The sequence below is a fragment of the Bos taurus genome, chromosome 16, assembly GCF_002263795.3.
Source record: "Bos taurus isolate L1 Dominette 01449 registration number 42190680 breed Hereford chromosome 16, ARS-UCD2.0, whole genome shotgun sequence".
Taxonomy (NCBI): domain Eukaryota; kingdom Metazoa; phylum Chordata; class Mammalia; order Artiodactyla; family Bovidae; genus Bos; species Bos taurus.
In genome coordinates, this window is record NC_037343.1 from 62,504,912 (window position 1) to 63,081,627 (window position 576,716).

The 576,716-nt window shown below is 44.3% G+C and overlaps 1 protein-coding gene, 2 long non-coding RNA genes and 1 other non-coding gene across 6 annotated transcripts; 2 read left to right on the forward strand and 2 right to left on the reverse strand.

Annotated features, from left to right (window-relative positions):
- The first annotated feature begins 73,176 nt into the window (after positions 1–73,176).
- TRNAW-CCA (transfer RNA tryptophan (anticodon CCA)) lies at positions 73,177–73,248 on the forward strand. Its single transcript has one exon. It is a non-coding gene; the product is annotated as a tRNA-Trp (tRNA).
- A 33,444-nt stretch (positions 73,249–106,692) lies between these two features.
- Positions 106,693–444,684, forward strand: CACNA1E (calcium voltage-gated channel subunit alpha1 E). Of its 3 annotated transcripts, none has more exons than XM_015475247.3 (47): positions 106,693–107,772; positions 134,851–134,956; positions 135,807–135,946; positions 205,761–205,864; positions 206,980–207,132; positions 208,693–208,874; positions 277,928–278,031; positions 340,073–340,188; positions 346,853–346,906; positions 347,553–347,642; positions 348,600–348,809; positions 349,588–349,700; positions 351,523–351,635; positions 351,981–352,112; positions 352,579–352,651; positions 353,511–353,628; positions 357,975–358,042; positions 359,581–359,678; positions 363,911–363,967; positions 365,148–365,807; positions 366,202–366,512; positions 369,784–369,943; positions 371,103–371,232; positions 372,118–372,177; positions 372,940–373,046; positions 385,961–386,057; positions 388,486–388,646; positions 389,376–389,513; positions 390,793–390,994; positions 391,971–392,135; positions 393,089–393,199; positions 397,107–397,190; positions 397,909–398,034; positions 401,635–401,700; positions 406,991–407,082; positions 407,625–407,790; positions 413,137–413,264; positions 418,371–418,467; positions 420,637–420,742; positions 421,900–422,007; positions 423,172–423,272; positions 423,552–423,658; positions 428,550–428,661; positions 431,528–431,656; positions 432,691–432,871; positions 433,976–434,166; positions 435,961–444,684. In XM_015475247.3, the coding sequence occupies exons 1-47, from the start codon at positions 107,507–107,509 to the stop codon at positions 436,489–436,491; spliced, it is 6,924 nt and encodes a 2,307-aa protein (XP_015330733.1). In that variant the 5' UTR covers positions 106,693–107,506; the 3' UTR covers positions 436,492–444,684. The 3 variants fall into 3 exon arrangements, with proteins under 3 accessions (XP_015330733.1, NP_001178052.1, XP_024831829.1); NM_001191123.3 differs by lacking the exon at positions 431,528–431,656 and adding an exon at positions 384,248–384,259 and having other exon boundaries at positions 107,507–107,772; positions 435,961–436,491; XM_024976061.2 differs by lacking the exons at positions 106,693–107,772; positions 363,911–363,967 and having other exon boundaries at positions 134,643–134,956.
- On the reverse strand, positions 425,336–431,583 carry LOC104974498 (uncharacterized). The gene is made up of 3 exons (XR_812060.4): positions 428,906–431,583; positions 428,525–428,658; positions 425,336–426,246 (listed from the first exon to the last, which is right to left on the reverse strand). It is a non-coding gene; the product is annotated as an uncharacterized lncRNA (long non-coding RNA).
- Positions 432,842–440,809, reverse strand: LOC132342489 (uncharacterized). The gene is made up of 7 exons (XR_009490898.1): positions 440,723–440,809; positions 440,439–440,552; positions 437,691–437,835; positions 436,302–436,458; positions 435,237–435,295; positions 433,807–434,192; positions 432,842–432,929 (listed from the first exon to the last, which is right to left on the reverse strand). It is a non-coding gene; the product is annotated as an uncharacterized lncRNA (long non-coding RNA).
- Positions 444,685–576,716: the final 132,032 nt, after the last annotated feature.

The following is a 576,716-nucleotide window of genomic DNA, read 5'->3' on the forward strand; positions in this document are numbered from 1 at the left end:
GTTTCTATAGGCTTCTCATTCTAGTCTCTCTTTTGCAGTCACCTCTCCCTCTGCCCCCTTCCTCCGCTGGCTCCTTCTCCTTGGGGCAGGGCTAGAGGCCAAGAGCAAGGCATGGGGATGAAGAGTTTGGAAGTTTGCGGCTGGGAGCTAGCACTGACCTGCTTCCAAAGGCAGTTTGTCCCTTTGTAGGGAGAAGTGGAGGGAGGCAGGGTTGGGATAGCAGAGCAGGGTGGATTTATTCCCACCTGACCCAGGTCTGGGATGCACATGGGGTGGGACAAGGGCTGGTTGCAGGGTGAGAGCTGGCTAAACTTAGGAATCACCATGGAGACGGAGACTGAGGAGACCCTGGAGACTGCCTCTCAGAAGCTGAGTCCCAGGTGAATCAAGCTGTCCTTGGTATTCCGAAATGCCCCACAGGCCACAGGTTGGGGCTGGGGGCCAAGGCAGGTGGCCCGGGATGTGAGCTGTATCCTGGAGGAGGAGGTGCAATAAATTGCTGGCTTGTGGAATATCAGGCACTGGCTGAACTATTTGTGCAGACTGGGTCTGACTCCTGCGTGCCACAGCAAATTGCTGAATTTGTCAGAAAGTACCATAGCCCAGGAATCTGCTCAGCTATTCATATTTCTGTGTGTGTGTGTGTGTGTGTCTAGTGGAGGGATAGATATCTCCTGGACCAGGGGCTGAGTAAATGATGAAGAGCCTCTTATTGGCCTCCTGTTGACCCTGGGAGAATAAGCAGAGAATATTATTCTGAAGAGAATTATGTGGCAAATCAGCAGAGAAAGTGTAAAACACAGGCAGTCTGGTCCTTCCAGAATATAATCTCAGAGATTTTCATGTGGCATTAAAGCCTTTTAGGGTTTCATCCAATCTTATTGCTCATGTTTCTCCAACTGAAATCTTTTTCCCGATACATGACTAGACCACACTGACTCCAACCTCCTTGCCTTTGTATAGAAGAGTCCCTTTGGCCAAAACCTAGCCATTCTTCAAGAACAGCACAAACCTCACCTCCTCCATGAAGCCTTCCTGGTTTCCTTCAGGCCACAGGGATCTGTCTGTCCTTTTCAGAATTCTTCAAAGGTTTGAAGTTGCTTTCACTATGTGGTTGAATCAGCTCTTCCCAAGAGAGCTATTTCAGAGATGTCACCACTGTTCGCAGGCACAGTGTAGATGTCTTACCAACATCTGGTGAGTGGAAATTTATGCAATCCTAAAGATCAAGCAATCAGTGTTTAAAAAGAAGAAGAAGGGGAAAAAAAGCGGGGCAGGTAGAAATGTGTGTGATCAATGATTAATGAGGCCCCCAAAGAGAGTGCTTCAGGAACGAGACAGAGCAATATGGTCATTGGCAGCAAATCTGTAATTGTGGCTGTTGGGGAGAGGGTTGGCTGCCCTTAATTAATGGGTAGCTGGAAAAAGAAAAGACAGCGGCAAGGGAGGCTGAGATGGAAGCAGGCTGAGAAGGCTTAGCCTGAAGATGTGTGATGCTGACAATTTTGAAATGTTACATTTAGCAATGAATAATGGATAACTGATCTAGTGGAAAACGCAGGGCAGGCTCTTTAGGAAGGTAAGAACGGGGTCTGTGAAGTGATAAGGAAGTTAACTGCGGGTAGCTATGTTGGAAGATAGAATGTCAGTTTGTTTACCCATCTCGGTGTTGTCTGTGGCTGTGAATGGACTTGCTGGAGCTTTAAACAGCCCTTGGTGTTGTTTACATGTTCCACCCACTTTCATGCTGAAGGATGGTGCATCAGTTAAACACAGGCTGTGGGGGTAGGCTGCCTGGGCTTAAATCGTGGCTTGCTTACTTACCACTTATAGTACTGCAGGAATGCTGCTGAACCTCTCTGTGCCTCAGTATAGATTGGGTTAATAACAGTACATTCCTTATGGTGCTGTGAGGATTAAATGAGGTGTAATTTATGTAACGCATTCTGGAGTGCCTAGTGTGTTGCAGAACCCAATATACTATTAGTTATTATTACCATCAATTGTCAGTGTCTTCAAGAACTTGAGGATGAGACTGATGGAAAAGCTGGTGTTCTTTCCTGATGGAGGCAGTGAGAAGTTGTGGACCAATGTGTAGTCACTCAGCCTCAAAGGCTTTGAAAGCCCTGATACTTCAAATATTTGCAAAAATGGTTGCAACATTCAAGAAGCGAATACCAAGAACCTCTTATTGGGCTTGCAGGTTGAAGGGGCTGGTGCTGTTTGTGTGATTGTCCATCACCTTGTGTTGCCAGTAGGCCTGTGCCTGGGGACGGGAAAGTGAAAGTGAAGTTGCTCAGTCGTGTCTGACTCTTTGTGACCCCATGGACACATGTAGCCTACCAGGCTCCTCAGTCCATGGGATTTTCCAGGCAGGAATACTGGAGTAGGTTGCCATTTCCTTCTCCAGGGGATCCTCCCCACCCAGGGATCAAACCCAGGTCTCCAGCATTGTAGGCAGACACTTTACCATGTGGGGACGTGAGGAAAGGTGGATATTGGCTGCTGGTATCCAGACAGGACCCTAAGGGACGCCATGACGATGTGGTGCGGTGGGTTCTCTGGGCCACAGACAGTTGTCTCAGCTGATCGCAGATCCCTGACCGGTGCAGGGTGTGCTGGGTGTTTAGTGGGAGAGTGGGATATCCTCCAGGGACCCCAGACCTGGATTTATATCAGGCTTTGCTTCTCACCGGAGAAGGCAATGACACCCCACTCCAGTTATCTTGCCTGGAAAATCCCATGGACGGGGGAGCCTGGTAGGCAGCAGTCCATGGGGTCGTGAAGAGTCGGACACGACTGAGCCACTTCACTCTCACTTTTCACTTCCATGCATTGGAGAAGGAAATGGAAACCCACTCCAGTGCTCTTGCCTGGAGAATCCCAGGGATGGCAGAGCCTGGTGAGCTGCTGTCTATGGGGTCGCACAGAGTCGGACACGACTGAAGCGACTTAGTAGTAGTAGTAGTAGTTGCTTCTTACCTCTTATGTGACTTTAGAAAGCTACTTAACTTCTTTGAGTCTCGGAACATGGGAGGAATATCTAAGATAATGTAGATAGAGAGTCTGGCACATAGTAAGGCTGCGAAGTGTTAATTCCCTTTTCCTTATTTTCATCATCTGTAAAATGTGGATTAAAAAAATCACCTGAAGTGTTTATCGTAATTATAGATAGTAGTTATTCATTCATTCAACAATTTTCTTTTAGTATTCACTCTGTGTCAGATGCTACCTTAAGGGGTTAGGGTGTATCAGCAAATAAAATAGCAAAGATACTGGCCCTTTTGTGGTTTACATTTTAGCAAGGGAAGATAGACACTAAACTAGCAGAAGCGAATAGAGTTTCTAGTTTGTAAAAAGACGTTAAGTGCTGCAGAGAAAAAAGAACTTAAGTAAGATCTGGGGCCTTGGGAGTGCTGGGGTCAGGGGGCGGTGTGTGTATTAAACAAGACGGCCAAACCAGACCTCGTTGACACGGTGGTATTTGCGCAGAGACTTGAAGAAGGTGAGGGACTTGGTCATGATGGCATTTAGGGAAGAGCATTCCATGCAGAAGAGACAGTACATGTCTTCAAATGCTGTGAGACTGTGCCTAGAGTGTTCCAAGAATAGCAAGAAGGCCAGTGTGGCTAGAACAGAGTAAAGGGAGAAGAGAAGGAGATGAAGTCAGGGAGTAACAGGGAAACCAGACCGTGTAGGGCTGACGCTGGGGAGACTTTGGCTTTTACTCTAACTGAAATGAAGATGTACTGCAGGGTGCTGAGCAGAGAGGAGTGGTGAGATCTGCCTGTTTAAGAGAATTACACTGCACACTGGCTACTCTGTCCACAGTTGACTGTAGAGAGGCAAGGATGGAAACGAAGAGACCAGTTAGAAGGTTACTGCTGTGTCCAGGTGAGAGATGCTGGTAGCGTGAATTAAGATGGTACCAGTGGTTGGTGAGAAGGAACTGGGTCTTCTTATATTCTGGAAGGTAGAGTCATTAAGTGTCACTGATGACCGTATGTGAAGAAATAAGAAAAAGACAGGAGTTAAGGATAGTCTGAGTGGGAAGATGGAACTGCCATCAGTTCAGAAGAATGTGGAACAGGTTTTGATGGGAAAAATTAGAGTTCACCATTGATCATGTTGAATTTGAGCTGTATATTGAAAATATCCAAATGGGAAAGTCACATTAACAGTTGGCTACATTCATTAGAAGTTTGAGAGACTGATAGGGGCTGAGAGATAAATTTGGGAGTTGACAACACAGAGGTGGAATTAATTAAAGACACGAGGCTGGATGAGGTCACCGAGGGAGTGAGTGTAGACACACAAGAGAAGAGGATCAAGGGCCAAGTCTTAGGGCCTCCAGCTTGAAAAGTTGAGTGAAAGTAGAAGAACCAACAGAGGAAGCTGAAAGGAAGTTGGGAGAAGCAAAACCAAGAGAGTGTGCTGTAATGGGAGTCAAGCAAAGAAAGTGTATCAGGAGGAAGGAGCCTGTGGTGGGTCAAGTATGTTAATTATCTATTGTGGCTCACTCCAAAACCTAGTAGCTTAAAACAGTGTTTATTTTCTCACAAAGCTTCTGGGGGTCAGGAATCTGGGAGTGGCTAAGCTGAGTGGTTTTGACTCAGGATCTCTTGCAGGGTTGCCGTCAAGCCGTTAGCTGGGGCTGAAGTCATCTCAAGGCTCAACTGGGGCTAGAGAATTCTGTGCCAGCCTCACTCTTACAGTTCTTTGGCAGTCCTCAGTTCCTCACTGGCTTTTGGCTGAACAACTCATTTTCTCACCATGTGGGTTTTTCCATAAGCTGTCTGAGTGGCTTCACGACGTGGCAGCAGCTTCTCCCAGAGCAACTGATCCAAGAGAAAGACGGCATGAAAGGGACCTCCCAAGATGGTAGTCACAGTCTTTTATAACCTAATTTTGGAGTTGTCATACCATCACCTCTGGATGCTCTTGGTCTCACAGCCCAAACCTGGCTCAGTGTGTAGGAGGTTATACAAGGGAGAGAGTACCAGGAAGTGGGGATATCTTAGAAGCTGACTACTAGATCAAGTTGAGAATACTTAACCAGAGAGTGAAAAACTGATGATGGGAAGAGAAAGACAAGGACTTCCTGGTGGCCCAGTGGTTGAGAATCTGCCTTCCAATGCAGGGGATGTGGGTTTGATCCCTGGTTGGGGGACTAAGATCCTACACACTGCAGGACAACTAAGCCTGCACACCGAGAAGGCAATGGCACCCCACTCCACTACTCTTGCCTGGAATATCCCATGGACAGAGGAGCCTGGTAGGCTACAGTCCCTGGGGTTGCGAAGAGTCAGACACGTCTGAGCGACTTCACTCTCACTTCACTGCGCCACAACTAGAGAGAAGCCTGCTTGCTGCAATGGAAGATCCCGTGTACTGCAGCTAGGACCCGACACAGCTGAAAATAAATAAATACATTTTTTCAAAAGAGAAGAGAAAGAGAATTACTGGAGTATTCTCCTTGAGTAGGAAAGATATGCGCTGTGTCAAGGGGGAGTGGACCTCAGCTAGATGCATGCTGGGATCAGGAAAACAAACCATGTGGTGGGGGTAGATACAATTACGGGAGTTTGCAGTGTTGTCTTCTGATCATTTCTTTTTCCTCAGTGAAGTGGGGAAGCAAGGTTATCAGCTGGGCTGGCTATGATATATTTTAAAAATCCTGGTTTTGATCCTTTGATGACTTTGATGATGGTGGGTAACTATGGCTGCTGTTAGACCCCTCCGTCATGATTCCTTTCACTTTTAGTTAAAAGGTAGACTTATATTCTTGTAACTTGTCCAGATGTGGGGCATCTGCAAAGTCATGGTACCCTTTTTGAATTAACATAGAAAGAAAGATCTGTTTAACTCCATGCTAAAAACATAAAATCACCTGTGCTGTGCTCAGTCATGTCCGACTCTCTGTGACCCCATGGACTGTAGCCCGCCAAGCTCCTCTGTCCATGGGGTTCTCCAGGCAACGATACTGGAGTGGGTTGCCATGTCCTCCTCCAGGGGATCTTCCCAACCCAGGTCTCCTGCATTGCAGGCAGATTCTTAACCGTCTGAGCCACCAGGGAAGCCCTAAAATCACCCACCCTATTTTTACATAGATAAGAGCTACCAGACCATAAGAGTTTAAGGGAAAAAAAATTACAGGAAAAAATCTTAATGTTCTTTCCATTAATGGAAGTTCTTTTCATTAATTATTTTTTCTTCTTGGAATTGGAAGAAGACTGGAGTTTCTTTATTTCAAGAGTAGAACATATCTGGTCAGAACAATCAAGGTGCCTGGTTGCAGGGTCTCTGTAGTTGACATGAAAAATCACTGGCTTGGACTTTTAGGGCTTTCAGAGCCGTGAAGATAGAAGGTTCTGCCTCCAGATGAGGGAATTATAGAGCATAGAGGAAAAGCACAGGGACCTGTTGGCATTCTCAGAATGTCTCTGGAAGAAGCAGAAGCATCAGCTTCACCCCAGTGCCCCCCACCCCTGCAAGCTTCCAGCAGGCTTTATGTTATTAAATCTTATCCTCTTTTAGGTCTCACTAGAATAAATAGTGATTAGGACTCTGTCTTGGACCCCTAAGCAGCCCAGACTGCCAGTTGGGTCAGGCTACTTGGTCTCCTCTTGACCACTAGGAAAGGGGAGGACAGTGAGAGAAGTTTTTGAATGGGCCACACCTGTGATGCTTAGACTCCAGCTTTAAGACCTAGCATCCCTCCCTCTCCTTCTTCCTCATCCTCTATTCCCCTTGCCTGGCTCATTAGTCCTGGGACCTCCAGGTTCAGGCCTGAGCATGAGGTCAGCCCTTGCTCCTCTTGTGCAGTAGGCAGTTCCTATGGTTGCTCTCCTGGTTCCCAGAAAGCCCTCGCCCCATTGGTTGGGATGGAAAGTAACCTTGGAGATCCTGAATGCTCTCCTAGCAACCATACCAGACCTGGTGGCCACCTCAATTTTGCAGAGACAGATTCTTCTGTAAGAGGAAAAATCAATGAGCCATCCTGAGGCTAATGTGCTAATGCCACCTTATCAAGCTGGCACGTAGCTCAGAGAAGTCGCCTCTTCCTCTCATCCCTGCTCTGGCACTCAATTTTCCATTGTAGCATCAGCCCCAGGCTTCTGGAAGGCTCCGCAGACCACAGGATTCCTGTAGTGGGTTGATTTTTTTCTCCCTTTAGAATCTGCCTGCAATGCAGGAGACCTGAGTTTGATCCCTGGGATGGGAAGATAACCTGAAGAAGAGAATGGCAACCCATTCCAGTATTCTTGCCTGGAGAATCCCATGGACAGAGGATCCTGGCAAGCTAGTCCATGGAGCTGGACACGACTGAATGATTAATACACACACACACACACAAACACACACACACAGTGTATATATGTCAATCACACTTTCCAAATGCATCCCACCCCCTCCTACCCGCTCCTAGCCCCTCCACCCCCAGTATCCATATGTCTGTTTTTTATATCTATGTCTTTATTTCTCTCTTGCAAATAAGCGCAAATGCATCATTTTTCTGGAGTCCACATATAAGCAATACTATACGATACTTGTTTTTCTCTTTCTAACTTACTTCATGCTGTATGACAGTCTCTAGATTTCTCATGCAGTTTTCACCATATGAGGAACAGCTATTCTTCTTCTCCCTATTTTCTAAAAAATAGGACAAAGATGTGCTAAAGCTTTAAATTAGATGATAATACCAACAAACAACTTTTTCCTCCATAGGCTTTATAGCTTAGAAAGTGCTTTCTCACTTTATCCTATTTAATCCTCATAATAAATCTATTGGAGGCTAGGACAATTAACTCCGTTTTACAGATGAGAAAACTGAGGCCCAGAGACGCTGCTGACTTGCTCAATGACATTAAGCTGGTAAATGACGATCCTAGGAATAGAGCAGAGAGAAGAAGGGCCAGAAGAGGGTGATTCAAAGCGAAGGTTAACTCTGGAGGAAACCCTCCTGGCAGCTGGAGCCAGCAGCTTGGAGAGTGCTTGCTCTCCATGGACCTTGCTGAAGGAGACTGAGGTTCCTGGGGCCACCAACACCTCTCTGCCTCCCGCACACCTAACCTGGATCCTGTGTCAGCTTTCCATTCTGTCTCATTTTCAGGAAAAGGCCTTAGCTGCACTGCTGGGCCTACTCTAGTATGTTTCCAAGAGGTTTCACTTCACCTCACAAAACCAGGCACCTCTTTGAAATCTTTAGCCCATCCCTAAAAATCAGCCCTTCAGCTTGGTCAAAGGGCAAAAAAAACAATGGAAAAGTCAACTAAAAACTCCCTTCCCCTCTTCTAGGTTCTACTGTGCACTTCAGAAATGCTGTCTACCAAGAGGACATAAATATTAAGAGATTCTCCTTTGCAGATTCTAGGTGAACCTTGATTCTTCAGCGAGCCTCCTCATCCCCCAAATCCCTGAAACATTTGTCCTCCTGTTGTGACCTTTCTGCCCCTCTTCTGAAGTTGTTGGTGCTAACTGTTCCTGAAATAACCTGAATCAAAAATAATGGCTTTCAGGAAAGTTACAATTAGCTTTTCACTGGGAAGAAAGCTCAAAGAGGTGCTTTTTGTTAGTTTTTATTTAAAAAAAGAAAAGAGGTGGAAAAAGAAAAAAGAAGCAACTGAAAAATCTTGTGGCCTTCTGAGTCTGTTGAGAAAACACTGAACTATGTCAGGGGAGAACTGTTCCAACAGGAGACACATTGATTTTTGGCTTCTTTTCATTGTTTTTATTGCTGATTACATCCTCTTTTTCTAGATTGTCAGTGTTGAGTAGAGGTGAATGAATTATTTTTCCTCACAGTTCATTGATTTCTGTGTTGACACACATTGATTTCAGCTCAGAATAAGGAAGAAAGAGAGTCCTAATAGAGCTGTCTTAAGTTGGAAGAGTTGCCTTGGGGGCAGAGATATCTGTGTCAATAGAGGTGTTCAAACATAGGCTGAGTGACTGTGCAGGGAATATTTGGATCTGACTCAAGCAATGACTGGGAGGGTAGCTTGGGTAATCCTTAATGTCCGCTATGTCTATCTCATGTTCAACGTTATGAGATGACTTAATCTCTTTCAGTTCAGTTCAGTTCAGTCGCTCAGTCCTGTCCGACTCTTTGCAACCCCATGAATCACAGCGCGCCAGGCCTCCCTGTCCATCACCAACTCCCAGAGTTCACCCAGACTCACGTCCATCAAGTCAGTGATGCCATCCAGCCATCTCATCCTCTGTCGTCCCCTTCTCCTCCTGCCCCCAATCCCTCCCAGCATCAGAGTCTTTTCCAATGAGTCAACTCTTCGCATGAGGTGGCCAAAGTACTGGAGTTTCAGCTTTAGCATCATTCCTTCCAAAGAAATCCCAGGGCTGAGCTCCTTCAGAATGGACTGGTTGGATCTCCTTGCAGTCCAAGGGACTCTCAAGAGTCTTCTCCAACACCACAGTTCAAAAGCATCGATTCTTCGGCGCTCAGCTTTCTTCACAGTCCAACTCTCACATCAATACGTGACCGCAGGAAAAACCATAGCCTTGACTAGATGGACCTTTGTTGGCAAAGTAATGTCTCTGCTTTTCAATATGCTGTCTAGGTTGGTCATAACTTTTCTTCCAAGGAGCAAGTGTCTTTTAATTTCATGGCTGCAGTCACCGTCTGTAGTGATTTTGGAGCCCCCCAAAATAAAGTCTGACACTGTTTCCACTGTTTCCCCATCTATTCCCCATGAAGTGATGGGACCGGATGCCATGATCTTAGTTTTCTGAATGTTGAGCTTTAAGCCAACTTTTTCACTCTCCTCTTTCACCTTCATCAAGAGGCTTTTTAGTTCCTCTTCACTTTCTGCCATAAGGGTGGTGTCATCTGCATATCTGAGGTTATTGATATTTCTCCCAGCAATCTTGATTCCAGCAAGATAATAATCCATAATAATAATAATTCCATAATAATTCCATAATCTCTTTAGCTAGAGCCTATATCTTAACCAGGACAATATTTCCAATATGGTGGTATGCTGGAGGGTTTTTTTGGTGATGGATTTATCATTAAAAGCAGGAAAAATTATAAAACAACAATATACCATTCCATGCCTATTAGAACGGCCAAAATTCAGAATATGACAGCACCAAATGTTGGCAAGGATGGGAAGCAGTAAGAGCTCTCATTCATTGCTAGTGGAATACAAAGTGGTGCAGCCACTTTGGACGATAGTTTGGCTGTTTCTTGCAAAAATAAATGTACTATTGCTATATGATCAGGCTATCGTGTTCATTGGTATTTATGCGAAAGAGTTGGAAACTTATGTTCATAAAGAAACCTGCACACAGACGTTTCTAGCAGCCTTAGTCATAATTGCCAAAACTCAGAAGCAAGATGTCCTACATCTTGGACATGATGGATGAACTGCAACATCAGACAATGGGATATTACTCAGTACTAGAAAGAAATGAACTATCAAGCCATAAAAAGGCATGGAGGAAGCTTCAGGGCATGTTGCTAAGTGAAAGAAGTCAATCTGAACAGACAACATACTGTAGGGCTCCACCTGTATGATGTTCTGGGAATGGCGAAACCATGGCAACTGTAAAAGGAGATTTGTGGTTGCCAGGGGTCAAAAGGGCGTGGGGGCGGGGTGAAGAGGCAGAGCACAGGGCAGTGAAAATACTCTTTATGATACCTGTCATTGTACATTTGCTCAAACCTATGTAATCTCCCGGCTTTGATAATGATGTGTCAGTGGAGGATCATCAGTAGTGACAAGTGTACCATTCTGGTGGAGTGTGGACAGTAGGGGAGGCTTTGCATGTGTAAGGGCAAGAGGTAAGTGCGAACTCTATGTGCCTTACTCTCAGCTTTGCTTTGAACCTAAAACTGCTCTAAAAAATTAAAGTCTTTTTTTAAAAAAATGAAAAAAAAGGTAAAAATAGAATTAGCACATCAAATCATGATTTTATGGATATCATTGCCTAGGATGAAGCTAAGACAGTCAATGCCATGGAAACCCACTCTAAGATTGCACGAATTACAGGTGGGGTCCTAAGACATGACCTTGAACATTTAAAACCTTCATTGCTGAATTTCGACACTGACTGTTGCAAAGCTTGAATAGTTTAGACAATCCAGGTAAATGATTTGAAATCATATCTACAGTATTTCCATGCTGTATCTCAGTGCTCTTTTCAAGGATACATTGTGAAGCAGATTTGAATTTGCATGGCCACAAAACTCAGAAATAGATATGATTTTCATTATTTCCAGAACCTTATTTGATTTCTGAATCCCCAGCCACTGTAATGGTGAACAACTTGGTATTTTCAAATTCATGTTTTATCTTGGTTCTAGCCAGAGATTTCCTAGTTAACGCACAATTTTTCATTCTTTTGATTAAATATATCGTGAACTAATATTCTGTCTCCTATCCTTTCTTCCCTGGTGCTTTCATGGCCTGACATTGGCGTGGGGTATGTGGCCTGTGAGGGTGGCCGCAGACTGGCTGTGACTGGAGTGTAGACATCCTCTGCTGGGTGGGCATGGGTGTGACTGCATCAGCTGCTGGACCCTCTGTGTGCCCCGCCATGCCTCTAGTCACCAGTCTCTTCCTTGCCTGAACCCTGAGGCCCCTTCAGGACAGTGGCTAGATCCCCTCAACCCTCTCCGTGGGCAGGAATGTGTGCTGAAGATAGGAAATCTGCAGAGAGTCTCCTGCACCACTTGGAGGACACAGGAACTTTAGGGGTGGCTCAGACAGTCAAGAATCTGCCAGCAATGCAGGAGACGCAGATTTGATCCCTGGGTCAAGAAGTTCCCCTGGAAAAGGAAATGGCTACCCACTCCAGTATTCTTGCCTGGAAAATTCCATGGGCAGTGGAGCCTGGCAGGCTACAGTCCATAGGGTCACAAAGAGTTGGACATGACTCAAGCGACTTAGCGTGTACGTGGCTATCCCAGGCCCTCCTTCTGCCTCACCCCAGCCCGGCCCTGCCTCCAATTTCCCTTGTGACATGTTAAGCGCCTGATGGTTAGGTCCCTTCGAGTGACCGTCTCTGCCCAGGGTTCTGGAGAGGAAGCAGGCACACTTACTGTATTATTGCTGTAGCAGCTTCCAATATGCTCTTTCCCTGCTCCCTAGAGTCTGTTCTCAACACCAGCCAAGTAGGATAGTGTCCTGCTGCTGCTGTTGCCAAGTCGCTTCAGTCGTGTCCAACTCTGTGTGACCCCATAGATGGCAGCCCACCAGGCTCCCCCGTCCCTGGGATTCTCCAGGCCAGAACACTGGAGTGGGTTGCCATTTCCTCCTCCAATGCATGAAAGTGAAAAGTGAAAGTGAAGTCGCCCAGTCGTGTCCGACTCTTAGCGACCCCATGGACTGCAGCCTACCAGGCTCCTCCATCCATGGGATTTTCCAGGCAAGCGTACTGGAGTGGGGTGCCATTGTCCTAGCTCTGCTTAAAACCCTCCAATGGATTCCCATTTCACTCAGAGCCAATGGTACAGCCCTTCCACATTACTTCTCTGAGTTTATTTCTTGCTATTCCTGTTCTAGCCACACTGGTCTCCTTCCTGCTCTTAGAATGTTCTAGGCCTGCTCCCTCAGTGAGGCCTTAGCACTACGTCTCTGTCTCTCTGGAGATCTCAATTGCTCACTTTTCCCCATTCCTTCAAGTTTGCTCAAATGTCACCTCCCCCATGAGTTCTACCCTGACCGGGCTATTTAAATTACAACCCACCCCAGCTCCCCCAACCCCACGCCACACTTGGCCAACTCTTTTGTTATAATGCACAGTTCTCAGCTTAAATAAATACCATCCTCCAAGCAGCCTCCCTGATTCCCCAGTGCTCTCTATGGACTCCCAAAGTAGGTGTTTTTTTTTTTTTTTCATTTGAGCACTTAGCACAGTGTCATATCAGAATCTGTTCATCAGCCTGTTTTGAGCCCTGATGCCTAGCCCAGTGCTTGGCACATAATAGGTGCTCATTATACATGTGTGGAATAAATAAATGATTGGATGAATGAGTGAATCAGTTCATTAAAAAGAAAAAAAGATTGTTGCAATTAGCTAGAAGGCTTGTAAAGCCTTCAGTATGGTGCCTGGCTCAAAAAGAGGTAATTTATAATTTATATGATAAGGGAAGGCTTCTTGCCACAGAGCTTCCGTATTGTCTGTCATTCAGCTAGTCTCAGTGAAAATGGCACTGCTTTTTATACAGGAGAAATCAGACCAAAATGTTGGAAAAGTGTGTGTTGGATGGAAGGGGCAGTCCTATGTTTCTCCAGCATCGTCTTACAGGTGACTTGCAGAGACCCTCTTCTTGCCTCATCTCCTGTTATCACTGCAGCAGCCCAGCTTCAAGGCATCTTGAAATGTGCTAATGTATTTAAGTGATTTTCATTTTACCTCGAAGAGCCTCCTTTGCTAGGGGATCTCAAGTTTAAGGTAGAAAAAAGAGGTAGAAGAAAGGCAGGGTAGCCTATCTTGGAGCGTATGTATGATGACTAGATGGTCCAGCTTTCTGATGCTTCCCAATTTTGTACAATTGTATTTTTTCTAATATGGGTAACTATATGAGATGTTTCTTATATGTCATTTTTAAAGTCAGAAAAAAATTTTTTTCAGACCACTTTTAATTTTTGAATTGAGAAGTAAGGTCGCCATAATCATGGTGAATTTTTTTGGACAAGATTATGGTGAAGACAGTCAGGAATTTGACAACAGCCAGAGGACAGTGAAGAGCCATGGCAGCTGGAGGATGCGAGTATAATGTGGCAAGGGAGAGACCAGGGGCCAGGAAAGGAGGGGAAAGATCCCAAGACGCATTTTGTCCATCCCAACCCCCCACTCCCTCCCCACCACATTTCATCCCAAGCAGAGCTGTCACTTGATTTTTGTCAAGCAAAGACAGGATCGCAGGTGATAACTCATTCCCTCTTTTCCACATCTCTGGGCTGCCCCAGACCTGCTCTGTGATGATCCTGCATGGTGCTGCCTGGGGAGGCCTGGGACACTTGTGCCAAGAGTTTGCTCTGCTGCATGCAATACTGTGTTTGTTTAGAAGGTGCCGCTGTCCATAGCTCTGCTTCTTTACCACAGTCCTGTGTAAAGACACAAAGCCAGGGCTTCCCTGTGGTCCAGTGGTTAAGCATCCGCCTACCAGTGCAGAAGACATGGGTTCAATCCCTGGTCTGGGAACTAAGATCCCACATGCTGTGGTGCAACTAAGCCCATGTGCCTCAGCTACTGAAGCCTGGGCACCTAGAGCCCCTGCTCTGCAACAAGAGAAACCACTGCAATGAGAAGCCCCCACTCGCCTCAACTAGAGGAAAACCTGTGCACGGCAAAGAAGACCAAGCGCCCCTTATACAGTACTGAGCATAAAATAAAAATTCAATAAATATTAACCATTATATTTATTGATGGTAATAATGATGACAGTGTCTGCTAGGACCACTAAATCTTTTTATGCTACACTTAATTGCAGAAAGTCCTTTTCCATGTAATTCAGTTCCCTTCCCCACCTAAATTGAATTTAACTTTTACTCAATTGAATTTAACTTTATTCAGTTCAAATCATTTCCCCATTATACCAGTGATTCCTTTTTTTTTTTTTTTTTAAGTTTCACTGTGGAGAGTCATGAGATGGAAGGTGAGGGGAGGGCTACCTGCCTGGATAGTTCTCTGAAACCTTTGTGATAGATGTAGCATCTTTTCATGAAAATCCCAGAAGCAGCCAAAGAAGCAAGAAGAAGTGAAGGTGTTAGTTGCTCAGTCCGACTCTTTGCAACCCCATGGACTGTAGCCCTCCAGGTTCCTCTGTTCAGGGAATTCTCCAGGCAAGACCACTGGAGTGAACCAGTGATTCTTAGAATTAGTATCCCATTATCAAGAATTTTATGTAAGACTGAGGTCCCAATGTCTTACGTGTAAAAGATAAACGACAACCAAAAAAATCATGTTGAGGAGCGTGAGGGGATGTCTCCCTGTTGTGGCCAAAGCGACTCACTGGCTTTCAGGCTTATAGAATAGTTATGTCTTGTCATGGTGTGGGTGGCTATGGGGGCTTCTAGTCAGTGAGCTTTGGGATGAAGTGACAGAAAATCTAACGCGAATGTATGGGCTGCAGCTGTAAGGAACCGTGATGTCTCGAACTGCTAGAGTCTAGTGGTGGATGGCTGGGCAGGCTGACAGGACGTGGTGACACCATTCTTGAGGCCTGCCCTCCTCCATGTGGCAGCTTGGTCTTCAGGTTGGCAATGAGGCGGTGGTGGTGGCGTTTCCACAGTTCACATCTGTGTAGGACACCGTCCAGAGACAGTTCCTTTAAAAGCTTTCCTTAAAATCTGGAAGAATTCTCCCCACAGCCCCAGGAAGCTTGACCTCTTCCTTTCCTGGCCTTAAGTCAGTCACATGCCCTTCCCTTAACTACACTGTCCATGGGATTCTCCAGGCCAGAATCCTGGAGTGGGTAGCCTTTCCCTTTTCCAGGGGATCTTCCCAACCCAGGAATGAACCCAGGTCTCCTGCATTGCAGGCAGATTCTTTACCAGCTGATCCACAAGGGAAGCCCCTTCTCTTAATTAATCACCTGCAAAGGGTTAGGATTACCTTGACTGGTGTGGTCTAACTAGAACCCACAGGTTGAGCAGAAAGTGCATGAGGGCGGGGGCATGGAAGGTCCTGAATGAAATAACCGTACGCCCACTGCAGTTTTTCTTTTTCAGCTTGTTGTAGGCGTGCAGGCGTTGTCAACGTGGTTGTATTTTGTTGTCTAATGTCACACAAGTGCTCCATGTCTTAGTCTACAACTCCACCAGTCTGAGCTGCACACATTGAACTAACAACATTGTGTGCTGTGTGTGTGTGTGTGTGTGTGTGTGTGTGTGTGTACTGAGCATAAAATCCTTCAGGTCATTTTATCTCTGGAAATGCAAGTTTTGTTGGCTTAAAAAACAGGTTAATTATAATATCATTATTAGTAATTATGTGGTAAAATACACAATAGATGGCCAGAAAGAAAAAAGGCATAAATGAGCAGTGAGAGAGAGCAGAGATGAGGGTGGGATGAAGAAGAGAGTTAGAACAGCTCTCAGAGGCCAGGTACGCTTGAAAGGCATCCGTTCATCCTTTTATTTCTGTGGGGACCTGAGCACCCAGCTCAGAAGCCATGACTTTCCACTTGCTGGCCCTCTTCGCTGTAACTTCCCATGTGTCTGATCATAGCCGAGAGGGTGTCCAGACAAAGGCTGGCTTCTGAGACAGGCCTGACAGTGGGGTCTGACCCCCAGGAGGGGCCACTGGCAGACAGGCGGGGCAGAGTTCAGTATCTGGAAGGGACGGCCACCACCACAGGGGCTCACATCTGGCCAGAATGCAAGGCCTTGAGGCCTTAAGGTTGTCCTACTTTCTGTGGCCGCACCTGGAAGCCTGAAATGCAGACTGGGGGGCTCTGCACTTGTTTCTCTCGGCTGGTGGTGGCTCCGACTGGCTCTCTCCAGGCAAACCAGATTCCCTGCTTAGAGCTGCAGAGGAAGGGGCTACTCGTGGGCTAGTGCCTCTGAGAAGCTGCACTGGAACTGGAATCCTGCTCAGAAAGGAGGTGCCATTTATGCCGACTCCAACCCCTTACTGCGGCAGTAACTTATTCCTCTTTAACAGACAGCTTCCAGGCAAACCAATTCAAGTCATCTTGGTCTGTGTGGGCAGGAGGGCTATTATCAGGCACTAGGTGGAGATCCCAGTGCTCCTGAAATTGACACTTGACAAGCACTTGATGGAAACAGAGGTGCTGGGGGAGTTTGTGCAGCACTCTGCGTTCAGCTGTCGGAGCCCGACGACGCTGCAGCAGTTTGGACAAATGTCTTTCAGGGAATAGGTGTGGTCTCCTGGAAGTCGGCCCCCAAGCCCTTCTGTATCCCAAGCCAGACAACTGTGGCACCTTAACTCTTTTTCCATAAGTCCAAAAGGGTGGCGACATTCATTTTCTCTACAGCTGTCATCATAACTGATTCCTTTCAGATCCCGAGAATGTTATTCTGTCCTTAGGTTTCTACTTGCTTTAAGATCTTCAGAAAAAGTAGGCCTTCCTTTTTAGCTTTGCCCATCTTGTCTGTTTATGTCTGAGTGCTTTAGGGAAGTAGAAGGAGTAGCAGAAGTAACAAATCCTGGAAAAGTCACAAATTCTCAAGGAATTTCAAGATACTCTTGTAGAAGTAATTTTTGGTTAAAAAAAAACACAGAATTTTTTTTTTTTTTTTTTTAATGCTGGGCTAACTCCTTAGGTTTCTTCCTGGATTCTTTTTGTGGTACCATAAAGAATTACCCGTGCCTTTATCATTCCGTGACACGTGGTAGGTGCTCAACAAATGTTTGTTGAATGAATCCATGGACATTTCTGCATGGAAATTAAGCCTCCCCTCCCATGTTAAAGCATTTCCCTTCCCCTCTCTGAGCCAGGCAGGTCCTGTGGAGATTGTAAGAAGTTCTTAAAGCAGAACAGCAAAGGCAAATATTCAAGCAGATTGGAAAGTTACAAGCAAAAGCCCCTTAAGCCCACTCCTGCCCACTCAAATGTAGTGGTAAGGATCTCTGCGGAAGCCAATACTTTAAGAGGACTAATTTACCACAATAGCAAAATTATAGTATGGGAAATTGCAGAATATCTTCCTTCCCCTCTACCTCCCCTTCCTCCTCTTTTCCCTCCCCCACTCCTTTCTTTTATAAAAACGTATTGAATGTTTTTAGGGCTGGGTGCTGGGGATACAACGGTGGATAAAGCTGCTGTGGTCTCTGCCTCATTGTTCAGTCTCTAAGTCCTGTCTGACTCTTCGCGACCCCATGGACTGCAGCATGCCAGGCTTCCCTGTCCTTCACTATCTCCCGGAGTTTGCTCAAACTCACGTGCTTTGAGTCCGTGATGCCATCCAACCATCTCACCTTTTGTCGCCCCCTTCTCCTGCCCTTAATCATTCCCAGCATCCAGGGTCTTTTCCAGTGAGTCGGCTCTTCAGATCAGATGGCCAAAATACTGGAGCTTCAGCTTCAGCAACAGTCCTTCCAATGAATATTCAGAGTTGATTTCCTTTAGGATTGACTGGTCTGATCTCCTTGCTGTCCAAGGGACTCTCAAGAATCTTCTCCAGCACCACAGTTCGAAACTATCAATTCTTTGGCTCTCAGCCTTCTTAATGGTCCAACTCTCACATCCGTACATGACTACTGGAAAAATCATAGCTTTGACTATACGGACCTTTATCAGCAAAGTAATGTCTCTGCTTTTTAGTACTCTGTCTAGATTCATCATAGCTTTTATTTCAAGGAGCAAGCGTCTTTTAATTTCATGAAAAGACCAGTCACCATCTGCAGTGATTTTGTAGTCCAAGAAAATAAAATCTGTCATTGTTTCCATTGTTTCCCCATCTATTTGCCATGAAGTGATAGAACCAGATGCCATGATTTTTGTTTTTTGAATGTTAAGTTTTAAGCCACCTTTTTCACTCTCCTCTTTCACGTTCATCAAGAGGCTCTTTGGTTCCTCTTCACTTTCTGCCATAAAGGTGTTATCATCTGCATATCTGAGGTTATTCATATTTCTCCCCAAAATCTTGATTCCAGCTTGTGCTTCATCCAGCCTGGCATTTCACATGATGTACTCTGCATATAAGTTAAATAAGCAGAGTGACAATATACAGCCTTGATGTATTCCTTTCCCAATTTGGAACCAGTTTGTTGTTCCATGTCTGGTTCTAACCATTGCTTCTTGATCTGCATACAGATTTCTCTGGAGGCAGGTAAGGTGTTCTGATATTCCCATCTCTTTAAGAATTTTCTGCAGTTTCTTGTGATCCACACAGTCAAAGGCTTTAGTGTAGTCAGTGAAGCAGAAGTAGATGTTTTCCTGAATTCTCTTGCTTTTTCGATGATCCAGCAGATGTTGGCAATTTGATCTCTGGTTCCTCTGCCTTTTCTAAATCCAACTTGTACATCTGAAGGTTCTTGGCTCATATACTGCTGAAGCCTAGCTTGAAGAATTTTGAACATAATCTTTCTAGCATGTGAAATGAGTGCAATTATACGATAGTTTGAACATTCTTTGGCATTGCCTTTCTTTGAGATTGGAATGAAAACTGACCTTTTCCAGTCCTGTGGCCACTGCTGAGTTTCCCAAATTTGCTGGCATACAGTCTCTCTCTTCATGTAGCTTAAAGGCCAATGTGTGTGTATGTGCATGTGTGTGTGTGTGTTTATATGTGTTTTGAAGGGGGGTAGTCTGTAGTGTGAGCCTGCTGCATAATTGATTAAGGCCAACACCAACATTTTGCATTGCTGAGGTCTTGTTTCCCAAGTCCTCAGGATCCTTTGGTGAATTGAGTATCACACCACTTAGCCTTTTTCTTTTGTGTAAAATATATCTGTTTCTCTCTGTGCATACTATGATGTGGCTAATTTATAGTAGTTGATTAATAACTCACTGGATTGGCCAATATTCAATTTGATTCACTTTTGTGGTTATATCATAATATAGATAGCAGTTGTGTGACGCAGATGATCTCTATAGGTTTCTCCTTCCTATCCTTGACATGCAGGTAGATTGCATTTCTGCTCTCCTTTGATTAAGCAGGGCCAGGAGACAGTTCTGGCTAATGGAAGAGGGGGGAAATGCTATACATCACTTCCAGATCTGGCCTCTAGACCTTTTGTAAGAATCCCCAAGTGCTTTTTCTTTTTCTTTGTCTCATGGCTGGAGAGAAAAAGTCTAGTGGAGGATGATGAGGCTCTAGGCTCAGTTGTTAGCTGCCTATTTTTGTTAATAAAGTTTTATTGAAGCAATCACATTCATTTGTCTATGTGTTATCTATGACTACTTTTATACTACAAAGGCTGTGGTGAGGAGTTGCAGCTGAAACTCACGCCCTGCTAAGCCTAAAATATTTACTTTCCAGCCCTTAAAAAACAATGCCATCCTTAGGGGATGACAGGGCCCATGAATGAGATCAGTCTGGGTCCTGGAATGACGGGGTGCAGGGTCTTTCCCATCTTCTAGGCCAACTTGCATTATTTGACTATGACATGAGAGAGAAATAAACCTTTTTTTAAAAAATTATTTTTCCAGTTTTATTGAGATACAATTGACATACAGCAGTGCATAAGTTCAAGGTAGTTACTTATATACATCATGAAATGACCACCACCATCAGCCTTGTTAACATTCATCATCTCATATAGATCAAAAAAAAGAAAAATGAAAAAATATTTTCCCATGTGATGAGACATCTTAGGTTCAACTCTCTCCACAACCTTCACATGTAGCATATAGTCATATTAACAACTGTCATCATGCTGTATTTGGCTTCCTGGGTGGCTCAGATCTGCCTGCAATGAGGGAGGCCAGAATTGATTTCCGAATTGGGAAGATCCCCTGGAGAAAGGAATGACTACCCAGTCCAGTATCCTTACATGAAGAATTCCATGGACAGAGGAGCCTGGTGGGCTGCAGTCCTTGGATGGCAAAGAGTCAGACATGACTGAGTGAATAACCCTTGCACTTGCACTTGGGTTAAACCATCGATATTTGCGTTTTTTTTTTTTTTTTACTAGCATTATTTACCTAATAAAATATATCATTTATATAATAAAAATAAGAGCTAACATTTATTGGGCATTTTTATTAGGTACTGTTCTATGTGTTTCTACTATTCTATGTGTTTCTGTTCTCAAAACAACCCTATGAAGAATCTGCTCTTAGTGATGTTTTAAAATGGGGAAATGAAAGACTATGTCATTTGTCCAGGGATTCATTTGGTCAGAGGGGAGCTGGAATTCATACCTAGGCTGCTTGGCTTCAGCATTATGCCTCCAAGCCTCTCTTTTTTCCTTCATATTTACATAATTCACATCTCCAAGTTTTTTCTGAGAGTCTATCTTATTTGAGTTTCACCACAGACTTCTGAAAGACAGGTTATATTATTATTGACAATATAATTATAGAATATATTTATTAGTAAATATTGTATTAAATAGTAGAAATTATATAATTATTATCATTGTTCAGGAGAGGAAACTGACCTAAAGAAGTGACTTACTAAAGCTTGCTTAACTAGCAAATGGCAGAACTGTATCCTGAGCCCTGAGCTGCTGACACCAGTTTGAAGTTATGTGTCTTCCTTGGGTCTCGGTTTCCATTCAAAATACACCAACCTGTCAAATGCTCTTGGACATTAGCCCATCCTTGAACGGTCAGCATAACAACATGGACATATGGAGAGGGATGTGGGATGGGCAAAAACGGATGTCAGTCTAGGGGAGGATGGAGTTTTGCAGGAGTGGGGGTGGGTCAAGGAGCTCATCCTGAATGTTTTTTGGTGCCTTCAGTTCATGATGTAGACTGAACATGAGTGAAAGGGACACTGTCCCACCTATGGGCCTTTAACATCCTAATTCATCCAATTACTTCTTATCCACTTGGCACAATCTCTCAGGACATTTCCTGCCTTTAGGACAGTGTTACTCAAGACTTGATTCCTGGGAGTGGTGGGGATGAGGTGGTGCTTATTAAAACTGCAGATTCCTGAACCCACCTAAGATCTATTGCATGAGAATCTCTGGAGGAAGGTCCCAGGAAGCTGCATTTTAAAATCAGCAATGTAGATGCTTCTGATGGACACTAAAGCTTGAGACTCACAACCCTGGGAGGTTACCCCAAGTGAACAATCCAGCTTTTACTCCTCCTTTGTGGTCAGGTAGCAAGCTAGCTCAGATAAGAATCCCTGGATGAATATTTATCACCGTACCAGGAATGTTCCTCTCTGAGTAGGTGGGTGAGGATGAGGAGTAGGGTCATTCCCTGCCTTTTGTTTTGCTGGACAGGAAACCCACTAAGTATGTCAATTCTCTTCTCTAGAGCATCATTTTTAGAAAAGAACTCAGAATGGTATCTCAGTTGTGTAGTAGCTTTTTAAAAGTGTTTTCCTCTTGTGAGTTCTCATTCCTTATGGTTGGATGGGGACCTTCTGCCCCCTCCCTGCCCAGGGCAGACAAAGGTGCAGGGCTCGGGTATCTCAGGTCCAGCTGAGGGACATTTGTGAGCCTCCCAGTCACCTTTTACTGCCCGTCAGCTCCACTTCTGTTCGCTGTCTCCCAGCCTGTGCTGCTTGGTGGGGCATCCAGGGCTGACTTCTTCCTCCTTGCTCAACTCAAAACTTTCAGGGTTTGAAGGCAGTACGTTCATAAGAGCATTGTGACTTTGTTGACTTCTTGATGTATCCATTTCTCAGAAGGTGACTGGAAGATGTTCACGTTCTGGAAGAATCAGAAAGTGAGGGGTGGGAGTGGAATGGGCATGAACCCAATGAGAGGATGATGCATGTCTTCAACATGGTGGACTCACCTGTTGGGTCTGAGAGGCAAGGACATGCCAAGGGGATGCATGGGCCATTATTACTAAAGCAATCAAAGATAGATGGATAAAATTAAAACTCTTTTAAAAAGTATATGTATATATATATTTTAATATACATTATTTTTGCCATACCACTCAGTATGTGGCATCTTATTTCTCTGATCAGAGATTGAACTTTTGCCCCCTGCATTGGAAGTGTGGAGTCTTAACCACAGAACCACCAGGGAAGCCCCTAAAATTAAAACTCTTGATGGTCCAAAGAGTTTGTTCCTTTTGGGAGGAAGATCTTGACTTTGGCTCTGAGGGGAGAGAGGAGAGAAGGTTTCAGAGGCAGGCAGGTGTGTGGACCACTGGCTTGAGCATCTTCATCAGTGCAAGGTACTTGGGAGTAAGAGTGGAAAGGAGAGCCCTTACTCTGCTTCCCTATGTGGCCTGACAAACAAAGGGAGACAAATAAGTTTAATGGGGCTGCTGGATTACAAATGTGCCTAAACCTTCTTCCTCCTCAGGATCACCATAATTTAAGATCCTGTACCTGGCATACCTTCCTGGGTCGGGAAGATCCCCTGGAGAAGGAAATGGCAGCCCACTCCAGTATTCTTGCCTGGAGAATCCCATGGACAAAGGAGCCTGGCAGGCTACAATCCACGGGATCGCAAGAGTTGGACACAACTTAGCGACTAAACCACCACCACCACCACCTTGCATATTAGTCAAACAAACCAACACAGAAAAAGAAGAGAAGTAAGTGGAAGGCAAGTTTAGAGGAGTAAGATAGGTGTCCTCGGGGCTTTCATGAGCTCATTCTTGAGCCATTATCGCAGAGCAGCAGGGCCTGTTTTCCTTCCCCTAGAGACTGGGGGTGGGCGCACAGGACAGAAACTTTGCCCTCAGGAAGCTTCTCACTTGATGTGTCCACCCTCCATTCTGTTGCTGCGATTCATGGGGTCGCAGAGAGTCGGACACGACTGAGCGACTGATCTGATCTGATCTGATCCTCTCTTTATTTCTGCTGCTCTATAGAACTTGTGGACACAGACTAAGTGGCCATGATGGTGTCCAAAGGTCCAGTTGAAAGGGCAAAGTGTACAAAAGTTCATCAATAAAGTTTTATCAGAACCCAGTCACACACATTCATTTACATATTGTCTGGTTGCTTCAGGCTACAACCGCAGAATTTGAGTATTTGCCAGAAAGATTACATGGCCTGCAACGTCTGAAATAATTACTATCTGGTCCTTTTACAGAAAATGTACCTGTCCCTCTAGATCTAGAGGCCTCACACTGGCTTTAAGTGCTTGGCCTCGAAATGACGTACATCCTCCACTCACAACTCACAGGTCAGCAAGCTCACATGAACCTCAGGGGGCCAGGGTGTATATCCTACCATGTGCCCGGGATGGGGATAACCAGACTATATGACTAACGGTTATCAGTGACTACCATGTGACCCCATGGACCCCCACCAGGCTCCTCTGTCCACAGAATTCTCCAGGCAAGAATACTGGAGTGGGTTGCCATTCTCTTCTCCAGAGAATCTTCCCGACCCAGAGATTGAACCCAGGTCTCCTGCATTGCAGGCAGATTCTTTTCTGTTTGAGCCACGAGGGAAGCCCTCATCAGTGACCACCACAACAGTCTCCTACATGTTGAACTTAGTCCTAGGGTCTGGATATAGAAAGATAAATCCAGACAAGATCTCTGATCTCCAGGTATTCAAAGAATGCCAGAATTTGGGGGCTGGGAGAAAAGCTAAGTATAGAGAGATTCAAATGTCCTTCCCTGGAAGATGCAGACTCCGTCTCGTCTAAATTTCCTGAGATGAAAGATGTTTTCTCAGCTCGATGATAGCCAGACCTGGGGACTGGCCAGCTTGGCAGGCAGTGGGGGCGACAGATTCCCATGATGAACATTTATATCAATAATAGAAGGGTTGTTTAACAGGAATTCTTAAAGGAAAGATGAGATAATTTCATGTTTTGATATTCGTAAAATTGATTCTGTTGAAGCAGGAGTGCTGTGGTGCATATTACTGCTGCTGTAATTTTGGCAAAAGATGTGACTCAACTTGGCAGAGTGTCTGGGAAGGGGGAATCCAGTGAGGAGGGAGAGGGTGGGCCAGGAATCAGAGACAAGGAGCCAGGTCCTTGGTGGGAGCTGGGAGGGTGGTCCGGGAGCCTCTGCCAAGCGGGGACATGAGGAAGGTTCTCTCGGCTGCAGAGAACCCGAGGCTGCTTGGGTTTCTGGTGGTGCTAAATCCTGCGGAGAGAGAGGGAGCAGCCGGGGAGGGGTGTGTGCATGTGTGTGGTGGGGGAGAGACATTTAAACATTGTAGGAACGCAGGATAAATTTAAAATCCATCAAGCAGAGTTGAGACAGGATGACAACGTGAGGAACATGAATCACTCTTTCTAGGGACCCACCCAACTGTGTGCAGGATTGGAAATGGATTTTCCCCTTCATTTCTCCTCTCCTGCAAGCTTATCTGGGACCCTTTATCTCCCCCGCCTTTGCCCTCTTGATCCAGCTTGGTGGCTGCATACCTAAGGCTGGTCAGTGCATCCCCAGGGCCTCCTCCCCTGTATCTCTGAGCCGTTGGGTGTGGAGCTGTGCCAGCTGGGATGACCAGTCCATGTGCTTGAAAGGCGGGAGACAAATAAGGAAGATACGTCTGGCCCACTCCTCAGGGAGATCAGGGTCTATTTGACACTCATACCAGGCTTGATCAGCTATGCACTAAAATCATCTTGCCTTTTTTTTGGGGGGGGGTGCACCTTGAGGCATGTGGGATCTTAGTTCCCCAACCAGGAATAGAACTCCCCCCACCCACCTCCCTGCGCAGTGGAAGCACAGAGTCTTAACCACTGGACTGCCAGGGAAATCCCCATCCTGCCTTTTCTACCTGCTTCCTTAATATAATGAGGAGGGGGTTGAGGGGGCATTTATGGATTTTGCTTCATGGGTTAGAGGCAGTGTGATCAATATAGTGGAAAAAACTGTGAGTTAAATTTAAAATCTGAGCCCTTTCCTGCTCTTTTATTTCTAGTATGACTAGTCTGAGCAAGACTCTTTATCTCTCTGGATCTCACCTGTAAAATGATACGGCTCGACACTTAAGATTCCTGCCCATTTTAATATTCTAAGTTTTTATGATTTGCGATTTGGTATGCAGTCCAGACTGTGGAAGGTGGAGCAGGGTGTGGGAAGATGCCTCCCCTGGGGGCCCAGCCTAGTCCTCAGTTCATCATAGGTGCTCACTAAGCCCTGGATTAGTGATGTGGATACCTGGGCTCCTCCCAGTATGTAGACCAAACGGCACTTTTTGGAGCCACGGGGGCGTGTTTGTGCCAGCTGTGTCACTAGGGGCATGGTTTGGAACGCGGGTGGAGAAGAGGCTGGGAATCACGGGTGTTGGGCTCTTGGCTGGGAGGGAAATAGGAGGTAGAGGTCTGGAAAAGATGGTAAGTTTAGGTTCTCTCAATTCAGGACTGTCCCCCAGACCTCACACTTGCTATGGGAACTCTTTCTAAGTCCTTCAGTTCAGTTCAGTTCAGTTGCTCAGTCGTGTCCGACTCTTTGCGACCCCGTGAATCGCAGCATGCCAGGCCTCCCTGTCCATCACAAACTCCTGGAGTTCACTCAGACTCACATCCATCGAGTCAGTGATGCCATCCAGCCATCTCATCCTCTGTCGTCCCCTTCTCCTCCTGCCCCCAATCCCTCCCAGCATCAGAGTCTTTTCCAATGAGTCAACTCTTCGCATGAGGTGGCCAAAGTACTAGAGTATCGGCTTCAGCATTATTCCTTCCAAAGAAATCCCAGGGCTGATCTCCTTCAGAATGGACTGGTTGGATCCTCTTGCAGTCCAAGGGACTCTCAAGAGTCTTCTCCAACACCACAGTTCAAAAGCATCAGTTTTTCAGCGCTCAGCCTTCTTCACACTCCAACTCTCACATCCATACATGACTACTGGAAAAACCATAGCCTTGACTAGATGGACCTTTGTTGGCAAAGTAATGTCTCTGCTCTTGAATATGCTATCTAGGTTGGTCATAACTTTTCTTCCAAGGAGTAAGTGTCTTTTAATTTCATGGCTGCAGTCACCATCTGCAGTGATTTTGGAGCCCAAAAAAATAAAGTCTGACACTGTTTCCACTGTTTCCCCATCTATTTCCCATGAAGTGATGGGACCGGATGCCATGATCTTCGTTTTCTGAATGTTGAGCTTTAAGCCAACTTTTTCACTCTCCTCTTTCACTTTCATCAAGAAGCTTTTTAGTTCCTCTTCACTTTCTGCCATAAGGGTGGTGTCATCTGCATATCTGAGGTTATTGATATTTCTCCTGGCAATCTTGATTCCAGCTTGTGCTTCTTCCAGCCCAGCATTTCTCATGATGTACTCTGCATATAAGTTAAATAAGCAGGGTGACAATATACAACCTTGACATACTCCTTTTCCTATTTGGAACCAGTCTGTTGTTCCATGTCCAGTTCTAACTGTTGCTTCCTGACCTGCATCCTCTCTGTGCATGCTCTCCCTTTTGCTGGTAATCTTCTCCTTTTCCTCACCCGGCAAACCCCGCTTACACCCAGCCTGAGGGTCACTTCCTCCACAAAGCCCACAAGTGGGCTGAGGGGACCCGCACATGAGCTCACATAGCTATCAGGCCCACCTCAATCATAGCACATCAGGCTGTGTGGTCAAATTCATGTTCATCATGTTCCTCCAAGGAGGAGGATGTGGACTAAATCCAGCTCATCTTGGCATGCCCAGTGCCAGACTCGTGGTTAAGGCTTCAGTCAGAGTTGATTGAATGAGTGTGTCTCATAGGGGCAAATCCGGCTACCTCTTCCTTGGTATGGAAGAGGAAAACCAGCCTCAAGGGAGCCAGCCAGGGTACCTGATTCCACACATGCTCCTCAGACCCTGCTGGAATGAGCATAAGAAAGTGAGGAAGGAACTGTGTGTGGGACCCAGTTTTCATCAATAACTTGCACCACCAGAGAGAGTATGAGAGTTAGGGGAGCAGGTGGTGGGTGGGTTCCCCAGAAAAGCTGGGTCCCTGGGGAGAGGGGTAAGGAGATTCTTTCACCATAGACAGGCTGGGATGGCCAGCTAGCTGTCAAGGTGGGGCTGAGAAGGACAGCCTTTGGCATCCTTCTAAGGATCAATGTGAGACATTGATCACAGTTGCCTATAATTATGGCTTTAACTTCTGCTGTCTGTGCCAGATTGAAGTTCATGGGGCAAAAATCAAACCTGCTTCTCCTGACTCTAAACACCCAGCACTTGGCACACAGCGTGGTCCATAGTGGATGCTCCCAAGTTCAGCCATCATTTATTGACAGCACCTGGCACACAGCCTGCTCCAGGATGGGTGCTCCAGAGTGCCACAATCATTTATTGAGAGCCAGCTGTGTGCCAGTTTCTGGGCCAGGCCAGAAGCCTTGCCCCAGAGGACAACGTCATTAACCTCTTTCTCTTCTCTATCTCCCTCGTGCCCACCCCTCCCCTCCCTGCCCTCCCACCCCTTATCTCTCTCCCACCTCCCTGCGCAGAGCAATGTTCTGTGATGGTGCCCGAGATGCGTGGACTGAGCCCCGGCCACAGGCTGCCCGAGCCCGCCCTCTGCCCGGCCGCGGGCGGGAGCCCTGAGCCCAGCGCCGCGAGCCGCCGCTGCCGCCACGTCCTGGCCCTGCCCGAGGAGGAGGCATGGCGGCCCCAGCAGTGCGCCCTGCTCGAGGCCTACGCCTCCGACGAGGCGGGCATGCTGCCGGCCTCCCCGCGCGCCGCCGGCGGCTTCGACAACTTCTTCCCGTTGCAGGAGGGCGAGGGCCCGGGCTGGGAGGGCGGCTCCAGCCCCTTCCTGCCGGTGAGCCCCGAGGTGATGAAGCGGCGGCGCGGGGGTCTCATCGAGCAGCGGGACATCATCAAGGCCCACGAGGCGCACAAGATGCAGAGCACCCCGCAGGCGCGGCGCAAGGAGTGGGAGTGAGTACCGGCGGTGGCAGGGTGGAAGAGGGGCGCATGGGGCCAGGGAGGAGCCGAGGGCATGTGGGGTCACGTGGGAAAAGATGATGGGCCCAGCGGAGCAGATGGAGCTATCTCTGCTGCGGCCAAAAGAGAGGCTTGACCTTCCGAGCTAGGCCTCCGAGGTCAGACCCGATCCATCTCACTAACCAGCCACAGGCTCCTGGAACCTCACGGAGGTCTAAGGACGTCCCGAGAGCCGCTCCCCACTCTTCCCACTCCCACTCCCCCTCCCAAGCGCATTTAGTTTACCAAGAGCCTGGGCATCAGGACCTGGGGTCTGATTCACATCCCAAGCTTTCCTGAAAAGAGGAGCTCTGTAAACCATGGAGAATCTATCAAAATGTGAAGCACCTATCTCGTTTTTCCCTCCAGAATTGCTGCTAACCCTCCTCTTTCTGGTATATTATTGAGTGAACGATTTTATTTGAGGGCAAGTGTTCAGTGGATAGAAGGGATTGACCAAGATTCCAACCTCTCCCTCCTTCCCACACCGCCTTTGTTTCTTTTTGTGTAGAGTCAAAGGATTTATGTTCTGTCTTGGGCCATGTTTACCCTGACTGATGCTTATTGAGAACTGGGATTTTATTCCTTGGAGTCATAAATTAAAGGAAGATAGTATTGCATTTAATTCTCAGTGGCACCAGATTTACCTCCCACCCAGGGACTTTGATTTGTCCTTCTGATGCCAGTGTTTATTCTACCTGTTTATTAATACATGTCCTGAGGTTTGTATGTCTTTATCTCCTCTTGCCTTGGACTGAGTTAGTAGATGTTAGACTAGGTGTTTTTTTGATAGTGCTGGTCATGGTGGAATTTTCCTCCCTGGTTTTGATGGACATCCTGGATGGTGCAAATTGGGGCAGATGGAGGTGATCCCTGGTGTTGTTTTCCTATAGATGTTAATGTTCGTTAGCTCATTCATTCAGTGACATGTGCCAGGCTCCTGGGGTCCAGAGAGGAAGTGGGTACCCAGCACTTAACAAACCTTCTCTCCTGTTGATCACTTACCAGTGTGTTAGCCTTTAAAACCTCACATAGCCCTCTAAGTGCCAGCGACATTCTAAGCACCTTACCTGTGTTAACTCATGTGATTCCTCATCCTTACTATGAGGTAGTACAATTATTGTCCACATTTAACTGACAAGGCACAGGGAAGTTAAGTGATTCTCCGCAGATAGTTATTACGGCATTGGAACTGTGGTTTGAGGTTCATTAGTGATTTGTACCCTGGAAGTCTGGTTTTAGAATACATGCCTCTAACTTCAAAGGCACAGTGCCTTTTATTTTAGGTCTCATGGTACTTAACTGCTGATCTCAACCAGCCATTGAGGTGTCATGGCAAGAGCACTGGCCTAGGGGTTGAGAGACTTGGGTCTGATTCCCAGGGTGGCCTTATAGGTGGTGAGTCATCTCATCGTGGCTTTGAAAATTGAGTAGGAGGAAGTAGATGACCATTTGAATATGGTCCAACTCTGCTAGTTGGTATTTTTTTCATAATCAGAAGTGCTATGCTTTTATGCACCTCCGTCGTGTCGTCTTAGGGGGATGCTGAACAGCTTGAGGGCAGAGACTTGTCTTGCACGTTCTACATGTCACTCAATGCCTGCCATATGACCTAACTCAAGAATTCCTACAATACTCACTGAAAAAGTCACTTCACCACGGCTGCGAATATGTGAATAAGTCTTAGGTTTGGTAGTTGGAGGATGGAGTGGCAGAGGGAGTCAGGAAAGATTGTGCTTTCATCAGGGCAAACCCATGAAAAGGTGAAATAGGGCAGCACACCAATAGCTTAGGGACATATTAGCCTTTAAGAGTAATGGTAGAGGAGGAGCTCACCAAAGAGGTCAGAAAGAGTGGCCAGGGTGGTAGGCAAAAAGCCAGAGGATACAGGGACAAAGAAGTGGAAAGAAGAGTGTTTTCAGAAGGAAGGAGTCTTCATCTGTGCAAGATTTTCTTTTTTTTTAATTAATTTATTTTATTAATATAAATTATTTTAATTGGAGGCTAATTACTTTACAATATTGTATTGGTTTTGCCATATATCAACATGAATCCTCCACGGGTGTACACGTGTTCCCCATCCTGAATCCCCCTCCCACCTCCCTCCCCATACCATCCCTCTGGGTCATCCCAGTGCACCAGCCCCAAGCATCCTGTATCCTGCATCGAGCCTGGACTGGTGATTCGTTTCATGTATGATATTATACATGTTTAAATGCCATTCTCCCAAATCATCCAAGATTTTCTAAAAGGTCAAATAAAATGAGGATGGAGAAGGAATCGTGGGTTTTGGCAATACAGAGGTGGCCTTCATGGGAACAGTTTCAGGAGGATGATGGGGACAGGACCCAGTTGGAGTGTGTCGCAGAGACAGTGGGAGGTGATAGAGACAGTGGCATGGCCCCAGACTCCCTGCTCCCCAACACTCACAGCCATCACTGCAGTCTGCTGGGAGATCTCCATGATTAATACCACTAAGCCTTTGTCCTCACCACAAACTCCCTCCCTGAAAGGCCCTGTGCATGCCTTAGTCTGACCCACTTCCTGTTCCTTCCCCACTTCCCAAACCCTGATATCACGCTGGCTAGGACTCATGTTCCGTCATCAACAGGAGCCTTCTCTGGACATTCCCTTTGCCTCCTGTTCTGATTGGACCCTGCCTCTCCCCCAAGAATGCTACTCAATCTGCAGCTGTGTCATGTGGTGGCTGCCTTCCCTCCCATACTGCTTGGTACTCTTGAGGCTGGAGGTGGGATAGGTGTCTCCCTGCTTGCCATTGTTGCTTCCAGACTATTATTCCTCACTCCTGTACTAAAATGCCAGTGTGGAGCTCATGGCCTCAGACACCGCCACCTGCTACTCCTTCCCTGTGCATCTATCTGCAGACTCCTAGGCCCGCGCCTTCATCCCAGGAAGGTTTTAGCTCTTGCTTACTGCCTCTCTCCCCATCTTTTCTCCTGACAGCAGTTCTTGGTTAGTAGATGACCCTTCTTGTACGCTGGCCTCTTGGTTCCTTAACCTCTTCTACTTGATGGTTTAACTCGACAACTTTCGCCTGGCCTCATTTCCTTGGTCAGTGTGGACCACGTCGTAACTGCACTGCTCCATGATCTCAATTTCAAGCGTCCTACTGCTGGACTCCCCTCTCTCTTCTGTCTGGTTCCCTCCCTCTGGTGCTCTAGTCCCCAGATTCTTTAATCTCACTGGCATCCACAGACATTTGATCCTATGATTTGGTCACTGCCCCTTCCCCAACCATATCCTCACTTCCCATCTTATCAAATCAAATTCCATTGTAAGCACCAAAAATACTCTCCAGAGAAAAATAGTGACATTGCACTTGAGGTCGCTTACCTTCTCAAGACTTTCTCCTGCCAGCTTCCAAGGTAGAGCCAATCAGCAGCCAAGGGCAAGGTTGCTGGATGCCTCCCAAGCCGGTCAGTAGCCTACTTCATGCTTCACCATCGTTATGATCACTTCCTTGTTTTCACTCTCGACTTCCTTTACCCTCTGGTGTTCCATTATATGGGTCTGGCAAAACCCCAACCCTGCTTAAATCTTGCTTGCCATCTCTTCTTCACCTGCACATGGACAGTCAAACATTACTATAGCGTAACTCACAGCCTTGCTCAGTGGTTTTTCTGTAAATTTGTGACCCCCTCACCAAGTCCACCCTTAGTCCTGCCCAGAAATCTCACTCAGTTCGGTTCAGTCTATTAGTTGTGTCCGACTTTTTGCAACCCCATGGGCTACAGCACACCAGGCTTCCCTCTCTGTCACCAACTCCTGGAGCTTGCTCAAATTCATGCCCATAGAGTCGCTGATGCCATCCAACTGTCTCATCCTCTGTCACTCTCTTCTCCTTCTGCCTTCAATCTTTCCCAGCATCAGGGTCTTTTCCAATGAGTTAGTTCTTCGCATCAGGTGGCCACAGTATTGGAGCTTCAGCATCAGTCCTTCCAGTGAATATTCAGGACTGATTTCCTTTATGAAATCTCATTACTTTTCCTTTTTTATCCACCCTCATACTCTTTTAGAGACGATTTCACACACTTTCCTTTTTACTCAAACCCCAACATCTCCTTATAAGCCAGCTTATTCTTAGCTCATGACCACAATTACTTCCCACTTCACTGGGAAAATAGCAGCAATCAAAGAGGCTGGCATGAGCTCTGGTCCCCAGTGACACACACTGCATCTAGGCCCCTGTCCAGGCCGTCCTTCTTGTTTCTGTGGACTCACCCCTGTCACGCTCCACGTGGGGGTTCGGTGCCCGCGTTGAGCATGATGAGCCTCTTTGTCAGTACGCTCTGCCTCTCATTTTTCTCCTACAGTTAGTTCCCTCTGGAACCCATTCCAATCAGGCTTTTGTCCCAAACAAAGCTCTTACCATGCTTGTGTGGTCCTCCACTTTGCTCCTATATTCTTCCCTATCTCAGTCAATGGAACCTACACTCTTTCTGTGGCTGAGACCAGAAATGTTGGAATCATCTAGATTTCTCTCACACTGAGACCCGAAGCTTGCCAGTCCCTGGTGACTTCCCCTGGAAATCCTCCACTTTGCTAAATCCAGTGGACAATTCTCCATGTCCGTCTTATTTGATGACAGTGGCAGCAGAAGCAGCATTTGACCATTGCCATTCTCTCTGCACCCTTTTCTCTTTCTGCCTTGGCCAGTTGCTCCTTAGTCTCTTTGACTAGTTTCCTCTTCCTTTTCCCAGTCTCTAAACAGTGAAGGGCCCAGGGCTCCGTCCCCCTTCCCAACACTATTCCCTAGTGATCTCTTCCAGCCCCCACGCTTAGTTACCATAATACACTGGTGAATCCCAAATGTCTATCTGCAGCCAGGACTCCTCCTCTGAATTTTTTAAATTTATTTTTAGTTATTTTTACCTTTAAAAATATTTATTTATTTGGCTGCGCCAGGTCTCAGTTGCGACACACAGGATCTTTTGTTGTGGCTTGTGGGATCTAGTTCCGAAACCAGGGATCAAACCCCGGCCCTCTGCATTGGGAGTGCGGAGTCCTAACCATTGGACCAACAGGGAAGTCCTCCTTCCCTGATTTTAAATGCTACCCACTTAGCATCTTCTCATGTGTCTGTAGGCATCTCAAGGCCAGGACGTCCAATGGCAAAATATCTACTTTCCCCCAAGCCTGCTTCTCCTGTGTTCTTCCCTATCTCAGTCAATGGAACCTACACTCTTTCTGGGGCTGAGACCAGAAATGTCGGAGTCATCTAGATTTCTCTCACACTGAGACCCAATGCTTGCCAATCCCTGGTGACTTCCCCTGGAAAATGTAGCAGGCCACATTTCTGTCTCCCACTGTCTCTCTGGTCCAGCATTAATTTATTAGTTAAATTAATTTAATAAAATTGAAATTTTATTTTAATTTTTTTATTCCATAAATACTTACGTGGTACTTACTAGCTACCCAGCAGTGTTCTAAACACTTTATTCATTTAAACTTTTTAACTGAATAAGGCTGGTACTGTTAATAGCCCCTGATTTGCTGTTGAGCCACAGAAAGTTTGAGTAACCTTCCCAGGACGATTACTGCAACCACCTCTTAACTAGCCTCCCTGCTGGAGCCTAGTGGACTAGGTGACTCCTGCTGGAGTCACCCCCACTGCAGTGAAGGGTCCTTTTTGTTCTTTAAAAAAATGATTTACAAAGGAGTTGGAAAGATAGTGCGTAGAGTTTCCATGAAGAGTCATTGGTCCTCTGCTCAGAACCTTCTCGTGGCTTCTCAGCCCACAGAGCAAACCCCAGTCCTTAGCACAGTCTGCCTGGCTCTGCCCAACCTCCCTCCTAGACCTTGACCTTGACTTCTCCCCAACAAAGACATATGGGCATCTTTGGCTTCATCTCTGAATCTGTCCTCCCTTCATCTGCTCCAGCTGTGTTGTCTCAGGCCTTTCCTTGACCCTACTTCACTGCAAGGTGCTCGCCCTGGCTGTTCCCTCTGCCTGGAGTACTCTTTCCCTGCAGATCTGATCGATGCAGCCCCCACTCCGCTGAGCACTCTGCTCCGAGAGCCCTTCCTGACCCCTATTTATAGAGTTGCCTCCCCAGAGTCACCCTATCTCTTTATTATGCTTTAGTTTTCATCATAGCCTTTACTATTGTTTTCCCAACACACACATTATGCACATAAGTGCACATACAAACACATAGAGACACATGCACACACACACACACAGACACACACACACACACACACACGTATTTGTGTATGTCTGTCTCCCTGCACTGAAAAGTAAGCTTCTTGAAAGTGGGGACTCTGTTTATTTTCAGAGTATAGAATAATGTCCCCTGTGTAGTTGGCTCATAATAACTGTTTGTTGAATGAATGATGAGAGAAATGCACCGAAAGGAATCGATACCTCTTCTAATCAGCTAGCTTCCAGGGAGAGAGGCAGCTGGGTTCTCTGGGTCAGCAGTGCGGTTGTGCAGGTTGTTGACTGTACAAGGCCCTCCAGCTGAACCATCGGCAGAGGAAGTGGGGAGTCTGTTCCCTGCCCTCCCCCAGGGCTGCTCAGGACCCTGTGTCCATGGTGCACCTTGGAGAGATGGAGCCTTCTCTTCTCTCTTCTGGCTTGTCCTGACTTATATTTCACAGATAGGCTCCTGCTGGCACCAGGACAGGGCAGCCTGGTCTGTGTGCAGGGCATAGATTTGCTGTAGTAGGAAATCAGGAAGGATTCTCTGTCAGTGGCCCTGCCAGCTTTCTGCTCCTCCCCCAGCTCCAGCCCCTTCCTAGGCCCTGGCCACCGCCCGCACAGCTGACAGCCCACACCACACACACCGCCAGCTTTTACCAGTCCCGTCTTCTTGGCACTGACTCTGGACTCAGGTGATGCACGAACCTGACTAGAAACCAACCTGGGCAGTTTCCAGCATGCATTTTTGGTCTTGCCTGGGGGAGCCAAATGCTGGGAGGGGACGTTGGAAGGGTAGGAGGAGACTTCAAGGAAAAGATATCCGTTTTCCTGAGGACAGACTGTAGGTGATTTGGATGAAGCAGATTTTCTTGTGTAGAATTTTATTTCTCAAAGAACCTATTAAAAAATTTCTTTGGGCCCAGTGTACAGGTTATGAGACCTTTCGGTTAACACTGTTTTATAGCTCTAGCAAGTGGGCGTGAAACCATATGTTACTAATGCCTTAATATAGTTCCCTCGAGCTTCCAAGATGTTTTCATACATACTATCTCATCTGACCCTCATTATGACCCTATGAATGAGCTACTGTTATTCCTGATTTACAGAAGGGAAAAACGAGCCGCAAAGTCAGAGGTGGTGTTAGGTCAAAGAACCCAAGTCTTCATAGCCACTGCCCCTAGTGATGGAGCACTGGCTACATGCTGTGCATGTTATTTATTCCAATGGAAATCATAGGTACTAATATAAAGAGTGGAAACATTTCATATGGGACTATTATTGCATATGGAGGTGGAAGAAAGGAAACTGTGTGTAAGTTTCAAGTCTGCGTAGATTGCTGCAACTTATTCTATGAAGACAGAAGAGGTATTTCCGTAATCATAGTCTTATTGCAGTATATTGCAATTGCCTGTTTACATGCCTGTCTCCCCCACCAGACTGTATAGAGCAGGGATGTCTGTCTGATGCCCATCGTGTCTCCATTACTTAGCACAGTGCCTGGCATGTAATAGACTCTTAATAGACATTTGCAAAATGACAAAAAAGAGAAGTGATTTGCACTCTGGGAAAGTCCATTTGATGAGGTTATGTTAGTTGTCCGGATCCTGCAGCTAATGAGGTGTCACACCAGGCCCTCTGACTTCAACGAAGCCCATCTTGTTCCACGGACGCATTCCACTTGCTTTAGTGTCTCCTGCAGTGACAACAAGCACAGGCAAGTGACAGGAACCCCGTTCAAACTACAGTAACTCCCCTACATATGGATCTTCAAATTGCAACAGGTTGCAAATTGCAACCTGTGGTCCATCAACATCAGGTGTGAGTGAAACTGCAGCTTGCCCTCTGTCTCCTATTGCTGACGGTCCTCCAGCTCTGCCATCTCCTGCCTCCTCTCCCTCCTCCAGTCAGTAACTCTTCCTGCCTGAGGCCAGCCCCTCTATGCCAGCTGTGATGCTGTACTACTGTACTTTTCAAGGTACTATAGTATAAGATTAAAATATTTTATATTTTTGTGTTTTTTACATCTTATTTGTGTGAAAAGTATTATACACCTGTTACAGTACAGCACTGTATAGCTGATGTGTTCGTTGGATACCTGGGCTACCTTTGTTGGAGTTAGGAACAAAGTGGACTCACAAATGTGCTGTTGGCATGGAGCTCATTCATATGTAGGGGGCTTACTGTAGGGTTGATCCTTGCGATGCAACTTGTAAACTGTGGGACCTGGGGCTGGTGGCAACCTCTCTGCATTTTGTAGAGTGCGGGAGAGTCATAATATTTAATTTGCTGATCTGTTGTAAATTTTGGCCGTATTTATTCTATCACATATACTGGTGTAGGTCCTTGAAATGTTGGTGAGCCCCAGGGTTATTTTGGGCGTTACATCTGCCTACACAGCCTCCTTGAATGACCTCAACCAGGTCCATGTGTATAGCCATGACTCCTGAGTATAGATTCCCTAAGACTCTTGCAGCCAAATGGTAGCCTGACACCTCCATACTGTGGTCTAACTGGCATCAAGAACTGACATGGCTGAAACAGAACCCCCGACCCTCTCCTGACCCCACAGCCCCTCAGCCCTCCCATTTCTGTAGATGGCACCACATCTGTGCAGTGGCTCAAGCCAAAGACTCTCATGAGCCTTTTTTCCTTCTTCTTCCCCTTTCTCTTGCTTCCAATCAACTGGCGAGTCCTGACACCTCCCAAACATATTCCAAGCCTGACACCCTCCCATCCCCACGGCCGCCAGTCTCTTCTGCATCGCTGTCACTCCAGCCACTGAAGCGGCCTCCCCATCGGCCTTTGCCCCTGTCTCTGCTTCCCAGTGATCTGGAATGTGTCTGTTCACACCGCAGACGGGGACACTGATAAAAGGTGTAACCCACACGGCGTTCTGTGCCATGACTTCCCTTTGTAGTCAGAGTACAGTCTGAGCTCCTTTCTCTGGCTCGCCGAGCCCCACACCGCCTGGTTTTGGGGTGCCTTCTGGCCCCCTCCCTCTGACTCTCTTCCTTCCTCTCTGTAGTCTCACTTACTTCTCACTTTCAGGCCAGGCCTGGGCCTGCTTATCTCTCTGTCCTGGCTCCTCCCTCTGCCTGGAATGTTCTTTCTCTAGAACTTACATTATCGGTACATTCTTGTCATCTTGACATTAGCTAAAATGACACCTCCTCAGAGAGGCTGACCTTCACCACACGGTCTAGACTAGACATCTGGTAACTCTGGGTCACATCACCCTACGTGGTTCGCTGCCTCCCCGACAGTGCCATGCAGCGGTGTCCCCTGCACAGTCGCAGTGCTGGGCCGCAGTGCCTGACACCCAGGCTCTCAATGAATATATGAGTGAATGGATGAATGGATGACTGCTCCATGTGCAGTCGATGTGGTTATAATTATGATCTCGATGCTCACCTGGCCTCTCACAGCCCCCAGACATGTGGGGTCTAGTCCAGGAACCTTGCGGAGCCAGAGGCTCTGGGTCTAGAGCGGGGTCAGCCCCTGGGGTGTGGAGCCTCATGGGCTGTGAAAACCCAGGTGGGTTAAGCTGCAGGTCATTTGGGAACCATGCTCCTTCACACCTTCTTCCTTTGATCACACTGAATCGTGTGTTATCGGATATTGGGAAAAATATTCTAGCTTTCAAAGCTTCATTCTCCTCCTTTGTTAGGTTGTGGATGAGGACAGTGACCTTTTTTGAGTTGTTATGAAGAGCATGTAAAGTACTTAGTCCCATGCTTGGCTGTTTCCCTCCTAACATCGGGTTCCTCACCTTCCAGAGCCTTGTCTTGCCATCCCTGTCTATAGCAGGGCATAGAAGCTTGCTGAAGTCTGGGGCGCAGAAGGTGCAGTCAGGGTTGGGATCAACCACATACGTCAGTGGACCCCAGCAGCTCTCAGGTGGTGAATAAACAGTGTCCAGTACATGGTAAAGAGTCAGTGCACACCAGCCATTTTATCGTCATTGTTGTGGTCATTACCATCTGCTCCAGCTGCCTCATTTACAGATGAGGAAACCGAGGTCCTGAGGGCTGGGTGGCTGCCAGTGCTTTCCATCAGCCATTCTTCAGATGGACTGTGGACTGTGGTGAGTGAAAAGGCTTGGAGAACCCAGCCCTATAAATCCCAGCCACAGCCCTGCAGCTGTGCTATCCTGGGAGGCGGGGCTGGGCATCCAGATTGGGAGAAACGGTAACTCAGACACACCACCAGCATTCTCACCAGCTTTCACACCACACTCAACATCCGTGATGAATTCTGTTTAAAAAAAAATAGACGTCTCAACCTTGAAGCTTTCCGGCTGAATTTTTAAAGTCACGGGGCCAATTTTTTTCTGAACTCTTACAGAACCATGGAGAAACCAGTCAGGCTAAGTAGGGACATCCTTCCACATGCTGCCACTTGCTGGCAAAATTCAGGCTCCTCGGGGTTAGTTCTTAGAATGCTAGAGTCTGTAGGACGCCGTTGCCAGAAGGGCACAGGGGCAGCATTTTGTTGAGTTGAATAGAGGTGCTTTGTTGAATGATCTGATACGGTTTAAATCCGTGTGCTTTGAGGAGGGGCAGTAAGGTCACTGCCACCCCCAGCCCTCCCTATGGCCTCAGACAGGGCGGCATCCTGCGTTTAGAGGTCCAGCTTGGCCCCGAAGGCACCCGAGCATGCAGCTATGCCGAGTCCCACCCCCTCACTCAAAACGAAGCATTGCAGGCTCTTAGGGTGGTAGTATATATAACAGGCTTTCAGAAACCAGAACATATGCCAATGGAACACAGAAACCATGAGCCTTCAACACACTGCCTTATCACTAGCCAAAAGCACGTTTGGAAACCATGAGCCAAGAAGGGACCTGCAAACATCTGCCCTGCCTTCTTGGAATGCTGAGCATTCCGCCTCCCCCAAGGAACTGACACAGTTCTGGAGACTCCTAGAGATTGGCTTTTCGATGGCCCTTTGGGGGAACTTCAGCACATATCCTTTATTTATTTTTTTTTAACCTGTCCCCTCTAGGGATTAAAAAAATAAAATAGTTTCTTTCTAGGTCTGTTCTCTAGTGACTTCCCTTCCCCTGCATTTTTTTTTTGTTCTTCAGACCTTCCGGCAGTTCTGTGAAAGCATCCCTCGGAGGGCAGGCTGTGGGGAACCTGAGCAGTGTGGTCCCCTTGCAGGCACCCAGCCCCTCCCGCCGTGTCTGGTGACTCCCCCTCCAACCCCCCCATAACCTCTCTGCTCCTTCTCTGAGCCACCAGCTTCCCCAAGGGACAGCAGTTTGTCACCTTTTCTAGGGCATGGAGCCAGGAGCCAGCACTCGGTGGGGTCACGTGACCCTCTGTTGTCCTGGTCGTCCTCTCAAGGACAAGCCAGGGAGGAGGAGGCAGGGGAGGAGAGTGTGTGGCCCTGTAGCCCAGCGCTCAGTCCTGATGCGCCCCAGGTGTTGAGTCCATGACTGGTGTCCCTTGATGGCACCATCAGGGTCTTGTCCCTTTTGAGGGGCAAGTGAACCAGTCTCTCCTCCGCACCACCCAGCCAGCCAGCGTGGTCCTCGCCTGGTTACCTTCAGAAGAGGTTCAGCATCCTGGACATGTCAAGAGACAAAGGGATTCAATCCCGACCCTTTTTTTTTTTTTGAAGAAAATGGGGAAAAGGGTGCCCTCTAGTGTCAGCTGCACAATTTATCACGCTTTTCCCTTCTCAAGGTAATTTTTACTGTTTTATGGTGCCCTCTAGTGGTCATTTCTGTGTAGTGCGGCCATGGTCTCTCACTTGGAAGCTTTTTACAGAGTGCTACGGAAATAATCTGGAGCAGCCTAGGGGTCACCCATCATATCACAGGTAAGGACAACCAGGCAAGAAGATGGAGAGCCTGCAGAGCTGGGGGAGCACGCAGGGATTCCGGCTTCGGTTCTGTCAAGGCCTCCCATCTCCCTTACTGCCCTGCACTGCGCTTCACTGACCTGGCTGCATGGCTGCAAATGAGTCAGGGGTGCAGTGACACCCCTGACGTCACAGGGGTGACGGAGGGTGGCAGGGGCGTGGCTCGGAATTGACAAGCAACTGGAAACTCCCATGGAGAGGGGCTGGGTGGACAAACTGTAGTTCTAAGGAAATTGCACCTAAGGAATACTATGCAGTATTAAAGAGACATTGTGGTATTCTTTCTAGAAACCGTCAAGGAAAGATATCCAAAATAGAGTGTTAATTTTTAAAAAGCAAAATTAAAAGCAATATGCAGACCTGTATGTTATATGATTACACTGTCATGACAGAAGGAAAGGGAGGGACAAATGTTCCTCAGCAGTGACACATGGAAAACGGGAAATGCTCAGCGCTGAAGACCTCACACACATGCACACGCACGTGCACACGTGCACACACACACAGAGCACTTACGATTGCAGATACTGTGATAAGCAAGACAGTTAAAAACCTTAAATGCCTTAAATGAGAAATTATGTGAGGCGTTGAGACAGCAGTTGTTCAGCCACTCAGTCGTGTCTACCTCTGCGACCCTGTGGACTGCAGCACACCAGGCTTCCCTGTCCTTCACCATCTCCTGGAGACTCGTGTCCATTCTTGATTGCAGCTTAAGCTTTATTCAGCTCGATGCTTCACATGATATGCTCTGCAAAGAAGTGAAATAAGCAGGGTGACAATATACAGCCTTGACATCCTCCTTTCCCAACTTTGAACTAGTCTGTTGTTCCCTGTCCAGTTCAGACTGTTGTTTAATGAGAAGGAAGCGCGTCGCCCTCGGCCCTGTGGCCAGTCCATTGTGGCCTTCGGCCTCTGTGCTGTTTTCGGGGCCATGCCTCCTCCCAGCACAGGATGCCCCTCAAAAGGCCGGCTCCCCTACCCCACCTTGTTTCTCTTGGTCGTTGGCCCCTCTCACCGCCTCACTCTTCCTCTTTTGTTCTCCAGCGCCCAAGGTGGAGGAGGAATGAACAAACAGAGTGGGGCCCTCTTTTGCTTCTCTTCCTCACTCCACCTCTTACCTGTGCAGACCCGCTGCACACTGTATGAGCCTCGCTGTTTGCTCATCACCTGCTGATCTCAGTGATGGGAGAGCTGTGTCTCTCCCCATATTTATAAAGAGTACAGGGAGGAGTTGGGTAAACTCTCTTTCTTAGAGTCCTTAGGGTACAGAAATAACATACAGAAATACTTGGCACGCTCTTTGGTGTGGGGTAGGACGGCCAGACGTACTTGGCATGCGTGTGCTGAGGTCAAGTCCGTCTTCACCCCTTCTCCCCCTCATCTCAGTGCTCCCTGGCCGCCATCCATTGTAGTGACTCTCTGCCCCTTATTTCTGTGCTGAAGCTGTGAACATTTGTCCCTTCCTTTCCTTCTGTGGTGACAATGTAATCATATAACATACGGGTCTGCATTTTGCTTTTAATTTTGCGTTTTAAAAATTAACACTATTTTGCATATCTTTCCTTGGCAGTTTCTAGAAAGAATACACAAAGTCTCTTTAATGAAAGAATACACAAAGTCTCTTTAACGCTGCACAGTATTCCTTAGGTGCGGTTTCCTAAGAACTAGTTTGTTCACCCAGCCCCCTCTCCTGGCAGTTTCCAGGCGCTTGTCAATTCCGAGCCACGCTCCTGCCACCCTCCGTGATTGGACCGCTGTAACATGCGCTTTCCTTCCTGTAGGAGATGGTCGGTGGGTGGAGGAGGCTTTCCCACACTGTGCCCTCGCCTCTTGAGGACTAGCGCTTCTCCCCAAACCCCTCCTCTCATCTCAGCTGCAAACTGAAATGTGAACTTTCTCAGTCTGTGTCATCTCTCTGGCCCCAGCGGAGAGGCGCAATGAATTAATAATACGCCAGCAGGAAACAGAGAGATGGGCTCCTTAGCCATCAGTCTGTGTGCCCAGCCTCTCCGCTCACTAATTAGCATGCTGACAGCCTTGGTTTCATCTAGAGCCAGGGTCAAGCTTCGGAGACGTTTGTGCCTCAGCATGGGCTCTCCGGCGCAGAGTGGGGAGCCCAGGTGCCTTCCTGGGTGGAGTGGGTGCCTTCTTGCAGGAGTCTGGCTGAATTCAGAAGTTCCTCCTGGGAACCCTGTGTACCTCCTGGGGATGGGATGGAAACGGGCCTGGGGATGGAGGCAGGGATGGCTGTTCTTGTCCAGGTGGTACTGGCTGGTGTGTGCTGGTCCAGGTGACCGGTTTGTGACCTTGGTTCTGCTGCAGGCAGGTGACACTTGCTGAGCTGTGCTGGAGGTAGCTGTCTCAGGGAGTAGCCTTGTCTTCAAACTACAGGCTCCCTTTAGGGCGAGGTGGTCCAGGAAGATTGCCTCAACATAAATACTGTTTTAACTCCACAGTTGTGTCTCACCACTCTCCTAAGAGGTTAGTGTTTAGGATTAGGATGTGTAACCTTCAATCTGGCCCTGGCACAGTCCCAGGCTTGTATAAGGTTGCTAAGGAAATGCTTCTGTACAGGAGACTGTCACCGAGAAGCTGTGTAACCCTGGCTAATCCTCTTTACCTCTCTGGGCTCTGTTTGTAACATGGGTTAGAAACAGCCCTTGCTTGCTGTCTGAGGCAGTGTGGCCAGATTACTCAGAGTGTAGATTGTAGATCCTGTTTTCAATCCAGACTCTCACACCTGGAAGCTGGGTGGCTTTGGGTAAGTCACTTCACCTCTCTGGGTCTCTGTTCCCGCCTCCCTTTATTATATAGAGCTAGTCTTAGTGTCGGAGAAGGCAATGGCACCCCACTCCAGTACTCTTGCCTGGAAAATCCCATGAATGGAAGAGCCTGGTAGGCTGCAGTCCATGGGGTCGCTAAGAGTCGGACACGACTGAGTGACTTCACGTTCACTGTTCACTTTCACACATTGGAGAAGGAAATGGCGACCCACTCCAGTGTTCTTGCCTGGAGAATCCCAGGGATGGGGGAGCCTGGTGGGCTGCCGTCTATGGGGTCGCACAGAGTCGGACACGACTGAAGCGACTTGCAGCAGCAGCAGCAGCAGCAGTCTTACTGTGGTATTGATGTAAACTCCAATCTGATGAAAATAATTTTTCCCCCATGTTTGTATGCTGTTTGACAGACGGACTCGAGATGAAATCTCTGAGGCCACCTGGCTGAGACTCAGCCCTGTTCCCTCCCGCTCCTCTCCGCTCCCTGTCTTCCCAAGTAAGCTGTGGAGCCGCTTGGGGGCCACGTGACCAAGACAGAGTCACATCCTCTGGGCTGGGCTGCAGGCCTCGCCTCCTCCTGCCCTTGGTCCTGGTGTGGCTGAGGTCCAGGCTCTCCAAGCCCATCCTGCATCCCCTGGTGCCCAGGACACCTGCCCTTCCTCCCACATCGCTCTTGGGCCGCCCACGTTGCTGCAGGGGTGGCAGAGGCTGCGCATTGCAGACCGGGTTCCCAGAAACAGACTTGGAGATGAGGATTAATGTGCAGGATGTTTATGCCAGGGTGGGAGGGTGCTCTTGGGATCAACACCTGGGGAAAGGAAGGGAAGGAAGCAGGATTGGGCAGAGAGAGAAGCTGGGCTGTGATGCATCTCAACAAAGGCCTTAGATGACGTCATGGGGTGGTGGTGGAGGACTCTAGAGTTTGGAGGGTCTTCCAGAGTTATCCTGAGCTGCGGCGAAGAAGCCAGGCCTTTCTCTTCCCTCTTCAGCAGACCCTAGATGCAGACCAGCCCCTGGAAGGTGTTGTGACATAGGTCCAGGTCAACAGCGCAGCTAAAGCAATCCCTGAGGGGGCTGACATTGTGCGCCATGTGCCAACAGCATCTGAGCAGCTGGAGGAAAGGACCCGCAGTCCTGATGGGAGACAGACGCGTCACAGCATCCACTAGACTGCTGTAAGGCCTCCTACGCCCTCAGAGGGAGGGCGTCGTATCCCACCAGCCACACAGCGCAGACTTGCCTTGGAGCCTCTGTTCTGGGAACAGAGCCTCTTGCCTCTGTTCTGGGAACATGGGGGCTGGCCAGGACCTTCCAGAACACCAGCCAGGACCTGATCTCTCCAGGGCGCTTGTCTGTTGTGGGGGCTGGCCTCTCTGTTCTGACCTGTCCCCATACCTATGGATGTGGTTGGAGCCTCTTGGTGGAGGGTCTGGCCAGGATGACCTGCCCGGCGTCCAGGCTGGGCCCTGCCGTCTCTCAGGGTCCTCTTGGAAGCTTCTGGCCGCAGAGCTCGGGGGGAGCTGACAGTCCTTGAGATCAGGTAGACCTGGGCCTGTCACCCAGCAGCCTGGCATGTCCCTTCATCTTCCCGGGATTCAGGACAGTGGTGTCTCAGGGTTGTTTCTGTCGTTTTCTGTGTGTTTACCGTTACCAACAAGCTGAATATTTTCTCATGCCCTTGTGCTGTGCTAAATCTCATTTGCACGAATGTTTATTATCAGTCTCGGGCTTGTCAGTTTGGGCTGCTGTAACAGGGCACCATAGCCTGGATGGCTTTTAAACAACGGAAATTTATTTCTCATAGGTTTGGAGGCTGGAATTCTGGGATCAAGGTTACCCACTCCGGTATTCTGGCCTGGAGAATTCCATGGACAGAGGAGCCTGGAAGGCTACAGTCCATGGGGTTGCAAAGAGTCGGACACAACTGAGCGACTAAATAGCAACAACAACAGAGAGCTCAGGGACTAAGACTGTCACAGAGGAAGAAGGCCACTGACACTTTTCTTTAGCTTCAGCCATCATTAGATCTGGAGCTGTGGTGACTTTTCAAGGTTATGGACTCCTTCAAGTATCCCAGGAAAGCTATGGAACTCTTCTCACCCAGAAACACACACTCATATACACACACCAGCCTGAACACTTTTGCCTGCAAATTATTACAAGTGATTTATTTTACATACATAAAAGAGAAAAATGATACCCCAAAGGAATATGCCTCTTCCTCAGTTTTTCATGTAGAAATTAATGACCATTTGCTAAAAAAAAAAAAGATTCAAACTGTACAAGTAAAACAAAAGGTAAACTATGCTTAAAATTAAATTTGAATAGAAGATTATTATTGTTGGCCTTGAATAAGGAACCGAAATTGTACAGAGGTACACAGTGTTTGCTAGCCTTGGTTTTGATCATAACATACTCAGAATCTCAGAGATATGTCATTCCATGATTTTGAAGAAATCATGACTCCTTTTTAAAATTGAAGTGTATTTGATTCCTTCCCTGATAGCTCAGTTGGTAAAGAATCCGCCTGCAGTGCAGGAAACCCTGGTTCAATTCCTGGGTCAGGAAGATCCCCTGGAGAAGGGATAGGCTACCCACTCCAGTATTCTTGGGCTTCCCTGGTGGCTCAGCTGGTAAAGAATCCATCTGCAATGTGGAGACCTGGGTTGGGAAGATCCCTGGAGAAGGGAAAGACTACCCACTCCAGTGTTCTGACCTGGAGAATTTCATGGACTATATAGTCCTTGGGGTCACAAAGAGTTGGACACGCCTGAGCGACTTTCACTTCAATTGTGTTAGTTTCAGGTATACAGCAAAGTGATTGTAATATATATATTATTTTTCAATTTATTTACCATAATAGGTTCATTACTAGATATTGAATATAGTCCCCTGTGCTGCACAGTGATTTCTTGTTGTCTGTCTCTTTTATATATAGTAGTGCATATCTTTGGAGAAGGCAATGGCACCCCACTCCAGTACTCTTGCCTGGAAAATCCCATGGTCGGGGGAGCCTCGTAGGCTGTAGTCCATGGGGTCTCTAAGAGTCAGACATGACTGAGCGACTTCGCTTTCACTTTTCACTTTCATGCATTGGAGAAGGAAATGGCAACCCACTCCAGTGTTCTTGCCTGGAGACTCCCAGGGATAGGGGAGCCTGGTGGGCTGCTGTCTATGGGGTCGCACAGAGTTGGACACGACTGAAGTGACTTAGCAGCAGCAGCAGCAGGAGCAGCAGTGCATATCTTTTAATCCCATACTCCTAATTTATCTTCTCCCCCGTCTTCCCTTTGGTAACCATATGTTTGTCTTCTGTCTGTGAGTTTGTTTCTGTTTTGTAAATAGATTCATTTGCATTATTTTTAGGTATAAGTGATATATAATATTTGTCTTTCTCTGTCTTACTTCAGTTAGTATGATATTCTCTAGGTCCATCCATGGTGTTGAAAATGGCAATATTTCATGCTTTTTAATGAAGTACAGGTAACATCTGGGCTTGCAGTTGGCATCTGAAGTCCAAGGAGGGGGTGATGGGACCCTCTATCAGTAGCAAGTTGGTCAGAAGCATAGGTAACAAGCTGGGTGTCTGATTGGTGTCTGAAGTTGGGGAGTAGGGTACAGTCTTGTAGAACGAGACCCTTATCCTGTAGAATCTTAGGCTGTCTCTGGGTGGATAGTGTCAGAATTGGGTTGAATTGTAGGGGATCCCCACTCTATAGAATTGGGAAACAGGAACCTAAAACTCTACCCTGACCTGGAGCTTAGCCTCCCTCTGGTGTCAGGGGAAAGGACCAGCCCCCTTGGAGGATACCCCGCCCTGTCACCGACCCTCACATCCCCTCTCTGTCTGTGATCACCTCCTTTGTGACTTCCCTTGCTACTTTTTCTCAGCTTAAGAATCTGAGGTCTCTCCCAACAAGGCTCGTCTCAGCCTGATCCTGGAGAAACCATATTTGCAGTCCCCCAATCCTGCTTTGAACTGTGGTGTTGGAGAAGACTCTTTAGAGTCCCTTGGACTGCAAGGAGATCAAACCAGTCCATGCTAAAGGAAATCAGTCCTGAGTGTTCATTGGAAGGACTAATGTTGAAGCTGAAACTCCAATACTTTGGCCACCTAATGTGAAGAGCTGACTCATTTGAAAAGACCCTGATGCTGGGAAAGATTGGAGGCGGGAGGAGAAGGGGACGACAGAGGATGAGATTGTTGGATGGCATCACCGACTCAATGGACATGAGTTTGGGTAAACTCTGGGAGTTGGTGATGGACAGGGAGGCCTGGAGTGCTGCAGTCCATGGGGTCACAAAGAGTCACGACTGAGAGACTGAACTGAACTGAACTGAATCCTGCTTATCTGGGCTTTTTAACATTCTCTCAATTTTTCATTGCCTTTAAAATCTTCAACCGTTTAAAAAACATAATGATGTAGTTTTTTTTTTCTCTCATTAAAAAGGACATGATCATTGCAAAGCAACTGGGAACACCTGGGTATAAAGAAGAATATAAAAATCATTCATAATCCAATCACTCCAATCTAAACACTGCCAGCATTTTGATGTGTTTTTCCCTCTGGTCTTTTTGGAAACATTTTAGATACATACAAATGTGTTTTTAATTTCTTTTTTTTCTCCCTAAATTGAGCTCCTGCAGAATATAGCTTTCTATCTTGTTTCTTTCACTTTTCATTATATTGTGAGTAATATAATAATACCATTAAGTATTATTTGAGAATTAGATTTGTAATGGCTAATGGCTGAAGTTCAGGGAAAGACTTTGGGGCTTTTTATGCTGATGTTAAGATAGAGACTCATAGAAACTTAGTTCCTGTCTTCCTGCTTATTCTTCTTCCCTAAAGAGTTCTTGACCAAGAGAAGTGCAAATAAGGAGAGCAGCAGCCAACTGTGAAATAAGAAACTATTTCAATTGTATCTCAGCACAGCGAGCAGCAGCTCTTGGATGTTTCTGGGCTCATTGGTCTAAGTGAAGTTTCCTAACCCCATCCCTGGAATCTTAGATGATCTCAGTGGGCCTGTGGAGCTGACTTTGGCTTAACTTACTTACCTGGCTCTATGTGGCTTTGGGCAGATGACTTAACCTCTCTGGGTATTTCCTCATCTGTAAAAGGGCCAATAGCACCCCTTAGAGTTTTGTACAGTTTAAGTGGGGTGAACACATAACATGTTTGCTACAATACTTGGCAAATAATGGTCAATAAATGTTAGTTTTACCCTTTTCTTACCATGGGGTATTTATGTGCTTAAATTTTTTTTTTTCACTGTTGTAAATGAATCAGTTTATCAATATGCAGCAAATATTTACTGAGATCTTCCTAGGTGCCAAGGATTCTTCTAAATGTTGGGAAGGGCACGGGTAACCATGACTAGACAGAGGTCATCTCACGGAGTTTAAACTTTAGTGGAGGGAAAACACAAACAAGGTAAGTTCAGGTGGTAATAAGGGTTATAAATAAAATAAGATAATGTACTGAATTAAAGGGTGGCAACTTTGGGTAGGGTGGTCAGGGAGGACCTTCCTGAATAGGTGACCTGAGTGACAGGGAAAGATGTGGAAAGGGCAAGTCAGAAGGCTCTGAAAAGGGAGTGAGCTTGGGAAGTTCAATCAAAATTCAGAAGCAGTGAGTGAGCAAAGAGGGCTTGAGGAGGGGTCCGGGAGGTAGACAGGGGCCACCTCATCATGGAGCGCTTTGGGGGACAGAGCAAGGAGTATCGACTTTATTGCACAGTGTGAGAGATCCCCCACTGGAGGGTTTCGTGAGGGGGAGAGACACACGTTCAGTGGTGTGAGCTGGACCTGGCCCATGTGGGCTTATGCCCATTCCTTCCAAACTAATTGTTTGGTGACATCAACGCATTTGGTGATTTAAATGGCCATGGTGAGAGGATTTACACCACGGAAATTTGGAGCAAATGCTGTGAATCAGGGCTTTCATCTTTCAGGGAGCCTGTTGTTAACAAGTACCAGTACACCACTGGAATGGATTGATGCAGGCTTTTAAAAACACTTCTTGAGCTTCTGTGTGGAGAATGAATTATATGCAGGTGATACTGCAATGAACATTCTTGAATACATCATTTTGACTGTAGTTCTGGGTATTTCCTTAGGAGAAATTACTAGAAGTGAAATTACTGCATAAAATTACCTAATTGCCCCATACGGAAGGTTTCACCAATTTATTCTTCCACCAGCATTGAGAGTCACGTTTTCTGTACCCTTACTTAGGCTGATCATTAGCAAGAAAAGAAGGGGGGAAAAGAGAAAAATTAAATTTGTTAGATAAAATATGGTGTCCTACTTGATAATTAATGATTGGATACTTATTGCCCATTTGTTCATCTTCTTTATTGAATTATTTATTCATGTTCTATTCTCCTTTAAAAAAATTGGCTGTTTGCATTTTTCTTATTGACTTGTCAGAACTCTATACATGAAAAGTTTTAATTTTCTGACATTATGTTACAAATATTTTTCCTTAGTTTATGTATTCCTTTAATTTTTTAATATATTGAAGTTTTACATTTCTGTGGAATAAGACATATTGTTTCTTCAGCCAGAGAAATATTCATTTATGTTTTAATTATATTTTAAAAATACATCTTTAATCCGTCTGGAATTTACTAAGTTCTTAGGTAATGTTCAATTTCATTTTATTGTAAATGGTTAACCAACTTTCCCAGTGATAGGTATTTTTGAAATATATTCCCCTATCATATTTTTATTTGGACTATTTTTAGAGCAGTTTAAGGTTCAGAACCAAATAGAGGGAAAGGTACAGAGCTTTCCCATACACACCCTGCTCCACGTCTGTATAGCCTCCCCAGTTATCAGTTATCATCAGTTCAGTTCAGTCTGTCATGTCTGACTCTTCATGACCCCATGGACTGCAGCACACCAGGCTTCCCTGCCCATCACCAACTCCCGGAGCTTACTCAAACTCATGTCCATCTAGTCAGTGATGCCATTCCAACCATCTCATCTTCTGTCATCTCCTTCTCTTCCTGCCTTCAGTCTTTTCCAGCATCAGGGTCTTTTCCAATGAGTCAGTTCTTCTCATCAGGTGGCCAAAGTGTTGGAGCTTCAGCTTCAGCATCAGTCCTTCCAATGAATATTCGGAACTGATTTCCTTTAGGCTTGACTGATTTGATCTCCTTGCAGTTATCATCATCCCCCACCAAATTTGTTACACTTGATGAACGTAACTGACACATCACAGTCACCCCAAATCCATAGTTTACCGTAGCGTTCACTCTTCATGCTCTTGATATTGTACATTCTATTTGTTTGGACAAGTGTATAATGATGTATCCATCATTAATAATATCATGCAGAAAATTTTTCACTGCTCTAAAAATCCCCTGTGCTCTGCCTATTTATCCCTCCCTAGTCTCCATTCTAACATATTTTAATGGTTAATACTGTATCATATTGGGGCTTTCCTAGTGGATCAATGGTAAAGAACCCATCTGCCAATGCAGGAGACGCAAGTTTGATTCCTGAGTTGGGAAGATCCCCTGGAGAAAGAAAAGGCAATCCACTCCAGTATCCTTGCCTGGGAAATCCCATGGACAGAGGAGCTTGGTGGCTTCAGTCGCAAAAAACTTGGACACAACTCAACGACTAAATAACAACAACTGTATCATGTTATCAATACCAATGCACTGGTTATTATCATTACTTTATGATATTTCCAGTTTTCCAGTAGTACAGATGACACTGTGATGAGCATCTTTCTTTTTTCTTTTAATTTTTATTGGAGTATATTTACTTTACAATGTTGTGTTAGTTTCTGCTGTACAGCGAAGTGAATCAGTTATATGTATACATATATCCCCTCTTTTTTGGATTTTCTTCCCATTTAGGTCATCACAGAATACTGAGTAGATTTCCCTGTGCTATGCAGTAGGTTTTTGATAAATTTTTGATATTTCTTTGGTTAGGGTCTCCCATATGCTAACCTGGAAATAAAGAATTAATAAGCATCATTAGTTTATTTGGGAGTGATCCAGGAGCCATCAGTAGGAGAAGTGAGAAAGGGAAAGGGAGAAAGTCAATACAGGCTGTGTCATGGGCAGTTAAGGGCTCAATTCCAAGTGACCTTTGGGGGTCTGTCTTGAACTCATCTCCTAGTTGTTCCCACTGAGAGTGAAGAATCCTCAAGTTCTGCCCAAGATTGGTTAAGGATTGCTCCCAGAGGTGTTAACTCCTTGGAACTTCCAGCCAGCCTCATGTGTGACCTGGTACACTTTCTTACCCAGCAAAGATTCCAGGCAGAGAGTTGCCAGCCCAGCACTATTTATTGAGTAAATCTTTCTCCACTGATTTTTAATGTTACTTATATCATCATCTACAACCTCAGGTATAGTGTAGTCTGTTTCTGTCTCTGCTTAATTACATTGGTCTATTATTTCCTCACTATCATGTGGTTTTGATTTTTAGCTTTATAATATATTAGAATATCTGCTAAAATAAATTCCCCTGTAGTATACTTTAGAATCACTTTGCCATAATATTAAACATTTACAATTTTGCTGGGAATTATGAAAATCTTCAGTTGATTCGGAAAGCAAGAACATTTATACTTTTTTCCATCATGGAACATGATGTTTTTTTCAAGGTTTCGCTTACATTTTACAGTAAAATATAATTTCCTTCCTTTATACAGATTATGTTTCTACATATCTTGTTAAACTTTTTTGAAGATATAGTTTTTATTGCTATTATGAACAAGATACTTGTTTTCTAACACGTTATTGCTGGCATGCAGGCAAGCTATAATTTTTTGTGTACATTGACGTTAACCATTTATATTGGTGTCCCATTGAAATCTGGACTCCTATAATGTTCTGCCAGATCCGGCTGTCTGCCCCTCCAGCTTTATCTCTACACCTTCTCTGTTCTTCCTGTCCTCTGGGCCCTCTGGCTTTTTCTTACCTCCTCCAACATCCTGACCTTTTTGTCTCACCACACAGTCTGCTCCTTTTATCTAGAACTTCTCATTCTGTTCATTATGCAGCTGATTGCTTTTTATCCTTCAGATCTGAGCACATACATCCTCTCTTCCCAGAGGACTTTCCTGACCACTCTCTCAATCTGGAATTACTTGTTTGCAAGAACCCTGGCCATTTACTCATCAAGCTGTTTCCACTGATTAAGACAGTATCTGTCACATGGTTGTTCTTTAGTTGCTAAGTCGTGTCTGAATCTTTTGCAACCTTATGGACTGAGGCTGGCCAGGCTTCTCCATCCATGGGACTTCCCAGGCAAGAGTACTGGAATGGGTTACCATTCCCTTCTCCAGGGGAATCTTCTCCTCCCAGGGATCGAACCCACATTTCCTGCATTGACAGGAGGATTCTTTACCGCTGAACCGTCAGCGAAGCCCCCTGTCACATTATAGGCTCTAGTATATATTATTGGAATGAGCCAGTGCATCTGGCTACCTTTCTGAGCTCTCAAATTAATATAATACAGTTGAAGAAGTTCTTTTACTTGGATTGTCCTGGATTGGTTTATTCTATTCAAATGATATTTCTGAGGTTGAGGTATCTTGAGTCCAAAGAGCTCAGTGGTTGATAACAAAATATTATGAAATAAAATGCAGCTAAACATTTGTTACCCATTAAAACATCAACCACTAAGAACTCTCACTAATGCATGATTCAAATGGGACTGTCAGGACCTCCGTGAGCGCTTACCGACAGCGTCTCTGACTGGTTGTTCTAAAGTCCAGACTTCCCCATCACGTTGTGCCTGTGGAGCTCAGAAGACCACGGGCTTTCCTTCTCACCATGTGGCTCATGTGTGTCCAACAGTTCAATATTCTCTTTTAAAAAAAAATTCTGCATTTGTTCTCAGTCCCATCTCTTCATCTTCCTGCACTTTCCATCTAACAGATCATTTCTACCAGTGTAAATACATGTTATTTAATCTCCCATTAAAAAAGAAAAAAAGTGTCTTTCTGGGATGTTGTGCCCCCCTTTATCTTTTGTCCTGTTTCTCTGCTCTCCTTTACAGTAAAACTGCTTGAAAGAGATGTCAATAGTTGTCTCCACTTTTTCATCTGTTATTCCCTCCTTGGCTGACACTAATAGGCTTCTGTCTGCTAAAGCCACTCTTGTAAAGTGGTATCCTTGTTACTGAGTCCCAGGGTTCCTTCTCTGCTTTTCTTTTACTTTGACTTCTCAAGAGTATTCAGTACCGCGGATGACTCTCACTATCGCAACATTTACTTCTCTTGGCTTTTGTGACAGCCTGCTCTTGTCTCCTGCCTTACTCTGTGATTGTTCCTTATAGTGCCTGTTACTGGCTCTTCGTCTGTGCCGTGTGCCTAATGTAGGTGTGCCTCAGACCTGGGTGTTGACCCTTTTATCTTTGCTGTCTTTACTCACCCCCTAGGATCTCATCCATTCTTGCAGACTTCCAGAAATCTGTATGTGGATGACTTCCAGCCTTCATCTCTCCTCTGAGCTCCTGAGGCTTAATCCAGCTGCATCCTTTGCACCTTCTCTCAGGGGTCTAGTGGCGTCTTCAGTTTCACATACCCAAACCAGAACTTTCCACGTACCCTCTTTTCCACATCTCTTCCTCCCCCATGTCTTCTCTGCTCCACAAGTGACGCCGCCATCTACGGTGTAAGGCGTGTGGTGGGAGTGACAGCTACTTCCCCGAGGGCACTGTTCCTAGGACTGGCCTCTCTCCCATCTGACCCTCCTCATTCTGTGGTACATGTCCCAGAACCCAGTGTCTTCAGGCAGTTCTCCTTCCTTTCCACTCCCACTTCCTCTTCCTTCTTGGGAATTTTGGTCTCGTAATGACCCTAGAAGCAGAGGACTGAAGGCTACCGTGCATAATGGTATTCTGTATTCTCCCAAGTTATATCCATGTAGGAGAAGCTTGGCTTCCTGGTTTTCTGGGTAGTAGAGCTCCTGCCTCCCTGTGATGTGAAGCGAGAATTACAGATGAGGGATGGTGCATTGATGGAAATTCTTTCAGGCTAGTAGGTTTTTTTCTATTCCAATTCCATTATCAGTTTTTTTTTTTTCTAATGTTATTTGTTTTTGTACATTTTCCCCTTTATCATTATGGGTATTTTGGTGCAGAGTGGGAAAGTCTAAATCAAAGACTGTTAGTCAGATGGGGTTGTAAGTTAGAAATTCCCAGAGAAAGACAAATATAAATAATTATGAGAAACTTCTTTACGCCCAGCAGAATGACAAAATTCAGTAAAGTGGCTAATACCCATGTCGGCACTCATGAGGGGAGTGGGAACTTTCATGGACTGCTGGTGAAAGGATAACTGGTACAATGATTCTGGGAGGTAATTTGGTAGATTCTCGTGAAATGACATGTATATGACCTATGACCCAGAAGTCCCACTCAGATACATAGATCCTAGAGAAGTGCTTTGCATAGATCCAAAAGGCCATGTCCAAAGATTTCATTGTCATATTGCTTGTAGTATTATGGCATTAATGGCAACTTAGGGAAAAGATAAGTCAAGTGCAGTGGAAGCAGCTCTGGCTATGTAGTAGGGAAGCAAGAGCCTATATACTGCAACACAGATGAGGTTTTCAAACAGTATTGAGGGAGAAAATGAGAAACAATGAAATTCCTTACATAGGTATGTTGAAAAATCCCTCCCTCCTAATATCTCATATTTTGTAAAGATAAATACTTAAGATTATATGCTAAGTGTGTCTGAGAGATATTTATGCTGGAGGAGGGGTTTGAAGGTGGGAGTTAAGGATGAAGATGTAAAATCCCTGGTGCCTCCTCAGTCATTTCAGGGAGAGGGAAGGACAGCATGCATGAAATTAGAAAGTTCAGATTTAAAACATTTCTCCCGTGAATTTCAAAAGGCTAGATTTACATTTCCTAAGTAGTCTTTTTGTTGTTGTTGATTTGTGTGTGTGTGTGTGTGTGTGTGTGTGTGTGAACCACCTTTAAAACCCAAGTCCATGACCAGCATGAGTGGGCCAGGCCTTTGTTGATGGGGGGTAGGGGTGGACTTTTGCCCTTTTCTGTCCCCAAATTGTTCTCAGCTACAGATGATGTGAAACCACTATGCACAGTCAGTCCCTCTGTGTTTAGAGGGTGAGCCTAGTGGACTGGGTCTACACCCTACCTGGTGTCCCCAGCTCCTGGTGGGTCTACACCCCTCCTGGTGTCCCCAGCGCCCAGTGGGTCTACACCCCACCTGGTGTCCCCAGCTCCCAGTGGGTCTACACCCCTCCTGGTGTCCCCAGCGCCCAGTGGGCCTACACCCTTGCCTGGTGCCCCCAGTGCCCAGTGGGTCTACACTCTCACCTGGTGTCCCCACACCCCAGTGCAGTGATGGGCAAGGAGCGAGCTCTCAGCACTTGCCAGCTACTTTCAACTGTATCACTTCATTGGTGACTTTTCTGGTGTATATGCTTGCCTTGGCAGGAGGCTTATGCAGGTGTTTCTCCACCAAAACGGCAGGTCTCACCCACAGAGACAGCTTTGTCTGTCTCCCAAGAGAATAGCATGTCATCTGGTCATAGATATATATCCTCAAAATGATGGCCAAGTCCACCCCCACGAGGAGACAGCATCTTTTCTATTCAGAGAACACCCTTGTGGAGCTCTGTTCAAGTTCACCCAATCTCACAAATGCACGTTGAATGCCTACTAAGTGCAACGGGGTTGAAGATTTGGGGGCAGTTCCAATGAGATGACCAGAATGCTCTAGAATGAGTGGGAACTAGAGTGTGGTACATGGATTACAATCCTTTATGTGGTAATAGAAATAATAGGGAATAATAAGGACTTACATTTATAGAATGCTTTATACCTTTCAAAAGTATTTTCCTGTCAATTATCTCAGCATGGTTTGGCGACCGTAGTCTCAGGCAGTCCTTGTGATCAGGTAGATATTTGCTTTGGAAAATGGTCTCCAGCACTGGGCTACATACCTTTTGGGGTTGCATGGGTGTGCGGGGGACAGAGGTGATTGTCATATGCTTCCACAGAAGGAGATGAAGGAGCCAAGACTGAAAACTTTCCTGTCCCTAGCCGTGAAACTAACTCTGCTCATCGATTCCCCAAGGGGTGTCCTGAAATTCTTCAAAGGAGTTAATAGTCACTCACTTGAATTTTTAAAACACACACATATGCTGTGTGGCATAATGCTTCTATTCAGGATGGACCAGAGGAGGTGGACTGGAAGTTGTATGTGGTCAAAGAAGCTGTCAATCAGCCAAAGAACAATGGGTACCTGAAACTCCCCCAAATTTGGGGGAGTGATTGGTCTGTGTTCACACCTGCGGGCTTGGCAGAGGCAAAAGGGAGTGGTGGTACTGAAAAAGTTGACGTAACTTGTTGGATGACTGGGTGACTCCACACTCTGAACCCAAGATGTTCTGACTGGGGCCCCAGCTGGTAAGATGCCCAGGTCTTCCCAGAGCCTAGAAAAGCAGGCTTCCTAGCCCCCAGGGAGCATGTCAAGTCTGCAATGCAGAGTGGGTGGTGAGGGCTCAGTTTACCAATATTATTTTCAGTTGACGAAGTGAAATGATTCAGTGCTTCTAGCATTTATTTATTGATCCCAGGCAAGTATTAAGAACAACACTTGGGTGGCTGCCTGGTTTAACACAATGGCATTGGTCAATCTTTTCATTCCCTACCCAAGTTGGCAGTGCCAGGCTTGCTCTATTGTAGCATCTGGTTAATACAGACACATGGATCACCCTGTGTTCTCGGAACTTCAAGTGCGTCATATTAGCTGGGGAGGAACTCATTGACGACACGGCCTCAGAGGAATGTGTCGAGGGCCGCCTCTGCTTCCTTCCCCTGCCTTGCTGGTTTGCCGGGGAAGTGAGATTTGTGGGCAGATGCAACTGAGTGTGTTTGGGCTGGAGGCAAACTATTGTGTGTTCTTAGCTTGATTCTACGCAGTACAGTAGGAAAGGGGCCAGAGAGCGTAGCTGACAGCAGGGGCGCCTCCATTTGGGGAACATGAGGCAACTGGGAGAAGTGATGGAAGAAGGAGGATGGGGGAGTTAGGGAAGCCCTTATGCCCCACGTCTGGCAGCTTGGACACTGAAGTGGCCACAACTATGCCTCACAGGTTATGTAGTCGGTGCACTCACAGCATTTTAAAGCCCGCATGGACCTTGGACTCTGGCAGGTGCTGTAATTGGCTGTAAGAATAGCAGCTCAGCTTTCTACTTGACTGGGGGATGTGGGAGTGGGGATTAGGTTGTGAAGGGCAGAGGCCTGTGTTACTCCGCATTTTGTTCTGGTATCTTCTCTCCCCAGTAGTCTGTCTTCTCACATCCTCTGTTGTGAGCAGGCTGGCTGCCCATCACCCAGATGGCAGGGCCCCCAGAGGCCTCTTGCAGCTTCCGAATGTCCTGTTTCTTGAAGATCCTAGCAAGAGTTTGAAGACATGATTATGTCCTAGTTCTCAGTCTTCAGATAGACTCAAACCCCTTCATTCTCGGTCCTTCAGCATGCTTCTATTCTCTTGCCTTCTTCCATTCCCAGCCTGTGCTGAATGGGGGGTGGATCCTGGGTTCAGTTAATACGGTTTCCTGCCACATGAGAGCAAGTGTCTCAGCACTGCTGTGCCCAGCTGTCCCATCCACCGGCCACTCCCTCTGCAGAACAGCTGTTTCTACAGACCTGCTCTGTCCCGGGAGCACCCCCTTCAGCCTGTCCCGCCTGGTTCAGGGTGACCTTTCTTCTTTCCCTCAGCCCAGAGTGGGCAAAGCAGGATACTTATAAACCAAGGAGGAGAAAAACACGGAAGAGCCCACCACGTGCAAAAGGGCCACATGCCAAGGGGCAGCCTAACGTGATGGGAAACACAGCAGACTTGCGTTTGAGTGTTGCGTCTGGCTTAGCAAACTGTTTTAGTCTACATGAATCATTTTGCTTTCTAAGATCTAACGGACTTCCCTGGTGGTCCAATGGTAAAGAATCTACCTGCCAATGCAGGGGACGTGGGTTCGATGCCTGGTCCAGAAACTCAGATCCCACATGTCTTGGGGCGACTAAGCCCGTGTGCTGCAACTCCTGAAGCTGGCGTACCCTCATGCTCAACGACAAGAGAAGCCACTGCAGCGAGAAGCCTGCGCATTGCAGATAGAGAGTAGCCCCCACCTGCCCCAGTAGAGAAATCCAGCACAAAGCAACAAAGACCCAGTGCAGCCAAAGATAAATAAGTGAAAGTGAAAGTTGTTCAGGCATCTGACTCTTTACAACCCCAGGGACTATACAGTCCATGGAATTCTCCAGGCCAGAATACTGGCGTGGGTAGCCTTTCCCTTCTCCAGGGGGATCTTCCCAACCCAGGGATTGAACCTAGGTCTCCCATATTGCAGGCAGATTCTTTACCTTCTGAGCCACAGGGGAAGCCCCAAAGATAAATAACTTTTTAAACAAAAGACAGCTTCTTTTGCTGCAAAACATCTCTACTTTCTCTTTCTCACAGAACTAATACGTAAAGTGTGCAAAAGCTCTTGGTGAAAAATTAAATTCTAGACGAAAGACCGGACAGGCCTGGACTGGCTCAGGCTTCTCAACTGTTCCATCATCACTATCATCTTGGTGTTTGTCCCCATGGTCCTTGACCTCACACTTCAAAGTTTGTCTCCTCCCTGGATTTTCCCAGTTGATGGGAAAATGTGCTTCTCTTGTTTCTTCATAGTCGTGGAAGACGACTATGAAAATGGCTTTGACACATTTTGAATCCTGCTGCTTTGATCTACAGTCCACTGCCGAGAAAAAGTAAGTACAAGGGGTGTTGCAGTTTCAAAAGGAAGCAGACAGCCTGTTGTAGGCAGGACCACTGCTCTTATCATCTCTCTACAAGCTCATGAAGACAGCAGCTTCTGAGACGGGGTGTCCTGTCACCACTGTGCCAGCAAGATTCTTCCTCCTTCAGTGGATGTGAGAAAACTGAGGTTTTGTGAGCAGACAGAGCTCGCTGCAGCGGTAAGTGGTGAAGCCAGGATTCGATCTCAGGTCTGTCAAACACCAGGATCTACCTTCTTCCCATTGCAGCACTGTGCGCTTGACTATATGCGTGATCTCAACATGGCAGCTCTCATGCTGCACTAAGCAGGACTTAGCACTTGGATGAATTTGCAGAATAAAGCTGGCTTCACAGCACATTGGTGGGAGAGGGAACGTTGACTGAAGATTTTGTGGGGCCGGATGAGGAAGATGTTTTACACTGCACACAGCTTCGGAAGACTTTCTTGAATTCCTCGAATTCTTTTTAGCATCTCTGTTCTCCTTGATGCCTTTCCCTCAGCTCCATTGCAGGGCTGGCTCATCTGTCTTCTCTCACTTTTTTCCTTTGGCCCCTGGGTACCCGCTCCATTGTTCCAAGTAGCTTGGTGCCCACCGAGCAGCATGCACAGGGCAGCCAAGCAGAATCTCTGCAGAGTTGGGCTGACTCGCTTTGATCACAGTCCAGAGAGTGTTTGCAGTAATTTCCTGCCATGTCCCCAAGTGGCTTGTCAGAGTATTCACCGAACAGAGCTGGTGTCTTCCAAGGGTAGGGTAGGACTACGCTTTTAAAATTAGCATTTTGCTCTCTATTTTTTTCATATGGGAGAGCATGAAGGAGAGCAAGTTAAAAGAGAAGGCTTGGATCTCCCTTGTGGTCCAGTGATAAAGAATCTGTCTGCTAATCATGCAGGGGACATGGGTTCACTCTCTAGTTGGGGAACTAAGATCCCACAAGCCGTGGGGCAGCTAAGCCTGTGCATTGCAGCTGCTGAGCCTTTGCTCTAAAGCCCTTGAGCTGCAACTCCTGGAGCCCAGGTGCCTAGAGCCTGTGTTCTGCAACAAGAGAAGCCACCACAATGAGAAGCCCACATACTGCCACGAAGAGTAGCCTTACTCTTCTAGTAGAGTAGTTCAGGTTGCTCTGCGACTAGAGAAAGCCTGCTTGCAGCAATGAAGACCCAGTGAAGCCAAAAATAAATAAGAACGTAATTAGAGAGGGATGGCCAGTGGGGAAAGAGAGGAGGAGGTTGCAGTGAGACAGTGAAAGGTGGAATTATAGGGCTTGGGGATTGCCTGGAGAGACAGGGAAGGAAAAGGGAAAGACTAACTTAGGATCTTGGCTACAGCAACAGGGCAGAATGAGATGGAGACATCTGGAAGAGAAACAGATTTGAGATGGGTTGGGGGAGAAGAGTTTAGGGAAGGTAATATATTTCCTGAACATAGGGCTGCCTTGCTATCTTCTTGAGGCACCGTCTCCTAGGGCCCCACCTGTTTGGCCCTAGCACATGTGGTCCTGGCTTTAGCCTTGGGTCATCTTCTGGAGTGCTCAGCTCTGGTGGGAGAGATGGAAGGAGTGGGCCCCAGAGCCTGGAAGGCAGTTCCCCAGTTCACCACCTTGAAGTCCACTCTGCTTGGTTCTGCTGGAATTGCTCCCACCTTTAAGACTTACCTGGTGGCTTAGACAGTGAAGAACCTGCCTGCAATGCTTGAGACCCAGGTTTGATCCCTAGGGTGGAAGATCCCCTGGAGATGGGAATGGCTACCCACTCCAGTACTCTTGCCTGGAGAATTCTATGGACAGAGGAGCCTGGTGGGCTACAGTCCATGAGGTCGCAAAGAGTCAGACACGACTGAGCCACTTTCACTTTCTAGGGTCTCCTCTTTCATTTTTTCCTGCCATTGTTCCTCTGTCCTCTCTCTGTAAATTTGTACCCATGGCCTTTGATCTTTTAGAATTTTCTCACCCCTCTGGTTCACTGATGACAGCTTGTTTTCCAGTCCTAGTTATATAGATGTATTCTTAAACAAAACAAAATGGAAAGGAAAGGAGACATGTACTTAGATTGCTCTCTTGATCAGTTCTCCTATAATTATATGTTTTGTGTCCTATTCCCCTTCGGACTTTGAATTCCTTGAGAGCAGAAAAACTGGCTTATTCATCTCTTTGTTCTCAGTGCTAACCAAGTCTTCTTTTACATGCCCTGGGGAACTTCATGTTTGAGGAATTGTATGTTTACTTCTTTTGTAAACTTAAAAATACAGCACATCATCTTCCAGCTCAATATTTTTTTCCTTGCCTCTTCTGTGTTTAGCATGGATTTAATCAAATGCAAGGAAAATATGAACACAGCAGAAGACCTGAAGCCTTGAAGCTATTTCCCCTGCTCCAGACTCTAGACTTCAGGGCTAGAGAGGATGAAGGATGCATGGTGGGGATAAAGGGTGGATGGAGAAGATGAAGGATGGCAGCAGGGATGAAGGATGGGTGGAGGGCATGAGGCGTGGGAGTGGTTCTCTGGGCTGGAGCAAGTGCCTAGTGTGGCTGGCTGAGTGGTTGATGAGCTTTTTCCAGCCCACCCACATGTATGCATTGCCTACTTGCCCTGTGCTTGGCATACACCAGGGGTGTGACGTGTAACAGCTGATGCACCACACAGGAGCCATGCCCTCAAGAAGCAGAGGGACATAAGCCTAAGACACAGTCAGTAGTTGGAGAACATTCCAAGTTAGAGAGTTAAAAATTGCAGCATTTGACAAATCTGGTCCCAGACTTACCTCACTTGCTAAATTGGTGGTTCATGCTGCCAGGATCATTCAGCTTCCAAAAAGCCAGCCATCATAATGGGGAAAGCATCTTTGCATCTTTGTATGTGACTCCTGAGTTGGTTCAAAGAAAATCAGCAGCAGCCCTACTCTGGGGAGCTGATTGCTCTCTGAGCCTGACACACTCAACATTCATAGAAGAGGAGGAGCATTAAGGATGCAGCTGAGTCTTCTTCCTGCAATGATGGTCACTAAGTCATCTTGGAGCCCACCCAGCAGTTGGTTCTCAAGGTAAAATAGCATCATTTTTCTGGACTGGCTCCTTATCTTGCTTACTAACAGGGCTGAGCTCAGAGTCTGGGGCAACCTTATTTACCTTGTTAGACTGGTGTTCTTTGGAGAGACTTCCAGACTAGAAGAGGGATGTGACTAGGGCTGCTGGCCTGTGAGCCTGTCTGGGGTCTCTCAGCATCTGTGAGTTCACCACACAGGTGCTAACCTGGCCACAGCTTAGATTTTGCCTCTGCCTATAATAGAGGATGAAATGACTCTCAGCCAAAGGGCGCAGGCGTGCATGGTGCCAAGTGTTGCATCCTGAGCACCTCAGAATATGGTGGGCCTAATGGACTATTAGGCTATCACAGATGCTCTTATTAATACAGCAGACCGCTGTTTCATTACAGGGGCTGTGGCTCCCCAGCACCCGTTGCTTGGAGTTACAGGTATCCGCTTCTTCTTGTTCCTGGCATTCGGTGGCTAATGCACTTTGTGAAGATTCAGAGGCATTTAATAAGATGATTGAATGCCATGCTGAATTAATGTTTACAGCCTCTTGGCTTGGCCTGTCTAACTCTTGAAGTACTTGGGGCTGAAAACTGAGAATCTGTCTTGATCCCACACTCTCTCTGCTTACCCCATCATTCTTTTACAGTATGTGCCCTCGGAGACTCTTGCCCCCTGCCATGTGATTGCAGAGTGGATTCTAACTGATGGGAGAGATATGAAATGTATTGTTTGTGTCACTAACGGGCTTGCGGCTCCTCCTTGAACCTTGTGTTATTTCCAGATACCATGTTTGGCATAAATGGCATCTGGTTTGCTTTTTCTCTCCAAACACACCATTCTTAACAGTGTTCTTTCTTTCTTTCAACAGTGTTCTTTAGATCCATACTTGTTCGAGTTTTTCTTACTCCCAGAAGAATCTGGGCCATTGAGTTTTAGGCTCATGATGTCATCCTGTGTCATGATGTCATCCTGTGTCGTAGGGTGATCTGGTTAGATTCTACTCCCAAGGCACTTAAGTTCTTCCCAAAAGTTATGCCTCATTTTACCAGCAGACACCAGGCAGAAAAGGCCTGGTAGAGCACTCAGGGTTCAAATATCCCAAATATCCAACCTTCTCTTAGGAGTCATTAACTGAATAAAAGAACATTTGATTGCTATTCCAGTTTAGAGTTTTTTTCCTATCAAAATAGAACTCTATTAAAAAGCTATATCTGTATATACCTAGTGTAGTGTATTAGTCTTTTTACTGATGCCATAACAAATTACCATGAATTTAGCAGCTTAAAAACCCCTCAGATTTATTACCTTCCAGTTCTGTGTGGACAGAGCTAGTGTTGGTCTATCCAGGCTAAAATCATGGTGTCAGCAGAATGTTGCCTTCTGGAGTTTCTAGAGAAGTGTGTGTTTCCTGCTCATTCTGGTTGTTGGCAAGAGTCTTTTCTTAGCAGTTACAGGATCTCAGACTCCAGTCTCTTGCTATCTGTAACCTGAGTGCTGTCTCCTTCTTGAGGCTGCTGCCTTTTCTGGTTTGTGACCTTCTTCCTCCATCTTCCAAGCCAGTGGGCTGAATCTTTCTCATATCACATCTCTCTGATCCATGTTTTTTCTTTTTTCCTTCCTCTGCTGCTTTCAAGAGATTGTGTAATTAAATTAAATGAGACCATGATAATCTAGGTTAATCTCTCCATTTTAGGGTCAACTGATTAGCAACCTTAATTCCATCTGCAGCCTTCATTCTCTTACATGTTCTGGGGATTAGGATGTGGACATCTATGGGGGGCGGGTATTTTTCTGCTTGCATGCTAAGTCACTTCAGTTGTGTTTGACTCTTTGTAACCCTATGGTCCAGAGCCTGCCAGGGTCCTCTGCCCATGGGATTCTTCAGGCGAGAATACTGGAGTGGGTTGCCATGCCCTCCTCCAGGGGATCTTCCCTACCCAGGATCAAACCCGCATCTCTTACATCTCCTGCATTGGCAGGTGGGTTCTTTACCACTAGCACCACTTGAGAAGCCCACTATTCTGCTTACCCCATATGTAGTTTCTTCACAAAGCCCATTATGCCTACAGTTCTAGAGACTGCAGCCAGGAGGAGGGGAACTAACATCTATTGAGCACCTACAGTATGCCAAGCACCATGCTTGACATGCACATGCATTCTGTGCATTAATTAGGTAAGGACCATGCGCCCCACTCCAGTACTCTTGCCTGGAAAATCCCATGGACGGAGGAGCCTGGTGGGCTGCAGTCCGTGGGGTCGCTAGAGTAGGACACGACAGAGCGACTTCACTTTCACTTTTCACTTTCGTGCATTGGAGAAGGAAATGGCATCCCACTCCAGTGTTCTTGCCTGGAGAATCCCAGGGACGGGGGAGCCTGGTGGGCTGCCGTCCATGGGGTCGCACAGAGTCGGACACGACTGAAGTGACTTAGCAGCAGCAGCAGCATCCTCATTTGGGGCTTCCCAGGTGGTGCTAGTGGTAAAGAACCCACCTGCCAATGAGGAGACATAAGAGACATGGGTTCAATCCCTGGGTTGGAAAGATCCCCTGGAGAAGGGAATGGCAACCCATTCCAGTATTCTTTCCTGGAAAATTCTTTGGACAGAGGAGCCTGGCAGGCTACAGTCCATGGGGTTGCAAAGAGTTGCACATGACTGAAGCGACTTAGCATGCACACATCCTCATTTGGGGATGAGTTAACTGAGTTTTGGGGGAATTATGCAACTTGCCCAAGATCTAAAATCTAGTAAATGACAGAGCTAGGATTTGAGCCCTAAAAGGTAAAACTCCAAAGTCTGAATACTGTCTTTCTATCATTCCATACTGTTCTTTTCCTGGGATCTCAACCAAGAGCTTTAGAATTAGGCTTATTTAAATATAAATGTTTCCTCTAGATCCATTAAAATCTGTTGAGGTCTGAGCTTGAGGTAGAGTGTAGATTACTCATTCTCCCTGACTCCTGTCTCTGATAAGCAGCGGGAACCAATTTTATATCACTTGGGCCTGGGACAAGAAAGACGACTGAGGAAGTGAGGAACCTCCCTCTCAGAGCCTTTGGTTGGGCCAAGCTCAAAATCTTTAAAGGGTGGCTTAAAGTGGAACCAGGAATTTTGTTCCTGTAGTGTCCTACCCTGAGGGTTGGGAAGCTGGTTGAAGTCCTTCCTCTGTTCTGCTCATCTCAGATGCCTGGGGCCCTGCAGCAGGCTGGCCCCTGCTCTGAGTGGCTGTGAGTGGCTGTGCCCCCTGCATCAGAACTAGAGGAGCTCTGTAGGAATTGCAGGGACAAAGACACAGGGTGGGGCAGGAGAGCATGCCAGGTTTGGTGTGAAACCCCAGGTAGTGTGATCATTAATTTCCTGTGGATGCAGCTGCTTTGGATCTGGGTTGACTGTTGATGCAGTGGCCTTTGGAAGCTCACAGTTCAAGCCAGAGACACTTGGTTTGTGCCTCAATTAGAAAGATTCCCAGAGACATGCAGTCCCATTCCTGAGATGCCTGCCAGAGTAACGACTTGGGGAGGCTGAAGCTATTTTCAGTCTCATATACACACACATATGTACACTCACGTACACACTTTAAATAATGTGATCAGCGTATGTCCTGCTTCAGTATTCTGTCTTTTTCTTCCAATTTTGGTACTTCTCTGACAGACTGGCAGGGCACCATGATTCTGTCTTTGCACGTTGATTAAAGCAACTCTGACAGATAAGGATTGCAAGTTGCTAACTTGCTTCTGAGTTCTGACTGATGAGGAATTTCTAATGTCTATCCTAATGTCTTCTCCCTCTTAGCTTCTGCACTGAGAGTCTGAAGCATTGTGACGAAGTAGTGTTGGCATCTTTCTGTTTGCGCCACCCAGGAGGGTGGGAGGAGCCTGGGAGGAGGAGACACCTGGGCCTCTTTCTGTTGATGACCAACTCCTTCCCACAGACCACCTGTATATGAAGGTGCTGGGCTGTGGGCTCCTTTGCTTCATTCTAGAAAATACTGGTTGAACATCTACTTTGGATATTCAAAGACAAACAGTGACACACCTCTCCCTCAGTTAAAAAGGCAAATACAATAGAGTGTTATAAATCTGTAACACTATAGAGACAGAGAAGACACTATATGAGACAGAGAAGTATAGGGTGTTATGGAGATGCATAGGAAAGTGCCCAGCCCAATCTTGGCAGTGGATGGGCAGGACACGCTCCCCTAAGGAATCGACATACAAGCGAGACCTAAAAGCAAGCCAGAACTCCTTTCTTCAGGGTCAGAGGAGTGTGCGTGTGTGTGTGTGTGTGTGTGTGTGTGTGTGTGTGTGTGTAGGTAGGAGGTTCAAGAAGAAGTGAAGAAGAGTTCTAGGCAGAATAATGTCACAGGCAAAGGTCCAGAGGCCAGAGAGAATTAGGCAAATGAGAGAATTGGAAGCTGAGATGTTGAGTGGGATTCAGAGGTGGATTATGGATGGAAAGTGGAGAGAGATTAGATTAGGGGAACTGAAAAACTATGACGATCTGTAGACCAAGTAAAGAAATTTGTGTTTTAACCTCAGGGAGATGGAGAGCTGCTGCCCTGTGAAGGAAGAGTAGTTTCAAACAAATTTGGCTTTAAAGAAGACGATTTTGGCTGCAGTGTGGAGAGTTGCTTGGAGGAACCGGCATCAGAATCAAGGAGACTCATTACAGTAGTTTTAAGTGAAGAAAGCAGTAGTCTGACTTAAATGTTGGGATGGAGGAAGTGGATGAATTTGAGAAATATTTAGGAATTGCAAAGGCTAGGACTTGGTCTCGATGATTGATTAAGTTGGGTTCAGGGAGAGGAAGTGGTGACAAGAATTTAACCAGATTTCTGTCTCAACCGGACGGACAGTACAGCCGTTCACTACTAGGTGGACTGGAAAGGCAGAGCAAATGTGCGCGTCTGGGGTGGAGATGAGTGCAGCACGGACATGTTGAATGTGAGGGGCTGTAGGATGGCCAAGATGGAGTTTCAGTCGGTGTTGACTCACCAGGCCTGGTTGGTTATTGAAATATGAAATATTTCTGTGCTGCCAATAAAGAGCCACCACCCCGAGCAGCCCCTCATCCCTGTTCTCCTTCCACAACCTTGCTCACCAGTCACTTGGACCTTCTATCTATTTCTATCGATAGATTTCTATCGATCCACAGACCAATAATGTGAATCATGTGCAGCATGGCAGAAGGTCTCCTCTTCTGACTGGTTAGTGCTCTCGCTAGGGCTGTTCAATATTTTGCATATCTCTCCTTGGAGATGGCTAATGTCTTTCAGGCAGTTGATTGTAAAAGATCAACTTTTTGAGGAAAGAGAGGTCATGGCCAGGAGTACAGTTGACCCCTTCATGTCTGTGGGTTTTGCATTCTTGGATTCAACCAACTGCAGATTGAAAATATTAAAAAGAATTTTTTCCAGAACATTCCAAAAAGCAAAATTTGACTTTGCCTTGCTGGCAGCTATTACATGACATTTACATTGTATTTACAAGTATTTACATAGCATTTACATGGTATTAGGTATTATAAGTAGTCTAGAAATGAGTTAAAGTATACAGGTAGATGTGTGTAAGTTATTTGCAAATACTCTGCCATTTGATATAAGGGACTTGAGCATCCATGGCTTTTGGTAGCCATAGTAGGTTCCTGGAGGTCCTGGAACCTATGCCTCTCATATTCCAAGGGATGACTACTCATTTGAGATCATCAATCTTAAGGTTGAAGCCTTGAAATGGATAAGAGTCTTTAATAAGAGTACGGAGTAAGAAGAGGGACATCCTAGGGCTAAGGAATTTGGACTTGACCCTACAGGAAGTGAGGAACCAATAAAGTTTTTTAAGTAGAGGCATGATCCAACTAGTGTAACCCCCAGGGCAAAGACGAGAGCCACAGTCTGACAAGGACTTCTCTGGCAAACTCATCAAGGAGCTTATGCTCACACTGGGGTAGGGAAGATCAAGACTTCCCCTTTAAAGGGAAGAGGCTCACCATGTGTGATGATGAAGTAGCAAGTGAGCAGCCCCGTCCCACAGTGGGTAGTTCTGTCTTACAACAGATCCTGGAGCCCCTAGTGTGAAGGCCCCTCCTCCACCTGATGATTAAGGTTGGCTGAGTGCTTAGGCAGTCCATTTGCCTTTGTTGAAATCCTCAATAGTAGAGACAGTGCTTCAGAAATAAATGATTTCTAAATTCCCTTTCAAAGCCTAGATTCTTGAATAAGTGGAAAGGGTTCTTCATACGAATAAGAACCTTTGTACTTTGCAGTTTACAAAACCCTTTGAGTTATGTTGTTAACTGAGCCGATGAGGGTTGTGAAAGAACTCACAGAAGTATTAACAAGGGAAGAAAAAAGTTTTTATTCACTTTCCAAGAGAGGAAAGGGAACAGAGGCCTAGAGTGGCTGAGGGCTGAGGTCTGAAACTTCTTATTGAGTTTAAAGGACAAGGTACAAGAGAAAGGGGGGTGAGTTCATATTTATTCTGGTCCTCAGTTGAAACTGGGCTGGCTGTGCTTCTCTAGGATGTAGTTTTCCTGAGAATCTGTGACTTCCTGCCTTCAGTAATCTTCCAGTTCTTGAGGTTTCAAAGAGACTTGATAGTGGCCCTTGACAGTTGCTATTCTATTTGGAATGGTGTTAGATGGGCTTGCGTATATTACCTCATTTTATCATTTCATCAGGTAATTTAGAGGATCTTGCAGAGATCAGGAACTGAGAGTCAGAGACATTTGAGGTTAATAAATTATGGAGCCAACCTTAAATCTGGGTGTTTAGATCCAAGGGCTGGTTCTTTCACACTTCTCCAGTGGTTTGCAAACTGTGTTCCTTGGGGCCCTGCAGGGACTGTGTTGGGTTGCACGTGTTGGGAAGCACCCAGGAAGCAGTGCTCAATTCCCAGACTATCTCAGCCAGGCTGTCAGGCAGTTGTCAACCTTTGAGATCAGCCTTCTTTGGAAGCTTTCCCCCAGGGAAGCATTTCCCAGTGGGGAGAACCTTCAAGACTTCTCAAGGCCGGTCTATCAGTCATCCTCCAAGTTGGTGGTGTGTGTGTGTGTATGCCAAGTCGTTTCAGTCTTGTCTGACTCTTTGTGAGCCTATGGACTGTAGCCCACCAGGCTTCTCTGTCCATGAGACTCTCCAGGCAAGAATACTGGAGTGGGTTGCCAGGCCCTCCTCCAGGGGATCTTCCCAATCCAGGGATTGAACATGCGTCTCTTAGGCAGGTTCTTTAGCACTAGCACCACCTGGGAAGCCCAAGGTTGGTGATGGTCCTTTTTCCCCCAAATGAGACGTAGCACGCCTCTGGCTCTGTTCTGACCTTAGGCCTTCAGCCTTTGCTCCGGTCTGTCCCCTCAGGACCTACCCTCCTATCCTCTGTAGCTCCAGCTCTTCTTATCAGGATGTCTGTTTGCTTTCTGTCCCTCCACGCCCTCCTAGAGATTCCTGGCACTCCAGACACTGGAGGAGTGAATATAAAAATGTACCAGCTTGGATTCTTTCCCGGACATGCATTGTTCCTGACTCTGTGACCATCGGCAGGGCAGTTTTAGTGTCTTCAAATCTTGCTGGGCTTTTGTTTGGACACTTAGTGCCAGTGTTTTCCTAAAACCACTGCATCTCACGCATTTCAATTTACCAACTCCTTTGTCCTTGGAAACTGTACCTGCATTCGGACCATCCTTTTCTGTTGACTTTTTTTTTTTTTTTTAATAAAGGCTGCAGTTTGTCTTGACGCACCAGTAGGTATGAGTTAAGAGACTGAAGAGAAAAGACCCAGAGGCAAAGACAAATCATTTTGCTTCCTGATTATACAGCGAGAGTAAGAATTAATATTTCTGTGATTTCCATTTCTGAGAACTGCCTTAGAATTTAGTGGCAACTTTCTGACTCATAATTTGTGAAACAAAGGCCTAAGCCTTTTTCTTCTGCTCAAATACTTATTGACCACCTGTCATATGGATGTAAAGCTTAGTGCTAGATTCTGTGGTGGATACAAAGATTTTAAGAAGTGATTTCTGCCTTCAAGGGAGTTATTGGTCCTAGCATGGACTTAAATAATACAAGAAAGAGGCAGGGAGGGAAGGATGAAATAAATACTGAGGGTGATCTGAAAAATGGAAGTAATCACATGATTTCAAGATTCCAAGGGAGAGCATTGATGTTCTGACGGGTGACCCACTGTGTCCCATTCCAGAAGCATGGGGGTTGATGGCAGAGTTCTGCTGGGTCCAAGGGCAGGGAAGTCCAGCAAAAGAGCAGTGACCTTGATAAATCAACTCCCAAGTGGTGTGGTCGATGGTGGGGAGTTCTGGACTCAAGTGAAATGCTTGTGCAGAGAAAAACTCAAAATATTTCAGCTCTGCGTTTTTGAAGAATTGGTCATGAGTAGCTCTTGACTTTTTAGCCATAGACCAGACTGGAATTGTTGGAGACATGACCCTGGAATAGCTTGTCCCCCAGATCTCCCTCTGAGAGAGCACAGGCTCTGGAGTCAGAGGCCCAGGTTCAAGTCCCTGCCCCCTTTTCCTACTCTGCTGTGTTGGTTGCTTAACTTGTCTTGGCTTCAGTTCCCTTATGGTACAAAGGAGAAAGAAAGAATGCCTGCCTTGCTGGCTTGTTGGGAAGATGGGGGACAGCACAGGGAAAGTGCTTGGTATATAGCAGGCCCTCAAATTAATAGTAGTGGGTTGGCCAGAAAGTTCATTCAGGTTTGTCCGTAAGATGGTACAGAGATCACTGTGATCCAATGGTTTCAGAGTGGTATGGAGGCCACAGAGTGTGGTGGCCTACACGGGTGTCACACCTCCTCTCATCAGTGTCTCACCTATGCATGATGGAAGGAGGGTCTAGTGATCAGGCTCCTCCTCTGAGCCTCTAAACCTTCTTTCTGTGTTAGTCCTGTTTATACGCTGATAAAGCGGGAGTGCAAAAATCACATTCAGAGTTGGAGAGGATTTTTCGATACAACTTAAAATAAGGGTATTGAACAGGAGAGGCAGCTGAGGCCTGGAAGAGGTGAAATGACACCCACAAAGGCAAAGTTGAGAAGGTAGCCCTTGCCTCTGATAGAGTGCTCCTCCTCTATGCTGCTGCTGCTGCTAAGTCGCTTCAGTCATGTCCGACTCTGTGCGACCCCATAGACGGCAGCCCACCAGGCTCCCCCGTTCCTGGGATTCTCCAGGCAAGAACACTGGAGTGGGTTGCCATTTCCTTCTCCAATGCATGAAAGTGAAAAGTGAAAGTGAAGTCGCTCAGTTGTGTCCGACACTTAGTGACCCCATGGACTGCAGCCCACCAGGCTCCTCTGTCCATGGATTTTCCAGGCAAGAGTACTGGAGTGGGGTGCTATTGCCTTCTCCGCCTCTTCTATATAGCTGCTTTAAAAACTGGTGGCAGCTCGGAGGCCTGGGAGGTTAGTTCATGCGTCATGAACTAATGATCCCTTTGGCTGGACCACCCACACGTGTCAGATTTATCATCGACAGATGCTGTTTTAGTCAGCATCATTCAAAGACTTGTACCATAAAGGTAGCATCAAGTGGGTATGGAGAAGTGCTGGCTTTCCCTCTGTTTTTCCTGCTTAGCTTCCTCTTTATTTTTGGTTTCTGAAGTGTTTCCCGCTCTGACCTGACATTTACTCTCTCGATATTTGCAGTAAGTCCCCAACATATCAACAAGTTCCCTTCTTAGAGCATGTTTGTATGTCCAATTTGTAAGCTCATCAAAATTAGCCTAGGTACCCAACTAACGAAATTGGTTATATTATAGTACTGCACTGTAATAGGCTTACAATACTTTTCACACAAATAATACATAAAAAAATTTCACAAAAAGTAAAGAAAGCATTTAAAATCTTACATTACAGGACCTTGAAAAGTACAGTGGTACAGGGGCTGGCATCAAGTGAACAGGCAGGAAGAATTACTGGCTGGAGGAGGGAGAGGAGGTAGGAGATGGTCGAGCTGAAGGGTCGCCAGCAATAGGAGACGGGGGCAAGCTGCAATTTCACTCATGCCTGATGTTGATGGCGCAAGTTCTGGTTCCCTGCTGGAACCAGATGACCATTGGCTTCTTTAAAAGTTTGCAACTTGAGGGTTCATAGGTAGGGGACTTTAGTGTATGCCATATGAATAAGGCTTTCTGAGTGCTATGGGGGATACAAAGAAATACAAACAAAATTTGAGAGTCTTAGAGAAAATATGAACAGTTGAAAAGTTGGATAAATGATGTGAGAGAAAATAAAACTGAGCAAAACTGCAACACACTGTATGATTAAGTGTCAAGTGAAAAATCTCTGTGATTCCAATGCTAATTTATGGGTTGGTGCCTGTTGATGACAACATTTTCATCAGCTTTCTGTGATATGAGGAAAACAAGGCAAGTAGTGATTATTTTATAGGGCTCAGTTTACATAAGATAACATATTATTGCACTTCACTTTTTTGCACTTTGCAGGTCCTGCTTTGTTTACGAGTTGAAGGTTTATGACAATCTTGCATTGAGCAAGTCTATGGGCACCATTTTTTTCCAACAACATTTTCTCACTTTGTGTCATTGGGTCCCATTTTGGTAGAAATTCTTGTCATCTTTCAAATCTTACACGAACAGAAAGATTATGACTTGCTAAGGCTCAGGGGATGGTTGGTATTTTTTAGAAATAAAGTATTTTAAAAATTAAACTATGTACATTGCTTTTTTAGACATAATGCTATTGTACACTTTATAGACTATAGTATAGTGTAAGTGTAACTGCTATATGCATTGGGAGACCAACAAATTTGGGTGACTTGCTTTACTGCAGTATTTTTTTGTATCATTTTGTTATGATGGAACCCATGATATCTCTGAGGTAAACCTGCATTTGTTTTACAGGATTTTCTGAGATTATATGCTTCTGAAATTTTAGTATTAAAATGCTCTTTGTTTTATAAAATGATGGGGTATAAATAGCAGTAGTTTTTTTTTTTTTTTAAAGCCCATACTTAGAAAAATAAAAAGTTGGCTACTTAGCATGTTTCTTTTTAAAATATTGCTCATCCTTGAAATTCAAAAGGAAATGAATCTTTGGTGTGCACACATGTCTAGAGTCCAGGGGAGAACAGTTACTGAGTACTAGTGTCCAGGGGGCTTCCCTGGTGGCTCAGAGGTTAAAGCATCTGCCTCCAACGCGGGAGACCCGGGTTCGATCCCTGGGTTGGGAAGTTCCCCTGGAGAATGAAATGGCACCCCACTCAAGTATCCTTGCCTGGAGAATCCCATGGACGGAGAAGCCTGGTAGGCTACAGTCCACGGGGTCGCAAAGAGTCGGACACGACTGAGCGACTTCACTATAGAGTGTCCAGGGGAAGCTCCCAGGACAAGGACAAATATCAATTTTGTTTGACAAAGGATTTGATAAACTGGAAGGGTGTGGGCAATCGTCCCTTGAGGGAGTAATGTAAGAAGAACTCTAGATATAACACTGGAGAGTTCCATTGGGGTTGTAGGAAGGAGTTGGGAGGCCTTGTCTATTTACCTGCTGTGTCCACAAAAAGTTTACCCAGCTGTTACTACAATAACAACAGATCTGTAACTCTCTTGAATTAACCAGTCACTGAATCAATGACCCAGTCTCGATGGTGTTCTGGCTCTGGCCCATCCTCTTGAACGCTGATTGTTCACCTTGCCTTAACACTCACGTATGGCCAGCAGTCGCTCATTTCCAGTTCTGACCTCTTGCTTCCATCCCTGAGCACGGTTCAGACTCATGAGATGGACTGAACTTGTTCATTCTGGCCTTGTCCAGAAATGTACACCCTGGGCTGTGTCCTCGAGGGCAGCACCCTTACTGAGTTAGCCCCAGCTCCTGAGGAGGGCCCAGTGAGCAGGGGCATGTAAGATGCATTGCCGGGCAGACTAAGAGAACAGGAAACATCTCAGTAGGACCCATGGCTAAGTGAAGAGGGAGGAACCAGTGGCTGAAGCCTGGGGATCTGGGGCTGGGATGCTCACCATTGATTAAAATAGGAAGAGAGCCTGACTAGAGGAGGAAAAAGAATTTGGTTCCAAAGTCGCTGAGCCCAAGACTGAGAAGGGAGATAAAGGGAGGCTGGAGGAGGAGGACCAGGTCCATTCGGAGCCAAGAAGGATTCATGATGGAGAGCTTCTGGAGGGAGAGGGCACCACTGCTGCAGGTCCAGAGAACATGGAGGAGGAAGGAAATGGAAAGTGTAAACCCCTGTGAAGACTGCAAAGAGTGCAGGAAGGGCTGGGTGGACTGCAGTGGGCTGGGGAGCCCATAGGCAACAACACAAGAGGCACCACTGAGAGAGCATTCACCCGGGTCTTGGCAAGGAGCCACCCTTTCCATCCTTGGCAAGGGCTGAAAATCATCCCTCACTGTAGGGGAGCATGAGGGTGAGGGAGAGGCATGCTTGCCTCCGTGTCATCTGAGGTATTCCCTTGACACAAGCCCCCACCCACTTGGCTTGCGTCTTCACGCCTTTCCCTTTCCTCCTCAGGGGAAGGCGGCCCTTGCTTCCGAGAACTGAGTGGCTGTAGGGTACAGAGAGGGTAGTGGCTAAGGGGACCATCCTCCTTTAGGTCTCTGTCCCGGGCTGCTAAGCAGGGCATCTATTTGAGCTTATTTATGTGCTTGGAGTTGAGAACCCATGATTTGCTTGTTCCACCAGCTTCCCACGCTCCCGGGAAGGTGCTAAGCAGCAGAAACTCAGATGCCCCCTCCCCCTGAGCTCTTTCACTCTCTCTCTCTCTCTCTTTCTCTGTCTCTGGTGCTCCTCAACTCCAACCAGAGCTAATATTTACCTGCTGCATTAGCTCTGGGGCTGTGGGATGTGACAGCTGGAGGTGGAGAAGACTTTTTTTCTCTCTTCCTCCTCCACCTGTCTTTCTCTAGAGGTTTGAAAAGGGGGAAAAATGTAATTGCAATCTTCAGGACTGCCTGGTTGATAATTCAGAGATCACTGGGGAGTGTCAGGGGTCTTGTATTAGCTTCTCTACCAAAAGGCAAGGAGGGAAGATGCCCTAAAGATTGGGTCATCTGCTGGGCAGCCTGGGAAGGGGAGTAGCTGCCAGCCAATGGATATTTTATTTTATTTTATTTTTTACAGGTGAGGTATTCCAGGGTTGGGAACTACAGGGCCTTCGTGACAGAATCTGAGGCATTACTGTGATGGTCTCAGTTGGTGCTGGCTGACGTGGACCACCTTTATGAGGAGACTGAGCAGATTTCCCATGGCTAGGTACCGGACTATTCCCTTCCCCTGGGGACTCTGCCAGGTACTGACTCAGCCTGAGTATTCACCTGCTCACCTATCAGGACTCAAACATATATAATACGTTGAACAAATGTCTGAGAGCAGGAATAGGAGGAATGTCTCAACTCAACGTGGTTTGTGTATGACAGAAAGATGAGTAACTGGTGATGTTCTAAGACCGTGATACATTCCTGCCATGGAAAGGAGGTTCCCCAGGGATGCTGGAGGAAGGGATGTGGAGGGGAGATGGGGTAGGGATGAAAAGAGGACTCTCTTAATTGGGAGTGGGAGGGTGGGGATGTCACCGCTGTAGATTCTGGGCGTGGTATGGGTCCACCTGGTGTCTCCCCGCAGTGGATCAGCACTCCTCCTCCTCTCAACTCCTCTAGCTGCCTTTTCCTGCCTCTCTAGCCGTTCACCAGAAAGCCTGTTTCTATTCTTCAGTCTGTTCTTTTGAGCTGTGTTTAATGATTTTCACTCACCCCAATTTGTCATCTCGTTGCCATGGTAGCTGGCTAGGGGTCTCCAGTGGCTGGGGGTGTCTTGCTGGCAGGGCATGGAGGCAGAAGACACAGGTGATCCTGGGATGGCACTTCTGCAGCTCCTGGCGCTACAAAGCCCCCTTTGGGTCTGCTCTGCCCCCATCTCCCTGCAGGTCCCACAACCTTTGCTTGAGAGAAGCAAAGAGAAAGAGAAGCAAGAGAAGCAAAAGCAAGAGAAGGAGACAGTAGCTGCAGTTTTCTTTGGTTCTGGCAAGGCATGGGCTGCCTCTTTCAGGGTAGAGCTACAGAAGAGCGGAGATGGGATGCTGCTTAGGGGAAGAGCCCCAGGGAAACACATCTCCAAACACATGGTTCTACTGTCCCATCCACAAGTAGGAAGAGAAACGAAGGCAGTAGAGAGGGAGCTGAATTCAGCCTGTGGAAACCACTTCCAGGAAACGTGCATCATTTGATGTGCTGTGGGCTCTTGGCCTCTAGCTGGGAATCTCAGAGCCCAGGAATATGCAAGTTTTTAATATAGGCTCTTGACTTCCCTGTTGAGGTTCCTGTATTTTTGGTGCATTGCATCACTACATGTTAGCCTTTTCATCGTTCACTTGGATTTCCTATCACATCATGGCTGGTGTACACAGATACATTTAAAATCATTTATTTACCCCTCCATCTATGCATTTATCCACCTGATCATCCATCTCTCCAACAAATATGGGAGAAATAATTATTGAATACCTATTACAACTATGTACTGTTCCAACTATGTGGATATAGTAGTAAACAAGATTGACAGTTTCTGTTCTCAAGTAATTTACATTCTTCTAATACAGATCAACAACAAATAAAAGAAAACAGCAGATGGTAAAAAGTGGAAGATTAACATAGAGTGATGTCATAGAGGCTCTCTGGGTGGATGGTCCCAGAAGGCCTCTAAGAAGATAACATGTAAGCTGAGATTGTAGCACCAGGAAGTAGTCACCATGGGAGACTGAGGAAAGAGCATTGCCAGCATGGAATGACTGCCTCGATGCCCTGGGGCAGTGCAAGTCCACGTGCTTAGAAATATCAAAAAACCTCACTGTGAATGGAATGAGTGAGGGAGAGGGAGGTATGAGGAAAGGTCAGGTCAGAGAGTCGTCTCAGACACCTTACGGGGCCCACATCAGAGCCTCTTGGCCTCACTCATTTCTGGGACCTTTGGCTGCTTTTTCTACCCCAGATGCCACTGTAGTGGTTGGCTGACTCTCTGCATTTAAATTCGATGCCCTTCACCACATGCTATGTACCTCCTACTTCTTACCCTGGAATTTCTCTGTTGATGCTGACCTGTGAGATATTCAGGATTCTCTTGGGCGACTGCAAGTTGAAGAAAGAAATTAACTCACTGGATGATTAACTTTTGACCAGTAGGATACCCAGCAGATGAATTTTTCTCTGATGGACTCTCCCAAGATGCAGTTCCTTGGGCTTTTAGCACTGGCACCTCACTCCAGTACTCTTGCCTGGAAAATCCCATGGACGGAGAAGTCTAGTAGGCTGCAGTCCATGGGGTTGCTAAGAGTCGTGTCACTTTCCCTTTTCCCTTTCATGCATTGGAGAAGGAAATGGCAACCCACTCCAGTGTTCTTGCCTGGAGAATCCCAGGGACGGGGGAAGCCTGGTGGGCTGCCGTCTATGGGGTCGAACAGAGTTGGACACGACTGAAGCGACTTAGCAGCAGCAGCAGCAGCAGCAGCAGCAGCAGCTTGGTAATACAGCCTCGTATTGACTACCTGGGTGTCTTCCCTCCCTGTTGCATCACTCCTACTTCATGTGATTGCATGTAAACCCTTGTCTCAGGTTCTGCTTTCTAAACTGAGCTGAGACAGATGGGCAGGCGTTAGCTGATGGAGGGCTTTGCAGGACATGGTAAGGAGTTGTATTTCATTCTGAGAATTAGGAGAAGTAGTTAAAGAATATTGAACAGGGTAATGATGATCTGGTTTATTAAAAAGATGACTCTGATGTAGTTAGGAGAATCAATTGAAAGGAGGTAGGAGTGGAAGCAAGCTGAGCAGTGGGGAAGCTGTTGTCATAGTTCAGGTAAGAGATGGACGATGACCCAAACGAGTGGGGGCTGTGGAGGACATGGGCGTGTGTGTCTGTGACAAGGGTGATCATAAGGCAAGGCTGCACTAAGATGTGTGCTGGGTTGTGGGTCAGATCACTCTCAGTAACGGACTCACCTCTACACAGCAGCCTTTATGCTTGGCATTCACATATGTGGTTCAGCAAGATGACAAATTACATCCTCCTGTGGACATTCATCTATGTTGAGTGTAGTGAGTTTCACCCTTGGGGCACACTGCTCTGGAGAACTGAAGACCTTTACAGTTTCCTCAGTTCAGTCGCTCACTGATGTCTGACTCTTTGGGACCTCATGGACTTGCAGCACGCCAGGCCTCCCTGTCCATCACCAACTCCCAGAGTTTACTCAAACTCATGTCCTTTGAGTCAGTGATGCCATCCAACCATCTCATCCTCTGTCGTCCCCTTCTTCTCCCACCTTCAGTCTTTCCAGCATCAGTCTTTTCAAATGAGTCAGTTCTTCGCATCAGGTGGCCAAAGTGTTGGAGTTTCAGCTTCAACATCAGTCCTTTCAATGAACACCCAGGACTGATCTCCTTTAGGATGGACTGGTTGGATCTCCTTGCAGTCCAAGGGACTCTAAAGAATCTTCTCCAACACCATAGTTCAAAAGCATCAATTCTTCAGTGCTCAGCTTTCTTTATAGTCCAACTCTCACATCCATACATGACTACTGGAAAAAGCACAGCTTTGACTAGATAGACCTTTGTTGGCAAAGTAATGTCTCTGCTTTTTAATATTCTGTCTAGGTTGGTCATAACATTTCTTCCAAGGAGCAAGCATCTTTTAATTTTAACAGTCACCTCAGGATGGCATTATTCAAATTGCTCCTTGCTCAGGGGGAAGGTCTTTGGATTTTCTACTCTTGAATCAGAGTAGTCCTTCACTTACATTTGTTTCTTTTATTTATGCTTCGAGTGGTTATTTCTTTTACAGAAAGGGATCCATGGCTAAAAAAATGTAAGGAAATACTTCTATTGATGAGTAGTAATTTAGCAAAATAAGACCAGACTGAGTCTTGGATGCTGAGAGCCCTAGGCTTCGATTCCAGCTTGACCAGTTCCTAGTTATATGTCCTCAGTTGAAGTTTCTTACCTGCAATATGGAGATTAATAACACCAACTGCCTGGAGTTGTTGTGGGGGTTGAATGGTTTTGGTGTGTAACCTGCCTGACCCATGCTCATTCTCTCCCCTCTCTGCATTTATAATCAATTAGTCCTGTGGAGGGTGCAGTTCAGTGGGGTTAAGGTGAGATGGGTTCAGCCTTGGCCCTCATCTAGCAGCTCTCTCTCTAGGGTTTAGTCTGGAGGTTCTGCAGTTTGTGTCATTAAGGAGGTAATGTGTGTGTGTGTGTGTGTGTGTGTGTGTGTGTGTTACTCAGTCATGTCTGACTCTCTATGATCCCATGGACTGTAGCCTTCCAGGCTCCTCTGTCCATGGAATTCTGCAGGCAAGAATACTGGAGTGGGTTGTCATTCCCTTCTCCAGGAGATCTTCCCAACCCAGGGATTGAACCTGCTCCTCCCACATTGCAGGCAGATTCTTTACCATCTGAGCCACAAGGTAAGCCCCAAGGGAAGTAGGTAATAGATCCTTACAAAACATTCCTTTAGTGATATTCAGGAGGCTAGAATCCAGCCCTTTCTTCTGAGAGGCACCAGGCAGCATCCATCTATGAATTACTGTGATGGTGCCCCTGTGAGATAATTTGAGACAAGTGTTGTTCAATCCATTTTATAGATGGAAGATTGTAATACTTCAGGCAGTTGTGGCTTCTCACTTTGCAATCAGACTGTAAGGCATTTACCCCTCTGTGTTCTCGTCTTCCCTTGTTCAATCAAAAATAACCCTGGCGCTTATAGGATAAATCACCAGTCACTAACAGTGGCTGATATGAACAACTCATATGAATATTAGACCCTTCTTAGATAAAATAATGTAGCTTTTTTGAAATTACAAGAGGACTTTATGTTTATTTTAGAAAGTATGGGAGAGCATAGAGAAGAAAATTTAAGTTATCTATAATCTCATCATGTACAATTTATTACACTCAGTGGGGATTATAGTGCCTGCATATTGCTTTTATAACCTGCTTTCCTGACTAATAATATACTGTGAGTAGTTTCCTATGTCATTATATATTATTTTACCATATGATTTATTTTAGCCTATGGTTTTTAATGATTGTCAAATACTTCATTATATGACTGTATTATAATGTGTTAACCAGTTTCTTATTGTCCTTATTTTAGGTTGTAGTTTCTTATATTCAAATTAACAATCCAATGGACAATTTTACAAATGCCTATTTTCATGCAAGTTCAGTGATCTCATAAAGATAAATTCTTAAAATTGCAATTATTGGGGGCATTTTTGGTTCAGTCGCTTAGTCGTGTCTGACTTCGTGACCCCCATGGACTGCAGCACGCCAGCCTTCCCTATCCTTTACTATCTCCCAGAGTTTGCTCAAACCAGTGAGTGGCAATGCATATATTTATGATGCTAGAGAAATATTGTCCAGTCTCCCCCAAGAGAGTTTGTACTAATTATACCCCTGTCAGGAGTGCATAAGATTGCCCAGATCTTTGCCATCAGGCTGTATTTTAATTAAGAATATATCCTGAACTTCTCTTAAACATTTATTTGAATTATAATATATTTCAAATATTTAGTATAGAAAGCAGTTAAAAAACATCCATGTATTTAATCAGTCAATCCTAAAGAAAATCAACTCTGAACATTCACTGGGAGGACTGATGCTTAAGCTGAAGCTCCAATACTTTGCCTACTTGGTGCAAAGAGCTGACTCATTGGAAAAGACCCTGATGCTGGGAAAGATTGAGGCAGGAAGAGAAGGGGGTGACATAGGATGCGTTGGTTGGATGGCATCACCAACTCAATGAACATGAGTTTGAGGAAACTCTGGGAAATAATGAAGGACAGGGAAGTCTGGCATGCTGCAGTCTGTGGGGTTGCAAAGAGTCAGACACAACTTCGTGACTGAACAACAGAAATATATTTAACATGAAGATTAAATAGATAATGATATTTGCCATATTTTCTTCTTCTTTCTTCCATTTTTAAAGAAATAAAATGTTACAGATGCATGTATGTACCCTTATCCTTATCCCTCACTCCAGAAGTCAATTTTCTGAGTTGATATTTCCTTACCATGTGCATTTGCAATTTTACTGCTGGTGTGTGTATTCATAAAATATGCATGTGAATTTCTGTGAGTTTTAAAGTTTTATATAAATGATGTATGGAATCTGCCCTTTTGCAGCAAAGTGAACATTTATTTTTAGGATTTACTAGTGTTATTACACACACACTTAGTTCATTTTTTAACTTTCTGCTCACCACTGCACTGTATAAATAAATCACAGGTGGTTAATTTACTCCCCTTCTGAGGGGAGTTAGGTTGCTCCAATGCTTTTGCTGTTACAAGCAATGTGAAAATGATCAACCTTGTCCATGTTTCCTTGGGCAGAGGTGAGATTTTTCTCTAAGGTTGGTGCCTAACAGTGGAATTACTGAGGTTTGGAATGCAGATGTCCAACTTTATTAGGTGTTACCACATTGCTTTCCAGAGTGACTGTGTCATTTACTTTCCCACCATATGCAGAGTTCCCGTTTCTGTATATTGCCCACAACACCTGAGATGATGAGAATTATTAAAATTTGATGAATCTGGGTGTAAAATGAAATTGAATTATTCCATTAATTGCATCCCCCCCCAATGAAATTGAGCTTTTCATGTATGTTTATTAGCCATTTGAGTTTCTTCTTAGGTGAATTGTAGGTTCATATCCTTTTCCCATATTTCTATCACATAGTTTGTGTTTGCTTCTTATGATTTGTGAGAGTTCTTACAGATAGATATGATTTGTGGGTTGTAAATATCTTCTCCATCACATGGCTTGTCTTTTTCATGTTGTTTATGGTGTTTTTTGTCATACAGAGTTGTTAATATTAGTGTGGTCAAAGATATCTGCTTTGTTCTTTGTGATTTTTGTTCATTTTGTCATTTAAAAAATTCCTTCTACATATTTAGGTTAAAAAGAAGTCATTTGTACTTTTTTAAAAACTAAAATTTTTAGTTTTTGCTTATCACATTTGGCTCTTTTACTTCACCTAGAGTCAATTTTCATGTATAGAGGTAAGTTCTAATTTTGTCTTTTATTCCTCCCCCTGCCCCCATGGTTTGTCCTTTGTCCCATTAGTCACCATTTAGTAGCTAGTTCATTTGTTTGCACTGTTTCTGAGCATCTTATTTTTTTCCACTGGCCTAACGGTATATGCATTTTATCTCTGTCTCACTAATCTAGTTTTTATAGCTTGTAGTTTTGATATTTTAGGGTAAATCCTTCCCATTGCGTTGCTGTTGTTCAGTTGCCCAGTTGTGTCCGACTGTTTGTGACTCCATGGACTGCAGCACACCAGGCCTCGCTGTCCTTCACCATCTCCTGGAGTTTGCCCAAGTTCCCTCCCATACCCCTGCCAAATCGTCTTGGATATTGATCTTTATTCATTAATAAAACTTTTAGGATAAGATTGTTGTATTTCATTTTAAAAATGGGATTTTGACTGAAACTGAATTTATAGTTTTATTTGAGGGACAGTTGGAATCTTTAAGCTATTTTTCCAACCCTGAACATGATGTTTCTTCCTATGCTTAGATCTTCCTTAAAGTCCCTCAAAGGATTTAAAGGTTTTTTTACATTTTTTACTGCACATCTGTTACTTGCTTAACAGTTTCGATGATATTGCATGATGCCTTTTTATTATTGTATCTTCTGGTTCTTTGTTGTAGTTTTACCGGAACTGGTATTTTTGTATACCTGTTTCATATCCAGCATGCTCACAGAACTCTCTTATTACTTTGAATGATTTCCCCCCATTGCAGTCATATTTTTTATGTAGGCGGTATCAATTATGAATAATGACAGCTTTGTTTTTTCCTTTAAAATCCATATGCCATTTCTTTCTTTTTCTTTACTTATTACACTGACTAGTACTTTAAGTACAACAGTGAATAGAAATATTTTTAGTGGGTGTCCTAGTCACATACCTCACTTCAAATATATGGCTTGGCTTCAAGTCTGTACGCCTTCAAGTCTGAACAATACCTCACCTCTGGTCACCCTTCCCAACTTACACGGCACTATTGACTAGTGATATGGCTTTGTCTTGCGTCTGTGTGGTCACAAGTTATACTCTCTCTCTTATCTGTCATCTGTCTATCTATCTTTAGATTTGGCCTCATATTTACCATTATCTTTTGCTTATCATGTCATTTTCTTGCATGGCAGTCTTTTCTTCCGTTTAAATTTCCTTCTTGAGGAATATTGTGTAGTACTTATTTCATCTGAACTTGAGTGGTAAAATCTTCATTGCTCTGAGAAAGACTTTATTTAAATTTCAGTTTTGAGTAACAATTTACTGAGTATTTTTTGAACTTGAAGGTATTATTCCATCATTTTCTAGCCCCTAGTATTATAGCTGATTGTTGTTCAATCGCTCAGTCGTGTCCGACTCTTTGTGATCCCATAATAGCAGTATGCCAAGCTTCCCTGTCGTTCACTATCTCCCAGAGTTTGCTCAAACTCATGTCCGTTGAGTTGGTGATGCCATCCAGCCGTCTCATCCTCTGGCACCCTCTTCTCTTCCTGCTTCAATGTTTCCCAACATCAGGATCTTTTCCAATGGATCAGCTCTTTGCATCAGGTGGCCAAAGTATTGGAGTTTGAGCTTTAGCCTCAGTCCTTCCAGTGAATATTCAGGGTTGATTTTCTTTAGGATTGACTGGTCTGATCTCCTTGCTGTCCAATGGACTCTCAAGAGTCTTCTGCAGCACCAGTTAGAAAGCATCAATTCTTCGGCATTCAGCCTTCTTTATGATTCAACTTTCACATCTGCACACGAGTACTGGAAAAACCATAGCTTTGACTGTACAGACCTGTAACCTATTAATAATATTGTTTCTTTAGGTAATCTTTTTTTTTTCTCAGGATGCTTTTAAGATTTTTCTCTTCATAATTTTATAACTTTTGATATTTCACTAAAATGTGTATAAGGTTGGATTTATTTTTGTTCATTCTGCTTAGAACTTACTGAAATACTTGACTCTAAGGATTTATATCTTTCACTAATACTGTAAAATTTAATCTTTAGCTCTTCAAATACTGTCTTTCCCCCATTATCTCTTTCTAGAACTCCCATTAGATATATTTTCGATCTTTTTCATCTGTTCTCCCTTTCTGTTAACTTTAAACATATTTCCCAAGTGTTTATCTCTCTGTGCTGTATACCTAGGAGTTTTCTTAGCTATCTGCTGCTGCTGCTGCTGCTAAGTCGCTTCAGTTGTGTCTGACTCTGTGCGACCCCAGAGACGGCAGCCCATCAGGCTCCCCCGTCCCTGGGATTCTCCAGGCAAGAACACTGGAGTGGGTTGCCATTTCCTTCTCCAATGCATGAAAGTGAAAAGTGAAAGTGAAGTCGCTCAGTCATGTCCGACTCTTCGAGACCCCATGGACTGTAGCCTTCCAGGCTCCTCGGTCCATGGGATTTTCCAAGCAAGGGTACTGGAGTGGGGTGCCATCGCCTTCTCCTTAGCTGTCTACATGTCTATTAATACTTTTCTTAGTGTGTCTAACCTAATAGTTAACTTGTCTACTATATTTAATTTCAAAGATTAGATTTTTCATTACAAGAAATTGTATTTACCAGTTAAAACTTTTTTCATTGTATTCTGTTATTGTCTTTCTCTATGTACCTTTTCTGTTGTTTCAAGCTCTAGTGTGCTAATTCTCTTATTATATCAACTAACTTTCCCTTATAGTAGATTGTTCCCTTCTGTGATTAAAAGTTTTTGATTGCAAGCTCATGTCTAATTGATGCTTGTTTTTCCTATACAAATGCAGTAGAGTCAGAGTTGTAGAGGAGTCTTATAGAATGGTTTTGTTTAGTTCTCTTGTTTAACCCAGGAAGGTTATTGGGACTAGTTTTTACTTTAACTTAAGGATTCCTGAACCCTCCTGAACATGTGGTATGAATTCACCTTATAAATCCGTGTACTATATACAGTCTTGGGTTTTGCTTTCTCAGGTTTTGCTTTTCTCACGCAGAGATAAAAGCTTCCGCATCATCTCCTTTTGCTGCAGAGTAGATTTTTATGCAGTGTATTGTTTAACTGAGAGTACAGTCCTTCAAGTGTTCCAGCTTAATGCAGAATCTTAGTGTCAACTTCTATTCACATGTGCTCTTAACACTTTATCTCTTGCTCTTGAATGGGCATTAAAGCCCACCTATTGTTTCCCAGGACTAATCGCTGTCTGTGCGGTAGCTGCAGTCTTGGTGTATATGCTTAGTCCTACGTTTTTCATTTCCCCCTTGGAATTTCCTTTTATATTTTGCAAGTTCAGCAATATATGTTTTAAAATAAATTTGAAAATGTATTTCTGTACTTTATCGAGTTTTCCAAACATTTTTAGCAAGAGGCTTTTTTTATTCTGCTATTTCACTAGTACTGGATCCTTGAATGACTTTTACAAAGAGAATTCTCTAAAATAGGAAAGCATAAGCTATTTCCTGGGGGCATACACAGCATCCTCCAAGACTTGTAAGTGTGATGTTCCTAACGGAGAAGTTACTCAATGCTGGACTTCTCCTCAGAAGAAGATTTGAGGAAGGAAGTGGGGGAGGAACAGCAATGCATTTAATGAACAGTTACTTTCTGCCCCCTCGGATAGATGCTACCTGAGTGTTTAGCTAATAGCAGTTCACTTAGAAAAGCAGTCATTGATAAGTCCTGGTAAGCAGCGTCTAAAAATATCTTGCCTGAAGTGATTGAGTCTTTTTAGGAAATAAAAGATCAGAGTCTGGAAGCAAGGAGATGGGTCTCCAGTTCTACTGAAGGTAAATTCTAAAAGCGAAGTGGGAGCCACAGAAGGTGTTGGTGAAAGGAGAGATTGAAGGACTCAAGCTCTCCTCTAAATTTAAACATTAGAAGAGGAAGCAAACAGAAGGAGAAGCAGGGGTGAGGGTGTAAAGGATTGAGTTGAAAGCATGAGTGTAGGAGTTTTCACTGAAGACAAAGCCAATTTGTGGGGGAAACCTATTCTCCATGGGGCCTGGTAACTGCATTTCTTAGCATCTGAAGTATGAGGAGGAACGCCACTTGTCTGAGATCCGGTTGCTAAGCCTTAAGCAGATGATATTGGATTGTGATCACTGTTTCCTCCACCCCGAGTTCTCCCTTCAGTCTCTGCTAGGAATATGTCTCATTCATATTGAGGTGTGGAACCCCTGTAGGGCTATGAGGCCATTAGAAAACCAGACATGCAGCTCTGAGTTCACTCCAGCAGCCAAAGGCTGTGTCTTGTCAGAGAAGAGGGAGAAAAGTGAAAGAGAGTGTTGGTGTGGCAAGAGCATCCTATTGCATTCCTAGTTACAGTGCTGGGGAATCACGTGATCTTGAGAACCTCAATTATTCTACACCCGAGGTCTCAAGCAGTTTTGTCACCCCCCCACCCCCACCAAGAGACATTTGGGAATTGGAAACATTTTTGCTTGTCACAACTAGGAGGTGCATAGGGCCACTAGTGGTAAGGAGCCAGCAATGCCACTAAACATCCTACAATGCACAGAACCGCCTCCCGTGACAAAGAATTATCTGACTCAAAAATGTCATTAGTACCGAGGTTGAGAAACCCCACTCTTACATGTCTTTTCTCATCTGTAAAAAGGAGAGGCTGGAAGAGGAGGTTGATCATATGTGTGGCTAGATTAGGGAAGCTCTGTTCAACTTACTCATCTAACTCAGACCACTTCTACCCACATCACGTCCATAGAAGCATGAATCAAATGAAGTGGGTTAAAAACATTGCCCCTTTCTTACCAAAGAATGCAATTGTGGACTCAGAATGCTCTGAGCTTTGCAAGCTCACTGTGACCACTGTGTTTGCCTCTGCCCAATGCAACATTCATCTTGACATGTTGTGCTTGCAAGTTGCCCTTGTCCCTGTGAAGTGAGACTCGAAGACTTGTCTTCTTTGAGCTGAACCAGTTGTCTCCAAAACAGGTTTATCACTTCTAGCTATTCCCAAACAACCTGCCCAACCTGACACAGATTGTGAGAAGTCCATGAGCTGGTTGTATCCATTTAGCTTTGCATACAGTGACCATTCATTCGTGCATTCAGTAAACATGTATTTAGTACCCTCCATGTGTAGCAGCCATGCATTTGTGGTGTGAAGAATGAAAGGATGTGTAAATGAAGCCCCTGTAGTGCAGTGGGGGAGAAGAGATCCATACACCACAGTACGTGAGGTAGGAGGACAAAGTGCCTCTTTCCCAGAGAAGAAAGAGATCATGTTTGTGTCATGATCACAAAATGCTACACAGAGGAGGTATGGTATGAGTTGGGTTTTGAAGTCTAGTTTTTTGACAGCAAGATAAAGGAGCAAGGGGACAGAAGGGAGGAAGAAAGTGGGAAATTATATGCAGGAGGATTTGCATTTGTGGAAGTTGTGTATTTATATATTTGTAGACTGGTGAGAGTCCTGCTTCATTGGAGCAGGCAGTGAGAGCAGCACAGTCAAAGGAGATATTGCTGGGAACATGGATGGAGTGGGGTGGGCCATTTGTTCAGTCCTGGTCTTTGAAACAAGGACTTACATGAGGTGATGTTTAAGTTTGCTTTCCACCCTAAGATGATAAGATCTCATGATTTCATAGTTTTATTTGATAAGCACTAGAAAACTCATCTATTCATTCAATAAATAAATATAATATATTTTTAGCAGACATGGTGCTTGGCATGGGGAGGGTACAGCGTTGTTCATACGCTTGGATTTTGCTGCAAATCTGGAAGAAGATGGGTTGGGAAGCTCTTCCCAGCTTCCAAGGAGGGGGCATACAGGTCTAAACTTGAGAGATAGTTGTGCAAATAGAGAGGAAACCTGTGAAAGGGGAACAGGAAAAAAAGAGTGACAGGATTTGGGGAAAGGTTGGTGAAGGATGTGGGCAAGAGGAAGAATCATCTCTCATTCCAAAGTTTCATGCCTGAGTTAGAGGGCAAGTGTGGTGCTGCAATCAGAATGAGAGACCCAGAGAGGAGCTGGTTTAGAGGGAAAAACACTATTGAGTGGGTTTTTAAACCAGTTGATTGACGGCCCTGTCAGGCCATCCAGGTGGAGGAGCCTTAGAGCAGTTGTGAATGTGGTATCAGACTTTTAAAAGAACACACCAGAGGAAAAGATGGGGGAGTCTTCCAGATATTAACTGTGGCTGAAGCCTTCTAGATGGATGATATTACCCAGAAAGAGGGTCTACATAGAGAAGAGGGTGGGAAACAGGCTCTGAGGGATGCATGCCTTTAGAATAAAGAAGAAAGAATAAAAAGTGAAGAAGATGAAGGGGCAGCAAGGGAAGTGGCAGGAGAACAGTAGATTGGAGATGCTCCCAAGAGGCAGGGGAAGCAGGGAAATGGGGAAGCCAGTTCCTACTGAGCCCCGGATACAGCAGAATATGTACACACCCTGGTAGCCTCCAGGGAAACAGACTCTGGTTCTAACCATCGCCCCCCCCCCACCCCCGAATGTATTTAGCAGTAGAAGTGTTGAGCCACCTGATCATTTTATCACTTCTTGGGCCCTCAGCCAGAAGGGGAGTGGGGAGAGTGGGAGGAGGAGGCTCTCCAGTGAGTCATCCGTCCTGGGTGTGGAGTTGTGGGGAAGAGGTTTGCTGCGAGGGAAAGCTGCTTGATTTGTTTTGGGGTAGGTCCCAGTGTGGCAACAACGGGACTTCAGAAGCTACAGCCTTTGGCCCGAGAGGTATCCCCTCATCGGGAAGACGTTTGGGGAGTGTCTGTGATGGATTTTGTCCAGGCCTGTTCCCCAGGGCCTGCATGGCTATGTGGGTTTCTGTAGCTCATGCAAGATCTACGTTTTTCCTCCAGGAAAATAAACTTTTTTATTTCTGGTGGAGAAGGCTCTGTGCTCACTGCCTGACCCTCAATGACTCGACAGTGACCCTGAGCTCTTCCACTACAGGCCCTTGAAACCATTTTTGCCCAGCCTCACCATTCAGGCCACACTCGCTCCTTCCCACGTGGCTTTCACAGTGGGGGAAGGGGTGGGATGTGTCCTCTGGCATCAGGCAGGTCCAGCTCCAATTTTGGCTCCATTGCATACTCACTGTGCAATCTTAGTTTAGGGTGTCAACTTAAAAAATATTCACAACCTAAAAGTTGAGAGTTATCTTTTATTCTGCAGGTATTTTTTGTACTTCAAGCCTGGGAGGCAGCATCTCAAGTAACCCTGAGAGAACTGCTCTGAGGAGGCAAGGTGAGGGGAACCAGGTTATACAGAAGTTTTGCAACAAAGGGCAGGTCGTCTGAACACCCAAAGATTATTGTTAATTAAAGGAAAACCAGATATCTCAAGTTAAGGAGTTTAGTGCTTGTCTATGTATGGGGAGATGCAAGAGTCTGGGCTCCCTCATTCTTTTGATACGCACCTCAGCTATCTGGGGCCGGTATTCTATTTTCACATCCTGAGTTTCCCTCAGGGCTCACTGTAGGGAGTGGCTGCAGTCTGATGGCTGTGAGATGGCAGATATCCTTTCCTTCCTGAGTTCCCTCAGGGCTCACCAGCTACAGTCACTGATGAATTTGACATACTGTGCTTACTCTGAGAAATGCAGTATTTCCTGCAGTATCAGTAAACAAGGATGTCACCATGATCAGTGATTCCAGCCCTCCAGGGCAGCCAGGAAGGAGAATATCTGCATGATCTGGCAATCATCAGGCTGTAGCTACTCCCTACGGGGAGAACTGAAGAACTCAGGATGTGAAAAATCACAGGATACTGGCCCCAGATAGCTGAGATGAATATGAAAGGATTTCATATTCATCTGAATATGATTTCAGTGAGCCCAGACTCTTGCATCTTCCCATTCATAGGAAAGCACTAAATTCCTTAACTTGAGATACCTGGTTTTCTTTAAATCCCAATAATCTCTTGATATTCAGGCTACTTACCCTTTGTTATAAACTTCTGTATATCCTGACTCTTCCCCCTGGGAGCAGTTCTCTCAGGGTTACTTGAGATCATGCCTCCCAGGCTTAAGTCCAAAAAATTTCCATCGAATGAACCATAGCTCTCAACTTTAAGGCAGTAACTATTTTTTTTAAGTTGACAACTGATATGGTAGGAAATATTCCATTTCTCAAGGGACATTGTTTCTCTGATCTCATCTGAAAAACTGTTGAAGCCCCCAAGGAGTCTTATGCAGATCAAATGATGTAGCACATACACAGTGTTAGACCTTCCACAAATGGTAGGGATTGTTACTGCTTTGAAGCTTTTTCTTTCATTCTTCTGCTTCGTTCTCTTTGTTGAATTGTTTTCAGAATTTCTTTCCCTCTCTTCCAATATTTGCCACTTAAAAAAAGCAATTAATTTGAAGAAAATTATAACCTAACACCCCTTAGCCAGCTCCTGTCTGACTCCCTAGGCAAATGAAGGGCCTTGAATGCTTTGATTGTTCTGGTATAATACCCTTTTGGAAGTAGGCAACTGTCTTTTGGCATCACTTTCTAATGCCTGATGTCTGTCCTTGCAAATATCACAATACTATCACTCACTGTAATATGGCACTCTAAGTTTACAAAGCATTTTCACATGCATCATCTCAACAAACTCAACATCATTTTGGGAGCAGGGTCTTTCACCCCAGAGAGCTAGTGACTGTCTTCAGTTTTTAGGGGTGTGTATGTGTGTGTGTGTGTGTGAGCTCAAAGGATTGCTTCTTTTCTTTTAACACAAAAAGCTAAAGTTTCCAAGCAGGTGGGGTGTGGGTTAAACACTGTTCTAAATGGCAGGCCTGCTGTTCATGGGGAGGGAAAGTGGCCTGAAAGTTTAAAAATAACCTGAACATTATAGACTCCTGTGAATTCTACAGCCCGGAGCACTGCGAGTCTGTGGGTGTCTTACCTGCTGGAGTGCAGGCAGGAAAACAACAAGTTGAGAGGCATGAGGATTTAAATGTGCTGAATCCTTTAGTGGCACGCGTTGGCAGCAGAAGTATTCATAGAAAAGAAATTAAAGCCATACTGAATGATCAGGATCGATATTCCTGAATGGTCAGAATGGCACTACCCTTGAATTTCCTGAATGCAGAGCACTGACTAATACTTGGGTCTGCAGTGCAGCGGACCCTTCTCTGTGGCTGGACAACATCTCCTCTCCTTCCTCCCTTCCCTCCTGTTGACTTAAAGAGTATTCATAACCTAAAAGTTGAGAGTTTTGTTTTATTTGGTGGGAATTTTTAGGACTTCAAGCCTGGGAGACAGCATCTCAAGTGGCGACGTGAGGGGATCCAGGTTATATAGAAGTTTTGCAACAAAGGGCAGGTAGTCTGAACATCCAAAGATTATTATTAATTAAAGGAAAACCAGATATCGCAAGTTAAGGAGTTTAGTGCTTTTCTATGTATGGGAAGATGCAAGAGTCTGGGCTCCCTCCAGTCATTCTTTTGATATGCACCTCAGCTGTGTGGCCAGTATTCTTTTTTTACATCCTGAGTTTTCCTCAGGGATCACCGTAGGGAGTAGCTGCAGTCTGATGGCTACTAGATGGCAGATATTCTTTCCTTCTTGAGTTCCCTCAGGGCTCACCAGCTCACCTTGCATGGCGGCTGCAATTTCTGGTGTCTGTGCCATCCTTTGTTTACTGATATGGTAGGAAATATTCTATTTCTCACTCCCTTAGTGACCCCTCCAGAGTTAGACTGAAAATTTTTCCAGGTTACTACCTGGATTGACCTGCCAAGGAGCTCAGAGGTTGGGGCATTTGGGGTAGATTTGGCCATTCATCAGATAATAAGTAGGTAGATGGAAAATTATGTTCATCATGAGTAAACTGTGTACAGTAATGTACACTCTGGATTTTGAGAAGTTTTGAAGAATTTCAATAGTGTTTGAAAGAGGGCTCAGTTCTTGCATGGCTTATGTCTGAAGATGTAACAATGCAGAACCAAGGCAGGTCAGTCTAATAATAGCAGCATGGCTTGAAGTACAATGCACTTGACAATCCGTTGTCACAGCTGGTCTCTTGATAGTCTCCTTAGATTCATATGGGTGGGTACTACTGCTGTCGGTTCTGTACCTGGGGGTAATAAGCCCAACCAGGACTGGGGGATAAGTCTGTCTTGTCTTACACAAACATGACTTGCTTATTCTGGGGTCCTTCAGCACCTGCTGTAGTGTCTGCACATTTTCTTGCCTCAGAATTGTAGGATCATCATGAAAGTAAGTGACTACCTCATTTCTATTAATGATATCATGAGAGGCTATACAGTGTGGTGGTTAAGATAATGGATTTTGGAGTCAAACAGACTTAGGATTGACTTTCTGTGATGTCATTCACCAACTATCTGATCTTAAGGGAAATTATTTCTTCTCTTTCAGTTTTGCTTTTCTTATGTGTAAAATGCAGATTATAACAGTACCCACCACATAGAATTATTCTGAGAAATAAAGGAAGTAAAGGACTTGGGACAGTGCCTTGCACATAATAAGTATTAGTATTATTACTAATTAGTATTTTTCTTTTTTAATAATCTATAATTTAAATTTTTTTAATTATGCAAGTATACATTTAAATTATGCAAGGATACATTTTCAAGAGGAATGGAAAATACAGAACAAGGTTACGTATAGTTCCAATCTATATTGCAGTTATTTTTTAAGTAGATAAATTAAGATTTTTAGTTGGAGTTTCAATATCAAACTCTCAGAAATTAATATACAGAGAAGTAGAGGGATATAGTAGACCTGAAGAGCACCATGAACCAATTCAACACAATTAAGATTATACAATTTTCAGACAACAATAGGATACAAATTCTATTCAAGTTCCCTTAGGCTATAAGCTAGGAGACACTGGAACATATTCAGGGACATAAAACAAAGTGCAAATATTTCATGGCCTAAAAGTATTGAAGTCACACAGAGTTTGTTCTCTTATCACTGTGGAATTGTGTTAGAAATCAATATCAAAAGATATTTGAAAATAACCCACATATTTTCAAGTGCAATGTGACATTTACCGAGACAGATCTTTGATTTAGCATTGAAAGCCTCAATAGTTAGAAGACTGAAAAAAACAGAGAGTGATTGCAGAGAAGAAAGCATTTAAATGATACATTAATATCAAAATGAGAAATTAATATCTAAAGATACTTTAAAAATCCCATGTATTTGGTAATTAAACATCTTTTGTATGATTCTTTTTAAATGATGGGTGTATCTAAGAAGCCCTAACATGGAAAATTAGAAAATATTTGTAATAGAATAAAAATGAAAAGAGAATTTACCAGAATTTGTTGCATGCAGTTGAAGCTGCTCAGTGCAGTTGAATACAATGTGGAGTCTTGAATAAGGTATGAAAATAAATAATGGATGCTAGCATAGATTTTTGTGAAATTTGAACAAAATCTGTACTTTAGTTAATAGTTCTGTATCCCGTGTTAATTTCCTGTGTTTCTTTACAACGTTGTATTTCTTTATATTCTCAGAATTGGATTAGAAGTTTCAAGCCTCATTCAAAAAATTCTTTTTAAAATATAAATTTATTTATTTTAATTGGAGGCTAATTACTTTACAATATTGTATTGGTTTTGCCGTACGTCAACATGAATCCACCACGGGTGTACACATGTTCCCCTTCCTGAACCCCCTTCCCACCTCCCTCCCTGTACCATCCCTCTGGGTCATCCCAGTGCACTAGCCCCAAGCATCCTGTATCATGCATCGAACCTAGACTGGTGATTCGTTTCATATTTGAAATTATACATGTTTCAATGCCATTCTCCCAAATCATCCCACCCTCTCCCTCTCCCACAGAGTCCAAAAGACTGTTCTATACATCTGTGTCTCTTTTGCTGTCTCGCATACAGGGTTATCATTACCATCTTTCTAAATTCCATATATATAAAAAAATCACTAAGATAATAAATTTTCTAGACTTTTAGCAGTAGTACTGGATGCCAAAATACATGGAACTATATCAAAGTTTTGAGTGAATGTAAATTAGAAACCTAACAATCTAGCATTCTATTCCTACTAAGTCAAACAAGAGGAATAAAAATGTATAAATTTTTTAACTAGGCAAAAATTCATAATTTTTCTAAAATATATTACATTATACATATTATATATATATGTATACAAAAGCTTTCTACTATGCTTGATAAAGGCTTGAGAAAGAACAACAACAAAAAAAGAGATGGAGAAATTGGAAAACATAAACTAAATGAAAAGGGGGCACTGAATATGAAATAGAAAGTGAAATAAACTCGATAAAAGTAAAACAGCATTGTATAGTCTAGTTGTTTTTAAACATGACTGCTCATTAGAAACACTTCCGGAGTTTGGAGAAAAAAAGCAATACCTGGGCATTTGTATTTTTCAAAAAAAAATTCCAAGACAATTCTGATATGCATCTGGATTTTAAAAAGTGATTACAGGTTTTTCTATTAAGTGGTAATTTTAGTGATATAGAATTCTATTATTTTCTGTTGGCCAATTGTGACACAATGGTTTTAAGTGAATAATTGTTACATATCACAATAGTAAAAGATATTTATCAGTTTTCACAATCAGTAGACAAAAATAAAAGATAATTGCAATTGCAAGCCATAATGGAAACATGATTAACCTAACAATATAAAATAATTACATATAATTTGGAGGGTTAAGTAGAGTGATGTGGCAAGTAGAAGTGCATACATGTACATGTTTTCATCTGCCCAGCCAATCTATGTCTTTTGGTTGCTGCATTTAATCCATTTTACACTTAAGGTAATTATTAATATGTATGATTCTATTACCATTTTCTTAATTGTTTTGGGTTTAATTTGTGTAGGTCTTTTCCTTCTCTTGTGTTTCCTGCCTAGAGAAGTTCCTTTACCATTTGTTGTAAAGCTGGTTTGGTGGTGCTAAATTCTTTTAACTTTTGCTTGTCTGGAAAGCTTTTGATTCTCTGTCAAATCTGCCTGAGGGTCTTGCTGGGTGGAGTATTCTTGGTTGTAGGTTCTTCCATTCCATCACTTGAACTATATCATGCCATTCCCTTCTAACTTGTAGAGTTTCTGTTGAGAAATCAGCTGATAACCTTATGGGAGTTCCTTTGTATATTATCTGTCATTTTTCCCTTGTTGCTTTTAATATTTTATCTTTGTCTTTAATTTTTGTCATTTTGATTACTGTATGTCTTGATGTGTTCCTCCTTGGTTTGTCCTGCCTGTGACTCTCTGTGCTTCCTGAACTTGGTTGACTATTTCCTTTCCCATGTTAGGGAAATTTTCAGCTATTATCTCTTCAAATGTTTTCTTGGGTCTTTTCTCTCTTCTCCTTCTGGGACACCTGTAATGCGAATGTTGGTGCATTTAACATCCCAGAGATCTCTCAGACTGTCTTCATTTTTTTGTTTTCCAATCCTTTTTTCTATATTCTGTTCTGCGGCAGTGATTTCCACCATTCTGCCCTCCAGATCACTTGTCTGTTCTTCTGTCTCCGTTCTTCTATTGATTCCTTCTAGTCTGTTCATCTCTGTTTGTTCTTTAGTTCTTCTAGGTCTTCAGTAAACATTTCTTGATCTTCTGCATTCTGTTATTCTGAATTCTTTTTTGGAAGGTTGCCTATCTCCACTTCATTTAGTTGTTTTTTGGGGGTTTCATCTTGTCCCTTCATTGGGACATAACTTTCTGCTTTCTCATTCTGATAAGCTTTCTATAATGTGGTTTTCATTTTAGCTGCTGCAAAATTGTGGTTCTTCTTACTTCTGTCTACCTTTTGGTGGATGAGGCTGAGGCTTGTGTAAGCTTCTTGTTGGGGGGGATTGGCTATGGGAAAAACTAGGTCTTGATCTGGTGGGCAGGGCTTGCTCAGTAAAGCTGTAGTCCAATTATGTACTGATGGGTGGGGTTGCACTCCCTCCCCACTAGTTGTTTGGCCTGAGGTGACCCAGCCCTGGGGTCAGTGGGCTCTAAGGTAGGGTTAATGGTGACATCCAGGGGGACTTAAGCCGAGGAGACCTTCCAGGACTGCTGTTGCCAGTGCCCCCGTCCCCGTGGTGAGCCACTGTCAACCCACACCTACCCAGATGACCCTCCAACACTAGCAGGTGGATATGGTTCTGTCTCCTGTGGGGTCACTGCTCCTTTACCCTGGATCTTGGTGCATGCACAATTTTGTTTGTGCCTTCCAACAGTGGAATTGATTTCCCTCAGTCTTGTGGGAATCTTGTAATCAAATCCCACTGGCCTTCCCAGTCAGGTTCCCTGGGGATTCCTAGTCCTTTTGCTATATCCCCAGGATTGGAAGCCTGATGTGAGGCTCAGAACCTTCACAACAAGAGAAGGATTTCTTTGGTATTATTGTTCTCTCCCATGGCTATGGGATTTGATTTGATTGTGTTTGTGCCCCTCGTACTGCCTCACTATAGCTTCTTCTTTGTCTTTGGACACGGGGTATGCTTTTTTGGTGGGTTCCAGCATCTCCTGTCAATGGCTGTTCAACAACTAGTTGTGATTTTGGTGCTCTCGCAGGAGGAGATGAGCACATGTCCTTCTACTCCGCTATCTTGAATGGGAAGCCCATTAATTAGTACTTTTCTTTGTAATTATTCTTTGTTTGCTTGATGCATGTCCATTTTTTTAATAGTTCTGGAATCTGCAATATGAAATTATGACTTACTGGAAAATATAGATTATTGTAACAAAGGGAAAACAGCATGCATGATAGGAAGCTTTGGATGATTATATTAATACATTGACCACTTTATATCTGGCAGAATTTCTTTGAAGAATGTGATTGAATGGTGGGGGATTATGTGAAGAAAAAAAAAACAACACAAAAAGTCTTTAATGGAAAGGGCTGTGTAGTATGTCTATGTGTGTGTCCAAAGGACAGGCTTATTAAGGGTATTGCTGCTGCTGCTGCTACTGCTAAGTTGCTTCAGTCATATCCGACTCTGTGCAATGTATTAGAGAGAAGTATTTCATAAATTCTCTCTTTTGATTGAGAATTACATTTCCACCTTTCCCATTTTTAAATGACACATTATGAGTATTTAGAAAACTTCAAAAAAGCTTATAATTCTTCACCTTTGATTGTACTGTGTTAAGCCTGTTTGAAAGTTCTGAACAGCATAGGAAGATTCCTTGTGTATGTCTGGACACGGCCTGGCAGAACTTGAGATCAGATTAGAAGCCAGTGCATGTATCTGCATACGATCAAAAGTGGTATATCTCTTTCACATGCAGTTCTTCATAAGGGAAAGAGGTATGGTGATGACATTTGCCTTTTTTGGTAGAGAGAAGAGATAGAACCGATTAAGACTGTAGTTGATTTTTTTTGAAGCAGAATTTTATTCTTTGTTTTATGTTCTGTGAAAAGGGAACTGAAAATATTCTCTGTGTAGAGATCTGGATGTCTCTTTTTAAATAACTGATATCCCAAATCTTAATTCAATTATGTTTTTAAAGAGCAGGAGCTGTTCCTCATAGGGGAATGAACCCTATAATTTATGATGGATAAAATGAGGGTGAGGTTGTTATTGTGCTAGAAAAGCTCCCCTGAATTAGAGTCACCTGATCTCCTACATGAGTGCTAAGCATGCTTTCTTATTAAGGCGAGAACGAACACTCAACCCAGAAGGAACAACTGGAAATACTTAACAACAGACTCAGTGGCAGAATGTATTAGGAGAAGGGCAGTCCCTCAGACAGGGACCAGCTACCTGGTTGATGCCAAAGCTCTTTTTCACCAAAAAGAGTTGCAGGAGATTCAATCATTCATTCTTTGACTATGTATTTAGTAAAGGCCTGCTAAAGTAAAGGCTTCCCAGGTGGTGCTAGTGGTAAAGAACTCGCCTGCCAATGCAGGAGATGTAAGAGGTGTGGGTTCGATCCCTGGATTGGGAAGATCCTCTGGAGGAGGGCATGGCAACCCACTCCAGTGTTCTTGCCTGGAGCATCCCTTGGACAGAGGAGCCTGGCGGGCTACAGTCCATAGGATTGTAAAGAGGCGGACACGACTCAATCGACTTAGCACACACACGTGCATGGAGAATGATGCAGGCACACCAGGGAATAAAGAAGGGGAAGATATGTCTTCTGCATTTAAGAAGCTTATACCACAGTGGAGGAGACACAGCATACCTAACTGTAAAATTAAATAGAAATGTACTGGTGAACTTATATCCATGGCAACAATGACAGTGAGTAAACACGTTACTATCCATGAGTGATACAAAAGTTTTATGAGTTTGCAGGAGGTAGAGATCATAGATTGAATTGGAGAGGTGGCAGAAAGCTCCCTAGAGTTGGAGAGGTTATGGAAGGCTTCATGGAAAAGGCAGAATTGAACTGAACCACACATCTGGAGAAGGAAATGGCAACTCACTCCAGTATTCTTGCCTGGAGAATCCCATGGACAGAGGAGCCTGGTAGGCTGCAGTCCATGGATCCCAAGAATTGGACACGACTTAGTGACTAAACCACCACAGGACACCTAGGAGTCAGAGAAGCAGAAAAGAAGACTGTGCTTGGGTCAGTCTGAAGCAGGTGCTGTGAGCAAGAGTTTTAAAGTTTTATAACTATGTTAATACTCTGGAACACGGAGATGGTGTTGGCAAGGTATGGATTCAGATTGTCTTGACTTGTCAGACTAAGGAGTTTGGCCCTGTTTTAGGTAGTGAGGACCTATGGCTGCAGTCAAGCGACTGACAGGGAGAATCATGTCACCTGGTAGAAGGTGTAATTTTTGGATGGGGAACTTGCTTTGAAGGAATTATAATGAATTCACTTTTAAATGCATTGAGATGATGATGGATAGCCCAGTGCTCATGGAGATACCCATTGCTTAATTGTGTATTTGCATATGGAAATGAGGTGAAAGGTACGGGACAGAGGCTGGATGGGGAAATAGAGGGGTAGCTGAAACTGTGGGTAAGGACGTGACCCCAAAGGGAGAGGAGTCAGAGGGAGAAGGTCAGGAGGTTGAGGGCAGATCCATGAGGGGCTCCCCTGATAAAGGGAGAGGAGGAAGAGGAGGAAGAGGAGGAAGAGGACCAGGTGGTGAGGTGGGACGAGTGGAAACTGAGATGCTAAGTGAGGGACAAGAGGCGGTCAGTGGTGCCAGACTCTAGTGTGGTCAAGGAGGAGGAGGGGAGAACAAGGACCACATGAGGTCAGTGGGGTCTTTGTACCATTTCCGGGGGCTTGGAAGGGGACAGAGCCAGCCTGGTCTGCCTAGATGCACGTTTCAAAGCTGGCCTCAAGTCCATATCATATGGGAATGCCTTATTCACTCTGATTATTTTATACCAGGTGGGTGTAAGCAGCTGCTCAGCGGAGGAGAGAGTGGGAGAGAAAGGGTGTGGTGATGGACAGGTGGTGGCTTAATCTGTGATGATTCCAACCCAGAGTCCTGTGAGAGGCAAGCCTGGTGGGTGGGATGGGCATGCGTTCTCTTCTCTGGGCGGTCAGAGCTCCCCTAGGCTATCCTTGGGCTGTGAGCCACTTTCCCTGTTGGACATCGTCTTCAAGAGTGAAATGTGGGGAGTGAGTGGATCAAGACTGGCTGGTCAATGCAGGATGCAGCCTGGCACCCTCTCAGTCTCCTCACTGTCCCCTTGACTCCGGTCCCCGAGGCCACGCCTGACATGTGAAAGGCGCTCATTTTCTGTTTGCTGAATGAATGAATCAGCCCTAGCCCACCAGGCTTAGTGAGCTCTGCAGTGTGTGTGGGCTGTATTTTTTTTTCTGAGTCAAGAGGCCAAGGGGGTGGACGGAGAGGCGTGTTTCTGTCCGTTGTTCTTACAACAATGATGTAAGATGACAATGCACTCTTGGCTCATTCCCGTCAGTCAGAGCTGGAGCTCTGTGGAGTGGTCCTGCCGCCTTCTATCTTGACTGGGCAGCCGGACTAGACGCTGACAGCAGGTGCTGAGGTGATCCGGGCAGGCATCCTTGGTTGTCTGGGGCTAGACACTGGACCTCCAAACTGACTTTCCCAATAGATGGTACATGCGTGGTGCGTGATTAGTCAGTTGTGTCTGACTCTTTGTGTCTCTTTGTGACCCTTTGGACTGTAGCCCCCAGGCCCCTCTGTCCATGGGATTCTCCAGGCAAGAATACTTACTGGAGTAGGTTGCCATGTCCTTCTCCGAGGGATCTTCCCTACCCAGGGATCAAACCTGCATCTCCTGTGTCTCCTACATTGTAGGTGGATTGTCTACCCATTGAGCCATTGGAGAAACCCAAGTCATAGTTGCTTAGTATCCAACTCTTTGCGACCCCATGACTGTAGCCTGCCAAGCTGCTCTGTCCATGAAATTCTCCAGACAAGAACACTAGAGTGGGTAGCCACTCCCTACTCCAGGGGATCTTCCCAACCCAGGGATTGAACCAGGGTCTCCCATATTGAGGGCAGATTCCTTATCATCTGAGTCACCAGGGGGTTAATTTCTCTTAAGGTTGACTTTTGTCTGGGCTGAAAAGTGACTCATCTTATGGAAAACAAAGGATTGAAGTGGTAATGCTAGACTCTTCGTGATCCTAGATGCATGGAAAGAGAATGAAGTGCTGACTGGTTCAGGAATTCCCTATCATTAATCACCACATCCCAGCTCAGGCCGTCCTGTCCCCCAGGGCTTCTGGGCCCCCAGTGCCATGCTGATTCTTCTCTTTTCCCGAGCTGCCTCCAGCCTGAGGGAATGTCTCCCTCCTTGGGTCTTACCCCACCTGTGCTCTCTTAGAGTGCTCGCCACATTCTGACTGCTATCAGTGTTCTTCATAAGGATGTTTTCCCCTTTTCCTCTTTAAAACTGTAAGCTCTTAGGGGCCATGACTGTGTCTAATTTTCCCTTGAGCCTCCAAACCCTTGAGAATAATGCCTGGCACATTAAAAGGGGTTAATTCTTATTCGTTCCATGGGCTTATGAATTAAGGAGGCACCTTTTCACCAGGTATCAAGGCCTTTGGGCTCTTTAGACTCTGGTCTCTAATCTTTTGCTTTCTTTTCTCTTTTTCCCTCATGGTCTTTCTGACCAAATTTCAGGCACATTTCTTCGTGCCTCTGTCTACTCTGCACACACCACAGACACACTGCTGGGCTGTGCTTCTGAAGTCTGCTTTTAGAAGCAGGACACAGCCAGATGTGCAGTGTTTGCTGTATGTACGGTGGTCACAGCTACCGTAGCTGAAGTGTATTTAACAAATACATATATAGCACCAATTGTGTGCCAGGTACTGATCTAAGAGCTTAGCTAACTTCGTAACATCCCTATGGGACAGGTGATGGGTATTCTTAGAAATTTAACCCTCAGTGAGACTCTCTGGCTCAAGGCCATGGCTTATTCTCCAAAGTCTAAGACTGTACCTATGACCAGACTCTTAAGCAAGGAAAACATCCTGACATGCAGTATGTTAAGAGTGGTTGCGCACTGTAAGGAACCCTGACCTTATTATCAGGAGCTGCAGCTCTGTTTCCTCTCTCTGTGCACTTGGACACATCCCTGAAGCTCTGGGCCCCAGATAATAGTGTGTCTCACAGTCCTGCAGCAAAGATGCAGTGAGATAATATCACCATGGTTGGCACCCAGGAAATATTGAGTTGTCATAAATGAATGGTTTGAAAAACATATTTTAGCAAAATCTGCACATCTATAGTTAGTTGATAGAGTGTTGGTGCTGTGGGGTTTCTCGGGCATAGGTTTGAGAAATGCTGGTTCTAGGCACAGACATTACATAAGGACGTGAAGTTATGTTTTTACCCAAGTCAGGGCTGTAAGGTATTGTGGAAGCCACCAGACTCCCAAGATGTCTGCATCGCCATAATGCTCTCCTGCTCTTCTGTGAATGTGCACATGGTCTCCTGCCAACTTTTTTCTTAAAACCCACTCCCAAATCCTCTCTGCATTATGTTCCTTAGAGCACTGCTTTGCATAAGAGTCTATTTCTTGGAAAGGCTCTGCAGGGGAAAAATAGAACAAAAGGGGCTCTGATCACTTAAGCAAGCATAAGCTATCTGGATAGAGCTGGGAATGGAGAGGGGGGAGGGGCTGGTGGGAGGGAACAGTGGTTTTGGATGAGGCAAGGTTTGCAGACTCCTCAGTGACTGGCTGAAATCTCCTGTGAAGATGGCCCATGGCCTGACGGATCTGGGAAGAGCTTTATGAATGAGGGAAAGAGGCTAAGTGCTTTTCCATCCTTGCCACTTGCGTCTCTCCATCTTGGTACAAACTCCCATGGCCTGCCTGGTTCAGGAGGAGTGTGGCCACATTGTTGCCTTCCTTTCCAGGGAAGCTGGAGGGACCCTCTACCAGTTAAGTCCTCTTCTGCTTGCACTCTGAATGGTGCATTGGAACAGAGGGGCTGAGGGGTTAGGGTTACTGTCTGCATTGGATTCGTATGCTAGGAAAGGTTTTCACTTGCTTTCTTAGATCCTTTTGGGTTTATAGTTTGCAGGTCACTTTGTGCAGAAAATACACGTAGACCTTTCGGCTGCACCGTCTTAGCTCATGTGTGTGTGTGTTTTGACCTCATACCACTATGTCCAGTGTGGGGGACTGCATGTTTCAAGTACCATGAGATGCCTGGTTGCATTGATGGTAAAATTTTGGGCTTAGGCTTCAAGAAAGTATGACAGGGGAATAGAGGTCTGGTGACCAGAGGTCACCTCTTTAGGAATGTCTAGACCCTGAGGTATGAGGTGTGAGGCAGCCAAGTATCTGAGGTCACAGCGAAGTGCTCACACATGACCGGTAGATGGTGCTCTAACAACATAAAAATATGGCTAATAGCCCTCCGGAGCTGGAAAGGGATTTTAGGAAACCAGTTTCCAATCCGAGTTATCTGATTTTTTACATTTCCATTTGTGGTCTCTTTAAGAGGACAGTGGAACTAGGGACACAGGAAGGAGAATGCCCACCAAGTTCCCTTACAAAGAGCATTATGGCAGTGACCTAATCTCAGGTTTTTTTTTTCCCTAAGGATCCTCCCAGATCTTGAGGGCAGTAGTTGTGTTCCCAGTTAAGCATCTTCCCAGCATAGTCCCAGGAGCATTTGGTCACTGATCACATTCAATTTGAGGATGGTAAGCACAGTATTCCCATAGGCTTAGTGTGACTGGATAGTTTCTTCTCTTGATCGTGAACAATTTGGAACTACACTATTACTGCCCAGAAGAAATTAGCCTGGATATTAGAAAGAACCATCAAGTGAAAGTCAGAAGAGCTGTTACAAGTCTCAGCTTTGCCTCTCATTAGATGTGGACAAACCACTTAACATTTATGAAACTCTGATTTGTCCACCAAATCAGGGTCATAATACATGTTTGCCAGGCTGACCTCAGAGGTTTGGAGTGTGGTTTATATAAATTGAAAATTATTAAGGACATATAAACTATTATTCAGCCGTTAAAACTGTAGCCATCTGAGGGCTGGGAGAATGGAGGCATGGGAGAGCATGAAAGCAGTCCACAGATCTCAGAGGGCTGTGAAGCCAGGTGGGGGTGAATATGTGAGAGTGCCTTCCTCCCAGTATTACTGTCCTTAGGCCAAGTCCATTCCGAAAGCTATTCACGCCATCATATTTGCCTCTGTGCTCCTGGGCTGCACCCTCCAGGAAGTCGCAGTTTTAACCCCCTACAGAGGCACTCCTGCTCCCCTGCAGACTTTACATCATCCCCAGCCATACATTTGTGATTCGTGCCTCCTCGGAAGGTGGAAGGCGGGAAGGAAGCCTCAACTCCAGGGGGCCCTCTCATTTCTATGAATAATATCCTGCTGTGGGAATTCTCGGAGAAGGCAATGGCACCCCACTCCAGTACTCTTGCTTGGAAAATCCCATGGACTGAGGAGCCTGGTAGGCTGCAGTCCATGGGGTCACAAAGAATCGGACACGACTGAGCAACTTCACTTTCACTTTTCACTTTCATGCGTTGGAGAAAGAAATGGCAACCCACTCCAGTGTTCTTGCCTGGAGAATCCCAGGGACAGGGGAGGCTGGTGGGCTGCCGTCTATGGGGTTGCACAGAGTCGGACACAACTGAAGTGACTTAGCAGCAGCAGCAGCAGCAGCAGTGGGAATTCTAGGTCCCTAAAGAATTATAATAGCCACAGAGCACAGAGGATATTGTAGAGAGAGCAAAGGAATCTGGATCTCTGCTGTATGGGCGACATTGAAGACACAAGTCAAGGGTTCCTGGTCTTCCCAAAACCTCTTCCTGGAAGTAATATGTTGGTGAGCCTTGCTTCTCTGAGCATTAACAATTAGGCATGCCACCTTCCAGCCTTTAAAGGCCAAGACAAGGAGCAAAGGGGGTGATACTGCAGTATGAGAGTGAGATCCATCATGCATTCCAGCCAGTAAGGTTATACAATTTAATCACAGAAGCAGATGCTTTATTTTTGTCATCATCTATTTTGCCCAATACTTTGGCCACCTGATGGGAAGGGCCAGCTCACTGGAAAACACTCTGAACCTGGGAAAGATTGAGGGCAGGAGGAGAAGGGGGCTACAGAGGATGAGATGGTTGGATGGCATCACCGATTCAGTGGACATGAGTTTAAGCAAACTCCAGGAGATGGTGAAGGATGGGGAAGCCTGATGTGCTGCAGTCTGTGGGGTTGTAAAGAGTCCAACGCGACTTAACAAGACTGACAACACAATTTTGTTCAGGAGTGTGTGCTCAGTTCCTGAAACAATGCCTTGGGCTTAAAAATATTTGTCCAGTGATTTGAATGAATTTTGTGCTATGGGTTATGGTCCTACCTCTGAAAGCATGGATTTGGTCTTCTCTGAGAGCCTTTTCTAACCCTGTGTAGTTTACAGAGCTATTGAGAGAGTCACTTGTGACTGGGTCCAAACAACTGACAGCTGATGGGGCTTTGGGTTCATAGTACAACCTTCCCTTTCACTCTGAATAGGTGTTCAGACAGAAAAGGACCCTCCGATTAAGGGAGCTAGACGACAGGGTAAGGGGGTAAGGAAAGCAAAATACTAATTAGAGCTGACTCACCTCAAATCATAATTGGACCCAAAATGGGCTCCCCTGAAGCAAAAGGTCAACCTGCCATGCCCAAAGGGAGCAGTGCCTGCCGCGGGTGGGGGTTTTCCACCACCAGAGACTTTCCCTTCACACAGACATTCTCACACAGCAGACCTGTGTCACTGCTCACATGGCCTTGCTGCCCCGCCACGTCCACGGAGGAACACACTGCTTCTCACTCAGACATCACGTTGTCTCCCTTCTCACCAGTTATCTCACACACAGGCACTGCCTTTCACATCTGCGAGGGAACACTCACCCAGGATTTCCAGCCTCTGGTCACTCTTTTGTTTTCCTCCTCTGCCCCACCCCGCCTTCTCTTCCACCGCTCAGGTGGGAACAACTTGGAAGGGACCCTGCATTCAGGCAAAGCAGTGGCAGCTGATACCTGTCTTCAGATCAGACCACTGACTCACGCGGGGAAGGGCGTGGTTGCTAAACCCGGGAACTTTCTCTGGGACCTGAAGTCCACCTTTCCCCTCGTCTGCAGCTCAAACATTAATTCTACTTTTTCTCCATTTCTGGAGTGGGTTCGAGGAAGTCAGTGGAGCTGACCTGAGGGTAAGAGGTAGGGATGGGCGGATCCCCCGATTGTTAAGATTTCAAAAAAGTGGTTTTAGCCTTTTTGAAATCTTAGTGAGTAGAACTCACTACTGGGGACCCGGTGTCTAGACCACCTTTCCAGAAATGCAGGGGTCTCCTAGAGCCAAATCCAAGAGGCCATCCCAGATTGCGTTTAGAGAGGGGGCGGCTCTCTAAATGCAAAAAGCTCCCACCAGAGCTGGCTCCAACCCGAGAGTGCGGAGACCCCGGAGGTCCTAGCGTCGCTCACGGGGCCTCCAGGCTGCTAAGTAGGGACAGGGGCAGAAGGGAGTGCTGCCTTCTCCGCGGGGAATGCTAGGGCAGTACTCTCGGAGCCCGGGAGGTGCGGAGACGCGGCGACCGGGCCCCGGGGCAGGGCACGCAGAGCGCAAAGGTCCGGGCGGCCGCGCGCCGGGTAGTGCGCGGGGCACAGCCCCGGCGGGCACTGACGGCGCGAGAGCGTGCGCGCGTGCGTGTGCGCCCCCGCCGGGCCTCGGCTCTCCAGCGGAGACTTTGCCGCGCGGCCAGCTGCGCCGGTCTGCCTCCTCTCTGCAGGACTTGGGGAGAGGCTACTCTAGCCCGGTCTTTGGCAGAGGAGGCCCCTTCCCTCCGGCAAAACCGATCAATGAGCCACACTAGCCCCGCGTTCCGGGAGCCCTCCGGCCGACGTGGGCCGGGGTCCTTCCGGCTCCATCCCGCCCAGCCCGCGCTCGCCGGCCCCGCCCCCGCTTCTCCGGGCGCTCCCGTGCGCGCCTCGCTGCGCCTCTGCGCTCGGCTCGCTCTCCCCCTCCTCGCCTTTCCCGGTCTCCCCGTTCCCTATCTTCTTCTCTGCTCCATCGAGGGGAGAGCTGCCGGGGTGGAAGAGGAAGACCGAGTCATCAGTGAGCAAGTTCGGTCCCTGGACAACTCGCGTGCCAGGCCACCGCTGGGCTCGGCTGCAACCTGTTCCTCCCTCGCCCAAGAGCTCTCCCGCCCGCCCGCTCGCTCCCGCCCTCTCCCCGGCGCAGCCGCGGATCGCTGTTGCATGCTGATCCGGGGAGGCGGCGGCGGCGGCGGCGGCGAGCGCTCCGGGAGGATGCTGGCACTCGGGCTTCGCCGCTCTCTGGATGCTTTTCAACTTCTCTCCCAAGCGCAGGAGCTTTGAAGTCATTTGTCCCTCTCCGGTTGGATCGACTTCTTATTTTGATATTTTGGGCGTTGCGGTTTATGCAGGAACCTCAATACAGCTCTCCTCCCTCCCTCCCTGTCTCCTCCACCTTTGGATGCGTCTGTGCTGGCAGGTTTAAAGACCCAAGTCTTGGTTGTGGAATTTCTTAGATGGACTTGCAGGGGCCGGCGTTATAAAGCATGTCACCGTAACCTTGTCCTTGTCTTTTTTTTTTTTGAAAAGTTCTTTTGTTTTCATTTTTCCCCTCCCCCCACCATCAATAAATTACCAAACTGTTACCTAGCGGGCCGGTGCCTGCCTCTCTCCCAGAACTAGGTGGTGCGTCTGCCAGAAGAGGAGCTATGTTTGAAGAGCAGCCTACTCCACCCCTCTTCTCTCCAGTCCCTGAACGCCACCACACACTGGCATTTTGAAAAAAAAAAAAAATTGTCTCCAGAAACGGAGCACCCCCAAGCTCTCCCCCCCCTTTTTTTTCCTCCTTGAGGAATGGAGCTTCGCAGAGGTTGCATTTAGATTCAACAGTTCAGAGCGGCGGGGTTGCTGCTGCCGCCTCTCCGAAGAGCTCGCGAGGCTCCCCGGAGGCGGTGGTCCCCGTGCCCGTCTGGATGCGGCTCTGAGACTCCGTGTGTCTTTCTGCTTGTTGCTGTGTGCGGGTGTTCGGCCACGATCACCTTTGTGTGTCTTCTGTCTGTTTAAACTTCAGGATGGCTCGCTTCGGGGAGGCGGTGGTCGGCAGGCCGGGGTCGGGCGATGGAGACTCGGACCAGAGCAGGAACCGGCAAGGAACCCCCGTGCCGGCCTCCGGGCCGGCGGCCGCCTACAAGCAGTCGAAAGCGCAGAGGGCGCGGACTATGGCTTTGTACAACCCTATTCCCGTCCGGCAGAACTGTTTCACCGTCAACAGATCCCTGTTCATCTTCGGAGAAGATAACATTGTCAGGAAATACGCCAAGAAGCTCATCGATTGGCCATATCCTTTCTTGCCCACCATTACTCCCCTCTCCCCTTTGCATTTCTTCGGGTAAGGGGGGAAACCTAGCGTGGAATTTGCCCCCCATCCTTTTCCTGGTGCCGATTTGCCCCTTCGCTGAAGTGCACTCTGTACTTTGGTGCATCTAAGAGGCAAGCATGGTGCCGTAGAAACCGATGTGGGCACTAGTGTTTTTCAAGGTAAGACTTTTGGTTTCTGATTTTTCCTCCGTGAAAGTCTCCAGCATTCCTGGGTGCATGGTGTTGCGGTGTTTGCCTCTTTTGGGGCTGGGCTTGATTGGATTCTCGGCCCCCTGGTCCCTTCACAAGCTGCATAGAATGGGTTGCTGCTAATCTCAGGATTTTCTTTCATACTCAGCCCCCTCTTACGTCCCTTGAAGCCATCCCCTTTGCCTCCATCCCCACCAGCTGGGAAGACATCGACACTGTCTGCCTGGAGGAAAGTCGAAGCTCTGTGAGAGGATTTATCAGCTCAGAAGCTTCAAAGCTAGGAGCCCAAACGCTGTAGATACATTGACAAATGGATAAATAACACAAGCGTTTGGCCTGGGACCCAGCTAACTGCTGGGGATTGAGTTTAAGTTCTGCTGGAAGAGGAGTGAGTGAGTGTGTCCCAGGAGGCAGTCTCCAATGACACAACCCAACAGCTCAGAGTTCGGGTGCTTTTCTCGGTCATGGCAGAGCAGCTCATCAGGGCCCATCCTTTCCTTAGTCCGGATTGGGTTCTCCTGCCTCTTCAAGCTTGACCAGCTGAGTGCCTTCCCCATTCCCAGGATCCAGGCAGACCTGCTGGGCCTGAATTCATCAGCGGAGGGCTGCATCAGCTGAGGCCAGAGGTGTGCAAGCAATCCGTCTCTCGTCTCTCTCTAGCTCCATAGGAACTGCTCTCCACAAAGAACTGGTGGTGGCAGTGTTAGGGTGAACGGGCAGAGAAGGAGCTCCTTGGCAGGTTTAGTTAAGTGCACCCGATGCAGGCTGCTGATGAGGCATCTCACAGCCTCGTTCTTCACTAAGAATATGGGCATCTGGCAAGGTCTTTAGGAATCAGGGGCTGCTGGATGGTGAGGGAATGAGTAGGGAGCAAGCCGGAGGAGGGGGTGGATTATATACGGGTGTAGGCTTGGAGACATGGGACTTTGATGCTTGTGGAGAGATTTCTTGGGAGGGATGTACCTGCAAAAAGAGGCCACTCCTCGTCTTCCTTCGCCTGCCTCCCCTCACCCCCAACCTCCAGGTGTGCATGGGGAGGCAGCTGGAGCCACCTTGGGTCTCCAGTATCCTGGAAGCTCCTGGCTTGACCCGCCTTGGGGCCTAGGCATCTCGCTGCTACCCCCACCCCAGCCTCTGGCCTTCCCTTCCTTCCTCCCTAGTTCTCTGCCTCAGCCGCACCGCGATTGGCTGGCGTGTGGGGCTTCTAGGGAGCACCCCTCATTAGAAACGCGGGAGCATCTCTAAGCAGATACTCTTACTGCTGCAGCTCGCACTACCACCCCCCCCCGCCCCCCTTCTCCCTTCACTCCCCTCTCCCTCCCACCCCCACAGAGATCCTGGGGCCAGCCGGTTCCAGAGTTAAACCTATCTGGGGTGAGGGGGGACGGGCAAGGGGGAAGCGTCCGGCCCCTGCAGTCCCGCCCGGCCGGTCCGCTGCACAAAGCGACAGCTCTCATTGTGTTTCGTGCTGCGGCTGGCTGCGAACACTCCGCGAGCCAGGTCCCTACAGATTTTCCCAGCAGGCACCCCGTTCCCCGCCCGCCCATCTTCTACAATTCTCCAAAATTTCCCACCCACCTTGTGCTGCTTTACAGCGTGCCTCTCTTAGGGGCGTGTTTACCCAGACAGGCGCCCTCCCGTTGCCAGGCGGTAGACAAAGCCGCCCAGCCGCCCCGCGGGTGGCAGTGTGTGCCCGTGGCTAGCGTTGGCACCTCGGACGGCACCCCCGTAATTCCCCTCGAGGCCTGGGCTCCACCGTTCCTCCAGGTTTAGCACCTCGGGCACTTCCGGCCCGGCCCAGGCTCCCGGGCTGGGAAATTAAGCACGTCGCCTACACCACGAGGTCGTTGCTTTTCACGTTTTCTTTTCCGCCGCAAAGACGCCGCCTTTCTAGCAGGCATTGCGAGCGGCGCAAGGTGTGACCGTGGGTTTCACTGCGCTCTTTCCATGTCTTCGGCCAGAATGCGCCAAAAAGTCAAAAGAGACAGTAGGGAGTTAATTTCAGCATCCTACTCAGTGCCTTGGCCCTGAGCCCCGTCCCAGTGGGCCCTTCCAGCCCATTGTTGGAAGTTTCGAGGTGGTTCTACAGCATGTAGGCTGTTTGTAACAGTGTTCTGAGAACATTTGCTAAGGTGTGTAGAGGAGCCCTGTTGGCAAATTTAAAATACACCATGTTTGCTTTTTATTCCTGGCTGTACAATGTAATTGACTAATATATATTCCCTCTGGTGGTGACCATGTGGAAACATTGCACTTCTGGGGGTTCTGCGTGTGCTCTAATAGGGCATCTAAGTTCCTGGTCTCACCCCTCTTCTTTCTAATTCCTTTCCGAAATTATGTTCCTTCTTCTTACTGGGAGTCTGGGCACTGGTTTTCCAGCAAAGCTTTGGAGCTCAGCTGTCTGGGTTCAAATCTCAGTTCCTTTACCAGCCCTGTGACCTTGAAAAGTTACTTTATTTCTCTGTGACTCAGTTTCCTTATCTGTGAAGTGACCGTGAAAATAATGAGTTACTGGGAGAATTAAATGAATTAATATATGTCAGGTTCCTAGAGCACTGCCTAATTACCCAATAAATATTAATAGAGTCCTTAAGAAATTTTAGCATACTGAAGGGAGGGACCTTAGTTCTTGGTAAACTAAGTCTTCTAGGTTTTTGCCTCCCACAGACAGCAAGGGGCATCATCCTCATCACCTAGGGGCTTTTTAAAAATTCAGAATTCCAGATGCAGAGAAGAAACCAGTGGTTATCACAGGAAGAGGGGCAGAAGGAGGGGTAAAATAGGTGAAGGGGATTAAGAGGTTCAAACTATGGGTTATAAATAAGACACAGGGGTGTAATGTACAAGACAGGGAAATATATAAAATATAGTCTATATTTTATAATGGGACTTCCCTGGGGGCTCAATGATAAAGAATCTACCAATGCAGGAGACATGGGTTTGATCCCTGGGTGGGGAAGATGCTCTGGAGAAGGAAATGGCAACCCACTTCAGTATTCTTGCCTGGGAAATCCCATGGACAAAGGAGCCTGGTGGGTTACAGTCCAGGGTTGCAGAAGAGTTGGACACAACTTAGCAACTAAACAGCAACATATTTTATAATAACTGTACAGCATGTTATCTATAAAAATATCAAATTGCTCTGTTGTACACCTGAAGCTATTATTGTAAATCAACTATGCCTCACTTAAAAACAGTTCGGAATCCCAAGCCACACTACAGAGTTACTGAATCAGAATTTGCATTTTAATAAGATCCTCAGGTGATTAGTATGCCCATTTGTTTGGGAAATGCTTTTGTGCTCTACTTAAGGGCCAGAATTTCACAGAATGTAAGATTCAGGACACATGTCAAGACCTGTTTTGAACTGTCATATTCACATGCAACATGCTTGAGGATTTTGAGTATTCATGCAGTGCACCTTCTAAGATAAATACATCTGTTTTTGGCTGCAGAAAGTCACTGGAGAACCAGGAGTTGTTCAGTCGCTCAGTCATGTCCAACTCTGTGACCCCATGGACTACAGTATGCCAGGCTTCCCTGTCCTTCAGTATCTCCTGGAGTTTGCCCAGACTCATGTCTGTTGAATCGGTGATGCCATCCAGCCGTCTCACCTTCTGTTGTCCCCTTTTACTCCTGCTAGGAGGATAATGTATAATTCTGTGTGCTGTGTTAGTGGTTTCTGACCACTACATTTTACTGGTCTTTAATCACATTGGCCTGAAAAGTTAAATATAAGGAATGATGTAACTTATACTTGGGGGATTCTCTGATTTGGATGGAGGGTGATAACCTTATCCAGTTATTAATAAGGAAGGTCTTGTACTTGTGGGAAAAAATGCCTAGGATAACCAGATTTGGCATGAAAAGTGGTGGCAGGTCAACAGCCCACTCTGAATATGTTTCATTTTTCTTGGAAGCTACATCTGCATAGGGAGATAATTTTATTTTCTTATGGCACTCTCTTCTGCAGTGGATACCATAACCTTTTTGAAAATGTTAATCTGATTTAAAATGTGGTATTACATTTTACATGATTCTTCTTTTCTTTCTTGCTCATCTAATAGATCTAACAAAGGGTTCTCTTTTTCTCAGGGAATTGGCTGCTCTGAATGTCACCCTGCATTTACTATGTTGTGTGCTTATTGGTGCTAACCCTTCTGTGCCAGGGCCAGTTGCCCTGTAGACCTACAGGGTCTCCCTCATGGTTTGTGAGATGCTCCCCCACATTTGCGCTTTTCTAGGTTCGAAGAGGAAAGAAAGAAATGGCATGTCTGACTTTGTCATTGAGGAGCAGTGGGGTACTTCTTCCCCACTGATTGCGTGGGTCATCTCAGCAGGGGAGCACATGTTTTATGTGGAAATGAACATGGTTTAAAGTAGGAAGATCAAATGTGTTTTTAGCCACTGAGCTAACGAAGCTCATTGTAATGAACCTGCGGATATTCACTCATGATTTCTTATTGTAGAGAACTTCATTATAGCCCCAAAGGACTCTGGCTTTGAGTCTGAGATTATATGCTGTATTATGGAGAATTTCCCACTGTCAATTGTCCATTATTTTTGGAGGATTTTGGTGAAGATTACTGAGAGCTTTAGTTCCCCGATCTCCCATTATGGCGTATACCTTTCTCCTGCTTTGTTGCCTATAAATATATTGCACCTTGAAAGATAGTAGACTGTAATCCTGGCAAGAATTTCAGGTTGGATGTAACTCCAGTGGCTCATGAGTCAGATCACCTTGATTAGGGCAGAGGCTGGCAGTTAACAAGAACAGAGTCTGTAATTGTAGGCTATGATCAGATAATGAGGAGAGGCTTCACATCTTCTGTGTACCTGGACAAGGAGGCACTGAGGCTACGGGATAAAGGTCTTCATTTGCTGAAGCTCCGAGGACCATCTCCACATTGCCCTGTGACTTTGCCCTTGAAATAAGGTGTGAGAAATACCTCCTCTGGAAACTAGGCTGGGTCTTGTCGAGGGGACTATTTGTAGTTGGGAGGTAGCCTGGAAAGCAAGTTGGAATGAAGGAGTTTGACAGAAATGAAATGACTTGAAGATGGAGACAATAATATCCTGGCTGTGATGGTTTTATCTGTTGTTTTGCGTGTCATTTCCCCACTTTCCTCCACTTGTTTTCCCTGCGCTAGGTGCAGTATACCCAATGAATTAGAGGAGGAGGAGGAAAAAAGGAGAACAGGCCTTCTTTTTTATCTTATTCTGAAAGATCCAGACTCTGGGATTAGTAGCTGGAGCCAAAACTGCTTATCTCTTTTTAGCTGCTGCTGTAAAAAATGTAGGTGTTTTTTTCTTTTTCCCTCAAACTCTACTGCATTTTATTCTCTTTATAGGAACATCTGGTTTCTTTCCATCTTCATATTCTTGGTTGAAATAAAATGCAGTCAAGATGTGCTAAACTCTGAGAACTCTCACAGACTCTTTGGCTCTGTGTGTTCCATCAGCTCATCAGGAGCCTCCCTCTTGTCATCTGCAGGGCTGCCTGGGAAACTGCAGCTCCTCAAGCCCAGCCATGTGGTCCAGCCCATGAGAGGCAACTATACTGATCTAATTTTGTTTATCACTGACCACAAAGACATGAAAGGGGGAACTCACACGTGACTGTAATTAATACCCTTTTATTCAAGGAGAGAGAGACCAGGTCCTTTCCTTCACTTTCTCTTTCTGCCCAGTTCTCCGCCCTTTTCATCTTTCTATATTTCTCCCTCTCATTTTTAGGTTCAGCCTTTGTGAATAATTCATTATATGTGTGGGTTTTTCCTAGGCTTTTTAGAAAAGGAAGGTTATTTGTCTTCCTCTTGGTTATGAGCAAGATCCCTTGCAGAGGGCCAGCTTCACAAATCAGCTTTTCCCTCTAAGTCTTCTGTATTTTTGCAGTGGGACTGGGACATGTGAGAAAGGTAACTGGGGGGAATATCTCTTTAAATAGGTTTTTTCTTGCAGTTTTTGTAATGATCGCCTCCTCTCCAGTCCTGTTTCACTGGGGTGCCCCATCAGTATGCAGCCATTCCCCTCCTGTATTCAGAGAATGTGGTTAACGAGAAGATATTTATGTCCCCAAACACTAGTCACTCTGAATCCTCTCATCCTCCTAGGTCTTCACGCTGATAAATGCTGAGCCACTGAGCTAAGAAGCAAGCTTCTGTAGCTGCTGCTTTTTAAATTCCGGTGTGGATTCACATAGGATTGGAGTGGGGAGCAGACACTGAAATTAGTGTATCGTGCTCCCCTCCACTCCCATCAGTACATGTCTTCTAAAACAGTCTCTTTCAAAGAGGGATAAAAATGCCAGGGACCTCTATCAAGGTTTCTCCTTGCAAACATTCCAAACCTACACAGAGAGGGGTGGTGGAGTGCGGGGGTGGGGGTGTCATCAGCCTTAATTAGGGACAGAAAGTATAGCACAAAGTGTTTATGTTTAGGCTCCTCCAACCGAGTGGTCTTTTATGTGCTAAGCTTACTTCAGAATGCTGTCTGTGGTGTATTTTTGACTGCTGAGTACCCAGAGAATGTGTGGGGCTTCCCAGGTGGTACAGTGGTAAAGAAGCTGCCTGCCAAAGCAGGAAACGCAAGAGTTACTGGTTGGATTCCTGGGTTGGGAAGAGTCCCTGAACTAGGAAATGGCAGGCAACCCACTCCAGTATTCTTGTCTGGAAAATTCCAGAGGAGTCTGACAGGTTATAATCCATGGGGTCACAAGAGTCAGACACAACTGAGTGACTGAGTGTGTGCACGTGCGCGCACACACACACACAAAGAATGTTTATGGAATTTTCTGTTCTCTACATCTTTGACCAACAGTCGGCTACGGACTCTTAACCCTATATATGAGCCCCTGTGTCCCCATCTCTGGAAAGCAAGGAGCAGCCAGAAGGTATATCCTTAAGAGGCAGAAACGGGCCAGATTAAGGAGCAGAGCACTAAATGACTTGACATGTGTCTGTATCCAGTCCATCATCCACCCTGTCCCTGGCGTTGCAGTAGTTTACCCCTTAGGGACGTATTATTGTATTGGAATTTTGAGTTCTAAGTTTGTTGGACTGACCAGTTCCACTCTCAGCCTTTTCGGACTTTTTTAAAGGCCTGCAATGGATGCATTCGTAAAGCAGTTCATCCCAGAGGCAGGTGGGCAGGGGTTGAGGATGTAACTCCGGGCTAGGCTCCAGCTCTAGGCTCCTGTGGTCCAGATGAGTGAATGGCTTCAGGGTGGGGCCCTCCTGTGCCAAGTGTGGTCTTATTGCCTGTGGGTGGTTGATTTGAATTGCTGTTGCAACTGCATAATTTTGAGGCTTTTTTGGGCTGCATTTGGTCCTGCTGCATTTTTGCTGCATCTGTTTACCCCAATCGCTGGAGAATTTGGAAAGCCTGTCTCAGAAGTATGCACTGGCTTTCTGAAGGCTTGTGTCAATAAAGCCAGACGGTGGCAGGGGGGTGGGATGTCACTTTTTTTTTTCCTCCTCCCCATTTGGGAAAGATGAAAAAGGTGTGACCAAACAGTAGGTAACAGGTTAGAGGGGAGAGGTGCTGTGGTGGTGAGGTTTGTCAGTGATTAGACTCAGGTGTCATTTCCGTAGCCAAGACACAAGGGGCTCTTAGTGGCTTCCGGGACCCAGAGAAGAGCCTCTGCAAACCAGCGAGAGGAAGTTCCTCCTCTCAAGTCTTTCCCAGCCTTCAGCTCAGTTTTAGGTTTGAAGTGTTTCAAACTTTCTGTGCCTCTTTTGTCAGTTTCCACACTATTGTCTCATGGGGCTGGTCAGAGTCAAAAAGCATGAAATGGATTTTTAGCAGTCAGTCATTGACGTCCTGGCCATTTCCAGCTGTGTGCTATTGGAAACTGTCTCACTCCAGCTCCATCAGGGATGTTTCTTTTCAGCAGGTGATTTCTATCAGCATCAAGGCTAATTCCTCATTTAGCCTCTTTGTGTGGAAGTCATATGTATGCAGGCTGTCAGTTTCATCTCTACCATTGGTCTTCAAACTTCACCGTGTCTCAGAATTTTCTGAAGGGCTTGTTAAAATACCGATGACTGGATCTCAGTCCTGGAGTTTCCGATTCCCTCTAGAAACTAAAAATTTGCATTTGTCACAAGTTTTCAGGTAACACTGATGCTGCTGGCCTTGGAACTGTACTTTGAGAACAACTGCTATGCCTGGTGATGCCTTTAGAGAAGACTAGTCTTACAAATCACTCGTCGAAAATCTCTGTCTCGTTTAACAGCCTGAAGCCTTGTTGTTAACGGGTTCTTTTGGGTTCGGGTCATGAGTCTTTGAGACTTTCTTTGCCAAAATGCAGATGATCTTGGGAGCAGGGACATAGTAAGCTAGTGTATGATATTATCAACTTGGTTCTTCTTCTTTCTGGGCTTATGATTGAGAGCAGTCTTGTCTGAGAACAGGCAAAGGACATGCCCCCTTTAATTCCAGCACCTAGCACAATGTTGGCACTCAGTGAGCATTCGGTAATCTGTTGTTGAATGATCGAATTCATCAGTTACTGTTGATTAGACACAAGCATAACTGAAGTGCCTAATAGTGTCTACTGGTGCACTGACCAGGTCCTATAGGACCTGGTGTAGCCTGAGTAGGGGGAGAGGAGGATGGTAGGAGGTGGTCAGGGCACTGGATAGCTGGCAGGGGATTGGAAGGTCATTCCATAGGAAGTTGGAGGTTGTAAAAAGTAGCTTCACCTAATTCAGAAGGTTGGTCAGGGTCGCTGTAGTTTCTGCGACATTCACCACAGGCTGTGCAAAAAGTACACTGTGTCTGTTGTTATCTGGCATTTGCTTGTACAGAACTCTTTATTAATTGGCACCCGGAGATCTATGGTTTAATAACAATTGAGATTTGTACTGATGGTCCCTAGGTACCACAATATGCTGTGGTGCTTTCTGAATATTATCAACAAAGCATTCATTACATTATGTTCAACATGGTTTGAATGGTGTGTGTACTTTATTGTATCTGGAGCTTTTGCAAATATATAATCCATACTGATTATATAAAGTGGCTCATTATCACTTTTTTTTTTCATTAAATTAAAACCTTCTTCTCTAGTTATACCGGATAACAGAGGAATTTTGGCATTGTTCTAAAAATGAGTCCTTTTTACTCTAGCAACGCTGTGGGACCTAGAGATGGATCCTCGTACGATTGTCGTAATGTCAGATGGTGGTTAGAACAAAGTCATTATTTTTTAAATGGATTGTTGTCTCAGCAGGCTTTAGATTTACTGGGTGAGTTTTCCAGCTGACAAGCTGGCATTGCATCTAACAGGGTGTGCTTGGTTCTGTGGGCTTACATTGAAAATGAACCCCCGAATTTCCAGGAGAGTCTCTAATAAGCATCTCAGCAAGAGGTGACACTGGTGGTAAAGAACCCGCCTGCCAGTGCAGGAGACCCGAGAGATGTGGGTTTGATCCCTGGGTACGATGGCCCAGGATCCCAACACCCCAGAATGTGGGAATTTTCTAGCATAGTCAGCATTTTTAAATTGTGATCCGTGGACCATCCCCCCACTCCCAAATGAAATGTAAGCAAAAAAACTGTATTATGTTTTGGAAATAAGGGGCCACAGGATCACTTAAAATGCAATAGGATTTGTGATTTCAAGATAGAAAGCAAGAAAACACTGTACCAGAGGGACCAGGGAAGATCCCCTGGAGGAGGGCATGGCAACCCATTTCAGTGTTCTTGCCAGGATAATCCTAAGGACAGAGGACCTTGGTGGGCTATAGTCCATACTGTAGCAAAGAGTCAAACACGACTGAGTGACTTCACTTTCACTTTTCACTTTCATGCATTGGATAAGGCAATGGCAACCCACTCCAGTGTTCTTGCCTGGAGAATCCCAGGGACGGGGGAGCCTGGTGGGCTGCCGTCTGTGGGGTCACACAGAGTTGGACACGACTGAAGCGACTTAGCAGCAGCAACAGCAGCAATCCTAAGGACAGAGGACCCTGGTGGGCTGTAGTCCATAGTGTAGCAAAGAGTCAGACATGACTGGAGCGACTTAGCACAGCACAAGAAGTTGGCAGGTGATACTTCTCCCAAGTTGGCTGACTCACCTAACTTTTGTACCTTGGACTATTCTGTGCTCTGTTATACTCTTGTCTCATTTCTGCTCGATCAAGATTAGAGGATATTTGGCCTGAAACTGTTCATTGCAGGGTGATGGTCTTTAGATGCTTAAGGCTATGGAACTTTAGAGTCGGAACTTAGTTGGAACTTTAGATTGACCAGAATGACTGTCTTGATGACATCTAGATGATTGTTTCTGGAGTATGGGGACAGTTATATCCCTTTGGTACAGTGTTTTCTTGCTTTCTATCTTGAAATCACAAATCCTACTGCATTTTAAGTGATCCTGTGGCCCCTTATTTCCAAAATGTAATACAGTTTTGCTTACATTTCATTTGGGAGTGGGGGGATGGTCCGTGGATCACAATTTAAAAATGCTGACTGTGCTAGAAAATCCCCACATTCTGGGATGTTGGGATCCTGGGCCATCGTAGCCTATAGATACAAGTATGACGGGAACTCCACAGGGAAGAACTACAGGTCTGTGTTGGTGTGAGTACATCAGCATGCTGCCATGATGAAGCATGCACATTCTAAGCAGCGAGCACTAGAGTAGTATAGGAACTCTTGCTGTATCACCCTGATAGATGACCATCAGGCTTCCAGTGTCAGAGTGCTCTCCCGTTATTAGAAACTTAAAGGATAGCAAGTTGAAATACTCTTCCTTATAGTTTCCACCTGTTAGTTATTTTCCCCTCCTCTTCTGTTCTATAAAGCAACACGGACCCAAATCTCCTTCTTGTTCACTTGTGCTGTGAACACAGTACTATAGCACTGAGCAGTGCTGTTGGCTAGAACTTTCTGTGATGGTTTATGTTTCTATTTGTGCAGTCTAATGCTGTAGCAGCTAGCCACATGTGGCTTCTGAGCACTTGACACATGGCTGTCGTGACCAAGTGTTAAATTTTATTTCATTTGAATTAATTCAAATTTAAATAGCCACATGTGGCCAGTAGCCACAGTACGGGGCAGCAGAGGTAGAAAGGCTACATAGAGTCAGAAAGGCTGAGTTGCTATCTGGGATCTGTCTGTCGTTCGCTTTGTAACTGGACAGGGTTTCCCTAGCTTGGTGCAAAGGCCTTCCTGTGATCCACTCTGCACGTGGCACCAACCCGTCTCAGCTGCTGTAGTGCCCTCCTCTCCCTCTGTCGATGGGCTGCCTGAAGGGACCGTCCTTTCCCAGGCTTCTGTGCTTGAGCCCTTGCTGCTCTCTATGCCTAGAACATCTTCTCTCTCTTCCCCTGACTGCTCAGCTTTAAGACTCTACTTGAGGTCATTTCCTCCAGGAAGCCTTCTTTAATTTCTCTCGGCAGAGTAAGACCAACTCCCTCCTCCTGGCTTCCAGATGATACCTGGTTTATTACTTTATTGTAGTACTTACCCCATAGTTTTAGTATTGGTTTTAAATCCCTGTAAGTGAGAGCTCATTATCTTTAAGTTTTAAATGACCGGGACATAGAACAGTGCTTATTAACATTGGCATTAAACATGTTTATTTAAATTAAAATAATTTTTTAAGGTTTCTTTGTGTGAAGAAATTGCATTCTAGCTCTGATGATTTGAGGTTGTAGTCAACTGAAAACCTTGGATCTTTTGCTATGAATTGATGGCAGAGTTAATTTTCCCTCACACTGTTCCCATTCAATTTAATTTTTGAATGTAAGTTCGGTACTCTGTTTATTTCATTTTATTTCCTTGCTTTTGGGCAACAGTCCATCCTGTAGAGATCCTTTTCAAGTGGGGACAGGGAACTAACATTCTTTGAGCATCCATGAACTTCAGACCCCATGCATGTTATTATCCACATTTTATATATAGGAAAACAGGCTAAAGAAGATTAAGTCAGTTGCCCCACGTCATCACCAGTGAACGTGAACCCTGCTGGTCTGAATCCAAAGCTTAGGTGGTGTTCATGACACATTGTTTCTAGACTCTTTTCAGGATAGTGAGCACTCTTAATGTGAGCGCTTTGTCAACTGCAGACCGGACAGGTTCGTGCTTTATCCTTTCATTCAAGTAATTGATGAAAATATGGTTAGAATTGGGACCCTCCCTTCTGCTTACCACTAGTACATTGGTCAGTGTTCATCGACTGTTCAGCTTTTCTCACATTTTCTCAACTTTAACCAGCTGATAGCCCTCTATCTCATCTGTAAGGATATTGGGCAAGATATCCTTGTCATATCCTTGTCATAGGCTTTGCTGAAATCCATACACACTTTTTTATCTATTTCATGCCTGTGCAAAGAATCCACCTGTAATGCAGGAGTTCTGCATTCAGTCCCTGGGTCAGGAAGATCCCCTGGAGAAGGACATAGCAACCCACTCCAGTATTCTTGCTGGGGAAATCCCATGGACAGAGGAGCCTGGAGGGCTACAGCCCATGGGGTCACAAAGAATCGGACACAACTTAGCTTCTAAACCACCATACCTGTATTAGGCTAGGAAATAACATCTTGCTTTCTCCGAGGTCCATACTGGGTGTTATTTTCAGAGACTCACCTAGACAGCATTTTATTTCTTTACTAGACAGTAGAAGTTTTGAAGTCTAGAATCCCAGGAGTTGAAGTGATATTAGACATCAGCTGGTCCACTGCCCAGTTGAGGAAAGCTTCACCTTAGAGGTTAGGATTTACCAGTCTCTGCTTGGAAGCGTTAGTGTGTCAGTTAAAAACATGGCCTTTAGATTCAAGTCTTGATACCACCTTCACCACTTCTAGCTGTGTGCCTTGGGAGTTATTTGACCTTGGTGTGTTCAGAATCCTCAACCATAAAATGGAAATAGAAATTTTACCCACAGTGTGTATCTTATGGGATTTTCGTGACGATCAGATGAAATAACATGTAAAACGTAAGAATAATGTCTGGCTCATAGCAAGCCATGAGTACATCTTGGTTGTTAGTGTCTGGTTAATTTCAGATGAATCACCATTAAATTTCTACAGATCAATTTTCCCCTTCTAACAATACCATTTGCTTTCTACTGACTTGCTGGCTCTCTAACCGGAGCACTGCCAGATGTTTATGTGGCCTCAAGTTGGTTTCGTAACCTCGCTGAGCCTCAGTGTCTTTAGGCGTGAGGTATAGGTCACCTGCCCTGCTTTGCCTCCCTTCCAAGACTGTTGTAAGGCTAACATCAGCTAATATGTGGCAAAGTCCTTTGTAAAGATGTTAGATATTGGGGACTTGCTTGTAGTTCAGACTGTAAAGAATCTGCCTGCAATGCAGGAGACTCGGGTTTGATCCCTGTGTCGGAAAGATCCTCTGGAGAAGGAATGGCAACCCACTCCATTATTCTTGGCTGGAGAATCCCATGGACAGAGGACCCTGGCAGGCTATAGCCCATGGGGTCGCAAAGACTAGGACACGACTGAACGACTAACAGTACTACTACTGCTAACATTTTATTAAGTATTTACTATGTGCCAGATTCTTGTGCTAAGGGTGTCCCATGGATTACTGCATTTATTCCCCGTGACGGTCCTACAGAGATATGCATGCTTGTTTTCTGCATTTCACAGTTGGGAGGATTACATGGAGAGGTTAACTCATTTGCCCAAGATTACACAATACGTGAGAGCTGGAGACCTGGATCAGAGCCCGTGCTCTCAACCACCTCAATGAGGTGGTCTGCCCACCAGCCCTTTTTGTTTTTCTTCTCAGAGTTATTGGGTTTACATTTTTAATGTTGCATTAAAAAACACCTACATCCAAACCTGCCTTTTTTCATGCATCTCTAATGCCAATTTTATACCAACATTATCTCTGAGGACATGTTTGGATTTACAACTCAGAGAAAAATATCTTTAGGAGCAATAACATTGCAGAATTTTCCTAGCAAACTTTTGATGAAAGCAGATAAGATACTCAAAACCATCAGCCGTAGACCAAGGCATTCTGCTTTGTTTTTGTACATAAATGATAGTTGCAGGTTTCAGGTGGCCTGATTGAAGGCATGTGGAAGGGTCTGTCCTAGAGCCCTGGCTTGACCTCTGGGCAGGTTTTCTTCTCAGGGGTTCTGGGTCTTCTAGCTGCCTCCTCTTCATCTCTTTTCAGGCTTCTGAGTACTTAGAGTCTCCATCTTTGTCCTGTCGGAAAAGGGAGTCAGGATTGGATTCCATGAACTCTGGAGGAAGCTTCTGAAAGGGCAAGACGGATGTGACAGGAAGGGGGAACCTACATGGCTTGAAGCCCACAGCCATTTGCCTCATGAGCCTGGGGAAGGTCATCCAGCCGGGATACCAGAGGGCCTTTTACCTGCGGGAACTGGGTGCAGATGTGAACGTGAATGGAGAACTCAGATGTAGGGTGTCTGGAAGCCAGGCAGAAGACTCAAAGGAAATTAGGGAGTGGGCTTACAAAAAGTGAAAGGAACTGCCTCTTCTTTCTGCTAACTTTGGATTGTGTTTGCAAGGGAGTTTGTATTTATGAGATAGCTGAGCCATATGGATGTACAAGGATGCATGTGTTCTCCTGGTCTGTTGATACGAGAGCAGTTGAAGGGCGTGGGCTTGTCTGGAGGTGGGGCAAGTAGGCGGATGTGGTAACATCAGGAGGGGGCAGCATGTGGAATATGGGCCCATGTAAATTCAGAGGATCTGGGCATTTTGGCAACCTACTGTTCCTTTCTCATAGATCGTTATGTATGTATTTATTTATTTTTGAGGTTGCCATCTGCCCTTCCTCCCCCAGAGTTTTGTGGATAAAGTTGTTCTGTCTTCTGTGGATAACCTCTTTCCCTGGTGATGATTAGAGAGTAAACAACAAATTCCCACCCCTGAATGTACAGGCTCAGAAAGACTGAGCTCACTTATGTCACAAATATCAGTAGGCAGGCTCAGAGGAGCAAAGCGAAGGAATAGATTCTAGGAAATGAGAATGGTCTGACAGCTCTCCACACTTCCACCGTGAAGGACACTGGCTTCAGAACAGTTGTAAAGTTGTATCATCTCTTTCTCTTCTCTTAACCTTCATTGCTTTTTATTTTCATGTACTTATTTTTGTATCATTTACCAGCACTATGTGGGGATGATGATCTGGGCCCGGAGAGTTTTCCGTGCCTCAGTTTACATCCCTGGCAATGTTGAGAGGAAAGTATTGTATCATTTTAGTTGCTAAATCATGTCTGACTCTTTGCGACCCCGTAAACTGTACCCACCAAGCTCCTCTGTCCATGGAATTTTCCAGGCAAGAATACTAGAGTGGGTTGCCATTTCCTTCTCCAAGGGATCTTCCCAACCCAGGGATTGAACCCACATCTCCTGCATTGCAGGTGGATTCTTTACTGCTGAGCCACTGGGGAAACCCCTCAGAGGAAACTAACCTTTAATAATTACTTACTGGGTGGCCAGCACTCTACAGTGTGCATTAGAGACATCCATCACTTTACCCAGTCCTGAGGGAAATAGATATTATTGTCTCTTCTGACAGATGATTAGCCCAGGGTCACAGGAAGACGTGTCTGGCCAACTCCATTGACTCTTCTCTTTCCACTGTACTACACTGCCTCGGATCAGACCAGAAGAGTAGCAAGTACTCTTCTCTAACAGAGCATCCTTTTAGGATGACCCTGAATTGCTTGCCTGCATCAGTAGCACCTGCTGGGTATGAGGCTAAACCAGTGGAGGGGTAAGGAATCAGTAGATGGGAAAAGAGCAAAGGTCTCTTCCCCAGCACCACGAAATGGGTGTGTGACAATTTGCTCTGTGTCATTGGAATGTGAGCATCATTTGGAATTGGGGCTCTTTGCTATTTTTGTCTCCTTTCTTCATCAAAAGCTCCATTGTCAGACTCTCTTCATCACTCTGCAGGGACTTCTGATTTGGAAGTGCCAATTCTCCTGTTCTTTTTAATATCAGCATAGAAAGTCCATTTCCTGTTTTCCAGCTCTCAAAAAGTCTATTCTCAGCCTTCCCTTTTCCAGGGCACCCATAGTGTGAGTGATAGTGGGAGGAAGCAACTTTTATGACTTTTTTTCTGGAGTTTCATCTTTTACTGAATGCTTCTGGCTTTGTGGCTAGTTGAGGAAAATGGGGGTTGTGGGGACAGAGGGGGTGCAGGAACGACTTTACTATCTCAGTAGAGAGTGTAGGAAAGGGTTCCGATAGGTTTATAAAAGCAGCCTTAAGTTCACCCCCAGGCCCCCATTTTGAGGATTCTGACTTTTCTTTAACTGTCTCATGGAGGTATTTCTAGCCAATTGTCATGGAGCTTCTGTTATTGAAAGTTTAGAAATATTTCCACTGTAGACACTTGAGAGGCATGCCTGGGTGTGCCAGGACTCTGCTTTGGTTGTTATTGTTGGATGTCAGTAGCTTCTCCAAAGGTGGCTTCTCTCCATTGTAATAATGGAGGCTCCTCCTTTCTGTCTTACTTCCCTTACCATCATGTTACCTATTAGCACCACAGACTAATAGGATATTAGACTTACAGGGACCTAGAGAAATGCGCATCAAAGCCAAGGGTCAGAGAGGGTAAGTGACCACCGCTGGTCTCTCAGTAAGTGACTGAGGCTGGGCTGGAATCCAGTGCTCCTGACTCTCGGTTCAGGACTTTGTTGATCACATTTCCTCTGTGCTTTCTTCAGTCTTTGTGTACTCATCATCCTTCTGTCCCTTCATCCTCTTTCTGGGATGTTTTCCTCCCATTTTTAGTTAGCAGGTACATATTTTTAGTGTTTTTCTAGGTTGGGCATTGAAGGCGGGGGTCATGATTAATAAGAAAGGACTTAAGAAAAAGGAGGAATGGACCAGAGAAGAAAATTCAGGAGAAGCCAACCAGCACGGATCCAGTTGAATCTGTGAATGGGACTGGGAGGCAATCCATGAGAATGGATTATGAGAATGGGAGGCAGTGGTTCAGAACAATGGCTAATATTTCCTTCTCCCAAAATGTTGCTTGAGAATGTTATGAAGGGGTAGTAGTTAACAGGCACTGAGCTTCTACCCAGCGCAAGGGTCACGTCTCAGTAGATGGGAGATTGGATGCTCCAGCATGTACTTATCTCACAGTGTTTTCTGGACTCTTCAGTGATCCTGAGAGAGTAAACCATCCAGACCCTAACCTTAAGAGAGACGCTCTTGAGAACAGTCAAGTAGGGATGGAGAAGTAAACTCAATAAAAAGATCCCTTTCTTTTAGAAGCCTCCATTCAAGCCAGGAAGCCAAGGGAGTTTGATTTGATTGCTCTGATAATAGGTTCCTAAGCTTTTCAGGAATCCAAAGAGGTTTCTAGTCCTGGCTCTGGAAAAATCTTATTCCTTCTGTGATTTCAGTTTCTACGTCTATAAAATGAGTGTGCTGGATTAGCTAACGGAACTCTAAGGCACTTCTCATTTCTTACCGAGGTGCCCCTGGGATTCTAGTTTCCTCATTTGTTATCTCTCGTGACTTGAGGGCACCTTTGACTGTCACTGCCTTCACCATGGAAGGCAGTGTTCTTCTCCCTGAATGCACGTGAAAATCAGCCTGAGTCCTTCTGGATATTCTGATGCCCAGACAGTAGCTGAAATGAATTAAATTAGAATTTCTAAAGATGGAATCCGTGCATCTTTAATTTTTAAAAGCCTCCCAGGTGATTCCGCTGTGTAGACAGGCTGAGATCCACTGATGATCTAGAAGAAGAGGAGAGCCTTTACCTGATATGTTTCTTTGAAATATGCTTTTAATCACATGTCTTGGTTGCTTCCTCTCAGTTGTCTTATAGCCACAGTGATATAGTGGAGGGGCCTCCCAGAATTCAGCCTGAGAGAATGGGGTGATTGATTCTTCTTTTTCATGGTGTTGGCAGACGGTTCACTTGTGGCTGCTTCTTGCACACGTCTGGCTGCACAGGTCCCTAGCCTTCTGTGCTAAGGGTGAAGCTTCAGACTTCCAGAAGGCAGGTCTGCTAGGGGAGCATCTCAAGTCTAAGGGGCAGAGTGTCTTGCTGACCCAGGAGGCCCTTGAGCAAGTGACTGAAGATTCATTGACATTCTTCCTTCCTGTTTGTTAACTCCGTGTGTGTCGGAGGGTTGTCCAGCTCAACTGCTGTCAAATTTAGGCATCTCTAGTATCCTTGATGGTTTCCTAGGGACATGGTGCTTGCAGTGAGTGATGTGTGGAACTGGCTAGTCACAGCTTGTGGGTTTCAATTGTGTGTATCTCTTCCCAACTCCATGTGTATGGGTGTCAAGTTGGTAGCTTGAGTTTGCCATGGAGACAGGTTTACACTCCAGAAATTGACACTTGCTACGCACCAGGGCTTTTCTCTCTTTTAGGGAGGATGGTTTTTAAACATTTATTCTTGCAACACTTAGTTTACTACTTAACAATATAGTCCATTTGCTTGTGGAACTTCTCTGAATTGCCCCAGATTTGCCTTTGGGTGGCCGCTCCATCCAGTGGTCTCAGCCTTGCCCTTCGGAAGAACTTAGACAGTTTCAGCGTCCCCTCTGACAAGCTAGCCCTTCAGATATTTGCTAAGAGCTATGATGTCTCTCTCCAGTCTTCTTTTTATAAGCTGAGAATCCTTAGTGCTGTCAACATTGTCTCATGTGGTTTGGAGGCTCATAGGTGTCTTTGAATGTTGGGGTGCAATAGCAGGGTTTTTTGAGGAAAACAAAAACTTCTGCCAGAGATGATCTGTGGACTCTTTCACAGAAGGCTTTTCCTTTTCTTTCTGCAATTCAGAGTACCATCTGAGCCCCACAGAGTCAGTGGGGATGTGGAGTAGGCTACAGTCTTGGGTGTGGTTGCTGATGGCAGCCCACGTTCTTTGCCTAAAACACACGTTGCTGCCAGAAAGGCTTGATGGGCTTGAATTCATCAGAGTGTCATCAAAACACAGATTCTGGCTTCTGAAACAGGTAATTTTCCCACCACTGTTTTGTTTTCCTTCCAGAGGCTTTTAATATTTCCCCTTTCTTTCTTCCCTTTTCTGTAGCATTCAATCATTTGTCTCCTGATCACCAAAACTCTGTGTCGAATGACAGCGTTTTGAGTCCAGGATTCAGCGTGACACACAGAAAGGGAATTTGTCAAGGCTTATCCAGCTGTCTGTTAGTGAGAGGAGAGAGAGGGAAGCCGGTGCTGGCTGAGTTTCGCAGAATTACCACTTCCCATCCTTTTGGAACTGGGGCTCAGCTGAGACTGAGCACTGGTTAACCATGTTGGCAATGATGTGAACTTCCTTTCAGTCTTTTTATATAGAGGGCAGGGACATGGGAGTGAGATGGGTGTTGTTTGGTCTAAAAGCAATGAAAAGTTCAATGCAGCTACACAGCCAACATCGCAGGGTTAGTGCTGGGGATCTTTTGTTTTGAGTAACTGAGTCCATTGACCTCCCTAAGAGAGCAGAGGGCCGTATGGGCAAACAGAAAACCTTTTGGGGAGGTTCTCTGCCTCTTTGCTCTATTTTCAACATTGCTTCCTTTGTCTTTCATTCATTAGGATTTCAGTCTTTAGGAGTAGGTGTAATGGCATTTCCATCTTCTTGACAGAGAGAGGGAGAGAGGTGTGTTCAGGACTGCCTGTCAGATGGTGAATTTGAACAGAGGCAGCTGTTGTCATGGTGATGGTAGGTTGCATCCCACCACCATGGAAACCAAAGTTAAAAAACTGATGTTAAGGCTGGAAGTCACATGACACATTTTTGTTTTGTTTTGTTTTAAAAAAAGAGAAAGGAGTTTGGTTTTTCAATCTGTTTTTTTTTTTTTTTTTTAAGGCGCGTTGGGTGGTGAGAAAAATTCCAATAAGGAAGCGATGAGATAATGAAATGGGACAACGCGAAGTATGCAGAGCCTTGCACCTCATTTTCCTGCTTGTTAGCAGGATGAATGGGGATGGGAAAGGCAGGACAGATCCAGGATGGATTTCCAGAATTGCAGTCAGAATTGTGTACTGGTTGTTCTATCACAAGAGCAAACGCTGGGGTTTAGCCCTCCTGCCCTTCAGTGGCTGTGTGTCGTCCACCCCATTGGGACAGAGACTGGGAACCTAAAAATAAGGACTGAGAAAAGAGTTGGGGGTGGAGTTGAGGGTGTGACCTGCCCCAGACATGAGAGTGGTTCATACATTGATAAATTCAGATGCTTAACGTTGTCTTTCAGGAAATTGAAAAATTTATCAGTAACCCCTGAGAACCCCAACGAATGCAATGTCTCTCTTTATTTCCTTTTCTGAATGAGACTTCTTTGGATACTCTGTCCTGCTGGGTCAGCCACAGAAGCAGGTTCAAAGAAGTCCAGGAGGAGCCTATCCAGGAGCATGTTAGCCTCTGGGCCTAGGCTCCCTTGGACCATGACTTACCTCTGAACCTGACCTCTAACCTCTGAACCTGGGTCAGGCAGAGCTGCGAAGGCTTGCTGAGAGTGTTAGAAAGCCCTCTTGGCTCATCATCTTTTTATCTCATAGTCACTCCTATTTCATCTCATGATCTGGAGAGAAGGTGAAACATCTTTCCAGGAAGGAGAGCTGGCCCCAGGCCTACCAGGGCTGGTTTGGATTTTCTTTTCAGTCTGGGAGGCATTGAAGAACTGTACACACGGCGTGTGTGGAAAGGCTGGGAGACGACTTTTCCTGTGAGCATACTGGCCTCTGGGAGGGGTGCAGACAGTGTCCGTGGAGACGATGGTGGTGGCCCTGTCTATGTCTGGGGTTTAGGCATGAGGTCCCGTCTCTGCCCTACTTCTGGTCCCTCTAGGGCAGATGTGTCGTTCTCCATGGCCCAGGCAGGGGCTATGATCTCACCAGCATTATCTCACTGCATTTCCATCAGGGTCTGTAGGAGCCAGAGCCGGACCTCTATGATGGTTCAACCCCTCCCATTCTTAGCCCTGGCCTTGGGTGTGATGAATGTCCCTTCTAATCACTGGGAAAGATTGCATCAGAGCCATCAGCTTCATAAATCCTCCTCTGGGGACTGCTGTTTGGATGTGCTTTCCATATTCCCAGGAGGTTCTGGGCCAAATGTCTTTGCTCTCTTCCCGGAGACTCATTACCATAATTTTCTTTTCAATCCTTTATTGCTGTGGGTCTCTTCAATGTCAGCCCCTGGCTGCAGCCAGCCAGCCCACTCCCGGCGGCTGTGACCACTCACAGATGCTTCCCCCAAAGCTTCAAGCCACAGCTGATGCTTAAAGATGGATTTAGTAGGAGAATAAAAATGACTGCGCATGTGTGTAGCACCTTGCGGTTTCAAAGGTTTCTTTTTAAAAATATTTATTTTATATTGGAGTATGGTTGATGTACAATGTTGTGTTCATTTCAGGTGTACAACAAAATGATTCAGTTATGCATATACATGTAGCTGTTCTTTTTCAGATTCTTTTCCATTATAGGTCATTCATTACAGAGTATTGAGCAGACTGCTATGCTATATATACAGTAAGCCTTTGTTGATCATCTATTTTATACATAGTAGTGTGTGCATATTCGCGTGTCATCTTAGACTTTGATCCTCACATTGTCCTTCTTTGGCTCTGGAGGAATGGGTGGTGGTGGTTTTCCCTGACTTGAGTACCATGTTGGGGTGACTTGTGGAAAACCGTGGCTCTGGTTTCCATTGCCAAACTACATATTCTCCATCGCATTCCAGGTCACGAGGGAAATTCTGATTCTTCTCATATTAAAAAGGCAGCCCGAAGGTCTTGGATAGCTAGATTTCACTATCATTCATTTTTAAACTATCCCTTTGGTGTTGAAGAAATCACAGACTTGGCAGCACCCCCTGCCCCAAGACTGTCTTTGAGCCAACATTCCACTTGTTAGAATGTGTCTGTGCAGCTGTGAGTAGAAGATTGTGCATAATGATGCCCAGGCTGTCTTCTGACTTCCATCTCTTAGAATTGGGCATCCCCACACAGGAGTCAAGGGTGGACAGGAGGAAAGGAGACAGACTTGCCCATAGGGAGCGTGCTTTGGTCCTGGGGTGAGGGATGAAGATGGGTCCTGAGGCCTGCTATCCTGAGACTGTGCTATTCTGGACTCCCCCAGGAGTTTACAGGAACGGCCTAGGCACCCACAGGCTGCCCCCGACAACAGCGCATGCTGCACCAGCCCTGGGGTTGGAAGGGAGCACAGCCCACAGGCTGCCCCCGACGACAGCACGTGCTCCACCAGCCCTGGGGTTGGAAGGGAGCACAGCATTCCCTCGGCCTGCCGTGCCTCTGGTGAGCCCTCGGCCCCTCTGAGCTCGTTCAGTCTCCCCGGAGTCCCAGCCTCACGGCTCTGAGATGAAGCTGCTGAGAGTAGAAGGGACCTAGGATCAGCACCAGGTGGTACAGAGATGCTTGTCTCCCTGGGGGCACCCAGGTTTGCTGCATGGGCCCCAAGTCCTGCTCAGTCCTGTACCTTCACATCAGTCCCTGCAGGGTGGGCAGAGGGAAGGCAGTGCCCAGGCCCGGCCACCAGGGCTCTGTGGACAGGCAGAGCCAGCACTACCATGGTAGCCAGTGGCTCGCCGGGAGGGCAGCCCTCCCTGTCCCCTGCCCCAGCTCTCTGGGCTTCAGGAAAGGAGATGAACAAATAGCAGGTGTGCAGGCCAAGTCGTGCTGCTTGAATTAGCTGTGTTGCTAAGGAAACAAGTCAACCATTTGAAGGAAGGAGCATTGGGTAACAGAGATAAATCAATAAGGAAACCTATTTTTATCATTTCCCTAATGATTGTCTTGAAGCTGTGAGACGGGGAAGGGAGAGTTGGAGTGACACAGGTCCTCATTAACGGGCTCAGAGGGAGAAAGGAGTAAAGGGTGTTCGGGGAGCTTGCCAAGAAAGTTTATAAAATGAGGCCCCTAGCAAGCAGACAGCGAGACAGATGCAGAGGAGGCAGCTTTGCAGGTTTCAAAGAACTTCCATGGCCATTTCCTCATTTGGTCCAGTCTCTTTGTTCTTCTGCATTTGATCCTCTCAGAAATCTTGATCTAATAATTTCCATGACCCTCAGGTTGGTATAGGTTTTTATGTTGGTTTGTTTACTTGTTTGTTTCAGAATAAATCTAGCTTTAATTGATTTCACAGCTGTATATGAATACATGCTCATTATAACACACTGCATTAAGGAGCAAAGAAGAAATCCTACTACCCCAAGAAAACTCATTATCCTTCTAACAAGACAGATTTTTTTCCTTTGCTCTGATAAAATCTTTTTTTCATTAAAGGGATCTTCTATGCATGCTGGTTTCTTTTTTTGAAGAGTTGATATGTGTACATCACTTGGCTGACAAGGGTCCGTATAGTCAAAGCTGTGATTTTTCCAGTAGTCATGTACGGATGTGAGAGTTGGACCATAGAGAGCGCAGAAGAATTGATGCTTTCAAACTGAGGTCCTGGAGAAAACTCTTGAAAGTCACTTTGACAGCAAGGAGATCAAACCAGTCAATCTGAAAGGAAATCAACCCTGAATACTCATTGGAAGGACTGATGCTGAATCTTCAATACTTTGGCCACCTGATGTGAAGAGCCGACTCGTTGAAAAATACTCTGATGCTGGGAAAGATTGAAGGGAGGAGGAGAAGGGAATGACAGAGAATAAGGTGGTTGGATGGCATCATCGATTCAAGGGACAAGAGTTTGAGCAATCTCTGGGAGATGGTAAAGGACAGGCAAGCCTGTTCTGTTTCATGATGGGTGTTGCTCTTTGAGGCCTTGGCGACGCAGAGTTGCCTTTGACCTTTCTGAGCACGTCTTTGTCTGTCCTGTGAGGTGCATCCTTGTGCCCTGCAGGCCCTTCCTTGCAGCCCAGGCTCTTTCCCTGGGAGGTACATCAGAGCCGTTGCTAAGGGCCTGAAGTTCTGTCTTGGGAAGACTGGGAGCAGTGCCCCTGAGTCAGCTCCCAGGTGGGGGTCCAAGCCAGCGGGAGTGACTACAGCCTGGTCATTATGATGGCTCCTCAGCGGAGCTGCAGCTCACAGGCGGGGACGCCTCCCTTTCACTCAGCCTGCGCTTAACACTGAGTGAATTTCTTCTCTGTGTCTGGAGCTCTGCTGAGCCCCGCCGGTAGAGACGTGAACAAACCCTGGCCCTGCTTTCCAGGTAGAGTTTCTTGGGGAGATCAATGTGATGATGAAATTGCACCCTGTGGAGAGCTGGGGGGCACAGGGAGAAACCTTTACAGGCCAGGTGATATTTCACCTTGATCTTGATATATGACCAAGAAGAGAGGAGAAAGGCCATTGCAGGAGGAAGCAAAAGCACTGACATGTAAGGGCCCGTTCTTTGTACTTTCTTCAGAAAGAGAAGCAGATGGGAGGTTGAAGGGAAGAGCTACAAGGGGGAGTGGCTGGGGCCTGGGTAGGGTTGGGTGTTCTTTCCTGGTCTTCTCTCCTAAGATTTCCCTGGCCCCCTTCTCTCTTTCACCTAGTCCACTTGGGCTTCTGGACCCCCTCTGCCACCCATCCTCACACCCACTTCACACCTCTGCGTCCCAGTCAGATAACCTAAGCACAGAACTCTCTGTTCAGACCAGTAAGCTCACCTAGCCCAGAATGTCCAGGTGCAGACAGATCAGCCTTGTGGTAGACACAGGGCTAGCCTCCTCAGCAAGGTGTGGCCATCACCATACAGGATGCTTACAGCAGGAGAGAGGCTGACAAGTCAGATTTCCTGTGACTGGTCAGGTATCTGGATGGCTGAGAATTCACGAGGGCTCAATAAATGGCACCACCCAAGGCCTAGGTGGCTAGAATCTAAAAGTGAGAGTTTGGTAATTCATAGGTTCTGAGAAGACCCTGTTTCCACATCCTCCCAACCCAAACCCTCTGCCTGCAGTCTTATGTCTAAGGGCCCACTCAGAGCAGTGATCCTTTGGCTTAAAATTTTGAAAATGTCAAATACATGCATCCTTGAGAGGGATGTTCCTTTAGGCCTTGTAGAGCGCCCCGACCTCAGGATGAATTCACGTCTGGGGCACTCTGGGGTGAAATTACAGTGCAGAAGCAAAGATAAAACTATGGGAATTCAGTTTGTCTGTGGACTAGCTGTGTGGGGGAACTCGTCACAAGAACGTAGGCACGTTAAGTGAGATGAGCATCTCTGAGGTGTGTTTGCTAGAGTGTTTGGCTCTCAGGGGCCTAGCTTGGTACACAGAGAGACCGAAGCAGAAGGGATGGCGAGATGGCTGGGGGGCTTTCTTTGTGGTGCGGTGAGGCTCTCTCCTCTGACTGAGTGGGTTTCAGTGAGCACAGTGGGGTGTGGAGGCAGGAGGCTGGTGCTGAGGTTCTCTGAGGCCCATCTCGTTTTCAGATCTGGCTGCTTTGCCCTGCAGGACAGCAGAAGCTGGCAGAACTGTCCTGAGGGTATGAGTCCTGGGCGAGTGTTGGGTGTGTGGGAAAGGAAGACAGCCAGCTGCTGGGGCTGTGACTCAGGGATGGATGGGGGCAGGGAGGAGGTGCTGCTAAATGAAAATGAAAAGTTCTGGAGGCTCGGATGCAAGCTGGCCATCTCACCCCCTGCAACCTACCATTCTAGCATCAGGACCAGAGCAACTGGCGGGCAAGTTGCATCCTGCACGGACCCCCCTCTCCTCCGTCTGTCAGGGATGTGTGAGTGCCCTTTGACCATGGATGTTCACAGCCACATATAACCTGGTGGGGATGACGAAGCATCGGGGGACGTGTTTATGGTTTGTCCTCCTCCTGTGCCACCTAGGGAGGGCTCTGGGCCCTATGTCCTGCACAGCCAGCCTGAATGGGGGTAGGAGGGAGACAAGATCCCTTCCTCTCCCTCCACTTCACTGCACTTACTACCTGTTGCTCCCGCCTGGATTCCAGATGCTGCCAGATCACAGGTTGTTCAGCAAGACTAGCGGCAGCAGCTCACTCCTGTTTGTCGCAATAGTAGTTATAGAATGAAATCCCATGTGCAGAATGACTCTGGAGCTGGTGATTCCCTCTCCTTTTTTCTAGAAGTTCCCCACTCCCGCCTCCTCCTGGTTTTACAGCACAACCTTTCTGCGGGAGCCAGGATGCTGGCACTGGAATCACAGTCCTGTTTTTCTAAAAGTCGCAGGGAGCCCACTCACCTCTCTTCAGAAAAATGCAACAGAAAACAAAGCCTGAATTCATTATCCTCTCATTTGTAGTTTGATTCCTAGAGGCCCCGACTTCGGTGCCCTGGATGCAAGCTCATGATCTGTATCTCTGCTTCCTTTAGATGTAGACGCTTAGGAGAAAATAAAATGGGACAAAGCTAGTTTCTCCTGGACCCATTAAATATTATCCTGAACTGGATATTAACATAAAAGGGAGCTCATGGAGAGAATGGCTCCTTTTCTAAGGGCCCTTCTTCTATTCAGTTGAGCAGAGCTTCAAGAGAAGGGCACTCCAGATGTGATTGCCAGAGACAGCCACAAACAGCCGCAGCTGGATCCTTGCTGGAGCATCAGTGGTTTGAAGATAAAGAACATGGAGCCTGCAACAGCATCATTGTTTCTTCCTCTCTTTGTCCCACTTCCTTTTTCGGTCCTGGTTAATTCCCAGATATGTCAGTGAAATCACTAAGAATCTGGAATGTCTACCATATGTCTAATACATTATTTACTGACTGCATTCTTCCTTTCCTTGAGAACATGCTTTGTCTTCAGAGTCTGATCAGAAACGGTTCTAGTTCCGTGTGCTAAGGACCAGCCACTGTTCTGCCTTCCGGTCTGCTCCTGTCAATCATGCTGACTGCACAGGCATGATGTGGGTTGATGAAGTTTGTGTATGGATGTACATAGCCATCTTGGAGGCTGTCCTTCTCTCTTTGGTGATTCTGTTTCTTAACTCCTCCTTTCCCACGCCGTTTGAGTACATGATCTTGGCCACCATCATTGCCAATTGCATCGTCTTGGCCCTGGAGCAACATCTTCCTGAGGATGACAAGACCCCAATGTCCCGCAGACTGGTAGGTGCCTCTCTCCTTCTCATCTTTCTTTCCCCCTGTTCCTCTTCTTCCCTGGTTTCCTTCTCCTTTGCTTCATCACCTGGCCCCCTTCTCTCTTTTCCTACTCTACACTTCTGTGAATTTGTTCTTTGCTGAGGAACAGGTTGGTGACAAGTCCCACTGGGATTCATAAAGAGGACTGACCTTTTAAATTTCTGCTCCCAGGAAGTTCTGTGTCTACAGCACATGGCAGCCAGGCAAGAAGAAAGGAAAGGCCCAGGGTCCGCTTTCTTCTCTCTTCTTCCTGGGGGACTTTGAGAATGAGAGGAAAAAGGGAGAGTAAAGGAGAGAGCATGAAGGATGCTCAAAGCCTGTGTGCCTTCATGGTTCTGAACTTCCTAAATGTTTGTCCATATTCTCTGTAAAGAAATTATCCATGTGTCTAAAGTACCCCTCCCAAAGAGAACAAAGAAAATGCTTAAAATCCAAACAAATGGGTAAGTGGTTCCAGTCTGATTACCCATGGATGAGAAAGGACTCTTAAGCTTCCAGTATAAGTGATGACCATCTGTGGGAATGCTAGCCCCTTCAAGGCAAAGCCAGCACCATCAGTATTTGCCTTGGGAAGACAGCTGGTCCTGGGTGTGAGCCCCACATCCACCCACTTCTGCAGCTGGCTTCCCTTGCTCTTGTGCACTCTGTGAGTCCTGCAGCACCCTCACTTCCCGGCTGTACATGGGCCTGGCTCAGCACAGGCAGCCTGGTGTCCTGTAGGAGACAGGAAAAGTCAGAGCAGAGGGGTAGCTAGGCAGGGAGTGCCTTGGTTGAAACAGTCCTCCTCTTACCAACACCTCTGTTCTTCATCCCGCAGGAGAAGACAGAACCCTATTTCATTGGGATCTTTTGCTTTGAAGCTGGGATCAAAATCGTGGCCCTGGGGTTCATCTTCCATAAGGGATCATACCTCCGCAATGGTTGGAATGTCATGGACTTCATCGTGGTCCTCAGTGGGTGAGTCCTCTTCCCGTCTCTTCTTTGCACTTGGAGGTGCCTGTGGGGTCATGAAGTGGCTGGTGCAAAGAACCTGGGAGTGGCGGGGGCGGGGGGAGACAATTCTGTGGAGGAGAGGAGGAGGAAGAAGTTCAAGGATAAGATTCCCATGGTTCTGAGCCATGGCTGAGCCAGCTGCAGGGGAGTGCAAGTGTTCTGGAGACGCACATGGCATTAGACAGAGGCTGTGGACCCAAGGTCTGGCTGCTGCTGCTTCTGGTTTCCCGTTCTATGCTCTGCTAGTGCTGAACACATGTTTCCAAATGAGTCTTTTCACTAAAGCAAGCAGCTTGCCCTGGCATGAGGGAAAACCCCCGTAATGGGCCAAAGGATGCTATCGGGTGCAGTTTTCTTTAGGAGGTTGGGAAAGACTCTTTTAAGTATATTCTCTGAAATGATAGTTGGGACTCGTGTCTTGACAAAAGAGGATTTAAAAAAAAATGATTTACAGATTTATTTATTTATAGATTTATGCATGTTTATAATATGAGAAGCTGGAAAACTGAATCATGTGAAACTGTTTGATAACACATCCCTTTGGAAATTGACATGGTAACATTACGTTGTGTTAAGGTGGTATATGTGATGGCAGCACTTTTATTTAAATATTTGGTAATTCTGCTTTTGAAAATGAATATAGTGTGCCTCTACTGGGCCGGTCCGGTGCTGTTGTCAGCATATGTGATGGGTCTTGGGACTGGTGTTGGTGAGCATGCCTCCTCAGGCTTTTGTGGCTTCTCGTGTGTCTCTGTATCAGGCTGCTCTTGGTACCTGCAGGCGAGGGGGCAGTCTGTGGGTCCTCTGTGGGCGTGGCTGCAAAAAGTGTAGCATGGAAATTCCTTTACCCGCTGCCCAGAAGTTGAAACCTGTGAGGACAAGTTAAGAGCTGGGTGGAAAAGTGAGGAGCGGGGAGAGATGAGCTACCATTACTATTGACCAAAGACGGAGGGGAGCAAAGAAGACCTTTTTCTTTTTTTTCAGAGGACTTGGGCAGGTAAAATCTGACAAGAATGAGAGTTTAGAAACACTTGCATCTTTTCATTGTCTTGTGCAACAGACACAATTGTCATACGTTTAATCTTCATGTCAACTATGATTAAGTGAAAGGGGAAAAGTTGAAGGTGTAATAGACTAGAATGTATAAATAGAAACTAGCGAGCATTGAGCCCCTTAGCATAGGGAACAGATAAGTAGTAGAGATGACTCTTTATGTTTAAAAACATCTGTTGTCTTACAAAAGGATCTTCTGGTTATTTTTCTAAAAGAAAATGCTACTACTGCATTTAAAGTGTGATTTAGTGTGTAAAGATACAGCTTCTGCGTAGTGTTTCAGAAGTACACAGTGTAGACTGTAGTACACCTGGGTGATGTCTTGTGGGTTTTATCCCCATTTAATTAAACTGTGATTGACAAATGAAAATTGTCTATATTTAAGGTATACAATGTGATGATTTGATACATTGTAAAATGATTACTGCAATCAAACTGATTAACATATCCATCACCTCACGTAATTTTATTTATGGTGGTTAGAACACTTGAAAACTACACTTTTAGCAAACTTCAAGTATGTTATACATTATTATTTACTATATGATCATATAGTAATAATATAATAATATAGGTATTATTATTTACCATGATGAATACTAGGTCTGCAGAATGTATACATCTGTAGCTGAAAGTTTCTACCCTTTGATCAATATCTTCTCCTTTCCCCTACCCCCAGTCCCTCATAACCACCTTTCCTTCCATTGTTATTATGACTTCCACTTCTAAAAAATTAGTATAGTCAATATAACTGAGAGTGTGCAGCGTTTGTCTTTACTTTGCATAGTGCCCTTTAGGTTCATCCATGCTGTTACAAATGGCAGGAATTCCTTTTTAAAGACTGAATAATGTTCTTACGTGTGTGTGTGTGTGCATGTATATCTGGATCACAGTTTCTTTATCCACTCATTCACTGATGGAAATGTAGGTTGTGTCCGTATCTGGCTATTGTGAATAATACTGCAGTGCACAGGGGTCCTTAGACATCTGTCTGAGGTAATGATTTCATTTTCTTTGAACATGAAATGTCTCTATTTCATTTTCTCTGGACACAATACCCAGAAGTGAAATTACTGGATTATATTGGTAGCTCTATTTTTAATTCTTCTGAGGAATTTCCGTACTATTTTCTACAGTGACTGGGCCAATTTACATTTCTACCAACAATGCACAAGAATTCTTTTTTCTCCACATCCTCACCAACAGTTGTTATCTTTTGACTTTTGCTAATATTAATAGCTTGGGGATGATTTAAATGTCCCTAAAATAATATATACTATATAAACAGTCCCCAACTTATGATGGTTTACCTTACAGTTTTTTTGAGTTTCTGATGATGCAAAAGCAATATTCCTCCAGTAGCAACTGAACTTTGAATTTTGATGTTTTCCGTAGGCAGGATGGTACTGTCTTATGATGCTGGGCAGTGGCAGATACAGCTCCCAGTCAGCCCTGAGATCATGAGGGTTATTGTTGTGTTTTTTACTTTCAGTATAGTATTCAATAAATTACATGAGATATTCAACACTTATTTAAAAAATTAGCTTTGTGTTGCATGATTTTACCTAAGTGTAGTCTAATGCAAGTGTTCTAAGAAGATACAAGGTAACTAGGCTCAGCTCTGATGTTCATTAGGGACCTTTCTTGGCAAAGTAATGTCTCTGCTTTATAATATGCTATCTAGGTTGGTTATAGCTTTTCTTCCAAGGAGTAAGCGTCTTTTAATTTCATGCTGCAGTCACCATCTGCAGTGATTTTGGAGCTCAAGTAAATAAAAGTCTCTCACTGTTTCCATTGTTCATTAGGTTAGGTGTATTAAATGTGTTTTCAGCTTATGTTGAGTTTATTGGGGTGTAACCTCATCATAAGTCATGGAAGATCTATACAGTAAAAGGCCTTAAATGAATCTGAGTCATTTTAGAAATATGATCTGTTTAAAAGAAGACTACTGTAATGTGTGGGTTAAATGTTAAAATTATGTGAATTCTTAGTCTCACCAAATCTTATATGTGTCAGAGGCCATTTGAAATTTCTTGTCTAGTCCATTTATTTTCATTTCAAACTATTCTATGTTTAATAAGGAAAATTTGGAAAATATGGAAAAAAAGAAAAAAGTCACTAAGAAAAATTCCTGATTATTTTGTGGTATTTTCTTCCGGCCTTTTTGATGCTTAGCAAGCTCTCTTTTCAATGCTTGTAATTTTGCTGCCTTTTCTCAGTATATTATGGGCATAGTACATGTTACTCCATATTTTGGTAAAAAGCAGTAAAGACTGATCAGCAGTTTATGAAGTAGATGTACTCAGCTTCTGTATCCATTTTTGTACTTATCTGAGACCTAGGTTGCTTTCTGGGTTTGGCTGTTATGAATAATTATTAAAGATGCTCCAGTGTACATCTTTTGGGTGTCACATTTTAAGAGGCATTGTGACAGGTTGAAGTTCTTTTAGAAGAGACTCTGCTTGCTGGGGTGGGGCCTAGGAAGTAGGATGTGTGAGGGAAGATGTAGAAATTGGCATTGAAAGACAAGAGAAGCTAGTGGGAGCCATAAGCTTGGCCTTCAAATGAGGGTTGCCACATGATTGAAGGGGCAGATTTGTAGAGGTCAACAGAATCCTTCATCAGTGTAACCAGTAAGGCCCTCTGTGTCCCCTTGTGTGGGGTGCGCACGAGTGGGCATGGGTGCTGAGCCCTTGGCCAAGCCACTTGTCCTCTCTGCTTTCTCTTCCACCAGCCCCGGTATCTGCCATTGTTGGCAGCTCCTCAGACTTTGCTGAAAGGCCACTGCCGGCCATCCGAACCAATAGGACTTTGCCCCTGTTCTTCCTGAACGTACTCTTTCTTTCTTTCCAGGGAAGGGGCATGGCACTCTTGAGATCCAAGCTCAGAGTTGTGATTCTATCCCATGGGAATGGATAATCAAATTTTGTCTTCTGTTCAGACAGTGCTTTCATCTACCATGTCACATTGCTTCTAAAATGCATTTTTCTCCTGCAGGTGCATGTCTAAAATATACAGCCTGCGTCTTACAATAATGGCATGATATAGTTTAATTGACAGCATTCGTCTCTTTTGGTGGTGAGTAAAACCACAGGGCACCTACAACTCTTGGGGTCTTAGCTACAGTGAGTATGTTGTCATACCAGCCCAGAGAAGCAGGTAGATCAGATTTGAGATCAGAGTCATCCAGTAGTCAGAGCGGGTAAGTGCTCAGCCCAGGACCGCCAGCAGCTTGACAGCAGATCCAGAGTTGGAACGTGTCCTTTGACCCAGGGCTGGTGTGTCGCCCCTACTGGTGCAACCCCTTCTCCAGGCTTCCTGACACCTGTCCCATGAGCAGCCCACGCTGGCCACTCTGACTTCTCATCTCAGCCCCAGGTATCACCTGCATCCGCCTCCCGTGCGGCGGAGGAGGAATGACACTGCTGGAATAGGACATCGCCTCGGGCTGAGGCTGTCCGGCTTCTCAGCTCTCAGTGTGTGATGGGAGGTAGGGAGGGAGCTGAGATGCCAGACAGCTGGCTCAACCAAGGACCTACCATCAATGTCCTTTTTCAGAGACAGGGGTTTGGGGGGCCTGGGCCACTGTCTTTTGCCTGAACCCCAGACCTGCTAACTTCCAGAATTCTTAGGTCTGTAAGCTGAGGCAATTCATGGTTCAGAGGTAATTTATGTACATTATTCATAGACTCCTCATAATCCCCCAAATGGGATCTTGTTATCCCCATTGTATAGATGAAGCAACCAAGGTTCAGAGAGGGTGCTAGGAGGTGCTAGAGCCAGACTTGAGCCCACATTTTCTGGCTCCAAGTTCCTTTGTCAACAGTCATTTCCTTATGCTGTCAGTGACCTCACCACCTCACAGGCTCTGCAGCTCTGTGCTTGGGTGTTTCTTCGGTCCCCTTGAAGCCATGTGGGATGGGCTCAGTATAATCAGGCAGATGTCCCGGAGCTAGAGCTGAAGCTTCACATGTGACTTGAAGAGGACTAGAGCCCCCTGTGTCCATCCTAAGACTTCTATCCATGGGCTTGGAATACAGCCAACTCCCTGCTCAGTGGTTAAGAAGGCACGTTACTTAACTCTCATGGTTTCATCTGTAAAAACTGAACCAGAAGTTCCACCTTGTTTCATAAGTTGGCTTGTTCATCCATCCATCCACCCATTTATTTAACAAACTATATGTTGTTGAACACTCAAATTCTGGGACTGAGAAATACCAAGGTTAATGTATTCTCATTTCTTCTAAAAGACAGTGAATTTGCCATTCTTTTAACAAATTATGGTGGCTTAGATGGTAAAGAATCTGCCTGTAATGGAGGAGACCCTGCTTTAATCCCTGGGTCAGGGAGATCCTTTGGAGAAGGGAATGGCTACCCCCTCTAGAATTCTTCCCTAGAATTCCATGGACAGAAGAGCCTGGTGGGCTTATAGTCCACGACATTGCAAAGAGTTGGACCTGACTGAGCGAATAATACTTTTACTTCACTTTCACTTTCTTAACAAATTATTACCTTACATAACTTTGGATCTCTCTTATATTGGTAACAATTCAAGAGATGCTATTTCTAAATATTTGTTAGGTCTCCTGGATAATTCTAAATTATTTGAAGTCATTATTACAGATTAGCCTTAAAAACAGGTCACAGCCCCTAGAATAGATGGGTGATGATAGGGGAGGATGAGAACTCAGAGGCACTCCTAACCCATGGGTAGGAATAGGAAAGTGAGGGCCAGGATTGTGTCTTTGAACCCTGTTCATGTCTGTGCGTGGTTAGAGTAGACACTTAATAAATGCTAGTAGAATGGAATCACTTGGTCCATGCCAGATTCTCTTGTCACCGGTTGGATGTGAAAGAGAGTGCTGGGGGCACCCTGAGACTGTCAGTATGGAGGGGTCGCCTATTCCCAGTCCTTCCCTTGGTCGGTCCAAGCCAAGCCTTACCTGCAGCTCTCTCAGGTAGCTATGACCCAGCCTAGCTGCCCAAATCCTGATCACTCCATTAGAGAAATGAAGACTGGGAACTGAGTCTCTAGGTGAGTAAGAGATACTGAACTTCCTGTTGTTTGGCCTTTTACTGGACTCTCAGGGTTACCTTTTGGGATTGCTTCCTGGGTGATAAGTGCAAGGGGTGGCGTCAGAGCTGAATACTGACAACCCAACTTCCTAGAGGTGTATTGGCCGATGGAGGGATATGGAGAGAAGGGCACTATTGGCTCACCCAGCATTTGCCATGTAATGAAAGCTGCCATCTATTGACCTGTATTGCAAAAATTACATTTGTGTCTATATCTTTATTGCTCAGAACATGCTTTATGATCAGTTTTTCTAGCTTTTCTGTGGGAGATGACCTCTCTTGGCTATTCTGTTAGCTGCAGAAACGTGAGTACTAACTCTGAAGAGTGGGCAGATGTGTCTGAGCCTCCTTCCTCCACCAAGACCATCATTCCAGGGCCCAGGTGACCACCTGTCCCCACCCCTCTGTCTTCCTTCAAATCCTTCAGGAGATATTGTTGAGGACCCACAATGGGCCAGGCAGTGTGCTGCATGTGGGTGGTGCAGGGCTGAGTGTCCCCAGCAGGGGACCATGTGTCATGGTCCAGAGGAAGGGTACCCCGTCTAGCTCTGGGTACTGGGGAAGACTTCCTGAAGCAAGGAGCATTGAAATTGGGGTGTCAGGGCAGGCTGATAGGACTTAGACAAGGAAGTGGAAGAGCTTTTCTGGGTAGGAGAATTTTGCAAATTCAAATCCTTCAAGAATTCAAATCCTTGAAGCTGAGAGAGAGCACACAGGGTGCTTCCAGGAAGGTGGCCAGGGGAACAGTGAGCAACGCTCCCAGAGAGGGCAGCAGGGGCCAGTTCAGGCCAGCTGGGAGGAGCTCGTAGTGGAGCCAGAGGCAGAGGGACCCACTGAAGGCTTGGAGCAGGGACCGGTTAGAGCAGTGATTGGTTCTAACCCTGTGCTCGACGCCGTGCAGCTCTTTTTTCATCCTGGAATTCACTTTGAGTAAAGGAAATGGAAAAGAGAGGGGGGAACCATTGCCATACCCTGAGCTGCAGTTTGGGAGGAGGTGCCTCACCGTGCAGAGGGAAGAAGAAAGAAGGGAAAAGGGAAGGGGGAGGAGAAGAGCCCTAGGAGATGCCGCAGAAGAGCTGGGAGCTGCCATTGGAGGTGCCCAGCTTCTCACCGTGGCACAAGCAGAGTGGTTCAGCCTGGAGCCTGTTGGTAGGAGGACGCTATCTGAAGCTAAATATACATCGATAGGTATTTTTAGAGGGTTTCTGTAAGGAGGCCGCCCTAATACACGCGTTTCCCGAGCAGTTAAAGATCGAGGAAAGCACAGATTTCCTTCCCCAGCACCGTCTCCCCAGTGCTGAGAATGTGGGGGAGGTGTTGATAACGCAGTCTCGGGGCCCCCAGCCCAATTTAAATCTCTGTGGTACTAGAATGATAGCACTTGGGATTTATATAGCATCTCCATGCCAGTGAGCCTGGTGAGCTTTTACAGACCTGTCTTTTACTCATTCTCTTCACTCTAAGTGGGTGAAGCAAGTGGGGGGTGGGGAGCAGGAAAGGGCTGGGTACAGGGAGGAGTCATTGGAGCTTGTTGTTTCAGAGATGGGGAAACTGAGGCCAAGTGAGGCAACGTGATGGGGGCTAGGAGCTACTCAAAGGAACTGAGGCAGTAGAAGCAGATGAGATCTCGGGTGCCTTCATCCTGATGTTGGGGTGCTCCGCTAGCCCTAAGCTAGACTGATTCTCAAGTTCTCTCTCCCAGTGGAGTTGGGCTGCTCGTCTGAAAGACCTCCACCTCCTCACCGGCTCCTTGTTCGTTTCTAGCTCCACTTTGGGGGAACACAGCTGCTGCTTGCAGCTTCTCCTTTCGTCAGAACATTAGTTCTCTGTCTTAATTGCATTTCCCTCCAGATGGGTTCATGTTGGAAAAGATAGTTAGGATATGGAATTTGGATTCAGGGAGGAGATGGGCAGAAGGCAAAACGTGGAGCTTTTGGAGGTCTCTTCTTTGCTCTTTGACGATGTAAACTTTCTTTTGGGGAGACTTCAGATGAGAGTCCCAGCTAGTAATTGACAGGCGGTTGAGCTGCAGTTGCTCCTTGGGTGGGAGATCATTTCTTATTACATAGACCCTTGATCCCTTTTCTCTATTGAGACTCATCATTAATTCATTCTACAGATATTTATTGCATGATTAGAGTAGGTATTTACTATGTAAGTACCTACTTACTATGTTCTGGTGTATGACGCTGCCGTTGGGCTCGTTTCTCTTTCCTGAGCGTTGCTTCATGTCACCTCCACAGATTGACAGAAGCTCAAACCGGAGAGAGCTCATGGGGTCCTGAGTTGGTCTTGGTGTCAACAAGGAGGAAGGAAAGCCAGGGGGAGTGGAGGAAGCTCAGAATGCTCGGGTGGTTTGGTTTGGGAGCATTTTTCTGGCTTTATATTCATTCAGGGTAACAGAGGGAAAGACACGATGACCAGGTACTCTCTAAGCTAGACCACCACCCTGGGTCTGGAGCTCCCATTGGAAGGCAGTTAAATGCATCCAGTCTTAGGCAGGTGCATGAGTGTGTGTGAAAGAGGGCAGCGGGGGGTGAAAAGTCTGAGGCAGGACTACAACGCAGAGGTGGCCATGGCATTAATGTTCATTCTCCAGATTTACAAGAGAGACTCGAGAATTAAAGGGCGGGTCTACATTTCCATTCTGTGCGTGATGTACCTCTCCTCCCTTGGGTAGGGCTTTTGTGTGCTTCTGTTTGTTACTGTCAGTGTAGTGTACAGGTCTGTGTGAAATGTGAGATGCAACAGTACTGTTCAGTGTATGTTTCCCTGAATCAGAAAGTAACAGATACGAGGAGTGAAGAGAGATCGCCAAAGGGAGCAGGGCAGATGCTGGAAGGAACAAGAGGGTGTGCTGGGCTTCAGGAGAACCTACAAAGGAAGGCTAAGTCTGAGGTTGCTAAGACTTAGCCACTGAATTTTAGACCTGGGGGAATGATAAATCTGTCCAGCTTTCCGTGTTTATTATTTTTAACAGGAGAAAAAACTGAGACCCACATAGGTAAGCCACCTGTCCATGGTTTTAGAGCTGGAATGTGCTGAGTTGGCTCCTGGTTGGTCAACTCTGGATTCAGGCTCAACTGAAGCTATACTCCACTCTCTGTGGCAGTGAGAATCTGTTACTTCCAGATTATATTCAGGCCACTGGGGTGTTAAGAAATAAATCAGATTTTTAAAAATTACTTGGCTGGAATATATGTGCAACTTATATGGAAACAGAATTTAATATAGTGGACTACATGATTCAGGGGTTTGGGTCCTGGTCCTCACCCTAGTATACCTTCCCTCTCTGGTCCTTCAGTATGGTACTAGGTGATACCTAAACCATCTCAGCTTTCCTTTATGAAATCTCAATTATGAAATAAAGGTAGGACTTCCACTGCCTACCTCACCAGGTCTCACAACAAGAAAATTCAGTAATGACCATGCTGCTGCTGGTGATGTGGGCTCACATTTTACCTATAGCTTGCATGTCTTATCTCAAATGTGGAAGCCCTCATACACTATCTCAGCATTTGCATACATCATTTTATGCATAGAAACACAAAGCGAGGCAGATATTATCTCTGTTTTAAGATGAGGAAACCAAAACTCAAAGAGACTAAGTCACGAGCTCAAGGCCAAACACTTACTAAAGGAGGGGTCGGCATTTTCATTGCATTATACTATCAGCCGTCTAAACCCCATGCAGTGTCTCCTGTACAACACAGCTGTCTCAGCCAGAGTGTTTTGAAAGACAGTGAAGCAAAATATGAAATCGGTGAGGAGAAATACTATCCCCCTAGGTCAGTGATGTTACGAAGATAAATGTTAAAATACACCTAAAGCACCTCGCGGAGAAGGCAATGGCACCCCACTCCAGTACTCTTGCCTGGAAAATCCCATGGATGGAGGAGCCTGGTAGGCTGCAGTCCATGGAGTCGCTAAGAGTCGGACTCGACTGAGCGACTTCACTTTCACTTTTCAGTTTCATGCATTGGAGAAGGAAATGGCAACCCACTCCAGTGTTCTTGCCTGGAGAATCCCAGGGACAGGGGAGCCTGGTGGGCTGCCATCTATGGGGTCGCACAGAGTCGGACACGACTGAAGTGACTTAGCAGCAGCAGCAGCAGCAGCAGCAAAGCACCTTGAGCGCCTTTTAAAAAAGATGTTTAAAATCGAAAACATTGCAAATACTATAGTTCTGTAGGCCTCATTCAGAATCATCATTTATCTCTATTAAACTAACAACCACACAGACAAGTTTCACCGCAACCTATTGCAGATTCCATGACTATGGCTGATTTAAAATTTCCCCTTAGTTGTCATTTTGCTCAAAGACAGAAGTTTCCTCCAAGTTGATATGAGGTATATCTTATTTCTTCTTAGAAGTATCTAATTTTATTTGAACTAGCCAAATCCTCCTGTGGTTATTATCAACAACAATAAAGAAATTCCAAGTAAAAGTGGAAACAAAGGCCTTCATTTTTAACCTCATCAACGCTGTTTTCCAGATTCTTTTTTTAAGAAAATATTCTCTTTGTCTTCTGGTTCTCCGCAGCACACAAACATACACAAGTCAGAGGGCTCTGGACGTTAGAAAGGAGGGTTGAGGAGAGTGCCCTTCTGCCTGGGAGGAATGTCCAGTCAGGAGGACCATTCCAGTTCTCTCTCTGAGGAGAGCTGACAGGAGAGACTGAATTCTGATGTCCTCCCCCTTGCCTTTCATCTCCTCCCGTCTCGGCTGCCACTCTTCTGTCAGGAGCCTGGGCCTTGGTGACAGGATGGTTAGGAGAGGAGCTCAAGGTCGTGGCTTTTCTCCCTGGCCTCAAGCTCTGGGACAGTGAATGGAAGGCAGAGTGACAGGTGTGACTGTTTCACACTTGAGATGGCATTTGTGGTGATGTCTCACGGTTTACATCCCTGTGGGGGTTCTGTACATCTCACCTCTTCCCCCACCAACCCTCTAGGTCCGGACTAGTCCTGGAGGAGTCATTCTTAGTCCAGAACCACAGGCGTGGCCACGGGAAGTTGAAGCTGAGCTAGAACTGATTTAGGGTATCTTTGCCGTGCAGTCTTGATCAAAACTCTGGATGATGGGCGGGTAAACCAGAAGGATTTATCTCCTGGGCCTCCCACTCAGGGTTACCCTTGCCCCCATATCTGAAACTTTGAGTTATGGGGAAAGACATAGGAGGAGGAAGGGCCAGGAGAAGACCTGGGGGAGGGAAGGATAGAAGCAGCCAGTATTCGTCTTGGGCCTCTTACGTTCCAGATGTTGTGCTGACTAAGAGGGATGCAGTCCTGGGTGGGGGTCTAGTTTCTGTTGTCTTGGAGCTAGCTGTCTAGCAGAGGAGACAGATACTAAATTAAACTTTAAAGGTGTATCAGGGTTGCAGAGAAGACGTGTTACAGTGCTAGGAGGATTTTATACTGGGACCCTAACCTAATCTGAGGGGAAGAAGGTCAAGAAGTTGGTGTCGAAACCCAGAGATGGAGTGAACCTTTCTCTAGGAACAGAGAGAAGAGGGAAGGGAAGGATGAGGAGGGTTTAGGTGGAGGTTGGGGCAAATGTGAAGGGCTGGAGGTGGGAGAGGGCAGCCCTGGGGAACAGAAGAAGGCCGGTGGAGCCCAGCCTGTAGTGACTAAGGTGATGGTAACCTGAGGGGAGTTGGAGAAGTGGAGGGGCCACATCATTCAGGGTCTGCTTGGCACCACCAGGGATGTTCAGTGGGAGGCCGTTGGCTGGTTGGAAGCAGGGAAGTCGACATATTTGCAGAAGATGAATGGGGATGGGTGATGTTCGCTGAGAAAATAGAACTTCCCTGAATGATTCCAAGTCTGCTCAGTGTTAAGATAGAATTAATGTCTTTAAAGAGTCCCTCCCTCTCCCTTGCCTCCTCCATCCAACAGTGGCCCTCAACTATAATTTTGCTTAACCTATTGGAACTGTACCAAAACCCAGTCTCTAGACCTTATAATCTAACCCGTTCTACGCTAAAGATCTGTTAACCCTGCCTGGAGTAGAGACATAGTCCTGCCTTCTGGATTCACACTCTGAGTGTCTCCTACTGATTCAAATAATGGGTTAGAATTGATGAGTGTGTGGGCTTTTATTTTTGATGTTCAGCAGAGAAATTATTTAAAAAATGCTTTTCTGAGAACATTGCTATATGATTATTAGGATTTTTATTTTTCTGATAGAACAATAGTCAAAAGATCAAGCCAACCCACATGCTTGTTGATGAGATGTTTCTCTTCCTCCTGCTCTCTTAGCCCGTGACACATCATGATGCCGAATCTGGATCTGAGTTGAACTCTGGTTAATAGCCACCATAAATATACCATTTTGTGATCTAGGGGCCCCTTCTAGGGGGAGCTTAAAATGCTCTGTAATTCATCCTCTTCCCACTTCTCACGTCGGGAAAGGAAACAGAGGCCTCCCCTCTCAGCTCCCTTTCTGAGTAAGTGCTGTGTTCTCTCTTCTAGAGACAGGTCACCCAGATGGAGGCTTCTCAGCTGGGCTCTGATGTCGAGGTGGGAGGTGTTCACTTCTTACCCCAGGCTTCTCCACTGAGTGCTTAAATTCACATCCTCTCTTCACATGAGTGCAGCCAGCTCTTTAATGTTCTGGCTTCTTCCTCCTTGCTCTTGCTTTGTTCTTCTCTTACTCTCCCTAACCTTTCTGTTTTCATTTTTCACTGTAGTTCAAAATAAAAGACTAGGTGAGTTGGGGACAGGTGCCATGGAGAGTGATGTATTTGTGTATGTGCTTATGCATGTGATGCTAGTTCCGACAGACACCTTCTTAGAGCTCTGTCTACAGAATGACTTTGACATTCAACCCCTCTTCTCCAGCAAACAGATCCACGTATGAGGTGGGTTCTCCTGGGAATCTGATAGCTCAAAGTTTGACCAGCTTCTACTGCAAACAAAGGAGGACTTCCATGATTACTTTAACTCCCCCCAGTTGTGACTGATCTGAAAACAAACTAAAGCTGAGCACTAGCAAGTCACCCAGGAATTAACATTTTAGGACCACAGATAGAAAATAAAAGCATGTATATACTTTAAGAATACACCAATGGATTTTAGTCAGTTGTAGGGAGGTGGATGAACCTACAGCCTGTTATAGAGAGTGAAGTAAGTCAAAAAGAGAAAAACAAATATGGTATGCTGCTGCTAAGTCGCTCCAGTCGTGTCCAACTCTGTGTGACCCCACAGATGGCAGCCCATCAGGCTTCCCCATCCCCGGGATTCTTCATGCAAGAACACTGGAGTGGGTTGCCATCTCCTTGTCCAATGCATGAAAGTAAAAAGTGAAAGTGAAGTTGCTCAATCGTGTCCGACTCTTAGCGACCCCATAGACGGCAGCCCACCAGGCTCCCCCGTCCCTGGGATTCTCTAGGCAAGAACACTGGAGTGGGTTGCCATTTCCTTCTCCAATGCATGAAAGTGAAAAGTGAAAGTGAAGTCGCTCAGTCGTGTCCGACTCTTAGTGACCCCATGGACTGCAGCCTACCAGGCTCCTCTGTCCATGGGATTTTCCAGGCAAGAGTACTGGAGTGGGGTGCCATTGCCTTCTCCAGTATATATATATATACTTTCATGTATGAAACAGAAAACTAGCGGGAATTTGCTGTATAACACAGGGAGCCCAGCCTGGCACTCTGTGACCACCTAGAGAGATGGGATGGGAGGGGATATGTGTGTGTGTGTGTGTGTGTGTGTGTATAATTATGACTGATTTTCATTGTTGTGCAGCAGAAACCAACACAACATTGCAAAGCAATTATCTTCCAACTTAAAAAAAAATGGGTGAATTCTGTAGTATGTAAACAATACTTCAATAAATCTGTTTTTAAATAAAGGAACAAAGAATGTACCTGAAGAGACCCCTGGAATTATTGCAGTGGACATGCAGATTCATGGCTGCACCCAGCATTGGCTGTTTCCTGAATAGTGTTTCTCACAACTCCGTACCACAGTATCATTTTTCTAAGATGTGTGTGGGTGCCATTGTAATTTATCAGATATAAACACACTTGGACTAAATACTGGTGTTGTGCTTCTCTTTTAGCTAGTATAGCACATTGGTTAGCAGTTTGGGCTCTGTAGATAAGCAGACTGGAGCTCCTGTTTCTGCTCTGCTGTTTACTAGCTCTGTGGTTGTGGGCAAGCGGTCCAGCTTCTTTGAGCCTCGGCGTCTTCATCTCTGTGAAAAGACGGGAGGTGGTGATGGATAGTCCAGCTTCTTTGAGCTGCGGCGTCTTCATCTCTGAAAAAGACGGGAGGTGGTGATGGATAGTAATACCTAACAGAGTTGCTGTGGAGCTGTATTAATGAAATAACTCCTCTGGGAGGGTGAAGTGAATCTGGGATTTTTGACATTAAAAAAATGAACCTTGCACTTGAAAGGGTAAGAACGGATGATTCAGTGTGACCCGTTATTACAGACGAAGGGGCTGAGGCCCAGAGAGGGCTTTGAGAACTTGAACTCTAGTGTAGTCCTGGTACTCTTGTGTCTGGGTGGAAGGTCACTTGCCAGCAGCTAATACCCGATTTTGGCCGGGAGGTGAGGTAGACATGGAAGTTAGATCATCGTCTAACCATTGTTAGACCATCGTCAATGTTGGACCCTTTTTTTTTTTTTTTTTAAGTCTAAAATACCTTAAGTACTTGCACTCATGAATGGAATGGTTTGGTTGGAGTAGAATATATATGTGTGTGTATCTGTCCATAAGACATCTCAGCACAATGTGATCAGGACACAGCTTTGTTCTGGTTGGTGGTTCAGTCTCTAGTAGTGGTTAGAAGAGGGAAAGATGTAAGCCAGGCCAGGGACACCCAGATCTCGATCCAAGGTTAGGTAATCCATAGTTAGCCTTTGGGTTCTTTGTCTTCCACTGTTGATCCCAGGTAACTTGGATAGTTAAGTCTTTTTTGGTGATTGCTTGTGCATTTTTCCTCATCATTGTCTGTATGAGTATAAGGGTTAAAAAAGAAAATGTAAATTGTTGGATGTATGGTAGGTATATAATAAATACTTTCTTCTAGTTATTAATAATACCCATCGATTCAAGGAATATTTCCTATGCATATACAAAACACTTTACTGAGTATTGGGATGAAAAAGGTAAATAGGAAGATATCTGCCCTCAAGGAGCTTTCAGTCTGATATAGAGATAACATCCATATACAGATAATTTTAACTGTTTGATCAGGAGGAAAGTTTGCAAATCTGTTCTATCCATTCAGCTTTCCATCTATCCGCTTTTTATTAAATGCTTTCTGTGTACAAGGTCTAGTTGTGGATAGCAAGAGGGACAGTAATAGAGTTAAATGAGGAAGAGACGGAAGGTCACTGGGAAATCATGCAACTGTTGACACCTCTACTAGAAGCTGGTATCAGCAGCCCTTAACACTTTTGCCCCCTAGTTTGATCAGGCTTTGAAAGTAAGAATGAGAAGAAAGTAGACTGTTTCATTTCATTTTATTTTTGTGTTGCTTTTTCCTCTTTAAGAAACCAGTTGAGGCTATTTATAAAACGTTCATGTTTGCCTGGATATCACTGCTGGTTAACATTTGGCAAACTGCAAACTCCGTAGCCAGGAGGACAGAGGATCAGGAGCCAGTGTCAAAGGGAAAACCAGCTTCTTCCTTGCTAATGTTTTTTCTGTCCTAGGTTTGCACAAAAAAGGTTGAGAAGTCAGATATTTACTAGTGAACTGTGTGTGACTACAACAAATAAATTGGAGTCAGTAGCAAATAAATGATTGTTGTAGGTCTTTGGAGGAGGATTTATTATTGCGGCCAGAGTGTTTGAATGGTCCTTAGGGATGTCAATTACATTGCTCCTTGCTGCAGCTTCTCACATGCCTTCTGTATGGGGGTTATGTCATTAGATCTAGGAGAGCTTTTTTGAAGGGAAGAGGCTGGTTTGGCTTCAAGTTCAAGACCCTAATGAAATGAGTTTCAGAAAGGAGTTACCCAAATTATTTAGCTTTATTTATTGATACTCACTATGTCCAACTCTGGAAAAGGGTTCCTTCATTTCAGCCACTGGCCCTTGTCATAGCAATGCCAGGTCAGGAGGCAGGGAGGGGAAGGATGGATGGAGAATTGTAATTACCTGCTTATTCAGGAGTGCTGGCTTAGTTAACAGCTGATGGTCAGTGTGAAGCACTGCATTAAACATTTTGAAGGGTTTTCTCCTTTAGTTTTCACAACAACCCTATGAGGTAGATACTATTATTATTACCACTGGATGAGGAAAGTAGGGCTTAGCTGGTTCAGGAGTTTTCCCCAGTCACACTGCTAGTGGTCAATGGGGCAGGGATTCAAATGAAATTGCCCAATCCCAGAACTTATGCTTTTTTGAATTTGTTTTATTTTTTTAAATTTTATTGAAATATAGTTGATTTTAATAAATTTTTTGAATTTTAAAATAAATTTCAAAATAAATTATGATTTCAATAATTTCTGCTGTATAGCAAAGTGACTTAGTTACAAATATATATATTCTTTTTCATTTTCTGTTCCATTATGGTTGATCATAGGATATTGACTAGAGTTCCCTGTGTTACACAGCACCATCTGATTGTTTATCTAGCCTGTATATACTGGTTTGCATCTGCTGATCCCAAACTCCAAGACTTCCCTTCCCCACCCCACCTCCCTCGTGGCAGCCTCAAGTCTGGCCTCTATGTCCAGAAGCTGGGTTTTTAACCATGATGCTGCACTGCCTTCCTAGCGTATATATCACAGTGACTGTCGACTCTGATTTTGTTTCCCTCCTGATGCACTTTAACTGACAAGAGTAAAGGGATTTATCTGTGATAGGTCAAAATCCATTCATTGGAATATGGTTTTGGTTACTGGGAAGATGTCTTTTATTGAAGAGGATTAAAAGAACAATAGATTATTGGATTTTCTCTATCACTTTAATCTTGAAATCATTTCAGACATATTATCCATTTAGCCCTTTAAAGTCAGTTAATGTTATAATACAGGACACAGCCTGGCAGGATGGACAGAACAAAGGCTATGGAATTACATTGTTTTGCGTGTAAAGTCTGAATGTGGCTCTGTGACCCTGAGCAAGTTTTGTAACCTGTTATCCTCAGTTTTCTTGACTTCCTACTTTTGCATTCCAGTCCCCTATAATGAAAAAGACATATTTTTTGGATGTTAGTTCTAAAAGGTCTTGTAGGTCTTCATAGAACCATTCAACTTCAGCTTCTTCAGTGTTACTGGTTGGGGCATAGGCTTGGATTAGTGTGATATTGAATGGTTTGCCTTGGAAATGAACAGAGATCATTCTGTCATTTTTGAGATTGCATCCAAGTACTGCATTTCGGACTCTTTTGTTGACCATGATGGCTACTCCATTTCTTCTAAGGGATTCCTGCCCACAGTAGTAGATATAATGGTCATCTGAGTTAAATTCACCCATTCCAGTCCATTTTAGTTCGCTGATTCCTAGAATGTTGATGTTCACTCTTGCCATCTCCTGTTTGACCACTTCTAATTTGCCTTGATTCATGGACCTAACATTCCAGGTTCCTATGCAATATTGCTCTTTACAGCATCAGACTTTGCTTCTATCACCAGTCACATCCACAACTGAGTGTTGTTTTTGCTTTGGCTCCATCCCTTCATTCTTTCTGGAGTTATTTCTCCACTGATCTCCAGTAGCATATTGGGCACCTACCGACCTGGGGAGTTCCTCTTTCAGTATCCTATCATTTTGCCTTTTCATACTGTTCATGGGGTTCTCAAGGCAAGAATACTGAAGTGATTGCCATTCCCTTCTCCAGTGGACCACATTCTGTCAGACCTCTCCACCATGATCCAGCTCAGCATTCAGAAAACTAAGATCATGGCATCCGGTCCCATCACTTCATGGGAAATAGATGGGGAAACAGTGGAAACAGTATCAGACTTTATCTTTTTGGGCTCCAAAGTCACTGCAGATGTTGACTGCAGCCATGAAATTAAAAGACGCTTACTCCTTGGAAGGACAGTTATGACCAACCTAGAGAGCATATTCAAAAGCAGAGACATTACTTTGCCAACAAAGGTCCGTGTACTCAAGGCTATGGTTTTTCCAGTGGTCATGTATGGATTTGAGAGTTGGACTGTGAAGAAAGCTGAGTGCTGAAGAATTGAAGTTTTTGAACTGTGGTGTTGGAGAAGACTCTTGAGAGTCCCTTGGACTGCAAGGATATCCAACCAGTCCATTCTAAAGGAGATCAGTCCTGGGTGTTCTTTGGAAGGAATGATGCTAAAGCTGAAACTCCAATACTTTGGCCACCTCATGTGAAGAGTTGACTCACTGGAAAAGATTCTGATGCTGGGAGGGATTGGGGGCAGGAGGAGAAGGGGACGACAGAGGATGAGATGGCTGGATGGCATCACCGACTCGACGGACATGAGTTTGAGTGAACTCCAGGAGTTGGTGATGGACATGGAGGCCTGGCGTGCTGCGATTCATGGGGTCGTAAAGAGTTGGACATGACTGTGCGACTGAACTGAACTGACCCTCAGTTTCCTCATTGGGAAGTTAATGGTTCAGGGTATTTGTGAATATTGATGAATATTTGATGAGCATCATGATATGATGTGGCAGGCTTCCCTGGTGGCTCAGATGGTAAATAATCTGCCGACAGTGCAGGAGACCTGGGTTCAATCCCTGGGTCAGGAAGATCCCCTGGAGAAGGGAATGGCTACCCATTCCAGTATTCTGGCCTGGAGAATTCCATGGACAGAGGCTACAGTCCATGGGGTCGCAAAGAGTTAGACACAACTGAGTGACTAACATACTTTCGTGATATGATATATATCAAACACTTGGCACAGTGCTTTGTACTCAGTAGATTTTGATAAATAGCATCTCTTGCCATTTACTAATTTATTAATGAGGAAAGGGAAGCATAAAATTAACAAGTACATTCCTTGAGTTACTCTGAGCCCTGCAGAAGTTCTTGATATAGCCATGATGAAGTCAGTGTCCTGTATTTTCAGTCTGTTGCTACTTGTACTGGGTCATATTAGCTTCTAGAATGTAATAAATCTTGGGTGGACTTCAGAGTTCCGAATCACTTTGTATTTTATCCGTACTCACAGCTCTTCTTTACCTAGGATACGGGGTTTCAAATTATAGTTGAACAACTGTATTTATCTAATAATAGTAAAGCCGGTCTGCCCCTAATAGTACCTAATACAGCAAAGTATCAGCTGGCTACACGTAATAGCAATGCTTGCCTGATGTGTATGGTCTTCTTTTTATTTCCTTAACCCTCTTTTTAAAAATTCTCTTTCCAGCTCTGGTTTTACATTTACTCCATGACATCAGTCCATTTTATTTCCTCTCTAATATCTTATTTTCTTCCCTTCCCTTCATATTTATACAATCAAAATCTCACGATAGGTTTGTGTTTGTGTGTGTGTGTGTGTTGCATTCTGATTACACATCTGAGTTGTCCTCTTTTGTTTTTTTATTTTATTTTGTTATTTTTAATTGGAGCATAATTGCTTTACAGAGCTGTGTTGGTTTCTGCCTTACAACATCAAGAATCAACCATGAGTATATATCCGCTCCCTCATGAGCCTCCCTCCTGCCCCCACTAACCCATCCCACCACTCGGGGTTGCTCTTCCTCTTTTGAAAGAACACAGACATTCACATTACAATAAATGATTTGTTTGCTTTCATTTATGCAGTATTTTCTATTCATTAGACCTTATTCTTTTTCATGTTTCTTTTCCTTCTTTTTTTTCCTGTATTGATCAGAATCTTATAATCAGTTTCTTATAATTATCAACCAAATTAAGTTCTTATAGTGGAGATACGACTTTTTATCTTTTTTCTTTTATTCCCCATCACGTCCCCCACTTTTGCAGGCTATAAGCAGGAATCCACATGTATTACTAAACTTGATGCTGAACTTACAGTTGATTTTTAAGACTTACTGTAGCACCTACAGTTTGACAGTCAAGTGCAGTCAGTGCCAGTGAGAAATCATGTGTTGTAGTGGGAAGCCCATCCAGATAAAAATTGATCCAGGCCTGGTACTCGTCCTTGTTTCCAGTATGACGGCAGGGCTAGCTTGTAACCATCCTGAGTCTAAATTTTCTGCTCTACAAAGAGAGCAGTACTAGCCTTGCAGAAGTGTTGAGGAGATTAAATGGAATGACATATGTGAGAGTGTCTGCTACCTTCCTAGCTGTTGCTGCCTTTTCCTGTCTACCTTCCTCCATGCCTTCCGCGCATCAGTAGGAGGAGTCCTGGAGGCCCCTATGCAGTTTATCTATATTCAGGCCGTGGTGCTGCGGAGGAGGGAGCCCATTAAAGTTTGATGGTGCTCCTGGGCACTGCGGGGCTGGAGAGGTGAGATGGAAGAGAAGAGAAAGAATAAGAAATTATGCAGCTTTTCAGAAGATGTGCACAGGCTTATGGTTTATGATCTGTCCATATGGGTGCCTGCCGACGTGCCATATATATTCTTGCCTGAGGTTACAACAGAGTACATCTGCACCTATGCTTTCATCCGTATCCTCCGTCTCATGTATTATCCTAAGGAGAACTCTTGAATGTAAACAGCATGGCAGTTGTGTCCTCGTAGCAGCTTGCTTTCTTTATCAGAGATTTCATTGAAAGGATTTTAAAGCCTTTCTTTCCTTTTTTTAAAAAATATTTTTAATTGATGTAGCATTAATTTATAATATTGCCATAGCTTATTTCTATGAATTATTCTAGGGCTGGATCCCCCTGCCTTTCTGTAAACTGCTCCAAGGGATAACTCTTTCTTTCTCCACAGCTGAGTAGCTTTCCTAGCCCCTGACCCTGACTGGTTTGGTCTTGTCTTTGCCAGGAGGACTTTACCCTAGGAATTTTCTGGGAGTAAACTCCCCCAGGTCATCATTTCTGGAATGTAGATCCTGGGCATTTGGTAATGAATTTGTCACACGAACAGCGACTCAGCCCTTATTTCACTCATGATTCTGCCCTGTTATTTGAGGCAGACCCATTTTTCAATGAGATTATCTTCTCTTTATTTATGTGAAAGGAGGGAGGAAGAAAAGCCTGTTTGGTGATTTTCTGAAGGGCAGATCTCCTCCAAATTTAGTTGTGTATTAAGAACAAAAACAAAGATCAAGGGATTTGTGAAAAGGGTGGTTTGTTTTTTTCAACTGAGTTCAGAGATTTTCCAGAAAGGGTAACTTTTTTTCTTCCCAGGTGTTGCTAGTGGTAATGAACCCGCCTGCCAATGCAGGAGACTTCAGAGATGCAGGTTTGATCCCTGGATCAGGAAGATCCCCTGGAGAAGGGAATGGCTACCCACTCCAGTATTCTTGCCTGGAGAATCCCATGGACAGAGGAGCCTGGTGGGCTACAGTCCATAGAGTCTCACAGAGTCAGACATGACTGAAGTGACTTAGCACAGCAGGGTACTACCTCCTTGATTTTTGTGTTTGATTAAATTCTTTGCTACAAAATGATGCCGTTTCCAGCATCACTATTTCTATCAGTGGTGTCAGTGGTCCATGTGATTACAAGGAAATGACCTTGATGTGTGTCAGGAATACTACCAGGATCTTCTCCAAGGTACCTCCAGTTCCTTGTGACAACCCCAGCTGCAGCCTAGAAGAATTGGATGGATGGGCTTTAGGGAGTCTTGAATCACCTAGAATCATATGGTAAGTTAGCATATATGAGCATTTCCCCCCCCCCAGGAAAAGGGTCCATAGCTTTTATCAAAGGAACCTGTGACCCACATTTAGGACCATTTTATTAAATGATCTCTAAGGAACCTACAGGCTTGAGAATTTGGGGGAATTTATTATCCTTTCTGTCATATATATATTTCTGTTATGTTTGATGCCTTCATCAATCCATGATCTTACTTTCCTCCTGCCTGTTTCTGTCATCTCTCTCCTCATTGGGATTGTTGTCAATGGGTACATTCACTATAGTGAAATTGAAGTAGCTCAGTCGTGTCCGACTCTTTGCAACCCCGTGGACTGTAGCCTACCAGACTCCTCTCTCCGTGGGATTCTCCAGGCAAGAATACTGGAGTGGGTTGCCATTTCCTTCTCCAGGGGATCTTCCCAACCCAGGGATCGAACCCAGGTCTCCCACATTGCAGGGAGATGCTTTAACCTCTGAGCCACCAGAGAAGCCATCATAACTTGACTCCTGGTGACAGGTTTGCCCCAGCTCTCCTCTGTCATCACATATGCAATTGAATCATTTCCTTATATATACCTTGTCCTGATCAGGATCTTTGGACAAATTTTTCTTTCTTTTTCTTTTTCTTTATTTATTATTATTATTTTTTTACTTTACAATATTGTATTGGTTTTGCCGTACATCAGCATGCATCCGCCATGGGTGTACACGTGTTCCCCATCCTGAACCCCCTCCCACCTCCCTCCCCATACCATCCCTAAGCTTTTTAGCATCGCGTCCTGGACATCCATCAGCTTGATCTCTTTCCTGCCTTGTGTCCACTGCCCCTCTTGTGTCATTACTGTCACTGAGAGCTTTCTCACCCCAGTAGGGCCAGACTTGGAGGTACCTTTCTCATCTCCGAGCTTCGTCCTATATTCCTTCACATGCTGTCATTCTGCTTTGTTTATTTCCTGCAGCTACTGCTGCTAAGTTGCTTCAGTCATGTCCGACTCTGTGTGATCCCAGAGATGGCAGCCCACCAGGCTCCCTCGTCCCTGGGATTCTCCAGGCAAGAACACTGGAGTGGGTTGCTATTTCCTTCTCCAATGCATGAAAGTGAAAAGTCAAAGTGAAGTCGCTCAGGTCGTGTCCGACTCTTACAAGACTTCAAATATATCCCAAATAAACAAAGACATATTGGTAAGATTCAATATTGTAAAAATATCAATTTTCCCCAACTTAGTCAGTCACTGCATTTCCAAACAAAACCTTGATATTTTTCACAATTTACTTTAAATTTGTATGAAACTATAATGCCCAAGATTGGCTTATTTTAAAGGCCAGATGGAGAAGAGATGATTAGCACTATCAGTTATCAAAAAGCGTTACAAATACACAGTCATGAATAGGACATACAAAAAATAACTGATGGGCTAGAACAGAGCGCCTAAAAGCAAGCAATGCATACACAGGAACCTAGCACATAAATAGAAGTGGCATCAGACCTCAGTGTGTGCACGAGCGCTAAGACACTTCAGCTGTGTCCGACTCTGCAACCCTGTGGGCCGCAACCCTATGGGCCACAACCCGCCAGGCTCCTCTGTCCATGGGATTCTCCAGGCAAGAATACTGGAGCGGGTTCCTATGCTGTCCTCCAGGGGATCTTCCTGACCCAAGGATTGAACCCACATCTCTTATGTCTCCTACATTGGCAGGCAGGTTCTTTACCACTAGCGCCACCTGGGAAGCCCAGGGCAAAAGAGGTACTTTCACCAAATGAAGTTGGGAACCTATGGAAAAACATATAGGTACAGTCATACTTCACATAGGGCTTCCCTGGCGGCTCAAATGGTAAAGAATCCGCCTGCAATGCAGGAGACCTGGGTTTGATACCTGGGTTGGGAATATGCCCTGGAGGAGGGCATAGCAACCCACTCCAGTATTCTTGCCTGGAGAATCCCCATGGACAGAGGAACCTGGCGGGCTTCAGTCCATGGGGTTGCAGAGTCAGATACGACTGAGCGACTGAGCACAGCACGTACTTCACAGAGTAACACAAAAATAAATTCAAGGATTAGAACATAAATATGACAAGTATGATTTTAAAATAGTACTAGAAAATATAGGGGAATATCATTATGACTGGAATAGCATTATGGAATATCACCAACTCAACAGACCTGAATTTGAGCAAACTCTGGGAGGTGGTGAAGGACAGGGAAGCCTGATGTGCTGCAGTCCATGGGGTCGCAAAGAATCAGACAGGACTGAGTGACTGAACCTCAACAAAATCATTATGACCTTCCTCAAAAAAGCCCAAATGACCGATAAACCGCCATATCTTCATCACAGTCTTGCATTTCACTTATACACTGCCTCTGTCTCAGCTCCCTACAATAAAATGGGGAGTCTGATTACCTAAGAGAAAAATGAACTCTGCATAGGTAACAAAATTATTTTTTCTTAGCTGGTTTCCAAAGGTCAGGAGCCCCATTTGTTCCCTATAAAATGACTAAAACAAAGAGGGTTTGTAGATAAGGAATGTCACTCTTCTACAAGCTAGGCCATCAGTCCTGTTGTCTCATGTACACAAATATCCAATGACAGCTTTCAGAGATAAGGAAGAGCTATAAAATGAATGATAACCAGGGGTTCTCTGTCTCCAGCAAAGAAGATATATGAGGAAACCAAATTAGTGTGGTAGGAGAGGTAAAACTATGGTAAAACTCCGGGTTGAGAAAAAAAATGTCTCTTGACTACGAAAATCTGAAACACTGTAATGCAAAGGAAGAAAAGCATCATATGCATGCCCTTTTCTCAAATGCTCTGAAAATCAAATTAACCATTCATCTTGGGAAGAGTGAATAGCTGATGAATTTAAAGGGGATAAACTCCAGTTCACTAATAAGCCTGATCAAAACCAGAACCCATGATCTAGAAGGATGAAATGCATATACCCATAGAGAACCTTGCTGTCTTGGGGGAAGCTCCAACCCTCTCACCTTTGATAGAACACAGAGAGAAGAACCATACGCATACCGCTCCAGTGTCCCAGGGGATAAGCTGTACCAGCCCCTCCCCTCATCCAGGGAGAAGCCTCTGACCTTTTGTATGAGATTCTGGACACACACAGACACACACACACACACATGCACACATACACCCTGTTGCCTCACCATATGGGCCATGAATGATTCACAAAGCTTCAGAATCAATTATTCATACAAACCAAAGACCAAACACTTTGCTAATTGTCCAGGCAGGAGGGGTGAAGAGGGAAAGGAGACTGACTGAAGGAAAAGGAATCTGAGTCAGTCTGACAATTGGCAGTATTAACACTTCATTTATTTTAAATGAAAACAAAAACAACCACCATAAAGAACCAAGAGAAAGAAAATCACTTTCTCTAAGTTAACTGGGTAACTAATGGGATAGGGGCTGATAGAGAAGGGGAGGAACCTCTGCCCCCACCCCCAGAGTCCTAATCAAAGCACTCCACTCCATGGCTCCTTGTTCTCTGCCTGTTGCCCACCCTCAGCTGGGCGGGGTGCTCAGAACCACACACACAGCTACGGGGCCGAAGGTTCAGTCGTGGTCTGCATTTTTATTCCTGCTATGTGGGCTCAGGATGAGGAAACACACAAGGGCAGACTATGAAGCTAGAGTTCAAGGCTTAAGCTGGGTCCCTGATTCCCGTCTCTCCCTCCGCACTCAGCCCCGTGGGCAGATACTAACAGGCCCTTGCTTTTCACCTCCTTATTCACCCATCCTTTGTTGGGCATCTATTAATATTATGAGTCTGAGAAAATCTAAGTTACTCTAGAGAAGAAGGAAGAAGCCATGCCCCCACCCTCAATCTCAACGGAGAGACCAGAGGGCCACAGGAATAACAAAAGAGGAGGCAGGGCAGCATCTGCTAATGAAGGGAAAATGCAGCAAAATGCTCAGGGGGTCCGGAGAAGGGGGTCTGTCTTCCTGAGGAGTCAAGTCTTGAGCTGGTTCCCACAGAACATCATGGCACAGACTATTAAAAGGTAAATGGCACCCCACTCCAGTGCTCTTGCCTGGAAAATCCCATGGGCGGAGGAGCCTGGTGGGCTGCAGTCCATGGGATCACTAAGAGTCAAACACAACTGAGCGACTTCACTTTTCACTTTCATGCATTGGAGAAGGAAATGGCAACCCACTCCAGTGTTCTTGCCTGGAGAATCCCAGGGATGGGGGAGCCTGGTGGGCTGCCGTCTATGGGGTCACACAGAGTCAGACACGACTGGAGTGACTTAGCAGCAGCATCAGCAAGAGTTTTAGAGAGTTCTCCATTTAGGACTTGTACATCTCTTATTATAGTTATTTGTGTTATCTTATAATTTTATTGTTCTTATGAATGAATTAATATTTTTTGCATTTCTAATCAAATATTGCTAGTGTATAGGAATGTTACTATTTTTCTTTCTTGTTATTACACCCACTGAGGGCTTCCCAGGTGGCGCAGTAGTAAAGAATCCGCCCGCCATCGCAGGAGGCATGAGTTTGATTTTTGGGTCAGAAAAGATCCCCTGGAGTGGGAAATGGCAACCCACTCCAGTGTTCTTGCCTGCAGAATTCCATGGACACAGGAGCTTGGTGGGCTACAGTCCATGAGGTCACAGAAGTTGGACACAACTGAGCACACACACATATTATATTTATCAATTTTGTCAAACCTTTTCATTAATTGAAATACACTCTTGTACATTCTTTTAGATTATGTAGAAAATTATATCAACTGCAAATAAGTTTTATTATATACTTTTCTTTCCATTTCTCTCAGTCTATATATGTTTTCCCTTATTATATTAGCTAGCTAGAACTTATAGGAAAATGTTGAATTATGGCAGTGATAGAAGACTTTCATATCTTATTTCTGATATTAAAGGTAATTTTTTTAAAGCTTCACCATCAAGACAGGTATTTGTTATAGTGTTATTGTGGATACCCTTTATAAAGTAAATAAAGAGTAATGGTTAAATTAATTTCACCTAAAGCTCAATATTTTCATTTAATATATAAACTCAAAGATTTTGAAAGTTCATTTTGTAGAAGGTTAACCATTGAAATTATTGTGAATGCTATTGAAAATTAATTATAAACATTTAGTGTTAACAATAAGTATTTATTTTAGAGTGAAAGTATGCATACAATTTTGGTGTAGTTTAGTGCCATTGTATGAAAAAGCTTTTGCTAAATTCAGAAACCTATGTAATGGAAATTCATTAAGTTGTGATGTACGCACAATTATTAGTCACAGCCAGCAAGGTCTGGTATTCTCTGTGTTGAAATAGAAGCTATAGGCAAATAGAACCAGTAACAAAAAAAGGTAGCAAAGAAAATCCTGAAAGTCCATCAAAAAGTGAGAAAGGAGGGAAATGAAATAATCAGTAAGACAAATAGAAAATATGAATGGATCTAGAAATACGTCTCAGCTTAATAGCAATCAGAACAAATGTAAATAGATTAGACTTAATAGAGTGTGTAATTAAATTTTAACCTTATGTTTAAACGACTTAGCTAAATACAAATATTAGAAATTAAAAATAGAAGGACTGGTAAAAGATATGCTAGGCAATGTCAATAAGGAAAGCTTCAATGAAAAAAATATAACAGTTTTTAAAAAGCATTAAAGGGGACAGTGATGACTGTTCCATTCTGACAAAAGGAAAATCATTTAAGAAGATGTGAAAGTTCCGTCTTTATGTGTCATCAGCATAAATGTCTGTTAAATATTCAGGGGTAGCTACTAAAGAGATTTTCAGATGGTTTTGAACAAAATGCAACCAAAATTTCTTCCTTACAAAAGAGTTCAAATCCATCCCAACACACACACACACGATTACCTTTAAAGTTTTAAGCTATCATACCACTGTCTTTTATCCTTTGACAGATCTAATATCAACTTGATTATTTCTTTATAGACTGTTAGCATTTTCCCCTTATTTGGGGCATTGTAATATTTTACTGATATGTGCTTTATGTGGTGGATTTTACTTATTTTTATCTTTCATGCCAGTTTTGGGGATCCTTTCAATCCAGAGATTCATATCTTTACTGTTTAATTCTGGGAAGCACTTCTGAATTGTTTTTCGTTCCTTCAACTTGCTCCTTCCTTTTCTCTTTTTAATAGTATCTTCTCTATGGTTTATCTATTCTTTATTTCTAGCATTCATTATATAAAACACTGGGACTTGTTCTATATATCCTCTGTATCTCTTAACTTTGCTTTTTTCCATCTTTTTATTGCTGTGTTGATTTCTGGAAGCATTGCTCAATTTTATTTTCCAGGTCTCTAATTCAGCTCTCTGTTTTGCCATTCAGTTTATTCAGTCATTCAAAAATTTTTTCAGTTACTGAAATTTTCATTTGACCTATCTCTAGCAATTATAAAAAGCCCTTGTAATATTCTCTCCCTTTCCCCTAAGCTAGTAATTATATGTATTTATTCTCATTGAGTGTACGTTCTTTGATTGTTGAGTTTGTTTCCTTGCTCTATGGCATTGAATTTCCTCAAGTATTTTGTGGTTCTTGATTGCAATGTCACCCGACATATTTGTTTGTGCAGACTGTAGAGACTTTAGACTATGAGACTAACAGTCTTTTGAGAGTGGGGGAGATGTGACCTGCTGCTGGGTCGGTCACTTTGATGGCCAGCTGCCTGTTCCTTTCAGGCATGGAAAGGCACGGAGGGCTGACCCCCACTTTCTCACCCAACATCCCTGTCCAGTGCCCTGGCTTATAGGCAGATATTCCTTTACTTCTGCCTGGTCCAAGGAGGTAAGGAAGGGAAAATAGGGTGAGGATGAGAGAGTAAAATGCTTACTTGATCTTATTGCTACTCTACCCATCACCCTGTCAGTCACCCCTGGATCCCTCCAACTCCAGTGTCTACCGTCGGCAGACAGGAGCCCTCAGGGAGCCAGCCTGCACTGATGGCGGTGGCATCCTCCTCCGGGGCTGGGAACTGTGGTTTCCTTTTAAAAATCAAATTGCATCTATTTTCTGTCCTAAGGGTGTTTGTTACAATTTCTGTTTGACCAAGGGTCAGTTTTCCTTCTTGCTTTCCAGTGTGGTTATTATGTGTGTTTGTAAAATGATTTCTAGGAATTGGAAGGAAGAAGAAACCACAGTGTGCGCTCTGTCTGCCTGTCTGAGAAACAGAAGCTGGGGCAGCTTTTTCTAGCCTCGCTGAGTCTCAGTTTTCTTATGTTTACAACCAGGTGGTGATGGTGGTGATAATTGCTATTTGAAAGTATACGATGTGTCAGGCATTATTCTAGGCTCACACTCTCCATATGTAACTCATCGAATTGCTCAACAACTCTGTGATACATACTATTATTACCATTTTATAGATGAAGAAACTGAGGCACAGGGAGGTTAAGTAATTTACCCAAACAAGTGGCTGCCTACTTCACAGGACTAGTTTGAGGAATTTTGAGTTAATACATATAAAGCACTTAACATGGTAGTTCATCTAAATCCATAACAAATGGGAAAATGGAAATTATTATTTTTCTCAAAGATAAAATAACAGAACTGACTGATAACAGGCAGCAATAAGTATATGGTGAATGAATGGAAAGATACCAAAAAATCATATTCTTCTTAGTCTGCAGAAGATCATGTAGAAGTCATTGAACAGAAAACTCTCTCCGAGTGTTTTCTTTTGTAATTAAAAAAAAAAAAATTGGAAGGTTTCTGGTCATTGGCCACTTGATTCCCACTCGACCAGCTCAACATTTTAAATTTGTAGGTATTGAGCTCTTGGTGCTTAAGACCATTTTAATCTTCTCTGCTTTGTCATAGGGTATAATCACAAATACATAACTTGTTTAATAAGTTTTTTTTTCATCAGTTGTTTGTAATTTCTCATGTTGAGAGTACTGAAAAAGATAGTAAATTTTGCTTTAAGGGAACTTACAGTTTAATTTCCTTATAGATAAACACCACATATACATTTACATAAGCTGCATAAGAAAATGTCCCTCATTTAGTAGTACGATATGAAACCAGCGTCCAGAACAGTGTTTGGCACAGACCAGGTGTTCAATAAGTGCTGCTGAGAAAATGAGCTTGTAGTATATGTAAATTAAATGTTAAGTGTCTGCCTTCATGGGACCCAGAGGCTAGGAAGAGAGAGAGACTTGAAAGAAGTTAACTGGGATGTAGCAGTGCAGTCATGCTATATAGAAAGTATCCTAGGAGCATGGAGGAAAGAGAAGGTGACTGTGTTTGGGGGAAAGAAAATCATTGGGAGGTGATGTTTGTTTTAGGTTGTTGCTGAAGATGAAAAAGGGGTTGCCATAGAGAACGTGGGAAAGGGTATACAGCCAGGAAGTGGAGGATGTCAGAGGGGCAGGGATTATATCTTTTGAAAAATATTTCTTTCTTTCTTTTGGTTGCCCATTGGCTTTCTCTAGTTGTGGCGATCAGCAGCTGTTCTTCATTGCAGTGCACAGGCTTCTCATTGTGGTGGCTTCTCTTGTGGCGGAGCATGGTCTCCAGGCGTGGAGGCTTCAGTAACTGCAGTGCGTGTGGTCTCAGTAGTGTGGCACACAGGCTTAGTTGCTCTGTGACATGTGGGATCTTCCCCAGCCAGGGATCAAATCCCCTCCCTTGGCAGGTAGATTCTTAACCACTGGACCACCAGGAAAGTCCAGGGGTTATATCTTATCCGTATCAGAACTCTTGTGTCCCTGGCACTTAGTTATTCAGCAAGTATCTCTGAAAAACAAATGAATGATGGGAGAAGCTAATGAGTAAATTACTGAACGGCAGGTAAGGAAATGGGGAAGAATTTAAGAAGACAGGCAAAGGTTTCGAGGATGCTCTTCAGGCCCAATGAAGAAATGCTGAGTTGATCCAACCTTTGTCCAGGGATTACATTTATGGGAGGAAGAATACATCGTTCCCGGTCTCATCCTTCTTCTCTAAGGTCCTTGAACGTTACTAATGCTGCAGGAGCCTCTCCGTCTCATGTGTCCTATTGTATCTGAGTCCCACTGACGCTTTCCTTGAGCCTAGAAGCAGCCTGAAAAAAAACAAAAAACTGATAAGCTTTCTTCTTAGTTAATAGAAATCCTTCCTCAGGGCAATAACCTCTGAATGTTAGACATAAAACCATTACATTACTTAATGGACAAAGCTGCTGTTAAAATTTACCTTTTCTCCATAGAAGACAGATGGGGACTTTAGACTTTGCTCTTAGTTGCCATATATAAGAAGTGGTATGTGGTGAAACTGTGTTATTTGACCAGGGTCCCAAGTTAAAATAGGACAGAGGTGAAAGTAGAAACCCGGACTTGTGATTTCAGAGCCCCAGTCTTACAGCACATATAAATGTTGTCTATTTAGTCTCTGGCCTCCATCCTCTCCATGATGATCACCAACACTCAGTGAGTACCTGCCGTATGGTTATGATGTCCTGTTGTGTGCTGGTGACACGATATGCACAGTTAGGGACTGTTTATGATGAGGGAAATGGAGGATCTTCACGAAACCCACATTAATATAAATACGTTTCCTATATGCCTTGTGGAGTTGGTCATAATTATGCACATATACAGTCTCTCCTGGTGGCTCAGATGGTAAAGAATCTGCCTGTACCTGGGTTTGGTCCTTGGGTCAGGAAGATCCCCTGTAGAAGGGAACGGCTGTCCACTCCAGTGTTCTTGCCTGGAGAATCCCATGGATAGAGGAGCCTGCCAGGCTACAGTCCATGGGGTTGCAAAGAGTTGGACACGGGCAGGGGCTAATACACACTCATGCACATACACACAATCAACATCAGAGGTCTTGGACTGGATGCTTCATCTTCAGGGATTTATATAGTCTCATCTGATCTCCTGTTTACTGCTGTGGTCTCCATACTCTGGCGCACTGTGTGTTACATGGTCTTTTATAGAACCACTTTAATTCCTTGTGCATGTAGGACTTAGAAGTCATTCGGCAATATCTGATGCATATTGAACAAGCTAATGATTGAGTGGCAGATATGAAAAAGGGGAGAGTTTAGGAAGGCAGGCAAATATTTCAGGAATGTTTTTAAGGTCCTAAGATTTAACATGGTTTGTCAAAAATATCATACATTTCATTTTGAAAGGAGCTGAGGTGTTATACTTTATATTCTATTGCCATAATAATAATTAAAGATACACCTAAAAAAAAAGATGGAGGGAATTTCTAAGGAATAGGATTTTAGAAGCTAGAGGTTGGAGGAACTGTGATCTCCCAGTTAGTTAGGTGGACAGTGAAGGAAAAAAGAAAGAAGGAGAGGAGCATGATTTCTAGTTTAGTAGTAGCAGGATCATTGAGAGCATAAACAGAAGTAAATTGATGCTCATCTCCCAGATTAGTTAAGAACAGGCTAATTAGCTAATGAACAGTTCCAGTCCTGTGTTCTGAAAAGCTCAGTCTCTGGGCAAGCTGCAGTACTCAGCAGCAGCTGCAAAAGCGTATGGACACACGAACACCAAGCAGAGGAGCCCATGCTGAGTTCTGACCTGCAAAGGCTGATCTTTTTGAGTTACCCATTCTTAAAGGAATATCAGAGAACAGAGAGCATGTTTGTTTAGTAAAGTTAACAGAGAGGCAGCAGGACTCAGCAGCCTGGACTCTGGACTGTCTGGGGTCAATTGCAGCCCAGTCACTTACTATCAGAGAAAGCCTCACATCCTGGCCTCATCCCCTTGCATAGTCAGAAGGGAGAGTGTACCTTTAGAGGCTCAGTTATAAAAGATGCTGCAACTTCTGCTTTGCTGTCTTGGATGACTTGTTCTGGGGACAGCCAGCTTCCATATTATGAGGACACTCAAGGAGCCCTGTGGAAGTCATGTGGTCAAAGTCTGGTGAATGAGCCATCTTGGAAACCCAGAATAGTCAAGCCTCAGGTAACTGCAGTCCTTGCTGACATCTTGACTGCAAGACCATGAGAGATCCTGCTCCAGAACCAGGCAGCTCAGCCACTCTCAGGTTCCCAACCCACTGTGCGAGATAATACATGTTGATGTTGAAAGCCACCTAGTTTTGCTGTGCAGTAGGAGACAAATGAAGCAAAAGACTTTGTACAGAACTCCTTTAAAGGCTGTTGTTAACAACAGATGTGATTTGATAAAATAGTGGTCCATTCTTTTACTTTCTTTTTACAGAATGCTTAAAAAGTAACACTTGCCAAAGTATCAGTAACTTCTGTGGAACATTAAGTCCTACCATATGTTCCATATAAAAGGGATTTGATGCTCATATAAGGTTTTGAAATGCTATGCACTGTGTATCCCTTTTGGATGTTCATATATTAAAGGATCTGAGAAGTTCTGATTAAAGAATTTTTTTGTATAGCCCGATGTTTCTCAAATGTGTATTGCTAAGAAATTACTTGATCAAATATTACTTGATAGAATGCTGTGAAAACATCCTGAAAGAAATAGTATTCTGTGCCATTGATTCTGAGACAAACGCCTGTACTTAAGAGAGTTTGGAGTCACTTGGAGAGCTTGTTGAAGCATAGATTTCTGGGCCCTATTTTTAGAATTTCTGATTCAGGTGACCTGGGATAGGGCCTGAGAACTTGATTTTCTAATAAGATCTCTGGTGATGGTGATACTGCTGGGTGTGTGTGTGTGTGTGTGTCTGTGTGTGTGAGGGGAGGGAAGAGACCATACTTTGAGAACCATTGTAAACAGTGGATTCCAGGCTCCTTACTAAAAGCCTTGAAGAAGGAGTATGGAAATGGCTAGTAAACACAGGAAAGAACGTTCAACCATTCTTATTAGCCATTAAGTAAATGCAAATCAAAACCACAATGAGATACTCTTTACACCCAAAAAGAAGACAGTGACTAGTGTTGGACAGGAATATGGATAAATTAGTGCCCTTAAACATTGCTGGTAGGAATGTAAAATGGTATAACCAGTTTGGAGAACAACATGTCAGTGCCTCAAAATAAAGTTACCATATGATCCAGCTGTGTCAGCCCTAGACATAGTCTTAAGAGAAATGAAGATGTGTGCCATACACGAAGTGGTACATGAATGCCTGTAACAGCATTATTCAGAGTCAAAAATGGTCATCACCCAAGTGTCCAAGAGCTGATGAATGGGTAAACAAAACGTGGTCTATTACACAATGGAATACTACTGAACTATGAAAAGGAATGAAGTACTGAGTCATGCTACAGCATGGATGATCCTTGAAAATATGCTAAGTGTAAAAAGTCCTTCACAAAAAGGCCGTGTATTGTTAGACGAGAAGTTCAGAATAGGCAAGTCCATAGGAGCAGAAAGTAGAATAGTGGTTAGCAAAGGTTGATGGGAGGAGGGTGGGGAGAGGCTGCTAATAGGTATGGAATTTTTTTTCCCAAAGATGAACATGTCCTGGAATTAGATAGTGCTATTGGTTGGCTTCCCAGGTGGCTTAGTGATAAAGAATCAGCCTGCTAATGCAGGAGATGTGGGTTCAATCCCTGGCTTGGGAAAATGCCCTGGAGAAGGGAATGGCAACCCATTCCAGTATTCTTGTCTGAAAAATTCCATGGACAGAGGAGCCTGGCAGACTACAGTCAATGGGGTCACAAAAAGTCAGACATGACTGAGCGACTGAGCACACACATTAGTTGGATGACTCTGTGACTACACTAAAAACCCACTGACTTGTACACTTTAAATGGGTGACTCTTGTGATTTCAAATTAAAACTGTAAGAAAGAATGTACATAGCTTCTAAATTAAGATACCAATAAAAATACAGATATCCAATTACAGCATATATTGTAAGTCTATCATAATTTATAAGGTGCTACAAATAGAGAGAGTGGTGGGCTGATATAGAGAGGACGTTAGATATACATGCCCCTTTACCTTGCTACTCTTCCTCCTTCCCCCCATAAAGATAATAGGTGCTACTGTTGTCTCATTGTGGCTCTGAGTAAGATGTGGAAGTGATGGGGAAACAGCAGGATGACCCCAGACAGATTGGAGAAAGTTTGACATTTCACGTGGGGCAGTGTTGTTGTTCAGTCACTCAGTCGTGTCCAACTCTTGGCCACCCCATGGACTGCAGCATGCCAGGTTTCCCTGTCCTTCATTATTTTCCAGAGTTTACTCAAACTCATGTCCATCGAGCTGGGGATGCCATCCAACCATTTCATCCTGTGTCGCCCCCTTCTCCTCCTGCCTTCAATCTTGCCCAGCATCAGGGTCTTTTCCAGTGAGTCCATTCTTCACATCAGGTAGCCAAAGTATTGGAGTTGTAGCTTCAGCATGGGGCAATAAAGGACAACAATTTGAGGGGTTACCCTTTTTGCAGTTGGTTGGTTTTAGTCATTGTTGTTATTTGTTTTGCACTTAGAAAAGTTTAAAGTTCTAAGCTAGAAGAGAGGCTCTTGGATCTTTGGTGTGCATGAAAATCACCTGGGGCTCTTGCTTAAAAAGCTGAACTTTGGCCTTTAACCCTGAGCGAATGGAGAATGCTAGCATTCACAATCATATGCTAGCAGATGTGAAGGAGGCACCCAGATACCCCTGGTGGTTCACGGACCCCATTGAAAACATTTAGTTAGATAAGCACCTAAACTATATATATTGGGAAAGTGTATAAATCTGCATGTGACTGCTAATGTGCAGTTCCAGACAGTGGTTACTCTAGGGAGGTGAGGGAGAAAACAGGGTGGGATGGAGTTTGGTCTGTGTTTGAAATGTTCATTTAAAAAATAATGATTTGAAGCAAATCTCAGCAAATGGTAACCCCTGTTAAATATGGGACTTTGTATGACTGTACATTGTTTTATGTTCTGAATATCTGACATATCTCATAATAAGAAATATTCCAGAGTACTTCATCATCTGTGGAATTTTAGATTGGGCTCTGTGTTCCTGTGGGGCCGTAGGTGATAGAGGCTGTGCCCTGCCCTGCAGGTCTCGTCTCCTCCCACAGCAGCCCCTCTTCAGGGAGGGTCCCCTGGCTCCACAGGGTCTCCATCAGGGCAGGACACAGGAACTCTAGAAGCCCCAGGATAGAATTTCTACTGACAGAGCAGAAAACAGGAGGAATGAGGAAACCGCAGCCTGCCAGCTTGGTCCCGGGAGACATCTGTTCCGGGAGTTTGGGAGGATGCCATATTTGGATCACAATAGTTGTCACTTTATTTTTTTCCATTTCCCTCCTAGGTTTTAAGACCCCTGCCTTTCTCCCTGTCTCCAGGAGGGAGGGATGTTTGTTTCTTTGTCAAAGGTTACCTCAGGCCACACAGCACCACACCCCTCGCCCCCACCCCACGTCTAATTTCTTTCTTTGCTGTTTTCATCAAGTGGATTTTTTTCCGTGGTCCCCCTTTTATGTGGCTGGGCAGGGAGGTGCAGAGGAGGTCATCAGATAGGGCTCTAGGCTGGCTGCCTGCAGGGGAGTGGGGCCCTGAGCTCTGAACCTTTGACTTGGGCTGTGGGAGGGGGTTGGGGAAGGGCTATAGGGGTGCTGGGATGGCTAGCCTCGTGGAGAGGGGAGCTGGGGCTCCGGGGGAAGGATGTGAGTGATGGGAGGCAGCCTGCTGGCCTTTGACACTTCGGTTAATGTAGAGGCTACATCCAGCAGACGCAGAGCTTGGTTTGAGAGGGGATGAATGCCAAGTCATCAAGTTTTAAAGCGATCTCGGGCCAGTCAGGAAGCCTGCCAGCGTGTGCCATGCCCGAGGAAGAGAGAGGTCTGGCAGAGCGTTCTGGCCCGAGAATGAAGAGACTTGGGCTCTTGCCAGCTTCTTCTTTCCCTGAACCTCTGCCCTCTTCCCTGAAAGCAGGCAGAGCTCTTCTCCATCTACCTCGTGGGGGTGATGAGAATCAGTTAGGCGTTTGGAAGATGGCTGGTTTATAATCTGATAGTTGCTGCAAAACGTATCATCTACCACTCTTCTGCCCTCCCTCCCAATTCCCTGCTGCCCTTGGTCTGCCCACATCAGTCCTGCTAGGGCTGTGCCCTCTGTTTTCTATCTCAAATGGCCCTCTCCCAGATCTGTGCTCCTCCGGGTTTGATGCCTCTTGAGGTTTCAAAGGTTACGTGGGGGATTATTTAAGGTTCGGAGTGGCTGTTAGTGAACAGACAAGTGCTGATTGTTGTTCCTGGCCAAGCACTGTGCCAGCTGCCATGGGAGATGCAAAGTTAAACAGGGCTTGTTCACCATAGGAAAGAGTCTGCATGGTCAGTGCACACTCAGCTCCTGTTCTGCCTCTTCCTCCCCATGGCCCATCTTACAGGCTGTGAGATGCTCTGGTCCTGGGGAAGAGTCTGCGTGGTCAGTGCACACTCAACTACTGTTCTGCCTCTTCCTCCCCATGGCCCATCTTACAGGCTGTGAGATGCTCTGGTCCCAGGTGTTCATCTCTTTCAGACTCTGGGGATTTGGAGTCAGATGTTCACCTGGGGTCCGAGGTGGTGAGGTAGGTACTGGACTTATCCCTTTTCTGTATCCTTCATACCTGAGTTTCCCAAACCTTATCTGTCCTTTCAAAATATGTGATCTATTCCTCCCTTCAATGTCATCCTCCCTGACAGCAGCCCACATCCTCCTCATCTCAATATCGTGGGTGATTTAACCGCTCCTTGATTGGCTCCTTGCCTTCATTTTGTCCCCAGTTTCAGTCTGTTGACCGCCACGAGATTCTCCCTACAGCTCCTTCCATGGCAAGGCACTCCCTTGGCATCTCAGGTCTGACCTGACCTCTTCTGCGTGACCCGTGAAGCTGTTCTCAGTTGGTGATGCTGTTCCCACCCCTGCCCATGCACCGCTGCCACCTGCTCAGCCCTGTTCTCTTCTGCACCCCTGACCATCTCAGCCCTGGCCAGCACCTGCCCACATCAGAAATCCCTCTGTCATCCCTCCTCCTTCATCTCCTCTGCATCCTTCCGGTCTCTCCTCAGCACCTCCCACCATGATGTCATCTGGTTATTCTGCATTCAAAACCGCACTGCATTCAAACTGGAAGGGACTTCACAGAGCCTTGAGTCCTGCTCCTCTCCCGAGATCTCGAGAGGGGAAGTAACCTGCCTGTGATGCACACCAGGTTATTCCAGGACCAGGTCTCCCCTTCCTGGTCCAGCACACGCTGCCCGCCTACAGATGGAGATGAAGTGTTCTCACCCACAGCTCGCTGGGATGTTGTTATTGACAGCCACAGAGATGCAGGGGAAGTAAATAACAATGTTTATGGAGGATTTCCTATTCACTGCCTTTTCCATGAAATTAGCACTTTATTATAGCCTGATCTCCTTCATATTGTAAGTTCCACACATTGAGCCCTTTTTTATATCAGAATACAACACTGCCTTATTCACTAATTACTTTATGCTTGGAAGTCAAAACTGCCTTAAATATCTTTTGTCGCCTGAACATCTCGCACAGTTCCACGCATGGAGCGGAACTCAGTCTCAATCTGGGGATTCACTGGGTTTCATGGACAATTCCAGGCAAGGTTCATATTGAGGCTGTTAGTTGTGAGGGGTCCCTGTATCACCGTTGGCTTTGCCTGAACTCTACATCTGCGGTTTCCCAGAACCACCTGATTAGAATCAGGTAGCCCCCTACCCTGCGTTCTCCTGGCATCTGATTAGTTCCTTGACTGCGGCTCAAAATGTGGGGATAATTATGAAAAAGCCCTACCTTTTCCTGGATTCTGTGTGTCCAGGGACATTAGGAAGTTATGCCCCACACCTGGTTGGTGAATATTATGAATAATGACACAATTAACACCATCTTATCTACTTGTGGTCTTTCTGCACAGCCCAGGCCTCTTCCCATACCGCAGCCAAACCCCAGGCTGGGATGCAGGCCAGTCTGGGAAGGTTTGGGCTGATTTCCAGATGGGCAGAGGTAGTTGTATGTCTCTGAGTGTGTCTCTAACCACCTCTGAAAGTCAAATACACAATAAATTACTTTGGTTTTATCCATCACGATGAGTTGGCTAAGTCTCTTCCTCCATCAGCCCAGATAATGAAGAGATGACATTTTTATTGTTTACTCTGTGGCACCGAGGATAAAGCGAGTTCCCAGGTAACAGGGCACAGGCAGCATTTTCTAAGCACCCACATGGTCTGGAAAGGAGAGGTGTCTAGGGGAACCAGAAAGGGAAAGCGAGGTAGAAAGAGGATTCCAGCCCCAAGGGCTGGAAGGTCTAACATCAGTTTACAGATGAAGAAATGGAGGTCCGGAGAAGCAGAGCCAGCCCAGAGTCCCAGGGGTGGAGGTAGGAGAGAGCTTGCACTCTCGGACCCCTGCCCTGGCGATCAGGTATCCATTTCCCTGACATCGTAGCCCTCTCGGGTTGCTAGCAGAAATGGCACACCTCTGCATGGTCTTGTGCTTTGAGGACGTGAAGAAGGAATAGAGGTGAATGGATTAGAATAGGCATGCGGGGGATCACAGAGGGGCTGGGGAGAAGGGAAGGAAGAAGGGCTGAAGAGAGAGCGGCGAGCGGTGTGTACTTCTGATTCAGGATACTTCCCTCCTCTGGAGAGAGGAGCACGTAAGAGAATGAGAGGCAGGATCAAGCTGCCCCGTGTCAGGGTGGGAGGTGTAGACGTGATTCCAGCAGCTCACCACCAGGCTGCTTCTGCGTTCATCTATCTTTTTCCCTTATAATGATATTGCCTCAGCTGTAGAGCTTTCCAGAAACTTCTGGGGAGTGAATCTGCCCAAGAGGGAGGAGGGAAGAGGAGGAATTACCCTTGGGTTCCCATCATTCTTGCTGGAGCAGGGGGTCTCAGCAGAAGGAACTGTTGGTGAGTAGAGAAGCGTGGGGCTAGACTGGACATGTATCTTCTGGTGGGCGAAGGGTAGATACTAATGATTAGATTTCCAAATATCCTGAATTAAGTAGCTCCAAAGCCCTACATAAATGACATGGAAAGGGAGAATTGTAAAGTCCTGAATTTGGATTTCGTAATTAGATAGCTTAAGTACCAGATAGCAGAGCTATGGCTTTCCAGCAGTGCACATGAAAAAGACTGGTGTTTTCTGGTTTAATGAATGTTACCTGAATTTGCATTGGTAGAAATACAGGGTCCAGAGGAAAGGCAGCAATAGGCTCTCTTGAATTCACTCTGCACATAAATGATGCTTTCATTCAAGGTACATAGTGTATTGTTGTTGTTCAGTTGCTGAGTCCACTTCTTTGCAACCCCATGAACTGTAGCACACCAGGCTCACCCTGTCCTCCACTATCTCCTGGAGTTTGCTGAAATTCATGTCCACTGAGCTGGTGTTGCTATCTAGCCTTCTCATCCTCTGCCACCCGCTTCTCCTTTTGCCTTCAATATTTCCTAGCATCAAGATCTTTTCCAATGAATCACCTCTTTCTATCAGGTGGCCAAAGTATTAGAGCTTTCGCTTCAACAACAGCCCTTCCAGTGAATATTCAGGGTTGATTTCCTTTAGGATTGACTGGCGTGATTCCTTGCAGTCCAAGGGATTCTCAAGAGTCTTCTCTAGCATCACAGTTCAAAAGCATCAGTTCCTTAGCAGTCAGCCTTTTTTTATGGACCAACTCTCAACATTCGTACACGACTACTGGAAAAACCATAGCTTTGAGTATGTGGACCTTTGTCAGCAAGGTGATGTCTTTGCTTTTTAATATTCTGGTGTATAATCATAGTGTATAATGATGTATTAATTCAAGGTACATAGTGTTCAATGTATATACTGTTTATTTTATACTGTGTAAGAGATGCTGACTGTCTGGAATCCCCTCAGAGCAGCCTGGTGGAAGAGTGTGAAGCTCTGGAAACCAGAGCACCTTTCTGACAGGTGTTTTAAAATGTTTAGTAAATGGCAAACCCTGTTGTGAGTTCAGGGGACACAGCCCCGTCCTGCAGGAGTCCAGGTATCTTGGGAAATTAGATCTGGACCCAACTATTGCAATAAAGGTGGTGTATCTGTAAGAGAGGGATGTACAAGGTGCTCGGGGAGTGAGACAGAGGCTGCATCTAGCTGTGCTTGGGAGAGTCAGCAAAAGAGGCCGCAGAGAGGAGCTGTTGTTTGAGTGGAGATTTATTCAGAAGGGGCTCCTCAGCTGTGTGGTGGGGCAGGGGAAGAAAACCAAAGAGGGAATGCAAACCAAGGTACGGAAATGGGAGCAAGCTTGCTGTGTTGGGAGAATAGCGTTCATGGGGTGGGCAGGGGCTGGGCAGTAGGCAGGGTGAGCGTGCTGGTTCCTGAGGTAGCCCTACCGGCAGGTGGGAACATTAGGGTCTTGTGTGTTGTGATGACCTGTTGGGATTTTATTAAGAAGGCAGGAGAGGGTCATGAAAGGGTTTAAAGCAAGAGAAAGAATTCCTGAGTAGATAAACCTTCCAACTCTCCAAGGCTCAGATTCTTGTTGTGGTGCATGAAAGTGGGTGGTGATGGCTAGGGAGGAATACTAAGACTCGAGCCCAGAGGACCAGATAGAGAGCCATCCTTTACGTGTGTTACTGTCTAGAGCAAAATGCAAGTATGGATCTGAACTGTGTCAGTGAGATCAGAAGGGGACAGGTGTGATTTACAGATCTTTAAACTGGGGCTATGAGGGAGAGGGAATAAGCAAAAATGAGTCCCGTGTTTGGTGGAGGCGGGGGTGGGGGTTCCTTCCTTGAGAGGTAACACCCTGAATGCAGAGCAGTCAGAGTGGGGAGATGAGGGTGACTCTGTGTTTGTTGGGTTGGGTATGCCTTTTGGACCCTTGGATGTGGCACTCTGGTTGGAAGGCTGGAGGTCAACTCAGGCTTGGCATAGACATCTGCAGTTCAGCGGTGTGTGGACGACATTTGTAACCATAGAAATGAGTCAGATTATCCTAGGAAAGCAGCAGAGAGAGAAGATGGCTGAGGATGGACTCCAGCAGACCCTGCATTAAACAGGTGCTGAAGACATGGGTGACCCAGAAGGGAGGCTGAGAAGCAGCAGGCCAGGCTGTTCAGTGGCTAAGTCGTGTCCGACTCTTTGCAGCGCACCAGGCTTTCCTGTCCCTCACTATCTCCCAGAGTTTGCTCAGATTCATGTCCTTTGAGTTGGTGATGCTCTCTAACCATCTGACCCTCTGCCCCCTCTTCTCCTTTTGGAGAAGACCTTGATGCTGGGAAAGATGGAAGGCAAAAGGAGAAGCAGGCAGGCAGTGGGAGACAGATTAGTGGGAACCATCGCAGGGAGGAGTTTCCAGAAGAAGCAAATGGTTAACAAGGTGAAATGCGAGGAAGGAAATCACTGCTGGCATTTCCTGGAGAAACACTGACCTTTTTCTGCTTCCTCGCTGGAGATAAATGCCTTCTTCTTCTTTTTTTTTTTTTGTAGCAGGCAGTAATATACAGGACCCCTGCCCTCTGGAGTGGATTGTTATTGTTCCATGTCTTAGAGTCCATACATAAAGTCCGTTCTCGTTCTAGGCTGGGAAGTTTGTGCTGAGAGACAGAGGGGGCTGGGTGTGAGGGATTAGTGCCTTAAATTTATCAAGACTCTCTAAGCTCCTTGGAAGGCAAGCTAATTTCTATATAAATAGAAAGTATTATTATTATTACAGCCTCATGTTGTATCAGAGCCAAGCACTGGAGTCCTCAATACTGTATTTATTTCTTTGGGCTTCTGGAGGGGTGGGAAAGAATGGGACGTTTAGGTTGCTAAGTGATTGTGCTGCTAAAAATAAGGAAATTCCCAGTGGCTCTCTCCCGTTTTTCTGGCTAGACTAGGAGGATGCCAAGGTCAAGTTATGGATGGTGGGCTGTGTCTCCAGGTGGCCCCAGGGCAGCCTGTTGGGGAAGGATGGGAGAAACTCTGTCCCTCTCCAGTCCTCCTCCCTGTGTTCCCTTGGGGCTCACTGCTTTGGGAAATTGCAGGAGAAACTGGGCCTCACTCTGCCTGAATTGAAATGCCTTGCGAGGTAGTCCGCCTCTGTGGTTGCTATGGTGACGGTGAGTGGTGGAAGGAGGGAGTGTTGCAGTATTTGGCCTGTGTGGCTGAGGTCCCCAGCTCAGCCTGCTTGAAGCCCAGGCTCTGATGCTCTCCACAATTCATTTGGGATTCCAGTGGGTCACTTGCTGCAGTGTCAAAATCTCCAGACAGGCCAGCCAGTTCAGCTGGCTGAATCCGTCACTACTGAATATGCGTCTCACAGGCCAGATTTTGGCAGGTGTTCCTGGGATTAGGACCTCCAGAGTGACTTTGATGGAAGAAGGGATGTGTGGAAGAGAGCTCTGAGCAGGGCACAGGGGGTGAGGTTGTAGCCTCTGAGAATTGAAAATGGCCTTTCAGATTATCTAGTTCGTCAGACTCTTCACATCCCTGATTTCTGGGCACTAAGCCCCTACTTGGACTCTCCCTATGATGAAGAGCTCACTACTGGCAGGGCATACTTTTCTATTGTTGGACAGCTCCTAGGTACCCCACCCCATACTCATCTGCCCTCCCTCTCTTCCTTCATTCCTTTCGGTCTGTCTGTCTTGGTAAAACCTGGCTCCTTCTAATTTGACCCATTGGCCCAAGTTAGGCCAAGAAGAAGCAGAGTATAAGTCTTTACCCAAGTGATAGCCACTTGCTACCAAACAGAACATTCATGCTTTTCTCAGCTACTTCTCACTTGACATTTCACGACCCCCTGTGCTACCCCCATCCCCTGAGTTTCCCAGTATTGCTCTTAAAATATGATACCCAGAACTAAACATTGTACCCACTGGTCTGACCCATGTAGCCAACTTGCAGATGGTACCACACGTTAGTACACACAGTAGGGGTTTACTTTTCAGCCCCCTTATCGCACTGTTGGCTGATTGTCTGTCATTCTCAGATCTTTTACATATGAACATCCATCATTGTCCTTTAATTTTCTACTGTTTTTGCTGTTGACATCTAAGCTGTTGATGGATATGTTGAAATGGACAGAAAATGGGAAATAGATGGGGAAACAGTGGAAACAGTGTCAGACTTTATTTTTTGGGGCTCCAAAATCACTGCAGATGGTGACTGCAGCCATGAAATTAAAAGACGCTTGCTCCTTGGAAGGAAAGTTATGACCAACCTAGATAGCATATTCAAAAGCAGAGACATTCCTCTGCCAACAAAGGTTCATCTAGTCAAGGCTATGGCTTTTCCTGTGGTCATGTATGGATGTGAGAGTTGGACTGTGAAGAAGGCTGAGTGCTGAAGAATTGATGCTTTTGAACTGTGGTGTTGGAGAAGACTCTTGAGAGTCCCTTGGACTGCAAGGAGATCCAACCAGTCCATTCTGAAGGAGCTCAGCCCTGGGATTTCTTTGGAAGGAATGATGCTAAAGCTGAAATTCCAGTACTTTGGCCACCTCATGCGAAGAGTTGACTCATTGGAAAAGACTCTGATGCTGGGAGGGATTGAGGGCAGGAGGAGAAGGGGACGACAGAGGATGAGATGGCTGGATGGCATCACTGACTCGATGGACGTGAGTCTGGGTGATCTCCAGGAGTTGGTGATGGACAGGGAGGCCTGGCGTGCTGCGATTCATGGGGTCGCAAAGACTCGGACATGACTGAGCGACTGAACTGAACTGAACTGAACTGAACTGAATGATGATAGAACATAGTAGCACACCTCTGGAGACCTCCCTATAGGTTGAAGTTAGTAATATAATTACATTAATAGCTAATGTTTGCTGCCTATCTGTTATTTATCTGTCCATCTCATCAACCCTTGCTGGTCTTCTGAGTTGGTTGCTATTGTTTAATGATAATATTTTTCTGATGAGGATGTGGAACCACAGAAAGGTTAAATAAGTTACCTAAGGTCTCATAGGCTTGAAATAGCAAAGTCGGTATTTTATTCACTGTATAACTTAGGCAAGATTTTTCAAATATCAGCAACTTGCCCAGTGGTATTCCCCACTATTCTGATAGCATAATAAGAGATTTTGTCAGAGGGCATACTGAAATACAGGGATACCAAATCTTCAGCATTTTCCTGATTTATTTATCCAACAACCTATTAAAAAAAGAAACAAGGTTAGCTTAGTTCAATGTGTTCCAGGCCCATGCTAATTCCTAATTATATTAATGAGAAGCAATGATGGTAGTGATAGGAAGACTTCTCACACTTACCGAACCCTGCTCACCTCTGCCTGGAGCTGAGCTAAGCTTTCTATATAGTATTTGATCATCTTGCTTTCTCATTGCTCACAAACTATTTACCAGTATAATGCTGAATTCCCCTGGGGTTGACAGTGGGCTTCCTTGCTACCGTTCTAGAATCTTCTTTTTGGAAATCAAAAGATTTGTTTGGGATTCTAAGGCCTCTGTTTTTATCCTCAGTTTCTCACAAGCAGCTTTGATGTTCTTTCTGTGCTGAGTCTGAATGAACATTGAACTTGGGAGCTGGGGACTGGGTTCAAGACCAGTCTCACCAGTGCTTTTTATCTGTGGCTCTAACAGCAGAGCATTTAGCCTTCTTGAGCTTGGTCTCCTCATCCTTAAAATGGGGACGATAATCCTAGGCAGAATATTTCTAGGGACTTTGTAATACTTGTATTGGAGAATGTTTATGCTTCTTAAAATTCAAAATTCCAGACATATTGGAGTTATTATTATTTAAAATGGTTAGGGCTTTTCTCTTATATTATCTCCCATCTGGGTTTCATGTTTCTCTTAACAAAATTTGTCCTACGCTTTTTAAAATTATTTTATGTACTTAAAAGATGCATAGAAGTATGGTTGAATGTTAGTCACCAGACCCAGAAAGAGGTACCCACAAGCCGTCTTCCCCACTAATTTGGCTTGAGGTGTCAGGAATGGGGTTGCAGACTCAAGGAGGAAAAAGGGTATCCTTGAGGAATTCTCTCATCCAGAGTAAAGCTTCTGCCTGTCCCTAACCAGCAGCAGTCCTCAAAGAAGCGAATCTCATTGATCCTGGAAGGAGGATCTGTATGTGTAGATTTTAATTTTTCTTTTTCCTTCCACCCTCCCCAGGGTAATCTGGTCACCCCTTGCAGTTTCTTCGGGTGTTCTCATGAGAAGGAAGGTTGCATAGAGAGAGCAACCAGCTTTTTTCCCCTATGGGATCAGCAGCCTGGTTTTCTCATTGGGAAAACTGAGGCACAAATGAATGGGCTTACCTGGTGCCACCATCCCAGCAGAGCCAGGAGCTGCTGTGTTCTGTCCCTGGTCTTAGCTCTTAGAAGATGCATTTCCCTAGATTGTAAGCTCTAAGCTCATGAGCATCTTGCTTGCCATTGCATCCTGGCTCCTCACACTGGTGCTTGGTACACATGAAATGTCAGTGTACATTCATGCAGGAAGGAATGAACAAAGGAATGAAGGGGGAATTCTTTTCCTTGGAATCTGTGGCTCCCGCCGTGACACGCAACCTTTCTTAAGCTTTGTGATGAGGAATCCCAGAAAGGAGTTCATCACAAACCCCTTTTGGTCCAGTGGTTAAGAAAACGCTTTCAATGTAGGGGACACAGATTCTTTCCCTGGTTGGGGAACCAAGATCCCACATGCTGCAGAGCAACTAAGCCCATGAGTTGCAGCTCCGGAGCCTGTGTACTGCAACTAAAGAATCCTTAGGTCGCAAGGCAGGACCCCAGGTGATGCTGCAAAGATCCTGAGTGCCACAGCCAAGATCTGATGCAGTCAAATAAATAAATATTAGAAAGAAAAGCTCCAACCATCTTATCTTTAAATCTTGTCAAAAAGGATGGAGATGTTCTGAGATTGTTGGAAACATGGGCCTGGGTGAGCAACTGGCGTAGGAGTGCTGGAGCCTCCAACTGCTGTCACGAATGAAGGGCACTGCAGGAGTCAAGTACAGGATGGATTGGATGTACTGGAGTGTTCCTGGGTGTCTTCTTACTGGATGTCTTGCAGGGTGGCATCAACACCCCTCATCTGCCTAGGGCAGAAGGGGTGTAGTGTACCTTCATGCCTGGTTTACATTGAATGCTAAATTCCCAAGACAGTGAATTCTCCATTTTTGTTCCACAATATCCCTGGAAGAGATTCTTGTTTTCTCATGTCCCTGTACTAGCCATCTCTAAACAGGAATATAAATAAGATGCAAAAAAGTCAGGCTTTCTCCACAATCACAGCAGATTTGAACCGCCAGAAGGGACAGAGAAAGGGTGAGTGTGGGTGGAGTGGACGATGGCACATCCCCAGAGAAACCCTGAAGGCACTGGTCTTTTGAATGCACTTCTTCTTATAATAGTATCAGGACCTTCTCCCCCAAAGAGGAGTCACCTTAAAGTTCAGATCCATTTTCCATAAGACATGTGCTTGCAGGATGCATGACCCCAGGCCACACTGTGGGGCTGGTGGGCAGAAGTCAGGGTGGAGTGGGGTGGGGAGGCTCTGTGGCCATCATATTGAGGAAACAAGATGTTGAAGCTTCCAGTCCAGACAGACTCAGGTCTCTAATTGCTAGGATGGAGACCAGAATGCATGCAGCATCACTGCCGCTACCAAGAGGTGTAAAACGAGAGTTTGGAGGGAGAAGCAGAGATAATTTGCTAATTCACAGCCTTTCTCACAGTTCACACAAAGTTTTCAGTCTTGCCACCCCTATGCCCATGGCTCTTCTTTTAAATATCTCAGAGATGGTGAGATCAGTAAGTAAAAGCCTCACGTGACATAAGGCTGGGAGCCGTGGGCGCCCCTCCTCAGCTCTGGGAACAGGGGCTCTGGCGAGGGCTGGGGGGTGTGTGGGGTCAGCTCAGGGGGAGTTGGGATCGGCATTCCCACTGCTCTCCTCCCTGTGACCCTGGTTGCTGAAGTCCAGCCCATCTTCCTTCAGCAGGGCTTTCTTTGATGATGTCATACAGGCTCCTCCAATGACGTGGTTGTTGAGAGAGCAGATGGCAAGTGTGGTGGGGTCAGTTGAGAGATATGGTCAGGGAACCTCTGTATTTGGCCCAGGAACACCTCCTTACTTTTCTATAGAGCCCTCATTTTCCCCTCTGGAAGGTGACACCAGCACCTCTAATCTTTCTGGGGTCACCCTTGGCCATGCAGTGGCTGCCTCCATTCTTTTTGACAGCTCTGGGCATTTTAACAGTCCTTTTTCTGACAACAATGTGGAACAGGCGCATCCTGTCGGCACACTGAGTATTCTGGGAAGATGGAGATAACGAACTTCATTTTCACCCTGGTTACTGTCACCAAAGTCAGAGCCTCTGTACCTCCCATGGTAGGGAAATAGAGCTCCCCCTTGCTCCCCTGTCCAGACATCCCTGCTCACTCGGGCTGCTCTCTCAAGTCCTGCTGCACAGCCTTCCAAAGACTAGCTTTGCTCACATGGTCTCCCTGCTCAAGAACCACCCTTGGCTCCCCAGTCTCAGGAGAGAAGGGCACGGAGCTAACTAGGGCCTGCTGTAACCAGAATTTAAGGTCCCAAACAAGGTTCAGACTGGTCCCACTTTTACCCTCAGTCCTGGTTTTTGAAATGGGCACTCCCTTTAAAGTGGCAAAAAAGGAGTGGTTCCCGATAAAATTGTCCAGAATAACTAGGGTTTGACGGAGGAGCCTGGTAGGCTGCAGTCCATGCTGAAGGTCGGACACGACTGAGCGACTTCACTTTCACTTTTTACTTTCATGCATTGGAGAAGGAAATGGCAACCCACTCCAGTGTTCTTGCTTGGAGAATCCCAGGGACAGGGGAGCCTGGTGGGCTGCCATCTATGGGGTCACACAGAGTCGGACACGACTGAAGTGACTTAGCTTAGCAGCATCCTTCAAAAAAAGTTACAGGACATGAGAGAAGAAATAAGGATGTTAGCTTGGAGAAGAGGTTAATTCCAGGAGTGCTTATCTTTGCACACTTGAAGGACAGTCTTACAGCTCCAATAAGAGGGTTTCCTTTGCATAAGCACAAGGACAGGGATGAGCTGCCTTGGAAGATCATTGCTGCCCTTCTCTGTTGGTCCAAACAGAGGCTGGAGTGATCCTAGCCCAGGAACATATATAGTGGCTTAGAGTTTGGGCTTGATGTTTTCCAAGATCTTTTCCAACCTGAGGTTGATCTAATTCTATTCCCTACAACATACCTTTATGGAACTTGTGCTCAGTCGCTAAGTCATGTCCGACTCTTCGAAACTCATGGACGGTAGCCTACAAGACTCCCCTGTCCATGGAATTTTCCAGGCAAGAATACCGGAGTGGGTTGCCATTCCCTCCTCCAGGGGATGTTCCTGGCCCAGGGATCCATATCTCCTGTGTCTCCTGCATTGGCAGGCAGATTCTTTACCACTGAGTCATCTGGGAAGGCCCCTGTGGAGAACTTACTGTATGCCAAGTACTGTGTCATAGATTGAATGTTCATCCCTCTCCCCCCACACCAATTCATATATTGAAGCCTAATTTCAAAGGTGATGATGTTTGGAAGTGAGCCTTTGGAGGTGACTAGCTAATGGGATTAGTATCCTATTAAGAGGCCCAGAAAGCTTCCTTGTCCCCTTCCTCCATGTGGGGACACAGCACAGAAGATGGCAGTCTATAAACCAGGAAGCGTGTTTCACTGGATACCAAATTAACTGCCACCTTGATCTTGGACTTCCCAGCCTGCAGAACTGAGAAAAATAAATTTCTGTTCTTTGAGCCACCCAGTCTGTGGTATTACGTCAAAGCAGCCCAAACAGACTGACATACTTTATTCCGTATTGTATGGGAACAATGTTCTCTTAGGCCTTGCCCTTGGAGAACTCAGTCCAATAGGGAAGATAGATAAGAACAATGAATTATTAGAGAGAAGATGGGGGGAAAGGTGATTTGGGAAGACGACCTAAAGGAAGTTCATGCTAAACAGATTGTTGAGGGAAATGTTTTGGAGGAGCAGGTTAGATTCAGATAAGGCAAAGTACATGCAGAGGCACTGACGTGTGAGCACCTGAACACCTGTAGAAACCATAATTAGTTCAGGTGATTGGAGGATGGCATGGGGGAGGTGTGGGAGCAGGCTAAGCTTCAGATCATGGTGATATTTGAAAGTCCCATGTGGAGGTATTGGAGGATTTAAAAGGGGAAGATGCCTATTAGACTTGAGTTTTAGAAAGATCGTTCTAGCGATGGTCTGGAGATAACATTGTGGGAGAAGGGGATAGGAAGGCAGAGAGACCACTGCGTCGTGATGGGGGAAATGATAAGCACATTGGCAGTGAGGATAGAGAGAAAGCAAGATACTAATGGAGACAAAGCTGCAGGAATCACTAGAAGACAATATCTAGAGAAAGACGAAAGAGGTGACACTTGGGTTGACACCTGAATGATGGAAAGAAAGTGGTTACATGAAACCGTGGACTGAAGAGAGTTCCAAACCAAATGACCAGCAAAGCCCTTGAAACAGAAATAAATCTCTTGGGCTTCCCTGGTGGCTCAGTGGTAAAGAATCCTCCTGCCAGATTCAATCCTGCAGGAAGATCCCCTGGAGAAGAAAATGGCAACCCACTTCAGTATTCTTGCCTGGGAAATCCTGTGGACAGAGGAGCCTGGCGGGCTACAGACCATGAGATCACAAAGAGTTGGACATGACTTAGCTACTGAACACCACCACCAATCAATTTGAGGATAATATCTCTACGAGTTTTCTCCATTCTTTTTTAAAAACTTTTATTTTTGTATTGGGGGTTAGCCGATTAACAGTGTTTGTGATGGTTTCAGGTGAACAGCGAAGGGACTCAGCCATTCTTATACATGTGTCTGTTCTCCCCCAAACTCCCCTCCCATCCAGGCTGCCGCACAGCATTGAGCAGAGCTCCCTGTGATGTACAGGAGGTCCTTACTGGTTGTCCATTTTAAATATATCAGTATGTACATGTCCCCATCTCAGACTCCCTAACTATTCTTTCCTTCCAGCAATCGTAAGTTTGTTCTCAAATTCTATGAGTCTGTTTCTGTTAGAAATAGCATTTTAAAGTCTGCTATTTCATTGAGTGAACTATACTCAACTATGGAAAATGATATGGTGGTTCCTCAAAAATTAAGCATAACATTACTTTATTATTCAGCAGTTCCACTTCTGGGTATATATTCACAATAATTGGAAGAAGGAACTTGAACAGGTATTTGTACCCTAATGTTCACAGCAGCATTATTTACAGTTGCCAAACAGTGGAAGCAATCCAGGTGTCCATTGACAGATGAATGGATAAACAAAATGTGGCATAGACCTGCAGTGGAATATTATTCAGCTTTAAAAAGAAAGGAAATCCTAATACATGCCACAAAACAGACGAACTTTGAAGACATTGTGCTGAATGAAATAAGCCAGTCACAAAAGGACAAATATTGTGATTTCACTTATTTGAGGTATCTAGAGTAATCAATTTTGTAGAAATAGAAATAAGAATTGTGGTAGCAGGGATTGGGGGAAAGAGGACTGGGGATTTGGTGTCTAACGGGCACAGTTTCAGGTTTATAAAAAGAATTATGAGGGTGGATGGTGCTGATGGTTGCACAGCAATGTGAATGTACTTGATGCACAGAATTGTGCACTTAAAAATGGTTAAGATGGTAAATTTCACACTATGTATGTTTTGTTGTTCAGTCACTTCATTGTGTCTGATTCTTAGTGACCACATGGACTGCAGTATGCCAGGCTTCCCCATCCTTCACTGTCTCCTGGAGTTTGCTCAAACTCATGTCCATCGAGTCAGTGATGCCATCCAACCATCTCGTCCTCTGTTGTCCTTCAATCTTTCCCAGCATCAGGGTCTTTTCTAATGAGTCAGTTCTTCTTCACATCAGGTGGCCAAAGTATTGGGGCTTAAGCATCAGTCTTTCCAGTAAATATTCAGGGTTGATTTCCTTTAGGATTGACTGGTTGGATCTCCTTGCTGTCCAAGGGACTCTCAAGAGTCTTTTCCAGCACCACAGTTTAAAAGCATTAATTCTTTGGTGCTCAGCCTTCTTTATGGTCCAACTCTCACAGTAGTACATGACTACTGGAAAAACCACAGCTTTGACTAGATGGACCTTTGTTGGCAAAGTAATGTCTCTGCTTTTTAATATGCTGTCTAGGTTGGTCATAGCATTTCTTCTCAGGAGCAAGCATCTTTTAATTTCATGGCTGCAGTCACCATCTGCAGTGATTCTGGAGCCCAATAAAATAAAGTCTGTCATTGCTTCCATCTTTTCCCCATCTATTTGCCATGAAGTGATGGGAACAGATGCCATGTTCTTAGTATTTTGAATCTTGAGTTTTAAGTCAGCTTTTTCACTCTCCTCTTTCACCTTCATCAAGAGGCTCTTTTAATTCCTCTTCACTTTCTGCCATAAGGGTGGTGTCATCTGAATTTCTGAGGTTATTGATATTTCTCCTGGAAATCTTGATTCCAGCTTGAGCTTCATCCAGCCTGGCATTTTACATGATATACTCTGCATATAAGTTAAATAAGCAGGATGACAATATACTGCCTTGATGTACTCCTTTCCCAATTTGGAACCGGTCCATTATTCCATATTTGGTTCTAGCTGTTGCTTCTTGTCCTGGATACAGGTTTCTCAGGAGTCAAGTAAGGTGGTCTGATATTCCTGTCTCTTAGAATCTTCCACAGTTCGTTGTGACCTACACAGTCAAAGGCTTTAGCATAATCAGTGAAGCAGAAGTAGATGTTTTTCTGGGATTATCTAGCTTTTTCTATGATCCAACGGATTTTGGCAATTTGATCTCTGGTTTCTCTGCCTTTTCTAAATCCATCTTGTGCATCTGGAAGTTCTTGGTTCATGCACTGTTGAAGCCTAGCTTGAAGGATTTTGAGTATTACTTTGCTAGCACGTGGGATGAGCGCAATTGTACAGTAGTTAGGACATTCTTTGGCATTGTCCTTCTTTGGGATTGGAATGAACACTGACCTTTTCCAGTCCTGTGGCCACTGCTGAGATTTCTAAATTTGCTGGTATATTGAATGCAGCACTTTAACATCATCTTTTAGGATTTGTGGTATGTTTTACCAGAATTAAAAAAAAAAAAAAGCCACTAAGGAATCTGAGATATTTTGAAGTCAGGTTTACTGAGGTATAATTTACATACAGTAAAATCTATCCTTTTTAGGTGGACAGTTTTGTGTGTTTTGACAAATGTATGTGGTCAGCTAACCACCACCACAATCAAGATATAGAATATTTGTTTTTCTCTGAAATTTCCCTTAAGCCTGTTTATAGTCAATCCTCTCTCCCCATCCCCAGCTCATAACAATTAGTGCTCTGTTGTGTCCTTATAGTTTTGCCTTTCCAAAATATAATATAAATGCAATCATTTCATATGTTGCCTTTCACTCTTGGTTCTTGTATTTAGCAGAATACTTTTGAGATTTATCCATGTTGTTGGATATGCTAAGAGTTTATTCCTTTTTATTATTCGCCTACTTTTCAATTGTATGAATACATCACAATTTATTTATTTACCAGTTGAGGGACATGTGTAATGTTCCCAGTTTGGGCAGTTATGAATCTGACTATGATAAGTAACCTTTCATTGCTGGGTTAGATAGCAAGTGTATGTTTATCTCTAAGTAGTTGCCAAACTGTTTTACAAAACACCTATAGTCTGTATAGACTATAGCAGTATACAAGAGTTCCAGTTGCTCTAGATTCTTACCAGCTTTTGCTACTGCCAGGCTTTTTATTGTTTTGTTTTGTTCTATTTTAGCCTTCTAATAGGTGTGTAGCAATAACTATTGTGGTTTTAATTGGCGTTTCCCTAGTGCATCTTTTCGTGTGCTTATTTTCCATCTACATCTCCATTTGGTGAAGTGTCTGTTCACTTCTTTTGACCATTTTAAAATTTTCTAATTAAATTTTTATTTAATTTTTAAAATTTGTATTTAATTGTGGGTGATTTTTAAATATTTTATTATCATAAAAAGTGCTTCAATGAACATTATATATAAAATTTTGCCCTGAGTTTGGAGCGTGTACTTGAAATAATTTCCTAAAACCACTGGATCAAAGAGAGAACATCTTCAATGTCCTTCTGTATGCATTGTTCACGAGCTTCTCAAAGTGGTTGAACCAATTTACTGTCTTTCTCAAAGTGGTGGCAGTTGATAGGTGGAACAGGCTATCAAGTTGTTTTAATTTGAATTTGACTATAATGCCATGGAACTTTTTCATATAATCATTAAACATTCTGTTTCTTCTTCTGTAAACTGTCTCAATCCTTGCCATTTTTATTGCTAGAGTAGCACAGAAATTTTTCATGGCTCTGTCTTCATAAGGTCAGTGACAGAGTATGTGAACCTCAGTGCCAGGAATGGTGATTTACAGTATTTTCATTTTTCATAAAATATTAACCAATCTCAGCCCGGTTTCTTTCATGCTTGGAGGCCATGAGCTGATTTGCATAGCTGGCAAGGTAAAAATAACTTCAGAGCTGAAAAGAAAGAGCATTGCCATCGAGTTAAATTTGGACCTGGGTGTCAGCACTTGTACAAGGGGCAGCAGTTCTTTCGTCTAGACTCCATTATTAATGAACACACTCCACTGTTACTTATAAATAGAAAAAGGTGCTCTTTTAAATTCCTTTCTGAGAAAATGCCCATGCCACTTAGTTCTTCAGCTAGGAGAGCAACCTCTTGATTCCTCTAACAACTCAGCATTTTATTTATTCACAATGAAAGTGCAGTTAAAACCACTTATATTGTTTGTGCTTACATACCCTATCAAATAGATTTGGGTAACAATTAAAAGAGTTCCTGTATATAAGCACACTTCTTTTTAATTATTAAAATTGCTTGTATTTTATTGTATTCCAAATAGGTGGTATGGGATGTGGTATGAGTCAGAAGTACTGGAATGAATTTTGGTTTAATGACTCTAAAAAGTAAAAAGCATTTTGTTTCCTCTGACAAATAGCTTAGTTCATTTGGTGCTCTACAGACAGTTGATATTTCAGAATAACTTTATGGCTGCCTCTTCATCATGCACTATAATTGTAGGTTTGTCTTCCATGCAAGTACAGGAAATTATCTAGGTATTTTTTTTAATACTTGTCATCCTAGAAGACAGAAAGCCTGTGCCTGTCATGCAAAGTCGTCTCTTACACATTGCAGGCAGAACTAGAAAAGTGGAACAATGGACAAATATATATTTTTTTCCCTAAAATTTATGGATCCATGCTTTGTCTGAAAGAGTCATTGATTTGAGAATATTTCATAAATTCAGATTCTTTCAGCTAGATACTTCCTGGACATCCAAAAAAAAAAAAAAAAGCTCCTTACCCCAACACTCTATGAGGAAATAGAGTTTTATTACTTAGGCTTTTCTTTTCCTCCTACTTTGAAGGATCCTTCAGCCAGCCCTCTACCTGGGGTTAACCTGTACTCATCAGCATTTGATGTCTTGAGAAGAGGCTTCTGAGTCTTTCCAGGATCATGAATGTGCATAATTTTTCAGTCTTTTCAAAGCTGGAGAGAGAGCAGAGTTTCAGTATCTTAGGGATTAAGCCACCTGCTAAGATGACATTCAAGAAAGCAACTGTGCATCCTCTAATTGCTATATTGACCTCATGCCAGGGATATGTTTCTGAGTTTTTCCTTGTTTCTCATATAGATGACTTGGCTCTTGTCTGACCATGCCAGATATTCACTTTGATTTCTTATCCAGATGGTATGAATCTGGACAGAATAGGTGGGTGGGTCATGGTGAGTGACAGAAACCAAACTTGGACTGCTGTAAGCAAGGAGAGGCTTTTCAAAAAAAAAAAAATCTCACAGGACCACCACGCTGCAGAACCATTAGGAACAGTTGGGACTCAGAAACTGCAAGAACAGGGTGCCATCTCCAATAGAATTCCCTCTCTCCTCTTAACGTATTCTCTCTCACTGGAGCCAGCTTTGTTCTGTGAGAGCAAATACGGATGAGGACAGCCTTGTATTCTATGTCTTATATTTTATTTCATAGCTGCTTCAGAAGAGTTCATCCAAACTCTGGCCCTGAGTCTAAAACATCTCTGTAGCCTCCCTGTCCCTGTCAGCCGACCAGCAATGTCACATAAGAACATTGTTGTTTCCGAAAAGAATGACAGGTATAGAGTGATGGTGTTGAAGGAAAGGCATTAAGACCACAGGCAGCCACTCTGTACGGACAGTGCTGGATTTTACAGCTGGCGTCTGTAACCCAGCACTGGAGTTTGCTAGAGCATTCTTCTGCTGAGGCCAACGTTAGAGGCTTGGCCCCTGCATGGATAATGAGCTCGGTTCTGCTCCTCAGCTGGGCTCTCTCTCTGGCTAACCATCTCACAGATGCTTATTCCTGGTCCTACGGGAGACCTGGTGAGAGAAAGTGTGTGGGTGGTGTATCCACAGAAATCCCTCACCACTACTAGCCAAACAACTCAAAGAACAAGTATTTATGTTAGTGAGTTCTTATAATGTGGGATTTCCCTCTCCAGCAATTCTCCTCCTTTGCCAGCTCTCTGAAGCACAGTTTTGGTAACATTCATATGATGGTGCAATCACAGGGCACCATAAGGCTCTGCAGAGAGGCAGCTCTGTGGTCATCCAAGAGAAGACATTTGTCAAATATATGTGCCTTTGGGATCTATTTCTAGCGATTAGCCCTTATTTTTTGTAGCTACTGAAAGCTCTCCAAATTTGGAATCTAAATTTCTGGGTTTGAGTCTCAATTTGACCATTCACAATACTACCTTAGTGACCTTGAGCTAGGCAGTTTCTCTCTGTGAGCCTTAATTCTCACACTTATAAAATAGGACATAATGGTATTGCTATGGAGCAGGACTATGTAAGCTATGAAACAAAACTGAGGTAGTTTTCTTTTACCATCATCGTCATCACCTAGTCCTAAATGACAGTCATATAGTTACTGCCTATCGCTTGGCATGTCTCCTTGCTGTGTCTGAGTGAAAATCAGGGACTTTCTCACAAAAAAGGAAGAAACTTGGGACCGTTGGTAGAAACTTGACCTTTGTTTCCACTACTGTAAGGTTAAGGAGATAAAACTCTCCTTTGTACATTACTGTGTTCTTCATCTTGCATCATTTGGGGAAATTTTTCTTATGGATTAAGGCTTCCTTTGGAGACACCACAGGGGGTAAGTTTTATGCATCCCCTCGGAGATGTTTTTGGACTTCCCTGGTGGCTCAGACAGTAAAGAATCCACCTGCAATGTGAGAGACATGGGTTTGATCCCTGGTTGGGAAGATCTCCTGGAGGAGGGCATGGCAACCCACTCCAGTATTCTTGCCTGGAGAATCCCCATGGACAAAGGAGCCTTGTAGTCCATGGGGTTTCAAAGAGTCAGACACAACTGAGCAACTAAGCACTGAAGATGTTTTAAGAAGAAAGCAGAAAGGAATTTTCATCACTGCTGGAGGTCCCTGTGTGTACTTCTCCCAGAGTGGGTGGAGATTAGTTGTGAAGCACATGCATTGTCTTTGGCCAGGATATCGCTTAGCTGAGAGTTTCTCTTATGGTTCTGGTTCTCAACTGCCCTACCGAGGTAGGGCTGCCTTCAGTAGACATTTGTTGATGTTTAGAGACATTCGTAGTTGTCACAATATGAGGAGAGGAGATAGAGTAGGGGAATCTACAAACATCTAGTGAGTAGAGGCCAGGAATGTTGCTCAGCATCCTACAGTGTAGTCTGGGTCATTAAGATCTTTTTTGTATAGTTCTGTGTATTCTTGCCACCTCTTCTTAATATCTTCTGCTTCTGTTAGGTCCATACTGTTTCTGTCCTTTATGGTGCCCATCTTTGCATGAAATGTTCCCTTGATATCTCTAATTTTCTTGAAGGGATCTCTAGTCTTTCCCAGTCTATTGTTTTCCTCTATTTCTTTGCTTTGATCACTTAGAAAGGCTTTCTTGTCTCTCCTTGCTCTTCTTTGGAATACTGCATTTAGACGGATATATCTTTTTCTCTTTTGCCTTTTGCTTCTCTTCTTTTCTCAGCTATTTTTAGGGCCTCCTCAAACAACCATTTTGCCTCTTTGAATTTCTTTTTCTTGGGGATAGTTTTGATCACCGCCTCCTGTACAATGTTATGAACCTCTGACCATAGTTCTTCAGGCACTCTGTCTGTCAGATCTAATCCCTTGAATCTATTTGTCACTTCCATTGTATAATAGTACAGGATTTGGTTTAGGTTATACCTTAATGGTCTAGTGGTTTTCCCTACTTTCTTCAATTTAAGTCTGAATTTTGCAATAAGGAATTCATGATCTGAGCCACAGACTAGGAGCTCCTAGTCTTGTTTTTGCTGACTGTATAGAGCTTCTCCATCTTTGGCTGCAAAGAATATAATCAATCTGATTTTGGTATTGACCATTTTGGTGATGTCCATGAGGGCCATTTCTTGCATTGTTGAAATAGGGTATTTGCTATGACCAGTGCTTTTGACTGTGTGGATCACAGCAAACTGTGGACAATTCTTAAAGAGATGGGAATACCAGACCACCTTACCTGCTGTCTGAGAAATCTATATGCAGGTCAAGAAGCAACATTTAGAACCAGGCATGGAACAATGGACTGGTTCCAAATTGGGAAAGGAGTCCATCAAGGCTGTATACTGTCACCCTGTTTATTTAACTTATATGCAGAGTACATCATGTGAAATGCTGGGCTGGATGGAGCTCAAGCTGAAATCAGGATTGACAGGAAAATATCAATAACCTCAGATATAAAGATGATACCACCCTTACAGCAGAAAGCGAAGAGGAACTAAAGAGCCTTTTGATGAAAGTGAAAGAGAAGAGTGAAAAAGCTGGCTTAAAACTCAACATTCAAAAAACTAAGATCATGGCATCTGTCCCATCACTTCATGGCAAATAGATGGGGAAAAGATGGAAACAGTGACAGACTATTTTCTTGGGCTCCAAAATCACTGTAGATGGTGACAGTAGCCATGAAATTAAAAGACGCTTGCTCCTTGGAAGAAAAGCTATGACAAACCTAGATAGCATATTAAAAAGCAGAGACATCACTTTGCTGACAGAGGTCTATATAGTCAAAGCTATGGTTTTTCCAGGAGTCATTAGGCTAAGTACTGAGGAATTGATGCTTTTGAATTGTGGTGTTGGAGAAGACTTTTGAGAGTCCCTTGAACTGCAGGGAGATCCAACCAGTCAATCCTAAAGGAAATAAGTCCTGAATGTTCATTGGATGGACTGTTGCTGAAGCTGAAGCTCCAGTATTTGACCATCTGATGTGAAGAACTGACTCATTAGAAAGGACCCTGATGCTGGGAAAGATTGAAGGCAGGAAGAGAATGGGATGATAGAGGATGAGATGGTTGGATGGCATCACCAATTTGATGGACATGAGTTTGAGCAAGCTTTGGGAGCTGGTGATGGACAGGGAGGCCTGGCGTGCTGCAGTCAATGGGACTGCAAAGAGTCAGACACGACTGAGTGACTGAACTGACCTGATCCTAAAGCATACTCCCTGAGACATCTGATCTCAGATGTCAATACACCATCGTCTCCTTGGTGTGACATGGTTTGACTGTTGAACTTTCTTTGGTGGGAAAGGAAAGAGGATTTTTAGGCTATGAGTTTATTGTTCATCAGAAGGCATATTTTCAGACTCCTCCATATCTACTAAGATTCTTATGAAACTTAATTGGGAATCCTATTTTAAAATGCAGAAAACACTGTCTTCTTTTTATTAAATACAGAACTACTCGTTCCTCCGTCTCTACTGCTAAGAAGCTGCTTGACCTTGCCCTTCTTCCCATTCTCCTAAGAAATGTTAGGGCTCTGGGGTATGATTTATTATCTGCACACTTAGAAGAAAATCCATGCTCCACTCTGACCTAAGCCAAAAACAACCCAAATGAACAACCAAATTAAAACAAAACAAAACAAAACAAATGGCTGCCTCAAGATGATTCTGAGGTTAACATATGTATGTGATCTCTTTATGACTGCCATTCCTTGGGACAGCAAGATGCTTGTGCTACTTCAGGGACCATCGGAAGGAGCAGAGTCTCTTCTAGAATGCCGTGTCTGCAGTTCTTGGAAAGCACTCAGCCTTTCAAGGCACACTGTTTCATTGTTCTGGGAAAACACCAAAAGCCATTGAAGCAGCAATTCACGTTGGTCCACCTTGTCCTCTCCTTAGAGAGAAGGAGCGTGTGTATTGGCTGGTCTCTACATCTGGATTTTTCAAACTGTGGGCCAAACCCCATGCGTTTCATGAAAGCAAGATAGTTCATTGTAACCAGCATTAAACCAAAGGGAGAAAGGAAGAATGGAAGAGAAAATATGAGTGTATTACACATGGAAAGAATAAGTATTATTTTATGAAGCATTATATAATTATATAATGTATATGCCTCCTGGCTTGTGATGTAAAATCTATTTCCGACTGTAGGCTGTGGCAAAAAAGATTTGAAACTCATTGCTGTTTACGCTTTTACTTCTGTTCTAAGAACTTGGGTCAGATGAAGCCCCACAGCATGTTTTCCCTTACACTGAAGGCCTGAGTTCCCTCCCGCATCCATTCCGGAACCAGTTGCTACTCAGGACAGTGGATAATTTACTTAGACTAATCTCTGTACACTCTCTAGGGCAGGAGAGGGGCCTGGCCTCTTTAGCTGGCATGAACAGAGTATAACTAAGGATATCTCTGTTATCTGGGGAGATTATTATAGGGGAGACACATAGTAGCTGCTGCCTGGGAAGGGCCTCTGGGGCTTCTTCCTGACCCAGGGATCAAACCTGGGTCTCCTGCATTGCAGGTGGATTCTTTACTGTCTGAACCACCAGGAAAGCCTCTGGGGCTAGAAGGTGGCATTCATGCAGGTACAAAGACCAAGGCAGACACTCAATTACAGTAGCTGGGGCTGGGGAGAAGGAGAGGAATCAGTGGTTAAATTAAGTTCTTTGGAGCTCAGAGTAGCAGTGATGTCCCATCACCGACTGTAAACTTGGAACTTTTGAGCACTGACAGGCTTGGTCCAAACTTTTAATAGCCTAGAAAGTCTTGTTTGGTGGTGGTTTAGTCATTAAGTTGTGTCTGACTCTTTGTGACCCCATGGACCCCACCAGGCTCCTCTGTCCATGGGATTTCCCAGGCAAGAATACTAGAGTGGGTTGCTATTTCATTTTCCAGGGGATCTTCCCAACCCAGGGACTGAACCCATATCTCCTGCACTGTAGGTGGATTCTTTACTGCTGAGCCACTGGGAAGCCCATTTAAAGTTTTTTATTTGACATTTTTCCCCTTCTCTGTAGCCTCTCCACTCTCCATTCTAACCCAGACCACTAGGTTCCAGCCATAACAGCCCTTGCTTGAGCTTTTCAAGTATAATGATCTCCTGTTTCCCCCTGGGCCTTCTGCATGTGCCTTTTCCTGTATCTGGGTGTTCTCCCCCCATTGCTTCCTCTGACCTACTCATACTTCACCTCTGAGCTCATATGCCATTTCCGCAGGAAAGTCTTTTTCCCTTTCCTCCCCATAATTGTGATTTATTTAGTGCCTATCTCTTTCATTAAGTTTCACAAAGACAAGCACCATCTTTATCCTGTCCTCCATTGTAATGCCAGTATACACTCAATACATGTTGGTAGATTGTAGATGGGTTCTGGGCTCTGGGGTGGAGCTTAGCCTAAATGGGATCAAGGGGTCCCAGCATAAGGGCTGGGAAGGAAGAAGAGGCAGCTTGTGGTGTTTGGGAACTGGGCTGAGCCTGACACCTGTTTTCTCTTTCCCAACCTCACTCTTCTCCCGCAAATACATTTTGGTCAAGTTGAATTTTGGAGAGGGGAGACTTGTCTCTATGTGAGTAATTTAATATACATTGACTTTTTGTTTTTGAAAAAATAAAATGTTTAGAAATTGATTCCCAGATCAAATCACACCTTTCAGTAATTCATTTAAAAGTAATGGAGAGCCAAACATCAGGTGTAATTCAGTAGATTTTCATAAATCATCATTGTGTGTACATGTGGTTAAATGGATGTCCAGTTACACATACGAGTGCCTGTGGACTCATTCACAGCTCCATGGGCAAGTTCAGCCAATCTGTCCCAATGGGGATGTATTTGTACTCATTTATCCCTGAGTCAAAAAAAAAAAAAAAAAAAGGAAAAAAAATGCTATGATAAACGATTTAAGAAAAAAAAGAAAAATTCATCCCTGAATCATTTATCCCTGAGTCAGGGCTTCCCTGGTAGCTCAGCTGATAAAGAATCCACCAGCAATGGGTTCGATCCCTGGGTTGGGAAGATGCCCTGGAGAAGGAAATGGCAACCTACTTCAGTATTCTGGCCTAGAGAATTCCATGGACTGTAGAGTCCATGGGGTTGCAAAGAGTTGGCCACAACTGAGTGACTTTCACTTTCACTTCATCCCTGAGTCAAGGGTGTTTCTTGGGTACCACTCTTGCGTATTGTTAGGGTAAGGGCGATAGTAGATGGCAACATGAAAGGCAGTTCCTGCCATCAAGGAGCTGGCTTTGAAATGAATTTTGAGGATCCAGCTCATTATCATTCATGGTCAGACTTTTGTTCTAAGATGCAAGAATGGTATGCAATTAAGTGTTAAATGTTGTGCAGGCTTCTGGATGGTCAGCGAAAGGGGAGATTGGTGTGAACTGCAGGGGTATATCACCTTGTGGTTGGCTTTGACTCATAGAGTTTTAGAGCAAGAAGGGGTCCAAGAGGGCTCTCTATCTGACTATCTCATTTTATAGATAAGAAAACAGATTTCTTCTCTTCTTCCTCCATACCACCTATTAAATACATTCTATGAGCAGGCCGTAGTGGACATTATATTGTTTTTTAGTTATCCTATATCCAGCTTTCCCCATGGTCCCGCATCTCCCTTTTGGGAGAATATGTTATTGTATGTGCTCTTTCTAGGGTTCTTTCTCACCCTGAATGTGGTGGAGGACTGTGCCTGCGCAGCCAGATAAAGTGTAAGGGGACATGTGACTTAAGCTCAACCACTTGCTTTTTCCACATGGCTTTTAAGCTAGCAACTTTATGACATTAGTTTTCACTGGTGGATATTAATGTATTGCTAGGAATATCCACAGTGGCTTAGGAATCAGATGTCCTGGACTCTCTGATCTTTGCCCAGTGCTTTAGTTTCCTATTGCTGCTGTAACAAGTTACTGCAAACTTAGTGACTTAAAAAAACATTAATTTTCTTACTCCAGAGGTCAGAAATCTTAGTTCCAGAGGTCAGAAATCCAAAATCATGGATCGGCCCCATCATCTGGGCTGAAATTATGGTATCAGCAGGACTGTGCTCCCATCATAAGCTTTTGGAGAAAATCCATTTCTTTGTCTTTCTGAGCTTCTAGAACTGCACTTCCTGTGCTCTTTGACTGGTAGGCCCTTTTTCCATCTGGCTTCACTCAGCGTATTGCCTTCTTTCTAGTCAAGTCTTCCTGCGCCTCCCTCCTTTTAAAGGCACTTATGATTGCTTTTAGGGTCTACTTAGATAATCCAGAATAATCTTCCCATCTCCAAATCCTTTCATCACATCTGCAAAACCGTCTTGTCATATCAGGTACTATTAACATTCACCACTTTCAGGTATTAAGACCTGGTTGTCTTTGGGAAGCATTATTCAGCCAACAACACAAAGATTTCTGCTTCTCTGTGTTCCCACCCTGATCTTCCAATATTCCTTCAGTTCTGTAGGGTCCTGATATCTTCTCAGTATACTTGTTTGGGATTTGTTTGCTTAAGAAAGCTAACGTTTGTTTCTGTTGCTTACAACCAGGAACCCTACAGGTAAATCAGCACTGTGTGAAGAACTACAAGCAGCCTCTTTTAAACATCAACCTTCTTAGAGAGGCACTGGCCCCATTTTACAGATAAGGAAGCCAAAGCTCAGAGAGACAATTGCATAAGGCCAGACAGCTGGTGTGATTGAGAGAACTGGTATTTAAAACCAGCCAGTATGACTGGAGAGCATGTGCTCAACTTTCTCAGAATCCTAGTTCAAGTCTCTTTTGATGGTGGACCTTTTCCAAGGACGGGCAGGATTTCATCTGGGCCCTGAAGTCTGGGTCTTATTATTGCAGCAGGGGAGAGATGGCATGAGAAAGTCAGTCTAGGCAAGAGGGAAGCTGGAGAGTAAAAGGTATATCCAAGAGATGCAGAAGAGGAAGGATAGGGTGGGCTTTGATGCCTCATTGGAGGTAAAATAGTAAAAACAGAGGAGCCAACACCCCAGGGAACACTTTTAAGTGAGCAAAGCAACTCATTTCTATTGACTTCCCAAGGAAATGATATCCTGACTCAACTCTGGGTTGGAATCCAACTTAAGATCTGTGCCTTCTGGCCTCCTCCAGGTCTCCCCTTAATAGGGGCTGGATAAATATGAATCCCTTTTGCTACTATTCATCAGTCTTTTTGCCTACATGTGAACAACTTGGCTTTCAAATGCTAATGAGGTTCTCCCTTGGGACTTATATGGTCAGAGCCCAAACCAGGGATTTCTGGAGCTGAGGAGGGAATTCTCTGCCTGGTGCTAACACTCTGCCACTTGTGTTTCTTCTCAGAAGAGAGCTTGAATGTTTGTTTAGGGATGAGGCAAACCTGAAGAAGGACGCTCCACACTTGGTCATTTCACGCCACCACTGAAGTAGAGAGGTACATGAGATGCCTACCTGAATTTGAATTTCAGAGAGGCAGTGAGTCATTTTTAGTGTAATATTTGCACAGCGCTTTGGGGCATTTTAATCCGCCTGCAATACAGGAGACCCTGGTTCGATTCCTGGGTCAGGAAGATCCATTGGAGAAGGGAAAGTCTACCCACTCCAGTATTCTGGCCTGGAGAATTCCATGGACTATATAGTCCATGGGGTCACAAAGAGTTGGACACAACAGAGCAACTTCCACTTCACTTGGAGCACTTTTGGCTATGGGAGACTGAAAGTGAAAATATCAGTCACTCAGTTGTGTCTGACTCTTTGCAACCCTATGGACTGTATGTAGCCCTCCAGCCCTCCAGAATCCTCTGGCCATGGGATTCTCCAGGCAAGAATACTGGAGTGGGTTGCCATTCCTTTCTCTAGGGGATTTTCTCTACCCAGGGACAGAACCCACGTCTCCCTCATTACAGGCAGACTCTTTATCATCTGAGCCACCAGGGAGGGTACAGTGAAATACGCATGTGCAAAGAGACTGCTAGACTTGGATTGACCAGGAGACTGAGACAGACCCCATGGCCACAAGGAAGGCAGGGTTGCAGAAATCTTCCGGTGATGACTTGGGAAGGGGCCTTTGGTTGTAATTGTCCGGAGCATCATTCCATCATCTGCTGCGCTGTGCCACTGGGTGAGGGTCAGACCACACCCTCAGGGTCGAATCAGCCTCCACTCTCTTCTTACCTGCTGACGCCTACAAGTGAAAATGTTCGAGGTAGGGCTGAGCCCTGACATTCATCAGGAAACAGTTTTGGCACATTTATAGCGTGTAGAGCAGTGTGTGTGCTGATGCTGGTCAGGGGTTTGTCTGCTCACTGACTGTCCTCAGCCTTGGAGATCAAGTAGTAATTAAGACTCCCTCTGTGTCCAGAGTTCCCCACCAGGTTCTGCACTCATGGTGACAAAAGAAGTGAAGAACGCCGTCTCTGCTCCTGAAGAGCGCGCACCTGTGCCTCTTAGGACGGCGGAGAGCTTAGCTTTATTAATTTGGAACTGTCCTCCTCAGGGGCCTCGCTCTGACCTTGTGAAGCACCTGTCCCGTCCTGTCTGTTTGTGTAGATGCTGCGGCGGTCACCACCTAGGGCTCAAGGAGCCTCATACCCTGCTGGTCCCGAGAGTGATGCAGTCAAGCCTGTGCGAGTTAGCAGTGTGTGGCCTTGGAATGAAGGAAGCCAAGTTCTCTGGCTTGCTTGGGGGCCAAACTCTGTGACCTTGGTATTTTTAGCAAAGCACTGGACTACAGAACAGTGGAGCTGCCAGGGACCCAGAAGATGCTGCCGGCATAATGGCAGAGAGGGAAAACTATTAGCTTTGATCTCACAAGAGAACTGACTTTAATGCCTGGTCTTGCCTTTTATTAACAATTTAATTTTCTTCTGAGCCTCAGTTGCCTCCCCTGTGAAATGGAGTAGATAGTAACATCAGGATATTTTGGAGGGTTTAATGAGATAACATATTGGAAAGTGCTTGCAGAGGGTAAGCTCTGTATTGGTCACCGCAGTGTTTCCCATTCTCTTGGTGCTTTGTAAACACCTGTGTTATGACACTCTTTGCAGTGAATTATAGTCAGTACATTTCTGTGTGTCTCCTTCCACTAGACTGAGGGCCAGGACGTTTTTCCTATGATTCACTTTCCTGGAGCCTCTCATGTAGGCCTCCTCTGGATGAGGCTCAGAGTTGAGCTGAGTAACCTTCAGAACTTGGGTTTTGCTAGAAGACAGGTCTTTGAACTTTTGAGTCTTCCTCCCTGGCTCCCTCCATCTCTGGCTCTCCCACTCAGGGCCGGGCCGATCCTATCCTGTGGGGTCTGTTTGAGAGCAGGCATCTTAGCAGTATGTTGGAAGCTTGTCATTAGTCTCTAAAATGCTCGAGGACAGGTTTCCAGTGCTCTCCTGTATGCTCAAACAGGCACGGGTTTGCGTAGCAAACTGGCTCTGATCTCTTCATTGATAACTTCTAGGGTTTCTGTGGTATTTCTGTTCATTTGATCTCAGTTTTAACACGGTTATTGATTTCCTCAGTGCAGTTCAATTCCTAGAGCATTTTTTGAGCATGTTTTCATTGCTAGACCCTGGGCTGGGTGTTGGCCATGTTGAGATGAGGAAGACAGTGTCTCCAGCTGAGGTATTCTGGATCTCAGAGGGGAGGCAAGTGAGAAAACAGACGCTTCCTCTAGGATGTGGTAAGGACAGTGACAGAAGTGGGGACAGAATTTTGTGGGAGTTCAGAGTAGGGCCCTTTTCCTTAGTTATCTTTTGGAGCCCATTGCTGTGTTCCTGACTGACGGATGGGGGAGCCAGATTGTGATCCCTGCCCTCAGGGATGGTTTGAATACTAGGAGAAAGCCAGTGGCAAACGTGCATGAGCCAGAGGTTCAGTTGAAAGCCCTGCTTCACTGGATGAAAGAGAAGGAAGTTTCAAGGGCCGGGGGGCACAGGGCCACGGGTGCACGACCTTGCCTGAAGAATGAAGGGTTTCGGAGGCCTGGGGAGAGGTTGGTTGAGCCAAGGGCTGCACTTGGTAAAGGGGGCCTGGACACATCTCATGGCCGGCTGCTTCTCCCTTTGACATTAGCTTTACTTTTCTCCCCATTCCCATGTCATCTTCCCTGTTTCTCTGATGGTTGCTTCTCCACCAGCTCTTATTTCTTCTCATCGCCTTTCTTGCTTTCACCTCCATGTGTTCTTCGACTGCTCACCGCCCCCATCCTCCCATTCTCCTTTCCCTCTGCCACTTTTTCTTCCTTTCTACACCTGTGCCTTCTTGCCTTTTAATAGTGTTCTTGACTCCCTACCTCCGTGTTCCAACATGTCCCTTGTTCGTCTCAGAGTTGGGGAGGAGACTTTCATTTTCAGTGGCCTTTCTTATGATGTGAAAGAGCATCTCCTGTGTATCTGGGTATCCTGGGAAACAGAATCCTGGTTTCTGAACGGGGCAGATTACTCACTGTGTTTGTAAGGCAGCAAACCAGAGGAAAAGCAGCCTCCGTGTGTGGCCCTCCAAAGACTGAGAGTACAGTGGGCTTTCCCTGTGAGCAGGATCAGGGCAGCATTGACCCCATTTTCATGGGATTCTGATTCTCTGTAACTGTACCCATCCCTGAAGCTTCTCTTTCTCTCCTTTCATTTTTTTAAAATTTCTGTCCTGATTTTCAGTTCTATTTTCCATGTTTCTCCGTGTTCTCTCTCTAGTTTTTTTTTTTTTTTCCCTACTTATTAGAAATTACATCAGTCCCCTGCTTTGTGTCTCTCTTTTGCTTTGGAAGATAGAATCAAAAGCTCCTTATTTTCAGATGAATTGATGGAAGTTTGGGTTGGAAAAGACAGAGAAAACGTGTGAAGCTTGCCTAGCTCCTAAGATGCTTTTGAGACTAAGCTTTCTTTCTAGTTCTAATTTTGAGACTGGATCAACATAGTTATAGAATCTTAAAAGAAATCTCTATTGGCTATTTAAATAACCTTCAACCCAATGTTGGAACCCTCTTTCCTTCATTAAGAGGGTTCTTCTGCTCTGTCCTTGAATATTTTTAATATTAGGAAGTCATTACCACATAAAGCAGCCCACTTGTTGGCTAGCACTGCCTGTTTCAAAGTTACTACTAATGACTATAATCTGGATCTGTGCCTGTTGATCTCATATGTGCATTCTGAAGGTAATACAACGTAAGCCTTTTGTTCACATATTAAAGGAACTTAAAGGTATCTTCTTCAGTCCTTGAAATATTTTGGAGAGATTCCACCAAAAATAATTAAATGAAATAAACCATTCTTGTCACCCTTTTACTATATAGAAAAGTCAGTTTTCTGAATGACTCATTCCCCAGTAGTTCCATATAGCTGAAATTGTCCTGGAAGTTGTAAGGAAGAAAAAGAACTATCCTATACAAGGAACACTAAAATTAGACAAAATTGTAAAAGCAATATTAGTAACATTTGTACTAGATATAATGTCTAGTTTGTTAGATATAATGTATACTTTGCACATTATAGTTTAGAGAAAGTGAAAGTGAAGTCGCTCAGTCGTGTCTGATTCTTTGTGACCCCACAGATTGTAGCCTACCAGGCTTCTCCGTCCATGGGATTTTCCAGGCAAGAGTACTGGAGTGGGGTGCCATTTCCTTCTCCAGGGGATCTTCCCGACCCAGGGATTGAACCCAGGTCTCCTGCATTGTAGGCAGACGCTTTTACTGTCTGAGCCACCAGGGAAGATTCTTAGTTTAGAGAACACTCATAATATTCCATGCCATTTATTTTTGTAAGTAGGCCACGAACTCCCCTAGTTTGTAGATGAGGGTAGTGAGGCTCATAGAGATTGACTGGCCTCAGGGCACCCAGTTCTCAAGTGCATGAGTCAGGACTGAATCCCAGTTCTTCTGATTCTTAGTCTTCTGCTGTGTCTGTCATGAATACTTAAGTGTCTTCGTCTCTCCAAAGTACCTGCAATGTCATGGGATTATATGGAATAAATTGTCTCCTCAAGACAAGGTACTTGGTGTACACAATCTAACAGGATTGTTATGGATTTTTGTTTTGTGTGTGTCTGTTTCTGCATATGGCTGTGGAAGTAGAAAAGTGGAAACAAAGAAACCAAATTCAGCTCAGGCAGTGATTTGGGGGCAATTATAAAAATACTCTATGGGGACCAGTGATGCTAAGTATAAGCATCAGTATGATTGATTTTGTTTGGAAAAAATTCTAAGTGTCAAGGTAAAGAAGAATGAGTTACTCCTTTACTGCAGTTAATCAAGAGAAATTTCCCGAAGGAGATAGGAAACAGGGAAATCTAAAAAAAATTTAAATAAAAAATGTGAGGGCTTTGATAGATTGGAAAGTTGCTGTTATTCAGTCGCTAAGTCGTGTCTGACTCTTTGCAGCCCCGTGGACTGCAGCACACCAGGCTTCTCTGTCCTCCGCTATCTCCCGGAGTTTGCTCACATTCATGTTCATTGAGTTGGTGATGCTATCTAACCGTCTCATCCTGTGCCGCCCCCTTCTCCTTTTGCCTTCAGTCTTTCCCAGCATCAGGGTCTGGAAAGAGGGGAAAGTAATTGGTAAGAGTCAGAGGAGGGTTGGGAACATGGTTTGGGGGCAAGAATGAGACAGATGCTGGGGACCTCGTGTTTTACTAATGACTTGAAACTAAGATTCCAATGTGATGATCAGTTTTCCTCCTTTGCAGAGTGAAACCCTGATGCAACTAAATTTAATTTTGCTTGGAATCACTGGTGATTCACTCAAGCTCAGGTGCGCCCACACGCAGCTGGCATCAGCTCTGTGTGCTTTCCAGGCTGATCCTTCTCTAACCCAGCTTCCCCCACATTGAGCTAGGGGAGAAAGCCAGACTGTGGTAACCTTGACCCTCTGTGTCTCTATCTGCAGCATCCTGGCTACTGCGGGAACCCACTTCAACACCCATGTGGACCTGAGGACCCTCCGGGCCGTGCGTGTCCTGAGGCCCCTGAAGCTCGTGTCGGGGATACCTAGTGAGCATCCATCTTTCCTCTTCCTCCTCTGCTAAGAACTTTACTGTTGTGTCCTCAACCAGATCCAGGGATAAGCAAGAAGTAATTTCCCCAGAGAGGAAGCCCCTGCAGTAATAAATAGAGGACCTGCAGCAATCTGGCATTATCTTCCATTTTAAAATTTAGCAAATTTTTTCACATTTAAAAGATAATGAAAGATCTTTACAGAAAATGTGGAAAGGAAACAATACAAAATTGAAAATGAAGAGTACCCATTATCCTGTCACTCAGAAACCAATTTTGTTAACATTTTAGCATATTTTTTCATTCATTTTTTTTTCCTGTGCATTTTAATATATGTGGGCTTATACTGTATTTTTGATTTTGGATCCCATCATGCACATTTGACTTTCCTGACACTAATAATTCTTCAAAAATATGACTTTGAAATCTGTCTTATATTCTTTCTTATACCATCCATGACTTGGGTAGTCCTTTCTGCGTTACTATTCATTTAGGTTATTTCCAGCTTTTTTTTCTTTCTTTTTTATCCTAAAAAAAGAAATAGCTTGGTAACAAACATCTTTTGACTTAAATATCATTCAGATCTCTGATTATTTTCTTAGCCTAGAATCCTAGAAGTGCAAGTTTTGGGTCCAAGGATACAGTATTTTATGAATAGTGGTTGTACTAATTGTGCTTCCAGGACAATGAATGGGAGAGCTGGGTCTGAGATAAGAGTCATGGGGAAGATGAACTTTGTTCTTCCAGACTTACAACCTAGTAAGACAGGCCTAATTCCCTTTGGGAAAGAAACACATTCTAGTAGGTTTCATCTCTAAGAAGAATCCAGAAGACAATGTGGGTGAAACGAATAAGGGAAGGGTAATAGGCATGTATGTGATTAGGGAATAAATGAAGAGAAGCAAGGGGTTGATTCCTCAGGGGAGGGGTGATGGCAGTCTTTGGCTTGATGTGTCTTGGTTATCCCTTGGTGAATCATTTTCTCATCTCAGGACCAGTGGTCCTTTTCCCTCAAAGACTTGGCCCTTTCTCCTAGGAGAGGGTACACAGCCTGCCCTGTCAGGGGGTGCTAAGTGAGGGCTCTGTTCATCATTCTCTTTCTTTCCTTCCAGGCCTACAGATTGTGTTGAAATCCATCATGAAGGCCATGGTGCCTCTCCTGCAGATTGGCCTTCTGCTCTTCTTTGCCATCCTGATGTTTGCTATCATCGGCTTGGAGTTCTACAGTGGAAAGTTGCACCGAGCGTGCTTCATGAACAATTCAGGTAGGCTCACTATTTTCTGACTTCTCCTCCTTCCCTTCCTCTCTCCTATGGTCATGGGGGTCATTTCAGGGCATTTAGAGGCTAATTGGAAAACAAAGTGTGTCCTATCTCAACCCTAGAATTAGAAGCAGAGGCTTCCTAGTCATCAGCTTTATGAGGTACAACCAGCCTAAAGATCCCCGTTGCACACTGATATTGCAAAGCAAATAACTTCTTAGGTTTATAGTCTGTTTCAAATAGAAGGTCTCAGCTGCCCCATTCCTCGGTAGAAGGCTATCAGAAGGCATGTCAAAAACCATTTGCCTGAAAAATTACCCTTTGTACAGGGTAATTGTACTCTTTGGCCCACAGCCAGAAAGACCTCAGGAGTCTGAAGTCAGACCTGGCGCCCTCCATATCTTGGGGACATTTTCCCTCCATGCTCAAGCTCATGACATTCCCCCCTTCTGCTGTCATCCATGCATAGTATGGAAGAATTGAGGGAGTTCTGAGCATGACTTGGCAGTGGTTAAATGAGCGAGGTATACCGCCGAAGAATTGATGCTTTTGAACTGTGGTGTTGGAGAAGACTCTTGAGAGTCCCTTGGACTGCAAGGAGATCCAACCAGTCCATCCTAAAGGAGATCAGTCCTGGGTGTTCATTGGAAGGACTGATGCTAAAGCTGAAACTCCAGTACTTTGGCCACCTCATGCGAAGAGTTGACTCACTGGAAAAGACCCTGATGCTGGGAGGGATTGGGGGCAGGAGGAGAAGGGGACGACAGAGGATGAGATGGTGGATGGCATCACCGACTTGATGGACATGAGATTGAATGAACTCTGGGAGTTGGTGATGGACATGGAGGCCTGGCGTGCTGCGATTCATGGGGTCGCAAAGAGTCGGACACGACTGAGTGACTGAACTGACTGAATTGACTGAAGAGATCTCACATTCTTGTCTCTGTATCTTGTTTGTTCAAGTTGAGTAGAGTGCTTTAGGAGGAAGGATGAAGGGGAGAGGTAGAATGAGCCCAATCAGGCATGATGTTTTTATGAAAAGAATCTTTAAAGGACACAGTCCATGTTGGATTTGTTTTAATTTTTGTCTTATTCCAAATGAGGAATTTAGGCCAAAAAAAATGAGTTAAGACCCACGAAAGGGACTGTAGTTTATAATTGTTCCCAGGGAACCCCAAAACAACTGAGGGGCTATCCTGAAGTCTAAAGATAGAAAATCAGTTAAGATTCTGCCTTCAGCTCAGACCTTTCTGGGTGATACCCAGTCCTGTAAATTCCTGTGGGGCTCAGGAGATGGTAGAAGATGTGACCTGCAGAAAGTAGGGGTGGGGGACGTGTGGAGGAGGCTTCATTTTCAGAGCAGGTTGGGAAACACTGGGTTGAACACATTACAGTTTGTGAGCTATGAGGTGTAGTGATGCCAGAGATGGGTAGGAAATGGTGACAGAGAGGATAAACCTTCTTGTGGGAGATAGAAATGCATGCTTGTGGTCTCCAGGGGTTATTTTCAGCTCATGCGAAGCATCACATGGTTTATCCCCCACCCTCCAAATGTCTCTGCAGGTATTCTAGAAGGATTTGACCCCCCTCACCCATGTGGCGTGCAGGGCTGCCCAGCTGGTTATGAATGCCGGGACTGGATCGGCCCCAATGATGGGATCACCCAGTTTGATAACATCCTTTTTGCCGTGCTGACCGTCTTCCAGTGTATCACCATGGAAGGGTGGACCACTGTGCTGTACAATGTGAGTAGAGCTGGCGAGGGGCCCGAGCAGAAGGGAAGGATCGTGGAATTAGGCTCCTGGCTTGGTTGGGGTTGGTCAGCCGGGGGAAAGGGAAGATTGGAAATGTGTATGGGGGTGTGCATGTGTGTGTGTGGACTCAACCATGGTAAGGCTTAGGAGTTTCCATGCCTCTGTTTTTGGCCTCTTGCTAAGCACACAGCTTCTTAATAGAGTTAGGAAATTACATGCCATATTTGGTGGGTGAACAATGCTAGTTAAAGCAGCTCAGCTCAGTCATTATAGAGTATGTTTTGCTACTGGTTTGACGTGGTGGTAGGAGTCTAAGGTAAGTAAGGGGTACCAAGTAAGGGGTACCAAGAGTTACAGATTTCTTGGTTGCTGTCTTTAAAGAACTTACCATTGGTCTGAAAGATATTCCAGTAGTTCTCAATCTTGGCTGCCCACTGGAATTAGCTGGGAGGGAGCTTTAAAAATTTACACTGCCTGGGCTGTACTCCAGACTAAGTAAGTAGGAATAGCCCTAACCCACTCCAGTGTTCTTGCCTGGAGAATCCCAGGGACGGGGGAGCCTGGTGGGCTGCCATCTATGGGGTCGCACAGAGTCGGACACGACTGAAGTGACTTAGCAGCAGCAGCAGCTAGGGGTAAAGACCTGTCATTGATTTTTTTTTTTTTTGGAAGCTTCCTAGCTGATTCTAAGGAGAAGCCAATGGCACCCCACTCCAGTACTCTTGCCTGGAAAATCCCATGGACGGAGGAGCCTGGTAGGCTGCAGTCCATGGGGTTGCTAAGAGTCAGACACGACTGAGTGACTTCATTTTCACTTTTCACTTTCATGCATTGGAGAAGGAAATGGCAACCCACTCCAGTGTTCTTGCCTGGAGAATCCCAGGGACGGGGGAGCCTGGTGGGCTGTCATCTCTGGGGTCGCACAGAGTTGGACATGACTGAAGCGACTTAGCAGCAGCTGATTCTAATATGTAGTCACTCTCAAGAACCATTGCATTACAGGCATGTAAGAAACGTGCTTAGTTGTAAGATTCACTCGGGATGCTTATTAGAAATTCTGATCACAGGCCCTTTGGAGATTTGATTTCATGTGGTATGGGTGAACTGAGCTACATGTTTTTCACGCGCTTCTGCTGATTCCTATGATCAGCCACACTGGGAAGGAGCTAAGCTGATGCATAAGACAAGGGTGTCTAGCTGCCTGTCTGGGATGTTTGGGGATCCCTGCATGAGGACAGAAGTTAGGGTGACTACTGAAATCTCTTTTACCTCCCAGAGTCTGATCTTAATAAGTTATGAAAGGTATAGTGCAGAGTCTCAGTTCTAAAATGAAAGAGTAGGGAGTTGTGTGGTTTGATGCTTAGGGGAGCCTAGGGAGGCAAAGCAATTTGGGCCAATTGTCTTTGTAAACAGATGCTCATAAAGGTCTGTACTCCCCTGTGCCTCCCAGCCATCCCACCCTAGGGCACATCATTGTCTCACTTGCCCTCCCCTAGGCTTCTTTACCCTAAGGCACCCTCAGATTCCTTCTAACCTGATTCTTCTATACAAATAAACGTAATGGGTGGGACATGGGGTCATTTACAAAAAGCCCCCTTTAGAATGATTTGTCTGTACTGGAAGGAAAAGAAGTGCTGTCTCATGAGAGACTCAACCAGATTGTCATGAAGAAAGAGCCAGGGTCTGCATAAGGCCATACAAGTAGGTGCCTAGTAAATGTCCATCATTAACTTGGACCCATCCCTGTGCCACATGAGCAAGGCAGGTGGGGCTTTGCAGAAAACAGCTGCAGGCTGTTCACGCCAAAGATCTGGGAGAGGTGTGAAGAAGTCCCAAGGACCAGTGTATGCCTGGCAAGCCCAGGGGTTATGTGTGACCTAGAAAAACCTTGAGAACACTCTGGGATTCTTACCAGTTGTGGGGGTGGCAGGGAGGAGGGAAGGGAGACAAGGTTGATGGGGCCAGTCACTCCTCATTTGAGATGTGAAGGTTGTCTTGAGGCCATGTCACTCAGATTAACCAGGCGCCTCTGGAAATGACAGCATTGGGCCCCGCAGTGGCTGATATCATTTGCGGGGCTTTGTGCAGGATGGCTTTCAATTATATGTGTAGACTCACCTAAGTGATGTGATAAATGCTCTGAAAGCCCCAAAGCAGAAGTGTTGCATTTGAAGATACAGGCAAGATCTATTGGTCCTCCAGGGCCAAGACTCAGAAGGTACTGAGATAAGCAGGAGTCACTCATCACTTGGTTTCATTCCTTTGTTCATTCATTCATTCATTCTTTCAACATGTATTTGTGAGCATCTGTGATGTGTCAAGCACTGTGCTAGGCACTGGGGAAACAGGGAGAAAAAGTGTCATGACTGCTGTGCTCCTGGTGCTCTCTTCAGATTCCAGCCCCTCTCCGGTTGTCTGTCCAGCTTAGGTATGGAGGTCACACAGACAGTGAACTTGCTCTCCTGTCTAGATGTGCCCTACTGAGGAAGCAGGGAGAAGAGGTCAGACGGCAGATCCTCTGAAACCTTTCATTGCATGGGTTCCCAGGACCTCAGACACACAGTACCTCTGACTTCCAGGCCATCAGTCATTGAACTTCAGCTTACTGAAGGCCTCCTGCTACCCCTGCGGCTGGATCCAGGCTTGAGAAAACTCATTGAACTGTAGGACTGGCTTCCAAAAAGTGGCTGGCTGCTCATTGGGCAGAATGAACTCGTGCCCACTTTGAAGTGACGTCACTTTCCAAAGCTTTGGATCTAGGGGGAGGGCGTGGAGCCAAGAGGCCATAGGCAGAGATGATGGTCATAGTGAGGCTAATAACTCCCCCTTGATTCAGGAGAAGTTGGATGGAAAAGGCATCCCATTTTCAGCCAGGAGAGCAAGGACAAAGTCTGGCTCCCTAGGAAGAGAGGAAGTCAGCCAAGTCCAGCTTCCCTTGAGCAGGGAACTGGGGTGTGAAGCATGGCCCAGGTGGAGCTCTCCTATAGGAACTGGACACATCCTGGAGTTAGGATTGTCTTCTGCTGGTGGAAGGTTCAGAGCCAGGTGTGTTCATACTGGTGGGCGTGGGGCTTACAATATATGGTGGAATCACATCACATTGTTTAAAAAAAAATTCAACAGAGTGAATTTTAAAGGTGTTATTGACATTATTCAACCATTCATGAATGAGGCAGCATCCCATCTCACATCTGGAAGGGAGCGCTGAGGAGCTATACAAAATGAAAGGCTTTTATAGGCAGAAGGGCACTGGACCAGGAAGTTATTAAAAAGTGGATTGGTTGTGGCAAGGTCACTTTCCTTTAAGGCAAGGGTCCCCAACCTCTAGGATCTAATGCCTGATGATCTCAGGTGGAACTTATGTAATAATAAGAGAAATAAAGTGCACAACAAATGTAGTGTCCTTGAATCATCCCCTAACCACCCCACTGCCACCCCCAGCCTGGGGAAAAATTGTCTTCCATGAAACTGCTCTCTGGTGCCAAAAATGTTGGGAACCACTGCTTTAGGGGATGGCAGGGTTGTATCAGGCAGATGACCTCATGCACACTGACCAGGTGATTCCTGATTGCCTGGTTTAAGAGCCCATTTGTGGGAGAGACTGACACTGTAATAAAGTTTTGATTTGGTGACATGGGGCTTAGTACAAGTGACTCTGTTTTGGACCTGTTGTCTTGTTTTTTTAACACTGTTAATTTACCCAAATTCAACTATTCAGCTTGGACCAGAAAGGGGATTCAGAACTTGTAGACACAATAGGGGAAGGAGAGAATGGGATGAATGGAGAAAGTAACTTTGACATATATATCCCACCATGAGTAAAATAGATAGCTGATGAGAAGTTGTTGTATCACACTGGAATCCCAGCCTGTGCTCTGTGATGACCTTGATGTGTGGGTTAGGGGCAGGGGAGGGAGGCTCAAGAGGGAGGTGATATATGTATATATAATTATGGCTGATTTGTTTTGTTGTACAGCAGACACTAACACAACATTATAAAACAATTTTCCTACAATTAAAGAATAAATTTAAAAAAGGATCTAGGGTATGGGGAAAAGAACATTTAAACAGTGGGGACTAATTCACCTACCACTCCTCTCCTGTTTATGCCCATTAAGAGTGTGAGATCAGAGGTACCTAGGATCTGGGCTGAAACATTGCAGATTCTGGTAGCCCATGCCAACAATACCTGAGTATTTATTTTCTTCTCTTAATTTCAACTTAAGATTTTGAAAATGAAAAAGTTTACATATGTATTAGAACTGGTTACACACTACTGGATTAACTGTGAACACTAAGTCACCTTGTGCGAATGCTAAGTCCCTACAGTCATGTCTGCCTCTTTGCAATCCCGTGGACTGTAGCCCACCAGGCTCCTCTGTCCGTGGGATTCTCCAGGCAAGAATACTGGATTGGGTTGCCATGCCCTCCTCCAAGGAATCTTCCCAGCCCAGGGATCGAACCCAGCTCTCTTACGTCTCCTCATTGGCAGGTGGGTTCTTTACCACTAGTGCCACCTAGGAAGCCCCTACTCTGAATACATGCATGTATGTATGTATGTTTCGCCATAGAGAAAAATCAGCCCTGGTGCCTTTTATTATCACCACTGTTCAGAGGTTGCAGATATAACTGGTTGATTTCCCTTTCTACCACTCATTCCGGAAAGGCCCAATTCACCCAGCTGCCGTATTTCCTCACAAAGACCACAAAGAAAAGGGAGTCCCTTTTTCCCATTCCAATGTCTCCTCTATTTAATGGCCACAACAAATATGTAAGATTTATTGGCACCAGTTACGCTCGAACCATTAAGAGTGCCTTCAGGTTGACACTGTATACAGAACCTCTCTCAAACATGTGGACTCGGTTTAACCTTTTTCTGTATTCTGTAAATGCTTCCCTGGTGTTAGCATTCCTTTTCTGCTGCACAAACCCTTCCTAAATGCTTCCTGTGACATTGTATGGCTCCGCCATTGATTTTGGTTAGCATCATTTGCGTGCAGCCTTTCTCATTATCCTGCTTGACTGTAAGGGTAGGGAAGAGTTCCCATTGTCAGGGCAACCTGGAGTCCTGCATGCTGAACTCTATTTAGTCTTCCAGAATTTCAAGTTGGTTTGGTCACCCTCCAACTGTATTCTTGGCTTCCCTCCCTCTTGTGGTAGAAAGATGCAAAGCAGTCTACAGTTCCGCTGGCTGCTTCTCCCTGTTTTGACTGTTTCTGCAAAGGTCTCCGCCACTTGCAGACTCTCCCCTCTTCTTACTGGTTTAGTTTGTTTCATGTCTCCTAATCTGGAGACGACTCTTGGGAATCCCTTGGACTGCAAGGAGATCAAACCAGTCCATCCTAAAGGAAATCAGTCCTGAATATTCATTGGAAGGACTGATGTTGAAGCTGAAGCTCCAATACTTCAGCCACCTGATGTGAAGAACTGACTCATTACAAAAGATCTTGATGCTGGGAAAGATTGAGGGCAGGAGGAGAAGGGGGCGACAGAGGATGAGCTGGTTGGATGGCATCACCGACTTGATGGACATGAGTTTGAGCAAGCTCCGGGAGCTGGTGATGGACAGGGAGGCTTGGCATGCTGCAGTCTATGGAGTCACAAAGAGTCAGATACCACTGAGCAACTGACCTGAACTGTTTCTGGATGGGTGTTCATTCTCCAGGACAGTGCCTTCTTCTCTCTTGGCTCAGTGCAGTCCATTCTGCAAATATGAGTGTGGTTCCAGGATTAACTTCTAACCTTCACCTGAATGAGATGTGGCAGATCCGGCTTTCTGCTGATTCTGGTCTGAGTTGGGTTTCTCTGTTGTGACTCTGGTTTTGTGTTCTCTGCTGTTTGTGGTTATCAGGACTAATATACCGACTACAGGGGTTCCAGTCTGTGTCTGCAATTATTCCAACCTGTGCTCTTCAAGTCCAGTTTTTTGAAATATTTATTTGGCTGTAGCAGGTCTTAGTTGGGGCATGTGAGATCTTTAGTTGAAGCATGTGGAATCTAGTTCCCTCATCAGGGATTGAATCCAATTCCCCCTATGTTGAGAGAGCAGAGTCTTAGCCACTGGACCACCCAGGAAGTCCCAAGTCCAGTATTTTGATCTGTATTTCATCTGTGTTTTTCACAGAGCTATTTTTCTTCTCACTTGGTATCTATAACTCATGCAGATGTGCATAGTTCTTGGAGGCATGCTCTTCTCTGACTTTGCAGGTACACTCCAGCTTTATCTGTTATGACTGCTTCAGCACTCTGTGCTGCCACGGGAGAGATTTTTTGATAATGTATCCAGTCTTAGGACTTTAAATACGATCTATACCCTGAAAATTCCAAATTTATGTCTCCAGCTTAAACTTCTACTCTGAATTCATGTATCCAACTCTCTCCTTACATCACCATATAGCTATCACAAATTCCTTTCCTGGAAAGGAAATACTCTTTCCTGGGTTTTGGCGAGAAGAGGAGAGTCTCCCTCATTCTCAGAAGTCCTTTGGTCCTATAACTCGCTTTTAAGTTGCCTTCTCCCACCTGCATATAGTTAATAGTTTCTGAATAGTTAACAGCTACTCACTTTTTACCCCGTTGGCATTTAGCTTATGTGTGTTATGCATAAGCATGTTGAAAGAATAAAACCATATCCGAGGGTTGGTGGAAAACTGCCATCTTCAGCTTCCTGAAGCTTCTCTGATTTTATGGTATCTACAGAGAATGTGTTTGGTGCTGACTTCCATGTGACTGGGGAATGTGTCTACTCATCTCTGCTTTAGTTTTCATCACCACCTCCTCCACATGCCCTGGGAACAGAACATACTCAAAACTCATTTGACAAATAGGGGCCAGGAACCTACCACCATCTCCTGGTGTCAGAGTGATAAGGTGTACCAATTAACCTAGGATAAGGTATCCAGTAGGTAAAATTTGTGGATTTCTGTAACCAGTAAGTCATGCTCTGGAATAGGCTGTTTTTCTCTCTGCATCCTTGTCTGCATGACCCTGTTCCCGTGTCCTTGCAGGAGTCTGAGACCCAATACAGATGACACCTGGAATCTGACATCAGTGTCTGTTCACATATGACTTGTATCATACACAAAGGGATTGATAAGTGTATCCTGGAAGTTAGTCTTTCCCTGTCCCATGCAGGCTGAGGAGTGAAGTAGATTGGGAAGAAGATGAAGAATTGAGTTGGGACATGAATGAGGAATTTGTGATGCTTAAATGGTGGTGTAAGGAGAGAGTTGGATAAACGAATTTAGGGTAGAAGCCTAGACTGGAGATATAAATTGGGAGTTTTCAGTTAATAGATGGTATTTAAAGCCCTAAGATTGGATAAACCATCAAGGAAGGGAATATCTAACCATAGGGAAGAGGTTCCAGAACTGAGTTCCAGTGTTGAGATGTGGGTGAGTTAAGAAGTTATCAGCAAGAAGACTGAGAAGTTGCAGTGAAGGGGGTCGGGGAGGGATGGTGTCCTGGAGGCCAAGGGAGAAGATTGTTGCAGAGAGGAGGAAGTAGCAGTGATCAGCTGAGTCCAATGATGCCTAGGGATGGGTTAAGTAAGTGCTAAGAATTCATCATCAGAGGTTAGGAGAGGGCAGTGGGAGGGGCAAAAGCCTGATTGGGGAAGGTTTAAGAGAAGGTTGGAGATATGACCATACTCATTGTGGTGAGTTTTGTTGAAAGAGAAGCAGAGAAAACAGGAAAGGTAGATGAAATACCATTTGCTTTCTTATGAGAATGAATCTTTCAAGATGAAAATCATTGCTGGTGGAGAGAGAGGACAGTTGGTGGAGCAGCCTTCTAAAGCAGGTGAGAGGGGATGGGCTCCTAGCCTGGCAGAGCCCAGGTGGAGGACTGGGCTTGGCGCCCAACTTTAGGGTTCATCAATAGTCCTAGGAGGGAGGCTGCAGAGGCTGGGATGTGGGTAGGGTGGCAGGAGCTTGTGGAAATTCTCCTATTGCTTCTATTTTCTCAGTGAAATTGGAAGCCAGGTCATTTAGCAGAGGGTGGGAAAGGGAAATGCTGGAAGTTTGAGGGAAGGTGGAAATAGTTTTCCAGGAACGAAGAAATGAGTGGAGTGGAGATGTAACTGCTAGGCTGCATTCGGGACCCACTTGGGGTTCGTGTTGCTGGGGTGAAGGTGAGACCAGTGAATGTGCTGTTTTTTTTACCTCTGGTCACATTTGGCCCCTGAGGTTCAGGCAGGAAGTAGGTACGGAGCTGGGAGTAGGGTACAGAGCTGACTTTTACCAGAGTAGTTTTGCCAGGTGAGCCTAATGAAATGAGCATTAGGAGACTGACCTTAGCAGAGCAGTGAAATTTGACCTGGGTAGGAAGGAAAGAGAAGGGGGTGACAGAGGATGAGATGGTTGGATGGTGTCACCCACTCGGTGGACACGAGTTTTTGCAAGCTCCAGGAGGTAGTGGAGGACAGAGAAGCCTGGCGAGCGTGCTGCAGTCCATGGGGTCTCAAAGAATCCGACATGACTGAGTGAACAACAACAAAGAAAGGAAGGAGGTGGGGGAGAGACAGTGAAAAGGGAGTAAATGTATTATAGGCCCTTTTTCAAATGTTACTCTGGAATCTGCTGGATAAATTCAGTGTGTGGAATGAGTTGAGAAGCCTGCCTCATTGCATGGAGGAAGTAGGAAGTGAGTTTTAAAGCCAAATGTTCTGATTTCTAATTTGGTGCTTGAACTGCCCACAATAGAGGGAGAGTGAGGGCGGGAGGGAAGGGTGTGTGTGCACACACACGTGCAGAGGAAGCTGTGACCAGAAGGCGTGGCTCACCTCGTGGGCCCTCCCAGCCTTCACTCCTGGGCGCCTGGCCCCGCTTCAGCCCAGTTCAGAGCGTGGACTTAGGGAACTTTTGGGGACTGAAACCTACCAGGCCTGGCCCCCTTCCTCACTTGCATTGTACTCCGTCATCTTGTTTTCCTCCTCGGAGTGTCTCTTTTTAAAAAAACACATTTATGTTTGTAGCTTCTGCTGCTGCCTTTGGCAGCCTGCTCTCGTTTGAATCACTTGTCCTCTCTCTAAACCCTGCAATGCCTTCCGCCTGCATCCTGCCTGTTGGGCCAGAGTCCAGGGTCCACTGTTTCCAGTCCTTGGCTCCCTCTGTGGGGGGGGGGGGGGAAACAAAAACAAAAAACCCTGTGATTTTTCTTTCTCCCTTGCACATATTTCCATCCATAGCTGCTTCCATCCTGAAATTATTCCCACTCTTTCATATCCATTTTGATTTCTTAATAATTTGTCAAACCAGAGATGTCCTTCTGTTTGAGATTGATTCCAAATATGCTAAGTTTGCCTCCTGATCGGGCGCCTGGATTTCACACCACTCACCAGGCCAGTCTCCAGATCTTTTGTCTCCGCGGCCCCATTAGGCTGGCTCAGGGCTCTTGGCCTTTCTTTTAGCCCACTCTAATACACAGTTTAATTTCTGATCCCTGGCCAGAGGCCTCAGGTGCCTGGTGTGTCATGCAGCCTTAGGCTATGATCTCTCTGTTCTGAGGCGACCCCATGCCTGAGGACTAAGGGGCACAAATTAACTGGGGTGGTGCCTTGGTGACTCAGTGGCTGTTTCAGGTACTTTCCACTGGATCCCCCTTGGAGGCCAAATCCTTAATGGAATCCCAGCTAGACAGGGATGGCACAGTGCCAGCCTCTGGCACTAGGCAAGCCAAAATGGCCTGTCTTCATTTTTCCCTCAATTTATCATTCTCTAGAAAAGTATTTATTGAGGACTTTCTTTCAGTGCCCCTCAGAGTGTGGTCCATCTTAGAATCGGCTGAGGGGCAATTAATATAATTACAGATTCCTGGGCTCTGCCTGGATCTAACGACTCGGCAGCTGCAGAGGCAGGAGGAAGGAATATGTATTTTTCACGTGCTCCCTTGTGATTCTGAGGCTGCAGTGAGGTTTGAGAATGACAGTTCTGTGCGACAGTGATGACTTGGCCTGGGGAGGGTGTGAGGTGGTCTGCATAGCGGGGGCTTACTGAAGAGAAGCCTTCAGCCTGTCTCTCCCACTACATGCATTTCCATGAGGTCCTACTTTAATCAATATTTGTCTAATACAAACGAACTGACACACAGTGGGCTCTCAGGAAGGAGAACAAGGACCACTGGCGCTTCCATCCTCCTGAGGACACTTTGGAGTTTCCCTGGTGGCTCAGTGGTAGAGAATCCACCTGCCAAGCAGACGACTCAGGTTCAGTCACTGAGTAGGGAAGATCCCCTGCAGAAGGAAATGGCAACCCATTCCAGTATTCTTGCCTGGAAAATCCCATGAGCAGAGGAGCCCTGATGGGCTACAGTCCATCACAGAGACTCAGGCATCACTTAGCAGCTGAGCGCACATGCATGTGAGGGCACTTTGCTGGCTGCCCTCCTCCCATGCGTGCTGGTCTCCTCCTCCCTCTCCCGTCCCTCGGCCTCTGCCCTTGGCCAGAATCAGGAACTTGTTAGCTGAAGTCTGTAGGTGGACTCTGGTGGCTTCACAGTATTGTCTCATTTTGTTTTTAAAATACCTTAAAAAAAATTTTTTTAGTAGTTGAAGTATAGTTGATTTACAGTATCTCAGGTATACAGCAAAGTGATTCAATTGTATATATATATCCTTTTTAATTATAGGTTAGATATAGCTCCCTGTGCTATCCAGTAGATCCTTGTTGTTTGTTTTTTATATAATAGTGTGTATCTCTTATTCCCAGATTTCTAATTTATCTCTCCCCTGCTTTCCCCTTTGGTAACTGTAAGTTTCTTTTCTGTGAGTCTGTTTTGCATGTAAGTTCATTTTTATCAATTATTTATATTCCACATATAGGTGATGTGATATATAATATTTGTCTTTCTCAGTCTGACTTTACTTAGTATGATAATCTCTTAATGTGGTAATCTCTGCTGCTGCTGCTAAGTTACTTCAGTCATGTCCGACTCTGTGCAGCCCCATAGACAGCAGCCCACCAGGCTCCCCCGTCCCTGGTATTCTCCAGACAAGACCACTGGAGTGGGTTGCCATTTCCTTCTCCAATGCATGAAAGTGAAAGTGAAAGTTAAGTTGCTCAGTTGTGTCTGACCCTCAGCGACTCCAATGGACTGTAGCCTTCCAGGCTCCTCCATCCATGGGTTTTCCAGGCAAGAGTACTGGAGTGGGGTGCCATTGCCTTCTCCCGTGGTAATCTCTAGGCCCATCCCCAAAAAACTCTGTCACTATTTCCACTGTTTCCACATCTATTTGCCATGAAGTGATGGGACCAGATGCCATGATCTTAGTTGTCTGAATGTTGAGTTTTAAGCTGAGTTTTTCACTCTCCTCTTTCACTTTTATCAAGAGGCTCTTTCGTTCTTATTCACTTTCTGCCATAAGGGTGGTGTCATCTACATATCTGAGGTTATTGATTTATCTCCTGGCAATCTTGATTCCAGCTTGTGCTTCATCCAGCCCAGTGTTTCTCATGATATAGTCTACATATAAGTGAAATAAGCAGTGTGACAGTATACAGCCTTGACATACTCCTTTCCCTATTTGGAACCAGTCTGTTCTATGTCCAGTTCTAACTGTTGTTTCCTGACCTGCATACAGATTTCTCAAGAGGCAGGTCAGGTGGTCTGGTATTCCCATCTCTTTCAGAATTTTCCACAGTTTGTTGTGATCCACACAGTCAAAGGCTTTGGCATAGTCAATAAAGCATAAGTAGATATTTTTCTGGAACTCTCTTGCTTTTTTGATGATCCAACGGATGTTGGCAATTTGCAGCCATGAAATTAAAAGATGCTTGTTCCTTAGAAGAAAAGTTATGACCAACCTAGACAGCATATTAAAAAGCAGAGACATTACTTTGCCAACAAAGGTCCATCTAGTCAAATTATGGTTTTTCCAGTAGTCATGTATAGATTTGAGAGTTGGACCATAAAGAAGGCTGAGTGCTGAAGAATTGATGCTTTTGAACTGTGGTGTTGGAGAAGACTCTTGAGAGTCCCTTGAACAGCAAGGAGATCCAACCAGTTCATCCTAAAGGAAATCAGTCCTGAATATTCATTGGAAGGACTGATGCTGAAGCTGAAACTCCAACACTTTGGCCACCTGATGCGAAGAACTGACTCATTTGAAAAGACCCTGATGCTGGGAAAGATTGAAGGCAGGAGGAGAGGGGGATGACAGAGGATGAGATGGTTGGATGGCATCAGCGACTCAATGGACATGAGTTTGAGTAAACCCCAGGAGTTGGTGATGGACAGGGAGGCCTGGTGTGCTGCAGTCCATGGGGTCGCAGAGTCATACACGACTGAGCAGCTGAACTGAACTAGGTTCATCCATGTTGCTGCAAATGGCACTATTTCATCCTTTGTTATGGCCGAGTCATATTCCATTATGTGTGTGTGTGTGTGTTACACCACATCGTCTTTATCCATTCATGAGATGAAGTACACTTAGTTTGCTTCCGTGTCTTGGCTATTGTAAATAGTGCTGCTGTGAATATTGAGGTGCGTGTATCTTTTTGAATTAGAGTTTTTGTTTTTTCTGGAAGTGGAATTGCTAGATCGTATGGTAATTCTATTTTTAGTTGTTTAGGGAGCCTCCATACTGTTCTCCATATTGGCTGCACCAATTTGCATTCCCACCAACAGTGTAGGAGGGTTCCTTTTTCTCTGCACCTTTTCCAGCATTTGTTATTTGTAAACTTTTGATGATGGCCATTCTGACCAGTGTGAGGTGGTCAAATCATTGTAGTTTTGATTGGCATTTATCTAATAATTAGTGATGTTGAGCATCTTTTCACGTGCCTGTTGACCATCCGTATGTCTTTGGAGAAATGTCTATCTAGATCTTCTGTCCATTTTTTGATTAAGTTTTTTTTTTTTTTATATTGAGCTGTATAAGCTTTGTTGTTTAAAAACTAACCCCTTGTCAATTGCATCATTTGCAGATATTTTTTCCCATTCCATAGATTGTCTTTCATTTTGTTTTCAGTTAAAATATATCTTTTAACAGTCATGCTTCCTTGAATCCAAGATATATATTATTGATTAGAAGATCTACTAAAAACTTAATAATAGTTTTTAAAGGGGGGGACCCCTACTACATTCTATATGTTACATGTTCATATATTTAGAGTTGTAAACTCTTGTCTGTGAAGAAAGGTGTATCTTCAAATTAAGGAAGTATAAAATCACACACACAAAAAGCTAAAAAAAGCATAATCAATGTGCTTGAAACCAAATGTTCATTCTTGGAGACTACCTGTGGACACCTGGCTTATTTGTACAGACCCTGGAAGAAAGCTGTCTTTGCCATCTCTGTGTTTGTTTGAACTTCGTGTAAATGCACTGTTGATTAGAAGGCTTGTAGTTCTGTGTTAGTCTTTTTAAAAAATTCAAGTCTGAGCTTGTTTGCTTACAGAAAGGGATATAAATGAGCACGCTATTCCTTTTATGTATGATTCAGGATTTTCTCAGTCCTGTGAAACTAAAACAAAATATGGAAATAAACTGGATACCAAAGCTGATTCGAGACTGCAGCAGTCATCCTCACCCGAGCTTCAGGACTCGTCTTCCCCAAAACCACCTCATGTTTTGAGTGAATGATTTGGCATTACATATATGTTTTATATTATAAATACATATGTATTAAGTTGCAAAAATATATTTATGCCAAAGTGGTCCTCTCTGTGTTTTCTGCATTGATGTTCTGATGTAGATCTTGTTGGACGGAATGTCTGTTAATAGAGGTGGTGTAACAGTGGTTATGAATCCTGGTCCCACGTTTACTACCTGTGGGACCTGGGCAACTTAATCTCTGTTGTCCTTTTCTATAATGTGAGGGTAATTATGTTACCCCCCAGTAGAATTGTAGTAAGAATTAAAGGAGGTAACTTGGGTAAAACCCTTGGCATGTGCCTAGCACATAAGAAGCACTAGCAGTGTTAAATAATTATTTAGAACATCTTGGACAGACCACTCATATGGGGAAGACAAGCAGAGCGTCTTCTTCCACTGCCCATCCGCTCTACAGATCTGCTCCTCACTGACTGGTCCCTTCCCGTCTTTTAGTCTAGCCAATTAATATCTGTCATGTGCCTCTTTGCCAATAATACGTTCACATTCTTTGAAATTAGTTTTTCCTCCAAAATGTTGGCTACCTCCCCCACAGAGCCTTCTCTGACTATCCCTGAAAACTCAAAAGATGAGAGGTCTTTTTTTCTAAGCCCTCATCCTTGACCTGAATGTCAGTAGCATTCATTTGGTGCTTTTTGAAGATGCCCGCATCAGAAGTTGTCTTTTAGGTGCCTCTGCCCCTTTTGCCTTTTGGAAGGCCCATTCTGTCTTCTGGCAACAACCACAGTTCGTGAAATTTCACAGACGTGAAATTCAGTAAATACCCATCGACAGGCTCATTTCACAGGGAAGCTCTGTGATCTCACCCAGGGCACGTGGGCTCCCAGACCACCCGGCTGTCAGCATATGCAGCATGAGGTCTGTGTTCAGATGAGGGAGCTGCTGTCGGGAGGGACGCCACTAATGCTGGGCAGTGGGCTGTCACCACGGTTCCCGCAGTCCGCTGTCTCTGCTGGGCTCCAGCTCAGTGCCCTGTTCCCTTCTCCGGTGACAGGTAGCAATACACAAACCAATGAGTGAGAAGCAGGGGGACTGTACTAATTTATTGGAATGTTTACACAGGGTTGGTGTGTAATTAGTAGTTAATTTCTGTGACACAGTTGGCCTTCCTGGCTTGGAATCTGGCTCTGAAATGCTCTTAAAGAAACCCAGATCTAAGAGATGGCAATCTGAGAGATGGTTAGGATTTGGGAACAGAACGAACAGAAAGTATGCCCTGTTTTCTGTGATGAAATGTGACCAGTAACAGCCCCCAAATTGAATACTCCCTGTACACACACACACACACACACACACACACACACACACACACACACAAGCATGCACCATTTCTGAGATCGTTTTCTGCTGCTGAATCCACTTTTTACAAGGTCTGTTTTTTCACTTTTGTGAACATCAGCTTGTTTGATCCTTACACTGAGGATAGGGGGACAGCCGCTGGACCCCTTCCTGCCATGAGCCCTGTGATCGCAGTCAGAACACTCATGTCTCTTTGTAATGTCAGCTAGATGAATAAATAAATGTGTGTTAGTCTTTTTATTAGTAATATGCGGCTAATACCTACCACCAGCTGTCCCTAACGTCGAGTCTTGTAGCAATTACATGAGATGAAACATAGGAAAGTGCTTTGAAAAAGACCCTCATTCTTTGCTTCTTTTAAATGCCTTTTTGCTTATAAGACTTGTATACGTATAAACTTGATTTTGCTAAGTGAGCTTTTTCTTTTTTTTTCCGCTCATTCAAAGAGAGTATCTGGTTGCTGTCAGGGGCATGTAAGGCAAATTTTCCCACCGAGTTTCTTGTTCCTTAGCTTTCATTAGCTCTGTGTATTGGGAGCTCTCATGACCTTTGCTTTTTGTTTCAAAGTACAGTGTTTATATTATGTCCATGTTGAAAAACATACATATATTTGATGCTAAAATGGCTTCTGAACACATCTTAAGTTCATTCCAGTTCTTAATAACTTGAATTACCTCTGGATAACTGGCAAAATGCTGACGTTAAAGCTGCCCTTGAATTCAAACACAGTTACTTTGGGACCTTCTGCGCTTCGTGTGAGGGCAGGCCTGACTTTTATATCCAGTGGTGATCCTACATGGGCTGGGACTGAGCCCTTGATAAAGTTTCTGGCATAATGAGAAAATAATAGCAATATAGTTTTTTTTGAAACTAAATTTGTTCAACTTAAAAGTGAATTTTCAAAGTTAATGTCTTTTCTTGACAGAAGAAAAAGTTAACAACACCATAGCAAGCCCATATTCTTTTCTACTTGCTTTGTGAAAAGTCTCTGATCTGTAAAAGCTGACAAAAAACTATGGTAATATAGATTTTATCTATATAATAGATTAATCTATTAATATAATTACATTGATATAAATAATTTACTTGTGAATGTACAATATTGCTATTAGCAGCTTGGCATGTGAGTTTTCTTTTTCCATTCTGGTGACAATGAGCTTTTTACATTAATCTTAATAGGAATTAGTAGTTGCTTTTGTGACTTGTCATCAAAGAATGAATGTTTTAGAAACCCAATTAGATCGACACAGCAAATGCCATAAGGAATAGGTATCCAATGTTCAACACTGGATTGTACTCAGAAGAACTGGGTTCAAGTGTGGCTTTATTTTCTGTCAACTCTCCCCCTCCACCACATCATGATCTTAGGCAAGTCACATGACCTCAGTGAGACGCCTTTTCCTGTTCTGTTAAATTGGAACAATCAGTTCATTTTATAGTTGTAAGAATTAAATCAGAATGTATGTGTGAAAGGGCTTTGTGCACCGAGATATGCTTTATAAATTTAAGGTATTGTTAAAATACTTCAAGGTTATGAACAGTGATGTTTAGAAGATTTCTATTATTGAGTTTCACAATGCAGATTTTTCACATATCATTTTTAAATGTGTTTTGACAGATATGGTCAATGGGATCCCTTGGAAGTAAGGCAGAATATATATTCAAAATATTGTTAGAATCTTTCTCTTTTGTGCACAAAGCGTCATGGTACCATGACCTTTTCTGACTGTTTTCTTGATGATGTAAAACAGAGCCACCGTTCCCTGAGTCATTTGTATGAAAAGAGCAGATTTCTAGATAAAGCAGGAAAGAAAGGGAGTGTGGGAGTGTGAGTCCTTTCCTGAGGGATCCCACTTTGATCTGAATGGCCGAGGTGTACCGCCACCTGCCTAAGGGGGGCCAGGGAAGTGCTGCTACTTACAGCTGTGCCACTGAAATCAGACAGACCGCCCTTCCTGGTTTGGAAGGAAAGGCAGGACTCAAAGGGCAGCAGGAAATCATGCATCCAGGTGGTCACGCCTCTCTCACTGCCAGTCGTGATCACATTCAAGTTCTGGGCAGCGCGTGTCCCCCCAAACCCAGGTGGGGCTGGGGTCGTCAGCCAGGCTGGCTGTCACAGTCTCCCTTTCTCACAGGGCTTCCAATTGGGGACTTGCTCCTCTCTTCACCTCCCCCCTACTTCCCGAGGTCTCCCACTCTCCTCTCTTCTGTGACAAGTCCCCCTTCCTTAGCAGGTGGCCTCGGAGTGGCATGACACAACCCCTCAGGGAGCATGCCACCAGAGCAGGTTGGGAAGAGCAGAGAGGCCCCCATGGCTAGCTGAATCACCAAACTGGGCATCGGGGCTCCAGTGTTGGCACTCCTGACCCCGCGGTCTCAGTGGGCTGGCAGTCTTGGTCCACCCTCCAGCCTCAGTCTCCCTGGGAGCATGAGCCTTGCCTGTCATTCTGTGCTACTAGAAGCAGCTGTTACTGTTGGCCCGCCGAGCCTGGGAGAGGTTACCGCAGAGAGTAATCTCCCGTATTTGGTCTGTGTGCATGTGTGTGACCGATCGAGAAGGGAGGGTGCATGCCTCTCTTTTGTACCCAAGTTATTTATTGCATTTGTCTTACGACTTCCATTTAGAGCTAAATAAACTGCAAAGTAGGTTATTTAAGCTGGATCTTGGATGTCTTCAGCAAGTGGGGAAGTGGGCGGTGAGGAGGAAGAGTGATGGAAGGCTGGGCAGAGGAGATTCAGAGAAAGGGGCCAAGAGGAACCAGACGTGGCTTTCTCCGCTTTTCAGATGGGTGAGGCATGGGTGTGCTGTGTCTTGTCCGCGGGGTGCCCTTTTGCCGGAGGACTTTGAAACGCTTTCTCTGTCTCAGGCATTTGGGAAGCAGCCTCCTGGGGACATATCTTGAGTTACCATTTATGGATAAAAAATGTAAGACATGCCCTGCACTTTGCACGAAGTCTGCTGTGATCTTACCCCACCTGGAAAGATAGCACCCCACCTCTTCACCTACCTGACCTGATCACATCTCTTCCCTATGTGCCCTGATCTTAAGCAGCCTCATAGAAGGGAGATGCATAAGGGAGAACATGTCCTTAGAACATATTATAGCCACTCAATCTAAATGAGGTCTCAGGGGGTCTCATCTCCACAGAGCAGTGTCCCTCCCGCCAGCACGTGCCTGTCTGTGTGCCTGTCAAGCTCCCAATACCCTGCAGGCCCGGGGAGTTCTGTGTCATTTCCAGAGACTCTTGGTCGATCAAAATCACTCATGAATTCTCTTTTGCGGAGATTTGATAAAGGGTCTTTTCTTGAGTACCAGAAATACTGTACATAATTCATAACATGAAACGAGATGAAGTAGAAAGAGCGAGAAAAGATAATAATTGGGGAATTAAAAGTTTTCAGCTTTGTTACAAGCTGGGAGAATGAGTCAGCAGCACATATGTCTTGAAGGAAAGCGTTGCACAGAGCTAGGTTTGGGGTGGGGGCCCAGGGGTTCCGAGATGGAGGAAGAAGGCTGCTCAGGACTCAGAAGGAGGGGGTGTGGAGGAGGTGGGTGAGGGCTAAGGAGGAAAGGGGCAGATTGTGAGTGGGGGCGAATTCCAGCCCTGCCCTGCCTCTTCCCCTCGCCTCTAAGGAAGGAGATATCCTGGGGCCTTAATCATCTCCCTATCTCTCATTCCTCTCCTGGTTTAATTAAATTCCTGTTCTAATTTGGAAGAGCTTGCATATCCTTTTCTGCTGTAGCAACCAATCTCTTTTATGAGACCCACCCGGCACTTGGGAGCTGTGACCTCTGTGGGGACTTGATCCTCTGTGGCTTTTGTGGTCTTGGTCAGCTCAGTGATGAGCAGAGGTTGGCTTGAGAGAAGGGGGTTATCTTGCTGTTGTCAGTCATCTTGTTTCCCGTGGCCACAGTCTGTGCCACATCCCCTGACACCACCTGGAGTGAAACCTCTCCTCCCATCCGTATGTCTTGACATCTTTCTCATTCCTTACTTCTACTCTTGAAGGACAAAACACACTTTGTTGGAATCTCTGGATACTCATCCGTCAGCCTCTGGTGAATTTCCCTTGTAGCTCAGTTGGTAAAGAATCTGCCTGCAGTGCAGGATTTGATTCCTGGATTGGAAAGATCTCCTGGAGAAGGGAATGGCTACCAACTCCAGTATTCTTGCCTGGAGAATCCCATGGCAGAGGAGCCTGGTGGGCTACAGTCCGTGGGGTCGCAAGAATGGGACACAACTTAGAGACTTAAACTACCACTGGACACTCAGTAATGCTGAAAAGAGAGATGAAAAACAAACATGTGGATAAAATGACTAGCTACCAGGACTTTGCTGATGGTCCAGTGGTTAAGAATCTGCCATCTAAAAGCGGGGGGCATGGGTTCGATCCCTGGTCAGGGAGGTAAGATCCCCATGCCTGCCACAGGGCAACTGAGCCCATGCACTGCAACTACTAACCTTGCAAATACTGAGCTCATGTGCCGCAACTAAGATCCACTGCAGCCAAATAAATAAATGAATAAATATTAAAAAAATATATACTAGCTACCATTTATCATATATCTACTGTGTGCCAGGCCCTTTACCTACATAGCCTGTAATTCTTACAGTAGCCTTGAAGTTGACTGATCGTTCTTTGTTTTACAAATGAGGCAGCTGAGACACAGAGAGGTTAAGTGACCTGCCCAGAGCTGTCCAGCTATTCAGGTAGAAAGCCTGGATTGGAACCTAGTGTTACATCACTGGAAAAGCCCACTCTCTCCACTGTTCCCTGCCACCATCAGTTAGAGCAGGCTGGCAGAGGAGGTGGTGGGTGATTGGACCGTTCAGTTCACCTTAATTTACACAACAGGCTTTAGACAGCCTCCTTATTGCCAGGATGTTAGAAGATAGTGTGCCTGCTTTTGAGGAGCAAAGACAGACCTGTGTTCAGTGGTTGTCCTGATGAGGTGTTATCATTCCTTCCAGTCATGTCAGCTGAGTGTCGTGGGGGTGTATAGACAATGGTCATGTTCTGTTTGAGGGCATCAAGAAAGGCTTTGCAGAGAAACCTCGTAGTGGCTTGCTTGGCAAAGTGATTGTTCGGTGGGTTCAAGGGACAGCAGGGAGGCTAGAGCATTTCAGTGAGAAGGGATCAGAGAGTCACTGGGACTGGATCCCACTGGGCCCCGATGGGTTTTATTTCACACTTGATGGGAGGGGTCTTTGAAGTATTTTCAGCCGATGGGTGAGACAATTTGATATATGTTGAAAGATCACTCTGGCTGCTGTGTGGAGAACCGGCTGTGGTGGGCAGAGGTGGAGGTGTTAGAACGATGGTGAAGTCTTGGATGGTCAAGCTGGTGCTTATCAGACTGGGATGGATTTTGAAGGTAAGAGCTGGCAGTCCTTGCTGATGGGTTGAATGTAAGGTGAGAGAGAAAGGCAGGGACCAGTGATGACTCCTCAGCTATGAATTAGTGAATTAACAGTGATACAGTTTCCTGAGACAGGGAGGCTTAGAGAAGGGGTGGGTTGATTGACCCAGTGTCAAGAGTTCAGCTGGGGTATGTTAAATTGGAGATGTCTGTTTGATGCATCTTTGGTATCCAAGTTACTGATGTCACGATGAGTGAGTGGTTAGATACATAAGCCCGGAGCAGAGAGGAGAGGGGCAGAACCGGAGATACTCATTTGAGAAGCATTGACTTATTAATGGTTTTAGAGTTATGGGATTGATTGGCCAGTGCCCCACAGGGAGAAGGTACAGCTAGAGAAGACGATTAAGGACTGAGCTCTGAGGAACTGTAGCTCAACGTGTATTAGCCCAGCAGTGGGCCTATTACTGAGACCTTAAGAACGTCAGGGTTTTCTCTTGGAGCCATTTCTTTTGGAATTTAGCCCAAATTTAATATTATTACTTCTCCTAGGAAGTTACCAAGATAATAGCATGCTCTAGGGCCAGTTTATTGATTATGGCAGGGACTTCTTTACTGTAGAGAAGGCAAACAGGAGTTACCAGGACCAGCCAGTGAACTGGTGTAGGACAGATAACAGTTCCAGGTGTAGAGAAAGCTCTTCAAGTCTGTCCTGGTTTGGTTCTTTTTCCTTCTGTCTGCTCCTCTTTTCCTGTAAAAAGTATGTTTTCCATCAAGATGATGTTGCTTGTAAAGCTGGGTTTTTGTTTCTGTAGCTGAACGCCTTTTCATCCAGCAGACTTTTATTGAGGGCCCACTGTGTGTCACTTCACTGTGTGTTAGACACGGGCCAGGTGCTGGAAGGCTCCTTTTCCAACGCAGGGCTCCCTGACAGTTTCTTTGCTGCCCTCAGGCATTTGCGCTTTCCCGGTTGGTCTCAGTTTGCTTACACTCGTTACTTTATTCACCTGTACATCATTATTCATACCCGTTACATCGCTGATTATTAGTTACAGCAGCTACTAAATCTCTTAAGCATTCTTCTGTTTCATTTTTCCTTACAGCCCACACTTAATTCAGCGATAATCCCTGTTGGCTCTGCAGTCCCTATTTATCCAGATTCTGATCTCCAGTCCTGACCGCACTCTGGCCCACGCCCCCACAAGTCATGTGGAAGTTACTGCAGTGTCTCCCTGAGTGTATCACTGCCCTGGCGCAGGTAAATCAGGGCAAGTCTCTCCTGCGGGGAGCCCTCCAGGGGCTCCTCCTCTCACTGAGTGGAAGCCAGAGCTCTTGCAAGGGAGCCACAGGACCCTATACAATCTGCTCCTCTCCTCTTCCACTCTTCCCCCTTCTCCCCTCCCTCATCTCCTCCAGCCATAGCAGTCTTCTTGCTGCAGACGCGTCGAGCACATACCTGCCTCGGAGCCTGGCCATTGTGCTGTGTTGCTGGGGTGTCCTTCCCCAGAGGTCAGAGTGCACTCACCCTCTCCCCTCCTCGGATCTTTACCCAGTGACTCTTTTCATGACCATCCTATTTAAGGTTGAATTTTCCCTTCCTGGTAGTCTCTACCTACTCTTCATGCTTTCTTTCTATCCAGAGAACTTCATCTTTTACCACAGAATGTATTTTTCCCATTTATTTGTCTGAAGACTAACTTACCCATTACAATAAGCCTCAGGAGGCAGGAATTTTGTATTACTCACTGCTTTGAATAGTTGCTGCTCAGATTGCTGAATGAATAAATGACAGGAGTCCATTTCGGAAGGGGGTGTGGTCAGTGCTCTGCATCTGTTACAGTTACTGTTTCCCCTTTGACCATTTCACCAGAACCTCTGCTGAAGGGTGGAGTGCTGTAGTGAGAGGGTTGGCTGCCATTGAGACCTAGTCTGTGGCCAGGAAGGAGCACTCCCGTTGCAGAAGCCAACTGGCTGCCATGGGAGAGAGCCATTCGCCCAGGTATCCTCGGTATTATTAGCACTCACCATCCTGTGTTTGAAGTTAGATAAATCCACAAAAGGGCTTATTGAGGGCATATTCACAAAAGCAAGTCCCTCTTTTGATGGCTCACAAGATCTGTTTTTATCCATGAAGATAACTGTGGGATCCCTGGCTGGGAGACAGCAGTTGTGGGGGTGGGTGGGTAGAGAGATCAGAATTCCCAAGGGGGTCCTCATGACATCTTCATCCGGGTGCCACAGCAAGCATCCAGCACCACTGAGCAGAGTTTGACTCTGTGAATGAAGTGAAGGTCAGTGACCCTTAAAACTGGGAAGGAAAACCTTCTGGCCTTAAGTACTGGGAGACCTCTTGCTTATATCTTTAGGAGTGTTTAGTGTTGTGAAAGGCCAGTGTGAGGCATCATAGCCAACATTTATATAGTATAGATTGTTTGCCAGGCACTGTTCAGTGTACTTTATAGATAGAAATACATTTGATATCCTCAACAAGCCTTTCAGATAGGACTGTTACACCCCCATTTTGCAGTTGAGAAGATCAAGGCCATCTGTTCCCAGAGTCTCTGCCCTTAACCATTTCATTACAGTTGTCTCAAAATAAGTGTGGCTAGTGGGCTGTTTAGGAGAATAGAGAGATTGTTTAATATGCTTACATGTTATGTTTTGATTTGTGATATTGTTGTGGGGAGTAGCTATGTGTGAAAACTGATGTTTTTGTGAGGCATGCATGTGTGAACACTGTAATTACTATTTCCAAGAGAGAACAGATTTTTTTTTTTTTTTTTAATTTCACCATTGTGCCTAGCTGGAGACTTTGCTTATGACACATTTTTGTTTTTGAATTTTCATAAGAGAGAATGTTAAAGTAGGGCTGTCCTTTTGATGAAAGTTCTGGAGGGTTTGGGACCCTTGAAGGCTGGTCAGATGCTATTAAGTATTTTTCACCTTTGATCCTCTGTACTAAGGAATTCCTGATTGCCCAGCAAGAATTCCCTGGTGATTAGAGAAGTTAGCTTCCAGTCCTCTCCTGCTTTTGCCTCTGTCTGCCTGGCCTCCATCCCTGGTGATGGATGTGTGCTGGCTCCAATCATCAGGTGCCCAGGGCCAGACGGTCAGGTCCAGGGGCACTTCAGGCAGAGAGCGACAATAGAAGACCAGCAACACTTGGTGGATATGAAGTTTGGGGATTGCTGTCCACCCCCCTGCCCCCAACTTTGCCCTGCCCTGTGGGTGACAGATCTAGCCAGCTATTTTTATTCCGGAAGCACTGATTTGAAGAGAATGGCTGTGCCTCTTGTGTTTGCTGGACTCATCCTGGTTTGAAAGGAAGGTCCTTGTGACTCCCATGAGTGGGACCCTATGATGTCCAGCCTTCAAGTCTCATTGCCTTCTGAGCCCTGAGCAGGTGCAGAGTTCCACCTTGACCCTGTCTCAGACCGAGGTCCCATCTGCCCCACCAGAGTGTGGGTCTTTGAGGACCCCACCCCACCTTGGTCAGTCTTCCTTTTGGTGGGGAGTAATCAGGACCCTAAAACCCCACTGCCTTCAACATTACATAAGAACTTCCCACCCATCTTCCAGGCAGGCTTGAGTAACGCCTCTAGCTGAGTGAGCAACCATGGCATTGTTGGGAAGAGGAGCCGAGGTTGGTTGGCTACCCTTTCCTTGGGCTGAGACTGGGAACGGGGAAGGGATGGACCGCTGGGCATGGCCCCGGAGGCAGTAGCTACATCAGACCAGTGGCTTCTCTCTGCACAGCCCTGGCCTCACACTCAGATAGTTAGGCTCTTGATGCCACTTGCTCCTGACACAGGTGAGGCTGCTCCCAAGTCACTGGAGATGAAATTGGGTCGCCTGTCATGATTCCTGCGGGACGAGGCAGAACTGTGCTTACTATACACCTTGCCCTGCTTTAACCTCCAGCTGGGTCTGGTCTGTCATCTCGGCTGGAGGGAGACGAGGAGACCTCCCAGGGCTCCTCTGGGGTGGGACTTGCCCCTGCCCGCCTCCCTTCACCTAGCGCAGAGTTTCTTAACAGAGTCAGAGCGAATCCTTTCTCTTTATCTAAGTCCAATTTGTTGAACAAGGGGAGGACGGTGATCCTGAACCCCTCCTGGCGTGGGAGAGATGAGAATGGCCCCGTTTGTCATCCTGAGCATGGAGGAAGGCACAGACATTATCTGTCTTCTCTCAGAGAGCCGCGAGAGCCTTCTCTCATCCAGCCCTTGTCTGAGGATGGAGCTAAGGAGAGCCGGCTAGAGATGAAGCAAGTGAGGGAGGAAACGGAGGGAAAGGACCTCATTTGAGTGTGTGCGTGCACGCATCGTGTTTGTGGATTTAACTTAGGAGGCAGTTGGGGGGGGGGGGACAGAAATTAGAACAGACAGGAAGAAGGAGGCATAACGTGGACAGGAGGGTGGAGAAGAGGCTGCTGAAGAAGCAGTTGGAAGGAAGAGGTCAGGGAGGGAGTGGGGAATGAGGCAGAAGGCAGACGGGGCTGGGGCGGGGGAGGCTGCACCGTGTTTCCCAGATGCTGACAACTTGCCCTGGAAGCTAGTGTGATGCCTCAGGCAGCGCTCAAACCACAAGCAAAACGCGTGCAGGCGAAGAACCCCTTTTATAGTGTTTTCTTTACATTTTAGAAAGAGGAACAACCACCAAAAAAGAAACACAAGGGGGAAAAAAGAGACAGGGGAAAGAAGATCTGTCATGGAGGTATGAAAATTTAATCAACACCCAGTGTTCTTGGCCGTTCAGGAGCAGGCACAGATCTTATTATCTAGGCAGCTATTTCTGTCACCTCTCAGGGCCCCTGGGAGCAGCACCCGTTAGTGCCCGAGCCTGGAAGACAGTGCCTGGGGCTCATTGTCCCGGTCTCTGTCATGGGTGGGAGAAGAGATGGTGGTCTTGGGAAACTTCGAGTAGAGAGGGAGGTTGCAGGTTTACCTAAGGTATTTATGTACATGGGGATTTTAGTGTAGACTTTCTTCCTGCGGTACTAGATATAAATGTGAGGTCATTTGAGCATTTACAGCCCAATCATATTGCCTTTGGTGTGTAGATATGGACGAGTATATCCCAGTTTGTAGGATGCTCCTTCCGTATGACTTTAAGGTCATCACACCATCCTGTTTCTTTCCATCTTTCTGGTTGCTTCTTTTGCTTTGGGCCCTCATTTCTTCTCACACACTCTTTCCCTAGGGGATATCATTGAAAGTCCCTGGATGATTCTTGATGACTGGAATTTATATTTCTAGCTCAGAACTCTCTTTTGCGCTCCAGGCATATATATCTAATTACCTATTGCCAGCACCATCCTGAAATGGCTTAGATTAACAAGGCTTAAACTGAAGACATGGTTCCCCCACCCTCCTCTTGTCCCAGTCTCCCCATCCAAGTACCAAAGCCCCACCACCTGTTTAGTGGCACATGCAAAAGTCTCCTGTCTCCCTCATTTCCTCCCATTTCTTCACCTTCTGTCTCCCACCAAACCCATATGCTACCCTCCAAACGCATCCCAGTCCTCCATCTCCACGACAGCTCCTCTTGTCCAGCGGCGGTCTTCTTTCCCTGCTGCTGCTGTCCCCTCCTGACGGTCTCCCCAGGTTTTTCTCTTGTGTTTCTTCAGTCTGTTCTCTGCTCCACAGCTGAATAGTGTTGTCTGTGTGTGTGTGTGTGTTGGCCACATCATATGACATGCAGGATCCTAGTTCCCTGAGCAGGGATTGAACCCGTGCCCTCTACATTGGGAGCATGGAGTCTTAACCACTGGACTGCCAGCAAACCCAGAATGATTTTTAAACAATGTGCATGTCCCATAGCACTTTCCTTTCCAAACCTTTTATTTAGTTCCTGTTGCTTTGGAAATAAGACAAAAACCTTTAATGTGATCTGTGAGGCATGTGGCCCCTGCAGGCCTTGGTGGCCCTTACCTTTTGTACTGGGGCCATGCTGGCCTTTGTCAGAATCACACAGCCCCCAGTGCACCAACCGCAGGACCTGTGGGCATGCCATTCTGCACATAATGGAATTTCTTCCCTTGGAGCCCCTTCCCTTTCTGGTCAACCCCTGCTTGTCTTTTAGATCTCAGTTTAAGGGCTTCCCTGGTGGTTCAGTGGTAAGGAATTTGCCTATAATGCAGGAGACTTGAGTTTGATCTCTGGGTGGGGAAGATCCCCTGGAGAAGGAAATGGCAACCCACTCCAGTATTCTTGCCTGGGAAATTCCATGGTCAGAAGAGCCTGGTGGGCTACAGTCCATTGGTTCACAGAAGAGTGGGATATGACTTAGCGACTAAACAACAACAACAATCTACACGGAAGGACACAGTCTCAGGGAACTGTTCCCTTGGCACGACCCTAAGCAATGTTAGCTCGCTCCAGAAATCTCACTCATGACCCTTCTCTGTTTTCTCCAGAGCGCTTACCCACATTGTACTATTACAGTCATTTTGTAGTGTTTTAAGTAATGCCATTACTCCTACCGAGGCTTCCCAGCTGGCTCAATGGTAAAGAATCTGCCTGCCAGTGAAGGAGCCACAGGAGATGAGGGTTCGATTACTGGGTCAGGAAGATCCCCTGCAGAAGGAAATGGCTACCCACTCCAATATTCTTGCCTGAAGAATCCTATGGACAGAGGAACCTGGGGGGGTTATAGTCCACTGAGTCACACAGAATCAGATGACTGAGCATGCGTTCTTCCTCCTGAGTGTAAGTTCCCTGAGAATGGGCCCCATCTGTTCTGCTCACTGTGGTGTGTCCAAGATATGGCACCCAGCTGGCCTGGCCCATTATAGAGGCTGAACCAGTGAGTGAATCTGCCTTGAGCACCTCTGTGTCTGGGGCTTTGATTTAAGCTCGAGGCATGGGGAGTGGGAGGTGAGGCAGGACCTTCAGAAAGATGTTACCAAGTGTCCTGGCCTAAGGCCCCTTCCTACTTGGCCCTAATCTGTTTTACGTTATCTGCTTGCACACATGTGCATATTTCCAAAGAGAGGTTATGTACTCCTTGAGGACTGTGCCTTAAACTCAGTGGAAACCCTTTCATTGGGTTTTATTTTCTGGAATGTTGTCTCCCTAGATGTGTCTTCCTTCCCTTCCCCATTGGCCTGTACCCCGGGTTCCGAGTGTGTCCTGTGGTACAAGCCGCCTGCAGTAAGACAACCTAATAGCTGTGTGTTCCCAGACATGGCTCTTATTCTCTAGAAGATTCAGCTCTCTGCAAAATGCGAATGAGATTATTAATGGTAATAATACCTTGTCTATCTTTCAGGGTTGTTGTGAGGAAAAGATGAGTTCATTTATGCCAAATACTTTGAAAACCACGCAGCTTCTTAAGAGTGTTGGAATTAAGTAAGGACGTTGGGGAGTGATGAGAGATGAGCCATCACTCCTAACTGCAGTGGAAAAGAAGGTTTCTTGGAGGGGTGGGGTTGAGAATGAGCCTGGGTAGATGGTGTTTCAGGCAGGATACTGATAGAAAACAGAAGGTACCTTCAGCTGGAGTTGGAAGAGATTTAATGGCGTATTTAAGAGATGTGGTCAGAGCCAGTGGGTGATATTTAGACCCTGGGGACAGCTTCTGTGAAAGGTCATTTCCACTGCGAGGTCTAGAGGAGCAAGGTGGGGATGGGGGAGTGATTGGAGCCCAGTGAGAGCTGGGAGCAGGCAAAGGGCCTGCCATCACGGAGGGACCTGGTCCAACCAGAATTGCCACAACAAAGTGCAAGGGAATTGAGAAAAATAGACCACCAGCTCTCTCCTCCTACTGGTGCCTCCTGGGAGAAGTGAGACGGCTAGGGAGCCGGGTAATGAAGTGCAAAGAGGCTAGCTCTCAGGGCACAGAGAAGGGCAGGGGATACACAGGGGTGCTGGTGGTTGTTCAGTCACTAAGTTGTGTCCAACTCTCTGCCACCCCATAGACTGCAGCACGCCAGGCTTCCCTGTCATTCACTATCTCCTGGAGCTTGCTCATGCTCATGTCCTTTGAGCCAGTGATGCCATCCAACCATCTTGTCCTCTGTCATCCTCTTCTCCTCCTGCCTTCAGTCTTTTCCAACATCGGGGTCTTCTCCAATGAGTCAGCTCTTTGCATCAAGTGGCCAAAGTATTGGAGCTTCAGCATCAGTCCTTCCAGTGAATAGTCAGGCTTGATTTCCTTTAGGATTGACTGGCTTGATCTCCTTGCCATCCAAGGGACTCTCAAGAGTGTTCTCCAACACCACAGTTCGAAAGCATCAATTCTTCTGCACTCAGCTTTCTTTATGGTCCAACTCTCATATCTGTACATGACTACTGGAAAAACTGTAGCTTTGACTGGACGGGCCTTAAAGGGCAAGCAAATAGAAAATAACCAGCACAGGTTGTATAATTTGAGAAGACAAGCACAAGGAGCAGCCAAGATGTCCAGTTGAAGGTAATGGTGTAAGAAAAACAAAGCAGAAAGGCTGGAAAATATTTAGGGATCAGCTGAAGGAATCAACAGGAAATATTCAAGAGGTCCATAGCATTGACCAAACCACTGTTGATTATTAGGCTTGGAAGGTTGGGTTTTTATCCTGCCAACAAGGGAAGTTGTAGAAGATGTTTCAGTAGAGAAGCCCTTTTGTGAAACCTGAATTTGGACAAATGTTTTAGGCAGAGGTATGTGGTTGGAGGGAAGCTGCGAGTGACTGAAAGGCTGTTGCAAGGGGAGAGGGGGTCTGGACTGAATGGCAACCAAGTGAGAATGTAAAGTGCTGGATGAACACGAGGACCCTTGGGACTGGATGAGACCTGGGTCTGGAGGTTGTCACCAGGCATGTCCACTGGAGACCCGGGGCCCAGAGAAGCCCCCAGTCCTGCCATTTCTGGGCAGGATCCCTTTGCTTCCCCTGGTACCTCCCTCCCCTCTATTCCCACGCCTGGGGTCTTCTCTTCCTTGGGGCATCTCTGCTGCAGTTGACCACTTGCTTGTTTCTGAAGACCTCTTCCACATTCCTGAGTCCCAGTGGTGTGTTCTTACTGTAAAACTCAGGAATGAGGGACCGAGGTTTCTGAGCCTGTAGGGCTCAGGCAGGGGTGTCCCCAACTGGGTTTCAACCCTTCAACCACAGCCTGAGTCACTAGCAGCTTTAGCCTCCGAGGAGACCCCAGGGTCTGCAAATGACATTAAGCTTGGGAAGAAGAAATGGAGAGAGGATGTTTTCCTCCCCAGCTTTTTCCTTAGCACTTGAATGAATGAGTGCTTTACCCAGCAGGGCCCCCTCCTGTCTTATCTGCTGGCATTTCTGTGTATAATGCCAGTTCTTACTTAACATCTGCCAAGCACAAAAGGTGCATCAGGGCCACATGGAAACAAAGTGAAATGCTGGTTGTGCCCCTGAGCTTAGACCTGAAATCAGACAAACAAGAAAATAAAGCCTCAGCCCAGGAGCTGAGGGTCTTAGGAGAGAGAATGGCCGTGGGGCGCTCTGGCTTGCTTTCTGGTTGTCTTCCTGCCTCTTCTACTCTCTCTTCCTTTAAAAACTTCTTATTTAAAAGATGTTTGTGATTTTTTTTTCCCTTTATTTGGGTTTGTTTGGTCAATGATAAGAGAATGGAGGTTAGCTGGGCATTCTTACAGAGGTGGTGTTAAGCAGAAAACAGCCTGGTGTCATAGGAAAGCAAGCCTTAGGAGTGAGAGCCCCAAGTGTGGCTGAACATTAGCACATGTTTATGGAATCTAGAGCTCAGTGTGGCGGGAGGAGCTCTGGGTCAGGGTGGGGAATCAGTGAGAGATTTGCCTGGTTGCTTGTGTGCAAGTTGTAAGAAAAATTGCTAATGAGCCAATACAAATCATCATCATCATTTATTCATCATGTCATTAAGCACTGTATTTAGCTCCTTTATGCATAATCTTGTTTAATTCTCACAGCAGCTCTATGAGATAGAGCTACTATTAGCTTCAGTTTATAGATGACAAGGCTGAGAGTGAGTAGCTTGCCTAAGATCACACAGCTGCTAAGAGCACAGGTGGATCTCAGACTCAAGGGGACAAAAACCACGATTGTTGAGGGATTGTTCCACCTGGACATGAGTCCCTGGCAAGAACTCTTAGCTGAGGGGGATGGAGTTAGGGAAGCGTTGTCAGGACAGAGCTCATCTCCACCCTTACCCCACCCCTCCCCCGTGTGCTGGGAGCTGGCCCAGACATACCAAGTGTTCATTTGAGGGATGGTCAAGAAAGGCTGGGTAAAGCCCGATCAATATGGTGTGTAGCAGGCACCTTTCTGAACCACAGTGGATCGTCTTAGTCTAAAAGCCATGGTCGTTTGTTCCCCATGTTGTACAAGAAAAAGGGGGCAAACCTTTTTGCCTCCAGCACTACAGAGAGGGTCCACGGCCTGCACAGACGTCATGAAGGCTAGTCCTCTTTGAGTTTCCACACGTAGAACCAGTTGGAAAACTTCTCCAGCCATTCTTCTTATCCCATCCCAAATCGTATACCAGTAACCTTAGCATATAACCTTGAGAAGTCTCCTTCCAAACGCATCTTTGTATAATTGGGGAATCAGCAAAGTGTATGTGAGGAGTTGCTGGGAGATACCCAAGAGCTTATCTTTTTCTACAGCACTTTTCTTTTGATACCTTGCTCGTGCTGTAATAGAGCCAGGCTCAGAGCACAGTATTATGCATCTAAGGTTTTTAGGTTTGGCATGCCAAATATTCTTAATCATTCTTTGCAGCAGAGTGAAAAATTCTTGATCCATAGTTACAATAATCTACAGTGCCAAGTAAGATACATCCTCATTCACTTCTTGAGTATCCACAAGACTGCCAGATTGACTGAGGAACTTTTCCAACCTTGAAGTCTTGGAGATGTTTTCCTGTCTTATTTTCTGGAGGCCTTTTTGGTTTATTTTCCATATTTAGCTTTCATCTCATTCAGAATTGATTTTTAGGTATGTTGTGAGTGGGAGTTGATTCATTTTTTTGCCTATGGACATACAGTTGACCTAGCGCTATTTACTGAAAAGACTATCCTTCCTGGACATGAACTTGAGCTAACTCCAGGAGATAGTAAAGGACAGGGAAGCCTGGTGTGCTGCAGGCCCCGGGATCACAGAGCGTCGGACGCTACTTAGCAACTGAACAATCCTTACTTGTTGCTGTTTGTCACTTTTATCATAAGTCAAGTGACCGTATACCTATGCATTTGTTTCTGGACACTATTCTGTTCCACAGTGTCTCCATTGCTTTATAATAAACTTCAGTATGTGGTAATATAATTTCTCCAAATTTGTTCTCTTTTTGTAGGTTTGTCTTAGCTATTATTTTTTTCTTCTAGCATTTCCATATATATTTTAGAATTATCAATTTTCAAAAAATTTTTTTTTGCTAAGGTTTTGACTGAGACTGAATTAAGTCTGTAGATTTCTGGGAAGGATTTATATCTTTTTAATACTGAGCTATCTCATTCATGAGCTTAATATTTATTATATCTAATTTTTCTCAGTAATGTTTTATAGTATGTTGTGTCTGATGCACTTTTATTAAGTAATGTTTTTGATGTTTGGTTTGTAATTGGTATTATTTTTATAGTTTGTTTTCTGATATTCTGTTGCTAGTATATCAACATACAAATGAATTTTGTTTATTGAGGTTATGTCCAGCTGTCTTGCAAACTTCACTTTATTTTAATAGTGTATCTGAAGATCCTTCTGGATTTTCTACATAAATACTCATTTCATCTGCAAATAATGATAGTTTTATTTTTTTCCTTTCTGATCCTTTTACCTTTTGTTTCTTGTCTTACTGTACTGGCTAGGACCTATAGTACAAATAGAAATGATAAAAATGTTTTTTTTTTTTTTTTAGTTACAGTCTCAGTGGAAAAGCTTTCAATATTTCCTCATTAAATATGATTGCTGTAGGTTTTTCATATATACCACTTTTCAGCTAGGAAAGCTTTATTCCTAAATTGCTAACATTTTGTTTTGTTTCTTGTTTTATCATGAACAGAGCTTGAACTTCCTGAACTTCATTTTCTACTTACAGCAGTCATCACATTAATTTTCTCCTATATTCTTTTAATATCGTAATTACACCAATTTTCCAGTGTTAGTCTAGGGCTGAAAGTTTAACACCAGTTTTGTTATGTATACTTTTTTAATATCACTGAATTTGATTTGCTATATTCTAGTTTATGATTTTATTATCTATCTTCACAATACAGATTAGCTTGTAATTTTCCTTTTCTTAAAATGTCGTACTTAGGTTTTGATATCAAGGTTAGGTTTCCCTTTTGAAACAAGATATATTCTCTTTTTTTATTTTTGGGTAGAATTTGTAAGATTGAAGTTATTGTAAGATTCAGTCATTGGACTGAAGTTATTTCTTTCCTTCGAATTTATTCATGAAGTCATCTGGACCTGGCAGTTTGTTTTTTTCTTTCTTTTTTTTTTTCTTTTTAAACTTCTATTTTGGCTTTATCTAAGTTGTAATTTTGACTTTATCCAACTTGTAAGCTCTTTTAACAGTGGAGAAATCAATCAGTGTAATTCACTATATTAAAAGGATGGAGAAAACTTGTCATCAGTGCAAACATAATCAATGTAGAAAAATAATTTAGTAAAGTTCAAGTTTTATTTTGTTTAGTGATTTTTAAATTACAGATTTAATTTCTTTACTAGACATCAGACTATAAGGTTTCCTACTTATTCTTGTATCAGTTATTTTAAGTTGTGTTTTTAAAACAATTTATCCATTGCGTCTTAATTTTAAAATTTCATTGCATGAAGTTGTTAATCATATATTATTATGTTATTTGATGTTCATAGGATCTGTAGTAATGTCTTTTTTTTCATTCCTGATATAGACAATCTCTGCTTTCTCTATTTACTTCTTTTTTTTAAAATCAGTTTTGTGGTGGCTTAGATGGTAGAGAATCCACCTGCAAAGCAGGAGACTCAGGTTCAATCCCTGGGTTGGAAAGACTCCCTGGAGAAGGGAATGGTGATCCACTCCAGTATTCTTTCCTGGAGAATTCCATGGACACAGGAGCCTGGCGGGCTACAGTCCATGGGGTTGCAAAGAGTCTGACACAACTGAGTGACTAACACACACCATCAATTTTATTCACCTTCTCAAAGATCCAATTCTTGTTGTGTTGATTTTCTGTATTACATTTTATTTTTTAAATTAATTAATTTAATTGGAGGCTAATTACTTTACAATCTTGTGGTTTTTGCCATATATTGACATGAATCAGCCACCGTGTACATGTGTCCCCTGATCCTGAACCCCCATCCCACCTCCGTCCCCACCCCGTCCCTCTAGGTTGTCCCAGAGTACTGGCTTTGAGTGCCCTGCTTCATTCATGGAACTTGCACTGGTCATCTATTTTACATATGGTAATATACATGTTTCAGTGCTATTCTCTTGAATCATCCTACCCTCACCTTCTCCCACATAGTCCAAAAGTCTGTTCTTTACATCTTTGTCCCTTTTGCTGTCTTGCATATAGGGTCATCATTACCGTCTTTCTAAATTCCATATATATGCATTAATATACTGTATTTGGTGTTTCTCTTTCTGACTTACTTCACTCTGTATAATAGGCTCCAGTTTCATCCACCTCATTAGAACTGACTCAAATGCATTCTTTTTTTATAGCTGAGTAATATTCCATAGTTTATACATACCACACTTCCTTATCCATTCATCTGCCAATGGACATCTAGGTTGCTTCCATGTCCTAGCTATTATAAACAGTGCTGCAATGAACATTAGGGTACATGTATCTCTTTCAATTCTGGTTTCCTTGGTGTATATGCCCAGCAGTGGGATTGCTGGGTCGTATGGCAGTTGTTTCCATTTTTTTAAGGAATCTCCACACTGTTCTCCATAGTGGCTGTACTAGTTTGCATTTCCACCAACAGTGTAAGAGGGTTCCCTTTTCTCCACAACCTCTCCAGCATTTATTATTTGTAGACTTTTTGATGGCAGCCATTCTGACCGGCGTGAGATGGTAGCAAATGAAACAACTGACAAAGAATTAATTTCCGAAATATACAAGCAGCTCATGCAGCTCAATACCAGAAAAATAAATGACCTAATCAAAAAGTGGGCCAAAGAACTAGAAAGACATTTTTCCAAAGAAGACATACAGGTGGCTAACAAACACAAGAAAAGATGTTCAATATCACTCATTATCGGAGAAATGCATTTTATTTTTGCTTCAATTTCTGTTATTTTTTTCTAATTTGGGGAGGGTTTACTATGCTATTCTGTTTCCACCTTTCTGTGCTAAGGTGTGTGTTTTTTATAAGCAATTTTTGTCTTTTAATTGGCGACTTCAGTGTCTGTTTTGTTCACCAGGGTCAGTTGCACCTGGATAGCACCTGGCGTGTTCTGAGTGTTCCACCAGAAAATGTTGAACAGATGAGTGAATAAGCCCTGATTCTTGGTTGAGAGCAGGTGACTGGGACAGAGGTAGTTGGAAATCTGAGTCTGTCCAGCTGTGAGTGAATTAGTGTAACTCCCTTCGGCACCTTTATCATCTGTTTAGTTGCCCCTCTGATTTGGGCAGTTTTCATGCTACTCCGTTTCATACCAGTGCCCCTATCAAGGACTTCTTTCCTTCTCCTGCACCCTCATCACTAACAATTAAAGCGGTGAGAAGTGCTGCAGGCTTAGGTATATTGCATGCTGCTTGCCAGCGTTCCTGACGGTCCCTCCTTTTCAGTGTTCTCCCAAGGAAAGATTGCCTCCCACACCTCCCTCTATGACAGAAGAGCCCAGATGACGCTGGGTATTTTAAGGGGCACAGCGTTGTGACAGCAACAGAGCGATGTGGTGTCAGCACAGCGACTCTGTTGGAAGTGCCATTAGGGCTTTTCACGTCATCTGGGTGACTGCTGCTTTGTCCACGTTTAGCTGGGTGAGTCCCAGAACTGAGGGAGTTTATTTTCAGTGTGGGAAGAAAAGCTTCTTGGATCTGTATGGCAGCTCCTTTTTTTTTTTAAAGACTCCAAATTTGATATAACTTTCCCCCCTGCCTTGCTCCAGAGACCCAAAGTTATAGACAGTGAGTCTCTATATGACATTTAATTTGCCTACAGTGGTGTTTTGAATGTTATAGATAAATCAACTATGAATTGACTGTGTGTCTATATTTATGTGGTTGTGTGAGATAGGAAACTAGATGAACCAGAGGGAAACATGCTTGCCAAGAGTAGGAAGATGCCAGAGAAGGGATGACAGTGGGCGTGGCAGATTAGATTCATAATAGTGGAGGGGACATCAAAAATCATCTGGTCGAATCTTCTGTCCTTGGATAGGTGAAGTATTCTCATCCAATTTTAATAGACAACACAGTTGACGTTCAGAGTTGTTTCTTCACTTGTAAAGAAGTTAAAATTTGATTCTGTTAGATTATAAATTCCAAAGGTCAAAGACTATATTTGCCTTGATCACTGTTGTGTCTCTAGTACTTGTTTCAATACCTAGCACGTGGTAGGTGCCCAATAAAGGTTGACTGAACACTAAATACGTAGCTGCTGCTCGTAAAAATTCCTTCAAGGCTACTCTTCAAGATATTCTTCAGAGTATCTGATTAATCTGGTCCTAAAGTACTTACCTCAAAGATTATCAAACTTTTTGATTCATAGATACACATTAGTAACAGATAAAATAAATGGATTTTGGTTTATTAAATTTGATTTATTAAATTATATATCACTTTTTTACACTCTGATTTTTTAAAAAATTTAAAATATATAGTTGATTTACAACATTGTATTATTTTCAGGTATACAGCATTCCTATACACTAACAACAAAAGATCAGAAAGAGAAGGAAACAATCCCATTTACCATCACAGCAAAAAGAATAAAATATCTAAGAATAAGCCTACCTAAGGAGACAAAAGTCCTATACTCAGAAAACTATAAGATACTGATGAAAAAAATCAAAGACAACACAAACTGATGGAGAGAGATACCATGTTCTTGGTTTGGAAGAATCAATATTGTGGAAATGACTATAGTACCCAAATCAATTTACATATTCAATGCAACTGGTGATGGCACTTTTCATAGAATTATATAGTGCATTTTTATTAAGCATCTGTTATGTACCAGGCACTGCTCTAGGTAATGGGAGGATTGATGTTGTTGTTTAGGCGCTATATTGCATCCGATTCTTTTGCCACCCCATGGACTAGAGCTGGCCAGGATCCTTTGTCCATGGGATTTCCCAAGCTAGGATGCTGAAGTGGGTTGCCATTTCCTTCTCCAGGAGATCTTCCCAACCCAGGGATCAAACCTGGATCTTGTGCATGGCAGATGGATTCTCCACCACCTAGCCACCAGGAGAGCCTGTAATGAGAGGATGACAAGGAGCAAAAGACTCCAAATCCCTACCATCATGGAACTTAGATTCTAAACAGTTTAAAAAGGAAAATAAATAATATTAGTCATATTAGTATTAATTAATACATAGTGTGATAGAAAGGGGTGCACTCTGAGGGGGCACAGGCAGTTTTGGTAGGAGGGCTTGTGGGTGTCATTTTATGTAGACTAGAAAAGGCCTCAGAGAAGTTGGCTTTTGAATAAAGACCTGAAGAAAGCTAGAAATTCCACCACATGGCTATCTGGGGAGCAAGCACTCTGAAAAAGGATCAGATCAGATCAGTCGCTCAGTCGTGTCCGACTCTTTGTGACCCCATGAATCGCAGCACGCCAGGCCTCCCTGTCCATCACCAACTCCCGGAGTTCACTCAGACTCACATCCATCGAGTCAGTGATGCCATCCAGCCATCTTATCCTCTGTCGTCCCCTTCTCCTCCTGCCCCCAATCCCTCCCAGCATCAGAGTCTTTTCCAGTGAGTCATCTCTTCACATGAGGTGGCCAAAGTACTGGAGTTTAAGCTTCAGCATCATTCCTTCCAAAGAAATCCCAGGGCTGATCTCCTTCAGAATGGACTGGTTGGATCTCCTTGCAGTCCAAGGGACTCTCAAGAGTCTTCTCCAACACCACAGTTCAACAGCATCAATTCTTCGGCGCTCAGCCTTCTTCACAGTCCAACTCTCACATCCATACATGACCACAGGAAAAACCATAGCCTTGACTAGACGAACCTTTGTTGGCAAAGTAATGTCTCTGCTTTTGAATATGCTATCTAGGTTGGTCATAACTTTCCTTCCAAGGAGTAAGCATCTTTTAATTTCATGGCTGCAGTCACCATCTGTAGTGATTTTGGAGCCCAGAAAAATAAAGTCTGACACTGTTTCCACTGTTTCCCCATCTATTTCCCATGAAGTGATGGGACCAGATGCCATGATCTTCGTTTTCTGAATGTTGAGCTTTAAGCCAACTTTTTCACTCTCCACTTTCACTTTCATCAAGAGGCTTTTGAGTTCCTCTTCACTTTCTGCCATAAGGGTGGTATCATCTGCATATCTGAGGTTATTGATATTTCTCCTGGCAATCTTGATTCCAGTTTGTGTTTCAGTCTAGTGTTTCTCATGATGTACTCTGCATATAAGTTAAATAAACAGGGTGACAATATACAGCCTTGACGAACTCCTTTTCCTATTTGGAACCAGTCTGTTGTTCCATGTCCAGTTCTAACTGTTGCTTCCTAACCTGCATAAAAATTTCTCAAGAGGCAGATCAGGTGGTCTGGTATTCCCATCTCTTTCAGAATTTTCCACAGTTTATTGTGATCCACACAGTCAAAGGCTTTGGCATAGTCAATAAAGCAGAAATAGATGTTTTTCCAGAATTCTCTTGCTTTTTCTATGATCCAGCAGGTGTTGGCAATTTGATCCCTGGTTCCTCTGCCTTTTCTAAAACCAGCTTGAACATCAGGAAGTTCATGGTTCACATATTGCTGAAGCCTGGCTTGGAGAATTTTGAGCATTACTTTACTAGCGTGTGAGATGAGTGCAATTGTGCGGTAGTTTGAGCATTCTTAGGCATTGCCTTTCTTTGGGATTGGAATGAAAACTAACCTTTTCCAGTGCTGTGGCCACTGCTGAGTTTTCCAAATTTCCTGGCATATTGAGTGCAGCACTTTCACAGCATCATCTTTCAGGATTTGGAATAGCTCAACTGGAATTCCATCACCTCCACTAGCTTTGTTCGTAGTGATGCTTTCTAAGGCCCACTTGACTTCACATTCCAGGATGTCTGGCTCTAGGTGAGTGATCACACCATCGTGATTATCTGGGTTGTGAAGATCTTTTTTGTACAGTTCTTCTGTGTATTCTTGCCATTTCTTCTTAATATCTTCTGCTTCTGTTAGGTCCATACCATTTCTGTCCTTTATTGAGCCCATCTTTGCATGAAATGTTCCTTTGGTATCTCTGATTTTCTTGAAGAGATCCCTAGTCTTTCCCATTCTGTTGTTTTCCTCTATTTCTTTGCATTGATCACTGAAGAAGGCTTTCTTATCTCTTCTTGCTATTCTTTGGAACTCTGCATTCAGATGCTTGTATCTTTCCTTTTCTCCTTTGCTTTTCGCTTCTCTTCTTTTCACAGCTATTTGTAAGGCCTCCCGAGACAGCCATTTTGCTTTTTTGCATTTCTTTTCAATGGGAATGGTCTTGATCCCTGTCTCCTGTACAATGTCACAAACCTCATTCCATAGTTCATCAGGCACTCTATCTATCAGATCTAGTCCCTTAAATCTATTTCTCACTTCCACTGTATAATCATAAGGGATTTGATTTAGGTCATACCTGAATGGTCTAGTGGTTTTCCTTACTTTCTTCAATTTCAGTCTGAATTTGGCAATAAGGAGTTCATGGTCTGAGCCACAGTCAGCTCCTGGTCTTGTTTTTAAGGATAGTACATGTAAAAGCCCTGCGGCTGGAGTAGGTCTGCAGAAGTTGAGGAAGAGCGAAGAGGACAGTGTGGATGGAGCTTAGCAACAAGAGGGCTAATGGAAATGGGGTGTGATCTGGGGAGCCAGGCCATGGAGGGTCCTTGTGGGACATGATGAGGCTGTGAATTTTACCTGGGCTGAGCTTGGAGGGAGAACCTAGAAGAAGGCAATGCCACACGATTCAGCTTACATTTTAACAGGGTCACCCTGGCTGCTGTGTTGAGAACAGACCGAAAGAGGCGATAATCCCAGTAAGACATGGTGGTGGCTTAATCCAGTGTGGTCACAGAATGGAAGAGAAGGAGTGAACTATTCTTGCCTGGAAAATTCCATGGACGGAGAAGCCTGGTAGGCTACAGTCCATGGGGTCGCAGAGTTGGACACGACTGAGAGACTTCACTTTCACTTACCACTTTTTTTTGAAGGAAAGGCTGATAGATTTATGATGGACCAGAAGTTGGATATGAGAGAGAGAGGGCAGTTAAGGGTAATTTGAAGCTTTGGGCCAAACAGCTAGTAGAATGGCATTATCATTAAATAAAAGTTGGGAAAACTATGGGAGAAACAAACTTGTGAGAGGCATATTGAGCTCAGTTTTAGACGTGAAATTTGAGATGACTATTGAATCTCCACAAAATATCTGGAATAGGCAGCTGGACATGTGACTCTATAGTTCAGAGGAGAGGTTTGTGGTGACCGTTTATATTTATGGGTTGGAATATATAATAAAACATTTTTATAATTTTTTTGTTATTTTGTTTTATTTTATTTATGCATATTTTATTTGGTATTATATTGCATTATTATTGTAACATATAGGTGGCCATGACAATTTGGTGAGAATGAAGTTTGATGTTCCATTAGTGTATGGCCCAGATAGATCTTCCTATTGGTGGTGTGGGGTGGGCGGCGAGGGGGCAGGGGTCATTGATTAGTTTCAGAGCCACTAACCCAAGCTAGTGTATAGCACATGTACACATCAATTCTACAAGTGAGCCTGGGGGAAGAAAAGGGATAGATCAGCATCAGCCAGCTTCACTACTGGAAAAGCAGCCTCATGGGGTGAGTCAGCTATGTCAGCATTCTTGCTGTGAAGGGGAGCTCATCCTGATTTCTATGACAGATGTGCAGACGCAAGTCACCTGGAGAATGTCATTTCACCATGCTGACACCCCTCATCCACAGGTTGAGTCATGGGCTGACATGTGCAGTTGAATTCATTTCTGTTTTTTCTTAGGGTTCATTCATCTCAGGGTGCACCTTTGAGGTAGTGTTGACAAACAGGCCAGAGATAACATGGATCAGCGCGTGCTTAGGACTGGTCAGCACTGGACAGCCTGAGAGTCTGAGAAGACATCTCTTCCCAGGTTGTCGTCCTCTTCCTGAGAGTCCCCAGTGGATTGTGCTACATTCATAGCAGTGTGGTGGGTGCACATAGGTGGAAGACTTGGAGAGTTTCCTGAAGGGACTTATCTGGTGAAGTTACATCCACCATATAGTTCAAATAATAATGCAAGGTGGAGGGTGTTGGAAGGCAAGGCATGTGAAGGCAATACATGTTGTGAGGGACGCAGAGAAGAGAGAGACTCTTGGGGACCATGGAGTCAGAAAAGGCTCATTTTCACAGCAGTTGGGGCTGGAACCAGCCTTTGAGAAATGGAGAGATTTAAGTTAAAAAAAAGAAAGGGTGGGAGGGGGGACTCCTGTCTGTGGTTTTGCAGGAAATACCTACGCAACTTCATACGGCACTGTATTTATCCTAATCACACACATCTTCGGTGGTCCCAAAACAGACATTCCAGGAGGAAAACAGAACATGGGCAAAAACGAGGAGGTAGAATCAGCCATGATATGGTCATTTGTTTGATTCTAGTCAAGCATCCATCTGCTTAGGCAGTAGATATTTATTGCCTGGCATGCATGAACAGGCCACATTGACCACCATGGGAGGTTCGTGTAGCAAAGTGGTGCCATACGTGTGTGGTTGGTGCTCATTATGTGAGGCCTTGACAGTCAAGCTGAGGAATTAGAACTTCATTCTGGCAGTTACTGACTAGAAGTTTTTGGATAAGAGATAGAATGTTTTAAAAATAGTGTTTTGGACAGATATCTCAGTAGCTGAACACAGGCAGGCTTAGGTCGTGAGATGCCTGGTGGTGGAGAAGTGAAGAGAGTCGGCTAGGAGAAGAACTGAGAGTGTTGAAACAATGCCATTAGGGTCAACAGAAAGGCATGGAACCACTGCCAAGCCTGTGCTACAGGGATGCCTGTACATTAGCCAAATAGGTGCATGGTAAGTACCTACTAGGTCTGTAGTTTTCTAATACATGTAAAGGAGACACAGGGGAAAAAATTGAACATATGGCTCTCCCCCTCAGTTGCTCAAAGTCTAACTGAATATAAAATGCATGTCCACATTGCAAGTCAACCTGCCAATAAAAGAGGACAGAACTTAGATAAGCAGAAAGAGCTATGGAAAGGAAATTGAATCATTGTCTGTTCAGCTGGCATTTATAGAGCTCCATAATGGCTTAAAACATGACCATATATTATCACGTCTGACTCTCACTACAACCTATGAGATTGGTATTATCATCCCTATCTGATGGGAAGGAAACCAGGATGCTGAGAGGCTGAGTGACCTATTGTGTCACCCAGCCTGGCAGTGGCAGGGCATGTCTCAAGCTCTGGACGGCTGACCCCAGAAATGTTTTTTCTACTCCCATGTTGCCTTGTTTTGCATTTTGTGTATCTCTTTTGCAGCCTGGAAGACCCTGCAGAGAGTGTGGTAGGATTGTATGTGTGTGAGGAGGGGAGGTGGACTTTCTCCATTACTCTTTCTCTATTACTGGCCAGAGCTTTTGCCTGTATCAAGCTTAGTGTTCCTACAATGCATAGGTGAGGAACTGTCTACTCACAGTACCAGTCAGCTGAGATAGGGGTCACGTCCAGCCCCGCCATGAGTGTATCCCTTCCTTAAAGGGCGTACAAGACCCTCCCCAGCCAAGACATCCAGTACAAAGCCTGTCTCACTGCCCAGAAAGTCCCTGCCCTAATTGCAGTGTCCTTGAGTAGCAGAGTCCCTACTCCTTTCTCCTGGATGAGTTAGGTCAACCAGGATTCGACCACTTCTTAGGAATGATCCATCAGAGCTGCCTCTGGTCCATTTCTGTTCTCAGTTGTTGTTCAGTCTCTAAGTTGTATCTGACCCTTTGTGACCCCATAGACTGTAGCATGTCAGGCTTCTCAGGTTATCCTCAGTATATCCAAGGTGAGCTCCTCTATTTCCTTCCACAATCACATAGATCTTTCTGAAAGCCAGCTCTTGGTTTAGTAGAGGGCTGCTCTCTTTCAAGGAGTCAAGTTTCATTGTTTAAACTTCTCTGATTAGGACGGCAATGTTAGAGTAGTTGATGGTGTATTAGTTTGCTGGGAAAGCCAAAATATACCATAGGCTGAATGGTTCAAATAACAGAAATCTATTTTCCCACAGTTCTGAGATTTGGAAGTCCAAGACCAAGGTGTCAGCAGTTTGGTTTCTCCTGAGGCTTCTTCCTTGGCTTACACACGGTCACCTTCGTGCTGTGCCGTGGTTTTTCCTCCATGTGTGCATCCTTGGTATAGCTTCATGTTTTCGGATTTCCTCCTCTTGGGAGGACATCCATCAGACTTAATTAGAGCCCACCCTAATGGTTTCATTTTAAGGTAATCACACCTTTAAACGCTCTCTCTATAAGTATAGTCACATTACTGGGAGTTAGTTAAAAATTTCAGAATTCCACACAGAAATTTTGGAGGGCACAGCACAGTCAATAAAATGGGAAAGTTCTTCTTTACTTCACCCTTCATCTGTCTGTTATCTCCACTTCTTGCAATACCTTTTCTGGAAGTCCATTTGGGCTGTTTCCAGAAATTAAAAGGGTGGGATCTGAAGTGGTTGCTTAAAAACCCCACATGATAAGTTCCTCCAGGACAAGGATCACTCCTTGTATTATGTTTTCTGCCAGAGTTTAGCACAGAGTAAGACACAGAATAGGTTCTCAGATTTTGCAGGATGATTACGTGATTAGAGGACATGTGAAGCAGAGGTATTTCTTTAAGTCCATCCACTTAGAAATATCTGTTTAATCTAATGTAGTACCTAATAGAGTATAGATTTTCAGGTTATGAATTTTGAAAAAAATCAACTTGCAATAAAATACATTTCAAATTCAGACACTATACATCAAATCTCATCTTTCTTAGATAAAGGACACTAGAGCCAAGTTGCAGAGTTCTGCTTCCTGCTCTGCCTCTCATGGGCTTTTGGTCCTTGGGAAGTTACTCAGCCTCTCTCAGGGTCTTTTGCCATTGGCAGAATGAGGGATGGAGCCTCAAATGACAATTAGGTTTCACATTGCATGCAGTTTTCAGCCAGTGGATATGATTTCCTAGAGGAATCTGAGATCATGTCCACATCCATCTTTGAAGAGTATCTTGAATAATTAGCCATGTCTACCAAATGCACATGAAGGAGGAGAGGTGGTATCAATGGGGATGTTTTTTGAGGTCACTCTAAGCAGTAAAGTTCTTTGAATTTGTGGTTTGGGAGAAAGTACTTCAGAAACTTGCAAGGCTCCATAGTCATCACCAAGAACATTTGCTTGCATTATACTGTTGATATGTAGGAGTGCTCACTGGCAGAGACTTCTGGTCAACCAAATGCTGGCTGAGTACATAGTATGCGACTTGATCTAAATTCAGGAAAACACGTACAGGGCGTAGGACTTCCATACGTAAATTTGTTAAATTGCATTGATGTAAAATGTGCAATTAAGAGGGTAATGAGAGTGATTGTCTCCAGGTGATGATTATGGATAAGTTTTACTTTCCCGTTTATGCTTTTTTGTACTTTTCAAATGTTCATGTATTGCTTTCATAAGCAGAAGAACAAAATTTTATTAAAAAAAATAACATCCTAGCAGGGTGAAAGAACAATGAAAAATTTCAAAGTTCAATTCATTTCAACACACACCCCTATTATTCCACAAACATTTATTTAACCTTTATAATACAAGCACTGTGAGGGTTATGAATAATGATGATCAAGATGGCGATCTGTTCACGGGATGAATGTTTCACAGAAGAGAAAGCTGTTGAACTAGGCTTCATAGAAAGAGTTAGCAACTGATGGAATATGGGAAATAGACCTTTCTGTCAAAGCAAACAGTACCTGTACCTGGGAAACGTAGTGTGTTATCAAGGAACTATGGAAGGTCAAGTTTATATGGTGGGAGGGATCCTATCTGGGAGAGGAGGGAGATGATTCCAATGGACAGATTGGGCCCAGCTTGCTGTGCTCATGGCCTCTATTTGGTGAACAGAGTGTAGCCAGTGCAGAGTTCTGAGCAGTGTCATAAGGCAGTGTATTGGCTTCTGGTTGGGTTGGAGGAAACTCATCAGGCTAGCACAGTAGTTTAGCTATAAGAGAATGTTGTCTAGGGATCCTAGGTTTTGAGAAAGGCCTTTCAAGATGGTGGATACTTCTGTGAGCACCAGACTTCTCTCCACTGTTCTTTTTTTTGGAGTAGAGTTGATTTACAATGCTGTTATTTTCAGGTGTACAGCACAGTGAATCAGTTAGACATATGCACATGTTGTTGTTCAGTTGCTAAGTCACGTCCAACTCTTTGCAACCACATGGACTGTACCACACCAGGCTCCTCTGTCCATACCCCTGTGGACAATATTCTAGCCAAGAATACTGGAGTCGGTTGCCATTTCCTTCTTAAGGGGCTCTTCCTGGATGAGGGGTTGAACCTGTGTCTCCTGCATTGGCAGGCAGATTTTTTTTACCACTGAGCCACCAGGGAAGCCCGTGTGTGTGTGTGTGTGTGCGTGTGTGTGTGTGTATGTATATATATTTTTGTATATACACATCCACTCTTTTTTTTTAAGATTCCTCTCCCATATAGGCCGTTACAGAGTATTAAGTAGAGTTCCCTGTGCTATACAGCAAGTTCTTATTGTTATCTATATTATGTAGTAGTGTGTTTATGTCACCCGCTTTTCTTAACTGTTATAGGTTAGGGACAACGAGCGGTTTCCCAGGTGGCTTAGGGAGAATAAGGTTTAAGCTATGTCACTAACATGGGACTTCCCAGGTGGCAGAATGGTAAAGAATTTGTCTGCCAACACCAGAGACACAAAAGACAAAGGTTCAGTCCCTGGGCTGGGAAGACTCCCTGGAGGAGGAAATGACAGCCCACTCCAATATTCATGCTTAGAGAACCCCATAGATAGAGGAGCCTGGTGGGCTACAGTCCATAGGGTCACAAAGAGTCAGACATGACTGAGTACAATTGAGTATGTCCAGTGGGTGAGGATAAAGGTTGCTAGACTTTTTGGAGTGAGACGACAATTTTACTGTTTTAATGTGGTGTCTTGTTAACCCACCTCTGCTTTCTCTGTCTAGCTTTTTTCTACTCCGTTATTGACATTTAGTTCATGTTCATTTTAGTTCTCAAGTGAACTAAATTACTTCTATATTATGAAACTCACATTTGAGATCATTAGAAATGTTCTGTAATGCTGTAAGCTAGTATCATGGGGCTGGTTAAGTCATATTTTTAAGGAAGAAAAAAAACACCAAGAAACTAGATGGCATGATAAGTTGAGATGGGCTATGTGTTCTTTAAATGGTCAGTCAGTAACCTTTAAACCCCATCCTAGGTGAAAAGCACAACTGTCTTATTGCAAATGTATGTGTCCATTTCTGATCACTGGGGGCGTCTCAGGAGTCTTCCCTTTTCTGAGCTTCTTTAGCATTCCCCAGGATTGGAAACGCTCACTCACAGGGCTTACGTGAGGCCAAATCAGAAAGTCAGTGTCCATTAGCACTTACAGAGAGGAAGCCAGGACTCTACTACTAAAGGAGGAATCTGATAACAAGATTATCTTTCTTGTATTAAAAACTTGAAGTCCTTTCTCCCAGAGTTCATTGCTGGTGGCTTTCTTTGTAGTCTGATAGTCAGTTCAAAAATGTGTCACTTCTGGTAAATGCATTCTTGATTGTGTGAACACATGAATCATTTTTTATCATAGAAAAGTCTTTAGGTGGGGTATTGATGTCAAGATTAACTCAGAGAAAATTGGCTGCAGTTAGGGCTGAATGATAGTGATCATTCTAAAAACTCATTAAGAGTCTGAAAAATGAATGTTTAGACTTTATCCTTGACCAAAACCCATTTGTCCCATAGTGAAACATGGTAGCTGAGGAATGACTGCTCAGCAAGCCTGAAGTGTAGGCGGGTCTTTCTTTATGAACCAGGCATGTTCTTGAAATTGTGTGTGTCAATCAGCTTTTTGTAAATGGAATCTTTTTTTTTTTCCATTAACTTACTCTATAATTTCAGCAATGTTTAACGTTCATTCCTGATTGATCTTGAGGTGGCAGTTAACCGCGAACATTCAGCCTCAGATTTTAATGCTTCTTCCTCAGTTTCGTGCTTTCTCTTTGCTCCCTTTCTTTCACCAGCTACTTAAGGAGCAAATAACTGTGAGTTAGGCACAGTAATAATAGGTGTTGGGAATGTAAATAAGAATGGCAGGTAAATAATTACCAAGCAAGAGGTAAGTGTAATATACCAAGGAGTGCGGGGAGGCCCATTTGAGCAGAGTGTCCCTGTCTGGGGTGGTGAGGGGAAGGCATAGATGTTACTCGAGCTGAGCGCTCAAGGAGATGAAGATGTGAGGGAGAGCTTGCTGTAATGCGTGCTGTGCCCTGCCACACCATGGTTCCTCAAGATAACTAGCATCAGAGCCTTGGTGGACTTTGGTGTTGAATGGTTCAAGTGTCAGTTGATGGTCTTTCCTTCTACATGGAGTGAATATTGGTGGAAAGTTCACAAAGCTTTGTTTCCCTAATCATCAGGAAAGTATTTTTCTCTCAAATTTCCTGTGAAGTACACTTGTGGAGTTTGTTATATGAACTGCCTTGTTTCAGGTTCAGTCTATAAGACTGGAACCTATTTTTCATGAAGCAGGGAACCCTGAAACAAAACAGAGAAAAAGAACATGAATATTTTAATCTCCAGTGGGAACCCTTAATATTTGACTAGCAACTTTCAGTTCAGTCGCTCAGTCGTGTCCGACTCTTTGCCATCCCATGGACTGCAGCACACCAGGCTTCCCTGTCCATCACCAACTCCCGGAGCTTGCTCAACCTTAAGAAATTACAAATTTTCCATGGCAAAGGACACTATATGTAATGTCAAAGGACAGTTGATGGGCTTCCCTTGTGGCTCAGCTGGTAAAGAATCCGCCTGCAATGGGGGAGGCCTGGGTTCAATCCCTGGGTTGGGAAGATGCCCTGGAGAAGGGAAAGGCTACCCATTCTAGTATTCTGGCTTGGGGAATCCCATGAACTATCGGGGTGGAGAAGAGTTGGACATGACTGAGTGATTTTCACTTCACTTCACTTCAAAGGACAATTGATAGACTGAGAAAAATGACACAGAAAACAAATTCTGGTATAACTGATATATAAAGAATTTCATCAAATTTATAAGGGAAAGATAAACAACCACATGGGAAAAAAAAGAAAAAGGACATAAGTAAGCAGTTCAAAGAAAAGATAATCCAAATGACTAATCAACACCTGAAATGATGCTAATAACCCAGAAAAATGCAGAATAAAGCCCTAAATCCCATTTTTCATCCATCAGATTGGCCAACTTTTAAGGGTCATAGCATCCAATACCTGTAAGAATGTGGAAGAGGAGGCATTCATGAGATTTCAGTGGAGGATTTAGTGCATTGCCGCAACCTTTAGGAGAATCAATACCAAAAATATGTATTCCTTTTGACTCTGTAAGCCCATTTTTAAGATGCTCACCTATTGAAATTAAAAGATCAGTTAATAAGAATATCATAGGCAAGAGAGTATTCAGCCCTGTTTTACAGCACAAAAGCAAATGGCAGTGGGGAGATCTGTGGAGTATTGCATAGTTGAGGTTCTGTATAAGCCTGTGCCCATGTGGTTGTGTGTTTTAATGAATTTGATCTATGTATTTGTCCTGGGGGGGAATTCCTAATGTTTTTTACATAAGATAAGCAAGCTACAGAGTAATGCGTATAGTGTGATCCTATTAAAAAAAATAGCAAAGTGCTGTATGTCAGTTTGCAAGTGCATGGAGAGCGGCAGGCAGGTACACACACGAGGGAGGCCATGAACATGGTGTAAACGCAGCGGGGTGGCGGTGGAGGTGAGGGGAAACTCAACGCTTTCTTCATGCATTTTTGTCTTGTTGGACTGTTACTTACTCCTAATGCTCATTGCTTTTGTAATTTCAAATTTCACAAGTACTAAAGATGAAGAACTGATGAGGGCACTTCTCCTCCTCCTGTCTGGCCATATTGCTGTTCAAACCAGCTAGAAAACGGTTCCATGAGGCCAAGTGAGGTGAAGGCCCTGCCTCCTCCCCGGGCCTTTAGTATCAGACCTAGAATAGAGCAGTATTGACACTACTTACTATCTGTTTTATTTTAGCCTCTCCTCTTCGAGGCCCTATCATTCATCCACTCATTCATGATTTCTTAGTTATCATTTAGAGACACACACACGCACGCACAATTGCCTGCTCTGTGTCAGACTTAACGCCTATCCTGGCTCTGAGCCCTGCTCATGTTCCAAGTGTCAGTGTGGCTTTTTCCAGTTCTGACCTGAGTCCTCTCAGGCCAGGCAGGCTAGCATCTTCTAGAATTGTCCTCGGGTAACTGGAAGGCCTGACTGGAAGGAGCCCAGTTGGTCACCCTCAGCTGGGCTGTGCTCTTTGGAGGCCTGCTGTCCAAGAACGAACAAACTCCACCCGAAACCACATCACAGGGGCACTTTCTCAGGCTCGGTGCCCAGGGCGGCAGAGAGCTGCCAGCCAGGTGCGTGACGCTTGGTTAATTAGGTGATTAGCGGCTGTCCCACGGCCCAAGCTGGGTGCTCATGAGTCTGGGCTGTCTCGGAGACAGACCTCTGGCTGAGAGTGGATGTCCTCTGCAGAGATCACTCATGTTTCAGGCCCCAGGATGACGGTTCTTTTGAGAATGTCTTATAGACCACTCGAACCCTCAGACGCTATCTCCCTTCTCAGTGGTTTTTTTTTTCCTTCTGGTGTATTATTTGTTTTGTCTTGATTCGTTGCACTTTCCAGTCTCCCTGACTGCATCTTAAGCTGCCTGAGGTCCAGGAGTGCCCCTATAACAGTTTCCTCACCCAGCCTCGTGCTTTGGGCCTGGGCAGTGCTCAGTGAGACCAGAGTTGCCTGGAGTGTATGTGGCTTCCGGGGAGCGTGTGGAGCTGTGTTCCCAGGGCCCGTCCCAGCCGGCAGGGCGGTGGAGAGGGACCTTTCATCGCAGGACCTCCTGCCGGCCCCTCATCTGGATGCTGTCCCTCAGAGTGAAGGGAACCCCTGAGTAGCTGAGGGGAAGAGGGAACACCTCCCCCACTACCCTGCAACACACACACATCCCAGGGGAAGAAGAGAAGGAGAAGCTGGCTCCTCGGCCTCCAGCAAGCATGCTGAGAGCTTACCTGTTAAAATGCCCTTTTATTGTCTCTCACGGCAAGCTGAATGTGGATTGTTGAGGAACCCTCAGTTTGACCGCTTTTTCTGATGAGTGGCTCTGGCCAGGCCTCGGGGGAGCCACCCAATCCACACAGCCTTTCCTAGGGCCTCCTGTCTGGCTCCCCAAAACCCAGGGAGATGAGATTCAGCCCAGGCTTCATGCGGTGATAGAAGACTGCTCCGTGGATCTCAGGACCCCACCGGAACTCAGACAGATGTCAATAGCAGCATGTCTGTCTGGGAGTCCTGAGGAGAGCTCATCTCCGTGTAGCCCCACGGACTTCAGACTGAACCAGAGTAGCCTTGAACTGAGTGAGCTGATGGAGTGCTAGAAGTTCCACGTTCTCCACCAGAGACGTCCTTTCTCAGCCTCTCTCCACCCTGCAGCCAATACAGGGATGTCACTGAGGACTATCATTAGCACAGAGCTAACCTGTGTCATGGCATGGAAAGAGCACGTTTGTGCATTTCCTCTTTCTCTTGTACCTAAGTTTCCAGAGGAGCCAATTAGAGTGGGTATAGTGTAACTCAGGAATACAGGATTGGGAATAAGGGAGCTAGTTTCTATTCCAAGCACTGTCACTGACTTTCTCTGTCACCTTAGTAGGAGATGGGCTGGAGGGAGCCTTCTTCTGGGATTGGCTGTCCCCCAGGAGCTCATGCCTCACTCCCAGGGAGGCTGGAAGGTCAGGTCAGCAACTCTTTACAGATGTGAGCTTTGTTTAATGTTTAATATTTAAAGAACTAATAATAGTAATAGTTCACATAACCTACTTCCCCAGTTTGATTTGTGTGGCCTGTTTTTACAGAGTTATTCTGTCAGAGGGATTTCTTTTTCTCAAGTTCCTTACTGGTGAGACTCTGTGCTCTGGTTATGAACCATGTATGTCAACATTGTGGAAATGAAATTCCTACCCCCTGGACCCAGGCGGATAGATTTGATTTAAGGCTCAATAGAAATGTAGTCTGTACAAGTCAAATATGTTTCTAGAGAATCTTCTGTCTTGAAGGTGCTTGAAGGAAACAAAGACATTCAAGTCACAGTCCCGTTTCTGAAAGAATGCCACTAATTCTATAAAGCTTCCAGGAGTCACATGGATGCTTACATAGCCTTTTGAGTTTGAAGACTTCATAAATGCTGTTATCAGTTCTTCCTTACTGAGCACTGCGATAGAGATCCTGTCTCAGACTGGGGTTTCTGGAAGGCAACTCTGCACTGGATTGCAGGCAGAATGTTGATCGGGGTGTGCTTTTGGGAGATAACAGCTGAGGAAGGGAGGGGTCCAAAGGCGGGCAGAGGAGAGGCTGGCCCACACCAGCTGAGCTAGGTGCCCCTTCGGAGGTGCAGGGCAGTGTCCAGCGATGGATGCAGCTGTGAGTTCTCAGGAAAGGGTGATCCTGGCAGCTGTGGGATGGGCTTGTCCTCTCCGAGGAGGGGAGCTGGCTAGAACAGAGGTCCCCAACCTTTTTTGGCATCAGGGAAGACAATTTTTCCACAGACCAGGGTTGGGGGGATGGTTTCAGGATGATTCAAGTGCATTACATTTATTGTGTGCTTTATTTCTATTCTTATAACATCAACTCCACCTCAGATCCTCAGGCATTAGATTCTGGAGTCTGAGGATCCCTGGTCTGGACCACAGGGCATCTGCGTTTCACATGCTTTCTGCCTGCCATCCCTTGAGCTGAGTGTCTTAGCCACATGGCTTCTAATCCAGCCATTTTAGAGATGAGGCAGCCAAAGGGCAGAAAAGCTAAGTAACGTGCCTACAATCCCACAGCTAATACCTGGTGGGGTGTGTGTTACCTATCAGACTATGCTTCTCACTTAATCTTCCCAGCACTGCTTCATGAGAGGGGTTATCACTCCCACTATGCAGGTTGAGAAGCTGAGGCACTGGGAGTTTAAATGATTTGCCCAGTGTCACAGAACTAAGAAGAGGTGAGGCTAGGGTCTTCCCATTACACTATAGCATCTCACAGGGCTAACCTGTCCAGTGAGAGATGCCCAATTCTGGCTGGAATAGGTACACAGCCCTTGAGTAACTTATGGACCACCAGTTCTCCCCTCTCCATTTTTGTGGACAGATTTGTGCCTTTCATTGTCTGTAAAGGAGCATGGTCTTTGAAGTCAGGCAGAGGTGAGTTCAAAACCCAGTGCTTTATGACCTGCATGTTCCTCAATTTCTCTGGGCTCGGTGTTCTCATCCATAAAAATGGATGTTGTAGTGATGCCTTAGTTGGGTCGTTATGAGGATTAGAAGGAGTTGGATGGGAGATATCTCGGCATATTTCTCCCTACTCTCCCTCCTGAAAAGGGTTCAGGGGCTGCACAGGGGTTTTCAGAGGGCAGATACCTTGAACAATAGTGGTGGTCTATTGATTCAGCATTTTCTCACCTGCTTTTTTCTCTCACGCAGAGACAAAGTGAGGCTAAGTCTTCCATGCAATTTGCTCAGAATTCTAACACTAGCTGTTAGTCTAATCATAACACAGTTCTTCTTGGAAACAAACATAGCAACAGCAATTATATCTTACTTTTAATGTCTAATTGGCTGTAAACTCGCTCTCCCGGAGTTATTTCCATCTAGCGTATGGAGTGTTGTGCGTTTTGCCTGTCTCAGTGTCCTCCTGCAGCCCCTGTCTTGCCTTTATTAGTGAAGTCAGTTGGATGTATGATTGCCTTGCGGTGCGCTGGCAGCTCCAGCCATTCCCAGCAAAGTGCTGAGATGCTCCTGAGAGCCTCTGCTCCTGACTAGCCCCTTGCTCTCCCTCCTGAACCCCTGGCCTTGTGTCTTCATATGAACTCTGTTCCATGTCTCCTTCCACTTTTGGTCTCCTGCCCTGGCTTCTGGAGTAATCCTTCCCTGGTCTGTGAGCCCTGTTTCCTCATGCCCTCCTCTGCTTCTGCGCCTGCAGCATGGCGGGCTCTCTCCCTCTCCTCTTAAGCTACTCATCATTTTTCACAGTGAGTCCTGCAGGGCGGCAGAGCCATCCTAGCCAGGCTGTGTGACGCTGTGAGCCAGGGTGCGGAGGAGCAAACCCACACGGTTGTGTCTTCACTTCCTGTTGGGCTGGTCATTGCCCTTAGGAAGAATGAGCCTTTCCAGGAGTCCAGCTGGGGGCCAGAGCCTATGTGGGGAGCTACTTCCATAAGCTTTCTCCTCACTGTGTTTTTCCAGCTTGCTGAAGCCCTTCTGCAGGGCTCAGGCCTCAGCGTAGGTGTGTCTGCTGCCTGGTCATCCTGGGGAGGGGAGGGTTGGGAAGGTGCTGGACCTGTTGCTGTGGCAACACGTGGCTGTGATCATGAACCCATTTCATTCCCAGCAGATTTTGGCATGAATCAGTCTCTCCTTCTCACCCACCTTCTTTCTCCTCCCTCTTCATCTCTCCCCACACCCTTCTGTCATCTTCCCTCCTCCCCACTCAACCTCAGACTTTCCTCAGATCTCTCTCTTTTTTTTTTTTTTTTTTCTTTTCCACTCCTGGATACAGCAGCATAGCAACTGAGGCTACCCATGGCAGACTTCTTCTTCTTCTTTTTTTTTTTTTCTCTAGACCATTAGTTTCCAAACTTTAGAGGCATAGTCTGAAAAGCTTGTTAAAATACAAATGGCCGAGTGCTGAGCTTCATTTGGAGGGTTCTGATCGGAAGGTCTGCCCTGGAACACAAGAACATGCATTTCCAGCAAGGCCCCCCAAAGCTGCTGATGCTGGAGGACCAGGGACCACCCTTGAGAACCACTGTTCTGACTGTGTTTATCCAATTTGAGTTAGTTGTAGCTGGAATGTTCCTTTACATTTCTATTCTAAAAGATTTGATTAGCTCATTCACCCACTCATACAACAGACACGGATTGAGCAGTAGTCAGAGTCCTGTAGCAGGCATGCTATACATTGAACCACAAAACCCTGTCCTCCAGGATTTCACAGATTTGTACAGGGGACTGACAAGTAAATAATCATTATGTGGTGTGATAAATATTACAATCCCCTGCAAATGATAAGAGGCTTAGAAGTAGGCACCAGTCTCCTTGTACAAGGCAAGTAAAATATTTAGATGAGACAGATATAAATAATAGTGATTCATTCATTCTTTCTCCCCCCATTTTCAAGGGTTAAAGGGAACGGAACTTAACCTATTTAAATAACATTAATACGTAGTAAGTGTGGAGCATTTTCTGTGTTTCAGTTTTCAGACAGCTGACGTGGTCCTCCCCTCACTTACTGTGCAGCCTCAGGCAGGTTAGCCAACAGCTCTGTGCCTCAGTTTCCTTATCAGAGAAAAAGGCTATGCTACTAGTATCTGCTTCAAAAGATTCTTGAGAAAATTAAGTGTGCACCTTTGGGCAAAACATTACATTGAAATTGCTCCCAAAAGTGTTGACTCTTATTATTGATGTTGTGGGACCTCACGTTGAATATCAAGAGAGTTTGTCTTAGGAAATATATACTCTTCAGACTAAATACATGGCCAGGGTTTAAGCCAAGCAGTTGGTTTGGGGCTAGCTCTGAATATGCAAATTAGAGGATCTCAGAACTAGTTGGAAAAGCCCTTGGGGCACTGGAGGGCCCTGTCTGGGTGATCAGGGTATTGGTTCATCCAGAAAGGGTAAGAGAAGGGCCTTGAAGGATGGCCGAAATTTTTCACAATGTATTTCTTCATCTTTGAAAAGATGAGTGGGGGGTTTCAGGTGGAGGCGTAATGAATTTCCAGCTGAAAAAGCATCTCTACCCGACAAAGCTTAGGAGGACAGAACACAGAACTCCCCATGTGGGATCTAGAGAGTTTCAAGCTTAGCTTTCACACTGAGAGAACCAGGGCCACCTTCCCTGAGACATGCTCTCTTCCCCGTCACCTTCATACCCTCTGGCCACTGCAGAGAGACTGTGTTTTTTTGCTGCTTTCCCAAAGAGGCTGCTCTCTCCCCTCTTAGTTCCCTCCCCCTCAACCCCCTCACCATCTACTGAGAGATGTGTTTCTCTCTTCCATTAAGTTGGCCAAATGTTCTTTTGGGTTATTCCACAAAGTGTTACGGAAAACCCAAACAAACTTTTTGGCCAACCCAATAGTTTCCCAATCAGGAAGAGTTCCCCTAATCTCTGCCTGGGGTCCTGTAGGAACCACAGTCCACATTCAAGTCTCTATTTTCCACCTCCCTCAAACCCAGTTTTACAGCTGAAACTATAGCTGGATGTGATGGCAGATCTGCCAGTTTTGTTTTTAATTCTTTCCTGAGTTCATCAGAGATGAGAGTGATAGAGCCTTTCTTCTTCTGAAGAGTATTGGAGGATGAAGTCCTTCAGTAGCCAGATATACCTGGGAAGGGCTTATTAAGTGATAATCCCTGATAAACCCGCTCTAGGCAACCTGTGACTCTGCCCTCTTAGTGATAAAAGAAACCTCTGGACATTTAATTAACTCTTTAAGAAATCCTCTTTCTCATCACCTTTTCTTTTCTCTCTTTTGCTTGTCTTAGATTTAATCAGAGTCGTGTGCTGTGCTGTGCTTAGTCGCTCAGTCGTGACACATTCAGCGTATCAACTTACTCATTTTTTATTCACTCTGAATAAAGTACCCACTGGGAACTAACTTGGGTTCTGAGGCATATAGACAGAAAAAGAAGACCTTCTCCTTGTTCTTGGGGAGTGTCAACTCTTGTAGAGAAAGGCATACCAGCAAGCCATGAGTATGGGACAGAGTTGAGTGACGTGGTAGCCTTGTGTGCAGAGAGTGAAGAGAATGACTGACTCTGGGAGGGTTTCTGGGGGAAGGTAACCTTTAAACAGAGGCTTTCCAGGAGGAAAAGGCAGAGAAGGTATCCTACGCAGTGGGAACTATATGACCAAAAGCACAGAGCTGTGAAAGAAAGTGGCATGTGAGATAATTGTAAGAATCTCGGTGTGGCCATGTGACTTGGTTATACAAGGAGGCGGGGGCTGTGAGATGAGCCAGAGAGGTTGGGCTGGGGTCTCTCGTGGTGGGAGATTTGGCATGGGCAGCCTTTGGAGGGTTTTAAGCAGAAGAAAGACAGGTTGGAGAGATGTTGACAGATGAGAGATGTTGGTTAGAAATGACGACTTTGCCCTCCTCTCAAGACTGAAGCCAGCCGTGGCTGGCAGTCACTTGTCCTTCTTAACAAGATCACCCTGGCAACAGAGTGACTGTTGCACTACTGGCCAGGGAACTCTCTCTGACAGTCTTCCAACCTTATCAGACAGCTAGGGCAGAGAAGAAATCATCGCATTAAGGTGTTTTTCAAAGTTGTAGAAACAATATAATATTCAGATAGGATTTCACTATGCAATTGATGAGAAACTTTTTTTTTTTTTTGCTGGCACTGCTGTTGTAAATACCTGAATTCATAGCTTTGTTCTGATATGTTCCATGTTAAAATTTTTTATTTCTCTTTCTCTCCCCCTGCCCCCCCATACAAGAGGCAACACCATGTCATGTCTTAAGAGCAAGTCAAACATGGGTTTGGATTTTGGTTCTATAATATACGACAATGGGGCCTTGGGCGAGTCCTCAGGTTTTATGAGCCTGGGTTTTGTTTTGTTTCTAAAACATGACATTACAGTTGCAGCTCCTCTTACATGTGGTTGGTATGCACCTGGCTCAGTGTTCAGGGTAGACTAGATGCTTAATGAATGGAAGCCTTGATTCTTTTTCTTTCTCAATTACATTGGAGCCTTAGGGTATAAGTCACAGGAAAATGTGGAGATAAAAGTGTTTTAATCGGGTCTTCTTGGTATATACTTAGTACCTCCAGAAATAGGTTTCACTGGGTCCATGTTGGATTTGCCATCCAAAAGCTCATATGCAGTCTTGTATGAGTCACCCAACATGGTTGATTTCAGTACATTCCACCCTAATGTACAGCAGTGAAAGTTGTGCAAAGAATGGTAAAGACCAAAAAAGTTATTTTTTCCAGTGGTTACCAGATTGGGGAAGCAGTGAACATTATTGCTTTATTATCTGTATTCTGTTTCAACCTTGCTACTCCCCTAAGCCAGTAGGAATGCTCAGTTGGAGTGCACCCTGTGTATCTTTGGGGAAAGAGAAGAACCGCTAAGATGAGTCCTAGGAGGGCAGTAGCGATCAAAAGATGAGAAAAGGGAAGGTTTCAGGGAAAAGACCAGAGAATTCAAGTCCATCAGATAGAGGAGAACCACAGTGAGGAATCTGGGTCTGAGTGGGAAGGGACCCCACATCTGTTGTCTGATGTAGGCACCTACTCAAGTGAGGAATTCCCTCCTCAGTGTCCCTGACAGATGGTGTCTGGCACAGTGATTCCTATTCTTTTTCACATCATGGCACACATAGAAAATAACATTTGTCTAACACTGGGGTGAGTGGACAAAGCTGCTCACAAGTGGAGGGGACCAGCCCTGGGGACTCAGGCTGAGCCAGGCTCTGCCAATGGCCATGGGAGGTGAGTGGGGTGATGTTTTGGGGCCACGTGCAGCCCAGCATTCTTGGAGAAACTCTGATTGAGCAGGACAGATCAGACTTAAGAACCTCACCTACATACTCTCAGACCCCTGGGTAATAAATAGGCATATTTATCCCACGATAAATAAATCAAGGGACTGAGCATTTCATTATCCCCATTACCAGCACCAGTGCAGAGCCATTGAGCATGTTTTTAAGAGCTATGTCTTAAAGTCAGAAGATACAAAGACATCAAAGCTATGATATCTTGCTTTCAAGCCGTTCTTACCAAGGATTAAGAGTGGTTCCTGTGGCCACAAAATAAATGAAAGTAACTGGCCTGGGGCTTCTTCAGGGAACCAGCTGGGCTTACCAGCCTTACATAGTGTTTGACACGCAGTCGTTAATTAAAACATGGATGTTGGATGATAAATTAATTTACCTGCTCAGAAGGCATTATGGAGGGAATGAAAACCACTAAAAATGATTATGCTTGAAGCTCTTTGCTTGAGTGTCTGCTCTTATGTGCTGTACTGAATATTTGAGTTAGCTAAGTGTACTTGCTGTGTGTCAACAGAGATGCCATTTTACAGGTGATATATTTATTTCCAGAAAAGGAAACTCATATAGGCCCATGAGGCAGAAGAATGGTAGTAGTGTTAAAATCTGCTAGTTAATAGCGTTACTGAGAATCTCTTTGTTTGTAGGCATTAGTAGAGTAGATAAAGGATGTAGTTCTGTTGATAAGAACCAGTCAACCCTAATGGAAAGGGAGGACTAATATGTGAGAGAAACAGAACACATATAAAGAGGGTCTGTAAACAAGTACAAATAAAACCCAAGTGCAGCCCTTAATGCTCTATTTTCAATTATAGGCATTTATGCTCATGACTTAGCCTCCTTATGGATACCAAGGCCCTCAAGGACTGTTTTCCTTTCTCATTCATCATGTACAGAGTACACACTCAAAAATGTTGAATGAATATGCATGCTGCTACAGGGTGCACCTAAGTGCTGGGAAATTCTAGAGAAAAGTCGAGTGATGTGCTTCAGGGAATCCTTCTGGAGACTGAGCGGGCTTAGTATGAGGGAACGCATGACTTGGCAGAGAGGGAAGGTAGAAGGAAGGAAAAGCTCTAGGGTAGTGAGCAAATCCAAACATTTACACCCCCATTCAGGGTCTTCCAGGACCTGCTTCTTTCTCTTTTTTTTTTTTTTTAAATATTTATTTACTTATTTTTGGCCATGCTGAGTCTTCACTGTTACACTTGGGCTTTTCTCTATTTGCAATGAGTGGCGGCTACTCTCTCATTGTGGTGCATAGACTTCTCATTGTGGCATCTTCTCTTGTCGCGGAGCACAGGCTTCGTGGCCCCACGGCATGTGAGATCTTCCCGGACCAGGGATTGAACCTGTGTCCCCTACTTTGCCGGAGAAGGCAATGGTACCCCACTCCAGTACTCTTGCCTGGAAAATCCCATGGATGGAGGAGCCTGGTGGGCTGAAGTCCATGGGGTTGCTATAAGTCAGACATGACTGAGCGACTTCACTTTCATTTTTCACTTATATGCATTGGAGGAGGAAATGGCAACCCACTCCAGTGTTCTTGCCTGGAGAATCCCAGGGATGGGGGAGCCTGGTGGGCTGCCATCTATGGGGTCGCACAGAGTCGGACACGACTGAAGCGACTTAGCAGCAGCAACAGCCCCTGCTTTGCGAGATGGATTCTTAACCACTGGTCTGCCAGGGAAGCCTGGACCTGCTCCTGTCCATCTTGCCTTACTCGCTGCTCCCCACAACTACTCTTTGCGGCCTCATCATTCCCACTTGTTTCCCTCTCTTCGACTGTCTTCCTCCATTGATGGGCCAATCTACATCCTTGTCCTACTTCAAGTCCAGGTGAAGGCACAGCCCCAGGATGCCTTTCAGGACATCTCCAGCCTCACTCCTTTTCATGAAATCTGATAGCCATGTTCATAGCTCCATTCTCTGAACCTTCAGAAGTAAGATATCATCAATGGTGTCCAACTTCAGGGAGCTTCCAAGGGAGAGCAGGAGGCTAGACTACCTACGTACAAATGACCAGAGGGAGTAGGACCATATATTTAATCTCAATACTAAATGATGTGGGGGAGAATAGAAGGGCTGTGCCAGGTAGCCTGGGGGTCAGAAGTCCTAGCTGTGCTTCTGTAATCAACTGGGGAGTATCTTTCAGAAATCAGCTTTTTGATATTTGGTTCTTCATTCATAAAGTAAGGGGCTTGTACAAGATGCTGTTCTTCCTTCTAAACTTCAAGATGATGAAAGGTACAGAATTCATGTTAGACGAATGGGAAATAGAGATGTTTAACTGGAGGGGACAGGGGACTCATGGAAATGCAGCAAATGATTGTAACCAGAAGGACTGACCTCTGAGGACTGTGGGATAGATCAGAGAACCAGCCAGGGACTGCTTGAAGACCTGTTGCCCTGTGTCATCAGTATAGTCTTTCTAAACTACACAAAACTCTCACAATGCAGAGGGTCTGTCAAGCCTCATGCACCCTTTGTCCCTGGGCTTTAAAGGGAAGGTCTGCTGAGACTCACGTCTTCTCTCATTCTCTGAGCTCTTCTAGTGCTTGAGTTTCTTGCAAGAATACATTCAGTCTCTGGTCAACCAGCCGTGTATACTGGGTAGAAGGGTGATGTGTGTTAGCTGATCATCATAAGAAACAACCTCTTTATTCATTTGTTTATTTTTGGCTGTGCTGCATGCAGCATGTGGGATCTTAGCTTTCCAACCAGGGATCGATCCCTGTACCCCCTGCACTGGAAGCTCAGAGTCTTAACCAGTGGACCACGAGGGAAGTATCCTCATTCATTTCCTCTCTGAGTGGCTGACTTGGCCAACGTACATATGGCAGCATCAGAAAAGCATACTCACCTTTTCTCAGAGGTGAGCAGCATCTCAACCTGGATGGCTCACTGTGTGGTCAACTGCCCAGCTCCCAGTGACCCCAGGGAAGCTGACCTCCCCAGCACCCTGCTGCAGTTGCCTGGCAGGAGGACCTTCCCTTCTCTCTGGCTATTTCCCTACAGTACTCTTTATGTTTTCTCTGACCATGAATACAAAGCAAAACCCACTAGTTACTGCAGAAAAAGCTGCAAAGTATAGAAAAGGATAAAAATATTTTAAAATAAAATCACTGATTTCTACCCCTGCCCAGTTACCATTTTCCAGTGTTTTGCCACAAAGGTTTCTCTAAAAACCCATATATGACCCTGAACCGTATAAACAACCTATACAGTTTTATTTGGGGAAAATCTAAAAACTCTTTATTATAGAAAATTTCATGTGTACACACAAGTAGAAAGAACAGGATATTGAGCCCCCGTGGAACCCAATCCCGGCTTCAACCAATACAAGATCTTGAACAGATCTGTTCTCTCCATTTTGGGCTTTTGGGCCAGTGATCAGAAAGGGAGGAGACAACAAACCTCACATAACAATGGTATTGGAATCATTAGGATTTACCGAAGCGTTCTTCAGCACAGCCGGCCCCGAGCAGTGTGGGTGTGAAGGCGCTCACTTGCGTGGACAAGGTCATGGCAGCCTTCCTGGTCAGATGCAGCACTGCTCATCCGCCCTCACTTTGACATTTACTTGCGTCCTCTTCCCAGGCGTGTGGATGGATTTTCACAAATACGTCCATACCTGTCTGCCCAGCCCCAGTGGTGATCACCACCCACGTCCAGGGTGGGGCAGTGCTTGCTGGTCGGTGATACTACGCAGAGCTCCCGAGGGTGGCCTTGCTGGCATCATACTGCTGCCTGTGAACATGGGTGGGAGAGTGGATTTTTCTGGCTGTCCTCCTGGGCCCACTGGTCCTGCTCTGTTTTTCCACTGGTCAGAGAAGAGGAAGAATAAGTGGTGAAATGCCCAGTAGGAAGTCCCCCTGGAGGTACTTTTGCATGTGGGCTAAGGCACTGCCGAATTCTCAGTGACAGGCGCTGGCAGTCCAGGCAAGAGGAGAAAGTGGCCGCTGGCCATCAAATCTGGGGGTCTGAAAAGGACCAGAATGCGTGGAAAGGCTTGATTACTAATCTCAGGCCCTTGGCTCAGCCAGATGCTGCCTTTGGAGCTTGTTTGTATGGGGAGGCTTAGCATATTTATTAAATACACTCAGGGGTCTGACACATAATGAAATGCTTTGCCTCCAGGACTGACAGGTTCCACCTCCCTGCTGGGTGGCAGCAGGTGGCTGAGTTTCACTCGGGCTCTCTGTCCTCACTCTTTCCACCTGCTCCCCCGACCCTGCTTTCTTGCCTGGGGTCTGAGAGATACAGCTCTTACCTTCTGGCTGCCAGGCCCTAGCGTTGGCGTTCTTCTTTATTGTGGCTCTGCCCTAGAAGGTGGTGATAGAGTGGGTAGGATTGCTATCAAGAGACCAAGTGAGATAATGGACAGTCAGGCATCCTCAAGAAGTTGACCCTATGTGGCTCTAGATTGTGTCCCCGTTACTTTGCTTGTCCAGACCTTCGTTACCTTCCTCCTCTGCCAAATGATGGATTGGGTAGTGTGTTCCTGTAATCTACTTAGATGGTGGCTAGAATTCCTGGTACACGTGGTCCACAGGCCTTACCTTGCTTAGTGGTCGTACGCTGTACATTGTACTTCCTTTCCCTAAAACGTGACTGTGGTCAAGGGGCAGTGGCTCTGCCTTTAGAAACATCATCTACTATCCATCTGGGTGGCTCAGGGGCAGAGTGTTACTGCTTTGTGAGGTTGGTCAAACCCTGATGAGATAACGATTTAATGCCTTAAATCAGATTCCCTATAAACTGTCTTTGGGACAGAGATTTTTGTGGCAATGATTTTACTGATGGACTTCTTGCAGGGAGACCCCGAACTGGTAGGAGGGAAGGTGAATAGGTCAGGAGAAAATACTAGACAGAGATGTGGTTGTACACGTTTTAGCCTGAGTCTGATCCCCAAGGCAGCTCTGGAGTGAACTGCACCACAGAGGCTGTCCCATGCAGAGGGGAAGGGGTTGGGCCCGTGACATCCCCACATCAGTGAGCTGTTGGTTCCAGGTCACAGCCCCCATGGATAGGCACAAACTCCCAGATGAGGAGGGTCTGTCAGCCGGGGGCCGATGTCTCAGGAGGATCCAGGTGTGAGCCATTAGCAGCCAAAACTCAGAGCTGCTGAGGACGCTGGTCCATCTGCTCTAAAGGAGACCACTGGGGACAGCACAGACTCTGCCACGTCCAGGCCAGTGAGAGCTCAGCAGGGAGAGAGTTCTTCCAAATGTAAGTCCCTGTGAGGGAATGTGGATGGCTCAGGACATTGAGAGAAATGTGAGATATGATTTCTTAACTAGGCCAGTGTAATTGATGGGTATAGAAGTCAGGAGAACATTACATTTGAGGAGGAGATGGTTTCTAGGAAGGGATGTGAGGGAAGCCTGGTTTTATCTGGATGCTGGCTGCACAGTTATATACACTTTGAAAAAATCCACTAAGGATGGTGCCCTTATGATTTATGAATGTTTCAGTACAACATCCACCCAGGTGCCTGGGGGCTGCTGCTGCAAAGAGGCAGGAGTTCGGTATCAGCGTTCCCTGCCCTCATTTTTCTTCTCTTGTGTCCCCTACCTCTTGGCACTTCATAATCTTTTTTTTTTTTTTTTTAATTGAAGTGTAGCTGATTTACAACATGTTAGTTTCAGGTCCACAACACAGCAGTTCGGTTACACACACACACATCTATCCATTCTTTTTCAGATTATTTTTCCTTACAGGTTATCACAAAACATTGAATAGAGTTCCCTTTGCTATATAGTAGGTCCCTGTCAGTTATCTATTTTATATATTATTTTATATGTAGTAATGTGTATATGGTAATCTGAAGCTTCTAATTTATCCCACTATCCCCCTTTCCTCTTTGGTAAGCATAAGCTGGTTTATTATGACTGTGAGCACTTCTTAATTTAAACCTTCTCCTCCTCTACCTTTCCCCTCCATGATAAACCTTTCCTCTGCCTTTCTAACCTCCGCTGCCTTTGCCAAGGTAGTTTCTTAGACTCATGTGATGCTTTACTCTGAAAGCTTCAGCAAATCCTTTGCTGACTTCCTGAACCAGATCAGACGCACCTGCAGGTCAGCTGCTGGTGTGGTCCTTCATCACCCTCCCCTCAGTTTAAAGTTGAACAGGCCGTGTGAGCTCACTTATTTAATGGGGGTCTCCCCATTATACTACTTCATGTGGATCAGGACCTGGTACTGTTCTGTCCATCATTCATCCCCAGTATCTAGGAGAGTATCTGTCGCGCAGTATTAATACATGGTCCACACATTTGTCGTACAACACACGACTTCTGGCGCTGAAACATGGCCTTCAAGTCTCTCGGGATGAAAAGGAGGTGTTCACTTGGTGCTGGAATGAAGTGCGGGCCCAGAGGAGGCCAGCAAGCTGGCAGTGCTGGGTGCCCAGGTATCATACCATCAGGGAAGGTGGAATTGTGGAATTGTGGAATTTTCTTTGATCTCTGCCCCTTTCCTTTACTCCCCTCTTGCCCTCTCTGAATTTTCTCTCCCTGGTGTGGTCAGCAGAGGCCTTGGACTTTTTTCTTTGGCCTCACCATGTGGCATGCAAGATCTTAGTTCCCTGACAAGGGATTGAACTTGTGGTCCCTGCAGTGGAAGTGTGGCGTCTTCACCACTGGACCACCGGGGAAGTCCCCTTGGCCAGATGTTTTTGCTGAGATGAATGGCTTGGCCTCTTTGACAGCCCAGGACTGCTGCTGCAGCCATCCCTTGACTTGAGTTCAGTTGGTAATTCCAAAGGCCAGAGTCTCTCAGCCAGCAGTTCTCAATAGCAAGCCGTTTTGGCCCCCTGGGATGTTTGGCAGTTCTGGAGCCACTTTATGCTGCCACAACTGGGAAAAATGCTGTTGGCATCTAATAGGTAGAAACCAGGGATCCTGCAAACATAGTGCACAGCACAGCCTCCTCCTCCCCAACCCAGCCTTGACTCATCCAGCCCAAGATACTAGTGACGCACTGGCCAAGAAACCCTGCTGGGGGCCAGGCTGGGGCTTGCCTGCTGGCGCCTCCAGCCTGGGAAGCAGGTGTATCCGAGAGACCTTTTTTTTTTTTTTCTCCTGAAAGGACCCTTTTTTCCCCTGAAAAAAAACCCATATTTTCCCAGTCCCAACTCATCAACCTCCCAACTCTGCAGCCATGTGTCATTCAGCCTCCCTGGTGGAAGCTGCTCTGTGAAAGGTGTGGCTGTCCAAAAGGAGGCTCTTCAGCCTGTTTTCCACAGAGCCCTGTGGAACCCTGATGGAGACCTGCTTCCAACTACAGAGGCTAGCCCTGCCTTCGGCCTTGCGCCAGGAAAACCATGGGATCCCCTGCCTCCTGCCATCCCATCCCATCTTTCTCCCCAGTCTGGCTTCTCCCACCCCTGCCCTCCACCATCTCCCCCATCCCCCGGAGATTAATGTGATAATTGCCATGTGTGCCTGTTTACCCAGGGAGTGGGTGGGCTCACCACCCCCAGTCAGGCAGGTTCCCAAAGGAACACATTCCCACCTGCTACCTGCTGAGCGCTCCCTGTGCAGGTGGGCCGCCACCCCCAGTGCTTTCTCTGTCTGTCATCACCCCCGCCCTGCACACGTGTGCGTGTGTGTGTCACTCAGGGAAACGGGAGGTGAGAGAGATGGAGGCCGGCCAGCCTGTCGAGTCTAGGGGCTTGACTGGGTCAGTGGGAGGAGACTCAACATCTTAAATAAGAGGACATTGCTCCAAAGAAAAGCTCTCTTCGGTACTGCCTGCCACAGAGTAGGTGTTCCATGAATGGTGGGGAAGGAGGAGGCTGGAATGCACTGTCAAGCCTTCTTTTCAAGGAGAGGCTGGTTTATACTTTAGCTGCTCCACAATACTAGGCTGGGCAGGGAAGCTTCCACCGTGAGACTCGCCTGGAACCAGAAATGGGTGGACCGTGTTGGGAAAGGTCTTTCTCTCAATCTTGCATGGAGTACTTAGGGTGACTGTTCGGTCCCTGAGGGAAGAATCAGTAGGGAGAATGAAGTGATGCTCCACACCCAAGGTGCTTGGGATCACAGAAGCTGGGCGGGTGGGGGAGGTGGGTACCGGGGGACAGAAGGGAAGGGGAGATGCTTCCTCTGACGTAGGCAGCCCCTCCGCTCTCCCACCGCCTGCTGTGCCACAGACAGGCATGCCCACCCCGAGAGGGAGCACAGTCACAACTCTGGAGCTGAACTGGCAACTTTGTGCTCGGTGCTCCTGACTCCCACCTCGTATGGTGTCAGGGCACTTGCTGCCTTCAGAGTTGTCGAGTGCTTTTTTCTTCTTCCATCTCAAAAGATATTGCAGTAGTTGTCTCTCCTACACTGGACAATTTTAAGGTTGTAATAATGATGAATCAGAAAGAGATTGAAACTCTAATTAGCATCAGAAAGAACCTTGCCATTTTGGAGGAGGGAGGCGTGAAGTCCTAAGCTTGCCCACTTCCTGCTGAGGTTTGCTCCCTTGCCCTAGTGGACCTGTCATTGGTCCACTGACAAGCAGGGGAGGTGAGATTGTGAGGCCACCTGGACAGGAATGATGGGAGGGGAAGAGCTAAGAGGAAACGAGGGAGAGGAGGAAGGTGTAGCGAGGGTGCAGCGGGTCTATTAAAAGGTTTGTGAATAATCTAGGGGAGCTGTCGGGCTGCTTTCTCCAGAAGAACCTTTTAAGCTGTCAGTCATCCTTAATAAGCCCCTAGGGCATGGTGCTGGGGTCCTCCCAGATATTCATTTTCTCCTTCTCTTTTCTTTCTCCTCCTCTTCTCATCCCACAGACTCCAATACCATGGTGGATGACTTTTTCAAATGCAATTCAGATAAAGCTTGGGGAGAATATCAGAATGAATTTATTTTTGGCATATTTTAAACCCGAGAATCATTTTACTCAAATCGTGGTCATTTACTGGTTAGCTGAGCACCTATGTGTGCCAAACACTTTGTCAGGTGCCAGGTACAGAAATGAGTGGACAGTGAAGGCTCTTGCCTTAATGTAGGTTAAAGCAAAACCAAAACATTCTCACAACACACTGAGTATTTTAGAGAAGAGTTAGAAAGCATATCCCAGACTCTGGGCCTGTGAAGGGGAGTCCTTCTATCCCTGTATTTCATGGGCTGTATTGTCTGATATCTTAGTAGGTTTCTGTTGAAAAGGAGGTTTGTAATCAAGGAAGCATATGAAATGATGGAGGAAACAACTTGAATACTGTTTCTTTGGGGTGGGTCTTCTCTCAAGCTAATGCAAAAATAAAATCTGCTGTGTTTCCTGAGTTTCTTTGATTCAGAAGCTCATTTTCCTCCAAACATGTGAGCATCATACAGATCACTAGCTATAAGACCACAATTTGAAAATTATTCTTCACTCTGCAACATCTTTGGCAAATAGTTACCCGACTGAAATTGCTCTCACCATTCTCAAGATATAGCACAGTCACTCCTGGGACCAAAGAGAGCTTAAAAGCCACAATTTCATCATTGCTATTGCTGACACCAACTAATGCTTATTGGCACTTGAGCCCTGATTAGGGTACTAGGAGCAGACTGAGTTCTTGCTGCCAAAGAGTACTAAGGATGGGGGTGACTGTCTAAGCCACAGAGTTGTTGAAAAAACACTTGCTCCTTGGAAGAAAAGTTATGACCAGCCTAGACAGCATATTAAAAAGCAGAGACATTACTTTGCCAACAAGGGACCATCTAGTCAAAGCTATGGTTTTTCCAGTAGTCATGTATGGACATGAGAGTTGGACTATAAAGAAAGCTTAGCACTGAAAAATTGATGCTTTTGAACTGTGGTATTGAAGAAGACTCTTGAGAGTCCCTTGGACTGCAAGGAGATCCTACCAGTCCATCCTAAAGGAAATCAGTCCTGAATATTCATTGGAAGGACTGATGCTGAAGCTGAAACTCCAATACTTTGGCCACCTGATGTGAAGATCTGACTCATATGAAAAGACCCTGATGCTGGGAAAGATGGAAGGTGGGAGGAGAAGGGGATGACAAGGGATGAGATGTTTGGATGGCATCACCGACTTGCTGGACATGAGTTTGAGTGAACTCTGGGAGTTGGTGATGGACAGGGAGACCTGGCGTACTGCAGTCCATGGGGTCGCAAAGAGTCGGACACGACTGAGTAACTGAATTGAACTGATGTCCGTTCAAACTCCCTGTAGCCCTTGGCATCTAGTTCTTTTGCATCTTCCTTCTGATACCAGGAGTGGTTTCCTCTAAGGTCTGGCCCTCATCTTCTTTGTTTGCATTTGACTCACCAGACCTGTTAAACCAAAACACTGGCTCTTGAATACTGAAATTGGCAGGTCTCTGCTTCTGTTCATTTAGTTCAGAAGGTGTTTGTTTTTAACTCTTATTCTGCTTCATTTGCAAACATACCTCTCTCAGTAGTGTAGGGGCAAGACCAAGAGACAAGTTTGGTGAAAGAGATTGCTTTAGAAGCTGTTTTTTAATGGAAAAATCTATTGTGCAGTGATAGTTGCCATCATCAGTGGGAGGCTGTATTTTATAGGCTGACATATTTGATTGGGAAGCAGAAGGAAAATGAGATAATTTGGGGGAAAAACAGAATGTCATAGAAGTCCACAGGAAGCAGGAAGATGATGAATCAAAATATGTTGGCAAAGTGAGAGGGAGAAAAAGGTACATCAGGGACAGGAAACACTTTGCCATAGAAATTCTGAGTTCGGATCTTCATTTTGCTAATTTAGTGTGCAAATTTTAGGTATGGCGTTTGATTTGGATGGCCTGGCCTTGTTTCTCCAGTGAATTGGGAATAAAATATCTTTCCATAAACTGTTGAGTTTCAAACAAGTATTAAAGTTTGTGTGTGAGAGAGTAGGATGGGATTGGGAGGGATTTCAAAGCCCTGTGTGTGCAAAATGTAGTTCAAGTGGACTAATTAGGGAGATTTGGGATTGATATCATGTGGAGAGAGAGTCAAGTTTAATTGAGAGATCCAAGTATTAGATAGGACTTTCAAAATGTTCCAAAACTGAACAGTTTCAAGATGCTTAATGAGAAATCCTACCAAGAGTTGATTTTTTTTTTTTTTTTTGGTGAGTTGGGGAGTTGACTGAGCCACGTGATGTGATCCTCCCTCAACCCCTACCATTCAGAGGCCTGGCATCACACTTGTGGTATTAGAATCCAGAATGTAGATTTCCATGCGCGTTTTAGTTCACGATGTGTCAGCATTACAGAGAGAACAAGGGATCCCTTTTCAAATCTAGATTTATTCCTTGTTTTTCCAGAGCCTTCCCAGGGCCTGGCCTGGTCTAACTGTGTACGTTGGACCATGATGTGATGGAAGAAAGGAAGCCAGAGCCCAGGGTCAGGAGCTGAGCGGGACGTGGATAACACTCATCTCTCCCAAGCAACTTGTCAAGGTCTTTACCAGAATCCCTGGACTAAAATGATGGATGTACCTTGCCTCTGTCTTTTGAGAATTTGCCTAATTTAGAGTAGAAAGGCTTAGAACCTACATCACCACACACCATAACACTAGTGATTATTTGTGTGATCTTAGAAAAATATTTGACCTTTCTGGACTGTTATCCATTGGGTGAGGATGTTAGACCATTCAAATGCAGGATGTTGTGTCAGAGTGACATGGTGCCCCACACAGTATACACGGGAAAATGAGTTAATCTACAATCACATCAAATCGGGAGTGAAGCAACGCATGTTTATCTGTATTGCACTGTGCTTGTTGCATAACCCTAAGTGTGAAGCTGCAGAATGGAGGCCTTCACCTGGCAGATGGTTTTGATGAAGTATAATACTAAAGAACCATTTTTCTTTCTTTCAGACCAATGATGCCTTAGGAGCCACCTGGAATTGGCTGTACTTCATCCCCCTCATCATCATTGGATCCTTCTTTGTTCTCAACCTTGTCCTGGGAGTGCTTTCCGGGTAAGCCAGATGTTTCTCTCTTCTCTTCTTTCTGACTATAAACCTAATGCTCTGGACTTCTGACAAATTCGTTCGTGCAGCTCTCATTTACTGAGCAGCCGCTTTGGGCCAAAAGCTGCCCTAGATGCTGGGAGTACAGCATTTTAATCATCTTTAGTATTCTTAGGAATTAAAAATCTTAAATTGGTACAACATTGAATATGATATGTAGTGAGAGTCCATTTATCCATCCTTTCATTCCATCATTCAAGAGAGACCATTTATGTCCAATGCTGTGCTGGTTGTTAGGCATATAATGTTTAATAAGATGCAGGCTTTATCCTCAAAAGGTTCTTACTCTATCTTGTATTGGGCATCAAATTTCATATTTGTGGCTTGAATTACTGTACATCAGTTAACAAACATTCAGTGTTCAATGCCATGATAAGCGTTACAAGGAGCGCATAAAGTTTAAGGCATGGTTTTTGGCCTTAAAAATCTTATGTTTTGCTGAAAAGACAACACCAACACTTGAAACAGTTAGGGAGCAGGAGTTTTTTTACTGGCTAATATAAGATATAGTTCATTTGTCTGGGGAAGAGACAAACCTATATAGTCTGAAGTTATCAGGAATGGTTTCATAAAGGGTTGGGATTTTGCTTGGGATGCAAAATATGTAATAGAATAAGATAGAATACATGGGAATGAATATTCCAGAAAGGGAAGCACCATCCCATAAGCCAACATGAAGAAATGGGATTTGTTATGGAGAGTGAGAAGACTATGATGTGACCTAATTTAACCTGAGTGGAAATTTCACTTTGGGAATTGAAAGGAGAAAATAGAAGGGCAAAAGCAAGGTCGAAGAGGGTCTTCTATTTTCTGAGCAAAACTGAACATGATTTCTTGTCTGAATGGCAAATGTTCTTGAAATGGAAATTTATATAAAGTGGTGCTTCTGTTTAAGCATGGTGGATTGAACCAAGTTGGTCATCTCTTATACATCCACAAACACAGGAAATAAATTTTGAGAAGGACACGGTGACAGAGAGATTAGGAGAGGGTATGAAAACAAATGAGAGTTGCCAACAAAATGTTTGAAGATGGAGAGTAAATGATAACTAATCTAGTGGCATGAAAGCTGAGGCTCTGTTAACTACAATGAGGAATGCCGATAAAAAATGAGAGCCAAGAAAGGGTCAGGAATTGAAGCATCATGTAAAGCTGGATTATCAGATCAGATCAGTTCAGTCGCTCAGTCGTGTCCGACTCTTTGCGACCCCATGAATCGCAGCACGCCAGGCCTCCCTGTCCATGACCAACTCCCGGAGTTCACTGAGACTCACGTCCATCGCGTCAGTGATGCCATCCAGCCATCTCATCCTCTGTCGTCCCCTTCTCCTCCTGCCCCCAATCCCTCCCAGCATCAGAGTCTTTTCCAATGAGTCAACTCTTCGCATGAGGTGGCCAAAGTACTGGAGTTTCAGCTTTAGCATTGTTCCTTCCAAAGAAATCCCAGGGCTGATCTCCTTCAGAATGGACTTACGGGGGATACTAAAACAAGATTTTTCATAAATCCTTGTAAGGAACATTAAGATATGTACTCCCCTCAAACAAACAATGCTCACAGGTGCCTGCCCCAACAAACCCCACACCGCCCTGGTTAGAAGATTTCCTCTCTGTCAAAGCTGAATCAGAAAAGCTTGGATTTGTGGACACACAGAAAATGACCGACTTGGTTCAATCCACCATGTTTAAACAGAGTTTAATATTAGAATGGGGTTGATCAAGAGAAAACAGTGAAACAGGAGTATTATATGAAAGTCCACAAACTGGATGTCATGTTTCCAGCCCAATTCTACTGCTTCGCTCTCAGAACTGTAGCAGTCTAGGGAAGGAGGGGGAGAGGGTTTCACAGCAGTCCTCTGTGGAAAACCATCCATCTGAAGAGAAAAGACCTCTGTATCCTGATATTTGATGGTGACCAGAAAAATGGTCTGACCCATCACTTTTGGTGAGGTCCACTTATTAGTTTCCTTTGGCCACCCCAACAAATTATCACAAACCAGGTGGTTTAAAAGAGTGAGAGAAATTGTCTCAAAATTTTGGAGGTTAGAGGGCCAAAATCTGGCAGGGTGATGCTACCTCCAAGGGATCTTGGGGAGAATTTCTTTCCTTCTTCCAGCCTCTGTTGGCCCCAGGCATTCCTAGCCTTGTGACTATATCACTCCAGTCTCTGCCTCTGTGGCTGCATTGCCTCCTATTCTGTCTAAAATCTCCTTCTGTCTGTCTCTTATGAGGACACTTGTTGTTGGATTTAGTGTCATCTGGATGATTCAGGATGACCTCTTCATCTCCAGATCCTTAATTACATTACCTTTTTCCAAATAAGGGAGCATTCACAGATTCTAGGAATTAGAATGTGGACACATCTTTGGGAGAGGCAAGGACCAGTCAAACCACTACACTCCCCCATTCTATAAGGCCCAACCATTCATAGGAGCTTCCAACAAGCCTTTTGTATCTTGATCTTAAATTAGGGGTCATCAGCATTCAAAGAAAAGGTCCAACACAAAGACAAATCAAAATAATAAATAGGTAGAAGGAACTTGAGGGAATATGAATAATGAAGGGAGCAGAAGGTAATTTTTTAAAAGCATAATTGACATCAGCAGAGATAGAAGAGATTATCTACAAGATAGTTGATTGCTATGAAAAAGAACACTGAGCAGTTAAGAGCATTTGGAAATTAAAATAATTAATGTAAAACTTATATTAATGTACAATGAATTAATGTAAAAGTATAAAAATGTAATAAACAGTAAATGATAGGACTATAAAGTTGAAATCACACAGAAAGTAGAACAAAAATAAGAAAATCAAAGATTTGTTTCAACATTGAACTAATAAAAATTCCATAAAGAAAATAGGGAAATGGATAGAAAAAATTTCCTATCTAAAAAAAAATACTAAAAATGTTCTTAGAACTAGTAAACTCACATTGCCAAATTTAAAACATCTGATGATACATGTGCAAAGATATTCTTTCTATCATTAGGTTTTTATAGTGCAGACTTAGCGGAAATCTGGGTATCCATAACTAAGAGAGCAGTTAGCTGTCTCTTGGATGCAGACCATGACATATTATGTGGCAGTTAGGAGCAACAAAGACCATGTACACAATGAAAGCAGAGTTTAGTGAAAACAAGATGGAAACAGTATAGTATCATCCACATAAATAAAAAATGTGCACAGTTTGTAAAAATTCATTAAAAAGTATACACTGAATATAATGTAACAGTTATTTATATGGCAAGGAAATAGGAGGTGGGCACGGAGATAACTGAGAACAGATGAATTAATAAGAAAAATGCCCACTGATAACTCAACACAATGAAAGAGAAAAGACCACACCAAGATAAATCATGACATTTCAGAGCATCTGAGTAAGATAATATTCTGTAAGCTTCTGGTGATTATTAAGGGGATGAATTTTATTTATACAGAATCTTGGAGTTAGGATGGCTTTGGATTTCTTGATGATATTGAAAGTTAGGAACCAATAGAAAACCTCCTAAAACTTTCTGAAGGAAAAAAATTTCCAAGATAGAATTCCATACCTAGCAAAAATAGCAATTATTTGTGAGGATGAAATTGCAATATTTTGAGACACTCTTTCTGAAGAAGGTACTGGAGAATGTGAGTCGCTAAAAATAAGGAATTCATTGAAGAGGGAAAAGGACATGTGACTTATGGAAACAAGAGATTCATTGGAGAGGAAGAAAGTTTTCCAGGATAATGATGAAGGGAAGTCTAGGATGCTAACTGTCTGAAAGTCTAGGGAACACCAAGTTCAGACTTGAGTAGGATGACAGAAGGCTGTAAAAATGATATCTTTAAGAAAAAATGGAATTAATAATTCCCAATATGTATTAGTATAGTTAGAAGAGTTTAATGTTTTTTCCAAAACTATATATATGTGAATATATAGATATTTGTATGTATTTTCACACACATACATCAATCTAAGCAAAGAATTCCACAGAATACAGAAGTGTTATCACCAAAGGAATATAAGCAAAGTAGGTACTCCATACAGCTCAACTGTCAGTCGGATGTGGATTGTTCACACTGGATTTTGAGATAACCCCTATGGTGCTATGGTTGCCTTGAGAGCATAGGAGAGAATAAGTAGGGGGAGGAGAAGGGAATGTCAGAGACTAAAATCTTAGGTTCCACAGTGGGAAAGTCCTTAAGCAATACCTAAAACTGAAAGATAAAGAAACAGCAGTTGTATAATATTTAGAAAATTGGAAATGAGTACTAGAAGAAGCAGGTAAAAGAATTACAAGTGGTTGCCTATGGGGCGTCAGATTCAGGGGTGAGAAAGGGTGAGGCTGTGGGCTGCTGGTTTTTCACTATAAGCTTTAAAAAATATTTGACCTTAAAGCACAACATGCATCACTTTGAAAAAAAATAGAAATTAAATTTTATAATGATTGCACACCCACAAAAAGTATAGGACAAAAGGTGTGTATAAGACATTGACCTGAGAAAGAGACCAATCTCTCTTCCCCAGGAAGAGGGTTGGCCTGGGGAGAGACCAGATACAGGAAGATTAAGAGAAAACTCTGATGTATTAGTCAACTTTGTAGTACTAAGAGCCTTGGGTGACTTGTGAAATGGTTATGAAGGAAAAACAGCAGACAGTATGAAGAAGTTCTTAATAGTGTGTGTCTGGAGTGGAGAGTCACAGATGTAATAGGATTTCTTAAGTATGTGCTCATTCAGTGAGCATTCATTGACAGCCTTTATGCTCAATAGGTAATTATTTCCACATATCCTGTAGCTGCAACTCAACTACTCTATTTCAATGGCTGCCCAGGATGGGTCTGACCACAGACTTCTTTCTTCTTGTATTTCTACTGAGGGGATAATCTCCCATTTGTATAATCTTATCTGCTACATTTTGTTCTTACTTATTTCCTAAGTGTGTCCATGTTTTAGTTGGAAAGATTCAAGTCAGATTCTCACTTTTGAATAACAAGTCAGTGATGTTCCAGATAAAGTTCCACTTTGGGTTGGGAATGTGTCTTAACAGAGCTGGAAAGGGAAAGAACACTGGCACAGAAAGACAATCCTGTGTCTGACTGTGTCCGCTCTGATGCACAGGCTCTAGTTTGGAATTGCATCTTTGAATTCTACATATGTATCCTGGTTGGAAGGTGCCGCGGTCCAGCCCCGGTGGATTCAGAGGATTCGAAGGGGAGACGGCTTTGGCGATCAGGAGACAATAGCTTGATTAAGTATTAATTAGAGATATAAAGAGTGATTAAATAGGGATAGCTCAGTGAGAAAATTCAGTGAGGAAAAGAGGCTGAATAACTTGGTTTACGTGGAAAGCCAATAAAATTCCAAGACAAGGAATTTGCGTCACCTACGTAGGCTGCAGGCGTCCTCCTGTTCTCCCGAAGGAGAGGAGACACTAAGGCCTCCCCAGTCAGATCTTAGAAGCCCAGGCAAAATTAGTAGGCTTGACGAGCCTCCACGCTCCAGATGGGAATTCAGCCAGAAGGTGAGAGAAAGAACAACATGGGGAGACCAAGCTTCGGTGAACAAGGCCTGCAATTTATTTTCCAAAGTAGTTTTTATACCTTAAGTTGTGCATAGAGGATAATGGGGGAAGGGGTGGAGTCATGCAAGGACAGCAGTCCTTGATCCCTATTGAAGCCAGGCTTTCAAACTTATCATATGCAAAAGTTTAGGTGATTAACATCATCTTCTGGCCAGGAGGCCTGTTAACATTTTATGACCCTTTCTTCAGAAAACTTATTTTTCTCTAAAGGTGATTATTCTAAAGTCAGGTGCCACCCTCCAAAAGCATTAGATAAAGTTGCATTCCTATAGGGCAAAGGTGTGGTGGGCTATAACAAGAAAACAATTAACTCAAGGGTCCAAGGTTACAGACATTAAAGCTATTACTTACATTCCTATATACCAATTATATTAATCAATACATTCCCAGGGACACAGTAGGTAAGGGATATGGAAACTTAGCAGCAAACATTGGCCCAACAACTGAAAAACCCTTCACCAATACAATTTCTAATCAATCTTTTAACTTCTCAAAGGAATCTGTATTTAGACAGTTTTAGAACATCTCAGGAGAAGGAAATGGCAACCCACTCCAGTACTCTTGCCTGGAGAATCCCAGGGACGGGGAAGTCTGGTGGGCTGCCGTCTATGGGGTCTCACAGAGTCGGACACGACTGAAGCGGCTTAGCAGCAGCAGCAGCAGAACATCTCATGCCTCTCACGGTTGGGAGGCTCTGAACAAACACATGTGGCCAGAAGAACCTGTTCAGGCAGGCTAGAGAACTCCCAAAGGAGTTTGTGATCTAAAACACTCTTGTCACGCCAAGGAACTTTATTAACTGGAGCTGTAAGTTAACTCTTTTTCAGAGAGAGAGATGGTGGTGGGGGACAGCCCCCCATAAAGTCAGAGGTGTAGGTGAGAGCACAAAGCAGTAAAGTAGGCAGACTCTGGTTTTGGGGGTAGATGCTCGGGAATTTCCAGGGGGACTCCTGAGGCTTGATCCCACCTTTGCGTATGCCGAGCCTCCTTCCTCATGACCTTTGCCACAGGCGGAGTTCTTCACGCTGGCTCCTGGCACGAAAGCATGGTAGGTTGGGAGAAGCGCAAGCTTTGGCATCTGACAGTCATGTTGTTTAGTTACTAAGTTGTGTCCGACTCTGCAACCCCATGGACTGCAGCACGCCAGGCTTCTCTGTCCTTCACCATCTCCCAGAGGTTGCTCAAACTCATGTCCATTGAGTCGATGATGCTACCCAACCATCTCATCCTCTGTTGTCACCTTCTCCTCCTGCCCTCAATCTTTCCCAGCATCAAGGTCTTTTCCAGTGAGTTAGCTCTTTGCATCAGGTGGCTGAAGTATTGGAGCTTCAGCCTCAGTCCTTGCAATGAATATTCAGTGTTGATTTCCTTTAGGGTTGACTGGTTTGGTCTCCCTTGCTGTCCACGGGTCTCTAAAGAGTCGTCTCCACCACTGCAGTTTGAAAGCACTGGTTCTTTGGTGCTCAGCTTTCTTTATGGTCCAACTCACACATCCATACACGGCTACTGGAAAAATCATAGCTTTGACTCTGTGGACCTTTGTTGGCAAAGTGATGTCTCTGCTTTTAAATATGTGGTCTAGGTTTGTCATGGTTTTTTCTTCCATGGGTGAAATCCTAACCCTGCTGCTTATTAGTGTTGTGCATTTGGACATGTTACTCTGGGCCTGCTTCCTCCCCTGTGAAATGGGATAGCAATATCGCTCTCCCAGGCTGAGGCCTAGGTGTGGCATGGAGTAGCCGTCAGCTCTTACCCTCTCTGATAATATTGATGCTCATTTTCTCTCACTGTTAGCTGCAGGTGGCTATCATCCAAGTAGCAGCCTATGATACTGGGCTTGAACCCACTGTGAGACTATGAGCTCCTCTCAGACCAGAAGGCGGCCTCCTCAGGTTGGGAGATGAAACAGAAGTAGCATGGGACGTACCTCCTTAGCACTTCTGGAGAAGGTTAGGAAGTGACAGCAGCAGCTGGGAACAGCTGGTGTGAAGAAATGCTGACATTTAAAAGAGTGTTAACAATAGGGGCCTTATGGGCTGGAGCTGGAATAGCTCTGTCCTGGTTTCTTTTTCTCCTTCTGATGCTCAACACCTATGTGGTTTCACTGGTGTGTCTACAGACAGTTCAGCAGCAGCTAGTTCCATGTACAGGGTGGTGGGGGTGTGGGCTCTGTCTCTTGCTTTGTCTGGTTCTCACATGCCCTTGAATGGGGATGTAGGTGTTCTGCTTGGAGTAAGGGGTTGGTTGGGAGTTACATGTATAAACCAGGGAGAAGCTCTGAAGGTTTTGTCTCTGGGGCATATGTTCCCCATGACCTGCAGGCAGTGTAATGTTATGCCCCAAGGCTTCCTAAAGCAGAAAAAGAGCTGTGGAAGGAGGAGCCCCTGTCAGGCAAATGATAAGAGTCTGGTAAGGGAGGGCAGGTAGCCCACACGAGTGCTCATGGCCCACCAGGTGTGAAAGTGACTGTGGCACCCATCCTAGAGGCACGGGCCTAGGTGGGTAGAGGGCTCAGAGGTATGTTTGAGAGTCTCAGTGTATTTAAACAGGAACTGTGGATAGAAGGACAAGATGGATACTTGTCACATTTTTACTTGTCTCAGAGGAAATGGGATTTGATGAAAACTATTAGCTTAGGCTTGAAGAGAAGCAGAGCTTCCTGTCTCCATGGAAACGAACCAGGGCTGCAGAAGCATGTCCTGAGGTGCAGTCAGGGGTGACAGGGCAGAAGGCTCATGCAAACAGAAAGTGACCCTTATCCCATCACCTCTACCCTCTGCTCCCAGGGTTTCTGGAGAGAGGGAGAGAGTCTTGGGGGAGCCATTGTGCTGTCTCCAAACCAGGGCAGGGATAGCCAAGCCAGGAACTGCTGACACATGCATATACAGGGAGCGTGTGTATAAAGTATGGCATAGTTTTCAGAGCACCTTTGCTTCCGTGCTCTTATTTGTTCCTTGTAACAGCTATGTGCAGTAGATAGATACTTTTTATTTATTTATTTACAGATGGAAAGAAGAGGGTTTAGAGGTTCTGAGCCCCAACTAGTTACTGGCAGAGGTATGGTCAGAGGTTGTAATTTCCCACCTGTGGTTAGAGACTTGTTCTGATACACCTACGCCACGTGGCCCATATCCAGGAATATGGGCTCCCAACATGGCACAACTAGAGAAAGCCAGCCAGTGGTTAATACAGAATAGCATCCAGACCATACAGATGTTGTTGCCAGTTTTAAGCTGTCCATACATTGATGCACATACTTATTCACACACATTGGTCTTCATATACGCAATGTGACCTGGAACATAGAAAGTCCCTTGGACTGCAAGGAGATCCAACCAGTCCATCCTAAAGGAAATCAGTCCTGAATATTCACTGGAAGAACTGGTTCTGAAGATAAAACTCCAATACTTTGGCCACCTGATGCAAAGAACTGACTCACTGAAAAAGACTCTGATGCTGGGAAGGATTGAAGGCAGGAGGAGAAGGGAACAACAGAGGATGAGATGGTTGGATGACATCACCGGCGCGATGGACATGAGTTTGAGTAGGCTCCAGTAGTTGGTGATGGTCAGGGAAGCTTGGCGTGCTGCAGTCCGTGGGGTCACAAAGAGTTGGACATGGCTAAGTGACTGAACTGACTGACATACAAGATAGAAGATGCTAAGACCTGCTGTCCAGGTTCTTTTACCCTCAGGTCTGGTAGGAAGTGGTGGACTCTCTGTATATGAGGAGGGATTCCTCTGGTTGTATCTCTTGAGTGAGTGGAGTGGCTCTTGTTACTGGTGAGATAACTGTCACCAGTTAACTGGTGAAGTTTGTCTTGCCACTAACTCATTTGCTGGATAGCTTTGATAAGTTCAGGGCAATTCAACAAAAGCTGATTGTATGGCTACTGTGCTTAAGACAGTGTACTAGACACTGAGGTTGAAGTGAAGTCACTCAGTCGTGTCCAGCTCTTTGCAACCCCATGGACTGTAGCCTACAAGGCTCCTCAGTTCATGCGATTTTCCAGGCAAGAATACTGGAGTGGGTTGCCATTTCCTTCTCCAGAAGGAAATCTCAGACACTGAGATTACAAAGATGAATAAAATAAAAAGATTGTAGATTAGTTAAGGAAATCATTCAAAATTACATGTAATGGTGTCTAAATTCAATAGATCCAGAATTCTGGCCCTATCAAAAGTTTGATTCATGTGTTGTATATTTCGGGCACCTACTATCTTGCAAGGCATTGTTGAGTGTACAAAGGTGAATAGGACCTATCCACAAGGAAAAGGCTAAAGAATGTATCTTCAGTATTAAACCTTGGATCTCCTGAGCGACCTGCCATTTCTTCCCTCTGTATGTTAGGAGTTGGCACCTAAGTATTTCTCAGGCCTGACTTGAGGTAGGAATAGCTGGTGGTCTTAGGAAGGAAGTTATTCTTGTCCAGCTCAGTGGTTCAGATGAATACGCAACTGCTCATCTTGGAGTTGGTGGGTATTATTTTGGCCTGTGTGTCGTGTTCCAGAGGCAAGCTGACATCAGAGGAGACTGGCTAAGATGCACCTGTGCAGGAACCACAGGGTAATTCTCCTTCCAGGATTCTGACCCTGGAATCCCTGGGAGAAACTCAGCAAGCAGTTCCTGGGTGCTTGCTCCACGTCTCTTGCTGCTCGGGGCTGGGAATGAGATCAAACAGGGACAGGGAGCTGCTGTCCTCAAGGAGCTTGTAGTCTATGTAGAGAGATAGCATAGGTGAATATTTATATTCGATGGGGGCAAGGATCGGGCAGGGCCACTTGAAGAACCTGAGACTGACACACTCTTTGAAGAATGAGTAATGGCCAGCCAGAAGAAGGGAGAAGAGCTTTCCATCAGGTTGGCTGTCAGGAACGTGTAAAAGGCTGTTCTGAGACTCTCTAGTGAAATACATTGAGGGGGATGTAGAGGAGGTGAAACTAGAGGTGAGAGGCTCATCGTGAGGGGCTCCTCCTATGGGCTAAGCTAAACCTGAGTTCTGACCTGACCCCTGGAGCTCATGATGCAGGGTTGGTTCTCAAGCTTTAGGCAAGGAAGACAACTAGTTTGCATTTGAAGGTGATTGCCCTGGAGGAGTGAGATTGGAGACAGAGAGGCATCTTTGGAGTGACAGTTGAAGAAAGAAGCAGTGAAACAGTGAGGCAGCAGAGAGTGCAGTGGAGTAGTGATGGAGAAGGTGGACCAGATCCAGGAGATGTTGGTGGGATGGGATCTGCATGACTTGGTGACTGTATGAGTGTGTCTGAGTGTACTGGGGGTGGAAATAAGAGGGAAGTCTCTTGGACTGCTTCTAGTATCTTCCTTCTTCTTCTTTTTTTTTTTGGTTGTACTTGGGTCTTCGTTGCTGCGTGGGCTTTTCTCTAGTTGTGGTGAGCTGGGGCTACTCTAGTTGTGGTGCGTGGGCTTCTCATTGCAACGGCCTCTGTGATGGCCTCTCGTTGCAGGACACAGGGTCTAGGACAATCCAGTGCAATAGTTGTGGCACATGGGCTCTGTAGCTGCAGCTCCCAGGCTCTAGAGCACAGGCTTAATAGTTACGGTGCCTGGGTTTGATGTTCCTTGGCGTGTGGGATGTTCCCAGATCAGGAACTGAACCTGTGTTTCCTGCATTGGTAGGTGGATTCTTTACCACTGAGCCACCAGGAAAGCCCCTTGATTTCTTTCTTTTCTTTTTTTTAATTTTTTTGTTGAAGTATAGTTGATTGACAGTATCATGTAAGTTTCAGGTGTACAGCATAGCGATTCAGTTATGTATGTGGACAGACACATACACATAGACTTTTCCAGATTTTTTTTCCCTTACAAGTTATTGTATAATATTGACTCTCCCCCCTATACCTCTTCATCCTATGTTCTCCCTAGCCACCTAGTGGCTCAATTCAGAACAAAAGAGACTTGCAGACAGAAAATAAGGTGAAAATGGGAAAATAAGGGTTATGGAAGGGATAAATTAGGAGGCTGGAATTACCATATACACACTGTGTGTAAGTCGCTCAGTCGTGTCTGACTCTTTGTAACTACATGGATTGCAGCCCGCCAGGCTCCTCTGCCCATGAAATTCTCCAGACAAGAATACTGGAGTGGGTTGCCATTTCCTTCTCCAAATGTATACACACTACTATGTGTAACATAGATAACCAACAGGGACCTGGGGCTTCCCTCATAGCACAGTTGGTAAAGAATCCTCCTGCAATGCAGGCAGTCCTGGTTTGATTCCTGGGTTGGGAAGATCCCCTGGAGAAGGGAAAGGCTACCCACTCCAGTATTCTGGCCTGGAGAATTCCATGGACTGTATAGTCCACGGGGTTGCAAAGAGTCACACATGACTGAGCACCTTCCACTTTCAACAGGGACCTACTGGATAGTGCAGGAACTGTGTGTCCTGTGCTGAGTCGCACACTAGTGCTTTATACACAGTATAAAGTATACTGTGTATACTTTATATACAGTATAAAGTATGAGAGGTTGTGGAAAGAATCTGCATTTTCCCAAGATGCTGTTTTATGTGTCAATTGTCAGAGTCATATCTTTCAGTGTGATAAAAATTATTTGAGGCAGAAAGGACTATAAGTGTAGTTTATCCCTGCTGTTCATATTATAACTGGGAAAACCAGACCAGAGAGTGAAGCAGCTTCCTCAAGTCATACGCAGCTATTTAGGGATAGATGTTGACTAGAACCTAGTCTTCTGGCTCTCTATCCAGAGTACTTATCTCCTCTGCATGAGGGGGATAGCTTAGTAGTAACGTGCAGACTCTGTACGGTGTACATGGGTTTGAATCCCACGTCCATCACTTGTCATCTGCGTGACCTTAGGCAAGTAGCTGCACATATTTATACCCTCAGTTACCCAATTGCAAATGAGGACTTTAGAATCCACCATACTGGATTGTTGGGGAAACTAAACCTGATCATTCATGCTAAGTGTTTAGTACCTGGGAGATAGTAAATATTTAATCAGCGTTAGTTCTGAGTGGCAGAATTCTTCCCTCCAGATCTTGGGTTATACCTCAGTAGTTGGGGCTGGGAAAGAGTCATTTTTACTTACCTAGTTGCCCTATTGAGCATGAACTTGGATGTTTTCAGATGTCACTGGTAGGGCTGACCATCCACCGCAGCCTGTTCCCTGGAGGAAACAGTAACGGCAGACCACTGTGTTACACCCCTGTGCCTCCGCGCATGACCATCACCTTGAACGCTATACTTCTTGCAGTTTCTTAGCAACGCTCTCTCCTCCTGTGGTCAGGAATGAGCCCTGCCCTGTTAGCTTTTCTTGCTGAATTCCTGCTCCTCCCTCAGGGCCTATTTCAGCTTTGACTTCCTTCATGAGATCCTTCTAGATCCATGCCCCTACTCCCATGCTGCAGTTAGGACTAAAATCTTTCTTCCATATTCTCCTGTCACACTGTGCTCCCCTCCATTAGAACCTACCGCTCATTATGTGCTGTGCTTAGTCGCTCAGTCATGTCCAACTCTTTGCGACCCCATGGACTGTAGCCCGCCAGGCTCCTCTGTCCATGGGGATTCTCCAGGCAAGAATACTGGAGTGGGTTGCCATGTCCTCCTCCAGGGGATCTTCCCAACCCAGAGAATTGAACCTAGGTCTCTCGTGTTGCAGGTGGATTCTTTACCGACTGAACCACCAGGGAAGCATTACTCATAAGATTATGCAATTTTGTTATGTCATTTAATAATAATAATGCTAAAGAAAAGAGTTAACTTTTACTGAAAGTTCGTTATCTTCTTGGTATTCTGCTGAATACTTTATTCTGACTGATTTTATAACAGCCTCATGAATAAGTCACTATTGTTAGTCCCATGTTATAATAAATGAGGAAATGGAGGCTGAGAGAGTTTGAGAGTCTTGCCTAAGACTGCACGGTTGACAAGGGCCCGAGCCCTCCTGTCTCCTCCTCAGGGTGCACTGTCTTGCTTGTACTGGAGTGCTGAATGTCTCTGTCACCTGTTAGATTTTGTTCCTAGTGCTGGAGATGACTTTCCACATAGTTGGACCTCTCTTAACATCTCAGTGCCTTGTTCTTGTGCTCCGTACATAAATGCTGAATTGAAGGGAAACCCAGTAACGCCAGCCCCCTCTTAGGGGATTCCTTACCCCGTTGTGACCTTCTAGAGAATAATATGGCAGAGGACTGAGGAAGAGGCTGGTAGGATCTTAAAACCCTGGAGCATAATCAGTCGCACGGGAGATCCCGGCAGAAGCTCCAAAGAGCTGTTTACTTTGCAGAGGTGTTACAGACATGAAATTGTCGCATGTTGAACATTTTTTTCACACCTATTGATTTTTTTTCTTTTAGCTATTTTCTCATGTCCTTTGCCCATTTTCCTCTAGCCATATTTATTTTTTCAAATGAACGTAAAAGATCTATTTGTATAGAGAGGAAAATAATCCATTTATATCATATGTGGCAAATATTTAGGGAACAGTCACTTAAGGATAAAGCTGTCATCCTAGTGGGAATTGTGGGCAGCTAACTCTGTTGGAAACACAAAAGACTAAAGCAGTTGTTCTTTTTCTTTCTTTCTTTTTTTTTTTCCACTGTAGAGCACTTCATTTGGAAAGCATTTCATGTGTATTCATTTGTTTAGTTCTCACAGCAATCCTAGGGAGTGGGTTGTTATATTACAAATAAGGAACTTGGAGCTCAAAGGTGAACAGGCAACATGCTCTGTGTCATAAACCTAAGGGAGTGGTGTTCTGACCCTTAGTCCACTGTTCCTGGTTTCACACAGCACTGTTTCCCATATGGAGTTGGGTGCTTCCAGTGAAATCTTTGCTGCTCAGCTTCTATTCAGAGCATAGACATACAATTTATGTATACACTCTAACACAACAAAATGCTCATCTGAATTTAGTTATTAGGGCAGCAAATATTTACGGAGCGCTCACTCTGTGCCAAACACTGTTCTAGATGGAATTGAAAAATCCCTCCCCTCATAGAGCTTGTATTCCTGTGTTGCACATATAATCTTTATTTTCTCGAATATTACCCCCCATTTCAAGTTGTACTGTTAGGGAGAAGTGTGTGTGTGTGTGTGTTAGTGGCTCAGTCGTGTCCGACTCTTTGCAACCCCAAGAACTGTAGCATGCTAGGCTTCTGCATCCATGGGATTCTCTAGGCAAGATTACTAGAGTGGATTATCATTGCCTTTCTCCAGAGGATCTTACCGACTTGGGGATTGAACCCTGGTCTCTTGCATTGCAGGCAGATTCTTTACCGTTTGAACTACAAGGAAGAAGTACGATCGGTACTAATACCCTGAAATTGCCTTTGTCGATAAATTTGTGGATTGAGATTGTGACTGTGAAATGTAATGCTTTGGAAAGAAAAAGACTCCAGGTCTCTTTTATTGTTTAAAACTCAGTTTCATTTCAAAAATCAAGCTCTAATGTGCTCTATTATTTATCTGGACAAGCAGAGAATATACTAGAATCGATAGTTCTGGGGACCTGGGCCAAGGTGGGAGGGTCATTGTCTGAAGATGTGTGGTGGGGATAGAGTGGTGAAGTCATATCTTGTGGAAGCGAGTAATCATATCTAAAAAGGTCAGCTCTGAGAGGTAGGGTCAAAATGGTAAGAGAAAAGCAATAGAGAAATTGGTGAGGAGGACAGTCAAGATAAATCATCAAAGCAAGTTTTATATGGACTCATCCTTACAGAGAATTTTGAACAATTAGACTGGGAATTCATTACATACCTTTTTTGGTGATGAAGACTAGAGCTAAATGTAAAAAATGATTCCGCTCTCTGTTGAAAGATTTTTCATGCATGAAATTCTTGGTTGGCCAGATTCTTAGGTGACTGAAACAAAACTTACCTCCTCTGCCATAATCTAAATAACTTACTGTAGATTCACCCTGTAATACTCTGATGATGTTGTTCAATCACCAAGTTGTGTCCGACTCTTTGTGACCCCATAGACTGCAGTACACCAGGCTCCTCTGTCCTCCACTATCTCCCAGAATTTGCTCAAATTCAAGTCGATTGCATTGGTGATGCTATCTAACCATCTTATCCTCTGCCACCCCCTTCTCCTTTTGCCTTCAATCTTTCCCAGCATCAGGGTCTTTTCCAGTGAGTTGGCTCTTTGCATCAGGTGGCCAGGGTATTGGAACTTCAGCTTCAGCATCAGTCCTTCAGTAAATATTCAGGGTTGATTTCCTTTAGGATTGACTGGTTTGATCTCCTTGCAGTCCAAGGGACTCTCAAGAGTCTTCTCCAGCAGCACAATTTTAAAGCATCAATTCTTTGGTGCTTAGCCTTCTTTATGGTCCAACTCTCATATCTGTACATGACTACAAGCCATAGCCTTGACTATAGGGACCTTGCTCAGCAAAGTGATGTCTCAGCTTTTTAATACACTGTCTAGGTTTGTCATAGCATTCCTTCCAAGGAGCAAGCATCTACATCTGTTCATATACATGTATACACACACATTTGTGTACATACACACACACACAAATTTCCATAGTACATTATGCTTATATTCATGCTTAAACTCTGTATACATGTTATACTCCAGTCTCTGTCCCTCCATGAAGGGAGGGACTTAACCCAATAGGTGACTGTACCGTTCTCTGAATTTGCCTTATATGGTGTACGCTGTGTTGCACTCTTGCACACTATATTCAAGCCTCCTTAAAGATCGTTTCCATCCTAAAACCCCATTTTAGTTATCTGTTTTTCAGAGGAGGAACTAATTTGTGTTTAGTAAAATAATATAATACGAAATAATATTTAAGAAGTTGACTTTATTACCAGGCCAACCTAGATTTAATTTACCAATCTGCTGCTGCTAAGCCGCTTCAGTTGTGTCCGACTCTGTGCTACCCCATAGACGGCAGCCCACCAGGCTCCCCCGTCCCTGGGATTCTCTGGGCAAGAACACTGGAGTGGGTTGCCATTTCCTTCTCCAGTGCATGAAAGTGAAAAGTGAAAGTGAAGTTGCTCAGTCGTGTCCGATTCTTCGAGACCCCATGGACTGCAGCCCACCAGGATCCTCTGTCCATGGGATTTTCCAGGCAAGAGTACTGGAGTAGGGTGCCATCACCTTCTCCGACCAATCTGCTGCTGCTAAGTCGCTTCAGTCGTGTCCGACTCTGTGTGACCCCATAGACGGCAGCCCACAAGGCTCCCCCGTCCCTGGGATTCTCCAGGCAAGAACACTGGAGTGGGTTGCCATTTCCTTCTCCAGTGCATGAAACCGAAAAATGAAAGTGAAGTCGCTGAGTCTTGTCCGACTCTTAGTGACCCCATGGACTGCGGCCCACCAGGCTCCTCTGTCTATGGGATTTTCCAGGCAAGGGTGCTGGAGTGGGGTGCCATTGCCTTCTCCGACCAATCTGCTACTAAGGTTGAAAAGAGATATTTTCACTTGGGACATCCCTTACATATCTCAAATTTAGGATGTTCTAAACTAAATTCATTTCATTGGCTCCTTGCACTACCCCAACACTAAACACACGTGTTACTCTTCCATACTCTTCCTCTGTTATCTTTTATCACTTTGGTAATTCAAGGTAGTAACACTAGTTAACCACGGTCCGTCCTTTTCACCTATTCTCTGCATCTACTTACTCATCAAAACCTACTGATTCTACGTTTGAAGCTTTTCATGAGCTGTATCCTGAACTGTAGCGATTGCTTCTTTAAATGTTCTCCTTACTCTAATCCAGCCAGCTCTCCATGATCAAAACAACCTTTCCTAGCTAGACATCTAATTGTATGATTTATGTATAATTATTTATAATGGGTTTCTATTGCCTAAATAATAGAATAATTTATATGTTTATTTGTTCAGTTTTTCAACAAATAGGTATTGTGCTTCTCCTGTGCTAAAAAATGTTCTAGAAACTGCGAATGTAGCATAGAATTAAACAAACAGAAAGTCTTGCACTTGGGAAGTTTGAATTCCAACACGGGGAGATTCTGAGTTGTTTTTCTCATTTAGGTAAATGAGAATACAAACATTGTTCATGTAAGGGAATTCTTCAGATTGCAAAGATGTCTATTTTCCCTTGTTTCATCATTAACATGAATGTTAATAAATGCAAATAAGATTTTTACTGAATAGAAATTTATATGAAAACTTAAGTATATAAGAATATTCAGGACATTTCTTAAAACAGTGAGGAACAGGGAGTTTTCTCCAAGTAGTAAAATGTATTCTAAACTGAAGTAATTGAAATAGGGTGGCCTGATGTACGAATAGGAGGATCAAAACAGATTCAACTATGCATACATGAATTTACAGTATATGTTTCATTTCAAATTAGTGAAATGATTCCATGAATGGTGTTGATAACTGGCCAGTCACTTGGAAAGAAAAGGCTTAATTGGCTCCCTTTCTCATAATGTATAGCAAAATAAATTGCAGGTGGAGCAAGTATCTATGTTTTGAAAATTAAGCTATAAATATTCAAAAGGTTTGGACAGCTCAAAAATCTTTAAGGGGGAAAGCCTTTCTGAGTGTGATACAAAGCAGTAAGCCATTAAGGAAACAGTTGATAAGTTGAATTTGTAAAAATTAAAATGTACTATCACAATTCATTAATAAGATCAAGAAACAAAACTTGAGTTAGTTTTGAATTTTAGATTGAGGATTAGGGAAGGGGGTTAAAAAATGATTGGTTAGTAATAATTCTGTGGAAAGCTCTAGTTGTAGATGGAAAGTGAGAATCTCAGGCACTGATGGGTGAAATGTAAAGGGAAAACAGAGGTGAAGGATTCAGGTGGTAAAATAGTCAGGACAAGGTAAATGGTTGGCTGTAATGGGTGAGGGGAGGTCGTCTGGCATATCTCCCAGGTGTGCCGTCAGTTCAGTCATGTCCGACTCTTTGCAACCCTATGGGCTGCAGCCCACTGGCCCCTCTGTCTTGGGATTCTCCAGGCAAGAATACTGGAGTGGGTTGCCATTTCCTTCTCCAGGGGATCTTCCCAACTCGGGGATTGAACCCAAGTCTTCTGCAGCTCCTGCATTGCAGGCAGATTCTTTGCCGCTGAGACCCCAGGGAAGCCCATACATCCCAAGATTCACTTGCAAATACCTTGGATAACTTTTGTTTTCCACTTACTAAGTTGAATAATATAGGAAGAAAAACAGCTCTGTTCCGGCAGGAAGATGCATTCAATTCCAGACAGTGAGTCTGAAGTTCAGGAGAGCCAAACAAGTAGATAGGATCGGCCAATATCTGTGTTTTAAGGACAGAGGGAGAACAGATACGACCCACTATCGGAACATAGTAGAGAAAATGGCACAAATAGATAAGGTTATCCATGGATGGCATGTAGAGAAGAAAAAACAGAACCAAGGATAGAGCTTTCTAGTAACACTGTTAATGTATTAGAATATCAAGATCGGTCGAAAGGGTATCACAAAAGCATCACATGGTAGAAGACAAAGAAATATAGGATTTCTAAAAGGAATGAGGAAATCCCAAATGCTGAATGTGTCGTAGTGACTCAATACAGAGATGACTAAAAAATAACTGTTGAAGTTGTCAACGTGGAGCACCTGGCTAACTTTTTTCAAAAGGTTTTTTTTGTTTGTTTGATTTTTTTTTTTAATTTTGAAACAATTATAGAGTCACAGAAAGTTGGGGAAAAAAGTAGACTTGTATCCTCTATACCTGCTCTGATAACATCTTGCATGACTGTAGTATAATACCACAACTAGGAAACTGACTTTGGTGCAGTCCAAAATGTTTATTCAGGTTTAACTGTTTTTTTTTTTAACGTGCATTCTTATGTGTGTGTCCATGTGTATGTGTGTCCGTGTGTGTGTGTGTCGGTTTCCATGCAGGTTTATCAAGTGTAGATTTGTGTAACCACCACCGTAATCAAGACACAGAACTATTTCATTACCATGAGACTTCCTCACGCTACCCCTTTATAATCACATCCACTGTCCTCCACCCACTACCCCCTCATCCCCTGGTAATCTGTTGTTCTCCATCTCTCTAATTTTGTCATTTTAAGAGTGTTATAGAAATGAAATCATACAGTACATAACTTTTTTAAATTGACCTTTTTTTCTACTCAGCATAATTTCCTTGAAATCCATCTAGATCTTTGCACATGTTAATAACGCATTCCTGTTTGCTTCTGAATAGCTTTTCATGGTGTGGCTGTACCGCAGTTTGTTTATTCATTCACCCCTTGGGAAGACATTTGAGTTGTTTTGAGTTTTGAGCTATTACAGATAAAGCTGTTATGAACATTTGTGTACATGCTTTTGTGTGAACGTAAGTTTTATTTTCTCTGAGATAAATGCCCGAGAGTGTAATTGCTGGGTCATAGGGTAAGTGCATGATTAGTTTTATAAGAAACTGCCAATCTGCTTTCCAGAGTTATGTGCCTGCTAGCAAAAGTGAGAGTTCTGGTTTTTCCTTGTTCTCATCAGCTTGTTTTAAAAATTAAATGATAATTTACAATCAAAGCTAAAAATTATCACAATCAATGTGGAAGTTTTAAGGTAATATAAATAATGTAAACCAGTGATTATTAGGTAGATCACATTTTTAAACATTTTTGACTAGTAAATTCTCAGAAAAAGGATAAATAATGACAAAACCAACACTGGGTGGGTTGGAAAGATGAATATGGAGTTAATAACTTTTCATTTTAACAGTTAAAGGCTTTAAGAGGGGATAATCACAAACATTGGCTCAGATGGTTAAGAATCTGCTCACAGTAAAGGAGACCTAGGTTCGATCCCTAGATTGGGAAGATCTCCTGGAGGAGGACATGGCAACTCATTCCAGGAGCCTGGCGGGCTGCAGTTTATGGGGTCGAAAAGAGTCGGACACGACGGAGGGACTAAGCACAACACGATCACAAACACAGCTTCTTTAACCATCAATTTATTTAAAAGTCCAAAGAAATGGTTCTTGTCTTCCAAGACCTCTCAAAGCTTAGCTCAGCCTACGTTTCCAGCCTCAATGCTATGCTCCGTCTCCTTTGGCCCTGCCACACACTCACTGTTGCTGGATTCCCCAGGAGCACACAGCTTTGTTCCTTTGTTCCTTTTACTTAGAAAGAACCACCATATCCCCTTTCACATACCTGACTTGTTTGACTTGGGAGCTCTGACTCATCTTTGAAGGTCAAATTCCCCTTAAGTTTCCTCTACTTGCACTATAGGTAATCCTCTATTAGAGCCCTTGTCTTGAAGTTATTTGTGGAGACCTTTGCCCCTTTCCTGGGCTTCCCTGATGGCTCAGATAGTACAGAATGTGCCTGCAATGAGGGAGACCCAAGTTCGATCCTTGGGTCGGAAAGACCCCCTGAAGAAGGCAATGGCTACCTACTCTAGTATTCTTGCTTGGAGAATCCCATGGACAGAGGAGCCTGGCAGGCTACAGTCCATGGGGTCACAAAGAGTCAGACATGACTGATGAACACTTTTTTGCCCCTTTCATAGCATTGTGATGGCAAGCACCAGGGTGAGTTCTTTTTTCTCCCTCACTTGGCAGACCTAACAGGCACTCAGTGGGCTCCCAGTAGATGCCCTCCAGTGAGCGAATCAAAAGCAATCTTCCTGTTTATGGGATGTCTACATTCTTCAGAAATTTTCCTGAAATTTTGGGCACCATTTTCAATGGATATAATTCCCCCGAAACCCAAGTTTAACATTAGTTGAAGAGCAGAGCACAGATGACTGTAGCAGAACTCCGTTATTTTGCTGGTGTCAAGGGACAACTCTAAAAACTGTGCTTAGACTTTCTCTATTGCAGGGAGAAGGAGGGAACATTTGTCATTATCAGATTGATGGACATAAGCCAGTGTATCAAATCACTGCTGTTTGAGGGTTTTTAATGGATTTTTTTTTGCTTACAAAATTTATCCCATATGCTCATTTCACTGTGGCTTTTATGCCAAAATCTTAGTCTTTTCAAGATTAGAAATATTTTTTTTGCTTGAACCTATGGCTCTTTTTCTGATCTGTGGAATCTCATAGTAATTGATTTTGCCATGTGGAAATTCATAATAGTATCAGAGCCTCACTTCATTCTGAGCTTATAGCCCACAGTCAAGCCCCTATAATTAGACATGTTTTCTGTGCTCTTGCAGACATGTGCACACTGAGGTGGCTGAAATAATACCTCCCAATTTCCCCGGTTGATAATCACAGCTTTTACAACTTGGTTATATACTGGGTGCTTGGCATGTCTGGCTGTTAAGTTGCAAAGCCATTAGAGTTGTAGCTGAATTAAAAATTCTTTATTTTCCCCTCAGTGTCAAGTGCATCACTACATTCTCAACACTTAATTATTATCGCATCCCAAAATATTCCTCATTTAGCAAAAATATTGAAATTATTCTTTCCTGGTGAAGAAGCAAACTCTGTTATGCAGGGAGAACACAGAGATGGTGTGTTCCACAGAGGACCCGGGAAATGAACAGCCACTGAGAGCTGTGAGAGGGCAGGAGGGACCCCAAAGCTTGTTAAAGGGGCCACACTGCTCTAACCCATACTAAACTAACCTTGGTAACCAATTCACTTGCCAGCTGAGAGATCCCTAAGCTCAAGATGATCAGAACAGAGAGAGGAGAGCCCTTAACCCTCACCAGAGTTGGCAGAAATGGCAGTAAAATGAGACACGGTTCTTTCCTGCTCCCCCAACCTTGTGTGCTGCACACAGAGAAGTACCTCCTCCATCACCTGACCCCTACTTTTTCACATCATGCTCTTCCTTTAGATCAATACCCAATAATCAGATACCATACAAGAGAGGAGTGATCTTACTAGTGGACATCAGTGCCTCAGCCAGTAAATGTCTGAGATTCAGAACTGAGGAAAGGAGATCATCTTTTTTGTTTTTTTCTAATTTTTGTTGGAATATAGTCGCTTTACAATGTTGTGTTATTTTCTTTTGTACAGCAAAGTGCATCAGCCATATGTATACATATATCCCATCTTTTTGTATTTCCTTCCCATTTAGGTCACCATGAGCATTGAGTAGAGTTCCCTATGCTATGCAGTAGGCTCTCATTTAGTTATCTGTTTTATATGTAGTATCAATAGTGTTCATTGAAAAGACCCTGATGCTGGGAAAGATTGAAGGCCGAAGGAAAAGAGGGTGGTAGAGAATGAGATAGCATCACCAACTCAATGGACATGAATTTGAGCAAACTCCGAGAGATAGTGAAGGACAGGGAAGCCTGGTGTGCTGTAGTCCATGGAGTCATAAAGAGTCGAACATGACTTAGTGACTGAACAACAACAACAAAAAAATCAATAGTGTATTCATGTCAGTCCCAATCTTCCGATTCATGCCACCTCCCCTTAACCTCCTTGATGTCCATACGTTTGTTCTCTATGTTTGTGTCTCTATTTCTGCTTTGCATAAATTCATCTGTACCATTTTCACTCTGTAGTCTAATGGCTGTGACAGGAAACAGGCCGATATCCCTGTATTAATAGTACTTGTTATGAAGAAAGTGAACAGGCTTTGAATAGCAGCTCTAACTCTCATCTTAGGATGAAAAACATCAGACTGGAGAGAGCAATATGGGTTAGCTAGGTGTCAAATCTCTGGATGTACTTTCCTGAGCTGAAGCAAGGGCTCCTCGCTAGAAAAACTATCGGTGTTTTGCTCTAGAGGGACAGTGTCTGTTATTCTGAAAATGTCACTTTCCAACCAGTGGGGCTACAAAAATGACCAAACAATAGTATCTTGAATGTGTTAATTAACCTGTGTGGGGTACCCCCTGTTCTGTATTTGTGGGGTTAAAAAGGGTGCCTCTGTGTTAACCAGCAGTGAAAGATGCCCCAGGGGATCAGGCAACTTAATATTCTTTTCAGAGATAATGAACCGGCATTCAGGACTATGCTTTTATCGATAACTCCACCTCTTCATTCCCTCTGCATATACCAATGAGCAGGAAAGAAAAAGTAAAACAGTCAAGGCCAGGTTGTGTCCCAGATTGTCTACCCCCTGGAGAGGAGGAGGGATGGTATTCATTCAGTCACTCGTTTCTGGCCCCTTTTCTCAGGACTGTCCTCAGAAGCAGTAACAAAAAGCTGTATCTGGGTTGGTCATTTTTCCAGACAAGCAAAAATCATTCCTTCTTTCTAGGAATTTCTGGTCCATAATATTAGCCTTTTAATCCTGGTCAAGATTTGGTCCTCACAAAATTTGAAAAGTAGGCATTGATGCTTCAGATGACATACCTTTGCTCTCCCCAGTTTAATGGCACCCCTTCCATTTCCTCCATCCTTTTGTCAGGGAGGAAAATTATTTAACTGACTAGTTCACAGATAGTGTTTTGGACTGAGTTCCCCTGAAAGAAGATCCTAAGAAAGGGATTGAGTCTAGGTAGTTTATTTGGGAAGTGATGTCTAGCTGCAAAAGGGAGAGAATGGGGGAAATTCAGACAGAAGGGGAAAAGCAAAATAACATGTATTAATTGAGAGGCTTACTAGTATAGGTTGCTGAAGCTTAACCCACTGGGAACCTTCCAAGGAAACATATAAGATACATTTCAGCATTGCTCCACTGAGGACTGAGCCATGGCAATGTATATTTACATAAAATCTCCTTTAATTCCCATCCCTCCTTGAGTGCTGACACGTTGGGGCTGCCCTGCTTGTGAGCTGATCAAGCCTGTAGGGGACTGGAGAAGTCTCTCAGGCAGAGAAACATGTGGGGGCTGTCACATTTGTCAAGGTGCACAGGCTCCATCCACCGCAGCTTCGGGACAACTCAGAGGTGACTGAAGGGGTGTGGGGTGGGCCGTCCAGAGCATATACTGCTTGCTGCCCATCTAAGACATATTTCACTCATCCAGGATTTGTTGAGTACCTACTATGTGCCAGGAATCTGTGTTCTCAGGTTAGTTAAAAGAAGCAGAGTGGAACTAGAACCTGAGCTCTGGAGTGGGCTGGAGGAGCAGTTGGTCCACTTCCTAGAATGTGAGCATCCTTCAGTGGGGCCAGGAGGCAGGTGCTCTGGGGATAGGTGTCTGCCTTAGAATCCCAGTGTGCACTTGTCCTGCTCAGCTTCCTGCCCTTTTAACCCTCCCCTCACCGTGAAGTACGGCATTCCCTTTATCATTATTTAGTTCCCTCTTCTTCACAGCTAATCCTGTTATGGGCCAGTTTAAGCAGTGCTAGAGTCTGGAGCTTTTATGACTTCAGCAATTGGGGATCTCCTTCTGTTAGCAGTGATGAATGATATAATAAGTAAGCAGAGTCTCAATTAAAATACTCATCCATCGTGGTTGATGTCACAGAGTCTAATCTCAAACTCAGTAGGTCTGTAAATTAAAAATATTGGGCCTCGGTAGCCAGAGGGTCATCCAGTCCTAGAGCCTCAGGACACTGTCCCATAATCTGGGTCGGACTCCATCTGTCAGTTTCACACCCCCCTCAGCCCCAAATTCCTATATTCTCTGGCCCAGTCGTCTTCCCTCCCCATAGCGGGCAGGCCAGCAGAGACATGGGGCTGTCAGGAGGATGGATGGAGGGAATATGCTTGTCTTGACCACCTCTCTTGGGTCTCTCGGATCCCAGCCCCCAAAACCAGAGCTGAGATTCTTAGGGTGTCAGCCCCTTTAGCAGCTGTGGGGCCCAGACAACCATTTCACCTACAGAAGCCCCAGCCTTCTGGGGCTCATCACTTCCTCCCCCAACGAGTGAATGAAGCGCGTGGGAGCAGGGGCCAGCCTCTCGTGATGGCTTGTGTGCAGTGTGGGAGTTCAGGCTCTCTCCTCTGTTTTGGTTTCTTTTCCCTCTCTGTCTGCATCTGGTTTTTGATAGCAAAGGTTAATGTTATAATTAAACAATCAATTTAGCAAATTTTCTTTGGGGATTTCCTTGCCTTTCCTTTTGGCAACTGGATCTCCTCTGATCTCCAGAGATCCCCTGTGAAGTACATCCGCGGTGTTTTCGCTTTCTCTCATGTGTAGTTGTGGCCTTTTTTTTTTTTTTTTAATGCTGTTTTCAAGGGCTAACAAATGATAAATAAGACACAGCATGTGCGTGGTTTATATAAGCAGGAAGGGATATATCAGCTTCTCTCTGCAGGAAGAGAGGAGAGAGGGGCAGACTGATAACTGTCACCCGAGGCCTTACTCCCAAACACCACAGGGATTTGAAGTCTGAGAATCTTAATTGCATGTTGTGAGAACAGGGGCGATTTCAAATACCCACTGGGGACATGCTGTGCTAAGTAGAAAGTGTGTGAGAAAATTTACAAAATATTGATCGTATTTTCTTCCCTGTTTTGTTTCTTGTGCAAAACATATACGTAGCGAGAGATGGGAGAGGGAGTTCACGGAAGGGAGAAGAGGAGGAGAAATAAACTTTGAGAATTCTGGTTGCCATGACAACATAATGAGCTCCCAAAGTGGCATCTCTGAACTAGTTTTGCATGGGGAGGCAGGGGAGCCCAGAAGGAAAGAATTAAAATAATACAAATAATAAAGCAGCGATCATGAGGCCAAGGACACCTCTGAAGAGGCTCTTAGCACTCTCTGGGGATGTGGGCCGTGGAAGATGCTTGCTGCTGTCTGACCATGGCAGGGAGTGCGTGGTTGCTCTGTCGTGTACAATGCTTCTTGCAACCTCCTGGGCTGTGGACAATGCGAGGCTGAGAGATTCTGACAAAGGAAAGTGCATTGTGTGTGCAGCGTGCTGTGGGGGAGAAGCCTCTGAAAGCCAGGCTCGCGTCCTCTCCTGCCCCTTCCTCGCCTCCCCAACCCCCTGCCCAGCGTTCCTGCTTGCAGTGGGTACTCTGGCACCCAAATGGCAGTGTGTGCTGCACCTGTCTCACCACAGCAGGTCAGCACAGAAGGTCTCCATCACGGGGCACTCATTGTAACTAGATGGCTCTTTTCTTCAGCCCAGTGCCCCAGAATGTGTGGGATTCAGACAAAGGAAGGCAACACTGGGAAACATAAATGTGAGGGCTGAGAAGGACTTGTAAGTCATGGTTTGTCTGTCTACCATTCTCAAGTTGGAAACATACCTGAAGCATCTTAGAATTGTTTACTCTTTAAAAAGGTTTATTGTAAAGCAATTACCCTCCAATTAAAAAAAAAAAAGTGTATTTAATGAAGAAATCTCTCGGTGCTGTCTTGTCCTTCTTCAAGGATCATTCGTTTTTTTCTCATCAGAATAAACTGTGAGCATTGCAATACATATCCTTCCCTCATATAATCAGCTTTTATCTTACGGCATTTTGAACGAATCCACAAATTAACATGCGTGTTCTTACAACTGAAATCGGGGATCCTGCTGCCACCTTGTGCTTGCTTGATATCGATACCCATTAGTCTGTACACTGTTACATCTCAACCGCCAAGCACAGTAGCTGGCACACAATAATTACTTGATACATGCTTGTTGAATGAATGAATGAGTGCTTGATTCCAGTTCAAGCATCCGGCCCTTCTTCTTATGTGTGCTCTGACCAGACTCTAACAAAGGACTGTTTGGCCATAATCTACATCAAGCTCTGCGGATGATGTATGAGTGAGCCCCTGTACTCCTAAGGAGGATAGCAGTGCCACTGAAATTAGCAAATCATTGAGTGAGTTCTTTGGGTCAGCAGAGAATAATCTACTAATCACCCCTTCAGATATTAAGCAGTTATGTTGTTATTTGCATTACACTTTCTGTATTTGGGCAACCCACTCCAGTACTCTTGCCTGGAAAATCCCATGGACACAGTCCACGGGGTCGCAAAGAGTCGGACACAACTGAGTGACTTCACTCACTTCTATATTTTAGACCCATTTTTTAGTGAGGGCACCTTCTTTTCCTCTGGCTTCATGTGTCCATGTGGAGGAAGTTCCTCTAGAAAATAGTCCGTCTCTTTCCCTACCCTTCATTCATTCCTCCTGACTCATATCTGGTAAGCTTAGAAGAATTGAGTGTGGTTCCCTCAGCTTCTTTCTCCTTTTTAGAGCTGGCCTGTCTCCAGGTGTAGGGATCCTTACCTCCTCTGGCTCTTAGCTTAGGGAGAGTGCCCTGTAATAGGGATGGCTTGGACTCATAGGTCATACCTATGACTGGGTGTCTTAAAAGTCATAGGGTGAAGGGATGGAGTGGAGCCATGGTCTCCACTGGGCTGGATCAGAAATAAAGCTGATGTTTTTGTCTTCTTGTATCAGACTCCTGTATATTCAGTTTATCTCAGTTGGCTCTATAATCAGGAGGAGGAAAAGTAGTATATTGATCCCAACAGGACTGTTATGCTTGATTAGAAAGTCATATTTTCCCTTAAACGTGCAATTTAAAATGATACAGTATGATCTCAGGTATGATTTCTGTCACATCCAAGGAATCCAGAAATTTTAGTGTGCATGCCTTAGATATTTATGTTGAAGGTCAGTCAGGAAAGCGTAGGTACAGAGCAGAAATTACATTGATAGCACACCACACTAGTGTATGACCTTCTGATCACCAGAAATAGGAGAATGAAAGAGCAGTCTGAGAACTGGTTCTTCCTCTTAGGGCTTATGTCTTCCCTAGGAAGCTTAAACCTGCCGTTCTTTCATATTGGCCATCACTGCAACAGGTGTTCTGTGGCTGGGGATCAGCCGTGGCTTCTAGCAGGAGAGCAGCTTTGTGGAAAGAAGGAGGGTTTGAGCTGGGCTTTGAAGGGTGGCTAAGATGTAGGTAAGCCAGGAATGGCTTGGAATAGGATTAAGGGAGGGGAACATTTTAGGCTGGAGGAACAGGATGAACCTCACCTTTGAAGCCCTAATTTATTTGTGGGATAGAGAGGACAGTGCATTTGACAGTGTTACAACCAAGGCTGGCTTCATTGAGTGTGGCCAGATGAGGGAGGGATTACAAAAGAGCCCTTGTGAGCTTTGGCTGGACCCTGCAGGTGGGTGAGTCATCTTGCGAGCTGGATGGAGGATACAGGATGACCATGTAGGATATGGTATTTTATTGGGTTGGCCAAAAAGTTCATTTTGGTTTTTCCACACAGTGTTATGGAAGGCAGTGGACTCACAGACTTGTCCTGTGGGCAAAGACACCTGCTTATCTGGTTCTTTTGTCGCCTCCCAACTCTTTCATCTTCTGGGAGCTCTGAGCTACCCCTACATGAGGACTATGGCTGTATCCCTCTGTCACTCGGAACTGTGGCAGACATGCCTGGTATAGAAGGTAGGCTAGGCGGCTTCTGAAAGGACTGAAAGAGCTTTCATTCCACCGAGAACATGGCTGTGAGGTTTGAAGTTAGGCATGAGAATGTTTCAAAAGAAAGGCCTTTTTTTCAGATATGTGAAAAATCAGAAATAATAGTCAGCATTCCCCTATAAACACACTCATCTAGAAGCTGTAGCAAGAGACTGTACATCATAACAATAGAAATAATAAAGCCTCTGTTTGTAAAGTGTTTGCTTAGTGTTAGGGCTTTTCTTACTGTGTTTGGGCATCTCTAACATATGTCTTTAACAAGGACATACTAAACAGTCATTAGGATTTTACAGTGCTGGGGATAAATATAGAAAAGAAAAAAAAGGCAACCTCAGATGTGAAGGTTTTGGAAGAGTCTCTTACTGAAAGTCAGAGAGAGTCTAGCATAGTGGTTTTGGAATTGGAGAGTTCAGGTTTAAATCCTAACTCTTCATTTTACTACAGTATGATTACAGACAAATTTTCTAGCCTCAGTGAGCTTCAGTTCCCCAGTCTTTGAAGTGGGAATGGTAATAGTTCTTAGAATATTTTTGATGTCAGTTAAATGAGATAATGAATGGCATGAACTTTGCACAGTGTCTGGCACGTAGTGGATATTCAGTAACATATAGCTATTATTATTAAGGTCGTTCTTAACTAACTTCCTGTGGAAACACAATTTTTCTATTATCTATTGTATCTTTGAGTTGAGGCTTCATAAGAGCCTCTAAATAACTAAAATGCAATATATGGTGAGAGTTACATGTTTTCTCCCTCAGGCTCCTTTAACACCTTTGCATGACTCATTTATTAGCACCTTAGAATACCAGAGCCTCAGAAGAGTGGTAGCCAGGCAGGACAGAATCTTTTTAATAGCTAAGGAATGGAGCTGTAAAAGATAAAGGAGTCTGGAAAAAGCCAAACATCTTGTTCAAAACCAGACGTGTTGAGTAATCACAATATGATAGGAAATTTTTATATATTATCTATTTCATTCTCATGTCAACTCAGTAAGACAGGCTGTTCTCATTATATTACAGATGAGGTAATGAGACTACAGGAGGTGAAATCATTTGCCTGAAGACTCTCTGCTAATCAATGGAGGGATCAGGATTTGAACTCAGGGCTCTCTTAATCCAAAGCCTGTGTGTTTTGTCCTCTACTGTGTTGGCCCTGGGGAAATGCACAGAGCAATGATGCCTGTTGGAGGAAGGCAAATTCTGGGGGCCAAAGGCCCTAGGAGAGCCAGGGAGAGGCTTAAGGGTGTAAGGCCAAAGGGCCCAGTGTAGAGATATGAAAGAAGTGAACATGTTAACAGGGAAGTGGGGGAAAAGTGGAGGGACGATCCACTTTCACAACTGCCAGTGTTCTTTAGGGCTGGCTTGGTCTGGGAGAGAGAGACTGAGGCCCTGACCACACTCCCCAGACACAGTGCCTATCAGGACAGTACAACAGGGTTGGGGCTACTCAACATCTGTCCCTTCTCAGTGGCTAGGCAGGGAGCAGGCCAGACTGGGCAGTGGCCTGGGGAGCTTAGGATAGGCAGGCCATTGGTTATTTAGCATAACAGTGTATAGAATTGACAAACATCCATGCCCAGAAGGGGACCGATGTCAGAGTGAGGACTGGTGTTCTAAAGGTGGGTCCCCATCTAAGGGGCTACAGAGAGAACAGGAATTGGGATACAGGCTGGAGGACCCAGTGGGCAGGAGGAGTCACTGAGCAAGGAAAATCAACAGGGACGTGGGATGGGGAGATGGCCCTGGAAGGATCCCTGGGCAGAAGGTGGGCTTTTAGTGTGGTTTCTCTGACTTTCTTGTGAAAGCAGGCTGGGAACTTTGTAAGCAGCCAGGTCAGAAGTGCTGGAATGTACAAAACTGAAGATCCAACCCCAGGGGCAGGGGACGGGGTGTGGGAGGAGGGATGTATGACGCACACCAAAGATGTGTCAACCCAATGGGCTTGAGTGAATGAAAGCTGCCACACTAAGAAACGTGCAGGCTGCCAACCAGCAGGGCCAAGGCAAGTCAAGGAACTGTGTGTTCTCTAATTCACACGCAAAGCAGCCCAGGCCATCCTGCCTCCCAGGCTCTCTGTCTCAAGCAATGAAGAGTCAAAAAAATAAATAAATAAAAAATAAGGAAAGGGAAGAAAACCCCCTGACAGTGGGTTCTACAATTTTCCAGATATAGGTCTACTCAGTGGCAGACTTCACCACACCTGGTACTTGTCTCTAGTTATCCCCCGGGAATCCCTGTTGCCAGGTCAACAGTCTCTTCGGTCTTGAAACTCTTCTATATCTTTGCAGTGTTTGAAAATGTTGATGACTTCATGGAGACCTTTCCTCCTCTCTTAGGTTTCTCTTTTTTGCTTTCTCGATTTCTGGTCACTCCCTCTTAGTATCTGTGTACTGTAGATTGATTAAGGGGCTTCCCAGGTGGCTCAGTGGTAAAGAACCCACCTGCCAATTCAAGAGATGCAAGAGACTCCTGTTCGAACCCTGGGGCAGGAAGTTCCCCTGTAGTAGAAAATGGCAACCTGCTCCAATATTCTTGCCTGGAAATCCTATGGACAGAAGAGCCTGGTGGGCTGCAGTCCATGGGGTTGCAAAATGACTGAGCGACTGAGCACACAGCACAAGTTGATTAAGTTATGTGACTGAAACAACCCCCAATCTCAGTAGCTCAGAGCAGTAGATGTTATTTTTAACTCACACTGCAAGGTCAGAGCTGCATATCATAGATACCTCTTAGAGACTAGGGCTGACATTCCATATTCTGGTACAGAAGTGCCACCTAACATAGCAGTTCTCACATTTCATTGGTCAGAACCTGTCATTAACCTTGCCTAATGTCAAAGTTGGAAAAGAGCAGTCCTGCATGTGCTCGGAAGTCAAGGAGAACTATCAGTAATGTCTCCCTCATTCTGTTTGCTGGTCTCTCTTCCCCTGGGTCCTCGTGAAACACTGGTTCCCCACGGGGAGCCATTCTGAGCCACGTGTCCCTGCCCTTCCTGGGAAGTCTCATTTACTCCTACAGCTATAAGCCTTCCATGTCCTTCTGACTCTGAATCCCCATCCCTGACTTTTACTTCTCTCCTCTGCTGCAAAACCATATCCCCAATTGTGTGATAAATCTGAATAAATTACTTTAAGCTCATCATCAGTTCAGTTCAGTCACTCAGTTGTGTCTGACTCTACAACCCCATGGAGTGCAGCACGCCAGGCCTCCCTGTCCATTACCAACTCCCGGAGTTTGCTCAAACTCATGTCCATTGAGTCCGTGATGCCATCCAACCATCTCATCCTCTGTCATCCCTTCTCCTCCCGCCTTCAACCCTTCAAGCTCGTCATACTGTAAACCAAATGAACTTCTGGTACCAAAATCCCATACCTCCTTTCTCTCCTAATACACATGCTTAGCCATCTTGGGGGCCTTTGAAATTTCTGGCTTATCCGGTCTACAAATTCCTTTTTATTCTGTGAAATGTGTGTTGGTCTGTTCATCCTCCTTTCCATTGTCAATGCCCTTGATCATGCCAGGCCCAGATGCTCACCGCAGTCTACCAAATAGTGTTTCTTCTTCATTTTTAGTCTTTGGCAAAAATACAGCGATTTTCCCCAAAATAGATCTAATCGTGTTGCTCCCTTATGTAAAAACCTTTGAGAATTTCCTCCAACCCACAGAATAAAGTAAATCATGTCAACTCCTTGGGGAGAACAGGGTTGTATTTGAACAGAGACAGACAAGAACCTGAATCCTGGTCTTCCGCCTACTAGCTGTGAGTAAGCTATGTAATCTCATTGACTCTCAACTTTCTAATCTATAAAAAGAAAATAATACCTATCTCATGGGTTGCTTTTTTTTGTTTGCCTTCGTGTCTATCATCCAGTTGACTGGGGGCTGGTTATTATGCTTCATCTTGAACCTGGGCTGATAGAGTAGCCTCTCTCTGACCTCCTCCTTCCCCATTGCCAATTGTACTTCAGCCACTGACTCACACCACAACAAGGGGGAAGAGTGTTCTGGAGGCTCTAATCCTAGTAGTGAAGTGTTTATCCTTATTTGCCAGAGCTGGCTGTATGGCCGTATCTAGCCTGAGGAGCTGAGAAGGCTGAGAGCCAAAAATACTATGTGAGCAGCATGAATGACTGCTCCAATATCCCACAGCAGTCACTGCAGACCTTCGCCCTCGGGGTCACCTCCTTGCCTGATCAAGGTCTGACACGGAGACCACTAGTCAGTCAACCTTGGCAGATTTTCCTTAGCTTTCTTCCAAAGAGGGACACAATAGTTTTAAGTATGTCAAGGACTTTACAATAAGCACTAACCCTCAAAGATGCTCTGATTAGAAGGGATGTGAACTATCTTTGAGTCACTTCTCCTCATCACTGATGAGGAAACCAAAGGACCAAGAAGGGCAGGACCCCCCACCTCCAGCTCCCTAGCATCTTAGTCTCAGCATGTCCATCCTGAGCCCTCATTATTGCTGCCAGCAAATCCCACCATGCAGCCCGTGTTTTCTCAGTGGCTGTTGTTACCATTTATTTTCCACTTGTCTTTCAAAACACGTCTTCTTCCCTGGACACCTTCCCTTATTCCTCTCTCAGAATTGGAGCCTCTATCTCCGCTGTTTTATCCATGTCTTGTTTATAGCATATGCCATTTTTTATTGTTTCACTTGTCCGTCTCCTGGGAAGATTGGATTTACTTGAGTACCAGAATGGTATCTCACACATTGTTGTATTTTCCAATCTAGCAGGCAGCACTTTATCCAGTGCTACTGGATAAGATTCTACGTCTGAGTGATTGGAAACAAAAACAATTCCCTCAACCATGCAAACAGGCAGAGCTGGTACTGAAACCCAAGACTCCAGATTCTTGTTCCCACTTACTATTGAATTTTATTCAGCTTGTAATTTTTCAGTCACTTACAAAATTGTGTTCCATGCTCTTATTCTTGGGTATAAGAGGCTGTTTCTTGTCAGATTTTTTCCCTCTATTGTTCATTAGGGTTTGCTGATTTGCTTTGTTCCTCATTTGGTAATAATACCGCTTTGCATTCTAGATGGATATACTCCCTAAACAAAAGATTTTGAGTTTTTGTTTTTTTGCCATTTTATTATCATGTTACAGGAAATAAACAGATTAATTCTAATTTGCAGTTTGATAGCCTGAATAAAAGGACTCTATATTGTTTGGGGGGTTTAATATTTTGCAAAGACTGAGTTACGCTTTTATTTTTTTTCCTTTTAATTGCTTTACGATATTGTGTTGGTTTCTGCCATACAACATTAGTTACTCTTGAGATACTTGAAGTTTTTTTGCAAACTATAAAGGATCATACTGTTATGTTACAAATATTATACTTAATATCCAGCATCATGTCTGGTGTATAACAGATGCTGAATGAGAATTCGATGAGCAAACTAAGACCTTTTTTCCTCTAGGTGTATGTTTGCAAAGAAAATGTTTCCTTACCTAGCTGGGTTGCACAAAGCTTGTTTTTAACTTTTCAAATTGTTTTTATATCTATTATTTCATGTTGTCCTCACGACAAGCTGTTTTGCAACCACAAACCGTACCCTGCGAGTCAGTCAGTGCTGTGTTCTGACAGCCTTGTACAAGTCTCCGGGGGAAGCAACCTGGACCCTGTGAACAGCAAAGTATAAAGGATCAGTGCAGTCTACTTTCTACCAACAGCAGCCCACCACACCATATTCCTCCTTGGGGGTCAGTCCCCTTATCCGTATTAACTCAGACTCTCTTGGCTACCTCTTTTTTTTTTTTTTTTGACTTCCAGAAGGATCACAAGTCTTTTCCTTATGTTCTAAAGTGCCCTGTTTGGGGTAGGTGTTTCCAGTTGTGAAGATCGTATCAGCAAAGCCCTCCCCAACAGGTGTTTTCCATCCTAGTCTCATTCATTCAATATATAAATGTAGTTCCTACTATGAGCCAGGTGCTATGTTAAGTTCTATGGGAAAAGCGTGACTAGACCTACTTTTAAGAGACCCTCTCAAATTTTGTCTCCAGGACTGTTTAGAATAATTCACCTATATCTCCTCATCTTATTATCCTTGGTGTCCAGAATTTATGAATTTTGTACCCTGATTATTTTGCTTTTTATACAACGTGGACCGTTTCTTCATATGCTTCACCCTTGCAGCCTAGTTCTATAAATTTCACTTCCTGGGACCATCAGATGTGACTAATGCTGGTCTTCATTTGAGTTATAACCTAAGAATTCTCAGGCTAGCAAGGGCCTTAGAAAATATTTCACAGCTGAGCTAGAGTCATCTCTGTCCCACAGATTGTCTTGACTAAGACCTCGGAGTGGCAGGTGGCAGTTAGACTGGAATCGAGGGCCCTTGACTCCTACTCAGTGTTCATTGTTTATCCGCCCTTGTCAGTGAGCTTTTTGTTTTTTCACTTCCATCCTTGTTATCCCTTGCTCTTGATTTGGTGCTGAGGACCACAGTTCTTGCCCCTTATTAGATCCATTAGAGAGTCTTGGAGGCCAATAACAACCTGCATTTCCAAGCAGTGGCCTCAGGTCTCTGAGTGATGTCCTTTCAGGCTGATGTGCTATGGCTTATACCAAGTTGATGAGCTTCTTTTAATCCTTATTGCTACCCAGATACTGCAGCTTGGATTGCAGCTAGTAGGAATGATAAGATCCTCCGAACCCAGGGAGTTCATGTCCACAGGATAGGCCAAGATGGGGTTACTAGAAGGGCTTTTCTGTGGAGAATTCTCTTATGTGGAGGTGTTTAGGAAGCAGGCTTGTGGGGCAGGGACAAAGAATTCTAAAAAGACTCTCCAGTGGACTTTCCTCTAGCTCCTCTCAAAGAGGAATGGAGATCCTGGGAACCTTGTAGTCCTAATTTGTATTGTTCTGAAGGGAAATAGCAACCCACTCCAGTCTTTTTGCCTGGAGAATTCCATGGACAGAGGAGCCTGGCAGGCTACAGTCCATGGGGTCGAAAAGAGTCTGACTCAATTGAGCAACTAACACACACATGCACTCTCTCTCTCTCTCTGCTGGTGCTACGGTTGGGTTTCTTTTGCCGTCTCCTTGGCAAGGGAAATGTGATTGGCTTGATTGGGAACATGAGATGGGGATGGGGGAATTTTTAGCAAGCTCCAATTAATTTACAGATTTCAAGAGAGGCAGTTGTTGGAGGTACAGAAGGGCCCTCTTGAAGGAAGAAGTATAACATCTAACCCCCACTAGCCAGATGGCAGTGGAGACCCTGGAGTTATCAGGGCAGCAGGTGCCAGGGCAGGGAGAACAGATGGCACTTTTGCACCACTCTTCACAGTCTTCTTTTGGGATTTTCTTCTTTTCTGTCTTAATCTTTAGCGTTCCTTTAATGAGCTCTGGATTCAATGGCAATATGCTTTGGAAAGTCACTCAGGGTGATACACTGAGAAGCCCGGTTTGCTACTTAGGAACTTAAATGGTCTAGGGGTTCCTCATAACTCCTCTGGCTTGTTAAGCCCACCCCTCAGTTGCCTGAGGCCTGGCCCTTTGAGAAGGTGGTCAACTGCAGGCTTGGGAGGAAGGCATGACAGAGGGTCTGTTTAAATGAATGCAGGCAGCTGAGTCTGAGAGCCCAGAGGCTCACCTCTGAACTTGGTGAGGGTAAATATTAAAGTGGTTTCTGAGAGTTTAATAAATTCTTGTAAAAAGGGGCTTTGGGTCAACTATAGAAGAATGTAGCTGACAGGCACAGTTTCTTGAACTGGAAGAAAAATTATTTCCTGCTTATGTTTTAGGGTCTCTCTCTATATATATACATATATATATATACACACACACATACGGCTTATTACCTTTTCCAGAACACCTTTGCATATATATTCCTTTATTCACATCATAACTTCAAGAGAAATTATTATCCCTGTTCTATAAGAAATAGAGGTTGACTGGTGGCTTAGCCAGGGTCACATAGCTAGGCGATGTTGGAGCCAGGGCTGGAAGCCAGCTCTTCTGCTTCTAGTCAGTGCTTTTTTTCTTATTATTCAGAGTAACTCAACACCCTCATAACCATGAAGCAATGTGTTTTCATGACTCATGTTTCATTGACTCACAAAAACCCTTCTGTCTGCAATATTTCGTATACACAAAAGAACAAATATGTATGTGACTTTGTATAAGGTTTGTACCATATATGTGCTATAAACACGAGTGCCATGAGTATCTGGTTATTCACAATAAAGCTGGAGAGGGAGCATTATTACTGGAACCAGTGGGGTCCAGTGGCCTTTTTCCAACTGCTGCTCCCCCCTCTCCTCAAGGGGTAGCACTTACTATTCCTTTGCTTTTCATTAGTTTTACTATGAATACCTATGTCTGTTTCCTTACAAAATAAATCAGCTTGGTTATAGGAATTGGAATATAACGTGTGTGTTTTTATTCACCTGGGGTCATTGCTGTGTAGAATTCCACTGTATAAATGTGCTGCAAGTTGTTTATCCATTCTCCTCAATGGATCCTTCTACTTTTTTTGCTGATGTGAATATGTTGCCATGAAAATTCTGGAAGTAGTTTTCTGGAGTTACAGAGCATTGCACATTCAACTCCATGAGATAATACCAATTATTTTTTTTTAAGTAATTGTACCAATTTATAATTTCACCCGCAGTTTATAAGAGATTCTGTTGTTCCCCATCCTTGTTAACACAAACCTTTTGGCCTCTGATTTTGTGTGAACTTGAAGTGTATAAACAGCATCTCATGGTTTTAATTTGCATTTTCTAGATTCCTAATGAGGTTGACTGTGCTTTCAAATGTTCATTGCCCATTTGTATTTTACCTGTTTCCAGCTTTTGTCTCTATTTCTTCTGGATTGTTGCTCTTTTTCTGAGTTCTTTATATACTCTAGGTAAACATTACTTTTCTTGTTTGTTTTTGTCTTGAAGTATCAGTAACTCTTCACAGTTAGTAGCATGTCATTATTGTGTTCTAGGGTGTCCTAACTGAACAGAAATTTGAAATTTTAATTTACTCATGTTTATCTTATTTTTATGTTTTTTTAAATCTTGTTTTGAAAAATCCTTCTCTACTTAAGGGCTTCCCTGGTGGCTCAGCTGGTAAAGAATCCACCTGCAGTGTGGGAGACATGGGTTCGATCCCTGGGTTGGAAAGATCCCCTGGAGAAGGGAACAGCTACCCACTCCAGTAATCTGGCCTGGAAAATTCCGTGAACTGTATAGTCCATGGAGTTGCAAAGAGTCGGACATGACTGAGCGACTTTCACTCTCTACTTCAAAGTTATAAAGATATTCTTATATGCTCTTCTAAAAATTTTGTAAAATTTTGCTTTTTATATGTAAGTCTTTAACCTACTTGGATTTCTGTGTGTGTGTGTGTGTGTGTGTGTGTGTGAATGATTTGGAAAAGGGACCTATTTTCATTTATTTTCCATATAGACAGTGAATTGCCCAGCACCACTTAAAGGAAAAAACAGCTAACTCTTCTTGGTGTTTTTCTTTTCCATAGAATTTTAGCATCTTTATCAGGTTCCAAGAAAATATCTGTTAGGATTTTTATTGGAATGCTTCTCATCCTCTAGCATGATTTAGGGAAACTGGTATTTACAATAAGTCTATCCATGAACATATAAATATCTTCATTGTTGGTGCCTTCTTTAATGTCTTTCAATATACTTTCATAACTCAAGAAATGTCTTACATATCTTTTATTTGGTTTATTCCTAGGTACCTTATGATTCATGTTGCTATTACAAATGGTATCTTTTTATTATTCATTTTGTAATTGCTCTGGTATCTACAGTTTCCATTGATTTTGGAAATTGACAATTTGTGTTCATTAATGTTGTTACGCTTTCTTAATTCTACTAAATTATACATAGATTTTTTGAGGTTTTCATTGTATAGTCTTATCATCCAAGGATCACATAGCTTTTTAATTGTTTTTTTCCACTTAGTCTACTTATGCCCTCTATCAGATATGAATTTGCATTCTGTTTATTTTCTTTCCGTGGCTAAATTTTAATTTTTTCCATGCATTTCAAATTAATGAAATTTTTGTAATCTCAATACCTTAATTCTCTTGCCTTGTCATATAAAAACTTAATTACTTATATTGCCTAATTTTTGGTTTCTAAGCCATTATTGGTCAATGTGAAACTCTAGGGTTTTGCTTTTTTTTCTTTTTCCTGGCCGCACCATGTGGCTTACTGGATTCTAGTTTCCCAACCAGGGATTGAACCTGGGTCCTCAGAGGTGAAAGCACAGAGTCCAGAGCCCTGGATCGCCAGGGAATTCCCTCGAATCTTTTAAATCAACAATTTAGAAATAAACATTACAATTTTAAACAAATATATTTGTTAGATTTATTGTATGTAATACTTAACATGCCTATCACTTTATTCGATTACCATTCTTTCTTCCATTGTAATGGAAGAAACTTTTTTTTTTTAATTGTTTTCTTTCTTTCTAAAGTACATCCTTCAGAGTTTTCTTTGGCACAGATCTGTTGATGCAGTTCCTTCAGTTTTTATTTATCTGAAAATATCTTTATTTTGACCTCATTCTTAAAGTTTGTCAGGATTCATAATTCAAAGGTGGAAATTATTTTATCTTAGCATTCTAAAGGTATAATACCTGTATCTTGGCTTCCAAAATTACTGATGAGATCTAAATGATATCCCTTAATAAATGATGATACTTAAAAATCTCTTAGGATTCAGTACTCTTGCCTGGAAACTCCCATGGACAGAGGAGCCTGGTAGGCTGCAGTCCATGGGGTCGCTAAGAGTTGGGCACAACTGAGCAACTTCACTTTCACTTTTCACTTTCATGCATTGGAGAAGGCAATGGCGACCCACTCCAGTATTCTTGCCTGGAGAATCCCAGGGACAGAGGAGCCTGGTGGGCTGCTGTCTATGGGATTGCACAGAGTTGGACACAACTGAAGTGACTTAGCAGCAGCAGCAGCAGCAGCAGCAGGATTCATTAAATACTTTGCCTTTGGTATTATATGGTTTTAGTCTAATGGCACTAGTTATGGGTTTCTTTTTATTTATCCTACTTTTGATGTGTTGTGCTTACTATATTTATTTGAGTGTTTCATCAATTCAGAGACAATTCAGGTGTCTTTTCAAATATTTCCTCTCCTTCTATCTCCCTCTCTTTATGGAACTCTGACTTGATCTATTTAAGATCTTTACCCAATCTAACATTTGTATTAACCTCCCTTTCGTCTTTCCTATCTCTTTATTTTATTGGGCTGCATTAAAAAAAATAAATCTCACAGTTTACTGACATATTTTTTCAGTGCTGTCTATTTATCTGTGTAACTTATCTTTGAAATTAAATTTCAAAGAAATAAAAAACACAAGTGATCAACATTAGGAATGAAAAGGAGATCATGACTATAGATCCTACATATATTAGAAAATAGGGATAAAGCATGAGTAAATCTATACCAGTAAATTCAGCAACTTAGAGAAAATGGTAAGTTCCTTGAAAACATAATTTGCCAAAATTTATACAAGAAATTGAAATTTTAATTAAACCTGTATCTCTTAAATTTAATGAATAATCTAACATTTTCTCACAAAGCAAACTCCAGCCCACATGGCTTCCTCAATAAGTTCTGTCAAACATTATACCAAACCTTCATGAACTCTTTAGACTATGGAGAGAATAGAAAACGTCTCAGCTCATTTAATGTGGACAGCATTACCCTAATGCTTAAATTGTTATTGTTGTTGTTCAGTCACCGAATTGTGTCTGACTGTTTGCAACCCCAGGAACTGCAGCATGCCAGGCTTCTCTGTCCATCACTATCTCCCTAAGTCTCTTCAAACTCATACCCACTGAGTCAGTGATACCATCCAACCATCTCATCGCCCCCTTCTCCTGCCTTCCATCTTTCCAAGCATCAGGGTTTTTTCCAATGAGTTGGCTCTTCATATCAGGTGCCAAAGTGTTGGAGCTTTAGTATTAGTCCTTCCAATGAATATTCAGGGTTGATTTCCTTTAGGATTGACTGGTTTGATCTCCTTACTGTCCAAGGGGATCTCGAGAGTCTTCTCCAACACCACAGTTCAAAAGGGTCAATTCTTCAGTGCTTAGCCATTTTTATGGTCCGGTTCTCACATCCATACATGACTACTGGAAAAACCATGGCTTTGACTATATGGACCTTTGTCAGCTAAGTAGTGTCTCTGCTTTTTAAAACACTGTCTAGGTTTGACATAGCTGTTTTTCCAAGGAGCAAACTTCTTATAATTTTGTGGCTGCAGTCACCGTTTGCATTGATTTTGGAGCCCAAGAAAATGAAATCTGACATCGTTTCCACATTTTCCCCATCTATTTGCCATGAAATGATAGGACCAGATGCCATGATCTTAGTTTTTTGAATCTTGAGTTTTAAGCCAGTTTTTACACTCTCCTCTTTCACCTTCATTAACAGGCTCTTCAGTTCCTCTTCACTTTCTGCCATTAAAGTAGTATCATCTGCATATCTGAGGTTGTTGATATTTCTCCTGGCCATCTTGATTCCAGCTTGTGATTCATCCAGCCTGGCATTTCTCATCGTGTACTGTACATATAAGTTAAATCTATTGTTGTTCAGTTGCTAAGTTGTGTCCCATGGATTGCAACACGCCAGACTTCCCTGTCCTTCACTATCTCCTAGAGTTTGCTCAAACTCATGTCCATTGAGTTGGTGATGCCATCCAACTATCTCACTCTCTGTCTCCTCCTTATATTCCTACCCTCAGTCTTTCCCAGCATCAGGATCTTTTCCAGTGAGTCAGCATCAGGTGGCCAAAGTATTGGAGCTTCAGCATCAGTCCTTCCAATGAATATTCAAGGTTGATTTCCTTAAATCTGACAAACATGTAATTAGAAAAGAAGATTGCAGAGTCATACTTGTCATGAACATAGGTGGGAAATTCCTTAACATAACATCATCAATCAAATTTGGCAGACTATAAAGGATAATGATATTTAACCCATGAGCTTGAGGTTGGCTTGGCATTTGAGTATCAATCAGTGTAACACATTAACAGTATTAAAGGGGAAAAAACACATGTAATAACTCAATAGATGCCCGAAAAAAAGATAACAAAATCTAATATTCTTTTATGATTAAAAACTCACAGAACTTTCTCAATCTGATCAAACAGCATCTTAAAGCCTACAGCTGAGTTGGTATCATAGTTCAAGGTGAAATATTAACTCCTTTTTCCCCTGCGATATGGAAATCGGCAAGAGCTTTCACCTTTCTGTTCAACATTGTCCTGTAGATCTGAGCTATTTTAATAACAATAGGAAACAAAAATAAAGGGCACACAGATCAGAAATGAAGAAGTAAAACTAATTTTTTTCACAGACAATATGATTGCATATTTTGAAAATCTAGCAATAGAATCTACAAACTACTTAAGCTAATAAGCAAACTTAGCAAGATCATAGGATATAGCTCATATACAAAAATTTAATTGGGTTAAATATACTGGCAGTGATCCATTTCAATGTAAGTGAATTAAAATTTTCTAATGTAAAAAAATTCAAACATCTAGGAATTAATCTGACAAAAGATAAGACCAGGCACCATATTTGCATAATGTGTATCTGTTTTTATCTTTTTAACCTTAGAGATTTCTATTACTTTCCTGTAAAATTAAGAATGTATTAATTAGCATGCATCTTCTAATTTACCCAGTATCTGGCTATTTTGTGTAAAACGTATTTCAGAACATTATTGCATGGTTCTGCTTGAAGTTGAAGTCAGTTTTTTTTTTGATTCTGCAGAATACCTGTGAGATACAACAGTTTTTGAGCAGCTTTAGGTGGAAATAAGTTCTAGCATGATAGTGACTATCTTACTTCACACTTAAGCAAAATTGTTGAGTCAAAACCTATCAGGCTCCCCCTTGAGACATAAAGCCTGTGCTTACTGCTTCCCACACAGGAAGCATGCCTGCAAAGCAGTAGGTTAACCTCTGGAACACTGTCGGCCTGGTATGTGTCAGCTTTCCTTTAAGTGGGGCTCTGTCTATACATGCGTTTTGTGTCGATCCATCATATATGTGTGCCTTTTCATGATTGTGGATATAGCCACAGGTATGCAAAGATAACGTTTTCAGAAAAGATAAGAGTGAAGATTTGAAAACAAGTCATATTTTAACTTAAACTTAGAAGCCATGGTAATATTTGTATGCCAGACATGTGAAAAAATGATTAGTGTTTACGAGCAGAGTGTATTTAACTTACAAAAGGATATGGCCATGATTTATGCCATTGAAAATTGGTGCTTTTAATGAGAATTCATTTCTCGTAACTATCATTTGATAATAAAAGAGTAATGTAAATTTACTACTCCCTGTACATGCTAAGAATGTGAATTTCATGCCTCCTTATTTATGGCTTCAACCATTCAACTTCACAGAGCAGAGAAGGGCAAAAATATCCTGTAGTGGAGTCCAGGAGTTTTTGTGACCTCAGGGATGAGAGATGGAAGGGAAGACAGAAAACAAAGAATGAAAAAGAAGAAAAAAAAGCAGAGGAGGACAGCACCAAAAAAAAACAAAAAAACGAGTAAGATACATTGAAAAGATGTGACTGAATGCTACCAATATAATCATAAGGGCATCAAGTGACACTGACCTCCTAGCTGCCAATCTGCCTCTCTAGAGCTATTTGTGGTCAAAAGAATCTTGGTTCTGTCACTGCTTCACCTTATGGACTTCAAACAGGTTTTTAAATATCCTTTGGCTTCTTTAAAAATGAGATGATAGCGTGTATTTTGTGTCTTTATGAAAACTAAATGATATAGTGTTTTTAAAGCACTTAACAGAGTTTCTGGGACATCATAAACGCAAAATAAATGGTAATTAATATGATGATCTCCATACCACATCTTCTAGACACACACACACACACACACATACACACACACACACAAATCAGTTCTGCTCTGGACAATACTTCTCCAACTATCTGTAGTGAAAAATCACTTTTTCACATTCCCAGTCTAGTGTGTGTTGACAGTTTTGTAAAATGCAATTGTAACAAAAATGGATTGCTACAATAATAAAATGAAAATACAGAGCCATAAATATAAGCATTCAACTTTTATTCTAAAATTAAATTTACATTAAATATCTATAAGTTATTATAGAAGTTACTAAGCACTTTTAATTTCTGAATTTATTTTATCATGTTCTAGTAGCACTGTACAGTGTACAGATGGGCATTGGTCCATGGACTATACTTTGAGTACCACTGATCTGTGAAGAGCAGACCTATGATGGCTTTATATACATTTAGGATAAACTTTGCTAAGAGAAGGGCTTGGAAGTTCTTACAAGTCTGTGTTGGGGTGAGGGGTTATGGCCTAAGCTGGCAGCTCTCCCTCTAATGCATTCATTAGCACACATGTCCCTCATTGTTTCAAACTCTGGAAAAATTTTCTCTAGAAATTCCCATCAAAAAGTCCTATGCAAGAGTGATTTCTTCTGCAGGTGGCCTGTTGTTGTTGTTCAGTCACTAAGTAGTGTACAACTCTTTGAAACCCCATGGACTACAGCACGCCAGGCCTCCCTGTCCTTCACTATCACCTGGAATTTGCTCAAACCCATGTCCATTGAGTCAGTGATGCTGTCCAACCATCTCATACTCTATCATCCCTTTCTCCTCCTGCCTTCAATCTTTCTCAGCATCAGGGTCTTTTCAAATGAGTCAGTTTTTCACATCAGGTGGCCAAAGTATTGGAGCTTCAGCATTAGTCCTTCCAATGAATATTCATGACTGATTTCCTTTAGGATTGACAGGTTGGATCTCCTTGCAGTCCAAGGGAATCTCAAGAGTCTTCTCCAACACCATAGTTCAAAAGCATCAATTCTTTGGCCCTCAGCCTTCTTTATGGTCCAACTCTGACATCCATACACGACTACTGGAAAAACCATAGCTTTGACTATATGGACCTTTGTCAGGAAAGTTATGTCTCTGCTTTTTAATATGCTGTCTAGGTTTGTCATAGCTTTTCTTCCAAGGAGCAAGCATCTTTTACTCCCATGGCTGCAGTCACCATCCACAGTGATTTTGGAGCCCAAGAAAATTCTATCACTGTTTCCATGTTTTACCCATCTATTTGCCATGAAGTGATGGGACCAGATGCCATGATCTTAGTTTTCTGAATGAGTTTTAAGCCATCTTTTTCACTCTCCTCTTTCACCTTCATCAAGAGGTTCTTTAGTTCCTCTTCATTTTCTGTTGTTAGGGTGGTATCATCTGCCTATCTGAGGTTATTGATATTTCTCCCAGCAGTCTTGATTCTAGCTTGTGCTTCATCCAGCCTGGCATTTTGCATGATGTGCTCTGCATATAAGTTACATAAGCAAGGTGACAATATACAGCCTTGATGTACTCCTTTCCCAATTTGGAACCAGTCCCTGTTCCATGTCTGGTTCTAAATGTTGCTTCTTGACCTGCATACAGATTTCTCAGGAGGCAGGTAAGGTGCCTCTCATCTCTTTAAGAATTTTCCATGGTTTGTTGTGATCCACACAGTCAGAGTCTTTAGCACAGTCAGTGAAACAGAAGTAGCTGTTTTTCTGGAATTCTCTTGCTTTTTCTATGATCCAGAAGATGCAATTTGATCTCTGGTTCTTCTGTCTTTCTAAATCCAACTTGTACATCTGGAAGTTCTCGGTTCACATAATGCTGAAACCTAGCTTGAAGGATTTTAAGCCTTACCTTGCTAGCATGTGAAATGAGTGCAATTGTGCAGTGGTTTAAACACAGTTTGGCATTGCCCTTCTTTGGAGTTGGAGTGAAAACTGACATTTTCCAGTCTGGTGGCCACTAAGTTTTTTCAAATTTGCTGTCATATTGAGTGCACCACTTCCACAGCATCGTCTTTTAGGATTTGGAATAACTCAGCTGGAATTCCTTCACCTCCACTAGCTTTGATCATAGTAATGCTTCCTAAGGTCCACTTGACTTCACACTCCAGAATGTCTGACTCTAAGTGAGTGACCATATCATCATGGTTATCTGAGTCGTTAAAACCTTTTTTGTACAGTTCTTCTGTGTATTCTTGCTACCTCTTCTTAATCTCTTCTGCTTCTGTTAGGTTCTTACTGTTTCTGCCCTTTATTGTGCCCATCTTTGCATGAAATGTTCCCTTGGTATCTCTAATTTTCTTTAAGAGAACTAGTTCTCTAGAAATTTATGAGCTGAACAGTTAGAATTGAGAAACAGCTTACTGTTTACTAATAGTTTACTAATATTTTGGTAATACAGACTTTGTCAAAAGATGTATTTTTGTCCTTGCTGAACTTCACTGATATTCCTTCTTTTCTAGTGTTGATTTATATTATCCTTCACCCAAATACAAATAGTAACACCCAAATGTTTTGCGTTACTATCCCAGGGTGATAAAATAGCAAGAGTCATCCACTCACTGTACTTTATAATGTAAGTGAACTAGCTACTGTGGAGCTTCAGATTCAAATTCAACTTGTGTACATTTAAGATGTACCATGCTCTGCACCATGATGGATACCTTTTGATCTTTTGAGCCCACTGACACAACAGCTCAGTGAGATTGGTATTTTTATCAGTGCCGTTTATTAGAAAATCAAGCCTCAGAAATGTTGAATGACGTTCCCATGGTCTATGATTCAAACTTAGGTGTGCTGCATCCAAATATAGTTCTTTTATACTATAGTACATGTTTAATTATCTCTCAGAACATCTTATTTCTTTGGGTGTATTAGGTATTACTACAGAGTCCTCACTGGAAATTGTATAGTAGCCAACAGTGGTCCTAAACAGTAATGTCCACCACATTCAGCCTTTCAGGAGAACATCTTTCCTTATACACCACCTGTTTTTGTAGCATTTGTTTCTAATAGATATTGAAATTTTCAATAAAGTAATAGTGAGTTACATTTTAATGAAGAACTCCAGTTAACTGTAAGACAAGCTAAAAAATGTGGTGATTTATTAACTATTCCTGGTGGCTCAGACAGTAAAGAATCCACCTGCAATCTCTGGGTACGGAAGATCCCCTAGAAAAGGGAATGATACCCGCTCCAGTTTTTTGCCTGGGAAATCCCATGTACAGAGGAACCTGGCTGGCTACAGTCTAGTCCAACTGAGTCCAACCCTCAGTCCATGAGGTCTGAGGGTTGGACATGACTGAGACTAAGCACGCAGCATAGCTTGAGAAAGATTTCTAAATAAAAGATGATATCCTAAACATAAGTGAGACTGCAGAAGGATAAGGTCTCAACTGCAATAGAAAATATTTAAGTAGAATACACTAAAGAATTGCCTGCCCTGATGATGCTTTACAGCTTTGGAGTGGTTTTGAAAGTTCATGTTCTAAGACACAGTGTAGATTTTACTCTTAGATTGGATGGAGAATTAGTTCTTGAAGGTAGACGGATTGATCACACTACCACTAGATAGGATCTGCATTGGTCATGACTCATAACAGTAACTTACATCCAGAAAAAAATATATAATTCTGCATGTTTGGTTACTTTTATTCATTCAACAAGTATCTATTGCATCTGTGTTCTTTTCTTGTGTGTTTATTTATTTGGCTGCACTGGGTCTTAGTTGTCCCCTGTGGGATCTTTTTAGTTGTGGCATGCAAACTCTTAGTTGCGGCATGTGGGATCTAGTTCCCTGACCAGGGCTTGAACCTGGGCCCCCTGCATTGGGAGCTCAGAATCTTAGCCACTGGACCACCAGGGAAGTCCCCTACTTGTTCATTCTTATGCGTGTGTGTATATGAGTTACTCAGTCATGTCCGACACTTTGCGACCCCACGGACTGTAGTCTGCCAGGCTCCTGTGTCCGTGGAATTCTCCAGGCAAGAATACTGGAGTGGGCTGCCATTCCCTTCTCTGATGGATCTTCCTGACCCAGGGATTGAACCCAGGTCTCCCTCGTTGTGGGCAGATTCTTTACTGTCTAAGCCACCAGAGAATCTTATAGAAGGACAGAAAACCAAATAGTTGAACAAGGTAATCTTTTAGCAACAAATGTTGTTAACAAAGCAGATGACTGTAATCGAGTGTAAACAGGTAGTGGGATTACTAATTTTAGTTCTCTGAATCAGAAAGATCCCCTAAAGTCAAGGATACAGACGAGAGAGTCAGACTCATGTGGGGTCTTGCAGACAACTGTGGGATGCCAGGGGAGAGTCTGAAGCAGGAGGGTAACATGGCTAATTTGTATTTAAAAAGCTGCTCCTTCGTTTTCTGTTGTGAGGGAAATAGGGGGATTGGGGAAAGAGTAGAAACAGGAAGTAAGTTAGAGAGGTTACTGCAGGACACTGAAGGTGGAGAACATTTAGTTAGAAACTGGGGCTGCTTGGGCTCAGGGGCCAAAAGTTTAAGGGAGAGAGTAGGAGGGTAGGAATTGCTGTTTCACTGGACTAGGGCTGCAGCGAGAGAAAAGAAAGAATTGATAATGACTCCTGCTGCTGCTGCTGCTGCTGCTAAATCACTTCAGTCATGTCCAACTCTGTGCGACCCCAGAGACGGCAGCCCACCAGGCTCCCCCATCCCTGGGATTCTCCAGGCAAGAACACTGGAGTGGGTTGCCGTTTCCTTCTCCAATGTGTGAAAGTGAAAAGTGAAAGTGAAGTCACTCAGTCATGTCCGACTCTTCGTGACCCCATGGACTGCAGGGCACCAGGCTCCTCTGTCCATGGGATTTTCCAGGCAAGAGTACTGGAGTGGGGTGCCATTGCCTTCTCGGATAATGACTCCTAGGGTGGGTGATATTCTTTACTGAGGTGGGAGAGTCTAGAGGAGGAGTGATTTGGGGGAGAAATAAATTCGATTTTGGCCATGTTAAGTTTAAGATGCCTGTTGGACACCCAGGTTGCTGAACACAGAAGCCAGTTGTGTAAATGGGTTTGGAGCTCATTGGAGAATTGGGGCTGGAGTCATAGGTTTGATAGTATAGAGATGATGTTGACTCTGTGGGCCCGATGGGATCATCTTAGGGGAACACGGCTAGCGGAGAAGACCTAGGCCTGGACACTGGGGCACTCCCATACGTTGAGTAGAAGCAAGGAGATAGAGAAGAAGCAAAGCAGAGGAACCTAAGAAGTTTCTTTCTCCTTAAAGAATAAGCTGGCGTTGCACACCCACATGTTCCCCCTGCCCCTTGTTGACCTTGCACATCCAGGGTCCAGGACTGAGACACAGCCCAGGCCCCACTCACTCCACTGGGCCCAGTCTCACCTCTTGTTCCAGAATGCAAGCCTGCTGTGTGTCCAATGGTTGCCCCTCCTGTGAGGTGCCCTTCATTCATTTAGTAAACCTTTGTTGAGCAGCTTATTTGCACTGAGACCATGAGTATAATGCTCAGCAAGAATGGTTCGGCACAGACCCTGCCCTCAGGGTCACCAGCAAGTGGACGATTACAATGAACAGAAATGGTGGAGGTATAGCTGTTTTAGTATAGACTGTGTGACCCAGGCAAGTATTTAGTTCAGTTCAGTCATTCAGTTGTGTCCAAGTCTTTGCCACCCCTATGGAGTGCAGCATGCCAGGCTTCCTTGTCCATCACCAACTCCCACAGCTTGCTCACACTCATGTCCTTTGAGTTGGTGATGTCATCCAACCATCTCATCCTCTGTCGTCCCCTTCTCCTCCCGGTTTCAATCTTTCCCAGCATCAGGATCTTTTCAAATGAGTCAGTTCTTCACATCAGGTGGCCAAAGTATTGGAGCTTCAGCATCAGTCCTTCCAGTGACTATTCAGGACTGATTTCCTTTAGGATTGACTGTTTGGATTTCCTTGCAGTCCAAGGGACTCTCAAGAGTCTTCTCCAACACACAGTTCAAAAGCATCAATACTTTGGCGCTCAGTTTTCTTTATGGTCCAATTCTCACATCCATACATGACCACTGGAAAGACATAGCCTCGACTAGATGGACCTTTGTTGACAAAGTAATGTGTCTGCTTTTTAATATGCTGTCTGGGTTTGTCATAGCTAGTATAATTGCTGTTGTAAGCCTAAATTTCCCATTTGAGGGAATGGAAATAAGTATGACAGGCTCTCTGATGTACCCTGAGGCTGTGATGGATGGATGAGCAAATGAAAACTCCTATCTAGCCCCTCATGGAACATCTAAAAAGACAGTGAGTGGGGAGGCCTGGTCAGCGTCTCTGTGTGGGGAGTCGACACATGGTGTGTTAGCCTACAGCAAGTCTCTGGTTTTTCCTTCAGATGCCTGCTCTTCTCCTCACCCTTCACTATTCCTATTCTGTCTGCCCTGGGTCTTCTCTTTGGTTCTATTTGTCTATCCCAAAGCAGAAGAAAGGGCTGGTTTTAACAGAGAAGAATCTTTTGATATTGAACCAGGAAGATGGGTGGCCAAAAACTTCATTCATGATTTTCCATAAGATGTTACAGAAAAACTCAAACATTTTGGTCAACCCAATACGAGGAACCTTTAATGTTTAAATAATCTGGGAAAGTGAAACAAAGGATTCTGGGAAATTCAAGGCTCTTTACACAGAGTACCAAGTGCCCACACAGTGTTCTGTGTACAATGGCTGAGCTTGGTAATAAACTCTCAGCCACACCCTTAAACCCAGCCACACCCACTCCTCACATACCTCAAAACCTTTCAGGGAGGGTACCGATTGCAGCAGCTTCTCAAAGGAGTGCAGAAAGTGTCTCTGAAAAGAACACAGCCATTTGTTCTCTGTCAAGATGCCTCTTTCATACTGTAATTAGAGTGCTGTGGAGGGGGCGAAATGGGGGAGGAGGAGGAACGTGAAATGCTCTGACTTCCCTCATGGCTTTTTCTTCCTGCACCGCAGGGCCTTGAACTCACTGAAATACTGCGACTGAAAAACACACTGTTATATGCACAGAGAGGGAGAAAGCAACATGTGTGTCCCGCTTTTGTGCCTCCAAAGTGTCTGTGTGCTAAAGCGAGGAGGGGCAGCTTGGGATGGGGGCAGGGCAGCAGGGCAGGAAGGAGATCAGAATCCCACCTTATAACCTGTGTCACTGCAAAAGTCACACTGGACTGATGTAGCCTGCATCCTGAGTTTTAAAGAAGAATGAACAGATTCTTCAAAATAAATTCTGGCAATATGTTTATGTTCACATCTGAAAACATTGATACGAATAATATATGCCTAGCAATTCATGGGGTCACAAAGAGTCGGACACGACCGAGCGACTGAACTGAACTGAAGAGTGTTGCATCTTCAGGCCTTTATTTTCCCAATCTGCAAAGTGGGCGTAAAAAAGTGATGATCCCTTAATTCCCTTCCTGAAAGGTATAAGGACAAGCTTGTGAGAACTCAAAACTTGTCACAGGATTCATAGTTCCTGCTGTTCCATGGTCATCTTTGCTAATACAAGGAAATGATAAAGCTTATTGGTGTGAAGTAGTGCAGCATTCAAGAGTATTTGTGGGTTTTTGTTTTGTTTTGAATTGTATTTGCAGCAATAGCAACAATTTCTTGATTCCATCTTGCAGAAAAATCAGTTAGCATCTTTCTAACACTTGCTGGCAGGGGAGGAGAAAGAAGGGTGTGGAGATAGTCTTCAGCCACTGTTTCAGTCACAGCAGATGACGTTTGAAGTGACTGGCGCATTTCTTGTAGATAACAGAATTGATGCTCTTGGGCCCAATGATGTTCAACATAAATGTGTCAGGATATCCAGCTGACTTAATACACAGCTGAACTCCTGGTCTGCCCTCTAGAAACGACTCCTCACGGTATCTTTTCCATCTCAGTTTCTTGAACTCCATGCTTCTAGTTGCTCAAGGAGAAAACCTTGAGGGTCTTCTTTGTCTCACATCTCTCTTATAGTCTGCGTTTAAGGTGTCAGCAAGTTTTCCTAGCTCTACATCGCAGTATACCCAGAATCCCAGGATTTCTCAATGCCGCTACTCCCGCCACTCTGGCTAAGGCAGCTGCCATGATCTGGAAATAACCTGGGAGGTCTCCCTGCCTTCATCTGTAGCCTTCATCAGTCTGTTCTCAACAGGCAGTCAGAGACAGTCTGTGAAACCGTGAATCAGATCCTGTGACTCCTCTGCTGCAAACCCCCTGCCCCATGGTTTCCAGATGACACCAAGTGAAAGTCAGGTTATTATCCATGGTCTACATGGTCTAGCCCCCTACCTCGGTGTGGCCTGTTACCCTCTCTGAGCTCACCTTATTAGATTTTTCATTTATTCCATCCACTCCAGCCATATGGGCTCCTTTATGTTCTGTTGAAGCTCCTCCAGGGTGTTCCTGGCCCACAGCTTGCCCTGGCCACCTCTTCTGGAATACTCTTCTTCAGATATCTGTGTGGCTCAGTTCTCAAGTCTTCTCAGGGAGGCCTTTCCCAGCCACTCGACCCCTAAATCCCAGACCCTCTCCTCATACTTACTATTCTTCTATGCTTTGTTTTTCCACCTTTTCAGTATTGAACATACTTTATATTTGTGCTTATTACCCTGGTTATTGTCTGTCTCCTTTACTAGAATGTAAGCTTCATGAGGCTAAGGGTTTTTGCTTTTATGTTTGGTACTATATCCCCATGTGCTAAAGCAATGCTAACCAGGTAGTAGGCACTCAATAAATTTTATTTTGGAAGCACAATTAGTAGATAGATAGATAGATAGGGGCCTTAATAGTAGGTTGTGTATACTGTCATACATTCTTAGGAATGTCAGACATACTTAAAATAGGCACTTGCAATACCTATTCTGTGCTAGATACTATACTTTGCACTTTCCATCTCTTATTTAAATTAATCCTCAAAATGCTTTGAAAGAGGTGTGGTGTTTATTGCTACTTTACAAGTGAGGAAACACTCAGAGAGGCTTCAGAACAGGTCCCACCCTGATGGAGCCATGATTCAAGCCCAGTTCAGTCATGTTTCAGGACTTCTCATCATTGTGCTATAACGGTCTGGATTATACCAACTCCAAGGTCAAAAAGCAAAACAGGGAAACATAGCTCCTTTGTGATCTCCTTTATGCTAATTGCCAGGCCTTTTATTTTTTATTTTTATTTAAGATTTATTTATCTCAAATAAATGAGATCTCAGTGTCAAGAAGAACAAGAAAGAAAAAGATCATGAAAAATTCCCCAGCATCTTAAAATCATCTGCCTCCTGAGGTCTCATGACTGCAACATCATGAAGATGTGAATGGCATTGACTTTGAACCTGGAGATGAAAGTGATGCTGTAGATCAGCCGCCACATGCACTGTCGGCCTTGGGCCAGCAAGCCCCCTGACCTCTCTGCACCTCAAGTTCCTTGGCTGTAAAAGGCAAGACTCGGGAATGTGACTCGTCAGGTCCTCCCACTTGATATTCTGGCCTGTGAGACTCATGGCCTTTCTTTCATCACTGTGGGAGTAGTATGGCAGAGTCAGGGTGGACCATCACACTCTGTGCAAGGCTATTTATTTGCCTTCTCTGCTTTAGGGAAGGACTTCTGCTCATTGGAGGAGCTCTTCAAAAGGCCCTGATCTCTAAGGAGAAGTGACATAGTGTGATGCAGTGACTCAGTTCGTGCATTCCTCATCCTCCAGCATGCCCATCCATTCTGCTTATTAGAGTCAACACTGGATGGGATTTAGAGGATCGGCTGCTGTTTTGGCCTTTATTTATTGACATCCTAAGTCTCCTTAAATCCTTTCTGGAACAAATCAAGGGATAAGGTGTAAATAACTGTAATACAGCTGAACCGTGTGACCTTCAGTAAGCTATTTACCTTCTCTGGGCTATGTTTGCTCCTCTGAAAAATGGGGGAAAAGGTTCCCCGGCTCCTAGCACACTGAAAAATTGTTTTACGGGCCATGAAACTCAGGCCACTCAAACCCCCACTCGTGCCATCCTCCAGTGAAATTGAAATGAAAACACTGCCAACACACAATTGTCTGTATGACCTTCCCCAGTTTCTTTGTTAATTTCAGAACAGGTAGGGTCAAAGAGGTTTTTTTTTTTTTTTCTTTTATGTCTAACCTAAGTCCTCTTTCCTAAAGCAAACGTGTTATAGGAGGACTGGCAAGGTTCCCCTCATGCAGTGAAGCACTTTAGAAATGTGGGCTTTGAATATTAATAGGAATATGACCACGTGGTCATTTGTGAGCTTGGCAGAGTCCGTCGTCCACATACGCTTCTGCATGCCAGCTTGAGCATGTGCGTGTTCATGCCAGTGTGTGTGTGATGAAGCGTACAAGTGTGTACAGAAGTGAGGGTAAACAGATCTTTGAGTCACAGGGGCCAGCCCCTCCGGGCAGGCTTTATCTTCCTTTTGGTTGCCATGACAACAGCAAGGGCCTCTGCATCAGTAAACAAGGCTCCCTGCTTGGACTGAACCCGGAGGAGGGGTCTGGAGCTAGAAGCCAGAACTGAGAGCCATGTAGTCGTCCGGTAGAGTGTTGTTAGAGCAGACCTACCAGAACATCTTCCCCATTAGGTGAAGACAGAGATGCCTGTCCAGATACCCTGAGACTCTGAGGTGACATAACGTGGGCAGGAATTTCCAGCTGGAGCAAGGCTTCAGTGAAGCTCACTCTAACCCCCAACAGTTAGTCATCTCACCGAGAATTCTAGCAACGTGAAAGGCCAAAGTCCCTCCCATCCCCCTGTGGATCCATACCAATCACTTTAGTTTATTAATAGGCAGAAGAGCCGCTGTGTGAATTATCTGGGGCTCCTCTGTAAGTCTAGAAGTTCATCAAATAGAAATCAATTTAATATTAACCTAAATATGACTTCACATACCTCCTAGTCACATATGATAAACACATGGATAAACACACCTCGTCTGAGATTATCTTTATCATTCTTCCACTTTAATCATGAATAATATGTAATTGGCTATGTATGAATAGTTGATTTGTACAAATTATGCCTCTCATATAAACTGCTAAAAAACAAAAGCAGTCACAGTGTAAATTTACTAACTTGGATGTAAGAAGAAAAGTGTACTTAACCATGCAGTGTGGTGAGATCAGCCTACTCCCTAGTTCCAGTAGCTGAAATTTAGAAACCCAAACCTCGCATGCACATGTGACAACCAGAATAGAGGCTCAGCTCTGCTCCTCTTCACACCATCCTCCCTCTATGTGGTAACTGTAGGTTATCCTCCCAGGGGAAAGAAAAAGACAACCAAAAATTATGAGTAACAGAATTAGTTAAGAAGTATTCCAATGAAATGTGATAGATTATCCCCCCCACCACCAGTTTTATTGTGATATAATTGACATATAACACTGCATTAGTTTAAGATGTATAAAATGCTTCAGTATTTGTAGGTATTGTAAAATGATCACCACAATAGGTTTAGTTAACATCCATCGCATCACATGGTTACATTTTTTTGTTATGATGAGAACTTTCAAGATTTACTCTCTTAGCAACTTTAAAGTATGCACAATACTGTTAACTGTTGTCTCTATGCTATGTGTTACATCTTCAGAACTTGCTTATCTTATAACTGGAAATGGGTACCTACTGACCCCCTTCACCCGTTTCCCCCAGCCCCTACCCCCACCTCTGGCAACCACCGAAATATTCTGTTTCTGAGTTGTTTTCTTTAAGTTACACATATAAATGAGATCGTACAGTACTTGGCTTTCTCTGTCTGACACATTTTACTTAGCATAATGCCTTCAAGGTCCATCTATACTGTCCCAAATGGCAGGATTTCCTTCTTTATCATGGCTGCATAATATCCTGTGGTGTCTCTGTGTGTGCACGTGTACATAGATGGAGATTTCCATTGTTTCCCTGTTCTAGCTGTTGTAAATAATGCTGCAATAAACATGGGATACAGAATCTCTTTGAGAGAATAATTTCAATTCCTTTGAATATATACCCAGAAGAGGTATTGCTAAACCATATGGTAATTCTATTTTCAATATTTTGAGGAACCTTCGTGCTGTTTTCCGTAGTGGCTGCACGAATTTATATTTGTGCCAATAGTGCAAAAGGGTTCCATTTTCTCCACATTCTCCCCAGCAGTTGTCTCTCATCTTTTTGAGAAGAACTCTTGTAACACGTGTAGTTTTGATTTGCATTTCCCCGATGATTAGTAATATTGAGTACCTTTTCATGTACCTGTTGGTCATTTGTATGTCTTCTTTGGAAAAAATTTAGTTCCTCTGCGTATTTTAGTTCCTCTGCGTATTTTGGTTCCTCTGTGTATTTTAGTTTCTCTGCGTATTTTATAATGGTTTTGTTTGTGTTTTGCTATTGAATTATGTGAGTTCTTGATATATTTTGACTATTAACCCCTTATCAGATATATGGTTTGCACATATTTTCTTCATTTCCATAGGTTGCCTTTTCATTCCGTAGCTTGCCATCTCATTGAATTTTTATCATTTTACAATCTCTTGCAAGAATCCGTTCAGGACTCTCAGACTAAAACATATTAATTCCTACTCTGGTTATGAGCAGAGCTTATTTTGTGTTTTTCTAATGTCAGCCTTGTCTGAAGAGGAAGCTGAGACAGAGAGGTTTACTGCTCAGTTTTTTAGCACCAGCGGTTACTGGAGTACCTCGCTGCAAGAGTAGACTTGGTTGTATTTATGCTGCATCACGTGGGGGTTTATTTTTGTTTGCCTGGTTTGAAATTCTGAAGTCTAGATGCATCCTAGTCTGAATTCTGTTACATCTAGGGCATAGAAACACTGGATGGAGCAAATGAAAAGGAGCTGATTACCCATCCTCTTTCCTTGAACCGTAGGTTAATGCCAGGTGGACTTATGGGACATGAACACTCTTCTCATGTCAGATTTTCTCCTTTGGAACTTCCTGTGGCTTAATCCAAAGAAACTGAATAAAATGAGATATTCATAGGGCCATTCCTTGAGGCACGTTTCATTAAGAAGTTTGGCAGTGGATGGCTAAGTAAGGTAACAGCCATATGTTTTATCTTTGCAAAAGCATCATCATCTGAATAACTCCAGGATAATCCTCTATGAAGAGGAGAGAGTATTCAGGTCCTCAGGGAAGAGAGGAACCAGAAGGAGGAACACACGTCCCTTTCCTCAGTCTGGCTACATATATGCTCATGAGATTGGCAAGCGTGTTGTATCTAAGGTTAGAAGAATCACTTATTTTGGGCAGGTAATGGAGCTAAATCCTGTTTGTCCCTGCTTTCTCCAGAATGCAATATACATATAAATGGTGACTAGGATACACAAATTCAAGCAGTGCCTCACTAACATGACTAATGATACAAGTTTTTTTTTTTTTTTAATGTTACAAGTTTAATAGGTCCTTATTAACCCAACACAGAACAATGGAGTATATGCTGCTCTTTCAATTTAAAAGATAGTCTTTTTAGAAAAAACACAAAATTTTGTTTTTATGTCTTTATTTTCCTCAACCTCTGGCTGAAGAATAAATCCCTTTTGTGGGTTTTAAATGTGACTGCTAGACACATGGAAGACAGCTCAGGCCTTGTAGAAACAGCACTTAATCTGGAATCAAAAGACATTCGTTTAAATTTCGGCTCTGTCTCCTGCTAACTTGGTCATTTTGAGCAAGTAACCTTTCTGATTCTCCCAGGGTTTCCGCAAATCTACGTGAAATAATTTACATGAAAGTAATTTAGAAAATGAGACTTTTACAAATGTGGCTTATGAACATTAGCTGTCCTTAATATTTTATTTTTGTAATCTGTGGTATCAGCTATAATACTCGGCTGTGGATTAAACTTCCCAGGTCCTTGTTGGAATGTGGTGTGACTCCGACTCTACTTGGCCTCATGGAACCTTCAGACCTGTCAGAGAGAGAAGCCTTGGCACAAACACTGGGGCAGCAAGGGAGGAGTGGGAAGTATCATGAACAATATGGTGCCACACTTTGTGCCCTGGGCTTCCAACTGAAAAACAAAACAAGCTGATTGATAAACATCATACAGAAGGCCTCCAAACACAGCCCTTCTTCCCCTCCACTGACGTGCAGAGAGCTGCTTAGAAAGTTTCCCTGTTGGTGCACACTCTGTTTCTTTCAGCCAAGAGGCTTCTTAAAAAGTCCAAGCCAGATTTGTTGGGCTCTGGGCCTGTAGGATGCCAGGTGGGAGGGTGGGAGGAAACGGGGGCCTGCAGTGGCAGAGGAGAGCAGGGAAACCAGCTGGTGAGACTGGAGCCAGGAAACTTCCAAAGATAAAGAGAGATGAGGCTGGGATGACTTGCCTCTCCTACCGGAAATGAAGCCACGTGGTCCTCCTGGGGCTTGGGTAGAGGTGACACGCTGCACACTGCATAGGCTAATGCTGCAGAGATTTTAGTGGAGCCAAACAAACATAGAGGTGGCCGTGTCCAGGAGTTACCTGGCAACTGCTCTGTTCTTGTTAGTTCACCTGGCTCTGCTTGGGTCCGTGCAGAGATGCTACGTCCCTTCATTTAAGCCTTTGGAATTCAGGGCAGATCTATCAGTATGGTTTTCAAGTCAGCCTAGATATTGTAATTTTTAAAAAATCTATTAAACAAGTACCACACACCAGGCCTAGTCTAGTCCTGGAGGATGCAAAGTTGAGTAAGACAGAATGTTTCCACAAAAAGCTCACAGAGAGAGAGAGAGACAGTCATACGTATAGCTCGCCGCCATAGACGTCTGGCTGTAAGATGAGCTATGAAGAGACAGGGAGAAAGTATAGAGCAGAGGTCAGAGGACGTGTGGCAAGGGAGAGGGGCAAGCTAAACATCAGAGGTGACATTTCAACCTGGCCTTGAAGGATTTTAACAGACTCAGGCAGGTAAGTCTGGGTTCTAGGCCAGTGTGAATTAAACCTTTAGATCCCTCACTGCTCTTTCAGGAACCGTGGGAAGTGTGCTGTGGCTGGAGCTTGGCTGGAGTGGGGCTGCAGGTCGGCACGAGGTAGATCGGATTGATGGGGGGTGAGGTTTGAAAGAAAGGACCATGAAGGACTTTGAAAGGTCTGTTAGGTATTTAGCAGCAGGTGGAGCAGATGTGAAGGAAACGATAGAAGAGAGAATGTATAGGATCTGAGGGTCATGGTTCTTCTTAGTGGCACTGTGTCTTAGGACACTTGCCCTTTCTAATGACCACTTAACGCCCATTAGATTCAGTTTTCTGAGCTGGAAAATGGAGATGTTGGTAATAATGCAGATGCTAAAGGATTATCGTGTTTCTCTGCTCATAGCTCATGTATGTATGTGTGTGCTCAGTTGTGTCCAACTCTTTGCGACCCCATGAACTGTAGCCCATCAGGCACCCCAGTCCATGGGATTCTCCAGGCAAGAATACTGGAGTGGGTTGCCATTGCCTCCTCCAGGGGATCTTCCTGACCCAGGGACTGAAGCCATGTCTCCTGTATTGGCAGGCGGGCTCTTTACCACTGAGCCACCTGGAAAGCCCCATAGTGTGCTTAAATTCTCCTGTTTCAAGGTCTTGCTCAAAATACTGCATCCTGCTAAACCCTCCTGAATTCCCTTAGAGCATAGTTGAAAAATGAAGGCACACACATATGAAAAGGTAAAAAGCTGCATATAAATATGCCATTGGGCTGGGCAGATATGTGGGGAAGCTGGGCTCTTAGAGCAGAGAGGCCTAGGGTTCTAAACCTGGCTCCATCTCTTACTTAAACTTGAATGAGTTGTTTAACTTTTATGTTGAGGCTGAAAATACCTGTTTTGCTGCCTTCTCATTTTGGTTGCAAAGATTAAATGTCCGAAATGGATGAAGGTACTTGGAAATTAGAAAGTGCTCCTCCAATGGCACTCAATGTGGTTGTTATTTTAGGTTTGGACATAGTAAGATCCAGTGCATATTTTAGAAAGATAATTCTAATTGCTGTGAGGTGGATGAAATGAAGGGAAGAGAGGCAGGTGGCCAAGAGACTAGGTATATGCTATTTCAGTAGTCCCGGCAGGAAAAGGTGAGGTCCTAGACCAAGGCAGCAAGAATGAAGAGGGAGGGTGGATCCAAGTGCCATTTTGAAGATAGAACCAACAGAACGATGACAGGGATAGAAAGACTAAGAACCAAAGGTAAGAACTTTGGTAGATGGTAACACCATGAACCAAGATAGCTCCTTGTTGCTTTCTTACTTGCTGAAATCCAAAAGAGGAGGTGGAAAAAAGAGGTGCTCCAGGGCTTAAATTCTGTTACCCTGACTCTCACTGAAAGTGTGAAAGAAAGTGAAGTCTTTCAGTCATGTCCTACTCTTTGTGACCCCATGGACTGTAGCCTACCACTCTCCTCCATCCATGGGATTTTCCAGGCAAGAGAACTGGAGTGGGTTACCATTTCCTCCTCCAAAGGATCTTCCTGACCCAGGGATCAAACCCAGGTCTCCTACATTGTAGGCAGACGCTTTACCATCTGAGCCACCAAGGAAGTCTGACTGTCACAGTTCCTAGTCAACTCTTCCTTCCCCCAAGACACCCTTGGTAGAACCCACTGAACCTGACACCAAGTCCAGGAGAATTTCTTCTTCTAGTCTGCCTTGTCCGGTGTCTTTAGCCTGATTGTGACCTCTGTAAGGTGCCTGTGCCCAAGGAATCCCCTCTGTCTTGGAAGGAGAGGCCAGATCAAGCACGAACTGGTATCCCCCTGCCTCACGGTAGACTGGCACCTCTCCCTCTCCTGCACTGGGGCTGGGGCATGTCCCTTAGCCCCTGGTTCCCCTCCTCCTCCCTGGACATGAGGGAGTAGGTAGCAGGACCCTCAGTGGGTGCTGAGCTCTGTTATCTTCAGGTTGCTGCTCTTTGTTGATGGAGAGCCTGAGAATAAGTGGAACAGCCTTCAGGGGAGTAGGAGAGTGCATGAGCCGTGGCTGGGAGGCACTGTGCTAGCAAGGGGTATTCTGGCTGGACAGGTGTTTGATGATGAGAAGGGCATTGGTGCGAATGTGGCATCCGGAGGGGCCTACTAGCCAGTGACTATTTCATGATCCCCATTTGCTCACTCATCGAATCTCACCATCTTCCTCTCTGCCAGGGAGTCCTCATTCCTCTTCTCTCTTCTTTTTCCCATGGGTCTTTAGTGGGTTGTTTTGTTTTAATTGTCTTTTGCCGCAGAGTGGCTCTGTCCCCTGTTAGGGGCTGTGTCTTCCGTCTGACCCTTATGCTGGTTTTATACCCCTGTCTTGTTTTCCCCTCCACCCCACCCCACCCTCCCACTTTCTTCTGGAGCTGTGTGCCCTCTCCTTTCTTATCCAACCTTGACCAGCCATCATCAAACAGCATTTCAACCCTTCAAGGCATCAGTGTCATGGTCTTCAGTGGCAGCACATACTAAGCACCAAGCTCAGTGGGTCAGGCCACCAGCTTGATGGGTAGCGTTCAGATCCCAGTAAGTGACAAGTGACCCCCCCTCCCCTAAGCCTTGGTTTCCCTATCTGTTAAATAGGGTTTTAATAGTGCTTACATCATGGGGTGATTGTGAAGATCAAATGAATTAATGGATATGAAAAACTTCATATAGGACTGGCATATAATCATCAATCAACAGACAGTAGTCACTGTTGTTATTAAAAGCATAAAGGATAGTTTGACCCCTCAGAGGGCTGAGTTTCTGTTGTAGCCAGAGCCACATAATATATAGCATTCTGGAACCTAGCTCGTCCCATTACTAAGTCAGTAGCTTTCAAAACAGAGCAAGCAGATGAGATCAGGCACTTTGCTATACAGCAAAAAACATTGTAAAGCAACCATATTCCAGTAAAATTTAAAAACCAAATCTCACCTTTATAAGTACAAAAAAAGAAATTAATGCAAATGTTATTAATTTCAGCTTTTTAAAATAGTATTCTAGTATGTTTCTTTCCAAGAACCTGATATACGTATAGTACAAGTTTTATATGTATGATTGTTATTTTCTAATTTCTATTTAATTTTTTTCTTTGATGGATTTCTTAATGGTGTATTCATTCATTTCCAAATATATGAGTGTTTTCTAGCTGTCTTTTTGTTATATTGATTTCTAGCTTTATTGCATTTTATTTCAAGAAGATAATTTATATTGAAAAAAAAAAAAGAGAAAAACAGAGCAAGCAGAAAGTTTTAGTGCTGACTGAAATGAAACTGATCCAAGAAGACTTCCTGCAAGAGGCTGAACGAAGTTCATTTCTGTACAACATTTTAAGATTATAGTTGCAGGCAGGGACAAAGGGAATGGGGTCTACACAGTACCTGCTCAAACACTCTCTCACCTGCTTGCTTCACTCTTTCTTTTGATCATGGCACTGCCCAAACCTAGTGAATCTTATCTGCTTTGTCTGCAGGGAATTTGCCAAAGAGAGAGAGAGAGTGGAGAACCGGAGAGCCTTCATGAAACTGCGGCGCCAGCAGCAGATCGAGCGTGAGCTTAACGGGTACCGCGCCTGGATAGACAAAGCAGGTAAGACCTGGGGGCTGGAGGAGGCTGCTGATGGGCTGCACAGACATCCGGAACCTACCCAGTACCCATTCCCAGTACTTCCGCTCAAAGGGCCAGTCTAAAACAGGGCAGAGAGAAGCTGGAAATGACTCGTTGGCTTTCGGGGTTCCCAACTGGTCCCATTTTCTCCCTTTGAAGTCTTGTTCTTCTACCAAACATCTTTCAGGAGACAGATATTTTAGCAAGGTGAACTGAGTAAAAGTTCGCATAACCGAGTGCGTGAGCTAAGTTTGGGCTGATGCCATTTCACACACTACCGTTACTACTAACAATAGTCCGTTCAGTCCACAGATATTTATTGAGAGCATACTTTGTGCCACGTCCTGTTCTAGGCATTTGTGGTACAGCAGTGAGCCAGAGCTCTACTCTTGTGGAGCTCAATTACCCTATAGCTGGGAAGGCAGTGATGAACAAAATAAGGAGTAATTTTTCATAGGGTAATAAGTACAATGAAGCGCTTTCCTGGTGGCTTAGATGGTAAAGAATCCACCAGCAATGCAGGAGACCTGGGTTCAATCCCTTAGCTGGGAAGATCCCCTGAAGAAGGAAATGCCTACCCACTCCAGTATCCTTGCCTGGGAAATCCCCTGAATAGAGGCACCTGGCAGCTACATACAGTCCATGGGGTCACAAGAGTTGGATACGACTGAGTGACAAAAGTTTCCACTTTCAAGTACAATGAAAACAGATCAAGATAGGGTTAGGGGTTTAGGGTGAGTTTCAGTTTTAAATGGAGAGTCAGGGTAGACCTGTTTGGGGAGGGATGTGAAGGAGATGAGAGGGTGAGCCACAGGGAGCCCTGAAGGAAGCATACCCAGTGTCCTGGCTGTAATGTGGGAGGAGACCCAGAGGGCTCCAGAAACTGCCTGAGGTGTGAGCAGTGGAGGGTAGGAGCTGGGATGAAGGCATTCTCATGGTGGGAGCAGGCGGCAGAGCCTGTAGGACCTTTACCGGTCCTTGTAAAGTTCAGAGCTTTCCTGCGACTCAAGTGAGAGCCACAGGGGGATCTTGAGCAGAGAAGGGACATGCTCTGTTTAAGATGTGGTTGCTGCATTGAGGACAGACAGTAGGAAGACCCAGGCCTGAGCAGGGAGACCGATAGTGAGACTACTGCAGTAGGGCAGCTAAGAGATGATGCTGAGAACTGGTTTTCCCTGTTCCTTGCTGTCATCAGCTCCTCGCTCATGGCTCAGCCTTGGGAATAATTGTTGCCCAGCCCTGAGGAAAGGTCCAGGTTTATCCTGATTTTATGAACCCACAGAGAGCCTCCAAACTCAAGAGTGACTGCGGCTCTGCTGTTTATGAGGGGCGTCAATCACCCCATATCTGTCAGTAAAGAGGATACATTTGCTTTCCTTGTTATTTTAAAAGTTGCATTGCATTGGTGTTATATATCTTCATTTTCTTACTGAACAAAGAGTACATTTTTTTTTAATTAAAAAAAAAAAAAAGCATGACAGTCAGCGTCTTTGCTCTGTTCCTGATAGAAAAGCAGAGCACAAAGAGATCTCTCGGGAAGAATTTGGAATAGGATTGGGTACTTAGTGGCCTGACCCTTATTCTTCTCTAAGCTTTGGAATGATGGATGTTATGACTCCTGTTCTGACCACAACACACGCAGGCTGTCTCAGCTCAGGAGTCGACATTTGATCATCTATCTGGTGAGAGAGCAAGTATGATGCGAAGTGCCATGCCAAAGCCAAATAAAAGCCACTCTTCATTTGGGACTATCTGCATTTCTTTGCTGCTTCTGGAAGCAAGAGCCATGGAGTGGTGACTGTACTCCCATTTCATCCTTGCTCCTCTGAGACTCTTGTGTGGACATGGACTTGAATCTTCTCTCCCTCTTCTGGGAACAGTAACTCAACAGATTTGCCTCCAGGCCAGCCTGGCAGCTTAAACCTCCCAACTGCCCTTGGCTTCCTGGGCAAGGGAGCCATCTGACAGACCACCCTAGTGAGCAGGCTGGCAGCAAACCCCAAAGAGAACCCTCCACGCCCTTCTCACAGCCCCCTTCAGGGTCAGGGGGCTCAGGATATTGCTCTTTGCGGCTCTGCTTTTCAAAATAATGCAGAATTCCAAGGCTCCACTTTATTCCAGTTGGCAAAGCCTTCTCTCTTCTCCTTCTAAGAAAAAAAGACGCACTGCGACGTCAAATTGTGCTTCCTGGCCCTTTCCTTTACAAATGGAACGTGAGTGATTCAGAGACATATGGGTTACGTTTCCCTGGAAAGACACTCGCAAGTTCCAAAGCGAACTTGGCAAAAGACATTGGGGGAGGGGGTGGTGCCAGCCTATCAGGAGCCCTTGAGCGCTCCCCAGAGGTACTCAATGGCACCATCCACCCTCCTCCTGCCTCGGGGGTCCTTGAATCTGCCCACCCCAAAGCCCCAGACACTGAGCAGAGTGAAAAAGACTCTCTGGCTGAGGTCATTCATGTGGCTATGAGGTATTTAACAAGTACCTAATTTTAAAAGGATGGCCTCCAAAAGCCAGTGCTGTCAGTGACTTTCAAACCTTCTGTGTGCACATCAAGGAGCATCCCACCAATAACACTTAACCTGTTAACTTAGTTTTGCCAGAGGGCTGTACTTAAAAAAGAAGACTAAATGTTATGACTTTATAATGGCCACCCTGCGTGGTACGTTTGAGCCTCATCATGTTCCCCTCCCTGGGAAATACATTACATACTCTCAGTTTTATATGCAGGTGGAATTATGGTAATAACTTTACCCTTTTATGCTTGTCTTTGTACTTGTTAGAAGTGCTTAAATTAAACCATTGCTTAATAGAACTGCTGCAGGCTTATCCCCAGCAGCTGGGATCTTAGGGAATGATTGCTGGCACTTCCAGCTCCCCTCGCTTATGGCTGAGATAGGAGCGGGGATCAAAAACTCATCCACACCACTCTCAATACGGGGCTCAGAATCCCACTATTTGTGCGACAGAAGGTCTGTTTTGTTGATACATTTGAGGGATGTTGTTCTTGTTGTTCTGTCACTAAGTCGTGCCCAACTCTTTGCAACCCTATGGACTGCAGCACACCAGGCTTCGCTGTCCTCCATTATCTCCTGGAGTTTGCTCAAATTCATGTCCATTGAGTCAATGATACCATCCAACCATCTCATCTCCCCTTTCTCCTGCCTTCCATCTTTCCAAGCATCAGGGTCTTTTCCAATGAGTCGGCTCTTTGCATCAGGTGGCCAAAGTGCTGGAGCTTCAGCATTAGTCCTTCCAATGTATATTCAGGGTTGATGTCCTTTAGGATTGACTGGTTTGATCTTCTTGCAGTCCAAAAGACTCTTGAGTCTTCTCCAGCACCACAGTTCAAAAGCATCAGTTCTTCTGCACTCAGCCTTCATTGTGGTCCAACTCTCACATCCATACATGACTCCTGGAAAAACCATGGCTTTAACTATATGGACCTTTGTTGGCAAAGTGATGTCTCTGCTTTTTAATATGCTGTCTAGGTTTGTCACAGCTTTTCTTTCAAGGACCAAGAGTTTTTAATTTCATGGCTGCAGTCACTATCTTCAGTGATTTTGGAGCCCAAGAAAATAAAGTCTGTCACTGTTTCCATTTTTTTCCCTATCTATTTGTCATGATGGGAGCAGTTCCCGTGATCTTAGTTTTTTGAATGTTGAGTTTTAAGCCAGCTGTTTTGCTCTCCTCTTTGACCTTCTTCAAGAGGCTCTTTAGTTTATCTTTGCTTTCTGCTATTAGAGTGGTGTTATCTGCATATCTGAGGTTATGGTATTTCTCCTAGCAATCTTGATTCCAGCCTGTGCTTCATCCAGCCCGGCATTTCACATGATGTACTCTGCATAGAAGTTAAATAAGCAGGGGGACAGTACACAGCTTTGATGTACTGCTTTCCCAATTTGGAACCAGTTCATTGTTCCATGTCCAGTTTTAACTGTTGCTTTTTGTCCTGCCTATAGGTTTCTCAGGAGACAGTAAGGTGGTTTGGTATTACCATCTCTTTAAGAATTTTCCAGTTTGTTGTGATCCACACAGTCAAAGGTTTTAATGTATTCAGTGAAGCAGAGGTAGCTGTTTTTCTGGAATTCCCTTGCTTTTTCTGTGATCCAATGAATGTTGGCAACCTGATCTCTGGTTCCTCTGCCTTTTCTAAATTCAGCATGTACATCTGGAAGTTCTCAGTTCAAGTACTGCTAAAGCCTAGCTTGAAGGATTTTGAGCATTACCTTGCTAACAAGAGAAATGAGTGTAATTGTATGGTAGTTTGAATATTCTTTGACATTCCCTTTCTTTGGTATTGGAATGAAAGCTGATCTTTTCCAGTCTTATGGCTGCTGTTGAGTTTTCAAAATTTGCTGGCATATTGAGTACAGTATTTTAACAGCATCATCTTTTATGGTTTGAAATAACTCATGCCAGAATTCCATCACCTCCACTAGCTTTGTTCATAGTGATGGTTCCTATGGCCCACTTCACTTCACATTCTAGGATGTTTGACTCTAGATGAGTGACCATACCATCATGGTTATCCAGGTCATTAAGACCTTTTTTGTGTATTCTTGCCACCTCTTCTTAATCTCTTCTGCTTCTATTAGCTCTTGTAATTTTTGTCCTTTATTGTGCCTATCTTTGCAAGAAATGCAAAAAAGAAACTTCCCTTGGTATCTCCAGTTTTCTTGAAGAGATCCCTAGTCTTTCCCATTCTATTGTTTTCTTCTATTTCTTCTCATTGTTTGCTTAAGAAGGCTTTCTTATCTCTCCTTGCTATTCTCTGGAACTCTGCATTCAATTGGATATCTTTCTCTTTCTCCTTTGCCTTTTGCTTCTCTTCTTTAGTGAGGCATATTCCAATAAGTCTTGGCAGAAAATAGTGTCTCACCCATGATGACACCTCTGTGGAGTACAGGACTGCTCCTGGGGAGGTCAAGAGGGGAGTCCAGGGAACTGAGTGGTGGTTTTACAAGTGCCAACAACCAAATAATGCCATCCTGACGCCAACCAGCCCTTTCCCTCTCTATTACCAGTGGAGTATCCAGCCATTCAATTCAGTTCTGACACTAAAGACCACCCAAAGTGAGTGCAGACCCCACAAGCGAAGGGCTCCACCGAATGTGCCTCTCTCTCCTTCACACACCAGCCACAGTAGGTCCCCAGGTGACCTGTACTTCTTCCTGGCTGAGGACAAATTCAAAGGGTTCCAGATTTGCTAATTCATTAGCATGACTTACAGAACTCAGGAAAAAACTATCACCAGTTTATTATGAAGAATACAAGTCAGTAACAGCCAAATTCAAGAGATACACAGGGTATGATATAGGGGGTAGGGATAATGGGTGAACGACAGAGCCTACATACACATCCAGGCACATCACCCTCCTAGCACCCTGATGGGCAACCTATCAGCAACCTGGGCCCCATCATATAGGGGTATGTTTTGGTTGATTTTTTAAAAACGACTTGTTTATTTGTTTTTGATTGTGCTGGGTCTTTGTTCCTGTGTTCGGGCTTTTTCTAGTTGCAGTGAGTGGCGGCTACTCGCGCTGTGGTGTTTGGGCTTCTCATAGCAGTGGCTTCTCTTGTTGAGGAGCACGGGCTCTAGTCTTTTGGGCTTCAGTAGTTGGGGCACATGGGCTTTAGTTACTCCATGACATGTGGAATCTTCCCCGACCAGGGATTGAACTTGTCCTGCATTGGCAGGCAGATTCCTGTCCACTGTACCACCAGAGAAGTCCCATGTAGGGTTTTAAATGGAGGTTTCCTTGTGCAGACCTGATTGATTGGATCATCGACCATTGGTGTCTGATAGTGTCAAGCCCCTCTCCCCTCCTGAAAGCTACAACCTTCTAATCATGTGGTGGTGTCTTTTGAGTGACCATCCCCTCTCCTTACACTATCTAGGCCTCTTCCTCGGTGAGTCATCTCATTAGCATACAAAAGACAGTGTGTCCCACGGGCTTTGGAAGCTCTGTGCCTGAATGGCGAACAAAAACCAAATATTTATAGTTTATTATGTCACAGGGACAGTTTCATGATGGGCTTAAGCCTCTTCAACTCAGGCTTTGCTCAACAAAGCAGGATGGACATGGTGGGGGGAGAAGAAGCAAGCCCACGAGCCTGCTCCTCTCTTTGAGGGGCGGTGAGCATCTTCCTACGCTTCTTTCCTGAAAGAAGTAGGCTGGACCCCATAAACGTGGTCTCATCTTCTGAGTGAGGGGGAGGTGTTATGACCTGGGGGCTACTGCAAACAAGCAAAATTAAGGAACTCCTGTTGCCAGAATAGCTTTAAGGAACCTGCATAAAAGAAAACAGAAATGGAAATTTTCATTTTTTTCAGTTTAGGAGGATTTTAGTTAAAAAGATCAACTCTCGCTCTCAGAGCTGTTTATTCTCCTAAATGGTGTATCAGACAAAGAGCTGAGTCTTAACCCATCAGCCCCGGTGCCCCCTTCACCAAAGACCTTCCTTTCTGTTCTGATGCTCGTCCGTGACCCTTGATGTCTTTCTGATGCTGGTGCCTGCAACCAGCTCTGAACTCCTCTCTCTCCACGTTGCCCTGGAGCCAGAGCTGTTCCTCAGGGATTTTCATCTCGCAAAATAATTTGGCATTTACCGATAATTTACTAAGCCATTTGTTTCCATATAGAGGAAGTCATGCTTGCTGAAGAAAACAAAAATGCTGGAACGTCAGCCTTAGAAGGTAAGGAAGTGCTCCAAGGCCTCATTGCTCTCTCATCTGCCCCCTCATCTGTGGTGGCTATGTGTCTTGATCAAAAGAGGAGAAAGAAAAGAGGGGTGCTTTGGGATTTGAAATGCGAGTCTCTCTGTCATAAAATCCCTCATGCTTTAAAAGGAAGGGAATTGAGTCATGAGTTTAAATGCTTTTTAAAGTGATGAAAATGAAATCCAAGAGTTGTTTTGTTCCAGGGCGTGTGATTGATAATGGGCAATGAAAAGGCCATCATACAACCAGTGGTTCAGAAACGGATCTTCTTTGACAGTTTGCGGGGGGCATCTTGGGACCACTTTCACTGGCAAGAAGTGACATTGTTTATGAAGAGCCAGAACAAATAGATACAGGGTGCCTGTTTACCTACTGCGTTTAGAAGAGCTCCCGCAAGGAGTCAGGAGCCTTGTTGCATGGGATTCAAGAGCCTCGTGTGTCAGAGGCGCTGCTGAGCAGGGGAGCCGCATTTCTGTAGACGTTTGCCACTTCTCTCACCCTGATTCGGGTATTTAAAGGCAGGCGCCTGTGTCACAGGTGCCTCTAGGCCACAGTCCTGTTTTGACCAAACTGATCCGGTGGTTCTCATGTCCTCTCTCTGCCTCTCGCTTCCCTGGTGTAGTGCTTCGGAGGGCAACCATCAAAAGGAGCCGGACCGAGGCCATGGCACGGGACTCCAGCGATGAGCACTGCGTGGACATCTCCTCTGTGGGTGAGTGGAGGTTGTCGGATCATCTTTCACTGCTCTGAACCTCCCGTGAAAGGGAGCATCCTATCTTAGGAGAAACGCCACAAGGAGGAGGGGAGCCCAGAGAATCCAGAACTTTGGGATGTAATTAGGGAAAGGCACTGGAATCTAATCTCATCAACAGTGACTTAAAGAAGGAAAAAAAAAAATGGACCAAGGGATAATGTTTATGTGAAACACGGGGTTTGGGGCCAAGAATCCAACCCAGATTCTTCAAGTGTGGCAGATGTATCTCTTCAGCGTGTGTATCCTCTCTCCTGGATGTGCTAATGAGCACCCACTTTGGGATATTGTTCACTGAGGAGGCCCATATGAGAAACTGCAATCATTTGCTTAATCATAGTAACATCTACCTACTTGCATCACCTGCTTCCATGTGATGCTTAAACAGATTCCCACTGACAACCCTATAACTTGCCTGCTGTTCCATCCGAGGTTCTCTTAGCCTGGCCGATGGCAGACTTTTCTTCTTCAGAAAAAAAGGGAAGGGTCTTGACTTCATCCTGAAAGGCAGAAGAGGCGTACAGAGCTCATCACTGCTTCAGGTTGCCAGGGGTAGAAAAATCACAAATGCAGCAGAATGATTCCAGTGCCTGAAGCATATTTAAAAAGAAAAGCTCAATCTGTTACAAACATAAACAGGATCCTATTAGAATTCAAGATACCGGCTGTATGCCTGCTATCCTGCCCCGGGGCATCCTTCCATTTCCTATGACCAAGAGTGCCCAGAGGAAAAGCAGAATTCCCTGCTGCGCTGTGGAAACTCTTAGCTCGTAACATGGGGCTGCCCCAGGGTCTGCAACGGGGCAGTCCCCTAGCCCTGGGACCAAAGCTGCCCACCTGGACCTATGAATGCCCCTTTGTCATGGAGGGTGACCTCTTTTGCAGCCTCATTCTTCCTCCTTCCTTCTCCCTTGCTAGGCACACCTCTCGCCCGAGCCAGCATCAAGAGCGCCAAGGTGGACGGGGCCTCCTATTTCCGGCACAAGGAGCGACTTTTGCGGATCTCTATCCGCCACATGGTTAAGTCCCAGGTGTTCTACTGGATCGTGCTGAGCCTGGTGGCTCTCAACACCGCCTGTGTGGCCATCGTCCACCACAACCAGCCCCAGTGGCTCACCCACCTCCTCTGTAAGTGGACGCTGACTGCTGGCTCTCACGGCTGCCGCTCGATTGGTGTGTGAATGTCAAGAGAGCAAGGTGTCACGTGGGCTTGGCAGTGGTTCTGCCCGCCCAGAGTTCTGCCTCTCTGCCACGTTGTGGCCGAGGCCAGAGTTGTCCTCAGGGATTATCCCATGACTGTTTCCAGCTGTCATTCATTATTGAATCGGATAAATAAATCTTCAGTGATGAGTCAACAACATAGTGTTACACCTTGCATAATCCAGGGCCTTCACTTAGTGCCTTCAGGAGGCTCAGGGATTAGGGAGTCTTGGTCACCCAAGTCCTAGGGGCAAGTTCTTAGGGAAATGAATACTTTCAGCAGACCAGAAAGGAAACCTGTACAGGTCAGCCCTTGGTAAGGCTGCCCCAGGGTGCAGGTGAGTCTCCTGGAGGCTGTCACAGCTGGGTGTGTGTGAAGAGTAAATCCAGCTCTTTCATCAAAGCCATGCTTAAGCCCTTTCTGTCTCCTGAAAGCCATCTGCCACATAAATGGCAGTGACAAACCCACCTGTCAGAAGAGAGCAGAGCTGACCTGTGGAGTGTGCTGGGACTCAGTCTGGGCCTGAGTGTGTTCAGACAAGGAGAGGTTTTGCCTGGCACTGACCTGGTCCGTGGTCACTGACTGTCCTGCCCGTGTGGGTCCCGCTGCTCTTGAGGGCTCCTCCGTAGGTGGTGGGGAGGGGTCGGGGAGGACAGGAACCCATGCTGTCCATGCAACCAATGCTTCTGCCTTTAATGCTTTCAGACTATGCAGAGTTTCTGTTTCTGGGGCTCTTCCTTCTAGAGATGTCCCTGAAGATGTACGGCATGGGGCCTCGCCTTTATTTTCACTCTTCCTTCAACTGCTTTGACTTTGGGGTAAGTGCCCTGGAGCCGCCCATCTTTCTGCCTGGGGTTGCTATGCTGTGGTTTGAGATAAGCACCTTGCTCCGGGGCTCAGCATGGAGCCTTGAAATCAGAATTTATTAAAGGAGGATAGATAGGATTAGCCAAAGGGAGGTCAGGAATGAGTGAACACTTGCCGTACGAGGATTTGTTTGGGTTTTTGAAATGCTCTTTTATTTTTAATGTTTTTACTGAAATGTGTAACACGCACACCAGAGAGTAAACACTTCAGTGTATATAGCTCAGTAAATTTTACAAAGCTCCCCATAGCCAGAATTTTGAACTGCTTATTACCTTGGAGGAAGCCTGGGAGAGAAGAACAAAAGACTTGTTTCCGGAAAGTGGTTTGATCAAAACTGAGAAACAAATATATTTATTTTTTAGTTCAGTTTAAAATTGAGAAAATTATCTAGATACACCCTTAAACATTCATACTCATATGCACACACACCCTCTTATATTAGCAAGTCCCCACATAGACTTCACCCAGTGTCCACATTCCTAAATAATAATGACACATAAATGTGTGCATTATCAATGCTCTTCAAGGTGCTTTCACATGCATTTTTCTCCTCTGTCACTTTCAGTCCTGCCCACGATGTGAAGCATTGGGAATTAGGCTACCCATTTACACATGAGTCAACAGGGGACCTCGTGTGCAAGTTCACACAGCCAGCTAGCAGCAGAACTAGGTTGCAAAACTTTGGGTTCCTGAACCACCTCTCCTCCTGCCAAACCCACTTCTTTTTCTGCCAAATCTCCAGTTAGGTGCTAACGATTTTGAGCACTTGCCAACCTGCATTTTAACTTGGAACATATGCTTCTGGGTAGAGGCAATTTTCAGGCATAAGAACTAGTGAAAGACCATTTTTATCTTAGTTCCCTTATGTACATACTTTTCAGCATTGCTGCGAGGATTAAATTCTGTTATTTCTCCTAGTGCAATGTGGGGAATGTATTAGACCTTCAATAAACATATAATTAAAACATAAAACAAATTGAATGGCTAATTTGACATTGCTGCTTCCTATAGCAATCAGATTCTATGCCATAATTAGTACCATCACATCCAGGTGTGTGGGGCCTGAGTGAGTGAAAGGCATTTCATGCACAGGTGACTGAAATATTCTTGTTAGCACTAAATTCTAGGCCAGTGAGAGAATGTGGACCTTCTCAGAAGTTTTTCTATTGGAAAGCAACCTGTATTCATTTAAATTTGTTTTCTTGTTTGAGGACTGCTCTTTTGTCTGTCTGTTCAAGGTGTTTTAATAAGAACAGTACAGCTGTCAAATCTATGCAGAAGTGGTGAATGACTTGTAGTTTTCAGGAAAGACAGAGCAGTTGGTAAAACAATCTACAGTATGAAGGAGGAAGTTTAGCGAGGAGAGTGGGGAGAGAAGTGGTAGAGTCTCATTTTTCCTTGGCAACCTTCACAAATAGGTGGTCCTGTTGGAGGTGGGCTTCCCTGGTGGCTCCACTGGTAAAGAATCCGCCTGCAGTGTGGGAGACCTGAGCTCAATCCCTGGATTAGGAAGATCCCCTGGAAAAGGGCACGGCTACCCACTCCAGTATTGTGGCCTGGGAAATTCCATGGACTGTATAGTTCACGGGGTTGCAAAGAGTCAGACAGGACTGAGCGACTTTTGAAGAAGATTGGAGGGAGGAAGAGTGGGGAGGGAAAGGTTTAACTTCAGAATAGCCCAATGAGAACTGTTGATTGAGGAATCCCTCCTCCCCCTCCTCCTCCTCCCCCCTTTGCCTTTTCTTCTCACTGTGGCTGGCTTTGGCTCTTTAGGTCACAGTGGGCAGCATCTTTGAAGTAGTCTGGGCCATCTTCAGACCTGGTACATCTTTCGGAATCAGTGTCCTGCGAGCTCTCCGGCTTCTAAGAATATTTAAAATAACCAAGTAAGTGATTAGAAGCTAGACTCTTCCCAACCACCCCTGGGCGTGGAAGCTCCTCTCTGCCACATTATATTGCGTTACATCCTCACCACAGGATCCCTTTCCTCACCCCACTTTCTACTCCATGCTTCAGCTTCTCTTCCGTCTCCAAAGACCAAACCCGGGAAAATGCCTGAGTGCCAGCTCCTGTGCCAGCTCCCCAAGGGAAGCCACATTATTGCTCCATCTCTCCTTCCTACAAGTATCCAGATGCAGCTTAACTCATAGGTCTCCAGGCAGATGCCCAACTGGGCCTGGGGGTAATTTGGTATCCGGTTCACTGCCATAACGCTCTCTGGGTTTTTGTAGGTATTGGGCATCCCTCCGGAATTTGGTGGTCTCCTTGATGAGTTCCATGAAGTCTATCATCAGTTTACTCTTCCTCCTTTTCCTCTTCATTGTTGTCTTTGCTCTGCTAGGAATGCAGCTGTTTGGGGGCAGGTAAGCACCAATGAAGTTTCCAGCCAAAGCAGCCTCAAAACCTCATCTTCATCCTGTGAGCTCTGGGGTCACCAGTTTGTTCACCATATTACCATGTGTTTGTTCTTGTCCATGGCCCAAATCAACCATGCACCTTATGTGTGAAACGAATGTCTCTGTTTTTAATCCTTCCACACCATACGGGGTTCTTATTGAGGGGACCTCTCCCTTTGGAGCTGCCCCTGAAAGGAGCAGCTTGGGGTCTTGTGAGTCAAGATAAATCCAGATCCCATCACCAGTGCCCTTCAAGTGCACAGTTCCCGGTAGTAATCACTAAAACCATCTTCGTAAGTTACTGGAATGGGAGGAGAGTAGGGAAGACAGGGATGTGAAGAAAGGGGAAAGGGGTGATGAAAATGGCATAATTTGGGGAAGGGAAAACTTGGTGTGAGATTTTCATTTCATTCTCTCTGAATCTCCTTTTCAGGTTCAACTTTAATGATGGGACTCCTTCCGCAAACTTTGACACCTTCCCTGCAGCCATCATGACTGTATTCCAGGTATGAGGATGTTAAAAATGTTACTTGGGATCCCTTGTTGCACATCCTTCAAGGTGATGATGTTGTAAAAGAATCCTCCCTTTCCTCTCCAGGCTCCTCTCAGGCAGTACTTACTACTTTTGCTTATTGAGTAGTCATCACCACTGTAATTCCTAGGATTTCTATAACTCTGTTAACGAATAATAAAAGAGCTCTGTTGTGATGATCTCATTGGCCTTCTCCCTACATTTGTGAGTTTGCAAGAGATGTTAAGTCAAAGACATTCAGTAACATCACATTTCTGGTTTTATGAAATTTGAAGTACCTTCTAACTTACATGTCCATTTAATGAAGAATCTTTTCCACCCCCATCCAATCCTTTTTTCTTTTTTTTTAATCATGGGAGGAAACTTAAAACTGGCGATGCTTAAGAGCTAAAGGAGAACTCTATTTAGCCAGAATATGAGACTGAACCAGAACCCAGTTTTCTGGAACTGGAGCCCTTGAGGCTCTTTCCAGCAGTGCTGCTGCCTCAGGAGCTGTATCTTGGCAGCTCCAGAAGATGATCCATCAGTGCCTGAACCACCTGATCTGTGTGGTTCCCGTAGGCTTGGCAAAGCTGAGGTGTGGGATGGGAGACCGGAGATTCTACGTTTTGAGGAATAGAACTTTTCCTTTTGATATTCTTCTTCCATTTTCAATGGCTAAAATTCTCTTACATATCAGAAGGCAATTGAGGATTATTCATGGGTGTGACTTTTTTCCTCCCTGACAAGAGGGTAAATGGAAAAGACCCAGACTCAGAATTTTCCCCTTTCCATTGACCCCATTTTCTCATCCAACCCAGGGCTCTAATTTGCCTGTTGTGTGCTTTGTGTAGATCCTGACGGGTGAGGACTGGAATGAGGTGATGTACAACGGGATCCGCTCCCAGGGTGGGGTCAGCTCGGGCATGTGGTCTGCGATCTATTTCATTGTGCTTACCTTGTTTGGAAACTGTATCCTTTTTAAAATGCTTCTCTATTCTGCTGGCCTAGACCAGCATGTGAGGAGGAGGAGGTGGTGGTGGTGGTGGTGGTGGTGGTGGTGATGCTGGTGATAGTAGAGGGTGGGTAGCAACGGGGTAGACAGTGTTAGGTGTACTAAGAGAAACCAGGATCCCGCTCTTAAGGAACATTTGCTATTTGGGTAAAAGATGAGTATAAATAAGATAGAGTATCATCCCAGTTATCATATATCATAACATCCAGGTTATCAGATTATCATCACAGATAAAATCATGTGAGTCTGTTACAGTAAATAATTGGAGGGACTATGAACTGGGGAAAATAAGAGAGGACAGAGATCACTATAGGCTGAAATAGTAATAACCAGATTATAATATTAATGAATTAATTATATGTTTTTTTTTTACTTAAACATTTATTTTTGTTTAAGTATAGTAGATCTACAATGTTGTATTCATTTTAGGTTACAGAAAAATGTTTCAATTATACATATATATATATTCTTTTTCAGACTCTTTTCTTTTATAGGTTATTACAAAATATCAAATATGGTTGTGGGTGCTATACAGTAGGTCTTTGTTGGTTTTCTGTTTTATTTATAGTAATAGATGTATGTTAATCCCAAACTCCTAATTTATACCTTCCCCTCTTTCCCTTTTAATAATAGTAACCGTAAGTTTGTTTTCTATGTCCATGGGTCTACTTTTTTTCTGTGTATAACTTCATTTGTATCGTTTTTTTTAAGATTCCACATATAGGCGACAGCATTGCCTTTGTCTGGCTCACTTCACTTAGGATGATGTTCTGTCGGTCTATCCACGTTGCTGCATGTCATTAGTTCATTAGTTCTTATGGCTGACTGATATTCCACTGTATAAATGTCCCATGTCTTCTTTATCCATTCATCTGTTGATGGATGTTTAGGTTGCTTCCATGTCTTGGTTATTGTAAATAGTGCTGCAATGAACATCAGGGTGCATGTATCTTTTCAAATTATGGTTTTCTCCAGATATGTGTCCAGGAGTGGGATTTCTGGATCATATGGTAGTTCTCTATGTTAACAGAGAACAGAGCCTTCCACCTAATAAGTTCTCAAAAATATTCAGTTCAGTTCAGTCGCTCAGTTGTGTCCGACTCTTTGCGACCCCATGAATCGCAGCACACCAGGCCTCCCTGTCCATCACCAACTCCTGGAGTTCACTCAGACTCACGTTCATCAAGTCAGTGATGCCATCCAGCCATCTCATCCTCTGTCATCCCCTTCTCCTCCTGCCCCCAATCCCTCCAGCATCAGAGTCTTTTCCAATGAGTCAACTCTTCTCATGAGGTGTCCAAAGTACTGGAGTTTCAGCTTCAGCATCATTCCCTCCAAAGAAATCCCAGGGCTGATCTCCTTCAGACCGGACTGGTTGGATCTCCTTGCAGTCCAAGGGACTCTCAAGAGTCTTCTCCAACACCACAGTTCAAAAGCATCAATTCTTCGGCGCTCAGCCTTCTTCACAGTCCAACTCTCACATCCATACATGACCACAGGAAAAACCATAGCCTTGACCAGACAAACCTTTGTTGGCAAAGTAATGTCTCTGCTTTTGAATATGCTATCCAGGTTGGACATAAATTTCCTTCCAAGGAGTAAGTGTCTTTTCATTTCATGGCTGCAGTCACCATCTGCAGTGATTTTTGGAGCCCCCAAAAATAAAGTCTGACACTGTTTCCACTGTTTCCCCATCTATTTCCCATGAAGTGATGGGACCGGATGCCATGATCTTCGTTTTCTGAATGTTGAGCTTTAAGCCAACTTTTTCACTCTCCACTTTCACTTTCATCAAGAGGCTTTTGAGTTCCTCTTCACTTTCTGCCGTAAGGGTGGTGTCATCTGCATATCTGAGGTTATTGATATTTCTCCCGGCAATCTTGATTCCAGCTTGTGTTTCTTCCAGTCCAGAGTTTCTCATGATGTACTCTGCATATAAGTTAAATAAGCAGGGTGACAATGTACAGCCTTGACATACTCCTTTTCCTATTTGGAACCAGTCTGTTGTTCCATGTCCAGTTCTAACTGTTGCTTCCTGACCTGCATACAGATTTCTCAAGAGGCAGGTCAGGTGGTCTGGTATTCCCATCTCTTTCAGAATTTCCCATAGTTTATTGTGATCCACACAGTCAAAGACTTTGGCATAGTCAATAAAGCAGAAATAGATGTTTTTCTGAAACTCTCTTGCTTTTTCCATGATCCTGTGGATGTTGGCAATTTGATCTCTGGTTCCTCTGCCTTTTCTAAAACCAGCTTGAACATCAGGAAGTTCACAGTTCACATATTGGTGAAGCCTGGCTTGGAGAATTTTGAGCATTACTTTACTAGCATGTGAGATGAGTGCAATTGTGTGGTAGTTTGAGCATTCTTTGGCATTGCCTTTCTTTGGGATCGGAATGAAAACTGACCTTTTCTAATCCTGTGGCCACTGCTGAGTTTTCCAAATTTGCTGGCATATTGAGTGCAGCACTTTCACAGCCTCCTCTTTCAGGATTTGAAATAGCTCAACTGGAATTCCATCACCTCCAGTAGCTTTGTTCATAGTGATGCTTTCTAAGGCCCACTTGACTTCACATTCCAGGGTGTCTGGCTCTGATCACACCATCGTGATTATCTGGGTCGTGAAGATCTTTTTTGTACAGTTCTTCTGTGTACTCTTGCCATCTCTTCTTAATATCTTCTGCTTCTGTTAGGTCCATAGCATTTCTGTCCTTTATCGAGCCCATCTTTGCATGAAATGTTCCTTTGGTATTTCTAATTTTCTTGAAGAGATCTCTAGTCTTTCCCATTCTGTTGTTTTCCTCTATTTCTTTGCATTGATCACTGGGGAAGGCTTTCTTATCTCTTCTTGCTATTCTTTGGAACTCTGCATTCAGATGCTTATATCTTTCCTTTTCTCCTTTGCTTTTCGCTTCTCTTCTCAGTACTGTAATTAATGTTCATACTGCTAGCGTTTAGCTAGCGTTTATCATACTTGTGCTATTCATAAGACCTCATACTAAATGGTTTTTGGCACTATTTCATCTAATCCTTACCTTACAAATCTTAGAGGAAATAAGTTGATCAAAGTCAATTACTAAATTATAATGGGAGACTAGAAAAAAAGTGCATTTAATTCCCAAACCCATGACTAGTCTTGGGATCTAGACAAGGAAGATTTAGGTTTTAATCCCAGCAGCTCTGCTTACCAGCTGTGTGGCCTTGGGAAAGTCACTTAACCTCTCTGAAGTTCTAGTTTTCACATCTGAAAAGAGGAAACAATATCTATGTCCTTCATTAGTTGTAAATAGTAAAATGAGATCGTTTACTTGAATATTCCACAGACCAGAAACTTCTACATGATGTTTTGGGCAAGTGGGACTTGTCTTGAATTGAGATCACTCAAGTGAAAAGGGGACAGCCATGTGTTGCAGATGTATTTTTTGCCTTTTGCACAGTCTCACGGAGCATAGATGTTCCTCTAAGTTTTCTGCTCTGAAAACTTCTAAGGGTCAGAGCAGACTATAAACAAACACGAGAAACCCATATACAGAAAGCTAGGCAGTGAGTCACAGAAATGGTAGGCCAGTTTGCCGTAATAGCACCTTAATTTTCCTGTTACTCTAAGAGTAATCAGACCTGGACTTTTGTGCTAAAACAGATGTATGTTCCATAACACATGAGCCTCGAGGATAATTAGAAAATTGGGACATCTGAGGTTAGAGCGTGGAATAGAAATGGGCTCCATAATGATCTTGTGTGCCCTGAGACATTTTGTTAAATGAAATATGGGCGCCTCCCAGGACAAGAAGATTGAGAAATGTTAGCATCCCATTACTGAGAGATAGTAATGAGTCTGTAGAATCTCTTTTTTTGTTGTTGTTCATCTTTAAGGTCAGACTAGCATGACTGGGCTTCAATTCTAGCCTTCTGGAAAGGAGAGATGAACTCCTACCTCTTGTTCCCTACCCGTCTTGTTCAGTGGTTCTCTATTCAATGTTGCTGTAATTAGAGGCTGTAACTGTGCAAATGCCTCCTCCCTCCATCTCCCCCTTCCCTGGGGGGTTTGATTCAGGTATATTTCTTTGTCCGGTGCAAAGAGATGATATGTGGAAGGAGAGAAGACGTATTATCCTTCAAACAGAGCTGCATAATATCTCTCCCCCCTCCCCCCCCCCCCCGCTCACAGTCCCTGCTTAAGTGACTCTTTGGGGTGACTGTCCCTGCTGGTGTTCCAGACAGGAAAGGCATGGAGATGCCTTCTCAGCCTTGCTGGGGCTCCTTTTGCTTTTCTTACTTGCCCATCCTTAACTCATTGCCCCAGACACACTGCTGAATGTGTTCTTGGCCATCGCTGTGGACAATCTGGCCAACGCCCAGGAGCTGACCAAGGTGAGCCTTATTCTCCAGGGATCTAATGGTTGTCTGGGCCACTGGGTGCCCACTAGGCTTTGGGGCTACATCCAGAAGCCTGCACTGCCTGTCTCGGGCCTGCAGGGAAGGCCCCTTCTGGGAGCTCATGGACACCCGGAGAGCTACATGTGTCCACGAAGGGAGCCTGGTTCACTCTCACTGAGTTTGCTGAGCCTTGGACCAGATGGGGTCTCTCATTGGATATTGAGGATGATCACTTAGTCACTGCAGATTCTCAAAGATAGCCTTTGCAGGCTTGTGACTTGGGAAATAGAGAAAACACCAGAGTCTTGGATTTAAGTTCCACCTCTGCTCCTGTGACCTGTGGCTGTGTGACCTCAATCATGTGCCTTCACCCTTCTGGGTTTGAGGGTGAGAGGGTCCAGGACTGTGGCTGTTGGGGTATTCCAGTGCTCACTTCATCTTGGGGGAAGTTTCCGTGAGTTTCAAAGAAGCCAGACACCATATTTCTCAAAGTACAGTTCCTTTCTTTCCTCTGAGTCATGTCTTCAGGGGTAGAGGCAATACAATTGCAGTGGGATTGTCTGGGGAGATGAGTGAAACCTTCTCCCCGCATAATACAAATTTGGTTTAAGGCAAAATCCATAGCATCCTAGTGATGTTTATGAGCTTTTTCCGTGTATTCCTTGAGGGTTACCTGCTCTTCTCTGCATTCTCAAGGGTCTTCTTACCTGCAGACAGGGTAAGCTCTTGTAGCTGAAAAGCTGGCTGTGAGTCACACATCTGTCCCTTACTGGCCCTTTTAGCTTAGGCATGACCCCTGGTCTCTATTAGTGTTGCTTCCTTCATCTGTTAAAAAAAAGGGGGGGGGGAATGCTATATCTGCCTTGCATACCTCTTAGGAGGACAGCAAGGATGAAGCAAAAGGACGTGTGTAAAAACCAGAGCAGTCTTTGAAAACATATGCAATCTTAGTAGCCCTAGTCATTTTACCTGAACTGGGTTTCCGTGCCGTCATCACATAGAAAGACATTTATAAGCTGGAGTGTGGGTGAGGGGCTGAGATCCCTGCCTGAGCACCAGGGTAGGGGTCACTTAGCTGTGCAGGGAAGAGGATGTGATGAGGGCTGTGGCGTTCATCTCAGGAGCTCTGCCTGGAAGGTCCTTCTCCATCACGCCCGGACACTGAAGAGCATCCGAGAAGTGTCAGCTCTGGCCTCTGACCTTTACAGCCCTGGCCACCTCCACCAAGGGCTGGGGTTTGGGGTAGACCTTCAAGTCTCTCCTGAGGAAACATGGGGGGCCTGTGGGGCAGGATGGGGGCCAGAACAGCTGGCCACACCAGGGCTGTGGAGGCTGCTGTCTCAGGAGGCCTGACTGCTAGTTGCTGGAGGTCTGTGAGCCAACATGACCTCACTCTGCCTGTTTCACCTCTTGCTCTGCTTTCCTCGCTTCTCCAGGTCTCCAGAAGCTCCCTCAGCCCTTCTGGGCAGGGCCGAGGAAGCTACTCTCCTTCATGGGGATCCCAGACAACGCCATCTCTACTTTGTGTCTAGGATGAACAAGAAGAAGAGGAGGCCTTCAACCAGAAGCATGCACTGCAGAAGGCCAAGGAGGTCAGCCCGATGTCTGCACCCAACATGCCTTCCATCGAGTGAGTCGCTGTCCCCACGTCACAGACCCCTGGGCTCCTGTGTCGACAGCCCAGTGCTCAGCGCCACAGCTGTTGACCCTTGGAGGGAGCCTGCTCTGTGCCAGGAAGCGTCCTGTGAATACAGTACTGAGCAAGACAGGGTCAGGGTCTCTCTTTTCACAGAACTTTTATTTCAGTGAGCAAGATAGCTGATAAATGCACAGAAATAATTGTAGATAGAACTTCTATAATATAAGTAAAACAGGGTACTAAGGCAGAGGAATAGGAATTGGGTGCAGTACCTTTGGGCAATTTGGGAGGAGTTCTCTGAAGAGAGGATGTTTAAGCAGAGACCGAAATGTGTAGAAGATGGTTGTGTGATGTTATGAAGATGGAACATTCCCAGTAAGGTCCCAGTGTGGCTGGTGTGGAGGGAGCAAGGGGAAGAGAAGGAGGTACGGCCGGGGAGGTCCTAAAGGCTCAAGTGAAGGACTTTGCTTTTGTTCTGATTGCAACTGTAGGAGGGTCTAGAGGGGAAGGATGGGTAGGATTTGATTTATACTTGAAAAGGTCACTCTGCTCTGTGGAGAATGGACTGGAGGCAGGAAGACAGAGATTGGCTCTGAGTAAAGCAGTGAGAGTTAGTGGTGGTTTAGACCATGATAGTAGCAACAGAGGAGATGAGAGTTCATCTCATTCAGTCTGTATTTGGAGAGAGGACAATAGGATGAGCTGATGGAATAAATGTGATGGAAGTAGAGATGAAAAAAAAAAAAAAGGAGAAACAAACATTTCTGCCAGGTATTAAGGTTTGATGCCTGTGTAACTGGAGAGGTGGTGGTGGTATTTATGGCTCACTTGAAGATGGTGGAAATCCAATGTTCCTTTTGATGGCATTAAATCTGAAATGCATATAAGATGAGCAAGTAAAGATTCCGAATGGGCTATTGGCCACGTGTGTCTGAAGCTCAGAAGTCAGGGTTAGAAATAAGGATTGGGGGTATAGCATTTGCATTTGGATGGCATTTAGGCTGTCATCCCAGGAGAGCTGACCCAGGTAGAGGTGGGCTGAGAGGCTGAGGCCAGGGGCCAGAGAGCACCCTGTGTTCAAGGAGAAACCCACGAGGAGAGCAGGTGAGCAGGGTGTCCTGGGGACATGGAGAAGAACATGCTTCTGGAAGGAAGAAGTGGACGGAAGAGCTCAGGACTACTGAAAGATCCCATGAGATGAGGACAGAAAAGGGAGCATTGAATTTGGCAAAATGCACACTGTTAGTGAACTTCACGAGAGCCATGTAAGTGGCCCAGTGGGAACAAAATCCAGTTGGAGTGCATTAGAGAGAGAATGGGGGGCGGGGGGTGATACATTAGAGCAGCCAGTGTAGACCCTCTTTGAGGATCCAGCCTGGCCCTGGTGGCTGCTGGTGGAACTAGCAGACCGTGGGGCCCTTTGGGCAGCTGACCTCTGCGTGGCACTGGGGGAGGACCTTGGGGAGAGGCTGACCACAGAACCACGGAATTCCTGTTGGGGCTTCTGGGCCCACATGAGGACTGTGCGGGGCCCTGCGGTATGTCTGGGAAGGGTCTGAGGCACCTGGCAGCTGGACCTGTGTCCAGCTGGACCCAGACCCTGTCATCTGTTACTTGAAACTGATCAGCGAGGTGCCCTTCCCTTCCCAGAGCTCGTGCGAAAGGCTCTCAGTGTCCTCGGCCTCGCCCTGTAGGGACATTCCAGAGTTATGTGTGGGGCCTCCCCTGCACGGCTGTCCTCTTGTTCTCGCCTTTCAAAATTGAAGGCAGGCCTGGCCTCTGGGCCCCTCCTCTGTGAGTGAGAAAAAAACCCACTCCAAAATTCGTTAAAGATCGATAAAGATGAAACGACTCCTTCTTCCCTAGAATTTTCTCTGCGCCTCGAGCAGTTTCTACCCCACTTTCCCTGCACTCGTGAGTTTGGGCTAAAAATAAATACATGCAGGTATCCAAACATGCTAGTGGGTGGAGCTGGCTGCCACTTTAGGAGTGGGTGGTGCTATTTCCTGAGATGAGGAAACCTGGAGGAGGAGTGGGTTTGGAGATATGAGGGGGAAGCACGCTTGGCCCAGAGTGGAAACTCGCTATTTGTGGAATGAAAGAATGAATGAGATGCTGGTAGGCACAGGCCGTAGGGAGTGAGCTGCGTGCGTATCCGGGCACAGTGAGGTGGGAGGGACTTTGTGACCGTCCCAGGTGAGTAGAGATACAGGCTTTGGATGTGATGAGTGTGCTGCTGGCTGAACAACAGAGTGTGTTTGGACATGCAGGCCCAGACCCCTGACTTCCGGACTATATGACTGAGTGTGAATGTGGCGGCTAGAACGTTATTACAACCCAAAAAACCCGAGGGCTAGACCTAGCTCTGTCGCTCAGTGCTGTGACATTAGAGCGAGAACCTCTTAGCATCTCAGAGTCCCTGTTTCTCCATCTTTGAAATGAAGAATACCAGCCACCTGTCCTGGTCCACATGGTTCTTGTAGGGTGTGTGTGAGGTCACATGCGTGTGAATTGGGGAGATGCTTCTCTGTGTGATTGTAGGAATGTTGAAGATGTACTAATGGTTGTGATGGGATGTGAATCTGGATCTTTGTATGTGTAAGTGGGGAAGTAAAGTTTGAAGTGTGGATCTGATTTGTGTGGAAATGAGAGGTTGGTTTTCTCTTTGGCCTGGCCTCTGTGTGTGTGTGTATGTGTGCACGTACACTTGTGAGCATGCAGAGAATTCTTCCACGTATTTACCCTCTTCCACACGTGCTTCTGGAGGGCCAGTGTGTGACGACTTGAGAATTTGCAAATAGCTGGTGTAAGCGTTAATCGCTCAGTCATGTCGGACTCCATGGACTGTAGCCTGCCAGGGTCATCTGTCCATGGAATTCTCCAGGCAAGAAGACTGGAGTGGGTTGCCATTTCCTTCTCCAGGGAATCTTCCTGACCCAGGGATTAAACCCAGGTCTCATGCATAGCTGTAGAGCTATCACTGCATAGGTATCACTGCACAGCTGGTGGAAGGTGCTTTCCTGGTGGGCGTGCATGCTGCCTGTCTAGAGTGTGTGCTTCTCTTTCTCTCTGCCGCCATGCCCCTTGGCATGGCTGCTCCGCGTGCATGGCAGCCACTGATGCTGAGGGATGCTGGGGATCTAGTCACAGGCATCTCCACAGTCTTGGCCACATCCAGCCCCGGGGTGCTCCTGTGCCCTGTGCCTCTCCAGGCTCAGACCAGCTGCCTCTGTTCCCCCTGCCCATTGGACCAGGCTGCTCTGTGGATGTGGACATGGCGATTGAGCAACACTAGTTTGCCTGCATGTTTTCCATGGGTGGGTGTCAGTTTCATCAGGAAAGAAGCCACATTTGCCAACCTCCCAGGTCCAGGCAGGGTCCGTTGGGCCAGACTGGTTTTGTCACCCCAGGAACTGGGGCAGGCTCATTCCACAAGTGTCCCAGACATGTCTTTCTCCACCTGAGCACTGACCCTGTGCTGACAGCTCCATTTTTCCTGTTTGCCTTTGTGGGTGATGCCCTCACCCTACCATTGACTTTCCATTGACCTTGTGGTCGAAAGGACATAGCACGTGTGTGTGTGTGTAGAAGAGATTTTTCCCTGCACAAGGCCAGGAAGGGTAATACGTGCTTTACCCAGCTGAATAGACAGAGTGTTCAAGGCCTTCGGCCAGGGCCAGCACGGTGCACACGTGCAGGGGACACCACTCACATCCTGAGGTATGTGGATGGCAGCCCCCAGCGCGATGGCCCTGCCTTTGGCCACGGGCCAATGGCGTGCACGCTAGACCATTTGTTCCCTGCATGTTGTGTGAGATGAGAGGGATGAGCTGGGGAGTCATACCTTTGTGAATATCCTAGATATGATCAGGAGTAAATGAACTTCATCCAAGTTTACAGGGTTTCCAGAATAGGTCTCTGAAGGACACTTAGGTGAAACCTGAGTGCCAGCAGGGCTTGATGACTGAGCGTCCAAAGCTTCTACGAACTGAGAAACCCTGAACATGCGTGCCTGCATGTTCGCTTCAATATATTAGATCATTATGTTTGCACACAGCAAGGAACCAAGGCCAGTCCCTTGGAGAGTTGATGGCTGGGCGTGTACAGAGGGCAGCAGGCACCTAGGGGATTCTGTGCCTCTCCCTGGAGATCGGCTGGTGGCCGTGGGGCTGGCGGGTCCTAGAGGTGGGGGTGAACTGAACCTGTCCGTTTTTCTTCCCCAGAAGAGACAGAAGGAGAAGACACCACATGTCGATGTGGGAGCCACGCAGCAGCCACCTGTATGTGTGTACCGGTCTGCGTGTTTGTGAGTGGTTACGTGTGGGTGCGGGGACACCGTGTCTTTGTCCTTGCCAGGGACTGAGTGGAGTGGGCGTGCACGCGTCCGTGTGGGCCGTGGCGTGTGTGTGTGTGCGTTCCGTGCACGTGGTTTGTGGATCCACCCCTCCGCCCCACCCACCGTGTGCCTTTCTCAGTGTGCGTCTCAGGTATGTGACCCCGTGTGCAGTTTGCTCTTCCGTGTGGCCTGTGAGTGGACATGTGTCGGCGTGGGTTGTTTGTGCCAGTGGGGTGCCTTTCATGCGGGCGCTTGTGGACAGCTCGTGTGGGCCCCAGTGAGGATGTGCGTGGGCACCTGTGAGCATCCCCTGCACGGGCTCTAGAGGTGCGCCCACGGGCACACGGGCGTGCAGGTGTAAGCGTCCACCTTCCACCACCCGTGGAAGCCCACCCTGTATCGTGTTTGAGTGTTCCTGCTGCCACGTGAATGGTCAGCTAGGCCTCCAAGCTGAACTGTTCAGCGGTGGTTTTGAGTATGAGCTGCTCGTGGGCCCTGGACATAGAGACCCTTGGATTTTATCAGTGGTTGTGGAAGAGACCCCACCACATCGCTGCGAGGGTCATGCCCAAACTTTTTGTAACATGGGTCTGCTCCCTGCTGTCGTCAGTCTCCCTTTAATAGGACCTGCCCTTGTATTTCTCAGCCTTAGCTCTCCCAGGCTGGCATGGGAAAGGGAAAGAGAGGGAGAGGAGGAGGAAGAAAGGCCTCTGACCTTGAACTAAGGGCCATTGCCATGCATAGAGAGAGTACAGGTTGATGCCCTTAAAGCAAAGGGGAGCAGGGAGTGAAGACCTGGCAACCTTCGTACTACTGTCTGCAGGCCCTGGCCACCGGGACTCAGTCCTGGGCTGCCCTCGCCCCTCCTCAGCTACTTCAGGGCAGGGATCAGAGTGGGAGACCCCACAAAACTGGGGGGCACTGGTCCAACCACCCACTCGGCCCCTCACATTTTTCTGTGCTTCCTGTCTGCAGGTCCTGGGCTCTCCCGTTTGCTCCCCACCGTGTGTTTCCCCCTGACCCTGTGCCCTGGCCACTGCAGGCTGGTCTGGGCCCCCGTGGCCGCCCTCCCCAGCCCTTGGCCAGCTGTTCTGACCTCGCCCTCACCTTCTCCCCTTTGGCAGGAGGGAGCGGAGGCGCCGGCATCACATGTCCGTGTGGGAGCAGCGAACCAGCCAGTTGAGGAGGCACATGCAGATGTCCAGCCAGGAGGCCCTCAACAAGGAGGAGGCCCCGCCCATGAACCCCCTCAACCCCCTCAACCCGCTGAGCCCCCTCAACCCGCTCAGCGCGCACCCCAGCCTCTACCGGAGACCCCGGGCCATCGAGGGGCTAGCCCTGGGCCTGGGGCTGGAGAAGTGTGAGGAAGAGCGCGTCAGCCGTGGGGGGTCCCTCAAAGGGGATGGAGGGGACTTGGCGAGCGCCCTGGACAGCCAGAGGAGCCCCCTGGCCCTGGGCAAACGGGAGCCACCCTGGCTGGCCCGGCCCTGTCACGGGAACTGTGACCCGACCCAGCCGGAGGCGGGCAGTGGGGAGACGGTGGTGACCTTCGGGGACCGGGCCCGGCACAGGCAGAGCCAGCGGCGCAGCCGGCACCGCCGCGTCAGGACCGAGGGCAGGGAGCCCTCCTCCACCTCCAGAAGCAGGTCTGCCAGCCAGGAGCGGAGTCTGGACGAAGCTGTGCCCAGCGAGGGGGAGAGGGACCGTGAGCCCAGGGCTGGCCATGGGGGCAAAGAACCCATGATCCAGGAGGAAGAGCGAGAGCGATGCCAGGACTTACGGAGGTAAATGCAACATAGGAGTGCCCTGGAGACAGATAGTGTGGCCCGTGTTAGGGATTCTTCAATGTAAGCCTTTCTGAACCTCACTTTTCCCTTTTGTATAATGCATCTTTTACGAAGTATGTGTCAATACAATAGCAGTGAGATCTGTTCCCCTGGAAACCAGGGCATCCCCTGTTGGGAGTGGGGAGGACATGATGTGCAGGAGTCAGCCAATGGATGCCGCTCCAGTAGACCTCAGCTCCTCTGCCTGGTGAGGAGGGAGACAGCAGGTGCCACGTGCTCTCCAGCAGGGCCATGTGGACTCCCCCCACCTTTCCCTCTCGCCAGGCACAGAAGCCGTTTCAGAATCGCTTCCTGATGTGAGCAGCAGCTGTCTTCTCCTCTCTCCTCACAGGACCAACAGTCTGATGGTGCCCAGAGGCTCCGGGCTGGCAGGAGCCCTGGATGAGGCCGACACACCCCTTGTCCCACCCCAGCCGGAGCTGGAAGTGGGGAAGGACGCAGCCCTGACGGAGCAGGAGCCGGAGGGCAGCAGTGAGCAGGCTCTGCTGGGGGACGTGAAGCTGGACATAGGCCGGGTCAGCCAGAGCGAGCCCGACCTCTCCTGCGTCACGGCCAACACGGACAAGGCCACCACCGAGAGCACCAGCGTCACTGTCACCATCCCCGACGTGGGCCCCTTGGTGGACTCAACCGTGGTGCACAGTGAGAACACAGGGCCCGCCCCCTTCCGCACACCGCCCCCTCCCCGCCCGGGGCTGGGGGAGGCATGCTTCCCCCACACATCCCCACCCCCCGAGGCTGGGGGAGGCATGGTTCTGGAGTCATCCCAGGAAAGCTGCAGGGAAAACCCCACCAATGGGATGGAACCCTTCTTCAACATATGAAAGAATAGCAGCAGTTTTAGCCCCATGGCACCCCACTCCAGTACTCTTGCCTGGAAAATCCCATGGACGGAGGAGCCTGGTAGGCTGCAGTCCATGGGGTTGCTAAGAGTCGGACACGACTGAGCGACTTCACTTTCACTTTTCACTTTCATGCATTGGAGAACGCAATGGCACCCCACTCCAGTACTCTTGCCTGGAAAATCCCGTGGACAGAGGAGCCTGGTAGGCTGCAGTCCATGGGGTCGCTAAGAGTCGGACATGACTGAGGGACTTCACTTTCACTTTTCACTTTCATGCATTGGAGAAGGAAATGGCAACCCACTCCAGTGTTCTTGCCTGGAGAATCCCAGGGGCAAGGGAGCCTGGTGGGCTCCCGTCTATGGGGTCGCACAGAGTCGGACACGACTGAAGTGACGTACCAGCAGCAGGGGCAAGAGAACTAAGCTAGAATTTTCTCAATCTTAAATTTTATCCATAAAATGTCGTTCAGCCCGTGGCCCCCCCAGAGTCTTCAGAGAGATCACATGTGATTCTGTACCCCTTTGTCTATTCAGCTACTTAATTTATCTTGTGGATATCTGATGGCATATTCTCTGGGCCGCCCCTCCCCCAGGTGCTTGGCCACCTGATAAGTTAGGGGACCATTACTGGCAGGCGGGCCCATGTTGGCCCTGGTTCTGCTCAGCACGTGGCCTCCAAAAACCCTCTCTGTCTTGAGGCCTCAATTTATCATCTGTGAAGTGAGAGCGTTGAACCAGATGACCTCTGAGACCTTCCTCTGTGCTAACATTTCTTGAATCTTTTATTCTTATTGACTCTCTTTCTCCTAGGAGCTTTTAGTCACACTTTATCTCACAGTTCCCAGAGGTGGTAGATATTCATCTGTGAGACCTTAAAGGGAAACACAACCCAAAAGCACTTACCCCATCCCCATCCCTGCCCCAACCCCATACCCATCTCTACATAACCCCACCACCATCTGTCCCCTTGGCACTGAATTGTGACCACAGGATTCCACTCTTGCTTTTTTCCTCCTGTATTTTTTTCTTTTCACAAAGCAGTCCTCTCTCCCCGTTTTTCTTTCTCTCACTGCTCTGTCTCCATTTCTTCACCTTCTCAATTGAAATACCTCTCAAAGTATTCTTCGGAATGCCGGTACTACTTTATAATCTCACATGTCCAGTAACCCCTGCTGTCTTGTTTAATTTTGTGCACTAATAAGGAAGTGTTTTTGGACCCTCTTTTATGAGGGTCATAGTGGTGTATGTCTCATAAAAGAGGGTTGGGCTTCCTTGGTGACTCAGGGAAGAATCTGCCTGCAATGCAGGAGACCTGGGTTCCATCCCTGGGTCGAGAAGATCCCCTGGAGTAGGGGATGGCAGCCCACTCCAGTACTCTTGCCTGCAGAATTCCATGGACAGAGGAACCTGGCAGGCTAGCTACAGTCCGTGGGGTCACAAAGAGTCAGACACGACTGAGCAGCTGACACATACTCTTATGAGACACAACATTAAGAAAGTTTGACCCTCTTCTGTTCTCATTCTGGGGTTGGTCCCTGCCCTTGGCCGTAGGTTAGAGCGTGTTATCAGAGGGGTTTTGGACGCTTTGGATGACTCACCTTTGGGAAAGACCTGAAAGGGGTCGGGACTTTGGAGGTTTGCTACTTACACAGGGCTCCAGGGCAGAACCGTTCACTGAATGGGAATGTGGGAGAGGTGCCCCTGCCCTGCTTGGATGGCCTCGTCCTCTCTGCCACTCACCCCACACTGGACCTTCCATGTGGAAACTCAGAGCAGAAGCCCAGCAGCCGCACTTGGTCTCTGCTTCTTCATCCTCTCAATCCTGGGAGAAGTCATAGACCCATCTTTGCATGAATACTGCAGTTTCATTTCTGCGTTAATCAGGACTGGAACACGAACAGCCAGAAGGGCAGCCACAGACAGAGTCATGGCTTCTTAAAATCTTCCACTGTGGTGTGGTTTCACTGAAAGGAGATAGAATTCTACATTGGGAATGTATACCAGCTGTAAGGGGCTTCTCTGATAGCTCAGCTGGTTAAGACTCTGCCTGCAATATGGGAGACGCCGGTTTGATTCCTGGGTTAGGAAGATTCCCTGTAGAAGGGATAGGCTACCCACTCTGGTATTCTTGGGCTTCCCATGGTGGCTCAGATGGTAAAGCATCCACCTGCAATGCGGGAGATCTGGGTTCAATCCCTGGGTTGGGAAAATCCCCTGGAAGAGGGCATGGCAACCCACTCTAGTATTTTTGCTTAGAGAATCCCCATGGACAAGGAGCCTGGTGGGCTACAGTCCATGGAGTCACAAAGAATCCTCCACGACTGAGCCATTAAGCACAGCACCAGCTGTATGAGCTTAGGATAGGTCCTTGAATTCCCTGAACTTCAGTTTTCCCACCTGTAGAAGGGGAATAATAATATATGTTGTTCAGGTGTGCTACTGCTAAGTCGCTTTAGTCGTGTCCGACTCTGTTCGACCCCATAGACGGCAGCCCACCAGGCTCCCCTGTCCCTGGGATTCTCTAGGCAAGAACACTGGAATGGGTTGCCATTTCCTTCTCCAATGCATGAAAGTGAAAAGTGAAAGTGAAGTCGCTCAGTCGTGTCCGACTCTTAGCGACCCCATGGACTGCAGCCTACCAGGCTCCTCCGTCCATGGGATTTTCCAGGCAAGAGTACTGGAGTGGGGTGCCATTGCCTTCTCCTGTTCAGGTGTACCAACATGAAAAATGCCCTAAGTAAATATATACAAAGAATACAGATTTTAGATAGAGGTAAGTTTGTAAATTTTACAAGAGAAACAAACATTCTCTCTTACCTAGGGAAACATGATTGTTATTTATGTGGCACAAAAGGCTCTACACCTGAAATTAGGGAAGGGGTAGGGCTAGGAAGAGAGCCTGGGCTTCACTCAGTGCAATTTAACAGACACCCTGACCTTCACAGGCACCTTGCTGGGCAGTTACCTAGCTCCCTCTCCCACCTTCTCGTCCCATCCCCAGTGGAAAGTGAAGGGCACCATTCTGCATGTAGCAAGGTTTCTCAAGAGTTCCACATGTTCTTCTTATAGTCAGCAACAAGACTGATGGAGAAGCCAGTCCCTTGAAAGAGGCAGAGATCAGAGAGGATGAGGAGGAGGTGGAGAAGAAGCAGCAGAAGAAGGAGAAGCGTGAGACGGGCAAGGCCATGGTGCCCCACAGCTCGATGTTCATCTTCAGCACCACCAACCCGTAAGACACCCTCCATTGCCACCTCCCTTTGGTGCTAGAGGGTTTGAGCCAAGATTTGAGCCAGGGCAGGGTGATGGGAAGGAGGGATGAGAGTCCAGTCTTCCTCCTGAGCCTTCCTGGTGGAGTATGGCCAGATATCTGAAAGCCTCCAGGGTGCTCACTAGTTGAGGTGGGTCATGGAATTAATGAGAAGCCTCTGAACTCTATGCCCATAGTCTAAAGAGTCATTTAGGATAGAACAACATGGGCAATGTCAGAGGAAAGGACCCTTCATCTAGTCTTTGGTTAGTAGGTTGCGGGGGAAGTTGGGAAGGGAGGACATCTATTTGGGATGTGTCACCAAATATTCCAGAGATGGACAGAGCTGAGAATAGGAAGCTTAGGATAACTGGGTCATCCATTGACTGCCCTGCTCATCAGTTTTGAAGTGGGTGTGTTCCTCAGACCACAGGTAGGATGGGCAAGGAAGAATCTGGAAGGTTAGATTCAGAAAAGATGGGATGTTGAAAGAGAAGCCGCATTCTGCCCAGGAAGTCAGCAAGATATATATGTAGACCAGCTTCGGGGTCTCGGAAGACAAGAAGGCTTTCAGTGACCAAGTGGGCAGTATTCCAGCATGGCCCTGGGAAGGAAGGAACCTGGGCTAAGAGGTGTCAGGCCAACCGAGGCCAGGATGCAGTCAGTCGATAGAATAATCACTTTGATTGGAATACCCGTGGCTCAGGAAAACCAGTTGCTGCTTTCATCAGGAATCTTAGAATCAAGGTCTGTTTTTATGTTTCAGAGTTCTTAGGATTTTCTTGCTCTGCCCTAGTCTCTGTACAGTGGGGGAGTAGACACTGAGGCACAGTGGAAGGCAATGTGTAGCCACCCAAGCGTGTATCTTTGGATGCTGGCTGCTGCTCCCCACGGTGGCTCAGATGCGCACGCAGATAATGTATCTTGGCTTGCATGCTGCAGCCTCTAACCAATCTGATTACTTTCCCCCACTGGGGTTTTAAATCAAGGGTGGTGCCTGAGAAATTAAATTGCTCTCCCCACGGCCTCCTCTGGCCAAGGCCTGGCTGTCTGGAGGAGGCTGATGTGTATGGGGGTGGGGCAGAAGGATGGGGTGGGAGGGAAGCTGGGCCGGCTCAGTGAGCTCGTTCGCTGCCCACAGGATCCGCAGGGCCTGCCACTACATCGTGAACCTGCGCTACTTCGAGATGTGCATCCTCCTGGTGATCGCAGCCAGCAGCATCGCCCTGGCGGCCGAGGACCCCGTCCTGACCAACTCAGAGCGCAACAAAGTGCGTGCACGGGGGCTGTCTGCCAGCCTCCACGGTACCCTGGTGCTGTCTTCTCCCAGAGCCTACCATTCCAACATTACAGTGAGCTAAAGAAGCTTCCTAGAGGACGGGAAGGGCTTAAGAAATTGCCCAGTCCTGTTCCTCGGAGCAAAGTGTGAACCATTTCACGACCAGCCCCCACCCGAACCCTAACTCCCCAACCATACTTGCTTACCTTTATGCTCATCAGTGGAGCGTTACCCTGAGAGCCGGCCAGGGCTTTGAAAGGGGCTTCCATGGTTGCTCAGTGGTAAAGAATTCTGCCGATGCAGGTTCAATCCCTGGGTCAGGAAGATCCCCTGGATCAGGAGATGACAATGCACTCCAGTATTCTTGCCTGGGAAATCCCATGGATGGAAGAGCCTGGCAGGCTACATTCCATGGGGTTGCAAAGAGTTGAGCACGACTGATTGACTCAACCACAGCTGCCGCCATCCATGGGCTGGATGTGGAGTCTGACCTAGGGGCATGGGTGAAGGTGGGGCCCTGCAGCTCTACATGGGGAGCTAAAACAACTTGTGGAGGCCCAGGATGGATATTAGGAGGGATGAGGGGGCAGGGAGGATTGGAACTGACAAGGATCCCAGCAGGGGAGAAATCTGTGGGGCAATTCAGACCCAAGATGTTAAGTTCTGACCACGGGGAGGGAAAGGCCGAGGACTGGCCACCAGATCATGCGGCCCCAGCAACATCCATGGCTCCTCTCCTCCCTGCATCAATTAGCAGTTATAACTCCAGGCTTCTGTTCTGAGGTTGAAATGAGTGGGCCTTGGGGTGGGCATGCAGGAGAGCCTGTGTTTGAGGACTGTATGTAGCCTGATGGTTTCCATGTTATGTGTCCTGCAGGTGCTGAGGTATTTTGACTATGTGTTCACTGGCGTGTTCACCTTTGAGATGGTTATAAAGGTAAGAGCAACTGGAGTGCACCTGGACTCTGGGGCTGGAGGGGTCACCCGTCTGCGCCTCTAGGACAGTGCCTTCCCCAGGGCTGTCACCTCCTGGCCAATGACAGAAGCTCAGTAAGGCCTCTGCTGACCCCTCCTCCAGCCTCAGATCCTGGAGAGGTCTGTTGTGGCAGGACATGACCACGTGGCTCTCCTTAGACTGATACAGACCTGTGGGAATGGCCTGGGGGGAGGGGTCAGGTCCCTCCCAGGCAGGCAGTGGGAGTCCCGCAGGAGTGGGGACTGTTCTCACCTTGTCATCGCGCTTCCTGGTTTGAGCCAGTGTCCTGGCCAAGGCTTGGGTAGGGATGAATCTTCCTGGCCTTGTATAGTCCCAGCCATACTCACTGCCCTCCACTCTGTTCCCTGCCACCCTCACGACCTGCACTTATATCTTGTTCCATCCTCACCCATCTGGGATTGTTCCCATCTGTGCATATGCGGTAATGCCTGGTGCTCTGAGCCACTAATGAAAGGGAGGGCTGGTGGGGTGCTGGGAGCCAAGGAGTCTAAGGGAACCTTGGTGGCTCTGAAAAGGGCCTCGGGCCTCACAGTTCAGTGGAGAGAGCCCGTGGGGCCTGTCCTCCTGCTCTTTGGATCCTTGTGCGGGGTTGGGTTAGAGGCAATGGCAGTGGAGACACTGCCGTGCGGAGCCCAGAGCTCAGGGCCCGAATGACTAGCACCTTGGGGCTCATCGGTGGCCGTTCCCATCCTTCTCCTACAGATGATAGACCAGGGCTTGATTCTGCAGGACGGCTCCTACTTCCGAGACCTGTGGAACATCCTGGACTTCGTGGTGGTGGTTGGCGCATTGGTGGCCTTTGCTCTGGCGTAAGTAACTCTTTTTCCTGTCCGTTTTCCTTCCCTCCTTCTTTCCTGAGACTGACTGATCTGAGGGCTTCTCCAGGGCTGGTTCACTCAGTGGTGCCCGAGAATACTGCCCTGGGAGTCTGCTTCCCAGTTGCCCCTCGACAGAGCTCCCAAGAGCCTTACAGCTTCAGCTAACCTGCCCTGAATGAGGAGCACTGGCAAACGGAAAGCAGGGAGAAGTCAAAGGCCCTGGCGTTTCTCCCTTTGAGCTGAGATGAATGAGCCTGGACAGCAGTCACCTGTGTTCCCCCATGGATTCAGGGCGGGACCAGGGACAACTGGTGTATCCTTGTGTTTCTTAATTCTGTCATTAAAGGATCCACTTGAAAGAAAAATGAGGCAGGTAGACCAGAGTTGGGGACCACAGAATCCTGGGTGTGGGGAGATTCTCTGCTCATGAGCAGGGGTCCCGCAGAGCTATTCCAGGGACTTAAGAACCATGTTAATATGTGAAACTCCTGAAGGAAAGACTTTTCAAACCTTCCTTGGTAGCATACTTAGGAAAATAGTCTGAAACCATCCAGGTAGCTAACTATATTCATTACATTAGGGGATTTTTTTTTTTTTTTTTTTGGAACACTGATTCAGGAAAGGACTCTCCTAGCCCTCCAGGGTATAGCTAGGAAGTAGGCTTACTGTCAGTGCCTTTTACTTCAGCTGGTGGGTAGAGGGCCCCTGAAGATGAGTTGACAGCCTTCTGGGCTCTGTCTGGATCTGTTCCACTGTCAGAGCAGCTTCACCCTCTCCCACTGGGGCAGTGGAATTCCCTCCAGCCTGTCTGAGTACAAGAAAAAGCCAAGTCTTCTAGGCAAGACGAGCTATACAGTGTGATGGGGCACAAAGAAAGCATGTGGGACCTGCTGTCATTGATGGCAGCTGCAAAAGGGAAGGAACAAGGCATCTCCATAGACTTGACCTTCCTGGTCCAAATGGTCAAGTTTGGATCATCTGTCCTACCTTCTCCCCAGACACTGCCAGCTTTCATCCCTATCCATTCTGGCAGAGAAAGAAATGGGAGAAGAGTTAAGAATGTTCCTCAAGTGACTGAAATTGGGGAGTGCTCTGTCTGTAGGAGAGATGAAAGGTCCCCAGGTGTGCTAAGAATTTGAGACCTCCCAGAACCTGGAAGTAGGCTGTGTCCATTGCTGCCCCAGCCAGGTTCTCCCAAAGGAGAACCAGGCTGAATGTGACTTGTGCCCTGAGCTGGGCTGGCCATCAGGACAACTCCAGTGTCCCTTGTCCTCATGTGCACCAGTGTATTAACCCCATTAGACTCACATGGAGTCACTCATACCCTTCACAAGGAAGCAAAAGATTGAAGACAGGAGGAAAAGGGGATGACAGAGGATGAGATGGTTGGATGGCATCACCAACTTGATGGCCATGAGTTTGAGCTAGCTCCAGGAGTTGGTGATGGACAGGGAAGCCTGGCACGCTGCAGTCCATGGGGTTGCAGAGAGTTGGACAAGATTGTACGACTGAACTGAACTGTTCCCAAGGAGATTTCACAAAAGTATTTTCCCAACAATCTGGTCCCTGTGTGGACTGTCAGAGCAAGATAAAAATAAAGGCAACTCTGGCTCTGCTAAGGGGACTCCTAGCTCCTCTTCCTCCTCCTTCATGGAAAAAAATACCAAAGACTGCCTTTGTCCTAAGGAGATCCACTGTTTTTGTTAGAGGTAAATCTTAGCCCTCAGTTTTTAAAGTCAAGCTCCCATCTCATTTTACCAATTCATTTGTGTACATTATTCATCATATTGCTCTCTCTCGTTTTGATCTCAGTAAAGATAAGTTTTCGCTTTGAAGAAATAAGGGACAAAGAGAGAAAAGCATATAGAAAGGAGGCCACCTCGTCTTGAAGAACAGAGCTCCCTGGGGTCACAGGGCAGAGTGGGAGGAAGGGGGTGGGCTGTGGAGTCAGGAAGGCCTAGCTCCTCCATTACCAGCTTCATGACCTAGAGTAACATAGCAAGGTATTAACCCATTTAACTTTTGTTTCTCATCTCTGACAAGGAAACAGAATGATGTGTTTCAAGCACTTAGTCCAGGGCCTGACCCAAAGCGATCAGTAAATGTGAATTCCCTTTCTTATGCTTCCATTCTCCATCACGTCATGAAGTGTGAATACGCAGCAAAATACGTTGATGCGTAACGGATGCAAATAGTTGAAGATGAACACCGTCCGCTTTCCCAGACTTGGTTATCGTCCACACACACCTGGTCTGTGTTGGTGCCAGTGGGGAGGATGTGTGTGTTAAAGGAAGGCTCTCTGCATGCCAGCCTCGTCTCCGCAGTGCAGCAGTCTCTTCTCCGATCCAGAGCAGTGACGATGGGCTGGAGGGGTGTCATCTGTCTTGTTCTTTCTCTCTGCCTCTTTGAAACATGGCGGTGGTAGCTTTGGTGCTGGCGGCAGGGGGAAGCCTTAACAGCCCTGGAGCCGAAGCCTCTGTTGGTCCTCAGACCAGGTACAGTGCAGGGGACCCCAGGATTCCTCAGTTCTGGAATCCACACGTATGTGATGGATTGAGCGTTTTGATCCATCACTTGCTTTTAGTGATGTCACTTCTCGAATTTTTTTTCATTTCTCTCCAAAGTATAAATGGAACTGGCTCACACTCTCTCTTTTGTTAGCATCCTTCTAAGCTTGCCGTGCATAGCTCCTCTCCCCTTTCTCCTGCTTATGGGACACTCCCCATCTCCTCTGGCCTTCATCACGCTTGCTGGGATCCAGGTAATGCTGTCTCTTGCTTGTGTGCTCGCTCTTACTAATTCTGTTCCCTCCCTTTACTCATTAAGGGCCCAGAGAATTCAGCTATCTCATCATTTCAGTAGGGCTAGCCAGAGTTTCCCCTGCCAGCAGAGTGAGGGCCTCGCCTGGGGTAAGTTGACATTGAAATAAGTCCTATGTCCCACTGCATGGCGGGGTCAGGGGCTCAGGCCAGCAGGAACCACATGTGAGTCTTTCTGTAGGCTTGTCAAAGACCTCCCTCCCTGTGGATACAGCTTTTATTGTCACTTCCCATATTTTTTCCCCTAGGAATGTCCACCATTCACATAACATTACTCCTGCCCTCTCTCTCCCCCGGCCCCGTGCCCTTGAACCTCACCATACTAAGGCTTCTACAAAGGCTCAATTTGAGCAGAACCGATGGTGATTGCCATGGTAACAGCTTCCCATGGCTCCTCAGAAGTCAGAAGTGACTTGGTATCCCTTCCACCACTGGCAGCCAGAGCCTTCTCAGAACCCAGCCCAAGTTCCAAGAGCAACACCCCAAACCAAGGGGAGAGAATGGCCTCTAGCTGAATTCTCAGAGAGAGCTGAGCCCTTCTGCGGCAGAGGTCTGCACCTGTCGCCATGTATGTTTTCTGGACACATGCGCTGTTTCTGCAGTGGCCAAAAGGAATCTCTCTTCTCTGTAGCCACGCACATCAAGCAAAGCGATTCTTTATAATGTAAACGCGACAAATTCCACGTGGGGACTTTATTGACTTTTGAGGAGGAGGGGACAGGGGTTTATTTTCTGCATGTGGGCATAGCAGGGGACAAGAAAATAAACGGAAAGATACCTGTGATAGCGCCTTTTCCGTTTTTCCCCGTCCACTTTTACATTATAAAGCATTTAGAAGAACACTCAGGTCTCCCTCCCTAAGCCGGATGACCTGTGTAGAGGCTGGTGGGCTTCTGGCCAAGGGTGGCGCCCTCATCCCACTGCCCTCACAGCACCGCGCCTTCTTGGCCCTGTGAAGACAGAGTGTTTGCGACTATAAATGTCCTGACTGTGCCTTTTCCTTCCTGTGGTTTCAAGAAAAGTCTGGTGAATGACTAGGTCTCTGAAACCATTCTCTTTTTATCTTTTTCTATTTGAAAAAGAGGGCTTTTTTTTTTTTTTTTTTTCCCTGTTTGATGGTTTATTGTCCACCAAAAGACCGGAAACTGCTTTTCCCAGTCTTCTCACACCCTGTTGCCATCGCTTCTGCTTCCCAACTTGCTGGGTGGGAAAGCAGAGATGGTTCCAGCCTTGGCATTTCTGGGTATCTGCACATTGGTCCCCTCACTTTGGGGTGCCACACCCAGAGTCAGCTGCCTGGTAGGGGGGTCTTGTGTCCACTATGCAGGTTGAGTTCACGAGCCTTGTGGGATCCTGCCCAGTAATGGCCCTGCTGTCTGGCCCCCAGGCTTCCTGTCATCCATGTTCAGCCAAGGGCTTCCTGGGCAGGCGGTGGGCGTGGCCCACCACGCCTCGCAGGAGTGACCGCAGGGGAGGACGGGAAGGTGTGATCCTGCACCCCAGCCCGGGTGCCTCCCCCTTGTCATGGCTATTGCTCTACAACATGTTGCTTGACCAGCTCAAGTCACCAAGCAAGCTGTCCTGGGTTGGATTCTAAATAGTAAGTCTGAGGCTTATGATGGCTTCTCAACACAGTTTAAAAATGACCAGAATTCTGCTCCTGGATACAGGTCTTTACATCAGTCAGAGTCATGCAGGCTCGTGGGCAGCTGAAAGCTTCCCATTACCATTTTCCATCATAGCAGGGCACGAGGTAAGGTCAGGACTTCCTGGCACGCAGAGGCTCTGGATCACAGCCGCGCTTGGCCTTTCATTATTCAGTGCTTAGCCAGGAAAGTAAAACATGAGTCAATCTGCCTCTTGATGCCAGAAAGAACGGAATTCCCATATTAGCTTTTATTACATTCTTTTCATTGAAGTATGTCACTTTCTGACACTTAACCCTCTGCCCTAGTCTCTCAGATGGATAAGGTCTTTTGAATGCATTCCGAACCAGCCACAGCAGCAGAGCTGGTTCTGAATCCTTTCAACGAAGTATACAAGCACAGACCATTTTAGACTTGGAAATGGCACTCTGCTTCTGGTTTTGCATTTGAGGTTTTGTGTTTGTGAAGGTGGGAATGTGCACACATGAGAAAGGCGTGACTATTTAGAACTGAAATGCTGGTACGTGCTCACACTTGGCAGAGCTTGGTAACAATAGAACTGACATTTCACCTCACACCTGCCTGACCCTTTCTCCTGTCCTTTGCAGTCTGCTTTGTCTAAGGCAGTCCTCTCCACCCTCAAGCTTTGCCTTCGGGGCTTGTTTCTTGACAGCCCTCATTCTTATAACCGTGAAAGGGATGTCTCCCACAGAAAGCTATGACTACACATTAATCTTGGAGGAGGGAGAAAGGTGGACAAAGTCCTACTCCATGCCAGGAAGACCCATTTACCACTGAGCCAGACAGTTCATCCAGTTCCAGTTCTCTGTGGAAGAGAATGAAGGATTAAAATTAAATTTAGCCGTCAGGTAGCCCATTAACTGTGGATTTAGGATGTCAGCTGAGCTTGAATTGGAAATTTCCAGCCATGAACAGATAGAAGGATGTCGTTGCTTGAGACTCCAGCCTTAGGAGCCACCTCAAGATTGACTTTTTCTGACTTTGTGCCCCAGCAGGGACTCTGAAGATGATTAATGGCCATGGGCTCTTGGGGTTCCCACTGCTCTATTTTATACCCTGGCAGCCTTGCGTACTGGGTTGGGGAGGGAAAAAGGAGGGTCATGGTGGTAGCACATGGAGGAAGTGTCTGAAAGAAGGAGATAAGTTCCCAGTCTACCTGCTGTTGTCTTTAAGCCCCAGCATGCATGTTTTTTAATAAACATTGGAAAATGCATTGTCTGTTACAAGTGCCGTTGGTGCTGCTGGGGAACCCTCTGTAGAATGTGTGCTTAGGGACTTTTATCATATGGAGACAATGAGTGTGAACACCTAAATATCTCTCTTTATTAGCAAGCACAAATTGGAGAGTTGGTTGTTTGTAAATAGGATCTCAGCTTGTGGTCACAGAACCAAGCAAAATGAAATGGTCCAATCCACATGGTACCCAACAGTTTGACTAACCAAACTCTGGTCCCAGAGTACCCAGCACAAGAAAATGAGGCTTCACAGCTATGGGAAGAGCCCACTTCTGCAGGATTAGTGGAAACTCATCACAGTGCCCTCCATATTTAAAAGTAGGTTTCAGAGTAATTTGGGTCAGAAGATTTCATGATGAGACTTGGAAAGTATCAGCTCAGATCATGTGACCTGCCAGCCATCTGCTTCATCCACACCCATAGAGGCACAGCCTAGCATTATGAATTAGTCTCCAGCTGAAGGGAGTGTATGGGCTGGACTTTAGCTGGCACCAGTGCCTTTGAAGAAAGATCAACAGATGAGGGGTCTTTGGGTATGTTCAGATTATGAAGACTAAGAAGCAAGATAAATCAGGCCACTGCTCATCAGAATGAATAACAAAATCACTAGGCAAGCCTTTGGTGGTGCTAGTGGTAAAGAACCCACCTGCCAATACAAGAGACATCAGAGATGTGGGTTCAATCCCTGGGTCAGGAAGATCCCCTGGAGGAAGGCATGGCAACTCACTCCAGTATCTTGCCTGGAAAATCCCATGGACAGAGGAGCCTGGTGGGCTACAGTCCATGGGGTCGCAAGAGTCAGACATGACTGAAACAACCTAATACACACACAGTTAGATGCTTTGCTATCTCTTGCTGCTTCCCAGTGCTTAGACAGAAATACCTTCCATCGAGAGTATAGTGCTGGTGTTTGCAAAGGAGAAAGTTTGCAAAGGCAATAATCAGTGTACACAGGGAGCTCATGAGGTTCATATGCCAGAAGAAAAGAGTTACGCACTAACCACTTAGTGTAGAGCTAGTGCTCTGCTCACAGAACAAAGAAAGCTGGCAGGGACCCAAAGGATTTAGAGTCCTGGGTGATCCCAAGAGATGCTGAGGTATGGGTCAAGAATGAAAATAACCCCCAAAGGGCAGCAGCTGGTCAGTGACAAGGTCAAAGTGCCCGATTCAGATGCCGCACATAGAGGACCTAGCCTTGCTACTGAATACTAGAGAGTTCTGTTTCCAGAGGCAGGCGTGGCCAATGCAAAGGGGCAACTTCTTCCTCGCTTCCATGGGGCTTTAGAATTTTTAAAGTGCTTTCACACTTTCTATTTCATTTGTCATTCTACAGTCCTGTTTCACAGTTGAAAAATGGATTGCCTGAGGTTTGGCTAGTTTGACTCATTTGAGTAATAATAGCAAAACCAGTTCTTAAACAACTGATCATTTTGATTTCGAGTTCAGGGCTTTCTGCATTACATTAAGCTCCCTTCTACCTCTTAGAAGGTAGTTCTAAGTAGTTCTACTTTGTTCCAAGCCATTAACCTCTGTAAAGTCAAAGTGGTGGCTTGGTATGGATTTCTCCTCGTCCCATGGATCCTCTGTCTCTGCCTGGAAACAGACAAGACCTGGTGGACCAGATGGAGAAAGCATTCCTGACCTTGTCCATCTTGCTGTTTCATCTTTATCTTTTTCTTCCCGTGAATCCTCACAGGCCCTAGGCTGATGAAGGATACTAGGATAGACGGCTCTGTATTTGAGCTCATGAACTGCTGGTTTCTTTTGCTGTTTGCTTCTTTGGTTAAAACCCTCCATTGGTTCCTGTGTGAAAAGGCATTGTAACATCGTAAATCACAACACCGTAAATAAGAGCCTAGGTTTCAGAGTCAGGTGTTAAATAAACTTTGCGTTGTTAATTATTAACCCACCTTTGCTCTCTGAACTTACATTTACTCTTCTATAAGTAGAAATTAAAAATAACTATTTTGGTCATGTGAGAATTAAGTAAGGTAAAATATATTGTGTCCAGTATAGTGCCAAATACTTTGTATTATATTAGTTAGGTGTTATTATTGACTACTTAATAATAATCCAGACACTTGAGGAAGGTTCAGGGTTTCTCACAGCATAACCCCCTTACCCCCTTACATTCCAGTACCCTGTCCATTCCCCTAACACAAGAGATTCCTTAAAATCCCATTACTGTTCCCTGCTGGGCTCAGAGGAGGGCAGAGGACCATTCCACTTAAAAGACAGAGGGGCTCTTCAGAACCCAGTGTCCTGGCTCTCTCCCCCACCCCCAAGCACCCTCCTATGAAAGAAGAGTCAGTTCCTAGCAGAAATCGATTTAAGTCCTTTGAGAAAGTATGTGGTAGGGGGAGGGGTGTGGGGCGGTGAAGCTGGAAAGCAAGAGTACGGTGAATGATGAATGATTACACATGGAAAATCTGGAGGGCAGATTGACAGTTGAGCTGGAAAATTCTCATCTTTTACTGATGAGACAAAAGAGAAATGTGGCAGTTATTTTCTGGAGAGCAGCCATGAACTTAACAAATAAGTAGGAAATACAGTAAATGGGGAAATGGGGAGCCCAACTGAGCCCCTGTTAAAGTGGAGCCAGTACATCCTCACATGTGAAATTATCCTCACGTTAGAGTCAATTTTTAAAACTGAGAAAATTTCACTAATTAGCTAGGCAGTGTAAAAAAAAATTCTGATTATACATCTAGTAGCAAAAACTAGCAAAGTGTTATCAAATGATTATATTTAGATGATCTGTAAAAAGCTCATGAATTTTTTTCTAAAACAATGTGCCTCAGTTGAAGTACTTGAAGAGGTTGTCCTCTTAGTTTGATAATGTCTTCCCTTGCAATCTTGTTGACTTGGAAAATGGCTTAAATGCTTCTTCTATGCAAGGATTTGGGAGAGGCAGTTTGGCCTAGCCCTTGTGTAAATTTATGATATATTTTAATTAATGGGGGCTACATTGTTGATTGACACTTTTCCTGACTCTGTGGCTTCATTGGCAAGTATTCCTTTCATTTCAGTGAAAATTTTCAAACTGTACTGGAATGTATCTTAACAAAACTGAGAATGCAAGCGTGCTTTTTCACAGCCACTCAAGAGTATAGCTTTTCAGTGGCTCCTCTGCAGCGAGAGACCTGTGTGAAAGATGTGCAGAGCAATGACTAATCTTCATTTCACTTTTGGCCTGTGTCTAATTACCAGCCCTGGCTCCACTCTGTGGGAGTCAGAATGGGACAAATAGCCCTCCAGCCAGGACTTGGGCGGTCACAGTCAGCTGTTCAGATCAGAGTGCACCGTCAAAGAATTCCACTTCCCGAAACAAGGGACACACAAGCACACTGGTCAGAGATCCCCTTTTTCCATAGCACGATATTTTACGAAGATCTTGGGATAGTATTAATTGTAGAAAGCAAATTCTACCCTTTATCTGAGTGTGTGAGAGGAACAAAAATTATTGAATCTTCCTTCATACAATGGGTATCTGTGAGAATGAACCCGTTTAGACTCTACTGGATCTCAAGTTCTTGGGGTTAAAGTCCTGAGCTAAGAGGAAGGTGAAAGCCTGGACCTCCTGCCCATCCATTGATCCCACTCTTCTCTCACTTCAGGGATATGGGAGATTCTCCTTTAGCTTCTCCTCGAGATGCATGCGGCCTAGGAGAGAGATGGTGACCCATGTAGTTGTTTTGGCAGAATTGTCAATCAAATGATTCTGTTTTTCCCACAGCATTTAGCTTGCAGTTTTACCTTCATTTGCTTGCTTGTTTATTTGAGACCTGTCTTCTCTCCTAGATTAGGTGGGCTCCAAGAGGGTAGGGACCTTGTTTGTTTTGTTCACAACCATGTAGCCAGTACTTAGGATAGTGCCAGACATTTATTAAAGACTCCATCAGTGCTGTCAAATGAGTGGATTAGAGGTATATTTGGCTGACCTACCACGTGTCCAGTCTCATGCATGAGAAGACACTGTTACAACTCAGGAGAAGACATTACCTCTGCCTTCTGAGAATTTGGAGATTATCATGTGAGAGATTTAAGGTTTATAAGGCCCTGGGGTTTAATTCTCAAACAACCATTAATTTGACATTTACAGTGAAAAGTAATATACTTTCCAATATGGGGCCATTCCCTGAATAAAATCGTCACTAGAAGTCTTTGCTTGTGGCATATGGTGGTGTAACACAGGTTTATAGTACATAAAAAAATTAAAGGAAGAAAAAGTACCCTTCACAGCAGACTGTCAACCAAGAAGCAAAGGCTGAATTCTAGACACTTCTCCATAGCAGCAGGCCTGTTCACCCATGGCGCTGGGGCTCACTCACTGAGATCTTATGCAAGGCACATCTTCCCCAGGCTGCAGTTTTGTTTGCAGTTAAGAGGATTTCAGGGATCTCTTCCAGCTCTAGAATTTGGTGAGCCATTTGACAGAGCCTGGAACTGAAACCTGCTGGCGCAGAAGCTAGTGGCGCAGAGCGAGAGCTCTGAACGTCACGCAGACTTGGGTTCAAGTCCCAGCTCACCCTGCCAGTGCTGAGCACTTGACCTCTCAGCATCTCATCTGTGAAACAGAGACAATAATACCTTTGTGCTAAAGTGATTAGGATGTCCACATAAAGAATTGCACTAAAAGTGCTTAACACTGAGTCTGGCCAAGAATAAATATTAAAGTTAGTCCTCATATCTCATATGTTTTATATTCACGCTCTCCATCTTGATGTGTGTCATTGTTAAACCCCACCGCTAGAGCAGGGGTGATTTGTCTTCCAGCTGCACAGTAAAAAGCTCACAAAGGACAGGTGGTCATTTAATTTATCAAAAGGCATCTCTTTGTGTGACATCAGGACCTTGATAGACAGTGCCTTCCCCTATAATTCAAGCTGGCTTTGTAATGTGGCTCTTCTGTGCTTTTGAGAGATGTCAGAGTAGCCCTCTCCTGGACATTGCATGTCCCTCTCCAAATGAAATCCTTCATAAACATAAATATGCCACGATGCTTTGAAACACCTTTCCCAACACATAGTTTCTGGCCCAGAGTAGGCATTTTTCCTCTAGTCTGAAATCTTATACATTCACTGGGAACAGAGTTTGACTGAAGACTACTAAGGAAGAGGACATGAAAGCTACATTTAGAAAACTTGAGTTCAGCAAGACTCCATGAAATAACGTGCAACTTGGGGAATGCCGTCAGGTTAGAGGCAGTGTCACTAATGCCTGCAGAGGGCCTTGGCCTTTCCAGGGTAGAGAGGTGGGTATGGAGCCATGGTGAGCTGGCCCTTCCTTTCACAAAGCGTGTGGACTCTGCAAGTGCCAAGGCTGTAAGCGGGATCACCCGGGTCTGGACTTCTCCAATTTCCCATCATCCTAAATTCTCCTTTCTCCCTGAAGTTTACTGACTGCCTTCTCTCCATTCCCCTCCCCTCTTTTTTTTTTTTTTAACTGCTTTCTGGCTGGATCCTCCATAGGAATGCTTTGGGGTAAATATTTTTTTCTTCAGTTTTCTTTGAAGTGGGGTGGAGGAAGGAGAATGTATGATTGGGAGGTAAGGAGCTGACTCACCGAGAAAGCAGTGGGGAGTTTATGTGAGTGGTGTGTCCTCACTGACTTCTAAGAAAACCAAAACTAGGAGTCACCAAGCTTTCTTGGAAAATGATCATTCTTACTGGTTTGGATGTGTATTTGGGCTTTATGTTGCCTTCTTAGATAGTTTTATTGACCAACCTAATAAAGTAAAAGAGTTTATCAAACAGACAAAACCCATGGATGCAAAAGGCCATTGCTATCAATGTAATACTTTGGGTTATCTACAGTCAGATCTACAGTTCAGTAAAAGTGACTTATAGGTCATGGATAATAACCATTTAAGAGGGTCTCAAAATATACATTCTAGCCAGTCAGTATTCCATTAAATGTCTTCCTACCTTGCCTTGTATGAAAAAATAGATGGCCTTTGATCTTCCTGTTTGGGAGGATGGGTATGGCAGGGAAGACAGGGTGGAAAACAGGCAGAAGCCATGGAGTTTCCATCTGATGTTCTAGATGGATCCTATTTCTTCTGATTGTCGGTGTCATGGTAATCTGGGCCAGTGTGAGGGAAGAACCAAAGCCTGAGCTCACTATTTAGAGTCTCATTTCCTACCATCTGTGTGTTTTACAAATTGCACTTGTTTGACTTGAATGCAAAGATCTCAGGGGATGAGTGGGGTGGAGAGAGAAATGCAGGTTGACTTATTCATTTCCTTCCTAAAAATAGATGTATTTTGTCTACTAGGAGCAAGCATTTTTGAGAGGCTGAAGGGGGAGGGTCATAAGCTGTAAGGCAAGGATTAAGGTGGGCGGGGGCTGCAGTTTGGGCCTCCCCCAACTGTAGGCTGTCCACAGTTTGTGCTGGATGCAGAGGGCTTGAAATGGGAAGGACTGCAAGAAGAGCCAGCTGCACAGAGAGAATGGGGGTGTGAGCCAAGGGTCCTGGCTGGAAGCCTGCATGACATGCTGTCTCTGGAGCAGGCAGCCTAGCACAGCAAGGGCATCGTGTCCCCACCAGCCCTCCTCACCCTGCTCTCCCTGGAACTGTGCCGAGGTGACCAACCTATAAACCAAAAGAAAGGACTAGGTTGAGTCTTCTGATAAGACTTGTTCTCAACTGGGGCTCCCTATTCAACAAATATTAGGTTGGCCAAAAAAGTTTGTTTGGGTGTTTCTGTTAAGGTATGGAAAAACCCAAATGAACTTTCTGGCCAACCCAATATTATTAGAGTCTTCTACTGAAGACTTCTAGGCTAGGCACGGTGCCCATCCACAGTAGGCTATGGCCCTGTTCCTTAGTCGATGGATCATCCATTTCCATTTGGCCAGTGTGGTCATGAGCAGCGTGACTCTGGCTGTTGGGAGGGGGAGAAGTGTTGATTAACATATGTGCATGGGTGCCTCTGCATGAGTATACCTGGGTGTGTGTGTGTGTGTGTACATGCGTGCATATGAGTGTGTACACCCTGGGAAGTGATTGGGAAGTTTTCCCAGAGCATGTTTCTTGGGGGTCTCCCTGAAGGAGTCTACTCTGACCCAGTTTCTAGCCTCTTGCCCACCTCTCTCCCCTTTCCCCCTGCTTTGTTAATGCAGTAGTGTGACAATCTCTTTAATTTTCCCCTGTCCTGTGATTCCCTGGGGCTTCTCTGCAGAACTAACAAGGGCCGGGATATTAAGACCATCAAGTCCCTGAGGGTTCTCCGTGTCCTGAGGCCGCTGAAGACCATCAAGCGCCTGCCCAAGCTCAAGGTGATGTTCACCAGCCTCTTCCCTTCATCTCCCCTTTGTCCATTTTCCCTTTCTAGCCACCACTGGCCTGCTTTGGGAGAATTATTTCTGGAAATATTCCTGTTGCTCCCATGAGGACTAGGATTCTTTTTGTCTGCTAAAACTAAGGGTCTTAGTCTCAAAGGAAAATAACCAACGTCCTAAGAACTCTCCAAGGAGGCTTTCACCCCTTGACTCCAAATCTAGGAGGTATTTTCTACCCACTGTGGCGAGTCATAGGAAGAACCTTGTGTGGCTTTGTCCTGGGGCCTCCCGTGTGGTTAAGGTGGGTCAGACACCAGAATGGAAACAGCAAGAGCCCTGTATGTCATGGTCTGTGTATTTGGTCGGGCAAAGTAACCTGGGATGGTTTCTTTCCTCATGATTCTAGAGAAACAAAGGACCTTCTAGCCTTGATGCTTCATATTTTTGAGGCATGAATAGGTCAATAACTTGCCCAAGGACAGAGTCACTTTCGGCATCAGCAGAGAAGAAATGGGGAAGTGAGCTTCTGCAGCTGAGTTCTCCCTGTTGCCAAGACCTGTGTCTGCATAGGTCTAAGTCTGGCTTCCCCTGCCCCCTGGCCTGATGGCCCATCCTGAGCTCCTTCCCCGAGGCTTCCTGCCCTCAGGTTGCTGACATGTGGAACCTGCCTCTCCTACACACATCCACTGCTGTTACGGAAGCCGAAGCCTTATTGGATAGAAGTTCTTCCTCCCTGTATTCCTGTGAATGAGAGCCAGTCACCACTGGACAGGGAACTGGGGACCCCCATACCCCCCATTCCTCTGTCCCATTGAATTTACATCACCTCGAATATTCCCCACCCATCCCCCACCAGCACCACCGCAGCTGCTTCCCTTTCAGCCCTCTGGCTCTGAGGGGAGATGGTAAGCCAACCAGGTTGATCAGAGGCTTCGGATCACAGGAAGGTCTCTTTTGAAAGACCCCTAACTGACTGAGACAAGGCTTCCTCTCAGAACCCGGGGCCCTGGCCACTTGTATGGGTTCCTGAGGAGAGAGGCTCATGCCTCACAGGAAGTGTCCTCACTGCCTGCTCCCCTCCTCCACTGCCCGGCCTCCCCTCCTGGATGAGCGCCTCCCATGGTGATGGGCCCAGCACAGGGCCTGGCCTGGCTCAGCACCCGTGAACATTCATTCCTTTCTGCCTCACCCCCAGCAAAATATGGCCAGGAGCCCTGGGGCCCGACAACCACTGTCATTAGCCACAGCCCAGGTCCACTGGTCTCATCTCCTCTGAGCTATGTTGTGGTCCAGAGAAGAGCTCAGACAGGCGGATGGTATTACTCACCAGGCTGGAGAAGGCGCCCCCAACCTTGGCTAATTCCAATTAATTAGGAAGGGCTGGCTCTTCGCTCTGCAGTTCCATAACCTGAGGGAAATGTAGGTGGATCTGATAATTCCATGAGTCTGCGTGTCGCTCCCATTCCCTGCAGTGCTGAACTAATTAAACCAGCAGTGTTCACCCAGCACTGTGAAGAGGCAACCGCTCAAACGCAGGGCCACTGTGGGGCTAGTCTCGCCAGTGCGCCAAACCTGCAAACCTAGAAAACAACCCCAAAATGGTTTGAAATACGTTGAATTCCCATGTAGCTCTTCATGGCGTAGGGCCTAGAAGGCATTCTCCAGAGGGAGATTCAGTGCCTTGAACTGAAGTGCAAGTTTCTGGTTCTGACCTTCAGTCCTCCTGTCTCTAAGAAGGCAGCTCTCACCCCTTCCCACATCACCTGTTGAATCTTTAAACCCAGCACAGCTAGCTTTAAACTAGAGAAACTTTATCTGAAGTGTGGAATGCAATTGGGGGTAAATCTATGAACTTATTACAGAATATCATTAAAGTGAACAAAGATGATAGTTTATCACTCCCTGCTCCATTTAGAAAGGCAAAGGGAAAACAATACATATTCAATATACAAAGCAAATCTAAGAATGTGCCCCAAATAAAGGAGGTTTATAGATAAGCTATTTAATGTATTGCAGAAAAGGGATCCTTAAAATCATTTAGCCTATCGAATGCCTAAAACGGGCTAAATGATTTCGAGGATCCCTTCTCTGCAATGCATTTCTGTTTCACACTAAGTGAAGTGCACGTAATAGAATTCCACAGAGGACTCCCTTCACTGCCTGCTGCCATCTGGTCTCTTCTGCTTCGGGTTTCCTTTCAGATTCAGAGCATGCGTTCCCCTCCCAAGTGGCAGGTTCCTGTAGTCATGACCAGGTTAGAGGCCAGGTCTGAATCCTGTGAGTGTCGCTTCTTAGTAGGGTGGTATCTTCTGGGGCACCTTCTCCGAGCACCCGCTGCCAGTTGTGTGGGTCCCATACAGCTTCAGGCAGATCCACAGGCCATTCCAGGGACTCACACACCAGGGCTCTCTTCTTCTGTTCTCAGGCTGTCTTTGACTGTGTGGTCACCTCCTTGAAAAACGTCTTCAACATACTCATTGTCTACAAGCTCTTCATGTTCATCTTTGCTGTCATCGCAGTTCAGCTTTTCAAGGGCAAGTTCTTCTACTGCACGGACAGTTCCAAGGACACAGAGAAGGAGTGCATGTAAGTGCCACTGGCATGCTCCACTCACTTTCTGCTCAAGTGTGTTTTGATAAGGTCCACTCCTCCCTTTATAGATAGGTCATTTCTTTCTCTCTTACTTAAATCCATTCCACTTTGGGGGGAAACAAAAGTCAAAATATGAAGTTGCTACATTTTGATCGAGTACCTCTTTTGTGTCAAGCATGGACATTTCACATCAGGTTTAAATTTTAAATCTTTCTCATGACCTTCTGAGATAAGTCTTCCTTGCACAGTATAGATGTGGAAGTTGAAGCACAGAAAGTTTAAGTTGCTCAAGATTACCCAGCAACTGGGCTTCCCTTGTGGCTTAACTGGTAAAGAATCTGCCTGCAATGCAGAAGACCTGGGTTCGATCCCTGGGTTGAAAAGATCCCCTGGAGAAGGGAAAGGCTACCCACTCTAATACCTGGAGAATTCCATGGACTATATGGTCCATGGGGTCACAAAGAATCAGACATGACTGAGCAACTTTCACTTTCACCCAGCAACTAATGAAAAGATGAAGATTTAATCTTCCATGTCTGTTGGGCACGAAATCTCATTTTTGTTCCATGATAATATGCTGTTATAATAAAATCCCTCCTTCCTTGCATTTGAATGCCAATAATTCAATAATTACTAGGGTACGTTACTGTAGTCCCTAGGATTTCTTTGCTCTTCTGTGAGCTATAGTGACAAGGTTCTGGTCCATTTCTGCTCTGGTTTTAGAGGCAACTATGTAGATCACGAGAAAAACAAGATGGAGGTGAAAGGCCGAGAGTGGAAGCGCCATGAATTCCATTATGACAACATCATCTGGGCTCTGCTGACCCTCTTCACTGTCTCCACAGGGGAAGGGTGGCCTCAGTGAGTAATGGGTTTGACTTGGCATGCTTGTCTATAAGCTGGGCTGGGACCAGATGTTTGCCTTGAGAAGCTGATTTAGGATAAACAAGGCTAACCCTTGGGTATTGTACCAAGGAAGGTAAGTGGTTATGAGTAGGTGAGACAGGCAGGAGAGAGGAAGAATGAAAATCCCTCAGACAGGAATCAAGCGGGATCTGATGAAGTCAGGGAAATATCTGGTGCACTTCATGTTTTCGCTGATTATCAAGGAGTTGAGTGGAGCCATCTGACTCTTACAGAACAAATGAACTTTGAACAGCTCTCCACACCTTAGAAGAGTCCCTGAGGACTGTTTTAGACACATTTATCATCCACGTTGACCCTGGACATGAGAGAGGGTTGCGGGTTAAGGATGAGCTGGAAGAACCCAGGGACGCTTTCTGTGATCATACCTTATATGGCAAAAGTAACAGAATGCAGTTTTTTTATGCTGCTCATGGCACTAGTGGTAAAGAACCTACCTGCCAATACAGGAGACGTGAGAGACGCTAGTTCGATCCCTGGGTCGGGAAGATCTCCTGGAGAAGGAAATGGCAACCCACTCCAGTATTCTTGCCTGGAGAATCCCATGGACGAAGAAGCCTGGCAGGCTACAGTCCATAGGGTTGAAAAGAGTCAAACATGACTGAAATGACTTAGCACATAGCTGCAGGCTGATTTTTTTCAGAGACTTGGCAATAACCAAGACACCACTTTTTGGTGGCAGCATACTCTGTTGGCAGCAAAATGCCAAAGGGGAATTGTGGAATCTTGCTATTTTATAACAACCTCAACTGTAAAATAATGTCACTCTGGTGCTTAGGAGTTGGATCCATGATGGCACAGGGGCTAGAAACAGCAGTGGCTTGGGGGTCACCAGATCGCCACCAACTTGGTTGTGGAGCCCCAAATTCATGGAAGACCAATGAAGTTTAAAGAGTCAAATAAGAAAATGCTGGGGGCTTCCCTGGTGATCCATTGGTTAAGAGTTTTCCTTCCAATGCAGCATGAGTGGGCTCAGTCCCTCACTGGGGAATTAAGAACCCACAAGTGTAGTGGCCACAAAACCAAAACATAAAACAGAAGCAGTATTGTCATGAATTCAATGAAGACTTTAAAAATGGTCCACATCCAAAAAAAAAAAAAAAAAATCTTTAAGAGTATATGTATTTAATAGGGGGCATATCAGCTAATGAAGCCTTGAGTCAGAGCAGCTGCCAGGACCGCCCCCACCACGCCTGCCTCCTCTTTCTGTCCCCAGGGTCTTGCAGCACTCGGTCGATGTGACAGAGGAAGACCGAGGCCCAAGCCGCAGCAACCGGATGGAGATGTCCATCTTTTATGTGGTCTACTTTGTGGTCTTCCCCTTCTTCTTTGTCAACATCTTTGTGGCTCTCATCATCATCACCTTCCAGGAGCAAGGGGACAAGATGATGGAAGAGTGCAGCCTGGAGAAGAATGAGGTGAAGCAAGGGAGTCTGGAGCATGGGGCAGCAGGGGCTCCAGAAAGGACTGTCAGACCAGCAGCGTTAGGAGGAAGACAGAATGTTCTCTACTCTCTTATGAATTAGAGAATTGGGGGGAAATGTTTTAGTTGGTCATCAAATAAACATCTTTGGAGCATCTGCTGTGTTTAAAGCCCAAGGATAAGTCATAGGAATGGGCTTCCCTGGTGGCTCAGATGATAAAGAATCTGCCTGCAAAGGGGGAGACCTGAGTTCAGTCCCTCGGTTGGAAAGATCCCTTGGAGGAGGGCATGGCAACCCACTCCAGTATTCTTGCCTGGAGAATCCCATGGACAGAGGAGCCTGGTGGGCTGTAGTCCATGGGGTTGCAGTCCTTACTTTTATGCAGCATGTAGTCTAGAGGTTGGGGGTGAAAGACATGTGCTAACATTGTAACATTAAGACATCTGCTTCCCTGGCAGTGTCCCTCAATGGTGTGTATTTGCTGTAAGGGTAGGGAATAAGTCTGACTTGTTACTGCTTTTGTAGTAACAAGTGTGGTTCTGGCACATTGTCGAGTTCATTGTTTTTATCCTGGAACTGCCCTAGAAATCATTAAGAGTCTATAAGACAAATGCAAAGAAAGTGCTGTGGAAATGCACAGGGAGATAGATTTTTACTTCTGACTGCAGGCACCAGGTACAGCTTCCTGCCTAGTCATCTCAGCCATGTGCTGTGTAAGAGACCACTATTATCAATAAAAATATTAAGTCCTTACTATATGGGACTTGCTGTATGACAGTACGAAGTCCTTACCGTATGGCATCCCACCTGTAGCTTTGTCCGGATAATTTCTTTTGCTACTTTCACCTCTGCTTGCCCAGTCCTAGCCTCTTCTACACTGTCCTCTTCTCCTAAGCATCTAACAGAGAGCCCCCCAGGGTGCGAGGTTTGGGGGATCTGAGCCTGGCTAACCAGTGTGACCCTCCCGCAGAGGGCATGCATCGACTTCGCCATCAGCGCCAAACCGCTCACCCGCTACATGCCCCAGAACAGGCACACCTTCCAGTACCGCGTCTGGCACTTCGTGGTGTCTCCATCCTTTGAGTACACCATCATGGCCATGATCGCCCTGAACACCGTCGTGCTGATGATGAAGGTGAGAGGGTGGTGGCTGGGAGGCGCTGTGGGGAGCTGAGCCTCGGAGACTGCCCCCTCCCAGGGCACTTGTGTGTGTGCCCAAGACACTGAGAAAACCCTCCAGGAGAGTGAGGGGGAGGTAGGGAGGACGAATGGGGACTTGGTGTTTAATGGGAACAGAGTTTCTGTTTAGGAAGGTGAAAAATTTGGAAGATGGTAATGGTGAATGTACTTAGTGCCACTGAACTTTACAGTTAAATATGGCTAAAATTGTGTGCTTTGTATGATGTGACTTTTGCCACAATAAAAAACATTAAAAAAAAATTCAAGATTGGGAACTCTGGCAGTCCAGTGGTTTGAACGCCTCACTTCTATTGCAGGGGGCACAGGTTCAATCCCTGCTCAGGGAACTGGGATGCCACAAACTATGTACCATGGCCAAAAAAAAAAAAAAAAAAAAAAACGGCTTACCAGTCTGTTGCCTCCTTACCTACTTTTCCATTGTGGAATCTCTCTTTGATCTTGTCTCCATCAGCAAACCAGCCTCTAGGTCCTTGGGGTAAAATGCAGTGTAATACATAGCGGCAGTCATGGAACTCTGAAAACAAAGGCTGGTGATGCAGTCAGATGCAGGTGAGGGTGGAAATGTCAGCTGTGGGTGATCGTGGAGTTCTAAGAGTCAGAAGAGGTTTGATGTTATTTAATACTAAATGGTAAAGTAATTAACTCTAGGAAATGTTTCTGCCCTTCACGCCTTCAGTTTTGGGAAGACTGGCCATTTTGCTAATAAGATTTGTGTTCTTCTCTGTATCCTTTTGCTACATAGGATGTATACTTCTCCTCTCTGCCCTAAATGACTGTCTTTCCTTCTACATCATGCAGCAGAATGTCTCCCTAGGGCAGGGATGCCAGATGGCCAACCTCTGTGACCTGGATATGCCTCTCACCTTCCCTGTTTTCTCTTCCTGGCAGTACTACTCTGCTCCCTGTACCTATGAGCTGGCCCTGAAGTACCTAAATATCGCCTTCACCATGGTGTTTTCCCTGGAATGTGTCCTGAAGATCATTGCATTTGGCTTCTTGGTATGTCGTAGGATTTATCCTGGCCTCATGCTTATCTTCCCTTCTCTTTGGGCTCATTCCCAGCCTCTGTTGGAAGGGAGGGGTGGTCGCTGCTATTCCAGAAATGGTTCACACACCCACCCACCTAACTGTAAGTTTGTTTGGACTGCTCAATAAAAGGTCATAGAGACAAGATGCTGTGTGAGGGTGTTAGGAGAAGAGGCAAAGGGCACCAAAGCCCTCACAGAGACTTCAGCCCCGTTCCTTTCAAATTCTATCAGTGGTCAAGAGGCCACCAATATTGGGTCTTACTGGAACTTAGTAAGATTTACCTGTTGAGGAGGAGCCAAGCAAGGATTGGACTAGTAAACCCAAGTGCTTACTGATGGAAGGCTTAAACTCTTATAACTCAAATGGAAAGATATCTGTCCCTCTTAGCCTCCAACATAGAAAATAATAGATTTTATTAATACCTAATTGTCCTCCTCCCTTTAGTTATGTGAAGAGTAACTTTTGCCAACAAAAATAAATGTTTAGTACTAAAGCTTACAAAGACTAGTGACCTTTAAAGTGTCTGTATGTGAGAGAGAGAGAGGTGGGCATTCTGGAATAGGTTTGGGGAGCATTGGGATGAGTTTTTCTGGCATGAGTCTTCCTTTTACTTTTTTTCAACTGCTAATTATAGTTTTGGCAGATTCTCACATCTGCCATCAAGCGTGTTAAGCAAACCTAGCCTTTTGCTTCAGTGTCCTATAAACAAAACAGTTCTCTCTGCCACCCCACCCTTGGCTCAGTGTTTACAAGTAAGATCAGTGGGATACAGATAAACCCACCTGACAGCTGTTTCACACTTATTTTGTGTGTGAGCTACCATTTCAAATTATATGTGTATATGGCATTCCCTGAAAGAAGAGAAACTTAGCTTATTATCTGCATGTGGGTTTGACTGCTGGCAGCTTGGGCAGGGACTCTGACCTCAACGTGGTGGTTGTGAGTGTTAACGCTGGGGGTTGCTTCTGGCTTCCTAGTGGTTCTTTGCAAAGTCATTGATTTGATGGTGTAGGGAGGAGAGTTGAAGGGAACCCATGGCAGGTGGCTGTATTGTTGGTTGTTGGACTCCCTTTTGAGTCTTAGAGAAATCAAAAAGTAAACTACCAGCCACAAAGATGCCTTTATTATACAGTCTAGCCCTGGGCAGGGGGAGCAAGGGGCGGGGGAAGCTTATACAACAACAGGAAAAGTTTTCCTCCGCATCTTGATTACTTGCATGTTGGATTGATACTGTCTCTGCTTAAGCCCCCAATTATGTGTCAAATTGTAGGGAATACTGAATACCTACTTATAAGCTTAACTAGGTGATTCAGCCCCAAAGCCTGCCTCCTTCCCACCCTCACCCTCATATTTTCATTCAAGGTCTAGAAGCATTCTGAACACTATAAAAGGCACCACTAGCCCCAAATAAGTCTTTTCATTGATATGGTACTGTGGGTTTTCAGAATTCCCTAATATGTACTGTTTTGTCAGATCTTCGCAATGACTCTGAAATAGACATGGCAGAAACTATCCTTGTTGTTGTTTTTATTTTAAATGAGGAAATTGAAGTTCAGAAAAATTATGTTGCTTTTCGAAGGTTACAAACTAAAAGGCAGTAGAATTGGATAGTGAAATGGGAATAAAAAAGGAAGGAAGAAGAAGAAAGAAAGGGAGAGAATTAAAATACATTGGTTGTCTGGAAAAAGAAAAGTGAAAGTAAGTGTTAGTTGCTCAGTCATGTTCGACTCTTTGTGACCCCATGGACCGTAGCCCACCAGGCTCCTCTGTCCATGGGATTCTCCAAGCAAGAAAACTAGAGTAGATAGCCATTCCCTGCTCAGAGGATCTTCCTGACCCAGGGATTGAACTCAGGTCTCCTGCATTGCAAGCAGATTCTTTACCATCTGAGCCACCAGGGAAAAAAGCTTTACATATTATTCATTTTACCTTCATAAGAACTATTTTATTAGATCGGGCATTATGGTTTTCTTCTTATATGGATGAGCTGGAGCTCAACAAGATTCAGTACTTCGCATAAGTTTACTAAAAGGCAGAGCCTGTGATCAGATCCTGGTCTATCTGGCTTCAGAAGCCCACACTTTGTCCTCCATAATCTCCTAGTGTATGCCTCTGTGCTTTACCATGCTGTATTGTAAAGCCTCCTCTACTGGAATCTAGTGCTTCTGTTCCCCGAGATTTAGATTTGTATTCTAGCTCATATATGGGAACTATCTAAGAATGCAACACAGGAGACCCATATTCAATCCTTGGGTTGGGAAGATCCCCTAGAGAAGGAAATGGCAACCCACTCCAGTATTCTTACCTGGAGAATTCCATGGCCAGAGGAGCCTGGCAGGCTACAGTCCTTGGGGTTGCAAAGAGTTGGACATGATTGAGCGACTATTGCTCACTCACATCTAAGAATTAGGAAGCTCACCCCAGGTTGGAAATAGGAGAGCCCTGAGATGTGAGGAACTCAGAGACTCAACTTGGCCCCAGTCCTGAAGGAGTAGGCACCCTTAACAGGTGAGTTTGTGAGGCTGGATGTCTGGTTTATCTACATGCCTGGCAGGTGCCTGTGACTTTTGAATCAGACAGACCTTTCCAAGCCTCAGTTTTCTCATGCATTAAAGGAGGATAACAAGAACTGTCATGAACAGCCGTAGATCCTGTGTGTGTGTCCAATCAGGGAACATGCCTAAGATGTCTGGTCCTGAGTAGGTGCTCGTAAATCTACCTTCTCTCTCCCCACACCATTTCTCTCCATCACATCTCCCTCCCTACTCTTCATGCCAGCCCTACCAATCGGTAATTTGTGAAGTATTTATCACTACCTACTTAGAGCATCCATGGGAGGAATAAATGAACTGAAAGAATGCTGAGGAAGGGTCTGGCACAGAATCTGGCATGTATAGTAAGGATTCTTGAATGCCAGCCGTGGGGGTGGGAGAAGGTATAGTTGCACAGTCTCAAGGGTCACTTACAGGAGCTGTCACCCACGGGTAAGTGGGTAATGTTTTGGAGACCCAGGTATTCTCTTTCTTTTAAGGAATATAGTTCAAGGTCTGTGTTCACCTGAGCCCTGGAGATGAGAGCAGAGCCCACTTTGCTTTAACGTTCCAGAGCTGAATGTTTTCTGGTTGGTGCATTTTCCAGGTCCTTTACGCCTTCGTCTCCTTTAACCTTCTCATCTCATTACTGCTTCCTTATATTTTATTTATTCACACTTCCTCGAAAGGTGTAACAGAGCCGAGAAAGATGGGAAAGATGATTTCGTTCATCCTATGCCAATCAGAAGTTGGTTTGAAAATGTTCAATGAAGTTAGGAAGAGATTTTTGGCACATCTTTGATCTTTAGGCACTTAGGACATCTCTGACTTTTATTGTTAGTTGAAAATCAGAATGGTGTATTTATAGGGTCCCATTATACTATTTAAATAGTTTAAAAGTTGTAGTTATAGAAAACCTTAGACTAATACTGTAAATCATTTTATTGTCTTGTGGGTAACAATGATGATCTTTCTTTTCTTGGAGGTCAACATGTTCTAGGCTACAAATCACTTTCTTGCATATTTTTATGTAGTATTACATTAAAAAATCTTATGTGTTCTTTATATAGCTTTTTAGTGACAGCTTCAAAAAACAAGGTCTTCAAATAGTGATGAAACTGCTTCCCAAATGAGAAATTCTCAAATTAGTGAAGGAGAAACTGCATTTTTGGTTAGAAATAGGAAACTAAAGCCAAAGTTAAAATGAACTTGTCTTGGAATTGAAAAGCTTTAATTCCAAGTGAAAGAATTATATCATGAAAGATATATTTTCTTCATTTTTCCCCCTTGTTTTCTTTTCCTCCCCGCCCCCACCCCCAATGCTCATGGCTGAATTCACTTGGCAGAACTATTTCCGAGACACCTGGAATATCTTTGACTTCATCACTGTGATTGGCAGTATCACAGAAATTATTCTGACGGACAGCAAGGTAAATAGCTCTTCCGTCTTTCTCTTTAAGCTCGGCCCTGGAGTAGCATTAAAACAATCCTCAGCACATTCAGTCCATTTTTAACTCCTCGAACCCAATGTGCAGCCCCCTATTCACTTCCTCAGTCCTGAGCTTTCCCCAGAAAATGGGACCATTGGATGGCACTGGATCTCATGGAAGGTGTGGGCCCGTTTGCACGACTCAAATAGGTGAGTGGGATAGAGGGCCCAGGAGAGGCCATGTCACCGTGTTCTGCTGGATTCTTCAGGAGATACCAAGAATCTAGGCACAGGATCTTTGCCCTCAAAGTTGTTAGATCTGAAGTGGTTCCCTGAGATGGTTCATCCCAAACAAAACTTGGAGAGCTCATCACAAAACCAGCATGTTCTAGAGGGATTATGAGGTCTGCTCTCTGACACCCACGTGCAGAGTCAGGACCACTCAGAGAAGACTGGGGAGGCCAGTTTTGCCAACTGTTTTCCGGGCACCCATCTGGGGAACTTCTATACCCTCCTGCCTGGGAACAGAGGGTGGGCCTGGGGAGGCTCGGAGAGATGGTCCTCTCTGGCCAGCCAGCTGGAGACAGGGTTAAAAATGAAAGACACCATTCATGTTCTATTTAATGATCTGAATGAGGGATAAAGGCACAAATGGCAGTGCTTAACTTTCCTAAATGACCCAAATGTCACTAATGATATGTTTCCTTCTGGTCCACCAGCTGGTGAACACTAGTGGCTTCAACATGAGCTTTCTGAAGCTCTTCCGAGCGGCCCGCCTCATCAAGCTGCTGCGTCAGGGCTACACCATCCGCATTTTACTGTGGACCTTCGTGCAGTCCTTTAAGGTAAAAGGCCTTACCAGCTCCTCCTCTGAGGCTTGAGGGGCTCCTGTCACATCAGACAGAACACTGGGCAACACAGCATTATTCTGCAGGTCCCCTCGCCTCTGGGAATGGGTGTTTGTCAGAAGCATCAGATGAACACAGCAGTCCTCAGCTACAGTACAACTCGGCCAGGAAGGTGGTTAGCTTATGACTGATTGGTTAGGATCTCATTCTAGAAAGCATCCCAACTTTGAAACTGAGTTATCGTCTCTGTTCGCTGAGGCAGGGGGCTTGTCTTATGAGGTGTGTTCCCTCCCAAGTATTCCAGAATGCCCGGAGCAATCCTATCCATGGGCAGAGCCAACCACCTGTAGTCACATACCCTCTGCATTTTCAGAGGTTCGTCCGTGGCTTTATTTCACCCAACAGTTTTTCAAAGGACTCCTTGGGTTGTGTTTTGTAATGAGATGATTCATACCATTCCCACATATGTCATCATTAGTATGTAATTCCTGAACCACTGAGTATATGGCATGCTAATGGCCACCTCTGCGTCCTGCAAATGAATAGGACATCTGGGCAAGGTTAATATGGTGAGCATCTGTTGAATGACCTCATGGAGTTGTACAGAGGTATATGTGTAATAAACAAGTTAAAAATTGAAACCTGAGACCCATGTAAATGGCAGAGACTTGCAGTAAAAGAAATTTTCCATATTTAAATATTTGCATGCTGTAGCAAATATAATTAGTTTTTGAAGTTTGGGGAGTGTTGATGCTGTTCAAAAACGTACTATTTTCTTCAAAAAAATAGAGTTTTTCAATAAATGTATTTTTAAAATCTGATGAAATTGATTCAAAGATGAAAAATCATGAATTCAATAATTGCCTTCTTTAATTATTTGTACATTTTAATTTATTTTGATGTTTGGCTGCACTGGGTCTTCATTGCTGCATGTGGGCTTTCTCTAGTTGCAGAGAGAAGGGGCTTCTCTTCATTGCGGTGCTTGGGCTTCTCATTCCAGTGGCTTCTCTTGTTGCTGAGCACAGGCTCTAGACACATGGGCTTCAGTAATTGCTGCTTTCAGGCTCTGGAGCTCAGGCTTAGTAATTCTGGTGCGCGGGCTTGGTTGCTCCAAGGCATGTGGAATCTTCCTAGACCAGGGCTCAAACCCATGTCCCCTGTGTTGGTAAGTGGATTCTTAACCACCAGACCACCAGGGAGTCCAATTATTTGTATATTTTAATTCCAAACTGAACTGAAGAGAGCTTGTCAGTGAATCCGTGGTTTCTCGTTATTTGAAAGGGACTTCACCCCACACCGTCATGACTGAATTACTTCTCCATCAAGTTCCTGTGCATCTGAAATGTGAGACCAGTTGTAAGGATGTTCAGGTTCCCACGAGCAACCTTGACATCTTTATTGTATTCATCATAATTGTATGGTGTGATAATTCCCACAGAGGCCTCACCTCAGTGAAAACTGTTTCTCCAAAACTGAATGACAGAGGAGAAATCAAAACCCTTAGCAAGAATTTAACCGTTTGAGTCTTGAATGGAGCTGGATTTAGAATTTGAAACACAAGATGCTCTTAAAACCTCTTTGTAGAGGCCTGCCCAACAAGTTACAGCTGTTAGTCTCTTAAGAAATATGTGTCAGCCTGTCATAGTCTCGCGATCACCAATTCTCTGTGAAAGTGTGTACTATTGAGGGCACAGAAAAGCGTGTCATAAACTGATGGCCAAATGGTTGGCTTATTCCAGTGAATAGAGAAGATTGGAGGCAGTTGTATCTGTCTCCAGGTGACACTGTGATGGATGGGTGTTTGCTTTGGGAGCCACTCTGGGACACAGTGTAGAAGTTGTTTTCTTGAAGTTGGTTTAACAAAGGCTGCCTCTGCACACACACAGCAGAGAGTCACACCGTGTAGACAGCATTGTCCCGTCTCTGCCTCCCCCTCCCTCCCCCTGAGCATCACCTCATTGTCTGCCACTGACTCCTACTCAGTGCTTCTCTCTCTTCCTTATTTTTTTTTTCCTTTCATAATTTAACGATGACATTCGGCTGTCTTCCGGTTTGCATATTTTCTGACCAGAAGTATGTTGTTATTCTTTGTTCTGTGAATGTGTCCTGTCTTTTCTTTCTCCAGGTGTTTTACAATCCTTTTTGAAAACAAAATTTTTGGATGTGCCACTCCACATGTGGGGTCTTAGTTCCCTGACCAGGCATCAAAACCACGCCCCTGCATTGGGAGTGTGGAGTCTTAACCACTGGATCACCAAGGAAGCCCCTCTTTTCCTTATTTTGTGTTGGAATGTATGCCATGACAAGAAGGGAGATCAGGATGGGAGAGAGGTACCAGGAACTAGAGATGATGGGATGGGGAAGGCAGCGTAAAGGCAGGAAGCACGACATAGAAGGTGATGGGAAGAGGCCAGAAACCTGCCTCCCTGCTCTCTCCTTTCAGCAGAAGGTGTCTTTACATGCCCCTGGGGAATGTAGCCACTCCTCATAGACTATGAGAATCAGCACTCCATTGGAGAAAGGGTTCTCCCACCAACTCTCAATTTCATTTTCATGTTTATTCTTTATTCAAATTGTAAAAAGTCTCCCAGGACTCTTCATTTAGTTAGCACCGTTGAGAAGCTCTGCCTGGCTCATGCAGTCTGAAAGCCTTCAATTGCCCTCCTGGGAGTCGTGCTGTACACACTTGAGAGAATGAAGACCTGGAGTTGCACGAACTGCCAGGGAGGCTTCCTGGGTGGTGAAAACAAGGGGCTTCCATTGTCAGCACCAAGATCCCCCAGAATTGTAGTGCCCACCCTGACCATCAAACCAAACTGCCCTATGTCTTCACCCTCCCCCAACCACCAGGGGTAGCTCCCTGCCTGCCTTTTCCTCCACTTACCGCTTCACCTCCACCTTTAAAGAGTTGTCATCCCTGAGGGGCAGGTAGCTTGCACAAGATGGAAACTTGTGCTACGTAGCTTCCCAGCAGGGTTTTGTGGTCACTCACACTTTGAAAGGTTTTTTGGAATTTTATACAAAACAGACTGAAAGGTCAGCAGGCTTAAACATTGGAAAAAGATGTTTCATCAGAGCTTGAAGGCGCCTTCTAGGAACTGACCAATGCCTGAGACCCCAGCCGATTCATTCTGCTTCCAGTGCTCCATTAGGAGCCTCGTGTTGAGTGAAGGAGTGGGAAGGGTAATACGGGGATTTGGGAGTCAAAGCTGAATGCTTGCTGTGTAATTGGCATCATAATTGCCCAGGTTATTAATATTCTGCATACAGAGTGGGATGAAGCCCAGACCCAGGAATTTTTCCCAGCTCTCCCTCAGAGACCCGGCCATACACTTTTCTGGGTCTGAGAATATTCTTGGTGAGGAAGGAAATTACAAACCTCTCTGGGGCCAACAGCTTGCATACCTATCAGACAATGTGGACATCTGCAAAAACACAGAACTCCAAAATAGAACATTCCAGGGGATCAGAGAGCCGCTGCCCTGTGTTTAAGTCAGTATCAGGGCGAGACTGAGACTTGCACTGCCTGGGGTGCAGTTTGTTGACCTCGGAGCTGCCTGCCTTGAAATTCATGGTTGTGTCTCTGCTTCCTTCCAGGCCCTTCCCTATGTCTGCCTTCTGATCGCCATGCTTTTCTTCATCTATGCCATCATTGGGATGCAGGTGAGTGGGTGCCTTGGGAACCTGATGGGGGATAGCTGTTGCCCATGTTGTCTCTGACTTTCCAGCCTGAGCCTGCAGGATTCAAGGTGCTTTAAAGAATCCCTTCTTACCCAGAGGTTGAAGTGTTAGTAGCTCAGTCGTGTCCGACTCTTTGCACCCCCATGGACTGTAGCCCTCCAGGCTGCTCTGTCCATGGGATTCTTCAGGCAAGAATACTGGAGTAGGTTGTCATTTCCTTCTCCAGGTGATCTTCCCGACCCAGGGATTGAACCTGGATCTCCTTCATTGCAGGCGCTTTCTTTACCACTAAGCCACCAGGGAAGCCTCTTACCCAGAGGCTGACTTTAATATCTTGTTGCAGCATGACCTTGGGAAGTCACACATGCAGTTCCCCACTCAGGTTGCCCAGGTGATCAGAGTGGTCTGATACAGGGGCTTCGTCTGTGGTTGTCAGGTCCTGGTGCTTCCTCACAAGCAGTTGGACTCCACTGAAGATAATGCTGTTGTTCTTGGCCAGAGGGTGCCCCCTGAAACTAAGGAGAGGGTGAGACTCCTGATCGTCCATATCTCAGGAGCCTCCCATATTTGAACCAGACCTAGAAGAAGATTTGGTGGTTGCTCTCTTATAGACACAGACACAAAATGTATGTGAGTTACACCCCAAACAGCTGAGATTGGGAACAACTCAGAATCCCTGGCAGTGAGCCCAGTCCTTGGGAAACCCATGGGCCACATTCCAACTGATACCTCTCAAAGGACCATGCAGCCTGCCAGATGGTTCTCCTGGGTTAGCATATCCTTTCTGGTTTCAAGATTGAGACATGGATGAGGTTCCCACCCTGGGTACTCATGCAGGTAGCCAGAGGCCCACTGAGCAGAAGGGGCCGAAAGATCTTTCAAAAGGCAGTGGTCATCTGTGGTGGGTGAACACCTACCATAAACACCCTGCCGCATATCCCAGCACCTGTCCGGTTGGGTACACAGGCTCTGCTGGGCTCCAAGAGGCCAACTTTCTGACTTGGAGATATGGAGGCTACACCCTGGTGTAAGACCTCAGCCACGTGGCCGTCTCCTGCAGTCAGGCAGTCTGGCTGCCTTTGGATGGCCAGCTGCCTTCTCAGTGGTGGCTGCCACCTGGAGCCACTGCTCACATCCCCCAGACTTGCCATGTCGGCAGCCCTTTCTAGAGCTTATCTGAAATGTCGTCTTTTTGCTCCTCTCTCTTGCCTGCACTTCCTAATTTTGTTCATCTTTTAATCCCATTACTGGAGAGTTTTGTTCTCCAAAAATACAATAGAATGTCAGATGTCAGAAAATGTGAGACTTGGTTGAAAAGTAATGAGTTCTTCACAAAGGATATTTCAGTAGAGCTTTAATGATGATGTCAGGGGTGTGTTGCAAGCTGAATCCCAGCTGAAGCTTGTCTTGCTGACTTCTGTTAAGTCCTTTCTAACTCGGAAGCATTTGATTCTAGAATTTAAATGTTCTTTAATAGCCAAATGAAACTTAATTAAATTAGGTTGTTGTTGTTGTTGTTTGTCCACACTTAAGGGGGAAGATCCCCTGGAGAAGGGAATGGCAACCCACTCTGGTATTCCTGCCTGGAGGATTCCATGGATAGAGGAGCCTGGAGGCCCCCAGTCCATGGAGTTGCAAAGAGTTGGACAGGACTGAGCAACTAACACTTTCAAAATAGTTCTTATCCCTTTTCATCTTCAAGCAAAATAAACTAGAATAACACCATCTCTAATACCTGTTAGTGATACTACTGATAATGATGAATACCATTTACTATCACTTGAATTCCTAAGTGTTTTAGACACTGTGCTGAATGTGTGCTCTTACCTACTCCTGCCTCTCCCTTCCTCTCTTTCTTCCTCTCTCTCTCCCTTCTATATGTATATATTATACACAAACACATAAATACAGGACACACAAGATACATAACTAATGTATTCAGGAATGATGTGAAAATGTTTACAGGTGGGTTTCACTGTTTCCATTATTGCTTAGCATGGTAAGGAACTTGCAACACACTCCAGATCTTAGATAGTAAGTGGGAGAGATGAGTTTAAATCTCAGCTCCGTCTGCTCCACAGCCCATGTCTGCACCTTCTCTGTGCTGTCTCTCCTCCCACCAACAAGGAAACACAAGTATTTCTTTGACTCTTCAGTGGTAGGTGGAAAGTTCTTCAGTTGTGACATTGTGATATTTACAGTAGCCATAATGTGTAATAATTTATTGCCTGTAGACCTATTTCCAAAAAATAAAAGCACTGTTCCCATTCTACCAAGACAGGAATGGCATCCCCATTTTGACATACCTTTAGCTGGCTGTCTTCATCGTGGCCCTTGATAGAGAACCCACACCATGAATAAAGAAGACTCCTAAAAAAAAAAAAAAAAAGCAGACACCTAGCTTGTTACTAGAAAGATTTCTCGTATAGCCGTAACAAAGCAGGGGGATCCGTACCAACAGAAAAGCAAAAGGAGAGTAGAGAAGCATTGGAAAGACAGAGATAGCAACAGGATGTATCTCTGAGAAGTATTGTTATTCTGAATTCTCAAGGGCTTCTTGGAAGAAGAGAGCTTTGCAGACAAACCTGAGGGTAAAAAGGAGTAAGGTGCTGGGTTTGGGAAAGAACCCTGGGGCTGCTAGTAGTCAGGAGGTGTGGCTTGTAGGCCTCAGCTCCACCGCTGACCAGCTGTGCAAACTTAGATCACTGAACCTCTCTTGGACATCATCACCACCAGTGCAGCAGAGGAGTTGGATAGATAGCTTTATGGATCCCTTCTAGTTCTAAAATTCTGTATGTATGTGCTCAGTTGCTCAGGCATGGTTGACTGTTTGCGACCCCATGGACTGTAGCCCATTAAGCTTCTCCGCTCATGAAATTTTCCAGGCAAGAATACTGGGGCAAGTTTCCATTTCCTACTCCAGGGGATCTTCCTGATCCAGGGATTGAAACCTTGTCCCCTGTATCTCCTGCGTTGCCAGGTGGATTCTTTACCACTGTGCCACCTGGGAAACCCCAATCCCAAGTGAAAACAAGAGTTAAGCCTATAATTTCATTAAGTGTGCAGATGGGTCTCAGCAAACCTTCTTTCTCTTCCATAGCCTTTCCTTATGATATAGGAGATTTGGGTTAATGACAAGGACTAAGTGACAAGCTTTAAAAAAAGGTGAAAAAGTTTAAAGGCCACCTTTGTAATAAATATGCACTTTCAGCTTAACAATAGCTCCTTGACTATTATACACATAACTTTTATAAAATAACAGTGTGCCCTCTGGCCAGTTCATGATTGGTAAGGTGTTTGAGAAAATCGTAGAGAGGACAACTAATGAAGTCTTCAGGAGAGTCATAGGGAGAAAAAACACCAAGTTGTGTGTGTGAAAATCAGGGATAAGTTGTGGATTGTGTTTTAAGAGGATGAAAAGAAAGACAGAAGGAGACATGAACATGGGCAAGGATATGTGACAGTTTCCTCCTGGGGCATCCAGAACTAGGTTTGATTGTTTGGCTGGGATTTTTTTTCAGTGCTACTATTTGTCTGATTGGGAGCCCTCAGCCTTCTTATCTCCCTTCCCTCCTTCCCCAGTGCCACCTAGCTTGCCACCTCCATTCTCCCTGAGAGAGAAGTAGTATTTAGGTTTTGAAAATCAGCTATGAGAACAAATTCCCCAAGCAGGTGTCAGTGGGAGTTATTTGAGCAAAATAGCAGAGACTGTTCCTCAATCACACATTCCAGACACTGTTAGGAGGAAAGTGTGTTCCATTTAGCACATATTAGATAAGCTGAAGCATGTTAAATACAGGCTGAAAATTATCCCAAAAGGCTGGAAAAGTGACCTGTAAGCCTTCAGTTGCACAAACATTGCCTTGTGAGAGCAGACCCTGAGGCAGATCTGAATCATGTGTACATGTGTAAGGATACCCTTCCCATCTAGAGAGGGCTTCCCTGATAGCTGGCTCAGTTGGTAAAGAATCTGCCTGCAGTGCAGGAGACCCCAGTTAGATTCCTGGATCAGGAAGATCCTCTGGAGAAGGCATAGGCTACACACTCCAGTATTCTTGGGCTTCCCTTGTGGCTCAGCTGGTAAAGAATCTGCCTGCAATCTCTGGGTTGGGAAGATCCCCTGGAGAAGGGAAGGGCTACCCATTCCAATATTCTGGCCTGGAGAATTCCATGGACTGTATAGTCCATGGGGTCGCAGAGAGTCAGACACGACTGAGCGACTTTCACATTACTTCACTTCCCATCTAAAGAGATGTGGGATACACCTTGGCTCCAGGCAGCACTGTGTCTAGGAGTTCATCCTTATTCTCTGTGGCCAGAGGTCTTGTGTGTGCCTCTTATTTCCATATGAATTTACACAGTAACCACATTCTAAGCCCAATGAGCAACGGCAGATTAGAAAACTCACTCTGTAGCCAGATCTGCCCAAACCTGTTTTCTTTTTCCTTTTCCAAGTATCAAGTTTTCCAGACTTTCTTCATCTGATGGGCCTGGGTTATAGACGTATCACACTTCCAAGGTGTGACTCTTTGGATGGGAGCACATCCCAGGAAGATAAGCATGCCCCTCTCTGACTTACACTGCTTGCAAATTTCAGGGTAGCATCTGCCTATTTCTTTTTTATAAAGAATAAACCACATCTTCTGCAAATACATATGCTCTGATGATTACCAGCTGAGACAGGAAGAGAGGTGGGTAACGTGTTCCCTGCACGCCTATCATGGGGTAATCTTGTTGACAGACAGCTTGAATGCCATGGTGAATAGGTATCATAGAAATTAAAAGACCAAATTAGGTGTGGGAGGAACTACATCTAAGCAGAATGACTTCCAGAGATCTTGCCTTCTATGGTCCTTGCAAGCATTCCTCCTCGCTTCCCAGGAGAATATAACTCTTCACACGTATCAGGCCAAGAACGTGGGGTCTGCCAGCCTTCCTGGGTTTTGAGTTGTCTGCTTCAGGGTTAGGCCGTCAGGAGGAGCCATGTAGGTGAAGTTACCGCCCCTGCCAGTATGTGCTCGGTCAGGTCGGACTCTTTGCGACCCCATGGACTGTAGCCTGCCAGGCTCCTCTGTCCATGGGATTTCCCAGGCAAGAATATTGGAGTGGGTTTGCCATTTCTTCCTGCACAGGATGTTCCAGACCCAGGGATCGAACCCACGTCTCTTGCGTCTCCTGCATTGGCAAACGGCTTCTTTACCATGACGCCACTGACCCTGCAGGTCCCACTGCTCACTGATGCTCAGGGCTTTCTGCTGTTTTTCTCATCCAGGTCTTTGGAAACATAAAGTTAGATGAGGAGAGTCACATCAACCGGCACAACAACTTCCGGAGTTTCTTTGGGTCCCTCATGCTGCTCTTCAGGTACCTGGATCCGTCCCTGCGGTGGCTGGAGCGCTCCTGAGAGAGAGAGAGACAGTCACCCACCTTTTCTGCCTGTTCCCCTTTGTCTGCCTGCTCTGCTCCTGTGAGGATAGATGGGGGTGGGATGGTGGTGGGGCCTCCAGAAGACCGCCCTGCTGACTTCAGGAAGTTTCCTCTGCATCTTTGACTCCGTATGCAAATGGCAACTTCTGCACCTCCTCTAGGGCTCAAAGAGGGGGAATCTTTGGACAGAGTCCATTAAAAGGCTGAAACATAGATGGCCAGGTTTACATGGGGTCTGGGAGTCTCACAGCCCTCTCTACCACTGTCAACAGAAGACAGAGAAGCAGTGTGTGAGGTTGCAGAGCCCCAGGAGCCCTCCCTGGCACTCTCCATCACAGGATGGAGAGCACAGGCAGAGGCTAACTGGGCGAAAAAGGAACCTAGGGAGGAAAGAAGGGATGCCGGAACTGGGAAGATGGCCAAGGAGAGGATGGGCCGTGCAGACCTGCTACTACTAACCGAGTTGTTTTTGCATTCAGGAGTGCCACGGGTGAGGCCTGGCAGGAGATAATGCTGTCGTGTCTCGGGGAGAAGGGCTGTGAGCCCGACACCACTGCGCCGTCGGGGCAGAGCGAGAGCGAGCGCTGTGGCACCGACCTGGCCTACGTGTACTTCGTCTCCTTCATCTTCTTCTGCTCCTTCCTGGTGAGCAACCGTGAGCTATCAGCTCAAGAGGGGTCCAGCCCACCTGTCTGATAAACAGACGAGAGGTTTCCTTCTGTGTACATTCAGTCACATGCTCTAGCCCGTGTTGAGAAATAGGTCCTCCTCAAGAGAGCTCTTGGAGGCCAGGGTGCTTGTCAGACACCCGGGTGGGTCGCTTTTGTTGGCTGAGAAACGTCTTTGCTCCTTCTAGGGTAGGACTGCGTGAGGAGAGGTGATGAGGGGGTGGATGGGGTTCAGCAAACATAGTATTAAATGTCACATTGAATTGGTGGTGACCCAGAGTAAATCTTTCTCTTCTGTATCTCCGGTGTTTTATCTTACAAGCAGAGCTGAGAATCCCATCTCTCTTTCGGAGACCTTTGGACCCTTTGAGAAAATGTACCGTGAAACTCTAAGGGGACAGCATTAATCGAAGCAGGATAAATGACAATGTACAATGGAATAGGTGTGGTTCTTTCGTAGGTTGCTATGTTTGATGGCACTTGGCCAACTTGATAGATGTGAAAGGATACAATTGCTCTAGCACTGGTAAATATTGAGTAATGTATGAAGCACACCCATCTAGAAAATGGTGAGAAGCCCCAGGTGCCTTCTGAATTCTGTTTTTGGGAGAAAGCCTGACTTGGCACAGCAGCTTCCAGAAATCTCTTCCCTGCACCGTCAGATAAGTGGTGATAGACTGATGGGCAAGGTGCTACCAGGTCACTCAAAGGGTTAGTGCCGTGTTTCTGGCCACCCTGACATCCCTCAGCTCAGCTCCCCTGCTAATGCCACCAGCTGCACAAAAAATGTCTCAAACTAAAGTGCTGCCATTTAAAAGCGGCCAGCTTCATGGCTGGGCATCCCGAAGTGACTTGCCTGGTGTTCAGGCGTTTCTACCTCTTTCAAGTGACCCATAAGGGACTTGGCACATGTCCATGTGTGAAGTGGCTGACAGACAGACTAGTAAGGGTGTCAAGCAGGTTGGTGTAGCAGGGGATGAACTAATTGGAGATGTGGGGAGCCCACATTGGTCATGTTGCTTTCTAGCTTTAGCCAAGGCACCTTCCCTTTTGTAGCTTCTGTAAAATAGAAAGAAAAAGTACTCAGTGATAAGACTGGTATCTGTACAGTGAACTGATACGTGTGGATGTGCAACATTTTTTAATGAAAAAAAGAAAAACATTATTTATAAATAGGAAATTATAATGAAAATGACTGCAAGGAAATTTAGAATGATGATATAAATTAGAGTTTTCATTTATTCATTCCTGTATTTAGCTCATTTTTACTGAATGGCCATTAAAAGGTTCACATTGAGCTAGGCACTGGGGTGAAGCCATCCAGTCCCTCTGTTACCTAGGATTGAAAGGTGACAGTCATACAGGAATATTAGTGCCCATCATGAGGGAAGGGGAGCATAGAGAAGGCCATGCAGACATCTCCATTTTATCTTCCATCATTTAAATGTTTAATAATAAATATTTTAAAAGAAACCAAAGATATAACTGGAAAATTAATTAGAGACTATAAAGTACTTTAGAATTTTGAGTTAGAGGCTACTGCATAATTCACATTAATGTTATTTTTAAAGAGGCTATATTCAGTATGAGATGATAGGCTTGCAAATCTCAGCCCTACACTGACTTCATGACCTTGGGCAAGTCACACAGCTTCCTCAAGACAAACCAACCACTCTGGAAAGATTTACCGATGCGCTGGGATGTACCCGGCTGTGTGCTTGGAACTAAAGAATACAAATGTGTATAGGAAGTGCTTGTGTCCTTGAAGGGCTGATGGTAATTAAACCTGCCTCACAAAAGGTTAGAACAAGCATTAAAACGTATGATAGGTGTGAATATACACTACTGCTGCTGCTCAGTCACTTCAGTCGTGTCCGACTCTGTGCGACCCTAGAGACGGCAGCCCACCAGGCTCCCCTGTCCCTGGGATTCTCCAGGCAAGAACACTGGAGTGGGTTGCCATTTCCTTCTCCAATGCATGAAAGTGAAAAGTGAAAGTGAAGTCTCTCAGTCGTGTCCGACTCCTAGCGACCCTGTGGACTGCAGCCCACCAAGCTCCTCCATCCATGGGATTTTCCAGGCAAGAGTACTGGAGTCGGGTGCCATTGAATATATATACAGCGCTATAAAAGACTATGCCAATGTAAAGGAATAACAATACAAATAGATAGTTTTTGCTAACATTAATAATAGAGTCTGGAAAGGAGTGTAAAGAAAATGTGTGGATACAGTCGGCCCTTTCTGCGGGTTCTGGCTCCATGAGTTCAACCAACCTCAGACTGAAAATGTTAAAAAAAAAAAAAAAAAAAAAAAACTCCATAAAGTTCCAAAATCCAAAAGTTGAATTTGCTACATACCAGCAAATGTCCATTGCGTTTACATTGTGTTAGGAATCATAAGCAATTTAGAGATAATTTAAAGTGTACAGAAGGCTGTGCATAGGTTATGTGCAAATACTACACCATTTTTTTTTTTTTTGGCCACACTGTGCATGGCATGTGGAATCTTAGTTCCAGACCAGGGATCAAACCTGGGCCCCCACACTGAAAGCATCAAGTCCTAACCACGGGACCACAAGGGAATTCCTGGTACTTTACCAGCTTACATAAGGGACTTGAGCACTTACAGATTTTGTTATCCGGGAAGGTCCTGGAACTAATTCTCAGCAGATGCCAAGGGATAATGGTGCTGTGTACTCAGTCTCTCAGTCATGTTCAACTCTTTTGCAACCCCATGGACTGTAGCCCACCAGACTCCTCTGTCCATGGAATTTTCCAGGCAAGAATACTGGAGTGAGTTGCCATTTCTTCCTCCAAGGGGATCTTCCTGACCCAGGGATAGAACCCGTGTCTCCTCCATTTCCTGCATTGGCAGGTGGATTCTTTGCCACTAATCCACCTGGGAAGCCAGTTGTATATGGAAAACCCTCTATAACCTGGACAGTGATTAAATAAATTTCACTGTGGCTCCAGTCACAGTGACAGAAAGAAAAGTCCATGTTAGGATTAGATTCAGCTGCTTGAAACGGAACTCCTCAAATAACAGTGGTTTTACCAGGGGGGATGTTGTTTATTTTCCTGGCATGTCAGTGAAGCCTGGAGGAAGGCAGTGCGGGCTGGTTATGGTGACGTCACAGAGTGTCTGGTACCCCAGACTCTTTCCCTCCTTCTGCTTCCTCACCTCCACCGAGAGTCCCTCAGCTTTGTGGTAAGAAGACAACTGGATTCCAGGGATCCGCTTCCATTCTAGGCAGTGGAATGGAGAAGGGAGGGAGGGAGGAGACTGGTTATTAGGATGCAACCAGCCATCTCTGTATTGCAGAGGAGACTCCCAGCAGGCCCTGGCTGCAGACTTTCTCTTGATCCTAAGTATCCTGTCTGCATATCCTGTCTGTTGGGCACTTTCACCCACCCAGCCGCTTCACCTGGGAATCAGCAGCAGAGGCTCCATTTGCTCACCCCCCACAGGCGATTCATTTCTGTCAGGCAAGATTCTTTCCTTTGCAAGTGACAGCAAGTCCAGCTGCATCCGACATGAACAGAAAGGGATTTTATCGGCTTATATAAATGAAGAGTTGGGCAGGACAGGCTTAAGTGAGCTTGCTCTGAGGCTCAGATGACATCATCCCCAGGATTAGGTTTCCTTCTCTGTTGACAGATCTCTTCCCCAGGTTTTTCCACACGAGCTCTCTCCTCCAACAACCCCAGCCCGTGGTTCCAAGATGGCAACAGCAGCAGCAGCTCTAGACCTCAATCCTGACATATTCAAGGCCAATAAGGAAAAACAAGTTCTCTTGCTCAGAAGACTCAATGCCATTTTCTTGGCCTTAATTGGATCACCAGCACTGTAGCCCAGGGGACAGGATTCAGTGGCTGGTTGAGGCCTGGGTCATGGTAGTGCCCCACTAAACTGTATTAACTGAGACTAGGCAAGGGGTGTGTCCCTGGGAAGCTGGAAATAGTGCTGGGTGCTACTGTTCACTGTGGCCAAGGCCTGTTGAGTCCACCTCCTTTAGCTCTGTATCCAGGCTGCTGTCCTGCCACTGGCCTGGTTCAGGAGCACCTCACAACTCTCTGCCTGGACTGCCAGCCACCGTCCACCCTGATACCGATGCAGCCTGAATGCACATAGCTTTTCTCTTTCTCCTAGGTCAGCCTCTTTAATGGTTCCTGTTGCCTCTTGCATAATCTAAATGAGAGCCCAGCGAGTCGTGGACCACAGGCTAAATCCAGTTTGCCAGCTGTTTTTGTATGGCCCGTGAGCTCGCAATGATTTTTGCCTTCATCAGTAGTTCAGACAAAAAAGATGAACGATATATCCTGACATGAAGATTACGTGAAATTCAAACCCATACACTTTTCGGTCCCTGTTGTGCATGTTTCTCTCATGGCTCTCAAAGAAGTCTATGGGAACTTCCCTTGGGGTCCAGTGGTTAAGAATCTGCCTTCCAGTGCAGGGGATGTGAGTTCGCTCCCTGGTTGGGGGAAATCCTGCATGCTACAGGGCAACTAAGCCCACTTGCTGTACCTAGAGAGAAGCTGGAGTGTGGCAGCAAAGAGAGCCTGCGTGTTGCAAGTAAGACTCGGTGCAGCCAAATATATATATAAATATATATTTAAAATCTGTAACATTTGTATGTTGCCAGTCGTCTCTGCAGAATACTAAATGTCTTTAAGAATATTCAAGTAACAGCATCTAGTGAACACCTGCTGTGCTTTAAGGAATGTGCTAGTCATGGAAATATATCTCAGACCCGAACTTTCTTACCTCCCACCCCTGGCACCTGGAGCTCTGTCTGGAACACAGAAGGTGCACAATAAATGTTGTTGAACAAGTAAGCAGGAGAACAGGGTCTCGGAAGCACTTGAGAGCCGTGAACAGCTTCAGGTTGCTGCACAGTAAGCCCAGCATCCACTGTAAGGCATCCCACCAGGTCTCTGATAAGCAGCTGTGGTGAGCGCAGGTAGGGAAGGGAGACTGGAAGAGAGGCTTGGTGTTGGGCCTTGACTTCCTCTGGCCTTTGAGAATGTGTTGCTACTGCTGCTCCCTCTGCTGCTGCAGTAACAAAGAAAGAAATTGAACAGATAACAAAAGTGACTGAGGAGTACTATGCAAATATAAAGTGGCATAGTAAAGTGGATTCATAGCACTCGCACCGTGAGATGTATGGTTCAGTTGTGAAAATGCGTTGCCTCCAGCAGGATCAACTGGGCTATGGTTAGGAACTTTTAGCCTTACAAACTTGTGAATTCTTTACTTGCCTCGCAGTTTGTTTTTCTGCTCTGGGTCTCCCCTAACTCCCCTTCTCCCCCTCGCCCTCCAGATGCTCAACCTGTTCGTGGCTGTCATCATGGACAACTTTGAGTACCTGACTCGGGACTCGTCCATCCTGGGGCCTCACCATCTGGACGAGTTTGTCCGAGTCTGGGCAGAGTATGACAGAGCAGCATGGTGCGTAGGCCTCTTGGCCACCCCCTCTGGGGCCCGTATCAAGGGCCCCGGGGTTCTCAAGGAGGAGGTTGGGGTGGGAGCCACCCCATTCTTGCCTGTTGCAGAAGGAGAGGAGAGTCCTCCTGGCTGTGGTCCGGGGAAGAGGCCAGGTCCTCAGACTGGCTCTGGGATCAAGCATGCCATGCACCACTTAGCTTCTGCGTTTTCCTTTCCCTGTTCTTTCCTTCTGTAACGGGCATTTTCCTTTGACAATCTCAATAGACAGTCTGCAACTCAGAGTGTTTGAGTTCAATCCCCAGAGGAGCTTCCAGAATGGTTAGTGGACTCCTCTGAGTCACAGAGGGGTTGACAAGGGTTCTCTGGGTCAGCTGGACATCTGGCCACCTTAGTCCTTTCTTTCTCTCATCCCTCTCAAAAGTACAATTTCAGATAACTCTGAAATTATAGAGACAACCAAGCAAGTTCTTCTTCAAAATGATGGTTTAAACACATGTGGGTTTTTATTACATGGAACTGAGTTAAATGGCAGAAATTTGCAGAGATGACCTCCCCGGATCTTTTTCACTTTCCAATAGTTCTCAAGTGAAATTGTGCCTTCTGGACTTTAAAGCAGAGGCTGGAAAACTATAACCCATAGGCTCAGTGTGGCTCACTTTATCTGGAAATAAAGTATTATTGGAGCACAGCTATGCCCATTTCTCTATTGTTTATGGCTGTTTTTGTATATTGTGATAAAGACAGTATGATCCTCAAATTAAAAATAATATATTTATTATCTGACCCTTTACTGGAAAAGTTTGCAAATCCCTGCTTCAAGTTCAAAGGCAACCTTTTTGGTCCTCACAGTGGAAGGCAAAGTGAGAGTGCTGTGAGCACGCATTCCATGGGACCTTTGTCCCAACTTATTTTAGTCTTAGGATCTTATCTCACAAATCTACCCATTCTGGCCCCCCTCTGAAAATACTATAAGAAATGCCATCCTTCATAGGAGCGGACCACGTTGCTTCCACCTGGAACCATTTCATAGTCTGAGACTCTTCCCCAAACCTGTCCTCCTGTGAGGCTGTTGTATTTGGGTCACTTCTTTAGGCGTTGGAAGAGCACATAGGAATTCCTCATCCCCTCAGTAATTATTAACACCTTAGAGCACAGAGTTCTCTAAATCCGTTATTGTTACAGTAGCTGAGCAATGGTGGTTACTTTCTGGGCCTGCTTTCTAGTAGGATAGGATGGTTAGAAGGCCATGGGCAGTGTGTTACAGGCGAAGGGAGCCAGGCCTGCATCTTGTCAGCTGTGTGGCCTTGGACGAGTCGCTCCACCACTCTGAGCTCCCATATCTGCTGTATAATAGTGGTAATGATCCCCCTCCATGAAGGCTGGTTGTGAGGATTATATTAAATCATGTATGTAACTTCTGTTATCATTAATAAGCATATGGGAAAGGAAGTAGAAAGTATGAGACATTGGTGTCTGTAAAGCTGGATGGCCGTGGGATCAGGACACCAAGAATGGACCTCTAGCCCTCACCTGAAAGAGAAGAAACTATTTGCCAGCAAAGGTGTTCTTTGCTTACCTAGCCTCACTCAGGTGAGAGCCCTTGGCTCTCAAAAACTTCCACTTCCTGTGGTTTCACATTATTTGGGGACCCAAGTCCCTTGTTCATTAAACATGCTGCTCCCCAGTTCTTCCATCTGCTGGGAAGAGCAGTTCCATGAGGACTAATCATGAGACTCAGACACATGAGCTGTGAAAGACCAAGGAAAACCTCTTGCATCTGCTTTGAAATTCCCAGCGTGACTTGTCCTGGTTAGTTTCCCTGGCCTTCTCTAGGAGATGAGAGGGAAACTAACCAAGGTGCAGTGGGCCAGTGTCTTCAAAAAGGAGATAGACGGGTTGCAAAGTACATCAGCCTGTGGACCACAGAGCCAATGGACTCACGCCTCAACCACCATAAGAACCAAAGAACACGTGGTAAAATGAACCTCCTCTCAAGAGTCAAGAGACTTGGAAGTACTGCTGAGCTACTTGGAAGAAGAGGAAGAATCAACAGCAAAATCAAGAAAAGATTAAGAAGAGCAGAGCTGGGGCAAAGTTGTCGTCTTGACATGGCTGGTGAGGACTGGATGTTTGGAGGTGGAGGTGTGCGCTTATGGTTTGCGGTGGAAACCTGGATCTAAACCAGGGTGTGTCCAGACCCACAGATCTCTGGCCGTTGCTGACTGGTTCTGACCCCTCATGGAGCAGATGCTTTAGCCTCTGAAAATGAATCAACTGTCGATTCTCTTCTTTCCACAGGAAGCCAGAAGTCTCTAGCAGGCTCTGTGAAAGGGCCACTGTGGTCCTGGAATTCTAACTGGATCTGACCAGGCTGTCTATGGGTGGGGTGGCAGGAGCAGGACTGGAGGGAGAGCCCTGTGGCTCACTCGCAGGCTGCTTTTTGGGCACAGATCCCAGGCAAGCTCCTACCACATTGAGAAGCATTTGCCCAAGTGGCACTCGGGGGAAAATCTGCCACAAAGAGAAGCAAAGTCCTTCACAGGTTCCCTCCTGCCAACTGGGAACCTTGCTAATTAGCCTAATGGGAAATTTCTCTCTCACACTCTGGAGAAAGACGCTGACTTCCCACCACCTGACACGCGGGTCTGAGTAGCTGCCTGTAAGCAGTGTCTGTGAAAAGCAAAGGGCTCTGCAGTCTGCTTCACAGCAGCCTGGCATCTGCTCCTGATGGCGGTCGGAGGCATTTGTGAACTGGTGGACTTGGTTCTTAGAGGCCTAGCTGGAGCCAAACTCCATTTGCCGCAGCTGGCCAGGTACGGGCCAGACACATCATGGGGTGCTCATGGTCACTAGGGATTGATTTCCTTGGAAAATCGGAGGCAGTGTAGTTCGCAGAGTGATGGTCCGTGCCGTTTGCAAGGTGCTGGTTCTCTGATGCTAACCGTCCTCCACCTCTCCTGGTCTGGCTTTGCCAGGCCCCAGGAAAGAAGCCATCCATCCCCCTCCGGCCGTCCCTTTCATGGCTAGGCTGTCGTGTCTCTCCTCCCCTTCTCTGAGTGTCCTATTAACCCACCTGTGCTTCCTTTACAGCGGCAGGATCCCGTATAAGGATATGTACAAATTAGTGCGGGTGATCTCGCCGCCTCTGGGCCTGGGAGAGAACTGCCCGTACAGGGTGGCTTGCAAGGTTTGCCTCCGGTCCCCAGCCATGACCGTGACCATGACCGTGGCCGGCAGCGGGGTGCAGCCTCCAACCCCCGCCCTCCGTTTTGCTCCACCACCACTGCGCCACATGAGGGAACCTTCATGTTGCTTTCCTTTGAGTTTAAAGAGGTCCAAACCCTTCCAGAACCAGCAGCTGTTACCCAAGGAAGAAGGGCATTTTGGGGGATGGGGGAGGGACGAGGATAAAAAAAAGAGCTGAGGACTTAATAACAGAGGCTGCTTTGACCTCTGTTTTCTTCACACACACTCATTCACCTCTCTTTCTTTCTCACTCCACCTTATTCTGTGGATTTAGAGGAACCTCAATTCAGAGGAACCTCTCCCTCCTCCACAGAAGGCAGAAATCTTTTTAATTCAGCAAGGAGTTCTGGTTTCTTTCCCTTAGAGATAGAGCGCCTCTTTCTCACACTTGAGTAGTATCCTCCCATAGAGAAAGTAGAAAAGTGTGATGCTAACCACACTTACCCCTGCCCCATTCTGGACAGTTTGGTCCCAAGCAATTATTTTGGGTCGGTTGGGCAAAAAGTTTGCTCGGATTTTTTTCCATAAGGTCTAACAGAAAACCCTGAACAAAACATTTGGCCAACCCAATGAAAGCTATAGGACAGAAAGCTGAGAAACAATTAAAAAAAAAATGAGGGCAGGAGGTGAGGATAAGTAAAGAAGGTGAAGAGGATAGTCTATGGGGTGTGGGAAAATTTCATAGCTCAGAGGGTCTGGGAAGGTCTCAGTAGAGCCCAGAGGGCTCCAGAGCAGAGTTCTTGCCTGAAGGTCCTGCTGTATATCGTTGAGGGGTCTGTTGTGACTGCCCGGTCACTGCTTATTTGTGAGACCAGGAATATGGTTCAGGGGCACACAGGTGACCTCCCTCTCCAGCTAACACAGTGGCTCCACCCAGCCCCGGGCCAAGGCCAGGCCCCCGAGATAAGGAAGCCTTTCTTGGTATGCCGTGAGGGATGCACAGGCTCCCTGGGGCACAGCGCAGTCCGGCAGCTGGAAGACAACTTAGGCCCAGAAAGATGCCAGCCTGGGCGGTGGGGGAGGAACTGGCCAGGGATGGCGGCAAGTGATTCCTGTACTCGGGCAGGCCGAACAGCTGCCTCTGCAGAGACTCTTTAAACTCCACCCTGGTGAACCCATCGCGGCCGCATGTGGGAGAGCCCGGGAAGGCAGCATGGCATGCGAGATGCTCCTCCTCCTCCTGGTTTTGTTTCTTCTGGCCCCAGCATGCTGGCACACAAAGAGCACTCTTACCCACAGAGCCAGGTGGAAGCAACGGGCCAACTGAGCAGCAGCCTCCATCCACCACTTTCAGCGCCAGCCGCCGCCTCCTGCAGCACTCACACCTCAGAGCGGGATACACGATGCCCCCGCCTATGGGTTCAGAGCAGGAGAAGGGCCTGACTTCCAGGCCAAGGAGAGGGGGCCAGAAACCCCTAACCCAGGGCTGGAGCACCGTCTATCTGGTTTATACCGCTCGCACACAGCCCTGGGAAGTGAAGACCAGCTTGTGTTGTAGGGGGCATGGCTGGTGTGAATAGGGAGATGGGGTGATGCTCCTCCCGGAGGGGAACACCAGTCCCTAGGACAGCGCGCGGCAGAGGGACCTAAGGTTGCTGCCACGTTCCCGGGTCTGTGTGGGGCGTGATATAAATCCGCACCAGGATGGAGACACGTGTATGATTTGCCTTGATTAACAGGTTTCCTATTCTTTTCCTGTTTGTCCATTTTGTTTCGTTTCTTTTCTCCTGTTTTCTGTACTCTTTTGTTTGTTTTGGCTCCCCCCGGGAATGCCTGTTCTCCTCTCCTCCCTGTCTGCATTCTTCCCTGCCACCCTCCCTGCCCTGCCCGCCGACCCTCGACCCCCACCCCCACCATGAGCAGTGGCCGCATCCATTACACTGAGATGTATGAAATGCTGACTCTCATGTCACCGCCGCTAGGCCTCGGCAAGAGATGTCCCTCCAAGGTGGCATATAAGGTAGACCACTCCTTCCTTTGTTCTGGGCTAGTGACCAGCAGGAAATGGGATCCCGCTGTGGGGAGGTCAGAACGTGGGGGAGGAAGCTGGGCTGGGAACGGTGGGAGGAGGGAACCAAGGAGAAAAGAAATGATGCGATGCAAAGGTCAGGAAGGTTCCCAGAAGGATGATACATAAGGTGGTTTGTAAGACTTTCAATGTGTTATTCTGTTTCTACAAGTGTGTGACTTCTTGTGAGTGGGTTACTAGAAAAGAAGTAAGTAGCATGTTTCCTTTAAGAGGAAGCAGAGTGGTGGCCTGCAGAATAGCATATTTGGGCAAGAAGGACAGCAGTCAGAGCTTATAAAAAGATCTTCCATCAGATAAACTAAGAAATAGGAAATATGCATAAATTCCACTAAATATGGTCCAAAAAGAAATTTTTAGGAGAGAGGAAAACTCTTAACAAATTTCTTCCTCCATGACATAGGAAGGAACAATGGTATGGTTTCTTCTAGGTATCTGGAAAAAAAAAAGAGGAACACGACCTCCATCCCTTGATACATGATGAAGAATGCAGCTCCCTTCCCCCATTAGCCCAACTACCCATTTTTCCTGACAGTATCAAAGGAAAGGGTGATGATAGGCACAGGTTGCATTCAGCCTTAGACCTGCCTTCTTGGCATGACCGAGATATGGATGGACTCCCCTCAGTCTGCTTAGAGCAGCGTTGTACATTAGGAGTCACCAGCCATCCGGGTGCTCAGAGCCTCAAGGCCTGAACTTTTCCTCCACGTTCAGTACTGTGTGTACTCAGTCATTTAGTCATGTCCGACTCTTGCAACCCCATGAACTATAGCCCGCCAGTCTTCTCTGTCCGTGGGATTTTCCAGGCAAGAATACTGGAGTGGGTTGCCATTTCCTACTTCACATTCAGTAATAGTTACTGTTAATCCCCCATTGCTATTTAGACTGACTCAGAACTCTGGAGCTCTTTCATTCACCTAGCAGTATGCCCTAGCAATGGCGCCTGGAAGCGCCTAAAGCAGTGGGAGAGAGGTGGAACTCAGATAGAAACCGGAAACTGGCCTTACACTCTAAGATCCCATATTTGCGGTGTCATATTAAGCGAGATGTTTTGATGGAGTGTTAGAAACCCTGCCTTGGAAAGAGACACTTGACTTCCTGCTAGGCTGGTGGTTCTGCTGGAGGACCTTCTCCTGCTGCTCCTTCCAAGTTTAAAGCTCCAGAGAGCATCTCATTGGAACAGGGGGCATCTATTAGGGACCCTCATCCACCCCACTACATGGCTCCTCCTGTGCAGCTTAGGAGCCGACATCCTTTATGCTCATGATTCCACATCTAACAGGTGATGGACTATATGGCCCTGAGTTCTTTGAATTTCTGGGGTGAAGCTTGGGACGGGGGCACCAAGGGTTGCCGGAATCAGAGGAAAAATTCATTCCAAAAGCAAGATACTCTCTGGAAAGTGGATTTGGCCATTTCCGTTTGATCCCCTTCCTCCGGGTGAAGGGGACAAGGCCTGCCCACTCTGCTCCTGCCTCGGTCACCCTTCTCTCCTGTCTTCTTTGCTCTCCCCAGCCCTCTTCCCCTGGACCCTGTTTGCATTCTCTCACTTTTCCATTCTGCTCCACCTCATCCTTTGGATAAGCTGGACTTCTGCATGTTGAACCATGTGCTGGCAATTTAAAGACTCAAAAAGGGGGCATCAGGATGCATCTTTCAAGTCAGATAAGCAAAGTAAAATCTACCCCCCCATCACTGTCTTTTCACCTAGTTTTTGGGGGTCTTCATGGGACAAGTGGGATTGTAGAACAGCCCTGAAGCAGGGAATGGAGCCACCTCCCTGAGCTGACTCCTTTCCCTGAGACATTGTTTTTAGGAATCCTGATTAAAGACATTCTTAGGACCCTGGAGGAGTCCTACAGAATGCTGAGTCCCTCTTCCCTTGGAATTTGGCATCATTCCCTAGGGGAAAAAAAAAAGAAAAAACAGCAGCCAATGAGCCTTCAGTGAGAAGCAGGGCGGGACAGGACTGGGAGGGGACGGGGGAATCCTTGCCCTTCTTTTTCGTCTCTGCATCTGACCTCTGCTCTTTTCTTCCCTTGTTGCCAAGGTTTCTTTCGATATATGTTTTCTCCTGCTGTTTCTTTTCTCTTTTTCACACAGAGGTTGGTCTTGATGAACATGCCAGTGGCCGAGGACATGACCGTCCACTTCACTTCCACGCTGATGGCTCTAATCCGGACAGCTCTGGACATTAAAATCGCCAAAGGTCAGTAACCTTAGGAAGGAAGAAAATTCTGGAACAACTCACCCGGAGTGATGCAGGACAGAGATATTTGAACTTCATCCAACCATGAAGTAACCTGGAGGTCAAGTAGTTTTCACCTCCCAGTTTTCACCTCTGAGATACAGTAACTGTTACTGTATTATTTAACTTTTGCCCTTTCCTCTTAATGAATGACTTGATATTCATTAAGGCTCCTTTGAGCTTTAAGAGTATGTGATCTTCGATGTCTGTACTATGTAAAATGTCAACTATCTACCATCTACCATCTAAAATGTCTGCTGCTAAGTTGCTTCAGTCGACTCTATGCGACCCCATAGACGGCAGCCCACCAGGGTCCTCCATCCCTGGGATTCTCCAAGCAAGAACACTGGAGTGGGTTGCCATTTCCTTCTCCAATGCATGAAAATGAAAAGTGAAAGTGAAGTCGCTGAGTCCTGTCTGACTCCTAGCGACCCCATGGACTGTAGCCCACCAGGCTCCTCCGTCCATGGGATTTTCCAGGCAACAGTACTGGACTGGGGTGCCATTGCCTTCTCCTCTAAAATGTCTAATAGTAGACATTTTAGTAATATTTGTTGAATGAACAAGTGAATTTCCTGTTTTTTTTTTTTTTCTTACATGGTGTTTTTAACGTCTTGGAAGGCTTCTGTAGCCAGTGCTATCCTTTAGTGATTTAGGAAAGAAGGGTTTGCTACTTCAGCAGGGCCTCCAGTTTCCTGCTCTTACCTGATCCAAGTCCTTTTTAAAATTGGTTCCCTCAGACTCTGGGGTTAGATCACTGGAAGAACTGATACACGTATAATGAGGCAGAGGAGGCGGGCTTGTGGCGCTCTGCATTTCCCCTTCTGATATACTGAGCAGCTGGGAGGCTCCGCAAATGAATGAGGAAGCTGATCTTGGTCCCCAGGGCCTCAGCTCTCTGTGGCGGGATATCCCTGAGTCACTGAAAACAGGAGCCAGAATGTGTTCCGCTTCTTCAGCAGAAAGACCCAGGATTGCAAGATCCACAGTCACGAAGTGCCAAGGTTTCCTCCAAGAATCCGAGGCGCCATGCTGACGCAGCCTCTGTCCCGTCTCCTCCCTCCGTCCTTGTTATTTCTGTGTCTGTTTTCGTTGTTAATGAATGTATCTTCTCCCAGGCGGTGCAGACAGGCAGCAGCTAGACTCAGAGCTCCAGAAGGAGACCCTGGCCATCTGGCCTCACCTGTCCCAGAAGATGCTGGATCTGCTCGTGCCCATGCCCAAAGGTGCGGGCTCTCCTGGCTGTCCTTGTCACTGTGGGCCCAGAACGCCAAGACCACATCTTTGGGGGGAGCGTGGAGTGATCAAGGAGATAAGGGAAGGGTGCCCTTTTATTCTTAGGAAACAGAAATCCCTCACTTCTCAATTGTCATTAACTGAAAGCAGTTTCTTTTTGCTTATTGAAGTATAGTTGATTTATGTTGTTAATTTCTGCTATATAGAAAAGTGATTCAGTTATACATATTTTCTTTTTTATATTCTTTTCCACCCCTGTGCTATACTAACCTTGTCATTTATCTATTGTGTATAGACAGACAATACTAACCCCAAACTCCCAACCTTCGTTCCCCTTTGGCAGCCACAGTCTGTACTGTGTTCATGGGTCTGCTTTGTTTTCTTAGATAGGTTCACTTGTAACATTTTTAGAATTCATATAAAGTGATATGATATTTGTCTTTTCTTTTCTGAATAATTTCACTTAAGTGTGATCATTTCTAGTTGTATCCGTGTTGCTGCAAATGGCATTATTCCATTCTTTTTATGGCTCTGTAATATTCCACTGTGTAAATGTACCATTAACTTTATCCATTTATCTGTGGATGGACATTTAGGTTATTTCCATGTCTCGGCTACTGTGAATAGTGCTGTTATGAACGTAGGGGTGCATGTTTTATTTTTGAAGCATAGTTTTGTCTGGATATATGGTCAGGAGTGGGACTGTGGGATCATACGGTAGTTCTGTTGTCAGTTTTCTGAGGAAGCTCCATCCTGGAAAATAGTTTCTTAAGATAGGTCACTGTGGTTGTGGGTGAAACTTCTTGGGTGCACAGCTCTATCCTCCCACATAACAGTTCAGCAGACCTTCAAGCAGTTGGGGGAAAGGTTCTGTTACTAAGAGATGGAAATCAAGACCGTTCCAGGGGGTGGGGGAGTGGTGCTTACTAATGTGTTTCTTATCATTAGTAACACGGCCCTCCCTGGGTGGCCATGGCAGTCCCCTGAGGATAGCTCTGGGGGCCTGTTTACTGTGTCCTCAGTGCCTGGCGCAGAAGGAGCCCTCCATAAAGGCTGGATGGCTGGGTAGTGGAAGGGGCAAACCTGCTTCCCAGGCATCCTCACTCTCTCCCCATCTTCTCCTGTTTCCCTCCATGCCACACTGGTATCCTCAGCCTCTGACCTGACTGTGGGCAAAATCTATGCAGCAATGATGATCATGGACTACTACAAACAGAGCAAGGTGAAGAAGCAGAGGCAGCAGCTGGAGGAACAGGTGAAGGGCAAGGACAGGCTGTGCGGTGGGTGGGTGGGTGGACCCCTGAGGGGCAGGCCAGTGCATCCCTGGGGGACCGTGCCCCGCAAGTGCACAGAAGCAGAGGCCAGGCCTTGCAGGGCCCAGGAGCTGCCTAGGATCGGGGGATTAGAACCCCAGTGGGGCAGAGATTCAGGCAGTCACACAGAGTACCAGTCATATTCCCGTTTCACTCAAGTCGCTGGTATTTCCCTCATAGTCATTTGAGTTCCCTTTTCCTCCTCTCCACTTTTAACACAGAAAAACGCACCCATGTTCCAGCGCATGGAGCCCTCGTCTCTGCCTCAGGAGATCATCGCTAATGCCAAAGCCCTGCCTTATCTCCAGCAGGACCCCGTTCCAGGCCTGTGAGTATAACCAGAAAGCCCACAACCCCCCGCTTGCATTGTGACTCGTGTCATCAGGCAGACCCACAGATTCATTGCCTAGGAGTGCCCGAGAAGTAATACTGACTGAGATGAGTGGATGCGCCCCCTCTGAAACTGAGAAGGCAACATGTTGTATCTTTTTTTTTTAACTTCTTACGGCAGCTCTTTTAATATCTTTAAAATTTTTATTTACTTAGTATTGGTTGAGCTGGGTGTTCATTGCTGTTGTCAGGCTGTCTCTAGTTGCAGTGCATGGGTTTCTCATTGAGGTGGCTTCTCTGGTTGCAGAGCATGGGCTCTAGGGAGCGTGGGCTTAGTTGCCCCACGACATGTAAAATCTTTCCTGACCAGGGATCAAACTCATGCATTGTCAAGTGGGTTCTTAACCACTGGACCAGCAGAGAAGTCCAACATGTTGTATCTTAAAATGGCTATTCAGCGGGGAGTAACAGAAAAGCAGACTGAGAACATATTGGTGCCGTGGCCAGCTCAAGAGGTAGAGGGCCCTGTGAACGGACAAAGGAAGAAGGGGCTGTGTTAGTATCACCACTTTACAGAGAAGAAACTGGTGGCTCAGAGAGATTCATTAAGTTATCCAAAGCCACATGGCTGGTAGGACACTGAACTGGAATTTAAGTCCGTTATTTCCAAGCCCAGAGTCTTCCCTTTACACTATGTTATCTGAAAAGAACCTTTTATTGGACAAAACTTTTTTTTTTAAATTTTCTATATTGAAAGCAGAAACAAAACGCTAATTGAGGAATGTACCAGTTCTTCTGAGTTGTAAGCCTTAGCCCCAATGTGGCCATGAGTCATAAAGGATGTATTATTATATACACACCTCATTATAACACTGTCTCATCACACGCATGTAGTGAGTACTCAAGGGGCAAGAGTCCATCTTCCCAACGTAAATGGCATTTTGTAGTTGGTTGTGCTAGTGGTAAAGAATCCACTTGCCAATGCAGGAGACATAAGAGACATGGGTTCAATCCCTGGGTGGGGAAGATCCCCTGGAGGAGGGCATGGCAACCCACTCCAATATTCTTGCCTGGAGAATCCCATAGACAGAGGAGCCTGGAAGGCTACACGCCACAGGGTTGCAGAGTTGGACACGACTGAAGCAATTTAGTGTGCACGTGGTTAGTGAATTTTTTTTCCAGTCTAGCTTTTATGGAACCAATAAATCACTAAATATCATCACATCTTCAGTAATTATCAGAGGAGTGAAATCCCAGGCTTGGGAACGAGACCTCTGTCAGAACACCATTTGGAACCTCTCACACCATGAATTTCCTTCTCCCTGTGGTGTCGGAGATCTGTTTTTGAAAAGCACTTTTCATAGGTCACAATCCACATTTGAAAGTGAAGAAAGATGACCAGGGCCGTTGGTCATTTTTACAAAAACACGTGATGTGTTGAAGTAGCAGGTGTGGATTCTCCTGTCTACAGAAAGCAAGTTCATGTTTCTCTCTGGTCTGTGCAGAAAGGTCAAGAGGTATGATTAGAGCACTAGTACTATCTTCTTGGAAGAGTTTATGGTGTTTTTCAAGGGTCTTTGGCTTAGAAATGGAGGAAGCCATCCCTCATCTAGATCTGTTTTGCCACGACGATTTGCTGTGCAAACTATAACTCCCACCATTGGATCATCCCAGCCTCTCTCCCATATGTTTATTGATTCATTCATTCATTGATTTGACCAATATTTACTGAGAGTCAATGTAACCCAAAAACTGGTTTAGTCGCTGGGGATTCAGTCAACATGATCACAGTTTCCATGGACACAGTCCTTGAAATAGAAATTACAAGAGTGGTAACAGGTAAAATGTGCGTGTGTGGCAGGGGGGCGGGGTGGGGGGTCGGCTATTGTGATGCTGTGTAAAGGAAGCAGCGCATGTAGTTTGAGGGTTTGAGGAAACTTCCTGAGGAAGCAACATTTGAGTAAGACTCAGAAGCAAGTACTTCAAGAGATGAAATAAAAATCAGGTTAAGTTTAAGGAACCTAAAAAGGGTCATGATGGATGGTGCACAGAGAGGTCAGGGCAAGTGGCAGCTGACAGATTTGGCAGGGCTAGGAGACAGAAGTGAAGTCTAGTTTCATCCAAGGGTAATGGGAGACACAGTCATCAGAGTGACGTGATCAGGTTTCAGCTTTCCAAAGGTCATTCTTTAGTCTGGTGTGGGCTCAGTGGATTGGAGGGAGGCAGTTTGAGAGATGGAATATCACCTAGTACATGGCTGCAATTGTGTGAATTATTCAAGATTGTGGCTTGGATTAATAGGAAATGGAGAGAGAGCGCGCCAGACTGGAGAGGTAATTCATACACAGAATGGGTCAGATTTGGTGACTGACTGGCTACATGGCATGCAGAAGGGGAAGGAATCAAAGATGACCTTTGGGTTTCTGGTTTGAGCTTTAGGCAGATGATGGCCCATCTCCTGAAAGGAGGAGCGCTGGTGTTCCTCAGGACCAGCTGTGTTTCTCAAGCCCTGTAGGGTTCAAGCAGTGACTGCTCTGGGGGCAGCGTGGTGAACATCACTGGGCTCCTCTCTCACTGAGTTTACACCTGGTAGAAAAACAGACATGAAACAGAATTATCAGAAAGAAAAAAAAACAACAACACGTCATTTCTGATGATTTAATCACAATCCTAGTAAGTATGAGGGTGGAAAAAAGTGCATTATGATCTGAGTGCATGTGAGAGAGGGCTCTGACCAGTTTATCAGATAAGATTTCCTCAAGGAAGTGACTTCTAAGAAAAATTTTGAAGGATAAATTAAAAAATGGCTTGCAAGGGACTGGGTGTGTGAGAAGCATGCTGTATGCTGGGAACAGCCTTTCTTAAAGTCCTGAGGCAGAAAAGGAGTCTGACACATTCAACCAAATGTGGTTGAGAGAGCCCAGCATGTTGGACTTCAGGGAATAAGGGAAAGTTATGCAAGAGGAGGGGCTTCCCTTGTAGCTCAATTGGTAAAGAATCTACCTGCCATTGAAACATGTATATTACCATATGTGAAATAGACCACCAGTCCAAGTTTGATGCATGAAACAGGGCACTCAAAGTCAGTGTGCTGACCCAGCCCTGAGGGATGGGATGGGGAGGGGGGTGGGAGTGGGGTTTGGGATGGGGGAACACACGTACAACCCGTGGCTGATTCACGTCAATGTATGGCAAAAACCACAATATTCTGAAGTAATTAGCCTCCAATTAAATAAATTTTAAAATAAAAAGGAAACATTCACAACAGAAGGAAAAAAAGAGAATCCTCCTGCAGTACAGGAGACCCAGGTTCAATTCCTGGGTCAGGAAGATCCCCTGGAGAAGGAAATGGCAACCCACTCCAGTATTCTTGCCTGGAGAATCCCATGGACTGAGAAGCCTGCCAAGGCTACACAACTGAGCGACTAAACCATGCAAGAGGAGGATGGTCAGGCCTCTGGACTCTTCCCTATCAACACTGAGGAGCTGGACAAGGTTTTCAAAGTAAGAGGTCACTCAGCGTTCAGATTAGTCAAGTCTAGAATGTTGTTCAGTGATTTTAAGGGTCCTCTCTACCCATTGGGGACCCTGCAGTTACTCATTTTCTATAGCACAGAAAGGGGCCCATTTCCTGTAGAGCTGTGCTCATCTGTTCCCTGTGTTTCTCAAGCCAAGGCCCGAGGAGGAGGAGGAGGAGGAGGATTGACATTTCAGCGGTTGTTTCAATAGCAGATGGCTCTCTAGCAGTTGTGAAAATTCAGCAGAAGCCCTCACCAGCAGCAAGGGGACAGGTCGGGTGAAAAACCTGCTCTTCAAATCTTCCCCTGTGCTCCCAGTCTAATGAATTACTTCTAAGTAATTGCAGTCCTTGCTCAGGCCTCAGATTTTCCAGTGGGTTCAAGAGTCATATAGCAACAGACCCTGCAGCAGCTCTTCCCATCTCATCTCTCCCTTCTGACCCCACTGCGAGCTGCTGCCGCATCACTGTGTCCCTCTTCTCGAGATGAGGAAGCTCAGGCTGCGTGCTTGCTTAGGGCAAAGGGGGTTCGTAGCAGTGAATGGTGATGGCAGCAGTGGCCATATTCTCAGGACAGGTTCTTGGCTACCTTTTTTTTTTTCCCCTAACTAGCTGGGTGGATCTTATTGGCTGACAGTGTCTGCAGGTACCAAACGGTGGTTTACTCATAGGCACACGGCAAAAGGTCTCTGCACTTTTCATTCAGAGGACCCTAAACACCTGGCCAACTTTGTCTCTGTCCTTTTACCTCATCACCACCGAAGCATCTTCCTACATAGCCATCGACCCAGATGTTGTCACATCTTCAGCATCGCCTCCGACATCATTCGACACAGTATCTGGTACAGAGCAGTCCTTCAGTAAATGTTCATGGCATTCAGTTGTTTCATTTGGCCATGGATGTTGGCACAATAGAACCATACTCTTACTGAGAGTGGAGGAAATTTCTTAAAAGACCGTGACTGCTTAATATTTAAACAAACTGTTCACTGTTTAAACTATGGCATGTTTCTGCCGAATGAAGAAGCTGAGCAGAAACAGGTTTACAATCTAGCATTGGTCTTCCATATGGCTGAGTGTGACAAATGATGTCATTTGTCACAGATATGCCAGTCGCCAGCAAAATGACGAATCATTCCAAATGCAGGTTGAAAACAGTGGTTTCTCTTTTCCAGTGTTCTGCACCCCCGCCCCCCGCCCTCCCAAGGCTAGCCACCTGTAAGTTGACAGGCTTACAACCTAGCCAAGGCTAAAGGGTATTGCCTTTGCTGGGAAGAAAGTCTTGTCTAGGTGGGAATTAGTAACGGCAGTTATGTCATGACTGTTTCTCTCTCATGCACACATTACCTCTGAACGTGACATTGCTTTGCAGGAGTGGCCGGAGTGCATACCCTTCGATGAGTCCACTCTCCCCGCAGGAAATATTCCAGTTGGCCTGTATGGACCCAGCTGATGATGGACAGTTCCAGGAACGACAATCTCTGGTGAATGAATTCAAAAATTACTTCCTTGGTTTCCTAATCCCTCCCACTCTTTTTTTTTTTTTTTTCCACGTTCTATTCCATAACCATGATCCATCAGAAAAAAAAAAAAAGAAAGAAACACCTTTCTGATAGTCCAACCAATTACCCTGGGAGTTTCCTGCCATCTCCACTTTCCTGGATGAGTTTCTCATGTTCTCTGACAAATGCTCCCTCTTCAGGTTTTAAAACCCCAGAGGCCCCTTACCTGCTGCAGGAACTTACAATGCTTCAGGCCAAGCTCTCTCAGTTTGTGTCCCTGGGCGTCACATGGAGAAACAGAAGTAACAAATTAAATCTTGCCTTTGATTGGGAGCCTTAGGATGAGTCATCATAAGAATGACTGGCACCAACCAGGCAGAGTCATGTGGCCTAGGAATGCCACCTGCCTCCTGGAGAACTCAGGGGTGGTCTGTACCAGTGACTAGCTGTCTGCTGGGAGATACAGGAGAATCTCATGCCTCTGCTCTGTGTGGGTTCAGAAAAATTGGCCCTTGTGGTCACAATTCTACAAGATCAAATACATTCAAAGAGGTCTCTAAGATCACGCTCGTGAACCTAAAGATTTTCATCAGCAGAAATGGGCAAAATTTCTAAGAACTCTATTGAATAGAGTTTAAACTTAGAGATAAGAGAGCAGATGGAATTTTGGATTTTACTAATACAAAGCTAAAATAGGATTCCCAGAGATGACAGACTTTACTATTATTAGTTCAGAAGCCGTGAGGTCAAGTTCCCTCTGGAGCTTTGAATTAAAGCCCAGGTGTTGATTGGTCTGGAGAGAAAAAGGGGTGAGACCTGACCCCTGCAACAGTCTATATAGACAGTTTGTTTTAAGTGAGTTCCATGTCACGTAGATTCTGATGCACCTGTGTTCTTCTCACCCCTTCTCATCCCTGTGTTCTTCTGACCGCTCCCAGGGTATGCCTCTGCATACCCCAGGGCTTCGCGAATGGATGTGTGGGTGGAATGTGGGTATGGCCTGCTTGTGAGTGGCATGTCTGATGGGATGGGTACCCTTTGGAAGGGAAGAGATACTTCAGTAGCACCAGCAAATGAGTGATTCCATTTCCTGGGACTGAGGAAACCTGGAATTATGGATGGCTGTACTGGGGAGACCACCAGACCAGAGCCTCCCCTCCCCTCAGTGTGTGAGTGGCAGCCTGAAAGTGTTCTTGGTAAGGTAGGTAAAAATACCTGGAGTCATTCCCTGCCTTCCTCTCTGAGGAAATTGGCACCAAGGCCCTGGCCTAATTGGTACAGACAGTTTAAAGGGACCTCTCATCATTTTATGGCTTGCCTGCTAAGAAAAATCTCAATCATGTGTTCTTTCTTTCACAGGGAGGCTTTATTGCATCATCCTCCCTGCAGGCTCCCCAGGGCTGAGCTGTAGCGCCAGCACCTTCTGGATCTATGTTCATCTCGTTGTCAGTCCTAGTGTCTGTAGTCCAGTTCAGGTGTCAGCCCGTGCTACACACTCACCACTGTGTGCTCCTGCTCCACGTCCTGGGGCATGGCTGTGATCTGTGTGTGTCTTGCACCACCTCTGACACCCATAGAGCGCAGTATCATAACCACACAGACTGCAGTATTATCACATGTTTCAGGTGGGACATGTGTACTATATAAAGCATACGCTGCAAACACCATAACTCAAGTGCACATATCCTGTCCCGTGAAGGCAGTGCTTCCCATTCACACCAGGGACCCCTCGGCCAAACAGTCATGGAGGCCAAGGGGGTGTCTTAGACACCCTTAACTTTAACAGTACCCTACTCATACACCCATGCCTTCAGGGTGTCATTTCCTAAATATAAAATGCTCTTTTTCTGGTATAATCTCCAGATGTCCAAAATATTCCTAGCTCTCTTTGTTGGGTAGCCAGGATAAACATTTTTAAAGCAGCTCTACTCTTTATGCAGTGATACTAGCTGTCTATATAGAGCATGTACATTTGCCAAACTAACATTCCTTAACCAGGAAAATTAAATGATTTGGGCAGGAATCTAGAGATTTCCAATCCAACTTCTTAAAGCTCTCAAATGCTCTCATAGTCCAGTACAATAGCTACTGCCCACATGTGGTAACTGAACACTTATAATGTGATTAGTCTAAACTGAGATATGTCATAAGTGTAAAAATACACACCATGTCAAAGGCTTGGTGCCAAAAAATGTAAAATACCTTATTTTTATATTGATTATATATTGCCGTGAGAATATCTGTATATATTGGGTTAAACAAAATCTATTGTTTGATATTTATTTTTGCTTTTTAAAATGTAATTACTAGGAAATTTTAAATTACATAAGTGGTTTGCAGTATATTTCTATTGGACTGCACCAGTCTAGAGCATTCTTGAAAGATGGCTACCCACACCCTTTTTTTGGTTTTAATCATAAGAAAGCTCTTAAAAGCATGTCTTAAGATTTCAGAAATTGGTGACTTTCCTTAAAACACTGCTTTCTATTTAATTGACAAATTCTTCAGATTAAAAGAATAAACCCAACACTAGCAACTTACAGAAAGTAAATTTCATAAAGTGGTAAGATCTGATGCATTGTTTAGTAATAATTAAGATGGTCCTTAACTAGAAAAGGTGATCTTTACCTCTGAATCCTAGTTAGAACTTTCTGTTTTGGGACATCTGGTATACCACATATGTGCACACAGAAACAAACCTATGTATGCCTACATCTGAGACCTTAGAGATGGATGTCTCTCTTCTGAAAGCCATTCTTCTTATGGAGGAGGCAGAATCATCCACTGAAAGTGAGAAGCTATGGGATGGAACCAATTCCCACAAGCTTGGCTGTGTGTTTATTTCTAGGAGCCAGAGGTTAGTGAATTAAAAAGCGTGCAGCCCTCTAACCATGGCATCTACCTTCCTTCGGACACCCAGGAGCATGCGGGCTCTGGGAAGGCATCCTCTATGCCACGCCTGACTGTGGATCCCCAGGTAAAAGGCAACCACCACTGCTGTGTTCAGTGGCATCCTGGGCTATATTGAATAGGTGGGTTATGAAAACACATCTGACATCTTCAGGTGAGCCCTTGACTTGCTCCCACGCCTCTCTAAGAGCTGGATCATGGGCCTTCTCTGTGGACCATGCTCCTCCACACTGTGTTTCCAATGACAGTCTAGCCACAACAGGCCAGCCAGCAAAAGGGCGGGGCCTCTGGATGGGCTCCACATCCTCACGACTCCACTGGCTAGGCAAGAAGTACTCTCCAGGATGTTCCCCATGGGTTTTTCCTTCCTTTTCTCTGTTCCTGGCTCTTCTAGCACATATGCAGTTACTTACACACAGCTCTGTGTCAGGACTGTCTGTCCTAACCAGCACAGACCACACCTCATTCCTTTGTCTGTTTTCCTGGCTTCTTTTTTTCTGTCTGTCTGTCTTACATCAAAGTTTTGACAGCGACAAGAAATTTTTGTGGATCTGTTTTAATATCTGTGGCAAATCAGACTGCCCGAGTTTAATGTGGAGCTGGGGTGGGACTGATGGAGAGAGCAATGCATTCTCAGGAGCCTTGCGGTATCTATTCAGTTACCAGCTCTCCTAAGCTCTAGTACTGTAGGGCAGCACCTTCTCTGAGGAGGGCAAGATACAAAAAGGCAAAGCCATGCCTCTTGCATCGTGGAGACTTTCTGACAGTAGCCCTCACTTATTTCAAAGCAGCTCAAGGTTCACGGCAGGTCCTGGCTGGGTCCCTGGGGTAGATGGCTCTGGGCAGCTTGCAGAGGACGCTTAGCTCCCTGCTCCCCTGAGCATGACAAGGAGCCCTGCAACAGCCTGGTGACCATGCTAACGTAAAGATGCTTTCTGGAACAGCCTCCTCCAGCATAAGCTCTGAACAAGAGGGGGTCGTGGGAGGTGACAGTTGGCAATCTTCAACCCTCTCAGTCTTCTATCTTCTTTACTTTTAGACTATTTCAGTAATTAATCCATACCTTGTGTTCCTGGGCGGGGCGGGGGCTCATGTTTCCAGGTGGTGACAGACCCCAGCTCCATGAGACGTTCATTTTCCACCATTCGCGATAAGCGTTCAAATTCCTCGTGGCTGGAGGAATTCTCCATGGAGCGAAGCAGCGAAAACACCTACAAGTCCCGGCGCCGGAGTTACCACTCCTCCCTGAGGCTGTCAGCCCACCGTCTGAACTCGGACTCAGGTGAGAAGGTCTTCACTCTGCGGTACTCCTGCTCTCGAAGGGCTGCTCCTGATGAGGACTGAAAAATCATGGCAACAGAATCCAGACAAAAGACAGGGTTATAGGAGTGAAGGAAGAATGCTTCTTAATCAAAAGGGTTCCCTATCTGACTCACATCATGAAACACAGCAACAAAACTCTCCCTAGTCATCACAAAGGCTAATGAGATTTCTTTCTGCCAGACCAGGCTATAGAAATCATGAAAGTGGAGGTTTCTCAAGGGGCTTCTACAAACCACTCCTCTGCCTTAGGTATGTATTAGAGACCCCCTGGCAGGCTCTGGGTTTCACCCACCAACTCCATTTCAACCCGGACAATGCTACCTGGAATCGGTTTATGTATTTGAGTTTTGTGTCTTAAGGGAAGGGGTCATATTGATAAAAACAGAAAATCACTAGTTTGGTTCAAGCTGTTCTTCAGCCATATAGCTATTCAAGCTGTTTCTTCATTTTACTAAACGAAGAAAGAAAGATAAAAAACCAATGACCTGCGCCATATCACGGGGCAGGTAAGTGGCAGAAAAGGAGCGTGTATGCTCAGTCCCTCTTTTCGACCCCATGGACTGTAACCTGCCAGACTCTTCTGTCCATAGTATTTCTCAGGCAAGAATACTGGAGGGGGTTGCCATTTTCTCCTCCCGGAGATCTTCCTGAGTAGAAGTGAAATCCTTTGACTTCAGTCTCAGGACATTATAGTAACTATCCATTATTTCATTCATAGCAGCTTCTTAATTCCCTTCCCCTAATGCCATTTTCCCCCTAAAAAGTTTAGAGGATTCTTGGGCCACACTGCTGGCAAAGATTCTACCTTAATTATATCTAGCACAAACAGAAGCAGAAGAGAACAGTTGCATCCTTGGATTTGTAAGTCTTTCCAGTGACAACTTGCATACTTACCTTTTCACAAAGTTAATTTTCCAGCCTTTCTCTTCTGCCTCCCTTTCAGATCACCTGTTGACATGCCTGCAGAAGTCAGGGTCCTTGAGAGGCTTGGTCTCAGGCTGTAAGAGTTGTTCAGCAGCCAGGATGGCAGAGTTATGATTCACTGCTTTTTCATCTCTCATAGGCCACAAGTCCGACACCCACCGCTCAGGGGGCAGAGAGCGGGGACGATCGAAAGAGCGAAAGCATCTTCTCTCTCCTGACGTCTCCCGCTGCAACTCCGAGGAGCGAGGGACCCAGGCCGACTGGGAGTCCCCAGAGCGCCATCAGTCCCGGTCTCCCAGTGAAGGCAGGTCACAGACCCCCAACAGACAGGTGAGCATGGAGAGGAAGCCAAGCCTCTGCAGGAAGACAGGGAAGGGCAGGCTTTTAACACTGGATGCAAAATGTGTGCATCCAGCACTCACACAGACCTCGCCTTCACAGGAAACGATATCCATTGTGCACAGAAGTTAGCTACTTAATGCTTATGTATTCAGAAATGATATAAATTCACAGAAAATCAGAGAGTACCCCAAGAAAGACAGTGGTGTCTAGGGGTCAGTCTGACTGGGTCCTCAGAAATCAAAGTCACAACAAGTAAGTTCATAAATATCTCAGGCAGATTTCAGAGGAAAGGAACATTTTTTAAGGCAAAAAAAATGTCTTTGGCTAATTGCATGATTCTTAGTATTGGTTGGAACGGTGATTCCTCTCTCAACACAGGATACAAAAGATCAATCCAATTTCACTTATCTAGCTTCCAGCTATCCCAAGAGGAAGACCATCTCTCCTTCTGCCCTGTTACTGAAACAAAGCCCAGTCTTAAGAAATAGCTACTGGAGCTGTGTGAAAACATTCCCTGGCCCTGTTTTCCTCCTCACCGCCATCCCTGGCTCCCTGCCTTACCCCACTCCAAGGCTGTCAGAGGCCAGATGGCAGACCCACTCAGTGGCAATGGGGAAGAGGAAGGGCTTCCATAGACAGCTTTTAGAGGCTGTTGAGAAGGGTACTTCTAGAGCAGTGCTGGTGAGTTTCAGTGCAGAATGGAATCACCTGGGCTTGTTATAACTGCACATTCCTGAGCCCTTCTGCTTCACCAGTGACACTCACCAAAAAGGAGAACCCAGAAATCTGCACTTGGAACGACCCAAGAATCTCCCAGAAGATCTCGAGCAGATGGTTCCTAGGTCACACACACCTTGAGAAATGCCTCCCTGGAGGTCTGTTTACCATCTCAGGGACCTTGGGGACTAGGTGAGTAGGTCAAGTCAGGCCTGAACCAGCAGATGAGTAGCTGGGTGTACAAGCCAAGCTAACATCAGCACACCAATGAAAACACAGATGCAGAAGGAGATGAGGGAAGGTATTTGCCATGTCCTGAGACCCAATTCCCAAGAACTTACCCCAGACAGAGCAACTCTAGGGCACTCATTCACCTTCCATGGAGTTGTCTTTCCTAAAACTGCAAGATTTTCTTTTAGTGTGCCACGTGATAGAGCTTTCTGAATCTTTGCTACTCAATGTTTTTATTCCATGGAACAAACATCTGAGAGCTTGTTATTAGTAGAAATGAAGGAGCTCAGGCCCCAGCCAGACCTTCTGATGCCAGAGAGGCACATGTGCTTATTGCTCAGTTGTGTCTCTTTGCGACCCCATGGACTATAGCCCGCCAGGCTCCTCTATCCATGGGATTCTCCAGGCAAGAATACTGGAGTGGGTTGCCATTTCCTCCTCCAGGGGATCTTCCGAACCCAGGGATTGAACCTGTGTCTCCTTCATTGCAGGCAGATTCTTTACCCGCTGAGCCATTAGGGAAGCACAGAGATGTGTAAGCATAATGAAAGTTGACGTGCCCAGTAGTACTGGCTCCTCAGTCTCCTTTCATCTCTGCATCCCTGAGTGGCTGTGACTGGTATTGCATTGGCCAAAAAGTTCGTTCAGGCGTTCTGTTACATGGTACTGAAAACCCTGGACGACCTTCTTGGCCAACCCAATGACGGGGCAGGGCGGGGGGGTGGAGGGGGATTCCAGTGGCTCTTGGTAGGAGGGGTTAGAGAGCTTAACCAGGTGTCAAGTAGGGAGGATGCCAAACCCAGGCTAACATGCCATGTGTCTCCTGCCACACAGGGCACGGGGTCCCTGAGTGAGAGCTCCATCCCCTCTGTCTCCGACTCCAGCACCCCACGACGAAGTCGGCGGCAGCTCCCCCCAGTCCCTCCCAAGCCTCGGCCCCTCCTTTCCTACAGCTCTCTGATCAGACACGCTGGGAGCATCTCCCCACCAGCTGATGGGAGCGAGGGTGGCTCCCCACTGACCTCCCAAGCTCTGGAGAGCAACGACGCCGGCCTGCCCGAGTCTTCCAACCCCCGGCAGGGCCACCCCTCCCCACAGCGCTACATCTCCGAGCCCTACCTGGCCCTGCACGAAGACTCCCACGCCTCGGACTGCGGCGAGGAGGAGACGCTCACCTTTGAAGCAGCCGTGGCCACCAGCCTGGGCCGGTCCAACACCATCGGCTCGGCCCCGCCCCTGCGGCACAGCTGGCAGATGCCCAATGGGCACTATCGGCGGCGGAGGCGCGGGGGGCCTGGACCGGGCACGACGTGCGGAGCCGTCAGCGACCTCCTGAGTGACACGGAAGAAGACGACAAATGCTAGAGGCTGCTCCCCCCTCCGATGCATGCTCTTCTCTCAAACGGAGAAAAACCAAGACCCGAATTGGGAAGCCAGTGCGGCCCGGGGGGGAGGAGGAGGGAGGAAGGAGCTGGAAGGACACCGCGCAGTTATCAGAGGAGAGGAGGGGAAGGACAGAAGGCAAACCACTCAAACCCACCAAATCGCTCTATTTCCCTTTGCAAGATGGGCACTGCCATAGTTCTGCCTCTTTGCTGGGGAAAGAAAACACAAGAACGACGGAGGGTTGTTCCCAGGGGAGAAGGGACACGGGATGGCTTTGCCTCCCCTTGCCCCCTTCCCAGTTTTATGCAGCCGTTGGGGGGAAATCGAGCCGGCCTGTGTCTGTGCCCATTGCCCCAGGAAGCCTGGGAGACATTCTGGCTCTTCCCTGGGGGAGTCGTGGAGACCCCGGGAGAGGAATCGCCTCCCTCACCAGCTCCTCCTCCTCAGCCAGCACCACGGCCACCAGGGCCACCGCGACAGCATCTCACGCGTTTCCCTGTGGCTTGCTTCCCTGCAAGGAGCACAGGCCGAGTTCAGGAGCATCGGATGTCAAGGGCGGGAGGCAGAGAGGGAGGAGAGCAGCAAAGGGGAAGGGGTCGGGGTGCCGTGGTGGCAGCAGCAAGGGCTGGTCTGAATGAGCCAAGCCATAGTCTGGCAGCCCTCACTGTAGAGGCAGGGGCGGAGACGCGGAGAGCTGGGGTGCTGGTCGCTACAGTCCTGTCTGAGCCTGTCACCCGCTCAGGAGGTGCTGTGTTCATTAGGATAGGCTAACAGGCCCTCCTAGTCCAGGGAGGTGCCTGAGGCGCTCTGGTGAGGGTGATATTCTCAGAGTATGTAACAATCGGTGTGGCCAGGACACCAGATGATAACAGAGTTCAGCCTTAGTGCTGGTGCCCCATGCCACAACAGGCTTCAGCCTGGGAGATGCCAGGCACAGGGGAGCCCTGTGGCAGGGGCACTTCAGGGATTCAGCAAGGATCAGTTTTCCAACCAGTATGGAGGTATTTTGGTATGTGGAGCGGGGCGGCACTGTCTCGCACATACTGGCTGAGTGTCAGCCCAGACTTTGGTCCATGAGCAGGCCCATTGCCGTGCCAAGGCCAGTGAACCCAGTGCCAGGGGCCTGGCCACCCCCCAAGAGGGCCACACACACCTATACAAGGTGGGCTACACCTCACCTGCTAGGGGCTTCCGTAGAGATGAGAAAGGCCGAAACCAGAGACGCTTCGATGAATCTGAGTTTACCGAGGCGTTCCTGTGAGGGAGGGACCCTCGGACGGGCAGCTTCTGCAGCTGGTGTGTGATTGAGGATCAGTCAGGATTCTTTAAGGTGATGAGAAAATATACCTCAGCTTAGACCTGGGCTGCTGCTTCTAGCAAAGCAGGCTCCGGTGGGGCCTCAGAATACAAAGTGATATGCGTGGAGCCCCAGTGGCCCTGAATACTCCCCTGGGTGTGACCCCTTCCCGGAGTAGGAGCTCAGCAGAAGACAACCTCAGGACCTTGTTCCTAACCCCCCAAACTCAGAAGCATTGAGAAAGAGAGTCCTTTCTAGGCCGATCAGTGCTCCTTTCACTGTATCAATTATCCATTCGGGGACCATCCCTTTACACCCCTCTCCAGTTCCCCAGCACCATCACCATTAGGTGGAAGGATTTCCTGGAGGCGGGTTACTAGGCAGGGCCCTCCTCCCCCAGCCAGGAGTGGATGGAGCCTGCCTTCTGGGGCTCTCCCTGGGGAGATTCAGAGGCTCCCTGGCTGAGATTATAGCAGATAAATACTCGATCCTCCTCCAGCCCTGGCAGACTTCACCTCTTAGGTAGAGCAGTCAGTGGCTGTTATTTTTCTTATGAAATTGGGGCTTTTTTTTTTGCTTTGTTTTGTTGTTGAAATAGAAAGAAGGTATCATTGTATCAGCTCTGAAAAGCCAGATTCAACCCTGTGGCTGCAAAATCATTTGTAATGGCCCTGCCTTCTGCCCTAGACAGGGATGGCGCTTCCTGGCCACAGTCAGCCCACAACCAAAGTCGTCCCCCGCAGGAGACCAGTGAGGCAGACACATAGGCCGCCGGCTCTGAAGCACTGTTTCCCCTTTCCTCTCCGGCTCAGCACACCCGTGTGCCCCGGGGGTCACTGGGATCGGGACCCTGTAGCACCCAGACCCTAAGAGGCGGAGTTGTGACCTGAGACTCAAGACGTGGGGCCTTGTGCTGTCTTAAAGGTTTCCTCCGCTCAGTGTCATTTCCTGCCCAAGTGCTGCTATTATGGGCTGCTTTGCACAAAACTGCTTGCTTCCACCTTGGCAATGCAGCTTTCCCAGTTAGCCCGTCGCTCTGTGTTTTGAGAAAAGGCATTGAAATGACCCCTACGCCGTGGTGACAGGAGACATGGAGGCTGGCAAAATTACCAGAAGTGGGATTTGCCTGCACACGACATTACAGACACTCAGTGTGCTGTGCCGGGAAGCCTTCCTGGACACCTGAACTCCTTCAACTCACATCCACAAGAGCACCTGGTCCCAGAGAGGGGGTATCACGCACCATAGATGCAGGTCCCTGGCCAGCCCCCTGGGCTTTTTTTTTTTTTTTAAAGTACACATGAACTTACCAACTCATCTCTTATTCCACTTCCCCTGACCGAGAAATCAGGTTCCTTATCCTTTAGCCTGCATTTGCCCTTCTATTAAGACCAGAAAATAAAAGGCAATTTTCTGTTAAGTCACGGAACACATTAGCATAATCTTATAATGGTTTCCTTCCACCTCTAAATAAATATGAACCCAAACCTTGCCTGTCACAGCCAACCAGGAGATCCATTCCTTGGTAGCAGATTCTGCCTCTTTCCCTTGGGAAGAGGCCCCCTTTGAATCGCAAAACCTCTGCTTCTCTTTGCATTAAAAAGTATGGCAGCATCTTGAAAAATTCCAGGTGGACCACCACCTTGCTTGAGGCACACAGCATGATCAAGCTTAGCACTGTAGGTCCCCTCAGAAGAGTCTCCGGCTACGTGTCCAGTTTCCTTTGCTAATATGAGTCTTCAGGATCCCCTCAAAATAAGAAGGGAGGTGATGGGGAAAAGAAGGCGGGGGGGGGGGAGGAAAGAGAAGGAAAAGAAACCAAGGCAGAGAGAGATTCTAACTAGCTTGGTATATAGATACTCCTCTCTTCACTTAAGGCTCCAGACAGACTTCTGGTGGGAAATTCTTCTCTCTTTATAGATATACTTGTCCCTCTGCCAGTCTCAGTCACTGAGGGGGCCAAGTGCCAGCAGACCTTCAGACAAGGGGGTAGAGCTCTAGGCCAAGGTGCGCTGTGAGCTGGGGTCAGGATAGAATCACCTACACTGTGAAGGGACGGTACCCTTGAGGGTCCCCCACGCTCAATGTAAACCGTGAAACAGCTGCCCAATGTGGGGCTGTGTCCTCTTCTAGCTGAGGAATCTGTTTCTATTCTGGGGTTTGCTTCTCCCCATTCAGCGTTCCTATGAGGTTCCGAGATCCCTGATACCACCAGTTCTCTGAAGCTGAACTCCAGATCTTCTGGTTTTGCCTTCCCTTGACACAGGGATCACAAGAAGACCCCATGTTCCACCACCTGGCCGGCACGCATCCTCCATACCCATCCTCTTTAGCACGGGCTTTGTGATGAGCCTGGATGCCCTCCCAGCAGAGCCCTCATCTTGCCACATATTAGCAGTGACACAGCTCCTGAGAAGGTTTTGTGTTCATGTCAGACTCTTTGTGACCCCATGAACTGTAGCCCACCAGGATCCTCTGTCCACGGAATTCTCTAAGCAGGAAAACTGGAGTGGGTAGCCATTCCCTTCTCCAGGGGATCATGTTAAGTCCACCCAGTCCAAGCTTATCTGCTGTGCTCTCTGCCCTTTCGGGCATGCCTGAATCTCATGAAATACAGTCAGGGACTCACCTGGTGATTATTCATGAGATGATCAGAAACAGTATAAGCTGTAGAACTGCTGCTGGTGTGTATAAAATGTCCACATACTCGATGAACGCCCATTGCAGGAAAATGAGGTCTCTCCTGGAATAACGAAACAAAATTGAATAATCTGATGTTTTAAGAAAGTTTGCAATTTTTTTCTTAACTCCATCCTTATTTCTAAAGCCTGCTCTGGATGTCTCATTTTTGGACAGACTATTTCTTTAGTGGGTCATGCCAGGGATAAATTGAGAAATTCTTTAATTTCTTACCTCATCTTTTAAGGTTGTATTGGAAAAGGGCATATGTATCACAGGAGGGGAGCAGAAAGTCACCTATTTTGCAGGGATTTTATGAGACCTGAAGATTAAGGAACTTTCGCTGCTATTCGTACCAGTTTCATGTCTGTTAATGTTTTGTGATCCTCAAAGGCCCAATGCCAGTGTATGCAAAAAATCAGGGTGAGGAGAGACATGTCCATGCTTTGGGGTAGATTGTTCTTCACTTGCTTTTCATCTATCCTGTTCATATTTCTCTCCTGAATTCCAGAACACCGAGCACTGTTCTGGAGTTTCAGAAGGGGACTTTATGCTGTCAGAAAGGAGGATGACGTGGGCCCCCTGCAAGTGGACAGTCAGGGCATGATGGTTTAACTCCAGCCACCCAGAAGGAGTCAGGTCCAGATTTGGATAACTGTATATCCACACTAGAGGCTCTTATTTTAACAAAAGCCAAATGAGATTAACTCAGGAGCTATGACCCATCCTTTCCACGAGGTGATCAGAGGAGATCCTACATGAATAAACACTGCCCCTGTCAGCCGTGTGGACATTTTGATTTTTGTTTTTTCCTCTCTGAACCACCCAGTACATCGTAGCCAGGTCTAATAACCCTACAGAGCAGCAGCCAATGGTTCTCTGCTGACTCCAGGGGTGGGCTCACCTCCAGCCTGCCACGGTGATTGTCAGCTGCCCTGTGCTGCAGTTCACCCGCTCAGAGAACACAGACATACCACTCGTGGGGCAGGGGGACAAAAGACTAGGAAAAGACAGAAGCATCCTTGGTATCCGATGGCCGTCTTTTTCTTCTCTTGAGTCCGTTCTGCTTTGAGCCTCTGAAGCTTATGCATCTTAGATCACTCCAAGCCAAAGAGAACAGATTCATAGATTCTCCCATCCTACCCAAGGGCCTGGAACGCTGCCCTTAAAATTCACACCAGTTAAGCAGCAGGAATGGAACTCAGATTAAAGTCTCATCACGTTGCTGGAGTGTCCCCAAACTGCCTATTTTTATAGTCTTGTTTCCTTCTATTCCCTCCCCACCCCATGCCAAAAACATGGCTAGTATCTTGACCTTCTAAATGCAAGAAGGGATTTTATAATAAGCTGTGTTATTATGTAAATTACTGAGTTTGAATTCTTATTTCTGGGGGTTTGAAAGAGTTGAGTAGATCAGGTAAAAAGAGAAAAGGGAATTTGTGTTTATTTTAATTTGGATTTTGGTTTGGTTTGGCTAGTTGCATTTTTTGGTACAAGACCTACTCTAGAACAGCAGGGAGGGATAAGTACGTGCTCTGCAGTGTTTCTAAATTAACTTCTCTTTAGGAATTAATTTCTGTCCAGTTTAATGATGTGATACTTAAGTCAAAAATCTGAGGTTACACAGTACCAAATCTAGCTTCTCTCTCTGGGTTCCTTTTTATCTTCTTTTTCCAAGTCAGCTTTTGTCTCTTGTTTCTTTTCCTTTTAGGGACTTAATATGTCATCTAGAATACTGAAGAACTATGAAAACATAGGGGAAGCCCAGGAAATAATAAAATGGATGTGGGATTTTTATAGGACATCTTTAATAATTACAAAACTTATGTCTTTATGAAAAGATTAAAAAAAAACTTTTAAGGGCATAGTAATTTGGGAAATGAAAATTATTGGGAGTCAAAAATAATAAATGCTACCCCAGCCTTCTGTAGTAACTTATGCCTTCAGCATAAGTTTTCCCTTATTGGGAAAATTAAAGTACTAATGCTTGGCTAGTTCGTGGATGTGTTAAGTGTTTGGAAGTAAGTTAATAACTCAGCATTTTAATAAAGCACTTATTCTCTACAAATCACTTTAGAAAAGTCTTCACTCCCTATATTCCATTTAGTCTTGGCATTGCTCTAAGCATTTATTTTTAAAGAAACTTTATGTTTAGTGAAACCTGAATCCAGGATTTGCTTTAATTTCACCCTCTATTTTTTCCCATCTTCCCCTTCCTCCTTTTTTTAGCTTTCTAATGACAACAGAAATCCAGACTTTCTGTTTTTAATCCAGGAAGGCAGCTGAGTGTTCATGCTCAGAGCTTCCCAGTGCCATCTTTGTGGACACTGAGCCAGTCTTAGGTCAGATGCTCACAACACGTAGGATCCTCCTGAGACACATTCTCCTACTCAGCACTGGAAATCTGGAAGGAGCTTTCTGTGTGTGTGTGTGTGTGTGTGTGTGTGTGTGTGTGTGTGTGTGTGTGTGTTCTGCCAGTTTGTCAGAGATAAGAATGGATTATTCTCTGTGTTCTGGACCAGATTCTAGAATGTTTCTAGAATGTATACCAGGCAGTACCACTTCCTTCTTGGTTCACTCAGAGGAAGACCCCCCAACCTGCAAGGGGACTAAGTCAAAGCTACCAAATTCAACTTTGACCTTCTCTGGTGACTCAGTTTTCTTTCCAATACTCTAATTTCTTCTAGCGATGGCCTGCATCACACCAAGAACCGCCACTCAAAGCAAGCCTATTAGATACCTTGATAAGGGATGAGCAGGAAAAAACACACTCCAAAACTTCAAAGTGCCATTAATCAACTTTTAAAAATAAAGGTAACAGGAAATGAGGGCTAAACAATGTAACCTAACTGCCAACTAAAGTCTACAGTAGTCTGGTCTTAGTTACATTTGATACGGAGCTATATAGTGTTAAGCAGATTCCAACAGATTTATTAAAAACATAGGTATTGTATTTTAATGGCTACCAATGGAGATATATACTTAGCCTGCAGGCCAAACATCAATCAGTGTTTTTCTATCCTGGGGTTTTGTCACCAAGCCAAAATTTATACAAAGCCACCCTAAGTGCTGTTGATTGCAGAGGAACCTCCCTCTTGGTGACATTAGAGAGCTGTCCAGCCAGCTCCACTCAAACTGAGTCCATGATTTAGAACTCACACATAAAAACAAACAGAGGAGAAAAATCTAAAAAAGTTAGTATGTGGAGCATCTCATAGCTGGGACGAGTTGGGTAGAGGTGAGAAAAACAAACTCTAGAACAAAGACAAGGTTAAGGTGGGAAATACCAGCTGGCCCCAGAAAGAGGAAGGCATGTGACCTGGGATCCTCATTTTTGCCAGATCACGGACCAGCTTGTTAGCATGGTACTAGAGACAGCCTCTTTCCACTCTACGTGGTGGATTTAAAGGCCTCAGAGGATTCATAGAGCCCTGAAAAAAATGTTCCAGACTTGGGAGATGGAGAGAAGGGAGGTTCTTGCTTTCAAGCAGCCTGAAGACAACCTCAGTGACTTTAGCTGCTCTTTGATAAAGTAGTGCCAACAGTGGACAGATTTTGTTGACCTTCCGTGTGGCACAAGTGTTGTGGGAGGGGAGAGGGAGGAGGGGAGGGTAAAGGGAAGAGGGGCGGAGAGTGGCACAGGAGAGGAGTTTCATCATGAATAAATGTCAGACTCCACATGGCACTCTGCTAGTAGCCTCGGAGGATTACATTGCAAGGAAATGGACAACAGGGTGTCCAGGTCATACCCTCTGTCCTTTGGGATCCAAGGTCAGGACATTCCACCCCTTGGTTTGCTCTTACAGGATGCGCACTTCAGATAGGATCGAACGGGAAACTGGGTGCTCTGCCTTAGGCTGTTAAAACGCTGCCACCTGTGTTAGAAAACACGTGCGAGTCAAGGCACTCCAGATGCTTCCTTACGGGCAGCATCCACTGCGGTGTGGCGTGCCAGCCTGATGCCCCTTCAGTGACGTGCGTGACTGGCAGCCAGTGCTGGCCCGCCCACAGTATCGGTGCATCTCACCCAAAGCCAGAGTTCAGCACTGCATGTTGACCAGGTGGATATCCTGTAACATAGATGCTCGTTTGGATCCAAAAGGAAAACCATTAAAAATTAAAGAAAGACAAACAACTTTCATGTTTCTTTGGGGGGGTGTGGTCCAAGAAAATAAATAAAACCTTGTTGTAAAGAATTCATCAGCCTGATTTCCTTCTCTCATTCAATGTGTTTCTTTGAAAGTGAAGTCGCTCAGTCGTCTCTGACTCCTTGCGACCCCATGGACTGTAACCTACCAGGATCCTCTGTCCATGGGATTTTCCAGGCAAGAGTACTAGAGAGGGTTGCCATTTCCTTCTCCAGGGGATCTTCCCGACCCAGGGATAGAACTAGGGTCTCCCACATTGCAGGCAGACACTTTACCGTCTGAGCCACCAGAGAAACCATGTGTTTTCTTTGCTCCCACTCAAAAAGGAGATCATGGGAGTGAAACTTTGCTCTCAGGGATGCTCAGTAGGAAAGGGGGGATGGGAGTGGCAACAGCTTCCAGATGTGGATGTCTGCTCAACGCATCTGGTTATGAGGAATTCCAGGATTTCCCAAAGTTCCAGGACATCCTGTCCTAGAAGATTTTCTTGTATTATAAATGTTCGTCTTAGAGGAAATAAAAAATAAATACCCAGACAAACTAGTTCCCTGAAGCTGAAAAAGTTGGGCAGATTTTTCTGATCAGAAAAATACCATTTCTGGGGGAAGAATTTTAAAACAGGCAGAGGGCTTCTCTGGTGGCTCAGTGGTAAAGAGTTTACCTGCCAGTGCAGGAGACACAGGTTTGATCCCTGGTCCAGGAAGATCCCAAATGCCCATGGGGGTAACTAAGCCCATGCACCACAACTATTGAGTCTGTGTTCTAGAACCTGGGTACCACAACTACTGAGCCCATATGCCATGACTACAGAAGCCTGAACGCTCTAGAGCCTGTGCGTCACAAGAGAAGCCACTGCACAGGGCGAGTGGTGTAATGAATAACGCATCCAACTACAGATCAGAAGAGAAGCCACTGCAGTGAGAAGCCCACGTGCCACAACTAGAGAGAGTAGCCCTGCTCACCGCAACTAGAGAAATGCCTGTGCAACAATGAAGACCCAACACAGCCAAATAAATATATATATATATATACACATACATATAATACACACACGCACACTCTTATCTAAAAGAAGGCAGAGAATCTCTTTATGGAACACAGGGCTTCATGAATAAAACTATAATCAACTTGCCTCCCGAAAGGGAGGGAAGATGATGGGATACCAACTCCCTTCCAAGTTCAAGAGGGAGCAGACTCCCCAAGATTTTCAGGAAATGCTGTGCATTCTTCCCTTCCACTCATATCATTCCTCATCTAACATCATGGCTCCTTTAATACAAAGAATCAGTCCCTGGGTTCAGTGATCCCTTTGAGTTTCCATGCTGAGAACAACTTTTTGTCTCATTCTCCGCATCATCATCTCTTACTCCTAGTATTGAGTTTAGTATTTTAATTGGAATAATTCTTTTATCAATTAAATAAAACCCAAAATTCTAGAGTAAGCCCCCCATTTTTGCAGTTCCATCAAAAATAAACTCTGAAGCCCTAAGAAACATAATTTTGTTAAGTGAGCATTATTGCATCACATTTTTGGATAGTTTCAACTGTGAGAAAACGGCCTAGGTCCTTGGAGGCTGGAGTGGAAACCTCTAAATTCTTGTCCAACTCAAATTTTGTGTGTTTTCCGGTCACAATGTCTTTCCCATGGTTTCTATCACTGTGGGAGCTGGGAAGAGTGAATGTCAGCCACAGTCTTCCTTACCCACATTCTTTATGGTATTACCAGTTGGTTTGTTCAGGCGAAGGGTGGTTTGCAAGGAATTTCCACAGCATTTGTTTGGTTCCCTTCTCATCTAGAGCTTAGGTCCATAGTATTTCACAGGGTAATGGCACTAGGGAACATATATAAACAAAGACAGACACTATTCTGAACTTCTCTCTGGTGCTTCTGTATTATGATTCTGAGCATCTCTTGGTTACCCTAACACATGATCTTTAACCTAAATTTTCTACAATATTAAAAACATGTCTTTACTTGTATACCAAGTTCCTTTGCTGATAAGCTAGGAAAACTCCCAAACCAAATACCAAGATGTCAGTTCCTTAAACACAAAATATTTGGATGAGTCACAGGTGTAGTAGCTCTAGAACACCTCAAGCATATGAAGCAACACAGAGAAAGAAGAGAGGCTGTAAAAGCAGGTACTGGAGTCAGACCCAACTGAGTTCAAACGTGCACCACCATTCATGACCTGTGGGTCCTTGAGCAAGCCACTTAACCTAACACTTTCTTCATCTTTAAAATGGAACAATAAGAACTTCCCCAGTGGTCCAGTGGTTAAGACTTCACCTTCCAATGCAGGGGGTGCGAGTTCAATCCCTGGCCAGGGAACTAGAATCCTACATGCCTTCTGTCCAAAAACCCAAAACATAAACCAGAAGCAATATTGTAACACATTTAATAAAGACTTTAAAAATGATCCACATCAAAAAAAAAATCTTAGAAAAATAAAATGGAAAAAATATAACAACTACCTCATAGGTGGTTGTATAGACCAGACTAGTTACTGCATATAAAGAGAATAGCCAGGACTTCCCAGGAAGTCTAGTCGTTAGGACACAGTGCTTCTAATAAAGGGGGTGTGTGGCCAATCCCTGGTCAGGGAACTAAGATCCCACACACCTTCGTGTCCACCCCTAGCCCCAAAAAGGAAAGAAAGAATAGCCAGGGCCTGCCCCATGATAGGCACTTGATAAAAGTCTGGGAACACTATCCCTGTCATCACTGTCACATAAAAGTACACTCCCCAGCTCCCCTAAACCCAAGAAACCTAACCCTTCAGTGTGTGTGTTAGTCGCTCAGTCGTGTCTGACTCTTTGAGACACCACGAACTGTAGCCCTCCAGGCTTCTCTGGCCATGGAATTCTCCAGGCCAGAATACTGGAGTGGGTTGCCATTTCCTTCTCCAGAGGATTTTCCCAACTGAGGGATCGAACCCTGGTCTCCTGCACAGCAGGCAGGTTCTTTATCGTTTGAGCTACAGGGAAGTCCTACAGAAGAGTATGCTGGGTGGGCATTCCCCTTCTGTCAGTGAAACACAGAGGACAATCTGATCCATAGCTTTCTAATGAGAAGGAAATAAATTAAACTTTAAAAAGTAAGCAAATCATTATTATATATTTTTAAATAATGCCTCCAGTTTTGTTTGAGAAACATGCCCTAATTTGCTTATTCTTCACTTCTATTTCCATTTTCATTTAATAACAAAATGGGAGAAACATTAGTGGGAGATAGTAATTGTAAAAGTAGCAATAAAGTAAATGGCAACATTAAAAATACTTCATACACATGAACGTAGCAATATTCAAGGCAATTGGAAATAAGAAGCAACTCAGGAATTAATGGTACATGTGTTAACAACTGAGTCCATCCAGGAAGGAGATTCTCATGCCTCAGGGCCTTGTTTCCAAATCTGTGGTCTGATGTTTTCAAACTGTGATGCTCTAGAAGATTATTGAGAGTCCCTTGGACAGCAAGGAGATCAAACCAATCTATCGTAAAGGAAATCAACCCTGAATATTCACTGGAAGGACTGATTCTGAAGCTGAAGCTCCAATACCTTGGCCACCTAATTAAAGAGCAAACTCACTGGAACAGACCCTGATTCTGGGAAAGGTTAAGACAGGAGAAGGGGCGACAGAGGACAAGATGGCTAAATGGGATCATCAACTCAATGGACATGAGTTTGAGCAACTCTGGGAGATAGTGAAGGACAGGGAAGCCTGGCATGCTGCAGTCCATGGGGTCGCAGAGTGTCAGACAGGACGTGGAGACTAAACAACTGCTTCTGCATGCCGGACCACATATGTACATAAAATACCTATAGCCTCAAGCTGCTGATATTTAAGTGATTCTGTAACATATGGAAATCATAGAACCAGAATGTTAACGGAGGAAGGAGCTTAGGTGTCAATTCTGGCCCAATCCAGTTCATACATGAGGGATGTAAGATTTAGAAAAACTCTAACAGGGTTTTTCCAGAGATTAAGGAGGTCTCCTGTGAATCTGGAAAACCACACGAGGCTCCAGCCACCCTAGCACAACTTTCAAAAAAGAAGAAAACAGCAGAGAAATACTGAGGAGGCCCTCTTGCTCACATGTCCAGAAGACTCCTTTGATAATCTAATGGAAGCTATGGACTATCTTCCTTGATAAAAGCACAAAATATCTGAGTCTTCACATCCCTCAATCCCATCCCAGAGCCTATTTCTAACTCCCCTGCAACAGTCCCAGGAGGTATTAGGGAAAGACCAAGCACAAAACAGAGCTACTTGCATCAAAGGAATTCAAAGGAAGAGCTGTGACATCAAACTATTTGGACCCAGAAATAAAGGATAGAATCCAGGCCCAGTTCCCAGGCATACTGGAAATACTGCTTTCCTCACCCTTAGAATCTGAGATCTGATGGCTTGACTTGGATGGGAGTACAGTGTGGGCTGGGAAAGTTTTGAGAGGGGGAAAGGGTGCCTTATGTAAACACAACTCAGTAAACACACTGACACAAAGCAAGAGATCTGGACCCAAATTCCAGTTATACATAGAATAATTCCTGCAGCCATGTTACTTGATGTGACACTGAAAGATGAACCCCCCTCCCAGGTCAGTAGGTGTCCAATATGCTACTGGAAAAGAGCAGAGAAATAGCTCCAGAAAGAATGAAGAGGCTGAGCCAAACCAGAAATGACACCCAGTTGTGGATGTGTCTGGTGGTGAAAGTAAAGTCTGATGACATAAAGAACAATATTGCATAGGAAACTGGAATATAGGTCCATGAATAAAAGTAAATTGGAAGCGGTCAAACAAGAGATGACAAGATTGAACATTGACATTTTAGGAATCAGTGAACTAAAATGGACAGGAATGGGCGAATTCAATTCAGATGACTATTATATCTATTACTATGGGCAAGAATCCCTTAGAAGAAATGGAATTTCTTCAACAGAAGAATCCAAAATGCAGTACTTGAGTGCAATCTGAAAAATGACAGAATGATCTCAGTTCATTTTCAAGGCAAACGATTCAACATCACAGTAATCCAAGTCTATGCCCCAACCACAAATGCCAGAGAAGATGAATGGTTATATGAAGACCTACAAGAACTTCTAGGACTAACACCAAAAAAAGATGTCCTTTTCATCACAGAGGACTGGAATGCAAAAGTAGGAAGTCAAGAGATACTTGGAGTAATAGGCAAATTTGGCCTTGGAGTACAAAATGAAACAGGGTAAAGGCTAACAGAGTTTTGCCAAGAGAACTGGTCATAGCAAACACCCTCTTCAACAACATAAGAGAAGACTCTGCAAGTGAACATCACCAGATGGACAATACCGAAATCAGATTGATTATATTCTTTCCAGCCAAAGATGGAGAAGCTCTATACAGTCAGCCAAATCAAGATTGGGAGCTGACTGTGGCTCAGATTATGAACTACTCTTTGCAAAATTCAGACTTTATTTGAAGAAAGTAGGGAAAACTACCAGGCCATTCAGGTATGACCTAAATCAAATCCCTTATGATTATGCAACGGAAGTGACAAATAGATTCAAGGGATTAGATATGATAGACCGAGTGCCTAACGAACTAGGAATGGAGGTTCATAACATTGTACAGGAGGTGGTGACCAAGAAAAACAAATGCAACAATGTAAAAAGGTTGTCTGAGGAGGCCTTATGAATAGCTGAGAAAAGAAGAGAAGTGAAAGGCAACTGAGAGGAGGAGATATACTCATTTGAATACAGAGTTCCAAAGAATAGCAAGGAGAGATAAGAAAGCCTTCCTCAGTGAACAATGCAAAGAAATAGATGAACACAATAGAATGGGAAAGACTAGAGATCTCAAGAACATGAGATACCAAGGAAATGTTTCATGTAAAGATGAGCACAATAAAGGACAGAAACAGTAAGGAGCTAACAGAAGCAGAAAATATTAAGAAGACATGGCAAGAATACACAGAAGAATTGTACAAAAAATATCTTAATGAACCATATAAGCACGATGGTGTGGTCACTCACCTACAGCCAGACATCCTGGAGTGTAAAGTCAAGTAGGCCTTAGGAAACATTACTAAGAACAAAGTTAGTGGAGGTGAAGGAATTCCAACTGAACTATTTAAAATCCTAAAAGATAATGCTGTGAAAGTGCTGCACTCAATATGCCAGCAACTTTGGAAAACTCAACAGGGGCCACAGGACTGGAAAAGGTCAGTGTTCATTCCAATTCCAAAGAAGGGCAATGTCAAAGAATGTTAAACTACTGCACAATTGTGCTCATTTCACATCCTAGTGAGGTAATGCTCAAAATCCTTCAAGTTAGGCTTCAACAGTACATGAACTGACAACTTCCACATGTACAAGTTTGATTTAGAAAAGGCAGAGGAACCAGAGGTCAAATTGCCAACATCTCCTGGATCACAGAAAAAGCAAGGGAATTCTAGAAAAACACCTACTTCTCCTTCACTAACTACACTAAAGCCTTTGACAGTGTGGGTCACAACAAACGGTGGAAAATTCTTAAAGAGATGGGAATATCAGAACACCTTACCTGCCTCCTGAGAAATCATAAGAAGGTCAAGAAGCAACTGCTAGAACAAGACATGGAACAACAGACTGGTTCAAAATTGGGAAAGGAGTACATCAAGGCTATATATTGTCACCCTGCTTATTTAACTTACATGCAGAGTACATCATGTGAAATGCCAGGCTGGATGAAACACAAGCTGGAATCAAGATTGCTGGGAGAAATATCAACAACCTTAGATACGCAGATGACACCACCCTAATGGTAGAAAGTGAAGAGGAACGAAAGAGCCTCTTGATGAAGGTGAAAGAGGAGTGAAAAAGCTGACTTAAAACTCAACATTCAAAAAACTAAGATCATGGCATCTGGTCCCATCACTTCATGGCAAATAGATGGGGAAAAAACAGAAACAGTGACAGACTTTATTTTCTTGTGCTCCAAAATCACTGTGGATGGTGACTGCAGCCATGAAATTAAAAGACCCTTGTTTCTTGAAAGAAAAGCTAAGACAAACCTAGACAGCATACTAGAAAGCAGAGACATTAATTGGCCGACAAACGTCTGTATAGCCAAAGCTATGGTTTGAGTTGGACCATAAAGAAGGCTGAGTGCCCAAGAATTGGTGCTTTTAAACTGTGGTGCTGGAGAAGACCCTTGAGAGCCCCTTGGACAGCTAGGAAATCAAACCAGTCAATCCTAAAGGAAATCAACCCTGAATATTCTATGAAAGGACTGATGCTGAAGCTGAGCTCCAATCCTTGGCCTCCTGATGCAAAGAGCTGACTCACTGAAAAATACCCTGATGCTGGAAAAGATTGAGGGCAGGAGAAGGGGGTGACAGAGGATGAGATGGTTGGATGGCATCACCAACTCAATGGACATAAGTTTGAGCAAACTCTGAGAGACAGTGAAGGACAGGGAACCTGGTGTGCTGCAGTCCATGGGGTCTCAAAGAGTCAGACACGACTGAGCAACTGCACAACAGAATCCTTAGTTTTCCCAATATGGAATTAGGATAACAAGACCAACCTTGCACCGTTGTATTTAGGATTAGAGATAAAAGCTGATCTTTGAGCAATGCAGGGGTTAGGGGCCCCAACTCCCTGAGCCACTAAAAATCTGCATACTACTATCTCTCCCTCAAAAATAGAGAAACTGATAGACGCCTCAACCCAGGGTAGGAAGCTGCAACAGTTTGGATAGAATAAGGATTTAAACCTTAGTTCTTTTGATTCCACATACTGTGATCTCTACTTGAATACAAATTTTTCCCCACACTTAATGATCTGTAAAATGAAAATACAGGTACTATTATATATTTATTGAAAAAAATCTGCCTATAAGTAGAACCAGGCAGTTCAAACCAGTGTTGTCCAAGGATCAACTGCATACACGTATACACACAGACATGCACAGAGTACTCAGTTGCTTATCACTTAACAGGCATTCTATAAAACATGATTGCTGTTATTCTTAGTTCACTCACCCATTCATCAAATGTATTTATTAACCATGCAGTGTCGTGCACAGCACTAGGGTTTTGGTAATGAAAAGCCAGATGAAGCAGTGGCTTTGAGCTGTCCACCATCTAATGAAATTTTAGACTTGTTGTTCTTATAGGGTAGGGAAGTTTCAGGGTAATATGGAAGCCCCTATGAGGGGCTGAGGAGTCAAAAATAGCCTCCTGGAAGAGCCAGTATTTGAACTGAGGGCTGAGGGGTGGCAGAGGTTAGTTGGGCCACAAGAATGGGGAAGAGTGTGCCAAGTGAGGGTGTGGGAGAAAGTAGTCCGCTGTGGTTCAAGGGCAGAGCTCTGACAGGATGTGTGAAGGGATAAGTCTGGAGCCTGAAGGGAGAGAACTTCAACTGGGTTCAGAGCTTAGTCTTCATGCAACCACCATGTGAGTCAATGGCAAGCTTTGAATTATCAGAAGACTAGACACAGATACCACATGGGCGAGCCAGAGCAGGCTTGCTTGCTTGAAGGATAAAGAAGAAAGCCGGGACAGTCAGTATACACCAAAGAGAAATAAGTGTTCTCCAAGGCACAGACACACTCTTCTGGCTACCACGTTCTGTCCTGGGAATACACAGCTGAAGACGATAATGTGAGTGAGCGAGGGTCACATCAAACCCTTTGGAGGCTTCACCATCTCCTCCAGGTTTTCCATTCCCCAGCACGACGCCAAAGCTGTTCTCTGTGTGGGTTATCTGGAGCAGTGCCAAGGGATGCCTCCCGCTGCTGCACCCATATCAGTCTTGAAATCTCACTGTGATGACAAGGCTTGCACAGGGCAGAACACCCGGGCTGGAGGGCAGTTCCCGTTTATCACACTGGGCCCTACCCCCTCCCTCCTACCACAGTCCAGCCCACAGCAGTCCCCGAGTTTAGTGCTGAGAAACCCAAGAGGAGCCCGTTTCTCAGGAGACGGTGGGAGCCGTGGTGTAACACATCCTCTGACCTTGACTCTGTTTGTCCCCAGGACTTCATCCTGAAGTCAGTGAGCAGCCACTGAGGTGGTTAGAAGCAGAGGAAAGACACGGTCTGATCTGTACAAACAAAAACACTGTGGCTGAAATGAGACGAACTGGGTTCAAAGGGGAGATCCATTATCCCGGACAAGGATAAAGACAGCAGAGGTGGAAAGCAGTGGGCAGAACTGAGGAGTCCGTTTAGGAGAGGATTAGGCAGGATCTGAGGACTGGCTGGTGTGGCACACGGACACACGAATCTGTAGTTTCCAATGAGTGAGCCAGCACGTTAGTTAAGATGGTGTGTCAGTTTCTTTTTGCTGCTGCAATAAATTATGCAAACAAGTGGCCTGAAACCATGCAAATTTATTCTCTTATAGATCTGGAGGTCAAAAGTCCAAAATCACTTTCACAGGACTGAAGTCAAGACGTTTGCAGGGCTGGTTCTTTCTGAAGCCTCTAAGGGAGAATTCCTTTCTGAAGCCTCTAAGGGAGAATTCCTTGCCTGCTTTTTTCTGCTTCTAGTGGCCACCTGTATCCTTTAGCATCTGGACCCTTGCTCCATCTTCAAACTGTATCACTCTGAGCATCACAGTACCTTCTCCTCTCAGAAGGCAACCCCTCACTCCTAAAAAATGTTGCAATTACATCAGTCCTTACAGGTTATTGTAAGCCTATTCTTAAATAGGGCTTCCCTAGTGGCTCAGTGGTAAAGAATCTGCCTGCCAATCCACCTACGGGAGACATGTTTGTTCCTTGGGTCAGGAAGATCCCCTGGAGGAGGAAATGGCAACCCACTCCAGTCTTCTTGCCTGGAAAATTCCATGGACAGAGGAGTCTGGTGGGCTACAGTCCATGGGGTCTCAAAAGAGTTGGACACGACTGAAGCCACTAAACAGTAACAATAATTTTTAAATAATTCTCCCACTCTTGTCTCAAAGACAAGTCCCAATTGGCTTATTTTTCATTTCTAATTTCCATATTCATTTCACGACAAAATGGGAGCTGCTCTGCCAGATAGAGGTACTTGGAGAGGATTTTCAGGCACCATGATTGGCCATCAGCTGTAACTTCCCTTGAGACAGGGAGCGAGAAAGCTGGGATATGAGAGGAAGGAAAAGGAAGAAGTATTAATACAACCAAAGTACAACTTTACCATTACCAAGTATCACCATCGAGTCACCAAACATGGCAGAAAGGTTCTTTTGTAATTAGAAAACTCAGCGGGTTAGTCACATACTAATCGAACCTATTTTTGCTTGAATTAGGTCAGTCTTCGTTAAATGCCTCTCTAGAAGTAGGCGGAGGTCGAACTCCCCCTGGGTGGTTTGCAGTGATGCAGCAGAAATGACTCACGTTCGCTGCTGCTATAAGCTACACAGATGGCTGGGAGCGGCTGATGGAAGCTGCCCTGCCAACTCCCCCAAGACTGAAGCCCACCCTCCCACCACCCCTACTTCAAGCCATGCAAATAGACTGCAGGTGGGCAACCGTGGTTTCTAAACTGACCCTCATGCTGCGGGGCACAACAGTTTCTTAATCCTCTGCTATCAGAATGCCAGGAATTATATCTCAGCTAGCTATGTATTTGTGACTGGCACAGAGAAGGTCCTGGCATCCTGATAGACAGGCATGTCTCTCTAGTGGAATAAATAATCACTCCAGTTGGGTTCTCGTGGGGTGATCAACTTGTTTCAGCTTGCCTGAAAGGTTTGCATCCTGGGTAAACCAATCATTGGTCAGTCTAGAGCTCTTCAGAAAGGATAAGATGCAGGGCCAAATCTCTACTTGAAAGTTATTCCAGGTTCTCCACAGTGTATGAAATAATCTTCAAGATGAAAGGGATATTAGTGAATATCTGATCTAGTAATTCTAAACCATAGTGTACACCAGAATCCCCTAGGCTATTTACTGAAAATGCAGATTCCTGAGTGCTACCTCCAGAAACACTGATAAAATAAGTCTTGGTGGGCTCCATATTTTGCCATTTTAAAAGCATCCTGGATGATTCAGATTAAAATGGTCCAAGAGGCCATGTTTGAGAAACAGGAATTTAATTCTAGCCCCTCATTTTACTGATAAGAAATCTATCCTGAACTGAATCACTTTGCTGTATACCAGAAACTAACACTACATTATTAATCAACTTTATTTCAATATAATATAAAAAATTCTAAAGAACAAATCTATCCTGCATAAGGCCACATAATAGGCCAATTACAGCCTGATCTAAAATAAAAACTCAAATACACATTCTCTTCCAAGTTCAGTTATTTCCATTTCGAGCATTTAGGGGCTACGTGAGCCTTCCTTTTTGAAGACGTCTGTTTATATTGTCCCTGCAGAAAATATCATCTGCCTGAGAAAATATTTAACAGAAAGGAACTGAGACTTATTGGATGTAAGCACATTTATAGGGCTTGGGCTTTCTTTTCTGTTAGTAGCTGATGTCAGGTTCAAAGAAAAAGAAGTTATAATGCTTTGTTTTCCTTCTTGAAGGGTTTCTTAGGAACATCAGCTGCTTTGAGCCAGTCTGCTCTTATATAAAAGGTTTGAGACCTCACACCGACTTAGCCAGGATAAGTGATGTTAATTATAAAGGTATCTAGGATTAAAACAGAACTTCCTGGTGGCTCAGACGGTAAAGAATCCACCTGCAAGGCATGAGACCTGGGTTTGATCCCTGGGTTGGGAAGGTCCCCTGGAAAAGAAAATGGCAACACACTCCAGTATCCTTGCCTGGAGAATCCCATGCACAGAGGAGCCTGGTATGCTACAGTCCATGAGGTCACAAAGAGTCAGACACGACTGAGTAACTAGCACACACAGGATTAAGACACAGTCACAAAATGCTTAATTCATGCTCTAAAATGTGTCCTTTGTGAAACTGGACCCAGGGCATTTCCTGTCCATGTGACTCTTCTCTGGTTTGCCCATACCATGTAGAGCCAGTCTTCAAATATCCAACAGCAAGCTTTTGAAAGTAGTGTTGAAGGTATGTATGCTCAGTTGCTCAATTGTGTGCTACTCTTTGAGATCCCTCATGGACTGTAGCCCACCAGGCTCTTCTGTCCAAGGAATTCTCCAGGCAAGAATATTGGAATGGGTTGCCATTTCCTACTCCAGGGGATCTTCCTGATCCAGGAATCGAATCCAGCATGTTCTGTGTCTTCTGCATTGGCAGGCAGACTCTCTACCACCGTGTCACCCGGGAAGGCCTAGTATTTTAAGGTGGCTCTGACTAAATAGGTGGCCATCTGAGATGGACCCCATTTGCTGCTGTTTTATTCCCCATCTGTGTAACTTACATCTACCACACATAGACCTGTCCTCTGGAGCTAATTCCTCATCCAGAAGACAGGTCATCAAATGTTTAAAGACCATTACCAAGACACCCAGGGTAAACATCCCTAATTCACCCAGGTGTCCTCTTTCCAAATTCCTCTTCCTCCTCAGGGTGTGATCTTCTTTCTGCTGTCTTGTCAAAGTGTGTCATGCAGACCTGAGCCCAATTCCTAGGTCCCACCCTTTCCCCTCACATCAGCATCCATCATTAGAACTGGGGGAGAGAGGTGAACAGAGGTGACATGTTTCACATGGAGACTTGAAGATTTTCAAGACTGAAAAGAGTTTATGAAAAGGGGCCCACCCCAAGCATGGAGGGAGAGAGCATCCATGCCTCCCACAAGCCAGGTAAGGACTGCTGCTGCTGCTAAGTTGCTTCAGTCGTGTCCGACTCTGTGTGACCCCATAGACGCCAGCCCACCAGGCTCCCCTGTCCCTGGGATTCTCCAGGCAAGAACACTGGAGTGGGTTGCCATTTCCTTCTCCAATGCGTGAAAGTGAAAAGTGAAAGGGAAGTCACTCAATCATGTCCCACGCTCAGTGACCCCATGGACTGCAGTCTTCCAGGCTCCTCTATCCATGGGATTTTCCAGGCAAGAGTACTGGAGTGGGGTGCCATTGCCTTCTCCGCCAGGTAAGGACTAGGGATTGCTTTAGCAGTGCTGACAATAAACTGAAGTCATGTGGATTTGTCTCAATTAATCAATTTACAGGGACTTCCCTGGTAGTCCATGGCTAAGACTCCATGCTCCCAATGCAGGCGACCCAGGTTCAGTACTTGGTCAGGGAACTAAATCCCACTTGTTACAACTAAGAGTTTGCATGTCACAGCTAAAGATCCTGCATGATGCAAATAAGACCCAGTGCAGCCAAATAAATAAATAATTAAAAACAAAAAAACAAAATAGCTTTAGATACAGTTCACATATTGCATGGTACATCCATTTACAGTTATAACTCAGTATTTTTAAAAATTATATTCAGAGTTGTGCAACTATCACAATTAATTTGACAACATTTTCATCATCCTCCAACATATAATCAAATTTTAAATAATATCTTAATAAATTTATTTCCTAATTATTGATCATCATTTATAAGACCTTCACACTATACACTGATACTTAAACACTCAGTATGAAAGCATGAGGAAAAGAACAGAGCAAGGCAATGCACTTCTTAGAGACTATATGACCCTGTTGTGCAACATTAACTAGTAAGTATTTCACAGTTTCCTAGAGGCTAAGAACAAGGACTCTGGGGCAAAGTTGGTCACGTTCAAATTCTGGCTCACCACTTACTGACCTTGGGAGAGTCTGCTGCTAAGTCACTTCAGTCATGCCCGACTCTGTGCAACCCCATAGATGGCAGCCCACCAGGCTCCCCCGTCCCTGGGATTCTCCAGGCAAGAACACTGGAGTGGGTTGCCATTTCCTTCTCCAATGCATGAAAGTGAAAAGGGAAAGTGAAGTCGCTCAGTCGTGTCCGACTCTTAGGGACCCCATGGACTGCAGCCCACCAGGCTCCTCCGTCTATGGGATTTTCCAGGCAAGAGTACTGGAGTGGGGTGCCATTGCCTTCTCCAGCTCCATCCATAAAATGAGGATAATTGTTCTTACCTCATATGGTTCTTATAAAGATTACACAGATTAACATAGAAAGCATGTAGAAAAGAATCTGGCTCTGCATCACTGGTGCTAATCTAATTATTGTATATATACTTTACTCTTATGGATACTGACCAGGGTAACCCTTTGTGACACTATGCGTTGTGAGATTTTGCATGTATATCTAATTTGTTAGCAGTTCGGTATGCACTGAAAGTCTGTGGTTAGAAAGAAAGTCCCTGTGAAATTAATGGTTATTGGGCAGTTTACCTGGGAGAAAAATCAGACAGTGTAGTCTTATTTCATGAACACAAAGAAATTTACATGAGAGATTCCAGTGACCTCCTCCTTGGGTTTGATTAATTCACTAGAGTGACTCACAGAACTCAAAAAAAACATTTTAATTTACTAGACCACCAGTATATCATGCAAGGATTTAACTCAGTAACAGCCAGATGGAAGAGATGTGTAGGGTAAGGTATGAGGAAGGGCACAGAGCTTCCATGCCCTCCCTAAGCTCGCCCTTTTGGTAGTATTTTGGAATGAGATTAATGCAAATCTTATAAAATGAATTAGGAAGCATGCCTTCCTTCACCGTCTTCTGAAAAGTTTTGTGTTGAGTTCACATCTCTTCCTTAACATATCCATGTCTTTTTATTAAAAATGAATATTTTGTAAAAAGCATATAGTTGGGTCTTGCTTTGTTTTTTAAAATCAAATCTGACAATCTCTGTGTTTCATTTCAGTTATTTGTATCATTTCTACTCAATATAATTATTTACATGATTATTCATCTATTTTTTCAAGTATTTTTTCTACCTTTTCCTTCTCACATACTCTTTCTCCATTTATACATACGTTAGACTACTAATTATTTTCCACAGGACACTGAGGCTCTGTTGTCTTCTGTTAACCCCAGTCAGTGAGATTTTAGTTGCAAATATTTTATTTTTCTTATCTGAAGCTCCACTGATATTTTTTATATCTTCACTGATTTCCTTTAAAAATTAGAAGATGGTTGCAGCAACTATTTTACATCCTTTTTTCCCCTCTAATGCTATCATTTCTGTTCCTGTTGACTGATTTTTCTCTAATCGTGAGTTGTTTTCCTGTTTCTTGGAGCATCCAGTAATTTTTATGGAATGCCGAACTTTGTGAATACTTGTTGTTGAGTGTCTGGATTGTGCTGTCTTTCTTTAAGTGTTGGTCAGGGAGTTAGGTAATTTATAGATCAGTTTGATCTCTTTAAGGTCTGTCTTTAAGCTTTTCTAGAGCAGGCCTAGAGTAGTTTTCACTCTATAATAGCACAGCCCTAGTGCTAAAGTGTGGGGTCTACCATAAATGCCCTGGTGTGATCACCACTGGCTCTCCAATTTGACCAGTCATAGTTTGAAGACATCATCACAGCTTAAACATTTCATTGACCTCTGGGGATTATTCTGATTACAATTCTCTTTAGTATTCTTTACCTGACTTTATATGGTTTCCTCTATGAATATGCAGCCTTGTGCTCAGCAAAGACTCATGAGAATCCTTTTTTAGGTTTCAGGAGTTCTTTCCCTGCTCACATTTTTCTGAAATTCTGCACTGCACGTCCACCTCAACTTTTACCCCAAATCTTTGTTCATCTTTAGTATTGCTTTGAAAGTATAAAAAATTAGATATTTTAGCAAGAGTTTTGTCTCATTGACCTATAGATAAATAGCACCTATTCTAAAAATAATTATGCTAACCTAATGGCAACCCACTCCAGTACTCTTGCTTGGAAATTCCCATGGATGGAGGAGCCTGGTAGGCTGCAGTCCATGGGGTTGTGAAGAGTCAGACATGACTGAACGACTTCACTTTCACTTTTCACTTTCATGCTTTGGAGAAGGAAATGGCAGCCCACTCCAGTGTTCTTGCCTGGAGAATCCCAGGGACAGAGGAGCCTGGTAGGCTGCCATCTATGGGGTCGCACAGAGTCAGACATGACTGAAGTGACTTAGCAGCAGCAGCAGCAGTAAGCAAAAGGGGTTACATGCCTTGAGCGAGGTTCTGATATGACCTGTAAACTGCATATATTTAAAATTAGTTATGAGAAATAAACCCATCCTGGTGTTCCCAAAGTCCTTTCTACCTTAATACAAACCAGACTTCCCTGTGAGCCTGACAGGACAGTAAATATCCATCGATACATCCCTAAATGTGTGCAGAAGAGTATATAAAGACAGAAACCAAAAGTTCGCAGCCCTGGTAAGATTTATAAAATAACTAAGTAGATAAGTAAACAGTGTCTAAATAAAGCTGAAAATAACCTCTGCTGAAAACTTTCTTTTAAAAGTCCTCATATGTTATCATTTAGTCCAAACTAAAAGCTACTGGGAGAAACAGGTAATATCTATATATATCTGGACTTCTGTTACTACCTCTCAGACTGGAGCTGTAGCTCATCCATAGGAATGATTATGTCCCATAGATGTAAATGATTAGCACCATCATTCCCAAGCACAGTCTTCTTACAAGTATTCATAAGAAAGAAAACATTTTTTCATCTAAATTTAATAACCAGGGCCTCTTGGGGGACTCGTGCCTTGCTTTGATCTAACTTGCAGAGCCATAGCAGTTACTGCTGAGAAGGAACGGCTTTTAGAAAGAAAAATATTATCTATTCAAAATTGTTTTCTGTCTGAAAGTCTGCCAAGTCAGTAAGTATGGAATACACAGACAGAGTATATGTCTATATTCTCAAAAACTCAAATGTACATGCATATTTAAAAGTTCATTCCAAATAGAAATCCCTTATTGAGTTTTTCTAAATTCTGGAAACTGTGTTAAGTACTATAAGGGATATACAGATGTTAAATAAGGCATGGACTTTGAATGAAGTAAGTTCACAAGTCAGAAGAGAGATCACAATGTACGTAATTCTAACAGAAAGCAAAGAATAAGAAGGTATAAAGTGCTAAGGAGTGACACACATACAACCCATGGGAATGGAGGTGCCTGGCACATAACAGGTGCTCAAATCTGTGGGTAAATAAATGAGGAATATATTTCTCTGATCATCTATCTTAAATACTATCATCATTGCATAAACTATTATTTGGAAGGGAACAAAGACTGGGGACTAAAAAAACACTCATAAGATAATCTGATCTTTCATTCATGATTCAGACCTGTGTAGTCCAGAAATATCAGAAAGAGATATTTCTAAATAATTTTTCTAAGTATTTTCTCCGGGAGTTATGTCACAGTGAAATACTGTGTTGGTATGTCATCAGTTATCAGATCATTTCAGTTCAGATCAGTCGCTCAGTAGTGTCCGACTCTTTGTGACCCCATGAATTGCAGCATGCCAGGCCTCCCTGTCCATCACCAACTCCCGGAGTTCACTCAGACTCACGTCCATCACGTCAGTGATGCCATCCAGCCATCTCATCCTCTGTCGTCCCCTTCTCCTCCTGCCCCCAATCCCTCCCAGCATCAGAGTCTTTTCCAGTGAGTCAACTCTTCGCATGAGGTGGCCAAAGTTCTGGAGTTTCAGCTTTAGCATCATTCCTTCCAAAGAAATCCCAGGGCTGATCTCCTTCAGAATGGACTGGTTGGATCTCCTTGCAGTCCAAGGGACTCTCAAGAGTCTTCTCCAACACCACACTTCAAAAGCATCAATTCTTCAGCGCTCAGCTTTCTTCACAGTCCAACAGTTATCAGTATTAGGTACATTTTGCTCTCTACCTACAGTATATGCCCAGGAAGAATGGTCCCAGAAAGCTGAAGCATTACATAAAGGCAGATGGCAGATTCAGCCTGGATACTAAAGAATATACTAGAAAAAGAGAAACCAAATTAATTTATGATGCTGAGACATGCTAGAGGAATGCGAACTCCTCTAGGACAGGCAGTATGACTTCTAGAATTCCATTCCTCTTCTTTCTTTCAATGCAAAACTGTTTCTACTCTTTAAAAAAAAAAAAAAGAAGCTATAGGGACTTTGGCTTCCCTGTAAGATGGAATAACAGGAACCATATCTAACCTTACATCTGAAACAATTAAGAAAGAACTAAACATATGAAACAAAGGTTTGCAAGACACTACATATCAGACAATGAAGGCAAGTGATCCTTTAGATACAGGAAACATCATATTCCTACAAGAGGTGATGGCCGTGGTGCAGGGTGGAGGGATGTGAGGGCAATCATGAACTCCCTGAACTGAGGAGAAGGCAAGGAGAGTTTGTAGGAAACCATGGCAACTCAACTTGGTAAAAAGAGAGTACCAGAAAGGAAAGTGCTACACAGAGAGAGAACTCGGGAGATACACAAAGATTTACTCTTGAGTATTTAGCTCAATACTGATTAGCACATGCATATGAGGAAACTACTCAAGGCTTGGCAAACCTATTTGAAATAATTAGGGATCAAGGTGTCTGGTGATCAGACAGGGCTTGGAATAATGTCTATTCACAATGGCCAGACTGAAAAAGCAAAAATTAAGGATGCTTTGTAGACACAAGTCTCTCGCATCATTAATAGGGAATAATTAGCCATGCATTGATAACTGCTCCAGTCTTTCCTTATAAATCTTAACAACAAACTTGAAAAGATCAAACAATTTTCATGTAACATAACTACAACCCATAACAAAGCTCAAGAATATTTATGGGACTATAAAAATATCCAGCATCCCACAAAGTAAAATTCAAAACATCTGACATCTAGTAAGAAACTGCCAGAATGAAAAGAAGTGGGACAAATGCAACCCACAGTTAGGAAATAAATTAATCAAATGAAATTGACTCTAAATTGATATAGATGTTAGCATTAGCATACCAGAACATTAAAGCAATTATTGTACCTGGGTACCAAATGCTCAAAACTTAAGAAGAGACATGGAAAATATACAAATGACTAAAACTGAGCTTCTAGAGATGGAAATTAAATAGGTAAACAATTAAATAGGTAAAAAAATAAACCATATGAAATGAATAGCAGGTTAAGCTTAGAAGGAAGATTAGAAAACTTCAAGATACAATCAAAGAAAAATTTTAAAACCATACACACAGAGAAATGAGAATTTTAAAATGTAAACAGAGAGATTAGTTGAAGATAGATTGAGTAGAAGGACATGAGCTAACTCTTTTCTTATGAAAACACCAAAATCACAGCTAACTTCTCAACAACCACCAAAAAACCCCCACTGAAACCTACCCAAAAAAAGATACCCCAGATCCAAGGACAAAGAAGCCACAGTGAGACACTAGTGAAGTACTGTCACTCAGTCGTGTCCAGCTCTTTGCGACCCCATGGTCTGTAGTCTGCCAAGCTCCTCCATCCATGGGATTTTCCAGGCAAGAATACTGGAGTGGGTTGCTACTTCCTTCTCCAGGGAATTTTCCTAACCCAGGGATCGCACCCTGGTCTCCCACATTGCAGGCCAACTCTTCACCATTTGAGCCACGAGGGAAGCTCAATGAGACAGTAGGAGGGGCACAACTGCAGTAAAGTCAAAACCCATACCCACCAGGTGGGCAACCCACAAACTAGAAAAAATTATACCCCAGAAGTTATCTCACAGGAGTGAAAGTGCTGAGCCCTACATCAGGCTTTGCAGTCTAGGAGTCCCCAAAGAACTTGGCTTTGGAAGCCAGCAGAGTTTGACTGCAAGACTTCCATACGACTGGGGGAAACAGAAATTTCATTCTTGGACGGTACACAAAAGTCTCACGTACACCAGAACTCAGGACAAAAAAAGCAGTGACCCCAGAAGAGACTGGGCCAGACTTATCTGCTAGTACCACAGGGACTCTGATGGAGGTGGGGTGGGGGTTGGTTGTCACTCTCTGCAGGGACAGAGTCACTGGCAACAGCAGTTCTGGGAAGCAGTCCCACCAAACAGCCTGTAGGCTCCAGTGCTGGATCACCTCAGGCCAAACCAACAGGGCAGGAACACAGCAACCCCACCCATTAGCAGACTTCTGGCTTAAAGTCTCCCTGAGTATGGCCATGAACTCTCCCTGAGTATATCATGAACTCCTTATTGCCAAATTCAGACTTAAATTGAAGAAAGTAGGGAAAACCACTAGACCATTCAGGTATGACCTAAATCAAATTCCTTATGATTATACAGTGGAAGTGAGAAATAGATTTAAGGGACTAGATCTGATAGAGTGCGTGATGAACTATGGACAGAGGTTTGTGACATTGTACAGGAGACAGGGATCAAGACCATCCCCATGGAAAAGAAATGCAAAAAAGCAAAATGGCTATCTGAGGAGGCCTTACAAATAGCTGTAAAAAGAAGAGAAGTGAAAAGCAAAGGAGAAAAGGAAAGATATAAGCATCTGAATGCAGAGCTCCAAAGAACAGCAAGGAGAGATAAGAAAGCCTTCCTCAGCAATCAATGCAAAGAAATAGAGGAAAACAACAGAATGGGAAAGACTAGAGATCTCTTCAAGAAAATCAGAGATCCCAAGGGGACATTTCATGCAAAGACGGGCTCGATAAAGGACAGAAATGGTATGGACCTAACAGAAGCAGAAGATATTAAGAAGAGGTGGCAAGAATACACAGAAGAACTGTACAAAAAAGATCTTCATGACCCAGATAATCACAGTGTGATCACTGACCTAGAGCCAGACATCCTGGAATGTGAAGTCAAGTGGGCCTTAGAAAGCATCACTACGAACAAAGCTAGTGGAAGTGATGGAATTCCAGTTGAGCTATTTCAATTCCTGAAAGATGATGCTGTGAAAGTGCTCCACTCAATATGCCAGCAAATTTGGAAAACTGAGCAGTGGCCACAGGACTGGAAAAGGTCAGTTTTCATTCCAATCCCAAAGAAAGGCATTCCAGTTGAGCTATTTCAATTCCTGAAAGATGATGCTGTGAAAGTGCTGCACTCAATATGCCAGCAAATTTGGAAAACTGAGCAGTGGCCACAGGACTGGAAAAGGTCAGTTTTCATTCCAATCCCAAAGAAAGGCAATGCCAAAGAATGCTCAAACTACCACACAATTGCACTCATCTCACACGCTAGTAAAGTAATGTTCAAAATTCTCCAAGCCAGGCTTCAGCAATATGTGAACTGTGAACTTCCAGATGTTCAAGCTGGTTTTAGAAAAGGCAGAGGAACCAGAGATCAAATTGCCAACATCTGCTGGATCATCAAAAAAGCAAGAGAGTTCCAGAAAAACATCTATTTCTGTTTTATTGACTATGCCAAAGCTTTTGACTGTGTGGATCACAATAAACTGTGGAAAATTCTGAGATGGGAATACCAGACCACCTGACCTGCCTCTTGAGAAACCTATATGCAGGTCAGGAAGCAACAGTTAGAACTGGACATAGAACAACAGACTGGTTCCAAATAGGAAAAGGGATATGTCAAGTCTGTATATTGTCACCCTGCTTATTTAACCTATATGCAGAGTACATCATGAGAAACGCTGGGCTGGAAGAAGCACAAGCTGGAATCAAGATTGCCAATTACATGCAGATATGCAGATGACACCACCCTTATGGCAGAAAGTGAAGAGGAACTCAAAAGCCTCTTGATGAAAGTGAAAGAGGAGAGTGAAAAAGTTGGCCTAAAGCTCAACATTCAGAAAACTAAGATCATGGCATCTGGTCCCATTACTTCATGGAAGATAGATGGGGAAACAGTGTCAGACTTTATTTTGGGGAGCTCCAAAATCACTGCAGATGGTGATTGCAGCCATGAAATTAAAAGACGTTTACCCCTTGGAAGGAAAGTTATGACCAACCTAGACAGATACTAAAAAGCAGAGACGTTACTTTGTAAACAAAGGTCTGTCTAGTCAAGGCTATGGTTTTTCCGGTGGTCGCGTATGGATGTGAGAGTTGGACTGTGAAGAAAGCCAAAGAATTGATGCTTTTGAACTGTGGTGTTGGAGAAGACTCTTGAGAATCCCTTGGACTTCAAGGAGATCCAACCAGTCCATTCTAAAGGAGATCAGTCCTGGATGTTCATTGGAAGGACTGATGCTGAAGCTGAAACTGCAGTACTTTGGCCACCTCATGCGAAGTGTTGACTCACTCATTGGAAAAGACTCTGATGCTGGGAGGGATTGAGGGCAGGAGGAGCAGGAGACGACAGAGGATGAGATGGCAGGATGACATCACCGACTCAATGGACATGAGTTTGGGTGAACTCCTGGAGTTGGTGATGGACAGGGAGGCCTGGCGTGCTGCGATTCATGGGATAGCAAAGAGTCGGACACAACTGAATGACTGAACTGAACTGAGAATGGCCCTGCCCACTAGAGAGACAAGACCTAGCTCCAACCAGCCCTGGGTAGGAACCAGCCTCTTCCATCAAAAAGCCTTCACAAACCTTTAGACAGCCTCATACACCAGAGAGCAGACAGCAGAGGTAAGAACCTCAATCCTGAAGAATGGAAACCACAACGACAAAGTCAGAAAAAATGAGATGGCAGAGAAATATGTTCCAGATGAAGGAACAAAATGAAGCCCCAGAAGAATAACTAAGTGAAGGGGATATAGTCAACCTATCAGAAAAAAAGAATTCAAAATTATGATAGTGAAGATAATCCAAGGTCTTGGGAAAAGAATGGAGACACAATCAAGAAAATGCAAGATATGATTTAAAAAGACCTGGAAGAACTAAAGAACAAAGAAAGAAAAGAACAATATAATAACCGAAATGAAAAATATACTAGAAGGAATCAATAGCAGAATAAGTGAGATAGAAGATAACATTTGTATGGAGGCACAAAATGCCCTGAATAGCCAAGGCAATCTTAAGAAAGAAAAATGGACCTGGAGGAATCAGGCTCCTTGACTTCAGACTACACTACAAAGCATAGTCATCAAAATAGCATGGTAGCGGCACAAAAACATTCAATATTATCAAAATAAAGGGCTCAATCAAAAAATGGGCAGAAGACCTAAATAGAAATTTCTCCAAAGTCATACAGATATCCAGGAGGCACGTGAAAAGATGTTCAACATTGTCAGTTATTACAGAAATGCAAACCAAAACTACAATCAGATATTACCTCACACCAGTCAGAATGGACATCATCAAAAAAATCTACAAAAAAATAAATGCTGATGAGGGTATGGAGAGAGGGAACTTTCTTACACTGTTGATGAGGATGTAAATTCGTGCAGCCACTGTGGAGAACAATATGGAGGTTCCTTTAAAAACTAGAAATAGAGCTGCCATATGATTATTCAATCCCACTCCAGGGCACACATCCAGAGAAAAACATGGTCTGAAAAGATACGTGCTCCCCAATCTTCACTACAGTACTGTTTACAAGAGCCAAGATATTAAGCAACCTTAATGTCTATCAACAGAGGAATGGATAAAGAAGATCTGGTACGTACATAATGGACTATTACTCAACCATTAGAAAGAATGAGATCATGCCATTTGCAGCAACATGGATAGAGCCAGAGATTATCATACTAAGTGAAGTAAATTAAACAAAGAGGAATTTTGAATGGTATCACTTATACACAGAATCGTTTTTTAAAAAAATGATAAAATGAACTTATTTACAAAACAGACAAAAATTCACAAACTACTTAGAGAAAAAAAAATTATGGTTACCAGAGGAGAAGGATGGGAGGGAGGGATAGTTAGGAAGCTTGGAACTGACATGTATACACTGCTTAATTTAAAATGGGTAAGCAACAAGGACCTACTGTATAGCACAAGAAACTCTGCTCAGTATTATGTAACAATCTAAATGGGAAAAGCATTTGAAAAAGAACAGATACATGTATATGTATAGCTGAATCACTTTGTTGCCCACTTGATTGCTAATCAACCATATTCCAATATAAAATAAACAGTGAAAAAGTCTACACAAATTCTTTCAGAAAATTGAAAAGAAGGGAATACTCTCCAAGTCATTCTATGAGTTCAGCATTTACTGTAAACCAAAACAAAACAATGATAAGAAGTGAACTACCTATCAATATCCCTCATAAACATAGATGCAAACGTTCTAAGCAAAATTTTAACAAATCAAATACAATATGCAAAAAAAGATAATACACCATGGCCAAGTGAGGTGTTCCAGGAATGCGAGGTTGGTTTAACATGCAGAAATCAATAAGTATAGGAGGATTCTGGGAAGATGGCAGAGTAGGAAGCACCAGAAATCTGTAACCTTACCTAGACAATAACAGCATTGGCAGAATCTGTGTGTTGCAACTACTGTGGGACACTGAAGTATAGACTGAAGGCTTGCCACTTACAGGAAAAGTCTTTGATGGTCAATTGCAGTTAGTTTCAGTCAACTTCAGTTCTTGACACAGTAGCAGCTATCCATTCCCCACTCCTCCAACTCGTGGCAGGCATCCATTTTTTTCCCCTGGAGTCACTTGCATACAGTTTGCAGGAGCCAGGGTGGGCAAAAAGAACCCAGTCCTCTAAACGTGAGGTAGCTCTTCTGACTGCAGATTCTGATCAGAGATTTGCAAATAAAGAAGTCATAGCTTAAATTGTTGTATATCCCCCCATTTTTGCAAGCTCTCCTCCTCTGACTAAAGTGACTCAATGGGATTTATAAAGAGTCAGTGCCATTTTTCCTTCCTTTGTCTTTGTTTTACCCTTTGTGAGGCAGATATTGAAGCAACAATATTTAAGGGGAAATTAGAAAGTCACTGTGTACTCCCAGGGAGGGCACAGGCTCAGAAAAGACCTGAGAAGACTTTGCGTTTATATCTAAGGCGATTTGTCACACAGAAATAGTCTAGAACAATAAAAGAAAGAAACCAAACCAACAAAAACAGCAAACCATGGGAAAGGCAAAGAATCATTTTGAGAAATACTGCACTATTAGATTCAAATGTCCAGTTTCCAACTACAGCATCACAGGCATACAAAGAGACAGGAAAATATAACCCACTCAAATTAAAAAGTAAACCAACAGAATTGTCTCTGAAAAGGAACTGATCCTGCATCTACTAGACAAAAACTTTAAAACTGTTCTAAAAATACTCAAAGAACTACATTAAGACAAGACAGTCAATAAAATAATGAGCAAAATGGAAAGATCAATAAAGAGATATGAAATCTAACCAAAAAATAAAAAATTATAATTTAGAACTGAGACATAAAATAACCGAAATGAAAAATTTACTAGAGGGATTCAAAGGCAGATTTGAGCAGACTGGAGAAAGAATGAACCTTAGTTGACTATAGGATTATAAAATTACTGGATCTGAGGAATGGAAAGAAAAGGGATAGAAGGAATGTGAACAGAGCCTGAGAAACCTTTGAGACACTATCAAATGAAATGAATCAACATATACATTGTGGAAGAGACAGAGAAAGGGGCAGAGAGAATATTTGAAGAAATAGTGGCCCCAAATTTTATGAAAGACGTGAATACATCCATCAAGAAGCTCAACAAACTCTAAGTAGAATGAACTTAAAGAGACCCATACAAAGATATATTTTAATCAAACTGTCAAAAGCCAAAGGCAGAATTTTTAAAGCAGCGAGAGGAAAGGAACAACTTGTTACATACAAGGGATCCTCAATTATATTATCAGCGTAGTTCTCATGTGAAAATTTGGAGGCCAGAAGGCAGTGGGCTGATATAGTCAAAGGACTAAAAGTATCAAACAAGAATCTTATAGCTGGCAAAACTGTTTTTCAAAAGTGAAGGGGAAATAAAGACATTCAGATGAACAAAAGCTGAGTTTATAACCACCGTATTTTTGCCTGGAAAAAATAAAAGGATGTTAAAGGGAGTCTTACAGGTTGAAATGAAAAGATACTAAGACTATACACACAAGAAAAATGAAACAGTAAATTAAATGTTTCACTACAAAAAAAAATCAATAAAAGAACACAGTAAAGCAGGCAACTGGGGACAAAAAAAGCTATAAGGCATATTAGAAAATATTAGGGATAATTACTGTAAATGTAAATAGACTAAACTCTATCAAAAGACATAGATTACCAGAGTGAATAAAAAACATGCCCCAAGCATATGCCATCTGCAACAGACTTATTTTAGATAAATGATACAAATAGCTTGAAAGGCTAGAAAAGGATATTCTGTGCAAATATTATAGTCAAAAGAAAGCAGGAGTGGTTATAATAATATCAGATAAAATAGACTTTAAATCAAAAAACGTATACAAGGGCTTCCCTGATAGTTTAGTAGTTAAAAATCTTGCAACCAGTTTGATCCCTGGTTTGGGAAGATCCCACATTCCGAGGAGCAACTAAACCCATGAGCCACAACTACTGAGCCAGTACTCAAGAGCTTATGAGCAGTAACTACTGAGCCCACAGGCTGCAGCTACTGAAGCCTGCATACCTTAGAGCCCATGCTCCACAAAAGAAGCCACTGCAATGAGAAGCTTGCATATGCAGCTAGAGGTAGCCTCCACCTGCCGCAACGGGAAAAGCCTGTGCAGCCACAAAGACCCAGCATAGCCGTAAATAAATAACTCTTGGAAAAAAGTATACAAGAGACAAAGAATGTTATACATTAATAAAAGTTTCAATGTAGCAAAAATATAATGATTATAAACATTTATATAGTAAATAACAGGTTGTCAAACACATGCAAAAACTGACAGAATTAAAGGGAGAAATAGACTGTTGTACAATAATAGGTGGAGACTTCGACACCCTACTCTCAATAATGGATACAGCAACCAAACAGAAAATAAGAAAGAAAATAGAGGACTTTACAACACAATAAATCAATTAGATCTAACATATACAGCCTCTACCCAAGAACAGAATACACATTCTTCTAGAGTGCACATGGAATATTTTCCAGGACAGACCATAGGTCAGGACACAGGTTAAGTCTCAATAGATTTTAAAAGATAAGACTCATACAAAATATCTTTTCTGACTACAACAGGATGAAGTTGGCAATCAATAACAAAAGAAAAAACTCTACAAATTTGTAGAAATCAAACAACACATTTTTAAATAATCAATGTATGAGAGAAGAAATCACAAGAGAAGTTAGAACTTGGAATTGAGTGAAAACAAAAGCACAACAAACCCAAGGGTACAGAACACATGAAAGCAGTACTAAAGGGGATATTTATACATTATAAATATAAATATGGATTGCCATTTCTTCTCCAGGGGATCTTCCCGACCCAGGAATCGAACCCGGGTCTCCCACATTGCAGGCAGATACTTTACCATCTGAGCCACCAGGAAGATCTATGTTTACATTAGAAAACAAGAAATATCTCAAACAACCTAACTTTACAAGCTAGGGAAGTAGAAAAGGAAGAAAAAACAACCCAGAGGTAGTAGAATTAAATAATAAAAATTAGAGAGGAGATTAACTAAATTGAGAATAGAAAAATAATAGAAAAAAAATCAATGAAACCAAAAGTTGACTCTTCAAAAAGACCAACAAAGTTAACAAACTTTAGCTAGATGTACTGAGAAAAAAAAAGAGAGAAGAGTCAAATTACCAAAATCTGGAATGCAAATGGAGATATTACCACCAATTCTATAGAAATAAAAATAATCATGAGAGAGTACTATGAGCAATTGTATGCAAACTAATTGAATAAATACATGAAATGGAATATTCTTAGAAACACAAATTAGATCCAGAATAAATCACTAAGAAATAGAATAGATATATAAACAGAATAAATATATATAAATAGAACATATATATATAAAACCAGTATATATATATAACTAGTATATATCCTAGTATATTAGTATAGTATACCTATAACTAGTAAGGGGACTGAACCAGGAATCAAAACTTTCCAACCAAGCAAACTCTGAACCTAATGGTTTCAATGATGAATTCCACAAAATATTTAAGGTAGCATTAACAGCAATACTCCTCAAGCTTTCCCAAAAAAATTAAAGAGGAAGAAATACTCCCTAACTTCTTTACAAAGGCCAGTATTAACCTGACAGCAATGCAAGACACACTACAAAAAAAGAAAACTATAGGCCAATATTCCTTATGAAAATTTGTGCAAAAATCCTTAACAAACTATTAAGCAAACCAAATCAGCAGTATATTAAAAGTATTATACACCATGACCAAGTGGGACTTATTTCTGGACTGTAAAGATGGTTCAAACAGAAGAAAATCTCAGTGTAATACACCATATTAACATAATGAAGGGGGAAAAAACTACATGATCATCTCAGCTGCTGCAGAAAAAGCATTTGGCAAAATTCAAAACTGTTTTTCATGATTGAAAAAACACAAATTAGGAACCAAAGGAACATAGCTCAATGTAATAGAAGCACATATGAAAAATCCACAGTGAATTTCATACTGAATGATGTAAAACCAAGAGCTTTTCTTCTAAGATCAGAATAAGGCAAGGACTCCCACTTTCTTCACTCTATTCAACATAATACTGGAAGTTTTTGTCAGATCAATGAGGTGAGAAAAGGAAATAAAATGCATCCAAATTGGAAAGGAAGGAGTAAAATAATTCCTGGTCAGATAATACAGTCTCATACACAGAAAATCCTACAGATTCTCCCCTCCAAAAAAAACACCCTGTTAGAACTAATAAACAAATTCAGCAAAGTAGCAGGACACAAAGTCAACATACAAATATCAGCTGCATTTCTATACACTAACAACAATTTTCCTTTCTGAAAAGGAAATTAAGAAAACAATTCCATTTACTATAACTTATGGTACAAAAAAAATATGAATTAACTAAGGAATCAAAGGCTTGTACAATGAAAAAAATTTCTGAAAGAAATTAAAGAAGATATAAATAAATGGTAAGACATTCCATGTTTGTTGACTGGAAGACTAAATATTAAGATGTTACTACTACGCAAAGTGATCTACAAATTTAATGGAATTCTTATTAAAATCCCAATTATCTTTTATGCAGAAATAAATCCTAAAATTTATATGGAAACTTAAGGGACCCCCAAAGAGCCAAAACAATCCTGAAAAAGAACAACAAAGAAAGTGACTCCCAGCTCCTGATTTCACAACTTACCACAAAGCTAGAGTAACCACAATGGTGTGATACTGACATAAATTCAGACACACAGACTTACGGAATAGAACAGAATCCAGAAAAAACATCCTGGTATATGTATGTGGTCAAGTGAGTTTCAACAAAGGTGTCAAGACCACTCAATGGGTGAAAATACAGTCTTTTCAACAAATGGTTCTGGAAAAACTGAATATCCACATGCAGAATATAGTTAGATCCTTAACTAATTTCATAAACTCAAGTTAACTCAAAATGGATTCATGACCAGAACACAGGCCCTGAACTCTAAAATTCTTGAAAGAAAACATAGGACAAAATCTTCAAAAACTAATTTAGCCATGATCTAACATATGACAACAAAGACACAGGCAAGAAAAGAAAAAACAGACAAACTGAATATTGTAATTTAAAAATATATATATATACATCAAAAGGTACTATCAACAGGGTAAAAAGGCAATCTACAGATTGGGAGGAAATATTTGAAAATCAAATATCTGATAAGGGATCAGTGTCCAGAATTTATAGAGAATTCCTAAAACTCAATAATAATAACTAAAAAACCAATTAAAAATAGGTAAGGTACTTGAATATGCATTTATCCAAAGAAGATAAACAAACAACCAATAAGCACAATTAAAGATACTCAACATCACTAATCGTTAGGGTGATGTAAATAAAAACTACAATGTGATAGCACCTCATACTCATCAGGAAAGGCAGACACAGTAAACAGAAGCTTTCCAGGTGGTGCCAGTGGTAAAGAACCCTCCTGCCAATGCAGGAGACATAAGAGATGTGGGTTCGACCCCTGGGTTAGGAAGATCCCCTGCAGGAGGGCATGGCAACCCCCTCCAGTATTCTTGCCTGGAGAATCCCATAGACAGAGGAGCCTGGTGGGCTACAATGGGGTCATGCAGAGTCGGACATGACCGAAGTGACTTTGCAACAACAAAAATACCACGTGGAAGAATTAGAACACTTGTGGACTGTTCATTGAAATGTAAAATGGTGCAGTCACTGTGGAAAACACTAAGGTGGTACCGCAAAGAGTTAAAAATAGATTTACCATAAGATCCAGCAATTCCACCACTGGGTATACATTCAAAAGAATTAAAAGCACAGTCTCAAAGAGCTATTTGTGCACTATCTTTATAGCAACATTATTCACAATAGCTAGAAAGTAGAAGCAACCTAAATGTCCATTGATAGATGAATGGATATATACATATAACAGAATACTATTCAGCCTTAAAAATTAAGGAAATTCTAACATACAGTTCAATATAAATGAACCTTGAGTATATTATCCTAAATGAAATAAGCCATACAGTGAAATAATCATACAGAAATACTGTATGATTTCACTTAGATGAGGCTACAGAAAATATAGAATGATGGTTGGCAGAGGCTGGGGGGAAAGAAAAATGGACAGTTCTTGTTTAATAGGTATAGACTTTGAGTTTTGTAAGGTAAATAGTGTTCTAGATGGATGGTATTAATATCAATGGTTGTACCACAATAAGAACCTACTTAATGCCACCAAGTGTAAACTTAAAAATTATTAACATAGTAAACTTTATGTATTTTACCACCAAACTGTAAAAGACTTCTCTCTGATTTCCCCTCAGCCTCATTGAAACTATCCAATGAGTTTTTTTATTTCAACAGCAGACTAGACACAGGAGAAGGTAGAATAGATGCAGCAAGAGAAAACACTCAAATTGAAAAATCGAAGAAGAAAATGAAAAAGTTTAAAAAAAAAAAAGAAAACAGAAGAGAGTAATACATGCATTAAAGTGAAGTCATCAATCATGTCCGACTCTTTGCGACCCCATGGACTATAACCAGCAAGCCTCCTCTGTCCATGGGATTTTCTAGCAAGAGTACTGGAGTGGGTTGCCATTTCCTTCTCCAGGGGATCTTCCTGACCCAGGGATCGAACCCAGGTCTCCTGCATTGCAGGCAGGCGCTTTACCATCTGAGCCACCAGGGAAGTATAATGTATTGAACACAGTAAAAATAAATAGTCTATCATAGATATGCTTCCCAGGTGGTCAGTGGTAAAAAAATCTGCCTGGCAATGCAAGAGACACAAGAGATGGGGGTTCGATCCTTGAGTCAGGAAGATCCCCTGGAGGAGGAAATGGCAACCTGCTCCGGTATTCTTGCCTGGAAAATTATGGACAAAGAAGCTTGATGGGCTACAGTTCATGGAGTTGCAGAGTCAGACGTGACTGAGCGTGTGTGCACACGTGCACGCGCACACACACACACATCATAGATATAAGCCCAGAAGGAAAGGAGAGAGAGACTAGGGTAGACCTAACAACTGAAGAGATAAAGGATCAGAATCTTTTGAATGATTAAAAATATTCAGCAATCTCCCAAGAGGATGAATACAAAGAAAGCCAACCAAAGCACATATAGTTAGCCTGTTGAAAACCAAAGACAAAAATAAGAACTGCTAATTCCAATTTTCCCCAGTAGCCAGCCCTGCCTGGGCCAAGTCTGTTATCTAGTCCTTTTCCAGATTTGTCAAACGCCTCCAGGAAATAAAATGATGCCAACTTCAGCTCATATAGGTACTGGTCTTTCTCCTTCCAGAATTTTACGCTATTGAGTCCCTACTGCTTCCACATTTCTTTGGTGTCTTAAAATAATTTTTGCAATTTTCCTATTATTTCTATTTGGGGAGCAGAATCTCATCTAAATATATACCTTTGTTCTGTTTGCCTGTTCATGGAGAATGTAGTTTTCCTAAAGATTTGGCTATTTATTGTGGATGGGGTCAAAGTGGAGAAAGAAAGAGAATAGGAAGGTTGTCTGAAAATCATCTAGGGAGCTTTGCAGGAAGTACGGGAACATCGTAATAGAGAAGGCAAGAAACCATATATATATATGCTGAAGTGCTCTCCAAATGATCCTGACATCCCTCCATCACTCATTCCTGAGTATCAACAGACTTTAGAAAAAAGAGCACATCACAGCCACATGAAATTCTAGCCCATGTGACAATTATACAGTTGACCCTTAAACAGTGTGGGATTTAGGGGTGCTGACTCTCTGCACAGTTGAAAATTCTTATAAATTACAGCTGTCCCCCCATACCAATGGTTCCTCCATATCTGCAGATTCAACCAACCGGGGATCACGTAGTACTGCAATATTCAGTACTGAAAAGAATCCACGTGGAAGGGGACCCTTGCAGTTTAACCCCATGGTGTTCAAGGGACAACTGTATTTCTTTTCATAAGTTAACAAATACTGATGTACACAGTTATTCCTGTAGGTGTAGTTAATATAAAGCTACTCCTGAGTATTCAACTCATTCTCAGAAACCCCAAACCATTTTCAGGTGCCAAAACTGATGACCAAAATCTGGACTGAGGTGAAGTCACCTGGGAAGTGGCAGCCAGTCAGCTGGTCTTCTCTGATGCTACCTGATCTTGCGATGGGAACTCTTGATTTTAGGCAACAAATTTGTGGGAGGCCTAATATCGTAAGTTCTTTCTAGTTCCTACCTATAAAATGGGGATAATACCTTCTACATAAGGTTGTTGTGAGAACTGAAAAGGTAACAGTGATAATGAGCCTGGTACATCCTTAGCATGGCAGATTAGTTTGGAAATCTGGGAGCTCACCAATCCAACTTTTTATGCACAGAGAAATGTTACATTTCCCAGCCTCCTCTGAAATTGATGGAGGCCACCAGATTCTGGTTAATAGGATGTGGATATAAGTGATGCACATCACTTCCAGGTTGGCTGTAAAGTCCCTACACAATCTGTGACCCCCTGCCCCACCCTTCTCTCTTTCTATGGTGCTCTTGGAAGCAACATGCTTAAATAGCAGTTTCACGGGACACAAAGGCCCTGAGCCCTGTGGTCACTGCCAAGCAGGGAGCCCCTGATCTTCATAGTGTATGCGTGCTCAGTCGTGTCCGATTTTATGTGACCCCATGGACTGTAGCGCAGACTCCTCTATCAGTGGAATTTTCCAGGCAAGAATACCGGAGTGGGTTGCTACTTCCTCCTCCAGGGGATCTTCATGACCCAGGGATCGAACCCACATCTCTTGTGTCTCCTACGCAGGCAGATTCTTCACCAACTTCATTTACCAACTGACCTTCACTAGATAAGGGTATAAGGAAGAAATGAATCTTGTGGTTCTTAGAGTAGATAGCATGAACTCCTCTAACACAGAAATTGGTATCTTGAATTGGGATGCTACTAAAAGCAAAAGCCCAGAATTTGTGCCAGACCCTAAAAAATCAGCATTGAGTGACAAGCAAACCATTGTTGGAGGCTAAAAAGATTATATTAAACAAGTGTCATACTCTTGATGAAACACTAGAACTTGAAATACAGTGCTATAACCTGGATGTCAGATCACGTGTCGAACAACCTCATAGCTTTAGGGAAGAATTTGGAAAACAGGATGCTACCAGTATTTATTGGACACTCTTGGTTGCTTTTGATGAAGTATTACAAAAAAAAAAAAAAGAGATGAATTCATAAAAGAATCAGCTTGTTTGCAAGCAGAAATAAAATGAATAGAAAGTCTAGAAATCCAGGGCTTTGCAGGATTGTAAAATCTGGTTGCTTCTAACTCTGAACTGTTAGAGATGGGATTTTTGAAGCCTCTGAAGACAAAACCCTTGTAAAACTTCTCAACTGATAAACATGACTAGGGAAAAGATCAGATTAAAAGTTCCAAGTGGTTTCATTATAGTCATATTTTAGCCATATTTAAGTTGAGACAGAGAGGCATGGAGGTGAAGAAATAATGATTTTCAAAACCATATCTGAGAACTATGTTTCAGGAGAAATCTGGGTATGTTTACTCATATAAGAGATGGATTTGAAATAGATTAGAAGCCTACTATGTTTTTGAGGGAATTATGTTTCCTAAGAAATCATGAATGTGGATTTTAAAAAGTATTTGATTGTTCAAAACTTAAAAACAATCTTTAAGACTTCAATAAACAAACATGCTTTATAAGCTACACAATTCCCCTAAAGAGCATTTTATATATTAAGAAACACTGCAGACCAGTGAGCCATTTCAAAGAACCAGGAGCCACCGAGAACAACGAATAAAAGAATTGTTCCCAGAATCAATATAATAAAGGAACCACCCCACCCCAAGGACGGGTGACTTAATGACACCTACCCAATATGTCTCAGAATTGCTCCACTCTCCCCCACCCCCACTACTTTTTTTTTAAACTTCTTATTTTGTATTGGGGATTGAAGGCAGGAGGAGAAGGGGACAACAGAGGATGAGATGGTTGGATGACATTATCACCGATTTGATGGACATGAGTTTGAGTAAGCTCCGGGAGTTGGTGATGGACAGGGAGGCCTGGCATATTGCAGTTCATGGGGTCACAAAGAGTCAGACACAACTGAGCGACTGAACTGAACTGATAGCCAATTAACAAAGTTGTGGCTGTTTCAGATAGACAGCAAAAGGACTAGCCATACATATACACGTGCCCATTCTCCCCCAAACTCCCCTCCCATCCAGGCTGCTACATAACACTGAGCAGAGTTCCATGTGCTGTACAATAGGTCCTTGTTGGTTCTGAAGGGCTGTTTATTGTGGTTATCCCAGTCCAGTCCCATCAGTGTGTTCTGTTTGTGTGTGGAGGGATAGGGAATGGGGAAAAGCATATAACTTTCTTATCTCATCAATTGCCAAGCTAAGAAAACCAGCATGTGGACTTGTTGGCAATGGATACATAAAATTGGGTTCCTGAGCTTCAAGCAGAGAGCAGGGACTGGGTGGGGCTTTGAGTGGCCCCTTGGTGTGCATGTCCTGTGTGTGAAAGTAGGAGTGAAAAAGACTTCCATGGTCAGATTGGCAGCCTACGGCAGAGGCTTGCTAGATACTCACCAATCCTGTTTCCCTCTTCTTGACACAAAAGACTACATTTCCCAGTATACTTTACAGTTAGGTTGGAACAGCAAGAATGGCTTCTGGCCAATGGGATGTGGATAGAAATGATCATACTTAGTCCCTGTACCATCTAATAAGGTGGTCACTAAATTTAAGTTTAAATAAAATAAAAAGTTGAATTTCTCAGCAACAATACATTTCAAGTGCTCGTCCCACATGTCTAGTGGGATCTGTACCATAACGGCTGGTGCAGGAACCACATGTTTCCTTCATCACAGAAGTTCTATTCAGCAGTGCTGCTCGAGTCCTGCTGCAGTGGCCTTGGCAGTCATTTTCTAAATGAGATGAAGGCTTAGAAGGCCCAAACAATGGGGAGAATGGTGACTCTCATGATTCAGACAAATTTTATAGATTTAAGTTTCAATTAGAATGACAATGTACCTCTAGTTAAACAAGTGATCAGTGGATAAAACAGTCCTATTTGTGCCTGCAGCAGATAACTGGGGACAAGGGGAATAATGTTTGCTGCTTTAATAACAATGTTATCAACACTGAAGATGTTAGTATCCTTTATCTGCTTATCGTATTTGCAAAGTGCTACGTAAACAAGCCAACAGATTATCCTGACTTCTAGACTGATGATCCCCTCAGAAATCTTATTACCACACTTGAATTATGCTCTCTACCAAGGAAGAGTTCGTAAATCAAAGGGATACCTCAGGGCTTGCTAAAACACATTCCAAATCAATAAAGTCCTGCGATGACTGCAAAAGTGCTTTTAGAAAATTGAATATTATCTAAATTATGATTAGGGCCAATGGCTGCTTGTATGAAAGATTCCTTATGACAAATCTGGACAGTGTAGGTCTAAAAGCAGAGACATCATTTTACCAACAAAGGTCCGTATAGTCAAAGCTATGGTTTTTTCAGTAGTCATGTATGAATGTAAGAGTTGGACCATAAAGAAGGCTGAGTGCCAGAGAATTAATGCTTTCAAATGTGTGGTGCTGGAGAAGACTCTTGAGAGTCCCTTGTACTGCAAGGAGATCAAACCAGTCAATCCTAAAGGAAATCAACCCTGAATATTCATTGGAAAGACTAATGCTGAAACCGAAGCTCCAATACTTTGGCCACCTGGTGTGAAAAGCTGACTCGTTGGAAAAGTCCCTGATGCTGGGAAAGATTAAGGGCAGGAGGAGAAGGGGGCGGCAGAGGATGAGTTGGCTGGATGGCATCACCAACTCTATGGACTTGAGTTTGAGCAAACTCCAGGAGATAGTGAAGGACAGGGAAGCCTGGTGTGCTGTACTTCATGGGGTCACAAAGAGTGAGATACAACTTGGCGCCTGAACAACAACCATAAAAATTCTTCCCACCCCTCCACCCAACAGAATCAAGTTAACAGGGCACTCTGTGAAAACAAAATGAAGTGGATTTTTTTCTAAAGAAAATGTAGGATAATTTCCAACATGACATACTCTCTTTCCTGATTTGGTTTTTTTAACATTTCACCAAAAGAAACTAATGGGTTACAAGCATCCTTCACGACCTTAGCTTTCTCTCTGATGCTTCCGACAAGGTCAAATGGCTCATGTTAGTCTGGAGCCACAGGTGTTGTTTGTTTATTTCTTTTTCCATTCATGAGTATATGTCTATATGAACCTATAAATAAATTATACACCTTCCTTTTTAGGATATTGCCTTCCTGTACATCTAAATCCAGGCATGCTCCTACATACACACAAACATATCACACCAGTAGCAGCAGCATTTTGAGGGGAAAGACAAATAACATGATTCTACCAGTATCTATGCGACCAAAGGCACAGTCACTTAATTTTTTAGGACCTGTTTCACTCTAAAATGCACTCAAGAATGGAATAATCTCTAAGATCCATTCTTTTTAACTCTCCTTACTTATGACTTTAATGCAAAGTAAAACCAAATAGAAAAATATATCAAGAAATATTCTACTTAAAATTTCATTTTCCAGTTTAAACATTTATGAGATTTAGGGAAGAATATTTGACTTATTTATTCATCTCTGTAAACAAATTAAAGTTTCTTTGACTTTACCTAAGTATTCTTAAATTCACAGAAACTTTGGCTATAAGGGTAAACTCTCAAACCAGTAAATATCAGGATTGATGGACTGATCTTGCTGACTGGATAATCTAGGATGACATTTGCTGCGATACAGAATTTGACCAAACCAAATGCGTATTTTTGTCCTATAAATTGAAAAATTGTCCTGCTGACATTGTTATCTCATATGAGGCTTCATCCATCTAACTTTGAATCACTCTAATCTCTCAAATAGCTTCTTCCATCAGATTCTTTTTAAGTAACACAAATGATCATATGACCTCAGAGAAAATACTTGATCCTTGTCAGTGTCCCTTAATACCTCCAGAGGAAAAGAATTTTTAGTCAGGAGACAGGACTATAATGTGGAAATAGTGTCACATTGGAAACCAGGAAAACTAAATCTCAATTTCATTCAGAAAGTTTCCATTCAATCTTTTGAGTTTCCATTCAATGAAAAACATTTATTGAGTAGTCACTACATCCAAAACTGTTGGGCTAGGATTTGGGGATATAGTGGGGAATAAGACAGAAAATGCTTACTAACTCAGGCAGGGGGGAAAGATAAGCATTAAACACGCAATTCCAAGTGTGATAAAAATTTCCAAGGGGGATATAAACGGTACTATGGGAACACAGAAGAGAAGACTTTACTAAGTCTAAGGGATAAGCTGAGATCAGAAAATTAAGTGAGAGTTGTCCAGAGGGAGATAAAGGAGAATTAATCCAAGCAGTGGGGAAAGCACGTGCAAAGGCTTAGAGGCAAAGGAAAGCATCATGGGTATATGGAAATAAGGGAGGCTGTAACCAGCCAGAGTACAGAGAACAGGGGGAAATAGCCTGAGATGAAGATGAGGTACCCAGGAACCACAGTGTGGGAGACGCTGAAGTAATTAACCAGCTGTGATCTCAGGACCTCTGAGATTTACCTCTCCAGGCCACTGCGCTACAGGAGGTTACAGTAGAGGGACTGTATAGAATCTTCTAGCTCAAAGGTTGAAAGGTCTGTGATATCCAATTGGTCTATGTCCCAGAAGTTAACTAGCTTAAATTCAAGGGTTGAGAGACATGCAGCTATTTAGGGTAAATATAGCCTGATGTCTCAAGCAATTTTTCACTATTCCATGAATTTTATGGATGTCTCAACACAAGACAAGGATGTCAAATTGTCATGCTGTGTGGTCTAGTCATGAAGTGGAGATCCTGAGAATATGAGGTCATCAGTCCTGCTTCGGGTCTGTTGCTGACTTACCCAGATGATTATTAATTTCCACCTTACCAGTTCCATTCATCCTTCTGAACTTTCATGGGTGTACTGAAAATGCTTCTCTTAGAATCGTTGTGGTTTAGTCGCTAGGTTGTATCTCTTTTGTGACCTCATGGACTGTAGTCCACCAGGCTCCTCTGTCCATGGGATTTCCTAAGCAAGAATACTGGAGTGGGTTGCCATTTCCTTCTCCAGGGGATCTTCCTGACCCAGGGATCGAACCCACATCTCCTGCATTGGCAGGTGGATTCTTTACACTGAGCCACTGGGGAAGCCCCTCTCCTAGAACAGTCATGATTAAGATGTATATGTAGAATAAAAGGTATGGGCAATATAATTGGTTCAGTTCAGCCCTGCCAGGTAAGTCATCCGAATTTCAGCAAGATCACATTTCTTCATATTCTTATGTGTTAGGTGAAATAATTTGACCTGGAACAAAGTTCTAGTAAGCAGATTCACAGAGGGCAAATAGCAACTGTCAAGAGTGCATGCCTTGCAAAATCAGAAGAATGTCTTTTTTTTTGTTCTGCTATATTTAGAATACCTAGACAGTGTCAGGGCCATAACTCAATAAATATTTATAAGAAAATGCAAATTTATCAAGATGTCTCTTAGTATAGTTTATGCTGACCCAATTTACCTTGGTAAATATGCAGAAAAAACTCATAAAAATCATAGATGATATTAACTCATATTTCTAAAACTGATCCATTTTCTGTTACCCATTCTGGTTTGCTTTGTATAGTTCTTGACTTCCTTGGTTTTTTTTAACCTTAGTTTGGCTCAGTCACTTGATGTTAAATTTGCTCTAACCACTCCTGTCTTTGATAATCCATTTTGAGCTCACCACCCCAGCTTAACCAGCAACTTACTTTATACCAAAGGTTAATATTTGACCCTTGGAATATCACATTATGACAGCAACCTTTAATTTAAATCTTCTGGTGATACAGAATAAGCTACTAACAAAAGCGAGGTGCATACATCACTAGGAAGCTTTTCATTGCATTATGGCAAACGTTGCTTCCCTCAAGTTATTTATGGAGAAGGCAATGGCAACCCACTCCAGTACTCTTGTCTGGAAAATCCCATGGATGGAGGAGCCTGGGAGCCTGCAGTCCATGGGGTCGCTAAGAGTCAGACACAGCTGAGCGACTTCACTTTCACTTTTCACTTTCATGCATTGGAGAAGGAAATGGCAACCCACTCCAGTGCTCTTGCCTGGAGAATCCCAGGGACGGGGGAGCATGGTGGGCTGCCATCTCTGGGGTCACACAGAGTCGGACACGACTGAAGCGACTTAGCAGCAGCAGCAGCAACTTTAAGTCATTTAAGGCAATTCTTTCCCTTGGAGAAACAGAATAAGTCTACTCCCTGTTTCTCATGACAGTAATCCAAATAAGTGAAAGTTAATGATTATGTTCTTCCTCAAGCTTTTCTTCTCCAGAAAGTCTTTCCACTATCCTATAAGACATACTTTTGAAATCATCTACCTTTCTGATAAATTTGAGTACTTAAAACAGAAATTTCATGGTAAAAGCCACAACAACCAAAGCCAAGAGGGAATACATCAGATATATAACAGATTAAAGCTAGTATTTCTATTGATAACATGTAAGTGACTCATACAAATTAAGGAGAGGCACAAAACTCTGATTAAAATATTGGCAAGATATGAATAAACAATTGACAAAAAATATATAATGACCCTCAAGTAAATGAAAAGATGCTCAGTCTCACTCATAATTAGATTTTATGAAATACAAGTTAATGAAAATTAAATTACACTGAATATATCACTCTCATCCAGCATACAAGTAAAAAAAAAAGAAACAATAAAAGAGACATTTTGTTGGTGTTGCACTGTAGAAAGAGGCACTCTCATACACTGCTGATGGGAATATAAACTAGAGCCAGTCTTCTGGAGAAGAATTTGGGTTTACATAATTAAAAAAAATACATATGCAGTTACCTGTTGAAACAGAGTTCCTCTGCTGAGTTTATCATTAACCTCTCTACTCAAAATTTTATTCCCTTTTTTGTCCTGAACCTCTTTCCCTCAAGAATGAGAAATATCAAAGAAAAGGGTATATTGAAACTGCCTACAAGGCCCTGTGTCCTTTCCTTTGCAGCAAAAGGCTTTTGCTTTAGTCTCCCAGGCCTCCCCTGAGTTTCAAAAGGTGGGCTTAAGAGTTAATGAGTATAAAATGTGAAGAGGTAGAAACAAAGAATACTTACTGGGCTGAGACAGGTAACAATTTAAATTATAAACCAGTTGCATAGCAGAATCACAAAGCTCCCAGTTCCCTGAAGATGTAGATAAAGCTCTTACACACATCCCTAAGTTGTTTTTACAGGAGACAAATGAAAACTGTTGGCCACGAGCACTTAGACACCAGGCAGGCTGAAACCAGAAGACTGGAGATACTTGAGACTTCACTTTGATGTCAACCCATCTGAGAAATGTGCATGAGTTGATCACACACCTGCAGCCCCCTCCCTCACACTGTCTTTAAAAAAATTTCCCCGAAAGCCATCAGGGGGTTTGAGTCTTTGAAGCATGGACTGCTCATTCTCCTTGCTCAGCACCGTCTAGTAAATGCTGCACTTGCCTTCACCACAACCTGGTGTCAGCAGGCTGATTTTACTGCTCAAAGGCAAGCAGGTCCGAGTCCAGATTCAGTGATACTATTGACCCAGCCAAAGAGTTAAAGCAATTGCTATAAGTAGTTGTAGAAATTTACCCAAAGACATACACTTAGCAATAGATACACATGCAAGATTATTCACTGCAGAATTGGTTGTAATAGTACAGTATTGGAAACAAATGCAGCAAAGTGATTGAATAAATTACGGTACATGCACACAATGTAGTACTATCATGTATCTGTAAAAACAATGAGGACATCATCTATGAACTAATATAGAGTAATTTTTAGGGTATAATGTAACCTCAGATATGCAGATGACACCACCCTTATGGCAGAAAGTGAAAAGGAACTAAAAAGCCTCTTGATGAAAGTGAAAGTGGAGAGTGAAAAAGTTGGCTTAAAGCTCAATATTCAGAAAATGGAGATCATGGCATCCGGTCCCATCACTTCATGGGAAATAGATGGGGAAACAGTGGAAACAGTGTCAGACTTTATTTTTTGGGGCTCCAAAATCACTGCAGATTGTGACTGCAGCCATGAAATTAAAAGACACATACTCCTTGGAAGGAAAGTTATGACCAACCTAGAAAGCATATTCAAAAGCAGAGACATTCCTTTGCCAACAAAGGTCCGTCTAGTCAAGGTTATGGTTTTTCCAGTGGTCATGTATGGATGTGAGAGTTGGAGTGTGAAGAAGGCTGAGCACCGAAGAATTGATGCTTTTGAACTGTGGTGTTGGAGAAGACTCTTGAGAGTCCCTTGGACTGCAAGGAGATCCAACCAGTCCATTCTGAAGGAGATCAGCCCTGGGATTTCTTTGGAAGGAATGATGCTGAAGCTGAAACTCCAGTACTTTGGCCACCTCATGCGAAGAGTTGACTCATTGGGAGGGATTGGGGGCAGGAGGAGAAGGGGACGACAGAGGATGAGGTGGCTGGATGGCATCATTGACTCGATGGACGTGAGTCTGAGTGAACTCCGGGAGTTGGTGATGGACAGGGAGGCCTGGCATGCTGCAATTCATGGGGTCGCGAAGAGTCGGCCACGACTGAGTGACTGAACTGAACTGAACTGAGTGTTAAGTGAATAGAAGCAATATATTCCAGAGTGTCTACTATATGCTACTTTGAGTATAAGACAGGAAAAATAAGAAAATATATACAAACGTACTTATTTTAAAAAATAGGATGAACTGAAAACTAACAATTTTGGTTACCCACAGATAGTGGGTAGAAACGGGATGAAAAACAGGAATGTGGTAGGAATTGGGAGATAACATTCCTTGAGTAAAAAAATTACACAATTGTAACTTAGAACTATTTAATATCTCACATAATCAAAATGCAGATATTTAACTAAAATGAATGGTGAGGAAGGAGTTGCCAAAAGGAATATCAACAGAAAAAGGATGAGCCAAACTCTATTACCAATAACAAAACCACACTGATGATGTGGTAGATAACTAACCAATGTAACTTCGAGAAACATGGTTTGACTACATAACCTAAGACTAGTTAGAAAAGAAAAATACTATACAAATATTGTACTTTTAGTTGGTAGGTTTGTTTTCTACAGGGTTATGGGTTAGCAATTCTGAAACTACTTCATGAATAGTGTGTGAATCAGCATATATATTATGAATAATAAGAGCTAGTTGCTCTTAGAGAAAAAAGTTGCAAATCAGGAGGAGGGGAAGGCTAGAATAAGCCTTGAGGAGCTGAACTGAAATTGGAGGAATTAATATAAATTCAAGGACTTAAGAATACATACAAATAAAAATAGTTATAGGGGTGTGTGGGGGGGCAAGAGTGCCCACACATTATAGTTCTGTCTACTGAAGAGGACTACAGTCAGTTATATCTCTACATTAGTAAGCATACTTGAATCTTATCCTCTAATAAAAGTAACTATTTCAATAAAATGTCATTCTTAATAAAAGGAACCAGGACTCCTTGCAGGGACATATCTCAAGGCTTCTGTGCGTTAGTTGCTCAGTCATGTCTGACTCTTTGTGACCCCATGGACTGTAGCCCACCAGGCTCCTCTGTCATGAAAATTTCCAGGCAAGAATACTGGAGTGAGTTGCCATTCCCTTCTCCAGCGGATCTTCCCAACCCAGGAATAAATCTGGGTCTCCCGCCTTGCAGGCGGATTCTTCACTGTCTGAGCCACCAGTAAAGATGTTCAAAGCTTGGGCAGGGAGAATATAAGATGAACCTGGAACATTTTATGGGGACAGAGATTAGGAAATGCTTGAAAAATGATGGAGCCATGTCAAAAAGACACCAAAGCCAACTGAATAAGCTACAATGAACAAATCCAGAACAATTTGAGCAAAATAGAGTGAAATAAAAATCCATAAGTCCACAGAGATATAAATAATTGAAGAGATACATAAATGGTGGAGAAAGGAAAGCTCCTCCTTGACTTAGACTCCAATTGATAATGTAGAAATCTTACTAGGAAATCAGCATTTAGTAAACATCTGAGTAACAATTACTCAGTCAAGACTTATTAATGGAAGCCAAAATTCGTAGACAAAAGTATGAGAAACAAGCTATTTACATGTTTTCAGAGTATCTCCCCATAAGATACTTATTCATTACAAGGAAAAATAATACAGCGAAGGAGCCTGGCAGATACCACCTTTACCAAAGGAGAAAGATGCAGTGTGTGATCCTAGACTAGATCTCATTCAGAAAAATGGCACTCCTGGAATAACTGGCAAAATGTGAACAAAGTCTGTAGAATACATTATATAATGGTATCAGTGCTAATCTTCTGCTTTTGATAACTGTACCATGGGTGTTATGGGCTGAATTGTGCCCTTCCCCTCAAACTCGTGTGTTGAAGTACTCACTCCATTATCTCAGAATGTGACAATTTGGAGGTAGGGCTTTTAAAGAGGTGATTAAGGTAAAACAAGGTCTTGTGGGTAGGCCCTAATCCCACGATTGATGTCTTTGTAAAAAGAGGAGACTGGCAAACTGCAACAGAGAGATGACTATGTTGGGACACAGTGAGAAAGTGGCTGTCTGCAAGCCAAGGAGAGGGGACTCAAGAAAAGCCTAAACATGATGACACCTTGATCATGGAATTCTCATTTCCAGAGCTCTGTGAAAACAGATTTCTTTTGTTTCAGCCACCTGGTCTACAGTATTTTATAATGGCAGCCCTAGAAAACTAATACAGTGAACAATGAAGTATCATTCAGTCTTAAAAAAGGAGGAAATTTTGACCACATGTGAGAACATGATGAACCTTGAAGACATTATGGTAAATGAAACAAGGCAATCACAAAAGGGCAAAAACTGCCTGAGTCCACTTATACGAAGTACCTAGAGTAGTCACATTTATTTTTTTTTTCTTCTTTTTTTTTTTTCTTTAATAGAAAATTATTTAATTAGTATACATGTGTTCCCCATCCTGAACCCTCCTCCCTCCTCCCTCCCCATACCATCCCTCTGGGTCGTCCCAGTGCACCAGCCCCAAGCATCCAGCATCGTGCATTGAACCTGGACTGGCATCTCGTTTCATACATGACGTTTCACATGTTTCAATGCCATTCTCCCAAATCTTCCCACCCTCTCCCTCTCCCACAGAGTCCATAAGACTGTTCTATACATCAGTGTCTCTTTTGCTGTCTCGTATACAGGGTTATCGTTACCATCTTTCTAAATTCCATATATATGCGTTAGTATACTGTATTGGTGTTTTTCCTTCTGGCTTACTTCACTCTGTATAATAGGCTCCAGTTTCATCCACCTCATTAGAACTGATTCAAATGTATTCTTTTTAATGGCTGAGTAATACTCCATTGTGTATATGTACCACTGCTTTCTTATCCATTCATCTGCTGATGGACATATAGGTTGCTTCCATGTCCTGGCTATTATAAACAGTGTTGCGATGAACATTGGGGTACACGTGTCTCTTTCCCTTCTGGTTTCCTCAGTGTGTATGCCCAGCAGTGGGATTGCTGGATCATAAGGCAGTTCTATTTCCAGTTTTTTAAGGAATCTCCACACTGTTCTCCATAGTGGCTGTACTAGTTTGCATTCCCACCAACAGTGTAAGAGGGTTCCCTTTTCTCCACACCCTCTCCAGCATTTATTATTTGTAGACTTTTGGATCGCAGCCATTCTGACTGGTGTGAAATGGTACCTTATAGTGGTTTTGATTTGCATTTCTCTGATAATGAGTGATGTTGAGCATCTTTTCATGTGTTTGTTAGCCATCTGTATGTCTTCTTTGGAGAAATGTCTATTTAGATCTTTGGCCCATTTTTTGATTGGGTCATTTATTTTTCTGGAGTTGAACTGTAGGAGTTGCTTGTATATTTTTGAGATTAGTTGTTTGTTGGTTGCTTCACTTGCTATTATTTTCTCCCATTCTGAAGGCTGTCTTTTCACCTTGCTAATAGTTTCCTTTGATGTGCAGAAGCTTTTAAGTTTAATTAGGTCCCATTTGTTTATTTTTACTTTTATTTCCAATATTCTGGGAGGTGGATCATAGAGGATCCTGCTGTGATGTATGTCAGAGAGTGTTTTGCCTATGTTCTCCTCTAGGAGTTTTATAGTTTCTGGTCTTATGTTGAGATCTTTAATCCATTTTGAGTTTATTTTTGTATATGGTGTTAGAAAGTGTTCTAGTTTCATTCTTTTACAAGTGGTTGACCAGATTTCCCAGCACCACTTGTTAAAGAGATTGTCTTTAATCCATTGTATATTCTTGCCTCCTTTGTCAAAGATAAGGTGTCCATATGTGCGTGGATTTATCTCTGGGCTTTCTATTTTGTTCCATTGATCTATATTTCTGTCTTTGTGCCAGTACCATACTGTCTTGATAACTATTTAGAGAGACAGAGTAGAATGGGGGCCAGGGACTGGGAGAAGAGGGGCTGGGGAGTTGGTATTTAATGGGTACAGAGTTTTAGTAATGCAAGATGAAGAGAGTTCTGGAGACCTCTTTGTGATGGGTTGCAGCAACATGAATGTACTTCATGTCACTGAGTGAATGGCGCTCAGTCGTGTCCAGCCCTTGCAACCCCATGGACTGTACAGTCCATGGAATTCTCCAGGCCAGAGTACTGGAGTGGGTAGCCTTTCCCTTCTCCAGGGGATCTTCCCAACCCAGGGATTGAACCCAAGTCTACCGCATTGCAGGCAGATTCTCTACCAGCTGAGCCACCAAGGAAGCCCTCTACTAATGTCATTGAACTATACACTTAAAAATGCTTAAAATAAGTTTCAAGATATGTATATTTGGTCAGAATTAAAAATAAAAATAAAGGAGAGGGGATTTTGGATATAGAGACAGGAGGCACAGGTGGGCATCATAGAATGATAGAGGCAGAAACTGGAGTGAGGCAGCTATAAACCAAGGGTGGTCAGGAGACCCCAGAGGCTAAGAAAAGCCAAGGAAGGATTCTCCCAAGAGTCCCAAGAGGGAACTCTGTCTTACGACACACCTTGATTTCAGATGTCTAGATTTCAGAACAGTGAGAGAATACAATTTTGTTGTCTAAAGGAAAGGTCAGAAGAAAGGAAAGGAGGGAGAGAGGGGAAGGGAAGGGAGGAGGGAAGAGGAAGGTCAAAAGGAAGAGGGAGGGAGGGAAAGAAGAGAGAGGAAAAGAAAGAAAGAAGAAAAAAGGAAACTGTGAGCCTGAGAGAGTCCGTCTGTGATACAACATACAATGTGACTTATCTAGTCCACTTGGAACCGATTCAGGAGAGTAAATGATCACTACTTCACGTGGATGAAGTTCTGGAAATGTGCAAGTCTTAAGCATCTGGAAGTACATCTGCCCAAACAACAGTCAAGCAGCATTCTTTTCCCTAGTGGAGTATACTTTGTAAATCATTGCCTGAACACCGCATTACCAAGAGGAAAGGGTGAAGCAGACCTTTGTCTCCTGTGACCCTGTTTGCAGTTCCTCCTACTCTTCTCGTCGCCGTTCAGTCACTAAGTTGTGTCTGACTCTTTGCGATCCCATGGACTGTAGCCCTCCAAGCTCCTCTGTCCATGGGATTTCCCAGGAAGAATACTGGAGCGGGTTGCCGTTCCCTTCTCCATCGTCCCACTCCCACTTTTCACCCAAACAGCAATCAAAGTGAACGTGTTAGTTGCTCAGTTGTGTCTGACTCTTTAGGACCCTATGGACTGTTGCCTACCAGGCTCCACTGTCCATGATATTCTCCAGGCAAGAATACCGGAGCGAATTGCCATGCCCTTCTCCAGGCAATCTTCCCAGCCCAGGGATCGAACCCCCATCTCTTATGTCTCATCTACTGGCAGGCAGATTGCTTACCACTAGCACCACCTGAAAGTAGCAATGGTGGAGGGCAAATGGTAAAGGAGTTATGAGACTTCTTTCTATTTTCTGTGTGTGTTCACTTTTTCACTTACCTGCTCATATTCAACAGTCAACCATTAAGTACCTTATATGTGCTGAGGGGTAATTTACTCAGTTGACAAACATTGATCGAGTGTCTGCCATGTGCTAGTACAGGTATCAGAGATACAGTAGGGGACAAGACAGCATCCTTGTGGCTGCCATGAAAATGCGCATCTCAGGGAAGGCCATTTACTGACAGCCCCAGCTTCTGTGCTCTGAAATCCATCACTATATTCCTGCCAAGGGTACACTTCCAAAAACTCCTCCCAGTTAAGGACTGAACTTGGCAGAAGAAAGAAGGCCAACCAGGTCCTGGAAGACACGATTCCTTTGATGTACAATCTTTGACTTTTTTCTTGAAACATTCTTAAAGTTATACTGCAAACTGAGGGGTCCTTCCTTCTGCCTTCCACCCCACCTCCTTCACCAGGGTCAGAACTCCATCATGATCCACCCTCTCTACCAGTTTCCTCTGGTTCTTTCCCCATATTCTCTGACTGGGGTATCCCCCAATAAATTTCTTGCATGTCTGATCCTATGGCTTTTTTTCAGGTTTTTGTTTTTCATTTTTATTGGTGCTCCCATGATGGCTCAGACAGTAAAGAATCTGCCTGCAATTTGGCAGACTGGCGTTCAATCGCTGGGTGGGGAAGATCCCCTGAGGAAGAGAATGGCTACCCACACTTCAGTATTCTTGTCTGGAGAATTCCATTTTGTTTTTGTTTTAATTTTTATTGGATTATAGTTGCTTTATATACAATGTTGTGTTAGTTTCTGCTGTATAGCGAAGTAAATCAGCTATTCGTATACATATATCCAATCTTTTATTTTTTTGGATTCCCGTCCCATTCAGGTTACCGCAATGCATTAAGTAGAGTTCCCTGTGCTATAGAGTAGGTTCTCGAAGTCATCTCTTTTATACATGATATCAATAGTGTCAACCTCAATCTCCCACTTCATCTTCCTTCCCCCTTGGTATCCATACATTTGTTCTCTCCATCTGTGTCTCTATTTCTTTAATCCCACCTTGGTGTCTGCTTCTTGGAAAACCTTGACTAATAAAGTCCCCAACTCCCTACAGGAAGGGGCAGAGGGAGCATGCCCCCTGGAGTCAGTGACTGGTCTTACCACTTATTAGGAAGCTATTTCACCTCCCCCACCTCAGTTTCATTACAGACTTAGATTCAGTGTCATCACTTGTAAAATAAGAGAAATAATAATAAACTCAACTCAAAGGGTGCTTATGAGGATTAACCACCTTATTATACGGGTAGAGCTCCTACAATGGTGCAAGGCACATGGTCTGTATAAATGCTGGTTATTACAGACCTTGCATTTTAGTGAAGAAGAGAGAGAAATAGGATACACCAAACAGGTGGCAATCATACTAAGGTGAAAGTCAGGAGGAGGATGTGACGTGATGACCAAGGAGCTATTTTAGATCAGGAATCAGGAAATGTCTATAAGAGAGTGTCCACCATGTTGAGATCTGGAGAGAGCTGATTAGCTGAAGGAAACAGCTTGTGCAAAGACCTTAAGGCAAAAATGAGCAGGTTGTGCTTCAGAAAGGACAAGAAAGTCAAGGAAACTGGAGGGGAGAGAACAATAGGTGAGGAGACCGGGAGACAGGTGGAAGCCAGATCATGAAGAATCGAGGAAGCCAGATCATGAAGAATCGAGGAAGCCAGACAAGGAGTTTCATTTCTTCTCTTGTTAATTAATCTTTTGCACATTTGCCAGCCACCCAACTAAGTGCCAACCCCCCTGATAATTCTGGCTCTACATTTTCCATTCCCATGATTAGAGGCAACTTGAAGTAGCAGTGACCTATGACCCCAGGCAAAGGTCATACAGGGGGCAAAACCATCTTCTAAAGAATCTCTTTCCTTCTTTGAGTTTTTGTATAACTAGATAAAATTTTCTGCTCTTGTCACATTTTTTTTTTCTATTTTTAGACATTTTGGGGATAAAAATAGGCTTGTTGTTTTACTAAGCTTTACCTTATAGATACTTTACTTTTCTTAATAAATAAGTGAATATATATAAAAATTACTTTATTTTTTATATATATATATATATATATATATATAGCACCACCACCTACCAACTCTGTGATTGGCTGTTATCCTAAGCACTGCTGAGCTTGGCTAAACTTACTGTACTCCAGTTGACCTGACCAGCAGTCAATGAGTGCCTTTCACAAGTGGGCAAAGATTGATAACCACTTTAGCCATTACATGATACTCTTGAAATGCCCAGGAGAAGGTGTGTCTATTTTACTTTGTGTTGTATTCTACTGTGAAGCCAGAAGCTGAAGTTTGGTGTTTTTAAGGTCCTACGTACTCACTAACTTTTCCTTAACCCAGACCTGTCTCTGTATTTGTCCATGGCCATATAATTGATTGGGGTCTCAGCTCCCTCACTTATAAAATGAGGATAATATATAATTTCAACTTGCCTTGGGAGTCTGAGTGAGTGAAGTTTTCTCTGGTAGATTCTTCTGAATCTGGGTCCATGAGGCAATGAGGAATCATGGGCGGGGGGTGAGGGGCTGGGTGCGGGTATCCATTTTCCCCACAAGTTCAATGAAGGTGAAAAAGTTTTTAACTGGAATTCTAGATGGAAAAGTGATAACTAAAGTACTGAGATAGTGAGACAAGCTGCTGTGTGTTCATGCCAAATTAGAGTCCTGATAACAAGAATAGCATTTGCAGAAGCACCCTTCTGGGCAAAATTACAAGGGACGTCAGTCTCTAGGACTCAGGCTGCAGACTGGCAATCTTGGGTCCTCCCCCACGGGGTGCCTTAATTTCTCTGTTAAAATCTATGGACGCCTCAGGAAACCCAGGGATTTCCTTGTTAGATCTGCCTCTGGTTAGTTGGTGCCTTAACACCATTCACTGGCCCTCAACTGTTCAGGCTGCAAACTAGAACAACATACAATTTAACCAACCTATCATCTTCCAAGGTTAATGGTGAGCTTTACCAGTAACCAGGGAGGGGAGAGGACAACATAGTCAGAGAACAGAGTGGGCAATTGCAGGAAGTACTTCCTGGAATCTTAACATTGAAGGAGAAGGATATAAAATTAACTGTTCTCTAGGTTAGACAAAGGGCCATAAAAGTAGGAAGGAAATACCTTCTTTTTTTTTAAGTTTTCTTTTTATTTATTTTTAAAAAACATTTTATTATTGTTTATTATTTATGTGAACCAGTTTTAAAGGCTTTATTGAACTTTTATGTTTTGGCTTTTTGGCCACAGGCATGTGGGATCTTAGCTCCCGACCCAGGGATCAAACCCACACCCCTGGCATGGGAAAGCAAAATCTTAACCACTGGATTGCCAAGGAAGTCCCAGGAATATTTTCTAATTTTGGATTATGGAGGAAGGAAAAAACAGATTCCCTACATTGTATTGCTTATCTGACTATGGAAAATAAAGATATTACTTTTTCCTGATGGTATTCTTTAGCCCAGAGCAGAAGCTCTTAAGTTTGGTTGCTTCTCAGAGTCATCTGTTAAGCCTAATTCAATACTGCTTAAGAAAGAATCTCTAGGATTTCCACTTAAGACTAACAGGGATCATGTTTATTCTCCCACTGGAAACAGCCAAAACACAGCCAAAACATATAAAGCAATAGTTTCCAAGACCTCGGGCATAAGCAAACAAAGGACAGTGATCTCTGAGTCCCAGGAAAGAAACAAGGTAAGTCTGTTGATTAGCTCAGCTTGCAGCCAGGTTGTTGCCAGTTTCTAGTACAGGTTGGAGCACTGTGGACTGCTTGAACTGAAGAGGGAAAGCCAAAATTTTGGTGAAATTAAGTTGGTAGAATTCTCAGGACAAAGTATCAGAGAGAAAAATGTAATAAAAAGAGAGTGTGCGTGTGCCTTGAATATTTGCAGAGTGCGTGTGCTAAGTTGCTTCAGTCGTGTCCGACCCTTTGTGACCCCATGGGCTATAGCCTGCCAGGCTCCTCTGTCTATGGGGATTCTCCAGGAAAGAATACTGGAGTGGGTTGCCATTTCCTCCTCCAGGAGATCTTCCCCACCCAGGGATTGAACCTGAATCTCCCGCATCTTCTGCATTGCAAGAAGATTCATTACCAGCAAGCCACCTGGGAAGCCCATTTGCAGAGTACCCCTTGAGTATTCATCTTAATATTGATCAGGGCTTCCCTTGCAGCTCAGCTGGCAAATACTCTGCCTGCAATGTGGGAGACCTGGGTTTGATCCCTGGGTTGGGACAATCCCCTGGATAAGGAAAAGGCTACCCACTCCAGTATTCTGGCCTGCAGAATTCAGTGGACTGTATAGTTCAAAGAGTCAGGCATGACTAAGCAACTTTCACTCACTCACTCACATATGTATTAAAAAAACTACCTAATCATCCCACCCTCTCCCTCTCTATGAAACAAATCGCCAGTCCAGGTTCAATGCATGATACAGGATGCTTGGGACTGGTGCACTGGGATGACCCAGAGGGATGGTATGGGGAGGGAAGTGGTGGGGGGTTCAGGATGGGGAACACATGTACACCTGTGGCGGATTCATGTTGATGTATGACAAAACCAATACAATATTGTAAAACAATTAGCCTACAATTAAAATAAATAAATTTATATTAAAATAAAAAAAACGACCTAAAACTAGGGTGAAAAAAATCTATGAGGATTAACGGTGACAGTGTCCAGCATTCATACAGGGCCAAGAACAGTGTCTATTCTCAATGCCCAGAATGGAAAACCTTAAGATTCAAGGGTAGGTTAAACAGAAGTTTTCAGTCATAGGGAATAATTAGCCCCTAACTGATAACTGCTTCAGTCCTGCCTAACAAATCTTAAGAGCAAATCGGAAAGAATGAAAGTGTTTACAGATAACTTAATTTTGTTCCAGAAGCCTAAGCATACAGAAATATCCAGCACTCAACAGGGTAAAATTCAAAATGTTCAAGCATCTAATTTGAAAAAAAAAAAAAAAAAAGCTACCAGGCATAAAGAGAAGGAAGAAAATGAAATCCATAATGAGATAAATCAAATAATTGAAAACAACCTAGAACTGACACAAATACTAGAATTAGTAGATAAGGACTGCATTTATACACTGATTTTACTTAATTTGAAAGTTAGAGACACGGAAGATATTTTAAAAGAGCTAAAGGAAACCTACAGAAATAAAAACTACAATGTCATGTGCACCCATGGCGGATTCATGTCAATGTATGACAAAACCAATACAATATTGTAAAGTAATTAGCCTCCAAAAAATTTAAAAAATAAAAAAAATTACAATGTCTGAGATAAAAATTCACTGGTTGGGAATAATAGCAGATTAGACATGACAAAATAAAAGATCAGCAAATTATGAAGACACAGCAATACAAACTATCCAAATGAAACATGCAAAGATAATTTTTAAAAATGATCAAAGCATTAATGAGCTGTGGAATACCTTTGAGCTGCCTGATATATTTTTAATTGGAAAATCCAAAGTGCAAGAGGATGTCATAATAAATATTTGAAGGAATAATGACTAAGATGTCCCCAAATTTGATGAATACAATAAAAATACAGATGCAAGGATTTCAGTAAAATGTTTATCACAGAAACATTAATAAAATCACATCAAGATACATTAAATAAAACTTCAAAACCAGTGATAAGGAGAAAATCTTAAGAGCAGTCAAATGAATAAAAGACATATTATTTGCAGAAGAATAAAGATAAGGAATGAAACAGATGTCTCATTGGAAACAATGCAAGTGAGAAGACAGTGGAATCACACTTTAAAGGACTAAAATAAAACAACTGTCAACCTAGAATTTTAGGCCCAGAGAAAATATCTTTTAAAAATGAAGGCAAAATGCTTTTTCAGACTAAGAAACTAGAAAGACTTTTTTTTTTTTTTTGCCAAATCTATGCTATCATAAATGCTAAAGGAAGTCCTTCAGGCAAAAGAAAGGTGATATCAGATGGAAATATGGTCTATAAAAATGTATGAAGAACAGTGGAAATGGAAAATATATGGATAAATATTTATGATTTTCTCCAACTCTTTAAATCACTTAAAAAGACAATCATCCTTTTAAACACAAATGATAACAATATGGTGCTTAATTTATTGTGGTTTTATACATTATGTAAAGGTAAAATATTTGACAAAGTACAAAGTTGAGGTAAGCAGAAATATACTATTGTGCAGTTCTAGTATACATGAGTGGTAAAACAGCACTCAAATATGGAGTTTGATAAGTTAAAGTAGTGTACTATATATTCTTAAGCAAACACTAAAATAATAAAGCAAAGAGTTATAAATAATCAGCTAATAAAAGCAATAAAGCAGAATCATAACATCCATTCAAGTATTCCCAAAAGAAAGCAGAAAAAGAGGGAAAGCAGAGCAGGAAAGAGCACAGGGAATGAATATTAAACAAACAACAAGACAGAAAAATCCAATCATATCAATAATCACAATAAACAGAATGGTCAAAATAAGACAACTGAAAGGCAAAATGTGTGAATGTACAAACGTGAGGCTTAACTATATCATTTGCAAATATTTTCTCCCATTCAGTGCATTGCCTTTTAATTATGTTTATGATTTCCTTTGTTGTCCAAAAGCTTTTAAATTTAATGAGGTCCCATATGTTTATGTTTGCTTTTGTTTCTTTTGCTTTGGGAAGGAGATCCAAAAAAATATTGCTCAGTTTATGTCAAAGAGTATTCTACCTGTTTTCTTCTGGGAAATTTATGGTTTCTGATATTACATTTCTGATTAAATGGTCTTCAGTCATTTTGAGTTTATTTTTGTATATGTATGATAAAAATGTCCTAAACTAATTCTTCTATATATCAGGTTTCCCAGAACCACTTATTGAAGACATTCCTTTCTCCATTGTATATTCTTACCTCCTTTGTCATAGATTAATTTAGCATAGGTTTCCTTCTTTCTGTTATATTGATGTATGTGTCTGTTTTTGTGCCAGTACTGTACTGTTTTGATTCTGGTAGCTTTGTAGTATAGTCTAAAGTCAGCGAGTGCAATACCTCCAGCTCTATTCTTCATAACCAGGATTGTTTTGGCTATTCATGTCTTTGGTGTTCCCATAGAAATTTTAAAATTACTTGTTCTAGTTGTGTGAAAAATTCCATTGTTATTTTGATAGGGATTGCATTGAATCTACTGAGATTATTTTGGATAGTATTAATATGGCCATTTAAATAATATTAGTTCTTCCAATCCAAGAACATGGTATATCTTTCTATTTGTGTCATCTTCAGTTTCTTTCATCAGCGTCTTATAATTTTCTGAGTATAGGTCTTTTACCTCCTTCAATAAGTTTATTCCTAGGTATTATAATCTTACTCCTTTTATTCTGATGGTAAATGGGACTGTTTATTTAATTTCTCTTTCTGATAGTTCTTTGTCAGCATATAGATATGCAATGGATTTCTGTATGTTAATTTTATATCCTGCAACTTTACCAACTTCATTGATGAGCTCTAGTAATTTTTGGTGGCATCATTAGGATTTTCTACATGTAGCATTATGTCATCTGCAAACAGCAACAGTTTTACTTCTTTCTTTCCAATTCAGATTCTTTTTATTTCTTTTTCTTATATAATTACTTGGGCTAGGACTTCCAATACTAGGTTGAATAAAAGTAGTTAGAGTCAGCATCCTTATCTTGTTCTTGATCTTAGAGGAAATGTTTTTAACTTTTCATATTGAGTATGATGTTAGCTGTGGGCCTGTCATATATGGCCTTTATTATGTTGAGGTATCTTCCTTCTATCCCTACTTTCCAAAGAGTTCTTTTTATCATAAGTTTATATTGAATTTTGCCAAAAACTTTTTCTGTACCTATTGTGATGATCATATGGTTTTTACTTCACAATTGTTAATGTAGTATATTTGAGTGATTGATCTGCAGATATTAAACCATCATTTTTGGTCAGGGGACACTGAGCACAGTAGTGTTTGCATGGGATCTTTTGAAGGAGTTCACCATTCATTACCTCCACCATTGTTCGGTCTCAGGTCAAACAACAGAGAGGGAACATAGCCCCACCCATCAACAGAAAACTGGATTAAAGATTTACTGAGCATGGTCCTGCTTATCAGTACAAGATGGAGTTTCCCCCACAGTCAGTCTCTCCCATCAGGAAGCTTCCATAAACCTTGGATCCTTCTCCATCAGAGGGCAGACAGACTGAAAACCACAATCACAAAAAACTAAGCAAACTGATCACATGGACCACAGCCTTGTCTAACTCAATGAAACCATGAGCCATGCCATGTAGGGCCACCCAAGACGGACAGGTCATGGTGGAGAGTTTTGACAAAATGTGGTCCACTGGAGAAGGAAATGGCAAACCCCTTCAGTATTCTTGCCTTGAGAAGCGCATGAACAGTATGAAAAGGCAAAAAAAAAAATGACACTGAAAGATGAACACCCCAGGTTGTTAGGTGCCTAGTATGCTACTAGAGAAGAGTGGAGAAATAACTCCAGAAAGAATGAAGAAATGGAGCCAAAGTGAAAACAATGCCCAGTTGTGGATGTGACTGTTGATGAAAGTAAAGTCCAATGCTGTAAAGAGCAATACTACATAGGAACCTGAAATGTTAGGTCCTTGAATCAAGGTAAATTTAGAAGTGGAGATGGCACTACAAACAGGAGATGGCAAGAGTGAACATTGACATTTTAGGAACCAGTGAACTAAAATGGACTGGAATGGACTAATTTAATTCAGATGACCATTCTATATACTACTGTGGGCAAAAATCCCTTAGAAGAAATGGAATAGTCCTCATAGTCAACAAGAGAGCCCAAAATGCAGTACTTGGGTGCAATGTCAAAATGACAGAATGATCTCTGTTCATTTCCAAGGCAAACCATTCAATATTGGCAAACCAATATCAGAGTAAACCAACTCTATGCCCCAACCAGTAATGCTGAAGAAGCTGAAGTCGAGTGGTTCTATGAAGACCTACAAGACCTTTTAGAACTAACACCCAAAAAAAAGATATCCTTTTCATTAAAGGGGACTGGAACATAAAACTAGAAAGTCAAGGGATACCTGGAGTAACAGGCAAATTTGGCCTTGGAGTACAAAATGAAGCAGGGCAAAGACTAACAGAGTTTTGCCAAGAGAACACATGGGTCATACCAAACACCCTCTTCCAACAACACAAGAGACAACTCTACACATGGACATCACCAGATGGACAATACCTAAATCAGGTTGATTATATTCTTTGCAGCCAAAGATGGAGAAGCTCTATATAATCAGCAAAAACAAGACTGGGAGCTGACTGCAGCTCAGATCATGAACTCCTTATTGCCAAATTCAGACTGAAATTGAAGAGTAGGAAAAACCACTAGACCATTCAGGTATGACCTAAATCAAATCCCTTATAACTATACAGTGGAAGTGACAAATAGATTCAAGGAATTAGATCTGATAGAGCGCCTGAAGAACTATGGATGTAGGTTCGTGACATTGTACAGGAGGCAGTGATCAAGGCCATCCCCAAGAAAAAGAAATGCAAAAAGGCAAAATAGCTGTCTGAGGTGGCCTTACAAAAAGCTGAGGAAAGAAGAGAAGCTAAAGGCAAAGAAGAAAAGGAAAGATATATCCATTTGAATGCAGAGTTCCGAAGAATAGCAAGGAGAGATGAGAAAGTCTTCCTCAGTGATCAGTGCAAAGAAATAGAGGAACACAATAGAATGGGAAAGACTAAAGATCTCTTCATGAAAATTAGAGATACCAAGGGAACATTTCATGCAAAGATGGGCTCAAAAAAGGACAGAAATGGTAAGGACTTAACAGAAGCAGAAGATATTAAGAAGAGAGGCAAGAATACACAGAACTATACCAAAAAGATCTTCATGACCCAGATAATCATGATGGTGTGATCACTCACCTAGAGCCAGACATCATGGAATGCAAAATCAAGAGGGCCTTAGGAAATATCACTACGAACAAAGCTAGTGGAGGTGAAATCTGAAAGATGATGCTGTGAAAGTGCTGCACCCAATATGCCAGCAAATTTGGACAACTCAGCAGTGGCCACAGGACTGGAAAAGGTCAGTTTTCATTCCAATCCCCAAAAAGGGCAATGTGAAAGAATGTTCAAACTACCACAAAATTGTACTCATCTCACACACTAGCAAAGTAATGCTCAAAATTCTCCGAACATGGCTTCAACAGTACATGAACCATGAACTTCCAGATGTTCAGGCTGGATTTAGAAAAGGCAAAGGAACCAGAGATCAAATTGCCAACATCCATTGGATCATAGAAAAAGCAAGAAAATTCCAGAAAAACATATACTTCTGCTTTCTTGATTATGCCAAAGCCTTTGACTATATAGATCACAATAAACTGTGGAAAATTCTTCAAGAGATGGGAATACCAGACCACCTGACCTGAGAAATCTGTATGCAGGTTTTTCACACATATGCACAAGCAACAGTTAGAACCAGACAAGGAATAACAGACTGGTTCCAAATTGGGAAAGGAGTATGTCAAGGCTGTATATTGTCCCTCTGCTTTTTTAATTTATATGCAGAGTACATCAGGCAAAATGCCCAGCTGGATGAAGCACAAGCTGGAATCAAGATTGCTGGGAGAAATATCAAAAACCTCAGATACACAGATGACACCACCCTTATGGCAGAAAGTGAAGAGGAACTAAAGATACTCTTGATGAAAGTGAAAGAGGAGAGTGAAAAAGTTGGCTTAAAGCTCAACATTCAGAAAACGAAGATCATGGCATCCATTCCCATCACTTCATTGCAAATATATGAGGAAACAATGAAAACAGTGACAGATTATTTTTCTTGGGCTCCAAAATCATTGCAGATGGTGACTGCAGCCATGAAATTAAATGACGCTTGTTCCTTGGCAGAAAAGCTATGATCAACCTAGACAGCACATTAAAAAACAGAGATATTTACTTTGCCAACAAAGGTCCATCTAGTCAAAGCTATGGTTTTTCCAGTGGTCATGTATGGATGTGAGAGTTGGACTATAAAGAAAACTGAACACCAAAAAATTGATGCTTTTGAAGTGTGGTGTTGGAGAAGACTCTTGAGAGTTCCTTGGACTTCAAGGAGATCCAACCAGTCAATCCTAAAGGAAACCAGTCCTGAATATTCATTGGAAAGACTGATGCTGAAGCTTAAACTCCAATACTTTGGCCACCTAATGTGAAGAACTGGCTCATTTGAAAAAAACCCTGATGCTGGGAAAGATTGAGGGCAGGAGGAGAAGGGGACAACAGAGGACGAGATGGTTGGATGGCACCACCAACTCAATGGACACAAGTTTAAGTAAACTCCAGGAGTCAGTGATGGACAGGGAGGCCTGGCATGCTGCAGTCCATGAGGTCACAAAGAGTCGGACACCACTGAGCGACTAAACTCACTGGCACCCATAGGATAAATCCCATTTGATCATGGTATATGATCTTTTCAATGTGTTGTCGGGTTCAGTTTGCTAATATTTTCTTTAGGAGTTTTGCATACTCATCAGTGATCTGCCCTGTAATTTTCTTTTTTGTTATGTCTTTGTCTCATCTTGGAAACACATTTTGTCAGACTCATAGAATGAGTGCAGAAACATTCCTTTCTCTGTAATTTTTTTGGAATACTTTGGTAATGGTAGTAATTGATCTGCTCACATTTTCTATTTCTTCCTAGTTGAGTCTTGGGAGATTGTACATTTCTAATAATTTGTCCATTTCTTCTAGGTTATCCATTTTATTGGTATATAGTTGTTCATAGAAATCTCTATGTTCTTCTTATTTCTGTGGTGTTGGTTGTAACTTGTTTTCATTTCTGATTTTATTAATTTGAGCACTCTTTCTCTTTTTTTGATGTGTCTGGCTAAAGGCTTATCAATCTTGTTTACTTTTTCAAAGAACCAGCTCTTATATAGTCAAATGATTTTTGACATGTGTGCTAAGAACACACAGTGGTGAAGTATAGTTTCTTCAATTAATGGTATTGGGAAAAGTGTATATCCACATGCAGAATGAAACTGGACCCTCATTTCACACCATTTACCAAAATAAATCAAAACAGTGTAAAGACTTACATAAGACTGGAAACTGTAAATCTACTAGAAGAAAACATAGGAGGAAATCTTGACTTTGGTCTGCTGCTGCTAAGTCACTTCAGTCGTGTCCGACTCTGTGCAACCCCGTAGACGGCAGCCAACCAGGCTCCCCCGTCCCTGGGATTCTCCAGGAAAGAACACTGGAGTGGGTTGCCATTTCCTTCTCCAATGCAGGAAAGTGAAAAGTGAAAGTGAAGTTGCTCAGTCCTGTCCGACCCTCAGCGACCCCATGGACTGCAGCCTTCCAGGCTCCTCCGTCCATAGGATTTTCCAGGCAAGAGTACTGGAGTGGGGTGCCATTGCCTTCTCCGACTTTGGTCTAGGTGATGGTTATTTTATATTTAGCACTAAAAGCATAAGCAACAAAATCAAAAATAAATAAGTGGGGATGCCACTTCATTAAATCAGAAAGTTTCTGTAAAGTGAAATAAATAATCAACAGAGTAAAAAGGCAACCTATAGAGTGGGAGAAAATATACATCAACCCTGTATCTGATAAGCGGTTAATATCCAAAACATATATAAGGCACCCATGCAACTCAATAGCCAAACCCAAATAATCCAATTTAAAAATGCCAGAGAGGGTGTGGAGAAACAGGAACACTCTTATACTATTGGTGGGAATGCACACTGATAGAAGCAATATGGAGAACAGTATGGAGATTCCTTAAAAAACCAGGAGTGAAACAACCATATGACCCAGCAATCCCACTATGAGTCATAAACCCTGAGGAAACCAGAACTGAAAAAGACACATGTACCCAAATGTTCATTGCAGCAGTATTTACAATAGCTAGAACATGGAAGCAACCTAGATGTCCATCGGCAGATGAATGGATAAGGAAGCTGTGTACATATACACAATGGAATATTACTCAGCTATAGAAAGGAACACATCTGAGTCAGTTCTAATGAGGTGGATGAACCTAGAGCTTATTATACAGAGTGAAGTAAGTCAGAAAGAGAAAGACAAATATTGTATATTAATGTATTTATATGGAATCTAGTAAGATGGTACTGATGATCCTACCTGCAGGGCAACAGAGGAGACACAAACATAAAGAATAGACTTTTGGACTCAGTGAGAGAGAGAGAGGGTGGGGTGATCTGAGAGAACAGCACTGAAAAATACACACAACCAAAAGGAAAAAAAATGGGCAGAAGACCTGGACAGAGGTCTCAAAAGAAGACATATACATGGCCAACAAGTACATGAAAAGGTGTTTAACTTCACTGATTATCAGGCAAATGCAAATCAAAACCACTGTGAGCTATCTCACACCTGGCTATTAACAAAAATATAGAAGACATCGAGAATTGATGAGGATGTAGAGAAAAAGGAGCCCTTGTACACTGCTGGGAAGAATGTAAATTGGTATAGCCACTATGGAAAAAAGTATGAAAGTTCCTCAAAAAGTTAAAAACCAAAAATAAGAACTATCTGATGATTCAGTCATCCCACTACTTCTGGGTATATATCCAAAGGAAATGAAATCAGATATGTCCTGAAGAAACATCTGTACTCCACATAATCATATCAGCATTGCTTACAATAACTGAGATATGGAAATGTCAGTTCAAGTTAAATGTCAGTCATAGATGAACTGATAAAGATGTGATTAACTATCTATCCATCCATCCATCTACCTACCTATCAATCAATCGAACACATATAGGTCCAGACGCACACATGCACGTGCACACACACACACGCCCCACATGAAGGAAGATTTGTCAGTCTTAAAAAGGGAATTCTGCCACTGTGACAACATAATGAACCTGGAGGACATTATACTAGGTGAATGAAAACAAATACGGCATGGTCTCACTTATACGGGGAATCTAAAACAGGCTAACTTCATAGAAGTAGAATAGAATGTGGCTGCCAAGAGCTAAGGGAGGTAGAAATGAGATGTTGGTCAAAGTTTCAGTTATGTAAGATGAGCAAGCTCTGAAGAGCTAATGTATACAATATGACTTTAGGACAGTGATTGTATTGCATACTTGAGATTCAATAACAGGGTAGATCTTCAGTGTTCTTACCACACACAGACAAAAAAGAAAAAGGAAGAGAAAAGGAAAAAAAGGTAACTATGTGAGGTGATGGATATGTTAATTAGCTTGATTTTGATGATTATTTTACAATGTATATGTATATCAAATCAAATCAAATATATACTATTTTTATCTGTTGACTACATCTCAATAAAGTTACAGAAGAAAAAGCTCTGAGTACCAATGGCTTCACTTGTGAATTGTTTCAAACCTTTAAGGAAGAAATAATACTTATGATATACTAACTGTTCCAGAAAATTGAAGAGGGGCTGATATTTCCCAGTTCATTCTAGAAGGCCATTAATATACTAATCAAAACCAGATAAAGAAAATACAAGAAAAGAACACTAAGACTGACTATCTTTCATAAGCACAGATGCAAAAATTCTAAACAAAATTTTAGCAAATTAAATCCAATGATACATAAAAAGACAATACCTCATGATCAATTGGCATCTCCCAGGAATGCAAGGTTGTATTTTAACATTTCAAAATGAGTCAGTGGGCGTCCCTGGTGGCTCAGTGCTAAAGCCACCTTCCCGTGCAGAAGACGTGGGTTTGATCCTTCATCTGGGAAGATCTCACATGCTGGGAGCAGCTAAGCCTGTGTGCCACAACTACTGAGCCTGCGCTCTAGAGTCGGTGACTCTCAACTAAATCCTGCATGCCCTTGAGCCTGTGCTCCACAAGGAAAGCCACTGCAGTGAGAAGCCCACCCACCGCAACTAGAGAGTAACTCCTGCTTGCTGCAACTAGAGAAAAGTCCCCAGAGCAACGAAGACCCAGAGGGCCAAAAGTAAACAAGTAAAATTATTTAGAAAATTAGTGTATTTCTCCATTCACTATATTAACAGACTAATAAAGAAAACCTATATAATTATATCAATAAATGCAAACAAAAATATCGATAAAATCCATCACCCATTTCTTACAAAAACAACTAGAAAACAAGAAATTCTTTCTCAATCTAATAAAGGGCATCTACAAAAAACCTACTCCTAATGATGAAAGAATGAATATTAATGCCTAAGATTAATAACAAGATAAGGATATCTGCTGTCATTGCTTGTATTCAACATTGTTCTGGATGATCAAACCATTATAGTAAGGTCAGAGAAACACATATCATTAATGATTAGGGAAACGCAAGTTAAATCTGTAATGAGATATCATTACATACCTTTTTAAATGACTTTAAAAAAGGATTTACCATACCAAGTAAGGTAAAAGTCAAAGATGTAGAGGATCTGGAACTCTTACAGACTGCTGGTGGGAATGTTAAATGGTGCAGCCACTTTGGAAAACAGTTTGACAGGTTCTTAAGCTAAAAATATAACAGCCATGTGTGTGCATGCTAAGTCACTTCAGCCGTGTTCAACTCTTTGCAACCCTATGGACCAAAGCCTGCCAGGCTTCTCTGTCTATGGGGATTTTTCAGGCAAGAATACTGGAGTGGGTTACCATGCCCTCCTCCAGGGGATCTTCTTGACCCAGGGATCAAACCTGGGTCTCCTTTGGCTCCTGCATTGCAGGTGGATTCTTTACCACTGAGCTGCAGGGAAAGCCCATAATTAAACTATTCCACTGTTAGATATTTACCCAGTTCAGTCCAGTCACTCAGTCACGTCTGACTCCTTGTGACCCCATGGACTGCAGCATACCAGGCCTCCCTGTCCATCACCAACTCCCAGAGTTTACCCAAACTCATGTCCATTGAGTCTGTGATGCCATCCAGCCATCTCATCCTCTATTGTCCCCTTCTCTTCCTGCCTTTAATCTTTCCCAGCATCAGGGTCTTTTCAAATGAGTCAGTTCTTCGCATTCAGGTGGCCAAAGTATTTGAGTTTCAGTTTCAACATCAGTCTTTCCAATGAATATTCAGGACTGATTTCCTTTAGAATGGATTGGTTGGATTTCCTTCCTGTCCAAGGGACTCTCAAGAGTCTTCTCCAACACCACAGTTCAAAAGCATCAATTCTTCGGCGCTCAGCTTTCTTTATAGTCCAACTCTCACATCCATACATGACCACTGGATATTTACCCAAGAGAAATGAAAAAATATGTCTGTATCATGACTTACACATGAATTTTAATAGAAGTTTAATTTGTAATTGTCCCAAACTTGAAACAACCCAAATGTCCATCAACAGCTGAATGGTTAAACAAACTGCTGCATATTCATTCAATGAAACACTATTCAGTGATAAAAAGTAATAAACCATTGATCAAAGAACATGGTTGAATCTCAAAAAATTTATGCAAGTGATAGAAGACAAAAAAGAATACATACCGATATTATTTACACGAAACTTCAGGAAATGATTAATATGTTGTGACAGAAATCATATCTGTAGTTATCTGATAAGGGGGTTAGAGCAGTGGAAGGGGAATTGCCAAGAGGCAGGAGGAAATTCTTAGGAGTGATGAATGTGTTCATTTTCTTTATTGTGGTGACGGTTTTATGACAAAACTTACCAAACAGTACATTTTTAAAGTAGGTTTAGCTCACTGTATGTAAATTAAGTATCAGTAACTGTTTAGTTAAAAAAGAGAATCTCTGGGATGGAGGTCCAGGTATACATATTTTATTCTTTTATATTAAGTTATAGTTGATTTATGATATTAGTTTCAGGCGTATAACATTGTGTGTATATATATTCATATAGATATATATTTAAATTTTATATAAATGAGAGGAGAGAACTACTGACTTAAGATGGGAAGGCTGGAAAAGGAGAAATGATGATCCTCCAAGAGAGTTGACCTGAGTTCCCTTGACAACCACATTGCACTGGCAGCCTGGCAGTGTCCTGTCTCCAATGCAGCTCTGATGCTCAGCTGTATACCCTTGCCTGGAACCCCTGGCAATGCTGTTTGGTCTTGTAATTTTTTTAGCATAATGTTTCCATGCTTATGATCTCACTTGTAGCTCCCCAATTTTAGTCTGTCATGGAACAGTTGCTTAGTTACCTAGCTGGCTATCATCTGTCCTCTAAACATACCCACTGGAACAGATGACAACACATTTAGAATTGCAAAACTGCAAAAAAATTTTGTGGGAAGTCCTGTAAGACCATAAGGTAGGTGAGGCATCCTCCCAGTCCTCAGGCACATTTTCCAGCGAAATGAATATGGTTGGTTTGTTTCTTCAGTAGAAATAAGACAAAGACAGTTTAACCACCTCACGGTAGAGATGTAGACACTTTTTTATTTCAAAGCAGTTAAGACTAGTATTTGTCCTCCAGTAAGTTGTCCACAAAAAATGATTGTAGGAGGAATGTCCTATCTTTGTGAAGTGTGTTCAGGAATGATAAAAGAGCCTGTGACGAATGATCACAGGAATGACTCTACCGGGGAGAACCTAGGGACCATATTTGAGGTTTTGTGAAATTCTTGAGCAAGAAGCTGAAGGCCCAAGGAGACTGTAAAGAGAGCTTTGGATAAGATAAGGCCTGACAAGTGACCGGTCAGCCGTATTCATACTGTACTAATTGGGATCTGGCTGGACCTTCTGATTTGAATCTCCAGCCATAACTGGAACCCCAAATGCGCTTCTCACATCCTACAATCCCGCTAACAATATATAAATGTCTATCTCTATCAGATGGGAACTCTCTTTAATTCTGGCCCCCAGACTTGCAAGGGGACCTGCCTTATTCGTTCTTTCCTACCTTTCTCATGCTATAATCAATGGGGAGGGATCTCTGGGTCGTACGTATGTCACCTCCCTCTCAGAAATTTGCCCCTGTTCGTTACTTCTTCCTTTCCCTGTATCTTAAACCACTCGTTTCTATTGAATTTCTTGTTGTTCATATTTAAATGAGGTCAAATCTTTTCCGTCTTAACAAAGAAACATAACACACTCTCCCTTTATCCCTTCTCATTAAGCTGCTATCCTTTCATCTCCCCTTCATAATTAAACTGCTCAAATAACAGTCTCTTATTCACTCTTCAACTCAAATACACCTCTCTACACCAACAACTAAAACTCCTCTTACCAAGGTTGCTAATAACTGTCTTGTTAAATCTAATGAGCACTTCTTAGAGTCTGCAGACCAAACCTCCGTAGTGTGTGACAACACAGTTAAGTAGACTGGTTAAGAGCATGAACTGTTTGGTCATGAGAGTCTAAATCTGAATCGTGACTCATCCTCACACTAACTTTGAGCAGGTTATCTAACTTGGGTTTGGCTTTGTGAACAACAATGTTGCCTGCCATATCAGTACACAAAAGATGTTGCATCTGTCAAGTCATCATATTAAAGCCACACTGACAGTGCTCCCTGAGGGACCTCAGGATAGAAACAGGATGCCCACTATCCAGTGGTCAACTGCTGCGGCCACCCCCACCAGTGCACCCTGAGGAGACTCAGGGCGAGAAAGCACAGGATGCTGGCCTCTGAGAGCTGCCATGCATATGAAACGAATGATTTCAATAAGCGCAGACTCTTGCATCTTTCAATACAAAGAAAAGTGCTAAATTCCTTAACTTGAGATAATGCGGTTTTCTTTAATTAACAGTCGTCTTTAGATGTTCTGACGACTTAGTCTTTGTTGTAACAACTCCTATGTATCCTTGCTCCTCCTTCTTCACTGCCTCTTTGGAGCAGTCTCTCAGAGTTAACTGAGATGCTATGTCCCAAGCTTAACCTCTCAGATTAAATAAAATGTAACGACTGAGCGACTTCACTTTCACTTTTCCCTTTCATGCATTGGACAAGGAAATGGCAACCCACTCCAGTGTTCTTGCCCGGAGAATCTCAGGGACAGGGGAGCCTGGTGGGCTGCCATCTATGGGGTCGCACAGAGTCGACACGACTGAAGTGACCTAGCAGCAGCAGCAACTCAACTTTAGATTGTGCGTTTTTTTTAGTCAACAGTTTCTTTATCTATGAGGATGAAAATATTCACCGGATGGAACAGTTCAGAGGATGTGATGAGCTGTGTACATGTAACACTTAGAACACTTAGAATTACGTGGTGAGCACTCTTTTTTTTTTTTTGGCCTTGCTATGTGGCATGCAAGATCTTAGTTCCCCAACTAGGGATCAAACCTGTGCCCTCTGCATGGGGAGCACAGAATCTTAACCACTGGACCACCAGGGAAGTCTCCTGTTACTATTTTTGACCTCCCCCTCTCATGTTCTTGAAACACTCTTTTCTGCCTTTCTGTGCTTCTCCAGTTTTCCATCTACTTATGTAATTGCTCCCTCTTGTCTCCTTGGTAGCTGCTCTTTCTCTGCCCATTCTGAAAGTGGTGGTGTTCCCAGAGTTCTTAAGTCTTCTCTCCTTACTTTCCTTGGATAAGTTATCCTAAACCAAGCTTCAGTTCCTTCCTATATTCAATGACTCCACATCTACCCGCTATGGTTCACATCTAACTACCTTGAACATCTCCATTTAATGCCCCACTGACTGCTCAAACTAGACATGCATGCCCAAAACTAAATTTGCTGCCTTCCCCTCGAACACTCATTTCCTGTTCTGTGTTCACTATCCCAGTGAATGACTGAACCATCTTTTCAGAAGCTCAAGTTATAACTTGAGTTGAACCTTCATTTCTTCGTCTTACCCGTTACAACCCATCATTCATTAAGTCAGATGTCCTCTATAAATAATTTTGATTCTATTTCTATCATTACTTTCAGTCTCTGGTTGAGGCTGCCACCATCTTTTGTCTGGATTATTATAAAAATGCCTAATTCATTTCCTTTCTTTCAGTCTTGTTTCTTTCCACACAGCACTTTGACTGCATCCATAAGACCCTGCTACAAGGCAAATCAATTCTCATGAGTTCCCTGTACCAAACTGTTCAACATTTCATCCTTTTCTTAAAATCCAAGTTCCTAGGCATGGCATTCAAGGGTTTTAAGATCTTTCACTTCAACCTCTTTCTGACCATTCTCTCCCTTCACTGCAGTCCTAGTGACTGTAGTCCATCAGACTAGGCTAAATTCAGTCCCCCAAATGTTTCAGACTTGCATGCAGTTCTCTTTCCCCTTCCTATTCTCTCCTATCATCATCTGGTTCATCCCTACCTGGTTCAGATGTCACCTCTCATGTTCAGTACAGTGCAATTGATTATCAACCTGTTATTGTTGACTAGTTTTGCATCTATTAATAAATCCTTTGAAAAGCTTATCTTTTAACAACTAGGTGATAGGTTTACTGTAATTATCCCTATTTTGCTAATGATGAAACTGGGACCTAGTCAGTGATGAAGTTGGAGCAAGAAAGATTACTATTAAGTGGCAGAGAAGGGCTCTAAACAAGCCCATGCTTTAAGTACTACCCTACCCCATCTTCTGTGAGAAGCTGGGGACCTTGTCTATTTTGTCCACCATGGTATTCAGGTAAAACAGTGCCTGGCACAGGCAGGTACTCAGTAGATATTTAATGACCTGTGGGCTGAATTAACTGGCTGGAATCCAAGCATCTAACAAATTTCAAACTTGATTTTCTGACAATTCTATTTCCAAGGAAGTAGAAAAAAATTAATCACACTTATTTCTATACCAGGGGATCAGGAAAATGCATGAAACATACTGTATTTGGATTTCAGTATGGTATTTGACATGCCACTTGACAATGTCTCTCATGATATCCCTTTGGGGAAGAAAACAAAATATAAATTAGATGTCATTAGATGGTCAAAGTTAGTTGAACTACAAGGATGCTGACTTCCAAATTACAGAAAGTAAGAAAGGACTCTGTCTTTTTCTTAATTTGACTTAATATTTTAGTCTGCCTTACATACAGTCTTTGTTTTATTAACCATATAGCTCTAGAACCTCGAACAATACCTGGCATATAGTAATTGCTCAATAAATGCTGTTTAATGCATGAATGTAGTGACATACTTGAAGACTGGATAATAGAACTGTAATAAACAAATGAAAATACATTGGATGACCTCACAGCAGTATGTGATACAATGGATAACTCCTTCCTCCTTGAGAGTTCCTTGCTGGTTTGCCATCTGTAACTCTGGGCATCCCATTTCTTCCCCTTTTGTGGAGTCCTCTTCCTCTTCCAAAATTTAAATGGTTGGGTTTCTTACATTCTTATCTCTTCTTACCATCTTCTTACCACTGAACCTCTCAACTCCTCTTTGTATTCACTTCCTATCAGTACACCGTGTGTGCATACTCAGTCACTTCAGTCGTGTCCGACTCTGCGGCCCCATGGACTGTAGTCTGCCAGGCTCTTCTGTCTGTGGGATTCCCCAGGCAAGAATACTGGAGTGGGTTGCCACACACTTCTCCAGGGGATCTTCCTAACCCAGCTCTCCCACATTGCAGGTGGATTCTTTACTGTCATTCTTTACCCCCTGAGCCACCAGGAAGTCCATCAGTACACTGATGATTTCCAAATCTTTAATTGGATCATCAATCTGTCATTCAGATTGACATTCTTGTATTCAACAGCCTATGTGACATCTCCCCTGTCAATTGAAGCTCATGATGTGCAAACAGAACTTATTACTCACCCTGCACCTAACTAAACAAGCAGCAAAGCCAAGGAAACACCTGCTCCTCTACCTAGATTCTCTTTCTCAGTGAATATGCCAGTTGTTCATCCAGGTATTCGAGTCAAAATCTCACGTGTTATTTTTACCACCTTTATCCTTTACCCCCTCTAATCTTTCAAGGGATTCTGATATTTCTACCCCTAAATATCTTGTTCACCTTCTCTCCATTGCCACTGCTGCTAACGTCTTTCAGACCACCACCATCGCTCACCTGGAATACTGCAACAGCCTAACTGGTCTCCCTGCCTTCAGCATTGTTTCTCTCTTCAGTCCATTCTTAATTGTGAGGCCAGAGTGATATTTATAAAGTAAAGATATGACACCACTACCCTATTTATATTAATAGCTCTTTATTTCTTTTAGGATCATGTTTAAACTCCAACTTGGCTTACCTCTATAGCCTTGTTCTCTACTGCTGCTTCCTGATCCTATACTGCTAACCTGATTCAATGCCTCCGTGCAGCTTCTCTCTTCTTTAAGCTGTTTGGTTTGGGGAAGGAGATTATTCCTTTCTTTTTGCTCAACCCACATCTACACCTCTGTCACTCTTCAGCTAAAATACCCCTTCTTTAAAAAAAATAAAACAAACAAACAAATGAAATAAAATACCCCTTCTTCCATGAAATCTTTCTTAATTCCCCAAACCTGAGTTAGAGACTCTGTCATAGCATCCTGTACTTTCTGTTAAAGCGCTTATCTTACCCAATCATACTCATTGGAGTAATCGTTTCTATTCCTTATTGAACTGAAAGATTCAAGGACTGTGCCTACTATATTCATCAATGTATAGTCCCAGAATGACTGCAGAATAGCAAGAGTCATAAAAATTGTTTGGATGAATGAACAAGTTAATAAAGAGTCCACTCCTAAGAATACCCATCTAAATGCCAGGATTGGCTCTTATTCCAAAAAAGCATCTGCATAAGCCAGGTAAAAGAGAAGGAGCTTAGCAATAAATAGCACATGTGAGAGAGATTAGGAATTGTGTAGTGAAAGGCTGAGGATGAGTCAATACTCTGTGGCAGCCAAAAAACGGATTCAACTTTGGCAGCACTTACATGAACTATGGTATTTGAAAGATGGTAGCAATGGCTTTTCTACACTCAAATTATAGCATAACTGGAGCTTTGTGATCACTTCTGGACACTGGGTTTTGGGTGTGATAAAGACAAGTAGGACACAGTAAGGAAGTGACTAGTAAGATGAAACTTCATGGAAAACTATAAGATATTAATGAAAGAAACTAAAGACAAAAAGATATTTATCTTCATGGATTGAGAGACTATTTTTAAAATGTCTATACTACCCAAAGCAATCTATAGATTCAGCGCAATCCCTATCAAAATTCCAATGGCACTTTTCATAAAAATAGAACAAGAAATTCTAAAATTTCTATGGAATCACAGAAACCCTAACAGTCAAAGCAATCTTGAGAAAGAATAACAAAGTTGGAGTAACAAAGGCATTACATTCCCAGGTTTCAAATTATATTACAAAGTAATAGTAATCAAAACAGTATGATATTGACATAAAACACACACACACACACACACACAGAATAGTGTCCAGAAATAAACCTATGTATACACGGTCAATTAATTTATGACAAAGGAGCCAAGAATACACAATGGGAAAAGAACAGTTTCTTCAGTAAACGGTGTTGGGAAAACTGGACAGTCATATGCAGAAGAAAAAAACCAGACCACTCTCTTACACCATACAAAAATTAACTCAAAATGGATTAAAGACTTGAATGTTAGACTGGAAACTCGAAGACTTCTAGGGGAAAACATAAGCAGTAAACTCCTTGACTTTCCTTTTGGCCATGGTGTTTTGGATCTGACATCAAAAGCAAAGGCAACAAAAGCAAAAATAAACAAGTGAGACTACATCAAACTGAAAACCTTCTGCAGAGGAAACCATCAAAGGATGAAAAGGCCACCAACAGAATGGGAGAAAATATTTGCAAGTCATATATGTAAGGGATTATATCCAAAGTATATATATATTTTAAAATTCATACAACTCAATAGCAAAAAAAGAAAACAATCCAATTTGAAACTGGGCAAAAGATCTGAATACACATTTTTCCAAAGAAGACATACAGATGGCAAACAAGTACATATCACTAATCATCAAGAAAATGAAAACCAAAACCACAGGGGGATACTACCTAACACCTGTTATAAAGACTAATATCCAAAAGATGAGAAATAACAAATGGTAGTGAGGATGTTCAAGCTGGTTTTAGAAAAGGCAGAGGAACCAGAGACCAAATTGCCAACATCCACTGGATCATCGAAAAAGCAAGAGAGTTCCAGAAAAACATCTATTTCTGCTTTATGGACTATGCCAAAGCCTTTGACTGTGTGGATCACAATAAACTGTGGAAAATTCTGAAAGAGATGGGCATACCAGACCACCTGACCTGCCTCTTGAGAAACCTATATGCAGGTCAGGAAGCAACAGTTAGAACTGGACATGGAACAACAGACTGGTTCCAAATAGGAAAAGGAGTACGTCAAGGCTGTATATGGTCACCCTGCTTATTTAACTTCTATGTAGAGTACATCATGAGAAACGCTGGGCCGGAAGAAGCACAAGCTGGAATCAAGATTGCCAGGAGAAATATCAATAACCTCAGATATGCAGATGACACAACCCTTATGGCAGAAAGTGAAGAGGAACTCAAAAGCCTCTTGATGAAAGTGAAAGAGGAGAGTGAAAAAGTTGGCTTAAAACTCAACATTCAGAAAACTAAGATCATGGCATCCGGTCCCATCACTTCATGGGAAATAGATGGGGAAACAGTGGAAATAGTGTCAGACTTTATTTTTGGGGGCTCCAAAATCACTGCAGATGGTGACTGCAGCCATGAAATTAAAAGACACTTACTCCTTGGAAGGAAAGTTATGACCAACCTAGATAGCATATTAAAAAGCAGAGACATTACTTTGCCGACAAAGGTCCATCTAGTCAAGGCTATGGTTTTTCCAGTGGTCATGTATGGATGTGAGAGTTGGACTGTGAAGAAGGCTGAGCACCGAAGAATTGATGCTTTTGAACTGTGGTGTTGGAGAAGACTCTTGAGAGTCCCCTGGACTGCAAGGAGATCCAACCAGTCCATCCTAAAGGAGACCAGTCCTGGGTGTTCATTGGAAGGACTGATGCTGAGGCTGAAACTCCAATACTTTGGCCACCTCATGCGAAGAGTTGACTCACTGGAAAAGACCCTGATGCTGGGAGGGATTGAGAGCAGGAGGAGAAGGGGACAACAGAGGATGAGATGGCTGGATGGCATCACTGACTTGATGCACATGAGTTTGGGTAAACTCCGGGAGTTGGTGATGGACAGGGAGGCCTGGCAGTGCTGCAATTCATGGGGTTGCAAAGAATTGGACACGACTGAGTGACTGAACTGAACTGAACTGAGTGAGGATGTGGAGAAAAGGGAAACTTTGTGCACTGATTGTTGGAATGTAAATCGGTGCAACCGCTACACAAAACTGTTAGGAGTTTCCTCAAAAAACTGAAAATAGAGCTACTGTGTGATCCAGCAATCTTCTGAGTATTTATTCAAAAAAAAGAAAAACATTAACTTCAAAAAATATATGCAACCCCATGTTCCCTGCAGCTTTAGTTACAATAACCAAGTCATGAAAACAACCTAAGTGTCCACCTATGGATAAACACATTAAGAAAATGTGGCATATAAATATAGTGGAATATTATTCAGTTATTAAAAACGTGAGCTTTTTGCATTTGTGACAACATGGATAGACCTTGAGGGCACTGCGTTAGTCAAATGAGTCAGACACAGAAAGACAAACGCGGTGTCATCTCACGTGGGTGTGTGTGCTTTAGTAGCGTCCAACTCTTTGAGACCCTGTGGACCATAGCCTGCCAGGCTCCTGCCCTTGGGGTTCTCCAGGAAAGTATACTGGAGTGGCTTGCCATGCCCTCCTCCATGGGATCTTCCCAACCCAGGGACTGAACCTACATCTATGTCTCCCGCATTGGCAGGTGGGTTCTTTACCACTACCACCACCTGGGAAGCCCCATATCATCTCATATACACGTGAAATGAAAAACAACTCAAAATTCACAGATACAGACGACGGATTGGAGGTTGTCAGAGGTGGGGGATAGGGAGCGAGCAACATGGGTAAAGGGTCAAAGGTATAAACTTCCACTTATAAAATAAACAGTCATGGGCATGTAATTAGAATACGGTGATTGTAGTTAATACAACTATATTGCTTATTTGAAAACTGCTGAGAGAGTAAATTTTAAAAATTCTCATAACAAGAAAAAAAGTTGGTAAATATGTATGGTGAAAATTAATAATGTTACCTAGGCTTCCCTGATAGCTCAGCTGGTAAAGAATCCGCCTGCAATGCGGGAGACCTGGGTTCCATCCCTAGGTTGGGAAGATACCCTGGAGAAGGGAAAGACTGCCCACTTCAGTATTCTGGCCTGGAGAATTCCATGGACTGTATAGTCCATGGGATAGCAAAGAGTCAGACATGACTAAGCAACTTTCACTTTCAGACACTGTAGTGGTCACTTCATAAAATAGAAAAATATTGATCATTATGTTGTAACACCTAAAACTAATAACAATGTTATAAGTCAATTATATCTCAATTTTTAAAAATACACATTATTTTAAAAGCAGGCCAATATAGAAAAGCATCTCTCTTTCAGTCATATTCCCCATAGCTTATTTTTAAAAGTTGAAACCAAGTGAAGGATGAGCCAGGAAACAGATGAGCTACAGGCCAGACATTTACAACTCGACTCCTGTTCACATTTCTTGGGGCAGGAGGGAAGTGGGCTCCAGACTAGATATTTATGAACAGCCTCGCAAGTCTGCACTTTGAGATAGAAATAACAAGGGGAACAGGGTAAATAGATGGACTTTGTTTCCTGTGGACACTCTAAGATAACAGGGCAGGGACAGAGAGTCAGCAAACCCTGTTTGAGTAAAAGATCAAGAAGTCACGTATTTCTCATCCATGGGGCAAGGGAGATGCTACACGTGTGCAGAAAGCCTCCCCAGGTGTAAAAAGGGGCCACCAGACCATAATAAGTCATGTCAATCCTCCCCCAGAGACCACTGTGCTAAAACCCATCTTGGCTGAGGGGTGTGCATGCACACAGGGGCGGGTCCAGAGGCAAATCATCTGTGGGGTCAAAGCAAGATGATTGGACAGAGGGAAAACAAAGAGCCGGAAGACTGCCCCCTTAGAAAAGATTTAAACTTCCCAAAGGAGTAGCTCTGTCACTGAGTTCACCCCAGCCTCTGTCCACACATACTCTGCTTTTCTAACAAATGCTCTACTTTCCTCTCTACCTTCCACCTCTGACGATTTTTTTCTTTTCAAGGCAGACAAGGACCCAGGACCCAAACTCTAGCCATTGACCAAGTGGTTAGGACTTGTGGTTCTCACCACCAAAGACCAGGGTTTGATCCCCGGTCAGGGAGTTAAGATCTTGCTTCAAGCTACTGCTCAGTGCTGTGTCTGTCTCCTGTGTGTCCAAAATCAAAGGGCATCAGAACATACCACCCCAAATATACTTGGGGTGGCATATTGGCATATTGATTTGCGTTTGTGTGTCATGTGTGACTCTTTTTGACCCCATGGACCTATTGATTATTTTTACATGAAGGCAATTGATTTTCAGGTGAAGGCAACCGAGAAACAGCAGATGCAGAAAGGGTTCTCTGACCTCCCCCTTCTGTCTAAAAGCAGGTCATAAATTTTCCATGAAAAAGAGGTCACTCTTGTATCATGAAGACAAGAATATTCTTGTCAGCAGAGATAGGAAGTTGACACCAAGCTGAGTCTGAGTCTATACCAATCTTACTAACATAACATTTAACTCCATTAGATTTCCCAATTAATTTCCAGTCACGTTCCTACAATATACCACCTCTCTAGCCCAAACACCTTTTTCTTTGTCTTAGCATGGCTTCACAATGTATCACTCTTTGTTCAAATGATATCTAAGGCCCTGGGTCTAACTGCTTCTTTGAGGTTTTCACTTCTTTCCATGAAGCCTCCCCCACCCCGTGCCACATAAAAATATTAACATCAAATAAAATTCATATGCTTTTTCTCCTGCTAATCTTTTTGTCTGTTTAATTTATAGGCCCCCAATACAGAAACTAAGAGGACAGAGAGAAGTCTTCCCCTACACATGTGAATTAACAAACTACCAAAGGCTGAAGAGAAGAATACTGCTTTGGAACAGAGATGATTTCTTCCAATCCAGAGTTTCTACAATTGTGACACTTAGGTTTATTAATCTAAAATTGGGATGCCTAAGAGAGTGATGAAAAACAATAGGCCTCAAATATATTTGCTGATTGACCATGGACTTTAGCAATTAATTGGAGCTCATTTCTTAAAAAGGCTGAGTGGTTTTCTTATTTCCATCACTGTCACAGACTTTAGATATGGTTTTTCCATTCCTGTTATATTGCATAATTTTATATATTAAATACTGATTTTCTGTTTTTCTCAATGCCTTGGAGTCCTACAGTGGAAAAGTGAGGACTCTCCAGATTTGAGCAATTTGGCTTCTCCACTCTCCTTTGAAAAAGTAGATTAGGTGCAAGGGTGTTTAATTACCTTCTAGTCTCTCTAAATAGGTGTGAGAGTCCAAGCTTTATGGTCCTTGATAGCTATAACCAGCTTATGTAAAGCTGTTCAAAGTAGCTCCTATGGCCTATTTCTTCTTTCCTTTCATTGTGAAGTTTTCTGAATGCCTCTAAGAGTCAACATTTGCATGTCCAGTGGTTATTGAAGTGGTCCAGAATATACCACCCCAAAATATGCCACTTTGGCACAAGGATTATTTTGAGCTGAAGGCAACTGAACATCAACAGATGCAAAGAAAGAATTTTCTGCTCTCTCCTTATCTGCTTAAAAGCAGGACATACATTTCCCTTTCAGGAAGTTGCCCCCCATCACCTCCCAAAGGAAAAGCGTACTCTTATGATCAAAGATGGAGAGTTAACAATGAAGTGAGTTTGCATGAGCAGACCTTAAAAAATAACTCTTCTCTCCCATTAGTTCCCACCAATATTTCCTAGTCCCTCCCTCACTATTTATCATCCCTCAGAGAACAAATCCCTTTTCCTTTGTTGAAATGGTACATCAGTCCCTGAGTCTAACCACTTCTTTGAATTTCACTTTTTTGTGAACTCCTGTGGAAATAAATATTAATAAAAACTGTGTGCCTTTTCTTCTATTAATCTATCTTTTGCTGGTTTAATTCACGTGCCTGAACCTAAGAGGGCAGAGGAAAGGATTTTCCATCCTGGCAGTATCTCAGTCCTATAACTGTGCTAGGTCTGAAACAGTTCACTCAAGGCATGATTTCTGCCCTTGCTGCTGCTGCTGCTGCTGCTAAGTCGCTTTAGTCGTGTCCAACTCTGTGGACCCCATAGACGGCAGCCCAACAGACTCTTCCGTCCCTGGGATTCTCCAGGCAAGAGTACTGGAGTGGGTTGCCATTTCCTTCTCCAACGCATGAAAGTGAAAAGTAAAAGTGAAGTCGCTCAGTTGTGTCTGACTCTTAGCGACCCTATGGACTGCAGCCTACCAGGCTCCTCCATCCATGGGATTTTCCAGACAAGAGTACTGGAGTGGGGTGCCATTGCCTTCTCCCTTAGGGTAAAGTAAATGAGATAACAGAGGTAGTGCAGTATTACATTGAGTTGTTGTTGTTCAGTCACTCAGTTGTGTCCGACTCTTTGTGACCCTATGAACTGCTGTGTGCCAGGCTTCCCTGTCCTTCACTATCTCCTGGAGCTTGCTCAAACACATATCCATCAAGTCAGTGATGCTATCCAACTATCTCATCATCTGTTGCCCCCTTCTTCTCCTGCCCTCAGTCTTTCCCAGCATCAGGGTCTTTTCCAGTAAGTTGGTTCTTCACATCAGGTGGCCAAAGTACACTGAGTAGGTGCTCAATAATAGTCAAGTGTGAATGGAATGTGGCTTTTCAGGTGGCTCAGTGGTAAAGAGTCTGCCTGCCAATGCAGGAGACACAGGAGGCACAGGTTCAATCCCTGGGTGAGGAAGATCTCCTGGAGAAGGAAATGGCAACCCACTCCTGTATTCTTGCCTGGAAAATCCCATGGACAGAGAAGTCTGGTGGGCTACAGTCCATGGGGTCTCAAAGAGTTGGACGTGACTGAGCGACTGAGCATGCATGCAGGTGAATGGAAAAGGATAGGCTTCATTATTGGGAAGGAAATGAAGTGAAGGAAGGAAGTGAAGTCGCTCAGTCGTGTCCGACTCTTTGCGACCCCGAAGACTGTAGCCCACAAGGCTCCCCTGTCCTTGGGATTCTCCAGGCAAGATAAAAACAGCTCATATTTGCTGAAGGCTTACTCTGTGCCAGGCATGAGTGGTGGTAAGAGCTTATATAGTCTTAATTATTGTAGCAACAACATAGAGTAAAAAAGAACTTTCTCCCATTTCACAAGTAGTGATGAAAACATGTAACATTTACTGAACAGTTAGCAGGAGCCATTCTAAGGGCTTTTTGAGGCTTATTTCATTTAAGCCCTTTAAGTAAAATGATCTAAAGGTTGGAAAAAAGGTAAAAAGGCTCCATCATGATTTTTCAAAGTTTTACACAGTAGTGTCTAACAACCAGCCTAAAGGTCTTATAATTTTCTAGAGGAGGTAACTCCAACGTACCATTTACTATTGCTGAGGTCCATTACTTATGTAGGTAGTGTTTAACTATTAGGAAATTTACATGTTACAAATTTTTGTAAATCTTTTTTGTCTGATAAAAAAGATAACCCCAAAAGCCATAGTTTTGCTTATAGAATATTAACCAGTTTTGTATCAAATGTTGTGATCTTATTGCAGCATTCTCTCTCTGATGATTATGTATCTGTTCATTTATCCTCCTTTAAACCAGTTTTGTCATCCTCCTGGTTCCATGTCAAATAAACCTTTGATACAATCCTTTATATATATATATATATATATATATATATATATATATATATATATATATATGAATGTTTTTAACCTTTTGGACATTATACTTTGACAAGAGAGTCCTTTGGACTGTAAGGAGATCAAACCAGTCAATCTTAAAGGAAATCAACCCTGAACAGTCATCGGAAGGACTGATGCTGAAGCTCCAATACTTTGGCCATCTGATATGAAGAGCTGACTCACTGGAAAAGACTCTGATGGTAAGAAAGACTGAGGCAAAAGAAGAGGGAAACAGAGGAGGAGATGGTTAGATAGCATCACCAACTCAATGGGCATGAATTTGGGCAAACTCCAGGAGATACTGGAGGACAGAGAAGCCTAGGGTGCTGCTCCAATCCATGGGGTTGCAAAGAGTCGGACGTGACTTAGTGACTGAACCACAAAAGTACTCTTAGTGATCCTGTGAAACATTTGCTATAGTCATTATCCCTATATAAAGCTGAGGAAACTGGGACACAGAGGAGGTAATTACTTGCCCAAGGACACACAGACAGCAGGTCATAGAGTCAGGATGAAAATCCAGGCAGTATGATATTAGAGTTTACATACTTATGAACTTTTTTCTAAGAAGGGTAAGACAGTATGAGAGTTAAATGACTTCACTAATAAGACCCTGCTCTAGTAAGTGTAAGAACCTGGTTATTCTGGCTCTGGCCCCATGTTCAGAACACCTGTGTCCTTCTGTATATCATTTATAGGTACTGTATGGTCTAAAGGAGGTGACTAAAAATGGGATAGAGAAGAATTAAAATAAATCTTCATTCTTCTCATCTTTTTTTGCTAACTCCATTCGAGTTACATCATGAGAAACCAAACCAAGGGAATGGAACAAAGCAAAAAGACAGTCCAGACACCATAAAAGTGACAAAGTCTTTTTCTCTTCTACATCAGCATTTTCTCCTTTGCCAAGTCAACAAATGAGCTCGCTAATTGCCCAGAGTTCCAAACTCTTGGTTTTGCATTCATTCTGATTTGCACTTCAATGCCATTAGGGAAGATTACTGGAAAATAATTTAGAGGATGAGTCCACTGCTGGTACATATGCCAGTGACAAAGCCAAGTTTGTTACTTAACCAAGTGAATCAGTGCAGGAAGTGATGTATTGGCATTTACCAGATAGAGATTTCTAGGTAGTTGGGAAGCACACGCCTTTAAAAATATGCCCGTTAACCCCCAAATTTTGGACTTCTTTGGGAAGAGAATGGAGTAGAATCTTCCCATTCTCTGTATGTGCTCTTCCCATGCTCCATCTGACCTAGAGAGAGAAAATGCATCCTTTTCTTCATTCATAGGAAATCTTTATTATTCTGAATACAAGTCTTTTGTTATATTTTTGAACATTTTATCCTCAGTGACTCACTTTTTCATTTTTTTCAAAGATGTTTTTATTGAGTAAAAGTCTTGAAGTATCACCTCACACTGATCAGAATGATCATAATCAAAAAGTCTACCAACAATAACTGCTGGAGAGGGTGTGGAGAAAAAGAAACCCTCCTACAATATGGAGAACAGTGTCGAGGTTCCTTAAAAAACTAAAAATAAAACTATCATATGACTCTGCAATCTCACTCCTGGGCATATATCCAGAGAAAACCATAACTCAAAAAACTACATGCACCCCAACATTCATGCAGCACTGTTTACAATAGCCAAGACATGAAAGTAACTTAAATGTTCATTGACCAGTGAACGGATAAAGAAGATATGCTACATATACATACAATGGAATATTACTTGGCCATAAAAAGAATGAAATAATGCCACTTGCAGCAACCTGGATGCCCCTAGAGATTATCATACTAAGTGAAGAAGTCAGCAAAAGACAAATATATGATATCTCTTCCATGTGGAATCTAAAAAATGATACAAATTAACTTATCTATAAAACAGGAACAGACTCACAGACTTAGAAAACAAACTTGCAGTTATCAAAGGGAAAAGGTGGGGTGGGGGGATAGGGATAAATTAGGAGGTTAGGATTGACACACACACACGACTATAGCTGTGGCACTGGATGACTCGTGAGAGTCCCTTGGACTGCAAGGAGATCCAACCAGTCAATCATAAGGGAAATCAGTCCTGAATATTCACTGGAAGGACTGCTGCTGAAGCTGAAGCTCCAATACTTTGGCCACCTGATGCGAAGAACTGACTCATTGGAAAAGACCCTGATGCTGGGGAAGATTGAAGGCAGGAGGAGAAGGGGCTGACAGAAGATGAGATGGTTGGATGGCATCACCAACTTGATGGACATGAGCTTGAGCAAACTCTAGGAACTGGTGATAGACAGGGAAGCCTGGTGAGCTGCAGTCCATGGGGTCGTAAAGAGTCAGACATGACTGACTGAACTGAACTGATATTTAAAATAAATAACCAACATGGACCTACTATATAGCACAGGGAACTCTACTCAATTTTCTGTGATAATCAAATGAGGAAAGAATTTGAGAAAGAATATACATGTATTATTCCATTTCATATATTATGTATAATTCCATTCCCTGGAATGGTTACCCACTCCAGTATTCTTTCCTGGAGAATTCCATGGACAGAGGAGCCTGGAGGGCTACAGTCCACGGATCACAAAGAGTCGGACATGACTGAGAGATTAACACTTTCATTATCTGAATGACTTTGCTGTACACCTGAAACTGATACATTGTATATCAACTATACTCCAATATAAAATTTAAAAAGAGAGATAAAACATCTTAAACCAGTTCTGCTAACATGAATACACACAGAAAGGTAAGTGAATACACACAGAAAGGTAAGTAGCATGAAGGTATCAGAAGAGGATTCTGGACCCTTCTTCTGATCAGAGTGGGGAGTCATTCCTTTGTTCAGCTGATTATGGCCACATATTGACAAAGGCTCTATGTTACCACATTATCCCATGTTAAAAAAGAAACCCAAACCTCCAAATTTTATGTAAAAATTCTTGCTTACAAATGTTGGCAATTGTTTCAATTTTTTAACACTGTGCCAACTAAACAGAACTTATCTGAAGTCCAAATATGTAGCCCACAGGTCCACAACTCCTGCTTTAAATAAACCTATTATGGGAAAATATAGATTTAAGCAGGTGTTAAAAAGAAAGCATAATTATTGTTTTAAAAAGACTCATCACAGTTTTCCTTAGAGAACAAGTTCTTCTCTGTATTTAAAATATTACTAGGTATAGGAAAGCTTAATTCTAGACTCATTTTTGAATAATACATCAATTATATAAAACACCTTATTTGCAGAGACTACCAAATCTTGCTTGATCCTATTCTTCTAGTTCTTTGAATTCAGACTATTTTAATTAAACTTAACAGTTATTCAATGGACATGAACAAGATGGTCCTTAGGTGACCAGAAGTGTTCAAGGTGCTGAAAATGTTAATACCAGCAAAGATAAGACTTGGTCCCATAAAGCTCATGTTTATAGGAAGGTAATATGCATAGTAGGAAGAGTGTGGATGCCTTTTGAATTGATGAATTTGATTAGCATCTTGAATCTGATTATTATAATATTAGTTCTATTATCTGTTACCAGCTCTATTAATCTTCATCAGTTTCAGTTTTTCTCATCTGTAAAGTAAAATAGTTCCACCATTCTAATAAGATCTCATTAGAGATATGGAAAATCAGTAGGCAAATAGTATATGTTTAACAGTTAACTAAATCTCCAAAATTCGTATTCTCTTCCTCTCTTTCTGTCGAGTAGAAAATTTTGTTGCAAGTGATATAAACCCAATTTGAAATGGCAAGGCAAAAAGGTGAGTTGGACTATACCGTCAGTGGAATTCTCCAGGCCAGGATACTGGAGTGGGTAGCCATTCCCTTCTCCAGGGGATCTTCCCAACCCAGGGATTGAACCCAGGTCTTCCACATTGCAGGTGGATTCTTTACCAGCTGAGCCACCAGGGAAGCCCATTAGTAAGAATACAAAATAAATTATGTAAGCAAAAGAAGAACTGAATAACCAAACCAGAATGCATCAGGCAGGGAGAGCCTGAAATGCCATCGGGGTTCTCTTCTCCTGCCTTTTCTGTTGTCTTACTACAGTTCAATTTCCTCCACATGACAGTATAGATGCCATGGTTTGTATTTCATAGATTTTACTTCCAGAGAAGGTCCACATCTTTCATTTTGGGAGTAATCAAAGAGGACCAGGAAAGCACCCTGATGGGCTTGGCTTGGGCCAAAGACAGTGGATGTGCAAGATGTGAACACACAGAAGTTCCTTATAACCACACGAACACCTGGAGAAGAAACAGTTGTAAGAGTAAGGGGAGATGTGATGGTCTCCTGAGAAGGAAAATCTGGTGGACAGACACAATGGTCAACAATCTCAGCTCCTTAGAAATGGGTTCAAGACACAACTGGATTCCTTTCCACCAAGAATATCTACTGTAGGGGAGAACTGATGCCCCCAAAGAAAACTCAAGAGTTTTTAGGAAGATGGAGTAGTTTATGGATAGTCAAAAAATGATCAAAAACTACCACTTATTTGATCTCAATAATTAGGTTCCACATCAATAAGCTGGCCCCTGAGTTTCTGTTCTTAGCTATTACTAGCATAATTCTCCAGCTAATATGCCTTCTGGAACCCCTTTAATTTCCTGTGTTCCTTTCTTGCTCTGGGAGTTTCTGCCTGATACGCCCACCAACCCTTAATCATACAGTCTTCACCTCCTATCTCGGCTTGTGTGCATCTAATAACATCTGACATTCCAGTAGATATCAAATCATTTCCCACAATTATTTAATTATTTAATGCTTGCAGCACCTCCAAAAGGGACAAGGTAAGTATTACCATCCTGTTTTATAAATGATGAAATAATTCCAAATCAGGCCATAGAATAGAACTAAGACCTAAGCCTGCTATATAATTTTCATGCTGAATCACTATATGCTGAGGATGACTTGCTTTTCCCATTAGATTCATAAGTTCCTCCAAGGACTAGACTATCCCTGACTTTGGACGATGAGCACCGAGCAAAGGGCTAGATACATATGTGTCAAGGTGACCGGGCCTGTCAATAGATGATCTCACAGACGCTTTCCTCACTTCAGAGACAATCCCAAACTATAGGTTCAGAATGTCTGGACATATCCCCATGTGATGTTCCATGAATCCAGCTCATGAATCCAGTTCATGAATCACCCCAAGTACTAAACTCAAGTACAGGGATAATATTCAGACCATCACCATTTCTAACTGTGCATAGAAAAAGTATCCCATGGGATGCCTGTCTCAGGCATTTGTAAAAGTTTTATTGAGATATAATTAACATACTATAAACTATACATATTTACAGGGCATAGTTTCATATTTTAACATTTAAATACTATCACTACACAAGCCATCACCACAATCGAGAACTGAACCCATCAATACAAATAAACTCAATTAAAAAATGAAATACAAAACTGGATACTCTAAAACTCGTAGAGGAAAACTTAGGGAGAACACTCTTTGACATAAATTACAGGAATATTTTTTGGATCTATCTCCTAGAGTAATGGAAATAAAAACAAAAGTAAACAAATGGAACCAATTAAACTTAAAAGGTTTTGCAGGCAAAGGAAACCGTAAATGAAATGAAAAGACCACCTACAGAATGGGATAAAATATTTGCAAATGACAAGACCAAGAAGAGATTAATTTCCAAAATATACAAACAGCTCATATAGCTCAATATTAGAAAAAGCAAACAATCCAATCAAGAAATGGGCAGGAGATCTAAATAAACGTTTCTCCAAGGAAGATATACAGATATCTATTAGGCACATGAAAAGATGCTCAACATCACTAATTATTACAGAAATGCAAATTAAAACTACAATAAGGTATCACCTCACACTGGTCAGAGTGACCATCATCCAAAAAGTCTACAAATATTAAATGCTAAAGAGGGCATGGAGAAAAGGAACTCTACTGTGCTGTCAGAAGAACTGTAAACTGGTACAGCTGCTATGGAGAACGGTATAGCATTCCGTAAAAAACTAAAAATACTTACCACGTGGTCCAGTGATCTCATTCCTGGGCATATATTCCAGAGAAAACCATAATTCAAAAGGAGAAGTGCACCCCAATTTTCACTGCAGCACTATTTACAATAGCCAAGACACAGAAGCAGCCTCAATACCCACTGACAGAGGACTACAGAAGATATGGCATATATATATATATATACACACACATATACACATATATACACACACACAAATATATACATACACACACATTTACACAATGAAATAATGTCATTTGCAGCAACATGGATGAACCTAGAGATTATTATACTAACGAAGTAAGCCAGACAGAGAAAGACAAATATAGCATGACATCGCTTAAATATAGAATCTAAAAACAAATGACACAAACTTATTTACCAAACAGAAATAGGTTCACAGAGAAAACAAACTTATGATTACCAAAGAGGAAAGGGAGGAGGGATAAATTAGTAATTTGGGATTTTTATATATACACTATTATATATAAAAGATAATCAATAAAAACCTACCATATAGCACAGGAAACTATACTCAACATCTTACAATAATCTATAAGCGAAAAGAATCTGAAAAAGTGTATACATATGTGTGTATATATATAACTGAATCATATATATATAACTGATTCATATATATAGCTGAATCATGTATATATATAATCACACCTATATGACTGAATCACTCTTCTGTATACCAGATACTAACCTAATTTTGTAAACCAACTATACTTCAATATAAACCAAAAAAGAAAGAAGTGAAGCTATCACCACAATCAAGACAGCAAACATGTGCTTCATTCCCCAAAGTTTCCTCCTGCCTCTTTGTAATCCCGTCTCCCCACCTTTATCTCCAATTTTATACAAATGCAATCAAACAGTGTGTACTCCTTTGTTCCTGGCTTCCGTCACTCAGCAGTTATTTTGACTGCTATGTATGTTAATGGTTCACTCCTTTTAATTGCTGAGTAGCATTCTATTATATGAATATGCCACAGTTTATTCATCCATTCATCTGCTGATGGACAATTGGGTTGTTTCCAGTTTGGGGCTATGGAAAATTAATTAAATATGATCAGTGAATAAGCCGCAGTATGGACATATGCTTTTATTTCTTGGGGCAAATAGGAGCAGAATAGTAGGATCATATGATAGGTATATGTTTGGCTTTTTCAGAAACCACTGTATTGTTTTTCAAGGTGATTATCATTTTACATTGCCATCAGAAGTGTCTGAGAGTTCTACTTCCTCTATATCTTTACCAACGCTTTATATGCTCAGTCTTATTCATTTTTTCCACTGTGAAAAGCTATGCAGTGGCATTTCATTTGGTTTTAACTCACATTTCCCTAGTTAATGATGTGTAGTATCTTTTCATGTGCCTAAGTGCCATGTGTATACACTTTTTGATGTAGTGTCTGGGCAAATATTTTTCTCTTTAGGATTTGGCTATTTTCTTATTGAATTTTGAGAATTCTTTACATATTCTAAGTACAAGTCCATTTTCAGATATGTGCTTTGCAAATGCATTTCCCCAATGCATGGCTTTTCTTGTGGCCTTAGTAGTCCTTCAAAGAGCAGTTTTTAAATTTTGGTGAAGTCCAATTCACTGTTATTTTATGGGTCATGCTTTTGACACTAGACATTTTGAAACTTTAGAAACCTATAACTTAAAGTAGGAAACTGGGGAAAATAAAGAGAAGTGGGAGATAAGGGAGGAAAATGGAAATACTAAAATTAGCCAGCAATTTGGCTGTAGCTAGCAAGCCTTGTTCTAAAGAGATTATTACAAAGCTTTTATTCTGTGGGACACACACACAGCTATTTAAGCACTTTCTAGAAGAGATGAAAATGTTTCCAAACAGCATTTCTGGCTAGTGTTGTCACATCCAATTGGTCTTATTGTTTGCTTAGGTTTTCTTTTCCCAGTTTTCTCCCTGCTTTCTTCTCAACAGACATTCAAAAGGTTAGTTTGTATTCAGAACACTCATGTCCAAAACATGGCCCTTTTTGGCATTCCTAAAAGCATTCAGCCAAGATTGACCTGAAATCTGTGTTGATGACTTTAAGTGATCCTGAGATGCCCATCTCAGTAACACGCTGGGCATTGTTGGCAGTGTGGTAGGTTCGTTTCTTGGAGGAGCAGAACAGAGGCTCTGTTGCTGGGGTTCTCAGGTATTAATAGAATCAAGGGAGTTAGACGGTGTTAACTCTCAGGTTACCACGGGCACACACTGGACCAATGCAGCAAAAACTCGGGAGCTGCGTGCTGCCCCTGCACCATGGGATCATGGATGGTGTTTTCATTAGACTCCTGATGACGAGGACTGTCAGCAGTGCCCCCCACTGCGGAGCACCCAGAGATTTAGCAGGTACAGGGGGCGCCTGGCCGTGTTACAGTCAAGCATTCCACCCTCCCCTGGAAGCAAACAGGAAAGCTCAGTGCATACTCAGCACCTTGCAGTATCCTGTGGTGAGGTGCAGCGCCCTGGGTGGAGTGCCACTGCCAATCAACACCACCATCTCTGCCGCCAGCAGCCAGCATAAAGTTACAGGCAGAATGCTCTCCACGTAAGGTCTCCCTGCAGGGTGACCGAGGCCTGGGGTTTCCCCAGAGGCTGTGGCAAGTGTAGTCCATGCTGTGGGGCAGTCTGTAAAGGGAGAATGCATCCTGTTTTCAGTGTCATCCGCAATGTACTTGACTGTCTGGAAATGCCTAGGGGCACTATTTTGTCTATTTTTTTCTAAATTTTTATTGGAGTATAGCTGACTAGCAATACTGTGTTGGTTTCAAGTGTACAGCAAAGTGAGTCAGTTATACACACACATATATCCACTCATTTTTAGAATCTTTTTTTTGTGTGTAGGTCATTACAGAGTACTGAATAGAGTTTCTCAGACTTCCATCCCTCACAAGAGCCTATTTTCCCTCCTAGGGTGGAAAACTGATGTCCTGAATGAGTAACAGTTTCCCATAGCCAGGGAATCATCACCTCTGTTTTCCTGGATTGTAGGTGACCAGGATGCATATATCGTGGAAATTACCAGCTTGGAAGAGGGTTGGTGGAGAGGGAAACGGAATAAGACCCATATTTCTGACCAACCACAATAGTGACAGTGTAACTTCTTCAGTGGGAACAAGGAACTCTTTTTCTGTCCAGAAAGTAGTCTTGGAGTCCAAAAGGTGTTTCACAAGGCCATATATCTGGTACATTTCCACCTAATCCCGGAGGTTTCCACTACAATATTTAACTGAATTTGAGGAAGTAACAGGGGCACTCGGCTTTTTGGAAGAAAAAACTTTGCAGACTCTGAGAGAATCCTTGCCAAAAAACCATAGGATCTGAAGTTCCAGATAATCATTCCAGAGGAAGAAGGGCTGGAGAGTCTAAGAAAGGTGCCGTGGGTGAAAGAAGGCTAATCTCTGCAGACTTGGAGGCCTTAAGGTAAGATGACCCGTTGGGCTTTTGGTCACTGGGCTGTGGACCTCCCTAAGAACCTGGGAAGGAAGGCTTGGAGACGCTCGTGGGAAAGTCACCTCCATGAGGAGTACTGTGGGAAGGAAGTAAATAAAACTTGATTGACAGCCAACCAGTGCCAGACAATGAGCACTGGGAGGAATCTGAGCTTCGATTATTCTGCACAAGCTACAGGTACCATCTCACCTCATCCAAAGCGCAACGCTGGGAAGTAGGCATCTTTCCCCCACTTCAAAACTGATGCTCAAAGGAGTTTCCTTAATTCATTCACTTACCCTAACTTACTGAACAGCTTCTATGTGTCAGCACTCTGACATCCCCTGGGGATACAAAGATGAATGAGACACAGTCCCTGGCTTTGAGGAACTCGTGGTCAAAGTAGCCCGATTCATGGGGTCAGACATGTCAGCAGCAAAATTACAAAATACTGCTCTACAAATGTTGTTTTAGTCTCATTCAATCTGAGCGGCAGTGCAGTGTTACGACAGAAATAAGACTAAACAAAGGAACAGCGGATTTGGACTGAACCAGTTGTGGAAGGCTTCTCATAGGCAGCGACCTTGAATCAGGTTCTGAAGGGCAAAGAAATTAACCAGGCAAAGAGAGGAAAAGCATTTTCCAGAGTTCTATGCTACTACATCTCAGAATGGAATTGCAGCCTGGCTCTGATTGGCAAGTCTTTGTCTTTCTGCCCCACCAGCTACTAGGGTCCCAGCCTCAGAGGCTCCTGAAGTCCCAGAACCTGTCTGTCTCTGAGGGAGTGGGGATGGCTCCAGTCTGGGTGGAGGATCAGGCTTATAGGAGGCAGGTGAAGCTCTGATGATCCTGTTTTAACTACGCTCCTAAATTGGCAGATGATTGTTACTCCTTAGCTTCTGAGACTTGTGGGGCAGATCCTAAGCATCCCTGAAACTAAGACAAAGAAATTCAATCATGTCCATCTTTCATGGGAGAATCAAGAGTAATTTACTCCTCACAAAAGCAGATGAGTGACTTCTTAACATCTGGTGGTTTTCTTAGTGGTTGATGAGAGCTAGTATTTACTGAGTGCTTGTGTGCATGCCAAGCTGCTTCAGTAGTATGCAAGTCTTTGTGACTATAGCCCGCCAAGCTCCTCTGTCCATGGGGTTCTCCAGGCAAGAATACTGGAGTGGATTGCCATGCCCTCCTCCAGCGGATCTTCCCAACCCAGGGTCTGAAGAAGCATCTTTTAGGTCTCCTGCAGGGGCAGGTGGGTTCTTTACCACTAGCGCCACCTGGGAATCCCATTGAGTGCTTACTAAGTATTGTTCTTAATTTTTACATATATAAACTCATTCTATATATTTGTTGTTTTCAGTTGCTAGGTCCTGTCTGACTCTTTGCGACCCCATGAACTGCAGCATGCCAGGCTTCCCTGTCCTTCACTATCTCCCGGAGTTTGCTCAAACTGATGTCCACTGAGTCAGTGATGGCATCCAACCATCTCATCCTCTATGTGTTTAGGTAATTAGATATTTTCCCCACTTGATAGATGAGAAGTCTATCAAAATAGAATGAGGCACAGAGAAGTCCAGTTGATCTTGTATGGACACAGCTACTTACTGAGATATATACTTACTGACCCATTTTTCAAGACGCAGAACCAAATCTGTTAAGCTACAAGAAGCTCTAAAAATGATGAGGAACCTCTCAGCACATCATCTGAATCAGAGTTATGCACCAAGTTTGGGCAAAGACTCTCATTTTTCAAATCCTGTGACTATAAAACTCCCTAATTGCAAGTTCAAGTAGTTTAGAGGGAATAACCCAGAAAGACAAGGTATTATATATGACTTACACATAGCTACACTTAGCTGCCCTTGACTGTCAAGAGAATGGGAGATCTCTGGTACTGTAACCCCACTCTCCTGCCACATATACCCCGCCAGGTGGATGGTCATCCTTTAGGAAACTTGCTGCCTTTTTCACACCTTCAGGGTTTCCCTTAATAGCCATTGAAATCAACGAAGAGCGATCTACTCCACGTGCCACAAATTCCCCTGAGGAGGGCTTTGATATGACTGGTGTTTTGCACTCATTGGACATCCTTTCCTGGGTACAGTGTGTGTGTGTGTGTGTGTGTGTGTGTGTGTGTGTGTGCGTGTGTGTGTGTGCGTGTGTGTGTGTGCATGCGTGATCCCATGGACTCCAGCATGCCAGGCTCCTCTGTCCATGGGATTTCCCAGGCAAGAATACTGGAGTGAGTTGCCATTTTCTACTCGGTCCTGGGCACACTACTTTTAGTGTAAGTAAAGGCTTCTCGACTCATTGACTTCCATCTATAGGGAGCCCTGAAGCTTCTGCAAGAGCGGGCAGTGTTCTGCTAGGTAAACAGTCACAGATCGAATTCTGACTGTTGGAATCATTTTCAGGGTTTAAAACTCATATACATCCAAGGGGGTTTTCAACATCTCCCCTACTCCAATAGAGACAAGAATGTTAATTCCTTCTTCATTGCCTCTGACTTGACTCCTGTTTTCCTTCTTTCCCCAGCCCCAGAAAGGTATTTTAAAATGGTAAGTTTTATCATCAAGGCAAACAGACCAGAAAGTGATTGCCATTGAAAAGACAGTTTGTTATACTCAGAGACCACAATAGAAGGGGGCATGTCACACCTTGGTGGGGGTGGGGGCACTTGGAGAAGCACCAAGGGAAGTTAGAAGGCAGAGGGGACAGGGAACACAAGGGAGACAAGCATGCGAGGCAGGGAAAGCAGGTTTAGCACTGGCTAGTTTCAGTAATTTCAGCAAGTTCTGGAGCATAAACCTATTTGCCTGGTACCTGGCTTAGGAGTGATGAGAGCCCACTGAGGAGGTGGTTGGAGGTCAGGGCTCCAGATTGGTTTATCTGAATATGTAAGCCATGCTTAAAGGCCAATCTTTTACTGTTTCTTGGAATTGGCTATCCTGGGGCCATATGGGTTAAACAAAGGTCCATATAGTCAAAGCTATGGTTTTTTTTTTTTCAATAGTCATGTACAGATATAAGAGTTGAACCATAAAGAAGGCTGAGCACTGAAGAACTGATGTTTTCTAACTGTGGTTCTGGAGAAGACTCTTGAGAGTCCCTTGGACAGCAAGGAGATTAACCAGTCAATCCTAAAAGAAATTAACCCTGAATATTCATTGGTAGGACTGACGATGAAGTTCCAATACTTCGGTATTGGAAAGAGCCAATGTAAAGAGCCAATGATGTAAAGAGCCAACTCATTGGAAAAGACCCTGATGCTGCAAAGATTGAGGGCAGGAAGAGAAGAGGGTGACACAGGATGAGATAATTGGATGGCATCACCGACTCGATGGACATGAGTTTGAGCAAGCTCTGGGAGATAGTGAAGGACAGGAAAGTCTGGAGTGCTGAAGTCTGTGGGGTCAAAAAGAGTTGACACAACTGAGCAACTGAACAGCAACAGCCTGGGGCAGGACAGTCCCTCCTAGGGTCAGCAAGGCCCCAAGATGTCAAAGCATGAAATACGGAAACTAGAGAATGCGCTATTTATAGAAGCTGCCAGATTCTCCTCTGTCAGCTCTCTCCAAGGTCCTGCCTTAGGTGGCTTTTACCACATGGAGAGGTATTCTGACTCATCCTGGTAACACTCCATTTTCTCTAATTTGCATCTAAAAATTAAAATATCCAAATTCAGCAGTGGATTTGGAATTCACACATCTTCATATGTGAGGCTGGTTTCCCTGGATCAAACACAGCTTCCTCTTTCGAAGAAAGATTGTTAAGTCTCTCTAAACTACTGAAAATGGAGTGGTGGATCCCAAGGTCAGCTATGAATAGCCAACTGGTTCAACCAATTGTGGGTCAATGACTGAGAAATCAGTCAAACACAACAGCAGCCAGTCCACACCAGTCACCTGAATGGCTACAACAATGAGGGGAAGGGCAGGTATTCTTCATAGTAGCTCTCAGCCCAAGCTGCAAATTAGTATCACCAGGGGAGTTTTTAAAACCTACCAGTATTTGCACCCTGCAGCAGATTAATTAAATCAGAATCTTTGAAGGTATATAGCCTGGGTAACCATATTCATCAGAAATTCTCGATGTGATTCTAATGTTCAGCCAGCATTGAAAAAACCAGTTGTTCTATAGCTAACTGAATTATTAAACAACTGGACAATGGCTCATTAGAATAGTTTATTAACGGATGCTATAAAATTAATTGGGTTAATTTGGAACCACCTTGATTTTGTGACTTGGAGTTCTTGCCCTAAAAGAGAAGGGTCTCAGGCACTCAGTATCTGCTTCTTCCTGCTTCTAGAAACTCTATGCTACCTTTCCCCTGTGCTACCTCGTTGGACTAACCAGACTGGACTGAAAGAAACATTGATCCTATTATCGCTTTACCCTATGGAAACAAAAGATCATTGGAGGCTCTAGTAGATTCCAAGAGGCATGTTTTTGCTTCCCATTGCCATTTGGGTAGGAAACTGAAGACCTACCCTCCAGCCATGAGACATGTCTCAGCTACTGATGGAGCCTGAATGCAATGCCAAGAAGGGACTGAAGCATCTGACTTCAGGCCAGGATGCCTTTGATGTCTGTTTTCCCACATCCCTGGCAAGGCTCTGTGTACTCCAATTTTTGAGAGAAGCAGCAGCAGAGCAATTTACCCAAACCAGCTCAGTCCTGCAGCAGTTTGTGTCTCGTTAAGTACCAAGAAGAGAAGGTCCTTCAAGAATCCTTGTGGTTTCCATAAAATCCTGGGGAGGGGAGGATGGTGTCCAAGGGCCTCTAAACTTGGCTGCCAAGGTGTCTTAGCCAATCTTTCTTTAAGAATCTTCTGTTTCAGAGATCCCGTCATTAAAACAGTGTGAAACCTTATTTTGGCTGGATGTTTAGAGACTGATTATACCAACCCCCTTCTGAATACTGCAGCTTTCTCTTGCCTTAAGAAACTGAAATACTCATTTTACTGGGGAAACAGAAGTAGCCAGGCATGAACTAAATAGGTTTTCTCAGTGTCATTGAGAGGCCATGTTCAGATTCTCTTACATAAGGTATCATATGAATGAGTATGGTCATAGCAGACACTCTCTTCCAACAAGAGATGACTCTACCCTTGGACATCACCAGATGGTCAATGCCAAAATCAGATTGATTATATTCTTTGCAGCCAAAGATAGAGAAGCTCTATACAGTCAGCAAAAACAAGACTGGGAGCTGACTGTGGCTCAGATCATGAGCTCCTTATTGCAAAATTCAGGCTCAAATTGAATAAAGCAGGGAAAACCACTAGGCCATTCAGGTATGACCTAAATCAAATACCTTATGACTTACAGTGCAGGTGAGAAATAGATTCAAGGGTTTAAATCTGATAGAGTTCCTAAAGAACTATGGACAGAGGTTTGTAATATTGTACAGGAGGTGGAGAGCAAAACCATCCCCAAGAAAAAGAAATGAAAGAAGGCAAAGCGGTTGTCTGAGAAGGCCTGACAAACAGCTGGGAAAAGAAGAGAAGTGAAAGGTAAAGGAGAAAGGGAAAGATATACCCAACTGAATGCAGAGTTCCAGAGAACGGCAAGGAGAAACAAGAAAGGCTTAAGTGAACAACACAAAGAAATAAAGGAAAACAATAGAATGGGAAAAACTAGAGAAAATTGGCGATTTTCTCTTTAAGAAAATTGGAGATATCAAGGGAATATTTCATGCAAAGACAGGCATGATAAAGGACAGAAACAGCAAGGACCTAATAGAAGCAGAAAATATTAAGAAGAGGTGGCAAGAATACACAGAAGAACTATACAAAAAAGGTCTTAATGACCCAGATAACCATGATGGTGTGGTTACTCACCTAGAGACAGACATCCTGGACTGTGAAGTCAAGTGCACCTTAGAAAGCATTTCTATGAATAAAGTCAGTGGAGGTGACAGAATTCCTGCTGAGCAATTTCAAATCCTAAAAGATGATGCTGTTAAAGTGCTGCACTCAGTATGCCAGCAAATTTGGAAAACTCAGCAGTGGCCACAGGACTGAAAAAGGTCAGCTTTCATTCCTATCCCGAAGAAAGGTAATGCCAAAGAATGTTCAAAATATCATACAATGCACTCATTTCACATGCTAGCAAGATTATACTCAAAATCCTTCAAGTGAGGTCTCAGCAGTACATAAACTGAGAAATTCCAGATATATAAGCTGGATTTAGAAAACCAAAGATCAAATTGCTAACATCTGCTGGATCATAGAAAAAGCTAGGGAATTCCCAAAAAAATCCCCTTCTGCTTCAGTGACTATGCTAAAGCCTTTGACTGTGTGGATCACAACAAACTGGAAAATTCTTCAAGAGATGGGAATATCAGACCACCTTACCAGTCTCCTGAGAAATCTGTGTTCAGGACAAGAAGCAACAATTAGAACTGGACACAGAACAACAGACTGGTTCCAAACTGGGAAAGGGGTACATCAAGGCTGTATACTGTCACCCTGTTTATTTAACTTCTGTGCAGAGTACATCATGCAAAATGCCAGGCTGGATGATCACAAGCTGGAAGCAAGATTTCTGGGAGAAATATCAACAACCTCAGATATGCAGATGATACCATTTTAATGGCAAAAAGTGAAGAGGAACTAAAGACCTTCTTGAAAGTAAAAGAGGAGAGTGAAAAAGCTGACTTAAAATTCAACATTCAAAAAACTCAGATCATGGTATTTGGTCCCATCACTTCATGACAAATAGATGGAGAAAAAGTGGAAACAGTGACAGATTTTATTTTCTTGGGCTCCAAAACCACTTTGGATGGTGATTGAAGCCACGAAATTAAAAGATGCTTGCTCCTTAGAAGAAAAGCTATGACAAACACAGACAGCATATTAAAAAGCAGAAACATCATTCAGCCGACAAAGGTCTGTCTAGTCAAAGCTATGGTTTTTCCAGTGGTCATGTATGGATGTGAGAGTTGGGCCATCAAGAAGGCTTAGTGCCTAAGAATTGATGCTTTTGAACTGTGGTGCTGGAGAAGACTCTTGCAAATCCCTTGGACAGCAAGGAGATCAAACCAATCAATCCTAAGGGAAATTACCCTGAATATTCATTAGAAGGATGATGCTAAAGCTGAAACTCCAATACTTCAACCATTTGGTGCAAACAGCCAACTCACTGGAAAAGACCCTGATGCTGAGAGAGATTGACAGCAAGAGGAGAATGGGGCAAAAGAGGATGAGATGATTGGATGGTATCAATAACTCAATGGACATGAGTTTGAGCAAACTCTGGGAGATAGTGAAGGACAGAGAAGCCTAGCATTCTGCAGTCATGGAGTCACAAAGAGTCAGACATGATTTAGCGACAGAACAACAATATATGAGTGATGATCTCAATGATTCTAGAACCTATATATATATATGATCTTGAGAATCTGTAAAATAATGATAGTCCTAATAGTAATCCCTCAACATATCATGATTTATAAAGCATCTTTTTCTTTTTTTTTTATGATATTATACGTATTTCAATGCCATTCTCCCAAATCATCCCACCCACTCCCCCTCCCACTGAGTCCAAAAGACTGTTCTATACATCAGTGTCTCTTTTGCTGTCTCGTATAAAGGGTTATTGTTACCATCTTTCTAAATTCCATATATATGCGTTAGTATACTGTATTGGTGTTTTTCTTTCTGGCTTACTTCACTCTGTATAATAGGCTCCAGCATCTTTTTCATAGCATTGTTTATGACAGCTAAATTTTAATGAGAGCTTATTATGTGCTGGGTGTTGAGCCATTTACATGAATTTTCACTTTTAATTTTCACAAAACCTTATGGAAGTAGGTGCTACTATCCCTACTTTCAAAAGGGAGAGAGGACAGGAGGAAGAACGAGAGGAAAACCAGAAGGAAAGAAACAGCAGGAGAGGGATGGAGGAAAGAAAGAAAGACAAGACAGGAAAGAAAGGAAGTTAATTGAAGAGAGGTTAATAACCTGGCTGGAGAAGGAAATGGCAGCCCACTCCAGCATTCTTGCCTGGAAAATCCCACGGACAGAGGAGCCTGGTAGGCTACAGTCCATCGGGTTGCAAAGAGTCGGACACGACTGAGTGAACTGAACTGAGGACTCTAACTTGGGCGAGTCTGGCTCCACAGCTGGTAATGTTAACCATCCAAATGTCTATAAAGGGCCTGGCAAGTGATATAAAAAGGGGAAAGCCAGGTATAACATAAAACTCTGTTTTTCTGTATCCTCTGTCCTTCCAGATCTCTAAATGTAGAAGAGTTCTTGTCCTGGGATCTCCTCTACCCACCCTTACTTCATAAATTATATCACCCAGTCCCATCTGTCTACCAAGGGCTTCCCAATTTTTATGTCAGTCCTCACCCTCTCTCACACACAGTCTCATATATATATATAATGCCTATTGTTCCTTTGCCCTTGGATGTCTAACAGGTAACTTACATGTAACATGCACAAAAGCAAACTCTTGAGTTCTCTCCCTGCAGGCCTACCTTCTCTACCCCAGTGTCTCTTGTCTCAACCAATAGGCCAACATTCACCCATGGGCTTAAGCCAAAACCCTTGGAGTCGGCCCCTCTTACTCTCAGGCTCCATAATCAATCCTCCAACAAATCTCAACAGCCCTACCCTCCAAGAATATCCCAAGTATGACTCTCTATCCCAATTTCACTGCTACCATTGATCTGCCTCTTGAGAAATTTGTATGCAGGTCAGAAAGCAACAGTTAGAACTGGACATGGAACAACAGGCTGGTTCCAAATAGGAAAAGGAGTACATCAAGACTGTATATTGTCACCCTGTTTATTTAACTTATATGCAGAGTACATCATGAGAAACGCTGGATTGGAAGAAACACAAGCTGGAATCAAGATTGCCGGGAGAAATCTCAATAACCTCAAATATGCAGATGGAACTGCATCCAGAGGAACTCAAAAGCCTCTTGATGAAAGTGAAAGAGGAGAGTGAAAAAGTTGGCTCAAAGCTCAACATTCAGAAAACAAAGATCATGGCATCTGGTCCCATCACTTCATGGGAAATAGATGGGGAAACAGTGGAAACAGTGTCAGACTTTATTTTTCTGGGCTCCAAAATCACTGCAGATGGTGACTGCAGCCATGAAATTAAAAGACGCTTACTCCTCGGAAGGAAAGTTATGACCAACCTAGATAGCATATTCAAAAGCAGAGACATTCCTTTGCCAACAAAGGTTCGTCTAGTCAAGGCTATGGTTTTTCCTGTGGTCATGTATGGATGTGAGAGTTGGACTGTGAAGAAGGCTGAGCGCCGAAGAATTGATGCTTTTGAACTGTGGTGTTGGAGAAGACTCTTGAGAGTCCCTTGGACTGCAAGGAGATCCAACCAGTCCATTCTGAAGGAGATCAGTCCTGGGATTTCTTTGGAAGGAATGATGCTAAAGCTCAAACTCCAGTACTTTGGCCACCTCATGCGAAGAGTTGACTCATTGGAAAAGACTCTGATGCTGGGAGGGATTGGGAGCAGGAGGAGAAGGGGACGACAGAGGATGAGATGGCTGGATGGCATCACTGACTCGATGGACATGAGTCTGAGTGAACTCCGGGAGTTGGTGATGGACAGGGAGGCCTGGTGTGCTGCAATTCATGGGGTCGCAAAGAGTAGGACACGACTGAGTGACTGATCTGATCTGATCATAGTTCAAGCCATTTTTCCTCCTAACAGTTCTCCCTGTATCCTCTTCTGTGGGTTCTCCATTTTCCCTAGACAATTCACACTGAGGGAAAACATCATTTGAATAACAAACCATCAGCTCAATTGACTGTTGAAGCACTGTCAGTTTACCTCCATCTGGTATGGCTTAGAAACTGTCATCCTCGGTGACAACACTCCCACCCTGACTGCAACCTCTGGGCTTCTGCATTGGGCTTCAGATCATTCCTCTGGCAGCCACGATGCAGTCAGTGCTCAGCACAGGGCCGGTGTGCTGTTCCTCTGTACCAGTCCCCCATCTAAGATCGGGGGTCCTGAGACCTACTGTATCCCTTTCCCAACCTATATACTGTAGGCTCCAGTTTGGATGACTGGGTTATGCTTGTTCTGTGTTTTTTATAAGAGACTATCAGTCAGAAGTAGCCACAAGAGGAAACACAGGAGAGACTCAGATAAGCAAACTGTGTGTGATCCCCGTGGGTCCTAGAGAGGAGGTTACCACATGCCATGCAGGGGGATGGGGGGAGAGCCATGTTTGGGTCATTGCCAGTAGACAGGGCCAGGGGAGAACTTAGGCCCGACTCTTGACTCTTCAAGAATCGGAGTTCTTGCAGGAAAGGCAAGAGAGGGCAAACAGTTTAGGATGGGCTAGTTTGAACCATTTTGGCAGGCTTGAGGCTATCGGGGTGGTCTTCAGTTGCCTGGTGCCTGGCCCTAGGACAATTGAGGAGGAGGGATATTGCCCCCTAGGGTGTACAGATCAGATAGAGCAAGTGTGGCTCTGGAGTAGTTAGTTTACAATCAAAGGCCTGCTCCTGGCTGAACCCTTTGTTGTCTCTAAGAATTGATAGCCTTGGGAGAAAGGTTCATAAGACATCAAAGCACCATAACATATGGAAAATATAAAACATATATATAGCACAGTGCTTCAGCCCCAACCCAGATTCCTGTTCCAGGAAGCTGCCTGTGCCCTCAGTCCCTCCTATGAGCAACAGGCCCTGCCTCCCCTTGCCAGCCCCTCTTGGGGAATCAAGACCTGCACCCAAGTCCACAGGGAAGCTCATATCCTGTTACTAAGAAAGAGATGTCCCAGCTGACCTCCTTAGACTTCATCAGGTCTCCCCCTACTCATTAGGATACATGCTCTAGGCTCCTGCCCTGTCCACCATCTGCCCCAAGAGCAACATTTCTAACATTTTCTAGAGCACTTACTAAATGTGCTTACTATATGGGATACTAAGCACATCATATTTATTACATCATTTAATCCTTCAAAACAACTATATAAGTTGGGCACCATAGAGGTAGGATTCAGATCTTTGCAATGGGTATGTCTTCCTTACTCATCTGAATGCAGATCCTCGGGTTTGCTCCTGATATAGGCCCTCTCTCTGCTTCAGAGGGTGAATGGCCAGGGGGCTCTACAAGCCCTACTGGAGGAGGGTAGTGACATACCATCTCAACAGGACGATGCTGGAAGTGGTGGCTCTGCAAACGGTTCTCCCCAGTTTGACCCTCAAGGCCAGGCCCGGAGGTGGGGGGCAGGCTTTTGCAGGACATTGGGAGCCGACATAACACCTGTGCTGCCGGGCTTCCCTGGTGGCTCAGTGGTAAAGAATCCACCTGCCACTGCAGAAGACACAGGTTCAGTCCCTGGTCGGGGAAGATCCCACATGCATGCCAGGGAGCAGCTAAGCTCGTGCACCACAACTATTGAGCCTGAGCTCTAGAGCCCGGGAGCTGCAACTACTGAAGCCTGTGAGCTCTTGAACCTGTGCTCTGCAACGAGAGAAGTTACCACGATGAGAACCTCATGCACTGCAAATAGAGAGAAGCTCCTGCTCACAACTAGAGAAAAGCCCACCCAGCAACACAGGCTCAGCACAGTCAAAAACAAAAGGATAAAATGTAAAGAAAATACCTGTGCTGATTTATAGAGGGCCTGTCTGCTCCCTGAGTATGGGATGCTCTGTGTAACAGTGAAAACTCAATCAGCCCAAGAGATGGAGGCAGCCAGGTTCCTTACCATCCCAAACCAAAGTGTTCAGATGGGCACAAATGAGCATCTAGGCAAAAAATGATAAATAGTGAATAAATTCAACCTACATCCAAGGGCCAGAGGTTGCCTATGTAAGAAACACTCTCAATAAAAAAGAAAGAAATGTTGCCATTTGCAGCAACATGGATGCAGTTCGGGTATTAGACTAATTTTATTGAGTCAGAGAAAGACAAATACTGTATGAAATCACGTGTATGTGGAACCTGAAAAATACAACAATAAATAAATACAACAAACTAATGAATGTAACGAAAAAGAAGCAGACTCGCAGGTATAGAGAACAAAGAGGAGGTTCCTGGGGGGAGAGGGAATATAGGGGCAGATGTCCAAGAGGTGTGGGCTTCCCTGGTGGCTCAGAGAGTAAAGAATCCGCCTGCAATGCAGGAGACCTGGTTCAATCCCTGGATTGGGAAGATCCCTTGGAGGAGGGCATGGCAACCCACTCCAATATTCTTGCCAGAAGAATCCCCATGGACAGACGAGCCTGGTGGGCTACAGTCTATGAGGGTGCAAAGAGTCGGACCCGACGGAGCAACTAAGCACAGACTACGAGGTGTAAGCTTATGTATAAAATAAGCTACAAGGATATATTGTATGACATGGGGAATATAGCCAGTACTTTATAATAATTATAAATGGAACAGAACCTTTAAAAATTGTGAATCACTATATTGTATTCCTGTAATTCATATACTATCATACATCAACTGTATTTCAGTAATTTTTTTTTTTTTAAAGAGAAACACCCTCCAGAAGTAACCTGATAGATTAGAGCCTGCAGACCTCTGTCTTCATGGTACTTGTGGCCTGGGCTTTTGCAGTACTTTGAAAAGAGCAGTTACCTCTCAAGGCTGCACAGTGGCACCTGCAGAGGAAGGTCCACCTGGAACTGAAACCAGGTCCACGCCCTCAGATGCGGGGAGTGAGCCGCCTATCTGACGTGCTGGACTAGGAGCTCGGCCCCTTCGTGCCTCAGCTCTGCAGCCCCGTGCTTTTTACAGAGCTTCACAAAGCACCTCTTTTGACACTGTGCCATTCAATCTTCTCAGAACCCCAGTGGTCAGGCTGTACATTCATTTCCTAGGGCTTGCCATAATGAATGACCACAAACTGTGTGTCTTCATAGAAATTTATTCTTTCACAGTTCTGGAGGACAGAAGTCTGAAATCAAGATGTTGACAGAGTTGATTCCTTCTGAACTCAGGGAGAATCTACTCCATGCTTTTCTCCAAGCTCCTGGTAGCTGCTGGCAACTCCTTGCATTCCTCAGCTAATACATGTATCATTGCAATCTTTACCTCTATCTTCACATGGCCTTCTCTCTGGGTTTCTCTCTATTTCTATGTCTCCTTTACTATCTCTTATAGGGCAGTCACCACTGGATTTAGGGCCCACCTAATCATCTTGAGATCCTTACCTTAATTACTAGATTTGCAAAGACCTTGTCCAAATAAAGTCATATTCTGAGGTTCCAAGTAGACATGTATTTTAGAGGCCATTACTGAACTCATTATAAGCTGAAATTATTCTGTGTTGACGTCCCATGAGGTTAAATTATCCAAATCATGGAGCTAGTGGTAAAAGTGCCAGAACTGAGCAAGGACTTGGCAAGCCACATCTCTGGGGATGCTCTGAGGCATCAGGACTCTCAGCTACCTGCTCAAGCTAGAAGGGGTATCCCAACTTAGGTGCTGACTGTTAACTATAGATGAAAGAAACATCTTTGACCACAGGTAATGTCAACACCAAGGGGCTTCCCAGGTGGCTCAGTGGTAAAGAATCTGCCAGCTAATGAAAGAAACGCCAGAGACACAGGTTCGATCCCTGGGTCAGGAAGATCCCCTGGAGGAGGACATGGCAACCCAGTCCAGTATTCATGCCTGGAGAATCCCCATGGAAAGAGGAGCCTGGCAGGCTACTGTCCATGGGGTCGCAAACAGACACAGTGAGCACACATGTCAATACCAAACCACCTCTACATACGTCTCTTTGCCTCACTGCTTTCAACAGAAATTCCTTCTCAATTTGTATGTGCTTTCTTTGAAGCTGCTGTCTCTGAGAATGCACCTACTTTCAGCTTATTTACTTATATTCATGTGACCAATGTTTACCAAGTGCCTATTACATGTCAGATACAGTTCTGGGCAGCACAGATGCAAAGATAAATAAGACATAGCCCCTGTCTGCAGGATGTTTTCTGTCTGGAGGATGTTTTCTGTCTGGTGTTAAGTGTCTACCCACTGCAGTCCAGAACAGAGGTGAGGGTAATGGGATATTCCAATTACCAAAAAAAAGAGGTCAAGAATAGGAACAGTAATTGTGCCCAAGGATCAGAGGGCAGGGCCCAGGAAGTAAGCTTTTACAGAGTCTGGACAGAAATGTGATGTTTCCTCAGGGAGACACATGGGGAAAGGATTCTAGAGCAAGAGAATAACATGTGGAAAGCTAATCACAAGTTAGTAAATAGGACTGTTTAGGGGAAGGGGAGGATCTGTTGAAGGGGTGAAAAGTTAAGCAGGTACCATATTGTTACAAGCCTTGTATGCTAGACCTGGAGTCAGGTTTTATTCCACCCCGAGGGAAACCACTGATGAGCTTTAAGTGGGGTCAAGTGTGTATGTAACTGATTTGCATTTTCAAAAGAGCCAGCAGCAGGAGAATGGAAAATACAAGGATAAAGGCCGAGTTTGGAGACAAGGAGACCATTAAGAGGCTTTGTAAGAGTCCAGTTGTTAACACTTAGAGCTTGACGGAACATGTCCCATGGGGATGGACAAGAGGCAGGAACTAGAAAGCTTGGTTGGTACTCACCCTGACAACCTTCCTCCCCCAGGCTGCGTTCCTGTCCTCTTTTTCACTCCCACAGCCCTGCTGGCATAACATATTGTTCACGTATCACATTTCACCATATATTTGGTTTACAAGGCTGTTTCCATCATTAATCATGGGTTTCTTGAGACTGCCTTATTCATCTTTGTTTCCCAGAACCTAATAGAATTGTCCAATAAATACGTATTGATTGAATTTTTAATGAGGCAGAACCAACAAGAATTGGTGATCAATTCTATATGGGGAGCGTGGAGGAAAGGAGGAATTTAGAAGGACTCCAAAGACCTCGCTTCCATGGCTGGGAAGATGGTGCCATTACTAGTAAAGTCTGAGGAGTCTGATTGGCTTATTGTTACTATCTTTTTGAGAAAAGACACCTCATTAGATGCAGCTTGGTAGGGCAAGTCATAAACACCTCATAAACTATGTTAGCTTGAATTATCTGATGGGGGAAAACCCACCATCCAATGGCTAAACATCACCAGGGTGAGATTCAGAACTGAGTTCTACCAGTGGCTCTATTCTGACACTCACTCACTCTATGAACTCAGAAGTGGTCCAGCCTCTCTACCTGGACAGCCTTGCTTGCAAACCTAAATGCTTCAAATGCCACCTCCTCCCAGAAGTTTTCCCTGACCTCCCCTTTTGATTAATCCCCACTTCTTCAGATATTCATAGTATCTCCCCACTCATCACCCTCTCGTGGTACTTTCTCATGGTCTTTTCATCACTCTCCACTTTTTATTATATTTCAGGATGTTCACATCCCCTCATAGATTAAAACTACCTGGAGTGGGATTCATGGTAAATGCCTTTACCAACAGTATGAAGCAAGATACCATTTTAAATAATTCTGCTGAATGAATGAAACATTAAGAAGTAGAAAAATGGATCTTGAAGACCTCTAGTTTTTACGTTTATCGGACAGTCACTGCCTGACCTAGGGGATGAACCTGGTGGCAAGGGAAGGAGCAGAGGGCAAATTTCTGGGGGAAAAGGACTCAGCCAAGGTTTTCTTATAAACCAGAGCATCCTTCAAGAAATTTCGACCACTTCCCTTAAGTTGCCCCAGTTTGGAGAATAACAGAGCGAGCGACTGGCCCATTGGATCTGGAAAAAAGGACACTCAGAACGGACAGGTTGCTGATTCCCGTAAAGCCCCTGAGGATTTTTTTCTTCCACTCTGCCCCTTCTTGTAAATGAGGATGCTTCCAATTTACAGCCTACACCAGCCTTTAACTTGGCTTGGGTTGTTTATTCAGTGTCCAGTTAACTGAACAGACTTATCAGGATTCCCTTGGAGGATTAGGGTCACATACCCCACTACCCACACAGACAGGCTTGCAGAGGCCTGGCTGGAGTCTGCCTGGTCGAGGAAAGACGCGCCTTAGCGCAGCTCCTACATCAGCACCCATGGGGGCAGTGGATGGTGCCCCAGGCTCCTCTATGCTGGGAGGGCTCGCGCTTGTAATGGACTAAAATACTCAGGGATGCTGTGACTCATGCCCACCTGACATTTGTCTAATTAATTCTGGCTCTTAAATTCCTGCTCTCTCATCCATGAAGGTGGGGGTGTGGGAGCCTGGAGCTCCAGGTGAACATTCCAGGGCTGGCAACAGCCAGGCAGCCAGCAAGGGGCTCCTCCAGGAGAGGGGTAGGCAGCTGGAGCCCTCCTGGCCCTAAAGGGAACGTGCTGGGGGGTGGCTGACTTTTCTGCTGCCTTGCTGGGGAGGCCTGGGAAAGGATGCCAGAGGCTGAGGCTTGTCTTCTTGCTGTTGATCATCATCAATACAGTCGCACTCCAGGCTGTTCTGCATTGCTAGGTGGGGTGGAGGGTCTGACACAACATATCTACACTGGTGGCGGGAGACAGGCGAGGAGGCTTCCCCTCCGCAGCATGATCTGGGTCCAGCCTCTTGCTCCATTTGGATGTATTCTGATGGGGCTAGCGATGTTTCAGGATGCTAGAGGGGATTTTAAGCCTCAGAAAGGAGAGGGTTTTAAACTTCTGTATAATTAAGATCATCAAGGAAGCTTGTGAAAATACAAATCCCTAGATGCCGCCCATCAGGGGTTCATGTTATAAGCTCTACAGAGATGCTGATGCAAGCAGACCTCACTCCAACACTTAGAGGGAGACAGGACAAAATGGCCATCCCGTGCCAAGAGGGTTCCCCTCCAGTGGCACTGATTGCCTCCTTGGATAATGCTGCTAAACTCATTAAACTCTTCTCTCTAAACTCATGAGGCAGAACCCCAGATTTATCCAGTTCACTCCTCCCTGGACTCTGTAGTGCTACTGGATAAACACATACACACCTGGGCAGGCCAGTGGTCCCCAAAGGCAGGGCTTCTAACTCACCTGAGGACAGATTTTACAGCCCCCTTTGCCACTTTCCCCCCCTCTACCATGACCACCTGGCCACCCCACTCTTTGCAAAAGCTGTTAACTTCCACTTTACAGCAAAATAAAGGTCCTGAAGTTGACCATCCTCTCTTTCCCAAAGCCACCTAGAAACTTATCTGCACAAGCATCCACCCCTCCTTCTGGTCTCAGGGGAAGAGACCTCAGTCACTGAGAGCAGTTATCACCATGACTCTTCTCTCTCATCTTTTCCTCATTGGCTGTTTCCCATTAACACTTATTCAAGCCCAAGTCTCTCCATCTTAAAAATTCTCCCTCAATCCTATGCCCTTTCACCATCTAGGACTTCTCTTCACCAACTTTTTGAATGAATGGGTTTACCTTACCCATCTCCACTTTTCACCTCCTGTTTGTTAGATTCCAGCTCCCCCATTCCCACCACTATCTTTCTGAACTTGCTCTCATCAAGAGAGAAAAGTATGTTCTGTTGTCCAGTACCACTGACACATTTCTCTCCCTACCTCACTTGGTCTCTGGGCAGTTCTTAAACCTAATCAGATCACCTTCCTTGATACTATCTTCTTCTCCAGTCACACCGCCTACTGGTTTTCTTCCCATCTCTTTGATTCCTGCCTCTCATTTTCCTTCCCACAGTCCTCTCTTTATCAGCCTCAAATAGGCACTCTTTCCCTAGGTTCCACCCTTACTCCACAACTCTCATGGCTTCAACCACCATCCCTGTCCTGATGGCTCCCTAATCAGGTTTCTGAGCCCAGAACTGCTCCACAAACTCTGTTCTATCTGGTATATTGGCTATTTCCACTCAGATGCGTAACAGAGATTTTGCTGTTGTTTAGTCGCTAAGTCGCTGACTCTTTGCAACTCCATGGGCTATAACCCACCAGACTCCTCTGTCCGTGGGATTTTCCAGGCAAGAATACTGGAGTGGGTTGCCACTTCCAGGGAATCCTCCTGACCCGAGGATTGAACCCGTGTCTGCTGCATTGCAGGTGGATTCTTTACTGCTGAGCCACTTGGGAAGCCAACAGAGACTTTGATGCAGGTCTAAGACAGAATTCACCACTTCATCTCGGCCATTTTTACCTCACATTCTTTAACTTTCCCTGTATTTTGTAACTCAGTGTTTCTCTAAATTTAACATTTATTTTTAAATCCTGGCATATATGTCACTTTTTCAGAGAAGGTTCTCCAACTACTTTACCTAAAACAGCAATCCTATGCCACCTTCCATGAAATGCCAGCCCCTTATCTTACTTTTTTTTCATAGACTGTATTGCTACCTAGACATTGTTTATTATATATGTTTGGTTTACTCTCATTCTAGCCCATCTACTTAAAGGCTCTACAAAGGCAGGGAGCTTGTCTCGTTCACTGAAGCATCTCCAGTGCCTAGAAAAACATCTGGCACATAGTAAATATGTGTTGAGAAAATGAATGAACATCCTCTGGGGTGCCTTGAAAACGCAGATGCATGGGCCCAGCTTCACCTCTTAAATCAGCATCTCTAGGTATGGCGTCTGGGCTTTCCAGGTGGCAAAGTGGTAAAGAACCCACCTGCCAATGCAGGAGACATAAGAGTCACAGGTTCAATCTCTGGGTCAGGAAGATCCCTTGGAGGGGGGCATAGCAACTCCAGTATTTTTGCCTCAGGAATCCCATGGACAGAGGAGCCTGGCAGGCTACAGTCTATAGGGTCGTGTAAAGTTGGACATGACTGAAGCAACTTAGCATGCACACACGGAGGCATGGTGTCCAGAAATTAGCATTTTACAGAGTTCTCTAAGTTAGTTCTTATAAGACCAATTTCCTAACAAGATAAACATCACTACCACTGGCCCATGAACCTGCACAAACTCCCTAACTTCCTAACCTTCCTCTTACCTTGCAGATCTGTTGTAGGCATGCCCTTTTCCCCCTTCTCCTTGTCATCTTGTCCCATCTATTCCACGTTTTTGACATCACTTAGATGCGTATCTGCTGCACTGTATTTGTCAATATCACTACCGTCACACTTTGCCAGTTACCTAGGAATCAAATACCTAATTGATATCTCGACTTCCAGTCTTGACCTAATACAATCCATTTTTCCATCCTTCCCTGAGATTGAACTTTCCGAAATGCAAACATCACAACAGCACTCCCCTCTTAACAACCTTTGATCCATTTCTCATTGCCTTTGAAATTAAGCTCAAATTCATTACTGTGTTCCAGCTACCACATTTCTCCAGTGCCAGCCTTCTTGAGCAAACCTTATCCTCTCTACTGCAACTAAGCCAGACAATGTGCACAACCCCATGCTAACCACCTCCCCTCCTAGCCTTGCCGGTCTTTAGCTGCTGCTCCTCTGTCAGAATGTGCTTCTCTCTGGTTTTCTCCCTAGACAAACCCCAAGTACTCTCATCCTCATCAAGTTTAGGTCCTCACTCAGAACCAAGCATAAGCTGAGTCAGAGGGGGTCCTTCCACTAAACTCTAGGCATCCTCAGAACCTATAAGCAGGGGTGTGCTGGAGCCAACTTGCTTTAGCTTGAGAGGGTCAATTGCGTGCATCTTTTCCTACTTCTACATTTACATTGGTTGTTTGTAACTGGCCGTGGTGGGAGCACATGCTGTATGTCAGGATTCTGGGGGGAGAGCTCATTATTATTAAACATTGGCCAGCATACCATTGCCTACGGGGAAACACATCTAACAACCCAGTATTCATTCAGCTTTATCAATGTTTGTTGGATGAGAGAATGAATGTGTGAGCAAATAAGTTTCAAGAGTCCAAGTTTTCTTGAAATTTCCAACTTTATGTTTCTTGTACAATACTTTTCCCACATATTCTCTCTTTCATACAAAAAAAAAAAAAAGGTCTTAAATAGCTATCATGCTTTACCTTAGTCTTCTACTTTTCACACCAAAGTTCCTTGATCTGAAGCCATGCTTCAGGGCACTCACCATACTGGTGATGTCCCTAGAGAAGTAATGGTACATGAGGGTTCTTTTTCAAAACCTGTGGCTCCCAGATGTGACACAATGCTCTCGGAATGGTCTGACCAGTGCTGGCCACAATGCCACCATCACTTCCAGTAACTGGTGTGTGGTGTTTCACCACAGAAGCCCAAGATGTAAGCTGTAAGCTCTCCAACACACATGTGCATAAACCCGTACAAAAAAAGATCTTCACGACCCAGATAATCACCATGGTATGATCACTGACCTAGAGCCAGACATCCTGGAATGTGAAGTCAAGTGGGCCTTAGAAAGCATCACTACGAACAAAGCTAGTGGAGGTGATGGCATTCCAGTTGAGCTATTCCAAATCCTGAAAGATGATGCTGTGAAAGTGCTGCCAGCAAATTTGGAAAACTCAGCAGTGGCCATAGGACTGGAAAAGGTCAGTTTTCATTCCAATCCCAAAGAAAGGCAATGCCAAAGAATGCTCAAACTACCACACAATTGCACTCATCTCACACGCTAGTAAAGTAAAGCTCAAAATTCTCCAAGCCAGGCTTCAGCAATATGTGAACCATGAACTTCCTGATGTTCAAGCTGGTTTTAGAAAAGGCAGAGGAACCAGAGATCAAATTGCCAACATCCACTGAATCATGGAAAAAGCAAGAGAGTTCCAGAAAAACATCTATTTCTGCTTTATTGACCATGCCAAAGCCTTTGACTGTGTGGATCACAATCAACTGTGGAAAATTCTGAAAGAGATGGGAATACCAGACCACCTGATCTGCCTCTTGAGAAATCTGTATGCAGGTCAGGAAGCAACAGTTAGAACTTGACATGGAACAACAGACTGGTTCCAAACAGGAAAAGGAGTTCATCAAGGCTGTATATTGTCACCCTGTTTATTTAACTTATATGCAGAGTACATCATGAGAAACACTGGACTGGAAGAAACATAAGCTGGAAAAAAGATTGCCGGGAAAAATATCAATAACCTCAGATATGCAGATGACACCACCCTTATGGCAGAAAGTGAAGAGGAACTCAAAAGCCTCTTGATGAAAGTGAAAGAGGAGAGTGAAAAAGGTGGCTTAAAGCTCAACATTCAGAAAACGAAGATCATGGCATCTGGTCCCGTCACTTCATGGGAAATAGATGGGGAAACAGTGGAAATAGTGTCAGACTTTATTTTTCTGGGCTCCAAAATCACTGCAGATGGTGACTGCAGCCATGAAATTAAAAGGTGCTTACTCCTTGGAAGGAAAGTTATGACCAACCTAGATAGCATATTCAAAAGCAGAAACATTCCTTTGCCAACAAAGGTTCGTCTAGTCAAGGCTATGGTTTTTCCTGTGGTCATGTATGGATGTGAGAGTTGGACTGTGAAGAAGGCTGAGCGCCAAAGAATTGATGCTTTTGAACTGTGGTGTTGGAGAAGACTCTTGAGAGTCCCTTGGACTGCAAGGAGATCCAACCAGTCCATTCTGAAGGAGATCAGCCCTGGGATTTCTTTGGAAGGAATGATGTAAAGCTGAAGCTCCAATACTTTGGCCACCTCATGCAAAGAGTTGACTCATTGGAAAAGACTCTGATGCTGGGAGGGATTGGGGGCAAGAGGAGAAGGAGACAACAGAGGATGAGATGGCTGGATGGCATCACTGACTCAATGGACGTGAGTCTCAGTGAACTCCAGGAGTTGGTGATGGACAGGGAGGCCTGGCGTGCTGCGATTCATGGGGCCGCAAAGAGTAGGACACGACTGAGCGACTGATCTGATCTGATCTGATCATTCATGTGGGATATTGAGACAAGTGCCAGTTTTCACATATCCTTAATAATTTTTGTCCATTTTTTTCCAGTCTCAATAATCCAACATATTGAAATGTTATTTAATCTTGATTCTGTCATCTCTCAATGTTTTGTTTTTTCTTCTTTGACATCTGGGTTCTGAATTATGCATCAGAGATTCTTCAGGAAGCAATAGAAGAGGAACCATGGGAAGGAAAGAAGCCAATGTGCACTGGGGAATGCCTTCTATGCATAAGGTATTAAGCAAGATATTTTGATATATTTTGCCTCCTTTAATCCTAGTAACAACCTGCAAGGAAAATGTTGACAGTACCATTTTAACAGGTGGGGACTTTCTGGTGCTTCAGGGAATTAAAGAATTTCTCCAAAATCAAGTGGACCTGGAATTGCAGCCTACATCTGTCTGAGTCTTAAGTATATGTTCTTGTACACCTTTGCTTCCCATAAAATATTACTAATCACTAACATTAGTGTGCATAGAATTCTTGCATAGTTACTTCCTCTTGGGATGCTTACAACTTGATTTCTATTTCCCTACTCTCTTTGGAGCATATTAAAAAGCAGAGACATTACTTTGCCAGCAAAGGCCCATCTAGTCAAAGCTATGGTTTTTCCAGTAGTCATGTATGGATGTGAGAGTTGGACCATAAACAAGGCTGAGCATTAAAGAATTAATGCTTTTGAACTGTGCTGTTGGAGAAGACCCTTGAGAGTCCCTTTGGCTGTAAGGAGATCAAATCAGTCAATTCTAAAGAAAATCAGTCCTGAATATTCATTGGAAGGACTGATGCTGAAGCTGAAGCTCCAATACTTTGGCCACCTGATGCAAAAAGCTGACTCATTAGAAAAGACTGGGAAAGACTGAAGGTAGGAGGAGAAGGGGCGACAGAGGCTGAGATAGTTGGATGGCATCACTGACTCAATGGACATGAGTTTGAGCAAAATCTAAGAGATAGTGAAGGACAGGGAAGCCTGGCGTGCTTCAGTCCACAGGGTCGCAAAGAGTCGGACATGACTGGGCAACTGAATGATAACATCAACTCTCTTTGGAAGACTTATTTCTTCAGCTAAATTTAGATAATCTCCTTGGAGTGACCAAAGAATGGCCAACACTGTCTGAGCACGAGGTGTAATGCCACCCTGGTGGGCCACCGCTGCATATAGCCATGGAAGTGCTAACAAAACCAACACTCTCTTTGGAGCGTGTGTTGGACACTCATGTGCCAGGCTCTGTGAACCTTGCTAGTCGACTGATCTTGAGTAACATTCACAACCAGCCTATGAGAGAGAAATGACTATTTTTCCTCTTTTCCAAGTGTATTAACTAAAACTTCAAGAGGTCGATTCACCCACCCAGGTGACAACTAAGAACAGGCAGAACTGGGACTTGACTCCGGCGTGCCTGACTTCTGCACCCATGTTTTCCTCCAAGACCTTCAAGGATCTTCTTCACCCAAAAAAGAACAAAAGCTCAGGCCATTGCACAGGTCACTTGGAAAATTCCTGGCCTTTTCTATAAGATCTTTGGATGTTCTTATGTATTTGCAGTTTGGTAACATTCAGATCCATGCCCAAATTTCACTTATTGTTTAAATCTATTATAAGAAGCAAAATAAGCAAAGGCCAAAGAGAAAAAGGGAAAGGATTTGTGTCTGTTCATTCCAGAGCTGCAGTTTTTTTCCCTCCCAATGTTGCCATTCTGGGGCTATGAGAGTCTAGTTCCCTTCAACATGTGCATATCAGATGATGTCAAAACGGTCAATCACCCAGGCTCACAAGGCTGCCTGGCTTCTGTGTCAGCATTCCACATCATGTCAGTGCTCGAATAGGCCAACAGGTTCCTGACAGGTCTATTTGCCTCAGACGGATGTATAATCCCCATCCACTCCTAAGAAAAGGGTATCATTTTTCCTTCACTTGTTCTCTTGTACGTTCTCTCTCTTGCCCTGAACAGATCCTGCCCAAACACTGTCACCACAGCGCGTCGTGAGCTGTCATGCACAGTGAAGCGTCATGCTGCTGGGGGCTCCAGCTGCTAACAAGAGCCTGAGATGTTAAGAAGCAACCCTTATGAAGCCAGAATAGCCAAGTAGAGAGAAATACTGCTAAGCCTAGGTGTTTGGTCCAGACCAGCTCCTTTAACTCCAAATCGTTCCATCCTTATCTCACCTATCAGAACAGATGCACATAATTGGGCCCAGGTGTGATTTTGGTACCTGTTCTTTTTACTCTTCTGCAGAGCCTGTGACCTGCCTGAACTCATGTCCCTCCCACCTTCCCTTGCTTCCAAAGACCCTTCCAATTAGTGGACCTTCCAGTGGGTTAGCCTGCTATCCTAGGCTGACCTTCCACAATCCAGCCTCTCTAACTAAAAGGTCACAGTTTCAATGTATTAAGGTAGCTACTGGCTGGCTTCTTGGTCACCTGTATGAGTTGTGCTTCTTGATTTCCAGTCTCGTGGGGAAGAGTCTGATTTACTGACCAACTCAGTACAAGGAGGGCGTCCTACACAATCACTATGAGCTGGATTCCCAGCCGGGACATCTGAATCAAAACTCGATGTCCCTGAAGATGCTACGAGCCCTGCTGGAGGACCCACAGTGCAGCCAGCTTTGGGTGACTCTGCCTCTACTAGAACAAGCTAGGTAAATGTGTTCTGCTGCTGCTAAGTCACTTCAGTCGTGTCCGACTCTGTGCGACCCCAGAGACAGCAGCCCACCAGGCTCCCCCGTCCCTGGGATTCTCCAGGCAAGAACACTGGAGTGGGCTGCCATTTCCTTTTCCAATGCATTAAAGTGAAAAGTGAAAGTGAAATCGCTCAGTCGAGTCCGACTCTTAGTGACCCCATGGACTGCAGCCTACCAGGCTCCTCCATCCATGGGATTTTCCAGGCAAGAGTACTGGAGTGGGGTTGCCATTGCCTTCTCCAAAATGTGTTCTAGAGCCAAGGAAAGAGGTTTGAGAGGATACAACACTCATTCTTGATCACATCTCTTTCCCCCAAAAAGAGATGGTAGTCATAAACACCCATCCTTCCAGAACCATGACACCATGCTTACCTTGACTCACTGACAAAAACAATCCAACTTATTCCCCATCCCAAGGCCGCCCTTAGTTCCAGACCCTGATTCTCTGTTCTTGAGGGAGGGAACAAAACCCACTGCATGTCCCAGGTTTGAAGGAAATTCCTTAAGAAAGATTAATCTGCATTTCCATTGCTCACCATCCCCAGGAATGATGAAATAGGATTTAGAAAAATATCCTCATTTAGGGGCTTTCGGTTGCCAGGACAATTGGGCCATTCATCTCTCCGCAGTTGAGTTCATTTATAAAAAATGCAATCCAATTTCTACTCAATTCAGCAAAATTCATTCAGCATCTAGGTACCTGGTTCTGTGCTCGATCTTGAGGATGTAAAAATAGGTAAGAGGACTCTTCCACTCAAGCAGTTTATAGTAGGAAGATCCAATCTTTTTACATAATCATATTATCTATGCAAGAAGTGTGTATAAGGTTGAGACACAGAAGTGTTATAAAGAAGGAAGCATTGGTTCTGTAAGTGTGGGGGCTGTCAGGGAAGATCTTAACAGGAGGTCCTACACCACAAGGATTGGGAACATATTTGTGTGCTGCCTGTTACAACCGGTGGAGTGAACACAGATTATCTCTACTACCTCCTGAAACCCTACTAAAAATGGTAATACAGGGATTTTTTTTTAAGGGAATAAATCTTTAGGGACAAAGAGAATAAGAACACCAAACATATAATTTTGAAGTGGAAAGCAGATGGGGCATTTGATAACAGACTCAACAGAGCTGAGAAGGCTGAAATCTTAGCTGGCAGTGTAAGTAACTGTACTGTAGAACCCACGAAAATTATGTCTCCAACAAAGAAGGTGATGGAAGAGGTGACAGCGGAAAGGTTGAAGGCTGCTTTAAGAAGCAGTAAGACCCCCAGATACCTTCCACCACCACCCTTTCCCATTGGCAGGAGACTAGAGAGGGTGGGCTGGAAGGATGCTGGATCAGAGACACAAGGCGCAGCTAAAGGCAGAGGGGCTGTCCTGAAGGCAGCAGCATTCACGGGAAGTATGCACGCAGAACTGGGAGAGCCTTCTACTCTGTACAACCAGGATATCAGCACCAGGCTCCTCCCCTCCAAGAAAAGAATGAAAGGGTGTTCTGTTTATTCTGAAAATAAAAACCAAAAAACTGACTAGTCTGAGAGACAAGACTAAAAATGTTCCACAGTGGAACAACTGAGCCAGGTCACCCAACAGTGAAGCTGTTTCTGGTCAATAAACCCCACTTAAAAGCTGGCTTAAAATTCAATATTCAAAAAACTAAGATCATGGCATCTGGTCCCATCATTTCATGGCAAATAGATGGGGAAACAAAGAAAACAGTGACAGACTTTATTTTCTTAGGTTCCAAAATCACTGTGGATGGTGACTTCAGCCATGAAATTAAAAGACGCTTGCTCCTTGGGAGAAAAGCTATGACAAACCTAGCTGCATATTAAAAAGCATATTAAAAAGCAGAGACATCACTTTGCCAGCAAAGGCCCATCTAGTCAAAGCTATGGTTTTTCCAGTAGTCGTGTATGGATGTGAGAGTTGGACCATAAAGAAGGCTGAACGCCAAAGAATTGATGCTTTCCAACTGTGGTGTTGGAGAAGACTCTTGAGAATCCCTTGGACTGCAAGGAAATCAAACCAGTCAATCCTAAAGGAAATCAACCCTGAATATTCCCTGGAAGGACTGAAGCTGAAGCCCCAGTACTTTGGCCACCTGATTTGAAGAACTGACTCATTAGAAAAGACCCTGATGCTGGGAAATATTGAAGGCAGGAGGAGAAGTGGAGGACAGAGGATAAGATGGTTGGATGGCATCACCAATTCAGTGGACATGAGTATGAGCAAGCTCTGGTGAAGAACAGGGAAGCCTGGCATGCTACAGTCTGTGGGATCGCAAAGAGTTAGACATGACTGAGCAACTGAACAACAAGCAAAAAAAGCATGAAGACTCAAAAGCATTGGGAAGATAAGTTGAAGAAATCTCCATGAGAACAGAACAAAAATATAAAAAGATACAAGATAAAAAGAATGAAATTAGAGAAATAGCACAGACATACTCAGGAATTCCAAAAAGAGAAAATGGCAAAAACAGCAGTTATCAAATAAATTCAAGAAAATTTCTCAGACCTGAAGGACATGAACGTCTGTATTATAAAAGTACCCCATTGTCCAGCACAAAGGAAGAACACAGACTCACCCAAAAGCACATCATTGTGAAACATCAGAACACCAGGGATAGACGACCGCGGGTGTTTTCAGGAAGCCATCTACAAAGGATCAAGAACTGGAATGGCATAAGACTTGCCTCATTTTCTTCTTTGTGTTTACCAATAATCCACTTGCAACAGCACTGGAAGCTAGAAAACATGAAGCAATGACTTCAAAACACTAAAGGAAAATCACTTCCAGCCCAGAATTTTATACACAGCCAAACTGTAGAGCAGATGTGAGAGAAGAACAAACACATTTCCAGACAGGTATGTTTTTCAAAATATTAACCTCCTCCATACACGGTTTCTTGGAGAAGGCAATGACACCCCAGTCCAGTACTCTTGCCTGGAAAATCCCACGGATGGAGGAGCCTGGTAGGCTGCAGTCCATGGGGTCGCTGAGGGTCAGACACGACTGAGCCACTTCACTTTCACTTTTCACTTTCATGCATTGGAGAAGGAAATGGCAACCCACTCCAGTGTTCTTGCCTGGAGAATCCCAGGGACGGGGGAGCCTGGTGGGCTGCCGTCTATGGGGTCGCACAGAGTCGGACACGACTGAAGTGACTTAGCAGCAGCAGCAGCAGCAGCATACATGGTTTCTTAGGAAGCTACTTCAGGAAATGGTCTGGCAAAGAGAAGGAGTAATTAAAGACAAGACGGAGCCTTTCCTGGTGGTCCAGTGGTTGAGAGGCCACCTTTCAACACAGGTGGTGCAGGTGCCACGCCTGGTGGGGGAATTAAGACCCCCACAAGCCACAGGGCAACTAGGCTGGCAAACGTGAACTAGAGAAGCCCTAGACAAGCCCACGTGCCGGGGCTCTGCAAAAAGGGAAGCCCATGTGGCAAGGAAGATGCAGCTCAGAATAAATAAATAAAGTTACATCTTTAAAAATAAAAACTGAAGACAGGACGACATGGGATCCATGAAACAAGGAACTCAGCACAGGAGAGAGGGAAAAAAACATTTCTAGGATGAAGAGGAAGAGGAATAAGGAAGACAGCCGCTCATCAGTCCTAAAGTATAGGTAGTAAAAATTGGGGAAGAAACAGATCCAAGAAGATGAACCTGATGAAATAGTTGATTGTGTGAATATATTAAGGAGAAATTTACCTCTATGGAAGAACATCTAGCTAGGAATTAGTGGTAGGTGAACAGAAAACTAGGTGAATGAAGGAACAAGACAATTATTAACTCCAGGGAAAATTAAAAGTTGTACAAGAAAGGAAATGCAATCATGCTTTCCTACACGGGCATGCTGTGAATATAGTCATAATTATGTAAACACTGACTACTGATCTAACTAAAAATGATGATATAAGTCTATTGGGAGGCCAAGGAGAGGAAAACTGTGGAGGTGGGTGAGGGAGGTACTAAAGGGAGCTAAATCTTCATCTTTCAGAGTTAGAATTCAATAGGTAATTCCTAAAATTGAAAATCAAGAGGTTGGGAGCAGAAATGTATTATTTAGCAATGTGAAAGTAAATACCTAAAGAGCAACCACTAATGGTTACCTTGGAGAAGAATGAAGGATGGAGAAGGGGAAGGTCAGAAAACTGCTGTTTTTTATAATCATGTTTATAACTATTTGACTTTAGAATATGGATAACTTAGATGACTCTTTTAAGAAAAAGTACAACTGAGTATGGCAGAAGTGAAGTGAAGTGAAGTAGCTCAGTCGTGTCTGACTCTTTGCGACCCCATGGACTTTAGCCTACCGGGCTCCTCCATCCATGGGATTTTCCAGGCAAGAATACTGGAATGGGTTGCCATTTCCTTCTCCAGGGGAACTTCCCCACCCAGGGATCAAACCTGGGTCTTCCACATGGTAGGCAGATGCTTTACCGTCTGAGCCACCAGGGAAGCCAATACAATATTGTAAAGCAATTATCTTCCAATTAAAAAAAGAGTGTCAGTGAGAGTTCTCTGGGTGGAGAGGAGGAAGCCATATTCAAGGTTGAGGAAATACTACATAAAATACACAGATACGTGATGATGAGAATTGCCCTGAAATGCAGAAGGGACTTTGGAGGTGGGACAGGGAAGCAGAAACCAGGCCGTGAAGGGCCTTATCTGCCATGAACCCAGACAGAATGCTTCCCAGGGGGCTGGAGGAAACATGGCATTAGACTGATGAACCACGGATAACGGAAGAGCTGCCAGGGTCACAAAACAAACAGATGTGAGTCTGATTTCCAGAAAGGGGAGTTTGACGCCACAGAATAATGGCTCATTGGTTAAATTCTATAATGGACTTTCAAATAGACGGTTTTCGGAAAGAAAAGAATAACAATAAGAAACCAACATGAGTTCAAGAGGAAGTCATGCCAGAATGATCTCTCACCTTTATCCAGCCTGGGTATGAGATTGAGAGACCAACAAAAAGCCATGCACACAGGGACTCTTAATTTCAATTAAATATTAATATTGATCTTGTTGCTGTCCCTGTGGAGAAGGCCTGTGGGCCAGGTGACAGTACAGTGGGGTCACTATTTAACTGCCTGACTAATTACACGCAAGAGTGTATATCATTTGCTTAAGAATTCAGAATAATCAAGGCCAGTGCAAAGACAGAGGAGACCTGTGTCAAAACTGTGAGTAGTTATCTTCGTCCTAAACATTTCTTGTCCCAAATCAATGTTTTCAACTATGGATTGGATGGGGGCTTTTTTTTTTTTTTTAATCAAGTTCTTACATGTTATAACCTGAGAAGGTAGATTAATAGTTGAGGGTGGAAGGAGCAGTCTCCTAAATGATCTTGAGATGTTTGAAAAATGGACTGAATTTACAATCTAAACTTAATAGGAACAAGGTGTATTTATTCACATTACCTGCCCAGTTTGACTTGTAGCCACAAGTTGCTTAGACTCTGGGCAAAGATAACAACTTCCCATTTTGACATGGGTCCCCTCTGTATCTTTGCAAACTGGCCTTGCTTCTGCTATTTGAAATGTCCCTCCCCTCCCCTTCCCACTTCTATGCTTATTCAACACAAACTCAACCGTCAGATTTGGCTGGAGTCCTCTATACATTTCTTTCTTACTACAACTTATTTTTATTTTATGGGTCACCCCACGCAACATGCAGGATCTTAGTTCCCTGGCCAGGAATCAAACCTGCAGCCCCGGCAGTGGAAGTGAGGAGTCTTAACCGCTGGACTCCCAGGGAAGTCCCTACTTTCTCTTTCTCGGTCCCAGTGGAGTTTGGCATCCCCTCTTAGGGCTCCCACTGGACCCAGCTGCTGTCTGTCAGAGTAGCGGTAGCACACTAGGACCATTTGCTCCCTTTCATGAGTGAGGACGTATGACGAGGTCGTTAAATAGTGGCTGGAAGCTGGTTCCACTGCTCATGGGCTGTGTGTTGCTGACTAAATCCCTTAACTTCTGCGGGCCTCTCTTTTTCCCTCTAGCAAGAAACGGTGGTAGTTCCTACCTTACAGGCTAGTCACGAGGATTAAATGAGTTGCTATTAATGACTAGCACAGTGAATATTAGCTGTTTTTATATACATCTGTCAATTATGTAACAGACAGTGACCACCCTGTCATCTTCATCTCTGCATTGCAGCACTCCAGGCAGGATAGGGCACATAGCCAGACACCTACTTCAAACCCCTTCTTAACTCTCCACGGCGCCCAAAAAAACACCCCAATTCCCAACCTGCCTACTACCTCACAAGCCTCTACCCTCCCCTCCACACCCCTCAGATCCTACACGCCAGTCTGCAAAAGGAGCTTCTGGTGCCCAAAAGATCTCGGCATCGACCTCCTCCAGACCTTTGCTCTGGGCCATTCTGTCCCCTCCGAATAGCAACAGAGCCACGTGCACCGCGAGGCAGCTTGGAGGAGAGCGAAGGTGGGTGGAGTCAGGCTCGCTCGCTCTGCGGGTTCGTCACTGTGGACCAGGACATGTGCCACCCCTCAAACACCATCAGGATCTTCCTTCACTCCACTGGCCTTCCCAAGGAGCCTAGTGGCACATAAGGGACCCCTCACCCGACGGAGTGGTCGGCCCTCCAGGACAGCTTTTGCAGTGTGCCCCTACCCCTTCTCAATGGAGACACACCCAATTAGTCCAGTTAATTTTGGACTACTGTAAAGCTAAATCAGCACTGACTAGACCTGGGGATATTGGCCAAGAACATCTTAATTTCTATTACATTCTAAATGAGCTCTCTGAGGTCAGAGAGACTGTCATCTCCACATCCCAGACCCTCAGATTCTTCACTCAGAGTCATGAACTTGGGAGTAACGTCCCAAACCTCACTGCTGATTTTGATAAGCTGGAAGACCCCAGTCTGGGGTGAAATGAAAGATGTACTTCTCACTGAGAAGAAATGAGATTATATGACCCTCTATGGCAACTTTTCATCACTACTTTATTTTTAAAATTTTTAAAAGAGAAAAGTGAAAGCTGCTCAGTCGTGTCTGACTCTTTTTGACCCCATGGACTATATAGCCATGGAATTCTCTAGGCCAGAATACTGGAGTGAGTAGCCGTTCCTTTTTCCAGGGGATCTTCCCAACCTAGAGATGGAACCCAGGTGTCCCACATTACAGGTGGATTCTTTACCAGTTGAGCCACAAAACAGAAAGCACTGTGTAAATCTCAGCTTTCCAGGGATTTTAGGCTTCCAAAAGCCAGAGGCCATTTCCTAATGCAGATGCTCTGAGTGGGACAGCAGTGCTATCTAGTGGCCATCTTGTGGAATGCAGCAGCTCCTGCCTGTTTCTGCGTATTACAGAAACATGTCTTCCCCAAATCATTTGGATATGCTGACATTTCTCTCCCTTGGTTTAACATCTGTTGACCTTTTGACGGATCAATATTTTATAGAATTTCTTGGAGAAAAAAAATTAACTCAAAGTGTGGTCCAGGAACCACTATGGATTCTCAAGAGCCTTTTAGGAGTTCTGCAAGGTGAAAATAACTTAGTAATACTAAGACATTATTGGCCTTTTTATTCTTATTATTTCATGAGTGTACAGTGTATTTTTCCAGGGGCTGGCTATATGACCTGCGACAAGCAGAAGCAGATACGAGTATTGAGCTAGAACTGAGCTATTAAGGCAGATGTTAAAGAGACTTGTGAAGTTACAAAATCAATCTCACTTTTTTGTTTTGGAAGTTATTTTTCTTAAAAAAAGTTATTTATATGAACATATAATGGGTTTATTATTGTTATTTTAAATTACTTTTTAAAGTTTCTGTTTTAATTGTGAAAATGGTTTAAGTATTGAGAGATCTTACCTATTCACAGGAACAAAAGCTTCTGGATGCATGTGCTAAGTTGCATCAGTCGTGTCCAACTCTTTGCGACCCTACGGACTTAGACATCCAGGCTCCTCTGTCCATGGGATTCTCCAGGCAAGAATACTGGAGTGGGTTGCCATGCTCTCCTCCAGGGGATCTTCCTGACCCAGGGATCAAACCTGTGTCTCTTAACTCTCCTGCATTGACAAATGGGTTCTTTACAGCTAGTGCCACCTGGGAAGCCCAGAGTTTGGGGGGTCCTCTATAATTTGAAGAATGTGAAGGGGCACTAACTAAAAAGGTTTAAGAACCACTGATTTGGAGGCTTGTTGAAATGTTAAGCTGTGTTACTGTCACCATTGCTGGACAGAATGGTACATGGGGAGACCCGTGACTTCTCCGATGGTAGGGCACAATGTACATGGTATATTTTTCTGGGGAGGAGGTATTTATCTTTCATTGGCTTTCAAAGATATCTGACACAGTCTGCCTCCACAAAGGGTAGGAGCCATTTGAAAGTGGACGTTAAGCCTAGGCTTGGAGTTCTCATCCTAATCTACTTGTGATTTCAAGAAAGAAGAGGTGGATACAGGATCATTCTGAACCATGTAGGAACTATAGAGAAATCAGATAAATCTTCCTTTTCTTTCCAGTTAAAGAAGCAATCTTTCATGATCTTTTAAAGGGTGATTTATACCTTGCCTTGTCCATAAAAGGACTTAACTAATAAGAAAAACATAATGTACATCCTGGGGTAACAATAGGACACAAGCCTGAAATTAAAATGCTTTTCCAAACATTGCTATATGCTATTGACCTTTCAATCAAAGTTCAGATTACTGGATTTATTGATCAATATTATTGCCTTTTATTTTCGTTTTCTAGTTGACTGTTTCCCTTGGTTGACTGTTTTAAACATTTTATTAGTTTTTAAGAATAAATCATTTAACACTATTTTTCCCTTTAACCATAGCTTTGGCTATATCCTATTTTTATATAAGATGATTTAATTTTAGGAAAACTCTAAATTATCTATGACTGGAGTTTTCTTTCATCTAAAAATTGTTTGAGGCTCTTTAATTCCCTATTTTCTTAACATAAATACTTCATTATTAATGTCTAGTTCCTTATAATAACTTTGAAAGTTATCCCCGACCCCGGAGGCGGGTGTGAGCCTTTTCCTGATCAGGGACCAGGTGCCCTGGCTCATTGGTCTAGACGCAGAACTTTTTTTTATTAGAGAAGTGATCTTGTGGGACACTACGTCTATCCTTTAACCTCTTCGTACCCAGCGAAACAGATGTCCTGCCTTTCACTTGGCCTGCAGAGTCCAAGTTGAATATAAGCAGGTTTCCAGGTAGACAGTTTCGTGGACCTGCCCCAGGACCTGGTCCACAAGGTCAGATTGCCTGTGGAATGGATTACCTGGTCAGAAGAGAAGTCCTCCACAAAGACCTGGCTACTAGGAGCTCTGCCATTGATGACAACCTCAAATTAAGAGTACAGATAGCCCCTCTCCAGAATCTTGTTCCCCATGGACTCTCACTGCCTGGAGGACAATGAAAACGTGGGATCGATGAATGGCTCATGAACGTCTGATTAAGAATGAGGTCTCCAGACTTCCCTGGTGATTTAGTTGCTAAGACTCCACACTCCCAATGAAGGGGCCTGGTTCGATCCTTGGTCGGGGAACTGGATCCCACATGCTACAACTAAGAAGTCAGCATGTTGCAACTAAGAGTCTTCATGCTGCAAAAAGATCCCAAGTGCCACAACTAAGACCCAATACAGCCAAAAAAAGATAGATATAAAAAAAAATAATAATAACTTTGAAAGTGAAAGTGTTAGCTGCTCAGTCATATCTGACTCCTTGAGACCCCATGGACTGTAGCCCGCCAGGCTCCTCTGTCCATGGAAATCTCCAGGCAAGAATACTGGAGTGGGTAGCCATTTGCTTCTCCAGGGGATCTTCCTGACCCAGGAATCAAACCCAGGGAAGATTCTTGACCGTCTGAGCCACCAGGGAAGCCCTTATGATAGCTTTACTGAGATAAAATTCACATACCATAAAATTTACCCTTTTAAAGTGTATAGTGGTTTTTACTATATTCAGAGTTAGATAATAATCACAACAATCTAATTGTAGAACATTTTTATCACCCGGAAAAGAATCACTATATCATTTCACCACCCCAAACCACAACATTCCTGCCCAGCCCAGCTCTAGCAACCCTTAACCTACTTTCTAACCCTATAGAGTCTCTCATTGAGGACACATACAAAAGAAATCATATATATTGGTCATGCATACACGTCCAATTGGTCTTACATATACTGGACATGCATGTGACCAGTCATACAATTGGTGGCCTTTTGTCTCAGGCTCCTTTCACTTAGCATAATGTCTAAGGTTTATCCATTTTGCAGTACAGATCAGTACTCATTCCTGCTTATGGCTGAATGATATGCCATTGTGTGCCTACATCACATTTATCTTGGTGGGCATTTGGGTTGTTTCCACTTTGAGGTTATTATTAATAAACCTGCTATGAATCTTTGTGTGTAAGTTTTTGTGTAGATTTTTAAATAAATTTTTGTTTGGTATATACTTACGAGTAGAGTTGCTGTGATATACTGCAATTCTATTTTTAACATCTTAAGACATTGCCAAAGTCTGTTCTAAAGTAGCTGCATAATTTTACCACCCCACCAACATTTCTTCCTATCTTTATCAACATTTATCATCTTTTTTTTTTAATTTTAGTCATCCTAGTGGATATGAGGATATGAAGGGAATCACCATGGTTTTGGTTAGCATTTCACTAGTGACTAATGATGCTGAGGCCATTGCACTTTGGTCAGAGCAATTGTGACCAGATTTTACAATGTGATTTTTCTTTGCATTTTAACATGTGATCAACAAAATGTTCCTTGAATTACACAAGGCAAAAAAAAAAAAAAAAACTATGTTCTTTTGTAAGACATGCTGGTTTGTTTTCTCTGGAGAACACTAAATATTTTTATATACATATTTAATTTTGTCCTTACTTATTATTTACTTGTTTAGTTTGTTAAAGGCTCAAAATGTATCAAAATCTTTTACTGCTATTACATTTCTGCTTCTTCTATCACCTTTCCCTTAAATACACTGAGGTAATGTTGTCACTTAAAGGTTTATGAGACAGTTTAAAGGTTTATTAGACAATAAAATCATTCTAAACTTTTGTGTAAAATATTTGCAAAAAAATAAGTTTTGACTAATATTGACAATGTTCATCATCAATATAGTGTAATGGGATTTTATGCTTTTCATATAGCCTATATTTTAGAACACTTTTAGATTCACAGCAAAATTGAGCAGAAAGTATGAGTAGTTTGCACATAGCCTGTACCCCCATCGTGCACGGCTTCCCCCACTGTCCACACAGCATGCAAGTACCACTGGTACTGATATTGTTTCCTGTTAGTTGCATTTACATAAAATATCTGTCATGCCTTATTATACATTTTAATACCACTTAGCTTCAAATCAGTCTGATTTAAAACAAAACTTGATGCTTTCGAACTGTGGTGTCAGAGAAGACTCTTGACAGTCCCTTGGACTACAAGCAGATCCAACCAGTCCATCCTAAAGGAGACTGGACCTGGGTGTTCATTGGAAGGACTGATGTTGAAGCTGAAACTCCAATTCTTTGTCCACCTGATGAGAAGAGCTGACTCACTGGAAAAGACCTTGATGCTGGGAAAGATTGAGGGCAGGAGAAGAAGGGGACGACAGAGGATGAGATGGTTGGATGGCATCCCCGACTCAATGGACATGAGTTTGGGTAACTCCGGGAGCAGGTGATGGACAGGGAGGCCTGGCGTGCTGCAGTTCATGAGGTCGCAAACAGTCAGACATGACTGGGCAACTGAACTGAACCTTTAGAAAACGTTTTCTTGCTATTTGTTTTCAGCCCTTTGATAAAATACATTTTCTTTGCATTTATGATAGTTTTTAAAGCATATAAGCAGTTCCTAATTATATAAACAGTTCCTAACTATATCTTTGGTGTTAAACAAATTTTTTGACAGCATTCTGTTCACTTATATTTCTTTAAAATTAGAGTGAACCCAATAGTATTTTTGAAGTCCTCTCATTTCACTCTATTTTTCTCCACTCCATCCTTCAACCAGCACCAATTTCTAAATCTTTGTTATAGTAACTGTGGCATCTTTTGTATAGTACTGTTATGCTATTTTATATTTTTATGTTTTTTTAAATCATTTTACATTTTCGTAAAACTTTACAATCAGAAGTAGAACAGACATTTAAATAGCTCTATATTATGTGGACTAAGAAGTCATTGCTATTCCATTCCTGTCCTGATTTCCCCAACTTAAACTTTAGTTTTGCTCCGTCATTCATTTGAGGCAAACCCAAATTACTATTAAAAGAAATATACACGTGTAGGACCTTTTCTAAATGCCTAAATATCTGAGACTATTCTTATTATGCTGATTAATACAAGAACGCTTGGCTGTGTACAAAATTCTAGATTACAGAATTTTCTAGATGTGTTCCATCATTTTCTAGAATTTATGATTATAAAGAAAAAGCACAATGATTAATCTGTTTTACAAGGCAAAGTGAAATAAGATAACACAAAAATACTACCCAGCAATAAACATGCCTAATGCTTTGGATATTTTTCTGGAAGGAATGATGCTAAAGCTGAAACTCCAGTACTTTGGCCACCTCATGCGAAGAGTTGACTCATTGGAAAAGACTCTGATGGGAGGGATTGGGGGCAGGAGGAGAAGGGGACGACAGAGGATGAGATGGCTGGATGGCATCACTGACTCGATGGACGTGAGTCTGAGTGAACTCCGGGAGTTGGTGATGGACAGCAAGGCCTGGCGTGCTGCAATTCATGGGGTCGCAAAGAGTCGGACACGACTGAGCGACTGAACTGAACTGAATGCTTTGGATATTACCATTTTCTGATTATTTTATGTCTACGATATTTTTATTTATCAGGTGACACTGATGGTGATATACACCATTAATTTAATAACAGTTTCTTGGGGAAAAGACATGAAAGGATATGAAAGTTGCTTTAATATCCTAAATATTATATCATACTTTAATGTTGATATTAAAATCAGAGCTTTCATCTAAGTCCTCTCACCTAAGGTTTAAAAATTGTTATAAAACATTTTAGCTATTAACAATCATAAAATTATGGTGACTTTATACTTTTAAACCTATACTCATAACATTGATCTTTTTTGGCACCATTAAGATTGATCAGATCAGATCAGATCAGTCGCTCAGTCGTGTCCGACCCCGTGAATCGCAGCACGCCAGGCCTCGATGTCCATCACCAACTCCCGGAGTTCACTCAGACTCACGTCCATTGAGTCAGGGATGCCATCCAGCCATCTCATCCTCTGTCGTCCCCTTCTCCTCCTGCCCCCAATCCCTCCCAGCATCAGAGTCTTTTCCAATGAGTCAACTCTTCGCATGAAGTGGCCAAAGTACTGCAGTTTCAGCTTTAGCATCATTCCTTCCAAAGAAATCCCAGGGCTGATCTCCTTCAGAATGGACTGGTTGGATCTCCTTGCAGTCCAAGGGACTCTCAAGAGCCTTCTCCAACACCACAGTTCAAAAGCATCAATTCTTCGGCACTCAGCCTTCTTCACAGTCCAACTCTCACATCCATACATGACCACAGGAAAAACCATAGCCTTGACTAGACGGACCTTTGTTGGCAAAGGAATGTCTCTGCTTTTGAATATGCTATCCAGGTTGGTCGTAACTTTCCTTCCAAGGAGTAAGTGTCTTTTAATTTCATGGCTGCAGTCACCATCTGCAGTGATTTTGGAGCCCAGAAAAATAAAGTCTGACACTATTTCCACTGTTTCCCCATCTATTTCCCATGAAGTGATGAGACCGGATGCCATGATCTTTGTTTTCTGAATGTTGAGCTTTAAGCCAACTCTTTCACTCTCCTCTTTCACTTTCATCGAGAGGCTTTTGAGTTCCTCTTCACTTTCTGCCATAAGGGTGGTGTCATCTGCATATCTGAGGTTATTGATATTTCTCCCGGCAATCTTGAGTCCAGCTTGTGTTTCTTCCAGCCCAGCGTTTCTCATGATGTACTCTGCATAGAAGTTAAATAAGCAGGGTGACAATATACAGCCTTGACGTACTCCTTTTCCTATTTGGAACCAGTCTGTTGTTCCATGTCAAGTTCTAACTGTTGCTTCCTGACCTACATACAAATTAAGATTGATAGCATAGTTTAAAAGCACATCAAGGAATGCCAGGATTCTGTTTACATTTCCTATTTGGAAATTTTTATCATTTTAAAAATGATATTATTTGACAGGACCCCATGGATGGAGGAGCCTGGAAGACTGCAGTCCATGGGGTCGCTGAGGGTCGGACACGACTGAGCGACTTCACTTTCACTTTTCACTTTCATGCATTGGAGAAGGAAATGGCAGCCCACTCCAGTGTTCTTGCCTGGAGAATCCCAGGGACGGGGCAGCCTGGTGGGTTTCCGTCTGTGGGGTCGCACAGAGTCGGACGTGACTGAAGCGAGTTAGCAGCAGCAGCAAGTGATACTAGTTCTTCCAAGTACATGAATTGCCCATACCTTACTCTTCTGGTTTTGAAAATTTTATTTAGTAGGAGGGATTCCATAGTATTATTTTTATTGTATTGCCTAGTATATGATACCCAGTCTTCTATTTATATGATAGCTTTTTATTTCAGTGCTGTCATCATTTAGATATCTTTTTAAGACATTTTACACAACTATAGAAAAGGAAAAAATCTTTTTCCTCAACCTATCCAAGCTCTTGGCCTGTAATAAAAGTGAGATTAACAAGAGAAAAGCACACACATTTATTTAATATGTTTTATGTGAAAACACAGGCCTTCATAAGGACATGAGGTCCCAAAGAGGTGGTTAGTCCTGAGTGTTTCCATGCTAGGTTTGATGAAGACTAGAAAGTCAAGGGAAAATGCGATAGGGAAAAAAAAAGGTATGAACTAAGTATAGTAAACTGAGGGAAATAGAATGACCTGCCTGTTAATTCATATTCCTCTCTGTATTCTTGTCTGAGGAAATATGGAAGGCCCTTTCTTCCAGGTATGGGGAGGCCACCTCTCACATGGGGGTCTTATGAGCTGCTTCAGAGAAAGATGAGAAAATCCTTCCTACATCTGCACTAATTCCTTCAGCTTGAAATACTCAACATGGCATATTGTGCGGTTCTATGCCCTGAAACCTGTCACCATAAACAGGCATCTCAAACAAGATAAAAGGTCAAGGGACTAGAGATGGATAGTGTTATACTGATGCAAATACCTACATGGAATTGCCCTTTCAGTTGTAAATTACACTTTGCAGTTCAGCTGGCACTGGGAAAAGCATGGACAACCACACCATGATTTATTGTTCTACCTGACAACTGTAGACTGTCTTTCAATATCAACTGCACATGCATTTGATCTCAAAAGATAAAAATGTCATTACATTCAGGAAAAAGATTATAAACAACCAGTTGACTTTTGGCCATTTTTTTTTTTAAAGCTTACAATTAGGATTTTGTATATACCTTTTTATACTTGTCTAAACATATTTTCACTTTCACGCATTGGAGAAGGAAATGGCAACCCACTCCAGTGTTCTTGCCTGGAGAATCCCAGGGACGGGGGAGCCTGATGGGCTGCCATCTCTGGGGTCATACAGAGTCGGACATGACTGAAGCGACTTAGCAGCAGCAGCAAACATATCCTTCAAATAAAAGTCCTAAAAGATCATTAGGCAATGAGTGAAAGGAACATTTAAAGCTTTCAATATGCATTGTCAAATTGCTGTCTAGAAAATTTGTCTGAATTTACTTTCCTGACCAGAAATGAGAGTGTATATTCCCCTATGTTCTTGCCAAAATTTGTTTTATCATTTTTATATGGTAGGTCTGCTGGGCAAAAATGAAATCTTATTGTTTTGATGTCTAGCAAGTTTGAACATTTTCATAAGTTCTTTATTTTCTACTGAGTTGAAATACTATTGTACGTGTGAAGTACCAATGTGTAAAGTATTGATACTGATACTGTATCATCTCTGTTAAAAAATAGATTCCCAATTTCCCATTGACATTCTGATATACTCTGATCATAATATAGTTTTCAATTTTAATGTAATAAAATCTATTGGTTTCTTCCTTTACTCTTTTTTTTGCTATGATCCAGTCTGATTTCCTCCCCCACACTGGTTGAAGATTTTCTTATTGTAGACTCTTGGCCAAAGTTCAAGATCCTGGGTGTAATTTTCCCTGTATTTAGCTTGCTTGAAGTTCATAGTATTCCCTCAACGTGTGGCTCAAGATCTGTTCAGTTTAAGAAAATTATCAGCCATCATCTCTTCAAATGCTGTTTGTGCTCTCTTTTTCCCTATCTTCTCCTTGAGTTTAAAATCATACGTATTTTAGATCTTTTCACTATAACATGTATCTCAAAGTGTTTTGTCTCTGATTTAATCATCTTCCCTTATTGATTCTTACCTTTTCTTCTGTATGTTATCTTCCATTTCAGCTATATCTAGACTTATTCAAGGTGGGATGAACTGGGAGATTGGGGGTTGACAAATATATACTATTGATCCTATGTATAAAATAGATAACCAGTGAGAACCTACCACCTAGCACAGGGAGCTCTACTCAGTGCTCCGTGGGGATCTGAATGGGAAGAAAATCCAAAAAAGGGGGTATATGTATATGTACAGCTGATTCACTTTGCTCTACAGTAAAAATTAACACAACATTGTAAAGCAACTATACTCCAGTAAAAATGTAAAAACAAACCTATTCAGTTTTAATTACAGTTGTCTCTCTCAATTTTAGAATTTCCATTTGATTTTTCACATCTCTAGCTTTTCTGCCCAAATTTTTCTGCTTGCTTAATTCCTTCAATGTAGTAATCATAAGTATTTTAAAGTCCATAATGACTGTCCTTGTAACTTTCTTCTCTGAATTTCCCATGAATCTGTTTCTATTGTCTATTTTAACTTTTTCTTGGTTTGCAGTCAAATCTTACATTTTCATAGACTGAGGATGTTTGACAGAGGGCTGGATGTGAAATGCAAAACTGTGCAGATAGTTGAGGCACTGGATTATATTCCCTTCCTACAGAGACAGTTTATGTTTTCTTCTCCTGGGCCACTGGGCTAGGAGCACTAGGCATACCAGATTGCTTAACACCATTAGAAATTTAGATGATTTGAAGGTAGCTTTCTGTCCCTGGGGAGCAGATCTATTCTTGATTCGTGCTTATTCCTAGGCTATAACCTTTCAAGAGTCCCAGCTGAAAACCTGGACCATTCCTAACTCCCTGTTCCTTCCCGCATCCCTCTATGTCTACAGCTCTGCTCAGCATTTTATTCTCTCAGTAGTTGCCTTTGAACTTGGCAGTACCTTGGCAAATACACAAAATGCTAGGCTTTTCTCCTTTGCTTTCTTTTATTCTTACGATCTTAGCCCCACAGATTCTCACTGCTTTGAAAGCTCTCCAATGCTTTCAAACAGATGAATTTTCTAGATTTTCTAACTCTCATCAAGAAAGTAACCCAGACTACCATGGCTAGAAATGTAAGCCCAGCCTGATTTAAAAAAAAAAAAAAAAAAATCTTTTCTTTGCTGTTAATTCTGTTTTTGTTTTTTTTAATGTCCGTAGGATGATTTTTAATTAAAAAAATTTGATAGGCTATCTAGCTATAGGTTTCCTCTTAAAGTTATTAATTTTATCTAAAGCCTGAATGCAAACACAGGGTTGTTTGTTTTTTTTTTTCAGATAATGGAAATGCTTTTATCATATTTCTTGGACAATTATGTTGGTTCCATTTACTCTGAACTTTAATTCAAGAATATCTATTATATTCATGTATTGGGTTCTCCATCTTCTATCATCCATATACATCATCTTCCTGATCAGCATTTTCCTCTATTTATCCTTTCAATCTGAATTCTGAATATCTTCCCATTTTTTCCCCACTGTTTTAATTCTCCACAATCTTTAGCCTGCTCTTTATGTCTGTTACAGCAAATTTTCAATATTCAATTTTGTAATATTTGTATTGCAATTTCCCTGCAAGTTTTCTTATGTCTATTTTCAATCTCATTTTATGATTTCCATCTCAGCTTAGTCTCCCTTTGTAATTTTTTCCTCTTAACTCATAGACTTTATATCTCTTAACTTTTTGAGGCTGGTGGATAATCTTGAAATAATCTAAATCCTGCAATAGATCATTCTCGAATATATGTTCATCCTTTGAGTCTTCCAGATGCTATTAGATAACTTTTCTTTAGAGAGATTCAGTTTGCACACCTGTAACTTCTACTAGAGGAATCATTTTAAATGTATATAAATAGGGAGTACCTTGAGTCCCCAAATTTATAAATAACTCTTAGGGTCACCATTAGAAAACCTGGATCGAATAAAACAAGAATGAAATTGGGTGATTACATTATATTCTGAAATCTTCAATAGTTAAATGGCCCCCAAAGCTGCATTTCTATTTCTTTAAATTTTTGTAACTCAAAACTACCTTAATGCCAGCAGCACATTTTAGTTTCTATTACTTGTTCACCATTTATTAATGCCCTGCAGTTATAATAAAGGGAACACAATACAAAAGGGCATGTATCTTAATTTCATATAATGTTAGTGAGGAAAAGGGGAAAAGTATTAATGGACAAATTAATACTCCATTAATACTTTAGAAAGGTACTGAAAGAGGTTTGAGGAGGAAATTGGGAATTATTCGACCTATTTCATCCAGAGAAACTAAGTATACTGTAAAGAAAGACAACTGATTTATTTGAACCTAATCCCAACCGTGAAGTGAAGAGAAGTCGCTAAGTCGTGTCCGACTCTTTGCAACCCCATGGATTGTAGCCCACCAGGCTCCTAGGTCCATGGGGTTTTCTAGGCATGAATACTGGAGTGGGTTGCCGTTTCCTTCTCCAGGGGATCTTCCTGACCCAGGGATCAAACCTGGGTGTGCCGCATTGTAGGCAGACGCTTTACCGTCTGAGCTACCAGCACTAATTGTTTCAGCTAAGTTGCCTAAATTTTATGTGAGCACTAATGTGAAGATACAAGAGATGCCTTGCATTTAATACAAGGAAGTCCTTGTTTCACTTCAAGGACACGTTATCAATGCTATAATTTTCACTATAATTATTATTCTCTTCTGTGCTTCTCTAGGTCAATAGTCTATTAACTTCAGAGGACCGATGAGAAAAAGTCACAGAGAAGAATCTATGTGGACTAATGCAGAACACAACCTGTACACCTGAACATAAAATAGATACATTTTCCCTATACTTCTTGGTATTCCCTTGAATGAGAAAAAAAAAAAAGAAAACAGCTGATATTTGATACTTAAATGATTTTCTCATGAATAAAATTTCTAAATTAAAGAGATTTGTTATTTCTTTATGTTTACATTTTGTGCCTCACTGTTTCTAATCATACAAAATTTTTTTTCTGCATTTGATTCTCTGCTGGTCCCATCATTAGATATTATTTTGTATTTTGGCAAACAGCGATGCCCAAGACTGCCTGTGAGAACATACGATGTAATTATAACTCATGTTTTGGGGGTATCCAGAGGTTGCATGCAAGGTCAGAACTGTTGAGACGACTTCTTCCCTTAAAAAATCTTAGTTTCCTCCTTAGGTTCTATATGGTCAACCCACGAATATGTGATAATGAAAAAATCACTGTGACAACGGTTTTGTAGCTTTCCCTTGCTTAGATGATATGCCTTTGACAGGATAGTAAAAGATCATGTGTCTCACACTTTGCATTTTCAATTTTATAGTAGTGGAGATCAGGTGGAAATTTTTCTTTTTCATTTCAAACCCTGACCCTTCTCCCCCCTTAAAAAGGTGCACAAAGAGCTCTCCCCATGAGCTACTGGCTCTGAGTTTTATGGTTCATTTTCTGAAGCAAATTGTCTCTATAATTGCATGTTTTGAATATTTTAACATAGAAAACAGTCTTGAGTTCAGAGACTTGAAACGATTTACCTTCTAATCTATGACCTAGTGTTTACTAAGTTGCATGTCTACTGATTAAATTAAACTACTAAAACAGAAGTACAGTACTGCAGCAACTCAAAAATATGTGAGAGAAGAAGAGGCTTCTCATTTGCCCACATCCTCAGCTCTTACTTCCCTTGAAAATCTGGAATAGACAATTTAGTTATCTCTTGAATTCCAACCACTGGCCCCTAAATTTCTACTGTGCCATGGTGATCTTTGCTCAAGGAATTATTTTGAGAAAGATGATAAGTGCTAACAAAATTCACCCTCATGGCTAGACCATCATTTCAGCAAACACCTACTGCACACACTACGTGT

Excerpts from the sequence above, each read along its gene's own strand:
- CACNA1E (XM_015475247.3), top strand. The coding sequence starts at position 107,507 with ATGGCTCGCTTCGGGGAGGCGGTGGTCGGCAGGCCGGGGTCGGGCGAT. Across the intron at positions 348,810-349,587 it reads GTGGCTCACCCACCTCCTCT|ACTATGCAGAGTTTCTGTTT; the intron begins GTAAGTGGACGC and ends TAATGCTTTCAG. Across the intron at positions 393,200-397,106 it reads TCATTGCATTTGGCTTCTTG|AACTATTTCCGAGACACCTG; the intron begins GTATGTCGTAGG and ends TTCACTTGGCAG.